At 40.5% G+C, this 576716-nt stretch overlaps 3 protein-coding genes across 8 annotated transcripts; all 3 read right to left on the bottom strand.

Annotated features, from left to right (window-relative positions):
• Positions 1 to 38365: 38365 nt before the first annotated feature.
• RSU1 (Ras suppressor protein 1) lies at positions 38366 to 220004 on the bottom strand (the record flags this gene model as incomplete). Of its 5 annotated transcripts, XR_013967218.1 has the most annotated exons (10): positions 38366 to 38939; positions 121442 to 121574; positions 135339 to 135545; positions 165220 to 165334; positions 165607 to 165689; positions 167311 to 167429; positions 174822 to 174942; positions 192459 to 192509; positions 219472 to 219583; positions 219826 to 220001. XR_013967218.1 is itself a non-coding variant. In XM_080810098.1 (9 exons), 8 exons carry the CDS (start codon positions 219578 to 219580, stop codon positions 38837 to 38839), a joined length of 834 nt encoding a protein of 277 aa, XP_080666224.1. In that variant the 3' UTR covers positions 38366 to 38836. The 5 variants fall into 5 exon arrangements, 3 of the variants coding, with proteins under 3 accessions (XP_080666224.1, XP_080666223.1, XP_080666225.1); XM_080810098.1 differs by lacking the exon at positions 135339 to 135545 and having other exon boundaries at positions 219826 to 220004; XR_013967219.1 differs by lacking the exon at positions 219826 to 220001 and having other exon boundaries at positions 38821 to 38939; positions 219472 to 219699.
• A 6097-nt stretch (positions 220005 to 226101) lies between these two features.
• Positions 226102 to 481829, bottom strand: CUBN (cubilin; the record flags this gene model as incomplete). Its single annotated transcript, XM_080812400.1, has 67 exons — positions 226102 to 227440; positions 230574 to 230809; positions 232735 to 232900; positions 235984 to 236165; positions 237292 to 237439; positions 240359 to 240564; positions 241127 to 241289; positions 250163 to 250371; positions 267378 to 267595; positions 270866 to 270995; positions 273586 to 273786; positions 282843 to 282992; positions 285186 to 285342; positions 290628 to 290815; positions 292705 to 292930; positions 293457 to 293578; positions 295354 to 295503; positions 297971 to 298177; positions 299286 to 299457; positions 305161 to 305342; positions 305987 to 306123; positions 306772 to 306985; positions 308378 to 308556; positions 309771 to 309945; positions 313586 to 313769; positions 313926 to 314116; positions 316461 to 316607; positions 321277 to 321474; positions 323798 to 323990; positions 325657 to 325841; positions 326961 to 327166; positions 333016 to 333148; positions 334175 to 334303; positions 335668 to 335778; positions 337436 to 337549; positions 339305 to 339464; positions 359349 to 359518; positions 360961 to 361135; positions 366119 to 366300; positions 386232 to 386382; positions 404634 to 404821; positions 408247 to 408403; positions 409135 to 409316; positions 409696 to 409856; positions 411196 to 411385; positions 425239 to 425369; positions 427814 to 428030; positions 428382 to 428547; positions 430945 to 431123; positions 431345 to 431489; positions 446858 to 447045; positions 447797 to 447959; positions 450108 to 450289; positions 457523 to 457757; positions 460573 to 460685; positions 461844 to 462030; positions 462223 to 462341; positions 464384 to 464479; positions 465680 to 465811; positions 468343 to 468505; positions 469484 to 469610; positions 476064 to 476167; positions 476844 to 476945; positions 479585 to 479623; positions 480190 to 480285; positions 481189 to 481318; positions 481717 to 481829. The coding sequence occupies 67 exons, from the start codon at positions 481827 to 481829 to the stop codon at positions 227333 to 227335; spliced, it is 10860 nt and encodes a 3619-aa protein (XP_080668526.1). The 3' UTR covers positions 226102 to 227332.
• A 14687-nt stretch (positions 481830 to 496516) lies between these two features.
• On the bottom strand, positions 496517 to 552543 carry TRDMT1 (tRNA aspartic acid methyltransferase 1). Of its 2 annotated transcripts, XM_080810515.1 has the most exons (12): positions 552396 to 552489; positions 537851 to 537992; positions 528166 to 528275; positions 516972 to 517048; positions 514400 to 514471; positions 513715 to 513780; positions 512664 to 512733; positions 510758 to 510841; positions 508041 to 508384; positions 505982 to 506039; positions 504834 to 504963; positions 497246 to 499133 (listed from the first exon to the last, which is right to left on the bottom strand). In XM_080810515.1, exons 4-12 carry the CDS (start codon positions 517007 to 517009, stop codon positions 499033 to 499035), a joined length of 963 nt encoding a protein of 320 aa, XP_080666641.1. In that variant the 5' UTR covers positions 517010 to 517048; positions 528166 to 528275; positions 537851 to 537992; positions 552396 to 552489; the 3' UTR covers positions 497246 to 499032. The 2 variants fall into 2 exon arrangements, with proteins under 2 accessions (XP_080666640.1, XP_080666641.1); XM_080810514.1 differs by lacking the exon at positions 537851 to 537992 and having other exon boundaries at positions 496517 to 499133; positions 552396 to 552543.
• Between the last annotated feature and the right edge of the window lie 24173 nt (positions 552544 to 576716).

Below are 576716 nucleotides of genomic sequence, written 5' to 3' on the forward strand. Positions count from 1 at the left end.
TTCTTTCCCCTCTTGTGCTTACAGCTACACTGTTCAAGAGAAAAAGGTGGGGGGGTTGGAAATCCTTGCATACGAGATGAGATCCAGATCTGGTCGAAAGGACCCAATTGTTGGAATCATCTTCAAGGATCCCACTCATCTTCATTTGTATCTTATTGATAATCAGTTAGGAAGCTGCTGCAATTGATCAGGTCAGATGGCAGCTTGGAGCAGGCAGCCTCGGAGGAGACCAGGCAGCGTCGGAGGAAATGGGAGTAAGTGGTCAGGGAGAACAAGAGCCCAGGGGGCAGAAAAGGAACAAACAGATCACAGACACAGAAATAAAACCTAAGGAGTGAGGATAAATTCTGTGAAGAAAATAAATGCAGGGGGATGAGGCAGTGCTCTGTGGGCTCCCGTAGGTGAAGCAGTCAGGAAGGACCGCCCTGAGGTCCTGAAGGTGACCTGTAAACTGAGAGCTAGAAAACCAGGAGAGAAAAAAGAATCCAGGCTAAGGAAACACTAAAGAAACCCCCCTCCACTGTGAACCAGACTGACCTGCTCTAAAACCACAAGGAACGTGAGTGTGGCTGGAACAGAGTGAAGCCAGGGGCAGGGGAGGTCAGAGACACAGAAAGGGGGAGGGCAGCTCCTTTTGGTATCTGGTGATGTATCACCATTTGAGGGGTCTTTTTTTTTTTTTAATGTTTATATAGGACTTGTCCTTTAAAAAAAATCGGTAGCCTTTTTTTTTTAGAGTGGTTTTAGGTTTACCAAAACATAGACCACAAACCACAGAGTTCTCTATACCCCACTCCCCGCTACACACACAGTTTCTCCCATAATTAACATCTTTTGCATTAGCATGGTGCATTTGTTACCAACTATTAACTAAAGTCCATGATTTACATTAGGGTTCACTCTTTCATACAAGGGGCCTCAACGTAGGCAAGGGGATGGAATGGACACGGTCTGATTTACAATTCTGGAAGACTTGGCTTCACAAAGCTGTTGTTTTGGCGGAATTTTTTCTTTCCCCCAATGCCTATGTTGGAACCCTATCCCCTAGTGCCTCAGAATGTGACTGTAGTTGAGACAGAGCCTTTAAAGGGGCAGTTAGGGTAACAGGAGGTCATCAGGGTGGGTGCTGATGCAATGTAACTACTGCAGTGTCCTTAGAAGAGGAGGAGATTAGGACATGACACACACAGAGGGGAGACCATGGAGGACACCTGGAGGAGGAGAGAGGCCTCCAAAGAAACAACCCTGCCCACACCTTGAGCTTGGCCTTCCCGGTGACACGGTAAACTTCTGCCCCAAATCTGTGGCACTTTCATAGGGCAGCCGCAACAAAGGAATATGGCTATGAAGACCTGCTTTATGAAAACCTGCTTGATTTCCTTCAACCAAGTATTTTCCAACACTTAATACCAGAGAACCCCCTTTCTACTACTGACTAATGCCCCTCGATAGACTAGCATTTTGTAGGTCACACTCTGGGACACCCTGAACTAGAATATGAGCTTTATGAGGGCGGGGACTTTTTCCTCATCACTGCGCTGTCCCCGGCACCTGCAACAGCGTCTGGAATTCAGTACATACTTGTTGAACAAATGAGCTCAGCACGTGACTTTAGGCTGTTCCATGCACCTACATCTCCTGTCCATGTTCTACTCCAGATTCCCTTGACAAATCTTGGTACCACTTGCCCTCGTGTTAAAGGTGAGACTTACTTCATAGCTGTCCTTCACTTTCTATGAACAATTCACAGGGAACAGGGAGCCACACCAACCCAACCCAGTCCTATACTAAAGCCTATTATCTTCCAAAGGACTGAGAGATGCCACACACCACCTGATGTTGCCTTTAATCTAAGTTTTATAATTTTTCTATTGATATTTTCTCCAATGTTAAAAACAAAAACAAACAGACAAACAAAACCCCAAAAACCTAAGTGAAAGGGACAGCTATAAGCAAACAGATAGGAATTTTTCCTCACTTGAACCAGGGAAGCCTCTGGGGACAGCTGGTTCCCTAGGTGGTGTGTGCCAGGTAACTATATTCTCTGGAGATGGGCTTAATTGCTGAATGCTGGTAGAACAGAAATACTCTGGTCCTAGAAATCAAGTCTAGTTAGTGCCAAGTGAAAATGAAAAGCGGTCATCTTTGTCCTATCTGGGTTTACAAGTACATTTATGAAATATTTGAGAATAACAACAGTATCTATTCTGGGGATTAAATTAAGCTAACAGAGGCTCACTTCAGCAACTGAAGTAAAAGGGTGTGTATCATAAAAACATGCACAAACCACAGGAAAGTAAGATGTCTCCAAAGGTTGACCTGATTTTCTAGAGTCTGTGTTCTCTCGTAAACATCCATTCTTGTTTTTCTGATTTTCTCTGTAAGTGGGCTCTGTGCTCTTCTAAGTCTTAAATGATCATTCCATATGTGTTCTCTGATTCTGGGGGGCCCTGATCTTCTTTGTTTAGTTGACGACTCCAGAGACTTTGGGCAGAGTCCCTCGTAGGAGGCCATCGCAGGTCATTAAACCGACTCACGGCCAGGCTGCCACAACCATTTCATGCCCGTGGGCCATGTGCACACCACTGGTCCAGTCAGAGTCCCCTCTTTTGCAAGGAGCACTTGGAGAGGCTGTGAACATGACCGGCTTGTCCACAATGCCTTACTTTTACATCCTGTTCACTTGAATCCTGCTTGTCTACTTTAAGGCTCACAGTCTGTGATGGTTTATAAGGGCTGAATAGACGCTTAAGCTCCCAACGATCATCTCTTTACTGGTTGTTTTTATATCTATTAACTTCATTTATTTAACTTCATGTATCTATTTAACTTTATTTAATTTACTTTGTGTATTTCCTATGCACATAGCTAGGATACACAAGCCCCAATGTTGTTTAAAAACTTTAAATATGTCTTCAATTGGATGTAACATCTTGAGGGCAATTTTCAATATATCTCGTAAATGGTAAATAGAAGCCTGATAGCAAATATAAAATGTGACAGTAAATACACGTTTGAACACTGCCGGGTAAATAATGTTTTAAGAAGCTGACAGTGTAAACCGACGTGTCTGTTTCCCTTGCCACCTAAGTGAGGGCATGATATCGGCTCATGTGATGTGAGGAAAAGGCAGTTTCCAGCAACAGTGAGCATAACTCTCTGCCCCACCATAGCTCTTTCGACTGAAGGACAGTCATTCTACCTCAGATAAATGCCCTGGTGCCGGTCCCCTGGCTTCACCTGAAGGTAGGCGAGGGAGGAAAGAGTGTCTCCTGAACAACAAGGTCTGAAGATTCCAAAGATCGTCTCAAAGAACCGAATTTATCTTCCAACAACCTCTCATAAACCCGAGGGCTACACAGATCTCGGTAAAAATGAAAGTTACTGTACAAGCCAAAGCATTGGGATAAAAAAAAATTATAAAAACATTTAGTCATTAAAAAACATTAGATAGTACTTTATAGATATATAAATATCTCATAGAAAATCTTCTTGGTTATTGGAAAGGAAAGAAGTGCCAAACCCGAAAATGGCAGCTTCCACCAAATGCGTGAACAGGGAGAAAAGCTGGTTTGTTTCTCACAGTCTTTGTGAATCCTGTTTTCACTGGGAAAAGGCTGTCCTGTTTCTCCTTTCACTATACACTCAGCAGCTCTGGAGCCAGATTTCTTTCAGAGGAATGAGGGGCGATTGGTGAGAAGCAAAGTCTGAGTTTTCCAGACATTTGGTTGGCACCATGCTTTTTACAATGGGTGATATCACTTTCTATTTCCCCAGAACCCCAAGTCATCTATTTAAAAAGAAAGGATGGAAAAGACAGTCCTCAGGCGGGGTTGTTTGTCTCCTCCAAAAGGATACCCATAACAACTACTTGTTGTTTTACATTTTACCTTGATCTCTGTTAATTGAACTTGATCTAAAATGTCTGTTTTAATTTTCTAAAAACCAGCTCATATCAACTAGGAGTCATGTTTGTGCCTCTTCCTTTCTTTCCTGTTCAGCCTGGATTCCTTTGGCATGCATTTTTCTATTTCCCTTGGCTCGTGTGGCACCATATGGGACGCTACAGTGTTTCCTCCATACTTCCTGGTTGTCAGAAGCCATGTTGGTAGACAGCGCCTTCGAACTTCCCCGTGCTTTTAAGGGAAAGGGTTGCCGAAGGCAAAAGGGAAGCTCCCTCTGCTGGTTGTGGGCAGCCTCTGCAGAGATAAATGTCTGAATATCCATTCATTAAGAGGCTGGCTCCTGCATCTGGCGCAGCCATGAAAGACTTTCTCTCAGTGGAGACACGAAGAGCATCGATGAATCAGGGACCTCGGAGAGCCCAACAGACAAATGCTGGCATGGGTCCCTCTGAGGAGTCTCTCCGAGGACTTACGTGGAAAACCTGGGACTGTGGATGGAGTTAAAGTATTAGTTTTATAACTCTGAAAGGGACAGATGGCAGACCTACCCTGAAATAGCATTTTTGGAAAAGTAACACATGGTAAATTGCATTAATTGTAATAATCGCTTTTTATGCCTTGATAAAAACTGGCAAAGACCTTCAGAGATCTTCTAATCATGGCAAATTAGCACAGCTCCCCTTTGCAGTGACAGAGCCCAAGTGCAGTGGCTTTGGTTTCTGCATAGAGGCTGTGGGACTGAACAGGACATAGGAACCGCTGGCTCAGGAAAGAGATGGGTAGATGAGGCCCTGGATATAGACAAGCTAGGGAACAATCACGTGCCTTCTGGGGCCAGGTGGTTGGTATTTCTGTAGGCCCATATTTGGTTAATATAATGGTCATGGCACATGACAATTTGAAGAAGCTCCTCCCTTCGCATCTACTGAAGGAGAGGGCTATGCTGGTATCATAGTTTCCCTCCCTTCAAACTCAGAGGATGAGGGGAAGGTGGGGGAGGGCAAGATTTCCTATAGTGCATCTGTATTTTTCTTCTCCTGTTGAACTACCCATAGAATTCAAGGAGAATTTCTATTATTTAGCAAAAGCTTTCCGGTTTCCTCTTTTCTATTTCTTCCATGAAGACTTTTATATCTTCGCTTTATTGCCCCTCTGTAAGTAAGTGGAGTCAAATTTCTGCCTTATGCATGGAATTAGTCAACAACTTTCAGTATTTTCCATTATTTTCATCTCCCATGAGTATCTGTGTCTTTTTTTTTTTTTTTTTTCCCCCCATCAACTCCTTACACATGCAAGAAACCTTTATGGAGAATGCCCCGGATATCAGGCACTCCACCAGTGTGGTCCACTTTAATGGCCCATGGGATACAAAGGTTACTTACAGCTGAGATTTTTGTGTTCCACAAAGTTATTTGAAGCATTTTTAAATATCTTGTTTCATCCTCATGCAACACTGTGAGGCTGTTATCATCCCTGTTTTGTCCATGAGAAACTAGAGGCCCAGATGGATGGGGTGATTTTCTCAAGGTCACACAGCTCATAAATGGCAGAGCTGACCTATGAAACTAGGCCGTCCGCCTGTAGAACCCGAGTTGTTCATGGTTTATACTTTGAACAACTAAGATGATGATGATGTGAGCAGACAAACTGGAAAATAAACAAAACAATTTGCATCCAGGTTGTCAAGAGCCCTTCTTGACATACGCAAATGTTTTAGGGCAAGGGTCAGGAAACTTCCTGTCAAGGGTTAGATAATGAATATGTACGCTTGACCTGTTGTACCATCCCTGTTGCAACAATTCAGGTCCACTGTCAGAGCAAGAAAGAACTGTAGACAATATGTAAGCGAACGAGGCATCTGTGTTCCAATAAAACTTTATGTAAACAGTGATTGGCTGGATTTGATCCACAAGAGTGTAGTCTGCTGACCTCCATGCTCTGTGTTGGGGGATTACAAGGATCAAGCTCCAACACTGCCTACAGGTAAGAGGTAGACATTTGAGTCAGGCCTTGGCAACAAAAAGGAGACAAAAAAGGAGAAAGCCATGCCCAGTAGACAGAAATGTGTCTGAGAACTGGGGACATCTGTTGGAAAATGGCTATTTGGGCAAGATGTGGAATTGTGAGTGACAAGAGGTGTATAAGATGATGGCAGAGAACACATTTGGGAGGGAGGACCTGAGCCTCTTTTTAGAAATAGTTTATTGTCAAATAATAGCTTTTTGAGGTGTAGCTTTTATAGCTTTTGTGGGGTTTTTTGTTTTATTCTGTGAACAACATGTTTCTCTTTCCCTGATACAACTTGGATATTTCCCTTTCAGTCTGTAGCATGGAAAATGTCTTCATGTGCAATTTTGTCAGCAAAAGAGGAAGAAGCAAAATCCTAGAGGGTGTACCATCTACACGAAGGTACATATGGTCCAAGAAACATGGTATCCCAGAGACGCTGCACTGACACATTCTAGGAGATACTCACAAAGAAGATGAGGACAAATTTTTGTCTTTTGTGAAACCCTATGGGTATAATTTTGCCATTAGTCAAGATGGATGTTGCAGTGTTGAGACATGAGAAATCTTTGAAACACCAACAGCATAACAAGAATGCTGCAGGGAAACAAAGTTGATTCCATCCGTTTTCTTGGGCTGTAAGTCAGCTAAAGTTGCTTATGACAGCTTGCTGATGAAACATGATTTATAACATTCACAGACACTTGTCCAAGTTATTAAGTTTATTAGAATTACTGCATAGGCCTGAAAGCTGTTGAGCATGGTGTTGGATTCTAGTCTCTAAAATCAAATGATCTTCCTGGGAGTCTATCTGGGACAGGTCCTCCCAGGAGCTGAGTCTCTCTGTGGGAGAAAAAAGTGGGGGTTGGAAGACAGATCAATTTCCCTTGAAACATGGGTATGTCTGCTCTAGGCAACCAGGGGATTCCTTTGATTTTAAGATTCCCCCTCTGGAAAAAATAACTTAGAGTTTCAAATGAAGCCCCGAGTTAATGAGATGATATTCCTAAATCGGGTGCCAGGCCAAGATGCAAGTTTTCCCAAAAGAGAAAACTGAAAAGTATTACATGATTTTTAAGCCCCTACCCACATCTAAGGAATAAAAGGGTATTACATGATTACATGATTTTTAAGCCCCTACCCACATCTAAGGAATAAAAGGGTGTAAAAGAGAGCTCTTTGGATGCCTGAAGCCTCCCTTCACCACACCCACCCAGGGGAGCAGGTTAGAGGGGTTATGCCCTGTACTTCAAACCTAGTGGGGCTTCATCAACCACCCCAACTAGAATAACACAGTGGGGTCCAGTGTACTAGTATCTGGCTTCTACTCATTCTTCCTCATCAAGGGACTAAGAGTGGGACAGCCCTGAAGATTCCTCCAAAGAACCCAGAGAAGCATCACAAGCAAGAGTTCAACATCTGCTAGGCCCAGAAAGCACGAAGTCAGCTGGGATAGCCCCAAATAAGAATTCTCCTACTGCCCTCCCTCCTCTCTGTTCCAATGGTACGGTGTCAGAATGTGCACTTAGCAATAGAGGAGAGAGGAGAAGATTCAAATCAGGTGACAGAGCAGAAACCCATCACATCATCTTCCTCAAAGGCAGCTTCTGGCCTCCACTGGGCCTGAGTTGGCAGAAGGTCAAGTATCAACTTTGATCAACTTCCAAGTATTGACTCTTCCTCGAAACTGGACATTGGCATCATTATACTGACGTGGTGTGTTGTGATTGAAGAGTGTTGAGAAGACATGAGGTCTGCTAACACTTTCATCCAAAGTTAAGCATTAAGGAACCTCAGTAAGGAAATTTAAGTAAAGGGTAAATAATGTTACCCTACATCATAATGTTTTGATTTTGCATTTATGCTGGTCCCGGACCTGGTTGCTCCCAGGTCCCCTTCTTCTGCCTTCTTCCACTTTGTTCAGCATCTTAGAATTCCAAGATGGCTGCCAAATCTCCAACCACCGGTATATACGCTCTGTACTATTTCCTCCCCCTGAGTGGGAGTGGATTTGTCCTATTGTTGAACACTCTGCCTTAGGAGATGGGAGGGAGACTGTCCTGCTGGTTTGCAAGAAGGAAGCTACCATGCTGGGAGGGCCAGATGGCTACGGCCTGTGTGTGACTTCGAGGGGCCTTCTTAAACCCCAAAGCGGGTGAGAAAACTCAGTCCTACAACCACAGGAGATTAATTCTGTCAACAACCCAGATGAGTGTGGAAGAGGACCAGAGCCTCACATGAGACCACAGCCCCAGCGAACACCTTGATTTCAACAAGCGAGACCCTGAGTGGAAGACCCAGCTAATTCATGCTTGGATCCTTACCGAGGGACAGGATGACATAGTAAGTATGTGTTGTTTTAAGCTTCTAAGTTGATGGTAACATCTTACACAAGCATAGAAAATTAACATAAGAGAGGTATACTTCTGGGAAGCTGGTTGCCTAGACTCCCATGCCAGCCGAGCTCCGGCAGTGTTCCAGTCAGTGAGAAGGGCTGCAGAGACATGGACGTATGCACGGGGAGAGTGGGGGGGGGGGTGTGCAGGGAGGAGGGGCAGCAAGAAACCAGAGCGTCCAGCCTTTCTGCCATGGATGGCCTGGAGTAGTCACTGCGTTGCCTCAGAGGTTCCAGCTGCCATCAGGTGACTGGCCAGACAAGAATTGTCTTTGCTCAACCCACATTACCCCTTCTTTCTTTTCCTTTCTAGTGTCAGAAACTGCTATCAGCAAGATGGAGAAGTAGAAAAATTAAAGAGTGGGAACAGAGAAAAAGCTCATCACACCTTCCTCTGGCTGTAGGCTCCAGTAATTCGGCCTCTTCTCTCTGATGTTGCCGTTCTCTGGCTCACCTCACCATATGCACACCACTTAGCATCTCGGTTAACACACTCCCTGCCTCAAAGGCCCGCTTTTTAAGAAACTCAAATGGTTTTTGATTCCTGACTGATAAAGCATTGCAGAAGTCATATCTGTCCGTCTGTGTATACATCCATCCTTGTATGTAGGCATGTACATGTGTATACATATATAAATACATACGCATACGTGTGAACTTATTTTTGGTAGAAGAATGAGCCAAAGCAGATTCAATCACCTACCACCAAATGCTTTCAGGTTGGTAGTAAACTTTGAAAAAAAACCACTTGCTTGCATTTAGTAAAACTGCTGAAGGCTTTCACAGACAGGTCTTTGATCTAACGCGGAATCCCAAGTCTAGCCCTGCCAACTAATCTATGACATCACTTACCTTTGAGCATCCTCAGTCTTTTGTACTAGAAGTTGAGCAGCCAATTCCAGGGACTCTGAAGAAAAATTCTACCTCCTCCTCCCCCCGCCCCCACCCGACCATCTTCTCATACCTTCAGCATGAGCTTGCATCACTGGCCTAAACCCACAAAGCCCAGAACTTGCAAGCACCGGAACCAAGGACACCTGGGGTATCCTAGTCATTCAACAACATATTTCAGCCAAGGTCAAATACCAAACCCTACTCGTTTGGTCGTGCTGGCAAATTTGCTATAAAGTAGAGATACTTCCTCAAAGGGGTGAGTTCTTAGACCATTATTAAAATTTCAACTTTCTTGCCCCTTTTACGGCATGCCACTTGTGGTTTAAATTTACCAAAAAAAAAAAAAAAAAAAAAAAAAATTTAAGAGGGGAAGGGACACTCAGATGCAGAGGCTCTGTGACCGAACAGAAGCGAAGCTGCTGCACCAGCCCCTCCGTGAACATTTGCGCGTGAACTGGAACGCCACTCAGGGGCCTAGACTGCGGATTAGCGCTCCATGTGGGCTCTCAGAGGTAAAACTCTTGCGTGGAGGCTGACTCCATCTCTCGACCTACCCAGATGTCTCAGCCATCAGTAGCCCAAAGGCAGCATCAGAGAAGGAAAGAATGGTTTATGGGATCAGTGCTGCCACCTCCTGCTGTGTACGCTTGATCTCATACTGGCCAGCCCACCATCCTGGCAAGGGAGAATCACGAAACCCAGTGTGCCCATCCGTTTCGGCATTACCCACCGTGGGCCCTGGAGAGATGCCCACATGAGATGTTTGGTTACAAATCAACAGGCAGTGAGGAACATTTGCCTGCTGACCTGTGATCTTGAGCTCACAATGATGCTGTGGACAGGGAAACCAACAATGATGGGTTCACACATGGGACGACTGTTTCTGCAGGATGCTTTTGTTGACTTTCTGGTGGATTCTTTTTGTCTGGAGCCAAGCTATGGTTGCAAAAGATAAATGAGCGGAGTTCCAACATGAATGTTGGTTGACATTTTCGTTTGCGTAAATGAGTAAGAGGAAAGTGGAACAACGGAGAAGACATATGTTGGAATTTCACTCATTTGTCAATGACATGAGTGACTTCTTTGCTGAATCAGGTAATAATTCTCGAATACTAGAATACTGCCTCCACTTCTTGTGCTATACAATGGAAGAGCTACAAACTCAACAAACATTTAAACTGAATCTGCGGGGTTAACGTTTTCTGTGTCACTTAATCTTAAGTCGAGAAAATCAACAATCCCATAAATCAAGTGCATGTCTGTGGTACTCACCAATTTCTCGGTGTAAATCTCAGGACATTGGCCACAAGGGTCCATCACTAAGCTGGACACCTGAGGAGGGCAAGACGGAACCTCATCTGTTGTGCTTAATGCTGCATCCCCGGGACTTGTACAGTTCACAGCACGTGGCAAGTGCTCAAAGGAGATTCACTGACAAAATGAGTAAGTCCTCTCTGCCTTCCTTATCGTGAAATAAAGAGAAAACAGAAGGTTCTACCATTGGGGGAGTTATTTTATGAAAGTTCCTTGTCTTAAAGAGCTTCTGGTTACTCTTCATTCCCGATTTGAGACTGAGATCTGGAGAACCCAACAGAGGCTCAAGGGTAACTTTTGAGACCTTTTCCTTCCTGGGTCAAGCACAGGGATGGTTGGAGGAAGGAAGTGAGTCTAAAGATGCAACTCACATTCCTGCTCCTTTGTTCGATCTATTCTTTTTTTTTAAGATTTTTATTTATTTATTTTGTGAGAGAGACAGAGTGAGAGAGAGCATGAGAGGGGAGGTCAGAGGGAGAAGCAGACTCCCCATGGAGCTGGGAGCCCGATGTGGGACTTGATCCCAGGACTCTGGGACCATGACCTGAGCCGAAGGCAGTTGCTTAACCAACTGAGCCACCCAGGCGCCCTGTTCGATCTATTCTAACCTTGCCTTCTTCTTCTCTATATTTGTATCCGTCACAGTTTTTCTTTCTCCATTATTATCTCCATTCTGGTCCCAAGTGAGTATTGTCTCCTTCAGGTGTTTTCTGAAATACCACTCTGCTAGTAAAGTCTAGTAATAAGTTATTATATATATTTTTTTTTCTCTAAAATACTCTACTTACTATATATGTTTACTTGTTCGTTTTCTGCCTCCCTCCACCAGAATGTAGTTTCCATAAGGATAGAGATTTTTAAAAGTTTTTGGTCTGTTTTACTTATTGCTATATCTCCAACTTCTCAAACAATATTTGTTAACTAAATGAACAACTATACTGAGCACCTATCTGGGGCTATAAACTGCTAGGAGATATGTAACCACTATCACAAGACAGATATGATTCTTATCCTTAAAATTTATAATTTCTAAGAAGACTATTAAACAAAAATCATATCACTAATTAATTATAATCTTATATACTTTAAAGGAAAGGTAGAGGAGTATCACCTAATACTCAAGTTATGGAAGGATTCACTTAAAAGACACTGATATTGGGGCACCTGGGTGGCTCAGTGAGTTAAAGCCTCTGCCTTCAGCTCAGGTCATGATCTCGGGGTCCTGGGATCGAGACCCGCATCGGGCTCTCTGCTCAGCAGGGAGCCTGCTTCCCCCTCTCTCTCTGCCTGCCTCTCTGCCTCCTTGTGATCTCTGTCAAATAAATAAATAAAATCTTAAAAAAAAAAAAAAGACACTGATATTTAGGCCAAGGGCACTTGTTCAACCAACAGTCAAGAAGAACAGCATCCAGAAGCTATGAACAAGCATGCAAGAGCTTAGGGTACATAGTGTCGGTGCTCTTCTTGAACAACACTGCTTGGTGACAAGATCTAGCTAATTGTGAATTAATAAAAATTAAACTTTTAGAAATAAGAAAGATACATTGGGAGAACTAGCCATGAGCAGTGAATCTATTTCAATAAAGGACTAAGAATAGATATAAATATACTGGGAATTATGGCTGTGACCACAATGCAAATGTTACAATCCATGACAATATAAAAAAGGTGATACAACCACAAAAATAGGAAGAGGAGGGAGAAATCACAGGAAGACGTGTAAGTGCTAATTCCCTCATCTTTTGTAGCAAGGAGGAAGCAGATTCTGTCATATATGTTTGTGTTTGTATAGATAGATAGATAGATTTCTATATGTAGATATAGAAATATATTTCTATATATAGATATACTTGAAATGAGGTTAAACGTGAATGACAGTTCTGTCTTAGTGATGGATAAATTTTTAAAAATTATATTTTGAACTTCACTATATCGCTTGCGTTTATTTCAGGCATATGTACTTTTTTTTTAAATAAATAAACATAGTTATGATGTTATTATGAAGAGGAAGAGGGGTGAGGAGAGAGGCAGGAAGAGGGTCAATTGGACAGGAGGAGGAGCATTGGCCACCACCACGGGAGCACTCCAGGGAATGGCTGGGTCGGTGCGAAAACAAACAGAAAACAGAGCATGAGGGTGTGGCCAGAGATGAGACGAGAATGGAGAGAGATCCTGATTATGTAGGACCCTGCGGGCTGCTTCGAAGACTGAAGACTTTTTCTAAGTTTGAAACAGGGAAGTATGGGGAGATTTGTTAAATGAAAGGGTCACTCCTTCAAAAGTGTACCCTGGTGGCTGCTGTTTTACAGAGGTCTCGTAATGGAATATAATCAGTGCTAGCAAACTTTAATTTAAAAGAAAAAAAAAAAGCCGGAACATATCAGTAGTTTCACCTGAAATGAGGTGAATTTTTTCAAGTCCTACTTGACTGGTCTATGCAGTCAGCGTTTCTACCCTGACTGGCATCCATGGCCCTGAAGTGGGTTCTGGCTTTTGCTTTTGGTTCTACCACCATTAGAAGATGACACAGATATAATCAAATATGTGTGTCCCTGCACAACAGAAAAATCAGCCTTTGGTTTGTTCTAAAAGGTGAGCTTCATTTAAGAATGGCAGAGAAGGGGAGGGGGGTAGAGCGGAGGGAGGGAGAGGAGAAGAAAGGGAGGTAGGAAAAACTGCAAAACTAAGGCCAGCTGATGGAACACGTAATGGAACTGAAGACAGGAAAAAGAGAGAAAAAAAAAAAAGGAAAGAAAAAAGAAGGAAGGGCAGGGATGTGGAGAAAGAAAAGAAAAAAAATAAAATGGAGAGAATCAATACCAGCAGATGTGGATGGATCCCTTCAGGCCCTGGCCTTGCTGTAATTATTTAGCTCAATGGGTTTTGGTGCCAGGAGGTGGACCCCAAAGGGCTTGGGTCGGACCCATCACTGTGATCAATTAGTTTCACTGCCTTCCCTGCTCTGCCTCAGCCACTTTTCTTCACCTCGGGTCATGTACTTCTCTTTTTTACACCTCAGATTCTTTTTCTATAAAATGGGAGCAGCGATATTTTTTTTCTACCTCCCAGGACTGCTTTAGAAATTTGCATAACTTATTTGAAGGAAGCCAGAATGTCAATATTTAAAATAGAATTCTCGATTCAGAGCTAATGTTTTGGCTTTTCTCGGTTTGTCAATAAACAGAGAGGCACTAAGGGACTACTTTTGTGTTTGAAAAGCTCCATTCGGAATTCAAAGCTGTGGAGGAGACAGGAGTAGGTGTTAAAAAGAGTCCCTTTTCATCAAAATTCACAACTTTTGGTCTTCAAATGACAGTGTTAAGAAAATGAAAAAGCAAGCCACAGACTGCAGAAAATATTTGTCAGATACACACACACACACACACACACACACACACACACACACACATATGACAAGGGACTATATCTAAAAACATATATAAAGAACTTTTTTAAGATGAACAACCCAATTTTAAAAAGCGAGCTAAAGATATGAATATAACTTCACAAGAAAAGATATATGCGTGGCCAGCAAGCACATAAAATGATGCTCAATATCATTAGTCATCACTCACAATTAGATATCACTACATACCCCCTATATTAATCAAAATTAAGAAGACCTGCTAATAACAAGTATTAACAAATATGTGGAACAACAGGTGGTAAGGATATAAAATTGTTAAGCCCCTTTTGAAAACAGTTTGACAGTTTCTGATGAAGTTAAATATATACTTATTATGCATCCTACCATATTACTACTGCATTTTTTAAGATGTAAAACTTTTCTTTATTCATAGATGACATGATCTCCAATATAGGAAATCCTACAGTCTACAAAGAAGTCACTAGAACTAGTAAGTAAGTGTAACTACTACTGCATATTTACCGAAGAGAAATAAAAACATATGTTCACACAAAGACTTACTCATGAACATATAAAGCAGTTTCATTTATGACAACCAAAAAGCAGAAACAAACTAAAGGTTCACCATCAAGTGAGTGGAGAATGGATACATACATATGCCACTTTCACATAATGGAACACTAACAAACAGATAAACAAGAAATAATGAATCCTGACACAGGCAACATTGTGGATGAATTTCAAAAGCAGTATACTGAGTGAAAGAAGTAAGACAAAAAATACCACACACTGTAAGATCTGATTCATATAAACAAATCAAATCTATAGTGACAGAAAATACTTTAGCAGTTGCCTAGGGCTGAAGAGGAGGAGAGGTGACTGGCAGGAGACAAAAGAGAACTTCTGGGGTGATGAAAACATCCTATACCTTGATTATGGAGTGGTTTTATCAGTATATAAATTTGTCAAAACTTATTGAAATGTATTCTTGAAATGGGGGCATTACATATATATGCAATGTGATATATCTATATCTATAGATATAGATTCTTTTCTTTAGAAAATTAATCAACTTTGAGGTGATATCTATCTATATATATAGATATATATATCACCTGAAAGGTTGATTAATTTTCTAAAGAGAAGAAACAAAAAATCTTTACACCAAAGGGCTTTCAGTCTAAGAAGCACTGTATCCTTAGGGCACTTTATTCTAAATCATATCAGTTTGAGGAGGGGGAGAATTTTCTAGTGAGGGATCTTAAGGCCTGTTCTAATATTAACATACTTTCTATATTAATGCTACCATCCATCATATCTCAATCTACAAAGTGACAACGATGCTAAGTGAATCAAGTAGCATACTAACTCCCTCTACTGACATCTTGACTATCCTTTATAATGTCATCTGCCTTCAAACAAATCAAATTTTGTCCTAAGAGGTACTATTCATAATATTTGTGCCATCAGTTTTACACTTACTGTGCGCACTGGCTAATAACAAGGTTTTTTAAGCTTAAGAGACTTCAGTGACATTTGAAAAATATCTGAGATGAAAAATATAGTAGATGAATAATTTCCTTAATCAGTATAATCTCCAACAAATTGATTATCAACCGTTTACAACTGGTTCATGGGAAAATTTTTAAAGTCTTGGATGACTGTCAAAATAACTGTGTTATAAATGATCATTTAGATTATATAAAGAGAATTAATAATAAAAGCTACTTTTTCATATCAATTCTCCTTAAATTATTTCCAATTACTGTCACTCATTCTTTTGTGGAATTTCTTGCCATTACCTTTCCATGACAAGCTTGAGCTCTGGTTGTATCCACAGGGAACAGGGATTTTTGTGCTACTGCAGAGAGCTCTGGTTACAGCAAAATAATAGACTTCAGTTACCCAAGAATGACAACATTTCCTTGCTGCCTTAATCCTCACAGAGTGTTCCTTTCCTGGTTCACTAAAGGTGCTGATCAGAATGAACAACCTGTGATGAAGTGGTTCTCTTTTGTCCCAAGGTATAGTAAGTTGCAGTGTGGTGTGGGATGGGGGGGGGGGTGGTGGGATGCAGGGACCTCACTTTCTCCTTTGTTTTTATTTGAAGCCATTAAGGAAAGTGAATGATAAGGATAAAGTGAAAGACTTCTAGAGTTAACCAACACCAAAATCCCACCTGACGTGGAAAATAGGATTTTTAGTCTGGCATCTACCTCTGGCATCTCTTTTTGTAACATATTCAGTAATAGACTTCATTCTTCCTTAAGCCACATTCATGACTCCCTTAAAGCGAACCAAGTGCCTAGTCTTTGCGAGATGCTGGAGAAAGAGTTTTAATTTAATCCTTTGAACTTCTCCACAAAGTAGTCTTTACAATTATTTTTTCCATTTTGCATAAAAGAAAACTGAGACTCGGAGTGGTTATATAATTTCCCCCAAGGACACACAGCTAATAATTAGAGGAGGTAGGAGTCAAATGTAATCTGTCTGACTCCAAAGTCACCAAGGCATGAGACTTTCTTATTGGGAAACTTGGTGGCTACTTATTCAGACATCAAGGACAGTCCGACCACATTCAATGGGAGATTTTGCACAGAGAATATGAAGAGACTCATATGAAATCTAAAAGTCAATCTAAGATATAGTTTCGACCTTGCAATATACTGCAAAGATATTGAAATAAGAATAGGAGTTATAGGTATTCATCCTCTACTAAAAACTGTACCAATTCATAAGGCTGATCAAATAGATTCATTATTTGAAGACCTAATTAGTAAATATTTTGGAGGCAGACTGGTAGTATCTAAAGATACTGCATTTTTTTTGGACTCAGCATTTCTACTTCTAGAATCTGTCTTACGATGAAACTTGCGCTAGTATTGAAATATACACACATATCTACAAAATCATTTGCAAAGGTGCTTATAGGAGCAAAAATTGAAATGATCCAAGAAGCCATCACTGGGGACTGGTTTAAAAAGTGTTGCTGCATTTATTCAATTGCATTACCATGTAGGTTTAAAAGAAAGAGGTAGATTTACATGATGTAGGAGGTTATCCAAAATATATTAGGTAGAAACATATGTTGCGTAACAATATGTATACTATTTTTATGAAAGTAAGAAGATATATATTTGTATATGAATAGAAAAATCTGTAGGGATACATGCTAATCGTTAAAAGTGGTTATTCCTGTGGGAAAATATTGATAAGAAGGGAGAGAAATCTTTTGTCATCTTTGGAACTCCTAGATGTGTGCAATGACAGTGTGTGTGTGTGTGTGTGTGTGTGTGTGTGTGTGTTTAAATAGAAGTATCTGAATTTATATTGCTCTTTACTTTTTATAATATATTTATATATATATATATATATATATATATATATATATATATATATCCATCCATCCATCCATTAAAACAACTGAATAGATCAAAATGTTAACAATGCTGGATGGTGGGGCTACAATTTCCTTTTAATATTGTACTTTATATGTTTTTATACTTTAAAATTTTCCTTAATGGATATATTAAATTTATAATTATAATAAATTGTTGAGTCCCTGGACAGACCTCCTTCTCTCTGTAATTTGGCTGTATCAGCCACCCAAATGGATTAGTCTGAAAGAGTAGGATGTCCTTTATCTCATTGGGCAAAACAACACATTCTCAACATTTAGCCTGACAAAGCAGAGTGTTTACTGAGCAAACACAGATACACTCTATGTCTCCAGTGGCTTGGCAGTAGGTGTTTGGGACCATGATCATCCAATCAATCAAGGGAGACTACTTAGACAGTTGTTGCTCTCAGTATGTAGGTCCTGTAGGGGAAAGCAAGAATGAGATATGGCCCTCATCTTCAAGGTAAAGAGCAGGATCTAAGTGAGCAAGAAATACCCACATAAGAAACAGAGGACAATCTCTGACACGTAATCTGAACGTTTAAACTGTGTAGCGCAGATAGACAAGCATTATAGGCATTAGGAGGAGTCACAAGAGGTTCGAGGATTCGTGGCATTGTGGTCCACTTGCCTCATTTGACAGGTGACAAGCATCAGCCTTAGGGAGCGAACGGATCTTACTCAGCAGAGTTCAGACTGACTTCTATTCCTTGTGTCTCTTTTACTACTTTTTAAATCTTGATCCTATAGACATTTGGGGCCAGTTACTCTTTGTTGTGAGGAGCTGTCCTGTGTTTTGCAGAATGTTTAGCAGCATCCCTGGGACCAACCCTCTACATGCTAGTCAAACTCTATTGCCTACTTCTAATAGTCAATAATGTTGCCAAAAATCACCCCCAGTCAGGAACTGGGGTGATTTTTGATTGATTAGGAGAAAAGAAGGAGCATTTAAGACAAGGGATGAGATGGTCAAATATGCCATCCATTTCAGGGGGATGCTCAGGAAATGAGACAATCTTAGGGAACTCATGTAGTAGTGACTAGAGGAAAACATGGTTATGTAGGCAAAGTAGGACAAGACTCTGGAAACACAGATGTACCGAGATAGCAAAGGAAATATAAGGCCATTGTGAAGTGTAAATAGGGAAATGTCATGACAAAATAGTATTTAAGGGAGACTGGCTTGTGTGAGATACAAGGATAGATTTAATGGGGAACAGAATGGATTCAGGGAAACAAGTTGTGAATAAATAACAAGGTGCTTGGCAGCTACGGGAGTGGAATGGGGTGGTGCCAATGGCCACAGGAAGGGATGGCAACAGATTCAATATATCTTAAAGGGAATATGAACAGGACTTGGCCTGATACGGAAGGTGAAGAAGAGCCAAGAAAAAAAGATGATGACGTTTTTGATGCTCCATGACCCCAAGGATGAGGTGAAAAGCAACAGGTATGAAAGTCAAGAAAGGAAGTCAACTTTCATTCATTAGTAATCTTGAGGGTTTTCATAACTGGAAGAAATTGAAGGCACAATGAGCCAGCCAAACAGACAAGACCACTAGACAACCGGAGGTAGAGACTCTACATTTATCAGTCCCAAACATGGAGACAGGATCCCAAAATGGTGATACCAATTTTGGGAATGGTTTATGGGTTTACAAATCTCTATTTTTGCAAATATAAGTTACAAATGTGAAGAACCTGAACTCACAAATTTGAAACCAAACCAAAAAACCAAAAAACCAAAAACCACCTATGAGGCCCAGACACAGGTATAAAATGTTTCCTATCGTATTCATTTCTCATTTAGCCATTAGCCACCCTCCTGAAGAGCACATAGGATGCAGGCTGAGAAGACGAGATTATTTCTCTCAGTTCACTTTATGTCTTCAGATATCACCATCATCCAGAGATTTATTTTCTGCCAAATTAAACTGAAGCTGTATCAGGTACTGAACAAAGATAATAATACAGATGTTGTCTATGGCTTCTGTAAAGTATTTACAGATCAAATAAAAAATTCTAAACAATGCAGAAATAGGAAATATGCACATTGAGTGTAAGTTGAAAGCATTGGAGAAGAAAGTAGTATTGGGAAAGGATTTCATAATCATACAAAACAGTACCAAGGGCAATTTGGTGTAAAAAGGAAGGAGTTAGGGGGCCCCTGTCACCTCACTGAGTCATGGGGTCACTCCAAGATCTTCAGCAAATCAGTTCAATTCTCTGTCTTTAAATGCTTATTAAACTATTAGTAAAATTAAATCTATTTAATCTATTAATAAAATTAAATCTATTTAAATGTTTCTTTAAATGTTACTGATATTATCTGTTTGAGGATACATTCATCTTTTTGCTTATTCAACAAACACTGATTGAATTTTACCTCCATATGCTGGCCCCTGTGGGTAGCTCTAGAAATGTAAAATTGAAGGCAACAGAACCCTTACCTTCAGAGAAAGTTGGTAAACCAACATATGATAGGAGGGAAATGTATCAGTTAGGATGCTCTTGGCTACAAGTAACAAAAGACTCAATAAAGTGTGCCTTAAATAGTAAAGATACCTCTCTCTCAAAAAAAAAAAAAAAAAGCCTCAAAATAGAAGGTTCTGGGGTTGGTTAATTCAGTCAACCAGTGTCATCAAGAAGGACCCAGGTATTTTCTGCCTTTCTACTCTGGTATCTTCAGAATGTTGGCTTTAGTATTTAGGCTTATCCTCATTCATGGATGCAAATGGCTGCCACAGCTCCATGCATCGTGTCCTGAGACAACTAATACTGAAACTGTGAGGTCAAAGAAAAACAATGCATATATAAAGCCCAGGTCCTGGAACATAGAAATTGTTCAATGGATGTTAGTTTAGCTATTATTATTTTTGAAATAATGTGATACTATTTAGCTCTGAGAAACTGCTTGTATTAGTTTGCTAATACAAACTAACAAAGTATCACAATGAGTAGCTTAAATAACAGAAGTTTATCTTAGCACAGTTCTGGAGTCCAGAAGGTTGAAACAGGTGTCAGCAGAACTGGTTCCTTGCAAAGGAAAGGTCTATTCTGATTTCTTTCCTTGACTTGCAGATGCCCATTTCTCTCTTGGTCTCTCCACATTAACTTTTCTTTTCTTTTTTTAAGTAGGTTCTATGCCCAGTATGGAGCCCAACTCAGGGCTTGAACTCATGACACTGAGAATGAGACCTCAGCTGAGATCAAGAGTCAGACACAGACCAACGGAGTCATCCAAGCGTCTCCACATTATCTTACTCCTTTGTGTGTCTTTCTCTTCCATGGCCTTCTTTTTGTTAGGACACCAGTCATAGCAGATTAGGGGCTCACTTTACCCCAGTACTAACTGCATCTAAAACGATCCAGTTTCCACATAACTTCCATTCAGAGGTACGAGAGGCTGGGACTTCAACATATGGCATTTTGGGGGTGAACATATCAATCTATAATAGTGTTCATCAATGTGCTTTAGTTTAGGTGTCATTTCCTAGTGCGTTAAAAATGACTTTTGAAGAGAGAAGAAATAGTTCTTCTTCAAGAGAGAGGAAATAAGTGGGAAAATGGTAATTTGGCCAAGTGTTCCATGTATCAGATCTCCCTTCTAGTTAGCAATTTCTCTTTCCGTATGAGTAGATTATTATCCACTTGGAGGTGAGAGCCATTGTGAGAAATTTTCCATAAACTGGGCCCTTTTTATAAAGAATTATGGTATCTTCCCCTGGTTTTATTTCCTTTACTCCTTTTCCCCTCCAACTTCATCTCACTTACTTCCCTGTTCTTTCTAAGAAAAACAAAAAATCCTGTTTTATTTATTTGCATTTCTTCCCCACATGGGGGAGAAACCCAGTGGCCAAGGGAGCGCGCCTGGAATTTAGACCACAGAGTGAAACAAAGCGTAATACTTTCTACCAATTTATATATTCTCCTGGGTGCAGGAAGAATTGGTAAGTTACTAAAAGTCGAGTGAGTGGTCTCAGCTTCTTGAGAGAAACCCCGAGACCGTCTGCAAGGTCTGTCCGTCTTTCATCTGGGGCCACAGCAACCCTGCCCTTGGCCTGGAGGGAAGATGGATGGAAGTGGAGCCCTGGGTTTCATTTCTGGAGAGAGGGAGAAGCTGAGAGGGGACCTAACAGGGTCTCACCCTCCTGTTCCTCGGCAGGATTGCAGCCTCCTTCATTACGCCAAGCTGAGAGGCAGTCTGGTCTCAGCTCCTTCCCCTAGTCCAGCCCCCTGGCTACCTCCCTCTTCCTTCCCCTTTCTTTTCCACCAGACCTACAAGTGTTTGTGAACCAGAGCTTTTTAGTTTTGAAAATCAGAGCCACCAGACCCAGAGCTGCTTCCACGAGTGCGTTTTCTGCACCTGCTTGGTGAAATGAAGGGCTGGGCACCTGCCCTGTTATTCAATCGAAATAGGTTGGCTAATTGTAATGACTCATGGAGGCCTTACTCACACTTACATAGGTACGATTTTTTAATTTCAAACTAAGCTTGCTTCTGAAAACCAAATTAAATACTTTTTCTTTCTTTTTTAATGCTTACCATTAATATTTTGTAAGGAGAAATGAAAAAAAAAAAGTTTTAGCATCTCCAACAGTGTGTTCCATGAGTTTCCTGGTGGGAGGTGATAAAGGCATTTTTTTTAACTGACTAAAAATGGTTAGCCACAGCACCATGAAAATATCTCAGAATGTTTTAAAATGAAAAAAAAAATTCTGTGACATGGAAATAGCAATTTAGAGGGGGTCCAGGGTGCGCTGGCAGCTTTGAATGGCTGATTTTAGTCTTCCCTAGACCTCCCTCATGATTTCCACACCAATTTCCATCTACATCAAAAAGAAAAAACAAAAAACAAAAAAAAAAAAAACCCACCAAAAAACAAGCCTCCTAAGGTACAGAGGGTAAAAAGTATGGGACCATTTGTTATTTTGGACACAGATGATTCCAACTGAGGGAGGACATTAAAATGTTTCAAGAAAACAGTCTTTGAAATACAGCAATAGATTCACATCTATAACAGACTCTTCTGTAATATGACCCCCTCAATGGAGTGCAGAACCCTTTTGTGACTCTCTCATGCTTCAGATCTCAGCCCGTAGGCACCTTTTTAAGTCCTGGAATTTAGCTACAGCCTTTACTGACGCTTAACAACCACTCGCGCCACACGCAGATCGAGGCATAAAATTATGGTAGACAACATCATTCTAAAAACTTCTGCCATTTTCAACTTTCTGGAAATCCACTGCTTTGCTAAATATTCCCAGAGGAAGATGGACGCTGCACTTGTAAAGTGCTTTGCATCCCTTACCAGGAGGATGGCGGGTGATGTGGCTGGAAACCAAAAATAATTTAACCTAATTTGCATGTCCGCAGTGGAGGTGTGATGAGGGAGACTTATTATTATTTACTGTTACTTCAAATAATACTCAATGAAAATGTGTCTCCCAGGATGCCAGGTGGTAATTACCCGCATTATTTTGTTAATATGCAGATTCTCCAGGACCATCTCTCTGCCACACTTGTCTCTCTCTCAGGGTTATTCTAGTAGTGCTAGGCTTCTCATGCCCACAGACCAGCCTACTCAACAGGTTCCATTCGAACATCTTTCTGGATGCTTATTCATTCTGGTCGCTCCTTATTTTTCATTTACTCAGGCTCCCCCTTACTTAGGAAGAGCTGCTCAGGGCTGGTAACCTTCTCTTGGAGGAGGGGGAGGGTGCCAAGGGCTGGAAGAGAGCTCAGGGGAGGCAGAGCTAGAATAAGGTGTATTTCAGCTAGCTCTAATGTTGAGGCCATCCTGCAACAATGAGAAAAGGGTGATGAGCTGAGATAGGCGAAACTATCAATCATTGAGCACTACCATATTACGCTGGGACTACGTAGATTTAGGCGAAACAACACACAAACATCCAGGCACTATTAGGCTCCTGGTGAAATGAGAAACAGTCCCTGTGTCTTCCAAGTCTTTAGTAGCTTCGAGAAGGTATCTCGTCCCAACATCAACAGGTTGGCCTAGAGAGGCCTGCTGAGAGTATGTGCCTCTGTAAAGTTGGATTAGATCGATTTTCACTCCAATACAGTTCTCTGCTTTAGGCAGTCTAAAATGCGTACGAAACCACCAGTTCCATTTCCCCAGCACTTGACTGTGCTTGATCTTTCTCTATGTTCTTCCAACCAACGATGCTCATCTTTGGAAGAGACTGGCTCATTTTCTCAGATCACCAAAGAAGGGGGTTTGTCTTCTGCTTTTGGGGGTTATCCCCCACCCCGGTCCCATCCCCTCAACAAATTTCTGGGATTATCCAAATAAATAGTGTTATATCATATTCCAGATTTGGGGGCTTTTGCCACGTGGCCTTTGAGCCAGCTGTGACTTGACCTGGGGAGTTTACATCTGGATGCGGTGACAGCACTAGGTTTTGCTGTATGACAGAGCTAACTGCTATGTCATGTTCTTAGGCTACTGACGATCTGCCTTTGGTAACTCTAAGCACTGCCCACACATCAGACTCCTAAGTCACTCCATCATTCTCACGCTTTGGAAGAGGGCAGTGAGGGGCACTTATGTGTGGCGATTATGCAATTTTTGTGGACAGAGCACATTAGCTTATCTTCTGTCAGTTTGTGTCTAGTCTTCTCTTTTTGTATTTTATTTCGTGATCTCTGAATTAAGTCTGACGTCCAGATTCTTGTCCTGATTTGGCAGCTATTTTGCTGCAAGACTTGGATTTTGGGGGTCAATTGACTTCTCTGGGTTTCACTTTTCTCATCTGCCAGACGCAGGGGTTGGACAAGACGGTCTCCAAAATCCTTGCCTGAATGAGTCCTCCAAGGTTCTCTGACATCCTGTTTTCATGTTATGATCTTTTTTTTTTTTTTTTAGGAGGAAGGGGCATGCAAATAGGATGGTGATATTTTATCTCCCAAAAGCTTTGATCAAACCAAGTCGGCTGAGTGGGGAACTGGTATCTCTCCACTCTCGTCTCCATATAAAATGGCATAAGTTGCTAACTATATGCAAGGAAGCATTTCTTGAGAAAATGTGAAAAATGTAAATGCGGTTAGAACTCTTTTACGATGCATACATATGATCTCTACTTTATAATGCTGGTGATCTCTGTTCTCTTGCAGCCAGAAATCATCAAGGAAAAAAAAATATCAATGAGCAGCTAGAAGGGCTGTGGTGGTGCTCTTTGAAGAGTATAATGGCAAAAAGTTACAACATAAATATCATTAATTGATGGAGGGTGATGATTTGGTGCCTAGTCTTGTTCTGGTGTCATTACACAGCCGTGAGTTTATGACAATTTGCCAAATAATGATGCAATGGAAAACCTAATTTGTGCTAATTGCTCTTCGTGGTGAAATCAAGTTTAAGTTATTTAAAAGTTACTGGTCAAAACAATCAGGTTCAATACCACATTTTCAACTTTTGGTTTCCTATTAAAGACTTTTTCAGAAGGGACACACCACTACCATGGACTAGAGTGGCCGCCATTTTGCTAAGGCTGGCAAAATACTGGTATTGTTACGCTTTGGCATCCACACAGCCAAGTGGCTTGACAAAGCTCATCACTCAGGTACTGCTGTGCCAAGGCAGTCTGATACATCAATTTTCTACTTTTCCAAAGCGTTCTTTTAAAGATCTACCTCAAATCATATGAATTCTCTACTTCAAATCTTTCTATGGATTCCCTTTGGGCTCTTAATGAAATGCATACTCCATAAGACGGCTGAAAATCCCCTGTGTTTATTTACTGCTATGTTTCCAGTGCTGGGACAGCACAAGGCATATGATATACATCTGATGAATATTTGCAGAATAAATGAAAAATCCTGCGTGATCTGGTCTCTGCTCATGTCTCCTACCTCTTTGTTCATCTCTAGCCAGTGTGGTCTTCTTACAGTTTGAGAAATGTCCCAAGTTCCTGTTCTGCACAAGGCTTCACCTTGAGCACTCTTTCCTTTGGTCAAATTCGACTTTCTTCCAGATAAAACATCATTCTTTCAGGGGCGCCTGGGTGGCTCAGTGAGTTAAAGCCTCTGCCTTCGGCTTGGGTCGTGATCCCGGGGTCCTGGGATCGAGCCCCACATCGGGCTCTCTGCTCAGCGGGAAGCCTTCTAACCCCCGCCCCCCGCACCCCCTGCCTGCCTCTCTACCTACTTGTGATCTCTGTCTTCAAAAAAAAAAAAAAAAAAAGTCATCCAATTCTAAAAATGTAAAAAAAAAAAAAAAAAAATCATTCTTTCAGGTTTTTGGTAATCTTATTGGCCCCTGGTATTATTCTTTCTTATAGCACCAAATTCTTCAACTTCAGAGGATTATCAAGTTTCTAATTATATAATTATTTGTGTGACTACTAATTTCTAATTCCTTCCACTAGACAAGATGATTAGTTTCCAGGGATTGTGTCTGCATTAAAACTGTATATTCCATAACTAATACTGTCCATAGAGAATGCCTGCTCAATCAACCCTTATTTTAAAAATTATTTTAGAGGAACCACTGACATGTTAAAATTAAATTTGTATTTACTTATTCTAAATAGTTAATACATGTAGGTCGTTTTTTTAAAAAAAAGGAGACAGTGAAAAGGAAGTCCCCCGTTTCTATCCCCAGAAGCGACCTCTGCTGTGTTTTATATCTATCTCCTGCCAGAGATCATCTGTGAGGATGAGCACATATCCCACAGATAGCCAATAAATGCTCTTTGAGGAATGAATTAATGAATCACTTCTATTATCACAAACCCATAGTGAAAGTTTTTTAGGGGGCAACTGGATGAGAGCTTTTCATTTTGTGCATAAAACTATATAAAATAAGCCTCACCGAGACAACAAAGAAAAAAAACAATATAGCAAGCTCAGAAAAAAACCTTTTCATATTCTTTTTGTCTTTGTTTATAGCTCTGGATTAGAAAATAAGCATGAATACAGAATGTCACCTAGCACTTGTAAAGAAATGAGATTTCTTTAACGAGGTAACTAAAGAAGTTTCCCTTTCCTCAAAAGAGATAATGATATTTTTAGCCTTTTTTGTAGCAGTAGAAGCTACCTGATGAAAAAGGAATCATTCAGGTTCTTAACTGGGGAACTGGGTGCACAGTCAGGGCTGAGGTAAGGCGTCTCCCTAAAGCACTCCCGGGACTCAGAGCCCAGGGTGATACCAAGACCCTAGGATGTGGCCACACCCAGTTCTGGGTCAGCCAACAATGAAATGAAAACCACACGCAGCCCTGGTCTTGCTCTGGGTTCTCTACTCCCCTCAGCGCGGCAGTCACTGCTGGCCTCACTCCTGCCATAAAAGCCACCGACTACATGGCTTAAACCAATAGGAATTCACTCTCTCGCCGTTCTGGAGGCAAGAAGTTCAAAATCAAGGAGTCAGCAGAGCCACACGCCCTCTGAGGGCTCCAGGGAACATTCTTTCCTCGTCGTTTCCAGTTCTTGATGCCAGGCAGGGGGCGCCGGCCTTCCTCGGCATCCTTTGCCTTGTAGCTCTATCGCTCCGATCTCTGCCTCCGTTGTCCCATGGCTTTTGCCCGTGGACGTCCCCTGCAGTGTCATTACATAGCTTTTTCCTAGGCACACCAGTGGATTGAGGGCACACCTTCCTCCTCCAGTAGGACTTTGTTTTAATTTCATTATATCAGCAAAGGCTGTAGTTCCAAATACTGTCCCCTTGCAAGGTTCCAGGCGGACACAGATCTTTATGGAGGACACTCTCCAGTCCAGCTTGGTACCCAAAGCAGATGACCTGCGACCAAGGGAAGCCGAAGCCGAAGCCAGTGCCCAAAGCATGACCATGGTGGCTCCCTCTGACCACAGCTTCTTCCCAGCCCACGGAACCTGAGCTTCTTCATGGGTGTCCCGCAAGCACCTACAATCGAAATCGCCACGTTTTCACACCATTTATTTTTAGATCAAGTGTGTTTTTTACTGCCTTTCACCCAAATCTTTTCCATTGCTGATCCTTACAAAACCGCAACAGCGAAGCTCCATCCTACACTGGAGTTTTAAATGGTTGGACAATCTTGGAGCTAAGACCTCGTCTCCAGGCAGGGCCTTCCCTGATGGAAACATTGGTCTCGCGCTGCATTGTGATTTAAGACGTGGCTCTTTGTTAAAATCCTGGTTGCACAAGTGACAAATACACCAGCCCACACAAGCAGCGAGACTGCCCGCCTGGGATGGCAGGGATATTTTGGGCGGTACTCCGGGGGAGTTATGAATGGATTGGGCTGCTTTCCCTACTTTCGATTGTTAGCCAGTGAAGGCTGCTTTCCTCCTGGGGCAGGAATGAACCGGTTTTGCTGACAACACTCGTACACAGAAAATACCAATTTCAGAGTGCTGGTGGACAGAAGAAGCATCAAGAAGACGGCACCTCTGGAGACTGATGAACTTGGTCCTGTGAATGCGGACACCGGGATGCTTTCTGAGGTGGGAGAGCAGAATCCCTCTCCTCAAGGAGCTATGTGTCCTGTCAGCTGCATAACCAACAGCTTGGTCTATTTTTTTTTTTTTTTTAAGATTTTATTTACTTGTCAGAGAGAGAGAGAGAGAGAGAGAGACAGCAAAAGAGGGAACACAAGCAGGGGGAGTGGGAGAGGGAGAAGCAGGCTTCCTGCTGAGCAGGGAGCCCAATGCGGGGACCTGGGATCATGACCTGAGCTGAAGGCAAATGCTTAAGTGACTGAGCCACCCAGGCACCCCTTGTTCTATTCTTATATGAGGAGCTGACATAATCTGTAAGTAGGAGGTAAGGAGCAATTTCCCTAAGCAGACGCTTTTCCTGATAACACGACATTCTTACCCAACCCTGTTTCCTTCATTCACCCCTGGTTCCTGGCCCTGCAAACTTATAAGAGGTATTGCCTGGTTCTTGGTCTCTAAATATCCCATGATGAGACATGATCTCTCCGTTTATAAAATTAGTTTAAAAGCTTATGTAAAACAGGGGTGCCTGGGTGGCTCAGTGGGTTAAGCCTCTGCCTTTGGCTCAGGTCATGATCTGAGAGTCCTGGAATCGAGCCCTGCATCAGGCTCTCTGCTCAGCAGGGAGCCTGCTTCCCCCTCTCTCTCTGCCAGCCTCTCTGCCTGCTTGTGATCTCTCCCTCTCTCTGTGTCAAATAAATAAATAAAATCTTAAAAAAAAAAAAGCTTATGTAAAACAGTCACAAGATGTTTGAATAACCCCATGGAAACAGCATTCATCTGTCCTACAATATCCGAATGCCCCATAGGCTCTAGGTCCTCTGTTACATAGGAGGGCAGTTGGGTGAAGTGGTGGGGGGGAATCTTTCCTTGGTCTCTGAGCTACTACAAAGTCACAGGTGGTCCGATCATGCCAGGCTATAACGGCCTGAAAATGAAACCCAAGAAACTCGCCACCTATTTCAGAAGGGAATGCTCCTTGGATGGGTCATGGGAGAGAACCCTCTTTGGAGAAAAATAGTTCCTCGTGGAATGATATGTGAAGTGTGGCTTCTCTGGAAGAGAAAAGAAAAAACCAGAGCTGTTCTCGGACGCAGGTGGGGCGGGAGGGTCACCTCTTTTGGTCCATCTCTCTCTTGGCCATCAGAGAGATGCTGTCACTTACTAAGCACTGAGAACAGAGAGAGTGGAAACCAAAAGTCAGCATTTAGAGAAGGCGGGTGATGCTTCACCAACCCTGCTGCCATGGCGCACTCACTGTGCTAATAAAATGGACATTTCAAGAAACTGAAAACAGACATTCCAATCTGAGGGATGATGTGACGGGAAACTTGCCTTTTAGAGAGACTAAGGGATTCTTGCTTGACAGCAGAGTGGTAATGCCCCATGGAGAAAAGGACGCTGCTCTAGGAATCGAGAGAATCTTGTCCTACATCCTGGCTCCACCACTCCCTAGTTTTGGGCCTTTAGGAAAGCTCTCTCGTTTCTCTGAGGTAACATTTCCTATAGAATGACGATAACCAGTGAGTAAGAATGAGAAACACACACACACAGTGTCCGAGACATGAAGTCCCTCAGGAAATAAATGCTAATAGTCCTATAAAATAAATTCAGGAGGAAACCAGGCAATGGCAACTTACCACATTCTATTATGTAGTAAATGAGTATGAGGTAAGAGGCAAAACCACAGTGTTTTTAAGCAGTATTCATACAAATCTCACACTTTTGAAGACCACAGAGGTCTCCTGTTATTATTGATGGAACAATGAACACCACACATCCACATGTAGACATTATGTATATTCCCACATATATATATATATATATATATATATATATATATATATATATATATATGTGGGAATATATGTGTGTGTGTGTATACATACATGTATATGTGTACATATAAATATAGTATAATCTTATGATATTAAGGATGAAGAAATACACACATGAATAATTAATGCCTAATTTGAGGTCACAAAGTATCGGGGATACAATAGAGACCAGTGGTATTTTGGCTGCTGGTTCTGCTGTCTTTAAACATGCCTTCCCAGAGAAGTGTGCTTGTATGAACACCCACAGGTTCTTTTGAAATTGACTCACATTGACCAGAGCTCTTGGATTTTGCTCTGGGGCCTTTCCTCTAGATGTCTTAATGGACAAATTAAATGTAAAGTCCTAACGGGTACAATGCCCTTCCGGTTCAAGAGGCTATAGAAGAAATCAATGGGTATTGAAAGAAGGTTTTAAATAATCAGGTAGGCAACAGTTGGGTCCTCATAAGAGAAACCAACAAATCAGGTAAAAATTTGCTTTAACTTCTGCAGCTCTGAATAAAGTCTCACTACAGTATTCAGGGGTTATTTTTCCCTTATGCAATCTGGAGAAAAATAAATAAAATGGGCTCAAAGTATGAGAGAGAAAACTCTACAGGAACATCTAAGATTATGCCCTTCCTTCTTCCTTAGTGTTAGCTTTATATTAACCAAATGACAATAGTATTGAACTTAGTTAAACAAACATTTACAGAGCTCCTAATGTATATTAGGCATCAGGCTAAGTGCTGCGGATGTAACAGTTAATGGAATAATCAGGGGACGCTTTGGGTGAAGGGCTACATAGTAAATCTATTTGGTTTTTGGGTCACGCAAGCTGTCACAACCAGTGAGCTCTGCTGGAGCAGCACAAAAGCAGGCTCACGGAGACTACGCTCTAGGGATGACAGAACCTACATTCTGGGGGTTGAAGACGGGTAACAAAATAAACTGCGATTTTTTAAAAAAAGATTTTATTTACTTGAGAGAGAGAGCACGAGAGAAAGAGCACAAGCAGGGGAGGAGGGTAGAAGGAGAGGCATGAGCAGACTCTCTGCTGAGCAGGGAGCCTGCCCTGGGGATCATGACCTGAGCAGAGGGCAGATGCTTAATTGACTGAGCCACCCACATGTCCCCAAATAAACTGCAACTTAAAACAGGTTGATCAAGGCAGGACTTATTGAGAAAGTGACTCTGAAACAAAGATTTGAAGTTGGTGGAAGCATTCTATTTGGGAGAACACTATAGGAAAAGGACGGAAGGCAAAAAAGCCCTAATGTGAGAAGAACCTGGGAGCCAGTAAGGCTGGGATAAAGCACGTGGGACAAGTAGAGGAGGAAAGCAGATCACAAATGGTCCTGCAGACCACAGTTCCTGGGAGACACCAGTGGAAGATTCTGTGCAGAACTGTGTTCTGATTTCTGTGTCAGAAGGATCGCTGCTGAACAGAGCTTGTAAAGGAGCAAGGACAAAAGCAGGAGGCCCAACTGGAGGATATTGTAATAATCCAGGTGAGAAGTCAGAGCACCTGGACCGGTGTGGAGGAAGATGGGGTGAAGTCCGCAGCTCTGGTTTTGTATTTTGAGGGCAGAGCCCAGAAAAATTTCTGAAGTGTACACATGGGATATTTTGACTATAAAGTTTTGTTGGAAACTTCACTGTTAGAAACTTAACTTGCAATTCAATACAACAAACAAGTTATTTCATACATAAACATGAGCATAAGTAAAAGTAAAAACAAAGAAAGTAAGGGTCAACTTCTGTTCTGTATTTCCAGAAATTAATATTGACATGATGACTAAGAAAACCCAATTCCTTCTAGAGTCATATAATTTTCATTCTACATCTATTCCAAATTAACATAGTGAGGATTCACCTATGTTAAGTGGTTTCTAAGTAGTTTCTATTTGAGTATGTGATGTGACTCTAGACCTGTTGCTTGATCCTACAGAGAATATATCCCAACATGAGTCCTACCAATTATAGGTGTGGTGCCATGCATAATGAAAAAGCAGTTCTGGGTCAGATGCCCCTGCATACCTTTGCTCCTTCTCAGAGATTTAAAATGGACAGGAAGATGGTCAGTCTCTGCAACCCTGCAGGGGAAAAAGATAAAACAAAAAACAAAACTTCTTTAACCATGATTCTCTCTTCAACACTAACCTTTTCTGCCTGCTTTCACCTTTTCTACTTGCTTTTATCTTAACCAGAAAAAAAATTCAAGGGACTCATGATAAACAGAACATTTAACTTGTAGCCAAGAAAGAGAAATACTTCTCTTCTAGATCTAAGATTCATTATACGACTTATTCCTAAACACTCCTGTCCTGCTTATCTCACAAAGTTGCTGCAAGGCCCAAATGCAATTACATAACAGAACTCTTTTGCACATTCTCCAAGGTATCCAGCCCATGGGCAAGGCCAGGCAGTGTCTCACATAAAGAGAAGTCGAAGGAAGGATGTTGCAAACAAAGGATTAAAAAAATATCCATGGGTTCCCATACAGGCCTTAAAGCACTGGAGTGGAGGCTAGCTTGAGACTGCAAGGCATTTCCCAGTGACAATAATCTCATCACTGCTCTAAAAAGGTCAGGTTATTTTTTGTTAAAAAGCTACCTTTTGGAGAGATTGACATCACCAAGATGGCAACATAGATTGTTCCTGACATTGCTCCCTTCACAACAACAACTGTTCCTGTACAAGCCACCAGAGAGAAAACCCAAGAGGAGACAAAATTGATTTTAAACTAAAAATGGTAAAAAGCGAAAAAAAAAAAGTCCACTATAAAATTATAAAGGGATCAATCCATCCCAAAGATTTAATAAATGCAAACATCTATGCACCCAACAACAGAGCACCTAAACAAATAGAGCAAAAACTGACAGAGCTGAAAGGGAAAGGAAACAGCAATACAGTAATGTTTGGGGATTTTAATACTGCACTCTTAACAATGGATAGATCATTCAGACAGAATCAATAAGGTTAACAGCAGGCTTGAACAATATTATAAACCAAATGGACCTAACAAACATATACAGAACACTTTATCAGTCAACAGCAGAGTACACATTCTTCCTAAGTGCACAGGGAATATTTTCAGGCTACCACCATGTGTTAGGCAACCAAAAAACCTCAAGTCTTAGCAAATTAAAGACTAAAATCATACCAATTATCTTCTCTGACCATAATGGTAAAACTAGAAATGGTAAACTAGAAATAACATAAACTAGAAATAACAGGAGGAATACTTGGAAAGTTATATATAAATGGAAACTAAACAACACCCTCCAAAACAATTGATGGGTCAAAGGGGAAATAAAGTATTTTGAGACAAATGAAAATGGAAACACCACATAACAAAATTTATGAAATGCAGCAAAACCAGATCTAAGAGGGAAGTACATAGCAATAAATGCCTACATTGAGAAAGAGCTCAAAAAAAGCACCTAACTCAATGCCTCAGTTAACAGAAGGAAGGAAATAATAAAGATTAGAGCACAAATACATGAACTATAGAACAAGAGAGCAATAGAAAAAATAAACTTACAGTTAAAACAAACAAACAAACCTAGAGTTGTTTCTTTGAAAAGATAAATTTGACAAACCTGTAGCTAGATAACCAGGAAAAACCAAAGAACCCCAATCAGCAAAACTGTAAATGAAAGAGGCATTACAACTGAAACCACAGAAATACAAAAGATCATAAGGAGCTACTATGAACTATATGCCAACAAATTAGACAACCTGAAAGAAATGAAAAAAATCTCAGAAAAATGCAACCTACGAAGACTAAATCAGGAAGAAACAGAAAACCTAAAGAGACCAATTATTAGCAAGGAGATTGAATCAGTAATCAAAAATCTCACAAAGGAAGGTCCAAGACCTGATGGCTTCCGCTGGTGAATTTTACCAAACACTTCAAGAAGAATTAACACCAGTCCTTCTCAAACTCTTCAAAAAAATTGTAGAGGAGGGAGCACTCCCAAATTCATTTTATTAGACCAGCAATACTGATAACAAAGCCAAAAAGGACACTACAAGAAAACGTATCTCTGGATGAGTATGGATGAAAAAATTCTCAATAAAATACTAGCAAACTAAATTCAGCAGCACATTAAAAGGATCATTCACTGTGATCAAGTGGGCTATATTGCTGGTATGCAAGGATGGTTCAATACACACAAATCCATAAATACATATTATTAAAATGAAAGAAAAAACATAATCATCTCAATAGACACAAAAAAGCATTTGACAAGATTCAACATCCAATCATGATAAAAACTCTTACTAGGCATAGAAAGAACATACATAAATTTCATATATTTCATATATGAAAAACCTACAGCTAACATCATACTCAGTGGTAGAGGGTTAAAAGTTTTTTCTCTAAGATTAAGAACAAGTCCGGTGTACCCACTCTTACCATTCATATTCACCATAGTACTGAAAGTCCTAGCCAGAGCAAACAGGCAAAAGAAATAAAAGGCATAAATATTGAGAAGAAGTAAAACTGGCTCTTTTCATAGATGACATGGTTTTCTATACAGAAAACCTTAAAAACTCATCTGAAATACTGTTAGTTCTAATCAATGAATTCAGTCAGGTTGCTGGATACAAAATAAACAAGCAACATCAGTAGTGTTTCTATACTCTAAAAAACTTTCTGAGAAAAAAATTAAAAGATACTGATCCCATTTACAATAACATCAAAAACAAAACCAAGGAATAAATTTAACTAAGGGTATGAAACATTTCGACTCTGAAAACTATAAGACACTGAAGAAAAAAATCTAAGAAGACAGAGATAAACATAAAGGTATCTCATGTTCACAGACTGAAAGAATTGTTATTGTTGAAACGTCCATACTACCAAAAGCCATCCACAGATTCGATGCAATCCCTATCAGGATTCCAATGACATTTTTTACAGACACAGGAAAAAAAAAATCCTAAAACATGTATGGAACCACAAAAGACCCCAATAACTAAAGCAATCCTACAAAGAACAAAGTGGGAGACAACATACATCCTAGCTTCAAATGTACTATAAAGCTACAGTAATCAAAACAGTACGGTACTAACATAAAAACAGATACACAGACCAATGGAACATAATCAAGAGCCCACAAATAAACCCATGCATATACGTCAACTGATACTTGACAAGAAAGCCAAGCACACCCAGTAGGGAAGAGATGTTCTCTTCAGTAAATGGAGCTGGGAAAATTGGAGATCCACATGTGAGAGAATAAAACTAGACCCCTATCTTACACTACTCAAAAAGAATTAAGGACTTAAATGTAAGGCAAGAAACCTTGAAACTCCTAGAAGAAAATACAGGAAAAAAGCTTCCTGACATGGGCTTTGGCGATGATTTTTTGGATAGGACACCTAAAGCACAAGCCACAAAATTAAAAATATGTAAATGGAATGACATCCAACTAAAACACTTCCGCACAGCATAAGAGATGATCAACAAAATTAAAAGACAACCTACAGAATAGGAAAAAATATTTGCAAATTCTGTATCTGATAATAGGTTAATATCCAAAATATATAAATAATCCATACAACTCAAGAAAAAAAAATACACTTACAAAATGGGCAAAGAACCTGAGTAGACATTTTTCTGAAGAAGTTACAGAAATGGCCAACAAATGAAAGATGCTCAACATCACTACCCAGTAGAGAAATACAAACCAAAACCACAATATCATCTCACACCTGTTAGAATAGCTATCACCAAAAAGGTAAGAGATAACAGTGGCAAGGATACAGAGGAAAGGAACCATTGTGCACTGCTGGTGGGAATATAAACGGGTACAGCTACTATGGAAAACAGTATGGAGGTTCCTCAAAAAATTAAAAATAGAACTACCATATATCCATCAATTCTCCTTCCAGGAATATATCCAAAGAAAATGAAAACACTATGTTGAAGAGCTATCTGCATCCCCTTGTTCACAGCAGCATTACTTACAAGAGCCAAGACATGAAAGTAACCTAAGTGTCTGCTGATAGATAAATGGATAGAGAAGACATGACACACACATATATATATATACGGCAATACTACTATATTGGAAGTACTCAACCATAAAAAAGAAGAACCTTGCCATTTGTGACAACATGGATGGATCCTGAGGGCATTATACTAGGTGAAATTAGTCAGAGAAAACAAACCAAACTAATAGGAAAGCAGATCAGATCTGAGGTTGCCAGGGGCAGGCATGGGGGTGGGAAATGGATGAGATAGATGGTCAAAAGGTACAAACTTCCAGCGATAAGATCACTAAGTCCTGAGCATGTAAGGTACAACATCATGGCTCTGGTTAACACTGCTCTATGCTATATTTGAAAGTTAAGAGTAAATCCTGAGTTCTCATCACAAAGAGAAAACTTTTTTTTATCGATATGAAATGATGGATGTTGAATTACTGCGGTAATCATTTCACAATATATGAGTCAAATCACAATGCTGTATACTTGAAAATTACACAGTGCTGTATGTCAATTATATCTCAGTAAAACTTGGTAATAATGAACTGTGGATAAAACATTAATCAGGGTACCAAGCAACCAAAAAGTGTATGGAGAACACACAAAAAACCCACTTTAATGACAAAGAAAAAAAACAAAAAACAAAAAATACTCTAAGATTTTATATTATGCTTGAATTCAAATATACATTATTTTCTGGATTGCAAAGTATACCCATTTCATTTTGAAAAAAAAGTATTTAATATTTTCTGATTACAAAAGTACACATGATCACTACAGAAAATTTAGAGAAAAAGTATTTAAAATTAAAAAAAAATGGTGAAGGGGATTAAGAGTACACTTACCCAGATGAGCACTGAGTAATGTACAGAATTGTTGAATCACTACATTGTAACACTTTAAACTAATACAACACTCTATGTTAACCATACTGGAATTAAAATTAAAAAATAATAAAAATTAGAAAAATTTTTTAAAAAAAGTTAGAAACAATCTTAACCCAACCACAGAGAGGTAATTCAGCCAAAAAATCCTGGTCCATTTAATTTTTCTGCATATACATATTATAAACATAATTTCCTTTTTACACTGCTAGGACCATATAGTTCTTTAAGTTTTAACGTCTTCATAAAAGTTTGTTATGGGAACACACTGCTGTTAACCCTTCTTCCATGGGTGGGCATTTACTCTTGCCTGTGTTTCCACTGTGTAAAAAGCAGTAAGGGTAATTTTCAAACATATCTCTTTGTGTGCATCTCTGATAATGTCCTCAGGATAAATTCCTAGAAATAAAACTTCTGGGTTGGAGTACACAATTTTAAGGTTTTGCTACATATGTCAAATTGCTACCAACTTCCTGGAGAGAAATTTATATTCCCAATAGCAGCATATAAGAAAGTTTATCTCATGTTCCTCCCCACCACTAACTACGCCTTAAAAAAATATTTGCACATATCTCATTGTTACACATATTTATTTTTGGTCTGATTTGTATTTTTTTTGATTACTGGTGAGTTTGGACGTTTTTTCATGTTTCTTAGAGATTGCACATATCTCATTGTTACACATTATTTATTTTTGGTCTGATTTGTATTTTTTTTGATTACTGGTGAGTTTGGATGTTTTTTCATGTTCCTTAGAGATATTTCCTCTCTGCAAATTTACGTGTATTGCTCATATTTCTATCGAGAGGGTTCATCTTTTAAAGAAATGATTCCTAGGAGTTATCATGATATTTTTACTAATGCTTTGTTGCTCGCTCAGTTTTAGACAAGATCTTTCCAATCAACAACAGCAGAGGCATTGTTCTTCCTCCTGCAATTTTATGAGCTAAAAAAACAATTGAAAAAATTTCAGGCTGAGGGAAAGACTGCCCCTAGAAAACTTAAGTCGACCCTAATCCCAAACAGGAGATGGCACCGGGGAATTCCTTCACCCACAGGAATGGTGTCCCAGGAAGTTTTCCAGAAACAGGCAGCATAGATACTGATCTTGATCAGTGGTCTCTCTGATTCAAATGCAAAGTCCGTATCCCACGTAAATCTGGATTTTTTTTTTTTCTGGTTGTGTTTTGATTCTGGTTTTTTCCATGTCCCAGGGGATCCTGGTTCTCGGGGGTTCCACTGTGAAATGGAAGGGAGGGGAGACGGGGTAGACACGCCACAATCTGAGAGGGTTACGTCTTCACACTCCTTTTGTTTCGAGGCTCTGGGTGTTGGCAGCCCTCTTAGCGCAAGGATGCTGCTTGGGTTTATTTTCACTCACATCCATATTACTGTTGGTAAGAACAAAGCTGCCTATCACAGATGCTACACAATTGCTTGTTTAATGACTCTGCAGCTGCAGTTTCTTCCCTGGGAGTGGGGCTGGGTGTGCACGTTCACACAACCCCGTTGGCACCACCAGAGTCACACGGGAGAATGCTCTGCTCTGAGCAGATCTGCTGCAGTGACAAGAAACATCCTTGAGTTTTTCTCTCTCCGTTTCACAACTTTTGTCTACCAGCCGCTGGCAGAAGTCACCATTTCTTCAGCTAAGAAGTGCTGCTTTCCAAAATCCTTTGGCAGAGTCTCCCAGAGATTTGTTTTTCTGCTCCTTCCTAATTTAGAAACAGTCTTCAAAGGGGGGGAAAAATCCAACCTGACAAATCAATGCGAGAAGAAACCAACTCTGATGTAATTTTGCATTTCTTTCCCAGAACGTTCTAGAGTTTACCATCAACAGCCAATACAGTTCGGGTGGGATCGTTTAGGGGGAAGAAAATAAATGAGGATGTGCACACCCTAAGATCAGGCCGTTCTTTATTCAAGAGGCAACGTGTGATACAAATTTAAGATTTTATTAAAAATTATTTGTTATTTAACATAATATCTCGATGGTTACGGAAAGCTTTTAACAGAGCAAAATAATGACTTGTGTGAATAAACAGAAGAGTGAATGGTGTTAACTGTGACATTTAAGCGATCACATGGTTTTAATTATTCTTTTGATAACACGCATCTTTGTGAACGTCTATTCAAGGGACTGAACTCTGTGCCTACTATGGAATTTGCAGTTGAATTAGAGCTTTGTTTCCTGCCTTTGGCATTTTTAAGCAAACAAATGGAAATGGTTTTAAGAATTTAGAAAAAATCTACCACCTACCAAAAGCATTTAAAAGGTAAAGTGATAAGTGCTAGAAAGAGGGGGAAAAAAAAAACCAACACACACACGGTATTTATTTGTGGAATACAGTAACAGAGAACAGAAGTTATAATGAGAGAAGCAACCAGAAGTTCAGCCCATGCCAACCCTTTATTTGTTCTTGGCTGTCAGGGGTTTCCGGCTGATCTTTTTCGATTTGTCATTATTTTTCTTCGGCGGTTCTGGGTTTGCTTGCATGTGTCTGCCGTAGAGGCTGAAAAGAGAGAGGGAGAAACGGTGAGATCCACCTTGCTAACACAGGACCAGCTTTTACTGGGAGGGCTTTAGAGAACAGATCAATCTCCAGGAATGTTCAGGAAGCCAAAGAAAACTAAAAGATCACTTCTGCTTGGTCCAGGTCATTTTATTTCAGAATGTAAAATTCTCTTACGCACACGCGCGCGCACGCACAGAGCACACTGAGGTCAGTTCTGGACAAGTGTCCTGCAATTTCACACTCACTGGGCCGAGGGTGGAAACACCAAAGGAAGAGGGACCGGGGGCTGTGAGAACCGGTGCTACTGAGCCCAGCTGCTCCGGACTGAAGCTCGAATGGCTGTGAGTGTTGAAGTCGACAATGACAAAAACTGGGTCGAACTGAAGAGACAGAGTGTCCGTTTAGTGAAAAGTGAACATCGTGCCTGGCCGGCAGAGCCCTGGGGCTGGATAATGTGACAGAGAGCAATGGTGTCCGAGCCTGCTTTGGCTGCTCACTCGTGATTGATAGCACTGGGACGGCGGCCACACATCAATGCCACGTTAATAAGGACCGTTGATTAAATGTTGACAAAGTACCCTACAATTACAGTGGATGGCATTCATCGCAGAGCATAGCTCGCTTGTAGCTGAGAGGATTGAACCCAACAGCAGATAGTAATTAATTGATAATTTATGAGTAATTCTGATTAAACAAAATTAAAAGCCACCCTCAATTAAATACAGTTCAACCTTAACTCCCCTTATGGATAGAAGTGTGTCCCAGAGAGAGCCCGGGGCGTGCCTCCGCTCCTCCAGAGGACGGGCGACGCGTGATCTGCTCGTGGCCACTGCCTTTTGCCGTATGAACGGGGGAGGACACCGAGACTGACCTCCCGGTGCAAGGTGTCCCAGAGGATGCTCTTGAGGACACGGACACCGCGGTTGCCGGGCCCAAGGACAGACCTCACACACATAGCTGGCCAACTGACCGAGTAATGAGGGAGTGGTGATAGGTCATAGTGTGGTCTGTCTTCTGCAGAGGCTTCCAAGTGTCTCCCCAGAAGGGCTACCAGTGGCCATGAAGGTGGGTCTCTGCCCCTTGGAGCTCAGAATGCAGGGTCTGGGGCTGGGAATGTCTCCAGATAAAGGGGGGGACCGTCTCCCCATTTAAGAGGCTCTTTAAATCCACCTAAGGCCCCTCTCCCCTACACTTTAAAAAGGGCCACTGAGCCCCCTGCTGTCTATGTCATGGACACCCAGGGGCCCTGGATCCCAGGAAAGGAACCACTGGTTTCGGCAGAGAGGTCATTTCAGTCAGCCCAGCTGTCCTGCTCTTGCTTCCCCAAGCCCACTAATGTCCCTGTCCCAATCCCAGGAACTTGGGACAATCTCCTTAAACAGCAAAAGGGGCTCTGCAGAGGTGATTAAAGATCTTATGATGGCAAGCCTGTCCTCTAGTATCTGGGGGACACCCGCCCTCCCCCTGCAACATCTCTCCCAGAGGCATCAAACAGGTTAAAGAAGTAGCAAAAGTAGAATCCTCCGCCACATTCCTCAGCTTTAGCAACACATATCCAGAAACATACTTCTCCCTCTAGGAGCCCCGACCCCTCCCCTCCTCCTGGGACACAGCTTTCTTCACGCTCACTCAGCAGGGTGCTGTCCCCAGAGGCCTCAGCGCTCCAAGCTCCTCTCGACCCGCACACAGCAAAGGCCTGACTCTGGGCTGTGCACTCCTGGCTTCCTTCTGGCCTCATGTACCTCTCCTCTCTGCCCAAAACCCTTATCCCCGGAAGGGAAAAAAAAATCCCTGTTCTTACTCAGACAGCATTCAACTTTTTAAGGGTCACAGAAACCTGCAGAAGTACAGCTCCGTAGTGCGTGAGCTGGGGAATCGGGCAAGAGTGACAACAAAGAAGATGTCCAGAGGAGAGAAAAGGAGATCTGACAAGGGCCCACGTGTCATGTCCCGAAGGAGTAAGAGCCAAGGTGGGCACAGAGGGCTTCCAGGAAGAGGTGCGGGTTTCATTGGGCCTGACCGTGGTGATCCAGCAAAGTCATCTCAGAAGGGGGTGCAAAAGCGGTTTGCAACTCAGCAAGGCTCCTTTTGTTAGGCAGGAACTAGAATGTTCCAATGTTCCAAAAATCTGCCTTTTTTATAGTCAGACCCCACTGCGCCTGGACCTCCTGGGGTTATAGAGCAAGTCACTACATGGGGCCAGATCAGACGGAGCATCCCTGAGCTTGATGTTTAAATCCTCCTTTCACAATTGAATAGCTGTGGACTCTGGGCAAAGGAATGGCATCCCCCACATCTCTTGCTTGCCGTGCCTCAGTTTTTCCCTCTGTTAAAAAAACAATGCTGTGTTCTGAGTATGGTGGCTTCAGTGGTTAAACAACCCAGGACCTGGCTCATCTACTGGAAGTGGTCAGCAGATGCTTGCTGAAAAACACGACTGACGTGGGTTGTAGTTGGCGGGATTTAATAAAGATAATTACATGATTCCTTCTTTAGGGCTTTTTCCTTTGAAAAAAAAAAAAATAACACAGTATTTTCTATCAATGCCAAATGCCCAAGCATCTCTGGGAGAAAGGTTTTAATCCTCTTTGAAGAAAGCAACTAAGGCAGAGCTAAATGCATGTCCCCACTTCCTCGGTGAGTCACTGGCGACGCAGGGGTGCTGCTGTGTCCTCCGCCCGACCCCCGACTCCTCCGGCTGTGCGGGCAGACAAGAGCGGTGTTTCACCTGGTGGCCGTGCCCACAGGGAGACTTCACTGGGGCAGACCAGTAATGACCAGTATCTGAGGGTTCGAAGTCCGGGGTTCCATTCCTGGCTCCACCACGGATTAGGCATGGCCTTTCCATTTGGTAAGTCAGTGTGGTAGGCAGAATAATGGTTCCCCCAAATACTGACACTCTAACCCCTGAAACCTGTGAATGTATTGTATCATACAGGGACTCTGTGGAGGTGATTAACTAAGGATCTGGGGCTGGGAAGACTAGCCTGCATTTTCTGGGTAATCACAAGAGTCTTCTGACCTTGTAATCACAAGAGTCTTCTGACCTTCACAAGGAAGGTCAGAGTCAGAGAGATCTGAACACGTTACACTGCTGGCCTTGAAGATGGAGGAAAGGGGCTCCCAGCAAGAAATGCAGGCAGCCTCTAGGAACTGGAAAGGCAAGGAAGGGCATTCTCCCCCAGAGCTTCCAGAAGGACACAACCCTGCGGACACCTTGATTTCAGACTTCTGACCTCCAGAACTGTAAGAGGACCTATCTGCTTTGTTTGCAGGCACCAAGCTCATGGTACTTTGTTATAACAACAGGAAACTAATGCAGTTTAAATGGACTTTTCTGGGCCTGATAGGGCAGCCTAGAAGTGAGGCGTGTGCTTACTTTCAGTGGAAGAAAAATGGGAGACTTTCTGGGGGTAGCAGGTCATTGAAAAGAAGCAAAAGTTTAAAAACTTAAGTTTCAAAAAGGACAAAGTGTGCCCCAAAGGAAAAATGGGTGCTGTTCCTACGAGAAGAAGAGGAAACAGGTGAGCAAAGTGTCTCCTCTCTACTCCAGCTGGACTGGATGGTCCCCGATCCCCCTCATTCTCTGAAGCTAACACCCTGGCCTGTGTTTTGAATGTACCCAGGATTTAACTTCTAGAGGTGACCTAAGTGAGACATGGAGAGGCCAATGCCATTGAAAGAAGTTTCCAAGAGGACGGGGCATGCCATACCACCCATGGTCACTGGGGAAGTGCCAGGGTCAGTGAGGAGGCAGAAGAAACGAAGCAGGGAGCAGGACCCTGGTCCTTTATGGTGGTTTCATGGGAAGAAATGGGTGGGTTTGAGTGAATTTCGGGTTGGACAGTTGGAATAATTTCCAGGTGCTCAAGGTATCAGGGTGGTCTCCAGTTGTATGGGACCTGGCCCTGGGGTGGTTTAGGGCAGGGGAAATACCGGCTTGCTCTGTGTGAGTTCCATGAAGGAGGTGGTCCAGGAGTTGGCTTTGGATTGTTTGGTTTACGTGTCAAAGACAACCTGGCAGCTAAGTTGGTTGCTATCTCTAGGAATTGAGCGAGGCCTGGAAAGGGCAGTCTCTCCCCAGCCAGCAAGACCTCCAAGATGTCAAAACAGCAAAAAAGACGGAAAATAAGAAACATGATTAATTAACACAGGCACAGCCTTCAGGATGGCTTCTGCCCTCCTGACCCCACATCCCTTCCCGCACGACATACCTTCCCATCGGCCTTAGCGAAGGCAGCTTCTCCGGCTCCCCCTGCCCCCTCCACCTCCTCCACCTGGGAAAATCCCAACCATCCCTCGGACCCTGGCACAAGGCACTGCTCAGACCAGCATGTCTCCTTAGCGCCCTGCTCAGGCGGCACCTGCCCTGGGGATCCCCAGACAACTGTCCTGGGACTTTGCTCCCCTCTGCCTTCCGGCACCCTGCTCGCCCTCAAAGACGTGTGACTTCTTCGGGCAAGTGGCTCACCAGCCACAGTCGAAACCCGCATCTGCAACCTGAGGATGAATGCTCCGGTTCATACCTCGCGGGGCTCGGGCAAAGATCAACCCAGACACGGGAAAGGTCTTGTCTGTGCAGGGACATAGCAGACGTTCCAGAATGGCAGCAGACATCTCTGAGCTCTCGCAAAGGTCCAAGACTCAGGCTAAGCTGACCAGCTCCTTCCACCTGACGTGTTGCCTTTGAGCACACAACAGAGCCAGGAGTGTGACCTTGCCAATATGCACCTTCGGAGGGAGGCGGCTTCCCGTGGGCACTGAAACTGGGCCACCAGCTTGAGAGTGGCGACAAAGGGAGCCAGGCTCAAGGTCACCAACAGGGCAGCAGCCGCTGGGGGACAAAATGTTCAAGCCCTAGAGTCTTAGGAACACTCTCCCCCACCACCAGGGGTGGACAGAGAGTACCTGAAAGATGATTAAGGAGTGGAAAAAACCACCAAAGAATGATCCAGAGTGACAGGAAAGGTTCCATTACAAGCAGGAGTCTAAAGAGCGAGCTGGCGCCACTCAGCCCCCTCCTGGGGCTCTCTGGTCTCACTTGCGTGGGAGCAGCCGCCCGCTGAATTCCTGCTGACGACCACCCCTGGAGGACTCTCTGTGAAACGGCTCCACGGGCAGCCGGGGTCATCTGACCGAACACTTCAGACGCATCCGGTTAAAGCAGCTGCACACGGGCCCCCCGAGGCAATGGAACCGTCGTGCCCGCGGACAGCGGGACTGCAGCAACAAAGGCCAGCCCACCGGAATCAGAATACAGTCTGCAACTCACCTTAAGGAGTGTGCTCTGCACGCTCTTCTATTACTGACATCTAAACTGTACTGAATACCGGCATTTTCATTGTGGGAGAAAAAGAGTCCATTGGAGTCTTCTCGTTTCTTTTGGATCCCAGGCCCTCTTATAGACCTCAACCCCTCCAGGGCTACAGCAGAAGACCACGGTGGGCCCCCCTCGTGACAATTCCCTCTCGTGGCTACAGTGCACCATTTTGGTTCTTGGACTCTCCTCTGGACACTTCTTCAGCCCTTATGTTTGTTTTTATCCTTGTTTTCTCTTCCTTAGAGAAGATGTCTAACTGCGGCTTCAGTGACTACCCCTAGAAGCACCTCCCCGTACCCCCTCCCCAAGCCACCGCCATGGTCAGCCCCTGCTGTGCCTTATCCCCATTTGGCCACTGAGCTATTAAACCCAACCAAAGCACAGAACAATTTCCTACCCTGACTTCCACAGGTCGGTCCCTCCAGGTCTCCAGACCTCGAGGATCGAAACACAGAAGTCATTTGGACATCTGCCTCTTTTTTGGGTGATCACATAAATCAACCTTGGTGCTTTCTCTGAAATTCTTAACTTGGGACCAGGGAAATATCTGAAACTCCAAGCAGAGCTCTAGGTGTTTTTTCGGCAAGAGGAGAACCCAGCTTTCAATAGCTTCTCAAAAGGGTCATAACTCAATGGACTCATTTTATGGTGCTTATTCTGATTTTCATCAACCTATGATTTAACTACTCTTTTTCTCCACCCTAACACACACCCCATCACATGGTCATTAGATGATTGTAACGGGTCTCTTCCCTCCTCCAATGTGTCCCACAACGGGCAGAATCATCTCTCCCCGGTCTATGCATGGAAAGCAGCATCCCCTGCTCACCTGGTCAGGGACCTAGCCTGGTAAGTGACACGAAGTGGCCACAGAACATGCCATGTGACGCTGAACTCAGCCACATCCTCTCTCTGATCTCTAGCACACCTGAGCACGGGAAGGCTGGTCTGGAGGAAGGCAGTGCGATGGGCAGTCAAGACAGTCAAGACGACCTAGCTAGGTGCCACCTAGCACCTAGCACCTGACGAACCTCAGAGTCCTCTCTCTTTCCAGAAGATCTGTCACCGTCACTGGAACATGGGAATACGGGCACACTGTCTACCTTGTTCTGACAGTCAGACCGGCCTGGGCTCCTCCGCGCGTCTGGAAAACGAAATGGTGCTAAATGGATCTGAGCCCTGGAATTAGCCCTTCCTGCCAGGCAGCACTCCTTTTGGTTGGTTTCTTGCTGATCTGTGTTAACTACTCTCTGGGATGCCTGCCTGGGTCCTGTTCCACAATTCGGATCCCATGCGTATTTTTAGGCTTTTCAGGGCTTTCGGCCCCCTACCCCAATTTCTGCCTTCACAAAACACTGTGGGATTTATCAGGATTTCACCAGCAAGTCCTTGAAGATACACGGGTTCCTGCTCTCAGCTTGGTATTCTGAAGGCCCGGCAAAGGGCCGTGATAATGACACATCACGGCGACGGCCATCAGACATTTGGCCTTCACCGTCACAACAATCCAGGGAAGACGGGCTCTTCTAAAAGTTTAAACCCAGATCAAACCTAGGCAATTACCCCCAAGTTCAAACTTTTTTTTTTTTTTTAAATTTTATTTATTTATTTGACACAGAGAGACAGAGCACAGGTCTGGGAGGGGCAGAGGGAGAGGGAGAAGCAGGCTCTCTGCCAAACAGGGAGCTGCATGCAGGATTTGATCTCAGGACCCCGGGATCACAACCTGAACCAAAGGCAGATGCTTAACCGAACTGAGCCACCCAGGTGCCCCCATGTTTGAGCTCTTAATGCACTAAATTATCTTGTCTCCCATCTAATTTAGATCTTTCAGATTTATCTTCTCAATAAGCCTACCATTTTCTTGAGGGTGGGACTGCAGGGTTCACATCTTTTGCAGCCTGTATACTCAAGGCACAGCGAGAAGCACGTGGTGTGCCATGTAAATATTGTGTTTCAGAACGCCAGGTATGTGAGAGGAACAATATGCTGTTCTTAAGTCATTTGCTCATGTCATATGCCTCCCTCCTGTTGTTTTGGGTGTTTCCATGGAAAGTCCTTATACAGACCAAGAAAAGCACCAATCTGAAAATCCGAGTTATATGGCCGGTGACAATAATAGAGAGAAATAATTCTGTTTATAATCTGTAATCTTATGGTGGGACGCTAAATTTAAAATCTCTACAAATAAATCTGTAGACAAAGTGTGAAGCCTAGATTATTAATAAGCATTTTGCAGTATCTTTATTTATCCTATCTAGCAGCTATGAGGGGCTGGTGACAGAACCTTAGGCACAGAAACTGCTGACTCTTAAAGAAGAAAAAAAAATTAATAGTTACCATATTCCCAGGAGAAATCTCATTAATTCAATAGGCAATGATTTTTTGAGACCAAACCTCCAAGAGATGGTTCTGTGTGGCTCACTAACAGCGGTCTGTGTCCTTCCCATTTTTTCTCCATTACAACCCTCGTCCCTCTGCAACCCCAACACACAGCATAGCGCAAAGTATAAACACGCATTTTGAAATCCACAGAGATAGCCAAAAGGAATTTGCAGATGGCCTAAGACAGATATTAAGCTCTACAAAAATGTGAAATATAAAGCAGATTTTAAGATACCCCATACATTCTAGGCTCACTACCCCATTGGAGGGGAAAAAATGAGGATTCTGGCAGAGCAAAATTAACCATCTCATGCACAAAAGATGCTCATTAAACTTCATCATCCTGTCTACTCTAATGACGCTTTCACTTAATAAAAATTCCCCGAGCAGTTGCAAGGATATTAGGCAAGGTCTTTGGTTATGTATCAGAGGTCCGAGCTGTCACCGGCAAGCATGCAGTTCAGGGGGTAGGTTCCCTGGGGAAGGAGCAAATCCAGCTTTCACCGAATACATGCAGAGAAAAATCAATAACTGCAACTTGCTTCCCTGCTTAAGCGTTTAAGAAAATGGGTAATCCTTTTAAATTAAACTGTGAAGTGCTAAATGTTGCAATTTCCAGAATAAAGTAGAAGGCAAGAGGAAACAAGTCTAAGGGCCTTTGTAAGTTTCCCAAACAAGTTTCCTTAATAGACTTGATACCTGGCCTGAATATTTTTTATGAAAAGAATTATTTTTTGATCTAGTACTTAACATTCGCAGAGATTAAAAAAAGAGACATCCGGCCATACACACGTGTGTTGCTGAAACACACTCAGACAAACTTCAACATAAACACAAGCGAGTGAGGGATTCGTTTTATCTGTGCAACATGTTCCCTTCAAAAATTATTCTTAAAAAACATTCCTATTAAAATTCACTAAATTGAATCTGGCTCTCAAAAGTTACATAATAAAGTAATTCTCTAACAGATCCCTTAATACGGACAGCTGGATATTTAATACCACATAACCATAAATTACTTGTTGAGATTATATAACCTACTTTAAATTTCACATCCTGCCAAACAGCCTGGACTGGAGAGATGAGTTCAGTTGGGGCAAGAGTGAGGCACCACCCAAAACCGTGAACTGAAAGGCAGTAAGACCTTCCTGTTTATGACACCGTTGACACAAAATGGATCAAAGCACCAACAAGAAACGTCACCCCGAGTAACACCAGCTCAACCCCGAGACCAGTGGGTCTGGGCAATAAGCTGACCGAAGGAATGAACAAAGCTGGACAGAGATTCTGTCCCTCATAAGTGTGGGTCCTGGTCAGCGGTACAAACAATGGGGTAAATGCTGGCAGCGGGCATCGAAACACCACTCCCCCAACCACCCTGAAGGTGGTGAGGACCCAGGCTGGGAGTCCTGTGCTGTCTGTGCATGTCCAGCCAGTGTCATATCTCTAAGAGGAAGCGGAGAACACAAACATACTTGGCTGCCCCAACCCTTCCAACTCTGGGTTGCACCTGCCAGCTCTCTCCCCATTTCCACCTTTCCCGGCCCCCACCACAAGGGCAAACACGTCAGGTCCCTGCCCACTTCTGAGGTTTATGCTTGCCATCTGCTTTGCCTGGAGTGTTCTTCTCGTGGTGTCCCAGAGGGAAGCACGATCACCATCTTCTCCATCTTACAGATGAGGGTATGGACGCCCAAAAAGAGATTCCATGCCTCAGAGTGAATGGCTACACTGCCTTGGCTTTAGTGTCTAAATCTGGCTCAGTCTGAAACCGTTCCCTTTGCCCAGGGGGGGCCCAATGACCAGTTCATACATGTCTGTGGTCAATTTGAGCCAACTAAAGAAAGATCTATGATTTCTGCTCAAACCACTGGGAAGAGAAATTCTTTGTTTTCCATTTTTTTCGGTGAGGATCCCAGGTGTGTGGTCAGCCATGTTGACATCTTGTGAAGAGAGCCTGCCTGGGAGAGAAACCAGCCCAGACAGAGCAAAACTGAACAATGAAGAGGGATGGGGTCCAATGACACTGAGCCCTTACCTTACACCATGCCTGAAATCTACTGTATTGCTGGATTATTTTTAGCATAAAATAACCAAATAATCCCCACTCAGTGTTTCGTTTCTTGCAATCAAATGGATGCTGCATCCTGACAGACACATCACTCTTATCTACTCCTGTGAAATCCTGAGAGAAGTCCTGTTGCCCACATTACCCATCTTTAGCCACATTCATTTCCTTCACACCAACAGTCACAATATCATTATTTTATTTACTTCATTCTTTCTTCTTTCCTGCCTCCCTTAATAGCAGGCTAACTCCGAGAGGGCAGGAACCTTGTCTGTCTTGCCAGGTATCCTGTGTGACTGGCTCGCCATGGGCGTGGCATGAACATTTGTTGACTGAATAAAAGCGAACACCACTGCACTTACTGGGATACACTGAACGTATCTAGCTCTGTGGACAGCTTCCCAACTGGATCATTAGTGCCTCTAAAACAGGACTGTCTTAATCATTGTGTTTCTCCAGTGCCTGCCACCCCCTAGTCACCCAATAAATATTTACTGGTAGACTGCAAGACTATCTTGGCCAAAGCATCTATTTCCCACTGTCCTCAGTTCCCTGCTCTTCCAAGTGATGATCAAACAGCTTCCCATTTTCAGCTGTGGGAGGACCGTGTGTCATGCAGGCCAAAGCAAGTGTTCTAGTCTTTGGGGCAGTTATCCTCTGTCACAAAATCTTGGTTTGTACATCAGTTTCCTTTGTGTTCTCCTCTGTTTCTGCAGGATTTCTCAGGCGGGAAGGCTGTCAGTGAGGCTGGAAGGGCAGTAAATGCACCACGGCGCCATTTTGTGAGGCGTCTTGGGGGCCCAGTCTGTCATCCTCTTGTGGAGACTCTCTTTCACAGCACTGTGACCAGGACTTTCCATAAACTCCTTTAAAGTACAGTGGGCTTTTAGTGAGTATTAGTCCTATCCAACCTAAGTAAGATCTAGCTGAAGACAATAATCATTTTTAAAGGGGAATTAAGTTAAAATGAACATTATAAAACCAGTAGAGATTTTTTCCCTTTTCCTTTGGACAAATTAAAAATCAGAGTAAATTTTTATGGTCATGAAAAGGTAAGCGTCTTTCTGGCCACAAGTGGTTCCTTCATGAATGGCTCAAGGTTGTTCATGATCTCTAACGTGAGTAAGACAATGACCACAACAGCAAAACTCATCGAGCACTTACTGTATGTTGGCATTTGTGCATGAAGCATCCATGGGTATTTTCTATCAACTCATTTAAACCTGAAACATTATCACAGGAATGAAAGAAGCCACATGGCTCCAGATATAAGTAATATTACAAATGAAGAGTGAATGTCACAGAACTAGGAACATTAGTGTCTAAACACAGAAGCTTTGCTTTTTCTTTCTTCTGTTTTTCAGGTAAGGATAAATAGTAAAAGCATAATTAGAGGTTATTATTCCTCCTACCCCCCCTCCTCTTCCTCTTTGTGGCTAACAATTGGGACTCTCTGGTCCTGGGACTGCTCCTTCCTCTTCCCAGTTTCTCTCTGCCCAGGTGGCTTGGTGATTTGACCATGTCAGGAGACTCATGGCCAGGTCAAGGGAAAGCTAGCCATCTCTTTAAGTACAAGCCTCTAGGTTCCAGAGGCAGGGCAAAGAACACTTGAACTGGATTCAGAAGGCTTTGGAATTAATCCGGTATCTGGATAATCTCCTTCCCTAGACAAAGATGGGGTGTTTGGACCTACACAGGGGCAATAACCGTCCAGCCTGCACGCTTTCACACCCTTCACACAATAACTGGGTACTGCAAGAGACGGCACCCAAACCCTGCCCAGCTGAAACCGTCCAGGCAACGGCTTCAACCCTGTCGGAGTCGGACATCTGAATGGAACTGGCCAACTTTACACATGAAGCTTGTGTAAGCACTTGGCTTTTATTAACTTGTCTAAGCCTCAAGGAAAGTCACATTAAATGAAACCTTACAGGGCTCACATTTCTGAGGTCCCTCTTATGTTCGGGTCAGATTAAGGCACGATGCTTGTGATCTTAGACAGCATTGTATTATGTGCCCCTCTTTTCCGTGAGGCTAGTCATGTTCCAGTTACAACCAGATTTTAAAAGCAAACAAACAAAACCTTAAAAATAAAAACCAGAAAGCAAACCATCTACACACAGGCAGACTTAAGAACCCAGTGCTTTCTCTAGGAGGCTCTCTCTCTCAGCAAGGAGACTTCAGGAAGTAGCAGCTACAGAAAGTAAACTCTATCCATGACTCCAGGCTGGTTCCCTGGCAAAGCAGAATCTCCCCTCCTATAAACTGAGCTCTCTCTGAAGTGGCGAACCCCACCCCTGCAACACGGCCTACCAAGTTGAACTGTGCTTTTCATCCATTCCTGATACCAATCTTTGAACTATTGACCAAGAGTAAGCAAAGGCCAGCAGGAGGGGAGGAGGCCAGCTTTTGGTGGCTAAGAAACAAAGTGGAATTTGGGAACAAGCCACCAACTGTCTAAAGAACACTGGAGATGACATGGTTGGGAGCTGAACAGGAGATAAGCCTTTAAATGCCACCCTTCTTTGGTTATACATTCATGTTTCTGAGTTTTGTGGAGAAAACATACTCCACAAAGGAATGGGACATTTAAAAACTACTTTCAGCCTGATATATTCAGCAGATTAAATATATGTCATCCACTTCCTCCTAGATTTTGTAAATCAGATTTTTAAGAGTCTCGGGGAAATTTATGGTCTTTGAGTGCAAAAAGGTTAAAAATGAAGGTGTTTGTGAGTTTGTGCTTGACGTTAAGAAGCATCTCCTGGAGGACCGATGCATTAGCAGTAAATCTGAGTGGGGATGCTGGCAACGCATCAAGAAGAGGTTAGGACTCTCCCTCGGGGCTCAAGCTTTTGTTGTTTGATGCCCCCGGTGGGCCTTGTCGACTCACAGCAAAACTGTGGTTGTGCGTGGGGAGGGAAGAGCTCACGCTTGTCACAACAGACCTCATCCAAGAACCTCGAGTGTTTCATCTAGGAATCTCACCCACAACACACTCCTGGAAGGTGCGAGCGCATTCTAAATACAGACGGTAAAAGTCAAAGCAGGACGTGGAGAAGCCAGAGGACCAGGATATCTGTGGAACACCGCCCCGGGGCTGCTCTCTTCTTCTGGTTTCCAGGACAAGATATTGTGGTCATGATGTGGCCAACAGGATGACAGGTGGGTGAAAAACGACACAGAAACGCGCGCACAATAGTTATTTCAAATACTAACAAACCATGTTCTGCATCAATTGATTCAAATGGACCTATGTTCTCGGGGAAAAATATTCATCCCCAAACAACTGCTCATCAAGATTCTTGCCCAGTATATTTCCCCCGGAATGGCCAAAGCCCCTCTTGGTCAGCAGTACGTCCTACACAATATAACCACAGGCAGTTAATTTTTCCCCTCAACAATATTTCGGAAAGCTACTTTTAAAATCTTATTTTTCAACAGATATTAGTACTTCTAATTTGTAGAGGCAAACTCCATATTTCCATAGATCTACAGAATAGCTCTGTCCAAAACACAAAATCCGAGGTAACTTCCAATTTTCTAGTAGCCACGTCAGGAAAGTAAAAGTTAACAAATGAAATGAACCTTCATACATTTTATTTAACCCAATATATCTAAAATATGATATTTCAATGTGTAATCCATATAAGCATGATTAATGATCTACTTTATCCTTAATTTAAGGACAAATGACTCGGGAAATACATCATATAAGTTTAATGAGGTTTTTTTGTTTTGTTTTGTTTTCTTGTACTGTCTTTGAAATCTGGTGAGTATTTTTCAGCACATCCCAATCGGACACGCTGTAATTCAAGAGCTTGAGGGCCGCATGTGTTTGTGGTTACCCTGATGTGCAACAGACACACCACGTGACTATGTGGGAGTCGAGCCACTTCCTGTACTATATCAAAGTCATTCTGAAAGTGGAGAGACTCTTTCTTGGCACTTGGTTTTAGCACTTTAGAAGAGGAAGGATGGACGGACACGCGGACACAAACACATGCACAGAGTATTTGTTTTAAAGAGTAATTCTACTTAGGTAGACGTTCTTCCACGATCTTTAATTATTTATAACAGTTCTCAGGATGAGTCTGTAAAAGTCTTCAGGCCAATACAAGTAACTCCCAAAGCCCATGAATACTACTTGGTTGGAGAAAAGGGTAGCCAGTCCTTCTCCTTCCCAGAAGCGAGGGGGGAAAAAAAACCCACTGTAAGAGCCGAAGGTCCTCAGCTCACAGCCGACCAGGCTGCACACTCCACAAGGCATCCACTAGGAGGGGCTTGAGAAGCAGCAGCCGCAAGCCACATGTGCTCACGGGGTTTGGGGTTTGGCCATTTCCCAAGCCAGCCGGACTTCCTCACTCAGCTGTGCTCCTTGAGAAGTGGCAAATACCAATTCTAGACACGGGCACATCACCCTGCTCATCTCTGACCTCAGGGCCAGAGGGGGGTGAGCCACAGGGAGGTCTACAGAAGCTCACTGCTAATGGTCACGAGGCAGGGCATCCCACTAGTGCCTGTTATAAAGGAGAAAACTGGATGCTTAGAAGAGATTGGGGACAAATTGTAAATCTGCTGGCTATCCCAAGGCTAACAGTATTTTTAAATTCTCCGTTCCTCACCAAACTATTTCTTCCATAAAACTCAGCGATAAGAAATTAGAAACTACAGGAAGGGTAGGATCCAAAGGTTTTTCTCCTGAGCTCCCAGAGATGCCTTCACTATTCTTTTGACAATTATTGACTTGTTCCCAAATGCCACTTTGCTTCTTTTCTTGCCAACGACACAGCCCCTCACTCACTAGCCTCTTCAGGTTCCCTTGCTCTGCTTCTGCCTCCCGTTAGCCTTTGTCTAACACTGTTGGTGACCCTCTCTTATGGGTGACACCTTCCAGGGTTGACTTTGAAACTGGACACGATAAGCCACATAATACTGGCTGAACATGAAGGTTCTGGACAGACTTCACAGCTGTGCAGCTTGGACCACTCCAAGCCTCAGTTCTGCAATCTGTAAAACAGACCTGTGCTGCCTACAGTTTTGAGGAATGAGTGAGGAAATCATGAAAAAAAGCTTATCACTGTGTCTCGCCACGCGTTCAACATGAACGCTTTTTGTACTGCAACCACTCTGAGGAGATGATCAGTTCTGCAGGATGTCTCACAAGTGCAAAAGGAAGGGTCCAAGCCCAGATCTGTCTGCTTTCCAAATCTAGCCAACCTGTCTAGAGATTGAGAGACTGAGAGAGAGAGAAAGGGTATCTTTCTTTGCGCTCAGCATCGGTGTGGGAGTTAAAACGTCTGGCAGACTGTTGGACCTGGCTTTGAAGTTCATCTCCAACAGAAGGCAGCTGGATAACCTTAGCAAACTTACCTAGCCTCTCTGAACACGCTTTTCCATCTGGAAATGTGGGAATGAGAGGAATAGTACATCCCTCACAGGGTCACTAGGAGGATGAAATAACAAAATGTTTAGCAGGTACCACACAGGTGCTCAGTAAACCAAGGCTGTTACATGCACTGTGCTCTGTCCCTTCTAACCTTGGTTGAAGCCAGAGTTGGAAAACGCTCTCGGGTTGTGTGCTAAAAGTTTTACACAACACAGTTTCTCTCCAAAGAGATGCTTTTTAAAGTGCTATAACATGTATGCTTGAAGAAAACAGCCAATGGCAAAAGAACATCAGGTGACAATCTTAAATATAAAACTACTAACAAGCTGGGCTCAGGATCAGTCAGTTAAGCGTCCAACTCTTGGTTTCGGCTCAGGTCATGATCTCCGGGTTGTGGGACCAAGCCTCACGTCCAGCTCCACACTCACCCCAGTATCTAGGTGGCATTTTCTCTCTCCCTCTGCCCCTTCCTCCCCCCACCTCTCTCTCTCTCTCAGATAAGTAAATCATTTACAAAAAAAAAAAAAGCTTAGTCACTTTCTGAGCCCAGTCTTCACTGAATATAACATATAACCCTTCAAGTCAAGGACAATCATGGGAAACCTCCCTGCAAGAAGCTTCACCGGCTTTTGCTCTGTCCAGGGTACTGAATGGGCGGCTCTCCGGAACGAAGGGAAGAAATGAGTAAGGGTATGGAGTACAGCAGTGTCCTCCTCTTGCTCCAGCCCTCTCATTCAGGGGCTGAGCTGTTCTCAGATCTATTCAGATGGGAACCACGTTACGTAAGAGTCAATAATCTTTATGGTAACTCTGCAGTGAAAGTGTCATTTGTTGTAATGAACACTGATCATAAGTTAAGCCCCTAGCTACTCTCTCTGTTATTTTTCATTATACTGTTCCTTGCTCTGTTATATTTCAGGAGTACTGAGGGAATTCATCCAACTATGTTCGCTAGTCAGCTCTTCGTTACTCAGATTAGATTCTGCTAAGATGCAACGAAGCAATTTGCAAACACACTGATTCTTAAGGAAATGCATCAGACGCCGGTTATATGTTCTTGCTGATACCAGTGGGCGCCTGCCCCTCCCTGGTTATTTGTCCCCCTTAATTTGCTACTTTCCTCTCTATTTATCTTCCACTCAATTCACAGTACGGTTCTCTGGGCCCAAATCCGAGAGACTATTAAAGTGTTTCTGGGTATTTTTTTTTCCTCCAGTAATGACTCTTTGTTCAATTCAACACCCAGAATAATGTTTCCAAAATCATCATTGCCTTTCACATAGCTCTCACTTGCAAACACCACTCTGCTTACATTACAGTCATACCCCCTCCGGCTGCTTTAAAGGGCACTAACTCCAAAAGGCACAGCAGCAAGGGAAAGCTGGAAGTTTTCCATTTCTTCAAAACCCAGTATGAAAAATTCATTTCACATGTTGGTATATTAAGCTTGACAGTGGAATTTCCATATGCCTCTGTGCTTCATGCTCTTGGACTTCCTGGCTTACAAGCAGGGTGGGAGTCCTCAGAGAGCACACGTCACTGCCAGGCCACAGAGGTAACCAGCACAAAGGCGTGGAGACCACGTGGGCTGGATTTTTGGCCACCGACACTCGTGGGCTTTACCACACTTCCCAAGTCTGAGGCTTCAGTCCATCCTCCTCTGAGCCTGGGCATTAGGTTCATTAAGTTCATTAGGGCCGTTAGGTTTCCTCGTGTTGGCCATAGCGCCCGAGAATAATTTAAAACATTAAGGATAAAAAAAAAAATGGCACCTGCAGGCACCAAAGTTCTGGGTTTGCCACCCCGGATATCTTTTTAGGGCACATTTGGCTGGAAATGTTCCCTTTTCGGAGAAATCTAGCTCAATGAGCTGAAATGTATTCAGACAGGCAGGCTAGAGTAATGCTATATTTTCTGTTACTGTGCTGTTCTCCTGATACACATCAGACAAAAGCTGAGAAGCAGCTTTGATTAAAATGTCTACAGCTCTTTAAAAATATTAAAACCTTTTTTTTTTCCCCCAGACATGAGCCAGGGCTTCTGGTGAGCGCAGAAGGCTAGCTACTGATGCACGTGAAGATCACGTGCACTGTAAACACACATCAAGCAATCCCACGCCAGGTCATACCCTTTAGGAATTTTGTAGTTGTGGGGAGGGTGAGCAGAGAATCAAGGCCAAAAAATAAGAGTTCAAGACACAGGTTCGGAGGTTAATTCCTTTAAAGTTGAGATGAGCCATAGGTACTCTAATGTTATCAATAAGAAGGACAAAATCGGCAAATGAAGCTCCCCCATACTTGAGGGAAAGAAATAATCATGCTGAGTAGTTAATTAACCCAAATCTCAGTTTCATATTAGGTGTAACACATGGAAACAGTAAACAAGCAAAAGCATCAGAAAATTTTAGCAGCTATTAAATTAGGAAACAGCTAGCATTTGACAAGTACAACTATACACACCAGAAGCTAAAAATAAGGCTCACTTACGATGGTTCGATAGATTTACACCCCACCCCCCCATTCAAGAGGGACACTAAGGAAATACGGCCATACAGAACCTGTCACTTCACTCCTGTTTGGAACAGGCAATCTCCGGGCCACCTAAGAGGGTTAGTTATGAGGACTGAGTGTCAGTTACTCAGCACCTGAACGTGGTTCCCCTTGAATAAGCAGGGAACAACCACTACCCAAAGAATCCATTCAAAGCCCATCTATCTGTTATCACATACTAAGACATGAAGAGTGAAACGAAGCACATAGATGGAAGGGTACTTCAAGAAAAGTAACATGCGGGACAACACTCATGTCGTTTAAAACACGTTCTACGCGTGCTGCCGGCAAGCCAGTATTGACCCGGCTTATGTAACTGGGCCAGCCACATCTTTCCTTCACAGTCTTGCCAATCTGGTCCCGGTTACAAGTCCTCCCCTGATGATGGTGACATGGTCCGTAATGAATTACCCTTCCGTGATGGCACCGTGAGGAGCCGCTGAGAGCGAACCCCTCCAGGCCGGCTGCAAGTCCCCTGCCCTTTCATTTTGCAGAGAAGGCTTCAACTCATCCCGGCCTCATTTGTATTAAGAAGCAGTAACAACAAACACAGGGAGCAGCCCCCTGCCTATTTCCAGTACGTACTTTGGCTGTGGACCCCACGGCAGTACCCTGTGTGTTCCCTTCAACAAAAGGTGGCAGGCCAGCCCTCCACCCCAAGGTACAGCAAATCACCTCTGAAAGATTGCTGTCCCCAGACACAGGCACACGAACATTTATTCGTAATGTGCCAAATACAGACCCTCCTTGGCTAGAATTGTAGAGAAAAAGTTAACTCTGACAGTAATCCCAACTACATCTGTCTTCATTTTTAGCTTCCAAATTTCCTTTTTTTTTTTAAAGAAAAAGAAATACATTACAACCCATTTAGAAATCAGAACTGGGTTAAAAAGAAAACTGCCAGAAGTCTCCTATTTCAACATAATTCCTACTAGCATTTTTGTAAATTTAAGTTTTCATCCAAAGTATTTTTTAAATAGTAATCATAATTTAGGCTATAATTAGGTTTATATTTTTATTTTTTTTTTTAGAGATTTTTTACTTTTGAGTAATCTGTACACCCAACGTGGGGCTCGAACTCAAAACCCCGCGATCCAGAGTCACGTGCCCTAGTGACTGAGCCAACGGGGCGTCCCTAGGTTTATAGTTTTAAACAGATGTTACTGCATCAGGATTTGCCACATAATCATAAACACAACCCGACAGGCTACCTGTGAAGCCATACTGCATCTCTGTCTTGGGGACAGACTGTTTCTGATCTTCTGTTTTAACAGAAGAGCACCTTTAGCAGTGTGGTTTGGGGCAAGCCACCTGACCTAGCTAAGCGTCAGTTTTTCCCAATGAAAAACAAAAACCAGGGGTAAATGATATTAACCAGCATCATCACAGACTTTTGTTAAAGAGATCATACATTTAAAACAGCATCTCAAAAAAATGTCGGCCTCCGCCGATGGGGTAACACATGAAGTCATGTCCCATAATGGAGTATATCTGCACGTAGGTGACAAACACATGAGGAGGGGAGGGAAGATCTAGTCTTCCATTCACCAAGGAGAGCCCCTGAGGAAGTAACAACTACCAGGGAGAGCCAACCTGCCCTCACACTGAAGGGACGAGGGGTGTCCCGAGGAGAGGCCAGGGCCACTTCCATTTTGGGGGTAACAGAGTTATGCACACAGTTATGCACACATGCACACAGTCACAGAAGTGCTAAAACGTGGTCTCAAAAATTGCAGTATCTTTTATACAGGCACACCTAACAAAGTGACAATTTAAGACGACGACAAGGACAGTAAAAGCAACGTGATGGCTTCCATGAAAACACAGTGGTATTCAATCAGGCACGATTTCCTGGATTTCCTCCTCCACCAAAGGCCTTTCTGGAAACGTCTAGAAACATCTTTGGTTGTCCCAGCTCGGGGGTGGGGTGGGGTGGGGTGGGGCTGGCATCTAGCGGCTAGAGGCCAAGGTTGCTGCTAACCATCCTACAATGCATAGGATAATCTCTAACAACAAAGAATTATCTAGCCCAAAAGTCAATTATTGAGGCTGAGAATTCCTGGTGTAAACAAAACTTGTAAGTAAAATTAAACCAGAAACCCTTACTGAATATGAAAGCCAGGGAGAAGTGGGTCTGTTTCCCTGATCCCACCTCAGCCCCCCGGAGACACAACATCCCCCCACCCAAGTTATGTCTCTCAAAGGTCTTCTGAGAGAGGATGGCACATGTACAGATGCAAGCTTCAGATTTTAATCACTACGTATGTATTTTTATTAAGTGTAAGTGATGCCAATGTACCATCAAGAATACTGCCAAACACTTTCATTTAAAAATAAGTTCAAGAATGAATTAAGGAAATGGGGCACCTGGGTGGCTCAGTGGGTTAAAGCCTCTGCCTTCGGCTCAGGTCATGATCTCAGGGTCCTGGGATCGAGCCCCGCATTGGGCTCTCTGTTCAGTGGGGAGCCTGCTTCCCCCTCTCTCTCTGCCTCCCTCTCTGCCTACTTGTGATCTCTGTCTATCAAATAAATAAATAAAATCTTAAAAAAAAAAAAAGAATGAATTAAGGAAAACTTTTAAACCTTACAATCTAGGTGCTATTTGGATATGGTGAAAGTCACCCTCCTAGAGAATAGTGTTTCCATACACATTTTATTTCTTTGTAGGGATACCGTTCTTATGTAGCTCTTTAACAGTTTCCATTCGAGGCTGACACTGATATGAGGTTAGTAAAATCCCCCAAGTTACGTAATAGAAAGAAAAGCACAGACCTACTACTTCCAAAGTTTCTTTTTCTCTGAAGGGAACTGAGCTCTTAGCAATAATAATCAGAGATTTCGGAACCACGCCATAAGGGTAGCATTTCAAAGACAAAGTGATTAGGACTTAACAAAAGCAGCGAGCAGAAGTCTGGAAAATGCTCATAGCTTCTTTGTTGGGAAGAGGTTTATTCTGGACACCTGGATGTAGAGGAAAAGGCAGTTTATAAACTAGGGCTAGAGAGAGCTCTCTCTCTCTCTCTCTGACACACACACACACACACTCTCAGGTGCGATCTGGATGGAAAGTAGCACTCAGGAGAGATGTAAAACCTCCAAGTTCAATGGCACAGTGTGAGGAGAGAGACGCATACCATCCTCAGCCCACTACAGAAGAGGCTACATCAGTAGAGAATAAGCCCTCGCCAGGGACCATGTCTCAGGCTCCGAGTTAAGGCTTCTAGCCCGAGAGCTCTCCGTGATCCTGTGAAGGAAGGGCTCCCCAAGAAAGTCAGTGAAGCGGGGTGGAGACTTGCAGATTTCTGCATCGGAAGGGCTGCACTGCCACCCCACGAGGTCAGGTGCCTTCACGAAGGTGTCGGTTTAACTGCAGATTCAACTCAGCAATCTAAATTTCTAGGTATGAAACTAAGAATTGCAAAGTGGACTACAATTCGAGCTTGGAAGGGAAAAAAAAAAAAAACCCAACACCGCAAAAATTAACACTCTGTCAGGCAAAGTCAAAAGAAAGCCCATTACAACTTAATCTTCCTAAAATCCTCCCTCAATTGCTAGCGACTGAAGGAACTGGAATCCAATGGATATTAACACATCAGTGTCAAAGAGAGTTAGAACGTAGACACAGGAATGGAGGTTTTGAGATCCTTCCCTTTAAGCCACTCATTCCAGGCACTATTTTAGGAAGGAGCTGAGTGGTCACATCGGGAATACAGAGCGTCCCTGTGCTCTCGCTCAGGGTACCTGGAACCCACCGGAGGCCACGCTTGAGCAGCGTTGGGAGCAGCGCCAAGGGCATCACTCTCGCAACTGCTGGAGGCCAGGCGAGGCACTGAGGAGCTGGTAGCCATTGGAAATCATCTACTCCTCTTCAGAGCCCAGCTGTAGCCATCTGATTTCAACCTAGGACTGCTGCCTGCCCGCTGGTCCTCAGCCTTTTGGCCCACGCTACTGTAAGTGGGGACACGATGCTCTCCCAGAGCTTACACGGGCTTGCCGCTCAGACCACAGCAGAGGCGGGGCACCTCAAGGTTTGAAAAATCTCCCTCCCACTGCGCTGCCGCCAGGATGTTCTACCTGGATACCACCCGGAGCATCTGACTTCCCCGTCCTGACACTGGCTCTATCCTGGTGCAGACTCCTCAGGCCAGGAGAGACTGAAAAGGCCAAGACAGTCTCTTATAAATCTCCATCCACACAGCCTGGCCCTGTACCCACAAAGTATACTTACTACATAATTGCTCGTGCGCTGACTGATTAAAAGAGGCTCAGATTTACTCCCTTCCCAGGTTCCTAAGAAGAAATATACCATGAAACTGAAGGATACAGCTGGCTTCCTAATTAATATTAGTCACTTGGCAGTTCTTAATTAAGAACTCTAAAATAAAGACCCACCTTTCTACCATGCCAACAAGATACCACCTTCATTAGTATTGAAGAGCTGTAACCACGGCTTCATTTTTATGCTCTTTTCTTTGCCCTGCCAGATGGGAACATTAGCTGCATAGTATTTATTAATATAATAAACAAAGACAAGTGCAAAAGCTTGGGGGAAATTCAGGCAGAATTCGTCACTGTACTCCTAGAGCACAAGCTCTACGGGTAAGCGGAAAGAAGCCTTCCCTTGTCCTGCTTCCGAGAAGGAGAAGACGAGGACCCCTGCAGGCAGCTCTCTGCCCCAGTCACCACCTACAAAGAGCTTCTGCCCCCGCAGGTCCAGTGTGGGGTCCCCAGGCCTGCCCCCCACCTATTTTTGTGACGCTCTCAGAGGCAATCTTCAAGGCTTGCCCGTCCAGACCTCCTGTGCTCTTGGAAAGGCTGGGATGTGGACTTTTTAAACTGGAAAAGATCTCAAAAGAGAAAAGGTACTGTCCCTTTCAAGATGGTCACACAGTCCCTGTGGGCAGCCAGGCGGTGTTCTGGGGAGAACAGAGCCCCCAGGGTGCTCTGACTGGGAAGCACACAGCACTGTCTGGCTCCGTGCGAGCTCATCAGGGGTGAACTAGTGAGCGTTCCTTTCTTGAAGGGGGGAAGGGGGGAACCACTGAGTGACCCACATCCGTGTCCTAGTGTAACAGTGTCTGCTTCCACTCCCAACAGAGTCCTCTTCTGGCCAATAAACTATTTGGTCATCTTACTTATCACGCAATGAGAAAGTAAAAGGACGTTAAGAAAAGATGGTGAATGGTTAGCAACAGGTTATATCTCTTCCCTCCTCCTGCTGGTCTAGCTCCAAGGAATGAGGGCAGGAGCCTGCTCGTTGACGTCAAAACGAATGTGAAACCCAGTTTCTGACAGGCCAAGCAACCTCGGGAGAAGAGGCTCAGACTCAATCTTCCCAATGGAAAAGACAGAATCACATGGCAGTTGTGTTGTGAATATTCGATCATGTGTCAAAACACCTGGACATAGGAGATGGTCAGCAGGGCTTTTCACTAAAACTCACGTCACAGTTCTGAGAAATGGCCCACAAAGCTTGTGTTTCAACATGGGCTAAACGCAAGGGCTCTGGAGTGAAGGGGGACAGTCTAGATTCCAACTCTACTATTTCCTGGCTATGTGCCTTGGGGAAAAGTGAGTTTCAGTTGCCCCTTGTGAAAGACAGAGCTGAAAGCAGGGTATCCTTCCCTCCTGGGGTGGCCATGACCCCTTGGAGACGTTCTAGAAATTGGCAGGGCTGTCTGTGGTTGTCCTGATGACTGGAGGGCTATCCTGGCACTTACTGGATGAAGGCTCAGGATGCCGTGTCTTTCGATAAAGCCAGACCTGCTCCATTTATAGAACCATCTCCAGCATTACAGAAGTTCTCAGCGTCCATGGGACATTTGTGTGGGTGGAAAACCTAGCACCAAAATTTATCCTATGGAGGAACGTCAAGTATTTTCTGTCCAGTATCAGTGTATACTCCGACATTCCAGCCATGCAATTTTTGTGCAAATTGAGATGAGGCTGTATCTTGCTATGTTTCTGGAGCTTTGCTAAGAAACGTTCACCATCTTGGAACGTCACATCACTGACATCGAGACCACCTCAAGCATCTGAGTAGCTAGTCTCTCGTGACTCTTACTGGCCTGCCGTCCGAGCTGCCAAAGTCACAGAGAGGACTTCCATACAAAGGTGCAAACATCTGACAGCTACTCCCCATCCTCCAGTGTAGCCAGGAGTGAGCATTTATATACTGGATGTATTCAGTAATAAACCACACTCCTTTTATTTCTCCATTATGTGACGATGGAAAATGAGAATGACTTCTTAAAAAAACTACACGTGTAGGTTATGTTCCCTCCGAATCTGTTTCAGGACTGGAGTGGCAGGACCAAAACGAGGGTCACAAGAGGATCTGAGAGGTTTGAGAAACAGGGCTCTTTCTCATAGGCCTGCTGTGACGTTCAATGCGGTAATAGAAGCAGAGCCTAGCACGGAGTAATTGCTCAAGAAACATTGGCTACTTTTAATACCATTATGCTACCAAAAGCCACCCTTTCCACCTAAGGCTGCTTGACAAACTGCTCCTAGGAAATGACACTCACTTCCTGGTGCTCCCGCTACTCCATCTAGAGGTGAGACAGGCACTGGTGAAGGGCATCCTTCCCTGCATCACAGGGAGACTAATAACATATGGCAAGACGCCCAGGAGGGAGAGAGACTTTCCCCAATAACTCTGACACTCGCAGAGGGTACTTCATTAGCCTGTCTATTACAAACCGCTTAAGACACATATTTATTGACAGCAATCTGCCAATTGATTAAACATCTCAATATATGAAGCTGACTTTACATTAATTAGCAATTTGGAGAACATGATCCTAGAAGTTACGATGGATACTTCTGGAAATCTTTGCCACACTTCATTTACTTTAACCTTCTGTAAAATATCAACACACTATAAAAACAAGGAGTTAGTAATAATCTTCCTCCCCATCAGAACACATTATGTACATACACGGATTAACACACTCACATCTCACATTTCACAGTGGATTCGATTTATAGTATGATCTGTTCATGTTTTGTACATAATACTTATTTTTTTCAACATAAATATTAAAACCTTCACCAAACACATTATATAATTGCCTCTAAATGAGCTAAGCTTCAATTTTCACTTGTTAGGTAGAATCCACTGATTGCAAGAAATTTTACATTTTTCTTGCATGTTCTATAAAATTTACGAAAATTTACGAACAGCCACATGAGACAGGTAGGAAAGGCATTCATTGCTGCCTGCTGTGTATTTGTTCTTAATGATAAATACGACTAATTATTTTATAGGACACATATGATTTTTCACTTTGGAGCTGTTTTCTAAGAAATATGAACTTTTAGGGGAAACACAAAGAGGCAGGGAGTAACGCAATTAGCTCAAAATAATAACCTTGAGAAGTCTGGTTTGTAACTAAGTTTTAGCCTTCTCTCTTTATTAACTCTCACTTCCGACCAGCTGGACTTTACTGTTTGAACTTCCAAGCAACTGGGGATTACCCCCCACCGCCCCAGTAAAAACAAAAAAGACAAAACCCTTTCTTCCTCTACCACATAAAAAGCAAGGTCCACGGAAAAAGGTTTTCCTTTTTACAGCTTCTCTTGCATTCGGGTCAGGTTCATTCCTCCTGAGCGCCTCGTTCTTCAGGACCTCACACATATTCCCCAAATGCTTCGCGCCTGGCCACAACACCACTAGCGTGGTCACTGTGACGTGCTACTCAACTGGGTTCCTCTGCTGAGCAGCCCAGGGTTCGCCAGGGGTCCTGTCGGATATGCAAAGCTCCCAAACTTCAGTGTGCACAGAAGTCACCCGGGAAACCTGTGCTTGTGCCAATTTCTGAGTCAGGGGGTCTGGGGTTGGGCCCAAGATCCTGCCTTTCAGACAATTACCAGGCAATGCCAATGCCAATGCCCAGGAGACTCTACTTGAGTATCAAGAGGCCAGAGATCAGGTCGTTATTCTAATTATCGAGGTTTCAGGACCCACTGGCAACGCTGACCCAGGAGCTCTGCAGCCTCTGTGCCTAGTGACATAAAATATTCAACAAAGGGAAACAGGGCTGCCTGAGTACAGGTCTTCAAAGTGATCCTATGAAAAGGTTCCATCCTACTCTACCCACCATGCCGCCACCGATTACTGGACCCCTCCTTTGTGACAGGTGGGGTGGCCAGAAAGCTGATCAGAACATTATACGAGTCATACAGAAGCTGGATTCAAACCCCATTTCACACTCACTGATGTGGTCCCCAGACAAGCTCCCTCATCTCCCTGGGTCTCTATCTCAGTATCTGCACACAGGGACAGTACACACATCATAAGAGTACAAGGAAACTAACAGAACCTCCCTCTTAAGGTTGTGAAGAATGAATGAGATCATATCTGGTTAGGCTAGACACATTTAATTACTCACCAGATGACAGGTGTACTTAGAAATACTGCTTCTAACCTCAGGCAGCACATATGATGGTATTTTTGAAATTCAACTTGTCCCAAAGGGGAAAAAAAGACAATTTTGTTTGGTTTCCCTTTCCATTGTAGAAACGCAATTATTAGACTAATTAAACTTTAAAAATGTTTTTAAAGTTAATATAGATAATATAATATTAAGATAATATAGATAGATATTATAGATAATATAAATATTGATATTAAGAAAATATAGATAAGATATAAGATAATATAGATAGATAAAAAATTAGTACGCTTTTTGGTTAAACGTGTTGTTTCACAGATGAGAAACTGGGGTGTGGTTGGGGCAAAGGAGCTGGCCAAGGTGACAGGTGGTCGGTGGCAGAAATGTGCTCGAAGACTCCCTGAAGCCTGGGGGGCTGGGCTCCTGTCAGTCCAACTGCTTCATCATACCCAAAGTTACCCAGAAGGTCTCAAACAAGTTGACAGAAGCCAAGGATACCCACCTGATTAAACCGTTGAAGTACGTGATTTTCTAATATTTGAAAACTAGGGTGTGCAAAGTTCTAATTCTCGTGTCCATTTAAAAAAGGAACACGCCCAGCTGGAAATGCAGCTCCTGGGCTGAATTAACTTGGCTTCTGCACTCCCTGGTAACGACCCACAGTTGCCAGAATGCACAGCTGGAAACTGAACCGCCGAGTGGGGTCCATGCTTTCCGCGCAAGGATGGGCGTGGTTCCCAGCATTCGGATACACCCCACAGGTTTCTGTGAACCAGTGAGTGAACGAGCGCGTGAAGAAAATGAGAAACTCCTCACCCAATCCAGGAGTTCATGCTGCTGGCTTGGCCCCTGCTGTCTTCCCCCTCCCAGCAGAGCCAAAACGCCCATCTCTACCCGTGTCAGGTGGAGCTCTGCACAGCACGGCTACCTGTGAGCCCAACTGGGACAGAGGGGAGGCTTTGAGTCTCTTTAAACACAGAGGACTTTCCTCTTGGCTCCTGAGAGGGAGAACTGAGGTCGCTGAATTGTTGCATGGTAAGAATTAAAATCACCGAGAGAAAGGTGAAAAAGGCAAAGAGAAATAAGATTTATTTATTTATTTTTTAAGATTTTATTTATTTGACAGAGAGAGATCACAAGTAGGCAGAGAGACAGGCAGAGAGAGAGAGAGAGAGCGGAGGAAGCAGGCTCCCTACTGAGCAGAGAGCCCGAGGCGGGGCTCGATCCCAGGACCCTGGGATCATGACCCAAGCCAAAGGCAGAGGCTTTAACCCACTGAACCACCCAGGCGCCCCGAGAAATGAGATTTAATGAGTATAATTCCATTAGACTTCCCATTCATCTTAACGTGGCATTTATACCTTGGAAGAAAAAGTCTCAGGGACTTCGACGGAGAGTATTATATGTGGAGGAAAATTTCGGGGACTTTAAAACAGCCACTTCCGACCCAGTCACATCCTCAAGCACACCCTGTTCTGCCGGGAACAAAGCAGTTTATTTCTATGCACCTCTCTTTGCCTCTGTGTGTATTTTCTGTGCGAAGAGTGGTTCATGAGTGGGACTCACTCTACTGTTGCTCCCCCAAGTAAAACCTAAAGGAAAGTTCATGTTTCTGCCAGACAACCTTGCCGGCTGATTACCGACCAAGATACAACATTAATTAGACAACATCTATTTTTTATATTGTCATTAGAGATCAGCCACCGAATTTAACCAGAAATTATGAGTTACTTAACTGTCCTTGAGGAAAAGACCCCATTATAATTGATGGGACCCCTAAAAGAGAATTCAGGTGTGTTCTTTGTTTACTTATTCATTAGAGAGCATTCAGGATGCATGCCAAGACACTGCCAACGTCGTATCAGGAGCCTTGCTAAAGAAAGCCAGCCCGTTCACATACCTACATGAAATGATTAAAAAGTTTCCTGTTCTTATTTTCTCTACTTTCCCCACTAATCCTCGATTGCCCTTTTACAATCTCCCAGTAGGTTCTCAGCCCCTTCCAGTGATCAAGGGTCTGCTGGCCTTCTCCTTGCTTGTCCCCAATGAGAGCCGGTGACAGCGTCCACCATGCGTCACACAGCTCCATGAAGCATGCACCTGCCTTCATGTCTACACCTCATTAACGTAACTGATGATGAGAGAGAATGGAAGCCCGTTTTGGCACAGGCCGACCCCCAAAACATCCCTCTGTGAGCTGGGCAGCTTTGTTCCCAACATGACCCCACGCCACAGGTGCGTTTCATGATTCTTTCTCCAGTGGTCATGATCCATTTAATTGAAAATAATTCTTTCCAGGTGGAATCTGCTAGAAAGATTTCACAAACCTGGGACACAGCATGAACTCAAATTGGATAATCAAACTTAGACATTCTGAGAACACCTCCCCAAATGTCACCTCAAATTTAATCAATGCCGGTTTTTGGCTCTGTGTTGAAATATCCAATCTCCAATCCCCCTTTTTACCAGAAAGTAACAATTAATTAACCACTTCTTCAATTTCTTCCTCACAACCACGGGGTGAGTAGCTGTAGCTCAGATCCCAGTTAAATCAAGCAAAGCTGCTTGGCCTGATCTGCCTTGCTTTGAGTTGTCCCCTGCCCGCCCCCCAAAAAGACATCCTTTCGTCTTTTACGGTTTTTCATTTTTACCACCAACAAGAAACATCAACAGATTTGGGTGGAAGGGTCCAGAGGCTCCAATCGTAATTAGCATCCAACTGTCTGCCAACAAAGCATTTCTGATAATTAATTCGGCCATGACAGAGAAAACTGTCATGTTCCATGGGAGAGGATCAGAAGACAAGCTTTTGTATGAGCGTGGCAATGCAGTGATGGGCGGGGGACAGTTCAGACCACGTCTCTGGAGGGAAGAAGTCAGAGCCCTGAGATGAGTTAAGCCGAAAACAAGCCCAGGGCGCACCAGTGCTGGGTCCTGCCTGCACAGCGGGGAGCAGTCACTCTTCGAAGAGCGCGCTGGCCCAGCAGCGTGTGCCACGGGGCCTCAGCCGGCCCCATGTCTTCATGAGCCTCACAATAAAAGGAAACATAGGAGGGTGACTTTTTTTTGTTTTAACCGTAACTAAATAGCACTACCAAAGGAGGATTTCTAGAACACCTTCTAATTCCAAAGGGCCCACCACTCCTTCAACAACAGCTCACTAATTTTAGTCTTCCTTTAAAAGTGAAAACAGTCATTCAAAGATCATGCTCACTGGCCAGAAGACAAAGAGAACTTCACCGGGGTGGGGGCGGGAGAGGCGGTAACTCAGAATCCCACCGTCCGCGGCTTATCCCCCTAGTATGCTACCACCTCATTATTTCCCTGAGTTATACCCATTATGGGCCTGGGGGACCCCTCCTTGACCCTACTTTTATGCCCCTAAAGAATGTATGCTTCCTGCTTCCAACCCGCTACCCCATTCCTTGCACAGATAGTCCAGAGCACACCCCAGAAATGTCCAGCCCATCCAATTTCAAGTTTGGTTTGCATCGCATCAAAGGATTGGGGGACGAGGGAGCCTGAACTGACACTCATGCCAAGTGTGACAGGGCGTGTGCTTCTGGAAGTCATCCAGAGAGGCACTGGAGCTCATCTAATTAGCTGCTGCCTTGACTGACACGCTCCTCTGCGTCCTCTCTCAGCATGGGTTCTACCCCAAAAAGGGTGGGTGGGAATTTATTCAACACTTATGTCTATTCTACTATTACACATTAAAACACGCACTGATGTTGATTTTGCCTTCTCATGACAACGTGAAACACACCATCACATGATTTCCTTCCAAAACACTTTTCCTTCTGTGTCCCCTACCACACAAACAAAACCAACCAAAAAAGGAAAACAAAACAAAAAACCCCACCACTGAATAATAAACGATACAGCAAATTGAGAAAACCAGGTAAACTACGGCGAACAAATTGCTTTCTGGAACGTATGAATAAACTCCTGAAAATACAAAGCCTTTTAAATCTGTCTGATCCTGACTGCTCACTTCTCTCTTAATTGGAGGTAACCAGACCTCCTTGGTTTATGAGTGATAAGCTGGATGTATCTTAAAATCAAACAAACAAACAAACCTGAGCCGCCTTTTAAAATAAGTCCCTGTTGACGAACCCAAGGTATCTGCCACTCTCAGTGAAGTTACAGATGGAACCCAGCTAAGGACAACACCCCCAGCATCGTGTTACAACCACATCCCCAACAACCGGCTCTTAGTGAATTCTTTCCATGCCCCACTGCTTGATTTTCTCCTCTAACTCTTCTGTAAGAACCGTAAAAAGGCTATAAATAAATGCAGAAGCTCTTCTGCTCATGAAATTAAAACCCTTGAGTCTCCCTAGACACTAATGGTGCTGGGTGTCCCAGCACAGAACGGTCAACCGTGCTGCCTGCCCTCGGGTGGTTGGAACCGCCGGCTCCTCTAGACCAGTTTCTCAATCCTCCTGCGAAGATGCTCTGGACCAGATAATGCTTTGTTGTGCGGGACTGTCCCCCGCACTGTGGGAGGTTTACGAGCAATTCTGGCCTCTACTCAGGAGACATCAGTAATAACGCCCATAATGGATGTGGCAACAGCCATGTCTCTGGTTAAGTGTCAAATGTCCCCTGGGGAACAGAAACCGCCCTGGTTGAAAATCCCTGCTTCAGCATTACAAATATGTGGGCTTTTCAACAGCTGTGAAGAATGTAAGCCCAGTGTGAGAAAGGAGACATCTCTGTAGATCAATGTAAAGAAAAAATCAGGGCCACTGAAGGTGTGATGGTCCCTGACTCAGGAAAAGAATGCGTGCTTGCGCCTCTTCAGACCACCAAGAACGAACAGAAGTAAGATGGCCATCGGGCCCCCGATCCATTCCCACCTAGGGAGAGACACACAACCAGCCAGAACTGCCGCCCCACGCTAGCTGTGCATGTGCTTTTGTTTTTGTTTTATAAGATTTTATTTATTTATCTGAGAGAGAGGGAGAGAGAGAAAGCACGAGAGCAGGGAGGGGCAGAGGGAGAAGCAGACTCCCCGCTGAACAGGGAGCCTGATGTGGGGCTCATGTCCTGGGACTCTGGAATCATGACCTGAGCCGAAGGCAGATGCTTAACGACTGAGCCACCCGGGGGCCCTGTTTTTGTTTTTAGATTCTTTCCTCATGTCATAGAAGAAAGGTCCCATGGCATTGGCTCAGTAAGGCGGTACCCTACGGGAATGGCCCGAGAAGCACATATGTTCTCCAGTAAATGTGCGGAGGTAGTGAGTTCCAGGTCACTTCAGGTATTCAAGCAGAGGCTAGAATGCCAATCAGGCCAGGGATGCTGTGGAAGGTTCTCCACATGCAACAAGAGTTTGGCCTGACCTCTAATGTTCAAATCCAAGATCCTGTATGAATGCCTTTTGATACTCAAGACCTTTCAGAATCCATTCTCAGAAAGCTGAGATGAACAGGGGGCATTTGTCCTGCCCTGAGTGGCTAAGGATCTCACAACCTCAGGACCCCAAGAGGGGATGGGCACCAAATGGTCATTTGTCTCTACAGCTTAGTCAAGATTCCCCACTGGCTTGGGGCTGTCTCCAACTGGTTTTCCCTCCCCACCACTTATTCTCATTAACCTGAAAGACAAATTATAGAAGTATGGGATCTCACACTGATGTCCAATCTGTCTTTTCTAGCATCCTCTATTTATCAGACAGCCTCGACCATGTGAACCGTGACTCCTCGGTCTATGCCGAGGCGTCCCCTTCACTGTGCAGAGCTGCAGGACGGGGATGGACAGCCAAGATGGCTCGGACACGGGCAGCTGGGGACATACAGATCTAGGGACAAGACGGCAGTGGGGTTCTCTCTCCTGTTGCTGGCAGGAAACAGAAAAACGTTCTCTGCTCTTGGCTGGAGAGCACCCAGGTGAGCAGAACCCCCACCCAGCGGTCCCACAGGAGGAACAGGGGCCAGTGCTGCGTTGCTCCCATGTCAAAGCAAGCCGCCGTGCTCCACACGGTGACCGTGTAAGCAGTATATTCTTCAGCCCCCCAACTGCATGTCCCAATATATACGTCCTAAGAGAAACAAAACGGGAGCTACCCATAGGGACACAACTTTTTAATACAAAATTCTGAGTTGAATTCTCTATCGCTTTACAATGTGTTCTTCTCAAGACCGTCATTTTCACAAGCAACTTGTGGGCTTCGTAGAAGCCTAATCCTTCTGCCTCTGCCCCTTATGGCCGTGGTTTTCTACCCGTATCCAGCACATGAAATGCAGCTCAACTCCCACAGAATAAAAATGTGCAGGTATGTGGCTTTCTGTCTGTTTACAACTAATGTGGTCGAATTCCAGCAAAATCCACAGAATGTGGGATCTGAAAGGGACCCTGGAGATGACCTATTTTTTATCTTCCATGTATTGGGGGAATGGAGCCTGTGATAGTTCAGTGACTCTGCTAAGATTCAGTAATGACCAAGCCAAGACAATGAATTTCTACCACCTTGCATTTTCCATTTACTATAAGCTTATTTTCTACCCAACAGGATGAAGCATGTGCCTGCTTACTTTTGCAGAACAGCCACTTCAGAAAACTGGCAGTTTCTTACCAAGTTAAATATATGTCTATTCCACGACCCAGTGATTCTGCTTCTAGGAACCTACCCAGGGGAAATGAAAACATATGTCCCTATAAAGACTGGTACAAAAAATGTTCATAGCAGCTGTATTCATAACAGCCCCACACTGGAAACAATAGTAACATGCAATAATAGGTCAATGGATAAACAAATTGAGATGTGTTCATACAATGGAATATTGGTCACTTTTGCAGGTATTCTGGGCAAATCGTCCTCACAGAGCAAGCTGAAGGGAAGACTCGATTCTCTTGGATGATGCCCAGGTCCCTTTGCACTCCTGGCCATCATGGCTCATGTCTTCAATACCTTCTTTCTCCCTCTGCTAGCCCATTTTATATCCTCTTCTCTCAAACCTTAAATACTGTAATGCTTCCTCATCCATCCTCCCGTGCAGCTGAACACCTTGCTCCCTGTTTCACTGAGAACATGGCAACATTCCAAAGAGAAGTTCCACCCAGTCCCAACACCAGTTCCCCAACCTGCTGCTGCTGGCACCACACCTCGTGCCCCCTGTCCTTCCTCTCCGCATGAACTACCCGGACCCTGAGCCAAGGTCAACCCCTCCATTCGCATTCCAGAGCCCAAACCCTTCTACCTACACAGTGACACTGCTCTAGCAACTGTCCCCTCTGCTACATCATCAATTTCCCATGCTCTGCCAGCCAGTCACATTAACACGAAACACACTTTACTCCTGCCTGACTTGACCCAACATCCTTTGCCAGAGATGGCCCATCCCTGCTTTCAAGAGCAAACTCTGGGAAGATTTATCCCTGTTTAACCCATTCCAACTCCAAGTCCTTTGTTACCAAAACAAGCTCCTAGTTTTGATAAGACCTCTGTATTGTTAACTCAAAAGGGCAATCTCCATCTTATCTTACCCCAATTACCAATGGCAATGGGCAAAATGATCAAATTCTGCCTCCCTGAGCCCATTAGTTCGTGTGGTTTCTGGGACACTATGCTCCGTTAGCTTGCTTTGTGACTGAGGGCTCCCTCTCAGTTCCCTGTACTGGTTTCTCCCCTCTCTTGCTGCCTCTTAAACACCAGGGGAGCGGGGGTGTGAGGGGGAAGGGGGCTCAGGCTCTGGACCTCTTCTTTTTGTGCTCCCTAGATGATCTCCTCCAGACTCCCAACTATCAGTCAGACCACACACCCTGGATGGACATGCTTGTCCTAGTCATGCTTGGATCTCCAGACAGATCACAGTCCTGTCTCTGGACTGTGATATCCACCTGCCAACCACCCCTTAACACCTGCCAAGCTGCCCCTCTCTCAAATCCACTCCACTTCCACGATTCCATTTGGCCAACGCCAACTTTATTCTTCCCATCCCACATCTGATTCACCGGCAAAGTCTGCCAGCCTCTCCCCTTCAAATAAACATCTAACGTGTTCCTCCTCAGTTCCATCTCAGCCACCCCCCCTCAACCACCTCCTGCTCAGGTTCCCACAATTGTCTCCAAACTGTTTTCTCTGTTCCCCTTCCCTCCTCAACCAGTGATCCTTCCAAAAGATTAACCAGATCTTGTCACTTCTCCTCAAAACATTCCCGCTACTTGTCTCATTGAGAACAAAGGCCAAACTCTCACCACTGTTCTCTTTTTGACCTCACGATGGCCTTGCCGTTTCTTCCTGGGTGGGGGCACCCATGGCCCCCTGCGCCCCCGCCCAGGCCTGGACCACTGCTCTCCTCAATTTCCACACAGCCTTCTGGTCTCTGAGGCTTTCTATGACACTTTCCACCCTCGGCCTCTTGTCCCCATCTAACATTTGGCTCACTGCTTGTCTCTCCCCACTCGAATGCAAACTTGTCTCTCCCCACTAGAATGCAAACTTCACCAGTACAGGGGATCGTATTTTATTCCCTGTTGGACCCAGGGCCAGTAATAGGCACCATAAATCTTGGTTGAGGGAATAAATGAATAAAAGAATACTAAGCTCTGTATTGAGTGGAACATGTTCCTTCTACTTCCTGCAACTAAAGCATTATAAATAAATTACATTATCAACAAATTAGCTCGCTGAGACCATCAGAGCTCTGTTCCCCAAATCGCCATAAGAGAATCAATAGCACAGGATCAAACCATGAAGAAATTCAATCTTGTCTCCACATGAAATCAAAACAGCATTTATGGTACCCAAAGTTACTTATTAATTCAATAAACATTTGCAAACATGCAACTGTGAGCATAAACTAGTTAAAGAGAAAAAATTGGGCAGCTGGAGCCAGAAGCAGGTTTCCTGTAGTACAAGCTGTCTACCTATCTGTGCAGCAAGGAATTTGCTGTGACTTTCACTCCCTTTCTTCCCCTCCCCCACTTCATTTGAAGTTTAGACCAATCTGGAAAAGCTGGGTGTGGAAACATACAGAGAATTACAGGGCCGCATTAATATAAAGAAAAGCCGTATTAGGCATTATTAATAACTGATAATGAAGACACTATAAACACAACTAAAAACACTTAAAATTAACACTCAGATCATCAACCACACAGTAAAAGTCATTTTCTGCAGTAAGTGACGTGGACCCTCAAACAAAGAAGAGATTTTCCCGGCACAGGCAAGAGTTGGAGAGGAAGAATAAAAGACACAAAGAAGAGTATCCAGATCACCAGAATCTGAACAGTTAAAGAATCTGGCACGTCATTTCTCTGACACTCTATTTCCAAAAAGATCAAAGGAGAAAAACGAGCATGATCGGTTATAATTCTTACGGTACTTCACAGCTTAAAAATCACATGAACGTGTATTATTTCTTTTACCCTGACAAAATGTGTGTCGTGGAAACAACAGTGTAACTAATGGTAAAATGAACACAAAAACAAAAACAGGCCTAAAAATGGCACCACTTAAGTGAAGGCCCCCAAGTCAGCAAATCAAGACTTAATGCCTAACCTAACAGCAACTTCAACATTCCAGGTATATAACCTTTCCAAATCAATATGGAATGTCCTGCTCGATATCTGGAAATTGATGGATATATCCCTGCTGCTCCCCTGAGAAGGGTCACTTTGCCTCAACAATGCATTCCTTGCTAAGAAATTCCTTCCTCCTCCTTCCTGCCCTCCTCCAGCTTCTTTATTCTCTCTCTGTGCCTTTAAAAGCCTTTTTTTTTCTTCAAAAGCTCAAAGGAGCTCCTCCCCTCTACTTGTTAAATGGAATGCCTGATTTCACAAATGGTTTAATAAACCAATTCGATCTTGAAATTTACTTGGTTGAATTTTGTTTAACTCTATACACTTTTACATGTTCCATATACTTTTATTTATACACTTCATAGAGAAAGGAACTGAGGGTAAGACACTCTTCCAAAACCACTTTCTATGGGCAATAAAGTTTGGAGAATGCTGCACTCTCCATGCTCTCCCTGGACATCAAAGACGAGCACCTGTGTATGGGCAAACGGTTTTCCCCGAAGTTTTCCACTTATTTGAACTTGACACCCTTTTGTGGGCCTATTAACATCCCTGCAACGTACACAGGGCACCCTAGCCTGAAGATTCTCCGATAATCACTTTGTGGCCTCAAAAGACCTTCCATCACTGAGGCCCCCAGTGGGTCTGTGATTTAAAATAAAATCTTGATGAAAATGACAAGCATGAACCAGCCCCCGCCTGCTGTCGTCAATCACAAAAGTGTGAGTTTCCCGGCTTCTGTGCAAGGACAGGGGCCGGAGGTGTTCTCACAGGGGCTCTTTGAGAGGCGGCTTTGGGTGGGAGGAGAGTGTACGTTCCCTGAGATGACAGTGGGTGCCCAGAGGCCAGGAGGCAGGGAGGCTTTGCAAAGCCCAAGCTCTGGCGTGACACACGTGCCGTAAAGATACGCGCAGCTCAACGCAGTCCAGTAAATAGCTTCTGACATGCAAGGAAGCCGGGAGGAACCGGGGTGGAGGGGCAGTGCTGGACAAGAGAATTCGACAACAGAGCATGAATGCAATCCCTTATGGTTTTCCCAACTGCAAGAATGGATGCAGACCTCGCCGGATAATCACGCTTACTGAATACGTGTGAAATGACTGAGATTCATCTTCCCTCTTGTTTCTTCAATCAGTTTGTGAAAGCCAGAATGGGCATCCCCAGAAATGACACGATGCCGTACAAAATGATCTCATTATTAAAAGCACCCCTTTAATGTAAAATGATCTTGGACGGTTACTCGGCTGCAATCCTGCAGGACTCCGCCGCTATTTATGAGTGCTAACGTATGGGGTAAATTATTTCTCCGGTATCACACAAATGGAACTTCTGAACTCATTATGAATAAATTATTAAGTTATAAAACACGACTGCTAATAAAACTGTGGTTACAAGAAGTGTGATTAAAGTCGCACGTGACTTTGACCTATTAAACAATAATGTATTAATTCATAAAGCTGTACGCAGCTTATCCAGTTCCTATAATTAAAATATGCTTCATCACTAATTGTCTTACCAACGCTTAAATTTCCCCGAAACTATTTGCGAATGATGGCAAAACAGCAGCTCTTGCTATTAGACATCTTCTGGTATTGGTAACTAAGAAAACCCTTGTAATAAACAACTTGTCTCTGTTCTAGTGCAATCCTACTGATTAGTCATAGATTTATGGCAGGAAAACATTTTGATAAAAATAATGCGCCTTTAAAGGTAAGGGAGAGGGAAAAAAAAAAAAAACAACCCAGGCACAGAAATTGAGGGGAGTAACAATGTTTCACATATTTCTGCCAACCTATTAACTAATACAGCAAAAAAGATCCTTGATATGTCATTTGCTGACTGATGCGTGCACAGAGCTTAGGCTCAAGCACGGAATTTTATTGCTGAAGACATTTTCATCTGCAGCCAAATCACCAGGGAAACACTTTGTCAAACAACTTCATTCTGCATGGAGACTTTGTGACAATATTGGCATCCTAAGAATTTGCTCGGGTTTTTCCTATTGCATCGACCTGCCTGTGCCTGGAAATATTTACAGCAACACTGCAATTCATGCAGACGTTTGGGTTTAGCACCCAGAAACCACCCAGCCAGCTCAAGTTTTATATCGCCAGAGAGTTTAAAGTAAGTGCTCGGAAGTTGTATGTTTCTAACATAAACAAGACGATATATTTTAGCAAAAATAGGTATCAAACCTCCATTTCATATTAACAGGAATGGATCTGGCGTTGGGCAGCTGCAAAGTTAGAAACCAAAGTTGCCTTCCAGGCAGCTGATCTTTGTGCCTGAGTTACACGGGAAAGTTAAAAAATCAGGAGAGAGGGAGGGAAGAAGGAAGGGGAGGGAGGGGGAAGAACACAACACGTTGCTTGTTGGATTCCGGTTATGTTGAACCGTACTTTTAATTTTACATCCTGAATTTATCTGGTGTGCAGTGAGAACACAACCCCTCAAAACAGCCTGGACACTTCACCCTTCCTCCTATCCAGTCATCATATACACGCTCCCAAATTCTTCCCCTAAGTAACTTTCTCAACTTCTCCTTCACCCCCTGGTCCAAGCTACCATCCATGTCTCATCCCTAGGCCCTGAGATGGCCCAGCAAGTGGTCCACTTCCACTGGCCCCTTCACTTATAGTCTATAGTGACCTTTACAAAGCAAATTGGATCCCACTCCCACCCATTCACACTAGCCATTTCCCTTCACTCTGGGATAAAACTCCTCAAACAGAAATACCAGCTAGCATGGGGTCGTTCCTGCCCAGCACTGACCTCACCTGGGACCACTCTCTTTGCTACAAGCATAGTCAATTCCTCAAATGAACCGTGTCTTCTGCTGCCACAGGACCTTTGCATGTGCAGCTTTCGCTGCCACGAATGCCCTTCCATGCTCTCTGCTAGCTTCCACATACCCTTCTCATTCCTTCATTTGTTAGCTCCTTCCACTTTTCAGTTTTGTTGGACTATCAAGTCCCCTGGTACAAGCTCTCACAGGACAGTGTCCTCTTCCTCTTTCGTACTTCCTACATTTTATGAAACATACATATTTATGAGACTGTTTGCTTAGGGAGTGACTCCCCTACTGCACTGCACAGTTCATACGGGCAGGGGACACATCTATCTTCACACATGAGTCCCTCAGCAGAGGGCCTGTTGTGAATGTCAAACAGGTGCTCCATCAATGCCACCGAAGCAAGGGAGCTGAACAACGGGTCCCCCTGCCGCATCCAAACCAAGCAAGAAGCCTTCAACTATCCTTCCCACCATTAAAATCAGGCCTCTGTAGAGCCACACAGGGCCATCACCTGACAGGATGACCTGCTGCCAGCAAATTGTTTATGGTATTGAGTTTTTTTCCTCCAGGTGGAGGGAAGAATTAAACAAGGCTACTTACACACACACACACACACACACACACACACACTCCTATATATGGTATGGGCTGTTGCGAACACATTCTTATTAAGACAGTCATAGGGCGAGGCCTTGGGCCTGAATGGAGCTGCTGGTGGGTATCAGTGTGATTTTCTCTAACTTTTACTTTCTTGAATATCTCACGTATTACATGGTGACAGAGAAGTAGGCTGACACCCACTCTTTAATAAAGGTACAGAAAAGCAGACCGACGTACAAAGGCAGACACGGAGGGGAGCTGGAAAGAAGCAAAGGACATGGTAATAGGTGGTTCGGAAAACCTGCGAAAAACCCAAAAGAGCCACAGGACAATCAGATGCTGTTCTGTGGAGATCCAGAGATCAGGAAGAAAGTGGTAGAAAAGGTAGAAACAGCAACACCACCATGAACCATGAACTCTGGCTGACAACAGAAATCTAGGACCAGCTACAATATCTGGGTCTCTAACTTTCGTCATCAGTGCTTCTCCACAGACTGTCTGCTGTCTGCAGAGCAGAGGAAGAGCTACTTTCTTTTGTCTCAAATTTTCTGGCCATTACTTATACCCAGAAAGGCATGTTTTCATATAGTAATAAACAAAGAAACCAAGCCTGGCTTTGGAGGGATATCATTGTTATGTAAAATCAGATTATTCTTAAAACCCACTCCGAAACATTCTTTTCCATTCATACAGATAATCTCCTGGAGAACCCAGAAATAACAATTGATTATGTAAAAGCCCTAACCTTAAGCCTACTACCAAAAGACTAACCACCACATAGCACAAAATCCTGGTAAATGCTCCCTTTTGAATTTACATAGTATTCTTTGCTAGTCTCAAGATTTCCATTATTTATGATTTTCTTTCCTTTCTGAAAGTCCAATTTCTGGAATATAATAAATGCACAGAAAAATCTCCTGCTCACTCTTGAAGTAACAAGCCAAAACAAAAAATTCATCAGTGTTCTAAAAGGTGAAAAGTTAGAAAGTTCTTTTTGGTCAACACATGTGTTTACTGCTTAATTTACACAGGAGACAAAACAAAGGGGGGGGGGAAGCCTGAACAATATTTTCATAATGAAGGGTTTTCTAAAAACAGGCTGGTAGGGGCGCCTGAGTGGCTCACTGGGTTAAGCCTCTGCCTTCGGCTTAGGTCATGATCTCAGGGTTCTGGGATGGAGCCCCGTGTTGGGCTCTCTGCTGAACGGTGAGCCTGCTTCCTCCTCTCTCTCTCTGCCTACTTGTGATCTCTGTCTGTCAAATAAATAAATAAAATCTTTTAAAAAATAATAAAAATAAATAAATAAAAACAGGCCGGTTATTCAGAGATACTACCATGAAGGATAGTTAAGGGTCTATGCAGAGCCACAGAGTACCATACGAGAAGCAAGTCCTCGAACGTCCTGCCACGCGAATCATACAGATTAGTCTGGACAACATCAAACAGGTTAACCATGATTTGTGGAAAAGGGTAACAGATGGGATCTGTTACCGAGAAGAGAAAAAGCATGATTGCCTTAAAAATGATGGCCACCCTATACTTCAAAGGGGCTTTAGTGTGGAACCTAAAGATGCAAAAATTACGTTCATTATATGAAAAGTGGTAAATTCTTGTTACCTTATTCCACCTCCTTCCACGAATTAAAGTGACAACTTCTGCATCGTCATTCACTCCCACCCAAATAACACAGACGTGATCACTATGTAACATGATGTGTTTCACTGCCGACCCTGGCGGCCTAGGGTTAACTCTGCAATGTTGGGCAAGTGGCCTACCATCTCTGTGCCTCGATTTTGAAATCTACATCATGGGAGGTAACTCTGACCGGGCTGCTTAGCTTGATTAGAAAACACAAGGGCAGCTCATCACCTCCCACCTCCTGCCCCCCAGCTGGGCCTGGCCGAGCCCTGCCCTCACTAAATACAAGCAGTGGCAATTACCAACCAGGGACCCTCTAAGCTACACATGGAGGGTGGGGGGTGTGGAGACAACTTCCTAATTACATAGGATGTTCATGTTTTCAAGGTGAGTTATCACCACAACAAAAATATGTTTCTGGACAGTCTCATGGACCGGAATGTAAACACTGGCCTTTTCCACTAAGGAGATTTTCGCCACAGTGACAACAATTGTAGGTTACATAATTGGGGTGTCCCAGCTGCCAGCTGCTCTGTAACGGGCTTGCCATGCGCGATCTTATTTATTCCCTGTGGCAGTCCTAGGACGCAGGTACTATTTCTGGTTTTACATGTTGCAACAAAGGCAGGGGATGTAGGAGAAGTTAAAGGACTTGCTCAAACAGTGACGCTAGGTCTGAACCAGACTCTGTGGGACCCCAGGTCCCCAAGGATTGGGGCTAGGCACCCCGTGGGGTGCAGAGTTCCAAACTGTGTATGCTAACTGGGCCTGCGGAAATAAGAAAAGGAGAAGGAATATTTATGGTGAACTGTAGAGTAACAGTCACAGCACAAGGCACCAGGAATACAAGTTTTCTCATCGTTATTAATAGTGATTTTAAGCAAAAAAGTAATATATGCTTAATTATACTGAAGAAAACACTAGCACAAATAATTGAGCTTCAACTATCTCATGGCATTTTTGTGATAGCTTATTTTTCCATGAAAGCATTCCAGAAAATTTCCTGTTCCTGATCTCATTTTATCTACAGGAAAATAAAATCAAGGAAATTGTATGTCAATATTTAATAGCGCTGATTTCTCAGCACCCTCTTTCAGGGGAGAATCAAGCAATGTTGGAAAGGTTCCAGAAGTTTCAAGACTCTAATCTATTTCTCCTTAAGCCATCAAATGTCAAAACCAATCGGCTAAAACATGTTATATGGCTTTCTAAAATATTGTGTCAGAGTTGCAAATTTAGTAAACATAAATGAGGATCTGAGCTAGTCAGGGATGCTGAGAGTCACTTCTGTACATCGTTGGGAGACAATTTTGAGAGTATCTGTAAGAGGCAGAAGTGTTCTAGGTGACATTTAGTACAGTAGCTGATCTTTTTCTCCAAAACCATTATAAATGCTATTAGAAAGAGAGTGAAAAACAAAACAAACCAAACAAATACAAATACACATTTCATCAGGGAAAATAGAAAATTATTTTATACATCCAAGAAAGACCTAGGGAGGTCATTTTGCATTTCCTAAATTTAAGATTACAAATCACATTGTTTTCTCAAAGGCCTCCCCTGCGCCCGGCCCCATATAGCAATCCGGCACGAAAAGGGACTCTCATGTGCCTTCAAAAACAACAACAATGGCCAAAGCAGCTTCTGGACCCAATGGACACAGCTCATGTTCAGCTGAATCGTGATATCTTGCCCCGTCTTAAGTGACACGAGGAAGCACGTTCCCCAGTCATGAGGACCTTAGTTAAGGAGAAGGACCCCAGCTTCGCAGGGCTTAATGAAACTGTGCCCTGCAACATTCCGGTGGTCAAGAATCCAGATCCACAGTGGTCACTGCTGGCTCTGAATATGGTCAGGAGCTGGGTCTTCCATCCTTAGGGCCCCCTCCTTGGTCCAGTGCCTGAGAAAGAACTCTTCAGCATGACCAACACCACCTCTGCTATGTTTTTTCCCTCTTAATCAAACCCCTTCTCCCCAGAAGCAAACTCTTCCACGCCTGAGGATCCCCCTGTTCTCTGCCCACACCTCCTGCCAGCACAGCTCCCCGAAGACTTCATTTCATATATTCGTTAACAAATTTAGTCCCTCCTTCTAGCCCGCATCCACCGCGGCAGGGTCCAAGGCTCTGCTCAGCTTTGGGGGTTAAGGCAGACATGGCACACATTCGTAGACACTTAGGGGACCAGTTTCGTCAGGTACGGTGGTCCTGAGCACCAGTTTGTGAGATCACGTAACTCCCAACATGAACGCCTGTGAAGGAGCACAGGAAAACACACTCGACGCCGCAGCCATCGTGGCAATCCAACTTAAGCCTACGGTCCCATGTCACATCCCCTGGGATGGCTCTCATCAACAGGACACCTAACAACATGTGATGGCCAGGACATGGAGACCCTGGAGCCCTCCCACGGTGCTGGTGGGAACGTAAAATGGTACACACCCTTTGGAGAACAGTCTGGGCGCAAAATGGACGAATACACCAGAAGTCCCTGAGTTGTACACTCTGAATGGGTGAGTTGTGTGGTTGGTGAATTATCTCTCAATAAAGCCAGGAAAGAAACAACAGCGCGTGAGCTCTTTGGCATCTGACTAGTCTGTGACCTGGTCATAAGCAGGAACTGGAACGGCCACTCGCTTCTGACTGAGGTCTTCTCCAAATCGCTCTTTTCTTCAGTCTCTCAAAGGCTGATCATGTTGGGGAAACTAAGGTTAAAGACAGTTAAAACTCTCAAGGTCAGCTCAAGTGATTTCTCAGATGCTCGACCAATTTGCTGACTCTCTGGATAGACTGCTTATTGCTTTTCTCCTTTGTGCTGCCTGTGAGGAGATGCCAAAGCTTGTTACGAGCCTCCGAGCCTCCGACCGGAGCTACTTGGAGGAGGAGGAGCTGCAGTCCCCAATTAGTCAAGAGCTTGAGGAAGCGAGGAGGGGACCACGGGGAGGGAGCCAAGTATGCAGATGGCCAAAATAAACAACAAACATTCTTTTTTTTTTTTCCCCTGAAATTAAATAGGAAATTCAGTGATTCAATCTTAGACTTAAAAGCAATGGCTTACAGAGAACTGTACCTGGATTCGATATAGGAGATTTATAACAAGTTTCCATAATCACTATTGAAAAGCAAGACACTGTTTTCTAATTGCTAGCTTTGTTTAACTTAACTAGTAAAAAACAAAACAAAACAGGGAACAATGGGGTAAAAAGTGTTGAGTCTGTCCAAGTCACAGAGTATAAAAGCATTCATGATGTCAAAGGACTCTTAGATTCCGTATTATTTATGAGGAGGTGGTACACTCCTCTTCTTCTTCCCACTAAGTGTCCTATAAAATGAGACTCTGTCCTGAGACTTTTAAATAGTTAAGGGAAATCCATTTAAATATTTCTTAAAAAAAAATAAAAGAACCTTATGAACCTCCTGAATCAAAGACTTGTTCTCATTTTTATTTTTAATTTATTTTTTGAACCATCAATGCAGCTTTAACTTAAAAAGCCTTTTCCCTCAAAATTATTCATAAGCAAGACAAACACCCTAACAGAATGGAGATTAGAAGGGGTCCTTGTGAATCACGAAGGCACAATATTCAGCATGTGTGAAAACTGAGAATTAAATCACTCTCCTTCTCTGAGATATGCATCTTATGCCTTCGGTATCCAAACAACTGGGATAACTTATTTATCCAAATCAATTAACAAAATTAAAAAGAAAAAGCACCTTCAAAGGGAAGAATCTTATCAGTATTTAAAAAGAGGTACTGTGTCTGACAGAACCCAAGACAGAGCTTTTGTAAATCCTAAGAGGTGCTTAAAATCAGAGCCAATAAAAGGAGACAAAAACAAAAATTCTAACTTTGCTACACGGGAAGAGGCACAAGAAGAAAGGAAACTAAATCACAAGGCTTTGTTACCACTATCTGGCAAATCAGGACAGAAAAAATGCCAAGGAAGAGAATTATCCTCTTCTCTCTTCCCTACCAAGTTCTTCATAGGCAAGTGACTTTTAGGGGGTTGGACAGACCACAACCGAATTCTTCACTGAATTCAGTATGAAATTCCTTGGCAGGTGAAAAACACAACTCTCTTCACAAATCATTAATGTTTGACTAGCAGCCCAATTTTACTGGAAATTACTCCTAAATCTTGGTTGAAGTGAAAATCTTTTAAGACATCAGGACATTTACTGGAAACAAACAAATAAACCCATTCACACACAGGGAAAAAATAAATTCCTAACTTGACACCACCCAAAACTTTTATAGTATTTAACACTATTTTAGGACTTCTATTTAAAAAACAAAACACATTCTGCTCTCTGAAACTCTCTTCCAACTCCACTCCCTAGAACGGATGAAGAGTAGGCATTTCTCATCACTGAGTAACACACCTGTAGAATGCTTTGTCAAATTACACGTAGGCGATTATCTCATTACATGTGACAATAATTAACTTGCTCTTTCCCTCAGGCTCAATCTGTAATAATGGAATAACACTAATACCAAACTAAATTAAAACATGCAGGCATGTCCACTCTGTAAAAGCAGAGACCAGCTCCTTCGCTCATTATGGTTACTTTAAAGATGCTCTGTATTCGCAGGCACATCACAAGGTTGACAGGATAATAAGCAGGCTCATAGTGTCTCATTAATCACCTTTCTATTCCAATAGAGGTTTAAATAAAGACTGTACGGTAGCACAATGAAACACAATTTTAACAATGCTTTTCTTCCTACTCAAAATACTGATCTACTGGCCATGCTTTATCAAACACGGCACACAGTAGGTGCTTCATAAATGTTCGCTGCTGTTGATAATAATGATAAAGGTCTCCTTCAGTAAGAGATTTAAAAATGGACAGGTACAGAAAAGAAAGAGGCACAACAGCAAGAACTGAATTTAAATTTAACTGAAAATCAGCAACAAGAAGTCCTGAAAGACTTTATGTTTTTATCTAAAAGGGGGAAAGCAGTGAATTTTTCATAATATATATTTCATTCATGTTTTTAATATTTATAACTGACACACATGATTTACGAACAAAAAATGTGAACTATAGAATTTATTTAGATTTGATTTACTTGAGTCATCTTTATTAGATAAATTAATTTTTTATTGTCACATATCCAAGACAATCCTCCGCACATGAATTTTTACTACAAAATAGTTTAAAAATTTAAATGCTATATGCGTCGAAGTTTTTACTACTGCGCTATCCTGTTTCTTTTGATGTACTTACAAAATTTATTTTTCAAGCTTATGTCAAACAAGGCCTATATGATTGAATCAGTGATCTGCAATAGCCTCTTTATTCTTCTCTTCCTAGGTTAAAAAGGTGCTCTAATCTTTCTAGGTTAAAAAGGTGCTCTGTGTTTAGTGATGAAACTTACTCATTTATTTTGCCGACTTTTCATCTAAGATTTATTCGAGGAAGAGCCAGTTCAAATTTACATCATTTGAAGGAAAAATGCCAAATGCTCACCCTTCAAGATTATTATTATTTTTTTTTTACCTTCCTTTAGCATAAGCAGATAAATTCTCCGTGTCACGGCTGCTGAGTTTCCCTGCTATTTTTATTTTCTACTGACAGAATATTCAAAGCTGACAAATGTGGTAGGAACAGACATAGTTATTAAAAGCTTCAATTTACAGCAAATAGTGACAGTTTGCTTTTGCTACTCATAAAGCAAAATCGAAGAGGTGTAAATACACAGGGAAGGTGGAACAAACATGCTTTAGATCTTTTTAAAATAGTTCCAATAAGCAATGCTCATTTGACATATTATTACAGAAGTATTAGTTTAGTCATTGATTCAAAAAATAAAGACAGAATTATGGCCAATAATACTTTAAATATTTTACTTATGGTTATCCTTTGTGTATCTAAGGGAGGTTTTTAAAAAAATCACAGATAATTGACTTAAAACACAAGATGGAGAGTTCTGTACTAATTAAGGAATCATCATGTATTTGTAGGCGGAAACAAAAATAAGGCAAATAAGCAAAATATCTGTACTGCACAGAACAGCTGGTTAGCCACTGAGTTGAATTTCCTATAACTGACAATAACCCAGACTTCTAGTACATTTTGCTGATTGTTAAGGGGTGGGGGAGACTTACACCCACAAAAACTATGTAAATTCTGAGTAACGGCAGGGGTCAGATAATGTCAGAGGCAACACTGAAATGTTCGACATGGGATACTTCATAACCCTTACGTTTGTAGGCTGAATCACAGCAGTGTTAGACCATAAAACATACTGCCAGCGGAGTTTAGTAAAGGCAAGAGAGACATCAGGGGGGCGGGGGGAGACCAGGAAAATTCACACAGAAAAAGCAAATAAACTGTCCCCCATTCAAAAACCACGTCATGGGCAAAGGGAATCATTTAGAAAGTCTGTTCTGAGGGCATAGAAGAGGCAGAGACAACATGGGGAGGTGCTGTCCCTGCCCCAAAGCAAGAAAACCAAGTCAGAATCTGGAAAAATAAACCATATCCGGAGACAAGCTTTTGCCAAACTTCCCAAGGTGATGGGAATGTTCTCTATCTTGACTGGGGTGCTTGATACGTGGATATAGTCATTTTTCAAAAGTCAGGAAACTACATGCTTACAGTCTGCACGTTATAAGTACGCAACTCCAACCAAAAAGAAACATGTCTTCCAGACATGTATTTATTCTACTGCACTAGACGCCAAATGAAGAGTCTTCTGTTTAATTTTCAAAAAACTCTTTCTTAAAAAGTAGAAAAACACCAAAGGGAGAAGTGAGATAATCTAGGGAACAGAGTAGAGCAGAGACACAAACCATGAAACTTTGAGTCACCATTGGGGGAAAAAAAATCTTTCCAAAGACTCAAAGAGTGTTCACTCATGGGGCAAGTGAAAAAAGGGAAGGAATGGTGCCTCAAAGTGGTATCACTTGACATATTATTATCCAAATTCAATAAATAAGCATTTGTTCAATAAACGAGGCTATGAATGGCATCTCCATTTTAAAGCCGATGAGATATACAGAATAGTTCACTGACGTGCCTAAGGATAAAACAACTAGGACAGAGCCAGGATGCAAATAGATCTCTCAGACTCCTACACATAACTCATCTCACAAAACAATACTCTGTGTGCATATTGTGTGTGTGGTGTGTAAAACATAAAAATAAGAACCTCTGTTAGCTTCATATAGTAGTGATGCGGCTTTCCGCCTCGCCTCCACACACGATGGGCAAGTATAAATGTGCTGGAAACTATGCGCAGGAACTAAAACAATCACAAGTTCTTTTCTTAAATATTCATTCATTCAATGGTTTAAAAATCTGCAACATTATACTCGGGTATGCAAATGTGTATCAGTTAAACGCTTAACAGCCTAGGAGCTCTCTGACTAGATGTGTGGAGTGTGATTTTATTCTCTTAGCATAATTTTTATTATGATCTGATGGAAGTTAGTTGTACTTGATTTCAGGAGAGCAGGCAGAAGATAATGCCAGACAAAACTGCATTTTCTGTGGATTAGTTACTGAGATGTAATTCTGGAAGTCGTAGAGTGGGAAAGAATGGCGCTCTCAAAGGGATGTCACAGAAGTTCACTGAGGCACAAATGTGACAACAGAGCTGATGGGTGCCTTGGCTGGTCCTAGAAACAGTTTTTTCATGTACACGCCGTCCTGGGTTCCTAAACACATGAGATTCTGCACCAGCAATGCCCTTCCTTCCATACGCCCTCCGGTAATGTCAGCTGCCCAGTCTCGGAGGGTCACAGCATGGCCTTGTAGCACAAATGGTTTGCCCTGTGTGGCTCACTGTGCTTATCCCAAACTTCAAACACCCACACATACACATACCCCAAAATGAGGGAAATCCGTCAGTATATATTCCAAAATCACAATCATTGATACAACCCACATACAACTTTTCCTTCCTAAAAAAAGAAGCATACATTTTGCATCATTCCATAAAATGTGCAAAATACAATCTAATCATTAGTCAATGGATATTCGAGAATATAATATAGGGGTGAACACCCAATTCAATTGTGACAGTCCTTAAAATTTTCTCTCAAATGAAATTTGCATTTTCTTCCACCATGAGACAGGGAGGACCAGTCACGGGATGATAAAGGCAAAAGCTTAAGAACATGGGCTTGGGTCTCAGACTGTTTCAAAGCTGGACTCTGTCACTCAGCAGCTGCATTACTGAGGGCAAAAAACTTAACTGGTGTAAGCCTCAGTTTGCTGATCTAAAAAGTGGGGATAATTATATTTTCCTTCAATTTCATAAATTATCCTGAGAAATCACTAAGAAAATGTACACAAAGGGCTTAGCAGATTATGCGGCCTACATGCTCAATAATCCTATAATTATATGTTATTTTGTACATATATATACACAACGTATATATAACAACTCTATAATAACCATTTTGAATCGTGCTATAATAACAAAAATACAGGAAGTATGTTTCCTTTTTTCTTCAATCCTTCTTAGGAAATTTTATTAGAGCATTTACATGTTGTTACTTAAGACGATAAATTAAGTTGAATGTGGTTAAGAGAAAACTCAGGAAGGAACAGAAAGCACAAAGAAAGAGAAATCCTACCGCTTGACAAAACTACTGATATTTAAAGTGTACCCTTCAAAACTTTATTTTATATACACATTTGCATGTAAGTACAGGTCCAGAATCTGCTTTTTAAATTTGCAATATATTACAAAAATTCTCCAAAGCCATTAGTCTTACACAGCATTAAATGGCTGTCGAGCATTCAATCGTACCACTGCATCATGCCTTCCCCAATCACAGGCTATTCCCAGTCACTCCTCTTGCAAATGAGGCTAAATTTTTATTTCCTTGGTTATTTAAGAGAATTACAATCACGTACAACATAAAGCAAATAAGGTGAGCTAAAGAATCCCATTTCTTTCAAGGCTCTGGCTGGGAGCTGTCAGGTGGGGTGTATGAAATCGGTGTGTTTCAACAAGTGATTTCAAGGTAACTCTGGAAATTGTTTCCATCATGCACCCTTGACCAACCAAGCATGCCCAGCATATGCCCAATCATGTTCTTGAATTAGCAGAGCTAAAACTGCAACGGCTTACCTGACCTCACAGAACTGGCTTATGGTGTACTTCCATAAACACATCATGTAATGCAAAAAGAAAAGTGGCTTTGACAAAGTGACACATCTTACTCAGGGTTTTTACAGAAAAAATTCTTGGAAAGAGGTCATTTAATTTAAAAAAAAAGCCTCATTTCTTGTACTATTTAATCAACAAAATTAGAATCAGCACAAACAAAATGAGAGCCAGACATGTTCAGAGCAACCAAAGATATTCTTCGGGACCATAAAAATAGAAGAAACAAACAGATAAATAATGTTTCAAGGAAAAACACCCTTTGCTTTAAATCCTGGAAATATGCAAATACAACAGAGCTTCATACACTCAGGCAACTGGCTCTTTATTCCGCAGAGATTTTTCTGTCAGTGTTACAAGCTAAAAACAAAATATGAATGACAAGTGCACATACTTAGCTGATGGAGAATACAGAGTCCAACACTAACCACATTAATCTCTCATAGAGGTTATGTGACTTCCAGGCAGAAATATTGATTCAGACCTAGTCTCCTGCCACCAAATCTGACAAGTATTCTAATCTGAGCTGAGAAATTTCTCCCCAAAACGTAACTTTCAGTACTTCCCAGGGCTCACCCGGCCAACCTGGTAACTGCCTTGATTATCTAGTTTAATTCATACACTAAGAACTTTTTAATAAACAGGCTGCTGGATAATAGGAGTATCTACGCATATACCTCCCTGGATATTGAAAGTTCCTCAAAAGCTAACAAATGAAAGAACCAGGCTACATTCTCCATGTAGTTACCCTAGCTTAGATTTTTAGTTTTATGGGGCTTTGGGGGGGTCATTTTTTAATACTGCCACACTTTAATCATACTCAACAGTAAGAACAATTCAGTAAATAATTCTAGAACTTACTCTCCTCAATTAGATTTGTGTGTGTGCACGCATAACTGAGACTTTGGAAAATTCTCGTTCTTCCTCTCCCACCACTTCCTCCAGCTGCCCCAGGATCACCCCCACGGATAGCTCCTGAACCCGTGGTCATCAAAGTTGGCAGGCCTCCTTGGCCCATGCTGAGGCACAGCCTGATCGTCCACTGGATTCCTCATCCAGCGGATAATCGGGTATGGTGCGATCATTTCTCTTCATTTCAAACACATCTCCTCTTCCTTCCCTCACCTCACCATGCATCTTGGGTTTGGATTTTACGTTTTGTAGGCCAATTCATCAACTTCAATTGGAACAGAAATAAAACCACAATATATGTGAGAAGACTACTCCTTGATGTTCTCTTTTGAATTATCTCAACTTGGGGGTTGAGTTTTAAAAACCGAAACAGAAACAAAACTGGTGTCATCTGGTATGTTGTAGATCTTTCCCAGCAGATCCTTCTTCCCCCTTGAAAATATAAACCAAGTCTGTCCCCATGTTCAAGGTTTGACCAGAGAAAATTTTGATATCAAAGATACCTTGGTGTTTATTAAGAAAGCAGAGTAATTTTTCGGTTAAGTTACTTTTCTCCTCACATGTGATACGAGGCAAGGAATGTCAGACTTTATTTGGCTGCCTGGGTCTTTGAAGGGAAAGAGATGGTAAGTCCGTGAGAATCCCTGCTATTCTCATCCTTCCCCACAAACAGTGCTCTTCCAGATTTTAATCTTGCCAAACGGGTAGATATAAAATGGACTCACTGTGGTTTTAATTTGCAGTTCTTGGATTACTAATGAGGCTGATTGTGTTTCCTCTTTCTTCACCGTTAATGTTTCCTTTTCATTGAAATGTCTATTCATACCTCTGACCTAGTGCTCTTTTATTTTTTTATTTTTACTTTGTTTTTAAAGATTTTATTTATTTATTTGACAGACAGAGATCTCAAGTAGGTAGAGAGGCAGGCAGAGAGTAGAGGGAAGCGGACTCCCTGCTGAGCAGAGAGCCCGATTCCACTCGATCCCAGGACCCTGGGATCATGACCTGAACCGAAGGTAGAGGCTTTAACCCACTGAGCCACCCAGGCGCCCCCTAGTGCTCTTTTATTCATATAATCTCTTTATTTTAGATACTAATCCATCCTCAGCAATATGTCCTGCGGATTACTTCTCCCCACTGTGGCTTCTCTTTTCAATTTGTTCGACATACCCTTTTGATAAAGTGAACATTCATTTTGATCTGGTTGAATTTATTAAATTTTTCTTCCCTTGCAAAGTTTGTGGTTTTTTTGCGTCTGGTGTTAAGAAATCCCCCCCCCCTTTTTTTGCATTCTGTGTTTCTTTTATTTTACGAAAAAGCTAATTTCAAATCTACATGAAATGAAGCTGACTAGAAAGTCTGTGCACCAGCCTGGTGGTCTCGTTTACAAAAACCTATGACTGCTGTCCTTAGATCTTAAAGTTCAGGAAGGATCCTTTGGATGGCTTTGCACTTGTGTGTTTCAATGCCAGAGTGCAGGGACAGACCCTGTGTTCGCTGTAAGGCCTTGGTCAGTCCCCAGAGTACCAAGTCACCTCCATGGTCACCCTCAGCTGAAGAAATTACGTCCACAAGTTTCCCATCTCCTGGTTTTGCCTTAGGTCTTCAATTTGCAGCCTCATCTTCATCAAGAGTTTCCATCACGATGTGTGGGATACAATCTGACACACACACATGTCCACACGTATAGCCAGAGAGCTTCAACATCACCTCTGTTGTCAGTTTCTTCCTTCAACTCCCAGAGATGACATCTCTCTTGCTCATTCGCTTTTTTTTTCCCAGGTTCACTGAAAATTCCATAATTTTACTTTCCTTTTAAAAGTTGGTTTCATGATTTAAAGATTCAAACATTTAACCGACCTGGAACCGATTTTCTTTATATGTCACAATCTGGTTTCTTTTTCCTTCCTCCCCGTGCATAATCCTGTAACTGCATGGTTAATGGGACCGTTCCTCCTCCTCCCACCGATCTGCAGCATGCATGCCTATACTGCGTATGGGCTTTCTATACAGTGCCAGTGGTTTCTCTGTCTACACCCTAATTCCACAGCCTTAACTTCTCTAGGTTTATAACAGACCTTGGTCTCCATAAAGCAAGACATCCCATCTCTCCTCTTCTGGTTCTTCCTCAGAAGGTCTTGGCTGTTTTGGACCCTTCGCTTTTCTAAACAAGAAACCAGAAATAGCCTGTCGATTTGAACTATCTTTTCTCTCTGGCTGCTTGTAATGTCTCCTCTTTTGTCTTTAATATCCTGCCGTTCCACCATGATGTGTCTAAATATGTATTTGTGTTGCCTGGTATACAGTGTATTCCCTCTATATGAGCACACCAAACTTTCAACATTTCTAGAAAATTCTGTCTTTGCACCTTAAACAAATGACCTCTCCGCTACTGGGAAGTAACAGGACTCACACTTGTGCATGATTTGTAAGCACGCGTGCTGACCGCTTTGGTCCTCGGGTAACTTTCCAAGGATGCTGGTACAGCAAACAGCCTTAGAACAGAGTCTCCCCATCTGGCACAGAGAGATTTGTTTACCTTCCTGCAGATAAAATAACATCTCTCCTTGCTGGCCAAAAAACAGATTTGCTTACAGTCCATTTTAAAAGACTGGGGTCTCTGGATATGACTCAGACTTCCTGCACAACCCACTCTGCAACATCCCCATGTAACTTGGGGAGCACGGGAATGGGCTTGAACATGTAGCTCATGCTGCTTAAAGCACTGTGAATAATAAAGTCCTTTGTATTTGGCCCAGAAGTCTGCATCTTCAAAGAGCATCTGTGAAATTGTAGCAACCTTATTAAAATAAAAACAAAATTTTCATTATTTATTTATTAAATTGTTATTATGGATGAAGTTTCCAGACCCTTCCAATTCGTCCAAAACCACTCCTCCCATTTTCAATATTTTAACATTTGGAATTCCAAATTGACCCTGTGTTTCATCTTTCCCTTCTCTCATCCCTATATCTTACTCTCAACGACTTTTCACATCCTTTGTCTCTCTGGGCCTCATGTGGTGTGATGTCCTTCGTGATCTTCTAATCCATTCAATCTCTCTTCAGCTGTGTGTAATTCTCTACTTAACCAGCCCACTAAGTTTTTTATTGCTGATGATGATTTTATTTTTTTTCTTGTAATTCTATTTGCTTCCTTTTCAAATCTTCCTGAACATTTTTAACGGTCTCTTATTCCCACCCCAATTTTTTTCTTTATGTACTTCCCACACATTTGTTTTATATTCAAAATCAGTATTCAAGTGTCCTTACTGCATTGGGGACCTAATCTGTTTACTGTTTTTGTTGTCTTTGGTTACCTATGGGGGTTTTGGTAGTCCCCATCTGGTAATTCCTGGATTGCTGTGTTGAGTGTTTGGTATTTTTTATGGTAACCCTGTATACGCTAAATCTGGAGGAATTCTGAGGAAACTGGACTGTTAATGCTTCCCTCTGGAAGGACTTAATGCTTATTTCTAACAGGTGCCAGAGGGTTCTGCCAACCTGGACACTTGTTATTTAAACTTTTTAGGTTACGGTTTCCATGACCCTGCAAGAATTATAAATTTATACCCCAGATTCACCCCAAAATAAGCTTGTAGCAGCAAGCTGTCAGAGGGATGATGAATACAATTATTATTATTTTTCCTCCACTTAGAGCAATAACAAAACTAGTTTTCCTCATCTGCTCCCTTTCCTGGTGAGCTAATTTTTTTTCCCCAGCTCTCACTTTCACTGAGGGTATACCTTCTGTGAACATTCTAGCTCTGTGAGAGTGTTTTACGTTTGGGCTTCCAACATGATCCAGACCTCAGATCTCTTGATCTCTTTTTGCCCAAGGCAGTTAAGCTGTGAGTTCCTTATACAGCTATTGCCAGGAGGGCAGTCCTGGCCTTTTTACCACACCCCTTTGGTTTCTGATCACCATATAAACTTTTGTCCCTTTGGAGATTTCCCTTACTTTCTTCCAAGTTGAACAAAACGTCTAAAAAGTCAGTGTCTCTGATTTATTCTGCATCTCGCCTTTCATGGTGAAAGGGCTTTCAGCATACTTGATTCCCATACACCATCATTTCCATGCTCTCTTTTTTTGTCCACACAGCCAAAAAATGGGTATCTTTTCCATTTTGCCAAGTGCCTTTTACAGATGCTTAAAATTAGCTGACCAAACAAGGAGGCAAGGGAGATTAGCTTTTCTGTCTTCTACAAAATTTAGACCAAAAGCATTCTTCAGCACTCAGACAGCTGGAATAATCTGATATTGCATTTATCAGACTGACATTTGTAAGTTCACAGGGTTAAAAGGCAAACCATTTTCAATGACCATTTTACCACACTACCGCTACCACAGGTAGCACTTTTCTGATTTTTTCAATGAATTTCTGATGGAACGAAAGACTAGAAATCCTTATTTTCCAATATTTAAGAGATATCATGAATTGCTACTACATATCTGAAAGAGAAGTTACCTTAAATTTTTGTTGAATAATATAATATAGCTTAGCTTCTTACTGATTCCACAAAGACTTCTCCATGTTCACTTTCCTATTAAAATTACACTGCCACATTTTAAACCATCCTTCGTGTATACATTCCAACCTGTCTTTTTTTTTTTTTTTAAGATTTTATTTATTTATTTGACAGAAAGCAGGAGAGTGAGAGAAATCACAAGCAGGGGGAACAGTAGGAGAGGGAGAAGCAGGCTCCCCGCTGAGGAGGGAGCCCAATGAGGGTCTGGATCCCAGGATCCAGGGATCATGTCCTGAGTCGACGGCAGACGCTTACTTAACCTACTGAGCAACCCAGGTTCCCCTAACCTGTCTTAACTTTTAACAGACTCTTGGGCATTTTAACTTTGGCCATTTTTTTGGTCACAGCTTTAGAAGTATATTTCTGGTTACCTGACAACGTTAAAAAAAAAAAATTGGAGAATACAGAGAAGAAGAATCAATAAATGAAAATCCTGTTGAAATTCTTTGTCTGTTTAAAGCAAAGAAGCTTCCAGACTTCAATTAGTTAGACATTCTCTGATAGTTCGTATGCTAATTCCTAGTTATTTTAATTAAAGAAAAAACCAGAACCACTTTTTCTTGCCATTTTGAAATTAAAAGACAAAATAATCAAAGAAATCAAGCCGAATACCATTCTGTGGAGTTAAAGATAAGATTAAATTTGACAATAATCCATGACTAAGATGCCGGCTGTAGTGATAATTTGGGGGACATCTCTCATCAATCCTTCAAAAACCCCTCGAAGTTCGAAAGGATGAAAGCATATTTACTCAGTATAAAATAAAAAAGAAAGGAGCCAGAAATCATGATATGATGAAAAGCCCACTCATGTTCCTCGGATTATGGCTCGCACCTACGTGGCCTGGGCACCTCTAAGTATCCGCCGGCCACCATGCTCCGTGCCACGACTAGGCTAGCAGACACGTTCGTTATCCTTCTGACCAATCTAGTCAGGACGGTCCACTCAAAGTCACCCTGTTCTAAACAAGGAGCACTATGTGTTCACCTCCGCTGGGTGGAGAGAACCATTTGTAACAGTCTAGCTAGTTCTGCCCCTTTTCATGCCCTCAGAGAGAAGAGTCTTTATCTTGGAAAGATGAAGGGATTGAAAATAAAGATAGATTACTATTTCAGGTTATAATTTGCTTATTTGGGGATCTACTTTCTTAAATGGAAAGAGCCGCAAGCTGCATCAAGACTCTTTGAACATTTTCCTCCTAATGCTTTTGATAATGGGTTAAAAATATTCTTCAATTAAGCCTCCACACGGCTCTGCAGAACCAGCGCGGACCATTAGCTCTCCCATGGTGCAGCCTGGGAGGCTGACCGGCCGGGAGCTGAGCTGACAACAGGAAAGGTCACAGGAATCGCCACTCACAGAGCGGAACAACGACCTGTGTCGTCAGCATGCAAAGGTCATCCATTGGTCTTTCTTAGTCTTATGTGTGGTCTCTGTGAAAATACAGAAGGAGGATCCCACAGACTGGTGGGCCGACAGTCTTTTTACGTTAAGCACACATACAAAAGTGCAGCTGAGCCCGAAGGTGGTGGGGTCCCTAAGCCTACGCTGTGAAGGAAGCGAAATCACCTCTTTTCATTTTTGCCTGTCATGAAGGGCTGGTCCCAGAGCCAGGGCGGTTAGGACCTCCAAGAAAAAGGACGCCCGGGTGGTCAGTGGGGTCATTCTGGGAGGTGGTGGGCAGTGGGGCACTTTGGAAGAAGAACAAGTCTGAGTACTATACACTCCAGAAATCCCAAAAGGGACGGGGTGGGGCGGGGGTTAAATGTGCCTTCATGAACACTGTTTATGGTACAAACACTGACCTTTCCTTTATTGAGAATTTTATAGAACCCACTAAAATGTAACAGCTCAGAAGCATCTAATACCTTTCCTTTAACACATGACTCAGATTTATAAGGAAGAAAGGATTCATTTTCATGTTAGAACTTTATGAGATCTCCAGGGAAATTCTCCACAACTTCACAGCCATTCCCTTTTCCCAGTGCTATAGCGACTGTCCCATGGAGGCATTCAGACAGAGCTACTCACACTCACTGAACACGGTGTTAGCTCCACGATGGGCAATGGTTTTTCTCCATGGCTCTAGGATGTATGGAAAGCTATTTCTGGAGGATTAACCACCACTAGGATGCCAAACCAAGAGAAGCAAGGGGATGGTATATACTGGAAAAGAAGTCACGTATAGAAAAAAATGACATCTAGGACAGGTTCAATGAATGCTCCTCTGGGTAAGCCAGTGTTTTGAAACAGATGGAGCACTCAACTTGGAGCCAAAAGACTTGGGTAAGAGTCTCCTATCCTAGCTGGGTGGTCCTGGAGAGGCCACTTAACCTTTTGCAGCTGTGCTTTCCACTCACACAGAGAGAGGGCACTAAACTAGATTGAGGCTTCTCTGAACTCTAGTATAATTAATATTCTAGTTTAAAAAGGTTTTCTTCTTCTTTCCTAACATCACCTTCTAAGTTTTTACCAATTTAGAGACGTGTTATTGAAGATTAGTATCTCTTTATGCGTCTTCTTGCTAAAACTGTAGCCCACACTTTGTGGCATTTCCATGATATGGTATTATCATTAACACCATTCATTCGTTGATATTTATTGAGTGTTTACTATGTGTCCAACACAGTTCTCAGTACTCCACATGCATTACCTCATAGAATCTTCTTTAATAACCCTATCAGGTAGACACTATTATTCAATTTTACAGATGAGATGATCATTGCTCCAAAAGTTAAATAAAATAAATACTAAGTGGTAGACATAGGATATGAAATGAAGACAGTCTGACTCCAGAACTCACCATCCCAACTACACTGTCACACTGACTGACCACAGCCACACACTACTGAGCAAGTAATACCTAAAGAAAACACAGTTCTCCATAAAATCTACATAATGATTATGAACTACAACTATTTCTCTACTACCTCAAAGAATTCACATCTTGTCCAAATTTTTAGGTAACGGGAATATTTTGATACCTAAAGATTGATGATACAATACCTTTCAACCTTTCACATTAAATAAAGATTTCTGTCTGAAATATATTCCCTAAAGAAAAAAAAAAAACTTGTATTTTTCCTATGGAGATAGATGATTTCTTCTAAAGCTATGTAAAAGATCACATTAGGCAAAACAGGAATGATAAAATATGTATTTGGGAGATGCTGATACTGAAAATATTCCATGGATCATTCTAAAATTTAGACAAATTTCTATTACCGTACCATGATAAAATGGACAAGATAATATATTGAATCAAGGAACAAGAACTCCACAGTTCATCTGGGCAGCTACGCAGTTATGAATAATTTTAATAAATATGCAAAGCTGGTATTCTGCCACATAAAATAGCTAGTCAATTGTGAATCTGAAATATATTTTTAGACTATAATGTGTCTGTCCTTGGAATTAAATAACTGATTGTCACTTTCATGAATACTACTATTTTTGATTTTAGGATATCTGCATTTTGTCTTGTGCTTTCTTAAGATTAATTCTGGTCTCTTCACCATTTTATCTGTGACTATTTTATAGATTAATTTTATAACTAGATTTTTATTCCACAGCTAGGTTCTTGCATACCAAACTACATTGCTGATCACTTGCCAAATGCATCTCTATACCCTAGAGATAACACTGCTGAACTAAGTTCAAGGATATGATTTGAAATAATAAATCCTATCTGCACCACACAAAATATTCACAACAAGACACGGAATACACATAGAAACAAATGCATCTTAAAGACCAACTCACCTTCTGCTATAATTGAACGACGACATTAACAATGACACCTTCAAACTACATGTGAATTTGAAAATATTTACCTTTGCCTTTCCTAATGGCCCATGCCCAAGAGACTGGTTCAGACAGTTCTGTTAACTATCACAGTATCAGAAAGACTCTGGATCTGTCTTGGTCTCAAGGATGAAAACAACATTTAGCAAGGATGAAGCGTATACTTTAGCTGTCGATCTAATTAAGAAATCAGCTCTGGAAAGCAATAAGTCTTCTCAGATTCACTTCTCTAACAAGATTCAGTATAGGTAACAAAAAGGAGTAAGGAATAAAAATTAAGAGCCTTGAATACCAGATGAGACTCTGCCTTGTGTTCTTAAACTAAGTCTTCTCTAAGCCTGTTTATTATAATTAAAGCCACTCTGTCACTGAGTACTTACCAGTGGACATGAGGTAGTGGGCACCAAGTGTGCATTCTCTCACAGTTCATACAGCAGTGCAACTGCACTCCAGTGCAGTGCAATTAGAACAAACAATAGTATAAAAATCCAGTACCATTAATTCCATTTTACACATGAGAAAATACATGCAATGAGCCTGCTAGATGTTAGGCACTTGGAAGCTAAGCAAAAATGATGAACTGAAAGACGTAGGATCTCCTACCAATACAGTAGGAGAAAAATGTACTACATGATCCCAGAAATAAACATAATATTAAAGAGCAGTAAGTGCCAAGACAGGCACAAGGTATCCTGATAATAAGTAAGTGTGGTCAGGTGAGCTCAGATTTGGAGTAAGAATGTGTTCGAATTCTGGCTCTAGCATATACAATTATATCCCTGGGCAAGTTAGCCAGTCCCCCCAATTTCAGTTTCTCTCTCTGTAAAATGCAGATTATAGTACATTCCTTATAGAGTTATAGTGATTAAATAGGGTCCAATGAACAGTTGTAGTTGCTTTCTGCTATTGTAATTATTTGACCTTATTGAGGGGTGAGGGCAGTGGGGGAGGTAGATTCCTCAGATAAAGGAATCAATGCACGGAATTAACCAGTAAGTGGGGGAGGATGGGTGCTGGGTGGGAGAACTGTTGCAGGTACTTGAAAACATTCAATAACCACATTGATATGAACTAGCTAGGCTATCCTAGATTATTTAATCACTTGGGATTCAATTTCATCATTTGAAAAATAAGGAGGGTAAATTAGATAATCACGATGATTTCATGATCTTTATGTTTCTATAAAACCTGAAAACAGTAAAACAAAACATTGGAAACAGACATCAACTGAACATATTTTTACTGCTTTTCCTAGTTCTAAATGCAGCCAAAAAGGCCTTGGATATAAATTTTAAGAACAGTCCCACTTTATCTCCTTTCTGCTCCCCTTGCTCTGATCTCCCTCGTTATTAACTTTTGTACATCTGTAAATAAAAGGAATCACAGGGCAGTAACCTTGTTTTGCATCTGTGAAGGTGGTTTACATTTCTCTAACCATAATGTCAATTTTCTCTTTCCGGAAGATCATCCATCGACATGATTCCAGGCAGCTCTCTTATCAAAATGACTGCGGTATATAAATATGGCTGGATGTTTAGGTTTATGTTTACATTTACCAAACTGCTGATATAACATACATTTATGACCAAATCTCCTTCCTTAGTTGGCAGGCTAGTGTCTAATTAAAGGATGGGTCCTGGGAAGGCTGAGCCAAAAGAAAGATGAATTGTAGCTCCAGCCCATACTGGATTCCTAAATTCTAGGACCATAAAACCCCTTCCCCAATAGAGCTCCCTCCAGCTAGGGTTATATAGAAACCTTTAATTCAGGATATGTAAGACCAAACTCATCTTTCATTCCCTCCTGCCTTGACTCCTCCCTTTACTCCCATGCCCCCTTTGCCAGCACTGGTCAGCACCATGGATAGCTCCGCAGGGACCTCAGCTCCAAATTGTGGCCTGAAATGAAAGAATCTTTCACCGCTTGAGCAGAAAAACTGGGGGTGGAGGGCATGACATCTGAGCTATTTTTATTTTCTTTTTTAAGGCAAGTAATGTAATATGGAGCTTACCAGGCACTACCTCCACAACAAAACTATGATACAGGCACTCATAATTCTTTATTCTATTTAAAGTATTTTCAACTGTATTTGGAAAAAATTTATCCATACTCACAAGTCGAGAGAATAATGTAAGTTCCCATGTACCCACTCACCCAACTTCAAAAACTATCTATTCAGGGCCTGTTCTATTTCATTCATTTTCACTTCTACTTCCCCTCTTCCAACTCCACCACATTATTCTGAGGCAAATGTGAGAAATTATTTTAGTTCATTCATAAACATTTAAATATGCATATAACATATTAAGTATACCAAACCTAAGAATTCCTTAATATCAGGAAATATCCAGCATTCATATTTCTTGATTATTTAAAAACATCTTCTTACGTTTTATATGAATGAGATTTTCTAAAAACATGTAAATGTCTTAATAAACTCTAGTTATTCCTACTGATAACCAAATTGTCCCAGATTTGAGACTCGCATCTTCAACCTGGCATCTTGAGTTCTTCTGACACATCTGTGATAGTTTCCTTGCTTTCTAGACTGACAGGATATTACAGCTCAGTTGTATATCCCCTGATAAAGAGCTGTAATTGCCTTTTTATTTTTTTAAGATCCCAGAGTTCTTATAGTGGGAAATGGTGTTTAAAGATAATAATCCAGAGCCAAGAGTGGCATTGTTAACTGTGTTGCCAGAACAAAGAAACATTTATTTTTAATGGACTAATTTCTTTTTTTTTTTTTAAGATTTTATTTTATTTATTTGTCAGAGAGATAGAGAGAGAGAGAGAGCAGAGGAAGCAGCAGGCAGAGGGAGAAGCAGGCTCCCCAGTGAGCAAGGAACCTGATGTGGGACTGAATCCCAGGATCCTGGGATCATGACCTGAGCTGAAGGCAGACACTTAACCAACTGAGCCACCCAAGCGTCCCTGAAGAAACATTTTTTTTAAAAGGAAAAAAATACCATGAGATTTTATTATTAATTTCCAATTCTAAATTATGATTGTGGGATTTAACTTCTCTAATTTTTTAATCTCCTTTCTCTTTTGCTGAAAATCATATTCCCTGATGATATTAACATAATCACTCTTTGCTATATACTATAATAAATATAGAATTATGTCAAAAACAATGAAAATGTTATAACCAATAATATATCTGAAAAGTATCATTTTTTTCCAGTTGTCATTGGTTTTTTGTTGTTTTTTGTTTTTTGTTTTTGTCATTGGTTTTTAATCCAATAGAATGTAAAACCAAATCACTGTATTTTCAAGTCATTTAAAACTACTGAAATAGAACTAGCACCAAAAAGTCTGTAAAATATAAGTTCATTTAACTATGTAAGTTCATTTAAGAAGAACTTAAAAATGAACAATCATGTACCCATCACCCAGGACGAGAATGAAAACATGGTAGAGCCACTCTCCCTGAAATCCCCTCCTTTTCCACTAATCAGTATTCTGACTTTTATAAGATATAAAAAAAAGATCCAAATAATCATGAGATGCAAACTATAATGCATGAGATAATTATGGATTTTAATTCAAAATAATAAAAAAACATCTAAAATGACACTCAGAGAGAAAACAGGATTAAACAAATGAAGAGAGTATAAGTTGTGGAACAACTCTGATACTAAAACATGCATAAACAGAGTCCTGAAAAGAGAGGAAAGGCTGGGGGACAAGGACAGGGAGGGACAATGCTTGACAAAAATATGTGTAAAAATAATGGCTAAAATGTTTAGGATTGACAAAAACTATAAACCCACAGATCCAATAAGCTCAGCAAACCCCAAGCACAAAAAAAGGTGAGGAAAACCACACCAAAGCACATTAAAATCAAACTGCTGAAAACCAGTGATAAAACAACAATCTTAAAAGTAGCCAAGGTGGTGGGGGGGGGGAGGGTTATATACACAAGAACATGAGACATACAGCAGATTTTTTGTCAGGAACAATGCAAGTGAGAGACAGTGGAACAAAAACAAAAACCTGAGACAAAATCTGTCTATCCAAGATTCTACACCAGTGAAAATATCATTCAAAGAATAATGGGGAATAAAGTTTTCAAGATATATGAAATGTAAAAGAATGCATACATGGCAGGTACACATGGTAAGAAAAGCTAAAGGAAGCCCTTCCAAAAAAGGGAAAATCATACTAGATAGAAATAGGGACCTATACAAAGGAATGGAGGGCACTAAAGGTGGTAAATATGTAACAAAATGTAGAAGATGCTTTATTTCTATTTAGGATAAAGGATAAAGGACAAAGGATATTTCACTGATAAAAATAATAAAAGTGTAATGTGGAGCTCAGAACACTAGAAGTAAAATGAATGGCAACAGAATCATAAAGCCTAAGAGATGAGAAGTCAGTCTATTACGGTAAAGTTTTCCCACTCTACGTGAAGTGATATAATGTCACTGTGAAATATCAAAGATGTAAATTATAAACACTAAAGCACACTCTAAAATTAAATACAAGATTACAGCTAATAAGGCAACAAAAGAGACAAACGATGTCCTAAAAAATATATACAATGCAAAGGCACAAAAAAATAAAAGTGGGGGGAAAAAAACAGATGGAATAGGAAAATGTACATATATTAAGAGAAGAGATTCAAATCTACCTATATCGCTAATCACATTAAGTGTAAATGATTAGCATACCCCAGTTAAAAGACAGATGGCCAAATGAGATGAAAAAATGGGTCCAAACTGCATGTTGCCCCTAAGAAACCCACTCTAAAGATGTAAATAAATTTAAAAAAATGGAAAATGATATACCATGCTAACATTAATCAAAATAAAGATGGAGTAGCTACATTATTATTGACACAGTCAATTTCTGGCCAAAGAATACTAGTATGACTAAAGAATTTCACTCCATAATGAAAAAGGAGTCAATTAATCAAGAGGAAAAAACAATCCTAAATATTTATAAATCTAATTACAGAACCTGAAAATACAAGAAGCAAAACTGATAGGATTAAAAAGAAAAATAGACAAATTTGTAATTATGTCTGAGACTTAGACCCCTATCTTCATAACTGACAGAACAAGGAGACAAGGATATGGAAAACTTAACAATCAACCAATCTGCACCCAAGTGGTGCAGAAAATATTGGATATCTATATGCAAAACTATACACATTCATCCACACCTCACACCATATATAAGATTAACTCAAAATGCATCATAGACCTAAATGTAAACCCTAAAATTATAAATCTTCTGGACTAACACAAAGGAGAAAATCTTATTAACTTCGGTTAGGCAAAGAATACTTAGATATGACACCAAAAGCACAATCCATAAAAGAACAAATTGATAAACCAGACTGCAACAAAATTACAAGGTTTTATTCTTCAAAACACACTGCTAAGAGAATAAAAAGATCATAGAAAGGTAGAAACACTTTGCAACGTACACAACCGATAAAGGATTTGTATCTAGAACATATAAAGAATCTCAAAGCAATAAATAAACTATTCAAAATGGATAGATTTGAACAAAAATTTCACTAAAGAAGATAGAGGGATGGCTAAAGCTCGACATCGTTATTCATCACCCACATGGGAACCTACTAGATGGGATAAAAGTGAAAAAGAAACTGGCCACAGCAAGGACTGACAAGGATATGGAGCCACTGGAACACTCAGACATGGCTGGCTGGTATATAACGTGACATCACCACTTTGAAAACAGTTCGGCAGTTGCTTAAGAAGGCAAATTAATGTTTAACGTATGATCCACCCATTCCACTCCACATGAAAAAGGACAGCACATGTCCAATCAAAGACTTGCACACAAAGTTCGTGAAAACTATTTGAAATAGCCCCAAACTGGAAACCACCCAAATACCCACCAATAGGCAGCTGGATAAGCAAATTGTGGAAGGCCCACTTAATGGACTACTAAGCAGTAAAAAGAAATGAACTACTGCTCCATGCAACAACTTGACTTTCAAAGTCATGATGCTGAATGAAAGGAGCCAGCTTAAAACAAAAGGGTATGCACTCTATGTCTAAATGTCATACTTTATAAAACATAACCGTATATATTAGGAAGAAGATCAGTGGTTCCCTAGATATGGGGTAAAAGGAGTGAGGGTCATGAGGGAGAGGTTCAGACAGGGGCACAAGCAAACTTCTGGGTATGACAAGTAGGTTCACTGTCCTGATTCCAGTGCCTAATTTAGAAGTGTATACCCACATCAAAACGCAAACAATGAATCATGGAACGCTACATCAAAAACTCATGATGTACTACTGTACGGTGACTAATGCAACATAATAAAAAAACTATTTAAAAATGTATTAAATTATACGCCTTACATATGTCATTTATTGTATAACAACTGCTCTTCAACAGAGACATTAAATTTTTTAAAAAATCCAATTGGCCCAATGTCATACAAGTAGCGGTAGGGGTGAAAGTGGGATTTGAACCCAGGGAGCCTGCCTACAGAGCCTGTGTTCACACACACACACACTGTCTCCTGCACATGCCTCCTGGAGCTAGCTTATTCTCCAGAGCTACGCCTGCTTCATGTTGTGACTAAACTCTCCTCCTCCTGGGTTCCCTCCCAGGTAAGTACCAAGAGATATTACACCATTTATTGACATTTCCTTTGGGGGGTATTTAGAAGCCCTTGGGGTTCACGGAAATCCTTCTCTAGGGTCCCCAAGTTCCACTGGCACAAGTGTGCACTTCTAGACACTGGCGAGGCTCTGAGCCCAGAGGCTGGGGGAACCTGGCTGCGGTTCCGCCAGCTGCTCTGAAGTTCTCTTCTGTAACGGAGGCGGCAACATTTATTTTCAAAACTGGGAATATGGGCATGATGTACAGAGAGTAGTTACAATTCTTTCATTCATTCATGCACTTTTTTTTTTTTCTGGTGATGCACATAATTAAAACAAAGTCACACTACTGCCGTATCTTAGGATGAACCCATAAAATGCCATCTTCTTGTCTTTGACACATTGTTAACAATAAAAATTTGATCAGGAGAATTTTGTTTGAAACATGCAAAATTAATGCAACCTATGAGAAAATTTAATATCACACTTGGAAGCAGAGTATTGACGGATCCTTCTGTGTGCAGACAAGCCAAATATTTCTTTAAGCACACCACCACTCTTCACCCTTGCGGGGCAGCCCCCGAGGTCATCGGATCGGTGACACAGGTGAGGGAGATGAGCTACAGCAGGCAACCCCCTGCCTGATACGGCTGCTTCTGCATGCAGCTCATGAGTCCTCTGGTTGTTCCCCCAAAGCTGAGTGCCCAGGAAGGGATTCCCTATTGCCTTCCACATCCGGGTTTTTAGATTCAGAGACTGAGCTCTAAGTGGTTTTCCTGACTTGTCAACAAACCTTATTTTGAGGGCAGGGGTGGGGGGATAGGGAGGAAGAACTAACTAACTCCCATCCCTCCCCTCTGCTTTGCTATTTATTTCTAAGCAACGACTCTAGTTTCAAGCCTGCCAGTTCACCTTCTACAGATTCTCTCATGCCATCGTGATGGCAGATGACAGTCCCACCTGCATCGTGGGCTGCTGCTCAGTGGCCAAAAGCAAGGTTCCCGCCCCCATCCCCACAGAGGTATCTGTTAGAGGATGGAGGATGGCTGATTCATAAACAGGAAGAAAAACAGGCTAACGGGCTGAGTCTAGGTCAATTACCCCCTTAACAGCTCTGGTATTTTTTTTTTTTTTTTAATATTACCTTCTACAATTCCATGTGTGGGGGTTTCTTTCAAAGCCTGGCTAAAAAGAGCTACTAGATTTGATGGGGAAGAGCTGGCTAGGGAAGGCTGCAGCCTTGGAAACATCACAGGAACATTTATGGTGATGGAGGCGACACTAATAATACCACGAAATCTTAGCAACTCAGACGCGAGAAGAAAAAGGGAAACACTTAAAAATGTATAATGGATGTGCGACAGAAGGTTTTTAAAAACGTTCCTCAAGCAGAAATGTTGAACCTGCAGGCTACAGCGTACACTTGGAAGAACAACAACTCTCATTCATCAAGTATTTTGAGAGCTGAGCAGGGCCAGGCACCGTCTGAGGCTCCCGGCGACACGGCCTTGCGCAAAACCAAGTCCCAGCTCTTGGGGGAACCTCCGTTTGGGAAAGGGACGGGGGTGGGTCTGTTTCTGATAGAACGGTGTTAAGTGTTCTGTGGCGATGACATCTGAGCAAAAACTCGAATGGGACGGAGGACAAGCCAAATGTCATCTGGAAATCGAATATAAGAGTACAACTATTTGTGTTAAAAGACAAATAAACAAAGAGGGAACACAAAGAACCCCAAAAGGTTGTACCGGTACATTTTCCCTGCTTAGCGTAATGTCTTCTAACAAAAAGGGATTCTATCTAGAAACGAGGTGATCTACACCTTCGGTTTCTTTAGTATAAAACCTAGGAGGAAGTTATAATTTCTTTTTCTTTTTCGGTGCTCTGGAGACAGTGACAAGATTTCCAAAACTTACGCACTTAGCAATTCATTCCAGAACACGTGAGACCAGGTCCAAGAAGAAATGAAAATGAAGGCATGCCAACTTGGGATCACCAGTCACATAAATACACGCATGCTTTAGTATGCATAACTTGCCAAGGGGAAAAGTGGATTAATAAACTTTAATTATAGAGTAAAGCCAAAACAAACCTAGTGTTTCAGGTAAACTGGAACCATCAACAAGAATGCATGCTCCTTTGAATACAGCTAATTTTTCGCTGTTTTGTCACTCCAGTGGCTGGAGTGACATGTCACTCTACCTTGACCCTTGTTTGGAAAATATGTACTTCTGGACCCTTGGTTTTTATATGCTAATGTTATTTTCCACTTAAAAGAACCCAGACTTCTTGGAGAAAAGTTAGTTCTGGGCTGAGAATTATAACCTGGAACTGGAGATAATAAGAAAACTAAGACACAAAGAAGAGATCATGGGGAAAACTTGGGAGGAGTTGTTCTCGCCAATCTGATTTCAGTCACTGATACAAGATGAGCTGAGAAAGGCAGGAGGCCACACTGATGCCCAAAGAGATAAAGAATATGAAATGTGGTTGAGAGGCGCCTTTGACTAGGTAATAACCGAATGAAGTCCAACTATGACACAGTGTTAACGTGCAGTGCACGGGAGGTGAACACACACCCACTGAACCAGAGGGGGTGGCTGGCGAGAAGATGCATTTGTGTTTGCTGGGCCAGAACCATGCACACAGGCGGATGTTAGATCAGAATTAGGGTTAGAAGGAGGAAGACAGGCTTTCGGGAATGCCGTCTCGGGACACCAGAATGTGGCTGCCTGTGCCTTCACCATAGGATGGGGATGTGGCCCTCAAGGGGGCTGGGCTTGTTTTAAGAACCAGAGAAGCCAAATGATTATGACCATACCACGAAGCATCAAACATTAACGCCCCTACGAGAATGTCAACGTAATCTCAGCGTTTCTTCTTTTTGTTCCTACACAGGACTCAAAAGCAACAAGGAGAATACAAGGTTAGTGAGCTTCTGAGTAAATTGGATGGAGTCTGATTTCTGGCTCTACCAGTCGGGTAAAACCTTGGCCATTTCACTTCATCTGAGACTCTCTGTCTTCTCATCTGAAAGCCAGGTGAATGCCTATGTCTCATGGAGTCATGAAATTATAGGAGATAAATAAAGCCTATAAGGAACCCCCCGCAGGGCTTCAACCACAGCAGGAAGTCAGTGAATGTCAATCCTTTCTCCTCTGTGTAATGAAGGCAACTTCTCTCATTCACGACGGATCCACCCGGACGCTAGTCCATGAATACAAGAAAGGGAGGGAAGGGGAAGAGTACTGGACTTAATCATGTTCTGAATTTTTCTAGCAGAAGCTGCTCAAGATTCTTAGTATTTCAACCACAGTAAAACCAAAGTCGTTTTGTATAATGCATTCACGTGGTGGTTTTGAAGGAGCATTCCCCCATATGCCATTATTTCTTTTTCTAACCTTGTTTCAGTATAAAAATAATAGAGAATATTTTCATTCAATCAACTTAATGACCAGTAGTCTCCCTGTTGAGCTTTCTTAGTATTTCAACTTATTCAAAATAAAGCAAAAGTCTGCTTCAGAAAACTAAAAAAAAAAAAAAAAAAATACAGTTCTAACATTTTAAGTATTTCAAAACAAAAATTGTTATTAACAAAATTTACATTCCTTAGGAATTATCTAGAATTTAGTTCCAAAATAAATTCGCTAGTTGCAAGACATAGTCTATTAAAAGATCACCACTCACGCAGTTTCTATTGAGAATGCACAAGAACAGATTAAAAATGCTCATAATCTCACACAAACAGTCTGAAACACACACGTCATCTTAGCTTACAGCCAAAAAAATTAGATGAGAGAGAAGATTTAAGACAAAAAATCCATGTCTCTTGTGTGGGAACCTGAAGCCCAACCTCATCCTCTCATACACAGTGAACTCCTCCAACATCCATTCTTTCTCCTTTCAAACACTCATGACCTTTCAAATATGGAAAACCTTACTTTCAATCACTTAAACTCTTAGGTGGGAAAATACCACTCTTTAAAGATACTCAACACAAAAGTACATTTTGTTGTTTTTTCCTCCTTATTCCACTCTTGATCTCTTTGTGAACGACACCTTTCCCCATCTCACATTAGATTATAAAGGGAAAATGGACTGCTACAAATTCTTCCAAGGATACAGGAAAAACTGACGCTGAGGCATATTAAAAAAAAAGTAAGATTTCACAATACTTAAGCCAAGAATAAGCATGATCACTGCACTGAGTGAGAAACCTTCTTTCAAGGTCTCATCTAGAGTCCCTTTCTAAGACTCAGGACCCTTTAAGAAGGTTTTGATTTTTTTTTTTAATTTATTTATTTGCTTGACACAGAGAGAGAGAGAGCATACATGCAAGCAAGCACACAGCAGATGGAGTGGGTGAGGAAGAAGCAGGCTTCCTGCCGAGCAGAGAGCCCAATGTGGGGCTCAATCCCAGAATCCTGGGATCATGACCTGAGCCGAAGGCAGAGGCTTAAGCCACTGAGCCACCCAGGTGCCCCAAAAATGTTTTGGCTATACTTGGTTCAACAGTGTACCTGGTAAGAAGGCTTCCCACTCAATCTCGGCAAATGAGCGGAAAAGAGCCAGCGTGGGAGAGAAAACCAATCAGAGGCATACATTCCTCAGATGGACTGAGGGTGTGGGTCCAGACCTCCACCATAAAGCAAGTTATTTCCTTATTTAGTAAAGTGGGTCACATGAAGGTTTTGGTTCCCCAGCGCATATAAAAGTCATGCTGACATCATACCGTAGTGTATTAAGTGGGCCACAGTATTCTGTCTAAATAAATACATATTTTGGCCAGAAAAGGCCCACCACCATGTGAGCTTGCAGCGAGTCATTGTTCTTTTGGCTGGGGGAGGGTCTTTCTCCAATGTTGATGGCTGCTGACTGGTCACTCAGGGTGGTGGCTGCTCACTATTGGGGTGACTGTGGCAATTTCTTAAAATAAGACAGCACTGGGGGCGCCTGGCGGGCTCAGTCAGCTAAGCAACTGACTCACGATTTTGGCTCTGGTCACGATCTCGGTCGTGAGATCAAGTCCTGCGTTGGGCTCCGTGCTCAGCACTGAGTCTGCTTAGGAGTCTTTCTCTCCTTCCCCTTCTGCCCCTCCCCCTCCTCTCTCTATGTCAAATAAATAAATAAAATCTTAAAAAAAAAATAAAAAAGAGCAATGAAATCTCCCACCTCACCTTATTCCTCCTTTCCCAAACAACTTCTCTGGATCATGGGATGCTGTTTCAGCACCGTACCCAAAGGAGAACTTTTTTCCAGAGTTACGCCAATCCTCTCAAACCCCAAAGCATACATAATACTCTAAATCCTTTTCTGTCCTTTCAACCATCTTTAGGGTATCTTCACTAGATTCCCACTTTCTTTGCACCTCCCTACGAAGCAACTCTTCATCCATTCAAGTTTTCTCATGAGATCACAGCCATTCAGCGCCATCTTTAGGCTCCACTTCTAATTTTAGTTCTCCTGCGATTTCCGCCCCCCACTGGCAGCTGTGTCTCAGGGAGGGGAGGCCTGAGCAGCAGGAGAGACAGGGCACCGGCCAGTCCATGGAGCAGCTAGAACACACAACGTCCACCCGTGAAGTCTGTTGTCTTACTGAAGCACAACCTGTGGGGCCCCAAAGCCATGACACTAGTAACATCAAAGATCACTGATCACAGGTCACCTGTATTTCTGGTGAAATATACCAACAGGGGGATGAAGAGGATGGCTGGGTTATGGACACGGGGGAGGGTATGTGCTATGGTGAGTGCTGGGAAGTGTGTAAACCTGACGATTCATAGACCTGTACCCCTGGGGCAAATAATACGTTGTATGTTAATAAAAATAATTAAAAAGAAAAAAAGAAATAGACCAACAATGCAAGAGCTTGAAATATGGGGAGAATTACCAAAACGTGGCACAGACACAAGAAGTGGGCAAATGCTACTTGAAAGATGACACCAACAGACTAGCTTGACACGGGCCTGCCAGAAGCCTTCAATGTGTAAAAACCACGCATCCTCTGAGAAGCACAATAAAGCAAAGTGCAATAAAACAAGGTATGCCTATATAACACTATAGTCTTTGTGGTTTCTTAACTTCAAGGGCCCTACAGGTTCTCCTGTGGTTTGTAAACACTCTATTAAGTAGTGAGTACGTGTACAAAACAGAACACTCAACAGGTACCGAAGGGTAAACAGCCAGGACACTATGTCCTACCCTCCAAGCCTCTAGCCACCCAGTTTCCTTCCCTAGAGATAACTACCCACACCGGTATCCCAAGTCTCTCTCACAAAGAGAGACAACATCTGTAACACATACACACTTCCTTGACATAGAGAAGGTGCACAAAACCATTACGGAGTCTGCAGATTTACTGAGAGGAAGGGCTCACTTTCAAACACAGCTCACTGATTTGCCGTTAAAAAACAATTCATTTCTAATCCGGGAGAAGTATGGTAAAAAAAAAGCGGAGATCTATACAGTGAAAGACTACTGTGAAGACGTCATCTTCACTTAATACCGTATTTTGAGAATGCATTTTAATGTTTTGGCTGTTGTTTACTGGGCACGGCAAAAAACACACACACAAAAAATATAACTTGGTCCATTCCAGAGGCCAGAATGGTTTCTGTTTTTTCTTTTGTGATTTCTTTCAGAAATCAGGGCAACCTGTCAGCGGCTCCCCCGCGTGAGACAGGTCATTTATATAAGACATCGGGGGTATGCCACAGGCGAAGCCCAGGCTTGTAGGAATCTTGAGTATTGCTCTCAAAAAGATTACAGCCTCTTAATAGAGAGAAAACATGTACTCAGCTCCCCTTCTCCCGCCCCACCAAATAAAGGCCAGTATTCACAGAAATAAATACTATGTTATAAAATGATAAACAGCATTTGTAGTGAGTTGACCACAATGTCTGTCACATGGTCAATGCTCAGTAACTGGTGACTATTATTATTAAAAGGAAAGGTAAAGGTTCTGAAGAAAAATGATAAAAGGGACTTGGAAAACATAGGCGATAGGGAAATATTCAGAAAAAAGGTCTGAGGAAGCAGTATTTGATACCTGAAGAACACATGGGCTTTCAGTAGGTAAATAAGGGAAAACGGAACATTCCAGGCAGAGAAAAGAGCACTTAAGGAGATGGGAGGTGGGCAGGCACATTTTGTATGTTTGATGGGAAATAACCCAGCTTTGTCTTTCGGGTCCATTCCCAGTGGATCTGTCTAGAAGCTCCACAGTAGAAGCTCAGCCCTTCCTTGGACCTCTGCCACGATCCTTCCATTCTAGAGACTAATGAGGGTCTGGTACGCTCAGGACAGGGCTCGGGTGATGGACCCCTCCAAACAGCTCATCCCACAGGAAGGAGATCCAAGTCTTCTGTGATTTCTTCAGAATGGTGTCAGGAGCAGTGCCAAGAACACGGGAGACCTAAGCCTGAGTCTCATTTCTCAGAAGGCACACATGGAGCCCATCCATAAGGGAGGCAGTCTGCCGACTGCTGTTTCCCCATGCCATTTCCAAGAGCTCAAATTCAGCAATCTCATCCCAAAAGGAAGGACAGAGCTTGCGAATTCTTAACTTTGGAGCACAACTATAATAGAATTCCAAAGGAAATGCAGATCCTAGGTTAAAACGGATGCTACATGCTTCACATTCCAACATGAGGTGTCCTACCTTCTGTCTATGTGGCATCCTCTATTTTCCAGTTAGACCCAACAAAATATTCTACTGGAGAAAAACAAAGGGAAGAGGTTCCACCTAAGAAACTAACGATCACCCTGCTGACCCTTTGCATGAAATTATGAGTAAGTTCTCTGATACGGGTTGTAAATATAACACACGACCGACAAAACGCACAGTCTTAAACGATCCTTTACATGCCACTTTCTCTACCCTATTAAGATGCTCGTTGTTTCTTTGATTTATCTGATAATAAATTTTTGATGACTGGTAAGTCTCATAAAATTGCTCTGGTGCTGACTACACTGATTAATAAGTCTGAAGAATCGAAAGTGTCAGGAATTCATGTGTACGAATAAGTTACTGCCAAACATATATTAGGTATTCCATAAAATATAGAATAAAAAGGTTGATCTGGTAATTTTATCTTGTATCCATTTTCCTGTAACAATTTATATTCAGGGTCATCATCATCCTTCGTTGCCTTAAAAAAAGAAATCAATGAAGTAAGTCCATATGGGGGCAAATTCAGGAATTAAACTAAATTTTTTAAAAAAGGAATGAACTAATATAAGACAATAAAACATGTTTCCCTGAAAAAAAAATCGGACTTAGAAATCATTGCTGGGGCAACTCTGAGATGATCTAGTTTGAATCAGGGTCTTTGAGATGGGGAAGCTGTGCATGGGTATGAAGAGGCTGTTTGCCACCGAAAGAACTGAGACCAGAGGCCCACCTCGAGGACCAGGACATACACTAAGAACAGAGCGTCAGAGCACAGTATGCCTGTGTCTTTACGCCATGGAGCATCACATGAAAATATGCATTCCATCTCTGATGCCCCTCTCTCTGCTAGAAAAGCAAACCACCTTAATTACATGAGAATAGAATTCCCTGCCCTGTCATTAGTAGTCTCAGTCTTGCCTGTTAAGACTATAGAGATAAGGTAAGAAAAATGCAACAAAGTTATAAGGGCTCTAAATGTGGTAACTGGAACTCTAACATGAGACAGTAAATCTCTCACCCCTTACTGAGTAACATGCCAGTAGCTACCACTCAAGACCACAAAGTCCCAGGGACAAGATCCCATACCTGCTAGTGTGGGTCCCATGGCATACAAAGCAGACAGGAGGCACAAAGGCCTTCTGTACAGCATTTTCCTTCTAGAAGATTCTTGTGGGAGAAACAGCATGGAGTCCAACAGTTGATGCTCAACGTAACCCTCCCTTCTTGAATTCTCTAGCCAAATACGACAGAGCGGAGGGCTTTCTTAGGCACCTTTCAGTCCCACGGGACCCTTAAATTCTAACCAGTTTCTGTTTTAACATGGTCCACTGCGAAAAGATGAGAAATAAAAACACTGACTCCTCTAGCAGGCACAAGAGCCTATCCCATGTCCCTGAAATGAAACAGGAGTGAATCTGCATGCTTTGGAGGAACATCGAACTCCAGAAGCCAAGCATATTAGGAAAGGCATGCTGGAGGGAAGTGGACCAAGTTTCAGAGAGTTATTCAAACATATTTGCTAATAGAGAAAATACGCCTACCGTGAAGTTATGGAAGCTGCGGAGGAAAAGCGTAAAGAGGCGGAACACATGGATAGAGGACAGAATGCTATTTCTGGGCATCTGAGTAACAGTAGTGTTATGGGTTGAACTGCACCCCTATCTACTCCCAAACTCACTGTTGAAGCCTTAGCCCCAGGCACCTTGGAATGTGACCGTATTTGTGTCCCTATAAAAATGGGAAATTTGGATGCAGGCAGCGATGCACAGCAAAGAAGATGACGTGAAGAGACACAGGGGAAAAGTGACCATCTGCAGGCCAAGCAGAAAGGCCTGGAACAGATCCTTCTGTCAGAAAAAAAAAAACCAACCCCACCCACTTCTTGATCTTAGATTTCCAGCCTCTAGAACCCTGAGACACTGAATTTCTGCTGGGTGGCTTAGACAGCCAAACTTGGACAAAACTAGCTATCAGCAGGAAGAAAAAGAAAAAGCCACATGCTTACTCGGAAACCTGACATAAAACAACCAAAACCTGAACGATTATTTATTCTCTGAATATATGTTATCAAATTGGATGGAGAATCAAAAGTATGTACAATCTAAAGGTAATGGAACAGCATATGTTCGAGGTGAAACTACTTAAAACTTAACTATCAAAATGGAATCAGTATATCTTGACAGCAAACTTTTTATACCATGAGTCTTAAAAATACATATGAAATAATACACAAACTCAACACGATAAAATATGAAAAGCTGTTTCCTTAATGGTTGGCAAATAAACTGTAACATCAACAGATGCCTGTGAATGTAACTCACAGCTGAGCTTTTTATCTGATAAAAGCTGAGTGAAAGTCCTTTCATAGAACACATTCTAAGTCAGAATATCTGATAGCATAGAAGAACCCTGAACTGCTAAAAATTACCAAAACCACCCCCTCGAAACCCTCTACTTATTCTTGACTATAATAGGAGACCTGATCTCAAAAAAAGCCAGCACGTAATAAAATAAGATATTACTGTATAGAGAATAGAAATCACAGGGTTTTTTATTATAAAAGTGCCACTTATTTATCTCTCAAATAAAAACTGTAAATCCAGCCAATAACTCATTTTAGCAGGATAGAAAGCATCGAGCACTGAACTTTAAGATGACAGGGAGTTAAAAAAAAAAAAAGTTGTCAATATGCAGGGCTGATCAATTTCATTTCCTTGAGGAGGTCAATACTCAATAGCTCAATATGATTATATCAAGTAAGTCTCATCTAAAAATGGAACTCTTAATAGCTCCTGCAGAGGAAGTAACGTGACACATTTCCTTTTTAGAGCACAGGCTGAGTCTAGCCTATGCTGATTTTCTTCTGTCAAGTGAACAAATTACATTCTATTTACTTTAAATTGATACTGTAGCCAAACACACTGTACATTACACTCTAGCGATACAAGAGAGGCTTGATGCAAGCCTGACAGTCAACATACAACTCAATACTGGGTGGGGAGGGAGGACAGGGTTGCTCTGGTCTTTAAAATCATAGTACGTAAAAGTGGGAGGTTCAGGATAAACATCACTCTTCTCCTTTTCTTGCGGAAGTTGTATTTTTTGTGTGTTTTTCCCCCCATTTATTCTAAATGTATTCTCAACTTTTTAATGGTAAGTACACTAGTCACTGGATAAAAAGCAGAAGACTGACAGTCCTTCTCTCAATGGTCAAATTGCTCAATGGTCAAACCTGACTGACCCTGTCCCCACAGAGCTGGCAGGCCAGCAGCGTGTGGCTGGGGTGTGACCACACCGGAGGATCACGGTGAACGTGGACAGGTGAGGGAAGCTTCTCCAATCTGCATGTGTATCCAAGTCCGAGTAAAAACAAAATCTCAGAATATGTATAAAAGATGGGGTGGGCTTCCTGGATGCCTTCAGAAATACCGGGTAGCCCCCTGAAGCTGGTTTTTAAACCCTGGCAGGGTTTCACCTTAGACCTTTATAGGTTTAGGGGGTGGAGGTTCCCTACTGCGACTCTTCCGGAACCCAGGTGAACTGGCCACGTCGAATGGGATGCACCTTCCATTTAAAAAACGGGACTATTTTGCATGAGGTACAAAATTACAGAAAAATAAAGCTTCAAAGGGCATATAAAAGCTTGATGTATCAAGAAAATGGTGAACATGCACCAAGACAACAGAAAAATACTAATTACCTCTGAAGCATACCTGAATAACTGTGTTCAACAAGTTAGCAGCAGAAAAGCAAAGATCCTTTCAAATGTAAATTACATGAAGCAATCTATCCAGAAAACTTGGGAGAGAGACAAAATTGTTATGTACTCTTCTTCACGCGATCTGTTTTCGTCCTCTTCCTTTAAGAGGGAGGTAATAATTTACCAAGGGAACAAACAGCTCAAGGTGAATGTCAAAGATCCACAGCTGATATTCCTTGTCCTGACTGAGGTCTGTTCAGTGGAATAAACATGTCTCAACTCCTTGTGCTGGTAACACACTATCTGGAGAAAAAGGAACGCTGTGCCATTTTACCAATGAAAACAAGCATCAGATAAGGAATATGACACAATTCCATCCAAAATATACCTTATGGGTTTCCTTCTCCTCTTTGCTATTTCTTAACGATGTTAGGTCAATGCAACATATTTGCATGCAAATGGATCCAGAGCCGTCAAAAGTTTGAATCTTATTTTTTATCTTATGGAGGAAATGTGATAACACATTTATTAACTTAGGAAAGGATGGAAATATACATATGGAACACCTATAAAGGAAATATAAATTAGCAGGAACCCAATACACAGTCAACTTTTAAAAATAAAAACTATTTTATGTTGAAAGCTTTAGGGGGAAAAAAAAAACCCTGGATCTTCATTTTCATGTCTACTCTAAAGAAATATTGTTTTTCTCTGGCTTAATTTGAGCTATTTTCAGATACAGTAATGAATGAGAAGTCTACATTTTTCCTGCCTTCCTGTGTCACTAAGTAAAATTCACTAACTGCTAAAAAGGTCCTGGAAGTTTAACCCTCTCCTTCATCCTTCTGTGATATTTATAAAACCATCTGCTAGTTCTGTGCATCCATTTATACTTCAGCAGAAAATAATAAGGTTTGGAGAGTTTTATTAGACGGGATTTCCTTCCAGAAAGAATGGTCTCAAAATGAAGGGATCGCCTACTAGGTTTGAAATGCTGCGGCCTTTTGGTAGACCAGACAGATTGGTTATTCGAGGGTCTTCTAGGTCACTGGTGCAGAAGCCATTAGAGGATATGCTAGCTGTTTAAGAAAAGCCCATTTACATCTGCCATAGCCCGTACACAGGTTTGCACGCAGCGCAGAAGAAAGAAAACATTTCTTAGTTTGAGCTGTGCCAGGGAAATAAGTTCAGAGACAATCACCAGCAAACAAAAGTCGTGCTTCTTACAAATCAAACAGGATGACTTATTTTGCTAGATTTCTAGCAAAAAGAAATTGCCGGCATTTTTCTCATCATGGCCCACCACTCACCAAGTGTTGCTTTGTGAAAATGTTTCCACTAACTGGCATGAATAATCGTAAGGCTGGTCTTCACTCAAGATTAAAGAAGAAAATAAAAATGTGAGTGAGTGTGGCGCCTCTCCCTAGAGACAAAAGCAAGTCACAGGGCGGGAAGAATGACGGGGAAGCATTCTCCGAGTGATGTCGCTCTGGAAATGAGGCTTTAGGACCACCATGCTTCGCAAATTGCAGCCTTCATGAGGATGTCTGCTTTCCAAATGCCTCTTTCAACCGGCGCATTTTCAGCCGAACATTTGTCAAACCTCGCCTTTTGTTAAGAGTTAACATGTCAGCTTTTAAAATGGCTTGTAGTTCCTATCCACCTTCCTTGATGGAAATGTGAAAAGTGTGAGTTACTCCCTTTCACAAAGCATCTTGTCAAGGATCCTGACTCTAATCTGACTTCTCCTTCTGGGGAGGGGGAAAAAAAAATCTACCTTCTGGAAACTTAACAAGTGGTGACTATTCGATCCCAATTCTGCTTCACAGAGATAAGGGTGGTCACGCAAGGAGAAAACCAGCACCAAATACAGAGTTAAGGGGTGACTGGATAGCTTGACCACAGCTGGAAAATGCTAACGCCCTCGTAGGGTTTGCTCTTCAATAACCCGACTGAGCCAATGACCTTACTTGCATAGAGGGGGTAACAAAATGAATGGGCAACGCGGTGACACCAGCCAATATGTTCCCTTTGCTGAATGTATGATAAATGGACAGAGAGCAGTCCCCACCTGAGAAATGATGAGGAGGACGTGATGGATGCCCCAAGTGTACTCAATGGAACCAGCTCCTGAAAAATGACACCTCGACACACTCCTGGCCACACCTAGCCACGGCTCCTCCCAGCTCAAGTGCACAAGTTCCTGTCTTCGCCACATCAGATCATCTCAGAGCGTTTTAATTCTTCCTGCACCCTGATTTCACTGTTTTGGTTCAAATGTCCACATCCCCTCTTAGAAGTCGGACCATCCATCTTCTCCGCCTGTCGCTGCTCTAGACTCAGAAAGCCTCCAAGGATGTGCTTGGAACATGAAGGTCGCTGTGAAAGTCGACCACGGACGTGGATGAAAAGGAAGCAAGCCAGTAAGTTCTTCACTGACCTCGCTTAGGTAAGGAGGCAACTGGTTAGAAAAAATGGCAAAAAAGGAAGGCGATTCATCAGCTACTTAAGGGCCAAAGCAAAATTAAAATATGCTTTCTTGGTATTCTGAAGATCAATATGTAAAAAAAGGATTTGTTATTGGAAGGGGTATACGTGGCTTATAGAAACAGTTATAAGGAAGTGAAGAGTAGAAACCGCAGCTTGTAGAACAAATACCTAAGATGAAGGCACTGAATGTGAAATTGGCTTTTCCAGAAAAATGGGAGTGTAATGAATAAAATGCCTCCTTAAAAGTCATCACGTGCACAGCTTTATGCTACAAGTCCTCTGATTAGGAAGGGGCTACTTAAAAAAAAAATTAAAGAATTAAGTTCGGTTCTAGTTACAGGAGGCTATGGCAATACACAGCTATTCACATAAAAGAGAACCTTACATGTTAAAATTCAGTGAAACATAATGATGGCATTTTTGTGTAAGTATTTTTTATAAAAAAGTCTAAGATTAAGAGTCTGACTTAGTGTCTTACCTAGTTAATAGTCCACGTGTTTGGCTAGTTATGTTTGGTAACGGAGTGAGCACAGCTACCACGGGGGGACGGGTGAAGGGTGGAAAGCAGAAACAAGGAACGGCGAACACCTCTCTTTCCCCAGGAGGAGAGAAGAGGAGAACCCCGAGGGAATTCGCCGAGGGGCCCTGCCCTTGAGGAGGTCACAACAAGTGTATCCTCCCCACAGAGGCTCACGAAGACTCCTCTAAAAGCAGTGAACGGGGTACTAACCTGTCCCCCTAAAAGGGGTCAATGACTCTCCTATGCTTATTTAAGCTTCTTTTTTTTTTTTTTTAAAGATTTTATTTATTTATTTGACAGAGAGAGATCACAAGTAGGCAGAGAGAGGGAGAGGGGAGCAGGCTCCCTGCTGAGCAGAGAGTCCGATGCGGGACTCGATCCCAGGACCCTGAGATCATGACCTGAGCCGAAGGCAGCGTCCTAACCCACTGAGCCACCCAGGCACCCCTTATTTAAGCTTCTGAATGTTCATGTCACTGTTTAGAAGATAATATCAGTCTCCAGGAGGAAATCAAAAAGTAAGCTGGTGGGCAAACTGCTTAAATTACTCTGATCCTCAAAACTAGAGAGAGAGGGCTATAGCCAACAGACATGTTACTGATAAAAATGTCATGCCATATACTCCCTTTCGAATAACCAAACAATTAACTCAGTGAAGGCAATGAACCTCATTCATCCGAAATCCTAACCATGTTCAAACGATCAGAAATAGTTTATAATATATAATAAATAGTGTATAATGGTGATTAGTTGTAATGATGACTAATAATGACTCTGAGGTAATACAATATCCATAAATTCACAACTTAATATTTTAAAATGAAATTAAAATTAGAAGTGCTTTTATATGCCACATATTCTAATATGCTATACATTATAAATTAATGGATGATAAAACAAAAGATCATTAGCCAGAATAAAAAAGAGTGTTTCGCCCAGTTCTCAGTCAAAAAAAGCTTGCTTGTAGATTTTTCTGCATGTTAAAATGTATGCAGAGATTTTCTAAAAAGATAACCTACAAACCAAGATCTATGGAGATTGCCATTTACTAACGAAAAATTAGACAGCCATCTAAAATGGATGATAGCAATGATTAACAATTTAAGAGGAACAAAATGAACAATAAGCTGCTAATTTGCAATGATATTTTCACACATTTTCATAACGAACTAAATTTCCAAGGCTGAGCTATATTCATATTTAAAGAAACTATATATTTAATTGCACATAACTCTGTGCCTCATGAAACAATAAAACACATCTTATACTTCTCTCATTTTACTCTCACAGGTAAAGTTTAAGATATATTGCAAATGTCATGGTATTATCTTAAAAGAAAACGAAACCACGTCTTAAGCCACTTTCATAGATGAGGATACACTATCATGTCAGCAATTCTAGTCTATTTGGTTTCAACACCATTGTTCCTCACAGCTCATCTTCTCTGGGATTCTGCCCGATGGAAAGAGGACCATAACGAGCTCCGTATACAAGAGTACACGGAAGGGGGCTCCAGAACCACAGCCCACCATGTATAGGCAGGGATTCTGCCCTGTTGGTTAATCCTGAGCCACTGACCCAGCCCAGATTCAGCAAGGCCTGTGCTGAGTGGGGGGCATTGTTCTGATCCCCCAAGTGCAAGCTCCTGACTGCATGTGACCCTTAAAGATCCTCTGGCTCTTCTCAAAGGTTGGGGCTGCACACAAAATCAGATTAAAGCAGACTGTGGGTTTTTCTTTTTCAAGTCTCTTCTGTATTTGCTTAGAACTAGCAGAGACCAGATTTCAGCATCAAGGATCACAGAAGCATACGAAAGAACGATCACTTCAGTTGAGGGTCGGTAGGATGAGGGGAAAAAAACGTCAGAAGATAGAACAGAGCAAGGAGATGTGCAAGAATTCCTGCCCACCCGGACCCAATGAGGAAGAAACAGGTTTGGGGGCCTGGCTCCCAACAAGCTGCCCTTGACCCAGGGCAAGGACTTGAGGGATTCTGATGCTGTGATGTAAGCGAGCGGATTCCTCTCTCTCTTTTTCTGCCTCTTCTTTTTCTCTTAGAGAGATTACCATCTTGCTAGAGTAAGAGCTCCTGAAGAATAGAATGACGCTCCCCTAGTAGTTTCTCCTGATTCTATAAATAAACTGCTTAACTATTTTGTTCATAACATTTGTTATTCTTTGCATTCAAAGGAGAAAAAAATACATGCTGATCTTAATGTGTCTGGTGAATTTCGTTAGTGCCTTGAATATTCAACTAATACCTTAAAACATTTTTTTAACAAATTTGGTATAAATTCCCTTTGAAAATGTCAATTAAAAATCATCCATAAAAAAAGAGAAAATTACATGTGGTTATTAATAAAACATTTAAAAATACTATAAGCTAACTGCTACCAATACGATAATGTCATATGATAATTTTTTAAAATGGTGTAATTAGAAATACTATAAAATGACAACCTATTATTTTCAAGAATCACAGTCTACTTACTACTTGTACGTCTCAGAACGGATATATTCAAAAACATGGGACACGCCAAGCTGGAACTGGTCAGCAATTGGGGTCACCCAGGGATTGTTCTCTGCTTTAAAGACTTGCTTCTGACCAGTTAAATCCAAGTTTCCTGCAATGATGGAAGGAAAGAGGAAAAGGTGAAGTTCATTTCATCCAACACAAATCAGGTCTAAGAAGTACTGCCTAGTCACCAGGGCACAACACCAAATATCTCTTGGATCATTTGATTTTGTTTTTAAAAAATGTGTTATTTCAAGTCCTCAGTGGTATGAAAGCAATGTTAGTCCTAGTACACTGCCCCAAGAAATCAGGAAGGGAGAGAAGGAGGAAGAAAGGGAGTGGGGGGTCAAGGTAGAAAGGAAGTCAACCTGGAAGGGGTTCCTGTAAATACAACATATGCTTTATTTTTCTAGGTATCTGTTACAGAGGGAAAAAAGCAAGACAAAACCAACCAAACAAACACACACCAAAAAAATGACTCATCCACAATGGAAAGAAACAATCATATCAGAACATCCTGAAATTCTACTTGACAATGTACATCACCACTTTTCCAATGTGATCTAAACCCAATCCAATCAACACCACTATTCATCAAAGTAGAATATGAGTGAAGGAAGAATCCTGTCCAGGTAAAATTATTATTGCATTCTTCAGGTACCATAAGCGCATGAAAGAATCAGCACTAAATGAATCTCACTAACATGGTCGTGCTAGAAATTCACATCTGTACTATCCTTATCAGTTGACCTATTACCTTTAAAAACCATGTGCACCTGAATGTTTACAGCAGCAATGTCCACAACGGCCAAACTATGGAAAGAGCCCTAGATGTCCATCAACAGATAAATGGATAAAGAAGATGTGGTACATATATATAATGGAATACTATGCAGCCATCAAAAAGAACCCCCATGAAATTTTGCCATTTGCAAAGATGTGGATGGAACTAGAGGGTATTATGCTAAGCAAAATAAGTCAATCAGGGAAAGACAATTATCATATGATCTCTCTGGTATGAGGAATTTGAGAGGCAGAGTGGGGGGGGTTGGGAGCATAGGAAAAGAAAAAATGAAACAACATGGGATTGGGAAGGAGACAAACCATAAGAGACTCAATCTCACAAAACAAACAGAGGGTTGCTAGGGGGTGGGGGAAGAGGGATAGGGTGGCTGGGTTATGGACATAAGGAAGGGTATGTGCTTTGGTGAGTGCTGTGAAATGTGTAAGCCTGATGATTCATAGACCTGTACCCCTGGGGGAAATAATACATTATATGTAAATAAATAAATAAATAAGAAACTTAAAGGTTGACCAATGCGGGCGGGTGGGGGGGAAGCATTTCTTCATTTAATTCTCCAGCAATCCCTAAGATCGGTCACTGACAACACCTTATAGATAAAGAAATGGAATGGAAACATGACAAAAATAACATGTCCAAGATTAGAAAACTTAAGAATGGGGATTTGATTAAAAAAAAAAAAAAAAAGAATGGGGATTTGAACCCAAGGCTTTGACTCTAAATCTCGTATTCTTTCTAGAATGTCTGGAGAAACTATTAGGTTACATCTCCTAGATTAACCAAGGATGGGTTAAGGAAGGCAGCATTAAAATACCCAGTAAGCGTCACCCATCTGAATATCACCTGTTAGTAATCGGTTCCCTTTTTTGTTTGCTTGGTATACTAAAAAATGGAAAAGGCTACATGTGAAAGAGCTTCTCATCACACGCTTGCCTAGGCAAGAGACAGGAACAGGGAGGTTATGGACCAGAGATGTATGCAGTTTATCCGGCGGGGGGTGGAGGGGGCTCACCAAAGGCCTTTCCCTATAAGCCCTACTGAGGAAGTTCATTTTCAGATTCCCAGTCTACAGGCCAAGGCTATATAAACATAGACACCCAGCAACCATTCTTCCCAAGACACATCCAAAGTACCAAATTTGTCCTGTTTTGAAACTCTACTTGCCAATTTTGTCATAACTGATAACTCAAGATAAGGAGGACATGTTCTGGGAGCAGGTATGCCATGAAGCACACAATTTCCCAGCTGATCTAGGCTTTAGAAAGGAATGAACATTTTTACTGGGAAGATAATGTAATATTTCTTCCTAAAAGAATGCAGAGTTTCAATCTGTCTTCTTTGTTAGATGAACTTGTACTATTCAGAAAAAAAAGACCAATAAAAAAGTGATTACAATTTAATAAAACGCTTTTAAAGAAAACTAATACTACCAAATATTACCAGTGAGTAATTCATCATGATCTTTCCAAAGCTACTTAGAATCTGTCGGTGTTAAGCACAAAAATTAGCAGATAAATTTCTCTCCAAGATTATCAATATTGTCAATTTCCTTATCTTAATGGTTAAACATCATTAGTCAGATACTAAATCATTTGGTAAATTAATGGGTTTTATTCTCTAAACCATGAGTCAGAAAACATCCCAGGGCAAATGAAAATCCCAGAGCTGCAAAAATTCTCTGGTGAGCTGGGTATCTTACTTCAGTGTGACCTTATAGACAATGGGCTATTTGTTTATTTTTGTCTTTATTTGGGGAGGGCTTTTAGCTTTCCAAGAATAAAAATGATCTCTCATTTCAATTCCTCTGTAATTTTTATCTTCTTTTAGGATCTCTTTCGCTATACTCTATGCCCTCGTCCTCTCTTCTGTATCATTCTCTTATTTTTTTTCCACCTTCCACTTTTCCTAAAAACGAATATAATGTCTGAAAAAAATTTTCCATGTAAAAATTACTCTAAAAAAAAATCTGTATTTCTTAAGTGTCCTGTGTTAAATGCACATGGAATAGGTTTCCCACGGTTCTTAGCAAGCACGGTCATTGAGGGAAAGGGCCACAAGCCAGACATCAGTAACCACGGTATAGCAAATCACTAAGTTGGGGGTAGAGACACTAGAAGATGAACACCTCTCTTAAAACCCTGACCTAATAAACAACATGTGCTTACATATCTTCCCGCCTCTAAGGCCTGCCCACTGACATCAGCATGAAATTGACCATGAAAAAAAAATAGCAGAGACATTTGGAAAAAATATATGTATTCCAAAGTGGCTAAGCAAAGAAGAGAAGTCATGAAAAGCACGAACTGCATTAAGGAAGCAAAGCGAGGTACTTGTTAGTGTCTACTCTGACCTAAAGATCTTTCCTCCCTGTTCCCCAAAATTGTTTACCCTACTGAGAAATAGAGTCTGAATTTCTAAAGGTATAATTTGATCCGATGAACATCCAGGACTCCCCATCGTTCATACACTACCACGAATTAACTCAACTGGATTGCTTTCCTCTTAACCTTTGGTTCAGACTGGGATCACAGGGACATTACCGTTTGTGGAAGAAGAGTTGGGGGAGGAGGGGACGGAAGTAGGAGCACTGAGCACTTCTCACCATGCTGTATTTTCAGGGCCCTGGGTCAGTGTGAGAGCACCATGGATCAGGGAAAGGTTCAAGGAAGGACCCCACCACCCCCTACACCCCTGCCAGGCAATGCCGTTATTCTAAATTTGCTCAGGGATGATGTCTATGGGACAGCAAGAGAAGAGGACTCTCTTCTTCCTGGGCTGTATCACAAGCTCCCTTCCACCAAGGTCCAAGGGTTGTCCCAAGAATGCAAAAATACAGGTAGAGATAAGCAAAGCAAATGTAATGGATCAGCTTTGAACCTGAGGTCCGGGTGCATATTTCTGTGGGAAAGCCGCGCCTGCTTCCTACCACCTACAACCTACATACCCACTTGGGAATGTACATGGCCTCTTGTTAACTTATTAACAGCCTCTTGTGAAGCCTGCAGCCTTTTTAGTGGTAATCCTCCCAAAATCACGTACTGAAGTCCCATGCTCCCTGACTGCCACACATGGAAGACAGAGCTCGGGGAATAATGCCAAGAAAGGTCAGCCGTGTTCTCTGGGCCCTTTTGTCTGAAGCCTCCGACCCCCCGGAGATCCGTCAATCCCTAGCAATGTCTCTATTTAAGTGCTGTCAAAGGAGACAGAAGAGGCAGAGAGGACTGCTAACGACGTCGGCTAAGCAGAGCATGCAGGAGACACTGGATGTGGGCTAGACACATACCCTTTGGGGAAAAGGAGTGTGAGAGCCGCGGTACACAAAGGACCATGGGATGGATCTTCAGGAGCACTTCTGTTTCTCTCCCTTCACACTCGTCTGTGCGCTCCAGCTGGAGGGGGAGGGGGCCTGGGTTACCTTTCCCCATCCCCACTGGGTATGGAATGACGATACTGAATCAGATGCCCGGGTCTTCCCAGGGCTACGGGGACTGGGAGGTCATTAGGGAAGAGACATTCAGGTTCCCTGGGGCAGAAATCCCCCAAATGACAGCTCTGCAGTCGAAGCTGTGTTTTTGTAACAAAGAACCCTGAAAACCCTGTTTAGCATCCACGCCCAATCTTACGGCAGGCAACTCTTGCAGGTGACAGAGATGGACGTGGCACGAGCCGGGCCGGGCACTCTTCAGAGCGACAACCGGGCTCCGCCTAACAGGACGTGCTTACTTTTGCCTTTCAACTTCATGTCATCGGCAGCGAGTTCGGTACTTCCCTCCGCGCAGCCCTAATCCCCCCGGCCAGCCAGCTCTGTGTCTCCGGACTCCTTACCTGGCGGCGCACCGGGCCGGGATGCAGCCATTTCAGAAGGGGGTTCGTATAATCAGAGTAAAGCCAGGCCATGATACTGTGTGAAAAGATGACACCCGCCTCCTATAGGTCCGGCAACAAGTTACCCTTGCCACGGCAGAGCTCATCTGTCAGCTGTCGGAGGTAGGTTCCCTTTTAAGTAATAACATGCGGGAAGCATCCCGGCCCGCTGTCAGTCAGGGCGCAGTCCCCCCTCACTGCCGCACGCTTCAGTGCGTCTAGTTAGGCGCGCTCACCCAGCTCCTTGATTAGAAGCCCAAGCGGCATGCTGGTGGTGTTCTAACAAGGATCAGGCAGCAGGATTAAGCGCTGTGACAAAGAGGATCTAATAAGCTAGAAAGTGGTGCATCTACAGACACGCTGGCTGGCTCCCAGACACAGATTCACTCTGCTCCGTCTTCAGTGGGGAGGCCCAGGCCACAAGGGAAGCCAGCTGGCACCGTGATTAGCGGTGACCCCCTGACCGACGCTGCTATGAAGATCATATATCACTCAGAGCCGTATTCTGCGATTGCAAATTGGATTTTCCATTTTATTACCTGCAAAAGGACCACATATGCTTCCTTCCAGAGCCTCTAGTATCATAAGCTTTGTGGTGTGACCGTAATTTTGTAAACACTAAATCATGCAAAACAATCGTTCTCCTTGCTGGTTATAAATGGGACCGAATGCAATAGGCAATGGCGGCCCCATTAATAAACGTGGTCATTTTCACTTAAGGAAATTGGTTATTTTCATAATCACCCTGTTAAGAATTCTTCCCGAGTACTCCAAATCCTGAACCATGTGGCCAGTAAACATTAGTTGTCATATACTAAGCAACCCAGAGGATCTGGGCAAATTTCTCACATCATCAGAGCAGCATTCCCTCCCTTCCTAATTCCAAAATAGAGTGCTTTCTAAATGAAGGCACTCTCAAAGCCAGGGGCTCGCTCACAGAAATCTAAGGCCACGGTCTAACAAGGTAAAACTAGCAAACCATGGCTGATTGGGTAGTCTATCATTAGTGTACTGGATTTGCCCAAACGCAGGTAATTGATTTTCTGTGGAAGGGGTCTAGATGGGATATGACGACAGCTGAAAGATCACCTCTGTTCCTCAGCGAGTGCACACACAGAAGCAACCACAAATGACTCCAGCACAGAATAAAGGCTGTGTTTAGGGCTGCTCCATACATAAAAAGAGAGCCTACACATAGATCTCTACAATTCTTTTTACTACATACATGCCGCTAATTACGGAAGTACATGATTACAGCTAAGAACGGAAGATGGGAGGTTCCTACCTTCTCACTTCTTGAGCAGAACACTTCACTTGGTGGAAAAGGATCATAAGGATCATAAAACAATGCTGACATTGTAAGAGTAAATGTTTGTAGTAATAACACACTGCGAACAAGCAGAATGTTCACCCACAGGTAAGAAGCAGAATAATGTTCCAGCCCTACAGTTATCAACACGAATGGAACAGATTTTTTTGCAAGCCTTGACCTAGAGAGAGGTCTACAGTGTAATTTAAAAAAAAAAAATTAAGAGTATTCTAAGTTTGTTATGATTTAATTTTTGAAAAAAAAAATAACATATATGTGCCTGAGTAAATGTTTATGTGAGAAAGAAAACGAAGAAGATGCATATATCAAATCGTTAATGTGGGTTTCCTCAGAGAGGGAAGTTAAGGCAGGACAGGGATTTAGACCAGCAGAACAAAGGGTACACTCTTCATTTTGTCTTTTGAGAATTCCATGTGCTTGCAAGTAGAGATGACTTTTATAATTAAAAAAGAATAAAGTGGGCTGCAAGGAAATGCCAAAAACAAATTCAAAATACATGAGGCCCATTGGGATGCCTAGGCGGCTCAGTGGGTTAAAGCCTCTGCCTTCGGCTCAGGTCATGATCTCAGGGTCCTGGGATCGAGCCCCGCATCGGGCTCTCTGCTTGGCAGGGAGACTGCTTCCCCCTCTCTCTCTGCCTGCCTCTCTGCCTACTATGATCTCTCTCTCCGTGAAATAAATAAAATCTTTTAAAACAAAGTAAACAGAACACACGAGGCCCATTAATTAGCACCAAGGAGGGCATCTTATTTTAAAAACAGCATCATCCTACTGCAGTGAACACCAAGCTTTAGAGAGGATGGTCTGGGAAGCCTGAGCAGGACTGAGCATCTAGGTCTGGAGCGGTTTCCCCTTCTGCACATCGTCAATGCAATCACAGTAAGCTGGGCCGTCTCAGGACAGCTCTCAAATGTATTCCGCAGGGAAATCGAGGCCACCCTGTCATCCTGGCAGTTGTCTGCTTAGCCTTTCCGGCAACACATTTTTAAAACAGGCTTTCTGGTCATTTAATACACCCAACGCACTGCTGCTTTAGGATACCTACTTAAACAAACAGTTGCCCTTCTGATCTAGTCAGGGGGGAGTACAATTTAAATTAAAAAAAGAATAAAAATAATACCCTGCCAAGTGGCTCCAAAGAAAGCAGCATCTGATTTATGTGTATGCCTCTGGAAAGGGGTTCAGAAGCCCTTTTTGCAATGAAGAAAAATAGCATTTCACACACGTTTCCCTCTGTTCTTCTTGGCCATTTGATGCCTGTGCTCCAGCGTCCCACAGAAACAAGGGGTCCTCGGTCACATGTAAACAGACGTAGCCACCAGCAGAGCAGAGGCAACCCCCACGTGTGTCCCCATAGTTGCTCCCGTCTTGCATGTCTCCTTCAATGGATGTTAAATAGATAATTCATGTTTTAAACCTGTTGTCCACATAGCATTTCCCAATCATTCTTTCAAATGGGGGAGGTAATCTCATTTTTGCTTGCCAGATTTCCCTTGTATTATATAATGCTATCAAGTGTAGACAAAAGCTCAGGAGATCTGGCCAGAAGACCTGGCTCCTGATCCTGACTAACATTCACAAACTTTGTGACCCAGATCCTTTGGGTAAATCTTTGTGTGGTTTTTTTGTTTGTTTTTTTTGTTTGTTTTTTTGTTTTTCCCTGAGCTTTGGTTTCCTCGGCTGCCCTGTGGGGATAACAGTACCAACTGACAGGACTCTGGATAGCAGTCAAAAAGTGTATAAAATGGTTCTGTAAACTGGAAGTCACTATATAAACATAAAATACTCTTCTCGTTATTAATATTTTAAGGGAAATCTGCAAAGAACTGAAAATGTACACTTCAAAGCAATTTGCCTAAAACAGGTTTGCTCAAGGAATTGATAACCTCCCAAAAGTGAATGCACGCTCAGTGAGTATCATGTACATGGCGACCCTCTTATGAAGAAGGGGCCCTGTTCATAAGCTTCTCAAAGGTCTGGGATCAGAAAAGGGGTTAAGTTCAACTTTAGGGACACTGATTTCACTTCCTGGAAGACTGAAAGACCCCTACACAGCGCAGCCTGGGGCACCCTCCTGGCATCAGTTCCCAGAGTGCCCTGGGACATCCACTGTCCTCCCCACCCTAAGCCTCTCAAGTTCCCCGGTTCAGGACATCCTTCTGACCACCTGGGAAGCCGGAAATGTCAATACCAAGGGAGCCTCAGTCCCCCTGGAGACTCCAGGAGAAGTCACTGATTAATGCAACAAACCAAAATAAACGTATGTTCAAAGATTAAGTTTCAGTATCGTAACTTTGCATAGGATTGAGAAAGGTATCACAAATCAGCCTTCACCAGAGCTGTGTAAGAGAAACCTATACAGAATGGCCACGGTTCTGATTTTAAAGCATTTTTTTCACCTAGTTTAGCATTTACTTAACATTCTATCTCAGGTTCCTTCAACAACTCCCTCATCAGCAAGCTTTAATAATAATAATATCATTATGTAATTGATTTGTGCTACTACAGATGGAAACAATTTGTTGTTCTCACCCTGGAAGGCCCTCTAGCCCTTAGCTCCTCCCTAAAGCCCAAGGTACATGGGGCTCACCATCACAACCACGGTGCCCATTTCCTTTTGTTGCCCAGCACACCTTCAGAAGACCTGCAACTCCCTTTCAATGAAACATATGGACTCTTAAGAAGTAAGGGGCAGGCGTTTAAGCAAAGTAAACTTTCAAAATGAACATCCTTAACATGTAAGAGACAAAATCCAAGACAGTATCTCCCGTTCATGCTTTTGAACACAGAAGTGTAAGTGAATGCAAAGACTAGAAGACATCAGAGTATATCCTGTTCACTTGCAGTTCGTAAACAACCTCCTATCAAATTGGTACATACTCAAAAGGACTGTAATTCCCAGGATGGCCAAGGTTCGAGGATTAGACACTTTCCGACACGGCTAGTCTGAGAACAAAATGGCACCTCTTTACGGAAAAGTAATTTGGCAATATACATTAAGAGCTATAAAAATGTTCATACTGTTTGACCCCGTAATTCCATCCCGGTAATAAATTTATGTTAAGGAAATGATCACAGTTATCCCCAATGATTTATGAACACAAATTTTCAATTCAGTGTTGCTTTTGTTCCTCCTCAACTTCTGGAAACAACTCAAATGTCTACGGGGTTGGTTAATAAATTATAAGCACTCACATTATGTAGCCAAATGATTAAAAATATTTTCAAATAAAATTTAATGGCACAGGGTAATGGTCATGACTTCATATTGAGCTGAACACAACAGGTTATAAAACTCATAGCATGGCATGTTTTTTTAAAAAAGCATAAGTATTTACATGTATACATAGGAAAAAGAATAGAAAAAAATATATAGCTAAGTAGGTACACACAAGAATGGAGAAAAGACAGGAAGGAAATACACTCAGAATCCTAACCGTGGTCATTTCTGAATGGGGGTGGGGATCAAGAAAGTTACCCCTTTTGTGTGTTTCTCAGATTTTCTAAAGCATTTCCCAAACTTGAGTGTGCATCAAACTTTCCTGGAGGCCTTGCTAAAACTTGCGGAATTTTAGATTTAGTAGGGAGACACAGGGAACGACAGGTTGTTGGCGGGGACGTGCAGAAAAAGGAACCCTCATGCACTGTTATTGGGAATGCAAACTGGTGTAGCCATTGAGGAAAACAGTATGGCGGTTCCTCAAAATGTTAAAAATAGAACTACGCTATGATCCCCTAATCACTGTACTGGGTATTTACCCAAAGAATACTAAAACACTGAGTCAAAAAAATGTATGCACCCTTATGTTTATACCAGCATTATTTTTAACAGCCAAGATATAAAAGCAGCCCAAGTGTCCTCCAACAGATGAGTGGATAAAAAAGATGTGGCATATATGTATGTGTGTGTGTGTGTGTGTGTGTGTATAAAAAAATGGATAAATATATATAAACACATAAAAAAGAATGAAATCTTGCCATTTAAACTAACATGGATGGAGCCAGACAGTATAATGCTAAGTGAAGTAAGTCAGAGAAGGACAAATACCATATGATTCACTCACATGTGGAATTTAAGAAACAAAAGAAAACAAAACAAAAGAACAAAGAAAAACAGAGGCCAACCAAAAAGCCAACTTTTAACCATAGGGAACAAACGGATGGTTACTGGAGGGGAGGTGGGTGGGGGATGGGTGAAATAGGTGACGAGGATTAAGATTACACGCATCAAGGGGAGCCCTGAGTAAGGTATAGAATTAGTGAATGACTATGTTGACAGAAGGTTTTTCAAATTTTAAAGAAAGCAACAAAAGCTGTACTGAGTATTGAAATCTGTTGAACTTTTAGGTATTATTACTAGTTTTACTGAAGATATAAAAAAAAAAAGCCCCATAAATCAATGAATGCTTACCACTACCATCATCTTTGCCATTGTAATTATAATCGTTATTATTTGCCGAGCACGTACCACGTACCAGGTGTACCAGATGTCACTCCAGGAGCTTTGAGCTTTGCACACATTACTCTAAGCAGTCACTACAATCCTGCATGGAAAGTATTATCATCTCATTTTTAAAAAGCGACCACTAGGGTGGCTGGGTGGCTCAGTCGGTTAAGTGTCTGCCTTCAGCTCAGATCATGATCCTAGGGTCCTGGCGTGAAGTCCTGTAGTGGGTTCCCTGCTCAGCGGGGAGTCTGCTTCTCTCCCTACCCTTCCCCCCTGCTCATGATCTCTCTCTGATAAATAAAATATTTAAACAAACAAAAAAACAACCACTAACACTCAGGGAGGTTAAGGTCATCTGACTGGTACAAGGCAGAGCTGGGATTCAAAGGTCAATTTATCTGGTTCCTGCGAAGTCCTTAGTCCTTCCAGGACAGGACACGCATCTACTTCTACTGTGAAAAGGTACTGAGTGAGGCAGTGTTGAAACAGTAACTTGACAAGGTTTAAAGAGCCCTGGGAAGGCATATGCAGAAATACACCCCTTTACCTCCCTCGTGGGTCCAGAATTCTATCATCAGAAACATTATCTTAAGAGCTGAAAGCCTAGTTGCGACCAGGTATTTTCTTTTCCTATGAAAACACCCTGGCAGAGTAATGCAACAGGCTGATACACTTTCATTAACAGGACAGACTGAGTATTTTTATTTATTTATTTTTTTAAGATTTTATTTATTTATTTGGCAGACAGAGACCACAAGTAGGCAGAGAGAGAGGGGGGAGCAGGCTCCCTGCTGAGCAGAGAGCCGGATGCGGGGCTCGATCCCAGGACCCTGAGATCATGACCTGAGATGAAGGCAAGAGGCTTAACCCACTGAGCCACCCAGGGGCCCCAGAGAGAGTACTTTTAACAGACAGCATTAATAGAGATACGCATGTCCCTATTCACCCTTGTCAAGCAACATCTGAAATGGTACTTTGAGATTGCATGTGTTACAAATGTTCTAACATTACTTAGATAGAAGCTGATCAAATCAAGATGTATGTACAACTCCAGAGCCCATTAAGGGAAGTTTGGATGGTGTGAGGGGTTTGTGAAATGGAGTCCTAAGCTTATCTAGACTTCCATCGAATTTTATTTTCCAAGTTATGTGAAAAGAGAAAAAGACTTCTTAGATAATTTTCTAGGAGATAAAAGGCCAAACAAATACAGACTGATTCAATCAGTGTGAATATGAACCCATCTTCTTAATAATAATAATCTTAATGACCCTCTCAAAATGGCAACAACTTGTCTTTTGAAGGCTAACCTCAAAAACAGTTGCCTTTAAAAAAAAAAAAAAAGTATGGTGATTTTTCCGCCAAAAGGACTAGTACTGAAGTTTAAATGTCATTGTAATATATTACCAGGTACTTGCTCATATGGAAGTATGAAATGAAATTAATTTTATTTTTTTATTTATATATAAATACCCTTGAATCCAACTTTATTAAAGGTTAAGTAAGGGATCAACGTACTACACAGAACCTAAACTTAAGTTATATGTAAAAATGGCTTGTTTCGGCTTTGCTCCTCACTCTAGAGCTTACATTTTTATTACTTTGGTGCCATGCGTTACGCTCTCTGCAGAGGCTGTGGATGGTAAGAGTGCAGATATTATGTCATATAAAATATGTACTAAGATAATTAAGAATTGTGAGTGACACAAATGCTAAATCTACGTGAAAAACTGCAACAACTGTAACTTAATTTCCAGTGAATTCAAACTTACACTAAAAGAAACGCCAACTGTTTTTTAGGTAATGTACTAACAACCCATTTTAATGAGTTGTGATGAACTTACTTCTGCTTATTTTCAAGTTTAACAATAATGGCTCAGAACCAAGATGCAATGGAAAGAAAACCACACTATCTTAAAACAGGGTTTCCATGAGTGTAAATACGCACATACATGTGGACACCCACCTACACGCTCACCTTACCCCAGGACTTGAGAAATAAGACAAAAGCAAACACTACATCCTACAGCAGGAAAATCAGAGTTGGGGGAAAAAATGGAAAAACCAGTAAATTTCTGCTTCTACATACTTTTTTTCAGTATAAGTGATAGAAGGCAAATAATATCCCAAACTAATATAAACAAGAGGACCTTAGTGTCTGGTGCTAATCTAGAGTCAAGCAGAGGCCAAAGATACAAGCAAATGAGTATGTTTAAAAAAATTTAACAATATGGCTTAAGAAAGATGAAAGCAAAATAACCACAAGTCAAGTTAAAAAAAAAAAAAAAAAAGCCTACCCCACTTCCCCAGGACCTACTTAGACAATTTACCATTCCTAACATAAGAAGAAAGTATTAACTATAAATAACAGAGAAAAAACGGAGATCCACCACAACTTGGGATTTGGGTGAGGATGACTGCATCATGAATTTGTTTCCAGTATTTTTGGAAAGCCAACTGTCTTGGGTTAAAAATATGAAATACTGCCACCAGTTAACAAACAATAAAAAAGGAAAGTACTATGATACTCTACTCAAGAGAAAAAACAATCAACAAACACAAATATAAAATCGTTTTCAATGTGTGAAGGTGCTTCAGAGATTCAATTTATTTACCAAAAAATAGAGTTCACATTAGCCAAGTCCTGGCTTGACTCCAGGCACTGGCACTTTTGAGTTTTCTGACTGCTACTGGTTTACACAGCGTGGTCAAACTCAAAACTCCAGCTTGCTACCATCAAATGTCAAGGCTATTCTGATCCTCCTTAACCATTATCATCATAAAAACGGTTACCAGAAAAAAAAAGAGAAATAGAATTCATGTGTTCTCAATGACAAGAGTTGTTTAAAACACAAAATGACAACCTTAAGTAGTAAATAATATGTGACCTTTTGTACACTATTTGCAATTATTTTATTTTATTTTACCTTCATAACCTGGAGATCTAAAAGAGAGGTTCACAAGAGAAAAAATTCTGCTTGGTAGTGAATTTGACATCCACAGATATAAACAAAGGGTGTCCAATGGCTTCACCAAGAGCCATATTCAAGAGTGCAAATTTAAAATAGGACAGGACATAAATAGTAAACGCTCAAGTCTAGGATACACAAAGTAGGCTCCACACAGCGGTCAGAATGGTGCCTGCCATTTTTAAACACCTGTTCTTTAAAAACGCTATTGTGCAAAATCCTTCAGAGGATGTCCAGAATCACCTTGCATCAACAACATGTGACCTACTTGGGATGACCTCAGCCAAACGTGGCATGGCCTTTCTTGTTTCTAAACCTACCTGCGTGCCTTGTCCTGTGTCTTCTGACAGAACGCAACCCATTCAACATCACCTCATCACACAAGCCTACCTGCACCTCTCCACAGAAATGTCATCCCTGTGATCTCTGTCTACCACAGAGCCTATTTCTTTTATAGTACTTACTACATTTTATGATTGTTTGCTTGGTGTTTTCCCTTTGGTCTGTTTCTCCATCTCCACTGTACATTCATGGACTCAGAAGAGGTTATAAACAGTCTTGCTCTGTGTGGCGCCAGGATCTGCTCGTAGCAATGGCGGCTGTGTCTGTTCTCCCGCCAGGTAACCACACTGGAATTTGTAACCAGGATGTTTCTGTTTCCACGTCCCTCCCTATTGAAGAGGATGGGAATTTTATCTTAGGCACTTTTCTCCTCCTGGTGTCTTAAGCCGGATGGTGACGTACTTCTCAAATGGGATGAGAGGTGGCGTCCCTGGAAGGGTGCCTTTCTCATGACTTGGGACAAAGTTTTAAAGCCAACTACACATTTGTTTATCTACACCTCATCCCAGCCCCACCAAAGATTCTGACGCATCCCCTCTGCTGTCCTGTCTGACGGAAGTGACGGACCCTGGCGATGTCAGTGAGCTGGGCATGGAAAGACAGAAGGGAAGCAGAAGAGAAGACTCAGAGCATGGCAGCCAGCTCTTAAAGGTGTTTCTGATTGGCGGGTTATCATCAGTGTCTCCTCTTCAGCGTGTAAAATTCCATCTCACCCCAACACAGAGAGAAAACAAACTATACAGCATAAGCGATAAACAAATAATCTGAAAATGAGGAAAATGCTTTGTCTATTTATGTACCACTGACTAGCTCAGATGCCTTCTATACATATCTCAAAGGCCCCTGAAAATGGAGCTGGGGCCTCCCAGTTAAGGACAATGAGGTGTGGAGAAGATTCTGTCATTTCCACAGAGCCAGCAAATGGCAGCGATGAGATTCACGCCAAGGTCTGCTCCTTACGTGTCACGCTAGGTTGTCAGAAAGGACCAGTTTGTTTGCTTATTCTTACCCATTTCCCCCCCTTCCTCTCTCTTGCCCTTTCAAGAAAAAAATGACAGTGACAATGGTAAACACGCTCTGAAGGGTGCTGGGGTTCGTGCAAAATGGCCGACTACACCTAAAACAGCACACAACCTTGGCTGTGATATAAAACAGATATAAAATATTCCAGACGGCAAATAAATATATTTCAGAAATATATCTACAAATATAAATACTCAAGTAGAAAACAGATACACAGATTCGCCTAGCACAGACAGTAGCGGAACTGCACAGATGATCTTGATACCACAATACAGAACAGTATGTATGACACCAACAAGGACGTGGAGGGAATTCAAAAGTCCTGTGAATTTTACAGTTAATTCAGGTTCAGCAGCAAACCTTCTTTGCTTCTAGCTAAACATTTTGTCCTGTACTGGAGTTTCTACTATTATTAAGTCTGCTACTCCAAAAATAAATTACTCCAAAGAGCACAATTCTCTTTCATGTGCGTACATGTGCAGACACACGACTTGAGGTATCACGTAGGTCTTTGGAAGTTATTTTATACGGCACCGCGGTGATGTGCTAGGGCTGCCATCTAAAATACCACAGACTGGCTGCCTTATGCAACAGAAGGTTATTTTCTAACCTTTCTGGAGGCTGGGAGTCTAAGATTAAGGTGCCAGCAGATTTGGTTTTTCCTGAGGCCTTGTTCTGAGGTTTGCCATCTTCTCACTGTGAGCTCATGTGGTCTTTATTCTATGGGACTGCAACCCTGGTGTCCGTGTGTCCAAATTTCCTCTTCTTACAGACACCAGTCAAACTGGATTAGAGGTCATCCTCCGGTCCTGGGGGTCAGGGCTTTGCACGTGAATCTTGGTGGGGCGGTAGGGGGTGGGGACCAGTTCTGCTATTGACTATTCTCCTGGTAGTCAAGTAATTAGAATTGCACCAAGTCTGCCCTACAGATCTGCTTGTGATGAACCAAGGTACTTATCCATACACGAACACTCATTTAGTATAGTTTGTATCACCAAGATAAAGAAGAAACTGTCCCCAAACGGCTTGTGATCTAGTGGCTCAAATGCATACACACAACAGAGATCGTGAGAACACAACAGGCACTCGATCCAGAGTGGAGATGAAGGCAGAGGTTAGGAATGACTCTGGGGGGGTGATTTTTCCCTGGATCTTAGTGGAGTTTCCAGAATAGGGGGGAAATCACCAGTGGTAAAAAGCAAATACCAGGACAAGGACAGGGAAGGCAGGGAGCTTTGGAGAGACAGGCAGGAGGTGCCAGATCTCAGACCCCCTAAAGGTCACGCTGAGGAGCTTGGGCTTTATCCATGGTGGTGGCGGTGGTGGGGGGGTGTTAAACAACGGAAGGTTTAAAGCGGGGGAGTCACAGCTCAGACCTCCATAGATTGTCCAGGTCAGTCGTTTTGTGCAAAACAATCAACAGTCTCTGCCACAGAGGCACTCTGGTATGTGGCAGTGAGTCCCTTAGCAGCCTCCCAAACCATGTCCCCAGGGAATCTGTCCCCAGTACTAAGAGTCAAATGATTTACGGATATTCTTTATTAATTAGGCTACAACCAAGACTAACTCTTTAACGTCAACATGTCCACACACATGGGAGAGAAATGGGTGGAAAACAGTCAAGTGTACCAATAACACCAACAGAAGAACAAGGCTCTGGCAATCCTCACCCCTTCCCATGTATTACCATTCCAACCCCAGATACATATAGACTCTGGGTAAGTCACATACATTCGTTGTATCTCAGCTGCATCCTCTGCAAGATGAGGAAAATAAGCGTTTCCCTCACAGGGTTACAAAGGGATCAGAACGGTTAATAAATGTAAGGCTCTCGGAACCGTGGCCGGCACACAGCAAATACAACAGCAATGTACTCTGTTATCACCACACTGATTGCTACTACTCTGCCACTAAAGGAGAAAGAAGATGAGCACTTATGATCTAGAAAATGGATCTGAGGAAGCATAAGAACGGATACCCAGGCTTTTCCGTGGCAAACATATGAACAGTGGTCGTCACCAACTTCAGCACGGTTCAGGAAGAGAAGAGCACAATTTCAAGTGTGGCCGATGTGATGGACCACCCATGGGACATCAAAGTGGAAATGGCCCCTGGGCATCAGGGATATAGTCTGGATTCTCAGCGGCGACGATGAGCCAAGCTGACATCATGAAGGTGGAACTTCTAAGTAAGACAATTCACAATTAAATTTAAGTGTCTTTGGGATGCCTGGGTGGCTCAGTCGTTAGGTGTCAGCCTTCGGCTCAGGTCATGATCCCAGGGCCCTGGGATCCAGCCCCACATCAGGCTCCCTGTTCCACAGGAAGCCTGCTTCTCCCTCTGCCTGCTTGTGGTCTTTCTTGCTCTCTCTGACAAATAAATAAAATCTTAAAAAAATAAATAAATAAAGTGAAGCGTCTTCAAGGCACAGGACCATCTAACATTTACAGAAGGGCCAAACAGATGATATTCCAGAAGACAGAGGTTGGGGTTTAAAAAAAAAAAAAAAAAATCAAGCTCTCTGAAGAGCACACTACTTGTATATAATTCAAACCACGATATATTTATGTAAAATACTATGGAGCGTATCTATGAATTGACACAATTTGAGCTGGGGAAGTCAAGTGTGTGGCAATCTGATTTCATTACTCTTACCGGCATTTTTAACCCTGGGTTACCATTCGGTGGTAAAGAGAAGGATACGATCGCACCTGAGGATTAAATGCTTCTTTAATTATACAATATCCAGCATTTTTTTCACCCTTTAGAGAAAACACTTCCTCAAAGATATTGCTGCCGTGTTAAATCTTCACACTACGCACATTTTTCAAAGTAGGGCTGCTCCTTTGGGCAAGTTACGGCTCGATCTTCAGGGGGCTGCCATGTTGGTGACAAAGGACACAGAGCAGAAAAAAGAGCACCTCACTACAGCCCAGCGACGCCCAGGAGCAGGAGCTTCAACAGCACGTTCCAGATGCTATTTGATGATGAATGATAACATTAAGCTCTTATTTGAAGGCAGCCTACAATAAGTCTCCATTCCCTGATATTAAAAACTTGTAAAGGAACATAAAGCTGGCCTCCTACTATAATTTACCCCCACTGGTTAAAGCATCCTTCTGAGATAACCAGACTCAACTAGAGCAGGACGGGCTAGAGGCAGGCTGGCAGGAGGCTGGACGCGGAGGGGTAGAGGCCCCGTGCCGGTGAGGACGGAAGAACGCCACCGTGGAGGGAGCCACAGGAGCACCGTTTTCCCGGACTGGTCAAGCTGCCGATCAGCCTTAGATTTGGAATGTGCTAATTCAAATCTATGGTAAGTTAGGAGCCATCCAGTTAACCAGGATGGTGTGAAAGCATTTCTCTGTATTCCGCTTCCTTAAAATTCATCAGGGAGGGAAAGAGAGAATGAGCTCTTAGGTGCAACAGTAAAATGTCACCACTTCATATCACGAATTGTGATGAACAGTAGCCGAATTCTGGGAAATTTCAACCAAAAAGAGGGGGAACGTTGGTAGCAGACATATAGCTCCTCAGAATTCAAACATGGTAGAGATTTTTGTAACAGTCCTAAAACCCCCAACAAATGACCCTTTTGTGTGAAGTGCTGATACTTCAGTGGGCGGGTCTGCCAGAAGACACGGGGAGCAGGGAATAGCCCCAGAGGCTCCCTGTTCCACAGCCAGAAGCCCAGGAGCTGATGGGTGACACGCAAACAAGCATCTTCACCCCCTGAGGAAGGACGGAGAGGAGCAGCACTATGAGAGCCTCTGATTCCACTGCTGGCCCCCAAGGAGCAAGGTCTACACAGCGGGAGAGCGTCTGCTTTAAGCAAATACATAGCTCAAACGAGAAATGGGACTGATGGCTGGATAACGTGCATCCTGGGAGCAGTAAAAACGAATAAAACCCAGCAATCTGCAAGAATACAGATGAATCTCAAAACAATGTCAAGTGAAAGAAGCCAGAATACATACTGAGTGGTTCCCTTTATATAAAATTCAAAACCAGCAACACTAAGTAACAGTACCGGAAGTTAAGACAGTGGTTACCTTGGGGCAGAAAGGAAGGCCTTGCACTTGATCAGAAGGAGGTCTGAGGGGGACATCTGAGATGCTGGGGGTTTTCCATTTCTTGACCTGTATAGGTGCTGCTTGAGTTTATACAGGGTGATAATTCACTAAGCTACAAGCTTACCATATAGACTTTTACCTATGTATGTTATGCTTTAATAAATATAGTGGAGAAAGGAGGAGAGAGAAAATAAGTAAGTAATCCTACAGCTAGTCTAAAAGAAAAACCAGTCACTCAATAAGTGAAAAAAATCAGACTGCCTTCTGATGCCTCCCTACCACCATTCAATGTCAAAAGACAATGTCTACGAAGTTCTAGTAAAAGAAAAGTCTACTCAAAAATTTTATACCCAAATTATTTATCAAATAAGAAAGGGCAGATATTCTCAAGTACGCAAGAACTCAGACATAAAACAGTCTCTCTGAAAAACAACTACTTTTATGATGTACTACAGGCTGGCTTGCTGAACATACTAAAAAAAAAAAAAGAAAGAAAGAAAGAAAAACAACTACTTAACAATTAAATCTAGCCAATTAAGCAGCAAGTCAAAAAGCCATCAACCCATTTTGAAAAAGTTTAACAAGACAGTTACATACGTTTATGTATAAAACTTTGATATATATCTATATATACAGATTGACAACTATGTATGAAACATCTCAATGTTACCCATAATTTTTGTTTTTACTTAGAGTGATCAATGAGGCTTCAGTACCCTAATATTTTTGGTCAAGTATTACAACTTTCTCCATTTGATTTTCCTTTCTTAAATTCAAATAAAATTTAACATTTTAAAAAACACCATTCTTTGGGGTCATCTGGGTGGGCTAAGTGTCCAACTCTTCATTTCGGCTCAGGTCACAATCTTGGGGCTGTAAGACTGAGCTCCAAGTCAGGATCTGCACTGGGTGTGGAGTCTGCTTAAGATTCTCTCGCTCCCTCTGCCCCTCCCCCCATTAACTATATCTATCTATATATTGTTTTTACATATAAATAGAGTTGCTTTTCTACCTTTTGACACATCCTTCTGTCCACGAAAAGACTCATCTCAAATGATGGTCACTGAAACATAATAATTAAGTTGCTGATATTCTGAGTGTATTTTTGGACCTTCTTGAATGTTTTATTTAAAATAATAAACATAAATTGCTGATAATAGCAATACAGTGTATTATTTTCCAAACTGAATTAGTTGGTACCAAAAAGTGGTATCCCTTCATTTTGTCCACTACCATCCCTATCCCCCCCCACACACAAATAGCCCCCAATTTAATGAACCTAAAAACACAGACCTCATTATCTATGATCCGAATCTAGTGGACCAAGTGAGCCATGAGGTTGAAGGAAGATCCACTGCACCTTAATGACAAAATAGGGAAGGAACTGTGCAGGGTTTGACTGTTTTACAAATAGAGGACATATTCTGATGGCTAAACCTGCTTTCTTGTTAATCAAAACCAACACTCTGAACTCTAGAACATCTTCTCTAATAACTTACCTGGAGTTAACGAGGGGAGAGTTTCGAGCCACTAATTACTGCGTATCCCAATGCAGGCTGCCAGTTGGCGGTGTCCGCAGGGACACCCACCAGCGAAGGAGCACTCACCACCCTCAACCCTGCAGTGACAGCAGCCGCTGACTTGAGAGCCAACTCATCCGGGAAGCGAGAGCGAGGACGTTGTGCCTGGCTGCATCTTTTTTAATAATTATGTGGAGGAGGTAAGTGGAATGGAGACAAACGGATACCAATCCTCCCCAAGCACCCAATTCAGTTTTTACATGCAACAAAAACAAAGTCTACCTTTTCTGAGATAGGTCAGTGTTTCGGGTAAATTCACAATCACCGTGAAGGCCAATTAAAGTTCACATATAAGCTAGCAAGAATCCTAGAAATCCTTTTCCTTGAACGCAGCGGACGGCTCTTCACTGCAGATTACAGCTTCAGACATCTAAGTATCACTGACCATGCACAGCAATGAGAGAGCTAGATTCTCAAAGTTCTCATCTCTCAAAAGACACCGTACATATAAATCGAGCCACTGTTTTTGGCACAAGTTCCAAGACTCTTCGAGACTCTTTGGGAGAACGTTTTTGCAATTTTCACTCCAGAACCATACTGTGAACCAGGCTCTGAAATTTCCAGTGGTGAAATGAGTAAACATTAACAGTCAAGTGATAAAATAAGAAAAAATTAAAAACAGTATCGAAGACACCCCTAGCCAAACGGCGTCGTGCTAATGACTTCTACTTTTAGATGACAAGTCGTGCTATTTCAACAACCAAATCTCACTGCAGACATCCTTCAGGAACAGGTACCAAGGCAACCACGCCGATGCCAGGCTGTGGGGAGCCGTGGGGGGCTGTGGGGAACCGGGGGAGGACGAGCGCTTCGATATACAGATAACGATCCAAAACACCACCACAAACTTGAAAAATTATCTGAGGAAAAACTAAAAACTGGACCTAATTCAACATCCATCTGGCATCTCTGAGAAAGAAGTAACTTAGGACTCCCTGTCTTTAAAAACTTTGATATTTCAAAACTGCAAGTAAGGAAGATTCAAGTCTTCTGAATGAGATGGTTTTAAAGACATTTTGTGGTTGACATTTGAGTGATATTTTTGGACAGGCCATCTCTGGTTGATTACTCAGGTATGGAATATTAAGCTGGTATCCTGTAACTTGCTCCTCTCAGAGCAGCTAAAAGCAGGACATGGCTGCTGTCGAAATACATCATAAAACACTTTGATTTCAAAATAGTTCTCCGTTAAAAAAACTATTAGTCATAATACGAACATGCAGAATGAGAGAAGCAAGCAATACAAACTTCATTTCTCCTTATTATGAGTAATGAAAATCAAGTCAGACACACACCTACACCCAGCATCAAACGCAGACTCAAATCCCCGTGGAATTAGGATCCCGAAGTCAACAGATCCCATGCAGACCAGCCAGGTTACATGATTCTGGAGGACGGGAGGTAGGATCACCAAGAAGTGGGGTAAAAAGAAATGATGTGCACAAACGTAGTTGTATCAGGAAGCTCATGTGTCCATTACTGTGTGTGATACAGAACAAGGGGACCCCAAATATCTTCATGTCCCAATCCCCAGAACTTGCACATGTCAGCTTATGTGGCAAAAAGGACTCTGCAGCTGTGATTAAGTTAAGGACTGTAAAATGGGAAGATTATGTGGGTGGGCCTGATGTCACTGCAGTGATCCTGTGAGGAGGAATGGGGGGCAGTCAGTGGGAGGACCACAGACCAAAGAATGCAGCAAACACGAGAGGCTGAGAAAGGCAAGGAATCTGGATTCTCCCACTGAGACTTTTGAAGGAACCAGCTCTGCTGACACGGTGATTTTGGGTCCGTGACATCGATTTCAGATGTCTGACCTCTAGAACCATAAAAGAATACATGGGTATTGTTTCAAGCCACTAAATTTGTGGCCATCTGCTATATGGCCAACAGGAAACAAATACTTTGTGAAAAAAGTATCCCGGGTGCTTAACCACATTAGCTCTTACAGCTGTGCCTAACATCACCTTTTTCAAAATGCCTCAAAAGACGAGTCATAAGAGGTCTACAAAAATGGTTGCCCGCCTGTCACATAAAGTGAGAGTAACAGAATACATTTTTACCTTGACACAGAAAATTTGCCAATTAAATATGCCTTCATTCTTACAGAGGCTATAAAACAATATGAGCAACAGTATAAAAACAAATACACCCTGCCTATCAAACCCGAGAAGTAGGCATTCTTCCCTTAAACCTATCAACCTCCATGGCACTCCCATTCTATCGGTGGTCTTCTGTGTGTGGTAGGAAGCTTCCGTCAAAGAGAAAGAAAAACTATGGGCCAGTCCCAAGTTCCTGGCTACTCCAACTGGGGAAGGGAGTGGTAGGGGGACTGGAAGGCTGAAAAACCAGTGGAAAACTGTCTATCAGTAATGTGCTTACTGCTCTTTCCTATTCCTCACGGCCAGGAAGGAATAAGGACTGTGATGTCATCAATACAAAGACACTATGACTCGCAGAAGCGGTCAAGTCAGGACTTCAGGTTAGGTAGGGGTTTCTCATACTTTTCTACAGTGGCATTTGTTTCCCTGTATATGTCAAAGATGGCTTGCAAAAACAGCTTTGCAATAATCCTCTCTGTGACCCTGCCCTTACCTCCTTTGCATGGTGATCCTGGGCTCAGTCTCGTGACCTGCTTTGTGCAATGGGACGTGAACCAAGCAGACACTTGGCAAGTGTTTGGCTTCCAGCCTCGCAGCCCCCCACACCTGTGAGTGACACCATCCTCAACCACCAACCCCCGACGACCCCGGATCCATGAGAAAGCCAAGTAAATACCAGCTGAGACAGTCTGGACCAAGAGAAGTGGGAGAAATAAAATGGCTCTGTTTTAACCCTAGGTTTGGGGACAGTTTGTTGTGCAGCGAAAGCTAACTTGATACAGTTAATAAAGCTAACACAAAAACATTGTAGAAATTTTGAAGAATTAAGAAAAAGAAATGAGTAGAAAAATAGAAATAACCCAGAGTCCCAATACACAAAGACTTGAGTCAAAAACTTTTTGATTAACTCATGTTAATGGAGCTATGTAAACATACTCTATAAGCAGAAGCACACTGTAAATTCACCTTACAGTGTGCTGTCAGCATTCCCCATGTCATTTTATATTCCATGATCTACCATAGTTCATATAACCCTTCTTTTATTGGACTTTATGGTGGTTTCAAAATTTTCACTTTAAACACTGCTGCAAAATATATATATTTTTGTATAAACTTTTGACTGAATTCTGGATTATTTCTTGAGGACAGGTCAGCCCCAGAAAGAAACATACGACAATAAAACGTGGGGAGCTTCTACAAGGCCTGATACATACAGCTAAAATGCAAGTCTGGGAGACCCCCCAAATCACCCAACAGCAATGTATGAAAATGGTCATTTCACCAAACCATCAAACCCTCATCATCACTCTGATGATTCTATTTTAAAGTCTCTGTTAACCGATATACTAAAAAATGGCAATATGATTTAACTAGCATTTCTCTGACTGCTAATAAGGGTGACTAGTTTTTATATGGTTGACCATCCATCGTTTCTTGTGAAACATGCGTTCTTCTGATAATTTTTCTTACTGAGAGATGAAGAGTACGGGCCCTTCAATAGCAGTTAAGTTGATAAGGTGAGTTCAGGGCAGAGATTTTTAAATGATTTATTTATTTGAGAGAGAGAGAGGAAGAGCTCACGTAAGCAGAGGGAGGGGCAGAGGGAGAGAGCGAGTCTCCAGCAATTCCCTGCTGAGCACAGAGCCTAATGGGGGCTCAATCTCAGGACCCTGAGAACATGACCTGAGCCAAAATCAAGAGTCAGATGCCTAACTAACTGAGGCACTCAGGCGCGCCTTTTTTCTTTTTTTAAAGATTCACTTACTTTAGAGCAAGAGAGAGCAAACAAGCGCAGGGCAGAGATTTTTTTAACCCCAGGTCCAATGGTCATGTATACACATTTTTTTCGTAGAGAGAATCTACAGCCTTCATCAGCTTCCTTAAGTAGCGCATGATCTCACAAACCCCGAGAACCAGTTGACCTAAATGGTGGGGAACAGCATAGGCAGGTTCCACTGTTGGGATGCTCAGAGCTGTCCAACCAGTCACAGAATGCATAACTAAATGAAAGGCAAGACAGGAGTTGTGATTAGTGATGAAGGAAGATACAGGAGGAGGTAAGAATGATGGCAACATAATATATTAAATGTGCATTTAAGTCAAGAAACTTAATAATTTAATAGATACCACTGCGTTCCTTTTTTTTTTTTTTTAAGGCTCATCTCCATTTGCCACCGGCTGACCGACTGTCCTGTTATTATTGAAGCCTTAACCAGCAATGGGATGGTATTTGGAAGTGAGGTCTTTGTCATAATTAGGTTGCTCAGGCAGATCCCTCATGAAGGAGGTTAGTGCCCTTATCAGAAGAGACACGAGAGGGGCGCCTAGGTGGCGCAGTGGGTTGAGGCCTCTGCCTTCCACTCCGGTCATGATCCCAGGGTCCTGGGATCGAGCCCCGCATCGGACTCTCAGCTCGGCAGGGACCCTGCTTTCCCCTCTCTCTCTGCCTGACTCTCTGCCTACCTGTGATCTCTGTCAAATAAATAAAATCTTCAAAAAAAAAAAGAAGAGACACGAGACAGAGATGACCTCTCTCTCTGCCAGGTGAAGACATGACAAAAAGGTGTCTTCCTACAAACCAGAAGAAGGGCCTCACTGGAAACCAAATCTTCCAGCACCTTGAACAGTGAGAAATTTCTGTTGGTTAAGCCCCTTAGTCTATGACATTTTTATTTTAGACCACGTGAAGCCACAGTGATGTCAGTCTGGGCTGCAGTCCTACTGCAGTTACACTCGGTGTCCCAATCTAACAGGTTCTTAACTGTTTTTCAGGTTTCATTAGGTTACTGGCTCCACTAAAAGGGAACCCTGGGGGGCCCTGGTGGCTCAGTGGGTTAAGCTTCTGCTTTCTGCTTAGGTCATGATTCCAGGGTCCTGGGATCAAGCCCTGTATCTGGCTCCCTCCTCCTGCTCAGTGGGGAGCCTGCTTCTCCCTCTGCCTGCCTCTCCCCCTGCTTGAGCTCGCTGGTTCTGACAAATAAATAAAGAGAAGTTTTTAAAAAAGGGAACTGTATCTTTCACAAGGCTTGGAAAGATATTAGAGAATATGTACTTGATAATTTTGATTCTTAAAAAAAGTATACCGAGTGAGCAAAAATTCTGTATTATCTATTAAAAGCATAAATGAAAAGAATAAACTTGGTCTTCTGGTCGCTGTGCTAGGAACACAGTCAGCTGAAAAATATTCTCCACATTGTTGTAAAGTTGGGCAACTCACTTCTCTGCATTCTTTTCCAGCAAATTATAGCGAGTGAAGCGCTTTGGATATCAATTGCTTATCCTTTGGTCAACCGAAATGACCAAACAATGAACCTTTAGTGCCAACCATTGATCTTGCTAATTGCATCTGCCACTATATTTGCTTCTTTTGTTTCCAGTCAGTCCTCTTTCCCAACACCATTCCAACTGTTAAATGGTCAGAACACACAAAGTGACAGATTTAGTGCTTCACTGGCAATTTATATAACTGACTGCAACGCTGCTGTTGTGGTGAACCATGATTTATTTGTCTCCCATTGCAGCACATAACCTTTAAATGCAAGGGGAAAAAGCCAACACCTCCTTAAAGTTTATATATGACCATCTACCACTATATCCTATGAACTGCATTTGAAAGAGAGCTGACCGCGTGAGTGATGGGTTTCTTTCCTCTCTCTGCAGCTATAACTTCATGCACAATCCATTCATGGATCCAGGACTCAGTCAATGTTCTTCATTTGCATGTGACTCAGAGGAAGATCTGGGATATACAGAAATGATGCCAAAACAGTTAGCTAACAGAACCTACAGGTGAAGGGTTAAAACAAGGAATACTTGGCATGGGAATGCTACATTTAAGGGTCCATGGATGGATGTGGGGCATCTTAAAATTCCCTGAGTTATATGTAAAATTTCCCACATGAAAATACATATTTTGGGGAGAGTAGCTCTATAGGTTTCACTGGTTTCTCAAAGGGGACAGTGATTCTTGAAAAGATTAAAAATGATGGCTTAAGGGAACTTGACCTATCCTTGCAAAATAAAAGGCATTAAAGGCAGGGTGCCTGGGTGGCTCAGCTGGTTAAGCTCTAGACTCTTGATTGCAGCTCGGGTCATGATCTCAGGGTCATGAGATCAAGCCCGGCACTGGGCTCTGTACTGGGCATGGGGCCTGCTTAGAGTCTCTCTCCCTTTCTCCCACTGCCCCTCTTCCCCTCCCTGGAAAAAAAACAGAAAAAAACAAAAAAAAAAAAACAAAAAAAAAAACCTCTGAAGAAATAATATAAAAAAATTAAAATAAACAGGGATTAAAGACATGTGAACAATGAAACATCGAAGGACATCAAGTTTTACACCAAGGTGATAAATAAAGAGATGAGCGGAATGATTGGTGCTATGGGCCAAACTGTTTCTTCTCCCTTAAAATGCATGAAGTCTTAACTCCTAGTCCTCAGAATGATACTATATTTCAAGACAAGGTCTTTACAGATGTGATCTGGCTAAAATGAGGTCATTCGGGTGGGCCCTACTCTAATGTGGCCAGAGTCCTTACAGGAAGAGGAAATCTGAACATAGAGAGGAACCACCATGAGGACACAGAGAGAAGGCAGCCATCTATTAGCTGAGGAGAGGGGTGTGGAACAGATCCTTCCCATACAGCCCTCAGAAGGAACCAGTTCGACTGGTAACATGATCCAGAACCTCCAGCCTCCACAAGTGGGAGAAAATAAATTTGTGTTGTTGAAGCTAGTGCCGCACTGTGGCACTTTTTACGGCAGCCTTCACAAATTTAACGCTCTTCACTTTAACACTGGGCTAAGAGATGATTCAAAAAGCAGTTAGGACCAGGGCACCTGGCTGGCTCCACAGAGCATATGACTCTTGATCTCAGGGTCACGAGTCTAAGGCCCATGTTGGGCACAGAGTGTACTTAATTAATAATAATAAATAAGTAAATAAATAAATAAGCAAGCAGTTAAGACCGAGACGTCATTCTGGGGGTTAAAAACAGGGTGATACCAGAAATGAAAGGGGAAATAGTCTTGACATTTATACATACTATGGAAGATGATAACCGCAATACTTCCATGCCTGCTACAGCACCCAGCCAACGACTGCAACATTGAGAGGATAAACTGAGTAAAAATAACTTCTTGAGACTGTGTAAACAGGCAAGGAAGAGGCAGAAAAACAATTATATTCCATCTGTTCACACTGAAAATTATCAAAAATTAATCCAGACTTCTGCCGCTAGCCATGATAAAGTAACCGGAAAAAAATGTGTAATGAATGTAACTGTTTCTAGACATTGGGCAACAAGAAGTACCAGACTCCTCCCTGAGGAAAGGGAAATAAGTCCGCGGAACCATATGATCACCCCCTAGAAGCATTTCCAGACAGTCATGCAGGAAGTGGGAGATCAAACAATATGGTGGCACTGCTGAGTGAAAGGAGATCAGAGTTTGAGGCTACTAAGGTAGGAGGAATGGGTAGGGCAGAATAGTAGAAACAAAGAAGCCAAAAGAAAAAGAGTTCCAGATGACTGCACAGGGGTTCCTGTAAGTCTTTTGGCTGGATAATAAGTGCAATGTCCAGGGAAAAGCTCCTCAAGGCTAAGAAAGAAAAAAAAAAAAAATAACAAGGGAAAAACTACAGGGGAGATAAAGCCAAACAATTACTGGAGTGTGCACAGGGCTAGGAAATCTTCATTTCCAGATCAGCTAGGGAAGAAGAACCTCACTGAACACCCTGGTCATTCAATAGAGATCCCAAAAGTCCTAGGAAAGGACTAATCAAGCCCACAAATAACGTCTAGTCTGGACCAACCCTAACCAAGGTTGAAAGGAGGACTGGGAAAAAAATCAAGCTGGTCACAAAGAAATTAACTGCTTCCCTACATGAAACTCAACAGCCTATAAAAGGAGACAATAATAGCTACACATTCAAAAATATATACTCGTATCTACTATGACATTATAATAGAAAAATACCAGACATGCAGAGAAATAGGAAAAGGTGATCTATAAATAAGAGAAGAATTAGTCAACAGAAACAGATTAAGAAATTACATCGTAGACGAAAAAATGTTAGAACACTTACTTACAATGTGTTCAAGAATTTAAAGGAAAACGTGAACATAATAAGGAAATAAACAGGAACTGTTTAATAGAGAAGTGGAATGATAAGAAGAACTACATGAATATACTTGAACTGAAAGTTGTAAGATCTGAAATGAAAATTCCACTGAACAGGCTTATCAGAAGATTAGACAATGCAGAAAGATCAGTTAAACTGAAGACATAGTAAAAACAAAAACAAGCAAAAAAAAAAAAAAACCCAAAACCAAAAACAAAAACAAAATAAAAAACAACCTACCAAAAAAAAAAAAAAAAAAAAAAACGACTAGCCAAACTGAAGCACAAAGAGGTGGACAGGGTTTACAGAAAAACAAAGTTTTATGCAGTGGACTTGTGGAAGACATCAGGCAGTCTAATGTAAGTGTAATCTGACTTCCAGAAGAGGAAAGAGAAATGAGAGCTGGCTACCTAATAGGCAGTAAGTAGGTAAGTATATACAGAAATGGCTAAAACTGTTCTAATTTGATGATTAAACCCATATATCAAAAAATTTCCAAACAACCCTCAAAAAGTAGAAACAAAGGAAACCACAGGAAGATAAATAATTAAACTGCTTAAAACCAATGATGAAGAGAAAATTTTAAGAGCAGTCAGAGAAAAATAGACACATTACACAGAACAATGGTAAAAATGGCAGCAAAAGAATGCAAAATAGAAAACAACAGAACACTACCCTTAGAGTGCTGAAAGGAAAAAACAGCACTGTCAATCTTAGATTTTATATTTAGAAAAAGATTCTTTAAAATGAAGGCAAAATAGAGATAATTCAGAAGAAGAAAGCTGAGAGAATTCGTGGCCAAGTGATACAACAAGAAATATAAAAGGAAATTCTTCAGGATGAAAGGAGCACCAGATGGAAGCTCAGATCTATATCAAGGGGCAAAAAGCACTAGAAATGGTTATGTCTGTCAGTAAATATTAAAGACTTTTTTTCTTTTTTGTTAACTTATTTAAAAGATAGCTTACTTACAAAAAAAATTGTAACACTGTCACTTGAGGTTTTAACATATCAACCAATTTGACCAGACATTTACAGAACACTAGAAGATACATTAACATTTTCATGCGTATATGGAAAATTCATCAACTCAGACAATACACCAGGCCATAAATCAAGTCTACAAACTACTAAAGAAGGGAAATCATACAGATTATGATTTGTGATCATAATTAAATTATACATCAATAACAGAATGATTGCAAAATCTTCAAAAACAAATCATCTTTAAATGACCCACATGCCAGGGCACCTGGGTGGCACAGTCGGTTAAGCATCCGACTCTTGGTTTTGGCTCAGGTCATGATCTCAGGATCCTGAGACTGAGCCCTGCATCACACTCCATGCTCAGTGTGGAGTCTGCTTGAAATTCTGTCCCTTGCTGTGCCCCTCTTTCTGCTCATGCACATGCTCTCTTTCTCTAAAATAAAAATAAATAAATGAACTCCTTTCAATAACCCACAAGCCAAAGAAGAAATTACAAGGGAATTGGAAAATATTTTTAAATGAACGACAGTTAAAACATAAAAATGTGTGGGATGTAGCTCAAACAACAATTAGAGAGAAATACATTTCTATAGCCCTATAAATGCTAACATTAGGGAAGGAGAAAGATTGAAAATCAACGATCTAAGCTTTCTCCTGAAGAAATTAGAAAAATCAGAGCAAATTATTCTCAAAGTGAGCAGAAGAAAAGCAAATCAATGAAATACAAAACAAGGAATAAACGAATTCAATCAGCGACACCACCAGTTTTTTAAAAAGGGAAATAAAATTGATAAAGCCTACGCAGACCAATTAAAAGCAAAGGGGAGAAACACAAATTACTAGTATCATAAATACAAATGGGGATATCATCATAGACGCTACAGACCAACTTAGAAGAAACACAAAATTACCAATGCTTAAAGAAACAGAAAAACCTAATGAGCTTTCTATCTATGGGAATGCAGAATTCATAATTCAAAACTTTTTCCACAAAGAAAACTCAAGACCCATAGGGGTTTACTAATGAATTCTTTCAAACATTTAAAAATATCAGTTTTACAAACTATATCAGAACAGGATATTTCTAATACAAAAACTGTACAAAGATACTTTAAGAAAGGTAGAGACTAATATCCCTCATGAACTAAAGTAGAAAAATTTTCCAAGAAAATATTAGCAAATCAAATCTAGAAATACATAAAAATAAAAACACAAAAAACAAAAACCATGATTATCTCAACAGATGCAGAGAGAGCATTAAACAAAATCAGACACCCTTTCATGATAAAATCATCCTACAAACAAGGAACAGAGGGCACCTCCTACACCTCACAAAGGTCATCTAAAGTAACTCACAGAAAACATACTTAATGGGGAAAGACTGGAAGCTTTCCAAGATCAGGAATAGGATAAAGATGTCTGCTCTTGTCACTTCTATTCAACACTGTTCTAGAGGTTGCAGTCAAAGCAATTGGGCCAGAAAATGAAATAAAAGGCATCTACATAGAAGGGAGGAAGTTTAACTGTTTGTAATTGCAGATGACATGACTTTGTATAGAGAAAATTCTGAAGAATCCACTAAAAACTACAACTAATAAACAAGTCCACCATCATTAGAGGACACAAGGTCAATATAAAAATCAACTGTACTTTATATACTAGCAATGAACAATCTGAAAATAAGTTAAGAAAATAATTTTATTTACAATAGCACCAAAAAGAATAAAATGTTTAGGGAGTTTAACAAAGGAAGTGTAAAGCATATATTCTGTAATTGACAAAATATTGTTGAAAGAAATTAAAGAGATCTAAGTAAACAAAAAGACATTTTGTGTTCATGGATCTCAAATTTGGTATAAGAGAGCAAGACTCTCCAAAATAATCTACAGATTCAATGCAAGCCCTATCAGAAGACCAATTGGCTTCTTTGTAGTAACTCATAAGCTGCTCATAGAATTCATATGGAAGGTCAAGGGACTCAAAATAATCTTGTAAAAGAACAACAAAGTTAGAACTAATATGCCCAATTTCAGAACTTAATAAAAAGCAACAGTATTAAAGACAGTGTAAAACTTACATTGGATAGACGTATAGATCAATGAGACAGACTTGAGAGTCCAGAAATAAAATCATTTATCTATGGCCACATAATTGTTAACAAGGGTGCCAAGACCATTCAATGAGGAAAATACAATCTTTTCAACAAATGGTGCTAGGACAACTGGACAGCCACGTACAAAACAATGAAACTGAACCTTTATTGTACCACATACAAAAATTAAATGGATCAAAAGGGATCAAAATTCTAAACATAAGAACCAAATATGTGGGAGAGAGGAGTACTGTGGAATGATAGCTAATGGGTACAAAGCTTCTTTTTAAGCTAATAAAAATGTTCTAAAACTATGGTGATGGTTGTACAACCCTGAACATACTAAAAAAGCTGAATTGTATACTTCAAATGTGTGTATTATACGGTATGTAAATTTTATTTCAATAAAGCTTTCACTTAAAAAAAAAGATAATACAGTAATACCAACTGGGCTTTAGTATAAAAATACGACACTGATTTAACATGTGAACAATCAACGTAATCTGCCACACTGGCAAATAAAGGATATGTATTAGTTAACTACTGCTGTACAACACAGTACTCCAAACTTGGAACTTAACGTAAGTAACATTTGTTATCTTAACACTTTCCCAAGGTAGGAATCTGAGAGTGGCTTATCTGGGTAGTTCTGGATCAGGGTCTTTCAGGAAACAGTCAAGCTGCCAGCTTGGGGCTAGTCAATGACTGGGGCTGGATGATCCACTTCCAAGTTAACTCAATAAGGTTGACTGCAATATGACAAATGGCTTTCCCTAAGAGCAACTGACTACAGAGAGAGTGAAAGACAGCAAGGGCAAGGGAGCATACCCAAGATGGAAGCCGCAGTATCTTTCATAATTTAGTCTCACAAGCGACATGTTGTTATTTCTGCTGTATTCTATCGGTCACAGAGACCAACAGGAGCAGACGCATAAGGGTATGAATACCAGGATACGGAGATCATTAGGAGATACCCTGGAGGATGGCTACCAGAAGAGAAAAATCATGACTATTTCAAGAGAGGCAAAACAGAAACAAAAACACAAAAACTTTTTGGCAATATTTAACACCCATTCATAAAAACCTGAAGGAAGCTAGGATTAAAAGGAAACTTCCTCAACCTATAAAAAAGTGTTTTCTAAAGACATATAACTAGTATCCATTTACAAATGAACAATAATACTTTCCTCCTAAAATCAAGATAAGGCAAGGATATTCCTTCTCACTGCTTCTATACCACATTGTAGTGGAGGGCCTAGCCAGTGTAATAAGATAAGAAAAACAATAAAGAATAGTAATTGGAAAAAAAGAAATAGGATGGTCTTTTGGGGGAGACAAGATGATTATGTATATAGAAAATCTTAGGAAATATGACACAAAGCGGGGGAAAAAAAGCCAACAAAAACCTACCAGACCCAGACTTATAAGGAAATTAAGAAAAATCATAGGAACCAAGATCAATTTACACAAAGCTGTTGTATTTTTAAGTGCTAGCAATAATGAAAAATGAAATTTTAAAAATTTCCACTTACAATAGCATCAAAAACCTAAAATACTTAAGGATAAATTTAACAAAATATATGCAAGTAAAAACTATAACATTGCCAAGAGAAATTTTAAAAACCTAAACAAATGGAGAAATATATCATGTTCACAGATTGGAAGGCTCTATATTGTTAGATGCAAATTCTCTCCAAATTGATCTGTCACTTCAGTCAAATTCCAATCAAAACCCCAACAGGCTGATTCTAAAATGTATATACATGTACAAAGGACACAGACTAGCCAAAACAATTTTGAAAAAAATAATTTACACTATGTGATTTCAAGACTTCTTCCATAGCTACAGTCATCAAGACAACATGGTACTGCTCTTAGAGTTACAACAAGGGAACACAGTATACCTACATTTATAGAGTAAATCAGCATTTAACTAAGCACCAAAGCAATTCTTTAGGAAAACATTCTTTTCTACTCATGGTGCTAGAAACATTACTTGTACAGAAAAAAATTATATCAAACACAAAATTTAATTTGAGCTGATCACAGATCCAAGCCTACACAAAAGCATGGTTTTTCTTTCCTTCCCTCACCACCCACTGATATCTCCTAAGGGACTCAGTACTGCACAGGACACAACGTTGGTGCTCAATAACTATTTGGTAATCAAAGAACTATGCATGAGAAAAACTACCTGCCATTGTAAAAAATATCAGGAAGGGACCAGTGAGTGGGGCAGTGAACGGTCAGGAAAGGGCTGAGAAAAAATGTCACGTGAAAGGATGGCTGAAGGGACCATCTCTCCATCTAGTCGGGAGACGACAATTCCAAGCAGAAAGCAAAGATCATGAAGACCTAAGAAGCAGACAATGAGAGTAGCCAGTGAGTGAGTGAGGGGCCAGAGCAGCACAAAAACATGGAGGCCAGATCATCTGAGGTCTAAGGGCTCAACAGGGTAGGTTAAAGAATTCTAATCCCAGAAGTGATGTAGCTCCCTGTGGGATTTCATAAAAGCACCTTGAGTGCTACATCAAGAATGAGACTGGAGTGATGTAGGAAGCAGAGACACCAGTTAGGACAGTCCTGCAGCAACCCAGGTGAGAGAAGGGGGCGGTACACTCCTCGCAGGATGGAAGTTCAAGTGTAACACTAGAGCTGTGGCATTCTAGCAGATTTGGGTATCCGTTGTAATTTCAGTTGGCCATTTCCAACTATTGGTTTCGTTGTTTCCTTCAAAGGTTCTGTTTATGAGGGGAGGGATCCTGTCTACTTCATTTAGTACTGTGCCCCAAACCCGAAAGCTTACAGAAATATGCTATAACGAGCCGGAGGTCAGAATCTGACATGGTCCGGTAGATAGGGGCTGCTAATATTAGAATGCGTGTTCCTGACTGAAAATTTACAGAAATACAAATGGCACCATCACACCCTCTCGTGCAGCAGGTGGGCAACTCACAGAATTCCTCGGTGGAAAACACGAACAACTCAGAAAGGTCTAGATAAACATAAATATGCAAAGCCGATCCATGATGAGTTGTGATAAGGCACAGTTTCGGGGTCCACCACTCAATTTCTGGTGTTGCCAGCATTAAGGACACCATCCTCCACTTCACCCCTATCCAGCCCTGGCCCCTGAAAATGCACTCACACGTACGATACCCTTCAGGTCTAAGTATAACACGGTTTGTTTGTTTTTTTTTTTTATTAAGTACAGGAATAATATAATACCTAGGAGATGGCTTTGAGGGGAAACGCTATATAAACTTAAGATATTATATATGTATTCACGTGATAAGAACTGGAGTTACAGATATGCCTCGAATAAAAAAAATGAAATCTGGAATCTCTGTACCACCGCCCCCTCTCCCAGGGCAAGAATACATTTAGTGTCCTATTAAATCAAAGAATGGCCCACTGCAAACAGTGGTCTGCCTCACCAGCTGGAGTTAACACAGATTGATGTACATGTTCAATCACACTGAACCTGACAGTGGGCTTCCTGAAATTTATAATACAGAATGGAAACGTTTTATGTGTTGTAACTCCCCACCCCTTTTAAGGCAATAACTCACCAGGCAGAAATATAATTCGCTGAGGATTTTTAAAATCCACATTTAGAGCATTTTCTGGGGTTAAAAATTCACTGGAATAAAATATATAAAATGGAACTTGTTAAAAAATATCATGTAGGAGACTGACTGGAATCATTTTTGATTATCAACTAAGACCATGGGAATCAAAGAATAGGAAATATTTCTTGTGGAGTATGTCGAAAGAATATTAACACAGAAATAAAATGTAAGAGCATGTAATAGAATTCCAGCCCAAACTGAAAGTTTGGTAATGATTTTTCTAGTCCTGGCATTTTCTTTATTTTTCACAGAATAAAAATTAAAGTGTCTGTCTGGACTCACTCTGTCATCTAGCAATAAATGATTGAATTGTTTCGGTATTGATATATTAAAGGATAGACTATTTAGAGGAATACTTTTTTGGGGGGGTTCTTTAAGTTTCTTTAAAAAAATTTTTTTTTTATTTGGGTACAGTTGACACACAATGTGTCATGAAATTTCAGGTGCACAACATCGCCACCAGTGTGGCGGCCATCTGTCCCCACAAGACACTACTATAGTACCACCGACCGTATTCCCTCTCATCCCCATGACTGGAGGTCCCCTAACTGGAAGCCTGTATCTCCCACTCCCTTCCCCCATTTTGCCCATCTCCACCCACCCCTGCCCTCTGGTAAACATCAGTCTATTCTGTGTAAATGATTCTGCTCTTTGTTTTGTTTTTTAGATTCCACATGTGAGTGAAATCATATGCTGTGTGTCTTTCTCAGTCTGAGTTACTTCCTGTAGCATAATACTCCCAAGCTCTAGCCCTCTTGTCACAAATGGCACGATTTCATCCTTTTTATGGCTACAGGATACTCCCCCCACGCCCCGTACATACACACCACATCTTCTTTAGACAAATGCTTATTTTTGAAGTAAAAAGATCTGAACTAAAAATGTGATTTTGTCAGGATCAAGCCATGTCAGGAATGTAGCTTTAATCAAGTCACAATCTCCCTAGACACCCTGGTTTTGCCACCTTTAAAATGTGGCCCAAGAACCTTTCTTGCTTATATTACAGAATGGAGATTAAAGTCTATGAAGCTATTCTGTAAGTTACATTTCATGTAAAAGCTGAGGTATTTATGTAATTCTACCTGGCCTAGAAGTCACTTCGAAAACATGTTTATGATCAACTACCCAATTCAATTTTACAAGCAGCATACTCTGTAATTCCATAAAGTAAGGACTCACCAGTCTCTGCTCTACTAAATTGCCGTATCAAGACACATGGCAACCATGTCACAGATGAACTATTATGTCTTTAGAGGTATGTGTCTTTGTGAGGATTTCATCCAGAGAGCCTTTCCCCCCTTATAAAATGTTGTATTTTTATATTTTACTTCATCCTAGAATGGACGTGAAGCAAAAGCAGCCAAGGGTTGAGTGGGCGGCATGGCCAGCTGAGCAACCGGCTCCTGGTTTCACCTCAGGTTGTGATCTCAGGGTCGGGAGACCGAGCCCTGCATCAGGCTCTGCGCTCAGCGTGGAGTCTGTTTGACATTCTCTCTCCCTCTCTCTAAAATAAATCAATCTTTACAACAACTACAAAAAGCAGCCAGTGGTCCTACCCTGGGTTAGCCTGGTGTAGTTATCACCAGTTATCACCAGTTATCACAGGACTGTGGCAGGAGTTCGTCCCACCTTCCAGTGTAATTTGTGTAATTACAAGTTTATTGTTTTTTTTTTTTAAAGATTTTATTTATTTATTTGATAGAGCTCACAAGTAGGCAGAGAGGCAGGCAGAGAGAGAGGAAGGGAAGCAGGCTCCCTGCTGAGCAGAGAGCCCAATGTGGGGCTCGATCCCAGGACCCTGGGACCATGACCTGAGCCGAAGGCAGAGGCTTTAACCCACTGAGCCACCCAGGCGCCCCACAAGTTTATTGTTAAAATGGTGACCCTGGAACTAAATGGACAGAGGTGAAATCCTAACTTCCTACCAGGCCTCTCATGCACCCGAGTGTTTGCCATGGGGAGCTGCTCCCTGGGCCTTCAGTCTTCGCTCCCCACTCTGCCCCTGCATGTGCCTCCCCTCCCCACACACACCTCCTGTGCTGCTTCTCGCCATCCACACAGGAAGCTGGAGCACAGCCATTCTCCTACCCACAGGATAAACCAACCCATCAAGGTGCCTTGGAGACCTTGGCTTTCTGACCTTCTCAGTCATTCTTCCTCTCCGGGTGCGTCTCCCCGTCAAACAGGTGGGGTGTGGGCAACCGCCATGCTTCAGAAAACTGTCCCCTAGGTAGTCAAAGCTTTATAGGATAAAATTCACCGTGTGTGTGTGTGTGTGTGTGTGTATGTGTAACACACACATGCTTGTGTACCTATGTTCACTGACCTAGGACTTACTGAGCAGTTGTACTTACTCCTGGCACAGGGCTAAGTTCTAGATGTGGACTGCTCTTGTCCTCAGAACAACACTAGGACAAGGGACTACCCCGAGCCTCACTCCACATGAGGTACAGAAGGCAGAATAAGTTGTCCAAAGCCACAGAGCACTGAACCCGAGCCTGGTGATGAAGACATAAGCCTCTACATTCTACAGAACACGTTAAAACACATGCCGTTGTTGTTTGTAAACCTCTGGTTAAGATAACTGCGAAGCAACTGAATAAAAATAACACAAAACATAATCAACAAAACACTTAAAATCTGGGACTTGACTGACCCAAAAGAACACTGTATATTTCCTTCTTCCCTGTCTCCCTAAAGAAAGCATTTTTCTTTTGCTCCTCAACTCCCATAAATAAAAGGATTAAGAGGTATAACACAAAGGATTTTTAGACTGGTATCTCCCCCTTTCTTAATTCTGTTCATTGTATAGAATTACAATTGCAGGAAAATTCTCAATTCCTGACATCACTTACTCTTTGAACAGAATGAGTATTTGTTTCCACTCTCCACAAATAGGCTAGAAAGGATACATATGCTTCTCATATTTCTGAAATAAAAAATACCATCGATTCCCGGCATACAAAGCAGGATGCTACGCCAGCTAGCCCCAGGTGTACACAGCCCTGCACACATCCCTCTCACGGGCTGCTTACATCCTGCAGATCGGTTCCAACATCTAAACCACTTTGCTTTGCGGCATGCCTAGCTGACCAAGGTCCTTCCCTTCTCTAAAGGCAATTACCTGGGTGACAAATCCAGGGGAAGAGGTCCCAGGTCTGTCTAGAAGCCAAGAAACCAGAACTGATTCCAGCAAGAGCAAGTCACTGAACCCTGGACAATTTAGCAGAGACCATGCAAAGACACACAATTCACGTCTTCAGCTCGTAAGGCAACAGCTGTCTCGTGCAGGAGAGCAAACGCAAAAGAGGGAGCCGCCAGCTCCGACGTCAGCACGAAGCTGTCATCCGCTCCAGCGCTCCGTCTGTTCGGAGGCCTGCTCCGGCCATGGGCCCTTCCGTCCTCCCTAGCAATGCAGGCCTTTTCTCCACTCCACTCACCAATTCTTCCATTAAACACAACTGGGTGAAACTTCACTTAGTCACATCGCTGTTCCTTTGAAGAGACTGACTACTCACTGCAAATATGGGTCCCAAAGAGACCTTGGGATTCAGACAGGCTCAGGAGAGGTTTTCAGCTGTGTGTATCTCCCTCTTCCAACTCCGGACCCCACTATTCATGTGCCTTTCTCGATGAGACATCCAAAAGACATCTCAAATTCAGGATATCCACAGGTCAACTCATGACCAGCCCCTCTCCCCACGTGATTACACTGGGCTCACGCTGGTCATCTCAGATAATCTCTGTGCCTTGAGATTCTAAATCACGTCGGTAAAGTCCCTTTGCTATGCGAGATCACAAATGTCCAGGTTCTGGTGGTTGGGACGAGGGCACCTTTGGGGACCATTATTCAGCCTGTCACACCACCTCACTCAGAGCAAAAGCCCAAGTCCTTAATAATGCCCACAAGTTCCCACGTGATCTAGTCCCACTTCCTACCTGAGCTCATCTCTTCCAACCACCCCCCTCCTCACTGTGTTCCAGCCACGTGATGCATGCTGTTACTCTACACCCGACCATCTCAGGACCTTTGCACTTGCTGTTCCCTCGGCCAGGAAAGCTCTCTCCCTCATTTAAGACTCTATTCAAATGACACCCGCTTATGAGTGAGGCTTTCTCTGTGGACTCTGTATAACAAAGTAGTATCACCAGCCCCCACTGGTCCACTCCCTTCCATGCTAATATTTTTCAAAGAGCATTTATCATCTGATATGCTATCCATCCATCCATGCATCTATCCTCCCCCATGGCAGGCTCACAGGGGTGTCTCCCTTCTCGTATCTCCAAGAAATAAGCATGAAGCTGGGGCCCAATGAACAGTTGACGAATAAGTGAATTTTACTTTACTGGAAAGTGAGTTCCTTGGAGACACGACCTGGCCTACCACAGAACTTAACAAATGTCTGAATGAATGAAAAAAATGAATGGGGGAATGACAGACCCAGTTTGCATCTAATTTCCTATAGGTATATGGACCAACATCAAATCAAGGGTGTTACTGTTTAGGAATCAGACACAACAGATAAAGTAACTTATTCAGAGAGTCACAACAAAAGTAATATAATTACATAGAAAAAAATCCAGCCAAGTCCCTGACTTTATTGTGCTGTGTCCCTGAACATTTTAGACCTGACACATTTAAGCCATCTGGATTCCTGTGCTTGGTTCAAATAGTCTTATCAATAAGGCTTCAAGTTGTTAAATTCCAAATTTATTTTTAAAGGAAATTTCACAGAAATCCCAGAGGCACTGACTTCGCTTACTTCCGCTACATAAAATATGAATATACAGGGGAGAGCTCATTATCCACACCTGAAGATGCACCCAGGAGCCAACCTGCAGCCCGTGGATGCTCCAGGGACAGACAGAAGCCACTTCAGGTTCATCGGTCTCTAGTCAGACATCAGCCGGCCAGGGCGGCTCCGGAGGCTCACCATAGCCGTGAAGGACAAGTCAAACCAAAACATTCCCGCTGTGGCTGGACGGCCACGGGAGGGGGCAGCGCCTGGGCAGCGGGGTTGGGGGTGGGGGTAGGAGGGAGAACCTCAGGGACACCACCACGCCTGGGAACGGCCCAGCTGAAGAGCACCTGTGTCACCCAGGGCATCTCCTCTGTACCTTGCAGTGTGATCACGGCCCCACTGCTGACACACCAGCCCAGCTGGCCACACGACGGCCATGCTGGAGCAGCTCTTCTGCTCGCCTGGGGAGGCCAGCCAGCGCGGGCTTTAGTCACACCTGGAAACCGCTTTCTGGGAATCATTCTGTGGGCACGAATGGAAATGAGAACACCACAGTGGCTAGGAATCCTGGCCCGGAGAACAGGCCCACAGGGTTCAAATCAAGCCTCTGTGACTTACTAGCTGTGCCCCGATGGGTGCCCCTCAGCTCGTCTTCTTACCTCTAGAAAGTCAGCTTATGATTACGGGAGACAGAGCAAGAAAAGCACTCGTCACAGCGCCCTGGCACAAGAGGCCTTCATCTGTGCTGGCAATTACAATAGCTATTATTATATTCCCGCGCAGTACATATTATTCTTGATTCTTTTTTTTTTTTTTAAAGATTTATTTATTTATTTATTTGACAGAGATCGCAAGTAGGCAGAGAGGCAGGCAGAGAGAGAGGAGGAAGCAGGCTCTCTGCTGAGCAGAGAGCCTATTCGGGGCTCGATCCCAGAACCCTGGGATCATGACCCGAGCTGAAGGCAGAGGCTTTAACCCACTGAGCCACCCAGGCGCCCCTATTATTCTTGATTCTTAAAAAAAAAAAAAAAAAAAAAAAAATCACCATTCAAAAATAAAGAATACATCCGCCTTCATCTTTAGTTTAGATTTGTAACAGCAACTCCCGGGGGCTTATCATTTACTTCCAGCAAAGTATTTGCCTGTAATTAGGGAAAGCTGCCACCAGGCAGATGTCGAGATTAAGCCTGCCTACATGTGGTTTAAAAAAAAGAAAAAAGTCATTTAGTAACTTTCTCCTCAATTCTATTCTTGAATAAAAATATATATATACATGTATGTGTGTGTGTGTGTGTGTATATACATATATAGATATATATATGTATATATATACACTTATTATTGGAGAGCGTGACAGAAATGATAAATATGAGTAAAAACCATATAGGATAAGCAATGTGAGTTAAGATTTCAAAATATGTAAGTACAAGGTAGGTGGTCACCCAGGATTATTTTTCTAACAAACTATCATCTGATAGAAATCCCTGATTAATGCCCTACATTGCCTCTTTGCTTGCAAAATGGAACAGAACAATGACAAAATACACTTTAAAAAAAAAAAACAATTTCTCTTAGTCATAATAACCAAGGATGCACACCAGAAGCATGGAGTGAGCTTCTCCAAATTATGTAAGAATTAGTCTTGAGGCATCTGAGTGGCTCAGTCGGTCCAGCTCTTGATTTTGGCTGAGGTTGTGATCTCAGGGTCGTGAGATCAAGCCCCACGTCGGGCCCAGTGCTCGGCACACAGCCTGCTTGGGATTCTCTCTCCTTCTCCCTCTACCCTTCTTCCTGAACATGTGCTCTCTTTCTCAAATAAATAAAATAAAATAAAATCTTTAAGAAAAAAGATCAGTCTCAGCATGGAGATTTTAATTCAGTAGTTCAGGGAAGAAGCAAAAGTCCCCCAGGCATTATTAATAAAATCCCCTCGGGTTAGGAATCACTGTACAAACTCTTTCTTTTGACAAGGAGTTTTTTGCTTTAAAAACTTTCGCAGAGAACTTTTCTTGATCCCCTAGCCTGCTCCTAAAGTAAGATGTGTCCACTTGTAACTCCGTGAAGAGAAGGAGCTGAGCTACTTCTCAACTCTTGAACTCAGCACAAATTCCTTTAGACAATTCACAACAACACAGCTGCTGGAGGAGATGGAGGAATAGGGGCTAAAACTTCACGTCGGTCCCAAGAAATCATGTGAATGCTTTTCCTCTAGACCGGCGCTGCCCCAAGGAACATGCCAGCTGGCGGAAACGTTGTGTACCTGCATTTTCCCACAAGGCAGCCACGAGCCACATGTGGTCCTGAGCACCTAGAAGTGTGGCTTGCGGCTTCCCTCACTGGAAGCACTGCTCCAGACAGACGTCAAACTCTGGCTGTGCATGGCCATCCCAGTGCCTAGCTGTCGGAGGCCCTCGTTTCATTAACCTGTCTAGTACTTGTTCCTCGAGCGCCAACCTATAGCGTGGCACAGGGCAGGCACGGGGACAGAACAAGCAGCAGATACTAAACCCCACCCTTCCCTCATGGAGCTTGCATTCCTTTTTTTTTTTTTTTTTTGCATTCCAATTTTTAATAACTGGCTTCTTTCGTACCACCAGACTCATGTGAGGTACTTGCTCCAAGAACTCCGAATTAAATGTGTTCTTTTTAAAATTAGGCTCTTTTAGGGGCACCTGGGTGGCTCAGTGGGTTAAGCCTCTGCCTTCGGCTCAGGTCATGATCCCAGGGTCCTGGGATCGAGCCCTGAATCGGGCTCTCTGCTCAGCAGGGAGCCTGCTTCCCCCCCCACCCACCGCCTGCCTCTCTGCCTCTCTGCCTACTTGTGATCTCTGTCGGTCAAATAAATAAATAAATAAATAAATAAATCTTAAACAAATAATAAATTAAATTAAGCTCTTTTGAAGCAGAAACACAAATATTCACAGTCTGAGGGACAATATAGTTCAGGGGACTGAAGAAGTCAGAGGACACAGAGTGTCAGCACAAGCACATGAGACCTTTCCAGAAGGGCAGAATAGCCTCAGACATGGGCTAACCCGTCTGAATGTTTTTTTCCGAGGGAGGTCCTAAGACCACCCTGGCCTGGGTGACTGGGTAGACAGTGTTAAGAATCACCCACCCCAGGAGTAGGACCGGGGAATTCCCAGCTGGAACGTATTTAACAATTCCCACTGGAGATGGAGTCAGTGGAGAACCACAGACGCGAAGAGCAAAGGTATTTCCACGCAGCTGTAACAAATACTTGAACCAGGCAGTACACATTTTCAAGGGATTGAAATTAAAAATTAAGAGATGAAGAAAAGTAAGAACAGCAGTTTGATTAGAAAATGTTTAAAGATCATCAGCTGCAAAGGAGGGACCCCAGGCAAGACCATTACTACTAACGTTGGGCTCCTCCCCCTCCCACCCCCCAACACCGCGCAGGGGCTGAGTTGGCTGATCCCCCCTCAGCAGTTTCTCGGGCCCTGAATGGAGCAGCGGGACACGTCCACCTGTAATGGCTGCACCCTGGTCAAGGACAAGTGCTACTAGAAATGACCAGAAAGGGGCACCTCGGTGGAAGGTGCCTGCCAGGAGGAGCGAGGGTTGTTCAGAATGGCTGCATTTGGATCAGTTATTAATTAAACCCAGAACTAAGATCATTCACCAGCAACCTTACCTAGTTCTGGGGGCAGAACGGTCAGGCGATTCCCCTGAATGTGGAGTTCCTTAAGCTGAGTAAGCTCCCCGATTTCTTTAGGCAGCGAGATCAGGTCGTTATCCCTAAGGCTGAGCTAAATACAAGAAAACAAGGAGTTGTCAAAACAGTGTTCACGTACAGAGGCGCTCAACAGCAACTCTCGTCCTTTCCCGTGCCCTCTCTCCTCTGAAGACTCAGTCCCTTCAATTTATTTACAAGTGCTTGCAGATGGATCAGATACAGCAGCAAGAGGAGTGGTTGATTCCCGCAAAACAAACTGTACTCCTGCTCAAATTGACTTGATTCCACTCCTACAAGGGCTGCAGAAGTGAATTGATTTTCTAAGAATTTAGATAAATTACTTACTATCTGCAACTTTGTGAGCTTCCCAATATCTGGCGGCAGGATTTCAAAATCGTTGTCACTTAGATAGAGTGCACGCAGGGTGGCTGCAAATTAAACAGCAATGTATAAACAGGGTGGCACGGAATCCAACCATTTGAGGTCTGATCAATACGAGGGAGTCAGCTTTGATTAATAACCCTGGCTCGGTGAAAAGCCTGTGACACACCTAGGGCTCACAATAATAAGAAGCAGGTCAAACTTAGATTTACTGGCTTATTGTGGGGCTGGTGTGTTCAGGAAAACATCTATATCCAAGAGGACTGACGCAATTAACAACTCTGGGCACCAGCAGTGTTTGGCACAGGGTTTCAAAACGCTTTCAAAAAAGATCGTGGTTTTTCTTCTATTATTTCCGATTCATATTTATGCTTTGCATCCGAAGGGTAACCAAGAAAACCAGTGACACTTGTATCAATGCTGAAGGCAAAAGGGTTCTATCACTGAAATGCAACTCTGTTAAAAATAAATAACTAAAAGTCTTTTGGGTGAGGAAGACCATGACACAGGTCACTGTTTCCGTAATCAGACTAAGTATTATTAACTATTTCTCTAGCCTTAACAACAAAAATAAATGAAGAAAAAAGAGCGAACATGATGACATGGAGTTTAAAACTACAGGAACTCTACTGGTGATCAGAAATTTGCTCACAATATTACACAGCAATAACATGACCCCCAAACTATGGAAGAAGAACATTCTAAGGCATCTTTTTGATCCCTAACCAAAAAGGAGACGATGATCAGATGTGTTTTGTTTGCTTACAGGTATTCAATTACATTCTAATGTTTTAAAATTCAACAGAACTCTGTGTCAATATACACAACAACATTTCCTTTATGGCCCAAGAAAATATTTTAGAATTGGCTTCATGTGCTTGAAAAAGTCTGGGAATGAGAATATGCATAAGGTTATAAATGAAATTTTGGAGATGAGCTCAGAAAATTCAGAATTGCTGGATGCCATACGTGTCACTATTTGGAGAAGCAGAACACTCATTTAAGGAAAGCAAATCTTTCCTAAATATTTTGTGAGTTCTCAGAAAAAAATCAGTTTTTCCTCATTTTTTTTATGAGTATCTGCAGCAAGCAATTTGTTTGCAAAGAATACAGGTGAGAAGATAAAGTGTGTTTATCTGCGACAAACAATTTCTCCATGTTTGACTGCCTACTACACACAAAAGAGACTACATCTTTTTAAAACACAACAAGAATCCTTCTTGGAAATGTCAAAAAAAATTCTGTTACTGGTTTATGAAGGGATATTTTTAATAAATAATCGTTTGGAATATCTTTGGGGAAATGGCTTACAAAGGGTTAACAGCAACAAGGGAGGACACATGCATTATCGTATTTTTTTGGCATGCTCTTTAAAAAGAAAGTCAAGTTCCTTAGCTAAATGTGAGACTTGATCTCATTTAGGTACATAATCTCCATCCGGAAGTTAATATGACATTACTAAGTCCACTTGAGCGCAATGGTGTCAGATAACTATATATCAAATATACATACTGCTGAGCTATGAAGGAATATTCAAAAGAAATGTGTGAAGAAAAAAATATATACGTCCAATAATTTCTCTTGGAGTTGGGGCCCTGGCAAATAAATTTCACTTTCAGAACGCAAAGTACCATTTTAAGGAGATTTATAGAATTAAAAGTTTCTTACTAAGGTAGAAGAAGTTTCCGGGAAGAGAATGTTCATTCAAGTTGTTGTAAGTCAAATCAAGGACCTCAAGAGCTGGGAGAGAGCCAAATCCTCGAGGCAAAGTGTTTAGTCTATTCATGCTGTGATGGGGGGAAAAAAAAATCCAAGACGTCACACACAAAACATATGTTCAGAAATACTCACATCACCTCTGTGTCACAGGCCTAAGAGCTGAATATGAGAGACGGAAAGCTCTTAGAAGAGGCCGTGATTCCACCATCACTTACTGTTCTTTTAACCAACACAGGAATTGCAGTCAGATGAAACATCTGAAAATGGTTACGAAACATCTGAAAATGGCTCCTCGTTTTCTGCAATGGTGACGCTCACTGTGTTACAGAGAAACTTCAATCATCGCAAAGTATCTGCCCTTCTGGAGAACTTCCTCAGGTATGTGGCAACAATAATTCCTCAAAAGATGCAGAGTAAGCTTTGTAGTTTTTAGACGGTTGGCTTTACTTCATTTATTCCCCCCAATGGGAGGGGGGAAAATCACTTTGTTGTTCTGCAACTACTAATGTTCCAAATGATCTCTGGTCAGGAGGGTGGCTGCCAGGAGCTGGGAGGGATGGGAAGATAAGGGGGTGGAGGGTGGAAACAGGGAGTTGTTGTTTAATGGATATAGAGTCTGTTCTGCATGATAAGAAACTTCTGGAGACTGGCTGCCCAGTGATATAGGGCAACTTAATGCTATAAGACTACAATGTAGCAACTTAATGCTACAGAATCCTAGACTTAACAACTGCTAAGATGGTAAATTTCACATCATGTGTATTTCACCCTAACTGAAAATCAAAAATATATATATGTATCTTCAGTGAAATCTAAAGAAAATATATTTCCTGTTATTCTCTTATTTTAAGACCCTTATTTTTTTTTTAAATTTTATTTACTTATATGACAGAGAGAGAGCGCACGCACACACAAGCAGGGGGAGCAGCAGAGGAAGAGGGAGAAGCAGGCTTCCCGCTGAGCAGAAAGTCCAATGTGGGCTCAGTCCCAGGACCCTGAGATCATGACCTGAGCCAAAGGCAGATGCTTAACCAACTGAGCCACCCAGGTGCCCCCAGACCCTTATTTTTCTTAATGTGGTTCCTTTGGGGCATACTTAAAGGAGGATTTAAAAAAAATTTTTTTTAATCTAATATAAGCTCACAGATACTGAAAGGTCAGAGGGACTGTGATGCTAAACTAACTCTAGGTCTCAAGCCTTCTCATATTAGATACAATCCTGTCCACACCTGCTAACCACCCACCAGCCCCATCACACAAGAAAGAGCTGATGGCACAAGAGGAAACCAAGAGAAAAGTACTTTCTACCTCTTGGGTAGAAAAGTCATTGGTTAAATTTATACTTAATAAAATGGGATGCCTGGGTGGCTCAGTCAGTTAAGCGTCGCCTTTAACTCAGGTCATGATCCCAGGGTCCTCGGATGGAGCCCCACAAAGAGCCTGCTTCCCCCTCTGCCTGCCACTCCCTCCAGCTTGTGCTCTTTCTCTATCAAATAAATAAATAAAAATCTTTAAAAAAAAGTAAAAATAAAATAACCTCCATGACCATTTGTGGCAATGACAACAACTGATATTTTCTACCAATTTACAATCTGTGAAGCACATCTGTATCAAGTATTCACCTGAGTCACAAAAACTTTCTTCTAACACAGGCAGGACAGTGCTTATAAGTATGTTTAATTCTGCCGTGAATACAGTAACAAGGACTTCTGACTTGCCCGGTGGGGGGTGACAGGTTATCTGAGAGCACCCAGCCCCTCACGGAGGCAAAGGCACCCTGATCCTGAGATTCCGATGCAAGGAGCTGAGTACGTTGCAAGAAAAAAACAGTGGAAAAAGGTCAGAAGTATGTTTCTTTCTTTCAATACTGTTCTAAGCTTCCCATTCTCGAAAATCACCAATCAAGGTTTTCCTTCCAAACACAGGAGGAGACGTCTGGAAGGTAACACGTAGGAAAGCCTGGGTTAGCCTTCCTCGGAGGGAGCAGGCATCTCGGGCGCTTCCAGCCACTCTCCAGCCTCTAGCGAGCCTGACACTGGCCACCTCCTGGTGGCAAGAACCTACTGAACTCAAGGTTCTTCTTCTCCTTGAGGGACACACCAATACCCTCCATGTGTCAGGAACAACCAAGGAGCTGGCAGCAGCGACAGCAGGAAGCTCACTAACCCAGCAGGCAGAAAGGAAGCCTTCCCTTCAACAAACGCAGATGAGGGTCCAGAAGTACCACTGGCTGTGAACTAAACAAGGAGCTGCGGGGCCCACTGGTGGCTTCCCTGGGCACTAGCCCATGTGGGGCCTCCAACCACCTCCATGTGCATGCAGGGGACCGCTGCTCCCAGGCCCCTCGGACAGCGTGGGCGCTCCTGGTTCCCAGGCCCCCCAGAGAGGTCAGAGCAGAGGTGGGGGCAGAACAGAGCGAGGTGAGAGGAGCAGTCCGGCTCCAGCGCGGCTAGCTGGGTGACCTCGGGGAAGTGAGTCAGCGTCTCTGAGACCCAGTTTCTTCAACTGCAAAATGAGGACAGCCGGACCTTCCCAGCAGGATCGGCAGGAGGAAGAGAGCTGAAAAATCTGAAGCCCGGTGGAAAGATCAATGGCTTGCAAATGGCTCTCAAGAACCGAGAGCTGGAACTACAATCAGTTTTCAGGAAGTCACTGAGAAACATTGTGCCTCAGCCTCCAACAGGTAAGCTTACCCTGGCAGAAGACCGCTGTGGGCCGCCTGAATTCTCCAGCGTGGTTTTCCTATTTGTGTGCTGCCAGCGGACTCTCACATCACTCCAGTGCTCACAAAGTCGCTGAGGGCACATCTGTACCATAATGGTATAAATTCTCAACTGCCTCTGGATATTTTCCCAGGGTGTTCTAGAATGGGAAAGTGCCTGAATGTGATGTAGAAATTTGTAAAAATGTATAAAACCAGATAGTTGAAGGCTGGTCAGCATCTTTTTTCTTTCTCTTTTTCACTCTTTTTCAAGCTTACTTAATGCTTCCCCTTCTGGAACGTTCCGATTGCTGGAGGTCCTCTCGCGCTCTTCTTGCTTCAATAAAACCTTCTTAGCTAAAGGTAATAATTTTTCTCATGGCCATGGTGTCCTGTTCCTACACTTAGCCAAAAAAAAAAAAAAAAAAAAAAAAATCCAAATCTGTTAACACTCAACCCCATACTTGGTGAAAACTAAATTTCACGAGATGAGCTCCAGCATCTCACTGGGTCAAAAATTATTCCAGAAGAGTTGGGCATGGTGCTTCGGCAGTCAGATTATCCCAGAGACATTTCACCAACAAATAGTTGACGTGGCTTTATATTTTGGGGAAATTAACTCTGTAAAATGAACCATGTTTAAAGAATTAACAACATAATGCAGCTTGACTTATGCAGAGGGCCTAAAACTCCTCTCGGGTCTGGCCATCATCAAAATAAACACATAATACTAGAGAAAATTTTAAAAACGACTTCTAGTTGAGCACACTGTTCAAAATCTGCATATGTGTGGCCTAAATGCTCTGCTGTAGGGTGCCCTGTGTGTATATACGTAATTTTTACTCTGATTCCAGTAGCGTTAACATTCAGTGTTACGTTAGTTTCAGGTGTGCAATACAGGGATTCAACACGTCACGCATCACCCTGTGCTCATCGCCACAGGTACCCTACTAGTCCCCTTCACCCATTTCACCCACCCACCCATCCCCCATTCCGCTCCCCTATGGTAACCATCAGTTTGTTCTCTCTAGTTAAGAGCCTGTTTTTTCGGTTGGTTTCTGTCTTTGTTCATTTGTTTTGTTTCTTAAATTCCCCAAATGAGTGAGATCATATGGTATTTGTCTTTCTCCGACTTATTTCACTTAGCATCACACTCTCTAGGTCCATCCATGCTGTGGCAAATGGCAAGGTTCCATTCTTCTTTATGGCTGAGCAGTACTCTATTGTGTGTATATACACCTCTTACTCTTCACTCATTTATCGACTGAAGGACACTTGGGTTACTTTCGTAATTTGGCTATGGTAAATAATGACGCAATAAACACAGGGGCGCATAGAACTTTTCAAATTAGTGTTTTAGTTTTCTTTAGGAAAATACCCAGAAGTAGGATTACTGGATCACAGGGTAATTCTATTTTTAATTTTTTGAGGCACCTCCATACTATCTTCCACGGAGGCTGCATCAGTCTGCATTTCCACCAACAGCGCACAAGGGTTCCTTTTTCTTGACATCCTCACCAACACCAGTTGTTTCTTGACTTTTTGGATTTTGGCTGTTCTGAAAGGTGTGAAGTGGTATCTCATTGTGGTTTTGATTTGTGTTTGCCCGAGATGAGGGACGTTGAACATGTGTCTGTTGGCTACTCTGGACGTTTTCTTTGGAGAAATGTCTGTTCAGGTCTTCTGCCCATTTTTAAATTGGATTATTTACTTTTTTGGTGTTGAGTTTTTCGGTGTGTATATTTTTATTTGGGCCACTTAGTCTAAGGACTCCTCTGTCTATGACTTGCCTTACACAGGGTTATGTAGGTATAATTCTTTATGCCATTTGAGGATAGAAATATCCTTTATTGAAACTCATGTTAATTCCTCTCCCGTTCTCCCAGAGAACGAAGAATTTTTGTTCAAACTTTGACAACCCCATCTATACAGCTATGTAATTAAATACAGAAAGCTTTACACAATCAATACAATACTGAGAGCCAAAAATGCAAACAGCTCTGAAGATAAGAGGGAACTAAGATATGTTTGGTTTAAAAAAAAAGAAGAAACAGAAAACTTTGTAACTCTGTCCTAAGGTGCCTCCAACCCAACCCAACAACACCTGAGCTCATGATGTTCTTTCCACAACCATCCCTGTCTTTATTTCCATTTCAGCTGCCCATGATACACCCCTAGGCATCACCCCATGCCATCAGCTACCATCCTGTCGGTTTTATCTCCTATGCATTTTTCATGTAAAACCCCTCCCCCACCTTTACTGTCACTGCCCTCGTTCGCCTAGAACACTCATCTCCAACACACTTATGGGTCGGTCTCCTGACCTCGAGCCCTACGTACCCCAAACTCCCCTCCACGTGACCTTCTGTACAAAAATCCAACCTTTTCTCATAGCTGCTAGTCTGCTGGGAAAACTCCTCCATGGTCAGCAGAACACAATCAAAGCTCCTTTCCTCGGCACACGGGGCCCTTCACTAGCCTCTGCCTCCCTGCCATTCCAGACGTGTGTTTACCTCTGTCTCCCAGCTGTGATGTACACTCCCTAAAGGCTGGCTGGCTGGTACCCAGGACGGTGGCTGACCCACCGCTGGGAGCTCAGGAAGTACTCAGTAACTAAACAGCAGACACTCATGCTTCTTCAATGGGCCTCCCCCTTCCCTTCCCACTCCCTGCCTCACACTTTACACTCAGCAACACTCAATGGCCTGCAGTTTCTGGAACGTGTGATACTCTGAGCTTTTCATCCGGTCTTTCCCGCAGACTGAGATGCCTTCCCTCTGCTTCTGCGTCTGACAAATTCGTTTTCTTGAATCAAGTTTTGGCTCAAATACTGCCCCCTGTAGGAATCCCTCAGAGAACCTCACCTGTGGACCAACACCCTAGCCCCTCTCCACAGCCCTGAGACAACCTCGGGCGTGTCAGTGGCCCCTCACAGACTCTCGCTCCTCCACAGCCCACTCTGCCCCAGACTTAAGGTCAAGGACTATGATTTTTGTCACTGAGTCCCAACACGAGCAAGGTCCCTGACACAGGCTGCAGTGAAATAGTAAATAAAACGATGACGATGATGGTGCTGGGGATAACAGCTATCATTTACATGCTGTTTACTACCCACCAGGTACTACTCCTAATGCCTTATAGATAAATAACTCATTCAATACATGAATCCACAAATTAACAATGAGAATGTAACGAGTTATTTTTTAAGATTTTATTTATTTGAGAGAGAGAAGAAAGAGAGCCAGCATGAGTGGGGGGAAGGGGGAGGAACAGAGAAAGAGGGACAAGCAGACTCCCCGCTGAGCAGGGAGCCCAACGAGGGGCTCGATCCCAGGACCCTGGGATCATGACCTGAGCTGAAGGCAGATGCTTAGCCGACTGAGCCATCCAGGCACCCTAGGAATATATCTATCTACATGTCTAGCAAATACATCTAGTTTTAGCCTCTGGACTTACACACAAATTAAAACACAGGACTTAATAATTTTCAAAACAAGGTGTAAGCGAAGGATCCTTTCTTTTCTGCTTTGCAAGATGGGTGTACAATCTCCATATTTGGAGGGGGTAAAAGCCATCTGATTTAAGTGACGCCCCCCCCCCTTTTAAGCTCTACTTCCCCTCAGACATCAGGAAAAAGAATGCTCATGGATCTTTCCAAGATTATCTCTTAACCAGAGTGAACATGATGAGTGTCTCATCAAATTCCCTGTGGAAAGAATGAGCTTGACTAAAAAAATCATTCCATGAATAAGGGTTTTTTGGGATTGCTTCCTATTAAATTGATAGATACGTGGCCAGCTTGTCTCACCACTGCATGTAAATCACTAACTAAACCAGAGCATTTAATGGCTATCATTTGATGAATATTCTGCTTCACCTGGCAGATGAAGCATGCGTGGGCAGCTACATCTACGAGCTACAACAGTGAAGCTGGAATTCGGGAGCCCAAGTTCTGGGGACGTCTGTGGTGTTCGATGGAGGGCCACGGACCCTGGATAACGGGGTTCTCTACCTAGTTTGGTCACGAAGTGCAGGAGCACCAGGAGTGAGTCACTGAAGCTCTCACCCGGGGCTTGACTTCCTCTCCTGGAAACGAAAGCAGTACTGCCCGCCCGCCCTCCCTCATAATCGTTCAGAGGGTCAAACACTGGCATGAGGACTTTGAAAACTGTAAAGCGATAGACAGTATTATTATTATTCACTGCTGCCTGGTTCGGCCACCTCAGCTGAGTCAAACCTCCTCTCTTCACCTTCGCATAAAGACAGACAGAGGATTATAACCTCTGTGCTATATAAAAGAACTGTAAGAATCAATGAGGCATGCTCAGAAGCAGATCCTCCCTGCATCCAGAGAAGGAAGGCGCTTTTGTAAACGACTTCTACTTAACAGAGAGAAAGATCAACCACATTACAACTGCTCTGAACAGTTAATGCTACGCAAATGAGTCCCTTCCTGGTCCATGTTAACTGAAATAAAATTTTGTTGGAAACAAACTATGATTTAAAAAAAAAAAAAACTCCCTTATGGTACCAACAATTCAGTTTTCAATGACTTCTCTAATAGGTATGCACTAACGCAGGCCACTGAAAAGAAGTATTAAAACAATAAAACTTTTGTTAAAAACCCGCCATACAGAAGAAAGCTGGAGGGCAGTTCCCACTCCGTGACGGTACATGCGCTCCCACCTGCCCCCACAGCCTGTACCCCCCTTTCCTTCCCTCCTCTCCTTCCCTTCCTCCCCCTTCCACCCATACTCACCCCAAGTTCAGGTGTTTCAGCTTCTGAAGGCTGCTGATCTGTGTGGGCAGCTCCTCAATCTGGTTATTAAAAAAGTTGAGCACTTCCAAATTCTTCAGCTCTGCTATGTTTGGTGGAACCACTACGGAAACAAAGTTGCTGAGTGTGAATACGGGGCCCCGCGCCTCGCAAGGAGTGCCAGCAACACATTTTGTTTTTCTCTCTCAGGAAAGAGAGATGAAACTTGAATATGACCATCTGATTCACATATACAAGTCTTATTTTTTTGTGGGTTTTTCTTAGGTTAGTAACTCAGTAGAGCAGAAATGGAAATGTTCCTTCAAAGGGCAAAAGAGAATTTGAGAGTGCCATAAACAGACCGTAAGGGAGTGTTCCCAAGCACAAATGCTTGTATTATTGTCATACAATGTCTCATAAGTACGACTGCTTCCTTTGGGTTTTTTTGTTAGGTTGGTTGGTTTTTTGTTGGTTGTTTTTTTTTTTTTTTTTTTTTTTGCACCTCCACCAGAAGAAAGACTGCAAATTCCAGATCCTTCCTGGGTGATGATACATTCGTCAAGCTGTTTCAATAGTCGGATATCTGAAGAACTGTTCTCTTAACACTGCACTAAATCACAATCTAAGTTCAACATTAAAGGATGAAATATTCAACCTGTCTCGTTTATGATTTTGGCTTCTGGCCTTTACACCTTGATCAATACACACACACACACACACACACACACACACACACACACACACAGTTTACAACAGATTAGCAACAGATCAATGCACTGTTATTACACAGAAATATGAAAAACCAACTCAGAAGCACGATATGAATACCAGCATACAGATCAAAGGTTAAAATAAACCAGTGAGGGCCTAAGAGTCTTCTTTCCCTGGAGTATATACTTGCAAATACCGAAGTAAAAGCCGAAGGCATCTTTACCTCAAAAGTACGAACTCTCCATTGATAGTGGAAAAACTCCCAACAGATGATACTTTATGTATCCCAGTCTCTTGAGTCCATCTTCTACAAACATGTGTTATGGGCCATCAGCTTGTCCATGATTCATGTAAAGTCTCCCACTGAGACGACCGAGGCTAGCCACACCACTGACATGGGCCTTGGGTCCAGCACAAGAAAGTGTCACGTCTTATGTAATTTACTTCCCATGCCAACGGCACCCTCGGGGGCAGGAAAAGGTGCTCCAGAAGACTGGGAAAGACTGGGAGCCCCTTTGCTTCAAGCCACTACACAGGTATGCATCAGATTCCAAACAGACATCGAAACTATTTCAGGAGGTAGCCACTGCAGGAACTCCAGCGGGTAAGTCCCAGTGGAACAAAAGTAAAGAGGACAGGCACACTGTTCATTACAGTTCCGAGTCCTCAATTTTAGCTCATAAAATGTCTAAGGCATCAGTGACCTGACTTCTTTTAGAGGAAAGAAGGCTTGGTAAAAAGGCAAGAGAAATGCTTTCGCCGGGGGGAGGGACTGTGAAGAATATGAATCAGTCTGAATCCAGACACTTGGGAGGTGGCAGTGGTCCAGATGGAAAATGAGCAAGGCGTGGATTAGTTACTGAAGTGGCTGGTTGGGGGCTGAAGATAAAAGGACAGGTTTTAATGGGAAAATTGAGGCAGCTGGAAATCACCTCCAGAAACTGTACTCTTAGACACCATCCGGAATGCATATGAGCCCTATCTGTACAATTTGGCCTTAAAAGCACACTCCTAGATGTGTAGTCAGTAACACGCTCTCCGGCGAATGAACAATATTCACTATGAGTAAATGAACACCAATTTCTCGTGCCTGCTGAGTCTCTGGATGTTACCTGTTCTCTCCCTAGAACGCGAAGCGTGTGAGACACAGCTCTACGATGACCACCGGCCTGCTCGGGGGGCCTCATCCTCTCCCCCCACTTCACCCTCCAGCTCCCACTAAGCTTCTCTCACGGCATTCATCTGATTACTTTGAAGAGCAATAAGGAAAGTTAGTGCAACCAGGAGAAAATGATGATCTCAATCTAGCCACAAACCAAGAATAATGCAGCGAGAATTACTGCCTGCCTTCCCAAAGTTACTTTGCCAATGCAATTAAATGCTGGTCTGAAGGTATCGCCTTTTTGACAGGATGAGAGATTATTTCACTCTCTTTGCTAAATCAGTCCAATTTAAGACCACAAATTATGCTAAATGCGATTTAGGGCTTTGTTTTGCGGACACAAACAATAACCCTACATTCAATTTACTCAACCTCTCACGGCCTTTTGTATGCATGTGAATTTTGTGTTTAAGACTCCATTCAAGCTACAGGGGGAAAATATTACACAGCTCCTACTCTCTCTCCACTACAGAACTCCCCCTACCTGACCACAGTAAATATCAGAAGAAATTAACATTCAGACCTTAGATGAGACAGGATTCACTCTCTCAACCAGTACTGAGAAAATGCTTGTGATGTCTACACGATCCCACTTTTAACAGCTAGCATTTCAAGACTTCTGGGATAGGGTCAGAAAGGCAAGCTATTTAAACAAAGTAAGTTACCAAAGAAGGAGTATCAGAGTCAATAAACGGAAACAGGTCTAGTGTTTGAAAAACAAGCTAATTCTAATAAAACTGTCCACCAAAACAAACAAATAAATAAATAAATAACCAGTTAGCAAGATGAGGTGTCCAAGAACGAAATTATGTACACATGTGACTTGAACAAATTCAGCTGTTATGGAAAAAATCGGGAGTAGCACGTCCCCAGTCAGAACACTCCGGTGAAAATTTTTCAAAGATCTCCATGTGACGCATTTGTATGAAGTATTTTAAAACATAAGTGAACAGTCAGCCTCAAGATATTCCTTGTTACGCCTTGGCAACATTCCTTTTCATCAGTCTGTCCTGTTTGTAACCGTGACCCCAGCTGTACACACCCACACAGTCTGCTCACCACCAGCAGCTGAGCTCATGAGGGAAATGGAGGTGGCGTCACGTGTGACCCCAGGAGTCCGGGCTGCACGACGACCCTTTCGAAGTCCTCTCCCACCTGGCTTTAGCAGTCTCTGATTCTCAAAAAGAGCTGGATGACGAAAATCAATGATATGGATTTAAATAATGCAACAAATGGGGCCCTCAATTAGGAAGCTCAGTCATGTAGAACTTGGCTTATGACAGAGAATTTAGGATCATTTTCTGTCAAAAACGACCGCTTTCATTTTGAGACTCCAGTTGCTGCAGCTGGGAAAAAGGTCCCCAGTCACTCTCAGGTGTCCCCTGGCTCCTAAATGCCTCATTCTGCGTCCGTCGCAGGATCACATGACCGCCGGGAGCCCTCTGGGTCCAGAGCAGAGGGGACAGAGATGGGGTCCTGCCACCCCAGGAGCTATGGCCACAGACCAGTCTCACGTTATCTTCTGGCAGTTACAATGATTCAGACCCTCCTTCCCTTCAAGGCTCCTCAGTCGAGAGCTTGAATGTTATTCCAGTTTCGTGGGAGAAGCGCCTGAGTCTGCCAGCCAGACTCAGCGGTCAGTCCTTGCGATCTGGGGACAGCCCCACAACAAGCAGCCCAAGTCCCTGGGCGGGTTCATGAGTCTGGGCCAGAAGGGGACTCGGCTAACCTCCTACACTGACACCCGCCGGAAAGCATCTCCGTCGGCGGGAAGCCTCAGCACGCACTCGCGGGACACGCCGGAGAGACCAGAGCCTCCCACCCTGAGAGACAGCAGACCCCGTAACCAGCAACATCGCCTGCCTCCCCCAGGAGGAAAACCTCAATAAACAATTGTTTCAGCAACGGCACCCTCCCTTTAGAAGCATCTGGTTCTGGGATATAAAATTCACAACTCCACAACCAAGGACTTTATTTTTAAAAACCTCTTAGTTTATGCACACAATGGGAAGTAGCAGGGTATGCTCTGGGGCCACGCTTTCCGACGTGCAGTCACCATGGAAAACTGCATGGAGGCTCCTCAAAAAATTAAAATTAAATTAAATTAAAACCAGAACTACCGTATGTCCCAGCAATTCCGCCTCCGGGTACGTATCCAAAGGAAACGAAATCACTATCTCCAAGAAGTATCTGCGTCCATGTTCACTGCAGCACTAGTCACAACAGGTGAGACACAGAAGCAGTGTTAAGTGTTCCCCAATAGACGGACAAGGAGAATGTGGTCTATGTACCCACAGTGGACTACTACTCAGCCATAAAAAGGAAACCCTATTTGCAACAACACAGATGGGGCTTGAAGGCAATATGCTAAATGAAGTCAGACAAAAAAAGACAAAACCTGTATAATCTTATTTATGTGGAAACTTAAAACACACACACACACACACAAACTCACAGGAGAAGACATCAGATTTATGATTACCAGAGGGAGAGGATGAGGGCGTGAAGGAACTAGATGAAACAGTTAAGACAGGAAAAAAAAAAAGAAAAAGAAAAAGGAAGTAAATTTAAATCTAAATTAGTTGAAATTAAGTAAAATTCATAATTCAGTTTCTTGGTCACATAAGCCACATTTTCAAGTGGTTAGTGGCTACCACACTGGACGGCACAGATAGAGGTCATTCTCTTCACTGCAGAAAGTTCTAGATGGTGCTGGTTTATCACTAACAGCACAAACTTTCGAGTACATCCGAATTACTGGAAGCCTTATTAAAACACAGCTGGCAGGGGAGCGGGCACATACCTCAGAGTTTCTGATTCAGTAGGTTTGGGATGGGGCCTGAGCTTCTGCATTTACAAATTCTCAGGGGACGCTGACACTGCTGGTCCAGAGAGCACTCTGGTACAGAAAACTTAATTTATTGGTGACATCAAAATCATTAATCCTGTATATATGTCCCATACCCCCACACAATAATGCTGAATAAGACTATCCAAATTAAGACTTCTCCCTCACCTCAGTAAGTTGAGACTTGGGGTTCATGAAAAGTGGCAAAAAAAAAAAAAAAAAAAAAAGGAACTCTAAATGGCTGATCCACCCAGCCAGGAGGCCGCAATCCAACCATTTCCAGTCACCTTCTGCTTCCCCACGCAGCTAGCATCCATCTTTTTAGTTCAGATGAACGAACGAACACTACAGGTCACACTGTCCCCGGGCACAGGTGGACTGGCCAGAGACACACAGACCCAGGCCCAAGAGGTGGGAATTCTTGGTTATCGTTCAAATTAACATGGTCAGTTTGAGCTCCTTCAGGCAGCTGATCAGTACATGAGCTCCCTTGACACATAAACCGTAAATGCTAACGAAATCTCTAACGTGAAAAAAGATTTTTCAGATCTAGTTTCGAGATGGAACAGCCCTCGGTGGGACCAGATGAAGCGGCACCAGGAGTCACTAAGCATATCTGCTCACATGACCTCACCAGAACAACAAAGAGCTTATCTACCTGCACTGCAAAAGCCTGGTGTCAGCTTTTACCGGTAGGCTGTGCATTGGATGGACAATGGTTCATCACTTGGTTCCGTTATACCCACCCAGATCTTTTTTTTTTTTTTTAAAGATTTTATTTATTTATTTGACAGAGAGAAAGACACAGCAAGAGAGGGAACACAAGCAGGGGGAGTGGGAGGAGGAAAAACAGGCTTCCTGCCAAGCAGGGAGCCCGATGTGGGGCTCGATCCCAAAAACCTGGGATCATGACCTGAGAGCCGAAAGCAGCTGCTTAACCAACTGAGCCACCCAGGTGCCCCTACCCACCCAGATCTTTACCGTGCAATCACTGCAGAATAGTACGAGCAAGGTTCAAGGAGAAAAAAATCCTGAATTCCCTAGTTCATCAGAATTGAGTCACTTAGCAACAACTTCATCATGACCAAGTGTGGTTCCATGAAGAGATGCCCCTTGCTAACTAACCTTCTAGCTGTCACAACACCGAGAAGTGAACGGAGAATGCTGGGGGGCCTTGACAGCACAGAGAGACCAGCTGGGGTGCAGCTGATCCAGGGACTTCTCAAGCACAAGCATCTCATGGCCCCGGAGGCCAAGAAACAAAATCGCGAAGAGTGACAGGCTCTGGGAGCAGCAGGCACCCTGCAGAACATAAGGACTGGCGCTCGGCAGCGTGCAGCCTACGGAAAGGCCGGCGGGTCACGCATTGGTCTTTGGAGCCATATGGTTAGCACCGACAGCCGGGTCCTCTACAGCTACAAAAGGGCAGTAACAGACCAGGCACCACGTTCCACCCACGGCTGCCGGGAAGCCAGAAGCTGCTCGGAACACATGTAGGTTTTCCTCATAAGCACAGGCATGAAATCCGGAGTTGGGAACCCTACCCACCACCTCCACCAAACTTCTGAGTAGTCAGAACTGTGCTGTGCCTGTCTTTGCAGAAGCTCCCAGACTGGTTTTTGTTTTTTTTTTTTGTTGTTGTTTTGTTTTTGTTTTTTTTCTTTTAATCTGAGGATTACTGAGAAGGAGAGGTGCCAGGCTAGGACATGAACGCCAAGGGGTTGCTGCCTGCAGGCCTCTTTGGAAAACTGAATTCATGGTTCAGCCACTGTCTCCATCATGGGAAACCAGAGAGGGACTGAAAACAGCCCCAAGTGTCCAAAGAAGAAGACTCAGAGAGGGTACCTAATGGGAACCACTGCCCACGAGGGTGAAGAAAGGCACGAGGCCCAGCGGTGGGCACGCTCCCCGCCCTGCAATGGGTGAAAAGCTCCAATCTTGTGCCCATAGGCAGACACACCTCAGTGCTACTGACCCATGGGCGCAAGACACACGAAGACACCACCATATGGGATAAGGTAAAGCAAAAACATCAGATAGCACTGCCTCCCCAAACCTGGCATACTTAAATTAAGAACAGGAGACTCGATTGCCATACCAAATGAAAACGCCCAGTCAGCTTTCTGCACGCTTCTGCTGCTTTCTAAGATTTCTTGAACAGGAAAGGATAAGGGATGGTAGAAGATCATTCAATGAGGCCAGTTATTAGATCCCTAAGATACAGTGCTACAATAAAGTTACTAGAAAAAGTATGAAAACCACGAGAATACATCAAATAGTGGCGAAAGCAAACATTTCTTTGCCCCAGTACTGGATGAGTACAATACCGGATAACAACTGTCCCCCTGTGCCCTGAATGAGGCAAGGTGGGAAGAAGCCAAAAGAACAGAAACGAAATATGAATTTGGGGCATTCCTGGTCAAAGTAGAAGGGCAGCCCCTTTAATACTCAATTAGACTAGTTGGAGACATTAGTCCATTCCTACCACAGAGGTGATGTCTAGACTCATTATACAGAAGTCAATTCTTTCAGCAAATTAGGAATCATAGTCTTGAATGCCAGTTTAATGATTACCTGTAAAGAAGAATCTCTTTTAGTCTCGCATACAAATAATTATGCGCTTCAGAATTGTATATGCAAAAAAGGTCATTTGTATTTATAGTGATTAATGACTTTTGTTTTCTGGCCCCAAAACGCAAGGTGGGTAATGAACTAATTATATCTTAGCCCAAGAATGTGAAGTGCACAAGTATACTAATGATAACTAGGCTTTAACAGATTTTATGGGATTTTCCCCAAAGTAGCCATTAAAACAGTAGTTACGGGTTATTTAAAAACATAAAGTTTATGAACAGTAAAGCAGATTCTCATTTAAAAGGATCTATATGTTCCTCAGGGTAAAAATTAAATACCAAAATATCTAAACATCTACCCAACAAAGGCCAACATTCCCCAACTCATTATTAGCTTTATAAATGACAACAGTAATGCTACATTCAGTTAACAGTATTTACTAAGCACCCACACCTCGAGGTACATACTTCTTGTATCTCATGTATCTCATCATGGGCCTCCTTAGGAGTCTGTAGCTAAAGTAATTTTACTAACCAAAAATAGCCTGACTTAATTCACTGAAAAAGTAGCAAAGGAAAAAAAAAAAAAAAAGGAAAGATCCTACTCTTTCAGCAACAATGAGAATAATCAATTCCACAAAAAATCAGGGAAAAAAGTTACAAGCAAGCATTAAGGCAGATTTTGCAGTATAAAGTCAAACATGCAAAAATATATGTCCCTGGGCTATAAAAAATGGGTACGCAAGGCCAAACAAATCTCCTAAAAAGCTGACAAGCATGGATTTCTGCCCCTCTTGAGGATGCAGAATTTACCTGATTTCTGCATCTTTTATTAACAGCCCAGAGATAACCAAAGAATGGGCCATGCAATCTTGAACCCTGAATTTCTGCAGGAAAGTACCCGTGAAACCACACTCCAGTGCCAAGGCTCGACGTGGGCAGCCGAGCAGTATGTCAGTAACCAGCCTGACCCAGGGAGCTGGGTCAGAGAAGCAGCAGTAAGAGGAAAGGCAGTGGCATTTAATGGTCTGGGAGGAAGTGACATTGAGTGAAGGGCAAGCAGAGGGCAGAGGCTTCTCTGGGAAAAATGCCTAAGAAGTTTCGAGACACAGCAAGAAGGAAGAGGAGAACATGAAAAACAAAAACCACTTCACTCATTCACAGAATGCAGACTCAGTGTCCTAGAAGTCCTAGCCAGGCTCTTAAATATCATTATAATGTATCAAACACACATACACTCAATCCTCAATTGTGAACATGAAGAGGGAGACAGCAGACAAGTCAAATTCACACACACACACACACAACATGCTTTGCCCAGAGTTCACATCTTCTTCTACAATTAAGAATGACTTCAGCAAGAGGCCACGATGGGTTATTTCTCTTCTTTCCTCGTGTATTTTAATGCTGAGGACGGGAGTAATTATATGAGGAAGAAAGGGAGCAGGGGTAAATGCCCAGGGCCAGAAAAATCCACGGGATCCACACAGGGCTTTGTAAACGCCCCCCTCTGATAATCTGCCTTTTAACCTTTGGAATTCTCACTGCCTTTTTTTTTTTTTTTGAACACAAAAAGAGCCACGGCCATGCTTCCCCCGCTGAGCTCCTAGATTTATGTGGGTGGGATATGTAAACTATACACGTACATCCTTGGCAAGGCAGATGGGCGATAGTGAGCACAGACACTTGGACGCGGTGTAAAGCCCCCACCTTCCAGCTCTAGTTACTTGACCGCTTCAGGCCTGTTGCTTCCACTGGATATAGAGGACGGCGTCAGTAAATGCCCTTCCTTTAAGCTCAAGTCATCACATATGTGAAGTTGGCCCTTCGGAGGCTAATAAACTCTGGACAACCTTAATACTTTATTTTCCACATAGTGCAGGTGGCGGGACAGGTGGGCTTTGTGGGGGAAAGAGGAGAATCCATCTCAACTTTTCGAAGGATGAGCAAGATCTGAAGAGGGGCAGGGACTGCAGGTAAGAATCAGGTGATCTGGGGCGCCCGGCTGGCTCAGTCAGTTAAGCACCTGCCTTTGGCTCAGATCATGATCCCAGGGTTGAGCCCCACATTGGGCTCCCCGCTCAGCGAGCAGTCCGCTTCTCTCTCTGCCTTTGCCCGCTGCTCTACTTGTGCTCTCTCTGTATCTGTCAAGTGAATAAAGAAAAACCTTAAAAAAAAAAAAAAAAGAATCAGGTGATCAGAGAAGGGTATATATGGACAGGAGGAAAAGGTTAAAGGAAGAGCAAAAAATTAGACGAGAGGGTTCCGACTGAAAACATCTGAAAAGGAGGGGGATGAGTTTGTTAACTAGTGGTAGGTCAATTGCAGAGTGTTTTATCCTATTGAGCTGACTGGCAGAAGAAAAACTGAAATGGGAAAAAGACTCCTCCTAGATTTTATGGAAATTGAGATATGTATGTACTGTTAAAATTAATAAAGAGAGACCTCATGCAAACGGATTTGGGAGGCAGCAGGGGGAGCTCTTATGCTCGACCCGTGGTGGTCAATTGCTGACCCAACAGTAAGAGATGAACCTTGCACAGGGGTACTTCACTATCCCTGCAGGAGGAAGAAAGGCTTACCTCCACCCCCTGGCAACAGTCCAGCCAATCAGAGACAGTCACAACTTAGCCAATGAAAAGCCACCATACTTCCAGCTCCCAGTTTACTCCAATGGGCTTTTTGTTTATAACAGCATACTTCCCCCTCCTCCATAGAGGAGCTCTCCCTCTCCTTTGTTCCCTGGACTCGCCTGTGGTTTGGCCATAGCTTGCTTTGTCCCATACTGCAATTCTCTGCTATTCCCAAATAAACCCATTTTTGCTGGTAAAATAATGAGCAGTTTTATATTTAAGGCTAGCAATACATATGCATTCCATTCAAGATCCACATTCTTATTTAACGAAATGTTAATTTCAGCAGCTAAAGTAGGTGGAGCTTTTGAACATTTTTTAAAAAGCTATCAAGAGTGAATTTCACATTGCATCGACAGTCACCTTTTTTAAGTTTCATACAAATTTCCAGCTGACCTCTCTAAGAAATAGCACCAGTTTATTCATACCACAAATATACTGCTATCTTTCCCCTACTCCGGGGTTTCTAAATCTGAGTTATATGCACCCCTAAAGAACTCAAAGATAGTTTTCTATAGGATCCACAAAACCTACGTGCATTTTTCTATGGATAAATGACATAGTTTCATATATCACCCCATTCACTTAATGGGGTGACATAGCTTCACCCCCTTAAGAAAGGCTGGTGAGTTACGAAATGTTAAGAACTTCTCTAAAAGAATATATATGTCCCAAGGAACTGCACCTCTTAGAATACCCTCTCCCACCCTCTTCCACAGTACACCCACGTAGGTACGTAGGTACACACACACACACACCACATTATTTAGGAGTAAGAGTCAAGAAATGATTTACATATACATTTCTGCTACTAAATCAATTCTGAGAATTGTATAGTAAACAGTAAAAGAAACACTTTTCAAGACCAGCCTTCCTAGAGAGGCTAGTTATGACTTGGAAAGGGACGGGTTCAAACTGGCTGCACGTCATTTTCTCCACAGCCTGCCACCATTCTGAAATTCTCACAACTAAAGTCATTCCATTTAAAAATATACTGTGGTAGTGCCTGTGTGGCTCAGTGGGTTAAGCGTCAGACTCTTGATTTTCAGCTCAGGTCATGATCTCAGAGTCATGGGATGGAGCCCTGCATCTGACTCCACACAGGGCAAGGCGTCTGCTTAAGATTCTCCCTCTCCCTCTCCCCCTGTCCCTCCCTCCCCCGCCTCTCTCTCCCAGTCTCTAAATAAAAACAGTGATGATGATAATAATGAATAAATAAAAAAATACTGTGGAAGAATTAATACACTACAGTTTAGCTTCCACTTAGCACAGACTCCAAGAACACAGATTCTAGAACAGCTACATTTTGGTTGGTAGCGCTGGACCTGTGGGCTAGAGTCTCAGCTAAGGACACAATACCATCAAGAGACAGCTTCTGGGGCTCCTGGATGGCTCAGTGGGTTAAAGCCTCTGCCTTCACCTCAGGTCATGATCCCAGGGTCCTGGGATCAAGCCCACATCAGGCTCTCTGCTCATCAGGGAGCCTGCTTCCCTTCCTCTCTCTGCCTGCCTCTCTGCCTACTTGTGATCTCTATCAAATAAATAAATAATCTTTAAAAAAAAGAGAGAGAGAGAGACACAGCTTCTCCAACTTCACCCAATGACCTTGGACTCCACTGGATCCAGACTATGGGGTCAACAGATTCTTCCACAAGATGACATAGCAGGTTTACTTACTAAAACCAAAACAACGAACTCCCAACTGCGGGTAAATTTTTTTTTATGGTAACCTAACCACTGGTATCATCTGATAGATGCTGTCGAATTAATAGCTGCCAGACTCAAAAATACTATGTATATAGTTTTTCAAATCCAATCTTTCAAATGGTGGCATAGTAACAAACTGATAAATGTGCACTAATTAAAAAAATAAGCTATTGATCAAAGCCTCTGTATTATAAATACATTTACACTCTTTTAAAATGCAAACAGCAAGTTGTTTTGACATTGTCACAAGATAAATTCATGACACAGAGACGATTTATTTTGCATATTTCCCCTCAGTTTAATTTCATACAAGCCATGCACAGGAACTTTTGCATAAGGCATGACAAATAATCTATGAAAGAAGAACTAGAGACTTTAGAACAGAAAGGTGTTGAACACTGGTGAAGGTCATTCTTATGAGTTGGAACAGTTTATTTTTCTCATACATCTGAACAATCTGTGAGCTCTGTAGAAAGGGGTTTAATTTATCATGCTTTTTAAAAAACTGCTTAATTTTCTTCATTATAATTGGATCTGCATATTTTGGGGATATCATATTCCATGTGCAACATGCTCTTAATTCATTTATAATAACATTTATGGTAAATATCCTATGGATATATATTCATCTACATAAAACTTTAAAACCTTGTATTAACTTCTATATATTTAAAACATTATCTTTGATAAATTATTGAAATTGCCAATAAAGAAAATCCTAGCATTTCTTGTTCCCTGTAATTTCGAATTCATACATGAGCTATAACTAATGAGAAATAGTCTGTTAAAAAAAATAAAACACGTTTTGCCATAAAACTTGGGTTTACTGCCTGACTAGCCATTTCCGATGCATTAAATGACAAGATACGGTCACATTAAGGCCTCAAACTGCAGGCAATACTCCTAAAACCTCAAGAAAAGGTTTTATAGGACAGTTCAAAGTTCAAAGTATAAAACTGAACAATGACACCCAGACACCCACACTTATGAAAGGTTTACACAGAGCAGGCTGTGCAACGTTCACACAGAGCGAGATGATATCCTTCGTATTTTTTGCACAAAATGATGAATGCTTAATCCCAAAATGCATCGGTCACAAAACAAAAAACACGACTATCATCTTCAAGGTGCTAGCAATCTCTGTATGTGGGTTTGGCTGTAAAAATAAAATTGTTTTTAAAATTAAGAAAAGCTTCACATTAAAAAATTGTGCTCAGAAACTGTTTTGTCCACCAACTCAAGTGTAATTCATTTCATAAGGCAGAGCATCCTTCCCTCCACAGTGACATTTAGTAGAAGAATCCATATAAGTCCTCACACAATTTCCCTGAGTTTTACATGGTTATTTTTTAATTAAAATCTGGTTACACGCATACTTATTTTCAGCTTTCTTCCACAGGAATAAAATCTTACATATCCCCAATACAAAATACTACAGAGGGCAATAAAATTCTTCCAGTGTAAAGAAGTAAACTTCCTAACTTGAGAAAAAAGTAGTAATACACTAAAAACTGGCATGTGAGATAGAATGATAATTATAGAAGCAAAAGAGAAAAACAATATATACCCATATAGAGGGATATACCTTCATCATGGCAAACTGCACCACATAAGTAGCAACAGCAACATATCCTACTGGGCAGAGCAGAATAGCCTGCAAAAAATTTAATCTGATAACACAAATTTGGTTTTTCATCTTTTAGCCAAAAGACCCAGGGGAAAAAATACGTATCTCAACAGTGACCTCTAGTGGACAAGCCTTAAAACGACAGTCTTAAAATGAAAGTCTCAAAGACTGAAAACAAGTAGGAAAATATTTACAAAGCCTAACACTCCCAAACGACCATAAAAATCAGGTACGATCTTACGGGGCCAACTGAAAAGACTCAGCAAACACTGGCTTAAAAGGCAGAGTAATCAAAGACAAGCACTGGAGGAGGGGGGCAGACACACAGGAAAAGAGTCTCTGAAATCACCGTTAAGTTCCTGTCTTTCAAAACACTGAGAGCAAGCAAGGCCCTGGGTAGGTCATCTCTGTCTGGCTCTGACTTATCCCAACTCATCACCTGCCAATCCATTAATCAACCTGTATTAACTGAGGGCCGAGGTGACGTTCAACACGCTCTTGGTACTTTCAGAGGTGTGGGATACAGAAGCACTTCAGCCAGGGCTCCGGACCTCCAGGAAATTAGAATGCAATTAATTGCATGAAGAAAACAGTAAATAATTGGGGATCATAAATACATAAATCTAGCTTGAAGTAGAGTAACAGGCGCAGAAGCTGTCACAGCTCTAAGAACAAAAGAAGGGTTTACAGAGAAGTGACACTCGGCCGAGCCATCAGGGTTTCTGGGCGGAAGGAGCATCCATGGGTCATCCTGACACAAGCTGTCCCCATCTGTGGATCCTGAGATGCACCCGAGGGGTTCCGTCCCAGTACATCACCCTTACTATGAAAGGGTCTCCGTGACGAAGAACACCACATGGACATCAATTCCCAGGACACAGGGTAATGCTTCTTTAGAGCACTCAGTCCAGCATGTGTGACATGAGCCCCTGAGTAGGAAACAGAAGTGTGTTGTGGCTGCATCTACTCAGGCCACTATATGAGTTAACCCCAAGAAAGTAAGTCCAGTTTCTACAAAGATGGCTTCATCTCAGGCCAGCTGTTTCCTCCCATGACCTCCCTGCCATCTACTGCTCCCTTCTATCAATCATTACTGCTTTCTGTAGACATTTCCAGGGAAACCACTAGGTGCCCAGTGATAGGTGTTAAGGAAAAAGAAGAAGTAAATGGTCCCCATCTTCAAGAAAGCTTAAGATCTGGAGAGGGTGAGTAAACAAAGCAGCAGGAGGACAAGGACGTGCTGCACTGGTCTTAAGGGTCTATGAACAATAGGAGTTTGGGGAAGAACCATTTCCGGTCTGGCCAGGGCAGCCAGGGGAGCCTGGAGGACAGGAGGAGGGGGCGAGGCGGCGTGGACGGGAGGGAGGAGGCAAGGGAGCACAGGTGCAGAGGCAGGGCTGGCCATGAGGAGAGGGACTGACCAATCCGTCCGCAGCACCTGGGGAGCGGGTGCTGGGGGGGGGGGGTAGATGGGGCAGGTTCTGCTGGTCAGGCAAACCGCAGGGCGAATGGTGTTTCGGAGGGGACAGCCTGGTGGAAGAACCCCATCTTTACTCTGAAAACACTCCTCCTGGGCCAGAGAACACCTCTGCTAGCTTGCCAGCTAGCACCTGCCCGGTTGGAGCAGAAGGGAAGAAGGAAAAGACTGGCCTGCTGCTCTGCCTTCCCTCTAAACACATCCGGGAGATGCGCGCGTCCATGCATCCAGGAGAGCTGTTCCAGGCTGAGCGATCCCCCACCCGGCTCCCAGCCAAGCCCATCCACACAGCCCCCATCCCCACCCCACCCCCGTTTAAATGTAAACAGTGCTGCTGTATTAACGATGAACCCCTAATTTAAGCAACTGTCTTGAAAAACTGGAAATATTTTTTATTAACTCAAATATAGATAGCTTTAAGGATTTCTGTTCACAGAATCTTGGAGGAACTGAAGGACCGCAGGGCCACGTCCGGCTTTGTGTGGCCTCCCTTGTACTACGGTGAGAGGACCCGTCCATGTCCAAACCACCAGCAGGGAAAGGAAGCCCACTCGCTGGCCCCAGGACCTGGATGGCTCAGCAGATCCCAACTCCATTGTCCCCAAATCAAGGTCCCAGTCTGAGCAGGGAGCCATTCATTTCATGAGCACACCAGCGGAAATGTCAGACAACAGCGTAATTGGCAGACTAAGAGAAAAACACAAGTACTTTCTGCAAGACAAAAGAAGGGCTGAGGGGTTTAACTTCTGAGTGCCACTGGTTTTAATGCAGCATTGTCAGCCAGGCCCTATTAAAAACCACAGAAAGTGAAAGACACTGATTACCATACAAAGTGACAAGAGGGTGTGCTCAGCCACTTGCATTTAATGCATATTTATACTTCCATCAAATGGACATATTTACTATAAATACTTGAAAAACCATAGCGAAGTCATTCATTTAAATGCCAGAAAAATAGTAAAAGATGCTAATTTGACCTTAGTGGAACAGATCGAGTGTCACTGACACAACTCACAATGGCTTGAAACAGAATTTACCAAGACGATTAATTAGAGTTTACTGGATTAGGTCAAGAATGTCTCAAATGGAAAAAGAAAAAAAAAGAAACAGGGAAGGAAGAAATTTGAAGTTTGAATCCATTCGCAGCCAACCTCTTTAGTGGCAGACATAATTTAACTCCGTTTTCGTGCCTCTCTAAATTCTTCTTGTACTCTATGCCCGCAGAAAGAAATGGATCCACTGAGCCCTGAGATTTCTATCCTTGTGGTCATGTAAAGAGAAATAAACGACTACTGAAAAATGCGGAAGGTTTTGTTTTTTGTTTTGTTTTTTAACAAGAACAGATCAATTAATGATATAATAGGAATGGAGCATGTCTTGCTTCTTGTTTAAATGGACACTTTTTTCGCTCTGCTGATGATGCAAATCTAACCTCAGGATGCTTGGCAATTAAATATCTGTATGAACTGTGCAACAGCTTCGGGGACTTCTGCTCCCAAAATCTTGGGGAATTGTCTCCCTTTCAGGACAAACTGCAAACCCCCTGTGAGCTGGGATTAAGGTATCAGTGGACAAAAGGATCCTTTGCTGTGAAAACCAGGAAACTGGCAGCTTATTACCTGTTACAAAAATGATGTCATGTGACGTGGAGCCCTCACTCTCAGCTTCTGTGACCATCGTTACTCAAACATGAGGAGCAGGCCACTCTGCCTTGGCCTTACCAATAGGTGCTATTTGCTAAAAATGAACTAAATCTGCCTGTTTTCGGCACACGAGGGGCCCCAACTGCCCTCTTAATTCTCAGTAATCAGTAGCTCTGTGACATAGCCTCGAGTTGTATATAATGCACATATACACATAAATTCACACGACAAATCCCTCAACATGACATTCAGCTCCGTTTCATGGGACTCAGAAAGCGCCCTAACAAATTCTTGCCACGTGATTAGAAAATCATTCAAGTCTGCAGGAAATATGGCAAGCACAAAGAAGTGACAGTCAATTAGGAATGAAAAAGGGGAGTGGCTCCCTGTCATTAAAATCTTTAAAGTCACAGCTCTAAGGATAAAATGGCCCATTATCACTCATATGAGATATTTTCACAAAAACAACTATCTGGGGGCGCCTGGGTGGCTCAGCGGGTTAAAGCCTCTGCCTTCAGCTCAGGTCATGATCTCAGGGTCCTGGGATCAAGACCTGCATCAGGCTCTCTGCTCAGCAGGGGAGCCTGCTTCTTCCTTGTTCTCTGCCTGAGTCTCTGCCTAATTGTGATCTCTGTCAAATAAATAAAATCTTTAAGAAAAAAAAAAAAAACAACTATCTGTTCTCCTGTAGGTGAACCAAGCCATGACACCACCCAGGCCCCAGAGCATTCTTCTTGGGAACCAGACTCAAAAATGTGAAAAATGCAGATGCCAATTTACATAACTTACACAATTTTGTCATTTTCTCATCAGAGAAAAGGAGCAACGGTTAAATATTCTCCTTTTGGGGAGGAAGTACAGAGAAAGCCAAGAACTCTAATATTTTTAATAAGTTTGGTTTTGTTTTTTTTTCCACAAAACACTCATTAATCGCCTGGCAGCTGAGGTCACTTACCAGCCCTGAAAGGAACCATTTCCTGAGAAGCAACATCATGTTCTTCCTTCAGTTTACACACGTGAGGAAAGAATCCTCAAAACAGGGCAAAGTAAAAACAAAAACAAAACCAAAAACACAACAGAGCAAAAGTACATAATACAGGAGAAGATGCCTGTGTATCGTGCTTGTCACCAAAAATGATTTTAGGTTTCCCCAAATAACATCTGTCCTGAGCATTTTTAAAGGAAACAAAAGAATCAGCAGTATCACAATTATCACCTAAAAGTCCGAAACTGTGTAACCAACGGTAAAGTTAACTCACTTGTTAGCTTGTTGTGGCTGAGGACCAGCTGTGTGATGTGGGATAAGGAGACTGCAAAAGAAAAAAAAAAATCACAGTCAGTACATGTATCCAAATTACACCCACTCTCCTACAAGGTAAAGCATTAAATGATTTCCACAAGGTCAAGTGTTAGCACTCACAAAAACAGAAGCAAGGTTTCATGCAACACTGTGAAATGTTACTCCAAATTAAGAAAAGTTATGCAATTAGCACAGCGAGTTAGGGCCAATGAGATTAATGTCACTGGATCGAACACGACAAGGGCCAGTTAGCTCTCTGCCCGCCTGAGTGACCCATCTCCACAGCCCAGGGCGTGGAGAAGCAGGGCACCTCGCCTGTCCCAAAGGGAACATCCTATGCGGACAGAAGGCTCGTGTCCCGGTGAGCAGGGGGCACGTCCCTTCACCTGCGCGCACGGGCCGCCCAGAAACTCTTCTACACGCTCCTGGGGACAAAGAGGAAAAAACTCTCCCCGCAAATTATTTTGGTTGATGTTTCAAAGCACCGGCAGCTTGCTCACGGGTTCCAGACAATCTCGGGGAGGTTGAAACTGAACAAGATCAGACTTGCCGGAAATACAGTTTTTCCCACTATAAAGAGAGAGAGAAAAAAGTCCAAGAGAAAAGCGACCCGCCTTCCATTTTGGGCTCTAAAACTTTGCAGGATGATCAGCATATGCTTTAAACACTATGTTTTAAATATACATTTTATCTAGTAAACAGCTTTAGACATTTCTCCAATATTCTTTCTCTCAGAACGTTATCTTATTAACGCAGCACAGATTTTTCCCTGAGAAGAAGACAAAAACGTTTCGCAAGAAGGGCCTTCATGTTGGACCCCAGCACGCTGGGGAGAAAATGAGTGTTATCACTCCTGATCACAGCTTCTGAATGTGTTTCTTTCCTTTTTTTCCCCCAACCACCACAAAGTTATAGAAAATACAAAATGCAGTAGAGACCTGTCTTCCTGCCCCGAACCTTTTGAGAGCGCACGGCCGGCCTGATGCCACCCAAGCCAGGAACTTCCCGTCACAGGTCATCACCACCTAGTCCTCGGCCCTCACCCCAGTGTCACTGGACGCCCCAAACTCTTCTCTTAGGAAGTGAACAGCCCGGTTCACAATCCCGTCGCGTGCAGCTGCGGGTTCTCTCAGACCACCTCTGCCCGCGTTTGTTTCTCTCTCGCTGCCTTCCACGACCTTGGCCACTGTGAAGCCTGCCTGCAGGCCGAATTACTGCAGATGTGGACCTCCATGCAGATGTGTCAATTCCTTTGTTCCTGGGTAGACTGAGGTAAAGCCTCGTTGGCAGGAAGGTCAAGGAAACGCGGGGTTCTCCTCGATGCGTCCTATCAGAGGGGCACAACCTTGACGACCATCCTCCCTTGATCACTGGCGTCTGCCAGGCTTCTCCACTGAAGTGCTTTCTTTTCCCCTTTGTAATCAACAAGCATTTGGGGGGCGCCTGAGTGGCTCAGTGGGTTAAGCCTCTGCCTTTGGCTTAGGTCATGATCCCAGGGTCCTGGGATGGAGCCCTGCATCAGGCTCTCTGCTCAGCGGGGAGCCTGCTTCCTTTCCTCTCTCTCTGCCTGCCTCTCTGCCTACTTGTGATCTCTGTCTGTCAAATAAATAAATAAAATCTTGAAAAAAAAAATAAGCATTTGGAAAGAAGGGGGCTGAGGAAGGGAGGGTACTGCAGAACCCTATTAATACCCCATGTCGCATGCGGCTCATGACTCCCGACCAGGGCCATCTCCACCCTCACGGTACCGCTTGGCAATGTCTGGCAACGTTTTTGACTCTAACACCCATGGCCACTAAAAACCCCAACTTTCCTCAGAGGCTCCCGCTGTGTCTGTAGGAGACAGCGCGGGTCAGAAGCTGAGGCGTCCCGAGGGGAGGGGGCCTGGGATGCCCCCAAGGCACGAGGCGGCCCCCTCACTCCTCTGCAGGAATCTCCAGAACGAGAAACAGCCTGGTGCTTCTGGAAGGAGAGTCTCACAGAGCAGAGTTTCGGCTCCGCAGGACCATCCAGCCCAAAATGTCAAGACTGTTGCTGTTGAGAAACTGCAGTTTCTGTTTTTCTGTCTGGATGGCCCGTGGTGTCCTACGGCGGTCAGTGCATTACAGTCTCCTTGTCACTCAGGCTGGGGTTCCAAAGCCCGACGGGGCCGGAGGGAGCCCAGCCAAGCTGGCTACAAGCCTTCTGACCGGTCCCCCTGCTCCCTGGGCACTTCACCACTTCCTGGCACTAGATACTCAGGCTCATCTTGTCCTTTTTCTGCCACAGCCCTGAAACCACCATTTCCCTAATGAGCTCTGGTTCCTTTTTGTGGAAACTGGTATTTATAAGACAAAATCTGGGCACCAGATGTGCTCACTGCTATTTGGGGCTCGGTATTCTCAGCTCCTCTCAGTGGACAGAGCTTGAGCACGCACGCGCACACACACACACACGCGCACACACTGATTATGCTGATTTCACTATATTACCGAAAACCCTGAGTTCACAACAGTATCTCCAGCTCCAATACAACATCACCCCGCTCCCTCCAGTTTCTTCCCTCTCTGTATTCGTGATTCCCTTCTCCAACAGTGAGAACTCCGGCTTCCGTCACCTCTGCCCCACTTACTGTGTATCAATAATCCTAATATAAACCGCATGAAGGAGTCCTCCTACAGCCAGACCGACCTCTCTATGCTTATTCGCAGAGGCCCCTGGAAGGTGGGTACGGATTCTTGGTCAAGATCAAGAGGAAGGCTGGCCAGCGACGTGTGACGTCAGCTTAAAGTCGAAGACACCCAGGAAACCCCCAGCGTCAGCTTGTTTACACTGTTTAGGGATGTGTAGATGGATGGCTGTCACCTGGCTATGGGGCTCGTGATCCGTGGGGCATGCGAGCCACTGCTGGACATGTCTGCCCAGGCTATCCCGAAACTCAGATTCCTCACATGTCTTGATGGTTCCTCATGTGGAGAGCCAACATGTCCTTAGCAATAAAGAAACGACTCTGGGGAACAGCCTCACTGAGCTTCTGAGGCCCCTGAGGCTCACCCAGGCTTCCTCACACCTGCTAAGCCAGATCCTGTGCCTTTAATTACCCCGTGAGTAGGTTCTGTGGAAGCGGAGTCCTTTCAACTCTCCAACTTCAGAATCGATGCAGTAACCGATCTCCCCCATACTCCTCCCTCCTGCGGGACCCCTTCACGCTCTGCTCAGACTCCCCTGCTCACCCGCCCGTCCACAGCAACACCCTCCTTGCCCTGCTTGGGCTGGAACCTCACAGGCCAGGCTCCCCAACCTGCACAGATGCTCAACGCACCCCCCTTGGGTCCTCACCCCCCCATTCTAGGCCACCAGTGCTCCCGACCCTGACCACCTCTCTCTTTCTGTCTTACTCACTGGCCTTGGGACTGAACCATTAGGGAAGGGGAAGCACAAGTCAATGGGGAAAGAGAAAAGAATTTTTGTGGTTTTCAAAAGTCAAAATGGCCTCTTCTCACAGGACATTTAAAATTTTAAACACTGCAGAAGATCTTGCATGCTTTTATTTTAAGAGCTAGGATTCCTTGTCCACCAATTAAGCGTTTCTCTCTCTCTGAAGTACACAGTCTGAGATGGGGGAAAAAATATCTCAAAGAGATACCCTCCTACCACAGCAGATAAAAAAGACTCACAGATGTACTGGTTAAGATCACGTTCACCATCATGTGAGAACAAGCCACAAGCTAACCAGGGTGCACACATGGGGATCTGTCTCTCACTTACACACAGGAGATCCAGAGGTTCCTGGTATCTTGCTGCTCAACCATCTCCAACAAGTGGCTCCCACCTCGTGCCACAGGATGGCTGCCTGAGCTTTGCCATTGTGTCTGCATTCCCCCTCAGAAGACAAATAAAACAGCACTTCCTCCTTTGGGATACTTCCAAGAAACTGCATGTGGTATTTCCACTTGCGATCAATTAATCACCATCTTCCAATCCAGTGAGGTCTAGCTGCAAGGGAGGCAAGGAAACAGAATCTATATTCCAGGTGACAAAGGGCCAGCTAAAAAGGAGGGTTTTACTACCAACACAGATGGGACAAGCTGAAAGTGGCAGACAATTAGCAGCCTTATACACTAGCACACCACTCCCTATGAGTGTCAGAGAAATCAGCCCCGATCACAAAAGAAAATGTCTTAAGTTTTCCTAAGATACCACAACTCATTAGAAGAAAAAATTTTTTGTTCTTTCTCCCAGCTACCATTCACAATGGAAGACTTAATTAGGGAAAAGCTGCTTCTTTTCCACCATTTCCACGAGTCCTTTCTCCAAGCATTTCCACGTGTCCTTTCTCCAAGCATCTGGCAGGAGAAAAAGTGACCAAGTTTCAAAGTTCTTTTTCTGTGTTAGTAAAGGGAAATGCAGTTGTTGCCTCACCCAATAAGACCAGGAGAATGCATTTTTCTTCCTCACTATTGTTATGGAGCTACATGTTAAAGTAGGTGAGAGGGAGAAAAAAATTGGAGCAGTAAAGAAAAAGTTAATAAAAGATCTCTGAGAAAATATTTAGGGCAACAAAGGACTCCAGGCTTGGTCTGCGGGGAGGGCAGTTAAGTTGGACAGAATCAAAATCAGAGTCAATCACAAAGCCTGGTACAGGGGAAGACTGAGTTGGGACAAATGTATTTATACAACACGCCACTCCCCTCCACTTGGCAATGGTGAGTTCATTGTGAGTCTTGTATGGAAACCGTGCTGTTAAAAAAAGAAGGGAGAAAGTGTCTACCAAAATAGAATGGATTATTTGAAAGCACAGAAGCTGCCATGGTCAAACATGTTGGGAAAATGGAAGCAGGCTGTACCCGCTGACCTGCCTTGCGGACCTGAATCGCACACTGGGAGATCATCCACCATGTGAATAACATATTTCCAAGAATGAGCAGCACCAGAAGCTGTCAGGAATGAGCATCAGAACAGTGAGAACAAACTGTTATTAAAATTCCTCAAGCAATATTAAACTGTGCTTTGCGTAGGCATTTTCAAAGGAGAATACATTTCAGAAATCGACCAAGTAACTAAGAAGTGTGTTGACATACACAGTTAAAGGTTACAGCGCCTTGGCTATCCTTCTGCCTCCAGCCTTTAGAAATGGTCTTTGGGTGAACACGGTTTCAGGCCAAAATGATCAGTGGGAAATCACATTGCTGGAAAGGAGGTATTTGTGAAGGAAGGAGGGAGAGGGTGAGATGGTCTGGCACCATAACACATAATTTCTGACTGATTGTTCTCTAGCCAAGAAGGGAATCAGCAGGAAAATCCTCAGAAAGGAACTGGCCAGTTCAATAATTTCATGGGCACTCACCACACTCAGAATGCCAAGAGGCTCTACCTTGGAAATTCTCTAAGAAGGACTATCTACCGTATATCCTGGGGAGCCTGGGAAAGTCTTGGATTGTGCGAACTGTCCTCAAAACTGTCCTGGTTTGGATGAAAACTACACAGTCATTCAATTTAGGCAACAGAGAACATAGACCCAAATGCTCAAATGCAATATATGAAAGGAATGTGGACACAGGAGTATTCTACCAGAATGGACAGTGGGTAGCTCAGGAGATGTTACTTATTATGGGATGACATATCCAAAAATGCCTTAGCACTGAGGGCTCACCATGCACAGTTGCTGGACCCATACAGGACGTGGAAACAGGGGGTTATGGAAAAAATTCCAGGCTTCCCTGAGAAACAGATGGAAAACACACAAAGTACAGGACTGGAAGGAGCGGCCGGTATTCTAATGGAATAAATCCAGAAAACTCGAAGGACTAACTAAATATTCCTACAAAAAGAATCATAATTTCTAGATAACACATGGAAGCAGATATTATTTAAAATCAGCTTGGTCTCTTCCTTCTTTTCGGCATAAAATGGGCAGCATAAGAAAAAAAAAAAAAGGCATGATGAGATCCACGGCACCTAAGATGACATTATAGATTTGTTTTCAAAATAACCTAACATATCACAATGATGGGGCACACTGGAAATTGTCTCTACCATCCCGTTTGGCAAATGAGAGCAAATGCTTCCCCTGGTAGCACTCAGAGGAGGTTAAAAAAAAAAAAAAAAGGTACTAGCTTTGCAGAATGACATTTCCATCCAGAGGGGAAAAACACAGCCAGAGTGAATGAGGAATGAGGCCTGAAAACATGCCACATGGTGTGGGACTTGAAGGTGTCTGTAATCTTGCCATCGGTTGGAACTGGCCATCTCTAAGACCAAAGGAAGGATGAGGTGACTGGTCACAGAAACTGGACTGTAACTTCCAGCTCATCTCACAGACGGAGACCCAAAGGGAAGCAGAGAAAAACACTGCTATCAGCCAAAGGCAAATGGTTTGCCCCTTTCAGACAGTTCTTGTGGTAGCAAAGATTGCCGTGTTAGAAGAACCACCATACTTCTGGATGTTCAAAGAGGGCTGCCTGGTTTGGTAACTCCAGGGGCATGATTCAAATTCTGGGCAACGACAGATTCCATCACAAACAGTACCCTCTACTAATTCAGTTCCTCCCAAACTTGTAGGCCAGAAAGTAGAATTGATTTGAATTTGAAATATAGGATGGTTCAAATGGTTTTTCCACTCTGGCTCCCCCAGTAGGCTAGCAACAGCCACCGCCCTAAATAACCCTGATTTGGAGACTCCACAGGGATGTGGAAGCCGGCCAGATGTCAGCATCCGAAGGCAAAGCTGACCAATTTGGGTTCTACGTCTCCACGACGCATGATTAAAATGCCTGCCTGTGTCGCACGGCTGAAATTATTTCACCCCTGGTAGTAAGACACAGATTCAGATCTTCTTAAATATGCGGCTTTTGCCAATATATCAAAGTGAAGACAGAAAATAAAATGTTCGATACCAAGATATAATACAAATATCATATTCATCAACACACCCAGAATCATAAAAACATTTTTCTTTTGAATACTGTTCATAACTTAAAACTTAAATAAAACCATGATATGAAAGCTTTCCTTTACTTCCCAACTAATTATTGCAGTGAGTTGAAAACTCTGTAGCGGTGAGTTTTCTAAATCAGTTATTTGACCGAATTATACTATTTGCAGATAAAGGTTCTAACAACCATAATTAACTGCTCTTTCCTTCAACAGAAAGCGATTTAATATATGGGACAGCAAAAAAAACCTGGGATACCTCTTTTGATACCTGCTCTTTTGAGCAGAGAAGTCGTGTGTGCTGAGAAGCCCCAGGAGCTGGTCCCTGACGAGGTGCCTTGTGCTCCCCAGGAGGTTAAGTCCAAAGATACCAGACTCAAGCCACTGTGTTATGAAAAACGTGGAGCCCGCATGATTCCTGTTCAAACACATCACTTCACAGTCTCTCCCTCAGGAAAAAAGACAAAGAAAAATTATATTTCTGAAGATGCCCAGGAGAATGAGAGAGAAAAACGCAGCAAGCCCCGGATGGCACGCGGTCATTAATTGCTCCCGAGGTGTGAGCGGGATGCGATTAACAAATGCTTCATCCGTTAGGTCTGTTTTGCAAGACGGAACGTGGGCATTGTGACAGGGATGGAATATGAGTGAGACACACCTGCTGCCCTCAGCGAGATTACTCTGAAATAATAAGGGGATGCAATTCAACACCATGACACGCTGCAGACTCTAAGTGCCACAAAGGAGAGACAATGACTTCAAAGGCCTGTGAAAGGGGAGATGCCTGATAGGTTTTTCAGGCCCCATCAAATCTTCAAGGTCCAGACTCAATTTTATTCTTTATCCACCTACCTACCCATCTTCCTTCGTTTTGCTTATTTGTACTAGTTTTTCTAGCATAAACTATGTTATTTGTGTAACACAAAAAAGGGTATTTTTAGGAGTCAGTTAGGGAATCCTAGCAATCAAAACACATAAGCCCCTTGATGAGGGAGCGGGAGGCTGGCTGAGGACAAAGCAAAAGCTGGCACCTTGCACCCCCTCTCCATCCGCTCCCCTCGGTGATGTGTGTGGCATTCCTCAGGTACCCCTGACTGCCAAAACAAATAGTTAACTCACAATCCTGCAAGACAGGAGTCTCCCTTGGTTTACAAATGTCCTAGAGATCTATAAACAAAGAAGTTACATTATCAATAGCACAAATTCCAGAGGCAAATGACTCAGTTCTTCAAGCCTTAATGTCACCCTCCCCTCCATAAACAAAACTGAAGGAGGCTGGGGTAGAAGGAAATGTAAGTGAAGATAAGTTTCTCACTAACAGAGACAGCTTGATAGCAGGATTATGACATTCCACCAGGAATCTCCCAACCATCTTGATGTTAATGGCTTGCCAAAAGACAACATTGATCAAGCCTCTGGTATCCCTGCGCCTTGGAAGCCTCCTTTAGCATATGAAAGCTCCGTTGAAACCTCCCTTTCTCTCACCTTCCCCCAACCGCAGGGTACCTAACCTGCCATCCCTCACAACCCGGGGCAGCAGCTCTTCCTGCCCACGGGTCCTGTCCCCGTGCTTTAATAAACCACCATTTTGCACCAAAGATGTCTCAAGAATTCTTTCTTGGTCATCGGCTCCGGACCTCAGCCCACCGAACCTCACCCAGGTTCTAGAACTTCATCACCCTCACTTTATAGACAAGGAAACTGTGGCCCAGAGAGGTGAAGTGGTTGTTCTCAAGTTCCAGAGAGGACCAGAATCAGAACTGAGACTACAACAGAGTCTTCCAGATTCCAGCCTGAGATGCTTTTTTCCGAACTAGGAAAATTACACCCACACCTGGACGGGGCATGCTTTTCACTATCTTGCAAGACGGTGGAAATTCTCATAATAATAAAAAGTACGGAAAACTCCATTCTATCTTGAAGAAAATATGACAGTTACATAAATTGACTCAAAGCAAAGAATGCCCAGATTCAAGCAGTGTGAGATCCAGATCCTAATCCCATGAGATCCTGAGAAAATCACCGGAATTTTCTAGCACACACAATTTCTCATCTTGATAATAAAAGGCTGAATTAAATTATTTGATTCTGTGAAACAAAAGAGAAAAGGTAATAATGAACTAGTATTTATGTAATGCCTACTACATAAATGTGCTATGCGCAGCACTTTATAGCCCCTCACTAGAAGCAAACTTGTTAAAACAAGGGAACAACAACAAAAACTAATGTTTACCCAATGCTTAGAACGTGGCTGGCACGATACTAGGAACTTTGCCACTTCATCCATTCCTCACAGTGATCCTACATAGTAGTACTATCATCCACCACCTCCCCCCCCCCAATTCTAGATCAGAAAAAAGGGGCACAGGTGGGTTAAGTTGGTACAGACAAGCCTTTAAAAGTTGTTTCCGGACTAAAATCTGATTAATTCTCGCTCTGGTTTTTACTGGCCAAATAAAGCAAACACATGTCAACAAACAGCCAACTGTACAACATTTTCAGACATCCAAAAGATAAAAAAGAGGCTTAGTCCATAGGTTCATTTTTTAGCAAAATGAAGAATGGCCAAAATCAACAACACAAGAAACAACAGCTGTTGGCAAGGGTGTGAAAAAACAGCAACAGCCGTACACTGTTGGTCAGCTTTTAGGCTCTGTTCGAACTTAAACCACCATCAACTTAAAACACACGCAGCGTATACACAGGGTGTTACAGAGAGATCTCCTGGTAACCACAAACCAAAACCTCTACAAGGTACACAAATAAATAGAAAAGAATATAAACGTAGCACTAAAGAAAGTCATCAACTCACAAAGGAGAGGAATAAGGAAATAAAGGAACAGAACTACAAAACCAACCAGGAAACAATGAAACAAAATGGCATTAAGTACGTACCTATCAGAAAGTACTTTAAATATAAAAAGACTAAATGCTCCAGTCAAAAGACAAAGAGACTGCATGGATTAAAAAAAAAAGAAAGAAAGAAAGAAAGAAAAATGACCCACTGATATGCTGTCTACAAAAGACTCATTTACGACCTAAAGACATGCAGAGACTGAAAGGGATAGAAAAAGATATTCCATTCAAATGGAAATGCAAAGAAAAGCATGGGTAGTAATACTTAAACAAAACAGACTCTAAAACAAAGACTGCAGCAAGACACAAAGTAGGGCATTACATAATGAGAAAGGGATGAATCCAACAAGAGAATATAACAACCCTATATATCTAGGCACCCAACATGGCAGGTTCTAATACATAAAGCAAATATTAACAGACATAAAGGGGGAAACTGACAGCAATAATAGTAGGGGACTTTAACACCCTACTTGTGGAGGCCAAGAAAACTTAAGGCCATCCCACCTCAGGTTTAGCCTGAGGATAAGTACAGCCATCTCAGACCCCTGTGCCCAAGGGCTGAACTTTCCCCTACTTTACTTTAGTTCCAGGAAGCCCCACCCTGCTTTAGTTCCAGAGACCCCCACCCTGCTTTAGTAAGCCCCACCCTGCTTTAGTTCCAGAGACCCCCACCCTGCTTTAATAACAGGAACCCATAAATACCCCTGTCTTAACTAAGCTCAGGGTCCAAGTCCCTACTCGGCTGTGTCGGGTATACTTGGGCCCAAGCTTAAGCTTGTCGAATAAACCCTCATGTGACTGCATGGTCTCTCGGATGCGACAACTCAGGTACAACATACTTACATCAGTGGATAGAATATCTAGATAGAAATCAGCAAGGACACAGTGGCCTTCCAGAACACATTGGATCAAGATAGACTTACCAGATATGTACGGAATAATCCATCCAAAAACAGGAGAATGAATACATGTTCAAGTGCACATGGTACAGTCTCCAGGACAGATCACATGTTAGGCGACAAAACAAGTCTCAATAAATATAAGAAAAGTGAAATTGTATCAAGCATCCTTTCAAACCACAACAGTATAAAACTAGAAATCAATTACAAGAAAAGCGGAAAAAGCCAAACACAGGGAGGCTAAACAAGTTATGAAACAAGCAACTGGTCAACAAAGATATCAAAAAGGAAATCCAAAAATACCTTGACACAAATGAAAATGGAAACATTCCAAAATCTATGGAACATAGCAAAAGCATTTCAAACAGGGAAGCTTGCAGTAACACAGATGTATCTCAAAAAACAAGAAAAATATCAAACAATCTAACCTTACACTGAAAAGAAAGAAAAACAAGCAAAGCCCAAAGTTAGTGGAAGGAAGAAAATAAGGATCAGAGTGGAAATAAAGGAAATAGGAACCAAAAAAATAGAAAAGATGAGTAAAACAAAAACCTGGCTTTTTGAAAAGATTTAAAAAACTGATAAGCCTTTAGCCAGAGTCACCGAGAAAAAAGAGAGGGCCCAAATAAAATCTGAAATGAAAGAGAAGTTACAACGAACACCACAGAAATACAAAGGATTATAAAAATCTACTATTAACTAATTTACGCTAACAATTAGTCAACCTAGAAGAAACGGATAGATTCCTAGAAATATACAATCTTCAAAGACCGAATTAAAAAGAAATAGAAAGTCTAAACAGACCAATAACTAGTAACAAAATTGTACCGGTAATCAAAAATTCCCAAAAACAAAAGTCCAGGATCAAACAGCTTCACAGGTAAATTCTACCAAACATTTAAAGAGTTAGTACCTATCCTTCTCAAACTATTCCAAAAAACTGAAATAAAGAAATGCTTGCAAATTCATTTTACAAAGCCAGTATTACTGAAACCAAACCAATGATGCTACGGAAAAAGAAAAACACTAGCCAATAACCTTGATGAACACAGATATAAAACCTCAATCATGTGTTACCAAACCAAATTCAAAATACAGTAAATGGATCATACACCATGATCAAGTGAGATTTATTCCAGACATGCAAGGATGGTTCAGTATTTGCAAATTAATTGATACACATTAAACCAAAGGATAAAAATCCTATCATCTCGAAAGACAAAGAAAAACCATTTACCAAACTTCAATGTCCATTCATGATAAAGACTCAACAAAATGGAAACAGAGGCAACATATTTCAACATAATAAAGACTATATATGACAAACCCACAGATAACATCATACTCAATGGTGACAATCTGAAAGCTTTTCATCTAAGATCTCGAGCAAGACAAGGATCCCACTCCTACCACTTTTATTTAACACAGTATGGAGGTCCCAGTCACAGAAATCGTGCAAGAAAAAAAATAAAAGGCATATAAATTTGGTGAAGAAAAAGTAAAACTGTCGCTACTTGCAGATGACATAACATAAACAGAGAGCTCTAAAGACCACCAAAAAATTCAGAATAAATTCAGTAATTTTGCAGGATACAAAATTAATATACCCAAATCTGTTGTATTTCTATACACCAATAATGATTAGAAGATTAGAAATCTTAAAAACAATTCCATTTATAAAATTGCACCAAACAGAATTCCTAGAAATAAATTTAACCAAAAAGCTGAACGATCTGTACCTGAACGCTGTAAGACAGTGGTGAAATAAATGGAAAGATATACCACGCTCATGCACTGGAAGAATATTGTTAAAATGCCCATTCCACCCACAGTAACCTACGGATTCAACGCACTCCCTATGAAAGCAGAATGGCACTTAAAAAGAACTAAAACAAAGAATCCAAAAATGTGTATGGAGCCACAGAAGACTCCAAAAAGCCAAAGCAATCATGAAAAGGAGGAACAATGCTGGAGCCATCATCCTCCCAGATCTCACACTACACTACAAGCCATAGTGATCAAAACGGAATGGCACTGGCACAAAAAGAGACACAAAAGGCAACAAAACAGAATAGGAAAGCTGAGAAATAAACCTATGTTTATATGGTCAAGTAATTTACAATGAAGTAGACAAGAATATACAATATTTCAATAAATGGTGTTGGGAAAAACTGAAAAACTCCAGGCAATAAACAAACTGAACCACTTTCTTACACCACATAAAAAATAGACTCAAAATGGATTAAAGACCTAAACGTAAGACATGGAAGCATAAAACCCCTCAAATAAAACACAACTTCTGAATCTGTCTCCTCAGGCAAGGACAACAAAAGGAAAAATAAACTATTGGGACTACATCAGACTAAAAGGCTTTTGCAAAAAGAAGGAAGCCATCAATAAAACAAAAAGGTAAGCTACTGAATGGGAGAAGATAGCTGTAAATGATAAAGCCAATAAGGAGTTAAGATCCAAAATATATAAAGAACTCACAAAACTCAACACTAAAAACAAACTCTCTGTGAGGCACCTGGGTGGCTTAGCGGGTTAAGCTTCTGCCTTCAGCTCAGATCATGATCCTGGGATCGATCCTGGGATCAAGCCCCGCATCCGGCTCTCTGCTCAGCAGGGAGCCTGCTTCCCTTCCTCTCTCTCTGCCTGCCTCTGCCTACTTGTGATCTCTGTCAAATAAATAAATAAAATCTTTAAAAAAAAAATAAGAAAAGAAAAAGAAAAAAATAGGGAACCATATTATGAGAGTTTTGATAGTTATATCTGCTTTCCAGCTAGCATATAAAGAACTTGGAACTCATCACTCCCATCCTCACCACAAGAAAAGCTTTGATTAAACACACAAGCAACCCTCCTTGGATCCACTAGAGAACTGAGGGCACAGGGCAAACCACCATAATGGAAAACCGTAGAGACAGGTGGTGGAGAATCACAGCTTCCCAGCAGCAGGAACTAGAGCCAGCAACTGGTAGGAACGCTTACGGGGGAGCTGACTCATTTCTGGGGAGTGAGCTATCAAATATTTGAGAGAGAAAACTCCTGGGGACCCAGGCTCTAGGAGCCCCACCAGGTTCTCAGGGTGAAAAATCAATGAGAAAAATCCCTGGTTGCTTCTTGAGGAGGAAGGGAATATATAACAACCCTGAAGTGAGACCAAAGCATTTTGTTCTCCTAAAAAAAAGAAGAAATGGTCTACTGGACCCCAGCCAACATGGGAGAAGAAAATACCTAACACCAGTCTCCTCTCACCTTCCTATTTCACCTAAGGAAAGAATGGTGCTGAAAAGCACTTTGGAAGGTCACAGCCCAGGTGCCCAAGCTTACTAACAGAATTTTAGAAAATTTCTCCCCTCCCCACACCTCTTCAATAGGGTTCCCACGTGGTAACAAGATGATAACTGAAAATCTAAAATGATCAGACACTACTAAGAAGGCGTCTCTAGGAAACCCAAAGACTACAGGAAAGACAAAAAGAATAATGGAGGAAGGGGCGCCTGGGTGGCTCAGTGGGTTAAGCCTCTGCCTTCAGCTCAGGTCATGATCTCAGGGTCCTGGGATCAAGGCCTTTGCTCAGCAGGGAGCCTGCTCCCCACCCCCCCGCCTGCCTCTCTGCCTACTTGTTATCTCTCTCTCTCTCTCTGTCAAATAAATAAATAAAATCTTAAAAAAAAAAAAAAAAGAAAAGAATTATGGAGGAAATTCTAGCCTATGAATCCTATACACACAGCAAGCAAACCTCACAGTAATGGCCTTTTTACCTCAGTTTCTTTTCCCTAAGGCATCATGTCTGGCTTTCAACAACATCACAAGGCATGCTAAGAGGCAAAAACATAGTCTAAACAGACAAGGTGAGCAACAGAGTCAGACTCAGACTCAGACAGGACAGAGTTGGAGTTATCAGAATGGGGATAAAAGAGAACTCGAATTGATATGTGAAGGCTTTAGTGGAAAAGTAGCCAACATGCAAGAACACAACACATAATGTAAGCAGAAAGAAGGCAACTCTAAGAATCAAAAGGAAATGTCAGAAATCCAAACAGATCTGAGAAAGGTCTTTGATGAGCTTATCACCAGATGGACACAGTCATGTGAGCTTGAAGATAAGTCAATATAAACTTGACAAACTGAAAAACAAAGAGAAAAAAGAATTAAAATAATGAAACAGAATATCCAAAAACTATGGGACAACTACTGAAGGTGTAATATACACATAATGGGAATACCAGAGGCAAAAAAAAAAGAGAGAGAGAGAAAGGAATAGAAGAAATAACCTCAAGCTCTAATGGCTGAGAATTTTTCAAATTTAGATAGACCCAAACCACCAAACCAACAGACCCATCTCAAATATTTACCAGAAATTAAGGACAGGATAATTACCTATAGGATAATTACCAAAAAATCTACACCTAGGTGTATCATATTCAAACTGAAGAAAACCAAAGACAAAGAGTAAATATTTAAAGACTCCGGAGAGGAAAAAAAGACAAAACACTACCTATATATGAATAGAACAAAAACTTCTCTTCAGAAACCATGGCCTTCTCTTCAGAAACCATGCATGGAAGAATAGAATAGAGTGAAACACTTAAGTGTTGAATCAATGAACCCACCAACCACCAAGTCTATATCAGCAAAATTATCCCTGACTCTCTCATACTAAGAAAAATTGAGAGAAACTACTGCCAATGGACTTGCCATGAGAAAAAATATTAAAAGAAGTTCTTCAGGGGGCAACTTAGTGACTCAGTCAGTTAAGTGTCCTACTCTTGGTTCTGACTCAGGTAATGATCTTGTGGTCATGAGGTCAAGGCCGGCATCATGCTGAGTGTAGAGCTTGCTTAAGATTCTCTCTCTCCCTCTGCCCCTCCCCCCATCCACTGCCTGTCTCTCAAAAAAGAGAGAGGAGGGGCATCTGGGTGGCTCAGTCAGTTGGGCATCTGCCTTCGGTTCGGATCATGGTCCCAGGGTCCTGGAATCGAACCCCTCATCAGGCTCCCTGCTCAGTGGGGAGCCTGTTTCTCCCTCTCCCTCTGTCTGCCACTGTGCCTACTTGTGCTCTCTGTATCTCTGTCAAATAAATCAATAAAACCTTAAAAAAAAAAAAAAGAGAGAGAGAGAGAGAAAGGAAGGAAGGGAGGGAGGGAGCGAGGTCAAAGAACATTAAAGGGGAGGAGAGGGAGGGAGGAAAAAGCTACAGCACAGGGAATATAGTAGGTGATACCGTAATACTGGTGTTCTCTGGTGACAGATGGTAGCCACATTTGTGGTGAGCCCAGCGTAAGGAATATAGAAGTTCCATCACGATGTTGTACACCTGAAGCTACTATAACATTGTGTGTCAACTATACTCAAAAAAAAAAAAAAAAAAATCTAAAACAAAAAGATATGAGCCGTCAAGAAAAGACACAGAAGAACCTTAAATGCACATCGGAAAGTGGAAGATGACTTTCTGTGAAGATGACACACTATAGCATTTCAACTGCATGGCATTCTGGAAGAAACAAAACTAGAGACAATTTCAGTGGTTGCCTGGGGTTCGCAGGGAGGTAATGAGGGACAGAGAGAAAACCAAGTGGAGGGCAGGGGCTATTTAGGGCAGTAAAGCCATCCTGTATGACGTTACGCATTTGTTAAAACCCAGGGAATGTCAACGCGGGGGAAACCGTGGACTACAGTTAATAATAATTTCTGGACACTGGTCCATCCATTTTAATAGATCACCACACTTATGTCAGATGTTAATGACAGGGGAAACTGCTTTAAAAAATAAAGTCCGATAAAAACAAAAATGGGAGGGGAGAGTATAAACACAAACCAACGCTTTTCAGCGAGGGTCTTAGTACAGACAATTGTGTGTAACAGACCAAATCAGAACTCCGAGCCATTCTAGTTCTCTCATTTGTGTCCCTGAGAATCAGGATTCTCAGCATGGGAGACAGGCCACAGACATGTAACGTGGAAGAAGAAACAGCCCTGTAGTCCTGTATCTGCCTCGGAACTCTTTAGGTATTTTTATCTTTAAAAACATGATATTCTTAGCCCTGTCCCTTTAAAAAGTCCTAAAAAACACGAATGGCCCAGCAGTGAGGAGTGCCCCTGGAGCCCAGATCAGGGCTAAGATACTTCCTACTAAGACAGACAGACAAACAGAAATAGGTTTTTAGAGGACTGGCCGACTCTACGTCTGGGGCTGGAATTTAGACCCGTCGGGAACAGCCTGCTACTGCAGACAGCAAGGACGCTGTCAGAGACCGTCTTTCAAATGGAAAGACCACGTCAAGTGGACGGGAGAACCAACTAGAAGGGGCTCCCACAGGCCAAAAATTAACAAGAGGAGTCTCAACAGTGACGGCCCAGCTGTGGTGTGCAAGGAGGCAAACTCAGTGGTTTACACAAAACTGGTGGCACCTGTTTCCACACTCAGAGCTTCTTTAATCAGTCAGGGGTGGCCTAAGTACTAGGACGTTCAGAAGTTCCGTAGGTGCGTCTAACTTGCTGCCAAGTTGGCAAGCTAGTGGTACAGAAGGTACTGACCAACCACAAGGTACTTCTCAGAGACAGGCCTGAGGTACGAACAAGCCTTCTGGGAAGAGGCAACATACACAACAAGCGCCTGGCCTGCCAGCACGGGCCGCGAGAGCTCATCGTGCATTCACAACATTCACCCTCTGCCTGTTGCAGAAGTTTCGAGAGTCTGGCCTGTTTGGATGATTCTTGCCCTCCATTTTTACACGCATGTAAGAGCACATTCCAGACCGAACAATTCCATTCCTGGGTCCATAACCTACAGGAATGACCATGTGTGTTCACCCAAAGACCTGGGTTCGGAGGTTCAAAGCAGCACCGTTCACAGCCGCCCTCATGTGGAATGACCCCCAGGTCCGGCAACAGTGGAGAGAAGGGATGATCTGGATGGAAAGCCAACTTTACAGCACGCATGAACCTCACGTGATGCTAAGCTAGAGAATGGACACTCAAGGGTGTGCGCAAATAACCCGCTTTTATTTAATGATGTACAAAAAAGAGGCAAAACTATGCTTTCCAGAGTCAGGACAGTGTTCATCCTGGGGGGGATAATGAAGGGGAGGGGCAAGGCTTCCAGCGCTGCTGATCATGTTGTTTCTTGGTTTAAAAATGTGTCACGCTGTATTGCGTGACACAGGCACTGATCCAAACGAATGCTTCCATAAAGTGTTTCTGAAGTGGATTTTTTTTAAGTATGTGTAAGTGTTTGAGGAAGAAGGTTCCTGTTTCCCTGGCCCAATCAACATGAGCACGGGCAGGTCAGCATCCCCGAAAGCATTCCTACGTCAATACAGAATTATCAGCCCACAGGCAGCAGGTACCATGGCTTCTAGAACAAGACTGGACTGTCAGTAGTCACTCGGTATACACTTGCTAAATGAGCAGTTTCATCTTTGTACGTACACGTGCCTGTCAATGGTGGTGTCAATGGTGGTGACATGAGGCCACACAGCATAACCTAAGAACACAGTTTCTAAGGTCTGACTGCCTGGGTCCAAACCCTGGCTCCATTTCTTCTTAGCTGTGTGACTGGAAGCAAGTTAACTCTGGTTCTGCTATAAACCAGACGATGAGGATGACGAAGACAACCGTAACAAAACTGTGGTTTTAAAAGAATCCATTAAAGGGGCACCTGGGTGGCTCAGTTAAGTATCTGACTCTGGCTCAGGTCAGGATCCCAGAGTCCTGGGATCGGGCCTGGTGCTGGGATCCATGCTCAGCGGGAAGTCGGTTTGAGATTCTCTCCCTTTCCTGCTGCCCTTACCCTGTGTGCACATCTCGCTCGCACTCCCTCACAAAAATAAATAAATCTTAACAACAACAACAACAACAAATCCATAAGGAGAACTTAGTACAATAACCTGGCACATGATATGCAATGTGTCTGTGTGTATCTGTGTATTAATATACTATGTATATACAGCATATTTTAATATTACCAATTATTTTTTAAAGCTTCTAGGAAAGAATGCCCAATTGGAAGGATACAAATATATAATAGGTTAAACAGGTATCTTCCTCATAACCTGAGGGCTTAAATACTTAGAGCTCTGAAAAAAAAATCACTTTATGAGCGTTCGCAAAACAATCATCTGTACGCTGTGACTGCAGAGCATGTTACCAGTCTCTGGTCTGAGAGGCCAAGACGCCTTCCTAGTCACCTGGTGTGATGTGTGCCTTTCATTGGACTCAGTTTAGCTGTAAAACTGTAAACTATTCTCAGTCCAGAGAAATAATTAACAGATATGAAGAGAAATACAGTAAATGAAAAGGTTCTTCATGAAGTACAGGCAGATAATTCAAGTTAACACTTCATGCAATTCAGGTTTATTCCAAGAACCAGTATTTTCCCAACAGAATCTCTCCAGCACCATACTTCAGTGTTTTAAGCTAAAGTTCTAGTTGAGGGTAGAAAAAACAAATTCCTACACAGTAGAAAAAGATCTCACATCTTTTCATTAAATTCAGTTAAAATTAATGGTTTTTTCAGAAAACCATAAGGAAAGGGGGAGGGTCACATGGACAGATAAAAGAGTAAGTTGCTTCTAATGTTTTCTTCAACCATTAAAGTTCTGCAGTAGCCTGATAAAACTATGTTTCCAAGCCGGCAGGGCTGGCCGGGTGACGCGTTTTATTTGCCTAGTGCAGTGTTTTTAAAGAATTCTCAAACTGAAGGCCTTGAGGTCAGGCCTGTGGCCCCAGTCAGCCCCCCAAATCACCAGTCTTTCACATCCGAGGCAGCCCCTGTCGCACTTCAGGGGTGCAAACAACACGGCACAGTGTATGGAACAGAAGTGTCGCCACAGTTCAGTGTGAACTCCTGACCCTGCCGCTACCCCTGTGATGCTGGGGCTCTACAGAACTTTCTGCTTCCCCACCCTGTAAACTAGGGACAACTCACATGTGCCCTGAAGGGTGATGTTATAAACGCATAAGCTGGACTCACCAAGCCCCCAAGCAGTCACGCAGAGATCATCCAGAACCCCTCAAGGAGATGCTATGAGCTGACCCATGGTCAGAGCTAAACTCTGTAGGCTGAACCCCAACCCCCAGGGTCTCGGACTGCGACCCAACGTGGAGACAAGACTTGTAGTGAGGTGATACGGTTAAAATGAGGCCATTAGAGCGGGCTGTAATCCAAGCGACGGGTGTCCTTCTGCAAAGAGGGACGTGGACAGGCAGAGGAACACCACGGCCGTGGGTCCACAGGGAAAAGACCACGAGAGGACACCGGGAGAGCCGAGGGGAGGGGCCTCAGGAGAAGGCAGCCCTGCCAACGCTGTGGTCCTGGGCCTTCCAGGCTCCAGCACTGGGAAGTAAATGCCTGTTCTTTAAGGACCACCGCCCGCCACCCTCCTGTCTGCCGTGTTTTGTATGGAAGCCCCTAGGAGACTAATGAAGTGGAGAATGTTACACCTTCCCGTGTCTTACCGGCTTACCAACACCTCAAATCCCAAATACCAGTTCACAGATCTCATTCACAAGCCTCCCACCCTGGAGACATCTGCCCTGCCCGAGGGGGGCCCTGCAGATTCCATTTCTCCCTCCCGTTTCCCGGGGCAAACCCACTGACGACGGGTCAGCGCTCTCCATCCAGAAGCCCCTGGGCCTGCAGCAGGCCTCAGGCGGCAAGGCCATTATGAAACCCGCCCGCACTAAAGATAACGCTGGTCGCACAGAACCTAACAGAGACGAGGTTTCCTTGACCGTGAGCTTCATGCGCGAAGTGCCATAAAAGGGGCGAGGACCGCCCAAAGGAGGAGGCATGAGAAGGGAAGCAAGTGCCCAGGTCACAGCGGACTTGGGGCAGGAGACTTGCAGGGAAGTTCCCGAAGCAGCTCAGAGCACAACAGAGGCTCAACACTGACCCCTGCCGGCCAGGCCCTTGCTCTCCCCGGACTGCTCCTTGGCCACACCTTTATGCTCTTTTGCTTTAAAAAATAAAAAATAAATCTTGCAAACTTGCTATTCGAGGAAGTGAAGGCGGTGCAAAGAAATCATCTCCAGTTTTTGCTTGGGAACAGTGGATCTCATATATGGAGATCAAATTTCTCTGAAGTGGGTTTATGTGAATTTATGGAAAGAGGAGGCAGGATGTGAATATTATCCATACCAACTCTAGCATGGATTGTCACAACGAAGGGCTGGCGATAACGGCAAAGCAGGGGGTGTTATAGCTTCTGACGATAAAAACCTAACTACATCAGATTCATTAGACAGCTTACAGTTTCCTTAACGTAGCAAATATTAACTTATCAATGGACAATGTAAAGATTCAGTATGTAGGAAACTCCCAGAGAGACTTGGCTTGGATAGCACTCATCCTGAAAAAAAATGATAATAAATTCAAAAAAACGGCTATTGGAGTATATATGGTATTTCACTTACTAGATGAAAAAAATGGCTAACATTTTTTAAGGCCTGTCATTCTCAAAAGCCACAAGGGCATCACAACGGAAATCCTGTGAAATGCCCTCTGCTGCCTCCCCCACCACCCACCACCCACGTTGTCCAGGGCTCAGAATTTGCCATGTGAGGCCACGGTTTTCCTGCTGGCCCTGTCGCATGAGACATGCGCATCTAACCTCCTGGGAATTCTCAAGTAGGTGAGGAGTGAGGCACTGGGGGCCCAGATATAATCAGAGAGACAAGGCCACTGGAAAAAGCACCATTATTGAGAATTCTAAAGATTTTTTCAAGTACCCGTAATAGTGCATATTAAGACTACTATATGCCATGCTGCTGAATGAAAGTTTGTCAGATACTGAAACCTAACTCCCAACTGTGATGGGATTAGGAGGTGGGGCCTTGGGAGGTAACTAGGTCCTAAGGGGAACCCTCAGGAATAGGATTAGTGCCCTTATAAAAGACACCTGAGGGGAGCCCGGGTGGCTCAGTCCTTAAACGTCTGCCTTCCGCTGAAGTCATGATCCCAGGGTTCTGGGATAGCGGGATGAGTGCCACATCGGCTCCCTGCCCAGCAGGAAGCCTGTTTCTCCCACTCCTACTGCCCCTGCTTGTGTTCTCTCCTCGCTGTGTCTCTCTTCATCAAATAAATAAATAAAATCTTTATCCCTTACCATTTCACCCTGTGAGGACGCTGAGGACACAGCTGTGTATGAGCCAGGAAGTGAATCCCCACTGAATACTGAACCTGCCTGTGCCTCCATCTTGGACTTCCAGCCTCCAGAACTGTAAAAAATAAACTTCTGTAGCTTGGAAGCCACCCAGTCTGTGGTCCTGTTACAGGAGCCCCAGTGGATGGAGATAGGCCAGAGGCTATCCCAGCTACCTGACAGAGGACGACGCACAGCATTTCTCTGAGGGAGCTAATTTTATTAGTCCGGTTTTATAGACGAGAAACATGAGAAGTTAAGTGACTTGCCCAAGGTTACACAGCGAGAGAGAAAAAACAGCTGCTTACCAAAAAAAAGCCATGGCTGAAATATTAAGTGACTGAAAAACAGTGAAAGCTCATTATGAGTTCAGTCACACCAAAGGGGTCACAATCGTTCGTAGTTTATTTCCTATCTGCGGGAGGCCTTTTCAGTGCTTACACTGTCCCGAAGTCAAAACTAGAACTCGGAGCAGTTGGTATCCTGTTCCTGCTGGTTTTAAGGGGCTTTCCCTCTGGAGAGTTGGGGAGAGAGGGATCTGCGAAGGGAACCCTGCGGCTACGTCCCGTCCCCTCTCCACTACACTTTCCATCCTAGCTCACCCCAACTCTTAACGGAGAGCAGTCCTTCTTCCGTGAACTTTAGAGAAGCACGGAGGTAAACAGGTGTGCACGGCAGGCCCGGAAGAGCTACTTACACCAGGCTGATGGGGCGGTGGGTTAAAATTAGCACCGGGGGAGCTTCTCAGAGGTGACCCAAGACTGGAGCCATGCAGATGGGCAGGTCGTTCCTTCCTTCAACAAGCGCTAACTGACAAGGGATGGAGGAGGCTGTCTGGGGAGAAAAGGGAAAAGGGCCTCCCCAGCCAAGACACCACAGGTTCAAAACCATCAGGGTGGCCATATCCAAGCAACTTAGAAAAATAAAAAAGGAAACGTCTTTCTAAAGATTACAGCTAACAGGACGTGATCCTCCCAGCTCCTTCACCTTTCCCCAGAGACAGCCTGCATGGACAGAAACTCCTAACAGGCAGATCACTTCCAGGTTTAATGGCGCTTTTGAAACAGCCCTTCCAGAACACCCGTGATTACGGCTGTTGATTATTTTACATGGTCCTTTAGCAAGAACACGGCCTCGGCCTCGAAGGCAGGTTATTTTTCTTTTCTGTAATTTATCTGAAAGATATTTTAGTCTCACCTGAAAAAAAGAAAAAAAAAAATACACAACCAAAACCTGATAAAGGTTTGACCATCCAGAGGGCAATAAACTTGAAGAGATTAAAAAAAAAAAAAAAAGTCACAAAAGACTTAAATAAAAGAAATGAAAAAAGTCTCCCTGGCTGCTAATGGGATTCTCTGCGGCCCGGGAAGCGGATTACAGGAGCCTTCGAAGGCAGCTTCATCATGCGGGTGAGGACAGCGGCAGCTGGCAGAGCTCCTCCGTGAGATCTCGTAGATAAAGAGAACAAAATTGCCACCATTACTCTTAGAAGTGCTAAGGAGAAGGCAGGTACAGATTTCATGCCGTGTTGCGGGGGGAAATAGGAAGGAAAACCAAATCAGGGGGTAATTTCAAAGAAAACAGCAATCTAAATCCTTAAGAATCCTAGGCGAAAGCGCCCAACGCTCCAGGATGGATTAAGCCACCAGAGAAAACATCAACATAGGACACAAAGGCCAGACCTGGTCTCATTCGCCATGCTCTCCCAGGTCCTGTCCACCGACGACGTGGGAACCAGTTCCACCCGAGGCTTCCTGGGCTCTGCCTGGATGTTCCTGTCAGAGCTAACATTCAGCAGTGCCCACTCAGTACCGGGCTCAGGGCTAAGCACTCGACAGCATCAGTCGCCCTTAGCGCTGATCCAGTCCTAACATGTGGGAACTGAACATTTTCCATGTGCCGAAGAGGACTCGAGGCTCAGAAAGGTTAAGCCGCTGCTCTGAAGTTACACAGCACTACGCAGAAGATGGAGAGTCTGAGAGCGGCCTATGCAACTCCGAAGCCCCACCGGTAAGCACTGCCTCTCGGAGGGGAAGGGGTAGGGAGTCTGACCACATTCAGAATCTGGCTTGATGGAAAACTCTAGAATCTGTCTGGTATCTGTCTCCAGCCTATGAAGTTTTCCCCATCAGAAAGCTTTTGGTACCTGAGCTCCTGAAAACATTTTTGCAAAGCCATTTACTGTCTCCGAGGAAGTAAAGTGCTGCATTTATACGACAAAATTCTCCCAAGCAGAAAGGCGGACAGTTCGCGTGCTTAGCCTAAGAACAAAACTCCCATTCCTATTTTCAAAACTTAATTCTTATCTTTTGAGGAACTCAACAAAGTAAGGATATCGAAGGAAGGGCTTAAGACACAATAAGCATTCTCTGTCCACGCAAATGAATTGTCCCCTATGTTTAATCTTCATGCTAAGACACAAAACCTCGCAATTACAGTTAAAACTTTACTAGTAAAGAAACAAGGGAAGTCTTATGCCACAGTTTATGCAACCATGTCAAATACTTTTTTTTTTTTTTTAAGATTTTATTTATTTATCTGACAGAGATCACAAGTAGGCAGAGAGGCAGGCAGAGAGAGAGGAAGGGAAGCAGGCTCCCCGCTGAGCAGAGAGCCCGATGCGGGGCTCGATCCCAGGACCCCGGGACCACGACCTGAGCTGAAGGCAGAGGCATGTCAAATACTTTATAAGATATTAAAATAGATCCAGGAAGCATTATGTGCACTACCAATAAATGAGCCCCAGCTTAGGAATCGGCTTCTGAAGGCATCCTGGAACCTTCCAGGCTCCACGAGTCCAGAGGTCAGGGAGGCAAGGCAGAAAGCAGCCACTCTTTGGGTCTAAACACACCACAGAGGCTGGAGGAGGTCGAATCTCCAAATTCACTTCCACCGAACTCCCCGAGAGTCAGCCTTGTTCTTCCTCCCGCTACTTCTCTGGGAGAACAGAAGAAAGATCTTGCTTTTCACCACCTAATACAACACCGGAAACATCTTTTTCAGGAAGCAAGTGGCTATCTTTTCTTCTTTGGTACAAGGCAAGGCTTCAAACAGATAATGCAAGTGAACCAAAATAGCTGTGCCGCCCTCCCCACTTACAAATATCACATACAGAATCCTCTTCACAGCCGAAGGCTATATGAAGTTCCACTGCAGGGCAGAGCAGGAGAGAGCCATGGGGCCAAAGGTACAATGGAGCCGGGCCCCCTGCTTGCGCTCCCCAGCCTTGGTAACAGCAGGGCGCCCAAGGCTCACCATAATCTAGGCAGAGCCAGGAAGGGGCAACACAAGCACACATCCAGATCGGCAATGGCCAGTTCGGTCCCAGACATGGCGGCCCTGTCGCCGCCTGCAAGAAGCCATCACCACCAACTCCGCTCAAGAGGCTGAGATGCTCACGGGCACAAAAGCTAAAGCTCAGTGGCAGGAATCGTCCGAAGGGTTACCGAATGCAGACTGCCTAGGACTTCTCATCCCCCGTCCTTTAGCAGAGATGTATCGAGAGCCCCCACCCCACTCTGTCCTGGGCACAAACCATGGGTTCACAGTAAATGTGACTCTGCTCTCTCATGCCTAACGAGAAATGCATCATTTAGGGTCTCCCGGACATCTCCCCTCCTTCTCTAATGTCACGTCCTGGTCTGGATCTCCTTAAACCTCAGGCCTAATCCATCAGGCTCTCCTTCATCCATTCAACATTTCGGAGCACTTACTGTGTTCCAGACACTACAAAGAAGGCAAATATGAGGGATGCACAGTAATATTCCCCCCATTCTCCAATGTGGATGAGAGACATCTAGATTAAGAACACATCACAATCATCGCAATCCCATGTAACAAGAGCCATGAAGCAAGACATATCCAACTTCACAGCGGAGACAATGACTGTCACTTGACCCTGACAGAGAAGGCTTCACACAGGCTACGGCGTCTGGGCTGACTTCTGACAGGTAAGTGAGAGGATCTGGGAGGAAGCGGAGAGGAAGCAAACAATACTGCTATGGCACAAGGACCTAAAACAGTGTGTCCTGGTTCAAGAAGGGCAGTCCGTTCAGTATGGCGGGGAACACAAAGGCATGGAAGGGACAGGAACTAAGGTAGGTTTTGGTCAGATTCCGAAAGGCTCTGCACGTCACACCAAAGAACTTGGGGCGCTACTGTTGGTGATGAACAACCAGAAGGGCTTAAGGGAGAAGGTCCAAACTGAAGCCACATTCGGCCTGAAGAAGTGTTTTATTTCTCCTATAAAGTATGTTTCAATAATTGGAATTAGTTGCCAACATCTAAACTTTAGGAAATTTCATATCAAAATCTGGATTCTTGGCTTCTTAACAACATCACTATGGCAACACAAGGCCAACAATCCCAGGTGGTAACAATTGTTTGGATGTGAGAGGCAGGAGTAGCAGCTGCCCCTGTTCTGACAGGATACCTACTGTGAAGTTCATGACCATCCTCACCTGGCCCCAAAAAACATCTAAGCTGCAATTTCTGCTTTAAAGGAGAGAGTTACACAGTAAGACATGTTGCAGAAAAGTAACACTAGAAAGCAATGCAGTGAATAAACCACAGGGTCAGCAAAACCAGAGGTAAGAGGCCAAGTTAGGGAGACATCACAGTAGTACAAGGAGGAGGTAAACGACTTAACTAAGGGGAAAAAGAGACAGAAAAGGGTAAGGAGTCAAGAAAGGTTTAACATACTTCAGGCATTAAGAAGTTATCACAGAACTTTTGTGTGGCAATTGTTCAAGGGTCGAAGACTGTATTAGGAGAAAGGAAGCATGATTCAAAAGTGCTTTTCAGTTTCAAATAAAGTGGGTATTCAGTAAACTCTGTGGGAAACCCACCCAAATGCCAACAACTTGCACAGACAACAGTGAGGTCCAGTAACAACTGTCTGTGTGATTTTTACCCTGGACACTCAGGTTCGTCTTCCAATCGGGACCGAACATACCCTAATTGCAAACTTTCTGAGCTAAGCGCGCTCTCGCTCTCTCTCTCTCTCTCTCTCTCTCTCTCTCGACAGGCGATGCTTACAAGCCGGGCGTGGGATGTAAATCATTATAACCTCTCATAGCACAGCCGGCAGCTACTTGGAAAACTTATAAACCCTCCAGGTGCTGCAAGGGAAAGGCCCAGCGCCAGAACTTACACAAGCCGTTGACATCCAGCATGTTGGAGATGCCCCGGTCACTCATGTCCACTTCCGGCTGGTTCTTCTCCCGGCTCTCCTCCACCAACTTTTTCAAAGACTTGGACATATTCTGTACAACAACAACAAAGCACGTGGGCGACGGCCAGGGGTGTGCAGGGATAGAAAGGAGAGACGCCCCGGGGTAGCAGCATCCAGTTTTCCCCCAGACTTGGAGGGTGGGCATCGGCGGGCAGGGTCCGGAGGCAGGGAAAGGGGGAGGGACGGCGGGGCGGGGCAGGGGAGTGGGTGGCGCCCGACACCACAACGGGCGCGCAGAGAGGCGAACCCAAGTGCGATGCTACACACACTCACCGCGGAGGGCAGCACGTAACAGGTTGGGCGAGGGAAGCACGGGTTTCCGCAGGGCACACTTCAGTGGCAGGAGATGCACTCGGTCAGTGCAAAACGCGGACCGGAACGAGGAACACGCCCTATCCCGGAGCTCGGCGCAGGCGCACACCCTGCGGCTCGCAGCTCCACGCCCTGCCGGCGCCTGACCCTTCCCAAATTAGGAGAACAGTTCGCAAGACGTGGCTCTAGGGTGAGGCTCCGCCCACAAAGTAATGTGTACCCGCGGCCGACCAATCAGATCCGTCATATGCCTTCGAGACTCCGCCCCCCCGAGGTTTGGGCGTCCCCCTGAAATGCGCTCGCGTTTGCCATTGGGAGAGGACGGTGCTTGGCGCAAGCGCACTAGTGTTCGCGCAGGCTCAGTTCAGGGGCCGAAGCGCGGAGAGTTGTGGGCGGAAGCGGGAAAGTTTGGGACCGGGCAGCAGCGTGAGAGGGTTGGAGCTGAATTTGGGCACTGGGAAACGGAGAAGTTTCCTCTGTGTGCTGCTTCTTTAATTGTGGTTCAGTTTTCAGAAGTCGCTATCCTGAGTCCAGTCCCTACAGTCGTGCCTCGCTGCATCATGAGCTTCTCGAATACAAGAATTCCATAGTCTGTATTCCCGGCACCCAGCTGGGAGTCGTGGACCTCTGTGTCCCATGAAGGGGAATACCCACAGATAAACGACTTCTCTTTTCTCATACTGCACTCAAAATTATACCATATTTTAGTTTGCTTTCTATTGAGTGATGAATTTTTTGTACAATTCTCGTTGTTTTTTCACTAGACTTTCTAACTTTCCTTTTTCTTCCTGTACCTTCTTTACCTTATCTCTAAGAACATACAGGTTTTCATTCCCCTGTTGCTTGAAATTCAATGAATTCCTTTTTTAAGAGATTTTGTTGATTTATTTGAGAGAGAGCATGCACAAGCATGGGGGAGAGGCAAAGGGAGAAGCCGACTCCCCACTGAGTAGGGAGCCAGCCTGGAGGCTGGATCCCAGGACCCTGAGATCGTGACCGGAGCTGAAGACATCTGCTTAGCCCACCGAGTCCCCCAGGCGCCCCATCAATGAATTATTCTGGAAGACTTTAAGAACCTACTAATTTTCTGCTCTTACACTAATTATGTCTGTTCTTCCAGCTGAGAGGTGATGTGTGGTTTCTTTCACTTGGTTCCTGAGTTTAAACTGACCTTTCTTGTATACATCTTGCTGGAATATCGCTCAAGTAAACCTCTCTAAAACGGAGTACAGGAGGCACAAATTTTGAGTAGCTGTATGTTCTATAATGTCCTTATTTTGCCCACACCTTTAGAATTTGCCTGCATGGAATTTGAGGTTCAATGTAAGCTTCTTTTCCATCTCAAAGGCATAGTTCCACTGGCCTATGCTTCCAATGGTGATGCCCAGAAATGTGTCAGTCTCCTCAGGTCTTTGCAGAGAACTCTTGTTTTCCCTTGGGAAGCATTTGTGATCTTTTAATTATTTACCATGTTCTGAAATATCACCATAATATCTCCAGTTGGGGGTCTTTTTAAAATTTAATCTGTTTAGCACCCATTTGGCCCTTTTTCAGCAGAAGATTCATTTCTCGCTTCCTCTCTGGAAATTGTTTCTGTTATTTCTTTGAAATTTCTTTCTTGCCATTTTCTGATTTAGCATGTTCAGGAAATCTGTTAGGCAGATGGCAGCCTCCTAGTACAATTTCTTATAGTTATCATTTTCTCCCTCACGTATTTATCTTCTGAATGTTTTGGGAGATATATCGATGTTATCTTCCAAAACTTCTATTAAAATTTTAAAAAGCAATTTTGGCTATTAACCAAAAATACTTCCTAAGACCTCTTTCTTGTTTAATGAGCCAGGCTTTTGTTTCATGAGTGCACTGTTCTCAAATATCTCTGAGGATAACAATTTTTAAATATCTCTTCTGTTGGCGGAATTGTGTTCCTTGTGCCCTTTTCTGTTACTTTATCTAATTCTTTCCCATTCATACTGCTGTAATTCTTCCTGTTTGGTGATTCTTGGTTGTTTTTTCATATTCAATCATGAAGATCTGATCTGAATTTTCTGATAGCCGGTGTGGTTTTTTTCCTCTTCTATTTGTGATGTGTATTTGTTTCCCTCCTAGGTCAGCATTAATTTTCCTTGGGCTAGTGGTTAAATTTCTTTGGAGGTGAGATCCCAGTTTTATGCCTGCTTGGAGTTGCTAGGCTACTTTTGCCATTCACCAATTGCAAGAACCAACTAATACAGTTCTTGGACTTTGGGTCTCCTCTCCTCACACTGCACCTGCCAGCCCCAGATCCAGATAATGCCTGGAAAGTCCATTCCCAATTCTGCTGCATATCTTTCCTGAAACTGCTTTGGGCTGCAATTTCTCCCATCCCCCAACCCCCACTCCCGTTTCATTTGTCAGCATGCTTTTATTCACTTCCTGTTTTCCAGAAATTTATTTTCATCCTTTATCATTCCCTTCTTGAACTCTTCACTCACTTCTTAATAAAACGTGTCCCTGTGTTCCAGACTTTTATAACGCAGAAACGGGGCCAGCTTTCTGGGTATGTGACCTGTGCAGTAACACAAATTCCATGCTTAACAGGGCTGAGTGCTTGGCTTAATGCTCTGCTGTCACCATCTTGAAATGTTTAATAAATTTGGAACAAGGGGCCGTGAATTTTCCTTTTGCTCTGGGCCCGGCAAATTATGCAGCCAGTCCTGCATGCAAAAGTTAATATTTATTAGAGCTTAAATCGCTTCCACAGCTTCACTGCCAAGGGCTCTGTGCTCATGTATAGTCTCTGCTGTAATGCTTCCCATTAGAAGAAATGTACTAGCCCCAGCCCCAGCCCACAGAGCGGGCCAATCAAAGAGTGTGGAAGAGGCCTGGTCCACACAAGCCATACCAGATTATGACAATTAAAGTAAATTAAGTAAATTTACATAAATTGCATGCATCATTAATTTTTAAAATGCCTTCTTATTCCCCAAGCTGTATCTAAATTTACAGTTAGTTACTGAATTGAAATTTGAAAAGCAAATTTTTCATCAAATATCCAATAGTTATCATCTTTCTTCCAATAATTTCCCTCTTTAAATTGATAGTCATGGGGTGATCTGTGGTAATACCAATAATAAAAAGTCTTTTCCCATTATTTTTGATGCTGTTGTTTTATCTCTATGTTTTTACTAAACTGACAGCAATTATATTAAAACATTTTTCTAGGTCTTATGGCAGGTGTCAATCTTTTTAAATAACTTTGATAGGTCTATGGAAATGGTTTATAATAATAAGTTGACATATTTGATAAGTCATATTTCATAAGTTCATACCTAGTCCTTCAGGCTGAATGAAAGGCACACTCTTGGGTGGTTGTCAAGGTTAGAATCAGAGCTCTGTCACTCAAGTTTTATATAAGTTTTCATACCTCGTGGGGGTGATGGTTCTTAGTATTCTATTTCAGTGAGTGATATATGAGAATGACACCTGACATAGGGTAGATCTTATATAGATATTAGTTCTAATTTTTCTTAATTAATATTGTTAGTATTCCCTTGGTAAGTAGGTGGCAGATTTTTTAAAAATTCTGCCCATTAAATGGAGTTGAAATGAACTAGAAAATTATGACAACTAGAACCTATATCCCTGGCATCTCCTAGGCCCAAACTGTCATTGGCCCCAACCATGCCCTAGGACATTATTCAGAAGAATGTCTGGAGTACCTAATATTCCATGGGTTCAGAGAGAGCCTGTGATGGCCTCTGGCTGAGCTATCCGAAGGGTATATCCCAAGGCCATTACTCTGGCCAGTAATGGCTAGACTAACCCTTCAAGACCAAAAGGATGAGATTTGTTCTTCCTGCTAAGGTTCAGTTGTTTAGGGAGACAGAATCAGAGGAGAGAGAGGTCAGGTAGATAGAAGCCTGGCTGTCCCCAATCCTGGGTTCCCAGACTATGAGCAGCTGAGGATAGGTACTCCCAAGAGAACTGAACCAGGTAGCAAGCTTTAGCCTTTTGGTTGCAGAGGCTGGAGAAACAAGATGGGTGTTGGAGTTTGTCTCTTGTCCCCATCCTACTCTTCTCGAATCAATGTCTAAAGTTCCCATGCTCACCTGGAATGGGATGGGCTTAGAAAGTGACCATGAGACTTTCTCAGCTCAGAATGTGATCAGCGGTGGAAAGGAGTAACTTCCCTTTCTTTACATTTGTGCTTGTTTGTATTCCTTCAGACCCATATGGAATATCATTTTCCGTTAACTTCCAAGTAAGACTTCCCCTCACCCACCCCTCAAACACATTCATTTTACATTATAGCTTTCTGGATTCCATTTATGGCCTGAAAGCAGCATTTTGGCGTATGTCAACATTGAATGACCAGGACAGCTGTACTGATGTGAACTAGTTGATTGTTAGCTCTGCGCAGGGGTGATCACTCAGAACAGAGTTCCTGATGATGCTGTTTGGGAGCAAGGACATTATCACTTAGCCATTAGATTGGAGAAGTTGGCTTAATATAAATTTCATCAGATAAGGAAATTGAGAATTTTGCCTCGGAAACCAGACAAGATGGCCCTAGGAAATGGATTTTTTTTAAGGAGGAAGACATCGGTTGATATATGGCTGTCACATCCACCTTGGTGCACTTACCACATGCCACATTGGAAATATTCAATACACGTATTTAAATGAGTAAATTAAATTAAAGCAGAACCAGAGGAAATGAATCGGGTCTTATTAGTGAGAGATGACATGAACTTATATGTAAAAAACTCTAAAGATTCCACTAAGAAAGAAAAAAAACCTGTTAGAACTAATAAATGAATTCAGTAAAGTAGCAGGATACAAAATCAATGTATAGAAATCAGTTGCATTTCTATTCACTAACCATGAACTATCTGAAGGAGAAATTAAAAAGTAATCCCCATTATAATTGCATCAAAAACAATAAAAATACCTAGGAATAAATCCAACCAACTGAAAACTGTAAGACACTGATAAAAAATATTGGAGAAGACACAAACAGATGGAAAGACATCACAGGTTCTTGGATTGGAAGAATTAATATTGTGAAAATGGATATGATACATGAAGCAATCTATAGATTGAAAGCAATCCCAATAAAAAGTCCAATGGCATTTTTCTCAAAGATATAAAAACAATCCCCAAATTAGTTTGAAACCAGAAAAGATTCTGTATAGCCAAAGCAATTTTGATAAAAAAGAGCAAAGTTGGGGGCATCACACTTCCTGAGTTGAAGCTATATTACAGAACCACTATAATCAAAACAGCATGGTATTGGCATAAAAATAGGCACATAGATCAGTTGAACAGAACAGATAGCCCAGATATAAACCCATGTATATGGGCAACTAATTTTTGACAAGTGTACCAAAAACACACAGTAAGGAAAGGACAGTCTCCTCAATGCATGGTACTAGGAAAACTGGATAGCCACATGCAAAAGAATGAAATTAAACCCTATCCTATACTACTCAGAAACATTAACTCAAAGTGGATCAAAGATTTAAATGTAAGAACTGAAACTGTAAAAACACCAGAAGAAAATACAAGGGAAAAGGTCCTTAACATCAGCCTTAACAACGATTTCTTGGATAAGTCACCAAAAGCACAGGCAACAAAAGCTAAAATAAACAAGTAAGACCACATTAAACTAAAGAGCTTCTGCACAGCAAAGGAAAACACCCATAAATTGAAAAGACAACCTCCAGAATGGGAAAAATTACTTTTTTTTTTCCTGTTTTAAGTTTTCCAATTCCAAAAATACACTATAATATTGACGGCTTTCTTAAATTGGTATATATACCTGGGTATTCTAATACGCCTTCTAGGAAAGTACATCTCTCTGACTGAAATTGACTCTTGTTGATACCATTACGCTAATAATACAATCTGAGATCAAATCTTCTTTTACTGTTTGACAGCTGCATACGTTAATCTTGCCTTCAGAGAAAATTCCTATAATTTCATATGTTACTGTCAAATCGTCTCCATTTTCTGTACCTTTGTGATTCATTTTCAGGCAAAAGAGCAAAATATTGTATCTCCGCCTATGAAATTTCATCCTGGGTTTTTGTTCATTGCTCTGGCTTGTCAGTCCCCTGTGAGTTGGATGGGACTTGTCATCACATTCACCATTCTTTCCAAGAGGGAGTCAGCTACAAAGTTGATATATCTACCCATGACACAGAATTAAAGAAAGCAGGAATTTTGTTCTTTTAAGATTTTATTTATTTATTTGAGAGAGAGAAAGAGAGAGAGCAAGCACGAGTGGGTGGAAGAGACAGAGGGAGAGGAAGAAGCAGACTCCCACTGAGTGTGGAGCCTGACACGGGGCTCAATCCTAGGACCCTGGGATCATGACCTGAGCTGAAGGCAGATGCTTAATGACTGAGCCACCCAGGTGCCCTGAGGAGGCAGGAATTTTAAAGGTGGGAATACTTTATTTATGTGGCTCTGTACTCTGCGCAGAAATAATTTTTCTGGCACTCAAGTATTTGAGTAAGATGAAATAACACATCACACAGCTTCTTTCATTCACTTCATCCCATGTTGTTATTAAGACTTGACTTTGCATATTTAATATAGGTGCTCTTGCTTTTTTAAAGGCCTCAGAAAACTTTATAAAAGCTTGGCTAAGCTATTGTGACTCTACAGACTGTGTTAGGAAGGTAGGAGTGGACAGTGGTGGGACTTGTGGAAATGAAAGCACAGAGAAGTTAAGGCAGCCCTGAATGACAAGCACGAGAATGCAGATGCAGGCAGCGTGGCTCCGGAGTTCATGGTCTGAAGGATTTGTATTGTTCATCCAAATGTAAAAATTCAACTTGAAAACTTACATAGACCTGCTAGTGAAAGACTAAACTTTGATGAGTTAAAAATTAATGCAGCATCATGCGTACCATTCAAGAATGTTCATTACCTCTGATTTGACATTCACAGGGAAAAGCATGCTATTTTGTCATTAACTTTTTTAAAATTTTTTTTTAAGATTTTATTTATTTGCCAGAGAGAGAGAGAGAGAGAGAGAGTACACACAAGCAGGCAGAGGCAGTGAGAAAAGCAGGCTCCCTGCCGAGCAAGGAGCCCAATGCGGGACTCGATCCCAGGACCCTGGGATCATGACCCAAGCCAAAGGCAGCGGCTTAACCACCTGAGCCACCCAGGCATCTCTGTCATTAACTTTTGACAATTGACACCACATATGTCATTACTATTTCCAATTCTTTAAGGGATTTTAAGAAAATGTTCAGCTCAAAGCGTCAGAAGTGAGGATGACATGCACAGCCAAGACTAAAGAAGCTATAGTCTATATTTTTTTCAATAAAGAGACATTGATTCCACACATACTTTGGTGAAAACTACAAGTTCAGGTTATTCCCAGTGATTCAGGCAGAATGCTGTATGAGGATTCTGTCCTGATGTCTGTCCAGTGTCATGTCCGATGGGCCCAACACACTGCATCACCCCATTAGCTGTCCCAAGTTAATCGGAAAGCTGATGGCTGTACCGCATACTCTGCATGAAATTTTATGAAGATCCGATGTGAAGAGGCCGTAAAGGGAGCTATGTTGGTGTCCTAAAATTGAAAAAAAAAATAACAAATTATATATTTCACAAATTTGAACATTTTGCTGGAAACGTTAGCCTAGTAAGAAAGTACTACACAAAGAAACTTAATAGAATTTACAGTAAACCTGCTTATTTTTCTAGAAGGAACCTGCTAAGAATTAATAGAGATACCTCACAAAAGAATATTGGTGGTGGGGAGGAAGACAGAGGGGAAATGGGGATTCACCTCTAGTGGATACATCTTTTGGGGGTAATGAAATGTTCTAGAATTGATTGTGGTGTGAGCTACATAACTCTGAATCTACTAGAAATTCATTCTTTAAGTGAATGTACACTTAAAGAAGATGAATCATTTGTAAATATTATACTTCTGTGAAATTATCATTAAAAATTGAATTTCCAGTTCAACTTCTTACTGAAACTTTAATTTTCCCGATGGGAACACATACCTATTTTTGCAACTAAAACAATCACATCAGTAAAGTATACAACTTCCTGCTGTCAACATCTGTAGTCTCCTTTTAGGATTTATTTTTGTATTCTTTCTGTCTTTAATAAATGACACTATGAAAAATGGATATCCACATCAAAGGAATGAAACTACACCACACACAAAAATCAATTCAAAATGAGTAAAGACCTGAAACCATGAAACTCCTAGAAGAACACACAGACAGTAAGCTCCCTGATGTTTTGGCAATGACTTTTTGGACTTGATACCAAAAGCAAAGGCAACAAAAGCAAATATAAACAAGAGGAACTACATCACACTAAAAAGCTCCTGTACAGCAAAGGAAATCATCGACAAAATGGAAAGGCAACCTACTGAATGGGAGAAAATATTTGCAATTTACTTATCCGATAAGGTGTTAACGTCCAAAATATATAAAGAACTCACACAACTTAGTAGCAATAACAAACAGTCCAATTAAGAAATGGGCAAAGGACCTGACTGGGTGTTTTTCCAAGGAAGATGTACAGATGGCCAACAAGTACATGAGAAGATGTTCAACATTACTAACCGTCAGAAAATCCAAATCAAAACCACAATGAAATATCCCTTCATACCTGTCAGAATGGCTATTATAAAAAATACAAGAAAATAACAAGTGCTGGCGAGGATGTGGAGAAAAGGGAACCCTCATGCTTTGTTGGCGGGAATGTAAATTGGTGCAGCCACAAGTGGAAAACATTAGGGAGGTTCCTGAAAATGTTAAACACGGGACTTCCATATGACCCAGAAATTCTGCTTCTGGGAATTTATCCAAAAAAAACAAAAACACCAACTTGAAAAGATACCTGCATCACTATGTTCACTACAGCATTATTTATGATAGCCAAGATGTAGAAGCTATCTATCCAAATGGATAGATATATGATATATAAAATATTATAATATAATAATAAAGGAGTATCACCCAGCCATCCAGAAGGAAATCCTGCTGGTTGTGTCAACATGGAGGGTCCTTGAAATCATTATGCTAAATGAAATAAGATAGGAAGATAAATACTACATGATCTCACTTATTTGTGGAATCTAATGAAGCAAAGCCAAACTCTCAGATACAGAAAACAGGCTGGTGGCTGCTAGGAGCCAGAGGGGGGAGTGGCTGAAATGGATAAAGGGTGTCTGCCAAAAGGTACAAACTCCCAGTTATAATTAAGTCCTAGGGATGTGCTGTATAGCAAGGGGAATGTATTTAGTAACACAATAGTGTATATTTGAAAGTTGCTGAGCAAGTAGATTTCTTAAAAGTTCTCATCATCACAAATGTAGGGATCCAAAGGGGCATATGCACCCCAATGTCTATAGCAGCAATGTCCACAATAGCCAAACTATGGAAAGAACCCAGAGGTCCATCGAAAGACGAATGGAAGAAGATGTGGTATATATAAACCATGGAATATTATGCAGCCATCAAAAAATGAAATCTTGCCATTTGCAATGACGTGGATGGAACTATTATGCTAAATGAAATAAGTGAATCAGAGAAAGACAATTATCACATGATCTCACTGATAAGAGGAATTTGAGAAACAAGACAGAGGATCATAGGGGAAGGGAGGGAAAAATGAAACAAGACAAAACCAGAGAGGGAGATAAACCATAAGAGACTCTTAATCTTAGGAAACAAACTTGAGGGTTGCTAGTGGGGGTGGTGGGATAGATGGAGTGGCGGGTGATGGACACTGGGAGGGTATGTGCTATGGTGAGTGTTGTGAATCATGTAAGACTGATGAATCACAGACCTGTACCCCCGGGGCAAATAATACATTACATGTTAATAAAATATTTTTTTAAAGTTCTCCTCACAACAAAACCCCCAGATTTATTTATACACCTGAAACTATTATATGTCCATTTTATCTCAATTAAATCAAACAAACAAACAAACAAACAAACAACTCTTTAGATTTCTGTCCAGTTAATTAGCAAGCCTAACTAAGTAAAGAGCAGAACAGTAGGAAACAGATACGCTCTCAGCAGTGGTCCCGTTTCCCTTCCTGGAAAACCCTGCAGCTGCTTTTATACAAAATGAGAGGATGATGAGGGCAGACACAAGAAATACTGAGTCACTGTCAGAATCCTCACTAGGTAGTTTAGGGAAGATCCAGGATATCAGCACTTTACAAAAACAAACTAAGTCACTAGGCCCACCTTCAATCTCCCTTTTTATTTTTTCCAAAAATCCCGGCAATTTTCAACAAGAAGTAGATGAAATGGAGCCAGGTGTCCAAACTGTCCATAGTTGGCTTCATAGGGACAACAATATAGGCATTCAACCCTGGGCAGCACATTGCAATCACGTATGGAGCTTTTAAAAGACAATGTACAGCAGCTCCTGTGCCAGAAATTCTGAGTCAGCAGGTGTGAGTGGGCACCAGAAGTCTGTGCAGGGAGTCGGGGGGACACCTGCACAAGCCATTCTGATGGGGTGGTCCGAGACCCAGTACTATTAATTTCATGCAATGCCCACTAGGTGGCACTCGTGCTCCCCAAATAGAAAGGAAAATCCGGAAGCTGCTGAAATTTGTAAAAGGTTTGTGCTACGTACTTCGCACGTGTCTGCCTTTAAAAGTGTACACTGCTATTATTTAAAAATAATAAATGGAGGTTTTAAAATGTTTGTTTTACTCACTGCTCCACAATATGGTCCAGAGGATGGGGAATTAGCATCTGGTCCGTCATAGAGGATGAGGTAGTTCTGGACACAGTCTCCGGGATCATCAATGCTGATCAAGTAAAAGCTGATGGTGACAGGTCTTCCAGCAGGTGCAGTGATGGCCCATTCACAGTGAGTGTTGTTTGGGTAAGTGTCCGGATAGCCGGGGCTGGTGAAGGAGCCGCTGTCCCCATAGAGCGTTCCACCACAGCCTGCAAGGAAACCAAGGCAGGATGTTTGACTGAACAAAAAGTGAATACCATACCCTTGTGAGGCAATAAGATGGTGACTATTTTCCCAAAATGCTGAGACCCTTGGCAAGAATAGAGGAGGCAGAAAAGCCTTTCCTTGTTGTTTTGTGGGCTACATCTCTCCCAAGCCCTCACCACCACCTTCTCCCTCCCTTCTCCCTCCCGCCACCATAGGTTCTGTTCCTCGTATCTCAGGACATTGGGACCACTCCTTCCAGGACCTTTCCTTGAAAACAGTGGGTTGCATACACAATGGGAAAACAAAGAACCTGATAAAGTAGCTATAGGAGAGAGTAATGTCGTTGTGTACTTTTGACTGTGTAGGGCTCTCCTTATGCCCTCAGTTGATGAAGATGATGGGAGTGAAGTAAAGTTAAAAGTGAAATTCCAGGGCACCCGGGTGGCTCAGTGGGTTAAGCCTCCGCCTTTGGCTCAGGTCCTGGGGTCCTGGGATCGAGCCCCACATCGGGCTCTCTGCTCAGTGGGGAGCCTGCTTACCCCTCTCTCTCTCTGCCTGCCTCTCTCTGCCTACTTGTGATCTCTGTCATATAAATAAATAAAATCTTTTTTTTTTTAAAGTTAAATTCCAGGGCTGAACCCAAAGAGTGTGGCATTGTAGGTTTTGACAAGAATTATTGTATAAGTGACTTTCCCGAGCTTGTAGCAGACAGTACCAAGATTGACATGCTCAGAGCCAGAGCTCTGTGAGTATTAGGGTTAATTTGTGTATGAACACTGTCATAGTTTAGACCAGAGACCCTGGGGACCCAGATATACTGCTGTGCAGGAAGAAACTGCACGGAACGGTAGGACTAAAAGGCACTGAGCTGGGTGTCTAACCCCTGGAGGTGTGGTCCTGCTTCTACCACATCTAGCCATGCTTTCTGGAAAACCCATTAACCTCGTGTTTTATTTCCTCCTCTGCAAAATGAGGGCATTGGAGATCATCTGCAAGAACCTTTAGCTGCCAAGATTTAAATTATTTCTTGTCCCTTAGTCTACTGAAAATACGTCATTTTTGTCATTCTTATTTGGAAAGTTTTTATATATTTCTAAACACCTAAGTGGGATATCTCATAAAGATATTCCACCTCTCTTGTGTTAAATATATTGACATGATTTAAATTTCCTTCAGTTATTTGATAAACTACCAACCAAGCATGCAGGAAGTTACTTACTGCCCGGATAAAAGCAATTAACCTCCAGGACTGCCAAGAAATGACAGGTGCTGCAAGGGGAGAAGCTGCTTATTTATACCCAAGTATGCATTAATAACTTGGCTTTTGGTACACATGTGGGCTTTTCTGAATTCTCAGAGAACTACCTTGATGATCAAATCAAAACTAAAAAATGCGACAAAATCCGAAATTACAAAAAATTTTAAAATCTGTATCTAATCTATGTTCTATGTGTATATATACATGCACACCAATATTTCCACATATTACTAGATACATTTATCTATATGTGTCTGTAGATACATATAGAAACATGTATCCTACATATGTATATGTAGAAATGAGGAGTGAGAGTAGAATTAAAAAGGGTATCTGTACTCTCATTGTTAAAAATCTCTATATTTGTTGGAAAAAAATCAAGTATACAGATGGCTAAGAAGGTAAGGTCACTTTTTAAAAAAAATTGTCAGAGAGCGAGAGAGCACAAGCAGGGGGAGCATCAGGCAGAGGGAGAAGCAGGCTCCCCGCTGAGCAGGAAACCTGATGCAGGGCTCAGTGGCAGGACGCTGGGACCATGACCTGAGCTGAAGGCAGACGCTTAACCACCCAGGTGTCCCGGTATGGTCACTTTTAATTATCTTTTCTTATTAGACCCCCTATGTTTTTCTCACCTACATCAATTTCCTTTACAAAGTGCAAGTGTCTTACCAGAGGGTGACGAGGTCCAGAGAATTTCATACCCGCGGCTGGAAGTCGCACTGTCACTCTTAAACCGTAGATATAGTTCATGGTTCTGAGAGAAGATAGGGTTTGGCAGCAGAGCTCCACAGTACGTGCCAAGTAATGGTGAACTGCTATCGCTTCCATTTCTTACCTGGAAAAGTGAGCCATTAATTACTATACCTAAGTATATTATCCTTTCTTCTCTGATTTTTCATTGTTCCCCATTGACACATGAGACAATGTGAATGACAACCTCTTTTGGAAAATCTGTCTTCTTAAAAATGAAAACACACCCAGAAGTCATGTTCTCTTGCAAAGGAGAGAAACATCCAGTATGTAGATCAAAAACGATTTGCATTTGAATTCAGAAATATCTGTGAATTTCAAAAAGATTGGAGAGGGATATTGCCTGCTCCATTTCCAGTCACTTCTGTTATGCTTTATTCATTATACTGTGTGTCTGTTTTTTTCCCTCTGAAAATTGCTTGGCTATGAAGGGGCTATGAAAGAAAAAAAGCAATGTACAAAGTATAATAAAGCTCAAAACCAAAGGAATTTTGGGATAGGAAAAGGACACAACTCAATAAATCTACAAAATCTGACTGTTAGGAAATTTTAAAAACACAGCCTGAAACTGAATAGATTTTTTTTTAATTCACTGCTTAGAGTAGATGCATGTGAAAACAGGAAATGAGTCAGTGGGTAAGTACAGGTAACCGCAGGGAACTCAACCACCTTCTGTCCTCAGAGCTCCCTCTGCGCCTTCTCAGCCGTCTGACTCTGAGGAGGTCTCCTGGGAGCATTGAAGAAATGTTATCCAGGCATCACAGAGCTGGAACCAGCTCAGCAACGGTGGTTTCAATGACACATGTATTCAAATTCTTGGAAGTTCCTCCGTTCCTCTATAATTTCATCATCTAACATTCCGTTAAGTGCTGTTGTCTTCAGTCATGGAGGTTCTTCAGAGGCACCATGGCTAGTCTTACTGGATAGTGTTGACAGAGAGTGAGATCTTTTTAGCTGATGGAGCGGCAGTGAGAGACAATAGTGCCTTTCTGGTGCATTTTGGATTATTCTTCTAAGTGGCCTTGCGGTGCAGGGAGCAGCCAGTGAACCACCCGCAGACAGACATGGCTGCCATATTCAGGAACGCTGGAGGGCCAGACCTGTTCCCACTCTATCTTAACTTTGGGTCTCTTTCCTCTGCGTCCCATTTTAGAAAGCTCTGCCCTGAGAGAAGTGGGGTGTCATTTCCAACTAGCATCCTCTCCATTTTCCTCTGCACAGGAAGAATGGGACAATGAGAGCAATAAACATCTCTGAGCCATTAGAGGACCCTGAAGAGGGAGGTGAAGGCATGAAAAACACATGCAGATTCCAGATGGGATCCAGAGCTTTGCTTTTGTGGGGTCATAATCCGGTCACAGTCCTCACAAGAAATTTCTGTTCCGGGCATAGTTAACGTGAACGGAATGGTGAATGTGGCACAAAAGGCTGCCAATAAACCATCCCAGTCTTTCCACCAAAAGCGGCTGTACTTTACCAGCCCGACTTACAGTTTCCTTTCTTTGCTTATAGGGTTCTCAAAACCAACTTCTGTGGAATAGGAAGGGCAGCTGGGAGGTGGGGCTCCCACCTCCGGCGCTGCAGAACTAGCCTGCGTGTTCCAGCATCCAGAGGAAAATAACTCCCGTCAGCAACGTTCAGCCCAGGCTGGAACCAAGGGTGGCTGTGATGTGATTCCGAACGGGTGGGATTGTTCTGTCCTTTCTCTGTATCCCCTCCTCTGGCTTCTGCTTTCCATTTCACACAAGGGTGAGGTACGAAGGTCTGAGTTCCATGCCCTGACTGACACAGTCTCATCTTCGTCTCCTCCTTTCCTCCCTGCTACATCCATCCCTCCCCACTTCCTACCATGGCATGGGTCTGCCATGATAAAAGACTCAAGCTTCCTTCAAGTACTCATTACACTATGGATTAAGGATGCTCGTTAACAAAGGATTTCTGTAGGGGCGAGCTCCCCAGGACATTAAGACGAGCGAACAGATGTAGAGGAGGAAACCGTGTGGAAACTGTACTGAAGACTCTTGTGTACGTGAGACAAAGCCCACTCAGAGCACCTCTGGGAAGGTTTACATTTAAATTCCATCCACAGAGGAATTCGGCGTCTTTGGATATCCAAGTCTTCGGGGACATCACAGTTTACTGCCTAAGAATGAATACATCCAAAAGAGTTTGCAAAGGACATGCAAGTGAGCTCCGGGGTTTTCGTGGTAAAATGTAGGCACTGTGCTCCACACAGCGACTGCCTCAGTTATGGGCTCATTCAGAACAGCCTCCTCCCGCGAACAACGGTGTAAGGGTTCTCACTTCAACACTGTAGGTTATGCGGAGTGGGAAGGACGCAGGGGGCCCTCTTGTGGTGGGGCTGGGGACTAACAGAGGGGCAAGCGCTCCCGGAGCTTGGTTCTGCTTTTTCCAGACACTGGATGGTTCCCTCTGAACCCACACATCACCTCTTTCAGGAAACTTCTCTGTCCCCAGACTGAATTACGTGCTCCTAACCATGCTGACTCTGTTGTATGTGACCTATTTCCTGTCTTTCCTATGGACTGTGAGCCTCCTGGGGGCCCCGACTATGTCTTGCTCCCTATTCCATTTCCGGTGCCTGGACCCAGAAGATGCTTGGTACATATTCATGGCATGAAAGAATAATGATCAAGTTATGAACAAATAAGGGATCCATGATTAGAAGTAGCAGAGACAAAGGTGAAAAATCTTCAGCGATCCATATGTTAAATAATTCATTTACTGGGGCACCTGGGTGACTCAGTCAGTTAAGTGTCTGCCTTTGGCTCAGGTCATGATCCCGGGTCCTAGGATTGAGTCCCATATCAGGCTCCTTGCTCATCAGGGAGCCTGCTTCCCCCTCTCTCTCTGCCTACTGCTCCCCATGCTTGTGCTCTCGCTCTCTCTCAAGTAAATGAATTATTTATTTTTTAAAGATTTTATTTATTTATTTGAGAGGGAGAAACAGTGAGCAAGGGAGAGCACAAGCTGGGGGAAGAGGCAGGGGGAGAGGGAGAAACAGACTCCTCACTCAGCAGGGAGTCCAATGCCGGGCTCGATCCCAGGACCCTGGGACCATGACCTGAGCCAAAGGCAGTTGCTCAGAATGAACCACCCAGGCACCCCTTAAATAGTTCACTTATATGATAACCAAATGTATGTTACCTCCAAGAAATCATGTGAGCATTCACTGGAGTCCTCGATACCAAACGAATGAAAAAATAGGGAAATAGTATGGTTCTGCGGGGCTGTGAGGGTAACCGTGCAGTCCAAGTTATTGTCATAATTATCTGGCCATCCAGGGCTCTTCAGATGGCCAAAAGCCTTGTTATAGTCTCTGTTGCAACCTTGGAGAAAAAAAAATTCACAATTAATGTATACCTCCCGATATTTCATGCTCTTTCAACCTGATGGGAAGAATTCAGAAAGATGATTAAATTTGAACAAACTTCAGAAAAAAGCTAATCCAGCCCTTTTACTTCCCTTTGAGAAAAGTGAGGTCAGAGGAAGCAAGGTATGGCACAGAGAGCAGATGTAATGCAGCATCTCCCTACCCTAACATAACACCCCCACGGAAATCTGAAACGTGAGCCTCCTCCTTTGAAGAAGGATGTTCCAGCATTCTCTGTACTGTTCCAGTCACACTGAAGAGGAGTGGGCTGACGTTCAGTCTTTTGCAGGCAAAAGTCTCTGCATCCAAGACAGACTTTTGTCTGAGGATTTCCATTTATATCCTCAGAGGAATTGCTTGTTCTGATAGAATCAGTTGCTGTTCTTTATCATTTGCGGTAAAAATAGGTAAAAACCACCCAAAATACTACTATTCATTTGTTTTAATCAACAGCAGCTTTGGCATCAATCAAGCTGGAAATGAACATCAAATAACGTCCTCTGGAAATAAACTTCTTAGCCGTGATCATAATCAAATTACCCTTTCAGGGGCGCCTGGGTGGCTCAGTGGGTTAAGCCTCTGCCTTCGGCTCAGGTCATGATCTCAGGGTCCTGGGATCGAGACCCTCATTGGGCTCTCTGCTCAGCAGGGAGCCTGCTTCCTCCTCTCTCTCTCTCTCTCTGCCTGCCTCTCTGCCTACTTGTGATCACTATCTGTCAAATAAATAAATACAAAATCCAAAAAAATATATATCAAATTATCCCTTCGGAACTTCTTGGCTTTTACAAAATAACTTCCTACAGTGAGTTCCATATGCAGTCAGGTGGATAATTAATAAAACAACAGGCATGAACTTAAATTAACTCCATGAACTTCGAAGAATATGCTGGCACTCTGATCATTGCAGTTAGCATCATTCACTTTACCTCCTCAGAAACCAGCTTGAGGAACCCGCTGAAGGGGGCCCGGCTTCTAGTTAAAATTCTCGCTGCGGGTGTGGTTCACGTCACCGGACCCGCACGCACTCACGCACGGGAGCGGGTTCTAGCAGGAATGGCGGCCGTGGGGGCTTCAGGGCTCACCTGCAATCTGATAGGTGAAAACCACGCTGGAGTCTGCGCTGAGGACCTCGGACTTGAAGACGACGACGGCCGTGCTCCCGGAAGAATAGAACGTGGGCGCCGCCGAAGCATTTCCGCCACAGACCGGAAGTCCTGGATTTACGTGACCCTGAAACGAAATGGAAGCCACGTCACCCTAGATTGGGTTTCAAAAGAGCATAGGTTGTAGTGGAAACTAAACTCCGTATAAAAGTATGGCTTAACTACTCAGCCATGAAGGGGTGGCGGGGGTGGTGCCAGGGTGGCTCCGTGGGTTAAGTGCCCGCCTTTGGCTCAGGTCGTGATCGTGGGGTCCTGGGATGGAGCCCTGTGTTGGGCTCCCTGCTCAGCGGGGAGTCTGCTTCTCCCTCTCCCTCTGCCCCTTCTCTGTGCCTGTGCTCGCTCTCTTTCTTTCCTCTCTGAAATAAATAAATTAAATTAAAAAATTAAGACACGGAAACCAGTTACAGTGTTCAAAGCCCTGGGCAACCAGGCTCACGGTGGCCTTGGAATCCACAAATGTCTCACGCTCCCTAGGGGGCAGGAGGGCAAGGCCAAGCTTCTGCTGAGACCAGGAGACAGACACTGTGTGGGACAAGACCCTTTCCCCCTCATGCAGCTTCACAGCCAAAGGCCTGTGAGGTTGCTCTGAGCACATCTAGGCTGACCAAGCTCCACACAGCCCCCCGGGGTCTCCCCATTTTCCTGAACTCCAGAAGCCTAACCCAGCATGGCTCCCAGCCCTCCCCACCCCTGAGCTCATCTAACCTTACTTGTCAACACTGGGACTCCCCCAAGGCAGCCCCTCCCTGCAATGAGGTTCCTGTTTCCCCTTCGTGAAACCTGGGCAGCCCTCCTCACCTCTCAAGAGAGCAGGCTAATGGGCTCCAGCGCCTACCCATCCTTGCATGAAGACCACTGGCACCAAAGTTAAGACATTTGCTGCCTCTCACTCGTGGGTGCCTACTGACAGGTCTGCTTCCCACTCCTGCTTGCAAGCTCCCCTTGCTGATGCCTGTTTTTACCCACCATCCCCCTGCCCCCAGTCTCCTGCTGCTGGTCCTTTCCTAGCCTTGTCTGTGGCCTCCTCTGAACTTGCACTGCAATGTTAACTGCCACTGTATACATCCGCACGTGGCCTTTCCACTTCGTGGCCTTGAGTGAAGCTTGGGTCCTCTGCAGCCTGCTGGTGGAGGCCATTCTTTTCCCACAGTCCACAATCCTTGGGGAGGAAGAGCAGTGGGGTTCCAGGGGGAGGGTGACTCCAGGTCCCTTCCTGCAGTACCTACCCTTGCATCAAAGTCAGTTCTCCTCTGAGGGTCTCTACATCTGGCCAAAGATTCCTCTCACCCTTTCCACCATTCTCACTTTCCCTCTGGTGACTTTCCTTCATTAAAGACTGCTGTCTCAGCTCATCGTCGTCCCCTGTACCTCGCTTCCTTTCTCAACCCTCAGAGGTTTCAGTGTCTTTACAGGGGATCCGCCAACACCCTAATCTGCATTCCTCACTTCCAGGGACTTTCACCTCCGCTCCCTATGGTTGCCTATGCCAGTTCTGCGCCATCTGTCACGCCTCCGTCACACGATCCTCCCATGAACTTCCAACTATATCTTCTCCTCCTACTCTCAGACACCAGGAGCATTCCAGTTTCTCCCAGTTATCAGTCACTTTCCTATCTTTCCTCCCAACCTACCCAGGCTGAAACCCTTTGTTCTTTCCTTTAGTCATTCAGTCAAAGGACATTATTCATTCATGACAAATGCTGGGTCTTCTTTGGGGCCCATCCAGCTGCTGTTACGATCCAGAGCTGTCTTGTGCCCTGTACGTAGCCTTTCCCTACTCGGAGGGGAGTCTGCCCTGATTCCCATCATCTTGGCTTTGGGAAGCAATGGGAAATTGAAATAGCTTTAACCAAAGGGCCTTGTTCTGCTTTGTGGGAAGACCTTGTAGGAATGCTACCAGGGAATCTGAAAACCACTGCCGACCGAATGGTGATCACCTCACACCCTGGCCACAGTGGGAGCGTGGGATATGTCTCAGTGCCTATGTTTCTGGAAATCCAATGAACACAGCGTCTGCTCAGCAGCCAGCTCCTCTCAGCCCTCTCCAACTGCAGTCAGCTGGACTGGATTTTTCTACCACCACCAAGATCCATGTGTAAACTAGGGGAGTCTGGGTTAATCATAAGGAGGACCCCCAAAACTCAGGAAGGGATAGATCAGACCCTCTGCTATTCCCAGCCTATGGGGGGTTGGCTATGACACCATGGGAATGACCTGAGGCAGATCAGTTGCTCCTCAAACTTCTCAAAGACAATGCAGGGATTCCTGGGGGGTTTTCCCAGGGGCCCATCCCCGGTCATGACTCCACACTTTACACAGCCTCCGTGGATAAACTCATGACTTGCGTGATTTCAGCTACTGGCCCATGGAACGATGACACCCAACTCTTTAGGCCTTCTGTTACTATTACGCGTCTACATCCAACTGTCTCCTCAACATCCTAGCCCATGGCCAATTCTCTCTCTCTTCTTTTTTTTTTTTTAAACAAAAAGTTTTTTCTTTTGTTCTCTCTTACATGACCATGAATATGGTCCCATTGGACTGGTGTCAAACAGCCTTATAACTGATCTCCCTGTGTTCCACACTGAGCCCTTCGGTTCATCCTAGCCACAGCTGCACAGGTATTTCTCTGAGCATGGTCCTTGCACCAGCAGCAGAACACTGAAGATGTTCATCAGAAATTTCGATGACTAGGCGCTATGTGGGGAACTCAGTATCAGAGGGCAGGGCCCTGGCGTATGCACTTTTATCTAGACACCCAGATGTTTCTTATGCACAAGGAAGTTTGAGAGCTCCCCACCTACAAGACTAAGTGCAAATTTCTTAATACCTTTAATATATGGCTGTATATGCATGTTTTGGATACGTTAAACTGGAGGTAGGTTTGAGAATTTATTCAATTATGCCCTCATTATTTCAACTGTTTTGCAAATACTGGTGAAAAAGCGTCATGAGATGGGACTGTCCTGTGTCCTATGATTGTTACCTCAGGTGAGTCCTGAAACTCTAGGTAATTCCGGTTGCAGTCCTCGGAGTGCAGCCGCAGGGCCAACACTGTTATCTTGACCTGCTGATGTGGAGGGGCTTCGAGGACCCAAGTACACATGGAAAATGGGATTTCTGGGTTTGATGAATTGGGTGATGAAATCCTCTGCGGGGCCAAAGTTGCATTATACGTTCCACCACAGGGCACTGAGAAAAGAGAACAGCTTATAAGACAAATTTTACTCATGGGTCCACACACACACAATATTTAAAATTTAGCCTTCCCTACCCTTCCAGCCCAAAGAACTGTAGTTACGTCATTCTATAAAGAAGGTAGAGTAATTTTCACTAAGAATCATGACAAATTTAGGGGCATCTGGGTGGCTCAGTCAATTAAGTGTTTGCCTTTGGCACAGGTCATGATTCTGGGGTCCTGGGATCAAGCCCTCATTGGGATCCCTGCTCAGAGGGAAGCCTGCTTCTCCTCTTCCTCTGACCCTCCCCCCAACACCTGCTCACGCCCCCCACCTTAAATACGATCTTTAAAACAAACAAACAAAAAAGAATCATACCTAATTTGTATCACCGATTAACCAGAGTAATTAACACGGTATTCAGAAACTGACATTGAGTTTAGATAGGAATTAACTCTGGATTTAGTAATTAACATTGAGTTTAGTAATTAACATTGCATTTGTAGAAGCATAGCATTATTTTTAGTGCATAAGTACAGGTTTCATAAAACATAAAAATGTCTCCATTTACTCACTGTCCATGATGGTATACGTAGCATTAAATCCTTCCCTTTCTAAAGTCGCGTCACTGACAAACTGAAGCGTCAGGAAGTTACCAGAAGAGATAAAGGGAGCAGGTACAGTGGAACCGCAAAATGTTCCAGCCAAGTTGGCATTTTCACTATCCCCGTCGTACAACTGAAAAGAAACATAGTTCATCCGCTTTCCATTACTCACAGAGAAGTTGCATATTTTACACTGAAATGGACATGGAGTCACACCAGGTCATGATGAAGAAACTTACACTGATGTTGTTAGAGCGAGTTTTAACCTAGGAACAGCTGCTATTGAATTGATGCTATTTAATGATTTTCAGTAAAAACCTGGTATGATGCCTACAAATCCTTTCTCACTAGGAAAAGTCCTATCTGACTTAAAACTACTGTGTCATTAGAGTCAGCAGAAGCATCACTGCCCCCGCCCTGTGTGGCCCTCACCGCCACATAGCTGCAAGCTCCTGAGATCTCGTGCCTGGGTTCTCACTGCTGACCCCCTGGTGCCATTCTTGTCCCTTTTTAGCTTCTCCTCAAGAGGTGAGTCACAGGATACAGTTAAGATGTAACTCAGACCAGGTCACTGCTTAGAACCTTCCTAGCTGCTCGCCAGCCACTCAATAGGAAAGCTAAAGCCATTACAGTGGCCATCAAGGCCTGAGAGCCCCTGCTCTCCACGCCACCCCTGACTGTCCCCATCTGATACCTAACTGTTTCCACATCATTCTCTCTGCTCCTTGAGTACACCAGGCTTGCTGCTGCTTTACGGCTGCTGCATTTGTGGTTCCCTCTGCTAGAACATTCCTCTTCTATACAACTATATTGTTCACTCTTCGTTGCTGCAGGACTTTACTCAAACATCACTGGCTCACTAAAGCCGCCCTGACTGCCCTCCTTAAAGTGTGAACTCGCTCCCAAATCCCTTTCTCCCTTCCTGCTTTGTTCTTTCTTTAGAGCATGGCTTTATCTCCACATAGTACATATATTACTTATATTATTGTCTTTTCTCTAAAGACGACACTAGTTCCATGGAAACACAGGTTGCTGTCCGATCTGTGCCCTGTGGTGTCCCCAGTTTTTAGAAAGCACACAAAAGGCACTCAGGACATGTCTAATAAGTGAAAAGTGCTTTGTTCCCTCTCTCCCACCACCCATCTGTCCTGGGCCTATTCTCCTCCTGTATTAGCTGCTCCTACCATGGGGAACAATTCCTCTCTCCCCAGCTCTGGAAAGGGCCACTCCCTCTTGTCATGTGGTCTCAGCTCAAATGTCACCTCCTCAGAGGACTGAACCCTATGGTACGTGGCTGGAACTCCAACATCTATTTTCTTATTATAATCAAAACACATCTTATTTGTTGCTTATTTACTTTTTCTCGTCTCTCTCCCAATAAAAATGTGATTCTCCTGGGTGGGAAGACTGATTATTCACTATGGCGTCACCAGCATCCAGAAAAACTCCCAGCCATAGGAACCTTCAACAGACACCTGTCAAAACAGTGGACACCTAAATTTCTTTCAAGCCTATGACCCAAAATTCAGTTTCTCCAGCTGAGTCAGCTTCACGGTATTTCTAAAACAAGTATATGTGTGTAGATCCAAACACTGAATTTATAACAGCACTATGGTGTGTTATAAACTCCAAAATACTCACGATCACTGACATTATTCTAAAATGCTAGGAATGCATAGAATCATTTAAAAATTAGCAGAAAAGGGGCGCCTGGGTGGCTCAGTGGCTTAAGGCCTCTGCCTTCGGCTCAGGTCATGGTCTCAGGGTCCTGGGATCGAGCCCCACATCGGGCTCTCTGCTTGGCAGGGAGACTGCTTCCCTTCCTCTCTCTCTGCCTGTCTCTCTGCCTCCTTGTGATCTCTGTGTGTAAAAAATAAATAAATAAAATTTTAAAAAAAAAAAATAAATAAAAAAATAAAAATAAAAATTAGCAGAAAAGTCAATTGACCACTAGGTGGCACTGTCTTCCCTGCTTACACGGGATTTTAGTAAATTTAGAGCCAGAAGAGACTGGGGGGTTAGATAATCTTATCCCCTCATTTTATAGAAGAGGAGATGTGCCAAATTTTAGGTAATGTCCGTTTTCTGGTAAACACGTTAAAACACTGCGATAATGGCTGCCACCTGTATCATCAGATTTATACTCGCAAGCATTTTTATTTTTATTTATTTATATTTATTTTTATTCTCTTCCTCTGTGCTAGGTTCTATGTGTACAAGGATGTATAAGGCACTTTCCATACATTCAAGACATTCATTTACACTAACTGGTAAGAGAGATCCATACATTGAAAAAAATATATATATGTGTGTGTGTGTGTGTATATACACATATATATATTTTTTCAGTGTATGAATCTCTCTTATCAGTTAGTGTCAATGAATGTCTTGAATGTATATATATATATACACACACACACACATATATATACATATATATATATATAATATGTCAATTCTAAAGGTGAATACTACAGTGAAGGATTTAAATGTAGTAAGAGAACCCAGATGATGGAGTCAGGAAAGATCTCAGGCATTTGAAGAGGCATTTAAATTAGGTAGAGACCTCCCATACCTAAAGAGGAAGAAGTGCATCCCAACCTACAGAATGTGGTGTGGACGGCCTCAGAAGAGTACAAGAGGCAGGGGCACCTGGGTGGCTCAGTGGGTTAAAGCCTCTGCCTTCGGCTCAGGTCATGATCCCAGGGTTCTGGGATTGAGCCCCACATCGGGCTCTCTGCTCAGCGGGGAGCCTGCTTCCTCCTCTCTCTCTGCCTGCCTCTCTGCCTACTTGCGATCTCTATCTGTCAAATAAATAAATAAAATCTTTAAAAAAAAAAAAAGTACAAGAGGCATGTAAGAGACCACAACTCACTTGGGCTCCCTGACATTTGGGTGAGAGGATGCAGGACTGAGCCAGCACCCCGGGACACAGCCTTGGAGTTCCTTACGTCTCGAGAGAAAGATTTTGAGTCTTCTGGGACCTGATTTGGGTTCTGAATAGAAAACTGGTATATGTGGGGCACCTGGGTGGCTCAGTGGGTTAAAACCTCTGCCTTTGGCTCGGGTCATGATCCCAGGGTTTGGGATCAAGCCCCGCATCGGGCTCTCTGCTCAGCATAGAGCCTGCTTCCTCTTCTCTCTGCCCGCCTCTCTGCCTACTTGTGATCTCTGTCTGTCAAATGAATAAAATCTTAAAAAACAACAAAAACAACAACAACAACCTGGTAAATGTGACGGACAGAAATTGCATAGTGCCTGGCCTCCAGCTGTTGTGTGCATCAGTTCATTCACCGCTATAGGACGATTTCTTGTAATTGAGCTGAACTGGACAGCCGGTGGCCCCTGGACCACTGACACCGGTTTCCAGACTCCTGTGCAGCCAGAGCCAGTATTCCTCCACCTGCGCTCCCAGCCCCTGTAGACCTCCACGAAGGAGGGTAGCTCCAGGGTGTGTGTGGCAGGAGGCACACTGTGCAGTGAAAGTGGGGAATCATGTGGACTAGGATATAAACGGTGCCCTGAGGACCATGCCCTTAAGACCTGCACAATCTCATGCGGCTAGACATTGCATTCTGGGGGGACCCACCACCCGGCATAACTCCATCAGGCTTGGAGCCTGGATTATGTTCTAAGGTGGGTTGATAAGTGCTAAGAAGGATTTTATGTTTTCTCAGCTGTAAAAACTCAGATAGTGGAGCATTTAAGAATCTACTTTAAGATCCTGAAGGAATTGCTCACAGAGATAGCCTCTGACGACAACTACTACCAGATCCTGGTCTTTATCTGGCTGTTAATTTGAACTGGAGGAGAAAGTGGGGAAGGCCATGTTGGGATTTTACTTTCTCTGAACTTTTCATGCAAAAGGGCATTAAGACAATAAGGGCAACTTTGGACTTTAATTCATTTCAAATTTAACTTAATCATTTTGGATATTAATTTTCTTAGGACTTTATCTTTTAATATTTCCTTGGGAATGTGACAACAGCAGGATTTTTATATTCTTATCTGGAGCATCCCTACGCTGCATTTTAGAGTATCACCATGAATTTTTTTATTTTACTGAGGAGTCTTGGTTAGGATTTGCCAGGACATGCCTGGGTGTAATTTGGGATGGGAAAGAGAACAGAGAGTGGTTTTTCAGATTTGGGGTTGAACTCTGACCCATTTCAGAATCTTATGGGGAAAAATGTCCTGTTGGTCCTGGTGGTCTCAGGAAGGGCCACAAGAAGCAGTGACTAGAATCAGCTCTGTAAATACAGGAGGTTTTATATTATTTTATTTTTATTTTTATTTATTTATCTTACCTTGAGGTTCTTTTCCAGTGCCTAGAGCAGTGTCTGGAATATAGTAGGTATTCAAATAGACATTTACTGAATGAATGAATGAAGAAATGAATGAATGGTAGGGACTAGCTCAGGGAACCCAACACCTTGGTAGAATGCAGATCTCCTAACACTGACTGCCCACAGACTGAATGGTTAAGCCCAGTGGGTGAAGACAGAAGTCCTCAATGGGAGTAGGGTTGCAAGCATGTTGTGATTTCCGGGTCATCACAATAATTTGGGGCTATGACTGACATTTAGTGTGTAGAAGCCACACTGCAGGTGGCTTCAGAGGACAGTTCTGCAAACTGAAGATTTACTCTGTCCCTTGTAACTTTTCAACGTCAGCCCTGACATTTGTGTAATAAAACTGTTCATTGTCATGGAATCCCAGAACACAAATCCATTCTCTACAGAATGCAAAAACATTTCGCATAGTTTTAATAGGCACCAAATTTCCAAGAATGCAAGTACTGTGTCTGTGGAAGGAAGACTGGACTTTGATTTGTTTATGACAATTTTTTTTTTTTTTAGTTTTTCCACTATTTTGGAAATTCCTATGGTCGACGCTGAGGATACTGGCATTTAAGTTGCAACTACAGCCTGTTGCTATTAGTTTAAATGGATACTTTTGCATTTGCTGTGATCCCACCTAGAAGAATCAGACTACTTTATCATGTGGCATAATACAGCTGAAGCAGAGCATTTATGTATTTAGGTCTGCACTATTTTACATACTCTCCTCTTAGTCCTCCTTCTCACTGCATTTAGTACATTATATTACGCTTTTGAAGCTATGTATATGGGTAGGTTATAGCACAGATGACCTTCACTTCAGAGAGTCAAGGAAGCACCATGAAATACTGGCTACTCAAGCGGGCATGGATTAGATTGGGAAGACACCGGAAAGTGTTAGGAAGGAGCCATTTCCTTTGCACTAGCTCCATACTTCCCAGCACAGGTACGTCAGTTAAGGTCACAGCCCCGAGCCCTTTCTGCCACTCCTCTCACTGCTCACCATAAGAGAAATGACTTCCCTGCTGGCAGATTGGTGGGTCACACACTACAGAGCTGTAAGTCCATCCTGCCCTCTTTCTCTCTGGCGGCCCCCCAACAACAAGTGTGCTTCTCTGACGTTCCTCCAAAATCCAGCTCAGCCATCCCAGGGAGACGACCTCTCCTGAATCCCCAAATGACTCAATTATACCTACTCTACTTTTGTTCATTGTTTATATTTATTGCTTTTGTCTTGTTGGGCGATAATTTATATGCTTACATGACAACCTCCTCCACTTTCCTGACAGCAACTTGGGGAATCCTATCTTTAACCTTTCTGTATCTCTGCCGTGGGGTGCCTGGCACATCGCTGTGCCACGTGACCCTTTATGGAATGGACGTGATGTTAATTTCAACAGAAATGCTTGGTGAAACACACATTCGCGATGTACTGCAGTTACCATAGTTATTTTTCAAATCAACCCTTCCAAAAATAAGAGATATAATTATGAATGGATGATGGACTTGCCATGTTTTCATCTGTATATCGACCTACAGAACTGAATTAAATTAGCTTTCCTAAAAAGCGATTTGATTATAGTATCTAAGAAACATTCTACAAGGAATCAAACGTCCCATTTATCGCAGAGAATCGCTTTAATACGTCTGTCTCCAAGCTTCACATGCCAAGGGCTGTACTTTGATCTGCCAGTTTGGTAAAAGCTGGAAAAGTTGCCAGTATAGGGAAACTGCTTTCCCAAGAAGGAAAACAAGAATAGATCGGAACAGAATTTCTTTAGAAAAGGGGTGGGGGGGGGGAGACATTTTATATTTAAGCTAGATGATAACTCCTTGTTTTTGATATTGCTATTTTTGTCCCAAATGACTTAAAGAAATTCAGAAAATTGCTAGTTGCTTTAATAACAGTATCAAATCACACTCAGAAAAGGATGAGAATATCAATCAACCTCCTTCCCAGCAGGACCACACCCAAAACATCCTGCATAAATTTACTTTTACTGTCATTTATGTGTAAATCAATTATTTTGGTGTTTTAAGAAAAAGTGATTCCACAGCCAGCCTGCCTGTCTGGCATTACACCAGGGTCAGGGGTGGGGAAATGGATTTACCTTTTTTTTTTTTTTTTAAAGATTTTATTTATTTACTTGAGAGAGAGAGAGAATGAGAGAGAGAGCATGAAAGGGGAGTGGGACAGGGAGAGGCAGGCTCCTCGCTGAGTATGGAGCCCAATGCTGGACTGGATCCCAGGACTCCAGAGTCATGACCTGAGTCGAAGGCAGTCGCTTAACCAGCTGAGGCACCGAGGTGCCCCTGAATTTGTTTTTAAATGCATTTCAAGCCCAGGGCCAAACAGTCTAGCATGAATGATCTTTGTCTGCAAAATAACCTTGCAAAGTAGGTCTGATTGTGATTTTTGTTCATTTGTTTCTTAATAGATGAAGTGAGAAAGAATTGGGGCAGGGAGGGAATCTGCCTGGTGACAACACTGGGTTAGAGTCCACACTACCTTCCTCTAGGGCTTATGACCCCACGCCCACCCCACCGCTGTAAGACCAAGGCAGCTCTCGAAGCATCTGGAATACCAGCTCTGCTGCTGCTCTGGCCATTTGGAGTCATTTTAGAAAAGAATTCAACCTAAACCGAAATCCCTTGTTATCTCCAGTCTTTCGGGAACTCCTGATCTGGCTTCTGTGCCCATACTTTAGTTAAAAATGGTTGTCATCCAATCTGACAAGTTTTTCCTTCTTCTTTCCCTTTCTTGGCCTCTAATTTATAATTTGGTAATACTGACCACCCATCTTTGGTGAGCGACTCTCCCCTCTTGACCTTCATGACTCTCCACTATTCATGGCTTTTATCTTTTTTTCCCCCTTGACTTGTCTGTTTCTTGTCCTGCCTCTTTTGTCCTCTCTGACTGCCTCGCTGCGTACTTTTCCGGACGTGGAGCAGAAGCCTGGCTTTCCAGCTCCATGCTGCCTTCCTGAAAGAAAGCAGTGATTGTTCTGACTGCAGAAGTGTTCCTTTGCTGTCTCCTGTCTGTTTGTGCTGCTCTCTTCTCGCTGGAGCCCAGAGCCGTCCTCGGCCCACCTGTCTGCCCCGCTGTCCCCCAAACCGAACCCTGACCGTACAAAGCATGGTCTCCTCCTAACAGTACTGACATTCTCCTGCTCTCCTGGGCTTGGAGCTTATGACAGTATGGAATTAAGTGTTCGACACATATTCTACGAGTTTTCTTTCCCTTTTAATAAAAACAATAATTTCCTTAAAATATAAGACAATTTTCAAACTTAAAAGTTCATCTTAAACTAGGCTTGATAGCTGTACCCTCCTTATCTAAAAGTAACCTCTTCCTGGGGTCCTCCCTCCAGACTCTCTGCTCACCACCCACCTGAAATGCTGATTCCATACCAGTCTTCCTTAAACACTGCCCTCATCATATCGCTCATTGGAAAACCTCCAATTCCTCCTTATTTTCAACTGCACAAAATTTGAATTGCATTAATTTGATTCCATTTTCTCTCTTTCTCTCCTCTCCTTCTCTCTTTCTCTCCTTCCTTCCTTCCTTCCTTCCTTCCTAGTTTGACTTTTCAAGATTCTTTGGGATCTGGGTATTTCTCCAGCAATAAGATTAGGCAATCGCTTTTCTTGCTACTTTTTGGAATACGCTGCTCCAGTAACATCAGTCCCTTCACCCTTTTAAGAACCTTCATATGCCAACTTCTGTACCTCCCTTCTTTTGATGTGCACCTTGCCTGGAATGCCTCCTCTCCCGACTTGAATAACCTCCCCCTCACTCTCCGAAGCCTTTCTTCTTCATGCCAGATCATCATGAACGTTTTTCCCTTTTAAATTTGGATGTTGCTTGAGCCTCTCTCTGTGCATTACTTGGCACTTCAATATTGACTGCCCTGAACAGTGTATTGTTGACTTGCATGCATCGCCCACTACTTTTACAATCAAATTTAAGCTCCTCATGGGCACAAATCTTGCCATGCTGGTTGTTGCCCCCCACAAAGTGGAGTGGTAGACACCGGCTGATACTACTTAGAAGGTTTAATCTGAACTCAGGGGTGCCTGGCTGACTCAGGTGGAGGAGCACACAACTCTTCATCTCAGGGTCAAGGGCTCAAGACCCACATTGGGTAGAGAGATTACTTAAACAAAAGAAAAAGAAGGGGGGTTTTGAATTCATAGGTCCTTATAGGTACAATAATTTAATGTTAATGAATCGCTAAAACTTGAACAGAAAAGTTTCCTGACTTCCTTTTAATGGGACTTCAGAACTAAGTTATTTTCTACATCTATAGGTAATATGGAAAGTAAATATATAAACTTCATTTTAGGATTCGCCGAAGGTCTTTCAAGTATCTCTTTCCATACAACCCATCTTTCCATAGATCCTCTCTTGCCAAAGCATGGATGAACAGGAAATCTTAAAGCTAGTGTTAGTAGCTACAAGACATTTCTGAGCCATCCGTATTAGAGATTAATTTGATATGAAGACAGAGCACCTGTAATAATAAATGTTATATCCGTGTAGAATATGTTATTTTAAAAATTAGTGGAACTCAAGATTTTCATGACTCCCTGAATGGTATAAACTGACACATACCACACTAAAGTCTTGGGTAGAAGACTCGGTTAAGAAATAGAATAGCCTTACCTTTACATAATCATATACGCATCTTTGCAAAATACTTTGCGCCTCCAGAGCAAAGGTATTGAAGGTAAGTTTAATTAGTTTGTTTACAGGTGCGGTGATGATCCAGATGCAGTTTAAATTCTTGTCGTATCTTCCATTGGAGTCAGAATCAGGAGAGGCGAGGGTATTATTTGAACCCGTCAGATAACCACCACATCCTTGCCGAGGCCCTGCATTAAAACAAAGACACGTCACTGTGCAAACCAAAGAGAACAGATCTTAAATTTTATATGGAGAGTTAAAGAAAAATCACATAGTTTCTATTCTGCAGACACTTGCATGAATGTTATCAGAGGGTGCACTGGGCTTCAGGGGGCTTATGTGAGCGTTGCTCAAGCTCGCATTAGCTTTTTTGTTACTTATTTCCTTTCTGCTCCTGTGAGTTCCCCTAGAATTCTAGTCACCTAGAAAAGTGGGGAGCCATATTTAGTTTTATATGCATTTTTAGAACTGTTGATGGGATTTATTGAAGCTTTTTCTATACTTGAAAAATCCAGTTTTTTAGAAAATAAGGTGTTTTCCATAACAAAACCTGCAGAAACCATAAAAATATTTTATTTCTATGTTCTGCTTTTATGAACACTATCAGATTGAAAACTAAATTTATGAAGAATTTACCCAACATTCCAAAATAACTGGCTCTCAATAAACCTTTTATGTAAATTACCTGTTAGAAAGAGGCTGGGGACCATTTAACACTACATACATTTAAAACTACAGTCCAGTTTATATTAAAACATACTCTATATTTGATTTTTTTTCCCAAAAAGGCAAACTGAAAAAGAGCTTTATGGGCAAAAATAAAATTAAAAAAAAAATTCTACTTTGAAATAAAAATATTGAGATTCATAATAAAAATAGAAAAGAGAGATAAAAAAAATCCTCTCAAGAAGACAGAATGGTCAACTATGAAAAAATATGGAACAAAATTCTCAGAATATAGGACATAGTTTTGTTCATTTCACAGTCCAAGGCAATACTTCAGAAATGATGTGTAAAGAGCACAAAAGGAAGACGAACTTACTGATGGTTTCTGAAACCATGAGCATGAACTAAATTCAAAATAACCCTAGTAGGAAGAGGGATTAAGTAGGTGCTCAAAGTAGTGTTCATAAAGCTTACATTCTGCACAAATATAGATTATTAGTTCCAAAATTAAATCTCACTGACATCGGCCTTTCATTTGTCTCCTGTTTATTTGTTAACGGTGAAAAGATTGCTTGCAACATTAGGGGGCGCTAAGATTTTGGCCTTGGAGCTTGGCAGGAAATGGAAACAATAGCAGTCCTCCTCACAAGCAAAGTATGAAATTTATGGCAAGTTTTTCAGGATAGGCACATTACTTAGTAGGTCAAACTGCCCTGTCCATAGCTTCAGAGTCAGATAAAACGATAGATTATTTGCACAATCAGACGTTTCCTGGAGTTCAAAAGCTTCCAAAGGCCCAGTCCTTGATAAATCCGTAGATAGTATATAGCACAAAATTATTCTAAACCAAAGCAATGCCCACTGCTGAACCACATACTGCTAATGACTCTGCTCACATGAAATAAGCCTGCAGCCAAAAGAAAGAACTGGAGTTTGCATCGCTTTTATACCCAGTGTGGACTGACTGTTACTTAAGAAAACCACTTAACCTGATTGACATGCAGAGCTGGGAAGAATAATGACTCAGGGTATTAATGAGTTGACACATGTATCTATTTATTAAATATTTGTTTTTTTCCTTCAAAAAAATTTTTTTAGGATTTATTTATTTATTTGAGAGAGAGAGAGAGAGAGCCCATGGGGGGGCGGGGCAAGCAGCAGAGGGAGAGAGAGAATCACAAGCAGAATCCCCACTGAGTGCAGAGCCTGACGAGGTGCTCGGTCTCACAACCCTGAGATCATGACCTGAGCTGAAACCAAGAGTCAGACATTTAAATGACTGAGCCATCCAGGCACCCCACTAAAATACTGTTTCAATAGTGAAAGAAACACATTTAGTATTGAGGTGGGAAAAGATAAACGGTAGTCCAACAGCAGTGATAAGACACACATAAATAATGATAATACAATTCAGAAAAACAAAACAAAACAAAACACAAAAACAGGTACCGTAAAAGAGGCAGGGAAGTCTTGTGAGTTTTGCAAGAAGGGACAGACTACTTCAGGCTCTGATGATGTAGAATGTCCAAGGAAGAGGTGACATCTGATTTGGGTCTTGAAGGATAAACAGGACAAGACTATGTAAAACTGGGATTGATATTGGCAATTCCAGGCAGATGGAACCTCATAGTCAAAGATACAGTGGACAAGAATTTACATTATATGCAGAGGAAAGCATAATTCTCTTTGTGAGTACTCTAGAATCTGCTGAGGACAAGATTGGGAAACAGGATGGGCTGTTCTGCAGAGGGCCTCAACTGTGGGATGATAGAACTTGACCTTGAGACTTGATTCTGTGGATAATGGGGATCTACCTGAAAGGTTTTTGATTAGAAGAGTGGTAGGGTCAGAATGTCCTTTCTAAACAATTATGATGTAAATATATTTCTGGTAGTAGCATTACATGGAAGGGAGTAGGACTGGAGGAGATGAGACCAGGAGAGAAGACACGGCTACAGTCTGGGCTGGAGGCAGCAAGGGCACGCAGTAAAGAGTTGGAGGTTTGTATACCAGAAATTGGTATTGCTGGGCTTTACTCCATGACTGCATCAGCTTTAAAAATTAAATGTTATTTTTAAAAGTTTAGACTATATTATCACCCCTTGTTTATTAACTGTTACTAATAATAAGGGCAAGATGATGACTGTATCTGGGTACAGTGGCACCATTAAACACACTACTACCGCACTGATGTCATAAGGCAGACACACCCTCCCTCCAGGGAGCCCAAAAGCAAGAACACAAAAGTCATTGGTGTGTGCTGCCACAGACTGACGGGTAGCTTGGATGATTCTTAATTCTTTAGCCCCTCTCTTTGCAGTACATTAGAATGGACACAGCATGCTTTTCTGTCCACTTGATGTTAGGCTTGGCCAAGGGACTGGGGCTAGGCCTCAGAATATTAATGGTCTTGAAGTAGGAATAGGTCTTAAAGGGGCTTTGTGTTTTTTGGTTCGTGCTCCCATGCTCCATCCACCAAGAGCTCATGTCTGAGGCGGCTGCTGATGGAAGAGACAGTGGATTCACATAGTGCAGACTTAGACCCAGCCAGAACTGTGAAACCAAGTGCAATCAACCCATGGCCCGGAACAGGCAGACAAACCAGTCTGCCAACCCATCAGTGATAAAAATAAATGCTAGAGGGAAAAGCCACTGAATTTTGGCTGGTTTGCTGCACAACATTACTGTGGCCATAGCCGATCAATACCCAAATAGCTTGTTTGAGTTGTTAAACTATAATAGAGCACGTTGCTTAATTCATAGACTATATACACAGAACTTAAAAAAAAGGAGAATTAACATTACCATCAGACAATCCTGGCCAAAATATTCAAATATTTGAGGTGAGCATAACATTATGTGAATGAATTATATAATTCATATTATATTTGAATACTATTATAGGAGTAATAGGCTATATGAGGGCATAGTCAAATAATCGATGTAAGTGTAACATTATATGAGTAAAATCCTTTCAGTGTTTGTTTGGTGCAGTAAATGGTTATAAATGCTCTAATTTCCCCCATTTGCTTCTCCTCCCCCTATAGCAAATATAACCATAAATGTATGTCTTTGGGGAAATATAGAGATAAATATTCACAAAAGAAGGATCTTTACCAAAAAGTGCTTTGCCACATTACTAGTTCTACATTTCTATATTTCAACAATAAGAGGACATATCAGAAAGAACTCTGTGATCATGAAATAGTTTCATACATAAGACACTAATATTCGTTTACTATACTGATATTTTTAAATTTCCCCCATAACCTTTCTCACCAGTATCAGCCCTTAACCTTGACGTGCTTAGCGTCATAAATCCATCACCTTCCTTGTCATTACACACATTCTTCCATCCAGCAAACTCCCATCCATCAGCACCTCCTTCGTCAGTCATGCTCAGTCATGACATTCCCCGTGGCCAAGAACAAATGTCATTCTAACCATCTTCCCTAAAATTGGAAATAGCTCCTACAAAAGAGCTACTTCTTTAGAGAAAGAAAACGTTTGGCTAAAGAAATACTGGAAATAAAAGCCCGTAGTAAGGAGTGAAATGTGGATCGAGATCTACTGAATTAAAAATCAGTAACTAAATCCTAACTTCTTTCCCTCCGACAACTCAGCTTCAGAGTGAGGCACAAGCCAAGATAAATCTGACAAAGAAAAATAGTTCTTTTACCCAAGAGAAAACATCTTGAAGCCTTTAGTGGAGACAGGTGCATTTCTAAATAGTTATCGTGAGAATGGACATTTTTGTGGCTGACACTTTATTGAAGTCTTCTGGATAGGATCTCTGTCTGCCTCTGGACAGTCACTCCTTGGACACATGGTGAATGGCAAGCCATCCTTACAGATAAAGACTGGCCTGACTTTGGGCACTTTCCTGATTCTCAGTGAGCCAGCTGGAGCTTGAGACTGTAGTTGAAGGAAGCTGACCAAAGCACAGGAAAGAGAACATAAACACATTTAAAGGTGGTGCTTTAGGGAAATGGGGGTGTGCCAGGACAGCTTCCCGTCAACCACACAGGACACACAGTTAAAGCTCCATAATCTTTTCTTTGAATAGATCTTGCTGTGATTTTCAAAGCTGCATTATTCAATTGCCCTACGGCAGAGAATTCATTTTTAAAAATTCACCTAGGTTCCAGACAAACATGCTTTGTCTTTTTATCTAAAAGCAAATTGGATTTATTTTTCAACTCTCTAACCTCAAACATGTATAACCTTTTAGGTATTATATACATATGTTATGCTAGAAAAACAACATAATGGGTTTTGTAACATGAATTGCGTGTTTTGTTCTTGCTTCTTTGTTTTTAGTAACATCACTCAATTTGACTCATTTAAAAAATCCTAATTTGAGAGCCAGCCTAATTTAACTTAGATTGTGTACTTAGTCTAGTAATATTTGGGAAGCCTGAAACTTAAATACTACAAAAAAAGGTAATTCCAGCGACCAATCAGTAGCTACAGTCACTAGAAAAAGAGCAATATAGTGTATAACAAATTTAGGAGAAGTTTATCATTATCTTTTTACTAATTTTGCATTATTCAAGTATTACTTTATGTATGTATCATCAGTCCCAAGGCATTTCATTTGAAACTTTGAAATTTTAAAAATGATCTGCTAGGGAAAATAATGTGATCATATCAATTGATGCAGCAAAAGATTTAACAAGATCCAATGTGCATTCATGATAAAAATTCTCAGCAGGGGCGCCTGGGTGGCTCAGTGGGTTAAAGCCTCTGCCTTTGGCTCAGGTCATGATCCCAGGGTCCTGGGATCGAGCCCCGCATCGGGCTCTCTGCTTGGCAGGGAGCCTGCTTCCCCCTCTCTCTCTCTCTGCCTGCCTCTCTGCCTACTTGTGATCTCTGTCTGTCAAATAAATAAATAAAAAGATATCCCAAGCCAAGAACTTTAAAAAAAAAAAAAATTCTCAGCAAACTAGGAATAGAAAGGAATTTTCTCAACTTGATGCAGAGCATCTATGAAAACCTACAGCTAACATGATAATGGTGAAAAACTAAATGTTTTCATCTTAAGATCAGGAACAAGGCAAGGATATTTTTTTCTCACCACTCCTACACAACACAGTATTGGAATTCTTGCCACTTAAGAGGTGAGAAAAAACATATATATAGACTGGGGAGAAAGAAATAAAGTTGCCATTATTTTCAGATGTAGAAAATCCCAAGGAATCTACATAAAAATTCCTAAAACTAGTAAATAAGTTCAGCAGAACTCAAAATATAAGGACAGTACACAAAAATCAGGCATATTTCTATATACTAAAAATGTACATGTGGAAACCGAAATTAAAAATACAACTGCTACCCCTGAAATCAATATTACACTGTATTTTAACTAACTAGAATTTAAATAAAAAGTTAAAAAAAGTAAAAGTAAAAATGCAATTGCTCTAAAGAAAATGAAATCCTTAGGTATGCACTTTGTGAAACATATACAGGATCTGTGTGCTGAAAAATCACAAAATGATGAAAGAAGTCAGAGAAGACCTAACTAAATGGGGAGACATACATATTCATGGACTGGAAGACCTGACATAGTAAAGATGTCAATTATTCCTAAATCGATGCATAAGTTTAATGCAATTCTTATCAAAGCCCCAGCAAGATCTTTCTGTTTATATTTAAAAAAAAAAATACTTCCTTTAAATTGTATATGGAAAAATATAGGCCCTAGAATATTTAAAACAATCTTGACAAAGAAGAATGAAGTTGGAGAAATCATTCCACCTGATATTACGGCTTCCTATACAGCTAATCAAGACAGTATGATATTGGTGGAGAGTTGGACACATAGATCAATGGAATAGAAGAGAAAACACAGATATAGGGGCACCTGGGTGGCTCAGTTGCTTAAGTGTCTGCCTTCAGCTCGGGTCATGATCTTGGTGTCCTGGGATCCAGACCTGCCACCTTCAGGTTCCCTGCTCAAAGGGGAATCTGCTTCTAGATTCTCCCTCTGCCCCGTTCCCCCTACTCATGCTCATGCTCTCGCTAGCTCTCAAATGAATAAATTAAAAAATCTTTAAAAAACTCCACAAAAATAGACCCACACAAATAGGCTCAACTGATTTTATTTACAAAGCTGCAAACATAATTCAGTGGAGAAAGGATAGTCTTTTCAACAAATATTGCTAGAGCAATTGGACATTGAGAGGCAAAAAAAAAAAAAAAAGACAACAAACAACTAACTTCAATCTAAACATCAGACCTTAAACAAAAATTAGCTCTAACGGGATGATAGACATAAATGAAAAATGTAAACAATAAAACTTTCAGAAGAAACCATAGCAGAAAATCTTTAGGACCTCAGGATAGGTAAAGTGTTCTTAGCCCTGATACCAAAAGCATGATATATAAGAAGAAAAATTGATAAACTGGATTTTATAAAAGTTAAACATTTTACTCTAAGAAAGGTCTTGTTCAGAGGATGAAAAGGTAAGTTATGAACTGGGAGAAAACATTCGCAAACCACATACCCTAGAAAGACTACTATTGAGAATATTTATAGAATGATCAAATTCCAACAGTAGAAAAACAAATAGTCCAATTAGAAAATGGACAAAAGATATGCATAGATATTTCACCAAAAAAGACATAGACTTGACCAAAAAAAAAAACACATGAAAATCATTCACCATTAGGGAAATGTCAATTGAAACCACAGTGAGATATTAATATACACCTATAAAATGGTGAAAATTAACCCACACATACATACACAGAGAGAAAGCACACTGTAGAGTACAGTACTCTACAATGGGATGATGGGGGATAGGGAATGCCCCAAAAGTACGGCCAGAGAAAGTGCTCTACAACGACTTTCTAGCCAAAATGTTTGAAATCAGATGAAAGGGGCACCTTGTTGGCTCAGTGGGTTAAGCCTCTGCCTTCGGCTTAGGTCATGATCTCAGGGTCCTGGCCCCCAGCCCTGCATTGGGCTCTCTGCTCAGCAGGGAGCCTGCTTCCCCGTCCCCCTCTGCCTGCTTCTCTGCCTACTTGTGATCTCTTTCTGTCAAATAAATAAATAAATAAAATCTTAACAACAACAATAAAAAAGAAATCAGATGAAAATATAGGAATTGCATCTTAAATTGCTGAAAGAAAGTAAATACCACACTAGAATTCTATATTCAGAAAAAATATCTCACAAAATTTAAGATAAACTAACAGCATTTTTAGGAAAACAAAAACCAAAAAAAAAAAAAAAAGCTTTTGCCACAAATTAAAAAAAAAATCACTAAAAAGGATTCTTCAAAAAGAAAGAAATTGGTCCCATAAGGAGGCAGGGAAATTCAGGAAGGGGACAAAAACAAACAAACAAACCAAAAACAGCAATGTTGATACACATAAGTACTACTTGCATAAAGCAATAAAAATGTTTTATGTTTAAAATATATGTAGAGTTAAAACAATTGATATTAAATAGCAAAAAGACAGGAAGGAGATAAATGGATTTAAAATGTTCTAAGGTCCTTACACTTATTATGAAGTGGTGAAAGGAATAATTTTAAATTAGACTCTAATGAGTCAAGGATGAATGTTGTAATCTCTAAGGTAATCACTTAAAGAAGAGGAACAGAATGTATAAGCAATGACTTAAAAAGGAGAGTGACAGAAACCAATTTTAAAAAGCCCAAGAAAGGATAAAGGAACGTAAGAGCAGGCAGGACCAAGAGAAAACAAAATACAATGGGTCCATTTAAGTCCAATAATGTTGGTGATTTCATTAGTTGAAAAAATATGAAATTCTCAAATGAAAGACAAAGTAAAACAGAACCTAAATGAAATCTTCAGGATAGGAAAAGTTTGAAAGTGGCAAGATTGAAAACTATACCAAGCAAACACGAACAAAACAAAGTTAGGGAAGTGTTACTAACTTAGAAAAAAGTAGACTTTAAGACAAGCATTTAAAAAAATTGCATAATGATACTAGTCAGTTCACCAGGCATATATAATAATTTTAAACGTGTATGTGCCACACTGCATTGCCTCTAGGTAAAAACAAGCAAAACTCTATCCCAGATCCTTCTACTAAGCTTCTAATTCTTATATCTGATGAACTATGGGACTTGAGCTGGATGTCTTAAATGCACCAAAATCTCCATACCCAAACCCAAAATTATTATTTTCTCCTACAAAACCTGATCGTTTCCTGGTAATTTTGTATTTGGATGGCTGTATCACCAGAAAGCATCACTATCCTGTTCAAAGACCTCTGTGTCCCATTGATTCTACATCTTTCTGTGTCTTTTATTTTTACACTTCTCTCATCATCTCCTGCCAAAACAACTCTAGTACTTTCCTAATTTTTCCCTGCATAACATGCCATCCCTTCTTCAAAACACCACCCATACAGGCGCTAGAATGTGCTCTTTAAAACAAACCTATTAGATCATTAGCTCTCCGGCTCAAAACCATCCATGGTTCCCCTCTGCCTGTGATACAGGGCCCTCTGCACATAGCTTCTGTCTATTTCTGCTGTCACAGCTCCCATTGTTTTCCACCTCGTGCCCCAGAGCATTACCACATGACCGGAGGGTCAGTCTGTAGCCTCTGAAACAGCGTACACCTGCAACTTTGCACGTGCTTTTCCTTCTCTATGGAACGCTTTCCCAAGGAATGCCTTCTCCTCCTTCCAAGTTGCTACAATCTACGGCTGAAATGTATGCCGTGCTTAACGAGTGCCAGGGAATGTTTTAGTTTAATCTCACCACAACCCTGTCAGGTACTCACTATTAGTGTGCCCATTTCACAGAGGAGATCATCAAGATTTAGAGGGGAAAAGAGTCCAGGGTCAGACTTGTTGGGATGGACAAGAACTGGGTGTTTTCCTAGGAAGTCTTGCTCCGGAGCTTACTCTCTCTCTCTCTCTCTCTCTCTCTCTCTCTTTTTTTAAGGCTCCATTTATTTATTTGGCAGAGGAAGAGAGGGAGAGCACAAGCAAAGGGAGAAGCAGGCAGAGGGGGAAGCAGTACCACAGGTCCCTGGCTTTTCTGCCTCCACTGTCCTTTGCACATACTTCTGTCAAAAAGCATTTATCACACCAAATTTACAATTACTTACTAACTCATCTACTTGAACGAACCTCTCAAGAATAAGTACCTTGTTCATTTCACCTTTGTATTCCCAAGGAGAAGTTCATTGCCTGCACAGCAAGTAGCTGGTGAATATTGTTGAATAAACAATGAAGGAATGAATAGAACATGTAAATCATTCTTATGTGGATCTTTGCATCTAACATACGTTTACAAGGGGAATTCTTGGAGTTAAATATGCTTCTTGATTTGTGAAGTTGTTGTTACATTATGCACACATTTTGTCTATGTACATGTATGTATGTCCTTATGTTTTTTTTTTTTTTTTTTTACAAAATGACATGTTTGTTCTATGGATTAACCTGTTTTTAAAGCTAAGTTAGTTCATTTTTAGCACACATTTAATTGCCAAGAAGCAATTCACAGGATAACAATAAAAATATCACTGAAAGATTTAAAACACTGCCTAAGCGATAGTATTTTCATAGGAAAATGCATCTTTAGCGAAAACTTTGCAGTGATAAATGATGTTGGGTCTCTTACTTAAGTAAATTTAATTTCTGAGTATTAGATTCCAGCAAGCAGAGCAAATTTAATCATTTGTAAAATATGGGATACATTAATGTGCCGGCTCTACTACCTGAAAGAAGTATGACTTAGACTTCATACCTATCAGAATTGTTATTATCAAATGGACAAGAAATGGTAAGTGTTGACAAGGATATGGAGAAAAGGCAACCTTCTTGCACTGTTGGTGCGGATAGAAGCTGTTACAGCCACTGTGGAAACAGTAAATTTTTCCAAAAGTTGAAAACAGAACTACCACATGGTCCACCAATTCCATTTCTAGGTATTTATCTGAAGAAAAGGAATATACCAATTCGAAAATATATGGGCATTCCCATGTGCATTGCAACATTATTTACAACAGCCAAGATACGGAATCAAAGTAAATGTCCGTAAGTGGATGAATGGATCAAGATGATGTTATATACATACATACACACACACACACACACACACACACACACACACACACACTGGAATATTATTCAGTCATAAAAAATGAAATATTGCCATTTGCGAAGACATGGATGGACCTAGAAGGTATTATGCTAGGTGAAATAAGTCAGGCAGAGAAAGACAAATACCACATGACTTCACTGACATGTAGAAATTAAAATCAAAATAAATGAACAAATGAAACCAAACAGACTCAGAGATACGGAGAGCAAATGAATGTTTGCAGGAGTTGGGGAATTGGATGAAATAGGTAAAGGGGATGAAGAGATACAATCTTTCATTTATAAAATAGGTAAGACTTTGGGATGTAATACACAGCATAGGGAGTATAATCAATAATATTTTAATAACTTTGTATTGTGACAGATGGTAGCTAGGCTTACTGTGGTAACCACTTTGTAATGTATATAAATATTGAAACACTATGTTGTGCACCTGAAACTAATACAATATTTGTATGTCAATTATTCTTCAATAAAAAATAAAAGAAGTATGACCTTACTTAACATTGACAATTACAAAATCAAAAGTTATGAAATTTTTTAAAATGTTCTGTTTAGAGAAAGAAACCTTAATAGCAACATGCTCAGTCATAAAATAGATTTCAATACCGAAGAGGTGTAATTCATAAGACCAGAACCAGATTCCCATAGCTTTTAAATAACGATTTAAACAGGGACACAGAACTACTCTTTTGTTCTTGCTGATATATTAGCTTATGCATTGTGCTATGGATATTTCCACTTTTTTAGCTTTGCCCTGGGACTTTGCGATGTCTTCATTTGGGAGTGAGCAGAACATACAGCTACCACAAAATTAATAGATTTTTTTTTTCATATCACGACAACAAGAAGAATATAGTCCTATGGCCCTAATGATGTTTCATTTCTAAACAACTGATTTACAACCAAAGAATTTTTTTTAATGTTTCCTGCTGACCAGAGATAGTTTGCACTTATGCTCCTGCAAACAATACATCAAAGTCAAGCTGATCGGAGTAAGGATAATAATTATTATTAAAGGGAACCTGTGGTTACAAATCATTTAACTCAAAACACCAAGTTTTGAGAACATCTGAGACAAGACTGAATGCCATTTTGAGGAGGGCTGGTGCGGCTTAGGTTAATGCAGGATAATTACTTCCCCGCTCTTACTCACTCAAATGTTTTCCAGTGTTATCTTATGATTTACCACTAACTCAATTTTATCATTCAGTTTGGTTTCCACAATACCATCTGGTTTTATTTTTCCTCAACAGCAGCCCTACTCTTTAAACCAGGCACAGGTCATTCCAGGGGGAGGGGGGCATAGACTCTGATGTTGGAATATATCTTAATAAAAATCTTTCCTTTCCTTTTGCTGATCTGGAGTTTTCCTCCTGCCTACTTGCTTTTGTAAGGTTTAGCTGAACGAGGCACTGCTGTTTTCCTTACTGTGGCCCCACATTCTCTGCTCAGCAAAAAACCCTTTTCAGTAAAACCCACAAAGAAGAAACTGCAGATACCCTTGTCTTTGGCATGATCTCTCAAGGGAAATCCAATCACCAGTGAAAAGTTACAAGGCTTAAAAAGGGCGGAAGTAAGCTCAGTCTAGTTTTCTGCAAATGGGTGTACAATTTCAGCTCATCTCATTCTCTGACTTCATCAGAGGAAGCAAATGACATTAAGAGAACAGACAAACACCATTGCTTTCGAGTAATACCCCTGTTACTGCTAAGCTGAGAATTACTTGGGCAGTGATTTATAAAATTTTTCAAGTTATAACTCAACCCTCTTACTGCACTTATACTTTTAAAAGTAATTAGGTTTGGCAGCTTTTATCAGGCTTTAAGAAACATGTGGAAACATACATACATCAATATTTAGAGCCACTGAATGTTGGGTTTTGTTTTGTTTTTTTTTTGACAGAGAGAGAGATCACAAGTAGGCAAAGAGGCAGGCAGAGAGAGAGGGGGGAGGCAGACAGAGAAAAAGGGGGGAAGCAGGCTTCCTGCTGAGCAGAGAGCCAGATGTGGGGCTCGATCCCAGGACCCTGAGATCATGACCTGAGCTGAAGGCAGACGCTTAACTTACTGGGCAACCCAGGCACCCTACAGCCACTGAATGTTCTTAAGTTTATTCTTTTACCATCTAGCTACAGAATTTTAGAATGCCTCTCAAAGTCCAAACATAACACCAAAACTGAAACTGAAAAAATAACTAGAAGCCAGAGTCTGATTTTGACATGTTGTTATATTTTTCTCCATCTGTTTTGACCATATTTTCCATCTTCGGGGCCTCAGACTCCCACTGCATTTGTCAGTCTCCCCTTTCCTTCTCTTGAACCCTCTTATCAACAAACTCAGGCTCAACTCCCTCAGCTTCCTCCCACTGCTCCCAGTGCCTTCCTTTAGCATGTTAGAAAGACATTTTCCAGATGTTATGGTAGCGGGCAAAAATCCAGAGGCCAGACACACATGACCCAGAGGTTGAGTCTGATCTCGTACTCCCAATTCTCTGAGGATGAAACTGATCCAATTTACTACCCTGAGTCTTAGCTGAACTATATGAACCATGATGGAGAAGGAGGCACATCTAGATACAATACAATGTATAGTATATCATTTATATTAATATGAGGGAATTAATTGTTAAGTAGGTGCACGTGTCTACTTGTTCTTTAATGTATTCACAGCCTATTAATATTGATGGAGTATCTATTACATGCTAGGCCTCTGCAAGGTGCTAGAATGTAATTAAAATGTAGCTTTTGATTTCAGATTTAGGTTATAAAACATACTTTAGGGTTTGCTAGTTAGATTTCAGTGCAACGTAAGTAAGAATGAACAAAACAATCATTGCTCCAGGGAGGGTCCCATTGATGATCATGACCCCGGCTGTACCCAGGCTTATTCCCCACCTCAGATATAGGGTGGGACCAGTCATGGAGCCTTACAGAAGCCCAAGACCACAGCATCACTTTCTGATAGCATAACAGTCTTTCTCTTGGACATCTAAGGAACTTTATAGAAATTAGCTACTTCATCCCCATCATATTCTTAAAAGAAAGAAAGTGGTAATTTTTCAAAGTGATCTTTTTTTAGCAGATAAAAAACTGAACTCAAAAATGCTAAAGGACTCTTCTAAAGCATCTTACCAGGCAATGACGTAATGGGATGATTAGGTGGTGGTCACTGGATTTCTGGTCTACAGCTCCTCCCATCTGGGCACGTTTCCACCTTTGTGGAATATGGTTCATTTTGTTCTTGTTAAATATGTGCTCGGGTGTTTTAAAACCTTTGTCTCACCTTTGTCTGTGAGTCTGACCATACCGCCATCTGACTTGTCCCTACCCAAGGAAGGGACAGGCAGTGGCCCTCACCCTCCTCACATGGACTGTCGACAACAGGGAGCTGGGAGCTTTAGTCACATGTCCAGTGTTTACAGCCTCTAGTCACTGACACCCCCTTGTCCCTGGTGTTACCATCTTCTTTAGGGTGATGTCACATCCTTGCCCTTCTAAGACATGTCATCCCAAAGGGTCACTCTTTACTCTCTCCTTGGCTACTCACTAATCCAAATGCCTACCAATCTCACACCTCATCAGGCCAGGGTCAGTTTCTGACCCTAACAGTTTGCTGAAGTGTTATGAACACATTACTTTAAAAAACAAATGGAATCACCACAGAATACTACTACACAAATAATCAAATACCTAGAAGTTTGGTGTCTAATGTGATGATTGTGTCATGAATAAGACTGACTAAGCAGAACTCTCACATGAGACCAGGGCAGTGAGAAGCAGCAGGCGTTCTGAAAATTTAAAAACATGTTTGCAAGTCCGAAATGCTTCACAAGACACACATGTAAGCCCAGTCATGGCCAAAATAGTCCCTGGGGGTCAAGGAGGGACAAAATCTCAACTAGCAGAAATTTAATAAAATAAAGGTTACTTATAAACATCAATTCTGCACTAGATAGCATTCCTATTTCAGCCAAATCCACAGGATTGATGGCTTCTTAAACTTTATAAGACCCTTGATACCACTGACAATCAGACAAAAGCTCACTCTTTTAAGAAAAACACTCAGATAAATTCAGAGTTTCACAGATCACTAATGCCCGGCGAGATGGCTTTGCTGGTCATTTTCTCTCAGGATCAATTAATTATTCATGGAATGCTGGAGTGCAGGGGGAAAGGCAGATTCGCTTTATAGTTAGTTATTGGTCCCTGTGAAGGGCCTGCCCTGCTTTCTCTGTACCTTATATCCCATCCATTAGGGGCCGTTAATACAGAAGTTCCACGAAAGGACAAAACTCAATTTCCCTACATATTTAGTAATTAACACAAACCATGGGATATTTGCCCCAAATCTTTCTGACCCATTAGCAATACAAAGGAAGAAGGAGTTGACCTCATAATCACATAGTTACATAAGTGGAGCTCTCCACTGACTTCCGAAAAATCAAAGCACATGTCTATAAAGTATTGTCAATTGTATCATCTAAATGGCAAATTTGCAAAACTCGAGTGTGTTAGTCAAGATGAACCAAACTGGAATGTCACAGACTAAAATGGTCTCTTCATGGCAATTATTTACACTGTGAAAATACTGTTTTCCAGGCTGAACTGAGAGTTTTGGACATCCTGTCGAAAATTCATGTGACTGTTGAAAACTCACTGTCAAGTCCATGCAGGCGTTCTCACCTTTCTACGGGAAAGTGGGGTGATTTTAGATGCATAAGATGGATGTGAAAGGTGCATCCTAGTGGCCAAGTCCAAGTTTTTGTTTTTGTGTTTGTTTTTTAATCCAGATCTATAACTAGAAGAATTCAATCTACTCTTAATTGCTCTTTCCCCTACTCCCTTACCACAAACAAACAAAAAATGAAACAAAACAAAATTGAGAAGTTATGCAGAACGATCAGTAAACTGATACGTGTGCTCTTGAAGGCTTTGTGAAACCAAAGCAATTCAAGGCAACACTTAGCCTTTTTCAGTAAAAAAAACAATTACTGTTAGTGATTACTCAAAAGCACTTCTTCGATATTTCCAAGTGTCCAAGAACATTTATAAAGATGAAAAAGAGGTAAAAGTCGTCATCATGAAATGCAGTGATCACATGACTCTGACAACTAATGACATTTCACTTCTATTCCCTACACTTGAACGCCTCCGAGAACTGTGACCAGAGGAAAACAGTAATTGACCGAAAGAGCCCGCAGTCGTACGTGAACAATGCCTCTGACAATGTAAGATTTTTCCTTCTGTGCCACTTTAGTTCAGTAAAATCACAGTAAGTCCAAATGCCTTCCTTGTAGCTCAGAAAAACAGTAATTAATGAGGCTAGTGAACGCTGGACTGACTCACTTGGGAAGCTTCGTGCCGGGGACAACAACAGAGAGCACTTTCAGACTATTTCAATGGTCAAGTGAGAATATATTAGGAAAAGGAAAAACAACTCGAAAGCAGGTAGCAAGAGCAAATGCAAATAGATGTCATTTGATTCTAAAGTTGTGCTAAAGGCAAGAATGTATGGGTTCTTTTGTGCAAAAATCTCCGAAGGAAAATGAATTTTTCTTTCAAAATAGCCTCTGCGTTTTTTGTACAACACTTCACTTAGACAAATTCTATTGAGGCGACGCTCCCTGTCTGCCCATGAGACTTGCTTTCAAGTGACTATTGATATAGCTAAGTAGGAGAGGTGGTGAAGTGGTTTTCTGATACAATTTGTCATGATGTCTATGTTTTATTGGGAAGCCTTCACAACACAAGTGTCTAATTGCTTCCCTCAGGAAATGCACAAAAAAGTAACACATCAAATGTAAAGAAAGCCTAAGGTAAGCTTGGCTTTGGAGCCGAGGGATGAGGGTTATCTACAGCATTCTCCCTTCTCAGTTTCTCTGAGATTCGTGCCTTTCCTTCTATTTTCATTCCCACTGCGTCAGTTTGAACCTTCAACCTTTGCCATTCGGAATTCTGTAATGAGCTTCTTCTCAAGTCATAGGGTCCTCCTGCCCCAACCTCCCTCCAGCCTGCTACCACTACCATCTTTCCAGAAGTCAAGTCTGGTCATGCAGTTCTCACTTAAAATTCTCCCAAGGCTGTTCATCATTTTAAAGATAAAGTCAACACAGGTCATGAGTCCTTTTTCTTGATGGAGCCCTTGCCTGCTTTTAGGCTAAACTTCTGCCATTTCCATCAGTGATAAAATGAGGTTCAGGTCTCATCAGAGATGGTTGTGTAGGGAGACTTTACCCTTATACACCAGAGAAGTATATTAGTTGAGTGTTTTTTTTTTTAATCAAAATATATCATATAGAACTTTTAAAACCGAAACTTCATGTGACATATTCCTCAAAATTTAAATCAAAAGCAACTTTAGTCAGGTGAAAAAAAAAATAAGTAAAGCAGAAAAGCAACAGTCATGAAAAATAGATTTACATATCCCAAATTCTTACCCAGCGTCTGCCAGAAAGATATTTTCCAACCTCTTGCTGTTTGAAATGAATCTGTCTTGAATACCAGAAGCAAACTATGATTGCTGCTCTTAATATTGGGTGGAAGCTCAGAACCGCAGAATTTTCCAAGAAGGGGATCACTGATGTCAGAACCATCATAAATTGCCAGGTAGTCTTGGGAGCAGAAGGTGGAGGGAACCACATCAAAATCACTAAACCTGTGGAATGAACCTTGTTAATACTGAAGTTCTCCATCCAGATTTCCATTACACTATAACTCTTGTTCTTGTAAAAACAAAAACAAAAACAAAAACAAAACAAACAAACAAACAAAAACAAGATAAAGGCTAGAAGCAGAACATCCATGCTTTACTTGACAGAAAGTACTAGAAACAATATGCTATTTTAATGATTGGATGGCTATAAGCAAATATTTACACTTAGGATCATTATAGTTGTTACAGGAACTTTATACCACATATCCCCAGCTCTCTGGGTTCCTGACATTTGGGAGAATTGCCCTTCTGGGTACCCTCTGAGGTTCTACATGGCCCTAAGACTTTCTTTGTCCAAAGAAATATAAGCAGGAGTGATACATATTACTTTTTGGAAGGCGTTTTTTAAAAAAATTATTACTCAGTTTGCCTTCCCACCGCAGTGATGGATCATGGATTCAAATGTAGAAATGAAGTGTCCATCAGCCTGGCTGCTGAGTGACCAGGCCACACTGGACATACTCATACAGGTGAGAAATGAACTCGTTAAGCTACTGAGCCGTGGGTGTGTTTGTTACCACTTAAAACTATCCTGACAGATACGCCCTTAACTTCATTTAATGGCCTGAGATACCACTTTAATCTAAGGCCTATGCTCTGTCATTTCAAGTAACTATTCCCAGAGTTTCCTAAACAAGCAAGGCTTTCTACATGGTTTATCTTTAGGGCTTTAGAATAGGTTTATTATAACTTATTTTTTCTTAAACTTGTTTAAATTAATTTGATATCCTGCCCTCATTTCTGTAGGTTCTCCTGCTTTCTCAGGTTTTTTTTTTTTTCTTTTTGCTAGCAGCTACAATAAATAACATATAACACAGAATAATTTGTGGAGCTCCTGGGTGGCTCTGTCAGTTAAGGGTCTGACTCCTGATTTCAGCTCAGGTCCTGATCTCAGGGTCAGGAGACTGGGCTCTGTGCTTAGCAAGGAGGCTGCTTGTCCCTCTCCTTCTGCTCCTCCTTGGACTCTCTGCCTCTGTCTTTCTCTCTCTCAAATAAAACAAACAAACAAATAAATAAATAAATAGTTTTTAATACAGAATAATTTGAAGATATTTAATTTGAAAATTCCTTCTAAGAGCCTTAAGAAAAAAAGGATCTGTAAAATTTTTAAAAAGCTTTAATTAGTTCAATTTTTTCAAACTGATGATTAAGAACAAGATGAAAAATTCTTTATTTTCTTTAACCACATGTAATAGTCAATGCTCTTGTAAAAGAAGATGAAGGCAGAACAAGAGCTAGATAATTTCCAAAAATACTACATCTATTTTCATTCTCCTTGGATAACACATTTATTTTCTACAACATGAATCCATAAAGAAAGATAAAGATTTGAGTTTCCAAGAGGACTCAAAGCTGTTTTGACTTTTTATTTTTTATAATTTTTCCGGAGAACAGACGATATATGGAAAAGTCCACTGATAGAAAAGCATATGTTGCCAGTGTACTTTGAGAGCCCTGGTGGAAGAATTCATGTTTTACTAGTATCTACAACTTCTGCAAAACTGGGATAATATCTGTTTCATAGAATGTAGGTTCTTAGAGTATAAAACATTTTCCAACCGTGCTAAAAGAATTTTGACTATGAGGAGTCAGAGCCCACATAGGAAACAGATATATATGTTATCAACATATACAGTATATATATCACCTATAATCCTACACATGTAGAAGCAAATACTGGGCCACCAAGGCACATGGCAAGAAAGACTCCTTATTCTGCCATTCTAGGCAGATGATCCTTCCATAGGGCCTCCTTTTTTGGACCGTCTGGCATTTTTTGTTTATTCTTTTGTCTCTTAGACTTAAAGGACTTTTTGGCCCTCGGGGCACAGCTTCCTTACAAATAGTCCTGGGGGCGGGGGGCGGGGGAGCTGCAGATTTCTTCAAGGTGCAGCCTCTAGACCACTTACTCTCTGGTATAGGAACCCAATCAGACTGGATAAAACTTTTTTATAAAGACCCATTTGACATGGGTTCCTGGAGGAAAACTGCAGAATACATGATTTTAGGGATGAAAGTGATCACAGCCACTTAGTGGGGAGGTAGGTAAGAAAGATTCTAGCCCATCGATCTCCTATACAAAATTCTAGTCTGCTATAAACTACATGAACTTTCAGAGCCCTCTGCCGTAATGCTGTATATCACTGAAACACAAGAGTTACAAATACGTCATCTCAGATGAATGTGGTTTTGAACTTTATCACTGATAACTGGAGGTTACAGTCCTTAATCAGTGCTGTGGGGAGTAGGTAGGATGAGGCGAGAGTTTTACTGATGATGTAAGCACTATCACAGGGCACCAGAGTAGAGGTGTTCTGATACATGGATAAAAATACATTTCTCAAGTAGTCAGGAAATATTTGCCCTTCAAGAAATAGCATACGGAAATATTAAGGGCATGGCTTTGGGAGAAAATATGATGTGAATTCAGATTCTAACTCTTCATTTAGTAGCGTATCATACTGAGAAAGTAATTTGACCTGTCTGAGCTTCAATTTTCTCATCAGTAAAATGGGTTTAATAATATATGCCTCATATAACTGTTTTAAGAATGAAAAAAGAAAAAAAAACAAAAACAAAAACAAAAACCAAACAGGAGTGCCTGAGTGGCTCAGTTGGTTAAATGGCTGCCTTTGGCTCGGGTCACGATCCCAGTGTTCTGGGATCGAGCCCTGCATAGGGCTCCCTGCTCAGCAGGGAGTCTGCTTCTCCCTCTCCCTCTGCTGCTCTGCCTACTTGTACTCTCTATCTCTGTCAAATAAATAAAGAAAGAAATAAATCTTTAAAAACAAAACAAAACAAACAAACAAAAAGAATGAAAGAAGAGAATTACGGAAAGTATCAATTAAAGTTCCAACAAATGAAAATGCCCAACAAATGAAAATTACTTTCTCTTGCTGCTTCCAAGACAGGCTTAAATTTTTATAGTCCATTATACGAAGGCTATGCCCACTCCTTTGAAACCTGCTGGAAAGTGACAACACTCGTTTTCACTGGTGGAGTGCCTGTTTTCCGCTTAATCCCTATTGGCTTGCATGGAAGGCAGGACACCCATTTTCCGGATTTATACGAACAAACAAGAACTTCACTCTCCCTTCTTCGAGGTTCTCTTATATACCTCCTGTAAAAATCAGTGTTTTTTATTGTAAAGGAATATCTTTTCTGCAAGTAGAGCTGACCCAACTGTAGAGAAGGTGCATTTGTCTTACATACTTCAGCTGAAGCACTCTGTCATCTCTACCGATGATGGTGTACGAACAGTGTATGTCGTTGGGGTAGTCCGAATACGAATAGGCAGGGCTCTTGATGACCCCGGTGGAGAAGTTGAACACTCCCCCACAGGCTGCAGAAGAAGACAGAGAACAATTATTGCTCAGAGCGTGAAAGACTAATTTTGAGATATTCTTTACAATTGTACCTTTTTTCCTTAAGAGAGATGCCAACCATTTGCCTTAAAGAACTTAAATCTCCCTTCCTTGTTGTTTACAAATAATATTGATGTTTTTCACTAAGCTCAGGGGAAGAGACAATAAGGGAGTAGAAGCAGGGGAGACACATCTTGGAATGGAATTCGTCAATTCAATGACCAGAATGAGAACGAATATTTCATGTGTTGGGGCCCATTCCGTATGTTTAACGAACAGATTGAGAGGGATGACAGAGGTAACTGGAAGCTGAGAAAAGGCACCCAGAATCCAAGGCATGTTGTGCGCATCTGGGCCCAGGAAGGACTGTGATATGGAGATCTATAATATAGATTAAATATCTTAAATATAGAGTTTCCTCTGTCAAGACAGAGTATTGCAATGTGAAGCACTAGAAACAGTTTTTGGAACTTTCAAGTTTAGTTCCCTTCGGGGGCTCAAATGGGGTCCTTTGCATTTCCCATTTAGTTGTGAGCCTGGTAAGGGCTATATTTGCCCAAATTTGTATTACTGCTCCTCAGCAAGTGCAAAGCTAGACCCACTCCCCGCCCTGACTCCAGCAATCAACAGCCCAGAACTGTTAGTTGTTTCTATTAGTCAATAAAACCACAGCCATAAAACGACCATAAAACCCCATTATAAAAAACATTAAATTAGTATTATTTCTGTTTGGCCTTACATATAAGGAGGATGAGACCATGCTGCACAATGATGGAAACTGCCCCACTCATTGCAGTGAGAAATGCTTCTGTTTTATTTTATGATTCTAAAATTATAATGTTAGTAGTATATTTTGATAATATTTCTCTGGTTTATATACTGTCAGCAGATATATTCCATGTACATCTCTTAGAAATGATAAATAAATCATGGCTGCCATTTAAGGTTGTTTGCTTGTTTGTTTGTTTATATTCCTTCAGGTAAGCCCACATTTCGAGGAAGGCTATTCTCTACACGTACCCATAAGTATACACAGTCTGAGACCCCTGGGGACAACTGTAGTGAATTAAAAGTTAGATTCGTGTGGCTCAATGGGTTAAATCCTCTGCCTTCAGCTCAGGTCAGGATCTCAGGGTCCTGGGATCGAGCCCAGCATCAAGCTCTCTGCTCATCAGGGAGCCTGCTTCCCCCGCCCCCCCACCCCCGCCAGCCTCTCTGCCTACTTGTGATCTCTGTCTATCAAATAAATAAATTAAAAAAAAAAAGTTAGATTTGTGTAGCCATTATTCTATTTCAGCTTACAGATGATTATGTGGTTTCTGAAAGCTTATCAATGTCCAAGTAACTCCCAAATTTGTACCTGTCAGGATTTGAAATCTTAATGCCAACACTTTTTAAATGGCACTCTCACAGTAGATATGGTAAACTTTACATACGGTATTTTGGGAAAATGAGAGATTAAAGAGTAGAAGATCATAAAGCAGCATGTAAGTCTCCAACATACCAGTGGTACCAAAAGAATAAACAAACCGATGCTCCTCTTTATTCAACAAGAAAACCAGGGAAAGGGACCCTCACTGTGCCCAAATCTATTCTGGATGTGCCCACAGACCTATGGAGTCACACAGAGTCACACTTTCCAAATGGGGTCAGGACTCAGGTAGCAGCTAATATGAATGACTTGTAAAGGTCTTTTTCATGAGTAGAGAGTTTCAAGACTTCTCTGTAGATGGGAACAGTAATTTATTTGAAAGAAAATGATTTAACTTTAGTAATGACCTTGGTCACATAAAGAAAAAACAAAACAAGCTTTTGCCAGATGTGTGTGCCCATTTCACTGAAACTAGGATGATGTGGTAAAAATGGTCAGTAAGCTAACCACACTTATTGCAGGAGAGGAAAAGATAACTGCAAATAGGGAAATAGAATCTTAGTTTTGAAACATAGAATTAAATTGTCTACAGACAATGAAAAATGAAAAGATCCTAGTAACTACAAAGGTTTTTGCTCAATCCATGACTTGTCTTCTCACTTTGCCTTTGAAATGGAAAACTTGCAAATTACAATTTAGCTGAATACATTAATCTTTTCTTTTCCTTAAGACCTTGTGCTTTAGTATTATCAAAAAGTCCTTTCCTACCTGAAGATTATAAAGATATTTTCTTCTATTTTTTTCTAAATTTATAAAGTACTGTTTTTCACATTAGCAGAGTGACTTGGAGAAATGAGACAGGCGTCTGGATAGTCCAGGCTAAAAAGACACCTTTACATAACTTACTACCAACTAAAGACAGCAGGAACGCTCATTTTAACTTTAATTATCAACATAAATCTCAATCTTCCATTTGATTCTCAGAGAGTAGTTCTAGCTAAAGTAGGTCCTCCCCATTTTTTTTTTTTTTAAAGGAAATGCCTGAGTATTTTTGGACCAGGCATCTATTTGATCATTTTTCCCCTTAAAGTGCCCAAGTCTTCAAGCTGGTGATGTATGAATCACAATTAAAAGTCCTTATGGGAATTACTTAAGAAAATAAGTAAATTCCAGACTCTATCATTATGGCTACTCACGGGTGATCTTATAGTTAAACTTGAATCCGAGGTCTGTGATGTGCGCATTAGAGTAGAAGTTGAGCATCACCGGGCCTAGGAGGGTGACAGGAGACAGGATTTCATCGCCACACACGGTGGCAAAAGGCGTGGAAGAGAAGTTGGAAGCCCTGATGATGTGGACGCCATCACTGGCACAGCTTCCGGTTACGGTCGAGCGCGCTGTGGGGAATGACCAGCATTATAATCAGAAGCAATGCAAGGGATTGGTGCTATAAACACTCAGACAAAAAAAAAAAAAAAAAAAAATATATATATATATGTAAAATGAAGATTCATGCAATTTACATAGAAATTAAAATGAGAGTCAAGAGCTCTTTTGCTAAGTCACTGTTTAACTTGGTGTACTGATGAAACAGTGTCTACCCAAGTCACAAATCAAGCACAGGTCTGAGGAAACAGGTAGAACTTCACAACAGATAAATCCCGCTTTCAAATAATCCAGAATTTTCTTCCTTTATAAAGTGACTCCTTTAATTCCATGACATATAAATGTCCTGCCAGGGACACTTGGTGCTATGAGAAGACAGGATTTTGCTGTAACACTGGGATGTACTAGTGGCATGGAGTGGGGAGGACGGGGGAGGAATGCCATTAAACACCGTCCTCAGCTCAGGGCAAGCCCACACCTCCCTGTCCTCCCACCACCACAAAATCACCCGGCCCAAAATGTCAACAGTACTGCTTTGGCAAAACCCTGCTTTAACTTCACGCTTAGATACAGATAAGGGACTCCAACCACGAGAGAGAATTAGAAATTCCTTAGTGTTTACTGAACAGCATTTTTAAATGTTCACACAAACAACATTAGCTTGAGTTTAGTGACTGTTAAATATCCAACATTGTATTGTCTTCTGAATATATATGCACAGAAATACATACTCTGACCCATTCCAAAGAGAAATGCAAAACCCAATAAACAAAAAATTAAAAAGACTTATCGCTGCTCCTTAGGCAGCCATTTTTACAGGTAATTGTACTGTGAAAACATTAATTGGGGTCATACCATGCATGATCTTTTGCAAATTATTTTTTTATTAACATAAAATAACATAACCATATATTTTATGTGATTTTTCTTTTTTTTTTTAAAAGATTCATTTATTTTTAAAGGTTTTATTTATTCACTTGACAGAGAGACAGAGATCACAAGTAGGCAGAGAGGCAGGCAGAGAGAGAGAGAGAGAAAGAGAGAGAGAGAAGAAGGGAAGCAGGCTCCCCGCTGAGCAGAGAGCCCGAGGCGGGGCTCAATCCCAGGACCCTGAGATCATGACCTGAGCGGAGGGCAGAGGCTTTACCCCGCTGAGCCACTCAGGCACCCATGATTTTTCTTTTGAAAACATTGAATTAAATGCATACATAAGATTCTAATATAGAGATGCACCATGTTAAGTTCAATTAATCCCCTCTTGTTTGCTAATTCTATCTTTTCCATCTTATTTTGATTAAAAATACTATTGACACATTCTTGTACGTAGATATTTGCTGAAGTTTCTCATTATTTCATTAGGATACATCTTTAGAAGCTGAGTTACTGGTACTGAGGTAAGATTCTTTTTCAAGTTATCAAATGGCCCTTTGGAAAAGTGTTATCAGTTCACAGTGTACCCAGGACACTTGGGGGTATCTGACATTTTCTCCAATCCTAGATTTTCAGCCCCCAGGGGACAAACCTTACCTCATTAACAATCAGGCCCCGTTTAGCCCTCCCTCTTTACTGCTCTCCCCAACCCTTGGCAACCACTAACCTACTTTCAGTCTTTATGGATTTGTCCACTCTGCACATCTCCCATAAAAAGAATCACGTAATATGCAGTCTTTTGTGACCGGCTGCTTTTACTTAACATGATGTTTTCAAGGTTCACCCATGTTGAAGCAGCCATCAGTACCCCATTCCTTCCAAGGTGGAATGGTATTCCATTGTAGGGATAGACCACAGTTTGTTTATCCATTTAGCAATTAATGGGCATTTGGTTCGCTTCTACATTTTGGCTATTATGAATAATGCTGCAGTGTTCATGTACAAGGTTTTGTGTAGATATATGCCTTCAATTCTCTTGGGTACCTAAGCAGGAGTGGAACTGATGACTCATATGGTAACTCTCTCTTTCACATTTTGAGGACCTATGTGACTATTTTCCAAAGAGACTGCACTACTTTACCACCCCACCAGCACCACATGAGGGTTCCAATTTCCCACATCCTCACCAACACTTGTTACTGTCTGTCTGCCTTTATTTAGCTATCTTAGTGGGTATGAAGTGATACTCATTATGGTTTTAATCTGCATTTCCCTATGACTAATGATGCTAAACAGCCTTTCATGTGCTTATTAGCCATTTGCATATCCTCTTTGAAGAAATGTCTATTCAGATCTTTTGCCATTTTAAAATTAGGTTATACATTTTTATTGTTGAGTTTTAAGAGTTCTTTTATATTCTGGATACTAGCATGGGCATAAATTTCTATTTCTCTTGGGTAAATACCTAAAAGTGGAATTGCTGGGCTGGAAATTATAGTTTTATGGATGACCATAATCATAATCATGATTAAATGCAAAATCACAGAATGAAAGGAAATACGCTGATGCTAGATTAAAAACTTGGTCAAAAACTTTGATCAAATGGCTTGCTATACAGCTATTCATTAAGTATTAGAGCGTTAGTTTTTAAGTTGTTGACCTAATGACATAGACTATCACAGTGGTGACTGTCTTGGGAAATTAAGGAAACGTTGTGAACCATAAGGTAAAATGTGTCATATACTTGATCTTTTGTTTCCAAAAGATTAAAGGAACTAGCCCAGTTCTAGAAAGTTCATGAAATAGCAGTGGTATATCTATATCAACACAACCAAAACTCATTAAGTGATTACAAAAGATCCGTATTCAACAATAAGGAAGTTGGGCAGGGGAGAGGCAGAGGAAGTTGAGAGAGGATTTTTATCTTTTTATCTTTTTTCTTTTCTTTTCTTTCTTTCTTTTTTTTTCTTTTCTTTTCTTTCTTTCTTTTTTTTTTTTTGGTAGATGGCAGGAGAGTATCAAATCATTACACCAATCAAAATGATCTGCTCATACACAGCAGCCTGACTCAAAAAAATTGAAAAAGTTATGATATTTGGCAAGTTGATTGATGGATGAAGATATTCTTATACACTTTCCAACAGTCATTTCATTAAGGTAGGATGTCCTTCCAAATTTTACCCATAAAAAGTCAAGTATTATATAATATCAGAATTTGTAAATTATCTGAAGTCTAAGAGCATATCAAGGTGTAGCATAAACAAGGTAGTATACAAGAAAATGAGATATAACATGTCAGTGGGCATAAAGTAATTCACACATATACATCTTTTTCTCAAGCTCTATTTATCACATCACTGCATTAGAGCAAAGAGATCAACCCCAATTCTTCAATGACAAGATACTTGGTGACAAAGACCACGGTCACCAGAAAATAATGATATTAAACATTTTTCCATAATCATAGGGGGAACCAATTGAATCTGTGATCAAAATATACACAAAACGCTCAAGTAGAATATAGTTAAAGACAACTAGCATGATTGCCTTCCAGGGAGAAAAAGGAACTTAGTCAAGATTTGAAAAAGTTCTTCAAGGACAAAGGTAAATATTAAAGTTGAATTTATGGCAGAGAAGTAATAGTTATTAGACATATGAGAACCCATGTCATGAGAAAAGGAACTCCAGACATTCTTAATTCTATCCTCAGTAAGTAATTTGATGTGAATTTACTACTGAAATCTGTGAGGTATTGAGGTATGAAGCTATCCTCCAGGATTTGTTTTTATGATTATTTTCCATCCTTCTAAAAAACTTTTAAGAGATGTTTATTGTTTGAAATCGGTAAGGCTCTATCCAGTGTATTGAAATATAATTTTTATCATAGTCTTCGAGACTTTATTACAGAGGAACATTCAATTCTGAATTCCATCACAGTTCCAAGAACTTGGAGAGAATTGAAAGGAAACTAGGAAGGAGTAACTCAGCAAATAATATAAACTGGTGAAATTTAGGTTCAGAGTGCAATTTTTCTCTAGCGCAGAGATATCAAAGGCAGAGATATCAAAGAGGACTAAGAGATAGGGGGAGATCATTTGGGTTGGAATGTTTTAATAGTTTGGCTAAGATAAAGTCTTTTCAGTAAACAGCAAAGGGCTCTAAGGAGAGGTACAGGAATTAGGGGGCGGCAAATCCCGATTAAACAGTAGCTTGGAGACTGGATTGCTCAATGGAGAAATGATCGAGTGGGACAGAGAAGCATGTGCCAGTGTAGAACTAAGTTCCACAGGCTGTGCAGACCAAAGTCTTATTACACAGGCAAGCAAGGAATCCCACGTAACTAAACTGTCTCCTCTAAGGTCTGGCCAATTTTAATAAATCATCAGTAGGAACTATTTCAAAAGAAGCACTGCCCAATGGTTTCTCAAATAATAAATTGTGAATTGTGCCTACATTCTGATTTCTTTAGAAATAGTTAAGTAAAGCAAAGAGAAGAAATGATAAGTAGCTAGGTAACGCCATTAAAAAAAAAAAACAACTTAGATTACATGGTGGGGAAAATGTGAACTAAGACAACTGACAAAACCTAATTTTTGGTGGGCAAAAGGGCAAAAGGAAAAATCTAAAGCTAAATTTTCTTTTCTTTTCCATTTTAGCTTTATATTAGGTGTAAACTGTAGTGTAGGACTTCTAAGTTAATTTTTTAAAAGTCAGGCAAATATTACAAAAGACTTCCCATCTGGCTGCTCTGTTAATCTAGACTTATTTTTCTTCGGAGCTTCTAAGGCCATCTCTAGAGGACAGCAAGCAAAAACAGCTGTCTTTCCATTTCTCTCCACTGTCTGTGCTAAGGTACTGCTCTACTATTCAATTCTTATTAAGAGATGAGAGACTGTGGAGCGCCTGGGTGGCTCAGTGGGTTAAAGCCTCTGCCTTCGGCTCAGGTCATGGTCCCCGGGGTCCTGGGATCGAGCCCCGCATCCGGCTCTCTGCTCAGCAGGGAGCCTGCTTCCCTTCCTCTCTCTCTGCCTGCCTCTCTGCCTACCTGTGATCTCTGTCTGTCAAATAAATAAATAAAATCTTTAAAAAAAAAAAAGAGAGATGAGAGACTGTGGACTCTGAGAAACAAACTGAGGGTTTTGGAGGGTGGGGGGTGGGGTGAGCCTGGCGGTGGGTACTAAGGAGGGCACGTACTGCATGGAGCACTGGGTGTGGTGCATAAACAACGAATGCTGGAACACTGAAAAGAAATAAATTAAAATAAAATGCACATAAAATATATTAAATCCACAGCAGCTAAACTAAAAACTCTGACTTGTGTTGGGAGAACAAATATTTATTAAAGCATCTGGAGGTTCTGTAATCTCCTTATAAATCAAGTCTTGGATGAAAGAGGATTCATGAAACAATGGATAAAACCACAAAGATAGTCATACGGTCCTTGAAAGCATAACAAATTCAATTAATAGGGACTGTGGATTTCACATTTCTGTAAGAAAGTAACTTTCATAAAAGCAATTAGAACTCCTTTTTACTATGACATGCTAAAAAGAAAAAAAGGAAAAAAAGAGTTACTCTGGATCTGAGAGAAACTGAGCTTAGAATTTGCCTAGATGTAGGATTTTTTAGTTAAGAATTTCTAAGCTTTTCACTGTCACCAAGTGAATCAGTGTTATTGCTGAATTTTAATGACACAAGAATCAAGATACAGAAGGCAATCACTTGCCATAGAATACCTCATCTGCTAAGTGCTTTATCTATAAAGTAAACAGTAAAAATAAATGGTCTATAATCTTCCCCAGCAACTTCAAGGCTTCTACTTGGGCATATGAATAATGAAAACACAAAAATACACTTTTTGACTGTTCAGTATTTGGGAAAATAATTTTTAATAAAATTTAATAATCTCTGATTCCAAAATAAGTACAAACAGTGACAATTTCTCTCTTATGCTTTGTAGTTAGCTTTTGTCTGTTTCTGGCATTTCATTTTTGGCCAAAAGAAACATTTTAAATTTGTCAATTCTCTACCATATTTTAGAAATTGTGAAGCCACTTTTAAGACTACCAAAAGCCATTTCAATCTGGAGGTGACATTCAGAAAAAAAATAAAGTTGCCTTGTAAATGATCAAATGGAAATTTCTTCCATGACTTTTAATTGATTTCACTGGAATTTTTATACTTCATAAGTGATTATATAGAAAAGATGAGAAGTCCATAGTTCATACAATGACTATTATTGGAATAATCATGATAAGAAACTTAGGCCAACATAATATAACATAACATACACTTTCTGAGCAATTTACTTTAGTGGAATGTAGGTCACTAAACCTTTGTAATCTCCCCATGGTAAAAACACCAGCGTGTGCTTGAATAATCAGAATGATAGCCTGACTAGTAAAACCTTTCTTAATAAGTTGTTAGTATTTGGGAGACACAACATATGAACAAGTCTATGTTCCCATTGTATTCTGCAGTCTGGGATAGCCCAACTTTTTCTTGCAAGATCTACCTTTTGTGTTAATGGCCCACCAAAAGAACAGATCTAGAACCCTCGTCTCTGCTGAGATCAACATTGGCTCTGTTGGCATGCTGGGCTCAGAAATGTTTAGACATGTGGACAGACTCTTTTAGAAATAGTTCCTTTGGCCTAGAGCAGCTAGAAAGGCCAAGGCTCCTGCAAAAAAACGAGTTTTTCTTGGGAACAATTTTCAGTCTTATTACAATATCGTGAAGATCAATTCCACAGGCTCACCTTAGAAGGGGCAGAGGGTTATTTTCACTGTAGCAAATAAAACTCTAGTTTGTTAATAGTATTCAGTGAATGTCAGCATTGGTCTCTGATTAGTGATAAGAATCTAATTATAAGATAAATCTGATTAATGTTGTCTTTTTTGAGAATCATCATAATCCAATTACTCTATAGCCAGAAATTACTCACTTAAACATGCTGAGCACCTTTAACACTGGAAATGTCACAAGACATTATCAGAAAGTTATCATCTTATTAAAAAAAATGAGCTCTTCAATTGAGTGGGGGTTAGCCAATCTGGAATACTTCAATCTGGAAAAACCAAGCACCTGTTCGCAGGCAACATACGTAAGGGTGTGTCTGGAGATCCTGACTGGTGGCAGCGAAAATAACGAAACCGTGGGCACTCATGAATGACAGTTCACAAAATAGGCTTCTATAAGCATGATCTGACTTTTATAACTACTGTAACTACTATTCTGTATTTTTAAAAATTCAAGTGATTGTGAAAGATTAATTTGCACAAAGTCACATGACTAGGACATGGCTGACCTGGCGTCAAGATCCATCCTAAAATATTGTGCTTTCTCCCACCACTCCCCACACCCAGTGTTCCACCAGAGTATGGTGGAATAATCCTTAATCCCACCCGGTCAGCTGAACTCAGGAGCTACTGTTTCGGTCAGTATACGTTCCTTTGTAATAATACGTACGCCGTTAGTACTGGCAATGTTTTCTGTGGCTATGTTATGTAGTGTATTTACCAACGACTCCTTTTTTAGCCTAAATGATATTGACATATGACATTCTTGTGTTTATGTAATTTAATGAGAACAAATGCACAATCCAAGTCACATCCTTTCTTCCTGTTATTAAGATAACTTTTCCCTGATTAAAAAGGTAATAGAAGAGGTATAAAGAAAAGACATATCACCTATAAATCTATGTATGGGGTAACAATGTATTACTGTAACAATTACAGTAATGCTTAATAGCCTTATGCATGTATTTTTCTTAAATACAACATTGGATCATTTTAGATAAACTGTTTTATCTTCCCCTAAAACTTTATATATTGTGAATGCATTTTTATATTCCTGGGGTTTTGTACAAGCAAAAGCTGAAAAGATGTATTTTACTTCATGTTCCATTTTTATAGTGACATACATCGACTCATACTTGGCATTTTAGCTAACACATGTGCCAAAATTTCAACTTGTAGAGATGTAGGAAAAGGAGGTCACAGAAAAAGGAAAAGGTGAGAGAGGCTTTGTATGATTTATTAGTGTATGAGTACTGACATGTCATTCCTATTTTCATGAAACATAAATTTTCTGAATGCTGAATACTGTAGGACATTTTGCTAACTGTAACTTTTCACTGGCAAGGGAGACCCAACCCAAAGAGAAATAAATTTTGATTATGCAGAAGTAGCTTGACAAATTTAGAGACTAAGTGTAACTTAGAAGTGTAACTTAGAAATGGAAAATTAATTTGTAAAAAATATTATGACTGAATGGTTGAAAATACCCATCTACTTGAAGAGATGTTTTTTCTAAACTGTGTCCCAGCAGCTATAAAACATCAAGTTTTGTCTCTTGCGGTCAGAGCCATCCCAAACAAACAGGCTTACCATCCCCTTTGACAACAGCCCATTTCCTGGAGCTGTGGGATGAACCCAAAGGGACACTTGTGGTTAGGGGGTTCACAATCCCTGTAGGATTGTTGAAGATAAAGACAGAAAGGAGGTGAAAGGGGTCCCATGGTAATATTGAATCAAACTAGAGTGCAAACATTTATTAATTATATTCATTTATTCACTCTTTCAACATTTATTGAGCACCTACTTTGACTGAGTAAGATAGTTTCTCCTGTTAGTGTTTGGTGTTTACACATGCATGTGGGTGTGTGTATGCACAAAGCACAAATGAATACATTGAAAACAATTATTAACATGTAATACCTTCCAGACTTTTTTCCTTTATGCAGTTTACATGATGCTTGTGTTCTTAAAGCTCTTACGTTACTTTCTCATTTCTGAATGGAATATGTAGAATGGTATACATGTTTTTAAAACATTGGATGGAATTTTAATCAAGTGTACATCAAAAATACTGTGACATATTAAATATTTTCTTCAAATGGCGATTTTACACTACCTCTGCCTCATTTATCACTCATTCATTTATTAAGAATCAGTTGTCAGGGTGCCTGGTTGTGCAGTCCATTGGTGTCCCACTCTTGATTTCACCTTGGGCCATGATCTCCGGGGTGCGAGACTGAGACCCATATCAGGATGTGGGCTCAGTGCAGAATCTGTTTGAGATTCTCTCTCCCCTCTCCCTCTTCCCCTCCTGCTCCTGCTCTCTCTCTTTGTCTCTCTGAAACAAAGAGATAAATCTTAAAAAGAATCAATTGTAATTTACCTAAGAATAAACTTACCTTCCAAATGGAAAGACTCAAAAGTCAGGAGGACCAGGGACAAAGGACCAGCCTCTATGAAGTAGGTGCAATTCATGTTGTTGTCATATTGCTTTGGGTAGTTTGGAGAAAGGATGTAACCTGAAGGGTTCGTGAAATTACCTCCACATCCTACATGGGAAGAAAAGGGCATTATCAGAACAATTGTTCTCACGTGTGGTACTTCTTATCAGTGAGGGAAAAACTCACTCAAATTCTCTTGAGACATATTCCCTGAGCTACTCCAATGGGAAGAAACAGTAACTAAGGGGATGGAGCTCTGATTTTAAAATAAACATACACACAAAACGAGAACATTCTTTATGTTTTAGAATATGTTGCAGAGTTTTGGGCTAAGTAGTAGAAACTTTACCACAAATTCATTGCCATTTATTTTGAAGATAATATGGAAAGGAAAACTGAGCAAAGGTTGAATATGGTTCATGTAGATAAAGAGATAAAATAGATGAAGTGGTTTGTTTCTGGTGAGCACCACTTAATGGGTTTTCGTTTTTGTTTTTATCTAGGCTCCATGCTCAATGTGGGGCCTGAACTCATGACCCCAAGGTCAAGAGACGCATGCTGTACTGACTTTGAGCCACCCAGATGCCTGCCACTTAATGAATTTAAAATATCTTATAATAACATTAGAAAACTATGTATTCTCATTAGTATTATGATCTGGCCAAAAAAACAAACTGTTCTTAAAAATGTTGAATTTACTCATGTCAGTTCTTATCAAATTCTCACATGAATGATTCCCTGGTGTCAGAAATAGAGAATCATCCTCTTACTGATGTGAAGAACAAAGGCAAAAGAAATGTAGGGAAAAAATGAAACTTCCTTCCAACTTGCAGCCCACTGACAGGCGCTTGAGACAGAGTGACCTTCCTCCAGGAACTCAGCTGCCTCAATGTTAATACTTTGCCAGAGGCAAAAAAAAAAAAAAAAAACGCCTTAGCTTGACATTAGCTGGCCCTCCGGGATCCTGTAAGTCTTCTTTCATATATGAAAATCCATTTGGAAACATCCCTTTATCTCTCCCCATCCCCCAAGATATATGTTAGCAATCATTCTCCAAACATATGGCCCACTGATAGACAGCTGAAGGGTTTCATGACTAAGGTTTTACACCAGACAGTAATAAATGACCCCTCAAGGTCCCGGAAACCTTGCTTCCAAATTCCTCAGAGACCTCTGCTATCCCTAACTCCCTTCCAACTTGAAATTACATAACTGTCACCCTTTACCTTACAACCTCAATGCAGCTCTCTCTGCCCACAGGTCCCGTCCCCGTGCTTTAATAAAATACCTTTTTTCCCAACGAAGACACCTCAAGAATTCTTTCTTGACCATTAGCTCCCAAGCCCCAACATTTCACATCATTACTGCTAAAATAACATTTTTTTTCATATAACTACTAACTAGTTAACCAACATCGCTCCCTGACCTATGACAGAGGAAAATATCAATATCCTTCTAAACTGATATCAGAACACACAATTATGAACACATATACACGCACAGGAACCCAGCGAGGGAGGACCTGGCATTAGGCCTGGGTTGGCCTTTCCTTCTTCCCTTTCCAGCCCCCTGTCCTTCATTCAAGTCTGAAATACCTATTCACCGCATCACTCTCTCTAATTCCTTTCATTTGGACTTTTTCATAAACGCCAGTTTGCAAATGAGTGGCTACTTGACTGAACTCAGCCAACAGTCACGCATCATTGCTTCTCAGACCTGAAACCCGCTCCATTCCCCACAAATCTAGTCTGTGAGCAGTAACTGGAGAAGGAAGAGAAAATCCTGCAGAAAGTGGCTCCCAAAGTCGACTACCTTGCAGAATCATCTGGATGAGCACAAACACGTGGAAGGCCTCACCAGTGGAAACTGGGTGAGTTTCAGGGGAGTCGAGTGAGGCCTGACAATGAATCAGTGGGCTCTGATTTCTATGGGGAAGGTCAAGGAGCTGCTCACCAGCCACTCTGATCACCTACTAATTACTGGCCTCTTGGGATTCTGCCTACTTCCTATCCACTCTGGGTTTTAGGCTCAGTTTTAGATGTCCACCAGGGGCACTCAGGCCTTCTGTGTCATCTCTCAATTGGCCTGTCATTGAATTCGGTTCCACTCTCACTGCTTTTTGAAGGAAGGGTGTACTCTGGGGATCAGATGACTGGCTCACACTCACCCCTGGTGTCCCCAATTCCAATCAACCCTGGCACAGCACTCCCACCCCTACCCCCACCCCACCCTTCGGCAAGCTAGCCTGTGGCAGCCCCACCCTCTCAAGGACCACCCGCTGTGGTTTTGGGGGCTACTTACGGCTCACAAAGGATGCAGAGAAGCCCTGAGCCGGGGTCTCCTGAGACTGGAACACAGCGGTGAACACATTTCTTGGTGTGAGGATGGACGCGGGAGCCCTGCTCCCACAGCTGGTGGCTAACAAGGCTTCGTCGACTTCCTCAGTCCCCGCCCACACCTAGCAGAGCCACAAACATGACTTAACGCTTGAGGTTTTCCCCTGTCCACACTTAAATGTGCTTAGGCTGGAAAATAATGGAACTCGGATGTATATAGACCTAAACACAATAGCAAATAAACGCATGCAAATCTGTAATAATTTCTTTTGAGAATAGTGTTTTTAAGCTGTTTTTAACAGCATCTCCTATTCTCGACTCTTCCAAGGAGACTGTGCTCATTTTTGTATAGCTAGGCAGTGACTGCTAAGAGAAATCAACCACCACTCATGTTCCTCCTACTTTCTCCTCCTTGGCCTGATCTGGCTAACTCAGATTAGGAGGCATCAAGGGAGGCTGAGCAGTGATGTGGGCTCCTGTGAGGCTCACACTTCGTCCGGGGGGATGGCACACAGTGGGTCGCCAGTGGACAACATTTACCAAGAAGAAACCCACGAAGTCAAATTATTTGCAGAACATGAGGAAAATGGACATGAATTCCCGGTAGACATGTACTTAGCATGAGTTGGAATAAATCACAGAAGACTTCCTGGCAGTGTTCATTTTGAAGAAAGGATGAGATTCAGCCGCGGTGTGCTATTTACTGAAAACTGGGTTGGCAACTCCCAGGCTGTCATTTAATTGGTCCGGCCACTCTTAAAGAATTAACTCATATGCCCATTTGAAAAGTGGTTGCTGAGGAATGAACTTTGGGCATTAGATTTCCACATCAAGCCGATCCTCAGGGAAAAATGCTACTCATAAAATCACAAATTTAAATGCAGAGTTCCAACTAGGAAAGGAGCCGCATCCGATCTATGGAGAGAGCATAACAGGGGGCTTTTCCGGGTCTGGGCAGGGATGGCTGCCTGAGGAAGCCCCTGCGGCAGGAAGGGGTGGCGCTACTGCTAAGGATGGAGTGGGAACTGAGTCAGGGAGGTTGCAGAGTCCCTGCGAGCCTCAGGGCATTCTAGAGATCTGAGAACCATCCTGAAATGGCGAGGGGCCATCGGAAAACTTCGGGCTCTGGGATGCTTAGTTTTGGAAATCACTGCAACGGGGACAATAGGAAGAAATGAGAGGCGGCCGGGAGATCAGCCACGAGAATTTTGCAGTCGCTCAGGCATGAGATCTACCCACAGAAATGGCATCTACAGTGTGGAGTCACTCGAGGAAAATATGGGTAGGAAGGGAATACATACACATGACTGGGGCAAAGAGACCACTCAACAGATTTTACCAGGGAAGACCCAGGCAGTTGAGTGAGTCTCCACAAGGAGCAATCGTGCCTTCCCTAGGGGACATTTGGCAGTGTCTGGAGGCATTTTTGATGGCAATATTTGGTGTGCAGGGTGGCGTGTAGTGGGTAGGGGCCAGGGAAACTCTAAACATCCTTTGATGCACAGAACGAGCCCCGTCCTCACCCCCTACATCTTAACTATCCCAAGAAGATTAAATGGGTTTGGACTAGTCTTACTTGCCTATTCCACATCTTCTTCACAGCAAATTCTATGAAATTACTCATTTGACCATATCACTTTTAAGAATTTTCCTCAAAGAAAGCAATAAAATAACAAGCCATTAAAAACGTTTCTGTGGGCAGATCAGTCTGTAAGAAGAGGTGTGAAATGGCACTGATTCCTAGATAGTGCTGATTTACTATTTCTCAGTTCTTCCAAGCCCTGTCATTTCCAGTGATTTTCAAACACTGGACATCCAGCTGTTAGTTATATTACTGAAGTCGAATGATATTTGTCATTTATTAGATATAGGAGGGATCTGTCACGGGTGCTACTAAGAACAAAGGCATGGGTATTCAGCCAAATAGCTAAAATCAAAAACGTCCTGGGAAAGAAATGTACTTCCAAATTTCTGTACTATCCCCTTTAAGTCTCCCTCCCCTCCTCCACCATCTTAACTATCCAGGAAAGTAGTTTACAGAAATTTTCTATTCAGATTTTTTTTTTAAGATTTTATTTATTTTTTGACAGAGAGAGATCACAAGTAGGCAGAGAGGCAGGCAGAGAGAGAGGGGGAAGCAGGCTCCCTGCCGAGCAGAGAACCCGATGTGGGGCTCGATCCCAGGACCCTGGGATCATGACCTGAGCCGAAAGCAGAGACTTTAACCCACTGAGCCACCCAGGCACCCTTCAGATTTTTAAAAATTATACATTTGCCTTAGTGAGAGATAGATATCTGCGTACAACATTACTGAAAAGGCAAAGTGACAGCTAGAACTTTTAATAAAGAATTTCAAGTGCTTTAATTAAGAACTTCAAGAACTTCCTGAAGGCATTAATTATGGATCTGACATCCTACCTTTTGGCCCAGGAACACAAGTGTTGTAATGATAATAATGGTGAAGAGTTAGTCAATATTTCCTGCTGCCTTGTCACTCAAGAGCTCGTTTCATTGCCTATGCAACCCAGGACTCATCAAAACCATATTGGACCAAAGAATGCCATGAAGTTGTCATTAAGTCAAAAACTTTCTGGCTTTTCTTAAGGTTTTGTGTAATTCAGCCTGGCTGCACATGATGTTTTACCATTCAATTTTTTTAAAAAAAAGTATTGCTTATTAAGATACCTAAAGATTCACAGGCAGTTGTAAGGTATCATCCAGAGAAATCTCTTGTACACATTCCCCAGTGTCCCCCAACACTGACATCTTGCCAAATTATAGTATGATAACATAACCAAGAAGTTGGCACTACTGCAGTCCACTGATCTTACTCGATTTCTCAGTTTTAATTGTATTCGTGTGTGTGTGGGTATGTGTATTTAGTTATCTACCACCATGTTCAAGATGATGAAGAGTCCCAACACCATAAGGGTCCCTAGAGTTGCCCTTTTTATAATCATACACAATTCATTCCCATACCCCCATCTTTGTAAACTATGGCTGTCCTCCATTTCTAACTATTGTGGTTTCAAAAATGTTACGTAAATGGAACAAGAGACTATGTAACGTTTGGGTATTGATCATTTTCACTTGGTGTGATTCCCTGGTGATTTATCCAAGTGGTTGGTCTGTCAAGGGTTGACTTGCTTTTACTGAGGACTTGCATACTTGTAGGTATGTGCTAGTTAGTTTAACCATTCACCTGTTGAAGGACATGTGCACTGAATTCAGTTTTGGGCTACCAACAAATAAAGCTGCTATCAACATTTGTATATGGGTTTTTACATCAACGTAATTTTCTTTACTCTCGGATAAGTGTCTAAGAGGGCAATTGCTGGATCTTACGGCAAGTGCATATTTAGTTTTATAAGAAACTGCTGAACGATTTTCAGAGTGGCTGTATCATTTTACATTCCCACTAGCAATGAGTAAGTGATACCGCTTCTACGCAACCTTGCCAGGATTTGGTTTTCTGATAGGTGTGTAGTGATCTCTGTGGTTTTTGAATTCTCAGTTTTCCTAATATCTAGTGATGTTGAACATCTTTCCATTGTCTATTTACCATCCCATATATCCTCTTTGGTGAAATATCTGTTCAAATCTTTTCCCCATATAACAGTTGGATTCCTTGTATTTTTACTGTTGGTTTTGACTATTCTGTATGTATTCTAGATCGTAGCCTATTGTCAGATAGGTGGTTTGTACATCTTTTCTCCCGGTCTGTGGCCTTTCCATCCTCTTCACACAGGCTTTCACAGATTAAAAGATTTTTTAATTTTGATGAAGTAAGATTTATCAATTTTTCTTTTTATGGATCATTCTTTAGATGCTTAGTCTGAGAAATATTCATCTAGCTCTAGGTTTTAACAGTTTGGGGCTATTTTTTCCCCCTAAATGTGTTTAGCTGCATACCTTACATTTTAGGGTGTGGTCTATTTTGGGTTAATTTTTGTACAAGGTGTGAGCTTAAGGGTCGCTTGCTGGAGCGGGACCCTCTTGCTGTTCTGTCCTCTTCAGTGTCTCCTCACAGAATCAGGAGGCTCAGGCCTGGCAGGGGAAGAGGGCTTCCAGAGCCATTAAGTTTGGGCAGAGCTCCAAATGGATCTCACCTGCCAGGTGTGTTGGCTTTGCCAGATGTCAGAGGGATTCCTCCTCGATCAAGAGGAGAAATGGGCCTAAATCACTTTTCAGATTCCATTTGTACAACTGATGAACTTACAAGACTTTACATACATCTATACATTTGAAGTTTACTCAGTCTATGAGAGAGAGGCCATGAGAGAGTTCAATTGCTTCATGAAAAAAAGCCATTAGGAAGAGTTGTATTAGATGTGTTCCATTAGACACATATTTTATAAAAGTATGAGATTTTTATTCAACTAGTAAGCATGGATCCATTAGATATAAAACACAATTTGAAAGATGATATACAATAATAACATCAATGGTAAAATGCCACTGCTATTCATTAGGTGGTTTTATATTCCAAGTACTGAGCACTATTTGTGTTATTATATCATATTACCTCTAATGCTTAAAACAGTCCTACTAATGGACAAATTGTTCTCTTTGTTTTATGGTTAAGAAGTTAAGTCCAAATGTTTAATTAGCTCACAGAGGAAAATGCAGGTGGTAAGTGCAAGAGATATGGATGGAGTCCAGGCTAATGTGAACTTAAGGCCAATGTCTTTTTCACTTAAAGGTGGAAAGATCTCTTGGAGATATATTACATATGAGATCCAAATAGCAGAGTCAGAATGAATTTATCATACAGCCATCAGTCAGAAGTCAATGAGAAGTGAGGTCGGTGCCACATAAGCAGTATTTGCCATTTTAGAGAAAGAGAGCCTTACTGACTGCCCCACTGCCATAATTTTACATGAGTAAAACGTTCTTTTCAGCTTGTGGGCTCTTGAGGCCTGCTGTGGAGGCTGACACTAACTACCTCTCTAGCCTTCTGTAATTTTCATAGCATACCTAAAATGTTGCTGGTAACGGGGCCTTACGTTTGTTTTGTCCTTGAGGATCTATTAGAAAGAAAGACAAAAAAAAAAAAGAAAGAAAGAAAGAAAGAAAGAAGACAACAAAAATATCTGGCCTTCCCTCTTCAGTTTCCACAGAAAGGAAGAACCCTAAGTATGCATGACAATTTAATAAGGCCAGAAAACAATCTCCTTAATTAGGTTACTTTGCCTACATACCAGCAAATGAAAAGTCACAGGGCAGTATGTGTGTTGTGGTTCAAGTTTTAACTCCTAATAGTTGAGATTTCTCACATTTTTATTCAAGAAATCCAAGCAAGAAAATTGCCCTTTACTTACTTTGAGAAGCAGTGAGTCATTTCTGGTCTAAATATTTATGTTCACAAAACCAGCTCGGCTCCAATTAAAGGAACAAGCACACTCACCTTCACGAAGCTGGCCTGACATTGTCCATCACCGCTGGGGATTAGGAAGTTGTTGTCAAAGCTGATCTCCAACTGTTTGCTTTCGTGAGTAATGACGGTCCAGGAGCATCTGCTGTTCTCAGGAAAATTCTGAGGCCAGTGAGGGGATCTGATTGTACCATTATCTGAATGAAGTATTCCCCCACAACCTGAGAAGTTGTCATGGAAAAGTCATTAATTTGAGAGGAAAATAATTACTTTTGTAGCTCAAGATTTCCAAAGGAGACACATTTCTAAGTGTGAGATTTCAGGTTCTCATTCCTTACATAGGAGTCCATGGCCTCCGGGGCAGGATACGACAAGAACTCTGAACAAATGTGAGGTGAACTGAATCCAGAAGAAGCTTTGGCTGTTTAGGTTTTGTTGCATTTATGCTAAACTCACCCGAGGACACTAATTCATGCCGTAAAGAGGACAGACTTCTATTCTGTTTTCAAACAATGACAATATTTTTTACTCCTCTTGAAGCTATATAGTATTTGTGAACCAGCAATCCCAAGTTCTGTATTTTATTTTACTGTGAATACATGAGAATATAAGTCTACACTCATTGGTAATTTTACTCTAACATACAGGACTAGAGAAAATGATTTTGAGGAGGAGAAAATTCTTCCATTACACAATCTGATTCATTCATATTGAAACTCTGACAGATTAAAATAAATGGCATAAATTGAAAGAAAGAAAATATCAAATTATTTATACTATTAAAATATGTACTTAAGAAGCACACCTGGGTGGCTCAGTCCGTTCAGCATCTGCCCTCAGCTCAGGTCATGATCCCCGGGTCCTGGGACTGAGTCCCACAGAGAGCTCCCTGCTCAGAGGGAAGTCTGCTTCTCCCTCTGCCTGCCATTCCCTCTACCTGCACTCTCTCTCTCTCTCTCTCTGACAAATAAATAAAATCTTTAAAAAAATGTACTTAAGGGATGACAAAAGGAAAACTACGAACTCAAAACAAAATGAAGTTAAATCAAAGAGTATTCCTGTATCTTTTGCTTCTAAACCCTTGGAAAACCAATGGTTCACCTAAAACTACCCTCCATTCAACAGCAACCAGTGGTTTAATGAGAGAAAGCTTGACTCCTTCCACAAAAACCTTCATAATAAACTTGGACTCTCCTAGAAAGAATTACCCTGTGTGATACTGCAAGGCTTTAAAGAAATCCTGACTATAGTATGCAGTGCAATTTTTTATTTTTTTTTAGATTTTATTTATTTGTGAGAGAGAGCAAGCATGCACACAGAAGCAGGGGGAGGGGATAGGGAGAGAGAGAAGCAGGCTCCCTGCTGAGCAAGGAGCCTGATGCAGGGCTTGATCCCAAGATCCTAGGATCATGACCTGAGCCAAAGGCAGATGCTTAACCAACTGAGCCACCTGGCACCCGTCCAATGCAACTTCTTTTATTTTCTGGGAATTTCCATGAGGTTCATATTTTATATGCACAAAATACTACCCTTTTGAAATCAAATCTATTATACTTTGCCACCTACAGGGCACTCATTCTAAGTCACAAATCTTGCCGCTTTGCTGCTCAAAACTCTTCAATGGCTCTGCATTACTCAAGGGACAATATAGAAGACAAGGCTCTTCATGATATGCACCACTTAACTTCTTGCTTTCAGCTTACCACTCAGCATTCTGCCTCCAAGATCCAAATATCCTGAACTACTTGTGATTCTATTAATTTTGATTCTCTGGTTATGCCAAGCCCTTCTGCCTCTGTAGGCAACATAGTGAAGTGTGAAGATCAGAGTTTTTGGGCCCCACTATCTTTATTCAAATCCTGACTCTACCAATGACTATCTCCATGACTGGGAAAACTATCAACCCATTTGTCTCCAGTTTCCATCCACATAAAATGGAGAAAACATGTATGATATTGCATCTTCCTTATGAAGTTGCTACATGAGATGACATGTGTAAACAGCCCGAGTTGAGTCCAACAGAGAGTAGATGTAAAATGCATACTTATTAAATTATTAATAAATTTAAAAAACACATCAATTTAAAAAGTACACAGAATGTTTCTTTTACCTAAAGTCTGTGTGTTCCATGTGGCATAAAATCCACCATTTTGCACTGAATGGTCCGAGTTAAAAATCACCACCAGTTGGTTGGAACCAGACTGGATTGTCCTGGGGTTTGAACTTCCACAGTATTGTCCTATTATGGGTGATCCAGGAGAACCACCGTTCCTGACAGTGACAGAGTCCCAAACACAGGTTGCATGGGCTTCAATATCAAAGTCACTAAATGTTAGCTGCAGGAGAGAAGAGAAACAATGACGTACCCTGAGTGGTAAGTGAGATGAGTTACCTAAAGTTGGATAAGGTCCTCACAAACCATTTTACTTAGTTTTAATTTATATAATTTTATATATATGTTTCTTATTTACCTTTCCCCTGCCCTCCTCTCTTTTTCCTTTTTGGGGATTCTATTGGAAATTTTGAGAGGAGAAAATTTTCCTGGAACTGGAGTCACTAGGAGGAACCTCTTCGGTCCAGTGGGATGGGATGGCAACTCATACCGAGAATGTGATTACAATTCTCTCCTGGATAAGAATATCTCATATCTATATCTATATCTATATCTATACCTTCTCCTATGCTTGTAAAAGAGTTTTCTTCAGTCACTGGATACTTGTAGATATCTGTACTCAATGAGATTTTGGGGAGAAAATGAACTAATCACAGGGTCAAAGCCTATTCTAATCACTTGCTTATTAGAAGAACTCTGTTTCCACAGAGGACATGGTATTTTTGTTCTAGAACAAAATCAGAACTCACAGTGATGGTATGGCCTTGTGGGGCTTCCAACAACCAGGAACAATGGGTCAAGCTATCATAAGAGGCTGGATAGTTGGGACTTGTGATCACTCCGCTCTCACCCAGCTGTATTCCACCACAGTCTAAAATTAGATTTTAACCTTATTTAAGATATAAGACATAAGAAAACAAAACAAACACACCAAAAAAACCTCTGCAAAGCCAAAAGAAGTAGATCTTACAGCCAGCATACTTTATGATTTTAAAAAGCAATCAATGAATAAACAGATGAAAGCGGTAAAGGCAAAGTAAAACTGGGTAGAAGATTAGAAATAAACAGAATCTCATATAGTGTGAATTAAAAAGAATCACACAGGGAAGACAGGATCATGTTTAGGACAAAGAAGAAGGAAGCTGATCTGTACCACAAATGGAGAATAATTAGATGTGCATATAACTGACACTCTGACTAGGGACAAAGTAAATAACACTGCCTTTCTTGAAAAAAACAAAACAAAAAACGGGCCAATAAAAATAAATACAAGCTTGAAGAATATGGTCCATACCATAACAGAAATTTGTCATGTGATGAGAAGCACTTGTGTCTGTAGTCAGCTATCAAAGTACACATCAGCATAGCAAGTTGAAGAACAGATATATCTTTAAAGTGTAAGATTGTCTGATTTTCCACATGAATAATACGCTTCCTAAAGCCTGGCTCTCTTCTTTCAATCCAATAAAGAAAAATCAACCGGCAAGATGGTTGATCAATCTTACTCCCTCTCCCAATCTACCATTTGATTATAACACAAAAAAAAAGTTTGATAGAACCATAACCAAAATGTATATTGATTCATAGCCAAACTTCATAGAAAAAAAAAAAAGGATTTCCAAAATCTAAAATAAAATAAGTATACTCAAATTCTGAGGGGTAATCTCAAACTGAGACTATGTCAGTCTGAAAGGATGTAGAACCAAGATGTGGGCCCCAGAGGTCAGCATCTGAGAAGACCATGTGGGAGAACATATGGTCTTGGACCCACACATAAGGAAGGGCTGGAGTTGAGACTTCTACATAATATTGGGGGTCTAAAAGAACTGCCATATTAGTGAGAGGGACTAGAAAAATTCTGATGCAGCAAAGAGCAGTGCTGTCTTGGAATGAATTTTCAGATACAAACTGAATGTCACAGATGCAAATCCAAAATGAAGCATTAGCAAATAATATCTAGTAATATGTTCAAAACACACAGGTAGGGTTTATCTTGGAAATTAAAAGATGGCTTAACAAGAGAAAAGTCTTTCAATATATAGTTTATCATATTAATATATTAAAGGAGGAGAACAGAATCATTGCAATAGATGGAGAGAAATCATTTGATTAAATCTTACACCTATTCAGAATAAAAAAAACCTGTACACTAACAATTGAATGGACTTTCTCTAATCTGATAAGAAGTACTTATTGAAAACCCTAAGAGAAATCAATCTATTTAACAATGAAGGGTCACAGGCATTCACATGAAGGTCATCCCTTCCATTTGACATGAAGGTGACCTAGCCACTGAAAAAAGACAAGAAAAAGAAAAGTTTGAGGCTGAGAGAACAAAAATATTATCATTTACAGAAGATATGATTGTTTATACAGAAAAACCAAAGATAATCTACAGACAAAATGCCAAAACTAATTAAGAGTATAGCAAAATCTCTGGGTTAGAGATCAATGTATAAAAATTTTAGAATTCCTGGATTTCGGCAACAACCAATTAGAAAATGTAATTTAGAACATCTCCTTGACATCAGCAACAAAAGTTATAGCTACCTAGAAGTGAATCTAACACAATACTGTGAGATCTTTATGGAAAAGATGATTATCTATTATATTGCCAGAGTTTGAGAGTTTAATCACAGGTCTTACCTGTAAAAGAATACTCCGCATGGAATCCAACATGTTCTACGCGTTCATTGGTGACAAAGTGTATCCATACCTGAGAATAAGGTGTAACCAGGGGCACTGTAGGTTTTGAAGATCCACAAAGTCTCCACATCAGAGGCCCATCAGCATTACCTGAAACAAATAGCACACCAAATGCCGTTACTTATATAGCTTTTGAGAAATACATTCAATGAATTTAGCAGGAACAAGTAATAAATATCATTTCAAGGTATTTATTAATGCACATTGGAATTCTGATTTAGTAGCAGATGTTTCACAACGTTCCTTTCTGTCTTTGTCAACTGCAAAAGAAAGAGTCCCTCCAACAGGGCAAAAACAAAAAACAAACAAAACCCCCCCATGCTTTTTTACTTTAGGCATCTTTCTCTATTGTGGGTGCCATTTTGTTCCAATTGTGTTTTCATAATTATTTTGGCATACCTAAACAGAGATACGATTAATTTAAAAAAAAATTTGGATGTGCCTTTTTTAGGGAGTAAAAAATATAATGCCAACAGTGACAAAATATATCATCAAGATAAAAGTGATAATAATCTAAAATTTTAAAGATTTCTTTACTGTATTTAATCAACTGTAATGAATAGGATATTCAGTACTTATGTTAAGAACTATCAGATTTGGAGCTGAGTATTTTTATGAAGATTACTTTTCACAGTAATTTGATTAACCTTTATAGAACACCTACAGAGCTCACAATTAACCTGCTCTTTATTTATTCTGTCAGACCAATATCATTGATTTTATAAGTTAACAAAATATAGTACTTTACCTCTCTCTGAAATGTGGGAATAGGGAGAAGATTGCATTTAACTGACTGAAATTGGATATACAATTGCTCTGCTTAATTCAATAAGCCCGTATTTTGTTTTCTTTTTATTGAAATTCAAGTTAATTAACATATAGTGTAGTATTGGTTTTAGGAGTAGAATTTAGAGATTCAGCAGTTGCATATAATACCCAGTGCTCTTTATATCAAGTGCCCTCCTTAATGTCTGTCACCCATTTAGACAATCTCCCCACCCACTGTCCCTCCAGTAACCCTTGGTTTATTTTCTATTGTTGAGAGTCTCTTATGGTTTGCCTCCCTCTCTGTTTTTATTTTATTTTCTTTTTCCTTCCCTTCCCCCATGTTCATCTGTTTTGTTTCTTATATTCCACATATGAGTGAAATCATGACATTTGTCTTTCTCTGACTGACTTATTTCACTTAGCATAATACACTCCAGTTTTATCCACATTTTGCAAATGGCAAGATTTCATTCTTTTCTGTGGCTGAGTAATCTTCCATGTATGTATACACTACATCTTCTTTATCCATTCATCAGTCGATGGACATTTTAAGCCAGTGGTTTTGAACCTGGTGGCACTGGTGAGGGTTTATCAGAATCATATGGAGAACACTCTCAAACTACAACTTCCATTTCCTTCATAAGTCTTCTTTAGGCTCACCTACTTAGGAGGGCCCAGATAATTCTCCTGCTGAGTCCCTTGGTCTGTGACCACAGACTTTACCAAATTCTCTTTGAAAAGTCTGTCCACCATGTTCTCAAAGTCCCCATCAATTTCAATAACCGCCCTAGAACATTGCCACCAGCTCACTGTGTTAGTGTCTGCTGCTTTCAGCCTCCTTTAAAATAAGATTTTGCAGTGACATGGAACTCAGTGAACCTTAAATAGCACAGATGCTCTACAACATTACCTTACTTCTCTTTTTCAAACCAGGAAAAGAGTGCCAATATAACAATGGAGGAAATTTGATGGATCGTCCATGACTCCAGACTCAACTACAAGAAAGAACTAAAATGGATTCATCTTTTATGAAGGGAGGTTTTTTTCAAAAATTCTTAAGAGAACTCTGGTTTACTGAACACACCTCAGTCCACTTCCATCATGAAAATAAAGACAAACTTGACTCTTTTGGGGATAATTCTCCAAATAGCTTCCGCCTGCTTCTCCATCTGGTACGTTGCAAAGCTGCTTTTGATTTCTAAGTAAAATTCCTATAAATTCAGGAAATCACTGATACAGTCTGACCATGATAATTTTCAGTCTGTGAGGAAAGAAGCCTTGAGTAGTAGAAGATCATTGAGAGGACCACCTGAACTCATCAAGAGAACACAGACAAGGGGTGCCTGGGTGGCACAGTCAGGTAACCATCTGACTCTTGAGTTCAGCTCAGGTCATGATCTCAGGGTCATGGAATCGAGCCCCGTGGGTTCTTACTCTCTCTCTCCGCCTCTGCACCTCCCCTCCACGTGCTCTCTCACTCTCTCAAGTAAATAAATAAATCTTTCAGAGAGAGAGAGAGAGAACACAGATAAGCTAAATCTCTCCTCAGTAAGTCTCACATTACGTGAAACATAGAGTTTACTTGCAAACTCTGCTCCGACTCCCTCACCATTCACAGGGCATGTTACCTCAGCTGGGCACACACAGAAATACAGCTTTTTCTGAGCAACGTTATTTTGAATTCTATGCAGATTTTTATAGCCACTTGAGTCCCTTCATTGTTGGTGGTCTCCAGGTGTATAAGAACACTATGGATAAATAGGAAAACATGTTCTTTGATTGAACTCACCCACTCGGAACTCAAGGACATCCAACTGACAGTCTTGGTGACTTTCCAGGTAAAAATCCTCAAAGTGAATGTAAATGGATGAATTTCCCTGATTTGGATTGCTGAGAGTCCATTCACAGTTTAAGTTTCTTGAGTAATTACTGACTCCGTTATAGCCAGGAGAAGTAAAGTTTCCTTTAGTGGAATGTGTAAGGGACCCACCACACACTAAGAAAACAAAAGGCAGCAGGGAAAGTAACAGTGAAATTCGCACCATAACAGAACATACAAGTAATGCATTAACAACTACAATAACAATAGCGAGATTTTTATTGCTTTGATTTGTTTTTCTAGGTGAAGTTAAGATTGTGTAAAGGGCTGGCTCATGCATGCAGAGACTATGGAGGAAGTTTCTGTGAGTTTGGAAATACCTACAAAAATAAACAGCTTCTTTATTTCCCTGTAGGGTAGATTAGGTAGATTTAGGAGTTTGGCTATGCATCAGTTTCTCCTAACTCAAGCCTATTGTTCATTAATATTTAATTTAGAGAAATAGATAACCTCCAGTAGTGGTCTCAGTGGCTTCTCATTAGCAATTCTCCTCTTGACCCCACAATTTAATTGGATCAAACAGATAACACAACAGGGGACTGGCAATGAACTTGCCCCTTTCCACACGGTAATGAATGCTCTTTGTATCAGTGAAAGAACATAAAGGTTCTACTCTTATTCAGTTCTACTCTTTCTAAAATTAAATTTAAATTTAAATTTACATATTCAGTTCTACTCTTTCTAAAATTTAAAACTCTTAGGTAATAGCACCAACCCAGAAAATAGGAGAATATTTAGATCAGAAAGCCATATCTTGCTTAATTTTTAAATACTCTGTATCAAACGTGAACATTCATTCATTTACAATGGAAAAATATGTATATGGATGGGTGACTAAAAAACAACAAAATCTGGCTATCTTCAATTAAATGAGTCACTTTCAAGGAGTCAGTTACTTTCTAAGTAGAAGGTCTCATTCAGCATGAAGGAATTGATCAAGAGCTGTAGAATGGGCAACCAATATAATGGCACCATTGTGTGGAATTGAGCTGAAATCTCTCCCAACAGCATTTTTAAAAGTTTTAACTCACAATAGCAGCTTTCTGAACTGGAACATTTGTGGTTTTTTGGTCCTGTCTGGGATGGGTTTTCTACCTGGTTATAAATGTTAGCCTTGGTTCCATCTCTGATCTCTGAAGGGACATAAAATCGCTGGCTCCTCTGCTGTTGGGAGTCGCTGTGGGTCACCTGCAGGGCCCACAATGATAACATCTGCCATTATTACCTGCATCTTCGCTGGACGTGTAGGAAGCACTGAAGCCTCCATAGGGCCTGGATCCATCAGTGAAAAACACGACTTTCATTGTATTTCCTGAAGATTTGATTGCATCGCTTATGTTTGCACTACTACACAGTGTCTCTAGTTGGGGTGAGTTACTTCTGATGCCATTGAAGAGCTGTTGGAAAAATAGTTTAACCTTCAGTCAGGCAGGCCATCTGACGGAGTGTTTCCTAGAAGATTATATTCACAGCCCCGATATGCATCCTCAGAAGGGAACTCCATGCTAAAATGAATTACTTAGCAGTATGGGCTCCTCGCCCGGTGCCACAAGCCACCGTGTCACCCAGAGCACATTCTACTGAGTTGTGGCCTCCGGGTCATTTCACTAAAATGAAAGTATTACAGTAATGCCCCCCTGCCATGTGGTGACAAATGAAAAACTGCTGTACTGTCTTCAGCTGGAAAGCATGCTTGAAATGTAAATTAGGCCAACACACTTACATTTTAGTTCACAGAGTTCACTGCTGGACCATTTTTCTTACCGATGTGTCAGGACCTTTGATATTTGGAATGAAGGCTTAAATGTTAGTCTCTGAGGGCTCGAAGCATATAGTAACTCAAATAGTTTAAAATGCCTTGAAAAGTAACTTTAAAAAAAACCCAACCAATATAATAGTTCTTTCCTAAGTACTTAGGACCCAAAGCCTCAATTTTCTTATTAATTTGAATTTTTAAAAAAATGGATTAGAGTAGAGCTGGCTCTAAAATATTAAACAATAATTCTAGTTATGTCCATAGTGATAATAGTTGCAAAGTATTATTCAACTTCTGTGCAAAACCAAAGGAGTTTCAGCATGCCTGGTTGTCACAGTTCAGGAAAGATCCAGAAGTAACTAAACAATAATTGACTGATTGAGTAATTGATATTCCTCTTTTTTTTAAAAAGGATTTGAATCACTCATGATTAGAAATAATGATTCAGAATCTAACACTAAGAGATTTGAAGGAGAAGCATGCACTCCGTAACAAAGCTGTGAGCTTTTTAATTTCTTATAACTGATCATTAAATTGAGCTCTGTGTCTTCTAACTCACAGGACCAGACATAGCATCTCCTATCACTTACTGAGCACAGCAAAACGCCAGGCTCTGCTAATAGCCTACTTGTATTACTTTATTCAATTAGCACAATACCCTCTCAGATACATAATATCATCCCTGTTTTCCAGATTAAGACAATAGCATTCAGAAAGGTTATGTAATTTGCTTCAGGTCAAAGACCTAGTGATAATAAAACTGGACTTAAAGCATCCCTCTGATTCCAAACCATGAAGTAATGTATGAGGAAACAGAAGATGACAAAATTTCAATAATAGAGCAGTGTTATTCTGGCAACATATTGCCAGAATCAAAAGGGATTATCAGCAACTGCCGGCTAATGGAATATGTCAGAAACCCTGATCGATGGCAGTTATCCTTGCACAATGTCTGCCCTGATCTAAGCATCACAGTGACTAACAGTTGTTCAGACAGCCGTTTATCACATGACTCCTGCTTTTTGGAGGCAACCAAAGTGCTGTTTCTACTTTCCTCCTCCACTTATGTTTGCAGTCAGAAACTACAACTCCCAGAAAGCAATGGGATAGGAAGTAGGCATTTGAGATTCAGGACAAGCACATATCTCAGTGTAGTGCCTACTGGGTGGTGTACCTTTGCCTTTTCTCCATCTGGACAGATTCGGATAAGCAGCAGGTTTGGAGGAATTGTATGCTCAGGTGGCTGGATAAGGTATTAATCTAGAGGGAGTGCACTTAAAGCTGCCTTCACTCAACCTATAGATCCCAGGAAGTTTCCCTCCCTCCCTTCCTCTTTTCTTCTCTCTTTTTATCTCTCTCATCTCTCTCTTTCTATCTCTTTTCTTTTTCCTTCTTCCTTTTTCTCTTTCTCTGCTCCCCCCACCTGCTTTTTTGTGAGACTTTCTTAAAATGATAATGTGTGGGCAAAGGGCAAGCCACATCCCCTTATTTACAGCAGAGTGGAGAAGAAACAAAACGAACATTGAACCTATAAAAATATATTTCAAAGAAAAAGAATGTGATATGGAAAATTCATGAAAGAAATTTATTATGGGAGTTTTAGCCTCCCCAGCAGAAAAGACCTGTAGATAGGACATTTGTAGTTTCTCCTAATTAAATGGTCAAGTCCCCCCAGCCCAACAAAGACCATAAGTTGACAATCCCATGCACACAGAGTTTCCAAGCAGCATTTTAGTATTTCATTCTTAAATATGAATAAACAGCCAAGGGTCATTAGGCATTTAAGGAAGTTTCCTTAAATGTCTAATGCAAAAGGCAGAGACCAATCAATATACATAAATGGGAAACAGGAAACTGAAGGAAATGGACCTCAAAAGAAACAACATAAAACTTCAAAATTATGATTAATACATTTAATCATAATTTTATTTTAATATAATATTTTATAAATATTAAAATTTATTTTAATATAATAAATTAATTCATACATATCAAATACATATGATATTTTAATATATATAGTATATTCAAAGAACAATGGTAAAATAAGGATAATTCCAGGTATACACCTTCTCAAAAACCTTATCCGTCCATGCCCATTTCCTTACGGAAATACAAGAACATATGCCTCACCAAAAAAAGGGAAATGAGCCAAGACAGGATAATGCACATGTCATGGAGTCAGGTGTCCACCCCAGGAGAGGAATGAAGGAGCGTGCAAAGACCCTGGGGAAGGGAAGGCACGGGCTGACAGCTGGCACCAGGCTTGCAGCTGATGGAAAAGGGCTCAAGGAAGGCTATTGCTAAGGAAAATGAATGAAAGGGTGGGTGTGCTATACTGCACAAGGTGGGGATGTAATCCTGCAGTGAAAATGTGGGGAGGAATGAGTGGTATGTGCATAAAAAACTCCATGTGGAAAAGGACATTAATCGGAAAAACGAAAGCAAACGCTACCAGGGTACACTACGTGGCTAGGTGGGGAATGACAGCAGTATAGTCATAGCAATGTAAACACTGATGAGCAATTTAAACAAAATCTGTGATGTAGGTATTTTGTTAGGAAGCTGGGGGAGGTCTGAACTGCGCGTAGCCCTGTGAGCATCTGTGGTGCGTGTGTGGTGGAGGTGGATTGTGAAGAGAACTAAACCCTCATCTCCCATAGTTGCACGTGGATATATCATGTTTAAGACCAAAAAATAAAGAAGTAGCAGTAGGAATATTATTTTGAAATAATGACAGACACACCACAAGAAGCAGCTAAAATAGTTGAAAGTAGATGCCTTTGGCATCTATGATTCAGAGACGGGAAAATGACAAGATGTGATTCAAAATGTGTGGTTGTTGCTGTAAATTTTATTTTATTATTTGAGTTCTGAAACTATGACTCTTCATGTTCTCTTTCCTGCAGGGCATGTGAAAATTCTACTGGTAAGATTCCTCGTAATCATTATATTCAATATGATGTTAATTATGGAAAGAATTTCAAAGGGAAATAAACAGTTTTATACATCAAAACTTTAGCAATGGGTGGGTACAATTTCAAGTATTTTTCATATTTTTAATTTTTTGAACTCTCCAAAATCTGTTCAATAGGCATTCATTATGTTTATAATCAGAAAAATAGATTAAAACCAGTGTGCAAATGAATTTATGCCACATTATTACAACTACATAATATATTCATTGCCAAGGAAAGATAAGAAAATGTACCAAAATATGGTATACTGGGAGTGGTTAATTTTTTTCTACCTCATCCTTGTCTCTACGTATTCAGTGGAGCAGTGCCTGGGTGGCTTGGTCAGTTATCTCTGAATCTTGGTTTCAGCTCAGGTCATGATCTCAGATATATATCTATAGATATAGCTATATATGATACCTTCAGGTGTTAGAACTTGGGAGCAAAATTTGAAGCTTGAATATGGTCATTTTAGGGCAACACAAAGTATTATACTAACATACAAAGATGTTTTCTATTTCTGAAATCACTACCCAACAGGAGACAATTAAATTGAAAGCAAAAGTGTCTTGTTTTTTTGTTTAAGATTTTATTTATTTATTTGGCGCAGAGAGAAAGAGAGAGAGCGCACAAGCAAGGGGAGTGGTGGGCAGAGGGAGAGGGAGAAGCAGGCTTCCTCCTGAGCAGGGAGCCCTATACGGGACTCCATCCCAGGACCCTGGGATCATGACCTGAGCTGGAGGCAGACACTTAACTGACTGAGACACCCAGGCACCCCCAAAGTGTCTTGTTGTTAAAAAAGGATAATGAGGGGCACCTGGGCGGCTCCATCATTAAGTGTGTGCCTTCAGCTCAGATCGTGGTCCCAGAGTCCTGGGTCGAGCCCCACGTCTGCTTCTCCCTCCCCCTTTGCCCCAGCCCCTGCTCGTGCTCTCTCTTGCTCACTCTCTCTCAAAGAGATAAATATAAATCTCAAAAAAAAAAAAAGGATAATGATAGTACTTCTAGTATTCATTCACTCAATAATTACTGTTTCTATTATGTGCCAGGTACTGGGGACTCAGCAGTGGATGAAATGCAGAGCGGGGACTAGTGGAGCTTACATTCTGGTGGTGGGAGCACACGATACACAGATGAGAAAATAAATACACAAGATGTCAGGTGATGTGAAATGCTGTGAAAGCAATAATGCAGAGAACAGGATGAGTCAGGGTGGAACCTATGCGACGTAGGGATCAGGTCCTTGAGGAGCCAGGACTGAAGAGACAGAATGAAACAGGCAGCCATTGGGGAGTTGCCAACCAGAGGCCACAGGACAGTGAAGTGGGCTGTTGAACACCTTAGCAGATTCAAAGACCCGAAAGGAAGCCAGTGAGACTGGGTCAGTGAGCAAGAGATCAGGGGAGTTTGAGACAAGATGCAGACACCGTGGGGCCATTTGGGCCACTGTAAAGATTCGGGATTTCCCTCTGAGTGAGATGAGAGGCCAAGAGAGGAATTTCAAGGAGAGCAGCCTGATGTGACTGACATTTAAACCCATCACACGGGCGGCTGTGCTGAGAATGCAGGGAGACAAGGGTGGGAGACCAGCCTGAAATTATTAAATTAAGTCTAAGTGAGCGGTGGTGGTGGTGGCAGTGGATATGGTGAGAAGTAGGTAGATTCTGCATCTCTTGAAAGATACAGCCCGTGGGACTTGACTATGGATGCAACACAAGGTGGGAGAGAAAGGACTCCGAAACAGACATCGAAGTCTTTGACCCGAGCCTCCTGAAGTTTGGAATTGTTATTGACTGAGGTAACAAGGACGGAGGAAAGGCTGAGTTGGGTAGAGAAATACATTAATATTAATGTGTAATTAATCCAGTATATATACATATAGAGCTGTCATTTCAGTTAACAATTTTTTTTCCCACTCACGGATCTCCTTTGCTTTCCTTTGCTAAGTGAAACTAAGAATGCTGACAGCATCTCCCAAAGCATTTGACCTTGGCAACACTAAGGGCAGGCAGCCCTCAGTGCTCAGGACCCCTCAACTGCTTAAAACTTTTGGTTGGTGACTGTTCTGCGACTTCTGTCCAATTCAACTCTGGGCTACCCACGGGCTTATCCATTGACCCACTTTGGCCATGTGCAATGATCATCTGCTCTTAAAATTTACCCCATCCATGATCCTGATGTACACTGTGACAACGAACAGGCTCTTAAGACAGGTCTTACAGACAACGTGGCCATTTACCATTTATTTGTTCTATCAAATACTTTGAGTTTGCTTGAGGTAGAGTTCCATGGATGGGAATGTTCCCAACCTAGCTTTCTATGAATTATAGGTCCATAAGCTCCTTCAGCATTGGAATGTAATATCTCTATCTGCACGGGATACTTACTGTCACACGCTTGCTGCGGCAGGATGGATGAGCTTCCAGACTCAGGTCATTGAAAGTCAGGGTGATCCGCCTTCCTTCCTGCACTGTGATCCTCCACTCGCAGATGCGGCCGTGAGGATTCGGGTGCGGGTAGTTGGGAGAGGTAAATGTCCCCATAGGGCCTTGTAGATCCCCCCCACACTCTGAAGAGGAAGAAACCCAAGAAAACTGCCAATCCAGTCCAAGTGAGCCCTTCTACAAGAAGGGTCCTCTAAAGTATTTTCTTTGCTATCCCCCTGGACAAACTTATTGCTGTTATTTGACACTGCATGTATATGAGGACTGACAGACAATGTCTGCATCCACTTCCTGTCTCTAATATTTAATATTTAATCCATGTTTCCATGCATGACAGTTCGCTGTGTCATCATGGCCCAAGAAATATGGGGCACCAATAGAGGGAGTAATCTCAAGAGTCGGAAGATTCAGAAGATGAGAGTAATTATCCAGTTTCTTCAGATAAAATCTGTATTTCACCAACGTCAGGGTATTTGGAATGCCGATTCTGACAGCTGTGAGGCTAGCACACTGGTTTTCTTAAGATGAGGAATGTGTGCAGCTCTCATCCCATAACATCTTCCAAAGCACCACCTCCTTTCTGTGGTAGCCTGTTTCACAGCTGTGGTGCGACTATTTGATTGAGGTCTGCCTCTCCACTAAAGTGTAAGGTCCAGGAAGACAGGGGTCATTTTGGTTCAACAAGCACTGTAACACCAGTGCCTCAAATAGTGTCTAGCCAATGTAGGTGCTCAAAATATGTAAATAGTTACCACTTCAGTGAACTTACCTTCCATGCTGGATTCAAACCGGAGTCTGAATCCTGAGGCAGTAAGAGAGCCATCTGTGACAAACTTCACCAGAGCAACATTGCTAGAAGTATCTATGCTGTCTGGAATGGTGTTTCCACAGTATCTGCCCAATAAACTTCCTGTGAGAGACAAATAATTAAGTATGTCTATGTCCAGGTGATTGAATTCATTTCTCCTCTACCTGAGGTATTCTACAAGTACGAAGAAAATAATAAAAGACAAGACCCTGCCCATGAAGAAATGCTAACCTCTGTTAAGAGAAGCAGGACAAACATGAATAAAATCAACATTCACGTAGATGAAGACACGTAACAAAGGCTGCAACCAGTTAGGGCAAGGACATCTCAGCACAATGAGGGAGCTCATTTGGGTAAAGAGATGGTTGCAGGCAAGAGAGTGATGAGTGTCCAACTCATATGATTTCTAATTACCTTACCCTCTCCTTACTTGACAGGAGGCTCCTCAAATAACTAACCACATATGGCCCTGGAAGCTCTCAACAGGAAGAAGATGCCTTCTCTAGTGCTCTCTCAGTATGATCTATTAAAAACAAGCTATATAATGACACCTGGGGCTTTGGACACCCATCGTTTGTGAGTAGGACTCCAGGGAGAGAAAAGTCAGCACTGCTCGGAGTTGACTGCGCATCTGTGCAAAGACTAGATGTTGTTTTACGTTTCTTGAAGTGAGGACACTTCAGAGGCTGAATGAGTACATGAGAAAATAAACACCCTCCCCTCAAAAGACAGTAGACATACTGCACTGACCAGAGGTATGGTTTTCCCAGATCTCCACAAAGTCTTTTTCACAGCCAGAGGAATTCTGAAGGTTAAAGTCTTCAAAGTGGATGGTGAGATAGTGCCCAGAGGGACCCTCGAGATGCCACTCACAGAATAAATTGTCTCTATACGGAAGGGTTGGATATCCACTGCTTTCAATGACGCCACTTTGCCCTGTCACTCTTCCCCCACAATGAGCTGCAGAAAAGAGCAATATTCTGTTAAAGGATTTTTCTTTTCTTTTTAAATTTAACCAGCACATTCAAAAGCTTTTATGTGCCAAATGAATATTAATTAATGTTTTAAAAATTCTGAAATGTTTATTTAGTTAGTGGTCCCCTTAATATTTGAAATCTACTACTGCTGTAAAGAGAAATGATACTGCAAGTCCAGTCCAATAATGGGAAATGGAAACTGAATGGCATATTCTGTAACATCACATTAGTCCTCTTGGGACACCATGTAAGAGCTATTAGTTGCAAGGAAGTTTCCTTTCAAGAACCAACTGATTGGTAGGGCCTGCCTACTCCCCTGTGTCTGTGATTTTTGAAAACGGAGGGCCTGTTCAGCTGGAAGGGGTGCGGTGGTGATTCATGATGCCCGGCCTTCCTGGTTTAACTACCAAATGAACGTTTCACTGCAGTAACTGGTATCTGGGGGCCTGGCCAATTACCACTCGATTCTTTCTTATCAGCTGGATGTGATCATTAGATTGAATTATGTACAACTTGCCTCGGGCTATAAAACAACCTATGGTGTAGGTATAATGTTGTTACTAGTAGGCTTTCCAACTTTTGACTGTATTAAGTGTGTTTGGTTAGTGTTCAGACCCACCAGATACTAAATTCCATGTAACTGTGACCACAATACAATAAATCTTCAGGATCCATGTGTACTGCTCATTTTTTAAAGTAAGGAAATCAAAACACTGAGGAGACACACTTGCTTTTGTCTAGTGACTGATTTGACACTAGAGACATAAGGGAAAAAACATTATCCATTAATGATGAGTTCAAAGTTACTGTTCTATATATAGTGATTTGATTATATTTGAATAGTAAACAGTTTTACTAGTTAAGGTGATACTATAGAGATCACATGATAAGAGAAAGAAACATAGATTTGATTTAACCAAATATGTTTTCACAAATAAGTTAGGAAAAAATACAAAATATTCAAGTTTACTAAAAAGAGTGGTTTAAAATGGAAAGTAAAATAAAATTTTAAATCAACAAATGACTTTGGTTTTAAACTTTTACATTCATTCCTTATTTATTTCTATCACTAAAACAATCATTACAATTAGGCAGATAGACTTCTCTAAAAATGGTATGATTTTTTAAAGTTTTATTATAATTAGTCCGTCATAACATTTTTTTTAAAATTTATTTATTTATTTGTTAGAGAGAGAGAGCGCACAAGCAGGCAGAGGCAGAGAGAGAAGCAGTTCCCCGCCGAGCAAGGAGCTTGATGTGGGACTCGATCCCAGGCCCCTGGGATCATGACCTGAGCTGAAGGCAGTGGCTTAACCAACTGAGCCACCCAGGCATCCCATAACTTTCTTATTAAATACAAAAAAAATGTTGTTACCTATAGCATACTTGATCTTGAACCCCACATGAGTGGGGCTGTTGTCTGATCGGAATCTCAAATACATCACATCTCCTGAGGACAGCTGGCTGCTGGGCAAAGATCTCCCACAAACCCTGGAAATTACTGGTGCGTTTGAATCAGCCCCATCTCGCAACTCAAGGTAATTGGATGTGCAGCTAACGAGGAAGGAAAATTCCATTTAATATATAAAAGCCTGTCTCTTTGGTGTATTTTCAAAATAAAGACTTCACCAACTTTCTCTAAGAGCAATATTAAATTATCATTTTTGTAGCAGAAGACACTCCAACCACCATTTTAAGCGGTGTGTCCTCTGAGAATGCTACATAATATTTTCCTAATCATAACATTGTTTTGTTAGTAGCTCCAAAGGCAGGTGTTACATGTACCACATCAAAGAATGTTTACTTGTCTTCCCTCCATATTCTGTATTTGTTTTACACATTTACAAGTCATTCTCAAATTGACGCCTAGGAATTAAAAAAAAAACAAAAACCCAAAAGCAAGTACTTTGTATCACGTGATGACAGGGCACATCTCACATGACAAAGACAAACTCTCTTGACAGCCCTGCCACCCAGACTAGTGGAGAGTCTCAGCTGGAACGTTCTATGTCCAAAAAAGTGAGTGAGTATTTACATAGTATTTCTTAAGAAAGCCAATCAGCCAGTTAACCCTCACTGAGTGGGACTGTGGCATTATATTAGGTGCCTGTAAATAGTAAGCAAACCTCTGTACCTAAGTTTTGGACCATACACTTATTCTTGCAAATGTATACATACTTTCATTAAATGAAGAGACAAATTCAGGGTTTGGTTGTTTTTTGTTTTTGTTTTTGTTTTTTTCAGTCAGTATGGTTATCCTCTTTGTGTTCAACACAGTAAGGAGGTGTACTCCTTGGTTTGTAATCCCTTAAGAATTCTCATTAAAGAGAGATTGGGAAATTATACAGTACTTCAATCTTTTCTCTGACACTGGTGACCCCTAGTGTCACATAACACAAATTTCCATTTGTTAAACAGGTATTTTATTATTTATGACATTGAGCATGAGGCTGGGAAAATAAATATTCATCTACCAGAGACACTGTATTTTTCCTGTGGGAGGAAGAACGGATAACATAAATCTCCAGCAGCCATCCTCAGTGTCTCTTGCAGGACGCGTGTGGTATCAGGAGTGACAATATCCGTGTACATAACCCGCTCAGCTAACGTCAGAGTGGCGGGCAGGCCATGTTTTCAGGCTCAGGGTGTAATGTGTGTCCCTTCCCCATTTTTTAGATTTCCTATGCTGAGAAAAGAAATTATTCTCAACCATGACAGCTGGAGAATATAAGTCTGAGTAGGAGAAAAAGGAAATGGAAGTGACCTACTTGGGTGTTTCTTCAATATTGAATTGATCTTCAAACTGCAGCCTTATGAGTTTCCCAGAAGGAGCTGCTAGGAGCCAAGTGCAATCAGCATGCCGGGGGTAATTGTCAGGGTGGCCAGGGGAGGTCACATACCCCGCAGAATCCACATCGTGGATGTAGATGTTGCCCCCACAGGCTGGTGAGAAACACAGTGAAATCAATCGACAGTCTGGAAAAGAGGATGCAATGGCACTATCTTTTTTTTTTTTTTTTTGCACTGTCTTACATCACTTTTTTAAAAATTGAAATAGAGTCGACACTCAATGCCACATTAGTTTCAGATATACAACATGGTGATTTGACAAGTTTACATGATTTCACATATATGTGAAAACTAAAAAACACAAACACACAAAACGCAAAACCAGACTCATAAATACAGAGGACACATTAGGGGTTGCCAAAGGGGAGGGGAGTGGGGGGATGGGCCAGATGGGTGATGGGCTTCCAGTTAGGGAAGGAATGAGTCATGGGGATAAAACGTACGGCATGGGGAGTACAGCCAACTGTATTATAAGAGCCCTGTATGGAGCAGATGGCGGTAACACCTGTGGTGAGCACAGCATCATGTCTAGACTTCCCGCTGGCGTTTTTTTTTTAAAGTGACTTTATCTGTATTTCCAACCTCAGTGTCCTTTCATCTGGATTTATCCTCATTCTCTTTTTAAGAAACAGATTCTGAGTTTGCTATCAGGGGAGCTACCAAGTGTGTCACTTTTTAACTTGCCCAACTGTAAATTCTCTTAGAAAGGTTCTCTCTTCCTTAAAGCCAACAAAATACTTATGGTGCCCAGTGCGTACAGTGGAACATCATGGAAGACTGAGTGCACATTCGCCGCGCGGAAAAGCACGTGAATGCAGAGAAGCCCTTATAACTTCCCACTGACTGGGCAGTTCGATAGGAAGATTCGGAGCTGGGATCTTGATATGTAAAAGACGAAGCAGATAGATTCCCGCACAACTCTGCAGGTATCCGCTCATTATGTTTCTTCAGGATTTAGATGCATTTGAAGAGCAAGAGATGGCTGGCATGAGAGAATTTATTAGCCAGTTTCTGGAAGAAGATCAATGGGCTTTTTATACCTCTTTTCTAAAACACCAAAGTATGTAAAAAGACTTTCCTTTTATCAATAAACATTTTTTTGGCCATCTCACCCACCATCCAGGCCGTGGTAAACTGGGTACTTACAACACAGATGAAATGAATCTAATAAGTTAGCCTCACAGACACGTGGGTCTGCTAAACTCTCTTGATATTTATTTCTGCTATCATTCAGTCACTTATGCTCCTATCCTGAATTGTGCCATTACCCAGAATTCTTCTCCTCTCTGAACCCCGAAACTGCAGGCTATACGTGGTTCGAACCATTTGCGGAAATCAATGTCTCCAAATGCGCGCTCTCCACTCTCAACGCGGCAAGCAACCCTGCTTTCTCACAGAAATTTAACAGCTATGTAAGACCTGACTCTCTGCCCTCGACCCTTATTCTCCCCACTCTCTCTGGAGCCTCAGCGTGCCGCTTGTTGTTTTCCTTTAGAGCATGATGGAAGAAATCAGATGAGGACACTGCCTCCATCTGCTACCACCGTTAAGAAATTTATCTGCCTGTCTGCCTCCTTTATCTTCCCCTGCTACACCATCTTCCTGTACAATGGGTGGGTCTCCCACTCCACTGTCTCCTCAGGGGCCGTGCTCTGGGGAGGCCCTCCCCTAACCCTGTGCTCTCACTCTCTCGCCCTCCCTGTCCTCTCCCCTCCCCCATGCTCCTCCTTGCCCCTCACATCTTCCCACACCATCACATGCTCAAGTCAGTTAGAGTCCCGTTATCTGCTCTTACTTACTGTCCTCTTTCCTCCTTCCCCCTCTGCTTTTCAACCCTATCAAAGCACTCTGGTTTGGCTCACAGTTGTGTACCCAAGCATCTTTTTCTTCTTTATTTTATATCCCCAGCATTTAACCTGGCTGATCACATCTGTCTCTTCTTTCCATTTTTGTCCCCCAGCTGCTTGGACACTGAGCTCCTCCTCCTTTTATCTCACACCATTCCTCCTTTGGTCCCTGGGTGCCTCTTTCCAGGTGTTTCCCAGAAACTGGAAGTTTATACCTCTTCATCCCGGTCATCTATTTCATCCATCCCCCCACCTCCTCTCAGGTAACCACCAGTTAGTTCTCTATATTTAAGAGTCTGTTTGTTTGCTGTTTAGATTCCACATATAAGTGAAATCGAATGGTATTTTTCTTTCTATGGCGGGCTTATTTCCCTTAGCAGAATAATCTCTAGGTCCGTCCATGTTGTCCCAAATGGCAAGAGTTCACTCTGTTTTCAAGGCTGACTCATACTCCATTGCGTATACCTATAACACAGCTTCTTTATCTACTCATCTATGAATGGACAATATGTTTTGAAATCAAAAGATCTTTAAGTCTAATAGTGAAGGCAGAAAGATAGGGAGGAAGTAATGGCCACACCATTCTTACATAAAAAGAGGGGCTGCAAAGGAATAAAAGAATTGAAGCATTTATAAATAAACCCTTAGTGTATCTGAATTACCACCAAATATTGACTTTAAAACTGTAATTTAAGACTGTAACTGAGGACTCTATCATGGGAAAGTAGAGTTCTGTGGGATCAGCTGATGTCTACTCACTAGACACAAGGCACTGCTACTCTGAGAAGCCTCAGTGGCCAGTGACATTCTGCCCACACAGGATTCAGCAGCTGAGCTCAGCAGAGACAGAGGGATAACAAACTCTCAGCCTATAAAGTAATGGGGTTGGTATTCACAGAGCTGTCTTTCAAGTCTCTTTCCAAGTGCCAGAGCTGCATGTAGGGGGAAGTAACAGAAGTATATTCCCTCTAATCATGGAACATACTCAAGCTATTAGATGATTTTCTGTGTCATTTGGTAGACACTTTATTTCTTCTCCTTTTCCAGAATAAAGAAATTATGCTGACATTTTAAAATCTCATATTTTAGAGAATATGCAGTAAAATACTTGGTTTTATTTAGATTAGTATGTTTTTTAAAATATGCTCAGAAATTTGGGATTGAGGTCATATGATTATCCTGAAATCCATATTATCTAATTTGGGGAGGAAGCAAAGACTTATTCTCTGCTAACATTACTCTCTCTTTTGAAACTATGCTTATTTACTTATTTATTCAATTAAACATTATATGAATTTAAATGTCACAAAATTAAGTCATTACAGTAGAATTAAATATAATTTTAATCAAGCATAATTAAGTAAAGGTAATTAAGTAAAGATCACCACTATAATATATAATTAAATGGGTAGCAGAATCAGAGGAATATGTGTTCACTTTAAAAGAAAGCATACAAATGATTATAAAACAATGTAATTATCATTCTTACAATGCTTCCATAACTGAATGTAATGTATAATTAGACATTTTATAGTAGAAAGGACTAAGAAATTTCAGGGTATCCATAAGATCGGTTTAATTTATACTCATGGAGAGTATTTTACTTTGTTCATTCTCTCAATAAGTAGGCTTGGAAAGAATCTAAGCCTCATTTTACTTATCTGTAGAATGGGAATGATACCTTCCTTAAAAAGCAGCCATGATGAGATACTGAATGTATCAAGAATACAGTAAGTACCTGAAAACAGGTAGCTATTCTTGTTAAATTATTATTCTTACTTTAGAAAAGAAAACTTTACCTATTTTTTTCCTCAAATCTATTTAAACAAGAAAGACAAAGCAACTGCAGGAAAAATACAGGCATTATGCTCGGTGAAAATACTTACCTAAACTCTTTGCCTCATATTTGATCTTAAATCCTTGCCCTCCATTACTGGCATCAGAAATAAACTGAACAAACATTTGATTATCCGAGGTGAACAGAGTGGATGAAGGACGACTGCCACAAAAATGACCATTTCCTCCATGGAGTCCCAAGGGTGGAGAATAGATGTCAGGTCCATTTTTCAGCTAGGAACACAAATTAAAATCGCATAAATTCCTTCATATGAGAGAGATGGCGTGAAGTCCTACCAATTTATGTCCCCAGAGAGAAGAATTGCCATTTTGTTTTTTGAATGAAGACTGCAAAGTTAATAATTAGGAAAGGTAGCAAGCATGACCTACCACCAAGTAGTCCCCTTGGCCACAAGAAGCATCTCCATTTGGAATCTGGAAGGGCTGTTCAAAATGGACAGCAATGGTCAGACCACTCTGAACCAGGACGTGCCAAGAGCAGTTGAGGTTGGGACCGTAGGTCTCTGGATACTGAGGGGATGTGATTATGCCTCGGTCTGCATGCAAATATCCACCACAACCTTTACAAAGAAGCAACAAAGGTAATTTACTTAAGTGACATTTACAGTGGGATTTTTAGGGTTCCCTGCTTTTCATGAGGATTTTTAAAGTGTAGGCAATAGAAATGGGGTTTGAAACAAACCGGGACCGAAGTATAAGAAACGATGGGCCCAACAAGCTTGTGTTCTGCGCAGATGACAGAGTATTCATTTTGTGGTTTTTTCCCTACAATCAGGAAACAGAAATAAGCAACAGAGACAAATTACTTTCAGAAGCTTACTTTATAGATGAGTAAGACATATAATAAACACATATATAAGATGTGGGGTGGGGATAAATTCTACAAAGAAAAGTGAATAGGGGGAGTGAAAATGGTATAGAAAATGTCTGGGGAAGTTAGAGAAGGCCTCGTTATGGTATCACCCGAACAGAGACCTGCAGAAATGAGGGATCAAGCCATATGGCTTTGTGAGAGAAGAGCTTTCGAGTTCAGAAAACACTTGGTGTAAGGGCTTGAGTGGTACATCATGTAAGTCAAAATTAATGAGGCACAGTGAGTGATCCCAAAGGAAGCAGCGCTAGGTCATCCAGGAAACTGAAAGGACTTATTTTAAGTAAGAGAGGAAGACATTCAAGGGTTTTGAGCATCAGAATGGCATGATCTGACTTAGATTTTAAAAGCATTGCTCTGTCTGTGATACCTAGACTGTAAGGGGGTCGGCAGGGAAATACACAGTCAGGGTGTCCAATAAGGAGGTGACTGCCTGAGTCCAAGGAGAGATGATAGGGTCTGGACTAGGGTGGTAGAAGGAGAAAGGTGGGAAGTGGTTGGGTATAAATATATAAATATATTTAATATATTTCAATATATTGGGAAGGTAGAATCACGGTGATTTGTTGATGGTTAGGACACAGGGTATGAGACAAAGAGAAGGATCAAGAATGATGTCAAGATTTTTGGCTTAAGCAACTGGAAAGAATGTACTTTCCATTTATCAAGATTGTAAAGAGCATGGAATGAGCAGGTTTGGAGGGTGGAAGAGGGTGGGAAGCAGAGTTTAGGTTTTGCATGTTAAATTGGAGATACCTTCTAGACATGCAGCCATCCAGCATGTACATGTGTGTGTGCACACACATGTACATACATCTATACGTGCACAGGTACATCTGTCATACACATGTACAGGAGAGAGAGACTGGGAGCAGAAGAAGAGAGTGGATGGAGTGAGCAGGCATTAATTTGCCTGTTGTCAGGGGCTGAGCTGATTAGCAAGGGAGTGCTGCGAGTTCACACAACTACTTAAATCACAGATGGAAATTTATCTCAGGTCTATCTAATTTCAAAGCCCATTCTCTTAAACCACTATGCAGCCTGCCTCCCTGAGTGTGAAGGAGATAATTTATCTCCCATTGCTCCCTACTCTCTAAAAGACATCTATAACAGTGCAGGAAATATTAGATGAATTTTTAATGTCTATATCGAGAGTCTACTTTAAAATGATGCTTTTTTGTTAAAAGCATGAGCGTCTTTCGATGGTCCATATTTCATGGACTACTTCTTTAATTTTAATCTTGTTTGGCTTTAAACTTACTATTGGGCTTCCCATTTTATCAAGTTTTGGAAGTCTTGATCATGCTATACATGATCGCCACCCACGTATGGTGCACATTCTCTGAGTCATCAAACTCATATTTCAAGAGAAGCAAACTCTTCTGGCCAACCCTCCCACGAGTGCTTGAAATCAAGAGCTTCCAAGATATCTTCTATTTTCCTTTTTTTATTTCTTAGATTGAAGATTACTCTGACTTACTGTTCCTTCGATGTGTTATAGATAAGTGCTGTCTGATTCTGTTCTATTTGAAGCCCTTTGCTAGGCTGGAGAATTGTTTTAAAGATCTCATTCTTGGGGCGCCTGGATGGCTCAGTGGGTTAAAGCCTCTGCCTTTGGCTCAGGTCATGATCCCAGGGTCCTGGGATCGAGCCCCGTGTCAGGCTCTCTGCTCAGCGGGGAGCCTGCTTCCTCCTCTCTCTCTCTCTGCCTGCTTCTCTGCCTACTTGTGATCTCTGTCTGTCAATAAATAAATAAAATATTATTTAAAAAACCAAACATCTCATTCTTGGGCTACCAGGAACACACTTCATTGCGGAGGTGGAGGGAGATGTCCGCCCACCAGAGACCTGAAGGTAGGGAATCCCTATGTTTCACTCTGCCACAGTTTTTGGATCAGACTTAGTAGCTGACAAAGGATAGCCATCCAGAGGCTGGGCGAGACCCATGTGAAAAATAAGAAGGTATTAGGGAAAGAGAGAGAGAGGATGAGGTGAGAGGACATGACGTGACATAAAAAACCTGAACATATTACTTTTGTGAAAGGATGCATTAAAGCCCGCTGCAGTCACACTGAAGTCCGAGGTGAGCCGGAGGAACATGTACTCGCCGGTGGACCGGATGGGTCCCGGGAGCTCTCTGCCACAGAGAACGGCCAGCTGCGGGGCCAGGTTACTGTCTCCTACACCAAAGAAAGGAAATGTCAGTGGCAAAATATGATGTCTTCAGAATCTTCTCCACCTTCCTTTGCAACGCAAAGTAGCTTATACATTTTTCTCAGAACATCACCCTTCCTAGGAGATCACAAGATTCTCAAATACAAGGACCTCCTCCAGGGGTCACATCATTCTGGTTCCAGCTCCTAATCGTGCTGCCTACCTTCTGCTTTACGCTTTATGTTAAAGTCTCCTGACAGTTCCCACTGTCTTTCTAAAAACTGGGTTACAGTTCTGCCTGGCACTAAAACTCAAAATCAGAAGACATGGGGGTTGGGAAATGACGGAGGAGCAGTGCCAACGTGTATGTTAGAGACAGCTAAATTAGTCTGATCGCTGAAGGCCAAGTATCTAAAGGAGAGAAAAGATTGGTTCTTCAGCCTCAGATTCTATACTAACGTTGTAAGGTCGTTTGCCAAGAGGTGTGCAACGTTTCTATGACCCTCTCTTCAGCCCCAGAGGGTTTCTTAGTTGTGACTGTGATTTTGTGGGTCTTTTTAACTTTTCATTTGTTTGATGTTGTTTATCCTTTTTTTAATTAAAAGAACACACTTATGTCCACCTGTGTGGAGGATGAGAAAAGACAGTTTCATCAAGTGTGCCCTCCAGGGAGAGAATCAGAGGACAACTGGGTCACTTCATAGTTCTTTTTACTACTCTTGGATATAAGCAACTTGGAACAAAGCCACAATCAAAACCAGAGTGGAGCAAAGGAAATTATAAAATATTTGGATTCCTTGGCTGGGAAAATACATGGTTTTCTTCTCTCTCTAAGAAAAATAATTAATAAACTTCAAGCTTATAAAAACCAAAAACAGAATATGAGACATGAGGAAATTTGCCCTTTAATGCAACCAGCGGAATGAATGCCTTTGACATTGATCACCGCCTAAAACTCACTCATTATTCACTACTTCAGAAAGCAAGGTACTGTCTGGGATGACAACTGCCATGGCACAGCTGTAGGAGGAGATGCTTGAAAGGCATTCTTCACAGGGTTTCTGACCTCTGGACAGTTTTGTGTTTTTCACAATTCCAAAGTTTCTCTCTGCAACTTGCTATCTTATCTTATCCGCACTTGCTATCTTTGCTGTGATATTTTGCTACACATTTCACCTCAAATTGTTTTTGTTGACTTATTCTTTGTCTATATCACAACATTTTGAAGTTTATTGTACGTTGTCATTTATAACATAGGTGCATAGTTTCTCTCTCGGTGAGACAGTGTAGGGTCTATTGATGTTTATTTCTTTTCTAAACTTCACCTCAGACTGTCTGATGAAACAATGCTCATCTCTAAATAATTATGTATAAGTTACTTAACTAATGAGTTGGTAGATAACCTGGTAACAACACGATGGTTTGTTTCTCTCCCCAGTATCCGTAATAAATACTGAGGTATTTCTAGAACCTTCGGCAACTTTACCATATGGGTTGTAGCAGGGATGAACATGATCTTTAAGAAGAGGAGAAAATCAAAGGTAAAGGCTATAGGGTAGTCTGGTGATTCTCTTGCTGATAGAGACTCCTCATTTTAGAGATGTAGAAACAGAGGCCAAGATTACCAATAGCTGACGTTTATCGAGCAATTATTATTATCACTTTGAGTGCTTTACATGTGCTATCAGATTGTATATTCACAATAACACTATTAGGTAGGTATTTTTATTATCCCAGTTTTGTAAACAGGAAATAGTCTTGGGAAGATACATAATTTGCCCAAGGGCACAGAGTATAGAAGTCAACAAGGATTTAAAACCCTAAATAACTCCAGATGCTCAAACTATGCTATTAAATGATATCTCTAGGATAACAAAGAAAGTACATTTTATATCTATAAATAATAGGATTATTGATTTTTGACAAAATTTTTTTTGTCCTCCTCCTCTTTTTCTGTTTGTTTTTTATTTTTTGTTTTTTTAACTTTTTCTAGAGCCAATGTAGAATCACAGAACCTGAATTTGGGGGAATCTTAGGTATGTAAAATTTGTTGGTATGTGGTCTGGGAAAAATGGATTCAGGGCTGAACCATCACAGTCCTATAAAATGAACAAGCACGTGGGAGAGTGACTCAGGTCTCCTAGGAAGGCTGCAGAGCCCTCTCTGGTGTGGCTCAGAAATGTCTACAGCCATGGGGCACCTGGGTGGCTCAGTTGGTTGAGCCTCTGCCTTCGGCTTTGGTCATGATCCCAGGGTCCTGGGATCGAACCCCACATCAGGCTCCCTGCTTAGCAGGGAGCCTGCTTCCTCCTCTCTCTCTCTCTGCCTGCCTCTCTGCCTACTTGTGATCTCTCTCTGTCAAATAAATAAATGATATCTTAAAAAAAAAAAAGAAAGAAAGAAAGAAAGAAATGTCCACAGCCAGCCTGGGACCAAGGACCACATGCTGAAGGTCTGTGATGACTGGCCAATGATACAAATGGCCTGTAAATATTATTGCTTGAGGTCAATGGCTTTAGATATTTGCTTCAGAATGTGATATGCCTCTGCTCCTCAGAAACAAAAAAACTGTCTGACCAAAGAACAAATAATTGGAGTGGGACTTGAAATTTCATTCTAAATGTAGACTACACACTGTGCAAATGAACAAAATACTCACCAACTGCTACAGTCGGCACTCAAAAGCTACTTCTTGAATGTGTAAAGAAACATAGGGGCAACTAATACGCCTATTCAGTACCTACTCATGTTGTAAATAAAAATCTCTTTGGATAGGTCACACTCCAATTTAAAACATTGTCATTGTTTTGGTGTGTAAGTCAATTTGCTGAGCTCCCAAGCTCTATGTCTCAGTAAGGACACTTTCCAGTCTATAAACAGCTTATGATGAAAACTATTTGAGAAATATCTCTAGCAAAGTAAATTGAAATCCAAATTAAATAATTCTGAATTCCACATATAAAATGCCAGGACTTTTTCTAGGGAATGTATCATGCTTCCGGATATAACAACTTCAAGAAGTAGATACTGGTCTCTCTTTCACAGACAATAAAACAGACTTGGAGACATTTAGCATTCTGTGCAAGGTCACACAGAAGTATAAAACAACTCTCAGGGTTCAGGCTTCTAAGAAAAATTATTGGTGAAACAAAAAGCAACTCAATAGAAAGTGAATGTTAAAAGAGTAACCATAATTTACTTCATTACTGGAGATACCTACTGAAGACATTTTTTTAAAGATCCTACTAGATTCTGAACACTCAGAATATGTGTGTAAGGACACACTCATTTCATTACATGGAAATTTACATCCAGGAATGCCTCCATGTGAGAAAAGATGATAACTTCTCTGAGCAATGTGCTAACAGTTCATGGTTGATAGGAAAAGGGGGAAAAGTTAAGATTTATCATCTCATCTTATTTGTATGATTGATTTGAGGCTTGGGGCCCAGCCTCAACAGAAGGAAAATAAAGCCCTCGGCCCTTTCCTAACCGTACTTCGTGGAAGTCTAGGGTAATGGATAAGGGAGACAAGAGCTTGCATCCGAGTAAACTATGGGCGAAAAGCAAACACGTTTGGTCCACAAAACACGCTGAAGCATTTTTCATTAATTTTCAAAAACTAACAATTGGGAAATTCATAGAAATTCTATATCTGTCACATATCTTAAAAGAGAGGAAGCTAAAAAATACTGAGCCTGTCTTCTTAGCGATGGCTCCTTTAATTCTGTTCTCCAGTTTTACACCTCCCTAGTGATGTTCCCTCTAGGTAGGCATGTGAGGTCTTCATGTCTTTATCATGGTGGGTAGTGGTTCTCAAACTTTAAAGACCATCAGTATCCTCTTGGAGGCAGGGACAAGGGACAGGCAAGAGAAGTATTTGCATCATGGGCAACATTCAAGGAGGGGCCAAAGACCTTAGAAATCAAGATAAATAATATTTTAGTGCAATATTTTAAAGATTAAAATTTAATGTAAAATGGTCAAAATATCAAAATTTTAAACGAAGGTAGAATCTGACCCTGCAGTTTGCACAATCCTGCCTTACTTTCCCACCTGGAAGGCTTTTTAAATCACAGATCTAGGACCCATCCTGAGAGTTTCTATTTTAGGGGGTCTGGGGTGTGGCTGAAATGTGAACTGTGAAGCATAATTTTGTACATGTTGCAGATTAGCCTTACGCTTATCCCTCACTGCATAGCAACACCACACCTGCGCAGAGAAAAGATGAAAAATGTTAGCCTTCATTCCGCCTACTCTACCCAGAGATTCAGCAGACAAAGAGAATTGAATATACTGCAATTATACATACTTTTCCACACTTGGATCTTAAAGCCATAGGTAGAAAATATCAAAATTTATCTCCAAGGCCTTTCAACAGTATCACCTGGAACTCAGACCATTACTTCCTACTTAAGCCAAAGGTAGTGTTTTCTTTTTTGTTTTTTTGTTTGTTTGTTTTTGGAACGTAAGGCTGTCCCTGACATAGTATGTGCATTCATTTGTGACAGATCATTTAGTACTTTCCTTACATTCTTTAGAAACTGTAGCCAACTCTGGTATTGGGTGCCCTCATTGACCATAGTATCTGGGAACTTCCATACAAAATGGACGGAAGCAGCAAAAAGGTTATTATCATAATTGAACGTTAACTAAATATGTGTTAGGACTGACACTTGTTTAAATGTTTCTCACCATCTCTTATCACAAGTTTGTCATAGTCACAGGTTCTGTGAGCTTCGATGTCCAGGGAAAGGATGTTGAGTTCCACAGTCGAATCTGGAGCATGAATAAGCCACATGCAATCAATGTTGTTACTGTAGCTTTCGGGCCAGCCTGGGGAGAAGAGAAAGACAGGTGCATCTCCTGTCCTTAGGAAGCCACCACAAGCACCTGTCGAAGGAAAAAAGTGACATCTGTCAAATGCCTCTGATGGGAGAGAATCTAGCACATTGGTTTTCAAGTGGCAGCCCTGAACTGAGAGGAAACAACCAATTAAAACAGAGTTCTCAAAGAAATCTAGAAATATTTTTTTAAAGATTTTATTTATTTATTTGACAGAGAGAGATCACAAATAGGCAGAGAGGCAGGCAGAGAGAGAGGGGGAAGCAGGCTCCCTGCGGAGCAGAGAGCCGGATGCGGGGCTCGATCCCAGGATCCTGAGATCATGACCAAAGCCGAAGGCAGAGGCTTCACCCACTGAGCCACCCAGATGCCCCTAGAAATATTTTCTTAAATCTGCTGGCTCACACAGCTATTATTTCCCTTAATTTATTTTTTGTGTAAGAAAAACACACTTTATTCTGCCTTTTTCACCATAGTTTTGCCACGCAGCCCATTTATTGGCTAGTGTCTGTTATTTGTTGAGCATGAAGTTAGTCCATATAGAAGACCCTGTGATGAACTGTGTTATTGCTATTATTTCTGTTTCTTCTGAATTTCAATCTTCACTTTTTCAACATAGCTATTCACCATGTGATTTATATCTGGGCAACCTTGAAATAATTTTCAATTTGGTAAAATGTATAACAACAGCCATTATTTCTGACTGTTTAAAAGCAGCTTTATTGAACTATTCTGTAGATCTCATAAAACTTACCCTTTTTAAATTATACAAATCAGTGGTTTGTAATATATTCAAAAAGTTCTGTAACTATCAGTGATCATTTTAGAACATTTTCACCATTTCCAAAGACACTTTATAGCCATTACCACTGATCACTTGCCTGTTTTCCATTCTACCTGTCCATGGGAACCACTAAACGACTTTCGGTCTCTGTCTATGGATTTGTCTGTTCTTCACATTTCACGTAAATATAATCATACAGTATGTGATTAACTTTTGTAGCGAGCTTCATTCACTTAGCATCATGTTTTAAGGTTCATCTGTATTGCATCACGCATCACATCAATATTTCCTTCATTTCCCTTCATTCACTCATTTTCTTGTTTTCAGGCTGACTAGCACTCCACTGTGTGGATATATTGCATTAAATTTTATTGACCTGTTTGATGTTTGGGTTGTTTGTGCTTTTTCACTATCATGGATAATTCTTCTATAGACATTTGTGATGACATAAATAGTCAGTTAACACATATTTTGTATGTTATGTGCATTACATGCTGTATTCTTACAATGCTAAAGGAAGCTAGACAAAAGAAAATGCTAAGAAAATCACAAGGAAGAGAAAACACATCTACAGCACTGGACCGTGTTTGTTGAAAAAAATCCTCATGTAAGTGGATTTTTTAAAAATCCCATGTAGTTTTAAACCTGTGTTGTTCAGGGTTCAACTTATACCAAGGACTGACAATATCCTCCAAGAAATGTCTGTCAAACTTCCATGTCACCCCATAAAAGCCATTCAAAACTGTTTAAACAAGTTATTAAGGAAAAATCAGTCTCCCCAAACACTGCTTGCTGAGGGGATTAAAGAGGTTTTAAACATAGCAAAATAAAAGTTTAACAATTAGGCTAATTTTACCATGAAACATGAAGGTTTGCAACCAACTAAGGAGAAAGTGAAGCATTTCTGAAAGGACATTTAAAATGAAATAGAGAGGAAATACAATTAATTCTGTCTACTAGTTGATCCATAATGTTGTATGTGTGTATCTGTGTACTATATGTGTGAGCCCACATAGTACCTACAAATCATATTTTCAGAGATATCTGAAGGGATTTCTAGAAATTATAAGTAGCACCATCTGGGTGGCTGAGTCAGTTAAGTGTCTGACTCTTGATTTCGGTTCAGGTCATGATCTCAGGGTCATGAGATCCAGCCCTCATCTGACTTCATGCTGAGTACATTGGCTCGGCACGGATTGTGGAGCCTGCTTAAGATTCTCCCTCTGCTTCTGCCTCTCCACCCCTCTTGCATGCCCTCTCTCCCTAAAAAACAAAAAGAAAGAAAGAAAGAAAGAAACAAACAAACAAATGAAGAAATTATAACTAGAATGCCTCATGGATATCAAACCTCTAATTAAAATTAAAAAATATGATGGTAAACCAGCATTTTTAAAAAGCAAACATACAGTTCTTAGAAAATGTAGTTAGAAATTAAAAGAACACCTGAACATAGAGAGGAAGGGCTTTAGAGCTGTACTTATTCTTCTTAGTCATTTATGTATTTGGCTTTTGTTATGGTAGACCGTTTGAATGACTAACCCACACATATCAGCCCCCAAGCAAAATTTCATGTATCACCAAACACACCTGTAGCAATAGTAGGTAAAGGTCCAACAGAGGCATTCACTGCAAACCACTCCAGAAGGAATCCTTTCCCCGTGATTGAAGAGTCGGAAGAAAACTGAAATGTCAAAGAATTTCTAGAGGAGCTAAAAGTTGTGGTCTGGGTACCACAATAAGTTCCAATTAGGCGGGAATGAACGCCAAGGCCATCATAAATCTGCATGTAAAAAGAGAGAAAAAGGTAAACTGATAATAGAACACTGAATTTAGGCAATTACTTCTATTTTTCTTCATAAAAAAGAAAACTGAAAGGTTGCTTTATGTTATCATAATTTTATCATAAGGGGAAAAAATAAATAAACATTATATATCAGTCTAAATAGAAACCACCATTAAATATAAAATATGATTGCAAAAAATTTAAGGTGTTTTAAAATAGTTTTATCTTTGCTGCAGAATTGTGTTAATGCACAAGCTCTGTGTGATATAGCTCATTATTTGATTTACAGAATAATTTGGGGGTGGAAAAGTAGGAACCAAGATGGTTGCACAACAATAGATCTTATTGAATGTTTTGGAGCTTCAGAAGAAGGAATTAGAAAGAAAGGAATAAAACAAGAAGAAAGAGGAAAGGTTTAATGAAAGTGGACAGGTAACGGAAAGCAGAATTTATGACAACAAAAGAATCACAGCTTGCAAAGGATCAGTATACATTCAAAGCACTCAATAATTTTTTAGTTGGCTTAAAATATTAAATTACCTATTTAGAGACATTTTGATCATTACAAGCAAACGGCATGGAGCTCATTTTTTTCTTCAGCACGTGTGGATGAATGCTATCCAACCACATTTCCTATCCTTTCCTTCATCTTCTAAATAATTTGGGACAAGTTCATTGTAATTGTTGTAAATTTCTCTACTGAAGCCACTTTATTAGCTAAGTTTGTCAGACTGTAATAATGATTTCCACACGTACTGGGCGTCCGTTAGGTACTGAATTCTATGTGAGGCACTGTAGACCCAAGATGAATACAATGGAATCCTGGCCTTTGAGGATCTGATACAATAGTTAAACTCATAGAAGGAGAAAGTAGAATGATGGCTGCAGGGGATGGGGAGAGAGGGAAATAGGGAGATGTTGGTCAAAGGTTACAAAGTTTCAGCTGTGCAAGATGAATAATTCCGGAGATCTAATGTGCAGCAATGTGACTATAGCTAATACCGTAATATATAATACTGTCTGTATTATATACTTGAAATTTGCTAAGAGGGTAAATCTTAAATGTTCTCAACACACACACACACACACACACACACACAATCCAAATGATAACCATGCAAGGTGGTAGATACATTAATTAGCTTGATTGTGGTGATTATTCCACAATGGATACATATATTGAAACATCAAGCTGTACATCTTATATATATATATATATACATACGCGTACAATATTTATTTGCCAAACATACCTGAATAAAGCTAAAATAAAGAATGTATTAGCGTTCAATGTCTTGATGGCAATAACCATCACAATTATTTACTTATTTTAAAATGATTCTTCAAACTTTTAACATAAGAATACACAAGAAAATGGGATATGAGGTATAATAAATACTTAACTAAGATATACACATATGCATAGACAAAGCCTAACAGGTAAATTACAATGATGCTGAAACAGACTTGTTTACAGAAACCAAAGATAATAAATATAATACCAGAATTACCTTTTCATCATTAACCTAGAAAGGGTAATCATGATTTAGGAAAGACTATTTCATATGATTTACAAATGCTTGAATAGACAGTAACTTGGGTTTATTTTTGCAAATAGAAATTCATCAAAATTTATAAACATGGATTGTACTTAGAAACTCACCCTTAATTTGTCATAATAGCAGCTATGTGTTGCTTCAACGTCTATCTCCAAGATTCTACCATGTATAACTTGAGATGCATTCACATTTACTATCCATTGGTAATTGGAGTTGTGGGGGTAACGTCCAGGCCATAAGGGAGAGGCAATTTTCCCATGAGTTCCCACGATATTATCGTTGCCAAATACTAGGAGGGAAAACAGAGTAGTAAATCAGATGTACTTAGAACAGCTCTTTAATCAAATGAAAGAAACAAAAGGCAAGGGGTGTTGAAAAGGATGGATTTTTCATTGACTGTGATTTCTATTCTGAACACTGAAAGAAATATTGCTTCCCTTTTGGTTTCTGTACTATCTATTAATTCCTTGGAGAACAGTGATTTTGTGACTAGAATTCCATCTCCTAAGAAGGTTGCATGGTGTGAAAAGAGGAGATAACTTCCCAAGTGAAAAGGGGTTCCCAGCCCCCAGGGGACTTGAGGACATATGAAGGGGTGTTACCAGGCTCCTTCTCTAATTTTTGTTTACCTATTTTACTTTGTTTTACAAAAGAATGGGATGTGCTTTTTTAAAAAATTGGTAAGGGAAACTGACATATTGGAACCACATGAGGAATAGCTAATTGTGGAAAAGTCAAATTAGAAAATAAAAATATTCAACATTTTATTCTATTAGAATAAAATCCTGTTGTTACATCTGAGCACTTAATTCAATCCTAAAATAATACTAAATGCTTTGAATTTGAAGAATAAAGAGTTGATGAGAACAAAGGAAATACAGTTGATATCAATATATTAAACCTGAGCTACAATGCACTAGAAGGTTCTAAAAAGTATCATACAAGAAGTTTAACATAATATTAGGTAGAAACTAGAGCTTAAAAAGAATACTAGAGCCACTGAGAATGCTTTCCCTTGCTCCCAGTGGGCCAATCATATATAATTTAGTTTTGTTTTTTTTTTTAAGATTTTTTTTTTTATTTGACAGAGAGAGAGAGACCACAAGTAGGCAGAGAGGCAGGTAGAGAGGAGGAAGCAGGCTCCCCGCTGAGCAGAGAGCCGGATGCGGGGCTTGATCCCAGGACCCTGAGATCATGACCTGAGCTGAACCCACTGAGCCACCCAGGCACCCCATATAACTTAGTTTTTATAATACATTTCAAAATCAAGAAATTCTTCAAATACAATAAATCTAGGAGAATAGAGTGCAGGACTATTCTTAACCTAGTGGGTTACTAAGAAATTTGTTATCCTTCCCAGTTCACAGGATGTTTTCTGGAAGACAGCAATAAAAAAGAAGCAACTTACTTTTAGTAAATGTGGCTTGGAAGCCTGTGCCACTGCCTGAGCCATCTGAGACAAATCTGATCCACAGGATATGCCCAACAATGGATGAATAATTGAGGGGGAGGACATTTCCACAGTATCGCCCCACCAAGTGACCGGTGGCATTTCCTTCGCGGACCTCCACAAAATCTCTACTACAGTCCTGAGAATCCTCCAACTGGAAAGTTCTAATTTGGAGGAAAAAAAATAAAGAAGAGTTTAGGAAGATTAAATTGATAGAATAAACTTTGGGATTATCCTGAAACATCTGCTGGGTTAAACTGTTCCTCATAAAACTTTCTTTAACTTTCACTACAGTATCTTTGAGCCAAATCAAAAATTTTCTTTCAGTCAAATTAATTGACATACCTTGTATTCAAGAGCTACAAAGACAATTAACACATTGCCTTTGAGGAGTTTTCTTCCTAGGGGGAAGATTGTGCATTCCTGAATACAGGAAAAAAATACATCTTATAAGGCAGAATATATTAAGTGTCCTCAGATTTAAAAGTGTTATAAGATTTTGAAGCAGAGGTATCACATCTCATTGTGAGGCTCAGTACTAGCTTGATGGAGAGATTTTTTTTTTTTTTTTTTGAGATGGAAATGTAAACATCAGCTGGATTTAGGCAGAAATGGTGAACAGAAAATGCATGTCAATGAAAGCATACACACGGAGGCAGGTGGGGCATATTTAGAAATTTGTGAGAGGTCTGGTTTGGTTAGAACATTGAGCATCTTTAGGAAAACATTAGAAGACCTAGCTGAAGCACTATGATAGGCTAATTCTGCCAGACCTTAAGTGTCAACCAAAGGTATCTGTACTTAATTTCTGAAAAGGCAGAATAAATATGGGATTTGTAATTATACAGGTTAGTGTCCAAAAATGTGGCCTATTCAACTTGCATTATATTCTGTTGTTATGATGACATGAAGGAATGAAAGATAGGAAACAATATCTATTTCATGATTGTCACTAATAACATATAGAGTCTGAAACATGTAGGTGCTAAATGAATGCCTTCAGTACTTGACCTTAATGTTTTAGAAACTTGGATATTTAAATATATATGGTCAATACAACCCAATCCACACTGCCAAGTAATTCAATGGGGAAAAGAAAAGTCATTCTAACAGGTGATATTTTAGTAACTGAGTATCAGTATGGAGGGAAAAAAAAAAACCCTCAACATCTGCCTCTCTCCATAAATAGAAAATAATTTACTATTCCTTACAGATGTAAACATAGAGCTAGAAACATAAAGCTCTTAGAAGAAAGCAGAATCTTTACAACCTTGGGGAAGGCAAATATTTCTTAGATTGAATGCAAAAGGCATTAACCATAAGATTAAAAAAATTAATAAATTCGACTTCATCAAAAATTAAAATTTCTCCTCATTAAAGACATGACTAAGAAAATGAATAGGCAAGTTTCAGACTGTGCAGGGGGAGAAGAGGAGATAATTACAAAGCATATATTTAATAAGGGACTCGTTTCTGGAATATAAAAGGAATTCTTACAAATAAACTATGAAAAAACAAATAACCAAGTTAATAATGACAAAAGGTTTGAAGAGACCCTTTAAAGAAGTTCAGTGAATAGCCAATGAGAATGTCCAAAGTACTCTGTGTCATTATGCATCAGAACAATGTATATTAAATACCACTGTAAGTTATCATTTCATGCCCATCAGAATGGCTAAAATAAAAAAGACTGACAAGATCAAATGTTGGCAAGCATGCACAACAACTAGAAGTCTCATATATTTCTGGTGGGAATGTATACTCATGGGACCATTTTGAATAATTATTTGATAGTTTCTTATGAAATTAAATACACATCCAATTAATGGCCCAGAAGTTATTTGAGGTAATTACCCAAGAGAAATAAAGAAAAGCACAGTAATGATGGTTGCACAGCATTGTAAGTGTATATAATGCTACTGAATTGTGTACATAAAAATAAGTGAAATGCTATTTTTATATGGTAAAAGATACATAACATAAAAAATAGCATTTTACTTATTTTTTTACCATATTAAAAAAAAACACTTGAGTTTTGAGTGATAAAATTAGATCACCACAGATCTGCTTGAGAAAATTATCCTGCAATAACATATAATGGCAATATATCATAATAGTATAATAACTGGGAAGAGCATAAAAATATATTTTTGTTTTTAGATATATTGAATCTAACATAATGGTGTATTACCAAAGTGGGGCTGTCTGTTAGAGCTAATATGTAGTTTGGATTTCAAAAGAGACTCTGGGCTGAACTTGGAAATCACCTGTGTGTATACGACAAGAGCTGAAAGCATGGCTAGACTGGTTTAGAAATGAATATGTGGGAGGTAATTAATAGAAAGAAAGAGAGAAAAGAGATGACAGCAGAAGCTTAGGGGAACACCCGCATTTTGAGTATATTAAGAGGAAGAGGAAACAGTAAACACAGGAGTGAGTGTGAAAAAGAGGATAAAAACAAGTTCAGTGTCATGACATAAAAGCCAAGAGAGAAAATGAAAGAGAGGGTGATACAGAGTGATGATGAGTATCAAATGATACACAGGTTTGAGACTAAAAACAGGCTATAGGATTTGGTAGTTAAAAATAAATTAGTTACTTTTGAATGAGCAGTTTCTGAGAGTCCGCTATAGAATACTTTTTCAAACATACTAAGGAATAAAACAGATGATTTTTGTGATTTCCAGAAGATGGTGAATTACAATAATAGCAACAACAAGACAACAAGCTTTCTATAACAACCATTTCTTTTCTTTTTTTTTAAGGATTTTATTTATTTATTTGTCAAAGAGAGAGAGAGAGAGAACACAAGCAGGCAGAGTGGCAGGCAGAGGCAGAGAGAGAAGCAGGCTCCCCACTGAGCAAGGAGCCCAATGTGGGACTCGATCCCAGGACCCTACGATCATGACCTGAGCCGAAGGCAGCGGCTTAACCCACTGAGCCACTCAGGCGTCCCTCAACAACCATTTCTGACAAGCAATTGTTCTGAATCCATCTTTAGGATAACTGCCACCTTTAGCACTTAAATTCAGGATGTTTCATTATCCATAATATTACCAATAAAGTGAAATATGTTAAAATTGCTTTGTTTTGTTTTGTTTTTTGCTGTTTCTCAGAAAGTAGGAAGGGAAGAAAGAGAGATCATTTGCCTCTGCAAGTGATTTACAGGAAATCAAATCTAAACTTTCTTCTCAAATTATAATACGTGGTTTAAATGTTTAAATGAAGAATCAGGACCCACCAACCAACTAATTTCAGAATGTAGGGTTTAGTAAGATCTCACATGATCAATATGTACATTCAAATTTGGTCCAATGGTCCAGAATATTACTAAGTGAAGGTCTTTTCTGTTTGAGCACCACATTGGTATAATCCAGTGACAAATCACAGAGAAGACATTTTATTAGAAATGGGGGTAGGATGATTCTTATAAGAATCAAATTAAACTTTTTAAAAAACTTATTGTTTTCTTGGAAGTCTTTGTTTGAGGCCAGTACATTTTATAAGCAAATCTACCCTCTTTCCAAATACTTTGGCTGAAATCTGTTAGTAAAAATACGATGTGGAACAAAAATAGTACGATCACTGTTTCTCATTATCTCATTTTGATTCTTGAACCAAGATCAATCACTTTTGAAAAGCACTCTGCAAGCATAAAATATATTTTCTGTTAATCCTTTTAAATATCTATTTTACAAAAAACTCCTTTTTAGATTCTATTCCCCCCCCCTCCTTTTTGTTACAGATTCAACCATAATTTTTCCAGTTTTTCTCCTTATTCAATTTCACCACAGTGTCCACAGTCCAAGCCCCGTGGTTTTGAACTTGACGTATTCCATATGCTTCTCACACAACCCAGGGGAATGTTTCCAAGCACCCATCTGGATACAGTTTAGACCAGGGCAGAAATAACTCACAGACCTTGCCATAAAGCCCTTCTCATTATCCTCTACATAAAGAGGAACATCTTGCTTTCTACAAAATTTATTTTAAAAGTAAAAGTCAAGCAAGTAACACAAAATAATCAACGTTAACTTCTTATGGACAAGAAAGGAAAAAGCTGAGTTGTTAAGATTTGTCTATATAATAATTAGGATTTAGGGTCCATTAAGCAGTAAAATGAACGAAACTAACTTTTTGTGGTTATCTCCTATCTTCTAGAAAGAGCTCAGCATCACCCATTTGGATTTAACCGTGAACTGCCACACAAGATATTTTAGATATAGCAGAGTGAGATAATTTACCATTCACTGACCATCTGGTATGCATCAACCTTGTGCTGTATATTTTACATCTGATATCCTAAACTCTAATGTTGGCCCTTAAATGTATACAATCATCCCCTATGGATGGAATGAATCTCTTAAATAAATAGCTTTTTGGCACTAACTTATCCGTAACTCGTCAAGAAATGGGATGTCTGTCTTAAACATTCCCTGTACCTATTCCGGTCCCTGTCACCCACTGAACATCTGATTCGTCAACAATGTGAATGTGGTAGAGACTAAAAGGAAAAAGACCAAGAAAGAAGCCTTGTTATTTGGCAATTATGAGGCCCAGTAAGCCACGTGAAGGACTTTGCACTTTATCATAAGAACAATAATCCTGTTTTATTCATCATTATATATAAAGCATCTGGCCTGGGAGTCTCATGTGCTGACTATGCGAGCACACATAGTCTGTCAGTCTGTCGGCACATGTGTGCTGACTGTGTGAGTAAAAATATTTGTTGGATAAAGGAAGACATATATATCAGGTAAAACTTACGTGCGCAGATTTCTTCCCATATAGAACTTTGAGCTTCTAGTAAAGTCAAGGACAAACAGAAACTTTTCCCATGTGGCAGCTTAACCTCTCCTTGCCTCTCAGGCACTCAGAGGGTGTCTTTGTGTTAACACAATGCCACTTGTACCCTGAAGAGGCACTGTCTGATTGATAGACTGAAAGAAATCAACTTCACATGTTTGAACGTGGTCCACGAATGGGACTATTCTTTCATTTGTAAAATCCTTTCTTAAGTAAATAAATAAAAATAAAATCCTTTCTTGATGCACAGAATGGCATGTCTAGGAGAAAGAGCAAGACTTTTTTTGAATAAACAGGCCAATGTCCTCAAAATAATCCTCTTCTCTCAGTGGTTATAAGTTATTTATTCTATTCCTTCAAAAACGGAATTGGAATCCAAAATGAAGCCCAATAATATGAGATTTGCTATAATAAGTAACTTTTATCTTAAAATGGCAACTTAAATACCAAAATCATTTCACTCCATACTTGTTAAGTGTCTCCTACCAGCACGGCATGTCACAGGCAACCTCTCTACTGATGGATCAGAAAGGCTCATGTCACTTACCACGTGCTTTTCACTACCTACTTTTCAAAAAACACATTATTGTTGTTAATATTTATTCTAGACCCCTCTGAATGTGTCAGGTTTCTACTATTGCTTCCATATCCAGAGGCCATATTCAAAAAGTCTTACAGTTCAATTAGGAACAGACCAGTGATTTTACAAACCAATCATTAAGCTCCTAAAAACTTCCAAAATCATTGTTCTGGAAGTAGAGCAGACGGTAAGGTGGATTGGGGTTAGGGATATGGTATATGGGGAAAGGAAGGCTTCATTATGATGGGGATTTTTACTGGAAGAAAGAATGTTAGTATTTCTCTGGAAGACTCTAAATGTGTATAATTCAAAAAAAGACACAGTTCCTGTTCTCTGAAAATAAACATGCCACAAATTAATGTACCTGTAGCATAGGCATATCTTTCTCATAATGTTAGGCAGGGCTCTAGAACCATTCTCAAGAGAATTTTAATGCCATTTATAACCCAAACTATGACTAAACAGAGGAAATTTGGGAACAGACTTCCTAAAGTTCCCACCATGTTCTCTAACAGTTGCTTGGACACACATGCTATTAGCTGTCCATTCTATTAGTAACCATGCTTCCTTCCTGCAGACTCATTCACACTGAAACAATACACCATTAAAAAAAAAAAAAGGATTTACATAAAAGACAGCTGGAGCCGGTTGCCAGGGGAACTGACAATGTTCCAGACACATTCCACATTAGAGGGATAAACTTCCGGGTAGCCAGGGCTGTTGAAGATGCCTTCAGCCATGTGGAAGGTTCCACCACAAGCTGGAAGAAAAGAGAGACAAAATGAGTGCCAGGCAAAGATCAAATGCAAGATACCGTAAGATGGAGGAGAAAGAACACAATTGGAGCTGCTAGCAGCATCAAGGGTATCCTATTTCCTTTTCCAATTAAGAAAAAAAAAAAAGGCCCTGTCATATATCATCAGGAAAAGATTCTGAAGACTGAAAACCGTAAGCCACAGGATATGGTGAATCAGAAGGAACCTCTGTAGTTTCTCTTCTAAAAGCCTTTTCTTGCCGTGAACTATAACTCCATGTAATAAAATGCATATTTCAATCCCACCACAATTCAGTATTTCTCCCCAAGATGATTTTCAGTGCTGGCCTCAAGCAGAAGGCAGTATTCCAGCTTTTCCCTCTCAAGAGAACACTGAAATGCACACACAAATCTTCTAGATGTCCTGTGCTTTTAACTGCTAATAACAAGGAAGCCAGCAGTGGACCAAGAGCACACCCCTGGCTGGCAGAGACAGCACTGGGTGGCTCCTCTTTTCCCTCCTGCCTACATGCCACCATCACTATCCATCCTGCCATCGGTGACAACACCGGGACTCGCCTGAGACCAGGCAAGGGAGGTGGGAGGCCAGGGAGATGGGAGAGTATCAACTAACCACTCATAAGAGATGTCAACGGACACTGTTGGTCAGGGGCTGCCTTAACAGACACATCATGAAAGAGACCGCCCGTCATTCCATGATCATCTGAACCAGTGCTCCCTCCTTCCAGAGCTCAACTACTAGCAGCATGAGTCACCAATAGCCAAGGTGTGGACATACCCCAAGCCTCCGTCAGTGGATGAAGGGAAAAGGAACACGAGGTACAGAGTTTACTACTGTTAGAATTTACAACGAGTAGGTGAATCTAAATCGGAAGACACTAAAGTTAGTCACGGACGTGATCTCAGGAGACCAGCTCCCAATTCTGAAGGTGTAACAGTCCCAAACAACAAACCAAGGATGCCTACCATGTTTCCCTTAACCTGGTAGCGCCATCTGCTACCTGCTCTTACCTGATGAGGACGCAGCGTACGTAGCATGGAAACCTTCGGAATTCAGCGTAGAGTCAGAGACAAACCTCAGCGTCAGAGCGCTGCTGAAGGAAGTGACGGGATGGGGCATGGACGTGCCACAGTAGCGGCCTAAATGAGATCATGACAAGGAGAACGGACATGACATGGCACAGGTTGTTATTTCTTGTAACCACGAGAGAACAAAGCAAGAAGAAGAAATCACTATTCTGAGAATTTAAATCAGGGTGGGGTTTGAGACAATGCCTGAGAATTACACTATAAATACAAGCATAGGAGAGATGATTTATAAACATGATGAAGAGCATTAGAGGGAGATAAGAAAAATGTAGATACCAGGCTCCGAAGGCAACTATTGCTAAAGTCTCCAGCACAGTAGGTCCCGCACAAAGAAATGCACTACCACTTAAAGCAGGGTATTCTAGCGCCCCCCAAAAAGTGTGGATGCTGGAGCCAGAATACAGGGGTTCAACTCCTAGCTCAGCCATTTGCTAGCTGCAGGACCTGGAACAAGTCACCTAAGTTCTCTGTGCCTCAGTTTCCCCCATTGAGAAAAGAGACTACCAATAATAACAAAACCTCTACCATAAGGGTATGAGGGTTAATGGGGCTACTATTTATAAAGTTCTTAGAATAGTACCCAGCACAGGTTAAGTGCCTAAGGAAGTGTTTGTTAAATAATAAACCGTCATCCTTGGTCAAGTGCTCACAGATAAGTATGTCAAGCCATACAACCAGAAGTGCATAGACCAGAAAGTATTCAAGTGCCCACTATTGTCCCAGGCACTGTTCTGGAGTTTGGGAATAAAGCAAAGAGCAAAACAAAAGTCCCTCCCCTGGCAGAGCTTGTGCAGGATAAGAAACTTGTATGAGGAAGTTCAAATATGAGTCACTCGTGAGAAAGTCTAAATAACCTGAGAGCATTTTACTTAAAGGTATTTCAGAAACTAGATAGCGGTGATCTTTAATTTTACGGGGATGGCCCACGATCAGAATACCAGTGCATGGGCTTGCTGCTTTATTTTTTGTTTTGTTTACTTATTTATTGCTCTATCCATCCATTCATTCATTCACACATGCATTCATTCACTGAGTCCTCTATTGCTTCTACGGAGGACAAAACCAGAAGAAACACTCAATCTGAATATAAGAACTGGTCATGTAGTAAAAGAAATTTCTCACAGAAGGCTCCTGAATGCCAGAATGGATGGCGTTTCACTGCTATCTGAAGCAGCTGCAACTTTTAAATTAAAAGACAAATACATAAACCATTCATGCCCTTGAAGATGGACAAGCTGTGTTTCTCGAACCCCACATTAAATCCTGTTTTCCTACCCTCTGATTATTTACTTGGCTTAGACTGCCCTGGGTATCTACCGGACATGCTCTAACCTTGAACGACAGCCCATGCACGTGTCAGTCTGCAAATGAAACCCAGCCAGGGCCACGGATGCGAAGGAGCGAGCACCACGTACCTCGGAGGGGTGCGTCATCGTGATCGCCGTCCAAAATTTCTATAAAGTCTTGTGTACACGTTGTGCTGCTTTCAAGTCGAAAGTGGTCAAAGGAGAGCGTAATGTGGTTGACTGTAGGAAAAGGAGAGGAGACTAGTAAAGTACAGGCAAACAAAACATCCAGGAAGAGAGATTTTACCTCAGATCATTCACGGTGCGGATTCTCCAGGGAAGCATCATCGCCTTTGGTTCCTCTGAAGAGTCAAGTTTTTTGAAAATGCCTGTAGAGTTTGAAATGCTGATAGTGGTAAATAAGAGGGCCCTTGGGAATGTTGCTTCCAGGGAGACCATGGGGAGTGTCTTGCTGGAATAGATGGTCTTAACACCTTTTCTAAAATCAGTCATTGCTGGGTTCCTCTAGGAAGCATTTTTCTCAATAGATTCGTTTGCTGACTTGCAAATGAGGCCCTCTTAACTCCCAGACATGCAGTGCCTCGATCTCTTCATTTCACTTGAAGGCCAAAGCCAGGGGCCCTAGAGGTTTGGAGTCATTTATAAAGAAAGCTTTGAATTCCTTGCAGAATGGTAAGTGCCTGGGTGCATTTTTCTTTTGCTATTCTTCCAGGATCCCTAATCTTCCGAATAGGATCTTTCCCTATTAATGTCTTTGAACCAGTGAGATCTTTCATCTCAATGCTTTACAACTCATTAGAAATTATCCTTACATGCAAAACTGCTCAGCTCAAGGTGGGGGACTTCTTTATTGAAGGTTTAGTTTCTGGCAACTTTCTTAGGCTAAGGATTACTTCGCCAACCCCCAGATCATATGCATGTCAATAAAGACATTCTTTTGTTAACTCTTAACATCCCTAGAAGAACTGGTAGAGAATATTTCAGTCAAATTCTTCATTTTTTAGATGAGCTAATGGGGTCTCATTAGCTTAAGTGATTTGCTTATTGTCACAAAGGTCACTGTAATTAGAGAGCAAAGGAATGCCTTTCCTACATGATGTCTGAAATCATAAATTTTTCCTGAACAACTCAAGGAAAGGCAGGCCTCCTCTGAAACAGGATTCATAAGACCCCAGGGTCACCCTCTGGGCAAGGCATTTTGCTCTGAGTCCTTCGGGGTCCCCTCATTTTCCCTGTCTCGAAAGTGTGGACAGTAACACTTTCCACCAGGTTATTACCAGGCCAAAAATAAGATTCTATAATTTTTTTAAAGAAAATAATGTAAGCACTATATGAAATGTTTCTTCCAGGCCCGTGCTAGAATTTTTTTTTATACGTGCATCGCACCAGAGACCAGGTTTTACAATGAGCTTCCACTCTGACAGACGTTCAGTATGCTCATGGCGCTGCATTCTCAAACTCGGAGTTATCAATTTTTCAGTCTGTGGTTCTTAGTATTCATTTGGCCATTTCACAACGGTCTCGAGTGTCCACTACACTGAAGTCACAGAGGTCAAAAACAATTTATCAACTATTTCTGCTTACCCCCAATTTCTCATGCCTGTCAATACAGCAAGGGCATAGGGGATGTTCCCCCTCCCTTGTTAGGCCTTGAACCCTAACTCTCTTTTAATTAAGAATAGACGGTAAAAATTACTTTGCGATCCGATTAGGAAACGCTTGTTCTCGTGCACATCAGGAATGGGAACTTCCGTAAAAAGAAGAGGAAGGCCGCCAATTGTTGCCACGGAGGAGATAAGAACATTAGTCAGAGACGGACTTTCCCACAGACACCATCCATCCCGGATCCCTTTTCTTTTTTATTTTTGTTACTTACACGGAGGCTGAGCTTGAATTATCCAGCTGCAGTTCTGATTGTTTGGATACTTGGCGGGGAACAATGGAGAGGATATGGTATCAAAGGAGCTGGTGAGGATGTAGCTTCCACAGGCTGAGAAATGCACAAACACACACGTCAGGTACTTTTGATTTCTACAGACTGTACAAAACAATGATTTGATGAGGAAACACACAAATGGTTTTCTCCCATTTCTGAAATGCACACCAAGGAAGTACTCTGCACATAAGCCACGAGAAAGTAGAAATGCACTGTACGTTTATAACAATATTCTTCAATTGCAGGAAGTGGGGAGTGGCAGAGAACAAGATTAAATGGCTATGAATTGCCTGAATCATTCCAACAAAACTCTATTATTGATTCACTTACTCTGCCCACTCATAAATTACTGGTATAGGGATAACCTCTTTATGAGCAACTTCTTTTTTTTTTTCTTAAGGAAAATAAATAGTCAATTGAACAAGACTGCATAAAGATGCCTATGTGTTATCCGAGAAGCACAAAGCTTTGCAACAGTGCAGAAAGGAGGGTCTTTGGCCAGCTGAAGAGAATAAGGGGTGTCTCACGGATGACACGGTAGGAGAGAGGAATTGGGGCTGGGGGAGACTAGTCCAGAGAGCCAGAGACCTGAGCTAAGACACAGAGGAGAGTCAGGCCTGCGACTACACAGACTTGGCTGAAGGGTGGCGCTCTTGAGGGCTGTTGGAAGTGATGCTGGAAAAAAGACTGGGGCAGGTTCCAGGGCCCTCAGGGCCCTGAAGGAACTGGGGCTCATTCCCTAGGCAGTGCGGAGACAGGACAGATCCATGGAGCGCTCAAGGGCATGACCACAGGGGGGCTTTTGTGAGCTGACTTCGGAGGAAGATGGGGAAAGGGTGGGTGAGTTGGAGGAAGCTTTATAATAATCCAGGGGAGACCTACTGGGGACATTGTTTACTATGAAGCAAACCATAAGTAATTAATTAAACAAAAAGAGGAAATGTGTTCTGAAACTATTCTTTGCTTCAGGGAGTGATTAATTTATGCATTCTGTCTTGTTCCAAAGTCTGCAATGAATCTTTGGGACACCTCAATCCAGAAACCATCCCTAGGCAGGACTCCTTGCTATAGGATACAAGCAAGCCCCAAATAGACTAAAGACAAAATGAACCAACTTATTTGAAATGCCGGGGACCAGTTGAATAAAACTCAAGAGGCACACTGAGGCAGACTAACAACTCCTCCCACTCTGGGTTCCATCTCTGACAGTGGGATAAAGGGTCCATCTCTAAGAATAGCCAGATGAAAGGCAACGGGTGAAAAAGTGGTTGGGTGAAAAGGATGAGCTGAGAGGCAGTGATTTAAGAATGAAACCAATGGAAAACAACACTGATTCCTCAGGTGGACGAGGGCAGGGCTCAGAAATGAGGGCACCTCAACCTCAAGGGATAGAATCTGACTCTACATGGCAAGCAAATCTTGATCTTTATGATGGTGTATCTCCTCCCGGCATAAAATGTTGGATAAATGTGGCAGAGTTTATCTGCTCCTGAATGAATCTGGACACTTGTTTTACAGTGGCTCTAGTATTAAAAATACTTGGAAGTATTATTCTGAAAGCTTGCTTGAGAGATACGCAGACACAAAGGAAGTTAGCATCATCTGTTAGACAAGAGTAAATATAAAGGATGAACAGTTGGAATAATTGCAAATGATAGTTCCTTTGTTCTATCTAAATTGTCGCTTGTCAAGTAGAAAGCGGGGACCAGTTTCTGAGGCCTGGCCTCCTTCCACTGTGGCACCCAGAAGGACACCCCAAAGCAGATGGCCAGGGCCTCAAGGAGACACACAGATACACAAGGCACTTGCCTTGCCTGAAGTGGGCTCGGAAGCCCCTGCTCTGTCTGGAAGGGCCAGACTGAAATCGCAGAAAGAGGCTGTTTCCTGAAGAGGTGATGGGGTTAGCCAGCTGCTGTCTTCCACACACGCGGGCAAGGCGGGTAGTCATGGCGCTTAAACCATCATAGGCCTACGAAAAAAGACAACAAGGAAAATAGTGATTCAGAACTTCAGATTTACATCTCTGAGGCCCATATTCCACAGGCTGTCTACACATGAGTGAGCTGGGAGAAAACAACACACGCACTGGATCTGCATGCACTGTCTCCTCACGGACCAGGAGATTGCCTGAGTCATTGGTCACGTCCAGGGAACCTATATGGATTCCAGTGGAAGTTCCTGAGCTGGAGTCATTACATCCCTGCATATTTTCATTTATTTACTTAAGATTTTATTTATTTATGTTTTGAGAGAGAGAGAGAGAGCATGTGCATGTGAATGAGCAGGGAGCGGGGGCAGAGGGAGAGAATCTTCAAGCAGGCTCCCCACGGAGCACAGAGCCCAGCTTAGGGGTTCAATCTCAGGACCCTGAGATCACCACCTGAGCCAAAGCCAAGAGCTGGTTGCCTAACTGACTGAGCCCCCCAGGGGCCCCCATCCCTGGATATTTTTATAAATGCCATCACTTTCCCAGCCCTCCTTCTTCCCCTGACTCCACTGACTCCCATCAAGGGCCGTGCCCACAACATGAAATGTTTGATGCAAGAATGAATACAGGAACACATAGATGAGGAATAAGGAGGAGTAACTGTTTGTTTTCAGCAACCCAACATTTGCTGGAACTTTTTGCTTTCCATAGAGTAGTGGTCAAGAGGGAAGAGGAATGACAGAATTCTTCCAAATGATACAGTGATGCAAGCCTAACTTAGAAAATTATTTAAATAATTTTTTTAAAAAAAGTATTTGGCTCTAGGTCTGCCCAGTGCTACGTTGGGACTTAGCTGACCCTTCATAGGTGTTAATGGAATAGAGTTGACATTACAGCTACCCAAGTCACTGTGCTGGTTTGTGAAATTGAAGCTTGCTGATGTCCTCAGAGCTCGGTGTGTGTGCTGCGAAGTTTCTGACACTCTTATGTGTAAATAGAGGGAGTGAGTTCCTTTTCTTTGGATGATAACAATAATGTCAACCATTCATTCATTAACGGCTCACTATCTCCCAGAAACTGGTTCAGCCCTTCATAGACGCGATCCCATTTTCTCCTCCCCAAATGCCTTCCATTTCTAAGATGAAGACAATTGCTACAGAAAGAGCAAATTGTGTGGCCGACATACACAATTCTTAAGAGGGAGCAGGTCATGTTGAACCAGACAGCTAGATCCTAAAGTCCAGAACTGAAACTTTCATATTGTCTACGGCAAGGTATCAGCTAAGCAGGTAGATGGATCAGCTGGTAACCACCAGAGTGGAATTAAAATATGAAGTTAGGACATGGCTGTTTCATTCAAGATAAATTGTCATATATATTTCATAAGAAAGTCTTGGGAATAAATAGAAATTTCGTTCGGGGATTTGATACAAGGATGTTCCATACAAATTACTTTAAAATATCTAGTGATGATTATAATCAGTGTTCTCTTTAGCACCTAAGTATGATCGGAAGGCAATGCTCAGTGTAGTTCATGTAAGCACATGAACCACACATCAGTAAGATGTTTAACTGTCTATTGAGGGGCTAAAACTGTTACAATAATGAATTCTAAATAAATATGGTTCTGAAACATCACTTCTCTCTTTTTTTCTTTTTCTCTGTTTTATTTGATGTTCAAACTTTAAACCAATACATAAAACTTGAAAACTGACTTTTATTCAAATTTAAAAATTGATTCAAAACTCAGGGGCACCTGGGTAGCTCAGTCGGTTAAGTTCTGACTCTTGATCTCAGCTCAGGTCTTGTCCTCAGGGTGTGAGTGCAAGCCCAACACTGGTGTCTGGTGTGGAGCCTACTTAAAAACAACAACAACAACAGAAACCTGATTTAAAACTCAATTACGTTTTCATAACCAAGTGACATTATAGTTTCCAACCTGGTATGACTGTTTCTTTTGAACACGTCGAACACCATCAATAGTACTCAAGACAACATATAAGTCACCCTTACAAAACCTCTCACTACATTTATACTTCAACCTACTCCCAAATGTTACCACTTGGTTTAATCCAAGACTTTACTCTTGGCTTTATACTCTCCTAAGGTTATACAGATATAACATCCTAAGATTTCAGTAATGTTATATCAATACTGTATTGCTTTAAAGAATACCTTCTAGAATGCCTTAGGAGGCTGGAGAATATACTGACTGACCATTGGTCAGGACTACCTGAATAAATCTATTTGTGTCTCTCGTGGTGATTTGTTTGTTGAGTACAGCATGTCTTATACTTGAGTGGAACACTGGGGTTCTCTGAGGTTTATAGACTCTGCCACCAAAAAAGCACCACCAACAGAAACGACACACACCCTGAGGATTTTTACATGTCCATATGCTCACAAAAGCAAGGCTCTTCTAGTCTCCTTTACTCCCCAAATTCAGAGGCCTAGTGAGTAAGTAGGTATTGTTCCTTCCTTTTCTAAATGGCTGCAATCCGTCTACGGCCATACCACCCTGAACGCGCCTGATCTTGTCTGATCTTGGAAGCTAAGCAGGGTCAGGCCTGGTTAGTTCTTGGATGGGAGATCATAAATGGCTGCAGTCTTCTTAAGGCCAAACAGTCAGGGAGAAATGTAAGGCTAGAAGGTTCAGAGGGTCATATGAATGAGACACTTCCTTCGGGATTCTTCAAATGGGTCCATCTTCCAGGGGATCTCCATGTTTCCCCAGCTTCTCCCCCCATCCCACCCCACCCCCACCCCCGCCTCCAACCGCAACTCTGGAATCAAAGGGCTTTGGCTGTACTCCTTATGCCTGGGGCATTACTTTTCAGAAAACAAATCTGAGGCAGAAGGTTTCCATATGTCCCTCAATCAAAATTATATACCAGTGACACCCTACATTTGATTAGCATGTTGTAATTTTATAAGCATCATCATAAACATCCTAACCTCATTCTCAACACCATATGATTTTTTTTTTTTTTTAATGAAGAAAGTGAGACTTAACAAGTGTGGTAGCTATTGAAGTGTTGTCTCATCCAATATAAGTTAGTCACTCATCCAAGATCATACAGATAGTGAGGAATAGAGTCAGGAACTTGTTTCTTCTCTACCCAAATTCTATGTTATATTGTGTCACTTCTCTTTAAAATGCTCATGATAGTTATTCAGTTAGATATACCAAATTGTCACTTAATGAATGTACAAGTCCTCAGATTTTCAAAAAAAGAATTGAGTTTTTAGACAGTTTAGAATAGCAATTCTTTTATTTGAGACTGTCCCTAACACTTGTAATATCAAATAAATTTAAGTTTTAATTAACAAAATTATAAGAAAAAAACTACAAGGGAGAAAATATGAGAAACCTTGCTCCCATTTATTTAAAATTCTGAAGTCATGAAAATTATCAATATGCAATTACTTCCATTTAGTTCCCAAGGCAGAACTAGCAAATTACATTACTACTGGCTACATATATAACACAGTCACATAATTTATAGATATGTAATTCTTACTGACGTCTACTGCTAAAAGTTTTCTAGGCCTAAAAATTGGCTTTCTAATCTGTTGCTCCAGTGGTAAAAGTCAGAGAAATATACAAAAACAAAAACCCCCAAAACTGTACATTTCTATTAACTCTTTTCTACATGACAATAGTAAAAATTTGAAGCTGAATCCACAAAAGAAAAAGTGATCACCACCCCCAAAAGTTATAATCACAGGGGCTCTAAAAACAAAGGCATATCTGGTTAAGTGGTAATTCCTATGAGAAGTTAATCAGTGTCTTTGCAAAGTATCCAGAGTTTTGTCAAAATTCCAGCTACCAACACACACATTCAAAACACCTAAACTTGGGGCACCCATGTGGCACAGTCAGTTAAGTGACCAACTGTTGATTTTGGCTCAGTCTTGATCTCAGGGTCATTATAAGAAATGTGTTGGGCTCTGTGCTCAGTGGGGAGTCTGCTTGCATATTCTCTCCCTCTGCTCCGGCCCCCTTCCTCTCTTGAAAATAAATAAATAAATAAATCTTTAAAAAAAAAAAAAAAAACCCTAAACATATTTATCACATGAAAATAGGAGACTTGTTAAAACAGTAGAACCTGGCCCATAACAGAAAATAAATGTTTAATGTACGGATGAGTAAATGAATTGCATATAGAAGAGTATATGAGCCTCTAAGAACAGAGGACTAAGAATGAGGGAAAGCCCAGAGTTAAGAAATCACTCTCTGCTCTCTCATGGGTCGGAATGTATAAATGCATAGCAGGCATGACAGTGGGTAAAAGAGGCTATTCACAGTGGGAAAGAGGTCAACTGGGGTTGCTTTCTGGGCAGGCTTTTTACATTCTGGGCCCAAATGGCAGTGGAGGAGGGTCTAATCATAGGGCACGGGCCACACCACACGCACAGCCCCCGGGTGCCCTTCTCGCTGGCTGGGCCAGCTTTTTGCCAGCACAGCGAGGGAACACAGAAGATGGAAGGTGGACAGAGGACATCAGACCTGTCCCCAAAGCCCAGAGTATACAGGACACGTGACATGATGGTGCTATAGGGAACCCTCCATACTCTAAGCTCCACCCAGAAGTTAGAACTGAGCCAAACATTTATGAATTTTAATAGTTGACCCTTTACAATCTTAAGGAGATTTGGGGAATATCAACCCTCTTTCAAAGGTAACATGTATCAACTCCAGCATAAGGTGACACTGGGGTGGGGAGCCATTCAGGTGTGAGACTAGTATCCCTTTATGATGCCATGTAGAGAGGTCCGGGGTCAGAGTCCGAAGCACTGGTAATCTGAGAAAATAAAGGGAACTTTTGCCTTCCAGGATACTTACTGATGATAGAAATACGTGTGACTGACATGACTAGATAACTCATATTGTCCATCCGAATTAAGTGAGTGCAAAGATACAAAGTACTGACAATGCTTCCTGGCTCATAGTAAGCACTCGAGAGATATCAGTCTCTGTTATGAAAGTGCGGCAAAGAGAAAGCTAGATTGTTGTTTAAGAAATGAATAAAAGTAGGAAGCTATGGGAGCACAAACAAAAAGAGGTCTGAGTGTGGGGGTTTGTCCAGCACTATGGATGAGGTTGGAGCCCGGGCAGGACACATAACCCAAGGATATTACCCAATGGGGACTGCGGGGGTGGGAGGTGGGGAGTTAAGAAATTATTCTCCTCTCTCTCATGGATCAGAATGTACAAAGGCATACCAGGCATGACAGTGAGTATATTCTGATCTGGCTGCAAGTGATTCATGTCCTTGTGTATTTGCCTCCCTTTCCCCGAATGTATTATTGCTTCTAATAAACCAATAAGGGTCAAAGAGATGGGATGTCACTTCCATGATTAGGTTATGAGAGGAAACTCCTCCATCTTGTCAGCTCTCTCGCTTGCTGGCCCTCCCTAGAGTAAGCTCCTGTGCCATGAGATACCCAGCAGAGAGGCCTGCCCTGCGAGGAGCTGAGGGAGGCCTCCAGCCCATTGTCTGCCCTGAACCAAATCCACTGAGTCCTGCTGACTATCTTGTGAGTGAGCTAGGAAAGAGCCAGGTGAGCAGCACTGGCGTTCCTAACTCACAGAAAGTATCAGTGCTGTTGTTTTAAGGCATTCGGTCTTGGAGAAATTTGTTATGCAGCAATAGTTAACTAATGCAGGAGGTGTGAAATGAAGGCGTGAGGAAGGAATGGACAATGGAATCTTCAGGATAAGGATGTCTAATGTCACATTAGAACTTCGCTGCTAGGCTGTTCTTTGCGGTAATCACCTGCCAGTCTTGAAATATTTAGTCAAAGTCTACTATACAAAAGAACCTCAGGTTTGTGGTATCTTGTAGAAATAAAGAAAAAAAAATTATAAATTCCAACATTTCTCTTAACATGGGAGAGAAAGAAAGCAAAGGGCTATAAGAAGCAAGAGATGGCCGTTGGGGTGGCTGCCTCCTTCTCTCCTCACTTCTCTATGCAGAAATTCCAGAAAAAGTTATGGAGAATTATGGGTTTCCTAAATCTCTGAGTCTCCTTTTCCACACCTGGACTGATCAACTACTGAAAACTCTACTGAAAGGAGCAAAAATTACTCATGAACTTAGTGACTTGGAGGTCACTGGAGGTCTAATGAGTTGTCAGGGTGTGATGACAGGCAGACACTAACTGAGCGGGCTGGGCTGTGTGTGCAAAGGGGAGAAATGAAGACAGCGTGACACCTTCACTTCCCTTTAAAGAGCTGGTTCTCCCCGGGGTGGAGGGAGGAGTCACTGGCACATGAGAAACACTCATGGAATCCAGTTACCCTTAGGGGGAATCCCACCCTCTTCTTTCTTTGTTTCTGCTTTAGTTCTTTGGACAGTAAGACTATCACAAATTGTTCAACAAGTTATAATGTACCAGTTGAGTTGGGGGTAATAAAGCATCCAGCCAAGTTCGGGAAAGGCAGTGCTTTTAAATCCAGGTTCCTCCCCAAGGTCCCCAGGTCATGATCTCAGGGTCATGGGGTTGAACTTTGCATGCGGCTCCGCGCTCAGTGCAGAGTCTGCTTGGGACTCCCTCTGCCCCTCCCCCACTAAAATAAATAAATAAATCTTTTTTTAAAAATGGGTGTTGATATCCATAGTCAGCTCAAACCACACTGTTCCTGTCCTTTCAGTTGCATAACCTTTGCTGAACTATATATAGATTCTGGCCCATGTGACATTTTCCACTGAAACAAGTGAGGCCCAGAGGACAGCACGCTGATCTGAGATTCAGAACACGTGGGTAGCACAGAGACCTTATGGTCAGAACACATGGAAGCATTCTGTTCTTAGAGTCTGGACACCTAGACTTGAGACCTGGGTCAGCCTCTGGTATTTGTTTTCTTGCCAAGCCACTTTAGAAGCTTCTGGTTATCATTTCATCTCTTAAAAATGGAAGTAGAGAATCCCTCCCTGCCTCGCCATTGTAAAGCTCAAATAGGACAACGTACTGAAAGTTTAGTGGAAATTATATTACTATGAATGTGAAGATGAGCTTCTCCAATTCATTATACGAATTTGCATACATACATTTTTAGCAGAATTTGGCAATATAGGGTAGATAAAATCTAGCACTTTGACTTCAACATGTCTCCCCTAGGGAAACTCTTGCATTACTGCATTCAGAAATTTGTATAAGAATGTCCGTAGCTGTAAGAGTTGCAACAGTCAAATATCGGAAGCAATTTGAATGTACCCTAGTGGCAGAATGGGTATGTGATTCATGGTATACTCATGAAATGGAATATCGTATGGCAGCAAAAAGAATGCATTAGGTCTGAACGCATTACAACATAGACAAAGTATAAAAAATGGAAAAAGTATAAAAATAGCCTTGGAAATAATAAACCCAAATTCTCATTCGTGGTATCCTTCAAGATAAGAATAGGGAATAGTATCAGTGTGGGCTACACATGGGATTTCACTGTCTCCTGAGTAATTCATTTCTTTTGGGAAAAAAAAAGAACTTGAAGCAGATATGGCAAAATATTACAACTTGGCAAGTCTGGACAGTGAAATGATTTTGTTCATTGTATACTCCACATGCATTATACAGTCTATACTTTTCGATATACTTAACATATTTCAAAACAGAGTGTTCGGTAAAGAGAATTTATGTTAAAGAAATAAATAGTATATGTAGAATAAGATTCACATGCAAATATGTTCTTCATAGCATTATTGTAATAAAAAAGAAGTAATCAAAGTCGTCAATAATAAGCTAGTGGTTAGATGAGTTCTAGTATGTCCATATAATTGATTATCTGCCCAAAGAAATTATTTTTAAGGAGAAACATATTAAATAATGATAAGTGAAAGAAGTAGGATTCAAAATGATGTGTGGTAGTACCTTAACTATGTTTACGTGTGTGTAAGTGTGCATGGGTGTGTTTGGATTGGTATGTTTGTGTAGGAAATAAGCCAAATGTTTAACAGTGTGTCCTTAATACTGCAATATTATGGGTGGCATTGATTTCTTTTTTCTTCCTTTCTGTATTTCAGAAATTTAATATGAGGAGCACGTAGAACTTTTAAATACCGTATATATTTAAAATATTTAAAGGTGTACCAGTCAGACATGTAAATAAACGATTCCATACAAAGACAAGAAGAAAATATGCTATTCCTCGGACAGTACCGCGGTAGCTAAGCCAGATGGCTACTAATGCCACTTAATCTGGCCTTTTGCCGCCTCACAGGAATGTAGTTAAACAGATATGGGTTCTGCTTTAAGAGCTCCAACACATTTGTTAGTTGGCTAATATCTCCAAATGTACTGCAGACCTCTCTCCAGGCTCTAGGCTTATCCATCCCATGGCATTCCAGACATCACTGCTTGGACGGCGCCACAAACTTCGAGTGTCAATGTCTCAGACTGAAGTCATCTTCCCTCCCCTAATTCCTCCCTCTCCCTCATTTCTTGCCTCAGACTTCTGCCATATCCCCCAAATCCAGGGGATCTTTATGTTCTGTCAATTCTCTCTCCAAGGTCTTTCCTAGGTCCCTCCCACCATTCCCTCCACGGGGCCTCCTCTGGGTGACGGACCTCATCACCTGCAGCCTTGGTGATCACAGCAGCCTGAAGTTTTCCCTGCCTACCCGGGTGTCTCCTTTAACTCAGGTTCCTAACAAACCATGACTGCAGTGTACTCTTTATAAAATGTAACATGTGATACAAGAAAGCCGAGGTTCCCCATCCTGTAAAATAATGCAATCACTGACGCTTTGCTCAGAGAGGAAGAGCAAGTGTGTGATCCCCATGCAGCACCCAGCACTGAGCCCGAAGACCCCTGCCCTGCCCGCCGATCTGATCCACACTCCTGCTGAAGGACTGACTCGTGATCACCTCCCAGAAATCGTCAGCACTCACAGCCCGAAGCATATGACTAAGGGGGGTAAAATGAACATTAGCTTCTTCGTGATGTTTGCATTTTCCTTTCCAGAAACCGGAATCTATTCCCTCAGATCATGCTGGAGAGTAAGCGAGTAGGAAAATATTTCGACTGCCTCTCCTATTTTCTGGCTTTACGAAGTTGCATTTCGCTCAGGGAGGAAATAAACCAATTGAATGTGTGGGTTAAAATTTATGACAAGCTGGAGTAAAAGGAAACTATTTTAATTCAAAAGCAAAACACACTGCATGTTTTATAATCCCCCAAAGTTTGGGCTGAGCATCAGAGTTGAGCTTTCCCGGCAAACAAATCGTGAATGTATACGCATAGATATGTGTGTAAGACTATGCTTTTGTTTTCATTTTCTGCTCCACTACTTTTTTCCTTGTCAACTCATTTGTGAATCTTCTGGAAGGTGTTAAAATAGCACATTTATGAGGTGATACAATTCAGTGAGATGATGGAGTGGAGAATGTGTGAAAAAAATTATAATAGATATTTTAAGATTTTTAAGAATATTAAAGTAAGATAAAATGAGTCTTTTCATAACTAATGAGGATAGTTAGAAATGAACTTTGGATCACAGATCTGGTTCTGTGTACCTACGGTTCACAGTTTTTAAAAAGATAAGACCTTCAACGTAGTATTAGTAGACAGTAATAGAAGCAGTAGTGGTAGTCACAGAAAAATGTGGAGTAGCAATGAACATTTATCTGTACCAGACACTGTGCTAAATGCTTTACATTTAAAAAAAAATTCAATTCTTCTTCCAATTCCACTTTACAGTTGGTTAAATTGAGACTCAGAAAACAGAACTTGCTCACAGTCACACGCTAAGCCCTGTAGAGCCAGTATATGAATCCCATCCGTGGGACATCTGAGCAATTACCATGAAGCCAACTGAAAAGATAAAATACAGTTTTATTCATTGAGAATAGAATATTGAGAGATCATGATTTTCTGAAGCTAAGTGATAGGTCCATGATCTCCGAGAAAGATAATCACGGGAGCTCAGGAAATAGAATGGAAATGTCCCGTTTATTTAGACCTGCAATAATGAATCCTCAGTGGCATTTGAGAAAGTCTTGTCTGGGGCCTCCATGGATTTCAAGGCAGTTGGCACCTGTCATGCATTCCATCCCACTGAACATGCATGGGATTCCCCGCGCGGCTAATTCAGCAGACTGTGTGACAAAGGGCACCGTGTCCACGACCAATAAGCAAACCTAAAACTTGTATCCCTGATTCCTAAACTTGGTTTCCTTCTTTGATTCAGATGTAAATCCACTTCTTGTCCTTTCCTGGCCTAAAAAACCACAACCTGTTTGGTCTAGCATGGCCTCTCTCACCTGGGCCTGGCCTAATTTGGTTTTCAACCCAGTTGTTACCTTTTATTTCATTTTGAACTCCTTGCAACACATGTCTACTGCTTTGGATTGCCTTAGAGATGATTTTTGGGGTACAGAAGAGATATTTGGGGTACAGAAGAGATCATTCACATCAGGGTAGAAAGTCAGTTTGGCACATGAGAGTCTCTAAAATATTTTCACATGCTACACGTGGTGGTGTCGCTGTTAACGGAATTCCCATCTTGGAATGGGAACGGCTCCAAGACAGAGGAAATATTAAGTGATAGGGAGGGGGAATCCCTTAGGAAAATATCCAAGCCGTTAAAGTCATAAGTATATGTGAGGAAGGAAATGAAAATATTACTCATTATAGCAGCTTTCCTTGGGGGGTGGGGGAGGGGGAGGAAGTGTGGGGTTCCTAGGTTGGTGATGTTTGCCAGCTCGGCGCCTCTGAGATGAAACACCAGGTTAAATACACAGCCGCGCATCTCACCGCGGGGCTTTGTCATCCCTATTCCTTTGCTGTTAAGTTATTGCACTCGGTCTTCCATTTTTACAGATTATAACCTCTAGTAATTTGGCATTGTTGCAAGCAGTAACTCAAAGATTACTGGAAATGTTGATAGGAAAATACATCCAAGAAGCTCCTTTCATTCTCACAAATAAACAAGCATTTAGGGAGACCATGAGCTGAAATGCAAACTGAAACCAAACAAAGGCCCCGCCCGCAGATTGAGAATTGTGGCTCCAAACTCAGTCATGCTTTGCTTTGGGGACCAAGAGCACTGGCACAGCTCTGAGTGACTAATGTGGTACTGGAAGGCAAAACGACGAGGCAGCTTATCAAAAGCAAGTCACAGAATAAAACGTTTTAAAGAAATCATCGGAGATCGTCCTCAAGCAGCAAATGGAAACTAAACTTTCTATGGGAAAAAGTGAGGGAGAAAGGGAAGAAATGGAGGTGGGGGGAGACTGATTTTTGGCCTGGATCTATTTGTAAAACAATAAATATTTAAAGAATCGCTTCCATTGTCTCTTTGAAGCGCTGAGTTCTATTATTCCTGTGTCTATTTGCTCTGTTTTGAAAAGATCAATGTTTTAAAAGAAAACATATCATGGGCAGTTTCTTAAAAAAAAAATGAATAAATAAAACAAAATATGGATTCCGTGTTCCGTGTTTGCCCTGGTCCACCTTGTGCCTTACTGTCAAGTTGTGTGAACGACAGCAGACTCCCCGGCTACGGGTGGGGGTAGGGGGTCTGGTCTTCCTCATTTCAAATCACACACTTTGTTTTCTTTCTCCTCCACTGGCACACAAAGCTTCAGAAAGAAAAACAGTTACTCACCATGTGCCCCCCCCCCTTTTCTTGTACTAGGCTCTGTTAGCCCTAATGTATGTTTTCTCCAAATGAGAGGCTGGACCCGGGCTGTGCTCTGCTTGCTTTTATCCGCTTCTGACTGATTCTCACAAGGCAGACATTCCATCGTGCTGAGCAAAGAGGATGCTGAAACCAGGGGGAGGGAGTCTCCAGGGCCCCCGCGGGAGCGGCAGAACGGACCTCTCCCGCTCCCACACTCAGCTACTGCCAGCATTGCTCAGAGATCGATAAGAGCTCACAGAGCTACATGGATTTAAGGCTCGGAAGAGAGACTCTAATTAAGCGATTAAACCGTCAGTCAGAGGTCACGTTAATACTCAGCCTTCATGAAAGGCAACATAATGGAGCCATTTTCGTGCTGACCATACAGAGTCAGGCCCAACCAGTGGGTCCCACTGCTGCCTTAGCAAGAAATACTCACAATGAGTCATTCCGGAGAGCCAGAGGTTAATTGCACTAGCCACTCAAAAGGGACGGAATAGAAGTGCAAACATATCACCAAATTAGTTGAAACCTGACCGTCAGTTGAGCTTTCTGATTAGCTCCCCACGATGCCATCACCGTTTCATTAGAGGTCAGACAATTCCATTTCTCGCTCTTTTTTCATTACAGCAGCATGAAATTCTAGAAAACGCGCCTCTGTGATGTTATCTGAGTTCTCATGTGGCTCAGAAGAGTGAGTATGTATATCAATAATTGTGCCAGGGAGTGAACTCAGCACAGCACATTCCCAAATGTGTCATCCGCAGTTTTCCACTGAAGCACTGACCATTGCAGGAGTAGAGACTACGAAATTCATTTACTCCCGGATTCAGCCATGCAGCTATTAGTGATTCATGCACCAGACTGCTGCCCTTCGGATACCAAGACTATTGTTGGTGGTTATGTGAAAGGGGATGGAGGCTGTGCATTACTGTTCCATTTCTTCTTCTTGCTAACTATTGCCTTTAGTTCCACAAGGCCAAAAGAGATGGGGTTCCCTATGGGATTACCCTGCCTCCACTTAGTACCACTGGGGACCAGACTTGCTACAGCAAGAGCTCTTTTCTGCACAGCAAGTGGAGCGTGGAGATGACCTCCTAGCCAAGGCCGATCCTGTGTCCCAGAGCGGGAAATGAAGCTTAGAGAGTCGGTGTGGGTCTGACTGTGATCTCTGGAGTGAACCCCCACACCGACAGTCACCAGACTCTCAGTGTCTGTTTCTTCATGTCCCATCTCATGCTTCTCCTCCAACCCATAGATGCAACTCCTAACTGGATCCTCTCTATCTGTGGGTTCACCAGGCACTCGATTTTATAAATGAGCAAACTCAGATCCCCCAGCCATGACAAGAGGGAGTGTTGGAGCCATGCCCGGACACTAGTGGTGCCGCAGGGTCTGGTGCAAAGTTGACACCAAAGATTGAATGGGTGCATGGAGCCTAGACCACCCGATGTCAAGGGAAAGACACCTTCTACCTCATATCTGGAATCCTAACACTCTTCCTTATATTGATAAATTAAGTCTGGGCCATTCAAAAGAGAATTCAAAATGATTCCAAAGGAACCCTAGCTTTATTTTCTCCTCCTATTTTTTCAGTTGTCTTCTATTCTGCTATTCAGTTCCTCGCATGTCCACTCTAATTCTTATATTTTCTCAGAATACTTGCCGTTACTTTAGGCTTGCTTATGTTTTAGTGCTGGTCCTGCTATTAATTTTTACCGGGTCTTGATCCTGATCATATGGACTTCAATGTTCTTATTTTTTAAATAAGAATACTACCCCCCAAATCAGCATATGACAGTAAATTACCTCTAATCTCTCCTCTTGTAAACTTAATATCCTATGTATCTATGTGTTTGCAACTATTAGCCATCATGTCTGTTAAAATTAATATTTCCACTTCTGACAATCCAAACTGTTACAAGAGTTTTCAAAAACATGATTGCTGGTCCCATCCAGCCATAATTTACTTTGATATTTAATAGTACAATTGAGCTCTATTAAAAATCCCATGAACACAAATGTTATCTGGCAGCATCACTGGCAGCTGAATATTTTCTCTTTGCTAATGACTCCGTCTAAGCAAAAAGACCAAGAAATGAACTTGAATGTCTCCAGAATGAATGATTGGCTTTGTATGAACTTAAACTGCAGAGATGTTATGTAAGATATTGGACTGTAGGCTACGTTTCACATCCAGTGTCCATCTAGCTGTAAAGGATAGATGGTCGGTGCCTCAATGCTCGCCTTCATGAACCCCTGGACAGCTAACTGTAACTTGGAGCCAAACTTCCAGCCTCACCAGGACACTGCCTGCCGGCTTCCAAGCTCTGCCAGCCTCCCAACCTATAACTGGGTCCACCTGGCAACCACACATAGCAGATCTCTACCCTAGTTTACCAGAATAGTCCTTCTTCACATTACTTTAACCATTTGTAAAGGTAATTTGTAAACTGCACAGACAAAAGTGGCTTAGCTTATGTGTGATTTCTGTAATTTTCAATATAAATACATCTGCAAATCAAAGAAAACTCTATGTCTTGGGGTTAGCCATGTGTTTTAATTTCTCATCCTGAAAATATGAAATTTATAGGACCAATCTGCTCCAGATCTCTGCCTTGAACATGACTTCATCGATTACTCTATGTATCCCTTACATTCAGTTGCTCCTTTTCAACAGCACCATGCTTTCCCCACATGCTCGAGCTTCTCCATCATTAAAACAAATCAAAACAAAAGCAAAAAAACAACTTTCCATTGGTCTTGCCTTACCTGTAGGTTATAACCTTTTATCCCATTATAACATTCACTGTCATAACTCCAGGGAAAAGCTAAGAAGCTCCTGCCTCTCCTAACCCATTGTGATCTTCCACTATTACCCACACCCATCCTGCTCCTTACAAGGTCATCAAAGTCATCAAAGACTTAATCCAGTGGCTTGGCTTCAATCCCCTTCCTAGTTGACCTCTGCTGTATTTGATACCTTTGATACCTGTGATCACTTACCCTTAAAATCCACTTCACTCCTCATTTCTATACTACCACTCTCTCTGGTTCTCCACCTACTTCTGAATGCCTTTTCTTAGTCTTCTCTTCCTCTGTTCCTCCATTTGCCCCTTAAATGGTGATATTTCCTAAAGAGTTTACTTGGCGCTTTTCTCTTTAGAAAATGCTATTATAAGTGATCATACCTACTTCTGTGGCTTTAACAACTACCCAGATATACAGAAATATTCCCAAATGTATATGTCTAGCTCAGATGCCATTGTGAGCCCTAAACTCCTATGTCAAACTTTATAAGGGCCATAGTGTAGATGGCTAAACTAAAAAAGTTTCCTAATCAAACTCATGGTATCTACTCCTTTACTCACTTCATAGTGTCATCACTCACTCATTCTTCAAGTGAATAGATTTGACTCCCTCATCTCTTTCGCCCACCTCACCTTCTACCACGTAATTAGGCTCTAAATTTTGGTGACGGTACAACCACATGAGTTCTCCAATACATCTCTTCTTTTCCACACCCAAGGCCACTGCCCAAGGCTTTTCCATAGCTTCCCAAACAGCCTTCATGCTACCTTTCTCTTTCCTGCCAACCCAGTCCTCACAGAGCCACCTGGTATCATTGTAAAATACAGTTTTGAGTTATAATTCTTCTGTTTCACAGAAAACTTCTATTAACTTCATACAATCTATAAAATAATTACAGATTCAGAAAGCATGAGAGAGTTTGTCCAATCCTGAGGCTACTCAGAATGTCTTCTACAGACTTGGTTTCTATATGCTCACCTATGGGTAGCGAGCTACACTCCAGTACAACATCTTTTCTATCCTCACATGTCTGTGTGTAGTCATCCCTCTGTGCATAACTTCCCCAATTCTTTTCCCAAAGCCTCCTCTCCTGGCCTCACTCCCACATTTCTACTGGTGAAATTCTGCCACTAAAATGTCATCTCCAGTGTGAAAACTTCCCTGGCTTCCAGATCCAAATGAATTGCTCCCTCTGTTTTCTCATGATGATTATTACGGTTATGGAGTCCTAGGTACATGAGATGGTAGGCTCTATGCTATGAGAAAGTTTCCTAAGCAGGCTCTTCTTTCACCGATGTCCTTGAGGCCCATGGTCACAGATGGGGAGCCCTGAATCTTCAGCCCATTGCTCATTTTAGTATTCCATGCCACCCCCTCGCCCAGGGCTCATTGAACATGCCTCTCGGAGGGCACTCACCATCAGCACCATTCTGATTATGGCTAGCACAAATCAATACCTTTCTATATGAAAAGCAGGTCACTTACAGCATCCCAAATACCCAAGAACAAATCTGACATCGGTACCCTTATTTTCCCCATTTCACAGTTAAAGAAACTAAAACTGAAAAGTTAACTTTCTTCAAGGCAACACTACCTGAAAATGGCAAAATTCAGGCTCTGCCCCAGGTCTTCCTCACCACAGGGCTAGACTTCTTAACCATGGCACCATGCAATTGAGGTAGTTCTTTTTTATTTTATTTATTTTTTAAAATTTTTCCCAAGGTTTTATTATTTGTCAAAGAGAGAGAGAGTGAGCACAAGCAGGGGAGTGGCAGGCAGAGAGAGAAGCGGGTATCCCGCTGAGCAAGGAACCCAATGCAGGAATTGATCCCAGGACCCTAGGATCATGACCTTCGCCAAAGGCAGACGGTTAACTGACAGAGCCACCCAAGTTTCCCAAGATGTAATTCACTTTTTATATCGAAGTTTTGCTCAAGGTCTTAGTGGCAACTGTTTCTGAAAGCCCCATCGGCCCAATGGCAGGGATAGTCCAACTACCTCATACAGGATTCCCTTTTTCCGACAACTTGTTTGGACTATTACATTTTATATTTTACCTCATTTGCTAGACTGAACTCCTCCCAGCACCTGTCTTTGGGTTTATTTTCCTGTCTCCATGCCTATGACCAGATCATACTTGAGGCTTCACTTCCTCTTATCTGTTGCCTCCTGCTAAGTTTGTTAAGGCCTGCTGCAGGCTGAGATATGGCAGTGGTTAATAGCAAACCCTGTCTGTATATTTATATCCCAGGTAGGTGGAAAGCTCTACTCATGAACACAGGAGGGGAAAAATGTAGCCATGCTGGGCGTGCCTTTGACCCATTTGACCTAGGCTTTGTTTTGTTCACATGCTTTTGTATGTTGAATTCTATGGGTTATGGACTTTACCAAAGAGAAGAGAAGATACTGTACCTGGCACCATACCAACTGGGAAAGGAAGCAAATGGTGGAGAATTGCCCACTGCAGGCACATCTAGAAAGTAAACAATTTGTTTCTGGACCATTTTAATTTCTCTTGAAGCCCCCTTTTCTGTTGCAATGCTTTATTTCACCTTCATTCTTAAAGACTATTTTAGGAGAGGACAGAGTCCCTGGTTGGTAGTTATTTTCTTTCTTTAGACTGAAGATACCATGCCATTGTCTTTTGTCCTTCTAATTATCACTGTTGAAAAGTCAGGATCCACTCTGCCACTTCCTAAAAGGCAATCTGCTCTCCTACCCACTCCCCTGGCTTATTGTAACATTTTCCCTTTATCTTTAGTTTTTTTAGATTAGTATATCTTTCTATTTATTTCTCTTTCTATTTCTACTCGCTTAGTTGTTTGGGTTCCTTGGGATTCTTGTTTTTCTAAATGTGATGTCTTTCATCAGATTTAGAAAAGTCTTGGTCATTAGTTTTTCTTGTTTATAATAAAGATTTTATTTATTTATTTGACAGAAAGAGAGAGAGAGAGAGCATAGGCAGGCAGAGGGGCAGAAGGAGAGGCAGAAGTAGGCTCCCTGCTGAGCAGAGAGCCCGATGTGGGGCTCCACCCCAGGCCCCTGGGATCGTAACCTGAGCTGAAGGCAGACACTTAACCAACTGAACCACTCAGGCACCCCAGTCATTAGCTTTTCAAATATTGCTTCTGTTCCATTTAATTCTCACTTTTCCTTCTGAGATTACAATTAAATGTATACCTTTTATAAGCCTCTTCTATGTGTCTTAACCTTTCCTCTATATTTTCCATCCTTTTGCCTATCCATGCTTTTTCGCCAGATAGATTCTTCTGACTTATCTTCCAGTTCACTATTTCTCTCTTTATCTGTCTAATCTGTCTAAAATATATATATATAAAAATCTTTGACTAGATCTTAATTTCAGCTATTATATTTCATCCAGTTCTAAAAATTTTAATTGGTTCTCATTCATATTTGCAACGTCATTTTTTATAGTTTGCAGTTCCTTGCTGAGAGTTTAAAGTTTGACTTTTATCTCCATGAGCCTAGTAATCATAATTGTTCACCAATCTGCCATGTTAGTATGTTTGTTTCCATTGTCTGTTATTCACATTGTATATCATTTATGTTATCTCCTCAGGTACATGCATATCTTTGATAGTGTGCTGGCTATTGCCCATGAAAACTTATTAGTGGAAATGAGATCTAGGATGACTTTATGTCCGTTTGAAGAAAATTCTAAATTGCTTTTGTCAGATGCCCAAAGATAAATTAACAGTACAGGGTGTCCTCTCATTATTCCATGGCTTCAGATTTGGGGTCCACTCAGATGACTCAAAGCCGGGATGCAGTCTCTGTGTAGGCGTTTTACTGTTCTTTACCTTGATATGAGATGGCTTGTCAGGACTTCCACTCTATTCCATCTCTAAACTCACACTTTGCTCCTCTTTGCCCTGAGAGGCTCACAGAGGTGCTGCTAACCCCATCTGGATCAGTAAATGCCCTATAGGTAAAAGCTATCTCAAATACTAGACTCACACCTCTTAAATATTTACTCAGACATTTCACACTGTCTTGTGAGTTCTTTGCTACATTTAGGAAGGTGTTTTTTAATATAGCCTAAAATGCTTAAATTATCTTTGTCAGGAGAGTTGGTCTGAGTCACCATTATGGCAAGTGTATACTTTGCTCTATACCTTAAGTTGGTACAATGTTTTGCCAACTTAGACTCTGAAGATTCATTTAGAAGACTAATACTTAGTCAAAAATCAACTGATCTTTTAAGTAGTTTACTAATTTTACCTTGTAAAATAGTATTTGAAATCATACTATTTTGAAAGATGTGAAACAACTTTTGAGTTTTCCTGAGGTAAATCTGAAAGCTAGCCAGTTGGAGTTTGTGTAAGAAACTGTCGGAAAACTAAAATAGAAAACTAAAACAGAAACTAAAATAGAAAATAATAAATTAGCCAAGAGAATCTGGTTTATATTTGAATGAAATGTCTCTAAATACAAATGAAAGATGGAAAATCTTTGGTTAAAGAAATCAGGTAACAGGGGCACCTGGGTGGCTCAGTGGGTTAAGCCTCTGCCTTCGGCTCAGGTCATGATCTCAGGGTCCTGGGATCAGGTCCCGCATTGGGCTCTCTGCTCAGCGGAGAGCCTGCTTCCTCCTCTCTCTCTCTCTCTGCCTGCCTCTCGGCCTACTTGTGATCTCTCTCTGTCAAATAAATAAATAAAATCTTAAAAAAAAATCAGGTAACAACAACAACAACAGAAAAACAAAAACAAAAAGAAAATCTCAAAATACATCCTCATTTACTCTTACATTAAGGATAAAGCATTAGTTTCAGGTGAGAATGTACTGAAGTTGAAGGTAGTAACAGAAACTTTGGTCATCTGGCCAACTGATAGGAATCTCCACCTCAATCCCCCAATTTATTCTGTCCTATCAGACACTGATTTGTTCTAGTAGCAGACTGAGATATCCTGATCTCAAGAAAAACAGAACCCATGAAAACCCTCAGGAGGCTTAATAATAATTGATTTGAAGTAGTTTGATAAATTTGTTCCATTAAAAGTTCCCTATTCTCTCTTGCAGCTAACTCTGACTAATGATATATGCAAGGAGACTTGTGTGAAAATTTTGTTTCCTTGACTAAAAAAAACACAAAACAGAAAAAACAGCATTATTCCTTCTCCCTTTCTCTGCATCTGTACTCAGGAAGGATGTTCAGAGCTACTGCCGCCATTTTCTGACCATGAGGAAACAAACACAAAATGACAAATCAACACACTACGGATGGTAGAACACACTACGGATGGTAGAACAGAAACTGAGTTGCTAAAAAACCCTGAGATCAACCACCTCCTGATTTGTATTTAGATAAAAAAGTAAATGTCCTTATACTTTAGGTTGCCAATAGTTGGGTTTCCCATGATTTACCGTTGAAAATATCCATAATTAATGCATTTACTAAATATGCTCACAAGGCAATATTCTGACCCTGGTTTGACTATAGACGGTACTTGAAATCGTGTCACCTACCGTAATACAAGAGTCCTGAGGTTCAAGGTCAAAATCAGTGAAGTTCAAGAGAACACGGTGATTTCTTTCTACCCGAATGACCCAGGAGCAGTCAGTGTTACGCCTGTAAGGACTGGGGTAATTTGGAGAATGAATCTCTCCACTGGGAGCCTGGAAAATCCCACCACAACCTGTAAGTAGGAAACCCAATTCAAGAATGAGAGGAATCCATGATGTATAAAACTTTGCCCCATGACCTGATAGCTTAGAACAATATGTTGCCTTGTTCAACCACTGTTTTATGTTGGTGCTAAACATTGTGCAGAACTGAATATCCATCATTAATTTCATTCATCCCAACAAAATGAAGAAGGATGACTAAGAAAATCCCTAAAATTTTTTAAATACTGATGACAAAAGTAATTTAAAAAAAATTTTTAAATACTGAAAAATAAGTGCAAATAAAATCATATTCTCATAAAGCCATAAAATGCCTCTTATTTGTTCTCTAAAAATATACTGTAAGAATAACACATCTCCTAAGAATTTGGTAACTTAGTTGTGTATGTTTTTAATAATTTAATATCTATCTTTTAAAATTTAATATTCTGGGCCTGGTACAGTTATTCAGTCTTTTTATTCCTATGATATTATCAAATACCTATCACTGTCTATCTCTATGACTTATCATATCTTGGAGTTATAATAAAATAAACCTATAACAGAAAAATGTAGTATTATTTTCTAATAGCTGACAATCATTTGGGGTTCATCTAAACACTATGCCTACATAATCATATATATATATTCCTCTTTAAATTCACACATCATTAACTTTAGGAAAGATCCAACACACTTACTATACACCTTCGAGTTCCTTAAGTGGGGCCAAGAGGTAGCCTGGGGTCATAGCTATGCTTTGGCATTTCTTAGCTATGTGACTTTGGACAAATACTAACATCTCTAAGTTTCAATTTCCTCATTAGTAAGGTGATGATTTGAAATTACCTTCCCTCATAGGCTGGTTGTGAGGGATGAAATGAGATCATGCTCACAGAACAGAATAGATCCTTGGCACCTAGTAAGCTGCCAGCGAACATGGCTTTATTAGTAGCTGTATAGGTTAACATCTGCTCAAATATTTTGCGCGTTCATTTTTTATTAAAAAAAAATCCACAACAGGTAAATGTTATTAGACTGCCTAAGATGCTAGGCAGAACACCACTGTATAATACACGGTAAATCTTCGGATTTCACAAATCTAACTTTTACAGTTTGGGCATCTGCCACGCATCCACAGATCTGTACCATGGCATGAAGTAATTTACCCTTTGCTGATGCCCATATTTGAGGCCAGAGAACAGCCCAAGGCCCTTGGAGAGTAAGTTAGTCTAACCAATTACCCCGCTTCTACTTTCAGCATGGATTTGCATACTTTCACATATTTTAACTCTGGAAGTTAGATTCTATCACATGGTTTTTAGGGAAGAATAAATGCCACAGCAGCATTTGCCATTTGAGGAGTCACCAAGTTGACACTGTGTTAGGGCTTCATACCTCCCTCTCCAATCATTTCATGACATTTCTAAGGGTTCAGTCCAAGTATTTGGAGATACCTCCTCAGTTCACTCACCTCCAGGGACTTCTTGCCATGAGGCATTGAAGCCTCTCCCATTTACAGAGCTGTCGGTCTTGAAGCGGATGGCTAGCTCATTTCCAGTGCTGGAGACCTGCATGGGATTCTCAGATGATCTTTGGGCACACAGCTGGGCTATTCGGGGAGAGTGGAAATCAGGGCCTCCATAGACCTAAGATGGGATGAAGAAAAAAGGACTGAAATTAAGAGATATATCTAAGCAATGACAGCCCTTCCCCTGACCTTGTTTTACCACCAGCTCTTGAATTCTATTATCATGAGAGACTGAAATCTCAGCCTTCCTGGGTGGGGTGAACTATAAACTTGAGCTGGGTTTTCAAAGGCACTCCCTCAGCCCTAGGAACACACAAATTCTACCACCCACAAAATGCCTGCTTATTCTATCAGTCAGAATTGTACAGCTGAACTGAACAGATTATTCCAGAATCTTCCCTATCTCCTTCCTCCCTCTTTCCACGTCTTCATAGGATTTCCTGCTTTCTTTGGCAGAGGCATTGCCGATAAAACAGTATCGAGTCTGGCTATCTAACTCTTCTAGGCACATGGGAATAGAGTTAGCATAAAGCCACTTTGTTTGTGACAGTTCGCTGAAGCTATTGATCTCCCTGTTGGATTTTTTTAAGGATCTTCCACTTAGCAATTTGATTACTTTATAAAATTAAGCATTTAATATAATATTTTGTTTTTTCAGAGAGAGTGAAAATATAACCTCTGTATCAGTGTGTTCTGTGGTATCCTTAAGAGGGACTCCCCCCGGATTCTCTCCAAATCTACTCCCAGAATCCCACTGGTGAGAACATGACCAAGAGCAGCTGACTTCCTCTGGGGAACAGCCCTGGACGCTGCCCAGTATCTGGACATCTCCCTCTAGATCCATCTCAAGTGTCCTCGGGTCTCCTGGGCTCCTCCAATTGGCAACCATCTACCTGACTAGGACCCAGTACCACAGGGACACATTCCTCCCAGGAAGTGCCCCTGCCTTCACCCTGGGGTCTCAGAGTCACATCTTTCAGGCAGATGTACCCAGCCCAGGGCAGGTCTCTAACTCCTCATACACAGTTTTCTCACTGGGGGTGGGGAGGAAGGGGGCAGGAAGATAAGAATCAAACAAAAGGTATTGAACCCCCGCCTCCAGGCCTTGCCAAACTCAAATTTGTAGCAGAAAGGCCATTTTTGGTGACAGTTCTCAGGCATAATGGTATCTGGGTCCTTCCCCCTCCCCCACATGGCATAGGCTCATTATTCAGTGCTCCAGGGAGAAAGCGGAAGAGGGAAAGCAATGCTGGGGAGAGGTGTGCAGGGCCCTCCCACTCCGGCTGCTGTATGGCTCTCCCACCTCCAATCCAAGTGCTCTCCCCCCATTCCTCTGGCCCCAGGCCCTCGCCCACCCTCAGGGCAGCTGTTGACTGATGGGGGAATCACTCAAGGGTTCTCTGAGGGGAGAGAGCGAGAACAAGAAGCCTACTTTTGGTGAGGCTGTGTGATTTGAATCTATAATGATTTCTTTGTCTGATTAATTCCCCCCAGCCTTGCAGGAAAGGCCAAAATGAATGAAACTGCTGTTCACAGAGGGCTGAGCACAAGGACTTTAATTGCAAAGGAATGAAGCAGGCGGATGGCTTCAAGCTTATTTTCATAGGAGGAGCTATGTTTGTGTGGCCCCCTAAGTTCCACCAAAAGCAGGACTTTTGGAGGAGCCCTGTGTGGCCCTTTATACGTACACATATGCAAATGACAGGAGCAGATTGCTTCGGGCTTACGGTGTCCTTTCCCGATTTGCCTGCACCCCCCCCTTCGCCCCAACACAGTCCTCAGAGCATGAAACTGACGGCATGTGTTCCCAATCATCCGAGCCCAATAAACAGCACATATTTGGAGAGAACACTGAGCACAAGGCTTTAGTTCTGACAAAGAAAACTTGCACGTCAGCAAAATATTCTCTGTTTTCCCTGCTCGGGTTCCCCTTAAGATCACAAACATAACGGGTCTGAGGGGACGAGTCCGCTGGGCCTAGAAGCCTCCAGAACAATCAATGCTGCCGCTTCTGATATTCTTTGCTTCCCCTCTTATGGGGCTGGACTCACAACAGACCATCCCAGAGAGATCAGAGGGAGTAAACTGCCCACACCAAGCAATTGTCTTGATTTATTGCCCCAAGGAGTGGATTTCCTTTCCTGCTTTATGCGGGAGCAGGCTCCTTTCTCAAGAGACTGAAGCAAAATCAGCCAGTATTTCCATGACCCAAACAATAGAACGGTACTTTTGGCTTCCACAAATAACACCAACAGTTAACGCATGACTCTTCAAAAGAGGAAAAAGATGGAAAGAATTTCAGGGTGTGGTTCATTCGACTACAGCATATGACTAAACTTGGGGGGTGGGGGGAACGGGTCTGATGATCAGAGATTAAAAAATGTGTTTTTATAAAATGCTCAGGATATAGAACATTTCAAAGCCTATGGTTTTAATCTGTTTTGAACATTTCTTTCTGCTCTGTTAGCTCCATTGATTGTTACAATCAAGTCAGCATTCCAGGGTTATGAGTAACCAAACGGCTGTTGCTTAATGCAAGCGGCCACTTTCTGGACACTGAGTTTTGAGGGGGAAAAAATATTGGCTCCTGGTAAAATCTGGTGAAACCCAGGTAAGCCTCATACTTGATGATAGAGAGGTCCCACCGGGTAAGGCTCGGCAAAGGTGAGTCTAGAAAAGTCAGCCGTGTCTCCAGGCCGCATGACCACCCCGGGGAACATTTTGAAACCTACTGCTAGCATGTTATCAGCAACTATGGTATGAGGGATGGAAAAATTCCTTTTATCATCATTAGTGCAGATTTATTACAGCACTTTCCACCTGACAGAAGCATTTGCCAAGATGTCAAACAAGGTTTTTGAACAAAACGTAAGGGGATTACTCATTTCAGCCGTAAGAAGTAAGCTTTCCCAAAATACTTAAGGGGCTTCAAATAGTCCCCCCAAACCCTGATTTTGATGCAACATGGGAGACCACATTGTTCTAACAAAAATAAGCCCCAAGCTGATGGGAGCCTTGCCTCAGAGCTCTTTCTGGGCAGGGTTAGGACCTGCCTAAATGCAGCTGCTTGGAGACCATGCCTTGTCCCCCTGTCCCCCCAGTTGAGCCTTGCAGGGAACAGCCCTAGTCTGCTTTCTCATGTAATGGGTGTGACAAAAGCCTCAGCACAATGAACCCATTTACATTTTGCCAAGTGGGCAACAATCACATGTGCTTTGGAATATGAAAATGAAGGGTTAGGAACATTTCACATTACTGCGGAAAAGTCTGCTGCCAGTCCTTTGTAAGTGTTAAGGGGTTTTATGCCACTGAAAAATATCCTTGCTGGCAAGAAAGACCATTTGAACCTTCCACATGTGAATGTTAGTCCCACTCACACTGTGAGTGTGAATTTCAGGAGTCACCTTGTTCTCTCTTTCCAAAAATCTTTCCTCTTCTGAGATGGAGTCATGACTTGGCAATACCCAGGACTGACACGAAGACAAGGGTAAAAGGTTTTAACACAAAGACTGAACCAGCTCCGTCTCTGATTTCACTTACTGCAGCATATCCTCCTTTAGAGAGCCCAGAGCTGCTCAGTACAATTCTGTGATTCCGCATCCACTCAGTGAGGGCATGATTCGAGAACCCCGTTTCTTTCCAAAGAAAGAACTTGTTGGGATGCTTTCATGGCTCAGTGGGTTCAGCATCTGCCTTGGGCTCAGGTCATGATCCCAGGGTCTGGGATCAAGTCCTGCATCGGGCTCCTTGCTCAGTGGGGAGCCTGCTTCTCCCTCTGCCTGTAGCTCCCCCTGCTTGTTCTCTCTCTCTGACAAATAAATATAATCTTAAAAAAAAAAAAGAACTTGTTTTGTAATTAAATGATGTTTTAAGTGTTAAAGTTTCCTCTAAAGCCCATGCCGCTCATTTCAACATCTTGTGCACTGCCCACCTCTATCTCTCTTTTTGTACTGGCTTATGTGGAGGGTGGAGGAGGGGATGGATTCAGTTCCAAGCTCATCTACTCACTGTCCTTGTGGTCATGGAAAAACCTATCAATATTTTTGAGCCTCTGTTTGACAACGGTAAAATGGGGACAAAATTCCCTTCTTACCTTGCAGGATTATTTAACATTCAAATGGGAAAATGGAAGTCAAAATCCCTTCGCAAACCACCAGCCGTGTGCATTAGTTTGGTGTGTCAATCAGAGATATATATGCTTTCATCCAATCCACAAATATATATCATGTGTTTTTCTGTTTGCCAAACACTCAGCCACAGGTATAGCAGTAAAGCAAAACCAAAACAAAGAAAAACCCAGCCCTTTGTGGAGCTGAAGTCCTGGTAGATACAGAACCCTTGTCATGAAGCACAATAGCCATTTTTAGAGCTGAGGTGATAGGAGCTTTGTGTGTTGGAAGCCATTAAATATAGCAGACAGGTTCTGTTCCTAATGACTAGATCCCTGATTATAAGAGATTCTCAAAGGCCATCTTCATCATCTGAGGGAAATGTCATGCAGTGTTGCCGCATTCTGCACCCTGCACCATGTGGACCGCCCAGTGGCAGCTGCCATCACACCAAGGCCACCCCTTCTCTACACTCTGCCCCCCCCCACTGTCTTTCCTAAGGGAGATTTCTCAGACTGACATGTGGGGCCATAACAATCCTGAGTGCAGTCCATCAGTGGGGACAGGAGTCTGGGGAATAGTGCCTCAGACTCACACCCTTAGAGGGATGGTCCTGATGAGCAGTCCTCAGGGCACCGCAGAGGGTCCCAGTGGGATTAAGCCCAAGTGGCCCTCAGGGGCTCCCTCACTGGCTCTTCCCCTTCCCCTCACCTCCCGATGTCCCCTCACGCCTGCTTCCTGGTACCATCTCCAAGTTGAATTGCCGGCCACCAAGTCCTTCAGACCCTGCTTTTAGGGAAACCCAAACTGAGATTATTAATCCCACTTGTTCGTCAACATCACTCACAAAGAACAGATACTTGTTGAAATGTCTGGACGTAGAACGCAGCTGGCCACTGGAAATAATTTAGGGAGTTTTGCATGGTGATCTCTAGTTCCACCCCGAATTCTGGGGTAGAGTGAATGTGCTGATAAGCGATCTGAATTCCTACCTCCAGGACGTCAAAGTTGCACCTTGCATGATACTCCACATCAAAGTCGTGGATGGTAAGCTGAATGCTACTCCCAGGGGCTGTGGTAATGTACCAGAGGCACTCCTTGTTGGGGGGATACGTGTTAGGGTATCCGGGGCTGCTGAAGGAGCCCGTGGGCCCAGACAACTCCCCACCGCAACCTGTTAAAATAGCAAGGCTCGGTCAGTTCAAAGTGGGCATTGACCCCTGGGAAAAATTCAAAAATCCAACCAAGATTGAAAACAATAATTGAAAAATGTACAATGAAAAAAATCGTGGCTACAACTTATCAAATTTATTCTTAAAAAACACTGATCATATCATTTGGTATAATGATTCTCAGTCCTTATTCTCACCGCATCAAATCCTTGGTAATATTTTTTAAATGGCATTCTAATTTTTAGATTTTCTTCATTTTATTTAGGAAAGAATTTCACAGTAGGAAGAACAATGAACTAAACAAGAAGTGTTAGTGAATACCATGTCTCTCAGTCTTCAGTTTCCTTGTATGTAATACAGTATTTTTGATTCCTTATCATATCCAAGATCTAGAATGCCAAGAGCTAAAAATCATTACCTTTGTATGTGAGACTATAGTAAATAAAAAAAATATATGATATTTCCATAGCAGCTTTATTCATAATTGCCAGAACTTGGAAACAACCAAAATGTCCTTCAGTAGCTAAAAGCATAAATAAGTTGTGCTACATCCAGACAATGGAATATTATTCAATGCTAACAATAAATGAGCTATCAAGTAGGAAAAAGATATGGAGGAAAGGTATATACATATTCATAAATGAAAGAAACCAGTCTGAAAAGGCTCCACTACCAAAGGATTCCAAGTGCATGACATTCTTGAAACGGCAAAATTATGGAGACAGTAAAAAAGATTAGTGTTTGCCAGGGGCTAGAGCAGAGGAAGGATAGAGAGGCTGAGCACAGATTTTGAGGACAGTAAAACTATTCTGTATGATACTACAATGGTGGATATATGTCACTATACATCTGTCAATCACAGAATGTACAATGCCAAGAGGGAACCATAAAGTAAATTATGGAGTCTGGGTAATAACGAAGTGTCAGTGTACATTTATCAGTTGTAACAAATGCCCCACTGTGGTTGGGGTTAGGCAGAGCAGGGGATGTTGATAACAGGAGAGGCTGTGCATGTGTGGGGACAGGGGTAAATCAATGGGAACTCTACCTCCCACTCAATTTTGCTGTGAATTTAAAACTCTTCTAAAAAAAAAATCAAGTCTGTTACAAACAAAAATAGTAAATGATACAGGTCCTGACCCAAAAAACTTATACCTAAACACTACTAAACAAACAAAAACTGGATATGTAAGACCCAAGCATGGAAAACCCAAACATGAAGCTTATATTTTATGTGTATATATTATGCCCTAGAAAGTAATTAAGGCAAATCATTACAAGAAACAATCAGATATCGCACCATGCGGTATATACATAAAGGAACTGCCACGAAGTACTTAGATATGCTTTCTAGGTTTTTTTTTTTTTTTCCTACTTGAACTTATAATAACCACATGAAGCAGGTACGATTATTATCTGCATTTCTCAAGTGAGCAAATCAATGCACACAAAGGTCAAGTGGCTTGGTCAAGGTTACCTTGCTTGTAAGTGGTAGAGCAGGACACCAATCCAAGCGATCTGATCGCACCCAAGTACTGCATTGTACAGACTCATGCAGTGTGTACGAATTGGGGGATTTGAGAAGGGAGAGGCAGAGAAAACTTTGTAAAGAAGTAAAATTTGAGCAAGGCTCAGATTTTAAAGACAAAATTACAAAAAAAAAAAAAAAGATAAAATTGGGGGAAAAAGATAGATCCCCCTTTTTTCCAATAGCAATTTTTGGTGATTAAAAAACATTGCTTGGGGCCCTTGGGTGGCTCAGTTGGTTAAGTGTCTGACTCCTGGTTTCTGCTCAGGTCATAATCTCAGGGTCCTGAGATCAAGTCCTGTCAGGGCTCCATGCTCAGTGGGGAGTCTGCTTGAGATTCTCTCTCACCTGCTCCCTACTCACACGTGTACTCTCTCTCTCTCAAATGAATAATAAATAAAATCTTAAACAAACAAACAAACAAACATTGCTTGCTCTGCCAACATATCTAAGCCACCTTTTCTATTTTTTCAGAATATTCTTTATTAGTTGCCAAAGTCTTCCAAATATCTCTCTCATTCTGCATCAAGACTTTTTTGGATTTAAAAAAATGAATGCATGTGCATTGTCACATGAGGGCAATTAAACTACTGTGACTTCAAGCAACCTGTAAAGCTGAGTTCATGCCTCCTGTCCACACTCTACAAATGTGCCTTGTACAGTGAGTTAGAAACAAGGTTTTATAAGGGTTAAGAAGAGCTATTCCCCATACAGAATCACCACATAACTGAAAATGGCTGAGAAGAATTCTAAGAAGAATCTCGATTCGGTAAAGAAATCTGATTCTAGTCCAATATGTCACTATCTTCTTGAGTTGCCAGTTTCCTCCTCCCCTTTGAAAACCCTTGTTTTCAGACTTAAAAGTATGTCGCACAGGGCGGTATCTTTCCTATGGCCTATAAAGCTCCTATCTTCATTTCTGGTTAAAGCCCCGTGAAAAAGCGGTTTAAAATTAGCTGTGCCGATATTGTTTATGGACTGTGGTGGATGCTGAAAAAGCATGAATGCCATGAAAGATTAGAAAATAGTTTTCCTCCTAGAACAACACACGGAAAACATTCCCGAAGCCAAAGTCAGCACAGTTTACGCAGCCCCCCTGCACAACAGAGGGGGGCTCCGGTCACAGAATATGCCATCAAATGATGCCCCCTGGAGTCTTGCAACATAGTGACCCTCATACAAATTATCTGAAGATGCAGCACCTTCTACTAAAATACATCATAGGGAAGTGAAAGCATTCTGTTACCCTGCCCACATTTTTCCAACCTACATTTTCAGCTCCTATGGATCTTGGTATCCGTTGTATCAGATTTTAAAAATCCAAGAGAAAAGAAGTCTTTGGAGGAGAACAACTACATGGCCACATCATATAAAAAAGAACAAGGAGGTGGAAGCTTGGATAGCTCATCTCTGCATTTTTTATTTCACTCCATTCACCAGACAAGCTAACTCATTTTTTTTTATCATAGTTAATTCATCTAAAAATCTGCATGACATTTTCCATTGTCTCTTCCAGTGGTTTTAGGTTTCCTTGTAAATTCTTTTGCGAGTAAGAGGATACGAATACCCTTAAACTGGTCAGTGTAAGCTGGAATGATAATATCAGATTCTTGGCATTCAGTGATGCTTTGAGAAATCGTAGCGTTTATTTTATTTACCCACTTACAGCTCTGGAGGCCCACAGTGTATTTTTCCCCAAGATTTAGAACAAACATAAACAAGGTTTACAAAACACAAAGCCAAACTGTACTTTTAGGTATGTCATGTTCTCCTCTCATCAATAGCACTTAAGTGTGTGTTTTTTAAGGAGAAATTCCAATATTATTAAAAGTACCCTCTTGGGGTGAAAAGACTGAGTGGCGAGAAAGAAAAGATCACAAGTGTGGGCACTTAAAAACTCTGAAGCTTTCCTCCTTTTCTCCTTTCTGCACTCACTATGTCCAAGGCTTAACATTTCAAAAGGGAACAACTGATTTAAAAGTTCAAGTCAAGAGGCACCTGGGTGGCTCAGTGGGTTGGGCCTCTGCCTTCGCTTGGTCATGATCCCAGAGTCCTGGGATCAAGCCCTGCATCTGGCTCTCTGCTCAGCGGGGAGTCTCCTCCCTCCCCTACCTGCCCTCCTGCCGCCTGCCTCTCTGCCTACTTGTGATCTCTGTCTGTCAAATAAATAAATAAAATCTTTAAAAAAAAAGTTCAAGTCAAATGCAAAGTAGAATACATTAATTAAGTGGTATTTTATGGTAAAACTATAAAGTACTGGAAAATAAAGTTAATTCTGATCATTATGGTAGAAATTTCACTCTTTGTATTTCTATATTCTCAAAGAGGTAGAAATAACTTTCCAGTTCCCATCCATTCATTATTTATTGAGCATATACAATACTATAAGTAGTGTTATAGAAGCCAGGGGTATTTAACGCCTCTGGAAAAAAAATCCATTTATAGATCTACAAAGTGCTATCCCCACCTGCCCTTCTGTAAGTCATTAAACTCCTTTTGCTTTTCTTTCAGTTTGCAAAGAGTAACTTCAATAAGCTTTGATTTGGAAAAACCAGTGAATTCTGTTTCATCCTTTACAGGTTAATTGGTGGTAAGTTTCAAATAAGAATAAGTAAATGGTCCTGTTGAGTTGCTACAAGATATTTTAAAAGTTGTTAGTTTTGATAGTACTGTGTTAGCTTAATTCTCTTTCGGTACTTATTTCCAGTCCACACATGAGAGATTTTAATCAGCATTTAAACAGTTATCCTTCACTATCTTGGGTATCATCACTTTTTCCTCAACTTTGGTATTCTTTGACAAATGTGTAGATGGTATCAGGCAAAAAAAATATGTTAAAATATACATTTTAAAAACTGAAAAAAATGAATGATGTCTTTTTCCCCCCCATGCTCTCTTTTAGTGATAGGAAAAACATATTCACAAAAAACTATGAAAATTTCTATTAATCAAAAAATTAAACACCAAAAAACTAAATATGTAATGAATTTATTTGATATCTTGTTTCATAAATCTAAGCTATCATTTGGCTAACAGTGAGACATTAGAACAGCAATTTGGAATGGTATAATTATGGATGAAAATGAAAAATTACAAAGTCACACCAAGAGTTGAACTTTTTAAATTATAAATGGAAGCAAATGACAACTGTAATTCACAACAAATAGTGGAGTTTTTAAAGAATATATAATATGAGTCTTCCAGATTTTATTTATGCATCATTTTCCACTTAATTAGCTCTGGAAAAGGGAGTCCGTTCTAATACCAGAAATGTGATTTAGAACCTATATCAACACATACTAGCCCATCATCAGTCAAAAGAAATATGAAGATAATCTAAAAGTTCCATTGTGTATAATTCTGAAAAAGAGAGAACGTGTTCCAAATGATGAAATAAATCAAAAGCTAAGTTTAATTGTGCCTCATCAATAACGTCTTATTCCTATTGGGTAGCATGCCTGTTTGTTTTATTTGATTTACTATTTCTGCACCTCCTGGGGTAGAAACAGGTGTGTTTTTGTTTTGTTTTTAATAAAGATTGTGGAATTAAAAATACAGCTATTTGAGAAGGTGCTTTATCTCTGTAGTTGCTATCAGTGTTGCTGATGTCCAAATACTAAAAACTTTCTACATAGACAAGTATCGTCATTTTACTTTCCTGTTAAATTTAAATTTGGGGAGGGGAAAAATTATAAAACATTAAAAATAAATACATAAATAGATAGATAAATAAATAAATAATTTAAATAAATGAATGGATGAATGAATGAATGAATGAGTAATAAATCAGGTGGCTCAGTTGGTTAAGCATCTGACTGATTTTGGCTCAGGTCATGATCTCCAGTCATGGGACTGACCCTGCACTGGGCTCTGTGTGGGGCTTGGAGCCTGCTTAATATTCTCTTCCCCTTTCCATCTGCTCCTCCCCTCCCCACCCTGCTCTCTCTCTCTCTCTCTCAATAAATAAATAAAATGTTTAAAATAGAGGAAAGTGACTTAGGAAAGCATTTTAGGGGTTTCCATAAGGAAAATGATTAAGTGAGGAAAAGACTAACCAAGGAGCATACAACGGAATGAATAAAAGGTTTTGAGAGAGACATTTTTGGAAGAAATAGAGTTAGAGAAAGTAGCTCTTTATAGCCAATTGGTAAGAGATTTTCATGGAGGAGATAACATAATTTCAGAGTTGCCTAATTTGCATGTTAGGATGCAAAACTTTTGAAAATATAATAATATTCCAAGTAAAGTACAGGCCATGACACAAGACTAACTGGGTTCCAACCTTGGCTGTGTTACCACTTGCATAACTAATTGAACATTTCTCATCCGCAATTTCTTCATCTGTAACAGCATTAATCCTTAACCTCATAGGGTTGTTGCACAGATTAAATGAAATAACCAAAGTAAGGTTTTTCATTAAGTTGTTCATGAAGCTACAGTAAAGAGAGTTCATATTTGCATGGTAGCTCATAGTTTCTCAAACAGCTTTTAATAAACACATTATCTTATTTGAAATTCCTAACAACTCTCTGCAAAAGCCAGGAATGATCATATCAGATCGTATCAGCTATCCTATTTCGAGACAAGCAAAATGAGGCTCCAGAGGGTTGCTGGACCTGCAGCTCAGGTTATGAATGCACGTCTGGGGCCACCGGCCCCTTCACCCCTAAGCCCAGTTCTGTGTTATCTCCACTATGCCTCGTTGGGCACTGGAACCCAAAAGCACTGGAAGGGTAGTGTTGAACCCTGTCGTCATTATTGTTCTATCCATTACTGAGGGGAAAATCACCACAGCAACCTGAAAAAAATAAAGCAAAACCCTTTTTCATTTAATGTGAGGCAAATCTGACAAAATCTAATATATTAATATCATTAGACAGCAGCTGAGCTGGAATAGAACAAGGTCCTACAGAGAATCACATGTTTTTCAGTTTTCATTAGTTAATCTTTATAAAACTTTTAGTCCTGGTGACTGATAATCTATTTGATTTCTTTTCCTCCAAACTCCCAGTCATCAGCCGAAAGGAAGTGCTTACCTTATCAGCAGGAAGCACCTTGATCTACTAAACTCATAACAAGGAAGAGTAAAAAGCTGTTGCTAAACTTGCTTACTTGTGAAAATAGTTTAAATCTTTTTCATAAAAGGACTTTGCTAATGCTGATTTTGTTTTGTTTTGGTGTTTTGGTCTAAAACAAGCTAGGTATGAAATTTCAGAATGCACACACAAAAATTCAGCATAATCTATGTATGTTCTCTCTTCAAGGTTTTGGGTTTTTGGTGTCATTTTTAAATAAAAGAGTTCTAATAAAAGCAAACCAGCAAGGAAACAGCTAAATGGAACCACAGGCTCAAAGTTTTAGAAGTGCTTTCTGTATTTCTCTACAGTTGCTCAAATGCAATCTCTTGGTATTTTCTTGAAACTACCAAGTCTCTCTCATGGCATTTTCTTGAAACTATTATCTGTAAACCAATAGTACTTGGAGGGCTGCCAGCATGGAACAGGCGTGGCCTCAAAGCCCACCAAGGCTAGAAGAAAAGAAACAGAGAACAGACCCAAACAGGACATCTTCACATCCTCATCCTTCAACTTCCAAAGGAAACACCTGAGAAATCAGTGGTCAGTGTTAAAAAGGAGGTGAAAAGTCAAAATACAGTAAAAGAATAAATTTTAAACACAATAAATCATGATGCTCACACACTTCATTAAAATGGCTGATGCAGATTTTGTTTTTCTATTATTTAAAATAAAAAATGTTCTCTCCTATAATACCTTGAGAAACTGTTTAGCCCAGTTTCCCTCTGACATGCTAGAGGGCAGCCTATGCAGGCAGTGGGCTTGCTGGAAGACATTGCCAATAAAGATTCTTCCAGTGGGGCAGGTATGATGCAAAATGGCAACTAAGAGCTCAGAAGTGGGGGATGGTCCAACCCAAGGCAAGGTTGAACTATTTCCTGGCATACACAGGCCTCACTTCTTTTTCATCTATGAAATATGCAAATAATGTAGGTAAAGCAATTTTGAACTGAGAAATTTAAGGAAAGGGGTAGAAAGTGGAGGTAGAAAGCTCTCTAAAATGGCCAAAGCTGTCCAAAGGTGACTGTTGCATGGAGAAGAACCACAAAAAGTCAGGAATTTTACCTGTTAATTCTGATTTTAACAGTTAATTTCCCAACACTCTTAATATGGGTACTGCTCTCCTGGGATGCAGGAGAAAGGCAAATGGTAGGCATCTATCCTACTAAGAGGAAATACAAAAATCAGATCACTAGACTCTTTATAGACAAGGCCAAGTGTAGAACCCCCAGGATCCACCTGATTTCAAGGATATGATCTGATCTTAAGGATTTGCAGATTAATTTTCTGGGAGATTTTGTGGGTTGGCGCAAACTAGAGCAATCACAGATGAAACCAGAGAAGAAGATCAGATAATAAAAGACCAAGGAATGTGAAATCCTCCCGAGAATAAAGGAAGAAGAAAGAAGACAAAGCATGGTGACCCCAAGAGAGGAGAAAGTTGTCAAAAGTTGCCGATACTCCCATGAGTATCGACATGAACAGTGTCCCCCCAAAATCAAATCCACGTGGGATCTGTGAATGTGACCATATTTGGATACAGGGTCTTTATAGATGTTACCAAGTTAAGATGAGGTCACCGTGGATCAGAGTGGGGCTGAAATCTAATATAATAAGTGTCCTCATGGGAAGAGGGAAATCTGGATACAGACACACAGAAGGAAGAAGGCCACTAAGGATGGAGACAGAGATTGGAATTATACTTCTAAAGCCAAGGATTGCCAGCAACCTGCAGGAGCTAGAAGAGGTACAGAAGGATTCTTCCCTAGAGCCCCTGGAGGAATGGCCCTGCTAACACCTGGATTTTGGACTTCTAGCCTTTGAAACTTTGAAAATAAATTTCTGTTGTTTGAAGACAACCAGTTTTTGGTATTTTGTGACAGCAGCCATAGGGAAGCTAAAGTAGCCTCATTCTTTTGAGAGACAGGGCGCCAAACTTGAAGACAAAGGCCAAAACTATAGCCACTATGAGTATAATACCTGAAGGAGTGGGGGTGTTTAAGCTCTCCTGACTCCTTCTTCTGTTAATTACTTTCTATTTATCACACTGAGGTTGAGATAATGGTTGGTTAAGGATAAGGTTAGAAGATAGAAAAAGTTGGTTTCGGTCTCTTTGGGCTGCTATAACAAAATACCACAGACTGAGTAGCTTATACACATCGGGAATTTATTTCACAAAGTTCTGGAGGCTGGAGGACCAAGCTCAGGGTGCCCACATGGTTGGGTGAACACCTTCTTCTGGGCCACAGACACCATATAGCAAAGGGATCTCTCGTGGGCCTCTCTTATAAGGGGCTAATTCCAGAGCCCTCATCACCTCCCAAATGCCCTACCTCCTAATACCATCACCTTTGGGGTTAGGTTCAACACATGAGTTTTGGCAGGGGGGGGAGGGGGTTCGGCAGTGGGGGGGGGCACAAACATTCAGATGCAGCAACGTCTACTGTTGAGAAAGCTACAGACAGACTTAGGGCTCAGTAGCACAATAGGAGAAACACAAACCCAAGAACTAAGGATAATGATTTTTAGCACTGAGTAACCAGTAAGGGTTTAAAAAGTTTCCTCTTTCATAATGACCTCATCCCAGGCCCAGATTTTCAGAAAATCACTTGTCTGACTGATTTCCATACAGCAATGGATATGGAGTAGAGTCGTCTGTTTTCAATGGTAGGGACCAAAAAAAGAAAGAAAGAATGAGGCCATACCATGAAGTTAATGACTTGGAAAACAGAGGCGAGGAGCTTGAAATGGATTCTGCCCATAGTTACAAAATGACTTTTAAATGACTAAAGAAGATGCCACAGAAATTCAAAATTAAGATCATCATATCTCTCTGACTCTCTCAGCTATCCTGGAGCTGACTACTGCAGTACTTTACCTTCGTACATCATCAAAGAGAAATGAACCCAATGGAGCCATATTTGGGAACTTTTCACATAGTATAAATTTTAATTTCCTGTACACGAAAGGATAACAATCTTTCGTTTTGACCCAGAGAAGTATAGCCAATTGTGTCGTCTCTTCATTTTGATTAACTGTGTCCTTTCTCTTCCTCATCTACGCATTCTGGCCAAATTACACAAAGGTTCCTCAGTAGCAGTTCTTTGCTTACAATTCAGAAGTCAATTGAGCACTCAATCTTTCTCTTAAGCATTTTTAAAATTATCTGAGTTCTGAACAAAACATATAAAAATGGCATAAAAATATCTTCCAAGGAAATGAAATGAGACCAAGGCAACTAGACTAATTTTGCCCCCCAAAAATACATGCCTAGTCCAGCCTAAGGCTACTTATAGCTCCTTTATGAAATCCCCCAAATAGGCAAAGACTGAAGAAATGGGTTCTCTTGATGGGACTTCCAAGTTCAACCCCCATACTTCTATTTAAAAGTATGCATTCCAATCCTGCTTTCTTCTGATTTAATTGTTTTGGCCCACAGTAGGCTTCCAGGGAAAGGCTCATGAACTTCCCCGCATGGCTTTGCAGAGTGCCCCACCATCATTTACTCCCAACCTTTCCTCCACAGCCAGGGTGCTCCCTCTCAACAAATGCACAGATACGAGAGGGGGCACTTTGCCAACGGTTGTATCCTCTAGCCACCTAAGCTCTGTTCAAGCCTGAGACACAGGATCATTTTCTGGGATGATACCGGGGTACAGGCCGCTCACAGGGCAAAGGCTGCAGGCATCCAGCCCTCGAGGTCACTTCCTTGGATAGGGGCAAAACTTTCTCAGGTGGGGCTCCTAAATTTACCCCATCTAGAATGTAGAGCTGTACCATGTCCCCTATTGTTGACCTCCAGTCAAGCCAAACTATTTTGGGGGCAGCTATCCTTTCACTCTTCACTGTAATAAAACTCCTATAAACTAGTTTGGGAAACTAGAGCATGGTAACAGATTAGATAATCTCTGTGGTCTAGCCCAGCTCAGAAGTTTACGATTCTGTCAACCCTATGTAGCAATGCCCAAAGGGGAGCCCTTTATAAATGAATAACAGAGCACATACTGTGTTGAAGGACAAATAACATCAGCTATTTTGAACTAGTCGTTTGCTAAGTAATGTGCTTCCCCTCCATTATTGCTACTTGAACCTGAAGAAAGGAGGAATTGTGTAATTCAGTGGGGAGACCTTGGAACCAGAATATTATTTACTTGGGAAAGACTGCATATGTTCATTTTCAAACACTCATAATCCTCAGTGGGAATTTAGTTACAAAATCTCTCGCTATAAACTCTGACCATCTCTGCATTGCAATATGGCTTAAGCTCTTTTGCAATGAAAAGTTGTAGGAAAAACACACTTGCCTTTAGGAAGAGTGTAGCTCTTTAAGACAAAGGCTTTGGAGTTCTATACTACCTTGGTTTTGTGTCCTGATTCTATCACTCACTGGATTTGTATGTTTGGGCAGGTTCTTTAACTTCTCCAGGACTCCTTCCTCAGATAAGGAGTTATCTGTATCTGTAGTGTGGGGATGATGATGCTTACTTCAGCACATTTTTGGACAAAACCTGAGACAATATTTAAAGCACTAACCAAAGGGCTCCACACATGGTTAGTATCACTTTTTAAAGACGATAATATCAACATTTTCAAAATAACATCACATGTTTTTAAAATAATTCCTTGGTCCAGTGATAATAAGCGAGATGTCAATTAACTTAATGCACCAAGCATTTAAATTGTATTTTCACTCACTTTCATTTTCATTTTCATTTCATTTCATTCACTCTTTATATGGCAGTTTATTTTCATCACAATTAATATCTTAAACATTTAAGCACTAAAATCTCTATCATGTAGCTTCTAAACAGTCTGTAGGTATAACCAGGAGAAAAAAAAATCAGGGACAAATGTATTAATGTCATTACTTATATAGAGAATATGAAATTCTATTCAATCTTCTAGAATGTAATTGATATCCTACCTCAGAGATTTCTTCTTTGTCATGTGAGTCAACGTCATGGAAAGCGGGTATTAGTTCCTCTGAATACACAGGGGCACATAAAGAAATCAAGTCCTTGGATAAATAATGCCACAAACAAATATGGCAATATAGAAGTGAATGTTCAAAAAGAGAAACCTCTGGGGACAAAAATTAATGTTCTACCCTGAACTTTGTGTTTGTTCTGCATTGGTTTAGTCATTTTTGGCTGCCACAAAATTTGAAACTGTGAAAAAAAAAATAAGTGTGGTTTCTTTTTTTCATGTTGAATGAAAGAGTGTGGAATCTCCTGGAAAGTATGTGCAGTATCTATCAGGGATGTTGTTGCTAGGGAACAAGAACACAAACAGAAGATTCAAGAAAGCCCTTCATTTGGCCCAAATTTTAAGGACTATTACAAATTGTGCAATATATGATTTGGGAAGGTCATGGTTGTTTGGGAGTTACTTTTTTTTTTTTTCTTTTTATAACTGTTTCAAAGAGGAGCAATGGAAACAGAACTCAAACTTTTTCAAACAGTAGCGACATGGGAATTGGGTTGCAAGACTCCTAAACAGTCCTCACTGGTTGCCAGACTTAGAGCCAACGTTAAATGAAGGTCAACTGTGTGTATGTGTTTTTCTGTTGTCAAGGAGGCAAATAATGTCAGGATTTAGCTTTCCCACTCATTCTGAAAGGTCTGCCTATGTTTAACGCTGCCTCTGATTACTAGGATCTTGCTGAAAAGGTTCTGAAGCCAAAGCAAAAAGAGGTGCATGATTTTCTTAGTAAATTATTACCCCAATCTTATAAATGTCAGTTAATTTATAAACAGCATCACCCATTAAGAGCTTCTTGGCAAAAAGACATAAGTGAGAATTTGCCATAAATAAAAATCAGACAGAATATCACAGTGCAGAAATCCATGCTTTGGTTCTACATGAAGACTGTGTTTAGTCAGTCTCCATGCTTAAACATTTGCTGTATCACAAAGAAAAAGTTCAAAATATCAAACAGATGGAAGAGGCCAGGATAGGAGGATAGGATATAACAAGTACAAATGTGAGAGAAAGCCTAGTCAGTGTGTAGGGAAATAACTGTTAACTTAAAGACAACTAATGTTTCTTGAAAACTCTTTTACTTAAATTTCTGCCCAAATGGGACAGGATTTCTTTACCTTATATCACACTAAAGAATAAAGCAGTCCATGTTTTTACTCATTTTACTCATTTGTCTTTACCAAGAGATTGCTTACCAACTTACTGAACAGAAGACTCCTTCTTAATTGGCAAGGAGGCTACTCCAAAGGCTGACTGTGACAGGTGTTTTAACATTCTCTCTCTGCGACATTGTATCTATCACTGCCCAGCAGGAAGTGACTATGAAAGCAATTCGTCACCAGCAAGAGAAGGGCCTCTGTCTGCCATGAGGACCAGAAGGTGTGATTCACATCCCGGCCTGGTGAGCGTGCCCTGGATCTTTGCTGACCACAATTCATAAAATCACTTTCACTGTGAACATCATCCCTCCAGATTGTTGTGAATTTTTGCATTATGCAGAGGCAAGGCTCAGGACAGACAACAGGAAATAAAATCCAAATTCTTGCAATGGTTCTGACCAATTGATCTCCGACAACCTGTCCTGCCACAGCTCCCTCATTCCCTGGAGCTCAGTGTTTCCCAACTGTTTGGTCATTATTGCCCTTCTAGGGAAACTTCCTAGATATATTTTCCCAAGTTCTCATCCATGGGATGTTAACATTACACATAAAGCACATGCTATGTATGATACATATCTGTGCTTTATCCATTAAGTACGAGAATTTTCTTTCACTCTCCCAAGAAACAATTTTCATACCCTTGGGGTTGGCATTGAGAACATTTGCTCCAGCTGAAATTCTTGCCCATTACAAAATTTGGGTGCTATATCCCAAGCCCCCCTGCTTCTATTTAGAAATACCTCCCTCTCCCAGGTATTTGTCCGACTGAACAATTCTTGTTCACTCTTTAAAAACTCTGCTCAAGGATGACAGCTGCCTGGAGCGACTCTCAAAGTCCCTCAGGCTATCCTCTATCTCCTCTACTCCCACAGCATGATGGACTTATCCTAGGCTTATTTCTACAGTTGGTTTATTTGTCTGTCTCCCCTAGTAGATGACTAACTCCCTAAAGTCAAGGATGCTATCTCCTTCTTCTCTGTTGTGGGCTGAGTTGTCTCTGCTGAAATTCATATACTGATGCCCTAAGCCCCAGTACCTAGAATGTGACCGTCTTTGGACATGGGGCCACTCTCGAGGTGATTATGTCAAAATGAGGTCCCTAGAGTGGGCCCGAATCCCATCTGACTTGGGATACGTGAAGGGACACCAGGGTGTGTGCTCACAGAGAATAGGTCCTGTGAGGACATTCATAGGGAGGCTACAGTCTGCAAGCAATCAGAGAGGCCTCAGGAGGAACTAAACCCGCTGACACCTTGATCTTGGACTTCAGGCCTTCAGAACAGTGAGAAATAAATTTCTGCTGTTTAAGCCACCCAGGCTGCTGCATGTTCTTATGGCTACGTGGGCAAACTAATACACTCTCTACATTCTCAACGCCAAGCCCAGAACCTGGTAATGGAAAAATAAACACGCTGGTTGGTTGGTTGATTGGTTGGTAGAAAGAAGAAAAACAGGTTCTTGATAAATTCCTGCTTGCAGAGGCTAGGGGCAGTCACTATAAGCTGATGCGCAATTGCAAACGATCTGTCCTGTGGAGAACAGGGTCAGACCGCCCCAAAGGGCCAAGTTTATTCACCCTCACACCCAGCATTTGCCTATAAGGCAAATTGATAATGTTATTACAAAAGATAAGACCTTTGTCCTCAAAGGGTGAACCTCTCAGAAACCCCAGCACATATATTCTAAGTTACAGAAACCCCAGCACATATATTCTAAGTTACAGAAAGAATAAAAATTACCAATGAGAAGGAATTCCCCTGAAAGACCAGAAGTAAACAAAGACTATTGAGAAGGCCATGCGAGGTAAGGGAAAGTAGAGGGAAGGTCTAAGAGAAACACTGCTGACCTCATGGAGGTTCCTCGCCAAGCCCCTAAAATCGTATTTTTAAAAAGCCCTTCATACGGTACTACATGTCCATAAGAACTCAAGAAGGGACTGGCTCATGTTCCAAGCCAGCCAGCCATGGAGGAGGGGAGCCATGATCTTCCCAGCCCATTCCCCTCAAGGCTTGAGAAATCTCATTAACAGCTAAAAAGAAGGCAAAATGGAACCAGCCCCCAATCAAGAGGCTGATGTCATCTACCTCCCCAAAGAAAAGGCCACACTTTTCTTTGTGAAAACCCAGGGTGACATCACCTCCCGATCACATGCCACTTAGCCCTTCCCCTGCTATTCCCAGCTGAGGGGTGCTCTCCCTTTGCAAATGTCACTCTTTCACTCACAAAGCTCCTTGACCTTGTTTGTATGCTGGATCCCACTGCCTGTGAAAGAGGGCCTCTGGGAAGGACAGCCAGGAGAGGCGAGGGGTGTGCACAGCCAACCGGGAGGGAGGCCGCTATTCACACAGCTTGCTGGGAGTTCTATATTCCCTTCAGCAGCCCCGATGGAGGCCCCCGAGGCCGAATTCAGCCCCTGGACAATGCTGTCAACACTGAATACTGTGAACCTTTGAGCCAGGCAGGGCAACTGTGGCCATTTCTTTCTTTCCAGAGTGGGATTCTCTTTGATGATCTGCATAAAGGCCAGGCAGCGCGGTTTAATCTCACATCTACAGAGCCTCTTTAAAAATGGACCCACAAATAAAGCCTGATTGTGCATCCATGTTCTCAAAGCAAATAGAAGATCTGTGCAGTTGACAAAGAAGCACATTTTGAAAACAGGCTTATTTATTAATGTGGATTCTCCCTCAGTAGCAATGCTCAGGAAATGATGCCAGTGTAGATTCTGAATTCTCAGTGAAGAGCTTTTTGGAGTTCTTACTGCACAGTTTGGAAAAGAGCTAGGGGGTGGGGGGATGAGAGCCTGAAATGAGATATCTCGAATGAAAAGAGGCTACAGGTTTGAAGGAGCTTCCTTCCGGGAGGGAAAGCAAAGCAGCATGCGTGCTAGAGTCAGGCGGGGCGTGCTGGGCCCTGGCCTGCCGTCGCCACTCTGAGACTGAGGTTGTGGAGGGTCTGTGCAGAGATGAGCTTCCGGAAATACCTTCACCTACAAGCACGCCTACTCAACAACATGCCTATTACACTGTCCCATGGAGACCAGTTTTTTTTTTTTTTAAAGATTTTATTTATTTATTTGACAGACAGAGAGCACAAGTAGGCAGAGAGGCAGGCAGAGAGAGAGGAGGAAGCAGGCTCCCTGCTGAGCAGAGAGCCCGATGTGGGGCTCGATCCCAGGACTTGGGATCATGACCTGAGCCAAAGGCAGAGGCTTTAACCCACTGAGCCACTCAGGTGCCCCGCCATGGAGACCAGTTTTTAATGTGTTTTGGATTTTGTCTTTGCTTGTTTTGTATTTATTTGTATTTTGTGTTTTAGTTTGTATTTCAAATCCTGCCACATGGCATGTGCCTTCAGTGCTTCAAGGTCCTACTAGAACTGCGCTCTCTGAAATCCCAAGGATTTATGTGAAAGAGAGGGTGCAGCGCCTAGCCCTGCCTGAGCCACTAACTGGAAGTGACCTGGGTGACCAGAACACTCCGGCTGCAGCTCAGCTCCCCAGTCCCTCCAGCACTCCTCCCTCTGACCTTGGACCCCAGCCACACTGGATTTAGGGTGCCTCATACTTACCCTGCTGCCTCCCACCACAGGGACCTTCTACTACTGGGAGTCCTTCTCCTTCTCCTATTTGCCTATGTCATTCCCACTTATTCCTAGATTTAATTTAATTTAATTAATTAATTTATTTATTTATTTTAAGATTTTATTTATCTATTTGACAGACAGAGATCACAAGTAGAGAGAGAGGCAGGCAGAGAGAGAGGAGGAAGCAGGCTCCCGGCTGAGCAGAGAGCCTAATACAGGGCTCGATCCCAGGACCCTGGAATCATGACCTGAGCAGAAGGCAGAGGCTTTAACCCACTTATTAACCCAAGGCGCCCTTATTCCTAGATTTTAGTTTAAAGGTCCTATTCTCATGTGGGACTTCTCCGACCTCCTGTCTAGATCAAATCCCCCCTTATGCGCTCCCATGGCCCTTCTCACACTTTTGACTTTATGTTGACTCATGAACATATTGCTTGGTGGCTATTTCTCACAGATACCCGGCGGAGCTCTATAAAACCAAGAACCAGGCCTGTGGTTGGAGTCACACCCTGGCCCCAGCCCTAGCACAGTACCTGGCCCAAAACAGCTCTTCAGTATCTGTGGAATGAACACATGGGTAAATGTGAAAAAGGATTTATGTCTTCAGTCCATCTCTGCTGGGTAAGAAGTGGGAAAACCTCTCCTACAAAGACCTCTTCCCTGACCCTAGTTTTTGTTGTTGTTGTTGTTGTTTTAAGATTTTACTTATTTATTTGACAGACAGATATCACAAGCAGTCAGAGAGGCAGGCAGAGAGAGAGAGGAAACAGGCTCCCTGCTGAGCAGGGAGCCCCATGTGGGGCTCGATCCCAGGACCCTGGGATCATGACCTGAGCCGAAGACAGAGGCTTTAACCCACTGAGCCACCCAGGCGCCCCTGACCCTAGTTTTTTCTGTTGGCCCCACTCCCCAGGCTACCTCAAGATAAAGACCAAGTCAAAATATACAGTAGTAACTCTGTGTACATGAAGCATTGCCTATAGTATACGATAGTTAATTTTGCACAGATCTAGATGACTAACAATCCCCTTCCGAGAGGTTCTTCCCAAGTATAATTTATATATAGTGGACAGCACAGAGTTAAGGAAAAAAGGTTCAGTTCTGGTCCCATTTGGCAAAATTTTGTTGTGCAACTCTGATTCCAAGCTTAGCAAGTTTTCAACAATTGGGAGAAAGTTGTGAAATAGTAAACAGGAAAAGAGAATAGACAGAGAGTGCCAAAGAAAGATTTCAAACAGAACTGGTAGAAAAAAAATCCCCCCCCCCCCCCAAAACTCAGAGCCTTCAGCAGAGGATTCAACCATGTCCAGCATGTTGGCTGGGAGAATCTAGTGATACAGTAATCCAGTGTAGCCAGTAAGGACCATTAAATCGTACTCCTTAGTGTGGCCCTGCAGGTAGGATAGCTAGAACAGCCCAGAAGGGACAGAAAGCAACCCAACAAGAGGAAAGCTATAACCAGCAACAGCAAAATCACTGCTCCTAAAACCCTCCATCCCAAATGCATGGCAGAATTACTTAGGGAGATTTTTTAAATTAGCCATTGTTAAGGTCCCATCGAGGATGAACTGAATCCTGTCTCTGAAGGTTGAACCCAGGACACTGGTTCTCTTTACAGCTCCCACACAATTCCAATGTGTATCTGGGGTGGGGACCTCTTCCCTAGGCCCTGAATCTCCACCTGGTTAGTATTTCTTCCTTTCCACTCTTCTGTCTCGTGAGAAAGCTTTCCTCCCCTTGGATCTCTGAAGCAATAAGTTTCTTTCTTACAGAAGCCCCAGCTCATATCCTCCTGACCTTGGAAGGTTGAGGATATTATTTTGCTGTTGGTACAATGAGCCCTTGGAACACCTTAGAACCTTTCTCTAGTCTCTAAAGATGCTGTCTTTCTACCATTTTATATCTCCAGCCTTAACATCTGCTCTCATCTTGCTCCTCAAAGTGTGGTCTACAGAGTAACGCCACCAGCATTCCCTGGGAGATTTTTAGAAACTCATTTAGGATTCATGGACCTTACTCTGCATTTTAACATGCTGTGATTCACCTGCAGGTGAAAGTCTGAGAAAACTGTTCTGGGAAATGTCTGGAGCCCTTGAAAATCTGGGTCATTTCTCAAGATGTTCCCCTGTCTTCTAGGTTTTTTTCACTCTCTTCTCTGGTTGCCTTAGAATCACGCCATTTCTGAATACAGAATACTAGAGATGGACTGTGTTACACGGATAAATCAATCCAGTCCCTTCACTTAACAAGTCAATCAATTTACATTTCAAGGTTAAATCTACCCCTTCCGTGAAGAAAACAGGCCAGAACTCCCACAGGCTTAATTATCATAGCTCATTTACTTTAGGAATTCCTAATCTGTATTTCAAGCTATAAGTAGCTCTGTGGATTACCACCAAATATTTTTAAATACTGAAAGCCCCATACTTGTATTTTAACAGAAATACACCCAGTCTCCAGTTCATATTAACAGACCATCTAACACCCTTAAGTGTATAATAAGGGTATTCATTTCTGTAGAGTGCTAAGATTCATACAGTAAACAGACTATGATTTGAACAACCCTCAAGAGTCCCACAATCCACATGCATGTGTGCTTGCCTTGGGCTCACCCCTGATTCTGACAGGAGGGCCACCATTCAGGTGTCTGTGTGTGGTTCCCAGTATAATATTCTGATTCCACCTTTCTTTCAAATTGACTGAAACAGACCAGCCAGCCCTAAGACCTTGGTTGAGGACTGCTACTAAAATAGTCACAAGGACTGTATTTGTTAGGTGTGGATCCCTCTAGGAGAGCGGTTCTCAAACCTCGATCACCAGGGAGACCAGTGAAGACACGGATTATCAGGCTTCCCTAGGTCTGGGAGGGTGCCCCATAATTTGCACTTCTAACCAGAGTCAGATGGTGTTGATGCTGTTCTTTGGGGACCCTATTTTGAGAATCACTGCTCTGGGGCCTACTCTCGTTAGACTGGGCCACGTGAGGTCAATCTACACGGTTCGGAACGCTCATTAAATGTGAATGTCCATCCTTGGAGGAATGATTATCCCTACATGCTTTCTGAACCACCAGTTCCTAGGTGGGTGCTGGCATGCCCACGCCCTGGCTGAGTGAGTTCTCTACTCCGGCTCCCCTCTCAGCCCAGTGCCTCCCCTTCTCTCTCTGAGTGACTCTCATCCTTGCCCTTTAATCCCCACCCCCACCATTCCTTCACAGCTAGGTCAGAATAAGCCTTGAATCGCATTCATTCCATGCCCCCTGGGAGACTCTAATGCCACCTTGACATTTGCTCGCCACACCCAGCTCGAGGTTTTCCCCCCACTAGAAACTTCACTCTGTTCCCTTCCTTTCTCTTTGGCAATTTATAGTTGCAAAGACTTCAGCAGCTCTCCAAGCCCTGTCCTCTCTTAACCCTACCAGGATTAACTCTCCTGGAGCCACCAACATCTGAGGAAACGGACCGAGGCCTAGCACCAGCTTACTGGTTACCAGGCTCCAATATTCGTTCGTGGGTGGGATTGTTTCCAAAGAGAGAACTGGGAAAGGAGTAATTCTTAGTCATACAGCAGGTATCAAATACAGGGAAGATCTGCACAGGGCTTACCGTGAACGAACCACTGCATCTGGAATCCTTTCTCACCATGACCGACCCCATCGGTGTAGAACAGCACCTGAAGCCGGGAGCCTGTGGTGCTCCCTGGGGGCGGCGTCTCTGCTCCACAGTAGCGCCCAATCCGCTGGGAGCCATCGTAGAGCTGAAATCAAGGAGAAATTTCCCAATGTGAGAAACTTCACATGGCTGGACAGATGGAAAAAAACAAAATTCTGCTCGTGTGGCCAAAGCTGCTCCTTGGCTGAAAGGTTAAGGGTAAATCTGCTGAGATGGTTTGAGCACGGGAGGGTTCACATAAGCATTAAAAAGAGACGATTATATAGAGAGTTTATGGATGATTCCTAAGCCCAATAAAGCCGGAAATCCAAATACTAATGTTTGATTTTAGGTCAGCCTAGCAAGTTCCCTTGAAAGTGTAAATCCAGGCACAGAATAAGGAAATGGTGGCCTGGATGAGATGTGTTCACAGATTAATGACACATGAGAGACGCTCAATGAATAGTCTTGTAATTGTAAGATCCATATATTTTTAAATAAAGACTGACTATAAAAACTGAGACATTTTAGAAAGCTATGTGAAAGAAAGGTAAATACAAAAATTAATCCCACTGGAGATAAGCACTCTTAATATTTTGTTAATACCAGAAGTTTCTCTTGCCAACGCTTTTTTGTTGTTGACTTACATATGTACATATACACACGTGTCCAGGTGTATATGTGTGTGTATAAATTCAGGCTACACATTTAATTGTGTTCCCAGTTTTTCTCTAAGCATGTCACTCAACAGTCTAGGTAAACATTTTTTTTTTAAAGATTTTATTTATTTATTTGACAGAGAGAGAACACAAGTAGGCAGAGAGGCAGGCAGAGAGAGAGAGAGAGAGGAGGAAGCAGGCTCCCTGCCTAGCAGAGAGCCCGATGCGGGACTCAATTCCAGGACCCTGAGATCATGACCTGAGCTGAAGGCAGAGGTTTAACCCACTGAGCCACCCAGGTTGCCCTAGGTAAACATTTTTGATGGTGGCATAAAATGTTATTAATACTCTGTTGTAGTTTATTGAAGACATTTCCAATTTTTTTTTTTTTTTTGCCAATGTGAGTATTTGATATTTTAAATGTCCCTCAGGAAAGATTCCTGTAAGGGGAATGAATCGGAGAGTATCACCTTTTATGGCTCTTGATATATATCATTAAATCTCTTACCAGAAATTTCTATCAGTGTATTCCCCACTAGCGCTTTACTGAAATGGTTCTTACAGGGGACCTTGGCAATTATGACTGCTATTCTTTTTATAGCTGGTGGTAATAGGGAAAATTTGGGGTGTTTATAATTGTCTTAATTTTGAGGCTGAAGGTTTTTCATCTTTATTAGGCATTTATATTTCTTCCCCTGGAGCTTTTCTGCTGAGGTCTTTGCCCACTTGCCCACTAAGCTATTTCGTACATCCTGTCATGCACCCTTTATCTGCCTCATTAATTTCATCAGATACATACCTCTAAACTAAAAAAAAAAAAAAAAAAATTAAGCTTCTCTGCCATTTCTCCTCAATCAAAAAAGATAATGATAATCTAAAAAGATTGGCTCCTTGTGACTCAAGCCATTGTATTTTCTTTGAATCTGATGTCTACATTGCTATCTATTCTCTTCTAGTTACCTGTGGTATATTTATTAGCATGTGTGGGTCTAGATAGTTGTCAGAAGCCATGATGACGGAACAAAAATGAGGGAAAGAATAAAGTTACACAAAAAGAAAATGGGACAACAAAACAATCCTTCGTTTCTGATGGCAGGTCCGCCCCCCTCTCAGGCAGGGGGTGGAGGTGGGGAGGAGGGCCAGGCTGCACTCTGTTTACTCTTAAATTACTGCTTCACTGTAAGGTATTTATTCCAGCTTCAGAGTTTTTTTGTTTTGTTTTGTTTTTTCATTAAATCCAGTCTACCAACTCCAATTCAAAACTAATTAATACAAAAGTAAACATACTGTTCCCAAGAGGTATAATAAGTAAGAAACACTCTACTATTTTCCACTCCAAAAGGCTCATTCTTAACTTTGGGTTGTAGTTCAGTGACCAAAACTTTAATTATTTCAACTTTATGAAACAAAACATGAGGTAAGATTTCTCTATAGCCATAATCCTTTAAGCCTGATGGGTCTTCTGAAATGGTTGTAGTGACATTTTGAGGAACTGTCTTCTAGATTCTATACAAGGTCATAAGCAGCACAGTATTTTTGCCTCCCCAGCTCAGCAAGGTTAAGAAATCTGACATTTTCACATGACTTGGAGGGTATTTTTTTCTCTTCCTTCTGGAGAGGATTACTTCATTGAAGGAGCACCCCTGAATCCCAGTTGTTCTTAAATAACACATTGTGCATGGGATGGGGGGTAGGGCAGGGGCAAAGAGAGCGGGTTTGGGGGGAAACAATGATGAATGACAATTAGTTTCTTTTTGCCTTTGGAGGGGAGAGAGTGATGCTTTGAAATAAACATCAAATAGACATTGATGAAAATGCTTGAATACGTCAAATAAATGAATGAATTAATTAGTGTAGAACAAAACCTCTACACAGAAACACCCCAACCCCCAATTTTATGTCCTTCTAAAGTTTATACTTAATTAAATCAGGTTTTTTTGTTGTTGTTTATATTCACAGATGGCTAACGTCACCTCTATAATTCGTTCCCGCGTAAATTTACCACACAAAAAGGAACAGTCATTTTTCAAAGTACACAAATACTGGTTGCCATGGAAACCAGTAGGTGCCTGCTGCTCCTGATTCTGTTTTCAGAGCAGAATGCTAACCACAGGACGTTCCAGCTGTGACTCACTGCAACTACTGGCAAGCATGCTGGCTTGGTCCTGCTAAGGAAGGGTATGATTTCCACTGCTTTTAGAAAGCCTAAAGATCCACTCGGTGTGAACAATACTCAAGCTTGGAAAACAGTCCACAAAAGGAAACAAGCAGAACTTACGAAAAGAAAGATGGAAAATTCTCACTTTAAATATGCGGATCCAATTTGTGTAACTCTATTGAGAGGTTGTTTAATCTTTTTAAGTATCTGAAATGCTGCATCCACTTTCTGGCTGGCCTTTAAATGTATCTTCGAATGTAAATGTGTTGTATACGTACAACCTCCTCTGTAGAATCTTTTCAGTTATTCTCTGAAGGAGCCTATTCATTTAGGATAGATGAGATTTAGGTCTCCCTACCCCCCACTCTACCCTGAAATAGCTCAACCACTCTTAGGACACCCAAAGAGGAAGGAAATCTCTTGCCTAAAGCCACATTTACCAATTTCTATCTACTTCCTTTGCATGGGTTTGATAATTTGGCACACATACAGTATATGAGGCCATACTGACTTCGGACTCCAGCTGCAACATGAAAGGATCCGTGGACCCCTTCCAGCTATTAAGAACCATATTTACAAGGCAGAAGATATAAAGCTGAGGATACATCACTGACAGAGAGAGTTGAATTTTTCTAAGAGTAAGGGTTCTATAGGTACTTTTAGGAATCACTGAAACTCAAGGCTGGAGGCATCCAGATTCAGCTAACGTGTACTTCAACTTGTTCCCTCTACGGAAATCAACTTTATGAACTGCAAGAACTCTCAGAACAGAAATGTGCTTTTCAAGTGCTTCTTTGCTGCTAAATAGTTTTACGATTTTGAAAATTTATGACTTTAATGAATGAAGTTATAATTAATTGTTTCATAGACATGAGCATGGGATGTATAAATGGCTTCTACACCCATTTTAAATTACAGTGAGTAACAACTAAAACTCAGCCCTTTCTATTTTAGATGGGCATCTAATTCATACTTTTTCTAATTCATACTTTTTCTTATTTCCTTGAAATTTATCTGCAATAAAACTTTTTTATAGTAGATAACTAATTTTAAGAATTAAACATAGTCCAAATAGAGAAATAAAATCAAGAGTCTGTTTGGGATGATATTATTAAAATACAGAGAAACTCTGGGGAAAATGTTTGGTCTCTCTTCTATTACACATCTTTAAAAAAAGGTTATCCTTTAGAGTTTAACATGTATTGAAATAATTCGTCTGCCATGAGGGAGAATTCTAGGTGTAGCAGAGAATCTCCTAATATTTACAGAGAACTGAAATTCTAGTCAGTGTAAGAACATAGTTAAAATTTCTGGGAACTATACTCGGTGAGTTTACAGATTAGCTTTGCAAAGTCAGTGTCACTAACAGATTATATTCAACTGCAAGCAGGAAAGTAATTTCCCTATAAGAGCACACTAGAGTATATTAATTTTGATCAGGTTATAAGTACACAGTCCAGTCCAGCTCTGAACTTTGTTTAGAATATAATCTTGTGAGAATTACTTTCCTTTCCTAGCAAATTTTTTTTTCATAAATTTGGCATCATGATAGTACTTATCTTTTAAGTACTGTTGTAAACAGCAAATGAGACAGACCACGTAATACGTTGAGTGTGAGACACATATGGAATGTGCTTAAATTATTTTAACTCTTGGTCAGAGGCAAAGGGAACCAACATTTTTTTCCAAAGAAACCATTCTAGAAATAGCTTTGAGAGAAAAATATGATGGGTATAGAGAACTTGAGGTGACTCATGTAAAATATTTCTCAGAAATCATCCCTGGCAGACCAGACAGGGAAGTAGTGAATCAATGAATCACTTGTGCGGAGATGGAAGGCCATTGCTTGCAGCATGTTGCCATGACAATGTGGTTCTGTGAGGCCATTCCCCATGTGTGGGGCGCATAGCCCAGAGCAAAGCATACTGTGGGGGAGAGTGTAAGTATGATGTGCGTGTTGGGGTGGAGGGAGATGGTGGATCATAATGGGATGGTGGCAAAGAGAGCATTAGGAAATCAGTCAAGGCTGCCCTGGGGAGATGGAGAAGGGAGGGATAAATGGTAGGGAAAGTGGCTCTGCACACACTTCTTTTTGCTGCTGCCTCCTCTCCCCCGGCTGTCCAGCCAGCCTGCAGCCCTAACAGCATTGCCACTGGCCCTTCAAAGGGGTGGGAACTGGTGAATTCTTGGGGCATTTCTTCAGATTTTCCCCCACCTCCCAAAAAAACAACTGTAACGGGACCTATGAGAACTGCCTCATGAGAGTAGTTATTAGGAATGTTGTTGCCAAAGTTTACACAAAAATCTGGATAAACCTGGAACCTTCAGCATTTATTTTAAATTTGAAAGTCTTTGAAATGTTCCTGTAACAACAGTAGAAATAACCAAACAAGATTCACAGAGTAGTGTAAAAGGCTCCCATTGTGGATGAGAAAAGCCTACGGGGGTAAAAACTTAATCGAATTGGGGAGAGTAAATTAGGCAGATGACAAAGATGAAAGCTAACAGAGCGTGGTAGGCTCTGGTTGGCTCCGTGATGGCCCCAGGAGGCAGGGTCCTCCATCAGACACGTGGCCCTGCACAGTGCTCCCTGATACACAGGCACACATCCTCCCCATGGCTGCCATGTGCTGACAGGGTGGGGCAGGAAATATGAAATAACCATCTAAAATTAAACAATTACTCATAATGCTGGGCCTTGCATGACAGCAAGAAACCCATCGAAGACCACATTCTGAGTTCTTCTGTGTCACTCTGAATTAGATGTCTGTCTCACACACAGAGGAGATGGTGGCCTTAGCACGTGGCAGCTCACTGCTGGTCGCTCTTAATAGCACATTGACATTTTTGTTTGTTTTCTGTATATTACTCATGTTAGAAGCCACAAAGGCTGATTTTTTTTCACTTTTTAAACCATTGTCTAATCACAGATGTGTGCAGAGATTTAACTACAAGAATGTTTATCTCAGCATTGTTTATAATTTGACAAAGATTCTAAATGTCCCACAGGAAGAAATGGCCATATTGGGATGATGGAATGCGTCATGTTGTAAATGATGCGGTATTATGAATAACATGGAAAGATACTTACAAGCTATTGTTACCTGGAAAAAAAAGTCATTATAGAACAATATGTACAGAATGATCCCCTTTGAATATTAAAACAAAATATATAAAGAGCAACTACAGGAAATAAATACCACCAAAAATTATTAGTAGGAATGTAATTTATTTATTTTGTTTTTATTTTATCTAGGTTTTTCTATATTTTCCAAATGTCCTGAAATGACTATATATTCCTGTGTGATCATGTTAAGTTTATTTTTTCAAGAAAGCATTATCTTTGGGGACCTACTGATATAGCAGTGTAGATATGCATTGGTAATGTCTTTCCATTCCAGAATTCCATACACTTTGAGGTTCTCAGCTATCCACCTGGTCTACTAAAAATACTATACTGTCTATCTCCATAGTCTTTTAGACACATCTCAAGATTAGATGTGAAAATTGGTCCATTAAAATGTTATTATATAAGGTAATCTCCTTCCGCATTAATTTAAAACCATATTTTGTCCCTAATGCTTACTTTTTTATCAGAAGTAGGTTTTTATTATTGATTAGACTAATTCTTTCTTTCTTTCTTTATTTTTATTAACATATAATGTATTATTAGCCCCAGGGATACAGGTATGTGAATCGCCAGGTTTACACACTTCACAGCACTCGCCATAGCATATACCCTCCTAGACTAATTCTTTATTTAAAAAGAATTTCTTCAGATGCTCAGGGACTAAAGACTTCTCACAAACATAAGTTCTGAGAGTTGCTGATGGAGCCCTACCCGCCTAATTCCCTCCCTAGTGGTAAGTGAGATGCATTGAAAGCCAAGCCTACTCTCCCATGGGAACATGAACATTTAATTCCAAGAACTGCAGCGTTCCCTCGGCCAATTATACCACCACAGCAAAAGACTAAACATCTTTAAAAAATTATTCTGCCTCCTAAAAGCCTCAGCATCTGCTAAAGGTAGACTCGGAAACAGAGACAAATCTGCTTCACAGAACAACAGGAAATCATAGAACGTGGAGCTGGAAAGACCTAGGGTACTGCAATGCGCTCTCCCCAGTTGAGGGAAGAAGTGGGGGAAAGCCCATTAAACACATAGCAAATGTAAGCACTGAAGGGTCAACACAGCATTTTTTCAAAGAAAATTCTGAAATGTTGCAGTTGGAAATCTTTCCTATTTTAAAAAGGAGACAATCAAGATAATTAACCCAAATCCACGATTCCTAATTTTAAAACTTGGCATTCTGAGCCCCGCGTTCTTGTTCAAGTCACATGCCTGTTAGATGCTGGAAGGGACCCTCCAGGTACTTGCTGCCTTTGGCCTGAGGAGAGAGCACGAGGTGAGGAGCCCCAGGAGAGGAAGTGTGGATGGAGAGCAATTTCAAGTTTTGAGCCTCGGATATGATTTCTACTCTCTTCCGGGTAGGGTGGAAGTTATCTGTAGGTCTGATTATCATTCATCCTGATTCTGTCCTTCATGTTTGAGACTATCAAGAGGGGAAACACACAAGAATTTCTTTCGAATCCAAGAGCAAATGCTATCTTTTGAAGGCTGCTGTGTCTGCCTCATTAACTGCAGCAAATTAATGCAATCACATGAAATTCTTCATTGTGAGGGATGGTCAGGAAAGATCAGCATTTCCTTTTAAGGAAAGGGATTTTGATTACATGGAGATCAATATCTCACCTTTTAATTTTTTATGATAGAAAAACCCCACACTTTACTTGGGCAGCCCTGCAGTATTAAATTTCTTATAAAGTGCTTCTTGTTACTTTTAATGCCAATGTGAAGTATTTGGTGTAATTTACCAATAGTTACATTTCATTCTAAACTTTTGAATCCAGATCACGATTAAGTACAATGCTAGGCTCATTTCTGGCATAGAGACATAAACTGAATTGTTTGGTGTATTGTTGTCGCTTTTTATGAGTGTTTTTGGATAGCAGTTGTCCTCAGAATTAAAATAGCTTATCTCTGAATTCTAAGCAAAATGCCAAGCAGTCTAGAAGCAAACTTCCTCGGACAGACAGTCGCAGGAAACATGACTCATCTGCCCGGGAAGTGTTTAAGGAGATGCCATGATGATGAAAGTCAGCTCAGACCCTTTGCTCCTAAGACATAAAATCTCATCAGCTTTTCTTCAACCGGCAAATGGGATTTTAACCACCATGCCTCTTAGGTTCAGATATAGAATCCCTGCAGCTTTTGTTGCAAGAAAACTGAGATGCCAGGGACAGAAGCCCTGCTTTCCTTACATGGGGCCAATCTATGTTCATCACAACTGAAAAAGCTGCTTTGGAAACTACAGTTCTGCACTGACTGCAAAATGTTTTTGAAAGCAAAAATTAATCCATCAAATTGTGTTTATGTTTAAATAATCATAAATAATGTTTATTATCATTTAATAAATAATATTTATTAGCTGAATAGTACTCTAAGCCCTTCGTCTGTGTAACCTAATTTAAAAATTCCTAGAATCTCCATATAGCAGGTACCACTGTTACCCCCATTTTAGAGTTCTGGAAACTGAGGAATGTAGAAGTTCAGTAATTAAGCCCCTCAAGAATAATTTATTGTTCCTTTCATTGATAACCATATTTTTAAAATAGTAACTGTCAAATCCAAGGATACAATAAAGTCTTCATCCTCTGTAATAATGGAGAAAAAATAACTTCTAAATTGTAATAAACATATGCAAAACTCCTGTTAGTCAATCAAATCAATATATTCTTCATTATATTTAACAGAGCTTCGAGTGAGGTAAGTGGACTAATATGGTAGCTTTATCACTTATCCTTTGTGAAAGTGTCAAACGCATCAGTGAAGCAGGCTGCAGAGAGAAAGCAAGAGGGAAATTAAGTGTCTTAAGAAATGAACCATTAGGGGCACCGGGATGGTCCAGTTGGTTGGGTGTCCTGACTCTTGGTTTTGGCTCAGCTTGTGACCTCAGGGTCATGGGATCGAGTCCCGTGTCAAGCTCTGCACTGGGAGTGGCACCTGCTTGCGATTCTCTCCCTCCCTCTCCCTTTGCTGCCACCCCCCACCACTCCTCTCAAAAAAAGAAGAAAAAGAACCATGAATATATCTCAGCCTCTTCTTCACCACGTGACCACTACCACCATCTAATCCTCAGTCCACTTCTGCTGACTTTACCTCCTGAGGGCTCTCAAATCCTATTTATGTTCTCTCTCCTCAGCATGCGAGGAACAGGCATCTCCCTCACCTGGACCGCAACAAGCCCCTTGCTGGATCTCCTCCGTTACTTTCCCCTCCCTTCAATTTTCTCTTGAAGCCAGAGTTTTTAAAGGTGCCCATCTGGGGGTGCCATTTCCCCCACTCACTCCTGGAAGATCTCTTGCCGCACTAAGGGTGCTCCCTGACACTCCTCACACAGCGTCAGTGCCTGCGAGACTCGCAGACTCCTGCCGGCCTGGCAGCCCCCCGCTGGGCCTCGGCCCCACTGGACTCCCTGCTCTGATAAGGATTTTCTCCTCCAGTGGACTCCAGCCAGGCTCCGCTGAACCTTTTCCCTGACTACACCTTGACCTTGTCTAATAAAAAACACAGACTCTTGGCATACGTGATTTCACCCTCTCATTCCTACTTACTCAAATTAAAAGACTTCAACAAACACTAAGGTAGTTTCTCACAAGGTCACACTGCTAGGAAGACCCTACCCTTGTTAAAGTGCCCGCTTGAGAAAGCTCAACACTGTCAAGAGAATATATGATTTGTTCCAGCCAATACCTGAGGATAAGCCCCTGACCACCCTTTCCCAGAGCACTAAGAAGGGCTTACAATCCTGAATTCTTCCTCTGTCCCTTTGAGATGTATGTGTGTCTCCCACGACTCAGGAGTGCCTTTCTCAAGGATCTGAGAAGCATGCCTTCGAAATGGAATCATCAGGAGGGATAGGACACTGGTCTCCCTGTCCCCGTGGAAGGGTAGACTCCTAGCTTCCATCACTGCTGGCCAGCACACACAACTGGCCCCACCACACTGACCCTGATTAACCTTTTGCCATTGCTCACTTCCCTGACTCCTCCAGCTGCTGGTCCCCTCCTGACGCCCTCGTTCTCCCTTCACAGTGTCCTGTCACCTCTGTACAAACTGAAATGGAGGGAGTTCATGCTTGATCCCCCTGCAGGAGTGTGTTACTGATTAAAATCTATCTCTGCCACTTTAACTAGTGTCCAGGTTTATCTGTGATAGTTCTTCAACCACAGCTTCCCTTGGTGAAACTTTCTGCTTCCTTTGAACTTGGCTAAGTTACTCTTCCTCGGGGAAGCCTTCTCTGACCCACAGATGAGCTCTGTCCTCCCTCTTCGAGTCTTTGGAGAACCCGATAACGTTCCCTGATACCACTTAACACAGGTTGTAATTAAATTTGTATTGTGTGCTAAATTGATTACCATCTGTCTCCTCAGTGAAGACAAGGAAAGCTGATGTGAAAACAGTTGTATTTCCACAGTCTACGTGTCTAAGATGTATTTTGATGACTAAATGAATGGATACATGAATGAACCACACTTATTTAGGGTAGTAACAGCTTGAGGAAATACCACAGCAAAAACCGAAAAGAACACCAAACTCTGTTTAACTGTGTTTAATTCAGCATTTCTCAAAACTTACTAGAATTTAGTTCCCTTTATTCGTGAAACATCTATCAATGTTTGTGGCAGAGAGAGTTATGTGGTTTCCCCAAATCGACTTCCCCTTTGTCTTGGTTCCTGAATCACTATGGGGAAGGCAAGGAACACCAGCACAGGTCTCTAACAAGATTGAGAAATAAACTTGCGTTCTGTTAAGCATCTGAGAATTTATGAGTCCTTCATAACAACAACAGCTCGAGGTACCTTAACTAAGCACAATATCACAAGGGCCTGATGGAAAACGTTGCTCAGGCTGCAGACTTGGAAAACAAGAGTGCAGGACCGGAAGCCTCCGTTTTGATCCATTCTTTCATTTGAAATGCATGATTTCGTAATTGGAAGAGGACACGGGAGTATAATAAATAATGATATAAACATCTGGTGGACAAGATGACATCAGAAGGAGGATTTGGCAAGAGATAAAATGAATCTGACAAAGACTGGAGGGAAATGCATTTGACAGAAGTCGCTGGCGTCATGAAGAGGAAGGCTTGCGGAGCGGAAGGCCTGGAAGGGTTTACGGAATGGACTGGAAGACAGTAGTGGTTAAGGGGCCAGCTAAAGATGGGGCAAGAAAGTTGAGAATCCCGACATGAAAATCGCAGAGTAAATCTGATATTTTTACATAATGACACAAACATCATGACAGTATCACCAGGCCTTGGTGAGACAAAGATGTGATTCACCTGCAGCAACGGAAAAATGAGCCTTAACCCAAAAGGAAATCTTTACTAGCACTCAAAGGTACATGTAAAGAAGACACGTCTTAAAGTAGTTACGACTTCCCAGGAGAGAGCTTTGAAGAGGGGGTAAAACGTGCTGCTGGAGTGGAGGTGGGCCGCAGACAGTGGCCTCAAGTGCGGTCCGAGGGCTCGGGGGGACTCTCTCTACTGAGATTCCCAGAGACTTTGATTGAGTAGGTCTGGGCTGACGTCTAGAAACATGTTTTTCTAACAAGATCTCCAGGTGACTCCGGAATGCAGCCAGTTATAGGGGCTTCATCCTCCCCCACTGGCTTCTTCCTCAGCTGAGACTACAATTTTTTACAAAGGAAATATGTCAACACGAGTGCAGCACAAAGAAACACATGGGGGTGGCAAAGGGGAGATAACCTCAACCATCTGAACGTCTCTCCAATGTCAAAATGGAAAAAAAAAAATGGCATTTGATAAATTCTTTAAATGTTCTCCCGTCTCAAAAAGTAAAGAAAATAGTGGAAAGAAGTACTAGTCTAGACTAATTCTGGAAAGCGAAGGAGTGGTTGTTATTGTAGAACAAAACATTAGGAAACAGCGATCAATGTCCCTTGAGACTACGATATTGGACATACCAGTCATGGACCTAAGGTTTTAGGGAGTCAGACCTCAAAAGGAGATATGAAGGGTGCCTGAGTGGCTCAGTGGGTTAAAGCCTCTGCCTTCGGCTCAGGTCATGATCCCAGGGTCCTGGGGTCGAGCCCCGCATCGGGCTCTCCACTCTGTGGAGAGCCTGCTTTCTCTTCTCTCTCTGCCTGCCTCTCTGCCTACTTGTGATCTCTGTCTGTCAAATAAATTAAAAAAAAATAAATAAATAAAGGAGATATGAGCCCATGGACCAAAACAATTAGCAATTAAAGAAAAAAGAGAAGCAATAGAGAAAAGAAAGAAAGTTCAAGAAACACGATAAATTCTAATAAAATTAAATTCTGTCCAGAAAAGCTAGGAATAACTTTGGGGGCAATAAAAGGGGAAAGCTCTGAAGAAATCAAGTAAGAAGGAACCATGGGGCTATATAAAAGCTTTTTGACCATTTTATGAGCACACAGACAAATTAGCTACACTCTGGGAAACAGCACATTTAGAAAAAAAATGTCTATTTTTTAAGCTATGATTAGGGCAAAAGAAAGATCAAAATATGGATGGATCAACCTTGCAGAAGAGAACATAATGTGATAAAGGGAAAACCGAAACATGCCTAGTAGAATTTTGAAACTAGAAGAGACACTGAAATCCAATTTATAAGATCAAGACAGGCAATTCCTTTAAATGCATTTCTGGGGCTTAAGTGAATTGCCTCCTGCAGTACTGAAAGGTACAGTCCCTACAGAACAAATTGTGTAATCTTGTTGAATTCATGAATGTTTAAGAAATGTTTTAACATGTCATCAGAGTCGTACTCAAAGATTCTGTCTCTGCCCCCACATACCTCTGCCCCCACATACCAGCAACGCTGGCCAGAGGACTGGACTTCACTGCTCCTGGCCAGAGCCGTCCTACTGCCCAGAGGGGTAGCTATCCATAGGTGGGCGAGATCCATGCCTTTGCTGTCAGGCTCAAAAGGATGAGCTCCCTGGGCTGGGAATTTTTTGCCAAAGGAGGCCCGTTTGTTGCAAGAGCTTGGGGCAAATGGTCATGTGGAGTCATAGTTGGTGGGGCCATATGGAAGCTAAAACGGTGAGGTTGTAGAAATGCATAGGAGAGAGATGAGAATGGCATATACTCCTGCAGGGAGAAGCCACTAAGCTGCCTTTGTTCCTGCCCTTTCCCAGCTTTTTAGTTAATCGCGTGTGTCATGACGCTTCTTACTTTCCTCAGACCAGAGCCCTTTCACAAAGCTAATGGTTTAGTTTGAGCGTGTATCTGCAACCAAGAGTATAAAGCACAACACTAAAAAGTAAGAGGACTGTCAGAAAGCTCAAGGGAAGATATTTCAACTTCCAAACTCTAGGAAAGATTTATTCTGGCATCTCACAGGCAAAAAGACTGACAATAATTTTTGAAAAAATTCGAAGTTGGACACTAAAAATAATTTATCACAATGTAGCAAAGGAAACGGTGATAATAATAATAAATGGCCAGTACTTATCTATGAAGTAGACTATAATAACACAGACTTTTCTCTGCGACAGTATCACTAGGATGGTAGGTCCAGGGGCTCATGGACACTCCCTCGTGTCACCCCTGAGGATGACAGAGAATTCTGAGTATATACATAGAGGATGTGTGGTGTCATGGCTGAAAGCACTAGCCCGGCGTCATAGGGCCTGGTAGAAAGCCTGGCTTTGACACTTCTAATGTTTGTGACTGTGGACAACCTGTAGTTGCCTCAACTGTCTCACCTGCCAAATGGGTAATATTTCTTACACTACAGTGTTGCTGTAATAATTACCTAGCAAATAATAAGTGTTCAATAAAGATCATCAATTATTGTTGCCAAGTTTTTGAACAGTGCTATCCCTAAAGTGTTTAATAATAGATCATTTTAGGGATGTCTGGGTGACTTAGTCAGTTGGCCGTCTGACTCTTGATTTTGGCTCAGGTCATGATCTCTGGGTCCTGGGATGGAGCCCTGTGTCAGGCTCCACGCTCAGAAGGGAATCTGCTTGAGGATTTGCTCTCTCCTTCTCCCTCTGCCCCTCCCCTTGCTTACACACACACTCTCTCTAAAATAAGTAAGTAAATGTTAAAAAAAAAAAATAGACCATTTTAACCAAAGAAACACACCATTTTGGAGTATTTGAAACAGGCACCATCTTGTCTGACATTTTTATCGATTATTTTTGAAGAAGTAGTAGGCCAATGCCAGTAAGTCTATATGCAAATGAATAATGTTCTACAGACCAAAGAATGGGGCTTAGAAGGCTTATGATGTGTTTGTAATCTCAGGCAAAACCGTCAAATATAACTTACTAGGAATAATTTCCTACGTATGGCTATATAAAGCCATTACAGTTCCTGTAAATGTGACCTGGAGAATACAAGTATTAATATAGTCCAACGTTATAACTTGATGAACAATAAGCCCATATAACCTCAGCCTATGAAACCAGAAGTACCTGAGCCAGATGATAGAGTTCCAGCACACCTGGCCCTAGTCGGCTTCATTGGAGTGTCGAATCCAAACCTGAGCCACATTTTAAGAGACACTGACAGGGGCGCTTGGGTGGCTCAGTGGGTTAAAGCCTCTGCCTTCGGCTCAGTCATGATCTCAGGGTCCTGAGATCGGGCCCCACATCGGGCTCTCTGCTCAGTGGGGAGCCTGCTTCCTCCTCTCTCTCTGCCTGCCTCTCTGCCTACTTGTGATCTCTGTCTGTCAAATAAATAAATAAAATCTTTAAAAAAGAGAGAGAGAGAGAGACGCTGACATACAAGAGAACATTCGGAGAGGGTGTCCCCTGAGAGCTTGCCTCATGAGGACCAGCGAGGGAAATTCAAGACAAGGACTGGAGAAAAGAAGCTCTGACTTCATGCTATTCCCTCAGGAAAACTCGGCAAAACTCCCATCGACACTCACTCTCTTTTGTGTTTTCTTTTTTTGTGTGTTTTTTGTGTTTCTTTTTTGTGTTTCTTCATACTGTGGTCTCGCTTCTGCTCCTACTACCCTTCAAATACTGGTCTGCCCAGAGTCACACTGATCACCCCGAGATCCCTCTTGATCCTCTGAGAGCCTCTCACCTTGTCCATCACAGTCACCTTCTGCGATGCTCTCTGCCCTCGGCATCCATGACACAACAACCTCAGGGTTGTCCTCCTTCCTCTTCCCACCACACTTGTGCTCCAGGCTGACCTCACATATGCTCGGGCTTCCCTATACATCTTTGTGCTGATTTCTCCCAAATCTACCACTTTCATGTGTATATTCAATCACTTATTAGAAGTCCCTTCTATGCAGAGACCCAGACTCAAAATAAAAATTAAAAAATTAGGGGCACCTGGGTGGCTCAGTGGGTTAAAGCCTCAGCCTTCGGCTTGGGTCATGATCCCAGGGTCCTGGGATCGAGCCCCGCATTGGGCTCTCTGCTTAGCAGGGAGCCTGCTTCTTCCTCTCTCTCTCTCTGCCTGCCTCTTTGCCTACCTGTAATCTCTGTCTGTCAAATAAATAAATTAAAAAATAATCTTAAAAAAAAAATTAAAAAATTGAAATGCAGTTGTAGGATACAAAAAGAATCCTTAAGGTTGACTTCCCATAATTGCACGGGCAATATGGTCTTATTCCTTCAGGCAAGTGACCCTTCCTCTCATTGAATTTAATTTCCAAATCTGAATCATTTTGTTTTGCCCAGAGGACAAACAATAAAGGATGGATTTGCTTCCCAGTGGGATCTCTACCAACCCACACTCCTCAGCAAGGTTGGGCATAATGTCTGACCAACACCTCACCAAGTCCTTTCATAATTTTGGCTTTATTAATTCAAAATAACTCAATTCTGGCTGCAATAACAGTCACTCAACTGGGATCTGGCTCAGTTACTTGAAAAACCCTTCAACTAGAAGTAATTAAAATAATGGAAACTAGATTTTGTGTTTATGGCTTTTCTCTTCTTAAGTAGTTATTTGTGCTTTTAAAATTTTCATCATAGACCAGCCATTGTAGGAACTGCTCTGGCCTTGCCCCTTGGCTTACAGAAACAGAAAAAATCTCCTCCCTCTGGCAACAGTGTCATTCTTTGGAAGGCTCTGCTGAACTTTTGGTTCTCATTCTGTGTTTTTGCTGCTTTTACCATCAGTGTTGCACAAGATACACGGCATGCCTCTAACGTCATCTATGAAGGGGCTCCACAGAGCTGCTCTGCAGTTGCTGGAATAAGTATCTTCATTTGACAGTTTTGGACGCCTCCAAAAAATTATCTGATGGGCTTTTTTGCTACCTTCCTTCCTCAAGTAAGTCCAAAGAGGTGGAAACCAGTCCCTGGAAAAGTTCCATCTCACCTCCTCCCCCACTCTGCCAAAGCCTCCTGAAAGTCCAGGTCAAAGCTTCCTCCCCCTGCAGCTTCTGCTGTGGTCCCTCTCATCAAATCGCTCTCACGGTGCCTGGCACATCACTGCACACTCAACGCTCTTCAAGGCCATAAGTTCTCTTTTGGTTTGTGTTCAAAGAGGTAGAACTGCAGTGAATGCACAGGAATGATACAAAAAGGTCAGTCTGGAATTCAGTTCTTTCTCACTAATTAACATCTCTCATTAGGCTGATGCTAAAATATGGCTGTGAGAGTCAATTCATCCTGAACTCAACGACTTCCTATTAAGATCCCAACTCTATAACCGATGCTGGGTCGGAAACTCAGTAGGAGACTGCTCACACCTTCAAAAGGGCATGTGGGCGCAATTGCAGTTGGCAAAAATGCAGTAAGATAAGTGGCTCTGTTTGTAGTAGGAACAAGGGGCTTTGAAAGCAACTCTTCCATTTCCTCTAAAGAATGAACAAGATCACATCATGTGAAGAAAAGAAAAGGATATCTACTCCAGGTAAATGCAATGGGACAAGTGTGCCATGAGGCTTGTGAAGACCGTCTGAACACTAGATCAAGAAAAATGGACTTTAAAACCATTGTCAAGTTCATGCTTGTAATGTTTGATGTGTCGTATTTTCTTTGAATACTAGTAAACATCACTTTCTAGTGGGGAAACCCTATGGCTACAATTCTATAATATTGAACTTTTCTAAATACAAAGCAAGATTTCACCCCCAAAAACTATCCCTCAGAAACAAGAGACTCCCTATATTTAGAACTCCCAAGTCTCTCAAAGTACAGGCAGCTTTCTTTTTGTTTCCCCTTGTTTTTCTTTTTCTTTGTTTTGAAAAACAAATGGGCTCTTTGGAAAAGATATGTTAACCTCAAACAGCCTCAATCAATGCTCAGTTTTCTAAAGAATTGGTTAAAAAAAAAAAGCAAGAAAATTTTGCAAAGATAAAGGATTTTTTTCTGAAGAATTGGTCCTTAAAGTTACAAGGGCTGGATGTTCGAAGTCTTTGTAAGCAAGACTTCAAAAAATCACTGATCACCCTAAGAAGAAACCCACTAAGTCACTGTGTTGTAGATAGGTAGCATGGGTTGGGGGAGATGTCCTAATGCTATCAGAGCGGGTACTTGTCACTTTAGAAAAGATTTGTAGTGAAAACATCATATGTGGATTCAAAAGTATTATATATGAACAACATAGAAAAATATGAAAATGGTATGTTAAGTGGACTTAAAAAGTGATTTTATTAATGATGAGAACTTGATGTCAAGATACCATTAGTGGTCTCAGTAAAATTATCTTGCAGGGTGTGAAAGTGGAAGCCATAATTTCTAAACTAATATAATCGCTTATATAATTTTATATATGAATGCATAATTACATTCACAAATTAAGCAAAATAAGTAGGTGCCTAACTTTTCAAGCTATAGCCCTAAAAAGTCACACATGGAATTTAGCAAAAAAGCTTTTAAGAATAAAGTATCTTTTTGTAAAAATAGGAGATTATCTGATATTTTGGGCTACCTAGTTCTCAAGCAGTTTTCATTGAATAGCATTGTATACAAAGAGTCGAATAAATGCTACAGGTGGTCATTATCAGAACAAATAGAAACTTCCATTTTACTGAAAGAAAAATTAACTGAAATGCACTTAAATTTAAAAATAAAAACAAGGCTCAAAATCATGATTTCTAGTATCAGGCAAATTAGTTATTAGATAAATCCAGGTACCCAAACATTTTCTGATACCCTGTTTATAGAGAATAAATATAAAAACAAGTTAACACAAAATTAACACAAATTAGAAGTTATTCCTTTATTCCTGGATTATTGAAATAATATGAGGTCAGTCAGCCCAGAAATCATATTGAAACCTAAAAACATAGACACTTCTTTGTGTATATAATTTAGTAAATTAGATATCCTTAATATTAACATGATGCAGTGAAAGAGACACGAGATATACCTGTTGAAATACCATGGGTAGCTGGAGGATGCATGGAGCCACACAGACTCAGTTCTACAGAGCACGATGATTTCTAGTTTGGCTTGCCTAACTTGATCTGAAAATGCAGTGGTTTATTTAGCTTCAGAATACATACCTCTAAATAGTCTGTCAGGCAGTTTGCGTGATTTTCCAATTCAAATGCTAAAAATGTGTAATTCACCGTGTTGCCAGTAGTTGCCTGGATGGTCCAGTTGCAACGCTGATTGTCAGAATAGGGACCTGGATAATGTATACTCTCTAAGATGCCATAGGTTCGGTTCACAATCACCACGTTCCTACATGCTGAAAAAAGTAACCAGGATTAGTGAGAACCACCATCATGTATTTCATAGTTGCTCCCAGATGGGTGAGATTTTCCTTTAAGAAAACATCTAGGGGGTATGGAGAGGGTAATTGGGTTATGGACACTGGGGAGGGTATGTGATATAGTGAGTGCTGTGAAATGTGTAAGCCTGATGATTCACAGACCTATACATATGTTAATAAAAATAATTAATAAAAAAGAAAACTAGATTAAAATATATACATAGTTTATATATTATATATTTGTATACATTATGTATATACATATATATAGTATATATGTTTATGTGTGTGTATATATGTATATAATACAACATTTTTATAGTGAAAGGGTCTTCACTTAGAACAAACATAAAATAATACTTCAGTGAACTCATAAATTTTAAAGTGTCATGAAAATTGCCTATGAGGCATCAAATTCCTGTGAACTGGTGGAAAGCAGACTAACTCAGCACTACTCAGAGAGCAGTCTGATTTGTTTATTTACAAAAGTGCATTAAATATTCTATGCTTCTGTTTTTCTAACTTCGATGTTTGGAAGGAACAGAAATCCTGACCTTTAAATTCAACAGCTTAAAAACACGAAGTTCTATGTGAATGCTAAAAATGAGTAACAGCATGGCTTTGTTGAACATTCAAAAGTCAGCATGAAATTCACAATAAAGGCTCCATTATTCCTCTAGTTAGTCATCAGGAAGTACCAAATGAATGGAGGGAATGTAAAGGATATGAAGAAGAAATGAAAATCTTAAATTTTGAAAGAAGTCTTCCATCTATGGGTGGCATTTTCCTCGGCTGAGTTTGCAACAACACTATACCAGGTACCTCAAGGTGTGGCTAGTCCCGGGGAGTCAGTGCCAAACACAACCCAAACTAAGGACTTGAACAAGGCGTATACATCCCTTTTCTCAAACCTTGGCCACATTGTCTGTATGATGTGTGATAAAAGAGAATAAGAAAAATAAACATTATATTGAAAAACTATATTGAAAATTATATTGAGAATAAACATTATATTGAAAAAAATCGTCTCTGAAAAAATATGGCTCATATATGCATTTCTCATATATGCATTTCTACTACTATACTGATGACTGACAGATGACTAGAACATTATATATATATAAAATCTTTGGTATGGAAAAGTATACCTTTGTAGATCTTCAGAATCTTTCTTTGCTAGAGCAGGGGAATACTCAAACTATTTCTCATTAGAGAAATTTCTCTATTCTTATTTCTCATTTCTCTATTCTCTATTCTCATTTCTCATTTTGTCCACAAAGGAATCCTAAAGGACAATGTCATGGTATTAAATGCCTGTGAGAAGTTACAGCAATCAGGCAGAGAGGCAGTGTGTGCCACAATGCCTTCAAGTCTGGGCAGAGTAAAATATATTCCATGAAACCATACGGGCTGCTCTCAGTGTTCAGAAATTCTACTATCTGCAAACCTCCAATTTCATATGGCAAATTTTACAGAAAATCTCACAGGTTAGCTCTGATTTTGCCTTTAAGGACCTATATCCCATATACGCTGTTACTCCTTCAGTGTTCTGAAATTACAAGAGAAAAATAAAATAATCACAGGAATAAAAGGGAGGAATCTTTAATAAACAATCAGTCTATAACCAAGAAGCAAATTACCACAGCAATAATAAAATTAGAGACATGATTACATGTTTGACCAAAAAGATCTATCCCTGAGAGAATTTAGGAGAGCTTTTCATATACTATGCTGAACTTCTGAAGAATAAAGCATTTTATCATTAAAACTCACTATTCAAAACTATCTAGAATTCAGCCTAACCCTCAACTGTAAGTGAATGTGAATATTTGCAAATTCACACATAGTCAAGGTCAAACATTAATACGCTTTCAACTAATTCAAAGGGATTTTGTGTGTTCAGTTTATGATCTTGTGACTTTCAGTTCTATTTTTATGTAACTGTGTCAAAATATAGATAAATTTAGGTGTAGTGGACAAGGAATGTACTTTCAAAACCACAAGTGTTTATTAAGTAACATAAATTCAAGGAAGCCTTGTTTTCTTTAAATGTCCATCTTGAAACTAACATTAGAAAGTATTTAGTTCTAGGGGCGCCTGTATGGCTCCATTGGCTGGGCGACCAGGTCGACTCTTGATGTCAGCTCAGGCCATGAAATCAGGGTGGTGAGATGGAGCCCTGCTTCTGTTCTGTGCTGAGCATGGAGCCTGCTTGGGATTTTCTCCCTCTGTCCTTCTCCCTTCCCCCGCCACTTGCTTGTGTACATGGACATGCACACGTGCACACTCTCTCAACTCTCAAAAAAAAAAAAAAATTAATTCTAGACCTTGAAGGCGCTTTCATGATGGCCTTGTTTAATCCCCTTTGTTAAGAGAAGAAATCATGGAACCTCAGAGAAGAAAAGTGATCTTCTCAGACATTAGGAGCCAGGAAAAACCTCTGGGCTCCTTGACCCTTTGTACAATATTCTTTTCATTCTACCATGTGGCCTCATAGGAAAGTAGATTTTAAAATGACATCTCTACAATGACCAGCTTTTCCACAATAAAGACTGTACTAGGAGCGCCTGGGTGGCTCAGTCAGTTGAGCCTCCACTCTTGGTTTCCGCTCAGGTCACAATCTCAGGGTCCTGGGATCAGCTCTCCATGGGGCTCTGTGCTCAGCAGGAAGTCTGCTTCAGATTCTTATTCTCCCTCTGCCCCTCCCCCCACTTGCTCATTCTCTCTCTCTCTAAAATAAATAAATAAATCAAAAAAAAAAAAAAAAAAGAATGTGCACTTTACATCTGATTTATAAGAATAAGTCTCCCTTAATAAAAATTAAGGTATCATTTGGGGCACCTGGGTGGCTCAGTGGGTTAAAGCCTCTGCCTTCAGCTCAGGTCATGATCCCAGGGTCCTGGGATCGAGCCCCGCATCGGGCTCTCTGCTCAGCAGGGAGCCTGCTTCCCTCTCTCTCTCTCTGCCTACTTGTGATCTCTCTCTCTCTGTCAAATAAATAAAATCTTTAAAAAAAATAAAAATTAAGGTACCATTTGAAGTACAAGACCAAAAAAAAGCAACAGTGTGGGAGATACTATGTGCAATGGAATAATGTCTAATTAGAAGATTGTAAAGTTTGATACAAATGAAAACCCATTTGCTGTTAACCTGCTATGCTGATCTTTAGCCAAATGGCAACTACCTCAGCGTATTAAATACTCCATTTTGTATAGCTTTAGTTATGTGGCATTAAATTTAAGGCTAAGCACTTTTCTGTCAAATAGAATTAAATTTTCTCATAGAGAGCAAAGATTTATTTCAATTGCTCAAACCAATGGGTTATACTCATTTCCATTTGTTTCACTATCAGGAGACTGAAGACCCACCAAAGGCACGGAGCAGCCAGAATGCATACTTACTCTGCTGGTATCGGGCTAGGAAGCCACCGCCTTGTTGACCTTCGTCTGTCCTGAATTTTAAAAACATGCTGTCTCCACTAGAACGGATGAGAGGCGGTTTTTCATTCCCACAAAGCTGACTTAGCAAATGAGAGCTGGTACTTGGGCCGTCATATACCTTTAATGAAACAGTTTAAAATGTCAGATGATTGTGGCCACAAACATTATCTAAAGGACTCCAATTCTTAACAAGTGGGCAAATACATGAAATGCACGACATAACAAAAGAAGAGCCCTGAACCAAAATATCAAAATGTTGAAAATTATATTTAAATGTCTATAAACTTAGGTAGTGAACTTGGGCCATTGAGCCATGGCTGTGTATAAGGATAAGGGTGTAAACCCAGGCTGAAATCTGAGGGTTAAAAATGAAAGACAATATGTATTTTTGAGACCATAGCTTTTTTCAGCAGTTCTCCTTGTTTTTGATTTCACAGTTTATAATTTACAACATTGTAATACATTTTTTATTTAGTTTTTTTTTTAATGGTCAAGGACAGATTGCTGCTACTTATTAAGTCCTACCTGATGACTTCAATTATCTTCTCTAATTCACCATATAGTCCTCTACATTGTTATTTTTTTAAAGAATATGTAGAAATGACTCCTTTTGGGAGATTTTAATTATATCTTAACAGCCCATATTCAATATATTTTAAATACTTAGTATACCAATCCATTCAATAATACATGCCATACTTAGAAGGCTGTCATTGCCATCACATTTTCTTTTCTCTCTTTTCTTTTGTTTGAACTTTTTATGTGGATATTTTAAGTGTTCCCATTTCCCGAATTTCAAAGAAGAAAACAATGGGAGCAGTGGAATAAACCAATGAACTCCATACATACTGCCAGATAATCTGACGTGCAGTTTGGGTGATGCTCCAAGTGAAAGTCTTCAAATTCCAGTTCGAATGGGCTGCCGTGGCTGGATTTCAATCTCCAATAGCATTCAGAGCTGTGGTAGTAGGGCATCGGGTAGTTGGGAGAAGTGAATATGCCAGTAGGAGTTGTGAGATTGCCCCCACATCCTACAGGAGAAAGAGATGAGATGACCCAGATATTTTTCTTCTTGGTAAAATGGAATTCTCCTGTCTATATCAAACTGGGGTTGCTGTTACTCTCTTTTGTGGCAGAACACAACTGTGTCTCCAAAGAGTAGCTAGCCTATGTCAACATCCTTTCCTTCTCCAGATACCATGGAACCAGGATATTTTCCCTTGTTCCATCCTCGAAAACAAAACCAAAACAGCGGCTGTTAATTCAGAAATATTTGTAATGTTGAAGTTTAGTACAGACAGTAATGACAAAATACAGCTGGAAAAAAACTGAATGAGAGCATGGCAGTCTAAGAATCAAGAAACCAATCAGACCAGATTCTCCAAGGAAAGACAGCTCTTTCCCATTTACCTGTCAATGATCCATCCCAGTTAACTGAGAATCCAGGCCCTGAGCCAAGGAAGTCACTCTTAAATTGTAACCATAGTTTGTTGCTGTGAGAGATGATTCTTGGAGGCGGATTTGAGCCACAGTATGTTCCCAGGGATGGTGAACTTTCATAGCCTCCATCTCTGTGGCAAAACACAGATGAGATCATTTATTGGTTATTGATAATATTACTGTATAAACATTTAACATTAATTGAACTTTGAGACTGCAAACAGATCAGTTTATGTCAGTCAACCTTTCTTAAGAATACTCCAAGTCACAATTTCAAGTTTTCAATTTTTCACTTTATTATATAGCATTTGAATTCCTTAATAAGGAACATCATTTTTGGTTCATGTGACATTTTATATAACCAATTTCAAGCTGAGAGAAGCATCTGGCAAATGTGTCAGAGAACACAGAGACAATGAACATGTAGAAATTACATACATAATATGTAATGGGATAAAGAAACCATAATTATCAACAGTATAAACAAATGTTGCTTAATTTTACAGAGAAAACTGGAAATGTTTTCCTTCTATTTTGAATTTTTCAAATCTTATATTTGACATATTTAGCAAATTTTTGAAAATAATTTTTCCCCAAGAACTTTTGGGAGTCTTATGCCTACTTTGTAATATGGAGCTTTTTCAAGCTTAAAAAAAACGGGGGGGGGTGACTCATCATTAAAATCTAATGATTAATTATTGCAAATTTAGAATTTATGTTAGAATTTATGTTATTTTGGCGTGATATGATACAATTGTGGTTTATTATTTCAGTACCTCACTCTACATGATAGAATAAAATGTATTATAAAAAAGTATAATATTCTAGGCTTTCAAAAAGCCAAATAAATAATTTAACCAAATACACACCAAGTTGATTATCCTGATTAATTCAATGTAATGATCTGAGTAGATAGCAATATATAGGTTAACTTACTTTTACTGCAAATATAACTTTTTAAACTCATTCTCTCTAAATACCAAAGAAGTAAAGAAGAAAGGGTCTCACACTAAAATTCACAAGCCTAGACTTTTATTAGTTGAACACAAAAACTTTCTAAAAACTTTAAGGTTGTTATCTTACCATCATTTTTGTGATATAATTAGACCAAATGGACAATGAACAGCCTAACATTTAAGTTTATTTTCCCATAAAGAAAGCAGGTTTTTAATAATTGCAAGGATCTAATTTCACAGTAGTAGTACATCTGTTTAATCTGTCCAAATAAAATCTGGAGTTTATTTTCAAATATTCTCAGTAAAATAATCACTTCAAAATAACCACTGAAACTTATGCAATTTTCTGGTTTTCTTCTGTTAAGTCAGGGTCCACACAGCAAGCTTTATATCTTGCAAGAAAGGGCACAACAGTCCGCTTTAGAGAGAATTTCCATGTGTTTTCTTTACCTTTCCAGGAAAGATTGTGAATGAAAACCAATAACAGAAAAGGTGATGAAATAAAGGTGCTTACCTGATTTCCACAAAATCTATACAGTGCCCACCAATGGCCTCCTCCAAAGAGAAATTTGTGAAGTGTAATGCAATCTGTTGGCTGGTTTCCACCATGATCCTATAAATGCATTTCCAATTGTTGGGATAATTACCAGGGAAGTTTGGAGAAGTGAAAGTCCCAGATTCTTCTGTATAGTCTTTCATGCATGCTGTGGAAAGAAATACAGCATAATGGAGAAAAGAGAAAATAACAGGCTATATCTATAAGACATTCAGTGATACACATTTCATCAATTTATGCCAATGTACTTGATTTTCAATAGGCCATTGAATGTTAAATAATGATTTCCTTTCAAAATAAAGATTTTTTTAAATCTCAAAGGCAAAAATAATTATTAATAGTAATCCTAAGAGGGGCGCCTGGGTGGCTCAGTCATTGGACGTCTGCCTTTGGCCCAGGTCATGATCTCAGAGTCCTAGAACTGAGTACTGCATCGGGTTCCCTGCTCTGTGGGAGGCCTACTTCTCCCTCTTCCACTCCCTCTGCTGTGTTCCCTCTCTCACTGTGTCTCTCTCTGTCAAATAAATAAATAAAATCTTAAAAAAAATAATAGTAAGCCTAAGTAAGCTACGTAGTACAAATCGTTACATATATCCTAACTTTTTAGATCTTGGAAGTGTTATAATTTTTTAATTTATGCACATTAACCTAAACATTAAACATTAGGCTCAACCATGGAAATCATAGAGGGGCGCTAGAAATAATTCAGTTCTGTTCTCCTTTTCATAATCTTCCTTTAAAATGGTTTTCATCGGGATGCCTGGGTGGCTCAGTCGGTTAACCGGATGCCTTCGGCTCAGGTCATGATCTCAGCGTCTTGGGATGGAGTCCCACATCCGGCTCCTTGCTCATCAGGGAGCCTGCTTCTCCCTCTGCCTCTGCCTGCCACTCTGCCTGCCTGTGCTCTCTCTTGCTCTCTCTCCGACAAATAAATAAATAAAATCTTAAAATAAATAAATAAATAAATAAATAAATAAATAAAATGGTTTTCATCAACGCATGCATTTATGAAAAATGACAAAGCACGTATCTCAGCCATGTGAAGAATAGAAGGTAAGTATCGGGAATCAGGCTGATCTTGAATCAACGCTCACCTCAAACATGGACAAGCTATGTAACCTTGGGCAGATTATTTCACTTCTCTGAGCCTCATCTCCCAAATGGGGATGGCAATTATATTTGACTATACATATATGTGTTAGAGAATTGCATAATTAAATGGCTTGGCACATGGTACATGCTCAATAAATGGTAGTAATCGTCATTATGTTTCAAAATAGTTCAGAAAAGTGTAGAAAAAGTAGAACATAAATGATAAGGAATAAATCAGATCATTCACATTAAACATTAAGATACTTGGAGGGGTGCCTCAGTGGCTCACTTGGTTAAACGTCCAGCTCCTGATTTCAGTTCAGGTCATGATTTCAGGGCCATGGGATCGAATCCCACATCTAGGCTGCTGGAGATTTTCTCTCTCTCTCTCTCTCTCTCTCTCTCTCTTAAATAAATCCTCAAAAAAATAATACTTGGACAATTTTATGTTGTAATTCAATATCAACTGTTCTACTTTTAATAATTTTAACTTCACCTATTCAGTCCATCAGGCTCTATATTTACCAACCAACCCACTCAATCTCCTATGCCCTTCAAATCTGAGATATTTTCCAAAGAAAATCCAGTTTCAATGCATTTTTAATGTAGTTTCAATTGTATCTAGTAATAACATAAATCTAGGATCCAGGAGTAGACACAGGCCTCCTACTAAAAGGTTCTGAGGGAGAATAAGCCATTATATTTTATTATGGGTGAAAAAAGAAAATGAGGATGTTAGGATATCTAATTTCCCATCAGAAGAGAGGAGCCACTGATACTAGAGTACAAAGATGCAAAGAAAATATTATGAGTCCTTGGGGCACCTGGGTGGCTTAGTCATTAAGCAGCTGCTTTTGGCTCAGGTCATGATCCCAGGGTCCTGGGATCAAACCCCACATCCGGCTCTCAGCTTAGCAGGATGCCTGCTTCTCCTGCTCCCACCACTTCCCCTACTTGTGTTTTCTCTCTCTCTCTCTCTCTCTGTGTCAAATAAATAAATAAAATCTTAAGAAAAAAAAAGAAAATATTACAAGTTCTACTACCTATGTATAACCCTCAGAGTAACCGGGACTCATCAAATATTTGACTTACTCTATTTTAAACAGCAAGCCAGCAAGGTTGTACTTTATTGAAAAAAAATTGAAAGTGTTATTTAACTTCAATTATGAATACTGCATAGTTTTCTACAGTCTGCCAAGAACTATTCCTTCAAGGAGGAAGGATGGAAGGAAAGAAGGAAGGGGAAGGGCAGGAGGAAGGCAGGGTCGGGGGAAAGAGGGGCAGACAGAAGGGGGTGTAGAAGTGGTCTATTAAGTATTTCATATCAATAATGAGTATTACTATGATAACAATTCATGGATCAAATGTACATTAATGAAGGTTATGACACAGTCTCCCTGAGCTGATAGAACTGGCAGACTCATTGACCACCCCACATTCAGATAGTTTTAGCCAGTCAGTCAAATATCTAGAGCAAATCTGTTATGTCATTTGTTCATTCGTTCTTAGAGATAATATTTCATGCTTACCCACTCTACTTCCAGAAGGGAAATACAACTGTACTGGATATTTCTAATGCAACTTGCAATTAGTCTGCAAGCAGATGGTTTGTATAAGCAGGATATCATGTAAAAGAACCAATTCAACAAATATTTGAGAAGTAATGATGATTTATATTCCTGTACCTTGTCCATATGCAAGGGACTATTGTGCCACAATTGGTGTTTGTTTTTTAATCCCTACTGAGATTTTGACTTACTCATTAAGCTTCTTTTCTGGCACAAAGGTAAACATAGTCCCTTATGTATTCAAATGGCCCTCACACTGTTCATTTTGAAATGTTTTATCTAACAACTTCCCTTCTACCCCAACACACCATTAAAAAAATAAACTCAGACATCGATTAAGGTCAAAGTCAAACATCACTTCTTCTGTGAAACTCCTCCAAATCAAGCAGAATTAATTTTCTTGTGCTCAATAAAACTTTATGCAAATAGCAATTTAAGCCCCCCAAATATGGAATTGTGGTTGTTTTTATGGGCATACATTTCCTCTACTATGTCTGAAAATATAAACAGGAACTTATTAACAATTATTAACTGTCACTTACTACATTATCTGGTCCAGAATACATCTAATAAATATTTGTTAACATTTTATTACATAACGTATTGAAAACTGCGAGGGTGGGACAAATCTCTATTTTCTTCCCACTTTCTCTATCCCCATCCTATTACCCCCTCCACTTTTCTTATCTCATGTTCCTGCTCTCTCTCCTTCCTATCTCCTTTACTGAGTAGGTTAAGATTCTTTAATATTTTATCACATTTATTCAACCTAAACTATAAAAATCTCTTCTTCCAGCCATGACAAATAACAAGTACTAAACTAGCCCCTCTCTATAACAACTATGAAACTGGACAAAATATATGAGGCACCGGGCAATGGGCAGTTCAAGATTGTGAACCTTGACAGACAGAAAATTCATGAGGTGGAATTCTATTTCCTTGCCTCTTTACGCAGAATTTTCTGATCACAGCAGTTTGCTCAAGTCTAAGTAGTAAATGACAGTACTGTTCAGCTGAGGAAGCAGGGATCTGAGTTTAGGGCTGTCCAAAGAGCTGGGACTGCAGGGAAATGCTCCAGTAGGGAAGAATTATACAGAGAGGAGGACCAGTCATCTGTGTAAAGTTCCCTGTGTATTCTTGCCTGAGCCTGGGCTGGGCATACATGAGGTGAGTTCAAAAGGCATGCCAGAGAGTAGCTGCTACTAGGCTGGAAGCCAGAGGCCAGACAATACTGGGAGAGTATGGAGTTCTCCCCCCATCAGAATCCCCTCTTTCACGTGTCAAACACCCATCTGAGAACTGGAAAGGCCACACCTTAGAAATGAGGACCATGACCATGACCAAGAGTAAGTCTTGACAAGGCCTGCAGGAGAGAAATTTAGAGGTTGAGACCTACCTAGTTAGAAGGACTTAGGAAACACCTGGGGATTTTCACAAATATGCCTTAACAAATACAAAATACAAACCTATACAAGTATAAAATAATTAGCTAAATATCGAACTGTTATAAAGCTTCAGGGAAAGAGAAAGCAGAGTCTTTCCATAAATCATTTACCATATCCAGTATAAAACTCAAAAACTGCTACTAATACAAATAAACAGAGAAATATAAATCATAGTCAAGAAAAAATGTGACCTTTTGACTCAAAGATGGCCAGATATTAGATTAGCAGACAAAAACTTTAATACAACTACTAGAAATATGCTCAAAGACCTAAAGAAAAATACAGCCTCAATGGTAAATACATAGAAAATCTTGGCAATACAAAGGAAACTATTAAAAGAATCATATGGAAATTCTATAACTTAAAAGTACATCAACTGACCTGAAACTAATAATAATACTGTATGTTAACTCAACTGAAATTTTTTTTAAAAAGTATACTAATTGAGATTTAAAAACTCATGGATGGGCTTAATAGAAACTTTGAGGTAGAAGAAAAAGGATCATTGAACTTGAAGGCGTATGAATAGAAATGGTTTAATCTGAAGGAGAAAAGGGGGAAATGTGCAGGAAAATGAACAGATTCTCAAATCCTAGAAAAAAAAAATTACCAAATAGTTTAGCACACATATAATTGGAGACCGAGAAAGAGAAGATAGTGAAAATAGGTAAAAAAGAAAAAATATAGTGACTAAAATTCTCCCAAATTGACTTAAAAAATCAAATTAGCTTCAAGGAGTTGAGTTAATCCTAAGCAAGAAAAATAAAAGAAAATCATACTTGGGTACCTCAAACCATTGAAAAACAAATACAAGAAAAATAAAGGAGCCAGAGGAAAAATGACACATTATATACAGGAAAACCATGATATGCATAGTAGCTGGAGTCTAATTAGAAACAATGGAGGCAAGAAGAAAATGGAATATATTTTTAAGGTGTTGACAGAAAAAAAGTTTAATTACCCAGAAAAGTGTCCTTTTTAAAAAACTTTTTAAAAAGATTTACTTATTTGAAAGAGAGCATCAGTGGAGGCGGCAGCAGGAAACGGAGAGAGAATCTCAAGCAGACCCAACACTGAGGATGAAGCCCAAGTAGGGGCTCCATCCCACAACCCTGAGATCATGACCTGAGCATATTAAAAAATTCTGTAAGCTGAAAAGAAAAGAGAATAGTAGCAAAAGAAGGACATCTATGAAAAACCCAAAGCTAACATGACAATTAGTAATAAAAGATTAAATGCTTTCCTGTTAAGATTAAGAACAAGGCCAATATGTTTGATTTCATCTTGTCTATTCAACATAATCCAGAAGTCACTCACCACTGTAATAAGGCAGAGAGAGAGAGATTGGAAAGGAAAAAATATAGCTGTTATTATTCACAGATATGACCATCTATGTTGAATATACTAAGTAATCTATTAAAAAGTTACTAGAATAACTGAGTTTAACAAAGTTACAGAATATAAGGTAAATATACAAAAATCAATTTAACTTGCAAATATGAGCCAAACAACTGAAAAATGAAAGTTAAAATATCATTTATTTGTTTTTTATTTCTTTAAAAGATTTTATTTATTTATTTACTTGTCAGAGAGAGAGAGAGTGCGAGCACACATGGAGCATGAGCAGGGGGAGGGGTAGAGGGAGAGGCAGGCTCTCACTGAGCTAGGAACCCGATGCAGGACTCAATCCCAGGACCCTGGGATCATGACCTGAGCCAAAGGCAGATGCTTAACCAACTGAGCCACCCACATGTTCCTAAAATATCATTTATAATAGTATAAAAACATAAAGCACTTGATAATAAGTTCAATGGGAATGTGCAAAAACTCTATAGCGAAAACTTTAAAACATGGCTGAAAGAAATTTTAAAATATTTGAATAAATGGAGAAGTAAAATATGTTTATGGATTGGAAGACTCAATTTAAGATGCCCTTTGATCCTGTACTGATCTATAAATTCAATATATTCTCCATCAAATTCCCAATAAGTTTTGTTTTGATTTGGTTTGATGTAGTTTTTTTAAGTAAAACTTGAAAAGCTGATTCTAAAAGATCTATAGTAATGTAAAGGATCTAGGATAACCAAAACAACTTTGAAAAATCTGGAGGACTTATACTTTCTGATTTTAATATACACTATACAATTACATAATATTGAGTCCTATAGGATAGAATAGAGATTCCAGAAGCACACCCAAACATGCATGGGCAATTGATTTACAACAAGAATGTAAAAGCAATTCAGTGAAAAAAGGAGAATCTTTACAACAAATAGTGTTTGAACAATTAAATACCATTTGTTAACTTGAACACATAATTCATATCTGATATAGAAAAATTAACTCAAATGGATCATAAACATAAATGTGAAACTTCGAACTCTAAGACTAGTAGAAGAATGTACAAGAAGAAAAGCCTCACAACTTTAGCAGTCACAGATTTCTTAGACAAAATACAAAGAACACTAAGCAGAAAAGGAAAAAAGGACATATTATACTTCTGTTCTCCAAACAACACTGTTAAGGAGGGGTAGGCTAGTTTCACACAAAGAAAATATTTGCAATGCATTTATCTGAAAAGGGACATAATTGTTTCCAGAATATATCACTTAAGACAATAATAAGACAAATTACGCAAATAAAAATGAACCAGTGATTTAATGGACAGCTCATAAGAGAAGATATATAAATTGTCAATAAGCATGTGAGAACGTTCTCAGCACTATTAGTCATCAGGAACATGCAAATTTAAACAGTGAGGCAGTACTTCACAACTACTAGAGGCTAAACATGAAATATTGACAGTACCAAGTGTTGACAAAGACATGGAAAAAGGGTAATTCTCATTCATTGCAGGGGAGAATATAAAATGGTATAATCACTTCGGGGAAAAAAGCCTGGCAGTTTTTCATAAAATGAAAAATAGAATTACCACGTGACCCAGAAATTCTACTTTTGGGTATTTATCTAAGAGAACTGATGAACCAAGTCCACAAAAAAAACAGTACATCAATGTTCACAGCCCCTTTTTTCATATTAGCTAAAAATGAAACAATCTAACTATCCAAAAATAGGTAAATGAATAACCAAATTATGATATATCTGTACAATGGAAGGCAATTCAGCAATTAAACAAAAAGAACTACTTATAAGTAGAACAACATGAACAAATTTCAGAAGCATTATGATAAAAGAAAGAAGCCAGATATAAAAGGGCATATACTGTGTTCCTACTCATATTTGCTTTCTGAACAGAAAAAAACTAATTCATAGTGATAAGAACCAGGTTTGCAGTTGTTGAGATGGATGATGTAGAAGGATTGATCAAAAGGACATGAGGATACTTTCCAGAATGATAAAATTACTCTATACCTTGAATGTGATTACATGCATATAGGTATTTGTTGAAACTACAGGTGAATTTTACTTTATGAAATTATGAAATAAAAATCTCTGTTATATTAAAAATCTGAAGGTTCCATGCAAAGACAGGTTGAGTTCTCTAAAGTCAAGTCAATAAATAATTCAGCTATCCAATAAATAATAAATAAAACTAAAATAGAGAAATAAAAATTATTTTGAAGGTACATCTGCTATAAATATTAAATAGGATATTTAATATTAAAATTTGATTGCAGTCTTATGAGATTCACATGTCTGATTTTGTGGAGAGATAAACAGTGGTATTCTGAACTTACTGCATCTATTTCTGGAGAGGTTAGTAACTCCTCTTATCTAACACTGGAGTCTGTAGAAAGTTTATGCTTTCTTCTCTTCACAGTATAAATGACTCTTTTGAGAATAATATTAATACTGAGATATATTAATGCTAGGTTTTGATTTTCTCTTCTGCTTTGCAATAAAGCACAAATAATTAAAATTGGATATAGTTCCACAAAAGGAAATTCACATGTTGCTTGATATTTGTTATATACATACAAAATGTAAACATAAAAATGCCTTTTCTTTTTTTCTTTCTTCCTTCCTTCCTTCCTTCCTTCCTTTCTTCCTTTCTTTCTCTTGAGAGAGCACTGTGCATGCACGCATTCTTGCGTGCAGGGGAGGGGGTTTGGAGGGGAGAGGGATGACAGAGAGGGAGAGAGAATTGTAAGCAGGCTCCACATTCAGCACAGAGCCCAATGTGGAGCTCAACCTCACGACCCTGAGATTATGACCTAAGCTGAAATCAAGAGTCAGACGCTTAACTAACTGAGCCACCCAGAGCCCCTAAAAATGCCTTTTCTTTATATCTCATCTTGCTAAAGGAAAACTCATATCCAATGGCAGTTTGCTTTTTATGATGGTCTAATACTTACAAAGATGAAGGAGAAAAATACATTTCTTCTACCCATTATATTCAACTGAACTAGCAATGGAAAAGCACCCCTCTGAAGAGCAAAAACAACTGTTAGTAGGCCTCACATATCTCTCTTTCTGATCAACCCCAACAACAACCAAAAAAAATAAAGGAAGGAAAGGGAGAATATACAAATGTTCTCTGTGAACCCTTACAAAGTCACAAAACTATATTTTTCTAAGAATATATCTCTCCCTCCACTAAGTATTTTCAAATAAGTTTAAATAATGTGACATTTAGTTCATTATCAAAAAGGAAAATCCAAAACCTAGATAATCCTTAATCCACAAAGCAGTGATGACATCAGTCCCATACGATCTGGGAGACAGGAAGAGTGGACAGAAGAATGCATCACCTTGGGAGACCCGAGATCACAGGTAACTGCTCCATCATCTCCCCACTTTGCCATTTGCAATAACCTATGTGATTATCCAATTACATTAGGGATCAATCCATAGGTGGTGCTTTCTGATCTCATTTATGAAACTTCCATGTCTGTATGAATCCATATGACCTCAGACTTTTTGAAAATGTACAGAATAGTCAAGCCAGGAACCATCACCTGCTTCAGCTGGCATATTTGGTTAGCATTCTTCAAAGTGAAGACTTCAGAGAAGACAAAATTTCAGCTTCAGTTTCTCTTTCAGGAAAGTAGAATCTTCCTTAACCAAAATTTAACATTTTGCCACAATTTGCTGCTAGGTGGTCATGGCTATGGCTTGTTCTTTCCCCTCACAGGTGACTAATTGAATATGAATGTAAGCTAACTCACCAACACAGCTATTGCAAAATTGTACTTGGACCTCAGTAATTTCATTTTAAACCTTGAATAGTCATGGTGGTTTACAGCGATTGTGTAATTTTCACATAGAATGTCTCATTTAATCTTCCCCAACTATATAAAACAGCCACGTGTCACAATGTCCACGTTGTAGAGAGGTATAGATGAGGGATCTCAGACTCCCAGAGGTTAAGTTCTGAACATTACTTAGTTCAGACATGACAAAGCTAAAATTCAAACCCAAATCCTCCCTTTCCAAATCTTGTACTCTTTAACAATCCCTGGTTTCTCCATGCAGAAAATGTCAATTTAGAAATGAAGGTGAGCAGAAGACTAGGAATATCACAAATGTTTCATTTAGCACCTTCATCCTAAGGATGAAGAAATGTAATAAATTAAATAAGACCAATCTACCAAGCTGTGAAGTGTTAGAATACCCATATATACAAAAATAGTAGAACATTCTGACCGATGCGAAAGTAAATCTTTAAAAGATCAATAGACTAACTAAAAACCTTTCCCAGAAGGAAAATATCTGAATATCTCATAGCAGAAAATACAGAGTTCAAGGTGAACGAAAAGAATGGGGGAGCTTGATACTTTTTCAAGGTAGTGTCAAGGCTGGCCTACAGCCCAAAACTTGTGACTTAGCCATCAGCCTTTCCGTAGCATGGAAAGTACTTTCCAGCATGACCAGTGGAAGTCTAATTCCCCATTACACCTCAGTTGTAATTCTATAGCAATTTAGGCGCTAAGACTGCGCTAAGACTTAACGTCCAGAATCTCTGAAGAACTGTGAGGTTTTACTAGAACAATTTGAATTGGTGATAACCCACCCTAGACATATTTAAATCCAGATTTCTGGATGGGGACATGATACCTGAATTTGTAACAAGAAAATCCCATCCCAAGTTTCTTATAAACACTAGAGTTTGAGAACACCGCTCTCCTGGACCAAAGTTTGAAAATAGAAACAGTATCCCCTATTCATTTCTTCTAAAGAAACCCACTTTTGTCCTTTTGGTCATCACTTAACTTCTCACTCTTAGATGCCTCTTCTGGGCTCATCCCAGGGTTAACTGATGAAATATAGACTATAAGGGGGGTGCTGGGTGGCTCAGTGGGTTAAGCCTCTGCCTTTGGCTCAGGTCAGGATCTCAGGGTCCTGGGATCAAGCCCCACATTGGGCTCTCTGCTCAGCAGGGAGCCTGCTTCCCCCACTCTCTCTGCCTACTTGTGATCTCTCTTTCTCTGTCAAATAAATAAATAAATAAAATCTTAAAAAAAAAAAAAAAAGAAAGAAAGAAATATAGGCTATAGGGTGGGTGGGAACTCTGAACTGGGAATGTGGGGGTTCGGAAAGCCCACTACTACCCACTTTTAACCCTATACTGATGTGGGTCTGACACTTCCTGACCATTTTTTCAGACAACTATAAAGCCCCCCCCTTTTTTTTTGCAGAAAATAAGAAGTTCACTACAGTCCTTCCATACTCTGAGTTGAATATTACCAGCCACACCAAGTACATTTAATCTGGAGCATTTCCAAGAGCTCACCTGGACAGGACAAAACAAATGGATTAAATGTTGGGACTGGACTGTTTTGGTTTGGCTTCTAAACCAACTAGCTGTGCATTCTTGAGAGGAAAATTCAATAGTGGGTCCTCACTTTCCCTCATTAAAAGAAAATAAGTAATTAAACTGTAATTGTGTTTTGAACTTTCTGACAAACCAAAAAACACATTTACATCAATCATGCACACACATGGATATGGCAAAAAGGTTTCATGAGGTGACACCAAATTTTGTATGATAAACTGATACTTTCTATTCTATTCTTTTCTATTCTGTTCTATACTTTGAACAAATACAGATAGTAATCTAGTAAATTAACTTCATGACCCACTAATGAGGCACGAATGTTGCAATGTCTGAAAAACATTGGACTAAGTGTTACATGGGTTTTTGTCTAATATTAAAATAGAAAAGTCATCAAGTACATTTCTCATTTCTTTCTTATACCTTAAAAGTCTCCTTGCGGTAAGATTATTTTAATTCATATGTAGGAGATATAATAGAATATAAAATTACAATTGAAATTAATAAAGTTAGCTGGATAATCAACTATATTCTTTCAAAATTCAAAAATTTTATACTTTAAATAAGCAAACATGTAAAACCTAGTCTAATAATGCTACTAAAAAATTCTTCAGAATTCCTACTCAGAAACATTTTACTGGCTCGTTCTTTGTTTCTATTTCCCCAGGCACATCTGGATGCAGGGAGAAACTGTGATGAGGGAGGGAGTCAAAGTAATGAGCAGAAACTGATCTCTTTCCTCCCAAACACATATTTAGGAGCTGACATCATAGCCCCATGGCATGAAATACAGATGGAAAAGTAACTGGATTCAAGTCAGGAAATTGAACCTTCACTAGATAAAGCAGGAAAGATTTCAGCAGAGAAACTCACACCTGCTGTGAACTAGAAATCACCAGCCGAATATTGTCATTATTGCTCTGAAAATAACTTCTGCTAGAGCAATAAAATAGGATGAGGGCCGATGACTAAGCTTCCATCGGGGCTCTTTCCTGAGATTGTATTTTGTAGAGAATACAAAAAATCAGGTGACAACCGAAAAGAAAGCATCCCTATACCTCCTATTTCCAGGTGGGCAGCCCCCAGGACTCAGGTTGCCTACAGAGTTAGCCCACGGGCTGGCACAGTTGCCAGCACAACCCCCACATCAGTCCCTCCCTGAACAGTCCTGTGGGGCCACCAGTAACAATTCACAACAGCCAGTCACTCACGTCCTGCCCAGTAGGAAACTGAGACAGGCTCCAAAATGGTAAGTTGAATGTGCATATGGCTTCCTGGGTCTGTCATCTGATTGCTGTTTAGAATACTTGACTATTAGTCAGACGGATGAGTTCACCCAGCAAAAGGCAGGAGCACAGTGGTCAGCCAGGCTTGGCCAAGGGCGGAAGGCGAACACTCCCTTGTCTGTGATTTCGACCCTGTCTGGACCAGACAGAAGCCAAAGTAATGATTATCACCCAGGGAGGCAGATCAAAGAGTCTTTTGAGTTTCCGATATCAGGGCTCCCTTCTCTTTTTGTCAAATATCTTTTCTTGTATTGTCTTTCTTTTTATTTATTTATTTGAGAGAGAGAGTGCACGAGCAGGGGGAGGGACAGAGGGAGAAGCAGACTTCCCACCAAGCAAGGAGCCCAGTGTGGGGCTCCATCTCAGGACCCCAAGATTATGACCTGAGCCAAAGGCAGATGCTTAACTGACTGAGCCACCCAGCCTCTCTGTGTTTTCTTTATCAGCTTCTTTTTCTCCCCTGTTTGTTTCTTCCCTTTTTCTCACCTTTCTTTTACTTTACCTGTATCTTATCTTTCTGAAAACCTTTTCTTAAAATTAAAATTTAACTTTAATATCCTTCCTGCCAGATTATTGTGGTTGCTCTTAGTTCCTACTGCACTTGCTACTGCCTTATAAGTTAGTGTGGTATTAGTGAGGTTGTTTTCGTCATTCCAGAGCTATGTCTTAGTTTGCACATTGTAACAAGGAGTTCCATATTTTCAGCAGGCCCCACCAGCATGTATGTTATCTAAGACAGAGCCAGTTTATTCAGGCAGCAAATTAAACTTATGTTCATAGCTGATTAGAGCCAGAGGACATCTCAGAGATTATCAAATCCAATTCCTTAATTTTACAGATGAGAAAACTGTGGCCCAAAGAGTCCAAGTGACTGACTCCAAATCTTAATCTAATATTCAGTGTGGTTTGGGCCAAATATATGAGGCAGATAAAACTACAGAAGTATGGAAAATTGTGTGCACACTGTAATTTCTTAAAAAGCCAATTTTGGTCATTGGATGTTAAACACCTGGACAAAGTCCAGTGAATGCGTCAATCGTTTAACATAAACTATGGTAATTGCTGGGGATTCAATTTCCTATGTGCTTGAGCTGGATAATAAACTATCTCCTGGAATGGGACCCTCAGGAGAGAAAAGTGCATGAATCACTCACACTCACGATTCTGGAGAAATCTAAAGCCATACTACCTAAACACAGAACTTAAACTACCAGAAAACAGCAATTTTGCATGAAATAAAGTATGGTGGTCAGGTACTCTGAGAAGAAATACATGAGAAATTGGGAAGGGATTCTGAGTGGAAGTTTTTAAAAATAAATACATACATTTTTATTTATTTATCTATTTATTTATGGGGTGGGGGCTTTAAAAGATAATCATCTAGGAATCTTTCTCTAATTTCTTAAAATTAGTATTCAGTCTCATAAGTAACATTTTATTTTGATAGAATTTTAAACTTAAAAAGTTTTAAGAACTAGCTCTCAAATTCTTTTTACCTAGATTTACTATTTGCATATTGCCCTCATTGCTTTATCTCTGTCTCTTTTTCTAACTTACTCATTTATTTACTATCTGAACCAACTGAAAATATTTTAGAGATATGGCATGCCTTTACCCCTAAAAACATCAATGTATCATTCCTAAGAATAAAAACATTCTCTTACAGAATACTTACAATTATGTTAATTAGAAAATTTAACATTGATACAATACTGCAGTCTAATTGCTATTTTTAATAAGGAAGGCACTGAAGTCACTATACTCTTTTCTAAATTAGCTTTCATTATGTGTCACGGGCTTGGGGATGAAGCATTCTCATAGTACGTTTTTACAATGGAGTGAGCGAAACCAAGTACACAATGTTGTTCTGTTACCTGTTGATGCATTGGTTGCTTCATAGCTTATTAAAAAGCCTTCATAAGCAAGGTCAGAGTCAGCCACAAATTTAAGCATTAATGAGTTGGTACTACTGGTAAGAGACGGTGGGATTGATTTTCCACAGTATCTGTTTGAAACCAAGAACACAGATTTTAAAACTTTTAGTATACTTGAAATGATGTACCAAAAATTAGGACATGTAAAAATAAAAAATAATAACCCCCATTAACCTTGAAAAACAAATATATTTCAAACCCAAAACATTTACAAAGTTGCTGAAGATCGTCCTATTCATGATTACTTCCCTGAAATGGTTATATGTGTATACCTAGCTGTGTGGCTTGCCATGCATAAGAAGTTTAAGGAAACAAGAAGTTGCAAGGTATACAAAGTAACTGAATAGCATATTAATGGACTTATTAATAAAAATGTAATAAAGTTACACAATAAAGGGAAAGCATAGACCATAAACTCATAGAGCACAGACTCTAGTGTCAGCTCCATCATTTGGAGGCATTATGACTTTAAGCAGATCACTCAACCCCAATGCTTCAGTTTTCTCATCTCTAAAATGGGGATTATGATAGCATTTACTTCATAGAGTTGTTTTTAGAATTTTATGAGTTAATATACTACATTTAAGAGGGTTAGAAAAGTGCCTAGAAAAGTGAGCCCTATAGAGTGAGCCCTATATAGGGTTCCTATATAGGAGCCCTATAATACCTAAAGAGGTATTATCTTTAAACAACTGGCCTATGTGGAAGTAAAAGTCTGGTTACCAACCCATGTTAAATTTTTGCTAAATAGAACCAATTTTACTCAGAAGAAGAAAGTTTTAAAAGAAAAAATAAAGAGGGAGAATAACACTAGGAGATGAAAATAAAAACGTACTATGAGAATACTTCATCCCCAAACCCGTGGCACATAATAAAAGCTAATTTAGAAAATAAATAAGAAAATAATAAATAAAGGGAAAATGTTTAAAATGGATAAGAAAAAAGAAAACAAAATTAAGAAGAAATAAAAAAGTAATCAAGAAATTTCTATTTCCAAAAAAGATGTAGTAAGAGGGGCTGGATATAAAACCTTTCACCTGAAACAACTGAAAATCTGGTCTGGACAAAAATATACAAAGAAGTGGATCTCAAGATACTGGATATCAAGCAATGAAGGACAATGATTCTTCAGAGACAATAAATAAGTGAATTTGAAAGCAAAACCAGAAATGATCAAGCTGTTTCCAAGAACCGTAATACATTTCTAAAACAAAGTTCAACATATATGGAATTTAAAAAACAAATGAGCAAAGGAAAAAAGAGAGAGAGTGAGAGAAATGGAGAGAAACAAACCAAGAAACAGACTCTTAATTATAACAAACTGATGATTACGAGAAGGGAGGGGGAGAAGCGGGATGGATTAAACAGGTGATGGGAATTAAGGAGTACACTTGTGATATGCACCGGGTGTTGTATGGAAGGGTTAAATCATATTGTACACCTGCAACTAATATTACACTGTATGTTCACAAACTAGAATTAAATTAAAAAAAAAAACACCACAAAGCTCGAAAACACATACAGAAATGCAATAATATTCACTGCACAAAAACACAAAATTGGAAACGTCTGGCATCCTATCGAATATTACCAGACATGAAAAGGAGGAAAGTAGAACACATAATGAGAAGAAAAATTGATCAATCAGAACACCAAGAAATGACACAGATGACTGAGTTAGCAGATAAAAACATTAAAATAGTCATAACTGTATCCCAGAGATTTAAAAAGCTAAAGGAAAAAAATTAATGTGTAAAGTAGAGACATGGAAGATATAAAAGATATCTAAGTTGAACTTCTAGAAATGAAAACCATAATGTCTAAGATGAAAAATACAGTTGGTAGGATTTATAGCAGAATAGACATTGCAGAAGAAAAGATGGTGCACTCAAATACACAGCAATAGAAACTTTCCAAAATGAGACACACAGAGAACAAGAACAAATCAAATGAGCAGAGTTCATCAGTAAGCTGTGGGACAATATCAAATGGCCTAAGATACTTGTAATCAAAATCCCCAAAGGGAAGAAAAGACAGAAAAATTATTTCAAGAAATAATGACCAAAAATTTTTCAATTCGATGAAACTATAAACCCTCAGATCCAAGAAACTCAACAACAACAACAAAATTATGCTAAGAAAAGCCAGACAAGAAAAGAGTACATACAGTTTAATTCCATTTTTTATACAATTTTAGAATTCATAAACTAATTTATAGTTATCAAAAGGTTGGTTGTTTCCTGGGGATGGGGATGAGAGACAGAGGTGAGGAATTATCTTGATTTTGGCAATGCTTTCATGGGTATACACCATGTCAAAACTTAATTACTGAAGACCAAGTCTACAGAGTAGTCAGTAGTGATACAGAAATGGACCTTGAGGAGCGAACGTGTTGCTCTCAACTGGTTTTTATAACACAACATGGTCGATTTTAACATTCTTCACTGCAATAGGAAAGCAAGTAAGCAGGAAGTTCTTTGTGTGTTAAAAGAAAATAAAAACAAAATATTTTTACCTCCCAAGAGATGTCTCAGAACCAGTGTCATAAACTTCCAAATAGTCATTTGTGCAACTGTAATGAAACTGCAGATGAAACACCCTGAAAAGCAAATGAATCAGGTGGCCAGGTTGGACTAATATATGCCAAGTACAGTTGATGCCATGAGGGTAGATATTTGGATGGCCAGGACTTTGAATGATTCCTGTTGACTCTGTCAGAATTTTTCCACAGGCTGTCAAAATAAAAATAATAATCATTATTAGAATAACTAACCAACAAGCTACCCGGAATTCAAAATAAAATAATCTGATCATAACCTCTTAAAAGCTGAAAAGGAAACATGTTCCTCATATGCTACTTAAGATAACCTAGTTTTTCTCTTTTATTAGTAGAAATCAGTTAACTATTGATATGTACTGATTAGGAAATATATTTTTTTCTTTGCCTTTTGAGTGTACTTAAAAATTTTTATAATGTTGATAACTATACATCTACAGTGTAGATGAATTTTCTATAATAATTTATTACTGCTACTTACTTTTTCTGTCCCAAGGCAAAGTAGGAGAAAGTGTCAGTATCTTACCCAAATCTGCAGAACTGAATTTGGCCATGAAACCACGATTTTCAGTAGAAGAACTTTTCACGAATATGACATAAAGAAAATTGTACACAGATGTTATAAATGAAGGTATGTCTGTGCCACAATATTTTTTATTTTCAGGAGAACCCAAAATTGGACTGCTACCAATCTGAGTAAACAACAACAACAACAACAACAAAAAAAGGTATATTCAAGTTTATTTTGTTAGATATTATTTTGGAAAACTGCTTTTTAAATTTAAATTCAATTATTTAACATATAACATATTGTTTGTTTCAGGGATACAGGTCTGTGATTCATCTGTCTTATATAATATCCAGTACAACTGTTTTTAAGAATAATTATTTCTGAAAGATTATTATTAATGTCATAAAATAAAATTTTAGTCACCCCTAAAGAAACTTCATACTTTTTAGTGATCATTCCCCAATTCCCTCAAGCCCCAGGCTCAGAGAGTCCACACTGGACATTTAAAATAAATAAAATTACACACTACTTGGTCTCGTATGACTAGCTTCTTTCATTTAACCTATTTTCAAGATTTATCCATGTAAAATGTGTCCTTTCTTCACTCCTTTTTATATCCCACTGTATGGATACGCCATATTTTAATAATCCATTCATTAGTTGATGGATATTTATATTGTTTCTTCTTTTTGGCTACCAAGAATAACAATTGTAGTCATTTATGTATAAATTTTCATGTGGACATATCTTTTCGTTTCCTCTAGATATACAGGTACGAGCAGAATTGCTTGGTCAAATGATAAATGCTAACTGCTGGCTCAAATGTGTAACTTCTTGTGGAACTTGTAACTGTGTTCTGAAGTGGCTGTACCATTTTATATGCTCACTCACTAACAGTGTGTAAGTGTAAGAAGTTTCCAGTTTCTCTCTATCCTTGCCCATATGCTCTATGTTGTGGCTTCTGGATTATGGCCATCCTCCTACTTGTGAAGCAGTATCTCGCTATGACTTGATTTGTATTTCTCTGAAGATGAATGATACTCAGCAACTTTTTATGTGCTTGTTGGCTATTTGTGTATATTCTTTAAAGAAATATGCATTTAGATTATTTGCCCACTTTAAAAATTAGATTGTTTTTAATTTTGATGAAGCCCAACTTTCTATTTTTTTCTTTTTTTGTTCTTTGTGTCGTATCTAGAAGCCTTTGCCTAACCTAGGTCATAAATACCCCTCTGTTGTCTTCTAAAAGTTTCACTGTTTTAGCTCTATGATCCATTTTTAATTAATTTCTGTGTATGGTGTAAGGAAAGGGTCTACTTTCACAATTTTGCATGTGGTTATTCAGCACCATTTGCTGAAAATACTATTTTTTTTTCCCCCATTGAAATGTCTTGGTGACCCTTTCAAGAATCAGCTGGCCATACAGGAATGGATTTTTTCTGTATTTTCAATACTGTCCCATTTTTCCAATTTTGATCCTTACTCAAATAACATACTATTATTACTGTAGCTTTTTTCTAAGTTTTAAAATTGGTTAAGTGTGAGTCTTCTAACTTGGTTCTTCTTTTTCAAAAATGCTTTAGTTATTCTGTCATTTCTAGATGAATTTTGCAATCACCTTGTGAATTTCTGCAGAACACGCCAGCTGGGATTTTGATAGGGATTAAATGGAATCTTCAGATATGTTTGGGGAGTACTGCCAACTGAACATTAAGTCTTCTAATCCATAAACATGGGATGTCTTTCCACTTATTTAGATCCTTAATCTCCTTCAACAATGCTTTAAGACTATACGTTTTATACATCTTTTTAAAGATGCATTTCTCAATATTTATTCCTTTTTATGCTATTGTAAAGGGCACTGCCTCCCTGGTTTCATTTTCAAATTCTTCACTGCTAGTATATAGAAAAAGAAATGGCTTTCATATTTTAATCTTGTATCATGCAATTTGCTGAATATGTTGGTGTGTGTGTATTCCTTCTAATTGTATGTATGTATGTATGTATGTGTTCCTTATGATTTTCTATATATAAGATCATGTTATCTGTGAAGAGAGATAGTTTTACTTCTTCCTTTTCATTCTGAATGGATTTTCTTTCCTTTCCTTGCTTAATTGCCCTAGCTAAAATCTCCAGTATAATGTTGAATAGAAGTGGTAAGAACAGACATCTTTACCTTTTTACTGATGATAAGGGCATAAAATTTAGTATTTCATCAGTAAATATATTAGTTGTGGACTTTTTATAGATGCCCATTTTCAAATTAAGGAAGTTCCCTTCTATTTCTAGTTTGTTGAGTGTTTTTATCATGAAAAGACACTGGATTTTGGCAACATGCTTATTCTGCATCTACAGAGGTAATCATGTGGAAGGTTTTTTCCTTTATTTTATTTTATATTAGCTGATTTTGTAATATATACCAACATTGCATCTCTAGGGATAAATCCCACTTAGTAATGGGGTATATTTCTCTTTACAAACTAGTTTTGTTTCCTGAAGCTGATCCGAGGATAATGTGACATCATATTTTCAATAACATTCAACCAAATACAAGTATTCAAAGATGTTTTACTCTTACCTCAATATAATCTCTATCACAGTGGGCAGAACTTCCAATTTCAAAGGCAGTGAAATTGAAAATAACTACTTGGCTTTGGGGCTGGCGGATGGTCCACCTGCAGATCCTTTCTCCCGGATACACGTTAGGATGCAAAGGTGAGCGAATGAACCCTTCTCCAGTTAATTCTCCTCCACATGCTGTAAATATGAAAATGATAGTAGTGTTTGTTTAGATAAATGATTCTTGCCTTCACTTCTATTGCAAGGTTTAGTTCTGCATAGAAATATAAAGGAATGTGATATTACTCTTAGAATTTTTTCCTCGCCATTAAAAGACATAAAATTACTAAGTTATCTCAAGAAATTAAAATGCTACAGACAAATCAGAAACTTAAAAACTGAGGCATAAATTTTCTTACCAACTTGATAAACAGCTCTGAAACTAGCTCTTACAACAGAAGTATCTATTTTAAGTCGGATCCAGATACTATTAGTAATGGATTTAACGTGAGAGAGGGTTTCACTGCCGCAGACTTTTCCAAGTAAGGTTTGATCATCTCGAACCTAAATAGAAAAACAAAATAGATCATCAACAAAATTACTTTGGCAATGGTGGATTATTTGGAGATGAAAATATGGCAGATTCAGAATAAGTTTTAATCTAATTTGGGTTACATATGGGTTACATAATATTGGGTTACATAGCACAATAAAATAACACTAAATATTGATAAGAAAATCTTAAGCCAAATACAATCCAAAAGCAGAAGAGTATTTAACACTTTCTCCTAATAACTTCTACAATGTGAACAGGGAGATAAATTTACAATTTTGGATTATTTAGAAAACAGCAAAATATGAGAACATGATATATCAAAATAAGCAAGTTTTAGTCAAATCCATAATCAAAGGAAGTCATAGACTAAACTGCTTTTATTACTGAAAGAGACAGAACAGTAAATAACAAAGAGAATTTAAAGAGTCAACTTAAAAAATTGGAAAAATATTAAAATGAGGGATAATAAAGTAAAACTAAAAGTAAAACCTAATAAATAAAATACAAAATAATGTTAAATTCAAGAATACATTCAAGAGTTGTTTTTTGGGAGTAAGTTGGGGGATAGGGATATTTAAGATATATCTTTGTCAATAAAGATAAAAGAAAATAAAGAGAAAACTAAAAAAAAAAAAAAAGATAACAGATATACAAACCAAAAATGAGAAACATGCTACACATACACAGATACTGATACATTCATTTCATATGAATGATAATTCTTTGTACAATGCTATGCTAATACAGCTGAATGTCTGAAATGGTTATTTCCAGAAAAAATATAAATTACTAAAATTATCTCAAAGAGAAGGAAAATAAAATCTGAATAGATAATAAACCATGGATAAAATTGAAAACATTATCAAATTACTCCCTACCCCTCCAAAACTCCCAGAAAATGCTCTATCTCATCAATTGTTTCAAACTTTCTTTTAAGATTTTACTTAGAAAGAGAGAGAGAGACTCATGCACAAGTAGGAAGAGGGGCAGAGGGAGAGCGAGAGAGTCTCAAGCAGACTCCTTGTTGAGCATGGAGCCGAACACAGAGCTCAGTCTCATGACCCTGAGATCATGACCTGAGCAGACATCAAGAGTCTGACACCTAACCAACTCTGCTACCCAGGTGTCCCAATTATCTCAAAATTTTATGGAACAAGTGATTGCCATAGATAATTTGTTCTAAGGCACCCTGAAACATGGAAGAATCTCCAACAAATTTTTCTCAGAACCATCTTACTAAATTCCAACATAGTTAATACAAATGAAACTATGGATTGTTTTCACCTATTTGGATAGATACAAAAATCTTAAACACAGTTCTAGAAGAACAAATTTACTTCAACATTAGGCTTATGAACCAATCAAATATGAGAATTTAAATAATGCAAATTTATTTAAAATTATAAATTATAAATTACACCCATCAATGGATCCAGTAAGATAAACCATGCATTTCTGTAGATGTAAAAAAAAAAAAAAATTGTCAGCATTCCTTTTTATTAAGAGCAAAACTCTTAGAAAGTTAGGAGCAAAAGAAAATTTCCTTCATACAATAAGAACCACCTGCTTTAAATCAATAGTCAATGTCTTATAAGGGCCATGAGCACAGTCCATGGAGTCACACAGACCTGGCCAGAGCCCCTGCACTTCTGAGCAAATTATTAAATCTAAGCCTGGCTCATGGGGTTGTTAAGCAAATAGATGAAACAATACTGTGAATTCCTCAGCAAAATGCCTAATAATAAAGAAATGTGAACTAAAGAATAGCTATTGAAATTCTTGACACTTTGAAAGGTGAAACGCTAGAGGTTTCTCACAAAATCAGGAATGATTCCATGAATATAGATAGTAGTTCTGTCATATAGAATTATCATGGAAGGTCTAGCTATCCAAATATTAATTCATTTTCTTAACTAACATTATCAAGGCATCAGTAAGTGCCAGGGCCTGTATGGGCCAGTCAATGCTCACAAGAACCCTACAACAAGGAGGCACATTTTTCCAAAAGCATGAGTGCCATGTCTGGGAAGGTATGGGGTGCTATATTATTACTTAATACAATGGTTCTCAATAGGTATCACAACTGCACCTTTTTTTTTTTAAGATTTTATTTATTTATTTATTTATTTGAGAGAGAGAGAGCACACAAGCTGGGGGAGCAGCAGAGGGAGAAGAAGAAGCCGGCTCCTGGCACAGCAGGGAGTCCAACACAGGGCTTGATCCCAGGACCCAGAGATCATGACCCGAGCTGAAGGCAGACACTTAACTGACTGAGTCACCTAGGCACCCCACAGCTGGACATTTTGGAAATCTCTGAAAATATTTTTTGTTTTTGTTTTAATCAACTAACACAGTAGTGGTTAGGCACTATTGGCATTTAGTGCCTGGGGACCAGAGACACTAAACACCCTGAAATGTGAGATAGTCACACACAAAATTCCTTATATCCTGTGTGAGACTCATATAAAGGACAGTTCTATTACTAAGTGTAAAATCTAGCTCTATTTTATAGACCGAACCTAAAATATTTTTGCCCAATTTTAATACATACTGAATTTTCCAAGATTATAAGTAAAGTATAAATCAAAGGAAGTTTTGTATTTTTTTTTCCTGGAAATCTGACAAGTATTTGTAACCATTTCAGAAAATTTGTCACCAACCTACACAGCCGCATCAGCCTGGGTTTGTACTGTGGCATTCACAGTGACTCAAAGAGAAAATAGACTAAGGCCTCATTTTTTCTTCAAGTCTAGCTTGCCTGGGCTTATAACATAATGTAATAAGTAAATATGTACATTTTTTACTTTATTTCTCCTAAATCTTATATTCTCAACTTATTTTTTTTATATTATATGTGTATTGAGGTTATATCATCTTATGAATTTCATTTTAGAATAGAGAAAGGGTGATAAAAAGAAGGCCTTAAAGGAAACTGACTTCACCCCAAAACCCTCAACTCAAACAGGGGATTATGGGATATTTGTCAGTGGAAATAACCTTTAAGTTGAGCCTTGAAGGATTATACATCCAGGCTAAGGGAAATGGTCAATAAAGGGAAGATTTTAAAAGTTCTGATACTCAAAGCCAGCAGGGATGTAGTAACACAGTTGCTCCAATCCGCAACTGATAGAAGCATATATAAATTTCTGGGAAATAATTTGACAGTATGCGTTAGGAATCTTCAAAATGTCCAGTTTTGGACCCAGTAACTTCACTCCTAACACTCTATCATAGGGAAATCATTTGAGATACAGACAGAGACACACAAGGATTCACATCAAAGTTGATATTTTTTGTTTTTGTTTTAATCAACTAACACAGTAGTGGTTAGGCACTATTGGCATTTAGTGCCTGGGGACCAGATAATAATTATAAGGCACTATTGGCATTTAGTGCCTGGGGACCAGTTGATAATTATAAGAACTGAAAATATTCCAAGTGTCTAATAATAGGAGAGTGATCAAACAAATTAAGGTGCAGCCATATGATCGCATCTTACACAGACCTCAAAAAATCACATGCCTCTCCACTGACTCATACCAAACTGGTTTCTTTCTAAGAGCTGTAACCCGAATTTCACATATTGCCTTAAAGTTATGCTAAATATCTCTCTAACCAAACAGCAAATCTTTGAAGGAAAACCTCTGCCGCGCCTTTAGCATCTAACATGGAACTTTGCAAATAGGTATTTGACAAACGCTTGTTGATTCATTAACTTTAAGGCATGGTATGATGGTTCAATTTTTGTTAGCGAGACAAACATACTAGTTCTTGGAAACCAGGAAGCAGGAAACACAGAGTAAGATTTCACCCGCTCATCTCTCATCTCTCTCCACTCTCCTCTGCTAAGACTGTAGTCTCTCTTTCGTATTTTGCCCATTAGATGATGACAAGAAGGAAGAAAAACAGCCAAATAGCATCAGAGCAAGCTAAAGTGGGCCATTCCCCAGGGCCTCACTAATGAAATTCAAGGATTTTAGCAAGGAGAACGGCAGCTGCAGTCCAAATGTTTTAAGAGGAACTTATAGGGCTCAAGGGCCCTAAACCTAGAAGGTACAATTGATTTTGGCTGCGTTTCTCTGTCTCTGTGGAAATGAAAGCTTATTAAATCTGAAAGCCTGTATTCTCTCTGGATCCTGGACATGACAATACCTTAACCACAGATCCTCTGAAAGAGACAAATAAAGTTCATCAAATGCTCTAAAGTGTCTCAGAGAATGTTGCAGCCCATTCTACATTCGATGTGTAGGACTTGTGAATTGGTACCTCCCCCCACAACAGCAGCAATAACAGCAACAACAACAACAACCCCTTTTTCTTTTATGCATAGGCACTAGGATAGACTGTATTATTTTTCCTAATTATTTACGTCCCTCCCTGTCATGGGATCTAACATCTCAGCTCATTGCCATGTGACTTACAATGCCTCCCCATGAAGAATTAAAACTTATCATTCCCATAGACTGGGCTTGGCTATATGGTTTGCTTTACCCAACCTAATGTGAGTGGAAGTGATATGCCATCTCCAGGAAGAAGCTTTGGGAGTCACTGAAGGAGTCAACTATCTTCTCCTTTCTTTTCTTTCAAGGTCAAGAGCCTGGGTCCCAGGGACAGATGGGATAGGGTGAGCAGATCAGCAGAACTGCCAGCGAACCCAAACCAACATGTTTACATGAGCGAAGAATAAGTGTACACTGTTGTAAGCCACAGACATTTTTTTGTTTGTTATTGTTTTTGATTTGTTGTATTGCTATTGACTGTTTGTTATTATAGTATAACCTACTATATGAGATGATTTGTATTTAAACCTGGTTTGTATTAACAAGGAGTTTTTCTTAAGTCAGGTGAGGCCATACCATAGTCACTTATAGAGGCATGACATCAAGTTCGTTCTTTATACTGGATCAAATTTGCAAAGAAATGACTAGGACCCCTTCAAAATTCCAGTGTCTCTATCCATCTGACACTGGTTGTTTCAGGCCCAGATTGCTTCTGATTTTTGCATTAATCAGACTGAACTAGTTCTTGAAGATATACTGTTCATTAAAACAACAACAAAAACAGAGTTCTTACAAAGGAACGATTTCCTGTAGAGAAAGTTGAACAAGGCCGAAAAAACACAGTTCATATGAAATTTAAGTGTGAGCGCTAGAGCCCAGTCAGCAGTAAGCTTTAACATCTGGAATGGATCAGGTCCCAAAGCCCCATCTTAATGCATGTGCTCATTTGTTTGTATCTGCTATGTATCCAGATTTGTTTTTATATAACAATTCCAAAAATCTATTTCAAGTATTAAACTTTAATTTAAAGCAAAACCAAATATGCTAGAGCATGGGTCTGGTCCAACCAAGAGCTGAAGACAGAACCCTCCCACGCAGCAGGGTTTAACACGTAGCTTCCTGTGAAGGGAGCCTCAGGTGGAAATGCCCCTGAGCAAAATAAAGACTTGATCCTGCAAACTAGTCTTGGGTTAATTTGGGCACATAGGAGGGGGATGTGGCCCCACATCAATTAAGACAATAAACGGTGAGGGTAAGAAATGAGAGAAGCCACCAGGGATTAAAAACTATTTCCTTGGAGCTCCTGGGTGGCTCAGTCAGTTGAGCATCCAACTCCTGATTTCAGCTCAGGTCATGATCTCAGGGTTGTGAGATGGGGCCCCATGTCGGGCTCCTCACTGAGCCAGAGTCTGCTTGAGATTCCTTCTCTCCTTTTCCCTTTGCCCTTCCCTCTGGTTAGGCTCTCTCTCTCTCTCTCTCTCTCTCTCAATAAACAAATAAATAAAATCTTCTAAAACTTTTTATATTATTTCCTTATGTTACTGCCATTATGTTTCATGATTTCAGAGTTAAAATTTTAAAGCATTTTATGCCTCATGAAACAGTGCCTCTTCTGATATCTCTATCAGTAAACTTATAATTTATCCAATACTTTTAAAAATCTGCTTTTGCAAAATCAGGAATCCTTGTCTAGTTTTACCTATAAGTGTGAACCTACATGATTGCAAACTCCATCATGTTACCCTCTCCTCCCTTTCTCTTCTCCCCAGCATCACCGTCAGAATCAACCTCAGGTTAACCTTTAGTAACCAATGACTGGTACTCTGGGCTCTGTGCTAAGAACATTCTAATTGCTCCCCTTTGCACTGAGTATGTCTGGGTTCTTCATCTCCATCTACAAAGACTTTACAAGGTCTAGCTCCTGCCTAAATCTGGTTTCTTTCTTCCTCTCCTTTGTGATTCCAGCCACACTAGGCTCTTCACAATTCTTTGAGTTTGTTGAGATTTTTTTTTTCTCAATTAAGCTCCTACATTAGCACTTCCAGTTGAAATCCTCCTTCTCTTGACTCTGCATTGCTAACTCCTTCTAATTCTCAGACCCAAAATGTGCTGTCGTTGGGGGAGCTACCTCTGACCATTCAACTAACGTCATTAGCCCTGTTATTTTCTTCCACAGGACTCCTTCTTTCCTTCAAAATACATTTCCCAACACAGTTGCATGCTTGTTTGTTTAATATCTGTCTATTTTACACACCCAACCCCTAACATAGTGCCTGGCATCTAAGTTGTTTAATAAATACTTAGAGAATAAATAGACAAATAAATGGATGACCCCTTTTAATTCTTTTGAGAAGTCTAATACTACTATTCCTATTACAGATTAGGGAAACTGACACCCACTCGTATAAAATATCTTGCCCTTAATACAAGAGAGAGTTGAAGTCCTTCAATGTTTCCCTGCAATATTGTGTTTATAGCAAAGAGAACTGGCCATCCTCTTGATTCCTCTGAGTAGCTTGTGGCACTCTTGATAGATGCCCTTCCCTATAGCCTCTGCATCTCACTTGTCCCATTGGGTTTGTAGTCTCCCCATGAGCATGCAGCTCCTTTACACAGAGCAAGGCTCTGTTCTGTAAATCTCTCACACCTCCGTAACAAGGTGGGGCTACCATCTCAGTCTTTTCCCTGGCTCCCACTACACCAACCAATAGAATTATTTCACCTGAGCAATGGCATATTTTGCCACTCCATTACAAAAGATCAGGATGGCCAAGGAATTGTGGGAAGACTGTGTTGACAACAGAGCTAAGAAACTAACCGAATGTTTCTAACCTCTGCTAAAACTCCAGATCCAATATGCTGAAGAATGCAAACTATTGAACATCACTCCATTTCCCCCTTCCCTGGTCATCTCTGAAAGATATTTCTCTGAACTAAAATTAATTTCAACATGTGCCTAACTGGAAATAATCCTCAGCCTCCACTGGCATGTTTGCTTGCTGTAGTTAACAGTCCAGTTTCAGTTGTCAGAGGTCTTATTCTTTCTCTGCCATTTGAATTTTATTCTTAAGAACTATTCAGTGAGTCCCAGCCATGAGACTTTAACTAGCACATCCCTTTGAGGATAACAAATATATTCAAGCAGACCAAAAGTCATAGCCCTCCCTCAACCATCTCAAGGCTGGAGCTGAATAGCATCAATGCCCAACAAAAGCAAAAGGAAATCTTTTGTGGATTTGATTATATCCAAAGGTATGTGGAGATGTGGGAACGCTGTGCAAGGCCAGCTGGGAGGGCTGGGGTGAAGAGTACCAGGAAGAGGAGAGGGAGGTGATAAAAAGTTCAGAGGAAAGATAGATCTCCAGTGTTTCAGCTTGTCATACTCTATGTTTCCAATTTTTAGTTCCTTCTTTAAAATTTTGAAGATTTTACCTGGAAGTTGAGTTTCATCATGTCTCACAGATTTTGATCTCTATCTAGCATTTCCTCTTTGTTATTTTTTACATTGTCTTTCATTTCATTTTCTATTTCCTTCCGGAACCCAGTAACTATTTAGGAGAGAGTTTATAAATTTCCAAGTATTTGGATATTAAAAAAAATTTTATTAATAACTTCTAGTTTCCTTACATTGTAAAGAGATAGGTGTGTAATTTCTGCTCTGCAAATTTGCTTGGATTAGCAAGAAGTCATTTGTCATTCAATGACACAGAGTAGTACACATTCCCCATATTTCAGACACCAAATTTAATGTAGCTTACTTTTCTATGCCATTTATTTTTGTTTGCTTTCTACTTCTAAGAAGGAACAACTTCCCCAGAAGCTCTCCTATTGCCCCAGAAGGCACTTCTCCTAGCCCTTCCCTTATTAGTCTCTCTTATGAGGTTCCCTTTCCACTAACCAGAAGCCTTAGCAGGAAGAGGTCAGATGATTCAGGATTGGTCAAAGAGATTCTATTCATTTCTTTCTACATCTCATTTCAAGCCCTGGCCTTAGCATCATATAGGCTTCTAAAATTATTATTCAGCCTACTACTTGGATTCTCTGGGATTAAAAATTAAACTTTCATTACTTCTTTATGTGTCCTTCACTTAGAGTTCTGAGGGCTTAAATCACTTATGAAATATTAATGAGAGGTGCTGCTTTTTATTCTGGAAAGATGCTTCTGCACCATTCATTGATTTGTTCTATACAATTTAAAAGCTCTCTTAGACAAAAACAGATGAACTAACAGTTGATCTGTTCTTGCTATACTCATTCTTTTGTTACTGGCCACATTACATCACCCATGGGCAATGTGTGTTTCTAGAAGCAGAAGTTTAGTTGAAAGAGATATATAAATCCAAGAATTAATGCATAAATGTGTGCTTCTTAATATAAAAAGAAAAATATAGATATGCTACACTGGATCTGGGCAATACCACATTTATTATCTTCTGTAGTTGAATTTTATTCTCAAATAAAATGTTTACAGAGCTCTCTTATTGAGCAAAAAAATCTTTCAAAAACATACTATACATGAAAAAGATATAGTAGGCAATAGTATCTTTATTTAAATATCTCCATTTAAAGGATAGATTTGCATGGGAACAAGACAACTGGAACCACATAATTAGAAGATGTAGGATTTTTAGAAATGCATATATTCATTCAAAAGAAAATTTCTTGTTATTATTCATCCAGATCTCTCTAAAATTCCCTCTCTTACTTTTCATTCTTTCTAAAATATCGGGTGGTCTTTTCTCTCTTATAAATAGAGTTAGTAAATGGCAAAGCCACCTGCTTTCTAAACCACTAGTGTATCTGAAATACCATTACTCTTTTTTTTATTCCTTTACTTAAGTATTCGCTTTTTAGGTATACCTTTTAAAAATGAAATCGCCATTTCAGAGAGCAATATTTTGAGTCATAATAATGCCATTTGAATTTGGTTCCAGAATCACTTTCTTCCATGCCCACTGTCTGAAGGACATGAAAAGAAGTAGATATACTTAAAAAAAAAAAAAAAAAAAAGGCTCAGTTCACAGATTATCCCAATAGATAGATGTGAGGTATTGGCAAGAAATTGATAGAAGTCAGCATATGTCTATCTAGCTTCCCCCATAGGTACATTTAAATCCTATTCTGACAATAACTAGAGTTTGGTCTTTGTGACCTCAATTTCCTCATTTGTAAAATTAAGGATTTCAATTAGATGACCTCTCAGGCCCTTGCTGGTGCTAAAATCCTACAAATCAATTGTATTCCTTTAGGATGGTCAAGGACATAGTAGAAAATCTTTTCAATTATTCAAATCACTATACATGTCCTGTCCTTCTAATAGAGCTCTTATATTTTCTCCATCAACAACCTCTGAGGGAAATTTAATCAAGACTTTATGGGTGTGTGTGCACATCAGAATGTCAGTACTTCAATGGCCAACCATGAAAGGGTCTTACCAGCTCTGTCTGAACTGTTAAGTTCAAGGCAGGAGTTGGAAATCTGGCCTAGGAAAACCTTGCATTTTTATAACATTTTAATACTTTAAGCTTCTTTTATCATTCACTGTCTTGATTTATATTCACAAAGTTTGAAGGAATAGGTAGGGTATCTTGTAGAAGAAGGCACTGAAGCATTCAGATAAAAAATTGTTCAAGGTTATGCAGTCATCAAATGACTGAGCAAAAATAAGCAGTTAGATAAATTAACTCTAATCCCATTCTGGCCACATAATATTCTCCTATTCTGTTTTACAAAATTAAATGTTTCAATGCTTTATTTTTAATAACTTTTCACAATGAAATAACTTCTTACTGAAATTCAATTAGAACATAGTGCAAGGCCAGAGAGGGCAAATCATTCCAGATGCTTTGGTGACACCTTAGAGCCATAAGAACCCCACATAGCACCTAATACAAAGGTACTCAGATTTCCCTAAAAATTAGAGTTACACTGTTGCCTGTCTCAGAAAAGGATTGTGCATGGTTCCATGTTATGGTCCTGTGACCAGGGAGCCAGATATGGAATTGGGAAACTCACAGGGCTTCTTTCCTATGGAAGGTGAGCCACCTTTTGCAGTCATAGCTACACAACTGTGTCTCTGTTCTTATCAGAGAACAGTACAACTGGAACTAATTCAATTTCCAGCTCTCCTACTCCCCAAACATGTAACCACGGGCAAGAGACAATTTCTCTGGGCCTCAGTTTCCTCATTTCAAATAGGAATAATAATGGTTTTTGTGAGGATTCAATGAATTAACTCATATCAAACATGTACCACATCTAACAGATAGTAGAAAGACAATAATTATCTAGTTAATTATAGTACTTTAAAGTCTTAGAATAGCACCTGGTGCATAGTAAGTACTCTCTAAGTGTGAGCTACTTTTTTCTATTCTTAAAGTTAAAAAACAGATGGTGGAAATTTAATTTTTATTTACATAAAAATATCTAAAATTGCTCCATAGTGTAAAATTTAAATGTATTTTATGGAATATTTTGGAAAACATAAACTGAATGAATATACATGTTTACCTCACCCTCTGAAACAATGATCTCTGGATTAAAAAAATACATTGAGGGACGCCTGGGTGGCTCAGTTGGTTAAGCGGCTGCCTTCGGCTCAGGTCATGATCCCAGGGTCCTGGGATCGAGTCCCACATCGGGCTCCTTGCTCAGCAGGGAGCCTGCTTCTCCCTCTGCCTCTGCCTGCCTCTCAGTCCGCCTGTGCTCACTCTCTCTGACAAATAAATAAATAAAATCTTTTGAAAAAAAATTAAATAAAATAAAAAAATACATTGAAATCCAGAGAGGCAGTTCGAGATGGCAGTAGAGCAAGATCCCGAACTCACCTCTTCCTATGAACACAAATCTCCAGCTACCTGTAGAAAAATTCCCTCTGAAAAAGAACTGAAAACTACCTGAACAAGCTTCTCCACAACAAAGGATAAAAGCGCCACACCAAAATGGGAAGGAGAGGCAGAGATTCATTTGTAGGGATTCCCTCTGGGGATGGAGACACTGGCAGGTACCATTTTTGGCATTCTCCCTCTAACCTGCTAGTGTTGGTAGGCATACCCAGCATTTAAGTTCTGTACTCCATGACCCTATCTAAGCCAGCCAAGCAAGTCAAGCAAGCCAAGCAAGCACCCCTCTCCATGTACCACTACACTGCAGCCCACCAGCTAGGAGAGCACCCCACTCCCCATGTGCCTCTCCACCTTAACCTTGCCAATGACAACCTAGTGAATGCCCCACCCCTGCATACTACTTTAGAGTGGCACCACCAAAGCCAGCCAGCCAGCACAGTCCATACAAAGGATGCCCTGTGAGCATCCGGTTCTGGTGGCCAAGGGGGATTAGACCTGCATCCTATGGGTCTGAAATAAATGGGGAGAACATTCTTGGAAGGCTACCACTCCCAGGGTACTGCACAGACAGCAGATTGGAACACATTCCCAGTTTTGCTGTGAAAAAGTCCTATCTATCTGACATGGAGTTTTGGCCTGGGAAGACAGACTTCAGGATTACCACATATGTAGAGGCTATAGAAGTGCTCTCAGGAAGCATAGGCTGGGGGATACCATCTTTTTTATTTGATCTCACTACAGCTCACCAATACCTCCCAGAAAATAGTTCATACACTCATCTCAAGCCTTGAAATTTGCAATTGTTGCTAAGCAGACACATCTAGATCATTTGGACTAGAGCCAGCAGTGTCCATAATTGAGGTCCCACAGGACTATATATATTTGCATACCTTAAAAGCTGCTGCCTGAGTGTCTAGCTTCTAAATAGCCTGAACCTAGGTGCTGACTGAAATCCACCCCCTCTGGAACACTCACAGGTCTTGGCACACCCTCAACACCTGGGACCTACCAAGAAAAAAATCAGGCTGCTTAGCCAGTCATAAAGATTTAAGAGACAACAAAGGCTTAAATGATAGGGTTTATGTCCTACACAAGATCACCCAACCAAGACTGGGAAAATAGCTGTTATACCTTATACATACAAAGGAACACAGATAGATAAGCAAAACGAGGAGACAGAGGGATATGTTCCAAATGAAAGAACAGGATAAAATCCTGGGGGGGGCGGGGAACACCTTAATAAAACAAAGATAAATAATTTACCTGATAAAGAGTTCAAAGTATGGTCCTCTGAAGAAGAATGAATGAACATAGTGCAAAAACTTCAACTAAAGTATAGAAAATATGAGAAAGTACCAAACTGAAGCCACAGAAATGAAGAATGCAATAACTGCTCTGAAACATATGCTAGGAGGTTTCAACAGCAGATGAAATCAAGCAGAAGAGAGAATCAGTGAGCTGGAAGACATGGCAGTGGAACTCTTCCAAACAGAGCAGCAAAAGGAAAAAAATAATAGTAATAACTTTAGCTTAAGGAACATATAGGATATCATCAAGCAGAATAATATTCACATTACAGGGGTTCCACAGGGAAAAAAGAGAGAGAGAAAGAAGCAGAAAATTTACTTTGATTGATGAAAGAAATTGAAGGAGACACAAATAAATGGAAAGATACTCTATGCTCATAGGATGGAAGAATTAATACTGTTAGATTGTCCAGGTTACCCAAAGCAATCTACAGATTCAATGATACACCTATCAAAATTCCAGTGGCATTTTTCACAGAAAGAGAACAAATGATCCTATGATTTGTAGGGAACCACAAAAGATTCTGTATAGCCAAAGCCATCCTGTGAAAAAAGAATAAAGCTGTAGGCATCACGCTCCCTTATTTCAAACTATACTACAAAGCTAGAGTAATTAAACAGTATAGTATTACAACAGAATCAGACATAGAGATCAGTGGAAAAGAACAGAAAACTCAGAGATAACCCCAACTACATACAGTCAATTAATTTACAATGAAAGGGGCAAGAATATACAATGAGGAAAGGAAATCTCTTCAATAAATGGTGTTGAGAAAACACGCAAAAGAATGGAACTAGATCGCTGTCTTATACCATACACAAAATTAACTCAAAATGGATTAAAGACTTGGTGTAAGACCAGAAACCATACAGACTAGAAGAAAACATAGGAAGAAAGCTCTTTGACATTGGTCTTAGCAATAATTTTTTGGATCTGACTCCAGAAGCAATGGCAACAAAAGCAAAAACGAACAAATAAGACTTTATCAAACTAAAATGTTTCTACAATCTGAAGTAAACCATCAACACAACAAAAAGGCAACCTGATGAGTGGGAGAAGACATTTGTAAATCACACATCAAATAAATAGTTAACATCCAAAACATATAAAGAAATCATACAACTCAACAAAAAACAATCCAATTAAAAAAATGGGCAGAGGATCTGAGTGGACATTTTTCTAAAGAAAATATACAGATGGCCAACAGGCACATGATAAGATGCTCAGCATCTTTAATATGAGGGTGATGCAAATTAAAACCAGGATAAGACATCACCTCACACCTGTGGGAATAACTATTACCAAAAAGACAAAAACAATGTTGGCAAAGATGTGGTAAAAGGGGGACCCTTGTGCACTTTTGGTGGGGTGTAACCACTATTGAAAACTATATGAAAATTCCTCAAAAAATGAAAATAAAACTACAATATGATCTAGCAATTCCACTTCCTGCTCTTTAACCAAAGAAAAGAAAACCACTGATTTTAAAAAGATGTATGCACCTCTATGTTCATTGCAGCATTATTTACAATACCCAACATATGGAAACAACCTATGTATCCATTGATCAATGAATGGATAAAAAAGATGTGGTATTTGTGTAAATATAATAGAATATTACTCAGCTATGAAAAAAACAATGAAATCTTATCATTTGTGATAATATGGATGGACCTCATCAGCATTATGCTACAAACTTTCAGTCATAAAATAAATACATCACGGGGATATAATATACAACATGGGGCCTAAAATCAATCATTCTGTATTGCAAATTTAAAAGTTGCTATAAAATAAATCTTAGAAGTTCTCATCACAAGAAAAAAATTGTTACTTTGTATGGCAACAAATCAGTAAATACACTTAATGTGGTGATCATTTCACAATGTATACAAATGTTGAATCATAATGTTGTACACTTGAAACCAAGGTAATGTGTATCTCAACTAAGCTAAATATTAATAAATACTACTGTGGCACCATGCTCAGTGTACTTCATTTTTCACCTAAGTCCAAATCTTAAACTAAAATTCTTTGTTTCTCCACTATACGTATCAAGGAGGGAAGAGGGCAAGAGGCTACATAGGTTTTTCCTGGAAAAATAAATTGGGTCTAACATGAGCAAACAAAATTGCCAATGCCTCTCTGAGTTTATATAAAATGATTGCACCCAACAAAAACTGTTTTGTCTCTCTTTCTCAATACTCTAATTTGTGGCTTGACCAATAATTAAGCAAAAGAAATACCAGGCCAGGCAAACAAAAGTGCCTTTTTGTTTCAGATGTTCTTCACATTACAATCATTACACACACTTAAATCAGAGTTAAAGTTTTTTGAAAGAGAGCATGCAGGCCTAATGAAAGGACAAAACCTACACTCTGAAACAAGGGTCACCCAATGCTTTACCTTAATTCTCTGCCACCAAATAGCTAGTTCACCTGGGCAAATCCTTTTACTTTTCTGGAATGAGTTTCCTGGACAATCTATGAAAACTGTGTCTTATTAGTAAATCTTACTAGTCTTTCCTATTTGCATTCACCTCAGTTATTAAGGATCGGTTTCATAGCTTGTAATTAGGCACTATTAGGAGTTCCTAGTCTCAGCTTTCATTTTTAACCTTTGCTATTTCATTACCAATCTCCTGTTTCACCATCTATAGATCTATTTTTGGCAAATTCTTTTATACTCTCTAGAACAGTTGTTCTCAGACTCTAGACTGAGTCAGAATGACCCGGGAGAGGCCGAGGGCTTGTTAAAACACGGATTGCTGAGCATGCCCCTAGAGGTTCTGATGCAGTAGGTCTGGGATGAGGGACAGAACTGGATTTCTAACATCCAGATCATCCAGGGAATCCACACACTGCTGGCCCTGCAACCACTATACTATAGAATACAAAAATGCTGATTAACGTCATGAAAGGGCCATGGACTAGTCAAAGTTACCTCCATGTAACTCTGGGAACAGCCACTCTGGCCTTCCAGCTCCACATGGGTGAAGTTGACCTGTATTTGTTCTCCCAGGGGCTGCGTTATAATATAGATGCACTGTCTGCTGTGAGTGAAAGGTCCAGACAAGTCAGAAGACAGATGGCCCTCTGGGTCTGTGTAGTTTCCTCCACAAGGCAGATCCGCTAAAGAGAACAGGGAAGACAAGGGAAAGGTCCTGTGAGTGGCCATTCCTGTGACCGTCAGGCATTAGATACAAACTTTAAAAATTGACACACATGCACACACGATCATATACCCATTTTATTCACCCTGTACAGGCCTATGTCTCTAATCATATTTTCAGTTTGACGTGTGTTTGTGGGACATCCATGTAGTGCCTAAAGAAATAGATCCATACATGTGTGATCTAACTTCCCATTTAACATCCTCTTCTACATTTAGAATGTATCCTAAATACATTTAGGCTCTCCTTCAGTCCAAAAAGATTTGGGGCAGCTTATAAAATATATGTTACAAAATAAAATATAGGGCTAGAAAAAGGAATCTAATTAAAGGAATAATGAACATAGAGCAGTAGGGTATGCTCAAGGGAAAGTTGACATACACAGAAAATGGGTAAGGACCTCACAGTCTATAGAAGGTTGGCTCTAGATTCTGCCTGAAGCCAGGGCAAATGAAGAAAGGGGGCCTGTGAAAAGATGTTCATGGTTACTTTTCCTGATATTGAAACCTGAAAGGTGTTTTCTCTGTGAATTCTCATCAGGGCCCAATGATGTATTTAAAAATAAAAGCCCTAAAGTAAAAACCATAGAGTATCTTATTGTTTGTCATTGGTTTGCTGGTTTGTTTTAAGGTGTCAATACAAGCTATAAGCATAAAAAGATGGCACTGTCCTTCATATTCATATGCTCTCCCAATGATCAGGTTACTTACAGGGTGATGTTAAGTAGGTGACATGAAAGCCTTGGTCATTAATCTGGTTGTCAGAATGAAAATGAATTCTGGCAAAGGGACCTGTAGTCTGGAGTGGTGGGACAGAGAAAGTGGTGCAGAATTTCCCAAGAACGGGGTCCTGAAACAAAGGACCATCTCGAATCTAAAAACAAAACAAAAGAATCATTAAGCACAAAATGGTCAGATTTTGACAAACCCCAGTCATTTTGTACATTAACTTCAGAAAAGCTGTCATTGGAAACTGATGGCTATCAGAGGTTCTCCCATCACATATATATCCAATACTCAGTTGGGTTCACTAAAGGGTAGTCTCCTTCTCCCACTATCCTTAATACCTTATCTCTGTCTAAATTTTAATTCCAAGTCTAGGTGTATAATTTGAAATTTTCTTACGAACCTTCCTCAATGTTTTCTTTCCTTGGTTTTTTCCCCCTAGATGTTTGTTTTGTAATGATAAATTCCTAGTAATTGAGAAGGAGGAAATGAATATATGCAAAGAAAATGGAAGAAGGAATACCAACAGTATCGACTGATTCACAACTTGGTCTAGGTATTCAGAAAGATCAGAGTTTCTGGAAAGGAAGTGAAGTCAGGTTGACGCAACATAGAGTCAGTTTAATGTGTTTTGGAAGTGCAATCCTAAGGGCACCTGGCCCAGTGGGTTAAGCCTCTGCCTTCAGCTCAGGTCATGATCTCAGGGTCCTGGGATCGAGCCCCGCATCGGGCTCTCTGCTCAGCGGGGAGCCTGCTTCCTCCTCTCTCTCTGCCTGCCTCTCTGCCTACTTGTGATCTCTGTCTGTCAAATAAATAAATAAAATTTTTAAAAAAAAGTGCAATCCTAATAGTAACTGAGTACCATGATAATGACAATATGACCTGAGAAATCCTTTTTAATTGTTGATTTTTAATCTCTTAAATAATCATGTTAACCCCTCTGTAATTCTGTTGTAACTGAAAGTTCTGTACTACCTAGAACACCAAACATCAGTGCTATTTTAACATGGCCAATTGGGTCCACTCAAATTACTTTTTCTATCGGCAGCAAAGTTCTGAGACAGCATTACTTTATTCCTATATTTAACTACTTCCTCGAAATATCATTGAGAAATGAGAGGCATTTCAATATTATCAGAATGATTGATACTTTCTATTATGCGTATATCCAGGAATTAATGTGGGAATGAAAAAAAAAAGCCTCTAATTTTAATTTGATGGAAAATCCATGTTACTGTTAACATTTAAAAGATTATGTTGCTGAAATTTTTCAGGGAGAGGTAGATTTTTCCAGTCACTCCCAAGGGTTTCGAATCCATTACAACTGCTAAATTACTAATGACTTTAACTTGTGGAGATCCCTGTTTGACAGCCGCACCTTTCTATCCTTTATGAATAATTCCATAGCACTCCATTCTTCTCTAATGGACTTAGAAAAGCATATTGTCTTTTATCACTACTGCAAGGACTACTAAGATTTATGGAGACAAACAAGACAGGAGCAACTCAATCTTCTCAATGATCTTTTCAGTCTACAAATGCAGAGCAGCATTTCTGATATACCCATAAGCTCACGGCCTTTTTTCTTCTTCTTCTGTATTTTAATCTTTTACTAATGTTAAGCAGGAGGGGCACAGACTGACTTCTCTTCTCCCAATGACAGTTATCAATATATTCTAAGCTCACCCACTAGCAATCAATTTCAACACAATTGCTATTATTTTTCTTCACAGAGCACTATAGTTAGCTTGTGAAATAATGGGTCAGTTACCCTAGACAACTGAAGTCTTGATTCTGCATTGGAAAAGATAACCATTACTGTTTCTTTTGTTAATTCTTCCATTCCCTCCTTAGGGGACTGGGCTTCCAGGAAATGACATAGGAACAGTAAGGCAATCTATTTCCCAGATTCAAACGAAACCCAGAAGAACCAACAAGCTGACACAATTAAGAATAAGGAATTAGTTGGGGCGCCTGGGTGGCTTGGTGGGTTAGGCCTCTGCCCGATGTGGGATCGAGCCCCATATCGGGCTCTCTGCTCGGCAGGGAGCCTGCTTCCTCCTCTCTCTCTGTCTGCCTCTCTGCCTACTTGTGATCTCTCTCTGTCGAATAAATAAATAAAATCTTTAAAAAAAAAAAGAATAAGGAATTAGCAAGACTTAAGATATCAGCTGCCTATTGAAGAATATATCTAACTACTGCTAGAAAATTATAGTCATCCACAGGTATCACCAAACCATACTTCCCTGAGTTCCAATCAGGTCATGATATGTTCTATTCAAATATGATTGCTTACCTCAAGATAATCTTTGCTGCAATCATCATGGTGCTCCAGACTCAAGGTCCCAAAAGTAAATGTTATCAAGAGCCCAGGATTGGTTATTACTTTCCAGACACAATCTCTTCCTGGAGGATAGTTTCCAGGATATCCCGGAGATTTAATTGAACCATAAGTACCCGTCAGTACACCTCCACACTCTAAAATAAGAGGAAAAAATAACTTTATATTGTATACAAGTTATAATTTATGTAGAGTTATCATAGTCCTTACTGCAAGAAGACAAGCTTTGTTGAAACAACTGTGTGCCATTTGGGATTCCCTCATAAATTAAACAAGGCTTTCATTTTTCCAGTTTAATACAGTTATAAGTCTAGGAATATTAGCTGATAAATAAATGAGTCACTCCTGCAATATGCTCTGTGCTTATCAGCTATCACATGGTGATATGATTTTAAAATACAGTGCTGAACTGTCTGCGGGATGAGATGATAGACACTTCTTTTCACTTTGAAAGAGATTAACTTCTGTATAACTTTTTAAAAGTTCTGGTTCTTAAAAAGTTCTTCTTAACTCTTAAAAAGTTCTGGAACTTCTATTACCCCATGTCTTTCAACAAACCAGATTATTTTATACAGTAGAATAGTCAAGTGCTATGTAATTTTCATTTGAAAAGATTTTTTAACACTATGATATAATTAAACTCTTCATTTTATAAGTGAATAAAATCAAACGTCTATGGGTGGTTGAGCCACTTGCCTTGACCAGGAATGGAGTGAGGTAGAGGTGGGGCCAGGCTTTGTGACACCCATGCCACTACCACTTCATTAATTACCCCCCACCAACCCTCTAAAGTTGTATATCAGTGACTAAAGGAATCTTTTCTTTATTAACATTCACATTTATTTAACAAAGACTCTGTGATGGCTTATACGAAATACTATACAACATCACTCATCATCAGGGAAATATATTCAAAACCACAATGAGATACCACTTCACACCTGTCCCAATGGCTAAAATTAACTACACAAGAAACAACAGGTGCTGGTAAGGATTCAGAGAAAGTGGAATCCTCTTGCACTGTTGGTGAAAATGCAAACTGGTGCAGCCACTCTGGAGAATAATATGGAGGCTCCACAGAAAGTTAAACATAGAACTATCCTACAATCCAACAATTGCATTACTAGTTATTTATCCAAAGGGTAAAAAAATACAGATTCAAAGTGGCACATGCCCCGATGTTTATAGCACCATTATCAACAATAGCCAAACTATGGAGAGAGCCCAAATGTCCATCAACTGATGAATGGATAAAGATAATGTGGTATATATAAACAATGGAATATTACTCAGCCATCCAAAAGAATGAAATCTTGCCATTTGCAACAATGTGGCTAGAACTAGGTGTATTATGCTAACTGAAATAAGTCAGTCAGAAAAAGACAAATACCTAATGATTTCACTCACGTAGAATTTAAGAAAGAAAACAAATGAACATATGGGAAAGGGGGAAAAAGGAAAAAAAAAAAAGGAGAGAGAGGGAAAATAACCATAAGACTCCTAATGACAGAGAGTGGACTAAGGGTTGATGGAGGGAGGTGGGCGGGGGATGGGATAGATGGTGATGGGGGGTTAAGGAGGGCACTTGTGATGAGCACTGGGTGTTGTATGTAAGTGATGAATTACTAAATTCTACTCCAGAAATCAATGCTGCACTGCATGTTAACCAACTAGAATTTAAATTAAAAAATTTAAAAAGAAATACTACTGTAAAGTTGAAAAACAGAAATGATAAATAAGAGTCTAGGCTGCAGTGAAAATAAACTAAAAAAAAAATAAAATAGATGACATTTCTAATATGCATGATATACGATTTACACAGCTATGCAAGTTACTTAGACAAGTCTAGCTGCCAAGGCAAAAAGTGAAACAAATTAGATACATGATTCTCACTGTTCCTTATAAGAAAACACCTGAGTTGCTCAGAGGAAGAGGATTTGCCTAAAATTTAGTAGTTAAATTATTATATGGATAAAAAATTACAATATCATAAGCAAAGTAAAATGTTAATGGTGCGCCGTGAAAAAAATTCAATACATAATACAAAGAATCAACATCTCTGATATATGAAGAGCTTCTAAAAAATAGAGACATCAAGAGCTCACTGGTAAAAATTCAAAAGTCCTCTATACTTGGAAAAGATGTTCAGTCTCACTCATAACAAGGGACATACAAATAAAAACTTTGCTGAGATACCATTTCTTGCCTCTCAGAATGATACATATCCAAAATACCGAAAACAAATGATCAGTATGATCAGTGGTACATGGAGAAGTAAGCACTCTTGTATATTGCTGGTGGGAATACAAGGTAGTACAGCTCTTACAGAAGAGATTATGGCAATGTCTAGCAAAAATACAGACATTTATTTTTAGACCAAGTAATCACACTTTTAGAAATCTATTCCAAAGATACACTGGCAAAAATGCAATAAGACAACTTCCCAAGGACTCTGTTGCAATACAGTTTGGAATTCCAAAAGGCTGGAAACAAGCTAAATATTCATCAAGGGAGGGCTGACTAAACAGTGAGTTAGATATCCATGTAATGCACACTATGATCTCATCATGGAGTAGTCTCTAGGACATATCAAGTGAAAAAGCAAACTAACAGCAGTGCGTATTATATGCTACCATTTTTTTAAATGGGGGGAAACTTGATCATATGTGATTATCTGCTTATATTTTTTAAATGGAAGGGTAAATCAAAAACTAATAAAAATTGTTTCCTTTTGGAGAAGAAAGGAACAAGACAGAAGGGACAGGGATGAAGGTTAAACTTCTCTAAATTTATCATGAATTTTGATTTGGCTTTGGAAATATGAATATGTTTTATATAATTATAAAGAAAAATTCAATAAAAATGAAAAAGTGAAATCTTTAAAATCACAAACAAAATGAAACAAAATAACTGTTGAACTAACAGTTTAAAGATGGAGAAGAAAAATATTCCAAGACACTTGAAAACACTGTAAAGTTCGAATATAGAGCTTGAGTGCAACATATATTAAGTACAAAAAGAATAGCCAAGGAATACTAAATGGCTTTCAGTTATCATATTATTAGTAATAATATTGATATTGTTATTTTAAACATTCATACAGTAGGATTAAGTACACAGGTAATATGTTAATGTCACTGGGAACCAAGATTTTTCAAAGTGAGAAGAGGTATAAATATAAAATTAAAAACCTGTAATTTCAATATGCAAATATATTGGAAGATCATGAAGAACACATGATATGCCTTTTCCTTAAAACTAATAAAAATAGGGCAACTGGGTGGCTTAGTTGGTTGTGTCTGACTCTTGATTTCAGCTCAGGTCTTGATTTCAGGGTTGTGAGTTCGAGCCCCACACTGGGTTCCACACTGGGTTCCATACTGCGTATGGAGTCTACTTAAAAAACAGTAATATTTTGGGGGTACATGGGTGGCTCAGTGGGATAAAGCCTCTGCCTACGGCTCAGGTCATGATCCCAGGGTCCTGGGATCAAGCCCCGTATCAGGCTCTTGCTCAGCAGGGAGCCTACTTCCCTTCCTCTCTCTCTGCCTGCCTCTCTGTCTACTTGTAATCTCTGTCTGTCAAATAAATAAATACAATCTATAAAATTTTTTTAAATAGTAATATATTTTAAAAATTTCTAGTTCCTTCTACTGAAAGATGTATAGAATTTGTTCAACCTAGTAGCAATAGCCACTCCTACTACCCAGATTATAGAATCTAAATACCATTTCCCATTAGAGGAGTACAACTCTTCAGAGAAATAATTGGTTCCTGTCCCAACACAATAAATACATAGGAAGAACCTGGAACATCTTTCAGAGCAGAAAAGCAAGGAAGTTTCCAAAGGTAACCAGAATTGGGTCAAAGAGGCTCAGAAACTAACTTGAAAGTTTTCCCACTAGTCAAATATGAAACATTTTAACATAGAAAAAGTCTAGACTAGATTATAATACATCAAATATGATAAAATATGAGTTCATATTTGGTACTATAACCAAAATGAAATAAAAAGAATAACAAGTAATTGTTCATTCTGGAGAAAGCTAGGAAACCAGGTAATTAATTTGAATACTGGAGAAAAATAGGGGGAAGAATCAAGCATCTATTCTACCTTTCTTAACTGATCTGTATGTGAGAGTAACCAAATAGTTGATATGGGAAAGGCCTACTCCATTGAAGAACTCCAGATAATAAATAAAGAATAAAAGATAAAATTCAACTGCCATCATTCTGAAAGCCCCAATTAATCTAAACAATGAGCCTATGGGTTGCTAAGGCCATTAGAGAAAGGGCAAAAGAGAAGCTTTCTAATAGAAAGATTAACCTGAAAAAATCAAAACACTCTAATCAATGTTGCAGTCATGACAGGGAGGCAAATAGACATTGAGTACCTTCAAATGTGATCCTTTTTGTTCCCCTAAACATTAAATTGAATTTGATCAAACCATTCTAGCAAAATCTAGAATATGAGACGATATGCAAGACAAACAACAGTTTCTGTAACACATCAATATGAGCAATGGGTACTATTTGGTAATAATAAGGAATTACAGTTTGTTTTAGTTTTTATTGTCTTCAGGCATTGAGAAGCAAGCAGTGAAGGACTGTGATCCTTCAGAGGAAGAAAGCACAAGCGGTGAGTCCCATATATTCTCCCTGTGTGCCTTTCCCAAACTGCAGTGCCGGACAGTGGAGTCCAAGTAGCCACAGTACTCCTACTGGGTGAAATAAACAAAACTCAGGATTTGGGGCCCCTAGAGTAGCTGGGATTTTGGAATAAGGTACTATAGTGAAGACAGCTGCATGGCCATAACACCCAAAAAATTTATATGAGTTTTCCTTGGGCCCTTAGCTGAGTCTTCAGCTGCATGTACACAAGGGAAGACTATATTAAAAAGTATGAGAGCTATGAGACATAGTCAAAATCTCCAGCATACGTATAAACTGAGTTCCAGAAGGAGAGGACAGAGGAAAAATGACAGAAGAAGAGGAGGAAAACCATGCAATCATCTCAATAGATTTAGAAAAAGTATTTAATATATTTCAATATCCATTCATCATAAAAATTCTTGACAAGCAAGGAATAAAAGGTAAGATGGCTCAAAAACATTCATAAAATCTTTGACACTTCTTCTATTGAGGTGGGGTCTGTGTCTCCTTCCCTTGAATCTGGGTGGGCTTATGAGTGCTTTAACGAAATAAAAGTATGGCAGAAATAACACAGTATGACTTCCAAAGGTGGGTCCGAAAAACCCATGCAGCATCTGCCTGGGTCTGTTGTAAGGCTTGCTCTAAGACAGACCAAGTGCCATGAAAGAAGATCCACTACCCTAAGACCACCATCAGAGAGGGGCTACGTGGAGGCATTCAAGTCAACAGCCTGGTTCAACTCTTATCCAAAAGCCAGCATCAACTGAGTGAGTCATCTTGGGTTTCCAGCCTAGTTGAGCCTGGAGATGACTACAGTTTCAGCCAACATCTAATTGTAACTGCTTGACAGATCAAATGATAATTGGGCCCTTTCCAAATTCCTGGTCCACAAGATCAGAAACATAAAAAAATGATTAATGCTCTACAAAACTAAATTTGTGGGTAATCTGTTATACAGAAACAGTAATTTGGAGTGAACTTCCTTTATCTGGTAAGAGTTATCTACAAAAACTTACATCTAAAACATTATATTCAACTGTTAAATACTGAACGAAATTTCCCCATGAGGTTGGGAAGGAGAAAATGATGCCCACTCTACCGCTTTTGTTCAGTATGGTACTGGATATCCTAGCCAGGCAATAAATAATGTTAAGGAAAAGAAAGAAATGATAGTTACAAAGATTGGAAAGGAAGATGTTAAAAGGAAAACCACAGACCCCAAACAGTATCACTTAGGCCAAGTCCCGTAGCATGGGCTTATTACCTAATCTAATTGCACTTTCAGCCTCTCCTAGAAATGTAATCTTAATCTGTCAGTCAGGAATTTTCCACTTAGGGCCAATGAGTCTGCCACATGGGCTCTCTCCATCCCCCAAAGGAAGATGAGGTAATCTGTATGATTAGACCCTTCACCCTTCCCATTAAGGGAAGACTTTGTCTGGAACAATCTTTTTCTTTTGCTAATAGTTTCTTGCCCTATTCTTCTTCCTATAAAAACTTCTCATTTCATATAATTCCTCAGGGCTCCCCTCTGTTTGCTAGATGGGATGATGCCCCATTCATGTACTGTTTAATCCCAATTAGATCTTCAAATTTACTCCATTAAATTTTGTTTCTCAACAAAGAAAAACACTCTTTACTCACAGATAACATAACTGTGTATGTAGAGAAATCCAAAAGAATCCACCAAAAAAGCTGTTAAAATTGATTAATGATTTTAGCAATGTGACTGGATTCAAAATCAAATATTTTAAAAAATGTCGTATTTCTATATATGACAACACATAACACATAAAATTGACATTTTAGAAAAACAATATCATTTTATATAGTATAAAATATTAAATATCTAGAAAAAAAACAACAAAATATGTGGAGTAAACACTGGAATCTATAAATCACTGCTAAGATAAATTAAAAAGAGCTAAATAAATACAGAGATAGTCCATGTTCATAAAGTGACAGGGCTAATATTTTTAAGAAGTCATTTCTTCCCAAGTTAATTACAGATTCAAGACAACGCCAACAAAATCCCAGCAGATTTTGGGGGAATATTAACAAATTGATTCTAAAACTTATAGGAAAATGTAAAGGATCTAGCATATTTTAAAAGAACCAAGTTACAGGACTTATACAATCAGATTTCAAGCTTCAGTAGTTAGTTAAGCCAATGTGGCACAAGGACAGATATATAGGCCAATAGAAAAGCTGAGGAATTCCAGAAATAGATGCACAGATTTATTTACGAGTGAATTGGAGGTTCAGTACTCCTCTATCTGCCTTTTTACCTGTTTAAAAATTGTACAGTAAAAAGCTTAAAAAAAAAAAAAAGTAGAGCCCCAAAAGACAAAATAACAACAGAAAGAACAAATTATCAAGTGGTCATTAAGATAAGGAATACTAAGGAAGGAACGACGATGTCTTCAAGAACATCGCTGCAGTAAGTTACTAGTAGAGTTTATAAGAATGCTGTTTGGTCATTTCATAAGGGACCCATTAAGACTCGTGGTTTTTAATCTTTCTTATTCATCCAAATTTTGTTATCTCTAAACACAAAATGGAATTCCAATTCATTTTGTATTTATTTTAAAAGAATTATAAAAGTATGATATAATCCCTAGATCTCAAAACATTTAATGTTATCAACAAGTCTAACACTAATGAAGAAAACTTAATAATTTCAAGATTTTGCTTGATTTTTCTTCATGTTTACATACCTGGTTGCTGCGTTTCCCATCTTATTGTAAAGCCCCTCTCACTTCTGAAATGTTCAGAATGGAGATGAAAATAGAGGGCATTGTCACTACTGAGGAAGTCATGAGGGAGATCAGAGCCACAGAATCTTCCAAGCTGGAGTGCCGCAGAGGACTCTCCATCGTGAATCTGAAGAAACTCGTGTGGACAATTGCTCACTGATTCTAACCGGAAAAAAGTGAAAGTGATACGCAGCACCTAAAAATGTAAAGGTCACAATGTATTGTTTTTCATTTCCGTATTAATTCTAAAGCATTTCTCTCACTAATTAGGAAGCATTCATATTAAGTCACCTTTCAAGAGACATACCTGTAATTTCCCAATTATCCACAAATACATATGACAAATCTACAAATTCAATAAGTTGTGTTAAAAATTGCTTAGGCTCCAGCTAATATAAAAATATATCAAAAATCTTAATGAAATAGATTTTTAACAACTTTATTGAGGTGTAATTGGTATACAAAGAACTGTACATACTAAACGTATATGATTTGATGAGTTCTTGGACATACTGCCAACACCTGTGATGCCCTCACCACCATCAATAGGCATATCCAACACCTCCTAGAGTTTCCTTGTGTCTCTCTTTCTTTTTTTTAGTGGTAAGAGCACAACATGAGCTCCATTGTCTTAACAACTGTTGAAGTGCACCATAACATATTGCTAACCACACGTACAGTGTTATACATCAGATCTCTAGAGCTTACACATCTTGTGTAACTGAAACTTTATACCCATTGAGTTGTTACTGAATAGATTAATGAAATATATTTACCAAGATTTCATTAAACTGTGAAGTCCACTAAATATAGGCCCTTCAGATGTATAGCTGACAATGCTCCCACATCAGTAAAACACATTCGACATTTGAAAAATCTACCTTGAGTTAAATGTAATTGACTAATATTACCATTCACAAGAATTTATATCCTGGCTGCCTGAATACCCTGTATGTGTAGCATACCCACAAATGTTTACTGACTGCCTCCCCCCGAACCAGGGATGCTGATTCCTGAGGGTTCTCTGTACTTCTCAACAAGATACGAACAGACTGACAGCCTTAGGTATAGACTGAGTAGGTGTGTGTGTGTGAATAAGGTCAGTAAGACCTCAGTGGTTGGATGTCATTAAGAGATGAGTAATGCCAAGAGTGGAAGGAAGATAGGGAAAAGGTAATCTGAAGGATTCTGAGCAGGCAGGTAGAAGAGAATAAACACAAAAATACATTTCCAAGTTAAAATGTTAGAATGTACAAACTTAAATATAATAATATAATTAATAAAATAAAAAAGATTTTGTATGGATAACATCACTTAAAAGAGCCAAACTATTAAAAGGGGGTCGTTGGATTTGATTCTCATTATGATCTAAAAACCACAACAGGGGCACCTGGGTGGCTCAGTGGGTTAAAACCTCTGCCTTCGGCTCAGGTCATGATCCTGGGGTCCTGGGATCGAGCCCCGCATCAGGCTCTCTGCTCAGCGGGGAGCCTGCTTCCTCCTCTCTCTCTGCCTGCCTCTCTGCCTACTTGTGATCTCTGTCTGTCAACTAAATGAATAAAATCTTTAAAAAAATAAAATAAATAAAATAAATAAAATAAATAAAAATAAAAACCAGAACAGCATTTAGCTAATGAGAAAGGATATCAGGATATTTTTGAAATTCTATATTAGGATAGTTTAAAGATTTGTAATCTAACATTGCATCATTTTTGTCCTTGAAGTAATTTCAATAAAAATCAAATAAGTGTTCATGAATAGAACTACCCTGATTTCTATAAAATTCCTATAAAATACTATATTATGTAAATTGTGGAAATAAGAAGATGCAAAATCACAATAATCAAGAAAAACATCATTTTTTTTTACAAATCAATAATAAAAGTATTAAAATTTTTTCACAAAATGACTTTTCTTGAAAGAAAAATGTTTTCAATGCCAGGAAATAGAATTCATGAACACTTAATGGGAGGAAGGAAATTCACATAACATACCCACTGGGAAATTGATTTTGGAGTTGATGCTATTGTGGGGCCACCAGGCCCCAAAGAATCCTCCCATCTCAAGGGAAAAACTGTGTGGTGACCATTGTACAATGACCCCCGTAACATTAGTTTGCTGGAAAAAGTTCACAGAATTTCAAGGGAAAACCTTATCTATTCAGACATACAAACTTCATTTTAATGAGTCTAGGAGTTGGCTGAGAAATAAATATTTGGAAAAGTCTGAGTAATGAATGCTGGGGATAAAAGCACTAAAAACCTCAGGGTCAGATCTTAATTTGAAGAGTGTTCATGCAGCCATTCAGAGTCACTGCAGTCAGTCAAAAGGCCTGGGCTTGGGTCTGGGCATACCACTTACAAAGCATGTGACCTTGGACAAATTCCTCAGCTGCTCCAGGCTCCCTTTCTACAAACTTAAAATGATAATAATAATTCTTATCTTTCAGGGTAGGGTTACAAGTGTTAAAATACAATGACACTATGTATGTAAAGCAATTAACAGCACAATGGCACAGGTAAGGCTCTGACAAGAAAACCATCTTCATAGTTGTCCCCATTTTGCATAATAATTAACAAAACACTGAGGGGTCATCTTCAAACAGGACTCTCTCAGGAACAACATGACTTTACAAATTCCAGGCTTGCAGCCGGCCAATCCCTACAGAGAATTATCCCTACTGAACAAAACATGGAGTTTGCAATCAGACAAACTTGACTTTGAAATCCAACTGGTCTAATTACCAGTTAAAAAGTGTTTTTTAAAAAAAAGACTTAGCTTCTCTTAGTTTCCATTATCTCAACTATAACATAAGGACACTATCACCTATTTCAAAGAGTTAGTATAACGTTTGAGAAAAGTGCACAAAATATCTAGCCCAAAGCTTGACACCTAGCAGGCCCTCAATATATAATGGTTGGATTAGCACCATATGTATTTTATGTAATATGTACTCATATTGCATATTCATGTATACAGATCCACATTTGGGCAGGAGATACTGCATTTACCTTTCCCTCTTCAGTTCGGATGACCCAGAAGCAGTTGACATCATGTACGTAACCAACGTCAGGGCCCGCATAGCTGAAACTTCCATTCATCCCTGAGAGGGACCCTCCACAAACTGCCAAGGGAAAGAAGATGATTTCTGCTTTACAGCGACTCTGCAAAGGAAGAGTCTAGGCAGCTTTAACACTGCTGCTGAAATTTTGGAGAAGTCTGAGTAATTAACGCCGGAGACAAATGCCCTGCCATTCTTTCTTCTCCCCGTCCCCCTTCTCCTTGGACACCCTCCTAAGTCCCACCGGTTGTTGGAAGTCCACTTAGTATCTCCTTATAACCACCATGAGCCTCCCCTGCCTCTTTTTGTTCTCTCTGACTCCCATTCTCTCTGCCTCCATGTCTTGGCCCCCACACAGCTTAGTTCCAAACTTTAGTTTTCTTAACTCCTCTCTGTCATTTTGTATTAGACTCGTCTCCTCAACCAGAAGATAAACAGATAATATGTGGAGATAGTGTTTTATGCTTATGTCTTCATAGCATCTACCAGCGTCCTCAACACATAGTGAAGTCTCAATAAATGTGCTGATTCCAAATCAAGAGTTATATGAGGGGGCTGGAGTAGTCAGAAGAGGCTTGATGAAGGAGATTGAGGCTTGAAGGTGAAGTACTCCTGAGGGACAGATACATTTGGATGCAAAGCAAAGGAGATTTAGAGATGTCTGAGGAGAAAAATATCCCAAATAAAGGAACACAGCAAGGTGGTACATGGGATCAGGTGATAAGAAAAGACGTCTGGCTTGGAAAGGGAATATTATTAGGGAACTAGTGAAAAACAAGGTTAATTGGATGGGGTAAGTCCTGGTTATAGAGAATAATTGAAAAATAGTCCCAATCTTTATTTAACTGGTGGGCAATGGGGAATGACTGTGCTTTCTAGAGCAGGAGACAGACATGATTTAGTGCAATGTTACAGGGAAATGAAACGGCTGCTGTAGAGAAAACTCTCCCTAAAGAACTATACTATCTTAGCATATTTTGTTTTCAGGACAGACATCATAAAAATGGCAAATACTAATTTAATTCTTCCTTTGAAGGAAGGTTCTTCTGGCTACAACCGAGATAAATATTTACCTTGTAAATTCTAGACTACCGCTGCAAGGGAAGCCTTAGTTGTAAGCACTTGAACCACATGACAAGAAAGCAGAATCTGAGGCAGGACTCATTAAGGGATGATCCCTCCATGCTGTGAGCATCCGTGAGCAAAGGAATGCGAGTGTACCTTGCTGGGGAATCTGACAGAGGAGTCCAGTCCAGGAACGTGTGCATTCACAGCTGAAAGCATTAACGCCATCCACACAAGTTCCCCCATTCAAGCAGGGGTTGCTCAGACACTCATTTATGTTTTCTGTACAGTTGACGCCAGCCCAACCTGATTCACACTTACAAATATAACTGGAGACTGTTTCCTAAGGAAAGAAAAATATAGTGCCATAAAACAAATGAATAGACAATAAACATGAACCAACTCAAATAACAAAGAAAATTAGTGTTAAACGATGTACGTAGCAGGTGTTGAGGCACGAATATCTTCTGGTAGCCTAACTTGCAATGATTCACTGAAATGGTAATTGCTAAGGAAGGAAGAATAAAGGACTCACAATGCACTGTCCATTTAAACAGGGGTGGCTCTGGCAAATGTTACTGAGTTGCACACATCCATTTGGCCCATAACCATTTCCGGTAAACCCCGGGAGACAAGTGCAGAGAGGTAGGGAACCTGTTTAGAAATCAAAATGGAAGTATAAATACAGACCTCCTCGATTCAAACCCAGTAACAAAACTCAGGCTCTGTTGTCTAGATAAGAAAATGCCAAAGTCAAGTCTGCCTATCTCTCGGGGCAGAAACACCAGGCATGAAGAGAAAATAATAGAATCTTTTTCTAATTTTTATCTTAAAAAATAAGAAAGGCATTATGCATTTCCAATACTTTGTATACAAATTGGCACTGGTGCTGTCAGTCCATTTGTCATGGTTCTGAGTTGTGGACAAGTGCGAGGTACACCAAGGGAAAGGGGAGTTTCTCATGGAGGGGTTGACAGCAGAAAAGGGTATTCTCATGAAGATGGTATCTGTTGCAAACACTGTACCGATATTGACTATAAACAGGTACTATTTTAATCCCCGTTTATAGGTGAGGATAAAGCACAGAAAGATTAAATGTCTTGACAAAGGACACACAGCTAGAATATGGTGGAACCAAGGAGAAAATCAAAATCCAAGCAGTATTTTTCTAGAATCCATACTCCTAACTATTTCAGTATGCTGTTAATTATTTTAAAAACATTTAATAGTCACAGTACATACACATATATATATAAATTATCTCTATATATTATATACATACATATATACATGTATGTATTTTTTACATATGTGTACAGATATATCACATCAGTAAAAATAAAAGTGGTATTTGGAAATAGCAAGAGATATGTTATTCAATAAATGAAGTTGGAGCCATGCATTTGAGCAAAAATATCAAGCAATATTTGATGCCAAAAGATCAAAGATCTTAATGTTAAAAATAAATGAAAGTACAAAAGAGCAAGCACTTGAGTTCTCTAGGAAAGGCCTAATTCCAAGAGGAGAAAATCCTATAAGAAAAGATTTATCTTTTTGACTACATAGAAATTTTAAACTTCTAAACAGAAAATACCACCACAAAATTAAAATAAAAACAATGTGCCAGGGGAAATACATGTAAAACATTACACAGGTAATGAGATAATATCCTTAGTACATAGTGAAATTTTATAAATCGATGAGAAAGCAGATGAACAAAGGACATGAACAAATAGAAAAAAAAAATAAAGCCAATACATATGTAAAAAGTATTAATTACTGGGGTGTCTGGGTGGCTCAGGCAGTTAAGCATCTGCCTTCTGCTCAGGTCATGATCCCAGCTTCCTGGGATCCAGCCCCACCCACAATGGGCTCCCTGCTCAGTGGGGAGTCTACTCCTCCCTCTCCCTCTGCCTCTCTCCCTTTGTCTGTTGTGCTCTCTCTCTGTGTCAAATAAATAAAATCTTTAAAAATAAAATAAAGTATTAACTATTAGTGTTCAAAAATGAATTTTGATACGGTCAAAATTAAAATAATGGGAAGGCAATTTTTGCCTATAAAATTGACCAAAATGAAAAATAACAATAGTATACAGTATCGTGAAGAGTGGGATACATGTATACTTTCATGCACTGTTGGTTAGTATAAATCGATATGTTTCTGGGAGAAAATTTAGCAATACATATTTTTTAAATTATAGGAGGTGAAACTTCTCTTACACAGCATTGCAGACACTGTTGGCTATCACCCTAAATCTAGTTTTCCATTCTTTAGTAGTGAATTATTTATTTTAACTGGGGGCACAAGCACCTGAAATAAACTACATTTCCCAGCCTCCCTTGCAGACAAGGTTAGCAACAGGTCTCAATCCTGGCCAATGGCATAGAAAAGAAAGAGTTTTTAAAGGGACTTGACAAGCGGTCCTTCCTCCTTTTCTCCTTGCCATTTTCTCAAATACAGTCATAAATTAATTAGCTGGCTCGATTATCTTGGTAAATAATTGCTGGGTTAGGCCAGACCAGAGAAGAGCACAGTCTATCACATTAAAAAATCCAATGTATAGTTTTAAAATAAGGATTACTTTTTGGTTTGAAAACCAAATAAGAATTTTGAAGGTAGGGGACTTTGTTTTCAAAATGTTGATTTGTTTTAGAGGGTCATATTAAGATACCCCAAACCAGAGGAAGAGTCATCACCAAGAACCGAGGAGCATGACGCGTCCGGGTGGCAGCCTCCATTATTGATGGAGCAGATGTCAATGGGTGTGCACACTCTTCCATCGCCTTGGTACCCTGATGACAGCAAGAGCAGGGCATAACACACAACATTAAGACTATTGAAGAATCCCAATCTCAGAACCAAGTATCATGAACCAGGCCAACCAGAGATCTTCTATCGTCAGAACAAAAAAGCTAAATATGAAGCCACATACACATGGGAAACAACAAACCTTTATAAATTGTGAAACAGCCTGTGGAGATAATGCAGAATATATCATACATGTACATCATGCACACATTTCTATCATTAAGAAGAAAGGACAAATAAGAATTGGGAACCTGATGGCAGAAACAATGTTCTGGGTTGTTTCTCCTAACTAAAATAAAAAATAAAAATAAAAAGATCCATGAAACTACTGGTAGACTTAGAAAGTGCTGATACTAAGCAATTTGACATTTTCTAATTGCAGTGACTTTAATGATCTGAGAGTTAAATTATCATAGAAGTCCTAAGTACTGTTGTTTCACATGAATAAAACATACAGGGTTTCAATATATCCCTTAGAGCTCCCCGAACTTCTTGGGTAGTCACTCACTCAGTTTAGATCACAGGATAGCCGTAATGACTTCTTTCCAGAAGAGAAAGAAAATAACATGTATCATATGCTTACTAGTTAGCCTGTTATTTAGCAAACTTTGTATGTAAAACATCTCATGACTTCATTGTATCAATAAATTATTTGTGGGAACAATGGGGCTGCAGATCTGCGATTCGCAGAGAAAATGTTTCAAATTCTGCATTATCTCCACAGGCTGTTTCACAATTTGTGAAGGTTTGTTGTTTCCCATTGATATTAAAAATATTTTTTTATTGCTTTTCATAATAGAGCTTGAACTAACATGTCCTGAATCCATACATTAAATAAAACTTTCGGCACTACTCAGTATATCTCCTAAGACAGAGTCATATTTAAAATGGAGCACAAGCAGGGCACATGGGTGGCTCAGTCAGTTCAGCGCCCGACTCTTGGTTTCAGCTCAGGCTAAGATCTCAGGGTTGTGAGACTGAGCCCCACATTGTGTTCAGCACTGGGTGTGGAGCCTGCTTGAGATTCTCTCTGTCCCTCTTCCTCTACCCCTCACTCCTCCTCCCTCCTTCTTTCTCTCTCCCTCTCTAAAAAAAATAAAATAAAATAAAAACGATGGAGCACAAGACCCTGTTCCCAAATGTGTGTTTTGCCTATAATGGTGTCAGGAAACCTGGTGTAGCACCTGGTGGGCAGGCTTGACAGTGGTAAGACCCCAATGTATTCACACAGGTGACAGGTGGAACCACAGAACAGCCGCCATTATTGATCTCACATTCATTGATATCTTGGCAACTGTATCCATTTCCTTGCCAGCCTAGAAAGATTAGAAGATTTGAAAAGTTAGCTCTATAGACAAGTTATCAACAAAGAAATGCAAATCATCAAAGATACATAAAGACCCGCTTTGCTTGAAGAAACTATAGATTAAAATGAGGTAGACTCTACCTCTCAGGTTGGCAAAAACGGTTTTACATTCTTAAAAACAAATTCTGGCAAAGAGGTGGGCAAATGAGGTATTCTTATATGCTTTTAGTCAGAAGTTAAATTAATAAAATCTGTTTGGAAATAGATCTAGAGGTATTCTTTAAAATTTTAAAAATATATACCTTTGGCTAACAATTCCACTTCTTAAAACTTTTCTGCAGTGATAAAACTGCCTGTATCTATAGATGTAGGTAAGCAGATGTCTATGGCAGAGTTGTTTAATGGGGGGAGAAAAACCCTCAATGATCACTAGCAGCATAGCTGAATTTATTACGACTCATCTATACCACTGAATATGAAGAACTACTTTTAATGACACACACATATTAAAAATTTTCCCAAATACACTTATTAATATATAATAATAACTATATAATAATAATAATAACTAATAATATAAACTTTTAGAATAATATGCAGAGTATGACCCCAATTGGGGGAAATAATTTTTTGAACCTGCCTATGTGTCTGTGTGTTTGTATGAGCGAAGGAAAAGGAAGAGGAGGAGAGAGAACAACTGTGAACAGTATTCTCGTTAGGAGGACAAGATTGAAGGTGAAGAAAGAACGTCCTTTTCCTCTAGATATTTCTGTTGAAATCATTGTTACAGTGAGTTTTATTACTCTTATAATTCAAATGACTAAAATTATAAGAATGTTTAAAACCTTCTATATTTTCAAAAATATTTCTTTTCTTTCATGTAAGTAGAGTCCCCTTCTAAAAATCTGCTTGTGGGGTGCCTGGGTGGCTCAGTCCTTAAGCGTCTGCCTTCAGCTCAGGTCATGAACCCAGGGTCCTGGGATGCCCCGAATAGGGCTCCCTGCTCAGCGGGAAGCCTACTTCTCCCTCTGCAACTCCCCCTGCTTGTGTTTCCTCTCACTATCTCCATCAAATAAATAAATTAAGAAAATAATAATAATAATAATAATAAATTTTTAAAAAATCTACTTGTGAAAATTATTGTATTTACCGGTGAAGAATGCACAGAAGAGAGCTGGAAGGAAACATGCCCCAATGTCAAAGGTGGTTCTCTGAGTGATAAGACTACAGGCATTTCTCTGCCATTTTATTTTCCTATTTTTATACTTTCTTTATATTTTATAAGCAGCATGTATTATTTTGACATGCAGGAAAAAAAATAACATGATTGACAGGAAAACAAAAAGTTTTGTTTCTCTTTTTTTTTTCCTTTAACGATTAGTAAAAGAATCCTATAGTTCATATATTTTATTTTTCTGATTTCTAGTTTTTAAAAACTGTCACTGGCAAATTACCTTCAGGAATGTGGTTATTTGCAAATTTTATTTGCCCCTGAGAACTGAGAGGGGAAAAAGTCTTTACATGTTTTTTCAATTTCTTCCTAGTTATACAAGATCTAAGCAGGTAACACAAAGAAAGTCACTAAACCAAAAGTCACTAGATGAAGCAACAGGTGTGTGGGTTCCTAGTTGAGACAGATCAATGAAGAATTCAGCAGCCCCGCTCAGATCCACAGTCAGGCAGACTTAGGTTTGACTCCTGACTGCTTATAAGCTATGTGATCTTGGACAAGTTATGTACCTTCTCCAAACCTCATGGTCTTATATTTTAAAGTGGGAATAAAACTAATTCCTAACATTTCTTGATTTTGTCATAGTTGCAAGAATTAAAAATTGCCTGGCACAGTGTCTAGATGAAGTTTCCATAAAATAATTATATTCTTATATGCTCCACCTTCTGACAACACACAAGGAGTGCCAAGGGGCCTTGTAGACTCTCCGAGGTCTGGTCAATTGCTCACCAGTGCACCCAGCACAGTGCTTTGCTCACACTGCGTGCGTGCTCTACAGATATGCACTGATTGGATGATGACAATCTCCTACAGTGAGACACGAAGCATAGACTCAAACCCAGGCAGCCTCGGAGCCCAGAGTCTACATTTTCAGTGACTCTGCATGGGACCTGACCTGGAGATTCAGCCCATGTGGGTCTGAGATGAAACCAGACATCCTTATTTATAGCAAGACCATAGGGTCTCCCAGTGACACACCCCGGTGAGGACTACTGGACTCAAGCACTGACACTAAGAGGTGAAGTCATCTGCCCAAGTTTACAAACATCTGGCCAGTAAGGGAGGTGGGGCTAGAACAAGTCCCAGTCAGCTGCCGCCACAGCAAGCAGGTGCTTGACCCTGCCCCCCACATTTGGCTCGGGCCCTCTGATTTCTATGGCTGAATCATTACATTACAGCAGAAAGATGGGCTCGTGGTGGGAGTTAGTGAAACAGGACTTGCTTCCTGAGAATGGTCTCCTTAGCTTTCGGCAGCGGAGGACAAGTTGTTCCGGCACCTTGCCTAGCAGGGCGTGGATGAGCCCCCATACCTGTCGGGCAGGCCCCGCAGTAGAAAGAGCCTGGTGTGTTGAAGCACGGTGCGAGGGCTGAGCACGGTGCCTGTGGGAGGCTGCACTCGTCTATGTCCAGCACGCAGGCCAAGCTGTTCAGCGGGGTCGTCCACCCCACGTCGCAGATGCAGCTGTATTTGGGCTGGCAGAACGACAAGAGTCAAGGCAATCAGGAAAACGAGCACGAAAAGCCTTTGAAAATCTCACCAAGCCCCCAACTGTTGATCCTCTAGCATTCGTTTCCATAAGGCTGATGGAGTGGCTTCTCTTTTTCTTCCCGTATGATTAAGCATTTAGACCCGACCATGCAAAAAGAGAAACATCTTTACTTCAGAGTAAGGAAAACCTATAATTTGCCCCAAAGATTCCAGGGAAAGTGCAACCACAATCAAGAACTGTAAGTCAATATAATTAAAGTCAATGCACTCAGCCTGCTGTGTTTTTAGAGGGGAAAAACACCCATGGAGGCACAGACCTTGGAAAATCCATTCTGTTTGTTTCCTTTTTCAAAGTCTCTCCTTCCCCTCCCACCCACTCCCTCCTCCCACCATCACTGGAAGGGAACCATTTTCCATCACATGGGTAGGAAAAAAAAAAAAAAACAGAACTAAAAATAAAGACCCAAAAGTCTCATACAAGGCCAAGCGGGCCAGTGCTGGGCGATCTTGAAGGTCAGGAGTCAAGGTTGCCAGGAAGATGGCCCAGATCCAGAGCACAGGGAGGTGGCTCGGAGTCTGCAGGGCCAGAAACAATCCAGACGCCTTAGAAGGGCATGTTGCCGGCATGAGTGGGCCTCTGGTGTTCTCATGTCTTGTCACTGTTACAACATGTCTTGTCACTGTTACAACTCACAAGGCCACGAGGTCACGTCTCATGGACAGATTTGTGAAGGAATAATAAAAACAATAGTAATTTCTATAATGCTATCACCTCTGGGCCCAGTTTTCTGTTTACTTATGGACAACTCTCATCTCTTTCCTCACCTGCGCCCCGCTTTAGAGCAGGAAGTGACTTCCTCTTTGCAGCTCTGCCAGAGCTGGGCTCATACACAGACATGCGGGAGGAGGAACGAATAACCATGACTCCCTCTGAGGAGTCCCACCTTCTGGGAGGGACTCACCTGGCCAACCTGCAGGCGGACTCGGTCCTCACAGATGCCATGGCCGCAGAGCTCCTTGGAGCCCCCTTCACAGTCATCGTATTTGGACGCACACTGGGGGCCGTGTGTCTCAGGTGAGCAGAGACAGCTGTTGGTTACACAAGAGCATAAGGTCAGGGCAAGTGCCTCTGTCTTAGCATCGGTTAAGAAAATAATTAATTCCAACTGTATGTCAATGATGTTCATGTGGAATCATAAATCAGAAAACCAGATTTATTGGCTGCAGTCTTGGAAGAAAATCGCTCAAGCAGTGGACTGAGTAAATGTGTTACCTCTCACATGCAGTCTGAGAGGGGCACAGCTTACTATCTGGGCACGACTACCACCATAAATTCTTCTGGTATCAGGTCATCAAACAGCACTTTCAAAGGTCAGACATCCATAAACTAAAGGGGATGGAGTTCATTCGGGATGGCAACAGGAGGGATCAAGTCCATTCATTGTCTCTCTGAATGGGCCCACCCATAAGCACTGGTGACCTTGACTGAGCTGGCACATTCCCAAATGTTCCCTGGAATTGTATAACCCCATAGGCAATGGTATAGCCACATCTCAGGAAATACGATAATTATTATCATATTACAAAGGGCACTACTTCTCTCCATAAGAGATGCAGTTAACATAGTAACATTTCTTTCATAGCCACATTTTCACTCACAGATGCAATTTTACATAATACCCAAGCTTGTGGTGGGTATTTTGTTATGAGAAAATTTCAGTTCAATAATAACCAGATGAGCAAAGTTGTTTTAAACTATTGCAATCCTTGGAACTGCTGAGTTAGTATTCTATTTGTGCTGCAGCTTCCGAGGGGATGGGGAAGGTATGAGAATAGCGAGCTGGGGCAGGGGAGGAGGTACAGGGGTCACAGAGCCTAAGCTTATTCATTTTCACATGTTTGAGCACTTCTGCTGGAGGGGAGAGCCAGGCCCAGAGGTCACCATTTGCCTGCCTTGAGCTGTGCTGGCCCTCACGGAAGCAGCTGTCCACCCGGGTCAAGGGTCAGAGACAGGAACAAGGAGGATCTGCATGGTTAGGAACTACCTTCTGAGTGTTGTGGAAAGGGCCCATTCTATAAGGGAAAGGAGCTCAGCTCCTGTCAGAAGAGGAATGCAAATGTGTGACGGATAGCGTGGGAGAAGAGGGTCTGTCTGGCTTGTCTGAGAAGGAGCAGGAGCCATGATCTAGGCATGGAACTGGGCGTACCCATGGAGGGCCCCGGAAACAACTGCCAGGGTGGCACCTTTCCATGGGTCCTAAGGAAGAAGAGATCCCTGAGTGTGGCCAGAGATGTAGAGGAAGACTAAGTGAGTGTCATTCAGGCACTTACATGTAGAGCTGCCAGACATGGCAAATGAAGACACAGGATACCCAGTTACATTGGAATTTCAGATAAACGAATACTTTTTTGGTTTAATTATGTCCTGGTGCAATTTTTAACACCAATATATAATTGTGTAAAATCTGTTTGTTCATAAATTACATACGTGATCATTCCAAGGTTGCCTTTCTCATGAAGACAAGGTCATAGACTAATGGCAACAGATGATTAAACTTTAAAAAATTTTTCAATTATTCATTCCCTCCCCATAATTATTTATCTTCTTCTCATCTCTCTCTTGCCATGCTCTCCCTCTCATACCCTTGTCCCTTTCCTCTTTACTCTCCCATCCTGATGCAGAATATTCTTTTAGAATATTTCATTAAACTCTTGGAGACTATAGAACTCTATACTGTTTCATATACATATTTGAGCATTTGACCCAGGTGGCTTCCTTGCAACAAGTGTATCTTTTTTCTACCACTTCCCCCACGAAAACGAAGTTTTGCGAATCTTTAAACCAACTTCACTAGGTTTCTGAGCCCATCCTATAAAAGAGATCTGAGTATCCAAGACCCCATGGGACAAGACTGCCTAGGTTTAAATCCTGATATTACCTAGTAACTGTTCACCTTAGACAATGTAATAACTCCCTCTGCCTCCATTTCTGTAAAATAATAGTGCTAATCCATGAGCACTATTTTCACCTTGGGGTCTCAAGACGTTTTCCAGTAGGAAGCGCTCAGGAAATTGTGTTTAATCTTAGCATTAAGTGCTTCACTTTGTGATTTATCAGAAAACGACTTGAGATTTGAGAGGAGACTCTGGTTCATGGATCTGCAGTTAAATCTTATCTAACTCTCTCCTCCTTCTCCTTCTGAGGTGAGTGAATTTTCTTCCTACACTTTTCTCTAAAGAACTACAAAGTATACTTCTTTTGTTTAAATGTAGCTTAATGTGAGAAACAGAGGGAGGAAGGCAGCCAACTATACCACTAGCTTCCTTGCTCTGATCCTCCAAGACAAGTATTAATCCCATTTTACTGGCAAGGCTCACATTACCCAAGGCCACAGGACTAAGAATTGGCAGAAGATGAATTAAAACCTAGGTCTGTGTTACTTTTACACCAACGTTCTTCTACGTCACATCCCCATATTCTGAAAGGTAGTTAGTTGAAGACTTCTCTCTCTCTCTCTCTCTTTTTTTTAATTTATCTAGTAATCTCTACACCGAATGAGGGGCTCGAGGTCACCACCCCAAGATGAAGAGGCACACGTTCCTCCAACTGAGCCAACCAGGTGCCCTGAAGATTTCTCAGTTTAATGCGTCTTCTTAACCTAACAGTGTTTGCATGCAAAATATATTCTCAAGTCATCTGGATAGGTCCTTTAAAGAAAAAGAGTGATGAATTATATACTTCCCTGCAAAAGTCACCTTCGTAATGATTTCCTATTGCTGGTTTGGTTCTGGCAGAACAAAGCTGGGCTTTCCAGTGTTCAAAAACACTGCGAGTGCATTTGGCAATTGAAAAGAGGTCAAATACACTTTCACAGTCATAATTTAACTTACGTTAGAGTCCTTGGTTCAATATTAACATAACCGACTAACTGAAACAGGTAACAAGCTTAATACCTAACTACCAGTGAGCCAAAACCAGACTATCCTCATCGCTTAACCTCTGCATGTTTTAAAACCCATCAGTGATGACAGTGGAAAGAAATAAAATAAAATAGGTGAACCCACATTGTGCTCTTGGAGAAAAAAAAACAAACAACAAACTCAATTTTTTTTCCTAGAAAAAAATTTTTTTTTCCTAGAAAGCCTTCTAGATCTGAGCCCAAAGTATATGATATATGCCATCTATAAGGCATATATGCCTTCCAAGGTCTGTCTTAAATCCAAAGGAAGCAGGAGAACAATATACATCAAATCTTCAGAATAAAGAGGCAACAACAGCATCAGGAAGTGGCAAAATCTTATGTGCTAGCTATGTGAAGCAGTTAGGGACAAGGCCTCCAGGCACAGGAATCAGGGGAAACAGACAATGGTCTCCTTGCTCTAGTTTCATTGCTCAAAAAAAAAAAAAAAAAGTTTTTACCAGAAAGTTTCCTATGAAATAGTGCTTCCAATTAACTAGTATCTGCAGAGTGCTTTATCTCTCAAATGTCTTTATTAATTAGGAATTATTAATCCCTTTAAATAAAGACTCCTTTGTCTTCCTAAGTAAACAGGTTCCAAGAGTTAGAGGCTGAAGGAGGCCCCAAACCCAGAGCAAACCCTTTGTTGTGACCACATTTCTGCAGATCCAGATTATTCAACAGTGGCTCATTTTCCTTTAGCAGATGTCTGTAGAAGTTTCCTGAAGGGGTTTTGAGCCTCAGGGAAGCTACTGATTAATGGACACTTAATCTCACATAATTAATAGAACACAGAGTGTCTAAATGGTCTCTGTTTCGTTACACTGATTCCACAGGGCAAGCATTTAGCCTTATTCTCATGTATCTTTTTCTATTTTCTCTTATTCCTCCAAAAAGTCTCCATCAAATGCCTGGATTTGAGTATTTAGTTCATTGGTATCAATTGGAATTCATGGGGTTTCATAAACTATCCTTGTATCAAGAGTGAAAAAAAACCAAAACATATTTAAATGTTCCTTCTTAACTGTCCTCTAGCAAATCTATGAAGGACACAGACTAGAAACCAAAACCATTTCCAGAGTCAGCACAATGAGTCCTTGGGGGGGGGGGGGGGAGTGTGTGTGTGTTTACAGGAAGGTACAAAAGAGAATTCAATATTGCTCATACAAAGTTGAATCCGCCTTTTAGGCAGCTCCCGACAAATAAAAATAAGTTCTCTCTTTCTCTTTCTCTCTCATGATTATACCTGGAAAAAAGAACTCTAATCTCTGACATGCAGCAAATAGTTACATCATTTTTTTTTTCTTTTCCATTTTGCAGGACTAAACATAATGTGTTGGGGGGGGGCGGGTGGAGAAGAATCAATTTTGGCTGGATCTTTGGGTCCTATCCCACTTGCTGTACATCTTTATTATTCTGTTGGCCTGCAAGACCCCAGAGGACAGTGATGATAAAAGAAGACCAGGAGTGAAATGTAATCTGCAGGATATTCCTCGATATCAGGAAGGCAGGAAAGTGTTGGCGCTAGGAGTCATTTTCCTCCAGTATCTCAGAGCAGCAATTCCCATTGATAAGTGCCCATAAACAGAGATCAGGAGATAATGCTTTCAAGGGAATGAAAGATTAGACCTGCATTTTGAATCTAGCCCAAGCTTGAATGCTCATAAAAGCAGGCAGGGATCAGGGAGTTCATTAAAATTAGAAATAAAGTCCTGGAAGCAAAAGTCTCTTCAATAACATAATAATTTAAGTCAGGGGTGATTGATTTGGGTTTCGCAAAATGATGAAGCTCGTGAAAATAGCTATCAGAAGTTTGAATGAATTCACTGTGTGACTTGGAGTGAGCAAAAGTTTTTAAGATCAGATCAAAAGAACAAAAGGATTAATTATATGAAAAAGAGAAGGATCGTGACTGCTTTCTGAGAAAACAGTGTGTTAACAGATGACAAGGAAATGGCAAAATTACTGCACTCAATTTTGCGGGAAAGAATAGAATAGATATCGTTACAAGGGAATGGGAGAACAAGATAGCAGAGACATGAGTTAGAAAGCAAATAATTGCTCTCTACTCCAGTGAGATTATATCCCTGTGTGTTGACAGAAATTGTTCATGTTATAACAGAAACAACTTTTTTACTTTTTAATAATCACAGAAAATAGGAGACAAACCAAAAAATGGGGAAAGACAATGTCTAGAGTGGGTTTTTTTAAGTGATTTTAAGGAACTATACAAAAGTTGGTTTGATGTTGATCTGCCATAAATATCCGGACTTGATTTTTTTAAAGATTTATTTATTTAAGAGAGAGAGAGCATGAGTGGATGAAGGAGCAAAGGGAGAGAGAGACGCTCAAGCAGACTCCATGCTGAGTGTGGAGCCTGACAAAGAGGGCAGTCTCATGACCCTGAGATCATGACCTGAGTCAAAACCAAGAGCCGGAGGCTTAACCGACTGAGCCACCCAGGCGCCCCCGACTTGATTATTTTATAAAAACTGATGTGTCAGCCACTATAGCTTTAATTACAGTTGGATTGCAACACATAGGTGTCGGGATGCCTACGTCAGCTTAGTAAGGGAAGGAAAGTTTTCCTGGAGAGGGTGGGGCCTGAGCTGAGCAGGAGGTCGCGGGCCGCGCCATCTGACCCAGCAAGTCGGGAGGAGACAGGAGCTGCCTGATGACTGTGGGGAGGGGCCTCACCGCAAACTGAGGAAAGGCAGGGAGAGTTAACTATGTGGAGAAAACCTCGGTTTAGCTTCTCAGCTTGTTCTGGTTAACATTTCCATAGCGCTTGAGTGAAGACAGCCACACTAAAGCTGTCAGCCCACTTCTCTCATGAGTGGGTGTGGCATGGGCTCAGCGCTCCCGTGCGGCAGCCTCTTCTGCTTGAGGCGCTTCAACAGCAGCCCCTTCAGCTCTGACTCCCACTAATGCTACAGTCCCATGCCGTCCCTACTCCCTGTGGCAGCCACCGGGGCCTTCTTCCTGTTCCTCAGGGACTCCAGAGAAAGACTTTCTTCATGGGGTAAGAGTTGAGGATGCACAAGCTTTTTTTTTTTTTTTTAAGATTTTTTTTTTTTAAGATTTTTTGTTAAGATTTTATTTATTCATTTGACAGAGATCACAAGTAGGCAGAGAGGCAGGCAGAGAGAGAGGAGGAAGCAGGCTTCCTGCTGAGCAGAGAGCCCGATGCGGGGCTCGATCCCAGGACCCTGGGATCATGACCTGAGCTGAAGGCAGAGGCCTCAACCCACTGAGCCACCCAGATGCCCCATGCACAAGCTTTTCTTCATCTAAATAAATAGCTACATTCATTAAATAAGACATGTCATTAAATAAGAGCCATATATTTCTCCAGGGAGTGCCGATTGCTGGTAATACTGATAATTAATCATGGATGCTCCTAACTACAGGATGTTTTAGTCCTTCCAAAACATATCCTGGAAGGAAGGAAGGAAGGAAGGAAGGAAGGAAGGAAGGAAGGAAGGAAGAAAAGGGAAGGAGGAGGAGAAGAAGAAAGGAAAGGGAAAAGGAAGGAAAGAAAGAGAAAAAGAGGAGAGGAGAGAAAAGGAAGAAGACACATTACCTGTAACTCCCTGCTGTATTTTCACATGTGGCTCCATTCTGGCAGCCCAGGGGTGTTCCTGAGTAAAGCTCACATTCATTCACATCAACTGAGCACAGAGGACCCTGCATTCATGTCAAGAACAAAGTCAGGTGCCACAGGTCACAGAAGTACCTGGGGCCTATATTTCTATGATATCCTTAAGGATTTATATATGCACAGTAAAGCAATCTTCACTCAGGCGAGATAAGATCACACTAATAGTAACACTAATATCCAGTTATCCTTCCTCTTGAACTCAGATTTGGCTAACAGGAGCCAAAGAGCTCTTGGTAAAAGCATGGCAATCATACAAGAAGAATCCTTACACTAACTCATCCTCATGTTACTATCAGGCTATGCCTGGGAATAGTTGCTTAATTTTTTTTTTCTTTAATGCACATGTCAGGAACATTTTCACCATTAAGAGAAAAGGGCAAGAAAATTTACATGGCTATGTCAAGTTGCATTTAGTACTTTCAGTGCTGAGCAACTGAAACTGACACTGGCCTAAATATCACGCCCTTCCATGGAGTTATGCAGTCAAGTGAACCCCTCCTTAAGATGCCTTGGTGTTTTGTGGGTTATGCAGTCATGCTCGGCACTGTTTGGATTTTGGGATACATGGTGTAATTCATCCTGATTCGGGAGACCACAGAATCCTAGAAACTTTGGACGGAGAATTAAATATGTCTGAACTATTCCAAAGGAACCACTGATGCTGACTCACTGTCATTTTTAACCAAAGACCAAGTGACTTACCTTCCACTGGGAGGGACAGATACAATAAAAGGAATCATGGAGATTGAGGCAGGTCCCCCCATTTTGGCAGGGATTACTGCTGCACACCTTTCTGTCAACTATCTGAAACAAAGACAGGCCAGTCAGCAAGACCATCGTACTTTCAGCAGGCAGCACAGACAGGCATGGTTCGGGGAGGTGCACCTGGGCTCAGGGAGGACCCAGTCAAGGGCAGGTCCTCCTCCAGACTTTAAGTCACTTACTGACGTTCTTCAAATCAACTCCCTAGTGGAAGAAACAGAGTGTTTCACATGATCATTCCTACGTATTCTCCTTCACTATGGGATGAGACTCAAGGGGAGAAGAAGCTCATCCTATTCTTTGGAAAGCATTGTTCACCTGAGAGATGGATGCTGACGGACAAGAGTGAAGATGTCAGGCTGGGAATGATCATGGACATTCCTGTGGTACCGAGGAAACAAAATGGGAACTCCAGTTCTTTGGCGTTCTTCTTCTCTTCGGTACCTCCAGATAAGCATTTGAAATCTGATCATCTTCCCGTGGGTTAAGATGACGGAACTCTTTTCGCTCCAAGTGAGTCCCTTTGTTTGAGATGTGGGCTTAGATGACAACCTCCACTCCTGTGCTCCCGTGACTGCTTTCAGACCAGAGTCACGAACAGACCTGCCTTTGTCTACACAACCTGGGGAATCTTACCCTATGTCAGCTACTAGTTCCAGTCTCGTAAGATTTCTAATGCCTTTGGGGAAAGAAAACTTCTTTAGAGAAGACAAGCGATTATGCAAGAAAAGCTATTTTATTAACCTCACCTAATCGTAGTCTAATTCTGTTTTAAAAATTAAAATAGAGCTAAAAAATAAAATTTTTTAAAAATTAAAATTAAAAGAGAGGTGAATTATTCATTACATTCTTTCTTTTCTTTTCTTTTCTTTTTTTTTTTATATCCACTGACTCACAGAGAAAGTCATGTCTGTTCCCTTCATTTTACAGAAGAAACAGAGTCCGAGGTTAGCCAACTAACTGACTAAGCACCATTTATTGCCAAACCCATCTCTCTCCTCCTTTGTCTCAAACAAGGTGACCACTCCTGTGGGGGTCTATTTCTGGACTCTGTTTTCTTCTATGATCCCATCCATCTTTGTGCCCTGTACCACAAACAGTCCAGTTCATCAGAGGACACAATTACAGAAATTAACCACAAACTCATTAGAAAGTTTTCTGGCACACAAAAGCAACATTGTCTGGCGCTTTAAAACTTGAAAGCCTATGGAGACCCGGCAGGAAATGGAATTAGTAAGCAATCAGGAGGAAGACGTTGGGGAACCAACCGTGGCTATAGTACCAGAGAGCCCTTGGAATTCATAAAAGACACTTATATCCAAAATCATTAAAAAATTCTTCTGACGGATGGTGGGGGGGGGGTGTCTGGGGTCGTCTGACCATGGCCTCCAGCTTTTGACCTCCGGTAGCAATAATGAAGTACTCTAGGAGACTGGAAGCTATAGTACTGTGCCTTGCTCCAAAGGTACGAAGCCTTGCTCATTTTCATTCATTCAACTACTCCCTAAAAAAGATAAAGGCTGAGGAGCAATTTATTATCAAAGTCAGGAAAAGGCCTACATAGACAAACTTGCTCACCAAGTTTAAAACACCAAAATAGAGGACCACACTTGAAGCATAATCACAACAGATCCAGAATTTAAGAACAGGGGTTATTAATCTGGAATCCCCTAACTTTTATTTGAAAATTTTAATATGGGGACATTCTGTGCATTTCTCTGGGTAAAAGGTTATAGCTTCCACGAAAATCTCAAAAACATCGGCCAACTTCAAAACAGATGAGAAGTCTAACATTACAAGGACAAGTTTACAAGCATGTACTTAACAAAGTGATGGAAGGTCTACTCTAAGAAACTGCTCAAATTTAATTATCAACAAATGTACTCTTAAGGAATTTTGAAATATTTTGTAGTTAAGTGTCTGTCTTCAGCTCAGGTCATGATCCCAGGGTCCCGGGATCGAGCCCTACATCAGGCTCCTTGCTCAACGAGGAGCTTGCTTCTCTCTCTCCCTCTGCCAGCTGCTCCCCCTGCTCGTGCTCTCTCTCTCTCTCTCTCATATGTCAGTAAATAAATAAATAAATAAATATCTTTTAAAAAAAGAAATATTTTATGACTACCCCAAGCCTCTGAATTTAATGTTGTAGAAGATACATGGCTTTTCTTTTTCCTTTTTATAAAAAAGATTTAGCTATTTATTTTAGAAATGGGAGGGGAGGGGCAGAGGGAGAGGGAAAGAATCCTCAAGCAGACTCCCCACTGAGCACAGAGTCTGATGTGGGGCTCGATCCCAGCATCCTGAGATCATGACCTGAACCAAAATCAAGTCAGCTCTACTGACTGAGCCACCCAGGCTCCCTGATGCATGGCCTTTCAATACTCAGTCCTAGATGCCGGAATCAGCTAGTGACTGAGGTCACTAGCTGACAGATTTAGTCCACATACTTCACCTGCCCAGCGACCTGGGGCTGGTTACTTTGTCTGACACTCAGTTTCCTCAAGTGTATCCGAGGAAGCATAAACTGTGCTGAGAATTAAATTATGGGAAAAAGCAAAGTCCTCGATACGGATCATCCATCCGTAGATCATCCATCTACCTGAAGATAAGAATGCCAGCCCCATCAATGATTCTATTGTATTCTCAGTGAAAGATGTCAGACAAGTAGTAGCTATGGGACCTACCTGCTGTAAGCTTTGAAATTTTCTCTCCAGATCCACAAGCTAAGTTGTAGGGAAGAGAAAGCATCAGTTAGCATTTCACATGTGATATTGTCCCTTGGCATATTTTCCTAACCCCCTCTGCTGCGGACTCACTTTGTCTGTTGATTGCGTTTTTATTGCTTTTTCCTTCTTCCATTTCTCCTCCCTCCAGGCTTCCCTTCCCTCCTACTCTCTTCCATCATATAGATTTTTTTTTTTGAGGCTTTTTTTTTTTTTAAAAAGGAAGTACAACCCATTGACAAGTTGACTCGTTGCTTCTCTGCAGACAGTGACTCTGGGAATTTTCATAAATGACAGTCAGTCATCCACTTTGCCAATAAGAAGGTTCAGTCAGAATGTGGGCAAGATCTACTTAGGCAATAAGCTCTTGTTACAGCATCACAACCTTCTGCTCATCACTACCTCTGCATCCCCTATTGGACCTATGTCATCTAACTGAAAAGTCCATAACGACAATGCTGAATTTCAAAGCGGACGAAAAGCTAGCGTGTCTTCTGCAAAATGGTTACTTACAAAGTTGAATTAAGAAAACCCATTTGTGCTAATGATGAGGATGTCAGACTTACCTTAGAATTAAGTTGATGTATTTGATTGGAAATATTTTGAGGCAGACCGACTGAGGTCCTTTTCAAATCTGTTATATCATCTTTGTTTTTCTGGATCTAATATCAAAAGGGAAAAGGAGGAGGAGAAGGCTAGTGGAAAAGTCATATGTATGATACGGATAAAAAAAATGTTTAAAAGTCGAGTACTGTTCTATTTTAAGCACCAATATCTTGCCCATTATTGTAAAAATCAACATATTACCATGTATAATAAACATCTAAAACAGACTAAAACAGCCGTGGAATAATTCTGTTTGCCATTTTCAGTAACAACACATCAAGGAACTTTCTGTTGGCATTTTTTCTCGTAATGGTTGGAGCGCTCGTAAAGAGGCCTGGCTTGGAGTGAGACTGCTTGGGTTTCAGGTCCTGCCTCGGCCCTTTCCTGGGCGTCCTTGGGTGAGCTGCTGCACTGCTCTGCATTTCCTTTACCTCCCTTACAAAGGGGGTGACAATAAGGTCAAACTCATAGGACGGTTGTGGGGGTTTGATGGGCAGAGCAGACTGGATAGTCCCTGGGAAGCTCTAAATAATCGTAGCTTCTAACATTACGACTGACGCCCCAGTGTGATACAGTCACCAATGGACACTGAACACACTCAGGAAGGCAGGAGCATAATTGGCCAGTTCTCTTCTCTGGCACAAGTAAACTGGTCACATCCAAACCTTTCTCTGGCCCCTTTCCTTCCTTGCTTCTCTTTGTGGAGGAGTCCCAGGACGACCCTGGGGGCCTCCTCTGGATTAGATGGAGTAGAGGACATAAATCCCCACAACGAGCCATATCCCACTAGAATTTCTCCTTCTGCCCATCATTAGCCCTAGGGCATTGTTCTTCAGAGGACTTATCTCACCTCCAGTTACGCTCCCCGGGCTAAAGATTTAAGATTCCTATAGACCTCTTGAATTAAATGACTATATACAGATATACAAAATTACTTAGATATATTTCCATTGTATTACCTGATGTAAACATTCGCCAAGATCTTCCCCATTTAATTTGATCTTTCCCAGGGATCCAGTTCTGAATTCAATGTTTTGAGCAGACCCAGCAAGAAACACTAAATTTCCTCTCTCTGCAGCCATCCGAGGCCTATATAAATCAAACCAAAGGATGCATCAGTAATTAGCATGCATAATTTTTAAACAACGTTTCTCATGAGAGAAACTCATGAGCGTTTCTCTGCGTACACCTTCGCTCTGGGGTCAGCTCAACCAGATTCTCCCTGCTTCTCCGCCCCTTTTTTCTCTGCAGATTTCCTAGAGATGGCTTCTGGTAATTGCACACTTGCCTGATTTCCAAAATGGCCAGTGAATAATTTAGATAGAAGAAGGTAATCCCATACATCAGTCTACATATTTTTCCCTACTCGTTTTTAACATCATTGTTTTCTTGAAGAAAAACTACACCTTTGCTTCTCTGGCTATTTGTGGAAACTAATGACCACCTGCCCTCGACCCTCAACAGCAGTAATCCAGGTGTCTACTTACTGTTGGAGCTGAATACTTCTCTTTTGTCTCTGCAGCTCAAGTTCTCCAGTTTCACCATTTAATTCAGCAAATGTCAACAAAATAACCAAACTCCAAAGAAAAGATGAGGACATATTCCTCAGCAACCCTCCTCCGTTGTCAGGAAGAGGGAAGCACTCCAGCCAAGTGTGGGATTTGAGAGACAGCAAATCAGGCAGATGTACTTTGGCCTGTGAAATATCCTGCAACTTTTCAGTTCTCTCTTCTTTGCCCTAGAAGGCTCTGTTATTTTTCCTTCCCAAGGGATGTAAATGATCTTAGATCTTCGGTACTCTTCAACTTGTAAGAGGTCAAAATCTACCTTTAAGTGATGCACAACTTAATCATTATCTGTCTGACCTTTGAAATAGTAACAAACTGCTTTGGAAACATCCACTAAAACAATCCTTGCTTAAGAAGTAGCCACCGTCCAGCAAACGATACTAGAAAAACTGGATACCCACATGCAAAAAAATGAATCTGGACCCTTACTTTACACCATATACAAAGATTAACTCCAAATGCATCAAATACCTAAAAACAGGAGCTAACACTCTTTAGAAGAAAACAAACGAGGAAAGCTTCATGACAGTGGACTTGGCAATGATTTTTTGGATATGATACCAAAAGCACAGGCAACAACAACAAAATAATGGATACACTGAATGGTTTGAAAATGAAAAAACTTTTATATATCAAAAGACACCATCAACACAGTGAAAAGACAACTTACAGAATGAGAAAAAATATTTACTAATTATATATGTGTTAAGAGGTTAATTTCCAGAATATATAAAGAACTCCCATAACTCAACAATAAAAAAAAAAAAAGCCTCCTTTTTAGTGGGCAGAGAAAATAGGTATTTTTCCAAAGAAGATGTACAAATTGCCAAAAAGCACATGAAAAGATGCTCAGGTTCACTATTCATTAGGGACACACAAATCAGAACCACAATGAGATAACACTTCATACCCATTAGGACGGCTACTATCAAAACAAGCAAACAAAACCCAGAAAATAGCAAGTGTTGGTGAGGATGCAGAAAGACTGGAGCCCTCGCACTCCCGGTGCGAACTCCTCTCACTCCCGGTGAGAAAATAAAATGGTGCAGCCACTACAAAACAGTATGGTAGTTCCTTAAAAAATTAAATGGAATTACCATAGGATCCAGTAATTCCACGTCTGGGTATATACCCAAAAGACCTGAAAAAAAGAGACTCAAAGAGATATTTGTACAACCACATTCACAGCAGCAACATTCACAATCACCAAACTATGTAAGCAATCCCAGTGTCCGCTGACAGATATGAATGGATAAACAAAGGCATTACATGCATACAGTGGAATATTGTTCAGCCCTAACATGGAAGGAAATTCTGGCACCTGCTACCACATGGATAAACCTCGAAGACATTATGCTGAATGAATCAAGTCAGACACAGAAGAACCAATACCGTATGCTTCCACTTAGATGAAGAACCCAAGGTAGTCAGACTCACAGAGACAGAATGTAGCATGCTGGTTTCCTGGGCTAGAGGAAGGGAGGGTGGGGAGCTCTTGTTTATGGTACAGAGGTTCACTTTAGAAAGATGAAAAAAGTTCTGGAGATGGATGGTGTTCACGGTTGCACAACAAGAAAGCATGTAATCCCACTGAACGGGATGAAATAGGATGGGGTAGCATCTTCCAACACCAAGGACAATTCTACCCCTCTGAGCTATGACCATAACTATTTTCATAAAGTATATACAGGTACTCAGCCAATCTTTTTGTTCAATAGAAAAGGTCTCCAGTGTGATCTTAATAAGAACTTTCTGTTTTATAGGATTTTCCTGGTTTACTAATGTGCTTATTATTAAACAAAATAAAGATAATTTCTTTGTTCCTAATCTACACATACAATTCTTAATTGTTCCTCACATTAGGAAAAAACAAGAAAGTAGTATCCGTTCAAGGTCCAACTGACTTTTGGTAAGTTGGGAAATTTTACCTCTGGCTCACCTGTTCAACTCCAGCTGAGATCAATAGACAAGTCAGACGTCTGCTTATGATGACTTGGTGGAAGCAATATAAAAATCAATTGCTGTTTCCATGGCATTATCATGAATTCTGTTTACCTGTTTTATTTGGAATTTCTTCAGCAAAGAGAAATTTTAAAAGTCTTAGAATCCATGACCTTCAGACTTAGAAGGCAAATAATCACCCTTCTTCCCTCCCCCAAGGTAAACTTTCTAAGGACCTGAAACCCTGTCTTTCATTGACTAGCAGATCTCCCATTTCCTCCTTAATCCAGAATACATTCCACAACTATCTTGCTTGCGCTCTTTCTGTATTAGCCCTTTACCCTAAAAAATGACAGGAATACAAGTGAAATACCGTGTAGATCTTTTTTTTTTTTTTTTTAACAAGTGAAATACAATGTAGATCTTTCTCCTTTAAAGTCATGTCTAGGGGACACCACATGATCGAATATGGGGTCTCAAGCTCATTCATCTGGTTTCAAACTCCAGCTCCATCACTTCCTAACCCTGTAGCCCTATTTCTTCATCAGCAGAAAGATAATAACAGCACTGAAGGTGTATACAATATTTAGCACATTTGGTCTTGGGCACATAAGTGTCCACTAAATAGACACTTATTATCATGTGAATAAATATCATTAATACCTCTCCTTCTTCTCCCAACACTTAGGTTTGGGTTTGTTAAATGGAACTGATGGAAGAATTCTCAGTTGATTTTAAAATCTTGGGTACAAGGAAAAACAATGGGGTCTCACCTCTCCTCTTTTGGAAGAGGATTCCAGAACAGAGACATGTGCTGCGGACTATGAATGAGCTCGATGGAATTAGGGTTGTATCAGTGTCTCCAGATCTGTAGGTCAGCGAGTGGCTAATCAACAACTCATGACTTCTGCTCCCAGTCCTGCCTCATAGTCTCACTTCCCTACCTGTCGCCCTGGCTCCACAGCAATGTTCTAGAAATCTCAGCTCCCTTCTCTCCCTCCTTCACCCCTTACAAAAGCACTAGAACACAGTTGTAAGAACCAGCACTACCTTTTCCTTTCTTCTTCCTTTAACTTCTCCAGGATGTCTTTGTGCAACCTCTGCTCCTTCTGTGCCACCCACTTTACCTCCTTTTCTCTATACTGAATCCTGAGTCATCACCCTTCTTAATAACTCCCAATAGAACGCACAAAAGAAAATCCTGTAGTCATCAAAAATGTACATGGGAGGAAATTTCGATATACGAGAATTTCACATGAGTAAAATTGCTGGTTAAGGAGGGATCACTATAGTCAAAACACTGATAAGGACAAAAGAGAAGAAAGAAAATAAAGAAAAAAGGGAAAACACCGATAGGGCATAGAATTAACTCTGCCTAGAAAGAGCAAAGCAGGCTTCCCTGGAGACCAGCTGAGTTGTACAGAATGAAGACTTCTCCAGGCAAAGTAGTGGGATTGGGAATTTCAGACGGAGAAAATGACACACCTGAAGCTTTCTGGTTAGAAAAGAAGTCAACATGGCCAGAGCAGTGTCTGTCTGTGGAAGATGAGATTTCTAAAATAGATAAGAAGTCAGATCAAGAAGGACCTTGAAATGTTATTATAATGAGCTTAGATTTTATTTTAAATAATGGAGAATTATGAGAATACTGTAGGCAGGAGATTAACATGGTCATGTTTGTGTTTGACAAGCATTCCTGCAGAGCCCAGTCTCAGACCCAGAGTGGGTAAGGAGGTTGGAGTACAGTGAAAGAGATGTGAACAGGGAAGCACCCCCACCCCGACAAGGCAGGAAAGAGAGCAGGAAACAGGAACTGGTGAGAAATATACAAGAAATAGGACCTACCAAAGTATTTGCACAGTTAGGGAGGGAAGGGTTGATGTTCAGGTTCCTTGTTTGAGAAATTGGAAGGACAGAGGTGTTGATAATTGAATAAATGAGAATAATCAGGGGAATGAGGTTTGGGGGAGAAGACCCTGAGCTTAGATTTGGCTGCACAGAGATCTGAGGGACACTGGCCACCCACCGCTGCCTCAGAGCATCACTCTCAAGTGGTTTAGTCATCGATGATGGGTGCAGGGAGGATCCGAGATGGCCCAAACTACAGCCAGGGGCTGCACCCCTACTTCCATTTCTCTATTTTTCTGAGATTGATCTAATTTTTCACAACTTTCTTTTCTGTTTTCTATGTCTTTATCTTCCTTGGTTCTACTCTGTGCAAAGTTCTTTGTATTTATCTTTTAAATTTTTTATTTAAAAAACTTTCTTAAGTTCAAAATTCTTTCTTGTTCTCTATTCATGGTTGTAACCTCCCCTGTTATTCAAAAAATATCATAGCTGCTTTTTGAAGCTTTTTTCTGTTTACTGCATGGTCCCTGGTTTCCCTAAGCTCTTTTTCTCCTATTTGCTTGTTGGGTCTTTCTATTCTATGGTGGAGGCTTTCTTGAATACCTATGGATCTTTGTGTATCCATTTACATCTAAGAATAAAACATGAACGAGTGGATGATAAGCTTTGTGTGCATGGATGGTGCTCACAACTCGTCAGTTTTATCATGGGGTGACAGAATGACAACCTGGCAATTTCATTGGGGAACCCCAAATGTTCATTTTCGAAGGTATTTCTCCCCTGGGGACATTCACTTTCTTCAGAAAACAAGTCCTCTAGTTTGCTACCTGGCTGAGAAAAGTTTGTTGGAAATCTTTCTGCTAAATGTATAGACTTTATTTAGGCCCTTGTTTTCCATCTTTTCTCCAAATTCATGGAGCGTGCCTCAGCACTAAACCAATATAATTCTGATAACTGTTACTTTACCAAGGCTCATTTTTCATTCCTACTAGCTTCCTTCAAATTCCATTGTTTTATAGTCTTAATAAGAATTTATTGGAGATATTATGACATCCTTAGCAGTGAGGAAAATTCAAAAGCTGCAAAGGCCATGACCTACTGTGGTCTGCAATAAAGGTATAGGTACTTCTAGAGAGCTGTAATTGCACAACATTTTGAGGATGGAGAGGACAACATGGGACAAAATATATACTCATACGCTGTTAGGAAAACAGCATGTACCAAACTGAAGAAGGGGTCCTCAACCCAGTCTGTGCAGACTCTAGACACAGTAGCTCTTTAAGTCCAGGAGAGTCATTTTGAAGAAAGGTGAGGGCATTGGAGGCATTGACTGAGGGCCTTACATGGCAAGTTGAAGAATTTTGATTGGGCCTGCTCTTTTATCTTGAGTGAAATAAAGCTGGTGTGATGTGTCTGGTGGGCCAGATGGACTTACCTGGCAGAGGACTGGATGGGTGTGGGAGTGAGGAGAGGGTGGAAAAGCAGAGGTGCTTTGAGGAAGAATGTCAAGATTCTCATGCCCTGCATCTAGCTCCCATCTCATTTTTATAGCTCCAACCTGGCTTTGGTGCTTTCCTTGCTCCCTTTTAATTTTCATATCAGTTTAAAAGAGAGCACTATAGAACTGATCTGCAATTTTTGGCCGTTAATGGAAACGTCGGTGAATATAATGATCTCTTATAACCTTTATGACACTGAGCTCATTCTCTTTTTCAGGGACATAACATTGCTTAAAAGGTACATTTACATACGCTAGTTTTGTGACTTCCGGCAAAATTTCAAGGCAATACAATACTGTTCCAATAGTCTATTCAATTTTCATGAAGGATTACATAAAATAATTACGGAAATTGGTGTAAGTTTAAAACCACTCATTTGCTCATTTTACGGGAAATGCATTACCTCCTAGGAAATTAGCACACCCACTACTGCGATGAACCGATCTCTGAATGCAGTGTGGTCCTGACTCCGGGAACATGATCCAGGCATCTGTTCTCCATGCTCATTACGGCAATGATTGCAATTATCCTCGAGCAGAATGGAAAAAGAATTATGCGTTGATCATTACCATTTGAATAATTCAGGTTTAGCAGAGATTTTCCTGAGAAGGTAGATTTATACATTATTGAGAGTTTGGAGGACTTTTCCGGGATGTTTTTTCAGATTTTTTTTTTCAAGTATGATAATCCCTACATAAAGAGGGAGAACATAATCAGAAAATTCATATTCAGGGGAAGGAATGTAATACAGGACTAGGGCTTCAGATAAGGAGCACAGGGTTGCCAAGGGCACATGTAGACACACACACAGCACCTCCATGTTAAGCTCAGGTCACAGATTCTAGGAAACACAAAACATGGATTGTGTCACTGTGGGACAGGGACTGGTCAAGGATCGAGCAGAGACCAGAGGAAACATAAATTGCTAGGATTAATGGCTCCCAAAGCCCGTGAGGAAACACAGTACAGCTTTCTCTACCTCCAAAAGCTCTTAATACCACGGTTTCAGCACTTCCACTCGATTCATCCGAGCTCAATTTCCATGAAGCTGTGAAGCGCTGAAGTGCAGGTTGTCTTTGGGGAGTGCCACGGGTAAACCCTCCTGACATTCCTGTCCAAGGTAACCTAAAAAGAACCAAGTAAGTTTTCGACCCCATGACTCTTGGAATTCCCTGAATCAAGGCAGTGAGGTGCAAGATTCAGATACGGTGACTCACAACATAAAGAAAAACTCCAGACTGCGCGACCATTGACTGTGAGGAGCTGAGAAGAGGACGTGGCAAACAATTGCGACGCGCATTGGATCCGATCTTTTGAAAAGGGAGAAATGCATTTCTGTAAACGATGTTTTGTGCACGATAGAGGAGGAGAGCAAGTGAGGTGAGCCTGTCCCCACTGAGCAGGGGCAGGGGGTAGAAAAGAAGAGTTTAGGGCTATTTGGCACAGTCCCGAACGCTGCCTCTTGTATTTTTAATTGGGAAGCTGCACACAGGAGCAGCTTTATCTGGCAGTGGGAGGCTTTGCTCCACTGATGTGATTTATGGTGGGAGGAGTGTTTTCACAAGGCTGATGCCTTACAAAGCACCATCATTCCCAGGGGATTCGTTAATTGAAGCGCCACACAGATCTGTGGGAAGATAGAAGGTGTTGTCATCGGGGCAGGAAGAAGGATGAGATGACCTCACCTCTCTGTGTTTTTCAGTGCCCTTATTTCAAGATCTGTAAAAACCGAAGCCTTTGTCCCTTTGTATTTTTTTTTTATATAGGAACTTGGGCTTTATTTACTACAGAAGTCCTGCTAAATCAAGCTTTGTCAACAACTCCCAGACTATATTTATAGGAGGCATAAACAATCCCCTAGGAGTTACATACAATTCTGGTATTAAATACCTTTCCTATAAAAACCGAATGTATTTTTCTTATTTAACTTGACTGATAGAATTATTTCAGCAATTCCCCAAGTCGTTAAAGACCATAATGATTCTGCTGTAAAACTCAGCATGCTCATATTCAAGTCAGATTAACCGGACAATTACTTATAAGGTACCTACCATTCATCAGCATCTGAGAGAGGTGCTGAAGCAGACAGAACAGGGCAAGATGCAGCCTTTCCTCTGGAAAGCATCTGGGGAAGAGACTGTATTGTGTGCTATCAGAATGCAAAAGAAGCAGTGACTTCGAAGCTAGTTTAAAATGATCAGGCTCCACAGTTGAGACTTGGAATAGAATACTGGCACTGAATGAAAGGAGGTTTTAATGATTAAAAAAAAATGTAACTATACTGTATTCAATTTGCAGAGTATAAACAAGAAAACTTAGAATTCAATTCCTCTAATGTAACCCTTATCTATTATTTTATTCCAATTTACAAATGAATAATTTCACGGTTATAATCTGGAGGCACGTGGATAAAATTGTCTCCTCCTCTCCTCATTTTTCACATAAACCTAATTCAATGTCACCACCCAATCTCCTTGAGAATAACTGTATTATTATATACAATAAAGTTATGTATATTCATATATTATTATATATTATTATATTATATTCATATATTATTATTATGAATATATTATTCATACACCATTTATAATATAATAATATATAATATAATAATATATAATAAATTATATAATATAATATATAACTGTATCATTATATATAATAAAGTTATGTATACTCATATTATTCATACACTATTTATATTTATACACCACAAAGTTCACCCTAAGTATAAAATTAAATGCTTTTTAGTATTTTCAGAGTTGTACCACCATCACCACTAATCCCAGAACATCTCCATCACCTCAAAAAGAAATTCTGTGCCTCTCAATTCCCCTCTTCCCCCATCCCCTGGAAATCACTAATCTACCTTGCCTATTCTGAACATTTCATATAAAATGAAATTATGTAATATGTGCTCTTTTGGGTCTGGCTTCTCTCGCTCAGCATCATGTTTCCAAGGTCCATCCATGCTTTAGCATGTGTTGGGACTTCATTCCTTTTTATGGCTAAATCCAGTGTACAGATACACACACTTTACTTGTTCATCAATTGGTAAACATAATAGTCCTTTCCACTCTTCAGCCATTATGAATAATGTTGCTGTGAACATTCGTGTACAAGTCTGTGTGTGAATTTATGTTTTCATTTCTCTCGGGCACACACCTAAGAGAAGAGTTGTGGATCATATGGTAACTCAAGTTTTTGAGGAACTGCCATACTGTTTTCCAAAGGGGCTGCATCGTAGCATAGCATTTTGATAGGTTTCCTAATCACTTATTTCACTATTGTCTCACTGAAGGACATTTAATATGCTTCCAGTTTTTTTATTCATATTTCCATTTCTATAGCCTTTTGTCCTTCTGAATTATATCATTATGGTAAGTTTCCCTCGTGGTTCTTGTTTGTACCATCATGTTTACTTTCAACCCACCTACATTATTTAATTTGAATTGAGTTTCTTGTAAATACATGTAATTAATAATGTTTTTTCATCCACTCTACCAATATCTGTATTTTAATTAGTGTATTTTCACCAATTATATTTAATATAATTATTGATGTGGTAGAGCTTGTGTGTGTGCCATTAAATCATTTGTTTTCCACTCCCCAGCCTTGTTTCCCTTTTCTTGCCTTCCAACTTGATTTATTTATAGTGTTTTGAGTGCATTTCTTTGTTAGTTTTTGCAGAGGCTGCTCTGGTGACTTACCACAGTCTCCTGGGATCAGCATTTTATCACTTCACAGGAAACGAAATCTCACTTCCATTTAGGGCCTTTACTCTCCCTACTTTTAAGTATCATTGTCTTTGAGCATGAGATGAAATTACAATTTTGATCTCAATCATCAAATGTGAGTCATAAAAATCCACGAGGACCATATTTATTGTATGCATCCCTAATTCTTCCCATTGTTCTTCCTTTCTTATGCCCCAAGATGCCTTTTATCATTTCGTTTATGTTTGAGGAACTTCCATTAGGTATTCTTTGGCAGTAGGTTTGTTAGCAACAAATACTTTCTATCCTTCATTCCCGCAGGATGGTTTGGAGAATAGGATTTGCAGCTGATAGGTCCTTTCCTTCAGCACTTGAAACTGTTGTGCCACCTTTCTGGCTCCCATGGTTTCTGATGAAAATCAGCTGTCATTCAAATTGTGCAGTGTAATGTCATGTGTCACTTCTCTGGCTGCTTTTGATGTCTTTCTGTTTTTAGTTTTCATGTTTATGATGCAACTTTTGGAGTTAAGTTTATCCTATTTATGGCTCCCTCAGCTTTTTGAACCTGCACAATTGTATCTTTTGCTCAATGTGAGATGTTTGCATCTGTTCTTTGCATATTCTCCCGGCTCTATTCTTTTTTCCTCCTCTACTTCTGGAACTTCAGATACATGAATGTTGGCACTGTTGTTATTGTCCTACAGATCACTGAGGCTCAATTTTCCCCAATCTTACTTCTGTTATTCAGATTCATAAACTCTATTGGTTTGTTTTCAAGTTATTGATTTAATCTTCTGTCATTTCTACTGTACCATTCATTAAGTTTATTTTGTTATTGTATTTTTCAGTTAAATAATCACCATTATTTATTTTTCTAAAAATTGGGATATAATGCATACATCATGGTGATTTCTTGTTAACTTTTTAAAACTCTTTATGTTACCTATTTCTTTGCTGAGGCTTTCCATTTTTTTGTTTCAAGAGAATTTGTAATTATTTGTAGAGGCATTTTTATGATGACTGCTTTAAAATCCTTGTCAGATAATTCCAATATCTGGTTCATTTTGGTGGCATCATCAGTTGACTATCTCTTCTCATTCGAGTTGTGATTTTCTTGGTTCTTGGTATGACAAGTAGTTTTAGATTGTATCCTGGATATTTTGTCTATTATGTTAGGAGGCTCTGGGTCTTATTTTAATCTTTTATTTTATGTTTATGGTTTAGCATGCCTGGCCTACTTTTGGTTTGTGATTCCAGTGGCAGTTCAATCTTCAGTGCCTTTAGTCTGATCGGTTTATCTGGTACTGCTGTGGTTCCATGTGGTCCTTGATGGTGCTGCTTTGGGGGAAGAAGTTTTGCCCTGTCACCTATAGACTGCAGTAAGGAGCCTCCTGTCCATAGTGATGAAAAGCTTCCTAGATCAGGTCTTTTGTCTTAGGATCCCCTTGCCAGTGCCCTTTGGCTGTCCAGTATTCTCAGCAAGCGAGAGGCGTCTCGGGCCTTACAATAGAGTAGAGTGTTTCCCCTGGACACTTGTCAGTGGGGAGCCCTATATATTGCCCTTGCCGGTGGTATCGACTCATCTCATGTTGGTCAGCAGGATTCGTTTCATCTGGGATAGGAATGAGCCACACTAGGCTCCCTTATCTCATGAGGCTGGGAGTCAGGAGACACCAAACATGGGTCACCTTCCTCTGTTGGGTGGGAGGTTGTAAGACATTCTGAAACCATGTTCCCCTTCCAGTCTTGGGATTACCTAGCTGGTTTGTTTTCCTCTTCCCACCTTACAGAGCTCTCTTTCAGGATGCCTCTTCCATTACTTTATAATCATAGTATCCAGAATTGATAATTGTACTTAGAAGGAGCAAAGAGAAATGAGCCTGCCCTCTTGTCCACACAATAAGTCGGAACGCAGTATTTTTAAAAATTTCTATCTGCATTTCTATCTTTCCTCAAAAGCCAAAAGATCAAACCCTATCCTAGAATTGTTTTTTAAACCATGCGTTCCAAATCTGAGTAAATTTGGCAATTCCTCTGGATATGGAGAAAGTGGCAATAACATAAATAGTTCTCAGGAGAGTGACTTAAAGATACTGTTTACAGTGTAATAGCATTTAGGCAGCTTCTATACTGATCCAGTATGGGGACTATAGTCAGTCATTTAACAAATATTTAACAAATATTTATTTAACAAATATTTATTAAGGGTTCAATAGAGGCCAGGTACTGTTTTAATCCCTGGGAAGGTAGCAGTGAGGAAAAAAAAAAAAAAAAAATCCCTGCCTTCTTAGAAGCTTACATTCTCCAAAATATGGGATGTTTCTCACTTAAAACGAGTTCAAATCACAGGAACTATCCAGCTCATCATCTAATCATCCATAGCATTATGTTTTCAAACAGCAAAACTCAAATCTACTACACAAGGACTATCACATTCCATTAGGTATTCTCAATCATTTGTTCGTGTGTGTAATGTTCACCTGTACTTGTGTAAGGAAATAGCTGAGTAGAATAACAGCTATCTGAGTATAAATGATATTCATGCCAGATTAAATTCAGAAGGCTAAAATTTGTTCAATGTCCACATGTTTAGCTAAGCATACGAATCTGGTTGCAAATGGGCATGTATGTCTTGAGGCTTCAAAGTGACATTTTCTGTTTTCCTTTTTTTTTTTTTTAAGATTTTTATTTATTTATTTGACAGACAGAGATCACAAGTAGGCAGAGAGGCAGGCAGAGAGAGAGAGGAGGAAGGAGGCTCCCCGCTGGGCAGAGAGCCCGATGCGGGGCTCGATCCCAGGACCCTGGGATCATGACCTGAACTGAAGGCAGAGGCTTTAACCCACTGAGCCATCCAGGCACCCCCATTTTGTTTTCCTAAAGTCAATCACTGCTCAGGGAAGGACTTATTGGGAAGGTCACTTTACTAACAGAAGCTGATAAATGGAAATAGAGTGAGAAAGAAGGTGGTGATGACCTTGGGTGATGGAGTTTGAACATGGGAGACTGGAAGAGAAGCAGTACCATGAAGATAAATACCTAAGTTAATCAGGAGTGGAATCAATTTTTAAAATTTTTTTTAAAGATTGTATTTATTCATTCATTTACTTATTTATTTGAGAGAGAGAAAGAGAGAGCAGGGGGAAGTGCAGAGGAAGAAGGACAAACAGACTCCATGCTAAAGGAGGAAACTGACACAGGGCTCAGTTCTATGACCTTGAGATCATGACCTGAGTTGAAACCGATAGAGCCACCCAGAGTGGGACTTATTTTTAAATGGAGAATGATTTGTTTTCAAATATGCTACGTTTGATGTGATGGGAAGATACTCAAGTTAAAGATGTCCCAGCATACAAATTCTAGAATAGGGCTTAGGAAAAATGTTGGCTCTTGAATTATCTGGGTATCCTGAGCAAAAGAAGTAGGAAAGGGTGAGACCTTAGAAAAATGGCTTGGAGGGTTAAGGATAGAGAGGACTGAGGACTGAATTTTCAGTCATGGATGAGTTCAGCTCCAGACCTCTACTCTCTACTGTCTCTCTTTAAGACTCTTCAGGTGATCTCATCTGATTATAGAGCCAACTTGGCCAAATGAACATGTTCCCTACCTGCACTCTTATAATTTAAATCTGCACTGATAGGAATAGGCATAAAGGCGCAAACAAAATAAAATACAGAGCAAATCCTTGAGATAAACAATGGAATCGTGGTATGGACAAGCAAAGAAATGAGAACATTCAGAGCTATGAAGAAAAGTTCTATGGGAAAATAAACTTCCTATCTTCCAGTTTGGGAAAATTTCTATCTAGATGCATATTTACAGGAGAAATAAGTTTTGAAAGATTTAAGAATCAGGTATAGTGTACTTGAGGGAGACCTGTAAGTGTTGGATGTAGTTGAAAATAAGACTCAGAAAACAAATCTATCCCCAGAATGTTTCCACCACCCCAACAGTACTTCAGGAACCAGAAGCCAAAAAAGTTCTCTGCACATGTTCATATTTAGCGGAACAAATAAATTTTAAAAGGAATAAACTCACGAGTCAAAACAAAAATAGTGAAATAGTTTGGGTCATGGTTGCAAAAGATTTTGAAGAGCATGAGTATCTTAGTGTAAAATATTCTTAGAAGTCCTAAAGAGAGAAATAGTCATAGAGGCTAGGAAAATAGGGTTGAAAAAACAAAACAATAACTGAAGGTTTAAAATTTTAGTAGCAAAGTAAAGGAATGACAAGAGAGGAAAAATGGGTGCTGACAGGTTGGCTGCTATAAACCAAAGTTGAGGAACATGTCTAGGATTCTTACTGCCTTTAATAAAATGTGCAAAGGGGCATTCCTAAATGAAGTATTATAGGCATACCGAGACATCCTGATATGATGAATGGAAGAAAAGAGGCTGGATTGGATGTGGATCAAAAAAATAAATGAACGTCAGGAAGTTCATAGGATAGTTGTATGCAGCAAACTCTGACACTGGAATCTGAGAGGAAGAGTTCTAGCACAGGCAGGTTCAAAGGCTGTCTTAAAAAATTACATAATGAGTTCAACCACAGGCTATGAGAAAACTGCTGAGACCATATGACCCTCACTCAAGTTCAAAATCCAAAGCTATTTGTAAACCAGTCTATAACTTGTGACCTAAAATAGTCATAGTTCTAAGCTGAGGACCAAATAACAAAAAGTTAGCCTTCTCTTCAATAACATAAGCACCCAAGGAAAAACGCTTTAACTACTTTGTCTATATGGGCTTAAAGTTAGAACCTTCTTATGTAATCTTGGCTTATTTGGGAATCTCTTGATCCTAAATTCTGTTTGTTTGGTTTTTTTTTAAGATTTTATTGATTCATCTGAAAGAAAGGTAGAGAGCAAGAGGTGGGGAGGAGCAGAGGGACAGGGAGAAGCAGAGTACTCCCTGCTGAGCAGGGAGCCAGATGCCAGGCTGGATCCCAAGACCTGGAGATCATGCCCTGAGCCGAAGGCAGATGTATAACTATCTGAGGCACCCAGAGCCACCTCAGTTTGGATGCACCCGTCAGTATGTGCTTGAGGTTGGGCTGACATGGCAGTTGCTTCTTCATTCAGCGCTGGTGTCACTGGAATTAATGAGTTTTATGTGTCCTTAGCTTCATTTCTCCATCCTCAGAAGCCTCTAGTTCTTACCCAAACCATGTTGAGGTTGAACCAGAAGACAGATTTGGATTTTTGTTACGGAATTCTACTGACTACCCACAATTTTTTAAAAAAGTGTTTCATAATCCTGACTTTCACAATTTCTACTCCTGGTTTTGTCCCTTGAAAAGGCTCTACTCTTGAGAAAGGGAGCAAGTGGGCTGGCTGTCAGAGGTATTTTCTCACTTTTTATGGGCACTGCCCACGGTACAGGTCTGATTAAAGAGCCAAAACGAAATACGCAGGTTGCTCTGAAGGTCAACTGATCCCTTAGTAACAGGGTGGTTCACGCCCTCCCTTCCATCACTTGGCTCTACCACCTCTTAAGACTGTCGAGCTCCAGATCTTTCTCGTATAATGACTACCCAGCTGCTCCTCAGAAGAACTTTCCAGTATGATTCATCTTGTTTGTATTAATTCATTTGGTTATCTCTCGTTCATTACCTTTGGATCCAAAAAAGTTACTAAAAGTATAAGGCAGGGTAATAACTTAAAATTATTTGCCAAGCAATTTGAAAGAGCACCAAAAGAACTGATAGAAAAAGGAGGATAAAAAGTCAGTTTACTGTTAGAAATGGCAAGGATTTCATTGCACACAGTTCTTTTTAGAAGAGGCTATAGTTTCCAAAATACTGCATAAGTTAACAGTAAGTCCAAACATCAGAAAATAGGATTTCTAGAACAAATGTTAGGCATATTTATTACTGATAATATAGAGTAGGCATTCAATAAAATACCATTTTTAAGACTAATTTTGCACATACATATAAACTAAGTATACTACACAGTTAAATATGTCTTTGTTAAGGTATGAGTTTTATGCTTGCTACTTTTTTATTTTCAAGGGCAAGAATCATCAGATGCCCATGAATATATTTCAATAATTTAAAAAAATTCACAAAGCAATGTTCTTTTAGTTAGGAGGAAAACACTCGACAGAGCTTTTCTAGGTTTACAGTTGGTGCACTGGACTCAACAGTTATTTTGTGTGACATTGCTCAATGGGGCATAGGACACTGTAATTATAGCTTAATCACAGTAAAACTCTGAACCTTTTTATTAGTGAGATTCTTTCAACAGTGAAGAGAACCTAGTGAAAGTGTGCCAAAGGAATTTCAGACTGTTGTATACTAAAACTTATGAGACTTGTAATAAGGTTTGTCTTTAAACATCATACACAAAATGTAGATGTGATCATTGACACATGTATGCACTGGCCTACAGCTTCCCTATATCCATACTTCTCTATGAGCTCCTCTGAAAAAAATGTTGGTAGGGGGACAATTATGTTTTTTATTAAATTGTGGTAAAATGTATATAACATAAAACTTGCCCTTCTAAGGACTGTTAAATATGCAGTTCAGTAGCATTAAGTACATTTACACCTCTGGGCAACCATCACCACCATCTATCCCCAGAATGTTTTCACCACCCCAAACAGAAACTCTGTACCCATTAAACATGAACTCCCATTCCCCAGGTGCCCCAAGCCATGGTAAAGCCTAGTCTACTGTCTGTCTCCATGAACTTGATGCTTTCACATACCCCATATAAGTGGAATTACAGAAAATTTGTCCTCTTGTGTCTGGCTTATTTCACTGACCATAGTATCTTTAAGGGTCATCCATGTTGTTGCACGTGTCAGAATTTCTTTTCATGGTTGAGTAATATTCCACACAAGTATACATCACATTTTGTTTATGCATTCATCCACTGATGGACACTTTGATCATTTCCACTTCTTGGCTATTGTGAATAATGCTTCTATAAACATTAGTGTACAAATATCCGTTCAAGTCCTTACTTTCAATCCTTTTGGGTAAATACCCAGAAGCGGAATTGCTGGATCACATGGTAATTATATGTTCAATTTTTTTTTAAGGAATCATCATCTATTTTCTGCAGTGGCTGCACCATTTTATATTTCCATCAGCAGGGCACAGGGTTCAAATTTCTCCACATCAAAATGATTATCTTTTAAGAATAAAAATATCATTTTTATTTTGTAATACAATTTCTGGTCTTACTTCAATTTTCTTTTTTTTTGTCCCTTGCTTTTATCACTGAAATCAAAACCACAGGATTTATGGTATAAGACAGTCTGATTAGAAACCCAAATTCCAAGAAGTCTACTGAAAGAGAAAGCAAAAGTTTAAAAAGCTAAGTCATAGAACAGTCATATGAATTGGGGTCAGAGGGCAGAGTCTCCTCCCTAAAATCTGAATGTCATGCTACATCCTTAGAATGTGATGGAAAATTTAACTTACAAGAAGCAGCAGAGAAGGAAGACAAAAGCAAGCTCTGATGATAGCAAACTGAAGGAAAGTTATTTACAAATAGCAAAAGAAGAGACAATGAAGTTTCGAGGTTCAGATGGAGGTAGAATAAAAGATAATCAGATCATGTGTACCTACATCTTCTGTAGCTTCCATTGGAGAGGTAATCAAGAATTTAGGATTATTTTTCTGACATTTTCTTCAGACTATTGTAAGAACAATGAATGATGATAATTTGTTTTAAAATATTATATGCATTTGTTTAGCTACAATTAAGAAATGTTTAAAGGATTAGAATTAAGTAAAATATTCAATGTTTGAAATAGGCCAAAATTAGAATCATCATTTTAGAATGAGGAATTAATCATCTAACAAAAAAATGATAGGATTCATAAAGTAATTTGTTTAATTAACATATAAAAACATAATATCTTAGGTTCACTATACTATGCCTGTCATGACACTTCATAAAATACTAAGACATTCAAACTCCAACGTTCCTAAATTTGTCAATATCATAATATTAAAAAGAATATTTTACAGGTATATTTAGCAATTTCATATGAAAATATATTCTCTTAAAGCATAATAATAATTTCTGCTTTACAAAATACAGTAATACAAATTTAGGGAAAAAACTGGCCTTTTTATGATAAAACCAAACTTCTTTTTAAAGAGAAAGATAGTTTAGTTGAATTTCATCAAAACCAATTCAGAATACAATTTTAGAATTACCACCTGGATATGAAGAAATAATGTGACCATCTTTCATAGTCATTTTTAAATTATTCACACAGGATTTTGATTAGTTTAGCTACTACATGCACATTGAGACTATTTCCAAGTAGACGATAACGCTGTTTCACTGTTATCTTCTCAGGAAATCCTAGAAAAGAGAGATAATAATTCACAATACAATCATTTAAAATATTAACTTCCAAAGATAAAAGGATGATGTATCTTTTTGTAAGAACACAGTGGTCATTCACGTAAATAAGTCCCTAAAATCTCCATGAAATTCAACTAACAAGTGAGAATTTGAAGCCAAAAATATAAGGTTACATTGCCTACACAATGTGATATTATCATGTCACATAACATATTATACTCAGTGTACACATAAGTATACCATAATACCCATGAAACTCATCAAAATCTGTATTTTAAAGCACGTCAGGAAAAGTAGTGGCTACCATTATTTCACAGTTGTTTTCCTTTACTTAATAACAGCTTTATGGGGGTGCCTGGGTGGCTCATTTGGTTAAGCCACTGCCTTCAGCTCAGGTCCTGATCCCAGAATTCCAGGATCGAGTCCCGCATCGGGCTCCCAGCTCCACAGGGAGTCTGTTTCTCCCTCTGACCTTCTCCCCTCTCATGCTCTCTCTCTCTCTCTCTCTTAAATAAATAAATAAAATGTTAAAAAAAATTAATAGTTTTATGGACATAAAATTCACCCTTTTAAAATGTAAAATTCAGTGGTTTTTAGAATAGTCAGAGTTTTGCATACATCCCCACTATTTAATTCTAGAACATTTTTATTACCTCAAAAAGAAAGCTGGCCCACAGCTAACATCATACTCGAAAGTAAAAAGCTAAAAAATTTCCTCCAAGATCAGGAACAAGACAGGGATGCTCACTCTTGCCACTTTTACTCAACATAGTATTGGAAGTCATAGTATTGGAAGCCAGAGCAATTAGGCAAAGAAAGAGATAACAGGCATCCAAAATGGAAAGGGAAAAGCAAAACTGTCACAATTTGCTGATGACATGATATTATATCTATAAAAACCCAAAGACTCCACCAAAAAGAGCTGTCAGAACTAATAAATAAAATCAGTGAAGTTTCAGGATACAAAATTAATATACAAAGATCTCTTGTGTTTCTATATACTGATAACAAACTACCAGAAAGAGAAATTAACAATCCCATTTACAATTCCATCAGAAAGAATAAAATACCTAAAAATAAATTTAATTAAGGACGTAAAAGATCTGTACACATAAAAAAGATTGTAAGAAACAGATGAAAGAAATGAAAGAAGACACAAATGGAAAGATAGTATGTGCTCATGGACTGGAGGGAGTATTAGTAAAATGTCCACTATCCAAAGTCTACATATTCAAGGCAATACCTATCATCATTCCAATGGCATTTTTCACAGAAGTGGAATACACAATCTTAAATTCATACAGAATTACAAAGGAATCTAAATAGCAAAGCCATCTTGTGAAAGAATAAAGCTGAAAACTCTGCTCTGATACACAAAAATTAACTCAAAATGGATTAAAGACTAGAATGTAAGACCTGAAACCATCAACTCCTAAAAGAAAACACAGGCAGTAAAATAAGCTCCTTGACATTTTGGCAACAATTTTTTGGATCTGACAAAGGAAAGGCAAAAAAAGTAAAAATAAATAAGTGGAACTACAACAAATTAAAAAGCGTTCGCACAACAAAGCAGAGAAAATCATCAACAAAAGGAAAACGCAATCTACTGAATGGGAGAAAATATTTGCAAATCATACACCTAATAGTTAATATGCAAAATATACTGAGGGAAGGTATATTGGTACAGCCACTATGGAAAACAGTATGAAGTTTCCCCAACAAATTTAAAATAGAACTACCATATGATCTAGTAATTTTACTTCTGGGTATTTATAGGGTAAAAATGAAAACACTAATTTTAAAAGATATATGCACCCCATGTCCACTGCAGCATTATTTATAATATCCAAGATATGAAAACAACCTACACACACACAGGAATACTATTCAGTCACAAAAAAAGAATGAAATCTGGCCATTTCCAACAATACAGATGGACCTTGAGGGCACTATGCTATATGAAGTCAATCAAAGAAAAAAGGACAAATACTCTATGATCTCACTTATATGTGGAATCTAAGAAACAAAGCAACATGGTGTACCAATACTCCCTCCTCTTTATAACTAAACAGTATTCTATTGCATGGATATAACACATTTATCCATTTATTCACTGATAGACACTGGGTTGTTTCTACTTTTTGATTATGAATAATGCTGTTATAAATATTGTATACATTTTTGCGTGGACATGTTTTCAGCTCTCTTGGATATATATTCCTGGGGGTGAAAATGCTGACTCATGCAGTAACTCCATGTCTAACATCTGAGGAACTCCCAAACTGTTCTCCAAAGTAGCTGCACCGTTTTATATTCCCACCAGCAGTGTATAAGGGATGTGATTTCTCCACATCTTTGTCAACACTGTTATTGCTTGTCTTTTTGTGAAATGGTATCTTCTTGTGGTTTTGATTTACATTTCCCTAATAACTAATGATGCAGACATCTTTTCATGTGCTTACTGGTCATTTGTCCATCTTCTTTGGAAAATACCTATTCAAATCCTTCACCCAATTTTAATTGAATTATTTTTCTTTTTATTGTTGAGTTGTGAGAGTTGTTTTTTTTTTAAGATTTTATTTATTTATTTGACAGAGAGACAAGCAGGCAGAGTGGCAAAGGGAGAGGAAGAAGCAGACGCCCCACTGAGCAGGAAGCCCGATGTGGGGCTCGATCCCAGAACTCTGGGATCATGACCTGAGCCGAAGGCAGTCACTTAACCTACTAAGCCACCCAGGTGCCCCGAGAGTTCTTTATATATTCTGGATACAAGTCTCTCACAGTTGTTTTTTATATTCTGTTTCCACATATGTGCTTTCTCATATTGGACTTCCATTTGTTATATTCTTTTTTAAAATAAATTGGCCCACAGATACAAAATTTGCTAGAACAAAGCCTTGCAAATAGCAACATAAAAGACTGTCCATGAAATATACACTATATTGTTAGTTACAATTTTCTTATTCAGTATCCTTTGGCATAGCAATTAAATAAAGGAAAAGCAATTTATATAATAAAATGAAAGAAATAATTTAAAAGTATTAAGAAAATGAAATTATATATTTTGTGCAGACCAGAAGGAAGAATTATGATAAAGTTGCTTCATCAACACTTGACATTATAGTTATTGCAGTAAAATAAGTGATTACATAATAAAATTATATTTGCAATTAAACAATATCATAAAACTGCTATTATAAAGATAACATGTCTTAGGTAAGCACATTAGTCATCTAAAAAAATTATTTCATTCAACTTAGCCAGAGACACAAATAGATCACAGCCTTAGAATATTCCAGGGATGACCTTTTGTAATATTAAGATTATATCACAGGGTAAGAAAGGTTTAAATGCAAACAAGTCAGATTTATAAAAATTATATACGTGTGAGGGGTGTATTTTATATACAGGTATAACTTTTTTAAATTAAAAGGTGACTTTTTAAAAACTGGGACATTAAAAATAAAAATAATCTTCAAAAACAAAGAAACATAGCATTAACAAGGTCAAGATAGCAGCTTTCATTCTGTAAGTGTAGGTTAGTGGCCTCTTCCAAAGCTTGCTATCTCACGAATGCATGCCACTAGCCATAAAAAGAACCAGCACAAAATGTGTAAAAGGATCAATGCAAATCCATCATTGACCACAGACAAACAACTCAAACAATGCCCGTTCCAGATTCAGAGTCAATCATGTTGGAAGCACACATGAAGGACAGTCTGTCACAGTGCTGCTCAGTGGTGACATCAATCAAGCCTGATTATACAAATATATCACATATTTTAAAAGAAGGTTAAGCAATTAAAAAGCCTTTCTTTTATGTATTATACATATACTTTCAGAGAGCTGTGAAAAACCTAATTTACCTACGTAAAATTTTTAAAAGATGAAAAAAAACTGTGAAGTAAAGGCTATAAAAGCAAATAAATGTCCATCATTCTAAAAATAAAAGCTGACATTTAAATTTTATAATGTGTTACAGATAGCATGTAAACATTTTATATATGTTAACTCACTTAACGGTCATGACAACCCTATGAAGTTGGTTCTGTGATTACCCCCATTCTACAGAGGTGTAAACTAAAGCGGAGAGATTAAGGTGCTGCTAGGATTCAAACTCAGTCAGTTTGACTCTAGGGTCCATGCGAAGTGTCAGTATTTCTGCAGTGATTACCACTGCTTAAAGATATATGCGCTCAAAACACAGGAATTAATTATTAGATAGTAAATCACTTCATTCTTTAAGTGCTATGGAAAGTACCTTTTATTGTTTATCTTTAAAAAAGAAAGAAAAAAAAACAGTAAGCAAAAAGGCAGACTGGGAATAAAATTCCTGAGTCCAATTCCCAGCTCTTTATTTGTTTTATGATGTTCTCACTCATTTTGTGACATAGACTAAGACAAGGAAAGTTTGTGTTTTTCTTAAATAACACTCCCCAGGATATTTGTGACTGAATGAGATCACCAAGAAAAAGGCAGAGAGTTACAAAATAAACCTGGTTGCTGTGACTACACTCCGAGAACCAAATACCAAGAGGACAAATTATACAGTCAGTTTACCCCCCATGTACAGAAGGATGTGTTCCAAAACTTCATCTGTAAATCCATTATTTAGAATTTAAAACATGCTCTATTTAACCCATTATCTACTTCAAAAATAGTACTGTATTAATATTGTTTAACAATACTGGATTTAGAAAAGTTTGGCTTTTCTGCATTCAAACCCCCAGAGTTATTTTTGATAACTCTCTTCCTCTTTGTGCAGTCCTGAAAGCATGTTAGAGAAGTTTGTCTTTCCTCAGTCACCACGAGCCATGTACTGGCCACACACCCACCCCAGCCTATAAAACTGATGGCATCAGTACCGTGGAGAGCACAGGCACCAGGAAGGAGAGATCAGGGATGGAGAGATCCGGGATGGGGCAGGCACTCGACAAGGCCAGGGCCATGTGCCCAATCTCCTAAAGGCAACAACGCCTGGATTTCCTGGACTGCAAAGGAGTTAGGACTGCGTCTTTCTCACTCTGCTACTGTATCTTCCTTTCTGTTATTGAGACTGCCTGCTTCAGGCTCTGCAATCATTTTGTCCATTCTGGCATCTGTGCTCCTGAGTCACCCTTTCTTGCCATTAGGAACACTCCTTCCCAGACTCCGTCTCTTTTCCCCACTCATAGGGAGGACAAAAGGTGCATAACTGGTAGCATGTGTCTCTGAAGAGCATAAATACAAATATACTTACCACCAAAAAAATAAATTAATTCCTCAACAACCTTTTAATTTCTTCATAAAAAGGACAATTCTGGCATTCTTTCACAAGATCTAGTGTGGGGTTATTAGAACACGACTTCTGGAATCAAGAAAATAAAGCCAGAGACGGACATGCTATTAACAACCATCTGTGGGGAGAGGTGAGAAAAGTTGCAGTTTTGGCTCTCCTTTCCCAAAACCACTCGGGGACCAGGACTGGAGTAAAGGGAGAGAGCATAGAGGCTGAAGGGAATGGACTTTGGCAGATTAAGAACAAAAGCAGAAAGAAGAGGGAAGGAAAATGTCAAAAATGGCATGATCAGGAAAGGAAGGTCCCTTACATCCATCTGTCTGGGCAAGGGTTTATTCATAAAATACACCTATGAGTCCCTACTGAACTCTTAGCACCTTTAATAAACAAAAGCTTGGGTCTGCGTGTATCCCACATACCGAACTCTGAAGGAAATCCAAGGAGATTTGCTATTTCTTTAGGAGTGAAATACCGAAGTTTAAGCATTAACAATTTTGTTATCTTTTCTTCTTGTGGCAAATTGGTAAGGGATTTGTAGATATCCTCAATCTGTAAGAAAACAGCCAAGATAACTGATAAAGTAGAGTGCAAGTAGATTTGTGAAGATAAGATCATCTCTTATAAGAAGACTCAAAAAGGATGAACACACAGCAGAATGTCTCTTGCAATGAATTCTATAACTGGCTCATCAATGGCAATATAAACTTCGAAAATGAAATGTCTGAAAAGGAAAAGCTTAATGTTGAACAAATCAGGAAACTTTCAGTTTACCTGTCATTTTTGATCCCTCAAAAATTAAATCATAAGAAAAAAACAATGGCAATATGACATAAAAGAAATACACTGAAAGACATGAAAAAGAAACCTGATCAACAAATGAAATCAACTTCACAATGCTAACAAGTAGATCATTAAAATGTTTACTGTTTATGATCAATTTCATCAAACTATTTTCTTAAAATGATGAAATACCTTTGGTAAAAATAAATTCCCACATCCATTTGCCTCTAATAGGATTTTTACCAAGGGTAAATTTTACAAATGGTAAGAGTTTAATTCAGTATAAAAGAAGATAACATGATTTCTCTTCAAAATTATTCAAAAGTATGAAATATTTTTGTAGCATATCAAGCTTATTTTCAATTATTTTACAATTGAAGTATTAATAAAGAGTCTTGCTAAGATGTAGATTTCTTTCCCTAAAAGGTAGTTTTATAGTGTGTGATCCAAGGGAATATTAAGATATTAGTGCATAATTTTAGAGAACATTAACTCTTGTATGCTGCATCTCAATTTACTCATTTCAGAGTAAAAAGAATACCAAAGGTGAAAATAAGAAAAGAGAAAGTGAAACATAAAATATTTTTTGTACAGAAAGTAACCTAGCAACAACAAATAAAAAGAGATTTACTGTAAAGAATTATAGAGATTATTAATATATAAGTAATATGTATATTCATTCCCAATTAAACATGTAAAATTATTTTAATATTCCCAAATTTTAAGTATTAAATAGGTTTATTTAAAATAATTTTCAAATATTTTAGTTCTAAAGCATATACAATACCTCCACATCCTCTGTGGTCTGTAACACAGATCCTGTCCCTTCTATGTAGCTTCCATAACTGAAAGATTAACACGTGTATTATGCAGCATCTAATGTATTAGTTAATGTCAAATTTCTTAAATATTTCTTGAATGAATTAACCAATCTACATAGTTATATCCTTCTAAAATAGTATGAAACACATAAATATGCTCTGTAAGTAAAAAATTCCTGGGTGGAAGACATAAGATCACTCTATTTAAACTTCTAGACACTAGAGTTGGCATAGTGTTTTGAGTTGTGTAAAAACCACTTTGAATTATGCATTATTAATTATCATTTCTCTGTATTGCCAATTTCTTAATGTTCATCACTAGAAAGCATGCACTTGTTAAGACTATATCCAAATGCTATTCAATACTGGCATCCCTGCCACATTAAACCAAATGTTAAGTAGGTGAAAATAAATTGCTACTATTTTTTATAATGCCTGAACCATCACTTCTCCTCATGAACTGAGAAGCCCACTCTCCAGTGCCATGACAAACACAGGCCCCCTGAACATGTGTCTGCCTCCTACCGTGATGCAGTGTTTTCACTCTTCTTCATACAACCAAGAAACTATTGTATAAAAAACTGTATTAAAAGTTTAAAAAGCTAGCAAGATATTAGTAATATTTCTTCCCCTAGGATCACTGCCAAGCTAGCTGTTCAACATATTATCATAAATTTTTTCCCAAATGGATCAATTTAAAATACAAAGGCACACCACGGTGTTTTCTCATCATGTTTTCTCATATGCATGGGTGTGTATGTGTATATGCCAGTTTATATTATCTACACTAAAATAGACTTTTATAGTAAGGCTTCCTTTATACCATCTTTATAATTACAAACGAATTTCAAGGTTGTTTTTTATTACCAAACTGATAAGTCTTGTCTTCTTATCATCCTTGGAAACAGACAACAGCTGAGTAAAGCCTTTTAAGGCAATGCAAAGCAATAAACCAGTTGCCCTGGAAGTACAAGGGCAGAACATGATAAAATCAGAATAAATCTGGTATGCTTGTATTGGGACATAGCATGCATGAAAGCTAACTAGTGAGTGAAAAGAGAAAGTTTGAAGTTTCAAATCATACAATTACTCATCAAATGAGGTTGAGTGACATTAACAAAGCGGAGCTAGGGATCTTTTATAAAATTTTCTGGAAAGGCCTTACTTTCCCCTTCTTTGTAGGTTTGTAAAAAATTGATGAAAAACATATTAACATTCAAAAAATAACCCAAAGGTAGCCAATAAAAGGCATTATGATATACCATGAGAATGGAAAAGTTCTTTATGTATTCATATGTTATAATATCCAGTTTATATTGTGTATGAAAAAAGTACAGTATATTACCATTTACTTAAAAAAAGGGGGGTAAAATATACATGTGTATTTAAATACACCCTCACACACCATACCTTTGGAAGATTAGACAGTAAACTGAAATCTCTGGTGGCATGTAAGAAGGAAAATTGAATGAGCAAGAGATAGGGAAAGGAGCCTCACAATCTTTGTGCCTTTGAATTTTGAACCATAAAAATATATTAATTATTTTTTTAAAAACTGAATAAAATTTAAATATGCTTTAATATGCACCAGATGATTTAACTTTATTTCTAGATATTAAAATTTAATTTCTTCTTATATATTGATCATGAGAGTGGACATAAATTTTTGAAGTGTGATGTGCCATGAAAAGAAAGGTGCTAAAAAGTAGCAATTCAATATCTACAGAAACCATGTTTCCACCACGGGTAATTAAGCTCTTATGAAGGTCACCAAACAAACGGCATTGTGTTTTATGAGCACTTTTGTGGGTTGTGCACATAATGTTCTGCCAGAAGGAATTTTCGCTCGTGCATTCTATTGGAACACGAAAGCAGGCAATTAAGGGCAAAAAGGAAAAAAAAAAATCATTCCAGCAGAAACATTTTGTAAAATGCTCCTTGTTTTAAGAAGAACTGAAAGAAATGATAGCCATAAAAACCTGGCTATTTTGAATAACCCATTTTAAGAGTCTCTTTAAAACCTACCCTTTGGTAAAGCATGTGGACCTTCTGCACGTGGACTTCACAATGTCAAACAAAAGAGCGTATCGCAGCAATGACTTTGGAGGCAAAAAATACTGATTCATGTCAACATCATCTTCAAGAAAATCTTTTAGCATTTGCACAGACAGATCACTGTCCTGGTGATGTTTCCGGTCAATTTCTTCTACAGTTTCAAGCTTAAAAAGAATGGCCTCTTTTCCAGAACACTGTCTGCTCTTATCAGAGCAAATATTTGGTTCAATTTTCTTTCTTTCCGTTTTATTTTCTGCATCTATTGTATTTCTTTCTGGACGTTCAGATTCAATTTTGGGAAACTCCGTCAGTACCTGGCATTAAGTGAAAATACAAAGCCTGTTAAAAGCTTTCTTAAAAATGAATGACAAAAGGGCACCTGGGGGGCACCTGGGTGGCTCATTGGGTTAAAGCCTCCTTCGGCTTAGGTCATTATCCCAGGGTCCTAGGATCCAGCCCCATGTCAGGCTCTCTGCTCAGCAGGGAGCTTGCTTCCCCCCTCTCTCTCTGCCTGCCTTTCTGCCTCCTTGTGATCTCTGTCTGTCAAATAAATAAATAAAATCTTTGAAAAGGGGAGGGGCACCTGGGTGGCTCAGTGGGTTAAAGCATCTGCCTTCAGCTCAGGTGATGGTCCCGGGGTCCTGGGATTGAGCCTCACATCGGGCTCTCTGCTCAGGAGGGAGCCTGCTTCCCCCTCTCTCTCTCTGCCTGTGTCTCTGCCTACTTGTGATCTCTGTCAAGTAAATAAATAAAATCTTAAAAAAAAAAAAAAAAAGACTGGCAAGAACATCTCTCCAATATGTTTGACCTGATCGATGAGAACTGGTGTTTAAAAAAAAAAAAAAAAAAGAATGACAAATAATGTCTAGTCAACATTATGCAAAAAATGGCTTTAGCCTTTATAGAGTTGTCATTAAAAACATAGGAATTGTGATTTACTTGTATGTGTACAAGTTATTTAAAGATTTTATTTATTTATTTATTTATTTGACAGTGATCACAAGGAGGCAGAGAGGCAGGCAGAGAGAGAGGAGGAAGCAGGCTCCCCGCTGAGCAGAGCGCCCGATGCGGGGCTCGATCCCAGGACCCTGGGATCATGACCTGAGCCGAAGGCAGAGGCTTTAACCCACTGAGCCACCCAGGTGTCCCTGTATGTGTACAAGTTATTGTAAATTTTTCATTATATAGCTATAGTGTCATCAGGTTAGAACTGATTTATTCCATGGATTTACTGCTTGCTGTATTTATTAAGAAAACATTCAACAAAGCAATAGGAAGTTCAGATATGATGCTGTATCTATATTCAGCATACTTCCTATTTCTTTGTTGAGTTATTAAAATACAGTATCATATTTAAAGAAGAAGTTTAGAAAGTAACATTAGGTATGAATAAGTCATGGGAATAAAAGGCACAGCATTAAAAAAAAAAAGAAGAAGAAAAGAAAAGAAAGTAACATTAATATTTCCAAAAATGTGCATTGGTTCAAACTTTGCCATACTCCTTCACTAAAAAAGAAAAACTGGAATACACCCATGATCTAGAGGAAAACTAGTAATTCAGAAAAGGAAAGCCCTTTTTACCCTGAAAGGTTATTTCTACTCATGAGCCCCACAGGAAAACCTTGTTCCTGCAAAATAGGTAACCATGCATAATGAATGTCCTATTTTGTAAAAGAAAAATAGTTCCAGGAATTTTTAATGCTAATATCTTTGTTAATATAGTTTATATACTGTTTTTGGGATTGACCACCATGGAAGGGGAGATTTTTGGTACCGTATGGCAAGGAATCCAAACAATACTGACCCCCTAATAGTAGGACATGACTTAGGAGAGCTTCACTGAATCACTGAAATTCTGTTTTCCATAGCAATTTTGACAAAAAGATGTACAGGAGCTTGCATAATTAGAGATCCTATCTAGCAATTGAGTATTTTATTCTAGCTATATTTTTATTTTATTTTATTCTAGCTATTTTATTTATTTTATTCTAGCTATATTTTTATTCTAGCTATATTTTAATCAATTAAGGCTGAATAGCACTGACTTCAAAGAAAATGCAACCATGTGTTAAAATACTGTTAAGCCATTGTTAGGACAGTGTAATGAATTTTATCAAAAATAATCAATGGGAGGTGCCGGGGTGGCTCAGTCGGTTAAGCATCTGCCTTTAGCTCGGGTCATGATCCCAGCGTCCTGGGATCGAGCCCCTCATCGGGCTCCCTGCTTGGCAGAGAGCCTGCTTTTCCCTCTCTCTCTGCCTGACACTCTGCCTACTTGTGCCCTCTCTCTCTCTCTGTCAAACAAATAAATAAAAAGTTAAAAAAAAAAAAATCAATGGCTTGTATTGGGGGGAAAATGACAGATACAAAATAGCCAATGGTCAAAGGGGAAATGATAGGGGAAAAGGAGGATAACAGCACTGATGACAGGTTTTTTTTTTTTTAACTTTTAACTTACATTTTTTTCTAGTAATGAAAAAAAAGGTGTTTTTTATCTTGTTTAAAACAATAAAAACATCATCAGGAGAGGAAAAAGCTCTAGGAAATAGACCTAGGCCATGGTCTATATTATAGGCTCAACAGGAGACATGTAAGCTTCCACCAATTAGTTCTTGAAAAAATTAGCAGACTGAGATACACTTATAATAGATTAATAATAATAATAATAATAATAATAATAATAATACCTGACCAGGGGCTTGAAAAGGTAATGGTTCTGACTGAAGCTTTGCAATAAGGAAATACCGGAGCCTTGAATTTGGAATGCCAAGCTGGAGTAAAGCAGAGCAGTTAGTTACTAAAGAGATCTGCATCAACTGTTGCACCTATCAAAAAAACTCATACAGGTATGCATTTAGTTTCTGCCAGAAAAAATTCTGTTATTGATATGTGGAAGACTCTTGTAGCAAATTCTTAAACCTTTTAAACTGGTGCTTTATACCTTTATTTGAATGAACAGAGATTGAATCTGATGAGTCATATGCCTTTGAGTCACTTTCATTTTCTATTTCCCAGATAATAAGTTATATAGACATTCTCACATTCATTATTAATAATAATCATAAAAAATAAAATTCAAATATAGCTACTGGCTATTTATTGCCTCACTTTATTAAAAAAGGAGGCTGCACTAAATTTTAAAAGTTAGAAGGCAGTAAATATGAAATAAACTTAATGAGATCACACATAATGCCAATTTCCATACTTCATGTACACCTAATTTTTGAAATGGGTTTTCTTTTAATTTCAGGGCAAATAACTGTATAACAGGCTAAAGATAATAAAAGGCCACAAACACAATGACAAAAGAAAAAATAAATGGTGATACTCATAATATAAAAGATCTACCAAATGTCATAACCACTTCAATTTCATATTCATGAAATAAAAACAATGTTTGCATTTTATTTTTTTATTTTATTCTATTTTATTTTAATTCCAGTATAGTTAACATACAGTGTTATATTAGTTTCAGGTGTAGAATTTAGTTATTTGTCACTTACATACAATACCCAGTGCTCATCACAACGGCACCCCTTAATTCCCATTCCCTGTTTAACCCATCCCTCCACCCCTTGCCCTACCCCTGGCAACTATCAGTTTGTTCTCTACAGTTAAAAAGTCTGTTTCTTGGTTTGTCTTTTTTTCCTTTGTTCATTTGTTTTCTTTCTTAAATTCCACATATAAGTAAAACCATATGATATTTTGTCTTTCTCTGACTGACCTAGTTTGCTTAGCATTTATACCCTCCAGCTCCATCACATCATTGCAAATGGCAAGATTTCATGGTGTTTTCATTTTTAATGGTATGTCCCCCAAAAAAACTAATTAGAAAACTGTCATATGTTCATTTGTTTTTTATTTTGGATGATTCTGAATTATTATCAAACTACAGAACACCTGATTCGGAACTACCAAATGTCATAGATTTTGAAAACAAACTATCCTTTATTTTCTGTGTGAAAAGTAATTTATATTCTCAGGACCCCTGGGTGACACAGTCCGATAAGTGTCTTCCTTTGGCTCAGGTCATGATCCCAGGGTCCCAGCCCCATGTCAGGCTCCTTGCTTAGCAAGGAGCCTGCTTGTCCCTCTGCCTTCCCTTCCCCCTGCTTGTGCTCTCTCTCTCAAATAAAGAAATAAAATCTTTTTTAAAAAAGAGAGATGTATATTCTCTCTTCAAGCTATATAATATTTTCCATAAAATATGTATAAATAAATCTATATGCCTGTACAATATTCTTTAGAAAGTAAGACCAATGCCTGAACAATTTCAAGATTTAAGTATAATATCATTCAAAACAGATCTATTTTCTTTATTGAGTCAAATTCACTTTAGGAAAATGTATAAGGAGGCGCCTGGGTGGTTCAGTTGTTAAGAGACTGCCTTCAGCTCAGGTCATGAACCCAGGGGCCTGGGATGGAGCCCCGTGTGGGGCTCCCTGCTCTGAGGGAAGCCTGCTTCTCCCTTTCCAACTCCCCCTGCTTATGTTCCCTCTCTAACTCTCTTTCTGTCAAATAAAGAAATAAAATCTTAAAAAAAAAAAAAAGGAAAGGAAAATGTATAGGAAAATTAATAATTGTGATACCTACAGATGTTGGAGATAACAGAAATTCCTGGTACTGAAAACCACAATTTTCTAATGTTTGTATTAACAGATCTCTGAAAAGAAAAAATAAGAAAGAAAAGCTTTCACCCGATAGGTGGAAATGGGGTTCTCATATAAAAAATTATACGTAACTTCATTTTATGTGAAAACTGTATCTCCACCCAACTTGTTTAGAAACTGAACGACCCTAGGTTGTAATTATTAAGTCCAGTACTTGAGAAATTATATTTCTCAAAAAAAGGATAGAGATGATTCCTATTATAAATAAGTAAAGCTGCCAGATAATTTATCCCACCTGGGGCTGTATTCTATCCAGAATTAGAATCACTAGTCTACTGATGTTAAATTTGCTACTGGGATGGACCTCTATCTGTAGCAAATCAGATGGGGGAGCAATGATCAGACAGTAGCCAGTTCAAGGACACAGATACTTTCTGGCTGGACTACCATCTGAAAGCTCTCTGACCCAAGGCTTACTTCTCCTAACTGCAGGACAGAAAATGCCTATCAACAGGAACATTTCTTACTGAGAACATTCCTACATCCAAAGAAACAGGCAACACATTAGCAGCTAAAACTGAGTGCTTATTCTGCAAAAATTCAAACACATCAGAATGGGAATCAGGTGAATCTAACTTTTTGAAACTTTATATTTAATTAGTAAAAATCAGGGGTGCCTGGGTGGCTCAGCGAGTTAAAGCCTCTGCCTTCGGCTCAGGTCATGATCTCAGGGTCCTGGGATCAAGCCCCGTATCAGGCTCTCTGCTCAGCGGGGAACCTGCTTCCTTCTCTCTCTCTGCCTGCCTCTCTGCCTACCTGTGACCTCTCTCTCTGTCAAATAAATAAATAAAATATTTAAAAAAAAAAAAACAACCCACAAACTTTAATTAGTCAAAATCAGTATTAATGACTAAAATATATAATATACGTAAAATGTCAGAATATATGGTTTATTTTTAAGATCTTTATTTCACAATGGCTCTTACAATATGCCAAGTCTAAGATGAACACAATGCAAATAAATACATTTTTACCTTGTAGAGGATACTTCAAAGCCTTTAACATTTTCTAAAAGAATATATTTCGGTAATTTTTGTAATCTAAAACAAAAACAAAAACAAATACAATTCTAATCATGTCATTACTAAGGAGTAAGAAGTAAAGAAAATCCTTGCTTGTGGGAGATATGAGGTAAGTAATTTTCTGCACTCTCTTTTTTATAAAAGGATTTTATAGAGGATAGAGACAACTTATATTTTATTCATTTTCCCCACAAAAGTGGCATAGCTACTGAAGTTAACATTTGAAATGTTAATTTCCATTGAAATTTATCAGAAAACACGGGTTCATACAGAGGCTCTGAACTGCACAACTCAAAGGGCTGCCATTTATATAGAACAGCAGCTTCTAGGGTTAGCACAAGTTTCCAGGCCTTGGGCAAGAGCATTCACCAACATTAGCATCACTTGCATCAATAGTGTAAGGAGAGGCAACAGAATTTAGCTATTAGACTGTAATTCCCTGTTACTCACTGCAGTGGCAACCACGGAACTGGCAAACATTTGCAGTTACTCTATCAGTCATGGCAGAAGAAGATAAATGACGTGCACAGTATCTGAAGGCTGTATTATAAGCTGCTAATCTCTATAAAATGACAAATATCACATTCTTCCAGATCCAAAGTTTTAAATTTAAGGTAAGCTTGTACAAAATTTTTACCTTGGGAGAATATCTAGGATATATAAGAGGCTATTTGTCCTTGGGTCAGTCACATCACCTTGCAGGCCAATTCTAAAGGATAAAGAAGGTACAAATAAAATAAAATTCATCAAGAATCTTCCTTACAGAAAGATACCTAATCACTTTTAAAACATCAAAACTGAGAGAACTGAAATTAGTTGGTCTCCACAAAAAATATGATCATCTTTGTTGCTATAGAGAACAAAATGCATTTATTCACTTAATTAAAATGAAAAAACCCCTGCCTATCTAATAAATATGCTTATTATAAAACAATATGCCAAATGACTTACATGAGGCAAAGAAGAACAAAATAATCAATAGAGAATAAAATCAATTACCCTCTTAAAATCACTTTGTTTAGAAAAGACACACACATACCGCACACACACAATTGGTTGATGACACCTTTTGCTCTGTCCCAAATGAGAAAACAAAAGTTCAGATGAATGAGCTGGTTAGGTAGGGTGGCAACACAGAGTAATGGCATTGATAACTAATCATCACCTAAGCAGACCATAGTAGGTAAAACCAAGACAATTTCGTCCAATGCAAAAGGTAAGGACATAACCCGAATGCTTGATTCTACAAGCAGGAGTTACAACTTGGTTAGACTAACTAGGTCAGAACGGGACACGTAAACAGCCAGTGTCTGGACTAGCAATTAGATCTTACAAGTAAGATTCCGTGTGATCAAGAATCACGCAGAAATGAAGACTTGGATTGAGCCTGAGTAGTAGAAACAGAGGACAGGGTTTAAGACTTGGGTACTTCCCAGCTTCATCGCCTTAGATGAGTTACTTGACATCACTTGTCAGTTCCCTCATACCTTCCAGCAGGGCCAGAATCATCTGTGGATCTGAGGCTCAGAGGGACACTTAGAGTGGACTTGAATAGATACCTCAGAAATCTTGGGTTCTTCTCACTATGTCCCTTTCCTCTCAGCATTGCAATGATGGCGGTAGTACAGAACCAGTTACTGCTGCCATCAGCAGCTGGAGTTGGGCTGCTGGTGCTGGGAAGACACAGGAGGCCCAGTACAGCAGTGATGAGGCTACACAGTGCTGGGGCTGCATTCTGTTCTGTACGTCCTACTTACTGTAGTTAAATAGGCCATATGCTCACATATGTTCGGAGGCATCTTTATATGGAATGCTCTCTGTATTCTCTGATGAATTCCCAATCTACTTTCAGGCACAGATACTGCCTCTCAAAGAACTCCTGTCCCCTGGTTGGTAGCAAGCCATTTTCTCCTCTGTGCTCTCATGGCACTTCTAGTGTTCATTTATTACATAGCTTTTATCACATTATGATAATTATTTCTCAGTCATTTCCTTAAACTATAAGCTCCTTGAGGACAGGAACTACAGTATCAAAAGCAATGCCTGGCTTGTAAGTGCACAATAATCCTTGGGGAATTAATTTCCTAGAGTTGTTTATATAAAGCAAAACTTAGATGGAAATTAAGCATGAGAATATTCATTTAAATGAGAATATTCATTACATGTGATATCCCACTTAAAATCATCTTATACATTTACATAGGAACATATAAAATAACTGATAAATCCTGGCTCTGATATTTTCTAATTGTATGGCCTTAAAAAAATTACTTAATCTGGGACGCCTGGGTGGCTCAGTTGGTTAAGCAGCTGCCTTCGGCTCAGGTCATGATCCCAGCGTCCTGGAATCGAGTCCCACATCAGGCTCCTTGCTCCGCGGGGAGCCTGCTTCTCCCTCTGCCTCTGCCTACCACTCTGTCTGCCTGTGCTCGCTCGCTCTCTCTCTAACAAATAAATAAAAAAATTTAAAAAAAAAAAAAAAATTACTTAATCTTTCTGTGCCTCAGATTCTCACCTCTACAATGATGATAACATTAACACCTAACCCATAGGCTCGTTAAATTAAATGGCATACTCTATGTAAGACAGAGGATTGTTACTATTATTTAAAATAATTAAAAATATCTAAATGAAGATGGATTAGTCAAGATTTCATCTAAGATATAATTCCCTGAAACACAGAAATAAATACTAGATAATAAAAAAATGAACTACAAAATAGCTATAAAAAGTCAGAATTACTCAGTGTACATATGAATTCTGAGAAACATAAAATTCACAAATGCATTCTTGATTAGCTTTTAAATTTTACAGTTAAGTAATTTAGGAATTGAATATTATGAAAATTTACTTTATTAGTCAGTTAAAAAGATATTCCTGAATACTCATTAGTTTAATTAATTTAAGGTAACTTAGGTCAGAAATAAATACTGTATCTTAGGTAGGTATAAAAGAGGTCCATACAGTCTCTTCCTATCTTCTAATGACCAGACTGCTTTGCTTATTTGGTAGTAATTGCTATTTCCTTTATGATTAATGCTGTATTATAAAAATGAGTAGATAAAAGGAATTATTTATGAAAATTGTCAAAATTATGAAATGCAGCTAATAGTCTTCAAAGTGTCCATGCTTGAAACTATGGTATAATTTGATTTAATAAATCCCTCGAAAGTACTCTTCCTCAACAGAGACATATTTATTATACATACCTGGTGAATGGTTGACAGGGAGGGCTCATTAAAATCATATTGAAAGACAATTTGTCAAACTCTTCTAGTGTAATGCCCTGAGGAACAAACATTTGGGGAAAAAACATTTAAAAAGATGCATAGAATAGGGAAGAAGGAAAAATGCTAACTAATTATAACTGAATGTATCAGAAATTATAACCCTTAATAGTTTTATATATAACACTCAAAAGTTTATATAACACTTAACTTTCCAAATTAACTTCAGTTAAACTAACTTTCCAAAGCAATCTTACGAAGGAAGTTGGAGAAGTAAATCGAAGCTATAAAAAACTAAGTGACTTCCTCCAAGACTCAGAACTGGCCAAAGCAGAGCTGGAATGTTAATTTCCTGAATCCTAAGTGTTTTTGCACCTCTGTGACACCTCAAGCCTAACACCACTGTGTTTTCTGGAGTCAAACATAGAGAACTTCATTTTATAATTAATAAATTTTTAGCATAAGGCCTAAGAAGATTTTTAACACTTCTCTAGTGATAATATTTATTTAGGAAATGTGATCTATTGACCAGTCACCATCCCTTCCACGTAGGTCTCTTAAAATATCACCAAATGATAAAAGGTCCCATTTTCAGATATCCACAATGATTATACTGCATGATTATACTGTTTTACAATTGTATATAGTCAAAAAAACTTCAAAAGGTAACAGATAAGATTAATCAGTATAATTCTCTTGGGCTAAGCAGTTGAAAATGTGCTATTTTGCTTCTATTTTATATATCAGAAGATAAATACAGTATAGTGGTCCCTCCCTTATCTGTGGTTTCACCTTCCAATTTCAGTCAACCCCAGTCAATCAGGGTCCAGAAACAGATGATCCTCCTTCTACTATCACAAGAAGAGTGAGTAAAATATGGTATTTTGAGAGAGAGACTGCAATCACAGAACTGTTATAAAGTATATTGCTATAGCTGTTCTATTTTATCATTATTGTTAATCTCTTACTGTGCCTAATTTATAAATTACCTTTATCATAGGTATGTGTATATAGGAAAAACATGATATATATACAGAATTTGGTACTATGTGAGGGTTTAGGCATCCACTGGGGATCCTGAAATGTATTCCCATGTGGATAAGGAGGTCTGCTGCACAAAGAAACAAGTCATGGGTTTTCCAATTCTCATTCAGCACTCAGTATATAAGCTTAGCCAGAAACAAGCAACCAGACTAGAATCACAACTTTCTTAATTATGACACACTTCTAAGAAGTTCAAGGACATGAATAAGGCAGAACAAGCTTTATTCTGAGTTCTGTAAAGAGTGAATTAACCTGGGGAACACATTGGTTGTCTCTACTGTATTAAAATTTTGAATGTATGTGTCTATCATTTTTAAATCACAGGCGTTGAAATAGTTTTAGATGTATATGTAACATAAAAACAAAATTAAATATTGAAAAGTTCCTGCAGCACCTGAATCCCTGGGTCTTCGGGAAAACAACGTGCAAATCATACACTGACTAGTCTGTCAGAAAACATGGGCCAGAGCAGTTCAATCAGACAGCACATCATACTCAAGTCAGAGAGCCTGTCAGCACAGGGCTATTGTGATCAGCAACTTACTGATGTCCTAACTGAATATGGATGGATTAAAGCTACATTTCTAAAACTAAAGTAAAAATAAAACAATCTTTTACATCAGGAACATCCCTTGTCTAGAATCTGGAGGGAGTAAGCAGAGTTACTGCCTCCAATACAGGTTGGCATAAAAAATTACAATTTTAAAGGATTCTTCAAAATAGTGATTTTTTTTTAATTCAAATGATAGGGCAGGTATACAAGAAATAATTACTCAAACCATTAACAACTTTATTTAACCTGGCATTCAAAGGCATTAAATGTGTTGACATTCAAGAAAGTAGTTATGGAGATATACAAATTATCACATGTTGATGAGCAGTTTTACTGGTCTTGCTACTAGCTTTATTACTTCTTTTTGCACAAAGTCTCCTGGCTATGCTTATATTTAATTGCCATAAACACTTTAGGAAAAACTTGGTAGGTTAGAAAACAACATTTGACAATTTTAATAAATTTTAGTTTATCTAAAGGGAACTAAAATTTGTACAATATTCAGTCATACTTCCAATTTTTCAAATATCTTTTATTCCCACCTGGGTCATGCAGATTTTTTTGTTACGTATGTGTCAGTGCTTGTAAGTTTCCTATCTGTACCAGAAATAGAACCTTTCTTCTATTATATTTTCTAACATGTCTTTGTTTGTATATATAGTAAGCTACTGGCTATCGTATTTTTGTAAACAACCCCCTTCTCAAATGCACTAATTGTTCCTCATACTCTTTTTAAGGATAGTATGTTTTTTGTTTTCCAGGCCTATACAATTATTCTTTAGAATCCTCCTTCATATTTATATGCTATTTCTCCCACATGAGTACATTACCTAACAATCCACAACAACATTAAATAACAGTGCCGAAGGTAGACATCCTTGTTTTGTTCATTATTTTAGTGAGAATGCTTTTAAAGTTTACCATGTAGCATGCTACTGGATTTGGAGATACATGTGCATGTTTGTGTTTGAACAGAAATATAAACACACATACACACAAAGCTAGTAAATGATATAAATATCTGCAATAGAATGCATTTGTCCTAATTTTATTGAGAGATTAAAACCAACTGGAAAAGTGCATTTTGTCAAATATTTTCCAATACAAAGTTTTGCTCTTTCCAATTATTAACAAGTTGAATAATAGTAATAGAATTCCTATGTACTAAATTACTATTATACTTTTCAAAACAAAATCTATTTTAATTATGCTACATTATTCTTTTGATGTACTTCTGATTATTTGATCATATTTTACTTAGAATTACTGAGTTTATATTCATAAGATAATGATTTTCTATTTTGTGGCTCACAGTATATATCCAATAAAAACTGAGTAGATATTTCCTACCTGCTCTATGAACTCTGATGTTATCTTGTGCATAAATACGACAATCAGATCTTTCTTGAGGACTGTGTTAATCATCATTATAAAGTAACTTTCTATGACTCTTAAATGCTCTTGCTTTGAAATCCATTCTAGGGGCGCCTGGGTGGCTCAGTGGGTTAAGCCTCTGCCTTCGGCTCACGTCATGATCTCACAGTCCTGGGATCAAGCCCCGCATCCCGCTCTCTGCTCAGCAGGGAGCCTGCTTCCCCGTCTCTGACTGCTTCTCCCTTTCTCTGACTGCTTCTCTGCCTACTTGTGATCTTTGTCTGTCAAATAAATAAAATCTTAAAAAAAAAAAAAAAAAGAAATCCATTCTAACTAATACCTATTTTGAAACTGTTATCCTTTGTGACCTTTTGCCTGGTATTTGTCCCTGTTCTTAGCCACAATATGTTGTTCATTCAACAACGTTCAGAAAGTGATCCACCAACATTTCAGAGCATCTACTATATATGCCAGGCATTGTGCTGAGTCTGTGACAACAATGAACCACCAGACAAGGTTTCTGCTCACGTGTAGTTTATATAGTAGTGACTAGTAATTCCTCATTTTCTACCTAGATGAATTACAGACTTAAGTTTAATTTTACTAGTTATTTTATACCCAAGGAGTCCTGCTCCTGGTTATAACCCTCTCTGTGATTTTTCAGGCCTGACTGTGGGCAGTTAAAAAGGCTTCTCCCCGCAGGCCTTGAGGGGAGCTACCCTTCACACTCCAGAGTTGGAACATGGTCAGCACGTTGAGTTTCTGTGGGCCGCTGCAGTCAAGGATTCAGGCGCCCTAGCCAGCACATTCTTCATATATTTGCATGTCTAGTTCTCTTTATCTGAGGCCTTGGGCAGAGGTCCGCTGCACGCAGCTCTGCCAAGCCCTCCTTATGGGAGAAGGCGGTGGAACTCTGGAAGACGCTTCTCCCTGTTCTGGCTGGTACTCAGCACTTTCCCTTCCTAGCCCTCCTCCCTTACAATTCCCCTCAAGGCCAGGACTGCCCCAGATGGTAAACTGATCCCCACATCCGTACTGCCACACCCACTCTCCCCCAGCGCACTGTGGCATGGGGAAATGGAGCAGGGGGCCCTGGCGTTTTCTCTTACTTTACAGATGTGCTTATATCACCACAATAAGTGATAAAGGCTTTACTCTCATTTTTGTCTTGCGTGCTTTAATTAGCTACTCTGTCTTTCTCAGCTCAGACAAGCTTCTAACAGTAACATCAAATAATGTCCTAAAAATCCACAGCTTCATTTATCTTTCAGACATATTTTTTGAGTCTCACTTTCTTCTCCTATGTCAATCATATTACTATTTCTACACTGCAAAGATTCACAACATTTTTAGCCAGTTTCTAAACATAATTTCTTTCCTAACATGGTAGCTTTATTCCTGGGTTCGCAACTTGGATTCATTTCTTGCTTAGTTAGATTAAGTGAATGAGTCACTTCTTCAATACAGGCCCACGAATACTACAGTTCATGAATTGTTGTAGGTTTTATTTTAGGAATTTCTTCCCTCTGTTTCTGTTAATATTTTTATTCCATTTATTTTATTGTCTTCCCCAGAGGTACTAATTATTTTTATTATAGATCATTTTTGTCTCCAGTAGTTATCATTTATTTTGCAACATTAGCTCTGTACTTCTTTTCCATTTTATTTTGCTTTCTTTTTCTCAAGCTCTGTCCTTCATGATTGTTTGCAGAACTGTCCATTTTATTTTTTGCTGCTCTGACATGACTTTCATTTCTATAATGGTTTTATTTTTCTCCACTTTCTTTTTTCCCTGACCACTGACACTTTTCCAGTCCAATTACGGTCTTACCATTGCTTTGTGAGCTGTTGTATGTATTTATTTGAGCTCTTGTTTTGAAGATACCATGTTTTATTTAGTACCTGAAGCTCATGGAGGCATGTATGTGTGAAATTTTCTTCTGCTTCTTAACATAATTTTCTGTTGTATATTCTGCTTTTTGTTTACATTTCATACATTATCTTAAAAGTACATTAGTATAGCCTCAAACTGATTCCTTTCTCGTTATTATTCATTTTTTAATGGAGACCACCTGAATCGAGGAGTTTGCTGGAAGATAGAGGTGAAAGAGGTACTTTGTGGCCACACTGTTTCTGGGAAGGACCTGCACTAGTCTTTATCGTAAGAGCACACCTCTGTCCCTTACCCATGATCTTACATTCAGGGCAAGCAGGTAGTCTGTCAACGTTTGATAGCACATTCAGTCAGCCCCGTGATTTGGGTTTTTCAAATCTCTCTTCTCTTGATTTGGAACAAACTGCCAGGTGCATTTGGTCTTCTCCCTTGCCATTCTCTCCTTCTGGATTCTACACAAGATATGTGGAGGTTTGCCTGTGATTTTGCCACCCTCATTCAGTTGTCCCATTTCCACTGCATTAGACACTATTTTTCAAAGTTTTCTTTCTTATTTTGGCTTACTCTAAATCCTATTTTTATTATTGATGGCTTTCCATCCCCCTTTCCCTTCTTTTCTTACTTCTATTAGGAAAAGGGATAGAGTTTTAGAATAGAATTATCTTTTTATGCCACATTCAATCAGAAATCCCAAAGAAAACTGTTTATAAGCATATTGTAAACCCTAGAGTAGCCACTAAGAAAATAAAATAGATATAAATAATAAGGTATACCTAATAAGCCATTAGTAGAGAATAATAAAATATTAATATATCAAAAGGCAGAAAAGGATGAACAAAAACAGATTGGCAAAATAGAAAACAAATAGCAAGGTAGTAGAATTAAATATAAAAATATTAATAACAAGATTAAATGTAAATGGTACAAACACTCCAATTAAAAGGTAGACCCTGTAGCCTGAATAAAAAAGCAAGACCCAACTATACATGTCCACTGTAAATTTAACTTAAATACAAAGATACAAATAGGATAAACTTTAAAGGATGGAAAAACATAAACATGTAAACATTAATCATAAGAAAGCAGACTAGCTATACTAATATCAGGAAAAGCAGACTTCAGAACAGGAAATACTTCTTGGGGTTAAAAAGCGACATTTCAAGAAGCATTATCAACAACAGCCAAACTATGGAAAGAGCCCAAGTGCCCATCAACTGATGAATGCATAAGAAGATCACACACAAACACACAAACACACACAATGGAATATTACTCAGCCAAGAAAAATGTAATCTTGCCATTTGCAATGATGTGGATGGAGCTCGAGTATATTATACTAAGTGAAATAAGTCAATCAGAGAAAGATAAATAACATATGATTTCCCTCATATGTAGAATTTAAGAAAACTAAACAGATGAACATATGGGAGGGAGGAAAAAGAGAGAGAGGACAACAAACCATAAAAGACTCTTAATGATAGAGAACAAACCGAGGGTTGATGAAGGGAGGTAAGCAGGAAATGGGCTAGATGGGTGATGGGTATTAAGGAGGGTACTTGTTATGATAAGCAATGCGTGTTGTGATGAACCACTGAATTCTACTCCTGACACCAATATTGCAAATGTATATTAACTAATTAGAATTTAAATAAGATCTGGAAAAAAGGGGACATTTCATAATGATAAAGGGGTCATTCAGCTAAAAAAATTATAAAGTGTAAACAATAAGAGCTTCAAGATAAAATGAAGCAAAAACTGACAGTTCTGAAGGAAAAGGCATATTCACAACTGTGGTGGGAAATTACAGCACCCTTCTCTCAGCAACTGATAGTAAAAATCAGTAAGGATACAGAAAAATTGAACAACATTATCAACCAACTTGACCTAACTGACATTTAGAGAGCATTCTATCCCACAAAAAAAGAATATATTCTTTTCAATACCATACAGAACATTCACTAGATAACACTCACTAGATAAATTGAATTCTGGGCCATAACACAAGTCTCAACAATTTAAAATAACTGAAATTATACAAAGTATGACCAAAATAAAACAGAAATAAGAAATCAATAACAGAAATAACAGAAAGATACCTGGAAAATATTATGACTATTTGGAAATTTAAATCCATACTTACAAATAACACATGGGCTAAAGAAGAAATCAGAAGGGAAATTGGAAAATATTTTGAACTATATAAAATCAATACAACATATGAAAATTTGTGGAATGTAGCCAAAATTTAGGAAAATTTATAGCATTAAATATTTATATAAAAAAGGAAAACAAGCAAGTCAGTCATCTAAAGTCCCACTGTAAGAAGTACTAAAAAAATAAATTAAATGCAAAGTAGAAAGAAATAATAAAGATGAGCAGAAATTAGTGAAATAGTAAACAAAAGGACAATGGATAGTATCAATTGCATCCAAAGTTATTTACTTGAAAAGACCAATAAAACTGGTAAGCTTCCAGCTTCACTGGCATTTTATAAATTACTAACATCAGGAATGACCTATAGTATACCACCAAAGAGTTCACATATAGAAAAAGGGTATAAGGAAATATGAAAAAATCCAGTGAGCAGACCTGAATAAATCAGATAAAATGGATAATTTCTTCAAAGATCACAAATTTCTATAACAAAATAAAAATATAAATAGGAAGCCTCACTAGCCTTATAGCAATTAAATAATTAAATTCATAGTTAAAACCTTCTCACAAAGAAAACCTCAGGCCAGATGGCTTCATTAACTAAATTCTATCAAACATTCATAAAGGAACTAATACTTGTTTTTCAAACTCTTCCAAAAAATGTAAGTCTAAAATAACCCTAATACTGAAACCATACTGAAACACTGAGTAGCAATAACAAATCATCTATGAAGCTAAATGTAAAACTTAACAAAATATTAGCAAACTGAAACCAGCATTACCTAAAATAGGTGACAGATAATGATCAAGTAGGATTTATCCCAGGAATGTGATACTGACTTAACATTCAAAAAAAGAAATTGATACAATCACCATATTAAGAGAACAAAGGGGCAAATGATATAATCATGTCAAAAGATGCGATACAGACAGCATCTGACAAAATTCAAAACCCATTCATTATAAAAATTCTCAGAAAATGTAATAAAAGGGCACTTCTTCAACTTGGTAAAATACATCTATAAAAAATCTACAATTAACATCATCCCAAATGGTAAATGACCGAATGCTCCACCTCTAGGTTCCAAAAGAAGGCAAAGATATCCCAATATAATCCTATTTAATCAACACTGTACAGAAGGTCCTAGACAATGCAATAAGACAAGAAAAACATCACACTGACTGGAAGGGAAAAGTAAAACTCTTATTCTCAGACAATATGATTGTGTATGTAGAAAAAAATCCCCAAAAAACCAAAGCTATCAGAATAAGTCAATATAACAAAGCCATAAGATACAAGGTCAAGGTTGATAAACAAAAATAAGTGTATTCCTATATGTTAGCAATAGGAAATAGTTGTAAAATAGTGGTATTTTAAAAATACCATTTACAATAGCATCAAAACCCACAATATTTAGGGATAAATTAATTAACATAGCACAAGATTTGTATAACAAATATTACAAAATAGTGCTCTTATAAATTAAAGAATACCTAAATAATTGAAGAGAAATACTATGTTCATGGCCTGGAAGACTCCATTTTACTAAGATACCAATTCTTCTAAAACCAATCAGTACAATTCCAATCAAAATAGATATATTTTTTAGAAATTGGCAAGGTTATTCTGAAATTTACATTGAAATGTAAATGACAAGGCAGCCAAAATAATCTTGAAAGAAAAAACAACAGCAATTTGAGAACTTATGCTACCTGAATTCAATACATATTATAAAGCTATAATAATTAAAATAATGTACTACTGGTGTAAGGAAAAACATATACATACTACTGAAGACAGGGTCCAGAAACAGACACACATTTATGACCTAATTTTTTTTATAAAGGTGTCAAGAAAATTGATGATAGGATAGTCATTTCAGAAAATGGTAAAAAAAGAATAAAAGAAAGAAAGAAAGAAAATGGTGCCAGGATAATGTTATATGCACTTGGAAAAAAAATGACTTATTTCAAAATAAATACAAAAAGTAATTTTAAATGGGTCGTAAACCTAAATGGAAAAGCTAAAACTATAAAATTTCTGGAAGAATGAGGGGAAGATGGGGTAAACAAAAAATTTTTAGAACACTCAGAAATGTGATCAAAAAACAAAGAAAGATAAATAACCTCTGCATTTTGATGAACACAGTTAAGGAAATGAAAAGACAAATTACTAAACTGGAGAAAATCTTTTTTTTTTTGTTTTTTTTTTTTTGTTTTTTAAGATTTTATTTATTTATTTGACAGACAGAGATCACAAGTAGACAGAGAGGCAGGCAGAGAGAGAGGAGGAAGCAGGCTCCCCACTGAGCAGAAAGCCCGACGCGGGGCTCGATCCCAGGACCCTGAGATCATGACCTGAGCCGAAGGCAGAGGCTTTAACCCACTGAGCCACCCAGGCGCCCCAAGGAGAAAATCTTTGTTATACAGATTTCTGACAGACAACTTGAATCCAGAACACTTAACTCTTATAATGAAATGATGATATATCAAACACACCAAATAATAAAAATTGGGCCAGAGATTTCATTACAGAAGAAAACACAGAAATAGCCAATAAACACAAGAAAAGATACACAACATTATTAGCCATCAGGGAAATGCAAATTAAAATTATAATACACAAAAGAATCCCAATAGCACGATAGGCTCACTAGAATGGCTAACATTTTAAAAATTAACAATATCAAGTGCTTGTAAGGATGTGAAACAACTGAAACACTTAAACATTGATTATGGGAATGTGAAATGGTACAAACACCCTGGTAAATAGCATTTTCTCATAAAATTAAAGAAACCTACTATAGGACCCAGCAATTCCAATTCTAGGTATTCTTCTCCAAGAAATGAAAACAAAAGTCCACACAAAAACCTGTACATGAATGTTCACAGCAACATTTTTATATAGCCAAAAACTGGAAATAACCTAAATGTCAAACATCATAGGAATGGATATATACATTATAGTACATAATATTCCATTGTATAGATTATTACTCAGCAATAATAACAAAAAAACAGACTACTTACTGATGTGCAAAAACAACATGGGTGAATTAAAAAAAACATGCTAAATAAAAAAGTTACACCCAGAAAAACTACACTCGTGATTTTATTTGTGATATACTGGAAATGGAAAATTTAATCTGTAATGACAGAAAGCAGTCATTGCCTGGGGTTGGGACACTGAGAAACACTATGGGGGTTGGATGTTCTAAGTCTTAATTGTGGTGGTTGCACCCTTGTATATATTAGTCAAAACTCAACTACACACAAATGAGTGCAGTTTACTGTATATAAATTATAGCTTCATGAAAAGTTTGTTGTAAAATTTTTCACAAGAAAATGGGAGAAAAACAGAACTTACTATTTTTAAAATAATGTACATCAGTGTTAAATACTTCTGCAGAGTTGATCAATGTACTTTGAACCATTAATTTTGACGGGCTTGCTAAAATAAGTAGCATTCAGGGACACCTGGGTGGCTCAGTGGGTTAAACCTCTGCCTTCAGCTCAGGTCATGAACCCAGGGTCCTGGGATCGAGCCCTGCATCTGGCTCTCTGCTCAGCGGGGAGCCTGCTTCCTCCTCTCTCTCTGCCTGCCTCTCTGCCCACTTGTGATCTCTGTCTGTCAAATAAATAAATAAATAATCTTTTTTAAAAAAAGATTTTAAAATAAGTAGCATTCAATAAGTAATAACCAGTGACGGCCTGCCTCTCTTGTTTTTATTCCTGTTATGTGTGTGTGTGTGTGCGTGTGTATATATATATATGTATGTGTATATATATATATATATATATATATAGCATGACTATTGCTTGAAAGTAAAGAATTCAACAAAGTTTAGTATCATTAAGGAACCATGCATTTAGAAGTCAGGCATATTCTTACATTTCAATCCTTTTTCTCAGAGACCAAAATACTAACCTCTCTCATTCTCACTCTCTCAAACTGAAAATTAAAAATAAATAAGGGCAAAAAAGAACATGCCATCTTCTCACAGAATATAAAATGTTGATTCCCTTCTCCTAAACTTTTTCATTTATATATATGACTTACCCTCCAATGAAGATGCCAGAAACCAGTATCTTACAGTGTTTTTCAATCACATTTTCCTTGCCATATACTTATTAAAACAATAAGCAACAGTACTCACTTCGATTGTCTTGGCCAGTAACTGTGTGTGAGGAAAATTGTACTTGTATACTTCATTAGCGACAGTGTTTACATCAATGGCAGCCACCACTTGTGCAGGTATACAGCTTTCTGCAATGATAAATGGAATATCTTAAAATGTAACATCCTTAATATCAATTTGGTCACTTTACAGAGAAGTCAAAATCCAGAATTTTGGAGTACACATCCTCACTTCCTCAATGATCTAGCTAGATCTCAGATTTCTAATTGACAACCAGGCCAAGGAGTTAGTTATGAAGTGGAATATTTGCAACTGCTGGTTCATCTCTCCAAATAGATTTCTAAAGCTATAAATAAGATCTAAATATTTTAGTCATTATCTCTTACATTTGCCTTCCCCACTCCATTAAGATATACACTTAATGAGTTAAATAGAAAGTTTTCCTAAGTTAAAATACAACCAAAAATAGAAAAGGGAAGTATATTTTTAAAAACCATTATCAGTTGGAACTCTATATAAATAAATTACCTACTGTTTGCACCTCACCTTTTAACATTAATACAAAGCTGCTTCCCAATATCACTAAAAATGCTTTTATGTAAGTTTTGGAAGTTTTTTAAACAACAGTTTTATTGCGATAACAACAGTTTTATGGGATTCACATATCACAAAATTCACCTGTTTAAGATTTAGGTAAGTTTTAACTAAAATGAGCAATTAATTGGTGTCCAAATATAAAAAATACATAGACTAAAAATTAAAAATCTAACAGACCAGGATAGAATGTAAAAAATAATTTCAGGGGTGCTTGGGTGGCTCCGTGGGTTAAGCCTCCAACTATTGATTTCTGCTCAGGTCATGATCTGACTTATGAGATTGAGCCTCATGTTGGGCTCTACGCTGGGCATGGAGTCTGCTTAAGATTCTCTTTCCTCCTCTCTCTCTCTCACCCCCGCCCCCACTCTTCCTCTCTAAAAAAAAAATAATAATTTTCAAAGTGATGTCAAAGAGTTTTACAGCAGTCAAAACATGAACTATGTAAACATGCATAGCTGCTATTACATTTTGCAATTACCACCCCCTTGCACTTCTTACCCAAACACATACAAAAGTAATGATGTATTTCCCTGTCCCAAATCAGGAGAAGATGTGAGTTTTAAAAATAAAAGTATTTCAGACTCCTTAGGAAAACCACCAGAAAAAAATTACAAAATTGCACAGTACCTCAAAATAGCTATTTTTTTAATAACCATTTGCTGTTAAGAGTTAGCATAGGTAGACCAAATATCAAAAAATGGCAAAAGAATTTAGATGTGAGGAGCTAGGGCTCTGGTAGCAGGCACTAAAAATGAAACTCAGTTCACAAAAGATGGGTAAAGAGGAAGGTTCACAGACACTCAGAAAATAATCACAACCATATATTGAGGCCTAAAAGAGATGATGTCCAAGATAAAACAAGGGCATAAATATCTCTAAGTATTTGCTGAATGTCTACTAGGCTCAAGACACTCAGCTAGGACCAGTTAGTTATCTCCTAGGTACTCTGCTGCCTTGTATGTAGGTCACTGGAAACTCTGAGGTCCAGCTGGTAATACCATAGGGTAGCTGCCTCCAACTGAGTTTAGAAATCAATAACTAGTTATTTGCCTTAGTATAAAGTTATAAATAATATATTTGTCAAAGACATCAGAGAAATCTTGAAACATAAATCAAGAAGGCTTTTAAACAAATTAAAAAATCAGTACATAAAGATTATTTTGTAAAATCACAAACCTGTTATAATTCAGATCAAGAATTAAGTTACTACTAAGCATTGTAAGAGAATTTGAAATTATATAAACTTCACTGAATTATTTTACTGTTCTGTTAAGTAAGATTATCTTGTTATTAGCATGATGAAGCCTGATGCATTTCCACAATATATTCTGCAATCTGGGATTGCCTGGAGTTGGTTAATACAACTTTCCTCTTTCATCAGGCTGACTGACAGTACACAGTGATATGCCGAATCTGTACCACAATCAATAATTAATTTTATGTAATTGTATTGTGTGCCTGAAAGACATAAAAACTTACAAAAAGCGGGCACCTGGGTGTCTCAGTGGGTTAAGCCTTTGCCTTCAGCTCAGGTCGTGATGTCAGGGTCCTGGGATGGAGCCCCGCATCGGGCTCTCTGCTCAGCGGAGAGCCTGCTCCCCCTCTCTCTCTGCCTGCCTCTCTGCCTACTTGTGATCTCTGTCTGTCAAAAAAAAAAAAACAAAAAACAACTTACAAAAAGCAACTGCCAAATGAATGTTTTATGTGGCTATCCAAGAGTCGATGAACCAAAAATTCTTTCTTGGAAAACAACAGATTTTAAAAGTCAGTAAGTAAAAACCCTGTTGTGTATGCATTATTTTAGATTATTATAAAATCAGGATCCAGGGCAGGCCCTAAAAAGTTATTTCCACAATGAGAAATGAATGTACTAAGACATTACTGACAATAATTCAACTTGTGTTTTTAAAGCAGAATTGTTCTGGTATATGGATGTGCTTCTAAGGAAAAAGTTAGATTTATAAATAACCATTTTAAAAAAGCAAACTTGGTTGTATGTAAGTGACGAATCATCGAATTCTACTCCAAAAACCAATATTGCTCTGCATGTTAAATTTGACTAAATTTAACTAAATTTAACTAAAATTAACTAAATTTTAACTAAATTTGACTAAATTTGTTAAATTGACTAAAATTTAAATTAAATGAATAAATAAATAAGCAAAACTGTCAATTCTATTGAAATCTGAAAACTGAGATCCAAAGAGAAGTTGTCTTGCCATTTTCTACTGTGTACTTCAGATCTACAGCCTCCAATAATCTTTGTCAAACCACGTACACATATTTTGAAAATGTTTAACTAAAAATATCAAAGTGAATATAACTCAGTAGAACTTTACATAAGTGAGCTCTATTACTTAAATCATGCAGGAGAAGTAATTCTTGCAGGGAAGAGAGAATTGGGAAAAGGGAACCCATCCGGATATTTTAGTAGTGTGGAGGGTAGGAGTGTGTTTTCAGCACTGTGATCTACTGTTCAATCTGGATATCATTCATGGTATTTCAGTTACTACTCTGATGGCATATTTATCAACAGGAAGCATGGGTACAAGAAGCAAGACATTCTAGTTAAAGAAATGCATATAGATGATGTTACAAGATTGTCAGATTGGATCTATAAGGAGAGGACAAAGGGTATCGTGCTCCTCTTTACGTGAGGACTGAATTTAAAAAGGCAGGTTTAGTTATACCAAGAGAGACCTTCTAGGGAGATGTAAGAAATGTTACTGACAATACATGCATAATTCCTGCTCTCGTGTATGTCTCTCACTGAAGTAGGCAGGAATCGAACACACGCACACTGTATTTGAGTAGCAATAATTGTCCTCCTTTTTCTGATCACTCTTTCTGGAAAAGTTGTAGAGAAGAACCTCTGGTTGGTAGTAGTGATGAAAGGGTACAAGTTTATATTCTACCTGCCTTTCCTAACTAAATAAATCAGAAAGTTTAATTGTGCATAGTTATTAAGTTGGGGAAAAATTCAATTTTTAAAAATGTAAATATAAAATTAACCAACCCATTTTGAAAAAAGGAAAGCAGCTTATTTTTTTTCTTTATCACTTATTTTCTGATTGTGTCTCATATAGGCGAGTAATTACTTGAATGAGCTCATTATGATCACACCTGAGACACTTAATCAGGTATGTTAACACTGACATCTAGTTGTGAAATGGAAGATCAGTGGACCATATCCCATGTCTATTTCCTTTCATTCAAAGTGGCAAGGTAAGAATAAAAATACTAAACAAAAACATCTGAATGGATTCTGATTTTTAAATGATTGCTAAATGTTTTATCCCTATTGGAAAAGTGTATTTCTTGTTTCTTTTAAAAGATTCTTGCTTTTCAAAACTTGTCAATAAATTATTTCTCTGAATTAAATAAAATTTAGAATAAGTTTCAAATTCTTTACAAAATTCACCCAATTTCCTTAGAAAATCTCTTTAGAAGTTTAGCTAACAGTACAACAACAAAAAACTTACTCTGGCTCAAGACATACACTAGATCATTGTTACTAAGATCTAACTAAATACAAGAGCCCATCAACCAGAGAGTGGACAAAGACTGCTTGAGATCTACGTACAGACCAGAGCTGGGAAAGTGGCGCAAGAGAAAAAGGTACCAAATTAATGTTTAAAAAGGAGCACAGTGAATTTACAGGGAAAGGAAAATAAAGATGCTATGCCAGATAATACCATGCAATTTGGAGAAGAGGAGGACTCTCTCCTCCATTTTGAGGAGGACCTTGAGAAAGAATAAAGGTATAAGAAGAACATGATAGTTTGTGCTTTCTGGCCTTTTTACTATTGGTTCGTTTCTACTGTTGGTTTCAACAATTGAAAAATAAACCTAATAGCTGGCACTCTAATCACCATGTTAGCCCATGAAGAGAATGGCCACTTTACAGAGTTGGTGAAGCAAAGAATTGGAAGGAGTTGAGGTCCTGAAGGATTTCACAGAGTCACCATAACAGCCCTGGATTACTGTACCTAGATTCACTTTTTTTTTTTTTTGTAAGATTATTTATTTGAGAGAGAGAGAGAGAGAAGGAGAGCATCTCAAGCAGACTCCCCACTGAGCACAGATTCCCTACATGGGACTCCATCTCACGATCCTGAGATCATGACCTGAGCCAAAATTAAGAGACAGATGCTTAACCGACTGAGCCACCCAGGCACCCCTAGGTTTACTTTATGTAAGAAAAAAACAAACTTCTATCTCCTTTTAGTCACTATTATTTTGGATGTCTCTATTACTGACAGTTAAACCTAATGCTAACAGATGCATGAACCTAATCCTAACAATTCCTCTATTGTTTAGATGTGTGTGTGTGTGTGTTTGTGTGTGTGTGTGTGTCTATGTGTTGAAAAGAGAACTTCCGGTTCAATGCCAGTTTAGACCGGATCAATATAATTAAAAAAAAAATTTATTGAGTAATTTGTGCCAAGCATTTGGCTAGACCCACAGGGATGGATATATAAAGTTTATATTTATGGAGGTCAGGGGAGTTTTAAAATTAAAGCAACATTGTTTTTCTCTGAGGTACACGAATTCCTCTTTTAATATAAGAGATGACTTCTCCCCAGATTTTCCTTATGAAGTGAATTTCTACCAACCAAATACTTTCTCTATTGTTTTTAAATTTTTATTATTGAAGTATAGTTGACATATAATATTAGCTTCAGGGGTATAACATAGTGATTCAACAACTATAAATCACTCCATGCTCACCACGGTGTCATCACCATCTGTCACCATATAAAGTTATTTCATCATTATTTCTTTTTTTTTTTTAAGATTTTATTTACTTATTTGACAGACAGAGATGACAAGTAGGCAGAGAGGCAGGCACAGAGAGACGGAGAAGCAGGCTCCCTGCTGAGCAGAGAGCCCGATGTGGGGTTCAATCCTAGGACCCTAAGACCATGACCTGAGCAGAAGGCAGAGGCTTTACCCCACTGAGCCATCCAGGTGCCTCTCATCATTATTTCTTAAAAGTCACATCTATGTTACTCTGAGGAGAAAACCTCTGGAGCCTTGATTTAAGAGGAAATAAAAAATTTAGAAAACTAAGCAAAATCATATACCTAATAACTCAAAAATCTAATATGAACAATATTAAGAATACCAGTACTAATACCACCACCATGGTATACTCAAAATCTCAAAAGCAAAACCGCTAAAACTCTGGAACAATGATAATCAGCCTCACATATTTCCTAACCCCAGTAATCTCTTGCTAAACATTTTTGCAGGGCAAGACCTCCTCAGATGATTTATCATAATACTGATTAGAAGGTGACACGAAGCTACCGCTAAGGAAGCTCTGATTTCCCTTTGGAATGATGGCTGGAGTGTTACCCAACAGCCTCTGTGGTTCCATGACATAAAACAAGGGTCAAACTACAAATATTGATAATAATTACCAAAGAAAAGACAAAACCCTAACTTCTCAGGTTTTCATGCAAGATCTTCTAATGATTACTAAATGTTCATAAGTCTCTTTTATAAAAGGTGCTTGGTGTTTTTAAATGATTTATTGTCCTAAGATAAAGAAATGTCTCCTTCCATCAGTTTTGAGACTTGAAAAGTGATATTAGATTGCTTATTTTTAATTCTATTTTTTTTGAAGGGAAGATAAACCTTCATTTCTTTTTGTTTCTTATAGAAAAGTCTGTATTTTAGAAACCTTATCAAGAGAGATGGTCAGTGTTCCACGGACATATTATTTATAAGCTACATATATCAATATACGTAACAATGTCAACTGTTAAAAAAAAAAACAAGGTAGCATCAAATGCTTTTTTTCTGAACTCACATCAGTAAATCTGCACTTCTGGGGTTTCCCAGGATTCTTCCCTGGTTCTAATTAAATCATTCTATAGCTTCCAAGTCATCTAGTAGTTCACCACAGTCTTCCCAATAAAATCTAAACTTCTTAGCATGATTTGGACCCTGCATACCTGTCTAGTCTCCTCTTTTGACACTGTCCCTCGATCAACCCCACTCTCTTCCAATTCACACCTACTACACTCATACACATACACTTTTCCCCAGGTAATACCCCCAGGTAATTCTTATCATTCCCCAGATGAGTCATAATTTCTCAATCCCAGTGCCTCTGTATATAGTTAAAAGGCCTATCCTACCCTGTCCAACCTCTGACACCATCTCGCTTGTCCTAGATCATTCTTGGTCTTTCAGGACTCACTCAGCTTAGGCATGACTCCTCCAGGAGGCTTTCACTAAGCCTGCTGGAGTGAAATGAGGGCCGGTCCCTCAGGGTGTCATCGTGCTGGGTAGTTCACACTATGATCACATTTATCCCAGGATACTGCCTCTCTCATGAGACTACGTGATCTGAGAGCACCCAGGCCATGGCTTGTACATTAGAGTACTCGCAGCACCTAGACATTGCTGTAACTGGCACCCACTTGGCCTCCAATAAATATCTTCCAACTGAATAGTATGAAAATGAGTGAATTTCATCTCTAAAACCAACTCCTGATTATTGTTTAATTATTTTTAATTATTTTGATTATTATTTAATTATTGTTTAATGTTCTGTTCCTCAGAACAGAATTAGCTTAAAAAGTCTAATAATCTTGTACTCCTATGTTCATCAAAGCCTAAAAGACAAATTTTAGGTAGACCTAAATGTTTGACATTTAGGTCAAATGCTTACCTTGGCAACACAATGAAGTTTCCAGAATGACCTATAGAATTCTATTTATCTTATAAATATGTTAAATAATAGCACTAATAGTGCTAATGTCAGGCAATTATAAATACTTATTAGAGTGCCTGTTATGTGCTGGGCATTCTGCTGGGTACTGAGAATACAAGATCAGTGGACATCTGTGTCGTGCTTTACCAATATCCAGTACGCTTCTCTAGCAATAGTCCCAGAGTTTCTCTCAGGAATCTTACTGCACTCACTTTCCTCCTGTCAAGTGGTTCAGATGGCCTCAACCCCTACCCTGGAGGGTTTCAGAGTAACCACTCTGAAAGCATGTGTCAAGCCTGAGCCAAGACTTCCAGAGTGATTTCAAAGAGGGGAAACAATTCAAAATAAGCCAATGAGGTTCAGTAAGAGGGAACATCTTACTTTTTCCTGGGCAACTAGGAAGAGATGCTTGATTTTCTTACTGAGTTTAACCATGGGAGGATACAAGTTAGCAGCTACTACACAGCCTTCTTGATGTAGTAAGGGGAGAGTCCATATAAAAATGCACCCATGTGGTACCTGGGTGGCTCCGTTGGTTAGGCCTCTACCTTCAGCTCAGGTCATGATCGCGGAGTTTCGGGATCAAGCCCCACATTGGGCTCTCTGCTCAGTGGGGAGTCAGCTTCTCCCTGTCCTTCTGCCCCCTTCCCTGCTTGCACTTGCTCTATTTCTCTCAAAGAGATAAATAAAAACTTCTTTTAAAAAAAATGCAGTCAATCCAGAAAGAACAAAACTGAGACAGACACACAGAGAAAGAAAAGTGATTCCTGGTACCACAATTGAGCCCCTTTAAGCTGTACCCCAAACCAAGCCTATATTTGATCTTAGTCATTACATGAGTATTTACAACTCATGTAAACCAGTTTGGATTGTCTTCTGTAACTTGGAAATAACAGTTCTAACAGACATTTAAGAGAACACACACTTAAATATCACTCATCACTATGAGGAAATGTATTTCAAATTCCAACTTGGCAAGCAGAACAACACAAACCCCAAAAGCCTTGTGAATAAGAAATTAATTATGTATCTATAAAACAGAAACACTTCTCTTGATCAAACACTCCCCAAGTACCATAAATTGAGCCAATATTTGCAGGAGTCCCAATTTGGGAGGCAAGGACTTCATTATAGGTCTACCTAATTACTTTATCCTATACATTTATTCTAAATACAACAAATACGTAGAGAGCCATCTGTAAGCTGTATCCCCAGTGTCTTCAAAGAAGCACGTATTTTCAGTTCAACAAAATCAATTCTTCAAATTGATTCTTCAAAAATTCAATTCTTCAAAAAAAATCAATTCTTCAAAAATTCAAGTTTTAAAAGTAAAAACAGTCAAAATAGAAATTTCAATTACAGCCAATTCAAAATAAAGAATTTTATATGATTAGTCAACATAAAATGCTGCTGCACCTCACCAATAATGACAGAAATCCACATTAGTCAGTTTTACTTACCAGACTAGGAAAGGTTTTATAAGATGAACACCGTCTAGTATGAGCACATGTTTGAAAAAATGTGCCCTTCATCATGCTGGCTGTAGTGTACATGGATTCAACTCTTCTATCATTAGTCCTAGCCATTCTACTTGTGACAATTTATGCTAAGGAGATATTTGAACAATATAAGTATAAGACTGCCATATTAGAAATGATACCCATATATACTAATGTGGAATGATACAGATTTTTTAAGTACCAAAAAAAAATCACTAACTATCCTGTTCAGTAATAATCCAAGTTTTGTATAGTGTATATATATGTACCCATATTAAGAAAAAAAAAGAAAAAAGCAGTAAATGTTGACAGGGGCTATCTCTTGGTGGTAGAGGGAATTTGGAGGTAATTTTTATTTCTTCCCTTAAACTTTTTGGATTATTTGGTCTTTTTCTTAACAATAAGAATGGAATGCTTTTAAAATCAGTCAAAAGCAAACAAACAAAACTATTTTTATCTTGGAACAAAATAATTCAATATTTCTCTTAGCTGTGACCCTGAGAAATCCCACAAAGGGAAAGTATCAAGGTCAGATAAGAAAGGTTTGGATACATTCTCAAAACATGCCCGTTAGACGTAAGGCCACACACACACCAGTATACAGTCATAACTCAATGCGTTATTTTATCCCACTAACTCAGTAACAGCCAAAAGAATAAAAAACAAGAATTAAACTACATTGTCATAGTTCTTTAGAGATCAACAAGTATGGCATATGGCCAAAAATGTAATGAGTTGAAAGCTACCTACTTACATACTTAGAATTCAAAGGATATAAATATTCTCCATTTATCCCATGACATTTAGACCTTCCTCTTAATCTCTTAAAGACAATACCAGTGATTAAAAACACTTATTTAAATGGTTTAAGAAGGGGCACCTGGGTGGCTCAGTCGGTTAAGCGTCTGCCTTCAGCTCAGGTCATGATCCCAGCCCCGCATCGGGCTCCCTGCTCAGCGGGAAGCCTGCTTCTCCCTCTCCCACTCTCCCTGCTTGTGCTCCCGCTCTTGCTCTGTCTCTCTCTGTCAAATAAATAAACAAAAAATCTTTAAAAAAAAATAAATAAATGGTTTAAGAAATAAGCAATATAAACACATGTGATCCAGCCTATTACAGGTTTAAAGAACAAAGATTTTGTTTTACATAAATTTACTTTGAATGACTGAACATCTATGAATGGTTCACCACCACAAATATGTCAAAACATATTTGCTGATATTTTCTTATAACTTCAAAGATGATCACTTCTTTTTTTAAAGATGATGATTTCTGATATACTCATGGAAGACAATGAAGAAATGATATACACACCACTACTCTCTATCTAATCAACTATGAATGAAAAAAAACTTGTAAAAATATAATTACGTTATCAATCATAAAGTTCCCAAAAATTAAACTAAAAACTCCTCTCTAAATTTGTCCTGCCATTCTGAGTCCCTTTATGCTTTATATTGTAGACTTTCCTTAAAGCTTATTATTTTCATCATTATTGACTTCAGAGTTTTAAGCCTATCCTGAATTTCTGCTATAGGCACATCTAAAAGAATTAAGTTTAGGGGCACCTGGGTGGCTCAGTCAGTTAAGTATCTGCCTGCCTGTGGCTCAGGTCATAATCCCAGGGTCAGGCCCCACATCAGGCTCCCCGTTCAGCTGGGAGTCTGCTTCTCCCTCCCCCTCCGCCCCACCCCCCTGCTTGTGCACGCTCTCTCGTGCTCGCTCTCGCTCACTCATTCTCTCTCTCAAGTAAATTTAAATTTTATTTAAAAAATAAAAAATGAAAGAATAAGTTTACAATTTTGCTCTGAACCAGAAAGTAAAATCTGTCCTAAGACCTTAGAGGAAAAAGCACTTCAATTACTTCATTCCTCATTTTCCTTTGAGTCTCCTCCCGACTATACATTTCTCTGCAAACCTTTTTCCATTCAACCATATGGTATTCAACACATATTAACTATCACTCTTTTTTTAACCAAGAGTATCACAGGCAGACCCTACAGAGATTTTTTATTCAGTGTGTGTGTGTGTGTGTGTGCGTGTGTGTGTTCACTGGTCCTCAGAAAGATTCAGGATATGGGTATCTCACTATCCAGCTCTTCCTCTGCCTGTGTTTGAAGCTTAGCTCCACCATTTCCAGCTGTGTGACTTGGGCAAGTTACTTGACTTCATCAAGCCTCAGTGTCTTTATCGGTAAAAGAGACAATAAAGTACCTATGTCGTACAATGCTCCGAGGATTAAATTAGCTAATACCTATAAAGCTTACACTTGTGCTGGCCAGATAGTAATTACTCAATAAATTTTTGCTGTGATTATTATCAAAAGTCCAAAGACTTTTTAAAATAAGAAAGTGTGACAGGAACCCTCACTGGTGTGGCAATGGAGGGTTCAATGTTTGAGAGAGCAGTTTGGCCATATGTATCTAAAGGCTTCAAAACCGCTTGGACTTAGCAATTTTGTATTTGGGCACATACCCTAAGGTGTGGTAGGGGGAACAGTGAACGCCCCTGCCCTGAAAAGAATTGTTTCCATCCTAACCCACAAAACCTGCAATAATGTTACCTTAGCTGGCAACAGATACGACTAAAGATCTTAAAAAGAGATTATTTTAGATTATGCAGGTAAGGCCCAGTGTGATCACAAGAAGGACGGAGGAAGGTTAGAGTCAGAGAAGGAGAAGGGATGAAAGAAGCAGAGGTCAGAAAGACTGGAAGATGCTGCTACACTTCCGGTTTTGAAGATGGAGGAAGAAGTCACAAGCCAAGAAACACAGGTGACCTCTAGAAGCTCAAAACACCTGTCCCCTCAAGCTTCCAGAAGGAAACAACTCAGGCAAAACCTTGATTTTAGGACTTCTGATCTCCAGCATTATAAGATAATAAATTGTATTGCTTTAAGCCGTTAAGTTTGTGGTAATGTGTTACAGCAGCAACAGGAAACCAATATGCAAGGCAATAACAGAGATGTGAAGAAAAGATTTAAATGAAGGATAAATGCTATTTTATTTATAATAGTGAGAAATTATAAGCAACCTACGTATCCTAAATAGTTGATTGCTTTGAACAAATGGAACTTTCATAAAATGGAATATCACACAACAATTAAAAACCCAGTTTACAAATATATTTAGTAACAAGGAAAACCTCAAAATTTTCTCACTGAAAAAAGAAAGCTATAAATTATTTTAATGTCAATGAAGACCTGTCAAATAAAGATTGAAAAGATATAATACAAATTCTCAACAATACAATTCTCTTACTATGCATGAACAGCATGTGTAATTTTTATTTTGAAATTTTCTTCATTTGTGTCGCATCAGTATTTCCCAGTAAACCATAATCTCAAGGAAAATAATACAGCTGTCTTGTTACTGCTGTATCCCCATTGTGCAGCAAAGTAACTGACACAGAAACCACTCAAAAATTACATGCTGAATGAATAAATGAGTATGTTTTCAGTATTTCCCAATGTTTTCCACCCTTGGGACTTCTGGGATTCTAGCAGAGTTACAGTTCCCAAGTCCGAATAGTCCCCTTTCTTAATACAGTGAGATATAAGTCTTGATTTGTGATCTCCACAAAGTAGCTCTCTTCCCTATCACTCTGTAAAGTAATTTCCAGAAGGTTTGTTTACAATGCTATCTAATCCCTATAACTGCAAGGTCATCCCTCTGAAAATTATTTCTAAATCTTTAAATTCATCTGTATGATTCTTTCATCAATTCCATCAAGTGACTTTAATAAGCACCCAACACTCGTATTGCCTTTTTTCAGGCCAATGTAACTTATTGAAGCAACATTTTATTAGTTTGCTGTTCAAAATATAGTAAATTGAGAAATATGAAGATCCTTCATTTAGACTAAAATATAAGGCTATATTCTCTTTTTGAAGTATAACTTGTTTGGGGAAAATAAATATATTTACTGAAAAATGTATGACAAATATGTCTATAAAGGTATACGTATATATGTTTGGGCTTTGTTTTTTGGTTTTCTTTTAATGGAATCACAAGTGCTTTGACTTTTACAATCACAGGAGAAATGTAAAAGACGATCTCTTCTCAGAAGCAAAACTCTGGATTTTAAGTATGTTTCCCTTGCCAAATACTAAAAATGCCAACCCACAAAACAATCTAGAAAAATGATAGATTCATATCTTTTCCCCCAAGCCATGGTCACCAACATTCTGACATTTCAAAATTAACAAGAGAAATTTCACTGGATGGAGAGCAAGGTACAGATAAACGGTCGGTATTACGTCAAATCAATAATGACTGCCATTAAATCTAAATAGTCAAAGAATATAATTTAAACAAATGACTTAGCAACAATAACCACAAAGTAAATGGAAGCCACAGAAATAAAATGCCTCTGAAGAGGCAGGGAAATTACTCTGGTACTTTAATAATCATCTAAATCTCAGGGTTTTCAGGAAAAATGTAAGCAAGGCAAAATTACTTACTTAGTATCTCTAATTTGATCTATGAAACTTCAAAGCCTAATTAGTTCGTGTATCTATAAATCCTTCATAATATGGGTTCTTCCTGGACCCAAATTCTCCTAAATTAAGGCATGTGCCAAAGCCTACGAGGGTAGCGTTTGTGCTAAAAGACTCAGGCCCTTGTTTTTTACTTGAGTTTCACTCATTAAGTACTAAGGGATTATTAAATTCACTATTGTCTTTGAACAAACACTCACTAACGGATGCTAAAAAGCTACGATGACTAACTCTCTGATGGAGTTGTTTTACTTTAGTCCAAGGGTTTTTGTTCAGTTTGTGTTGATTTAAAGTCCTAAAATGGAAAGAATTGGTGGATAACAGTAAAAGCAACTATTGGTCCAGGTAAAGTAATGGTGCTCATAGTTGAAATCTCAACTATTTGAGATTTGAGATTTTCCAAAACTGAGATGCAATTTTTTGCTTTTAGGCAGGGTAAGAACTGATTGGCACTATTTCTACAAAGCACTTTTTAGGGAATATTCCTGATAAACCTTCATCAGCAAAGCAAAAGGCCAAAAGAAATCCTAAAAAAGCTCTAGATACCAACAAATACTGAATTCTGCATGCAACCTTAGTCTCCCTATTTTATGTAATAATCCTTCTGTAATTACTTACAGATTTGCTATCATATATCAACCTCTGCTTTTCAATTTTCCATACAGAGAGGCAATAGTTCTTGAGAGGAATAAAAGGTAAAAAATAAAACACTTCAACTTCATTATTTTCACCATAGCTCATTTTAACATACGATTAAAAGTCTACACTGAGTTCAAACCAACTTATCTCAAAAAACTTGATTATTTTGAGAAAATTTCACGTTTTATCTATCATGCAGCACAAAAAAAATCTGTTATCTGTTAAAATGTCACATATAATCATGCATACAAAACCCTCTGTGATTCTACTTATTTGGCCACTCTCCAACACACACACACACACGCACACAGAGAGACATGGACACATACACACACATATGAACACGTTTATCTCCTACATGATACCTATTAATATCCTTCAAAACACTACCCATGCACCACACTGTGGGAAATGCTGACTTGGCTCACCCCCCACCCCAAAGAAAAATGACCTCTGTGATTCAGATTTAATAACTAAGTTTAAACTTATCACAGTACAATGGTATCTACTTCAAGCTATACATATTTCATAGCAAACAGGACCCTAGTTCATTTATTCATTTGTACATTCATCCAACAAGTATGTATAAGCAATGTTCTAGACAAAGTCTATCTTATAATGGAACTTATATCCTTGTGGGGTGGGGGAAAACAAACGATAAATAAATTAAGTACATAATACATCTAATAATGAAAAGTATTATGGGAAAAGAAACAACAGAGTAAGCCAAATAGTGTAGAAGGGATTAGTTCTATTTTTATACAGGATGGTTAGAGAATATCTCAATAGCAAAAACCTGAAGGAAATGAAGGAGCAGGCAGATATGTGGAAGAACTTTCTAGAACAGAAGGAAAAGACACTGCGAAGGCTCAGAGATTGGGAGCATGCTAATTGTGTAGGAGGATCAGCAAGAAGACTGGTATAGACTGAATGTGCCCCTCCAAATTCTTATGTTGAAACTCTGGCTCCTAATGCTTCAGATGAAGCCATGAAGGTGGTCTGGATGAACAGGATGAGTGCCCTTCTAAGAGTCACGGGAGAGCTGACCTCCTCTCTCTGCGCTCAGCCATGTGAAGACAAAGGCGAAGTCGGGACTCTGAAACGTGGAGCAGGGCCCTCACCAGAATTCAACCACACTGCCATCCTGATCTCGAACTTCCCAGCCCCTGGAACCGTGAGAAATGAAGGTCTGTGGTTCACAAGCCACCCAGTCTATGGTACTGTTACAGCAGCACAAACTTACTAACTTACTAAGACAGCCAGCAAGCCTGGAATGGAGAAAGCCAGGGGACAGGACAAGAAACGCGCTCAGAGAGGGTAAGGGGTTAGCTCTAGCCCAACCAGGACTGTGGCCAGAGGACTTAAGCTTTCACTGAGTGATACAAGAAACCTCTCAGAAGTTTTAATCAGAGGAATGACTTAATCTACTGCATTTCTAAAGGGTCACGCTGACATTAGAGGAGTCAAAATAAACTAGAGGAGACAGATCAAAAGCAAGGAGACCAGTAAAAAGGCTACTGCAATAATCCTTTGCCCAGGTCCCCTAAGAAGGAACCCAAGGCAAAGCTTAGCCGCAGACGCTCTTTCCGGGAGGCAAAACCCCAAAGTAGTAATAGTAAGGGGTAGTGAGCAGGGAGGAGGGAAAGCAAACAAAAGGCAATACAGTACTCAACTGGTCACAGTTTCACAAGAAAACCAGCTAACTGCGGTCATGCAGTTACATGTCTCACTCCTCACAGAGGCAGGAGGAGGGATGTACGGAAGGTGACGGAAGCCCTGACACTGTTTGATCTAAAGCAACACTTCCCACATCCCCATGTGTACTTGAACAGGGAACACTGGTAAGAGGAGGAAGAGAGAGGATGTATCTGCTGACTCCTTCCTCATCGTGTCTCCTCCTGATCAGAAGTCACCCCAAGAGGCATGTGTAGGAAAACATTCCTGTGGTTCTCCTTTACTCATACACTATTACATACAACACTTCTGACACCAGTTCGATGTCCATGGTTCACTTTAATTCTGATGCCAACCGGAGTTGGCCTTAAGTTAAGAGCTCAGACCCGTAAGACTGCCTCAAGTCTGACACCAATCACAAGTACTAACCAACATGCTCCAGGTTACCTACAACTTCTGTCCAGCTTGGCTACCAATCCAGGGTTCCCACAACCCCTCCTTCGGTTCCATCATTTGCTAGAACACCTCACAGAACTCACACAACGCTTATGTTTGACAGTTTATTATATAGTAAAGGACACAGACGAACGGCCAGATGAAGAGATAGGGTAATGTCTGGAAGAAACCAGAGCACAGGAGCTCCTGTCCCCATGGAGCTGGGGTGCACCATCCCTATGGCATGTGGATGTGTTTACCAACCCAGTTGTTTTCTGAACTTACAGGATTTTTATGGAGTTTTCTTCACATAAGCATGATCAATCAACAACTTAATCTCCAGCCCCTCTCCCTCCCAGAGGTTAGGGGGTGGGGCTGAAAGTTCCAAGCTTCTCATTACCCTCAGTCTGTTGAGTGACCAGCCCCCATCCTGAAGCAATCTGGGAGCAGAGCAAGAGTTGCCTCATTAGAACAAAAGACACTCCTGCCACCTAGAAAATTCCAAGGGATTTAGGAGCTCTGTGTCAGGAACCAGGGTCAAAGACTACATCTGAGAACAAAAGGGGCTCCTAGTGCTCTTATCACTGAGGAAGTTATAAGGGTTTTAGGAGCTCTACGCCAGGAACTGGGGGCAGAGACCAATATATGTGTATTTTCGATTATTGTACCGGCGTGACTCTTCCTCTCCTCTCCACTTAGTGTTCTGTTAGTCAACGCCTCCAGACAGCCTCTGGAGTAACATTTCAGTCCGGACACTGGGGGTGGCTTGAGCATGTTATGAAGCATGGACTGGCAGTGTTACGGGGTGAGGCATCAACAGCAGAGTCGGGGGACTACGCCGAACAAGCAGCTCAGGGCCTGGGAGGCAGGTGGAGTCAAGTGAATCTGTGCTGGCACATAAATTAAGTCTGACAAAACAGGAGCGAGATTATGGATGAGGTGGCAAAGGTGAGGACAGAGAGGAATGATCGAATTATAAATCAAGTTTGAAGGGAGATCCCATGGAATTTGCTGGAGTAAGTCAAGGAGAAGAAACAGAGATGACTCCAAGACTCGGGGGTGGGCCCCCGGAAGAATGCAGACACCCGTTGCTGGGAGGAGGAAGGCTGCGAGAGCATGAAGTTTTGAAGGGGTAAGGAGAACCAGGAGTTCAGTTTTGTACTAGGGGGAAAAAAAAAGAGATAATGAGAACATGAACAAATCTAGCCTTATCGAAAAACTACAGAGAAGCTTACGTCAGAGCTGGTCAGCACCGTCAGCATCATCAAAGGTGATGCACACTGGTGCTTGTGCGGAGCCCTGGCACTTCCTCTCACTCGCACACTCACTGGTCCCGGCCCTTCTCCCACAGCTCCCTTAGTGCCCTCCTGTTCCCCAGCAGGCATTTCCCAACACATGCTTAAGGAACATTATTTGACATGATGCTAGTAAGTGTGATCCTCTTCCCCACGCCAAAAAAAAAAAAAAAAAAGGCATATTCATGGCTCAAATACATATGGGAAGTGTAGATTTAAACCACACAGCACCCGTTTTGCAGGGCTTCCCACCACTTTTGGTATATTAATGTGTCCTGAGACTCTCATGGGACAATATCGTATGAAGAGTTTCCGAAACTTACTTGACCAGCAAGGCAAACTTATTAATATCCCTGAGAAGACAATTACATTAGGATACCAGCCAGGAAATGGCAACTAACCCAAGAATTCATTTTGGTCCTTAGTTCCCCTGGGTTTGTAATATCAAATCACTCCTTGAAATCCTCTCCTCCCTTTACCTTCATGGCATGGTGTTCTTTTGGTTCTCCTTGCTCTCTAATTTTCCCTGCTCAGTTTCCCTCTGTGAATACTATTTTTCTACCCAGCCCCACAATGTCACTGTTCCTCAGTATTCCATACTGTTGGTCCTCTTCTCTACACTCAACACGTATATAGAAACAAACGTTTATCTCTAATCCCATTGATCCCCGGACCAAAATGCACAAGCAGCTGTCTACATGGCATTTCTGTGGGTCATATGGACAAACTCTGTGACTCTAAAATGGAACCTATTATTTCCCCCCACCTTGATTTAGGACTATTCCATTTGATAAATCACCCATGTTAGAAACCTAGGTAACTAACACCCAAATGACTACCAGGTTTTGCTGATTTTTAGATTCTGTATATATAACCTGAGTCATCTTCTCCATTCATTGGCTTTGCCTAAATTCATTGTCTCTGAACAATAATCTCCTAACTGTCCACCATGTCTCTATACCCTACTCCCCACCACTACCACCTTCTGGTCACACGGTACAATTTCTAGAACCTAATCAACAGGTTCTTTAACTTTCATTTGCTAACCAGACCTAAGAGATAAAAATCCAAGCACCTTATCAGGTTGTATGGCATGTCATGATTTGGTACCTCATAAACATCTACTTTTTTGGAGCACTTAAATTGCAGTGGTATTTTAAAACTTGTAGCTCTCCATGCTTGTATAGACCATGCTACTTCATGTCTGTGTGTGTAAAGGAAGTTTCTTTCTGTCTGGTACAATCTTTCCCTTCTTAACTATCTGAAAAACTATCATCTTCCAAAATCCTGCAGGGAAAAAATATTGTAACAAAACTGAACAGCAAATCACCAATTATAAAAAAGAATATACCAATGACAACATGAACAAGTCACAAAATAAATACAAGTAATTATATGAAAATGTTCAACTTCCTAAGTAATATCAGCAGTATTACTTATATACTATACGCAGGAATTGTACTAGCTCTATGTATACAGTTTCATTAAATTCTCCTGTCAAGCCTGTTAGTAGTAGTATCCTGATTTCAATCAATAAGGACATCCCATACAATTAAGTAAGGAAAGCTAGTTACAAAACAACGTGGGGAAAAAGAAAAGGAGCTAAGATTTTACCAAGTACCTACACTGTATTTCGTACATCAACTGTTTCAGTTAACATCCATACACCCTATGAGAAGGTATTACGGTATCCGTCTCACAGGTAGGGTATCTGGGCTCAGAAAGTCAAATAGCTTTCTAGAATTCACGCAGCTACTTTATGCCAGTTCTGCCTTACTCCTAAATAATGGTATTAATTTTATCACTCAGAGAAATAGATGGACTAATTCCAAAATCATTGAATAGGAGGGCAGGGAAATGAACACAAAGCAGATTCAGGTTAGGAAATCTATTCCCTAGTGGATCAGTAAACTTTCTAGAGAATCAAGAGGGCAAAATAGAATTTTCTGCTCTCTTCATTGCCCTTCTCTTTTGCCTCTTCATACATATTCACTCCATATCATCTTCTGTGGCTATAAATAATTCTTTCCTTCACTGATCCATTCCTGAATAATTCAAATCTAGTCTGAAAGCTCTTTGACAACTTCGATATTTAATCATCAGTCTCTTCTAAAGCCATTTTTAACATGTAATAACTTTCTATAACTTTAAGATTTTTGTTAATAGCTGCTCACATTTGCTGAGCACTTACCACATCTGAGTACTTACCACATCCAAGCACTATCGGCATGCTTGATTTTCATTTATTTACAATTTTCACACTTCCCCTTCGAGATACATACTATTACAGAAAAGGAAACTGAGGCACAGAAAGTTTAGTTTTTGCCCAAGTTCACAAAGCTAGGATGTACCAGGCTTTCTGACAATAAATCTGTGCTCTTGACAGTCCTGCATAAACACTGTCTGCTGTTACTATCTCATAGTGCTACGAACATACTGATTTAAGACCAAACTACTATGAAAACAAACCACTGTATTTCAAATGATTCGACAGTACCAAATGATTGTCAGAGGCGGTCTAAATATTAAATATTAAAAGAATGAGACAGCATTTGCAAAATTGAAAAATGGGGACATCTGAATGATTCCTAAAAGCATGTGGCATGTGAGTGTATGTGTTCCCCTACTGATGTTTCTTCCAAGTGAGTGGTTTCTATTCATTTTAAACCCCTCACCCACCCTATCTCTTCTTCCTCGGGAGGCAGATCGACTTCTCTAATTGGCTAATTTGTGAAAAATAAACTAGGCATGCTTGCTCAGCGCCACCAGTCCTCCTCCTGGGGAAAAGCTACCCACCTAAAAGGTATGCTGCCTCATTGTCTGGTTGAACACTAGCTGACCCATCTGGTCCTCTCACTACCTACATCCTCCAACTCAGCCTTTATTAGTAATAAAAATCATACAAATTTGTATTTCCTATTTGACTTACTCCTCTGTTTTCTTCCTCTCTTTGTTCAGAATTATGAAGAGGGGTACTATTTAGTGAGCCCCCAAGAGCCCCAACAGATAGCTCATAATACAAATTAAACTGGTCATCAACACATTAGGACAGGGTAAGTAATCTGATCTATGGAAAATAGTAATATTCTGCAGTGAAGTAAGAATTTTCATCACAGAAAAGATAGATAATTCTATCATCCAATGGAAAGTGGGGGTTCTCCTTTGTTGAATATACAAAACTCATCCCACCTATTTCACCTTTGTATTTCAAGTTTGGAAAAAACAATCTAATAATTCCTATAGCTAACAGAGAACAAAGGATACATATTTTCAAATGGGACAAATTTTTACCTCACTTCACTTCAATTCTGGCAACAAGTTATTTAAGAACAACTATGGGAAAAGAGGCATGAAGAGGGTGTTTTTACAATCCCAAGTGGGGAAAAATTTTATTTATATATATATATAAAATCAAATTCAAATTTGTTCAAATTCTAGCTCCTTACAACTGATATTCCCAAAACATCCCCAGGTAACATTCAGATCTACATTTAATCATAATATACTTGCCCGATTCAGTTATAAGCACACCTAATTACAAAGTGGTTCAGTAGGGCCTCAAGTTGGCATATAAGTCATTGAGAAATAAAGATTAAAGAAATTCAGAAAATAATGAGTGACAAATCGATTGACATTTTAACAGAAAATACTAAGGCTTAGTAATTCCTACTAAATATGACTGTTATGTGACTAAAAGTAAAAATTAACACCTTAAAAGACCTTTAGAAATTACTTGGTAGGGCAGGCCTTTTTACTTTTAAGGATGTCTCAGTAGTTGACCATATATATGATAGTAATCAGCTAGAGCTTTCTTTATTCACTACCTTATACCACATTTTATTCGTTCTCTAATATTATACTTTATAAGAAAAAATCCTATTTGGTACCTATTCATATTTGCAGGTGCCTTGCAGGCCCCACCAATATATAACCCATGAAACTACTCCTACTGCTTTCTGAAAGGAGATATTTTCACTTGGAAGATTCTCATTACCCAAGACTTTATAGACTGCGCAGGCATAAATAATATCAAAGAAGTAATAAGTGCTTCCTATACAGGGCAACATGTACTGAAAAAATGTGAAAGCTATTTGTCATACTTGTGGCCATTATGAATCTTGCCTGTGTTTTCTATGTTTGAAAATTTACCATATTTTGAGTCCCCTCTTTCCAAAACAGAAGCCAGAACTCACTTTCCCAGCTTCCTCTGCTGGCAGTGGGATCTAATGTTCACCAATCAACTGTATCCATACAGTACTTTAATTCAGAAGTAGTAACATGAGGCAGCAAATGAAAAATCCATCATTTTCGTGACAGAGATGATAGAAGCACCCACCCTTCAGATAAAAACAGGGATGGCACTTCTCAGATCCAGCCCCCAGCATCACTGGTGAAGTTGTGATGTCAGCACGAAGCTTTGTAGAGGGGCAGGGCCCAGAGTATGATTTGAGCAGTGCTTCTGTTCACCTAACCTGTTCGTCGGGTGTCCCGTAGATTCTGTGAGCTTCCAAATGTCCTTTAGTGTGTATGTTTTTTTTCTGCTTAGGTTAGCTAGAGAATAGATTATGGGTTTGCAACAAAGAGTTCCATATTATACAAATATTGGGGCTGGCAAACTATGCTTTTATCAACATAATGGTAGAATGATTACCAACTCAATAATCAACTCAGCAGTCATCTGCAGAAAGCGTATCACAAGTGTGGTACTGTGCTAGAAGCTGTACAAGAACAAAAAGGAAGGGAAGGGAAGGCGGCAGAGGCCAGATCTCCCAGGCAGAGTAAGAAGATGGGACTGTGACTCAAAACCTCAAAGGGAATCCATGCAAGCAGGGAAGTGAATGACATGATTCAGTTTACTGTGCAAAAGATCATTCTCTTCCTATGTGGAGATAGGGTGGAGCAGGAAAGCAAAGTAGAAACAGGGGAGTAATTGGGAAACTATTCTAAAAAAGTTTAGATTCAGAATGTAGCAGTGGCAACAGAAGTATGTGTACAAACTCAGTTTGCATTGGCTGATAGAAGATACTTAACTGTTTCACTAACCAAAAAAATGCCAGTTAAAATTATATAATTTCCCCCAATCAAATCAGCAAAAGTTAAAAATGGCTAATATAAATCCTGATGAATATGTAGTCGAGGGAGGCATTCATAAACCTCTGAAAAGCAATTTGCTATGTTATCTAGCAAGTTTTAAAAAAATTATCCTAACTTTTGACTTAATAACTAGCACATAGTCTCAGATTGTTAAATGAATTAATTCAACTTTTAGAAAACACAGTTAAAGAGAAAATTAGGATTTATGCTCAAGGCTGTAATTGTAGCACATTTATATTGAAAAAAATTGGGGTATAATCAAATGTTCAACACTTAAGGAGTGGTGGAATTATAGCTTATGATAAAGTACTAAGCAAACTTTAAAATCATGTTCATTAAGGGGTTTCAAGATACGGGAAAATATGCTGACATTATAAAATCTTACAAAATTAACAAAGAATAAAAAGTTCCAGAATTTTCTTTTTTTTTTTTTTTTAAGTTTATTTAAGTAATCTCTACACCCAACATGGGATTGAAACCCATGACCCTCAAATCAAGAGTCCCATGCTCTTCTGAGCCAGCCAGGCACTCCCCTTTTGTTTTCTTGTTGGTTAAGTTTTGATAAGAGAACTGAATGTAGAGAGCCAGCAAATAACTGGTAATAAAAATTGGTAATAAATAAAAATTGGTAATAAAATCACTACCCTAGTCTACAATCAAAACTCAAAACATATGCCCAGAAAACTCATGTTCAATTCATTATATATTGTATCTTACACTAAAATTTTTTTTGTTGCCCTTGGTACTAAAAAAAGGAAGCAGGCAAGTTTCAATGTTGTGGTTGTCATAGTAATTTAAGAATAAACACGCATGTTCGAAGTCTATTTGTCACTCTGTATCTCCAGCACCTAGACAGTAACTGGAGTTCAAGAAATATTTTTGAGTGAACATCACCGAAAATAAACCTTTCGGTTCCAGCTTATCACCACAGAAATTGAAAACCTCAAAATGAAAAAGGTACATACAAATAATAGCGATAGTAATAATTTATAATGTTTTGAGTGGCTACAATGCATGAGGCACTATTAAACATTTTACATTTTACCCGCCTTATCTTTGATCCTCATAATAATCCTTCTCTGGAAAATTCACTTTTCCATTTTTAAGACCAGGAAACAGGTTCAAAGATGTTAAGGAACCAGCCCAAGGTCACAACCAAGTTTCAACGCAGCTCTTCCGGCGCCTCAATGTATCCAGACAAGACACGCTGCTGTTTCTTTTCAGTGATCAGAAAGGAATAGGTTTTTCCTCCATGATTCCCCTCCACAGTTCATTGACGCTCCCCTAACTTCTACCCTGCACCGTAGCTATCCCTTCAAAAATCCATCCCTCACCGGCCAAGCCCCCCATCGACCTCCCCTCCCCGCCGCGACGTCCTCGGGGGTAAAGAAGCCGGTGCCCACGCCTCTAGCTGGCCCCACACTTAGAGCCGGGGCCTGGCCCCAGCTAAGGGGCTCGCCCATCCCCCTTCGCCGGTACCCTCTTAGTTTGACTCTCCAGCCTCGCCTCGCGGGTCAGGACTCACAAACCGAGTCCACACAGACTCCGCGTGGGCCCTTGGGAAAAGCCGCGGGGAGTGGGGAAGGGAGTCTCCGCCCGGAGTCGCCCAACTACGCGCCAGGGCGGTTTCCACAACAACCGAGGGAGCCCCCGCCCCCCGCCCCGGCCACACACACACACCCCGCGCTCCAGACTCCGCCCCCGGCGCCTCGTCGCTTTGCCCCTCCCCCGCACCCAAGCTGGGACCAGCCGCGCGGCGCGAACCGAGAGAAAGATGGGGTGAGCTCTCTCACCTCTCAGCGCCTGGTGCATGCCTCCAATGCCGCTATACAGCTCCAGGACGCGCAGGGGCTCCATGCCCACGCCGCCGCCGCCGCCGCCGCCGCCTCGGAGCTAGGCCTGCCGGTCCCCTTCTCGTCCTTCTTCCGCCCGCCCTGCTCCCTCGCCTCTGGTTCCGCGGCGTTTCAGTTCCCCCTTCCCCCTCTCCTGCCGCTACCGGCTCGGAGAGCTTCTAGCCGCGCGGGGCCCCCGGGACTGGCAGGGGTCCGCGGGGAGACAACGGGCACAAAACAGTGGGGCCTCCCGAGTGAATAGCAGCCTGATTTACGCTCCATCTACCTTCTAGAGTGCATTCAGGGACCTCGGAAGGAAAAAGGGCGAAATGTCCCTTTGCCCCAAAGTGAATTAACACGGGTTAGACGCCAGAAAAAGTCGTTTTGCAGGGGTCCTGCTTTTCCGTCACTTGGAGCCGAAGTGTGCAGACCTTACTAGCGTTAGTTTTGAGCACGTACCACGTGCCAGGTGTTGTGCCTGTGCCGGGGCTGCCGAGATAAATCTGCCTTCTCTCGAGAGCTGGTCCCGCAGTTACAAGCACAGAAACCAGCGCCCCTGCAGCGGGGCCCCTGCAGCGGGGCCCCTGCGCCCGCCAGGACCCTGGGGAGGGGGGGGGCGCCTGCTGTCATGGCTAGTGGACTTCCCTGCATCACAGCTTGGAAAATAGCCCCCACCAAGATCTACTGTTACCATAAGGTAGAAGTACTTATGCCCCTCCCAGTGCCAGGGCCTTGCTGCTCCAAGATGCCCCAGTGACCAAGTTTGTTAGAGGCCGGATCACAAAGTAAAGAATGGCCACGGGCACGAGAGGAAATGATCTCATTTCGCGGCCTCCTATTGTTCCCATCACCACCACACGTTAACTTGTGTTAGGAAAAATGGGGCAGTACCACTTGCAGTAAGTCAATAACTGGTTTATTAGAAACTTTGCAGATGTTCTAATGAAATACTATAAACGAAAGTAGGACTGCCCTGTTTTGATTATGGAACTGATCCATTTCGATCCGTCTCCTCTGAAATTTTTTCACTGTAAATGTGTATGGGTCTTTAAATGTTTTGTTTTTATGGGTCACTTACTTCAGATAAGGAGGGTGCCAGAAAGGGCACCTGGGTGGTTAAGCATCTTAAGTTGGTTAAGTGCATGCCTTCAGCTAAGGTCATGATCCAGGGGTCCTGGGATGGAGCTCCACATGGGGCTCCCTGCTCAGCGAGGAGTCTGCTTCTTTCTCTACCCTTCCCCTTGCTTATGTTCCCTCTCTCTCTCTCTCTCTCTCTGTCAAATAAATAAATAAATAAATAACCCCCCCCCCCCAAAAGAAGGGTGGTAGAAAGATAACAGAGAACAGAATCTTAGCCCGGGCATTGCCAATGACTTTGCACTGAGCCTGATTTCCCCTTCTGTCAAATAAAAGGGAAGGAAAAAGGGGAAATGATTGCTGAAGTCCAGGCCGTTCTAAGATTCTAGAGTTGAATTCATTTCTGCAAAAGTTGAGTCCTGATTTGGCCACATGTTAATTATCTGCTCAAATTGAAATTATCAGAAGATATTTGTAAAATCTGCTTTAAGCAAATGTACTCTTAAACCAACTCCATTTCTAGAAATCACATGCACACTAACATTACATATATAATGCATGAAACAAACTTTTCTTGTATTTATTACATAATATTAGCATAATATATATTATGTTGTAAATAATATAATTTATAATGTAAATTATAAATAATATAAATATATATTACATATATATACACATATATAAAGGGGGCTGTATAGTCACAGTGATTTATGTACCATTAACAACCAATATACTAAACATACTTAGAATCTGTTTAGCATTAGTACTACAAATCAAAATAAATATGACCAAGGATCACCCTGTAGGGGAGAGACAGGCCAAAAATATGTGAAAGAGTTCAAGGAAAATACCAGTCTTCTGAGAGGAAAGGAGATGGACCTCCATTCCCTCATAAGCTGGTTCCAAACTGTTCACGCTGATTCTTAAGGGTCTTCACAGTGTAGCACACACTTTTCTTTACGATCTCTGTTTCCTCCCCTTCCTTATCTCTGCTGCACACTGAAAAGGTCAGCATTCCCCTCCTTCGTACCTCAGTTTCCCAGCTTAACATTCCTTGCTCACGTTCTTTACGTTGCCCAGAAATCCTAACCTTCTTGCAGACCTACCTAGTGCAACCTTCCTTCTAGCCTCCCAGGCTAAAAATCCGACTTGTTTGATTCCCTGATCAAGCCCCCTGACCTGCAGCGTTCTGAAACACATATCCCACCTGTTCCCATCACAAAATCCTTCCAGTGCTTCCCAGCCCAGCTTTTACCTTATATACATCATCTCTTTGCCTAGCATTTCCTCTGTAAGGCTTATCCCGTGCGACAATCATTTCAAGAATGAGAACTTTCTCCCTAATCATGATGTATGCCCATCTCCATGCAAGCACCTGTAGATGTCAGGCCCACTCGGATTAGGTACACTTTCATTTCCAAACCCTGGCGCAAGTTGCGTGGGCTGGGCACGCCACAACCGGAGGAGTCGAGGAGGAAGGTAGGGTGGGCACATACAGGGAACATGAAGATACGCATTAATTTTCTTTCCCAAAGTGAATCCCAAATTTTCTTACAGAAGGAAAACAGCTTTCGAATCTTACAGTCTCCCATAAAGTTATCCTCAGTGACATGTCCAATAGAGCGTACATTTTAATCACACTCAACACACTTCTTGAAGATACAAGTATTTTTAGGATATTCATCTCTTTTCCCTCACAACACAGAAAATGCACTTGTGAGGAAACCCCAAACGCTAGTTAACACCTGGCACAGACAACGCATTTCAGGAATAATTAAGGAGCACAATAGAACAGTAAGGGTATATTAGAATAATAATAGCATATCTCAATGATTTAAGAGCTCATTGTATAACTTGAAATCTAATGATATTTTATTCTTCCTCTCCTGGCTGTCATGTCACTGATCATTAATATCTAACAGAACTAAACAAAGTCTGCCAAATGTTTAAAATACTTCTGGCAATCATCTTTGAGTTTCCATGATCCAGGCCATTCTTTATTCCCCAGTGAAACGTGATACGGATCCTTACACAGGCTTGCTGCAGGGAGAGAATCCCCTGTTTATGCAAATTCGAGTGGTGAATAAATTACATTCTGGTTTCACACAGAAAAAGAAGGGTCTTTATGAATTGCATGGAAAATAAAAAAGTAATCATATGGGAATAAATTGGCAGTAAATGTCCTCAAGAGAGGAAATTATATTCAAAAGAGATTTGAATCAGAAAGGCCCTGAGAGTTCATCTATCACTCGTGAGCCCCCACTTATTCTAGGCCTTCTACCACCGCCCTGATGGGCCAGCACGAGGTCTCAGCTGTGAGCTGTTCCTGGGCACAGCAGGCCTCACAGAGTGAGGTGTTTGTGGTGAAGAGCTTGAATTAGTAGAAAATCCTTCTCTGTAGTCCCCCCAAATCCAGTTCCTTTTAGATTTGCTCTCTGCACTGATTTTGAAGAACTGTCCCTCTTGAATAATAAATTTCATTGTGGTTAAAACTGTGAGCCTGAGAGCCAGAGAGTTTAAATAGGAAATTGTAGATCTGCTGCCTCCTAGCTGTGTGACTTTGGAAAAGTCACTTACCCTCTCTGAGCCTACGGACACATCTAAAATGTGTAAAAATAGGACACGTGGTTGCTACAAGGATGAAGTGAGAATTCAAAGCACTTCATTCCATGCCTGGAACAATAGGAAAGCATGTTTAATAAACAGTATACATCTAATGACATTCTCAGAGCGATGCATTCTCAGTCCCTTCATCTGTGCCCAATGGCATGATTCTGACCCCTGGAATTGCTCATGCTGCAAGTTGGTGATGCTGTCTTAGGAGCCGTAACTGAACATGGGGCCCTAACCAAGGTCAGGTCAGCATGCTACAGGGGGGTGCTTATAGCCATAGACCTCTAAGGGCCCTAGGACACTTTGTGGGAGGTGTCCAGGAGTAGCCTGGGCTGGGAGCAGAAAGGCTGGATGTCTGCAAGCCAGAGGCATGACTGAGGAGGGGTTGCTGAGTCTAGAAGCATTGGCAGTAAGAAAAAAGACAGCAGCACGCATAGATAGCACCTCACTCAGAACTGTCACAAAGACGGGGTGGCTTGAAAGTTAAATCTACGGATCTGCCAATCTTAGGGGAAACTTATGAGGGACCTCACCCAGGATGCCTGAGTTGCTGGGACTAGGAGTGGAGTAAGGTGAAACCTATTAAAACCATCCCGTCACCCCTTGACTCTTTTATGTCCCAAGCACTGAAGAAATACTTAATTTAAAATGGTTTCATACATAAAAATCTGTAACCTAAGCCATTCAAGTGCCAATCATAAAGAACAACTTACTGCCTTCTATCCCCCGAACCTAAGATGATTTTACCAATTCTATTGATTCTCCAGAACTATACTGTCCAATGGGGTCACCAACAGCCACATTTGCTGATTTAAGTTTAAACTGGCTTACTTAACCCTAAAAACTCAGTTCATTAGTCATGCAAGCACCTTTCAATAGCCACGTGTGGCTGATGGCTGCGGTACTGTTCAGCAAAGAGAGGACATTTCCATCCTCACAGAAAGTTCTGTTGGACAGAACTGCTTGAAAGTCAGCCTCTTGAAGTCATCACCTTGATGGGTAGCCCATCCATGAATGAGCAGCGTTGAAGCACGCAGCAAGTGCTTAAAGACTGTACTTGGATTTTAAATAAGTGCCCCCCAAAGATTTAGAGTAAAAGGAACTCCCACAAATGCAAACCTTGTAGCCCAGCACTTCTGTTCGTCCTCTGGTGTCCGGTCACCTTGTTCACAGACTGTCACAAAAGAAAAGACGCAGGAAACAGCAGGTGTGTTCTATTAATGGCATGACAAGCTTCCAAGAGAAAAAGAACAGATGGAAAATGATGAACTTCACGATGTCTCGAAGGAATGGTACTTTTCCTTGGCGAAGTATATTCTAGTGACTTCCGATTGTAAATATTATCTTACACTTACCTCAGAAGGAGGAGGAGGAGGAGGTGGTGGTGGGGGAGGAGGAGAAAGAGGAGAAGAAATGCTTTTTTAAAAATTGGAACCTTGAGGAAATTTAATTACAGATTTTTTTGGCTGAAAAGCATAGAAATCATGCAGTTCACCTTATAGCTTTCCACCTCAAAGTGCTCAGTCATAGATCTTGACACTGATTTTTCTCTTTTGGATTTTTTTCTGAAATTTCTAATTTAAAAATGTTTGGCAATAAATTTTAAAGATTAGATTTTAGTTCAATTAAAGAGAATGGGATTGTCTATCTTTAAAACGGCTCTCCTAGCCCAAAGAAATTTAGAGCTGGAAGATATAGTAAGGACTATTTCCCCGTATTTTTCCAACTATTTTTAGATACAGAACCTTTTCTTCAAAGAAAATCTCATCCAGAATCAGGGCAGAGGGTGAGGTCGAGTGTGTTTGCACATGCACCCACACACACAGATGTTCTGCTGCTGAAGCATGGATAGGAGGGGGGCCAGAAGAACACCAGATCATCACCCCTGCCCTCACCCACCCCTGCCTCCTAGTGATCCCGGGGGACACTGATTTCACCCAATCTTAGTTTGACAGGTGAAGACATGGAGATTCAGAAACTTGAGGTAACTTGCCCCAGCCCACAGCTAGGTGGAGAACGGGGAATTTTTATTCAGGGGTCCTCCAAGGTCTTTCCAGGACTGGCTATACCATAACTTAGTACAGAAGCTATCAGCTGTCCCCTGCCTGCTGGGCCTCTACACCCGGAGGAAAGGCCGAGGGTCCAAACTAGGGCAGCCTTGGTTGCTAGAATATATTGCTTCCTGAGAACAGGTTGGCGTAAGGAATGAAGGCAACTGTAGAACTCAAAGAAGGTGGCCTGAACTGCTATGACAATGTGTTTTGTAAAGGTGAGACAAAAGGTTAATTCTGCTTCACGAAAGAGAGACAACCTCGAAGACTCACAAACAGAACTTAGAATCTCAGCCCAGTTACTTCTACAAAGACACCTTGATGCTGTTCAAGGGACATACAGTGTCCTTAGAATAAATGAGGCAGTGTGAATCCTGCCTCTAATACTTTCTTCATCTATGAAACAAGGGTAATATTTGCTAGCAAGGTAACTGTCTATATTTAATCAATAATTAATGGATACACAGAGAGAGAGAAAGAGAGAGAGAGAAACTCTGTGATGTGCCTAGAATAATAAATCCTGGTTTCTTTCCTCGATCTCAGCAACTCCCCTATCTGAACAACTCACACTGGAAGCTATAGTCCACTCTTTTCTAACAATCACATACAGAGAATTATTTTCCTGGTATGCTTTCAAAAAGCCTATATTACCAAGAGACTGATTTACATATTCTCTAATAAGATGCCTTTCCTTTTTGTTTTCTATTACAGCCTTCATTATTTCAGGTGGGAAAACAAGACCCATGATGGGAATAGAGGAGGTAAAAATGAAAAAGCGAGCTCTTGTTACTGTGCTCCTGTTCTCTGCTAATTCACCAAACATTCAGAACTGTTGGAGATAAACAAATCCCCCCAACCAGATCCAGCAAGGCCAGGAAGAGGGAAACACACGTGTGTGTGCACACACACTCACACACACCCTACAGAAACCGCACACATAACACGCTCCATAAAACCCCTCATTCTTCTTCATAGCCTTTTTTTCCCCCTCACTGCTACAGTTGTCACTTACCAACAGACTGAAATGCAGAAAAAAGTCAAATAAAAGGATTTTTGGGGGGTTCCTGGGTGGCTCAGGGGGTTAAGCCTCTGCCTTTGGCTCAGGTCATGATCCCGGGGTCCTGGGATCCAGCCCTGCACTGGGATCCCTACTCAGCAGGGAGCCTGCTTCCCCCCACCCACTGCCCCCCACCAGTCCTCTGCCTGCTTCTCTGCCTACTTGTGATCTCTCTCTCTGTCAAATAAATAAATAAAATCTAAATAAATAAATAAATAAATAAAGGATTTTTTTCACCCTACCCTTACTAGTCAGGTACTAGTCTAGATACCAACAATAATATCACTTAAGATCTATCTCACAGGATCCAGTGGTGATAAAAATAACCAAAACATCATAACATCATGCCATAAGAAAACAATGCAACTTTGTCTTTACTTAAAACTGTTGAAATTGGCCTTATAATCTTTCAAAGTCACTCCAGGAAACATTATATAACACAAGTACCACTGATTCCCCCAAACTTTCTATTCACACTGGGAATGCCCCAGAGGTCATTAACAGAGTTCCCCTGAGTCCTCAAGATCAAGACTGACTCTTTTCATTCCCATCTAAGGTAATTACTGCAGAGTTAAAATATAGTCCAAGTCTCAAAGGGATTTGTTCTATGTTTAGTCATTCAGAGACTACGGAATGACCAAAATAGACTAAATTTCAGTGGATGGCAAAGTGTGTTTTAATAATAGGACAGTATCAACCATAAATGATAACGTAAGCCTGTAAGTTTCAAAGAGTTTTATGAACGTTTAAAATGCTCATAAATCCATTTAGGGCCTATCAGTTTTTCTTTCTTAATATTCGGAGTTTTTATTTTTTTTTTTTTTTTTTTTTTTTTTTTTTTTTTTAAAGATTTTATTTATTTATTTGTCAGAGAGAGTGAGCACAGGCAGACAGAGAGGCAGGCAGAGGCAGAGGGAGAAGCAGGCTCCCTGCTGAGCAAGGAGCCCGATGTGGGACTCGATCCCAGGACGCTGGGATCATGACCTGAGCCGAAGGCAGCCGCTTAACCAACTGAGCCACCCAGGCGTCCCAATATTCGGAGTTTTTAATCAAAAGAATCAGAAGGGGAAATTTTCATGTGATTGGCTGACTGTCCCATAAATCAATATTCTCCAGGTGAACAGATTTATTTACAAATCACAGACACAGCTTTTTTTTTTTTTTTTAAAGAAATCAGGAGAGAGCATCAATTTTAAAAAATTTGGAAGGTATCAAAAGAATAAATGAAAGACGAGACATGGTATCTATTTTGAGGGGGAAAAAATCACATTAGGGGTTAAAAATCATTCTGGTTAGGAAAGAATGTCAGGAATCTGCATGGCCTATCTTTTTTTACTGCTTTTACTTTAGGGCTTACTTCAAGAATAGGGTGGAAAAGAATGAAACCAAGAGCGTTATTTCTGTCTCCTTGCAGTTTGAAAACCCAAAAGCGTAAGACTGCAGTTCCATCCTATTACTTTTTCCCTATAGAAACAATTTTCTGATTATCACCCAAAGTGAAAGAGACCTAATAAACATAACATCAGAAATGCCCAGAATCGAGAGTCCCATCCAACTGTAAGAGGACTGTTCTTCCTCTATGTTCGCAACTAATAAAACATTTATGCCCATTACACATAATCCACAAAATAGGAAAAGATATTTAAAAAGAAAATTGTAAAAAGCCACGAGAGATAACTATAGCTAAATGGTAGTATTTTTCTCTCTAGTCTTTGCACTCATTATATTTGACCAAAACCATAATCTTACTGCATTTGTGTTTTATGCCCTGTTTTTTTTTTCCATCTAACATTTTATCATGATCACTTTTGCATTTGTATCAAAGGGATATATCATTTTTTACATATCATCTTTACTTTTTTTTGGAAAATTTTTCTCTGAATTTTCTGAATAATGCATGCTAATTTGGAGGAGTAAAGCAAATTACAAAAGTTTAAAAAAAAAAAAAAAGATCCAGCTTCCAAAAATGCCTTGATTCCACCCTCATCCCTAAAAATCAGCCACTTTCAACTGTTCGGTGGGTATCTTTCCCACCTTAGTAGCTTTTGTAATATATAAACATCCATAATTTCTTTTTCTGGTCTCTTAGTATTGAACATTTAAGAGGATTCCGTTTTTTGCTATGTGAACAGGGCGACGAAATTCTTGCATATAAATATTCAAATGCTCTGATGTTCTCATCAGCTAGAGTCTAGAAGGAGGGTTACGAGGTGAAAGACATAATTACTACCTAAATTCCTGATGCATTTCCAAAATGATTACAAGCCCAACTTGTCATCATTGGCTGAGGACGCTCACCTGCTTTATCCTCATGAACAAGTGTTGTCATTTTAAACTTCTGTCTATCTTATAGGCCAAAAAATTAGTGTGTTATTTTTATTTTCCTTTTTAAAATTAATATCGAGGATGAATTATCACATGTTTATGGGACATCTGTAATTATTTTCTTCTGTCAGTTGTTTGTCATATTTGTCCTTTTGCTACTGGGATAATATGAGTTTCTGACTGCATTACCACAATGTTCTTTTTGTGGCTATAAAGCTGTCAGCCACGTGTGTTGTAAAAATGCCTCCCTGTTCATCAGTTTCCATTGGATTTGGCTTATAATATTTTACGACACAAACGTATTTAATTTTTTGCAGTCAAATATACACAATTTTCCTGTATGATTATCCAATGTCTTTTTAAACCTAGGAAGTCCTATACTTGGGGAAAAAATGAGCTACATTCAGCTATATGTTCTCTTCCTTTACGTTTCATTCTTTTAAATCTGTTTTGATTGGTATGCAAGGGGAGGTTTTTAAACCCAACTTTTCTGCAAATACCTAGATTCCCCTTCCACAGTGGTCTGTAATACTTCCTTGTTCACATACTATATTCTAAGGCAGGTTCGTCCTCATGGGGGCCAGCCCTGCTTGGGGTATGTCTGCTGCTCCTGCTGGCAAATCACACTGGCAAACAGTGGAACTTGGAAATACATTTTCACACCTACTAGGAACCCCCAGAATTCCTCCTCTTTTGCAAACATTTCGTAGCTATTCCTTCCTATTCTAAGCTCATTTTTACATTTGCCCCAGATTTGGTACCAGTTATCCCTCCCTGACCTTCTTTTACCGGAAGAGTAAGAGAACATTCAATGTTCCACACAACCAGCTTTAGAGAGAGTAAGACCAGGGGCATTCAGCTTTAGAAGGGAAAATTTTTTAAGCTGCAAGTTCATCCTGATGCTTCCAATTTATTTTTGTTATTTGTTTAAGTAAGCTCTATGCCCAAGGCTCGAACCCAAGATCAAGAGTTGCAAGCTCTTCTGATGGAGTCACCCAGGTGCCCCCTAAACTGGATGCCTCCAATTTAATAAAAACTTTTTAAACCTTGCTAAAACACACCACACACACACACACACACACACACACACACACACTTTGCTTTGTCTCAAGCGATGCTCATTGCCCATTTCCCTCCTTTCCAGGCCTCCTTCCAGTTTACCATTTTGCATCCACTCTGATACACCAGGCCGCCTGCTGCCACGCTCAATCCTGTTTAAATTACAGAGCTGCACAAAATCCAGAAGAGTCTCTTTCTTTCTTTCCGTTTTGACTCTTTGACTCCATATCCTCAAATTGGCTCAAAGTTGACAGGTTCGGGTCCTCTTTCCACAGATCATCATCTCCTCTGAGCACAGCCCCAGCTCCCTGGAAAGAAAGAGACCAGGAGAACACGAAAAGACAAAATGAGAGGACAGGAAAGCAAAGAACACTAAGGTATAAGGCCCCTGGCCTTGCCAATATTGTTCCCATGTACTTACTTAAAAAGTCGTCAAACAGAAAGTATATTCAGGGTAAAAAATAAAATATTCCTCTCATTTCTCACAATTAGGAACCAAAATACAGATCTTGCTTTTTTTTTAAATTCAGATTAGTGCCCATGTTTTATGAGGATGATGATTTATTTTTAACCAGGAGCAACTGTAGTACAAAATTCTAATACTTATGTTGGGTTTAATGAAGAGCATGAAATCAGCCATAATACCTGGCTTGCTAAAATGTAACACAGGGGCCACTTGCAATGAAGGAAGTTTCCGGAAAAGGGCGTAGGCCATTGGAATGCTGAGGCCCCCGTGACCACTCTGCCTTTGGAAGGCTGCAGGGAGTTGCCTTCCCTAGAAACTTTCTAAGCCCAAAAACAGCTGCCCTGTGATTGGAGAGATGTATGCATTGTCCCTTAGGGTATGTTTAGCGGAACTCATAGAACATGCAGATTAGCATACCTTATCTTTCTGTATCTTTCCTATAAACAGATCCTCCTAGTTCCTGTAAGACCCCTTGTCACACATCATGTGCTTGAGAACAGCGATAAGGATTTGTGAGGATCCTGAAGGACCAATAAAGTGGTAGCAAAGATGAGCAAAGGGTCTTTGCCTCTGAGCCTTGACCTCTTTGCCTTCTCCTCTCTTTCACAGCAATTTGCCGGTACAGGGATTGCTGGCCATTTTTGGCAATTTTAGAGGTCCCTTGAGTGGATGGATGCAAAGATGAGCATTTAGTCATTATCTCAAAGTTTGGCCATCCTAACTCCACGATGCCGATCAAGCATACTTAAAAAAAAAAAAAAAAAACAGATTGATATTAAGAGCTACTAGACAAATATACCTAACATACCCAATTTTCAAATTCCCAGGAATTTTTCAGAGGTCCGTGTAATTTTCACAATAGCACCTAGTATCTACAAAAACATTCCAAGTCCAAGTCCATATTCAGAGTGAACTTAGATACCCACCTCCAGAAATACCACAAGGCAGTCACAGACATTTTGGGCCTGAGTTCAGAGCTGCATTTACTTGTACACATGCATCCATGTGTGAACGCTACATTAGAAAATGTCATGCCTGAAATGCAAACATAATAATAATAATTAAAAATTTAAACAGAATACATAACATACTTAATTTGTCTCAAGACGAGTTTATTTAATACAAGTGGGAATTTAGGATCAGATTAGAACCGGCAAAAGTTAACAGTTTTCCAACTTCATCTGAACACCATTTTTAAACACATTTTAGCTCCTAAAACAATAACATGAGTCAGCCCCAAGATTGATCATGCAAGTCAGGAATAATGTAAATTAGTCACATTAAAAAACAAAAAGCTGCCTATGAGAAAAAGATAAATTTGAACATCTGAAAAAACACTCACACTGAAAGATTTACTTTGGGATTACTTTGGGATTTGGGCACTTCTGAGGGTCAAACTACTGACCCTGGTGCATGGCCAAACCATTTTCTCCTTGGCAGCCCCAACAACTCGAGGGTGATGGTCTGAGAAGTCAGGGCATGCCCCAAGTCAGGCCATCCCCAAAGTGATCTTTCCCCTTTCCTTTCATAGGAGTTAAAGTACAAGTTTCAACTGAAGCAGCACACAGCAGAAACCACATTCTGAAGTGAAAGGCAACACGATAAGGCAACGTTTTCAAAGGAAGGGTTCTGGAAAGAGCTACATCACTCTTATAACCATCTGTCTCTCCATGATGAAGGTATCCAAAATGAAGATATAAATGAGTTGGAGATTTTTTTTTAAAGATTTTATTTATTTATTGGACAGACAGAGATCCCAAGTAGGCAGAGAGGCAGGCAGAGAGAGGGGGAAGAAGGCTCCCCGCCGAGCAGAGAGCCCGATGCGGGGCTCGATCCCAGGACCCTGGGATCATGACCTGAGCCGAAGGCAGAGGCTTTAACCCACTGAGCCACCCAGGTGCCCTGAGTTGGAGATTTTTGAAGCGGAAAGTGTTTTTTGGGGGTTTTTTTGTTGTTGTTTTGTTTGTTTTTTAAGATTCATTTTATTTTAGAGAGGGAGAGAAACAAGGAGAACACACATAAAAATATGGAGTTGATGGTGCGGCAGGGAAGAGAGGAAGTAGATTCTCCCCTGAGTGGGGAGCCCAATGCAGGGCTTGATTTTACGACCCTGCGATCATGACCTGAGCCAAAACCAAGAGTTGGATGCTTAACAGACTGAGTCACCCAGGAGCCCAGAAGAAGAAAGTTTTTGGAGAAAGTTGCCAGCATGCTGTGTGGATTGACCTTTTTCTCCAGAGGATCTGTGCAGCTGTTTGCTACTCACTTCAGGACCCACGCAAAGAGCTTCAAAGGACCACCCTGGGTGTTTACAACTGTACTTATCCTCTATCCCCTAGTTTTAGAAAGTCAAGTATTTCCCTTAGACCAGATCTGAACCATACAAGGGAGAGCTCCCTGTTTTAGATCCTGTGGGAGGATGAGCCCCCGGAAAGAAGTTATCACAGCCAAAAGAATCAAAGAGTATACTTCTGAATGACTTCTAGTGACTGTGGAAGACAGAATATGAATGCGCCTCTGCATGTTAAAGACGCTTTCAGAGAGCCATCCCAATGATGAGAAGTTCCCAGAGATGCACCTCCTAGAGAAAGGGCCAGTTTTAAACACATGCCCAATGGAGACATGTAAACTCTAGATCACCAACGGTACTTGGCAAGAAAGAACTTTCTTATCTCCCTCACCTCTTCTCCATGAGATCTAACCCTGAAGCAGGAGACCTTAGTTAGCAAGATGGGGAAGGAGGAGGAGAAGCATTTAGTAAAGAGAAATCTAGGACTCCCATTCCCTTGCAACCACCACACTCAAGCCTGGAGAGGGAGCCTGGAAAGGGAAGACGTGTAACTTTAAATCGAGATTGAAAGTTTGACTATTAGGTAGATACGCAGATTATAAATCACTATGATTAATTTTGTCTATTTGAAACAGAGAATTGTTTAATTTAGTAAAAGTCACCAGGAAAGACATGGGACCTGCTTGAATTTTCATTTGCAAAATGATCGGGCCCTTGTCTTTTTATTTTCTCCTGCACCTGACTTTTCAGACTCATCACCCCTCTTCATGCTGTAGTTTAATAACAACCCACATTATTGGGTGCTTACCTTGTGCCCCTATTCCATGCATTTAATCTATATTTCTCATTTCATCTTCATACACCTCCATATTAACACCTCCATATTAACAAGGAAACTAAGGCTTATGCAGAACTTGGGAATTTAACCCACGTAGCCTGGACTCCAGAATCTGTCATCTTTCCCTGAAAGAATGAGTGAAATGCAATCTCTCTGTTCAAAGGATTAAAAATATCAGGCTGCTTTCTTTAATAAAACATATGTGGATCTCCCTCATTTCATGAGAAAATGAAAACATTCCACTGGAGGAGAATTAGTAGGAAAGCAAACATAGCTATTTTTTGTAATCATAAAATCTGCTGACGTACACATTTATTCCAAACTCCTGGATGTCATTATGTCAATAATCGCGAAGCTTCCTCAACCCAGAAATAAAACAATAACAATCCTAACGATAGTATCTAAAATGTGTAATGTTTGACCTTTAGAAGCTCCATTTTCATATTTTAATCTAATTTTTTTTCTCACAACAATCCTCTGAGTAGATTATCATTGATGCTATTTTTTTTTTTTTGAGGAAACTAAGGTGAATAGCTTTGAAAAACTGTGATTTACTTAACATCAAAAACTACCACACAACAGAGCCAGGATTAAAGGGGGTATATGTGTCAAAGGGAAACTGAAATATCCACCCATTTTTGTATCGCCTTCTAACCCCCTCTTTCCTGTCCATATCGATAGTAATTATTCTTCATTCTTACGCTTCACGTTTTTCAGTAATCAGATCACTTCACAAATTCTCTTACATATCCCAAATCTCTGACTTCATTCTGATGAGATCATTTGTGGCAAGTAACAAGGCATATGGTTTTCAGACGCAGAAACAGGGGCCTCAGGATGCAAATGAGCTGGGCAAGCCAACGGACCATGAGAGTCTTAAAGGATTTTACAAACCTGAGTTGAATGTATGTCCTCATACGGAAAGGCATGACTTCTCTCACGAGAGATTATTCGAGAATTTCAGAACCATGCCCATATAGTTAGTTCACAGTCCCCCAGTCATCCGGATTGCCCTTCTCTAAGAAAGCAAAGGTTCTTGCAAGCAATCAGCCTTCCTCATTAAATTCCAGACTTTTTATTTTTTGATTCTCAAGTTAAAACTCTCTCTCCTATCTATTCCTCATTTCCTCATCAACAGACTCATCAATGTCCCCACTCTCCAACCACTGTAGTTTTCATACTCTTCATGGCCACAAATACTAATATTCACTAGCATGGTGGTTCTCCGACATCAGCACTCCTCAGAATCATCTGGAAGTATTCTTAAAAACCAAATTGTTGGGCCTCTGCTCCAGAGTTCTGACGCGGTCAGCCTAAGGTGGGGAGCGAGAGCATTGCCAACAAACACCAGACGATGCTGATGTTGCTGGTCTGGGAACCCCACTTTGAGAACCACTGGACCACCCCTTCTCCCATGGTCCCTGAAAGGGGCCCCACAGAAGAGGGCAGGGATGCTAAGGCTCACGAATCACAAAGATGGTGCTCCGTGTCCTGGCCTCACACTGAACGCTTCTATCTGGAAGGAAAAGACACAGTTGTCATGACTCATTGCCTTTCTCAAGCTTTTCCAGCTACAAAATTAAAAACAGAAAAGGGCTAAATTAAAAGCAAATGAAAACAGCTACACTTTTGAGACTGACAGCACGATTTCTGGAGTTAGAACAAAAGATAGAAAGACAATCCAGGCGAGCCCTATGCTGACTGCACTGAACACTGATATCGAGAAGGTTACCTGGCAAAGCCAGAGCCTCTGTAACCAAACCCACAAGCCCAATCACCTGGTCTTGGCTCCCACTTTTCTTTGTCAATAGTAAGTTCTTCCATAATTCTCCAAGCACATTATCGGCCTATCACTCTAGGAATTAACTCACTTCTTCTACAACTTCTCTACTATTTTTTAACACAGAAAAATATCAATTGTCAGTAAATACTATTAGAACATCTAGCAGGTAGACAGATAATCTGAAGAGAGAAGCTGGCAGAGGACTTTCCTGCCAGTTCCTCTGTTTTTTGAATATAATAAAATAGACAATATACCAACAGGTATACAATGTACAATATATACAATATATAATACACAATAATATATACAACACAATATATACTCCAGGCAGCTCTCCATGAACAATGTAATTCCATTTTTCATCTCCTTGGAGGAAAACTGAGGCATTTTAGGTTATGGAATAAAGCCCTTTAGTGTGACCAGTATTTTCAACAGCAGTATTGTTACATCAAATAACAAAAAGTAACTGACAAGAAATGTTGTTAATATAAGACATAACATTGCTGCTTAGAAGATAAGTTTAGTTCTACACTTAATATACCAATACGGGGCAAGAACTACTGACCTTTTATTCTGATCACCATGGGTCCATTACATTTCAAAACATGGGTCAGCCAGAGAATCATATGCTACTAAGTAATAAACCCGTGCCATCCAAATGTAGCTTTTTTCTGTCCCAGTCCAAAGATAAAGGAAAACAGAAGCCTAATGGTAAAGGCACCAAATAACAGATTTTGAAAGCAGTCGTTCTGTATGAGTGTGAGTCACCAAAACTACTTCCTTAGTGATAAAAGTTGCCTAAGTAACCCAGATGCCTTCCTTTGCTAAGAAGTGCATGGGCCGTGTGTTGAGTTTCAAACCCACTAGTCATTTCCTTTACTTAATTGCTAACTATTCTTCCCGGCTACATTTGGGGCCTGTGTTTTATGCAGTAACCCAGCAACTAGTTATTATGCTATATTTTATCAGAGAGAGCAAAACAGTAAACTTCACATTTCCATGGCTTTCCGAGTAAAAAGCACTGTGACTTTAGCCGGGTGTGGGAGGGGCGGGGGAGGGGGTTGGTGGTGCAGGGAGAAGGGGGCATTATGAAACTACTAGACTAGATCTTGATGTGGCAGCATGATCACACAAGACTTAGAGACAAAAAGATTTAGCAGAGAAGAGAGAAGTCATTTAGGGGCCCTCTGAGTGCAAAGAAGGTGCTTATTCAGTTCTGTGTCCTTAGCTCACAACCAGGAGCCTGGCACACATCAGGACTCAAAACACATTGGCTGAAGAGGGTCACTGGTTCTTATAGAATAACCCAATCCACTAAGGATTTGGGCCATTACTAAGTGAGGACTTCATCAGGCTTTTTAACACTTTCATGTCTTCTTTTCCTCTCGGATCTACAATGGGACTGTGATATTTGTTGCTCTCAGCCTTGTACACATGTGAAGTGCTTTAAGGAGGCTCTGTTTTAAAAGAAACCTGGTGTTGATGAGCATTACTTGGGAAACTCTGATACACAAAAGCAATGAGATGGTGGGTGCACAAGATATTTTTTAATTGGGTAGTAAGCTTGTATGTATTCTCAGTAACGTTGTTTAGTTTGGCCTTGAGAATCTTGGTTGTCCTGTGATTCACTGTTATCGCTCAGACCACAGAACTCTCCCATTACTTTTGGCCCATGCAATATTAGTACCCTAAACGTTAATAAATCTCCCTAAAACTCCAACTAATAGAGAACGAGTAGAAGATGTTCTTAGTTACAGAGGCTATGCGTTCTAAAAACGTTAGTTTCTTTCTTTTTCCACTAGTGTATGCGGTTGAGGATTTTCATTCATGTAATTGTGTGGAGTCATACTCCATCACTATCAAATCATTCTGGTGGGTTGAGTCAGAATTCAGAAATGAGATCTTAAAAAGAAGAAGAAGAAGAAGAAGAAGAAGAAGAAGAAGGAAAGAAATGAGATCTCTACAGAAAACCCCTGAAATTGTCCACAGACATCTTGATGATTCATTAAGGGCACCATATTCTCTGAATCAAAGAGGGTCCTGTTGCTGCATCAGAACAGGAAAAAAAAAGTCCAAAGAGATAGATATCACAATAAGAATGCCAAAGAGACACGGGGATGTCACCAACAGTGGTACAAAAATACCACAACATCTGAGATACTACTGAACAGGGAAGTTTCAAGTGTGGGACCCGGAGCCAGAAGTCCTGGGTTCAAATCCCAGGTCTGCCATGTTCTGGCTGTGTGAGCTTGAGTAACTTACTCAGCTTCTCTGTGTCTCAGTTTCTTCCTATGTATAATAGGGCTGTTGTGAGGATTAAATAAGTTAACACCTGGCAAATAGGCTCACACTTGGCATACAGTGGGCGCTCAATACATGCAAGGTCTCATTATGATTACCATTAGCTTTCCCATCTGGGCCAGAGGCCAATTTTAGTCATGATATCATGGCACGCCTGGTTACCATTATCATTGCTTAGAGCTCACAAATCACGGACTGTGAAAACCAACCCAGAGTCAGCAAAACGAAAACCCTGATCTTGACACACAAAATCACACGTGTCTAAACTCAAGTTCTGGAGCTCACAGATGAATGCATTAGAGTACTGTATCAGAACAATTTTTCACCATTTATGATATGGAGAAAACATGTTCAATATATTAAGCTCAAGTTCCATAATATTTTTGTAGTTACTCAATATGTTCATCTGAGTCACATTAGAGGGCATATTTCTAAGACTTAGCTAATTAGAAATACAAAACCTTACTCAGTAGTTTAAGAAATCACTGCAGGAGAATTATGGAGAGGGCTGCCAATCCCTTTATTCTGCTACAGTTAACTCAAAATAGTCTTTCTTAGTTATTTCTCATAATTGTGGTAATGAGTTTTCTTAAGCTTTTGCCTTGCATAGTTTTATCATTATCTTATATTTCCTTCCATTTGCATCTAGGGTTACTTTGACTTAATGTGTTTATTATTTTTCTGAGACTTTGTCTTTTGATTTTCATTTCTAACCTCTACAGATCATAACCATCTTTGTCACCATACACAAGACCAAAGTTTGATGGGATATATTTTAAACACATGATAAACCTGTGTTTATCAAACATATCTAAAACTAAAGGTAATACCCAAGGTTCTGAAGAAAATAATTTTCACTGGCTAAAGGAACATGATATTCCAGAGCTAAAATATCTCCACGTTTTTGGGGATGATTGGTTAATTCATTAGTCAGTTGGAGGATAAGTGGGATAGAGTTCTTTTATTTGTCCCAAATATATAGGAAAGACATTATGACTATATATATAATCAATATATTTCCATTTTAGCTTTATAGATTACCATAAAGAAAATCAAAATTTTTTAAAAAACTTCTTCAGTTCTTTAAAACTGTGCTGTTAAACAATTATTATCATTAGGCCCATTACCAAAATATCTCCTGAAAAAACTTCCACCACTCAAGAACTAGGGGACCTCCTAAAGACAGGCAGAGTCAATTTCCAGGATGTGCATGCCCTTGGACAAATTTTCTTGTGGTGGGATGACCTTCTCTATCCTGAAACATGGTAAAAACAACATTAGAGGCCACAAGTAAATACCTTCTTGTTTTCTTGTGGTAATCTCACTTGGCCAATAACTAAACTCTGACAGTGTCCTTTAGGTCACTTTCAAATAACGTTTGGTTTTTATAACGGGGCTGGTTTCATTTTGTGTTTTGCATCCAGTAAACCAATACTGAAAATCTAGCTTCACGTCTGTCTGACATCAGCTGGAAATACTTGCACTAGGTTTTCCCTCCATTGATTGATGAACATCTCTTTTTCCCTCCTACATACTGACCACCTTCTCTTTCCTCTGTCATAGAATGTACTTTAGACTTCGACGAAATTATAACAAATAAATAGCTCTACGGAGAACTATGATCTGCTTCTGGTTCTCCCAAAAAGATTCAAAGAAATTTCCAGGAATTCATCGTTATGCTTTTTCTCTGAACTTTAGAAACTGTTCTAGAAGATACCGAAGAAGTCCTCAATTTTATACCAACTGTGGAAAGCAGACCATCAAAAGGCAATGGGTATTAACTCATGTGAACATTCTGGAAGTATAATAAAAGGCAGAACTGTGGGATCCAGCTTATACCTCAGCCACCTCGTGAGATTTCACTGTATATAGGCTACAGAAGGATGATACTTCCAGACAAGAGGATTTGAATGAATTCTCTTTCACCCCACATTATTTTCCCATCTCAATATTCTTCTGTGTACACCACATTCATTCTCTCGGTGCCTATCCAGAAAGCTCTAAGGCCTTTGACTTGCTTGTCTCCTCACTTCACAGCCTGGTACAGTCATCTCCCTAGGCCATCATCACTGGACGCGCCCCATTCACCTGATCTACTGCAAACAGCCTTCCAATCGGTCTCCTCAATTCATCCCCCACAAATATTCTAGAACAGTCTTCCTAAAGCAAGCCACAACTGGCAGTGAATTCCCACTGCCCACCACATTAATTATAAACTCCTCTCTTTGGCATTTCATCCTCCAACACACGGTCCCATATTAGCATGTGATTCCCTCCCCCACCCCCACCACTGCTCTACAGTCCAGCCATACTAGGATCCCTGCTCTCCCCTAAATGCCCCTCCTTCCCCAGAACCCTGCCATCTAGGTGATTTTTGCTCAGACTCTCATCAGTTTTGAACCTTCTTTCTCTGCCACAAAAAGCCATAAAAAGTATACCTGTTCCTTGAATATCACCTTTTCTAAATATATTGTCTGGTCTGCCCCAAGTGGAGATGAATCATTGTTCTATCTCAACGAGTTAGTATTTCATTCATACCTCCGTGAGAGCACTCGCCACATTCCACTACGCAGTACAGCTCTTTCTGTGGCTCCTGGTCCTTTTACAAGGCCGGGAGTTCCCCGGAGGCATGAACACTTTCTAACTTACCTGAACTAAAATGCGTTGCAGGCAGTACAGAAAATGAGGACACCCATCTGCTGAACGGAATGTGAGGAAATATGGGAAATATGGAAAAGTGCAGTGTATTCGCCCAACAGAGAGAAGCTCAGGGTCCTCCTGCACCTGCGGCCTGGTGAGGGGCAGCGGGAAGGATGGGTGGGCACGCTCGGCCTGGCTTTCCAAGGTCACAGCTGAATGTCTGAGCCTCAACCTCCTTTGCAGCAAAACTTCTGCTTCCTTCACCATCTTTATTACAAATTGTAATTCCTTGGCTTGTTCCTTTACCTGAGTATTGTCTCTCTGAATCCCGTTTGTACACGCACAGCTCAAGCCAACGTTCCAAGAGCGCGAGCCTTGTTCACTCCTCCCTCTCCCCCCAGTGTCTAGCCGAGAGCCTGGCCCTTGGTCACTATTCAATATTCCAAGTCAGTGAATTTGTGGATCATAATGTCCTGAGGAGATTAAATGCAGTCACGTGTAAAGTGACTGGCGTAAGGCTTGGACATAACAGCACTAGAAATATTAGCCTCCTCCCTCCCTCCTTTCCTTTCTTCCTTCTAAGAATTACTCATGCATCAATCCAACATCCAACGAATGTGCCAGACTTCTCTAGGCACGTGAGGATAGGATAGTGAACAAAAGAGAAAAAAAATCCCTGCCCTCATGGATCCCACATTCTTTTTGTTTTTATGGAGCCTTACTTCCTAATGAAGGAAGGAGTGATTCACTTTGGAACTCTGGGGAGTGTTAAGAACGTAGTCATTAGGGGTGCCTGGGGGGCTCAGTGGGTTAAGCCTCTGCCTTGGGCTCAGGTCATGATCTCAGGATCCTGGGATCGAGCCCCGAGTGGGCTTCTCTTCTTGGCGGGGAGCCTGCTTCCCCTCCCTCCCCCCCACCTCTGCCTGCCTCTCTGCCTACTTGTGATCTCTCTCTCTCTCTGTGTCAAATAAATAAATAAATGAATCTTAAAAAAAAAAAATCTTAAGACAAAAAAAAGAATGTAGTCATTAAGAAAAAGAGGTTGTGGCTCAAAGACAGACATGTTGGCGGAGGAAAGGAGATCCTGGAAGAAGGAACTCCAGGGTTGCAGGGCTGAGGGATCAATTGGCTTGGATGAGTGGACAGTAAGGAAACCGAGGAGTGGACGCAGGAGACAATGAGCCAGGACGGCTCCTGGGTCTGAGTGACCAAAGAGGAAGGAGTGGCCATGGGGATGAATGTTTGTCATCTTGGTAGTGTGCTGGTTGCCCTAAACAGACACGGAGGTTGGGAGCGGAAGCCGCTGGGGTTGGTGGGTTTTAGGGGGTGAGATGAGCTACGTCCAATTTTAGAGACGATGCTTCTGAAGAGATGGGAAAAAATCTAGGTGAAAATGTTTAACTCTCCCAGTTACAATTTAGGAAGCAAGTGAAAACCAAACCCCCGGCACCAGGGTGGCTCAGTGCGTTAAGTGTCTGCCTTTGGCTCAGGTCACAATCCTGGGGTCCCGGGATGGAGAGCCCCAAGTAGGGCTGCCTGGTCAGCCAGTAGCCTGCTTCTCTCCTTCCCTCTGCCCTTCCCCACACAAGTGTGCGCTCTCTTTCTCTCTCTCTCTCTCAAGTAAATAAAATCTTAAAAAATAAAAAACCAAAAAACTTTGTATCTACTGTGAATCACTGTTACGTCTTCTGAATAACAGAAAAATGATAGCCTAGGCATCTGCCAAACTCCATTCAGCATTCGCTCCTTCACAACATAATCTGATAATGAACCGGCCTCTCCAGCTCCTGGAACACAGTAGGTCCTAAATAATATCTGTGAATGGTTGGCTGACAGGGAGCAAAATTTCATCATCGAGGAAGGCAAAGGGAAAAGAAAAGTGCCTTTGGAGTCAGAAAGGCCTCCACTGAGAATCTGGCCCCCTTCCTCCCTCCCCTCCTAGTCAGGAGACCCTGAGCAAATTGTGAGCCCGAGTCTCAGACCCCTTGGCTGTAAAACGGACGATCAAATGCCCCTTGCAAGAGGCCATGAGGACATTTAGTAACACGCGTGCGAACTCCCTTGTCATCCAGGAGACACCAAAATGAAAGTACCGGTGATATGAGTCATGATTTTTTTTTTAAGATTTTTAAAAATTTATTTATTTGGCAGACAGAGATCACAAGTAGGCAGAGAGGCAGGCAGAGAGAGTGGAGGAAGCAGGCTCCCTGCTGAGCAGAGAGCCCAATGCGGGGCTCGATCCTAGGACCCTGGAATCATGACCTGAGCCAAAGGCAGAGGCTTAACCCGCTGAGCCACCCAGGTGCCCCTGATTATTTTTTTAATGACCACGTCTTCCAGGTATTTTCCTGCTTCTCACATCTCACTTTATCCACCTTCTTTCTCTCATCCCACGCAGGCCGTCCTGCTAGAAGCTGTCCCCCAGTGTGGCCTTCTGCCAACCGGCCTTCCTAAAGCCCCCACCCGCCGCTAAGCTCCTCTGCACATGGCTGGCCGCTCCGTCAGTTCAAATCACCCCATTCAACTGACATCACCACAGCTTGCAAATTCCCAAATCCCCGTTAGGACTTTAGATGCGGTCGTGTTCATGGCTGGCCTCCGAGTCGGGTCACTGTGTACTTACGGAGACACACCCCACACAATGCAGTGTCTGAAACGGCTTCCTGGTCCAGCATTTAAACACACCTCCAAGCTAGGTTTTCAGGGCGCTCAGATAAACGAATAGGAAAGCCAAGAGAGCTAGGTCTCCATACTGTCCACTCTCAAAGGTCACCAAGAACATGGGGCACAGATAGGGCAGGATTAAGGATCCCACTCAAAGACGTTAGTGCAGACATTGTGATTTCCCACGCTGGCGACTGGCCGCCCATTGGTTGAGCTCCGTGCTACGCACCTGTGTCTCTGAATGAAGTTAATTCTGTCCAAAATATCGTGCATTCTACACGGAGGAGGTAAGAGTGTTTTTGTAACCTCCAGTTTTCTATGCTGTATAGGCCACTGCTAGCTATGGCCATTTCTAATAGGAAGGGCACCCTGGATACTCAGTGTGCGTGTGTGTGTGTGTGTGTGTGTGTGTGTGTGCGCGCTGTATGGTGAGTGCTATGCATGGCAATTTTGTGTCCCACCCCACCCCCGCAACTCCAAATTCATTCTTGGAACCCTAGTCTCCAACACTTCCGTATATGGAGATGGAGCCTTTGGGGGTAGTTAGGTCTAGATGAGGTGTTGACAGTGGAGCCCCCATTAGGGGACTCAGTGTACTTACAAGAAAAGGAAGAGACTTCAGTTAGCTCTGTCTCCCCCATCTGAGGACACAGCAAGAAGGGGACTGTCTGCACGTCAGAAAGCAGATCCTTATCAGACACTGAATCTGCCAGCACCTTGATCTTGGACTTCCTACCTCTAGAACTGTCTGTTGGGTAACCCACATGGTCCATGGTATTTTGCTACAGCACCTGAGCTAAGACAGCGAATGACCCACAGCCCCGCCTGACAATGCAGACTGCAGTCAGGTTAGAAAGGAGGGATACCCCTGAGAGGATGAGGAAGGCCAGAGTCCATCCCAGAGGAAGTCACCACAGGCCCGAGGAATTTGCTGTGGTCACCAACAGGGCACCCTGCCATACCACACCAGAGCCTTGCCCTCATTTTCCGTGGTGAGTTAGTCAGCAAGCATCCCCTGACAGCACCACCTCATTGCCCTGGGATCAGCATTTCGGGAGGAAGTAGGGTCTGTCCTCTCTCCCTCCCTCCCCATGGGGAGATGGCTTTTTTTTTTC

Source organism: Martes martes (assembly GCF_963455335.1).
Source record: "Martes martes genome assembly, chromosome: 8".
Taxonomy (NCBI): Eukaryota; Metazoa; Chordata; class Mammalia; order Carnivora; family Mustelidae; genus Martes; species Martes martes.

What these genes read in the sequence shown, in the direction of transcription:
- TRDMT1 (XM_080810514.1), bottom strand. Translation starts at nt 552,459, where the DNA reads ATGGAGCCCCTGCGCGTCCTGGAGCTGTATAGCGGCATTGGAGGCATG. An exon ending in CCCTGTCAACCATTCACCAG is followed by an intron (nt 514,472 to 516,971) that starts GTATGTATAATA and finishes TTTATCCTTTAG; the next exon opens with AATTGGCCTGCAAGGTGATG. An exon ending in TTTGAAGTATCCTCTACAAG is followed by an intron (nt 512,734 to 513,714) that starts GTAAAAATGTAT and finishes TTTTCTTTTCAG; the next exon opens with AGATCTGTTAATACAAACAT.